Source organism: Podarcis gaigeae (genome assembly GCF_964106915.1).
Source record: "Podarcis gaigeae genome assembly, chromosome: 11".
Taxonomy (NCBI): domain Eukaryota; kingdom Metazoa; phylum Chordata; class Lepidosauria; order Squamata; family Lacertidae; genus Podarcis; species Podarcis gaigeae.
Window position 1 is genome coordinate 27584551 of NC_139687.1, and position 524605 is coordinate 28109155.

At 42.0% G+C, this 524605-nt stretch overlaps 8 protein-coding genes and 4 long non-coding RNA genes across 42 annotated transcripts; 7 read left to right on the top strand and 5 right to left on the bottom strand.

Annotated features, from left to right (window-relative positions):
- Positions 1–55363: 55363 nt before the first annotated feature.
- On the bottom strand, positions 55364–114939 carry LOC310826927 (uncharacterized protein). Of its 7 annotated transcripts, XM_083702345.1 has the most exons (15): positions 114676–114939; positions 107956–108030; positions 105730–105854; positions 103197–103334; positions 101350–101399; positions 100694–100793; positions 98703–98791; positions 96727–96841; positions 89563–89682; positions 82309–82539; positions 69945–70103; positions 64745–64892; positions 64410–64553; positions 61708–63566; positions 55364–55739 (listed from the first exon to the last, which is right to left on the bottom strand). In XM_083702345.1, exons 3-14 carry the CDS (start codon positions 105808–105810, stop codon positions 63097–63099), a joined length of 1845 nt encoding a protein of 614 aa, XP_083558471.1. In that variant the 5' UTR covers positions 105811–105854; positions 107956–108030; positions 114676–114939; the 3' UTR covers positions 55364–55739; positions 61708–63096. The 7 variants fall into 7 exon arrangements, with proteins under 7 accessions (XP_083558471.1, XP_083558473.1, XP_083558470.1 ...); XM_083702347.1 differs by lacking the exons at positions 105730–105854; positions 107956–108030 and having other exon boundaries at positions 61708–61839; positions 62604–63566; XM_083702344.1 differs by lacking the exon at positions 107956–108030.
- Positions 58075–133471, top strand: LOC310827037. The gene is made up of 2 exons (XR_014556157.1): positions 58075–58415; positions 132782–133471. It is a non-coding gene; the product is annotated as an uncharacterized lncRNA (long non-coding RNA).
- RIOK2 (RIO kinase 2) lies at positions 115057–127124 on the top strand. Of its 2 annotated transcripts, none has more exons than XM_083702376.1 (10): positions 115057–115291; positions 115976–116114; positions 116633–116749; positions 116898–117073; positions 118187–118275; positions 121160–121351; positions 121616–121708; positions 122700–123221; positions 124167–124263; positions 126892–127124. In XM_083702376.1, exons 1-10 carry the CDS (start codon positions 115226–115228, stop codon positions 127051–127053), a joined length of 1653 nt encoding a protein of 550 aa, XP_083558502.1. In that variant the 5' UTR covers positions 115057–115225; the 3' UTR covers positions 127054–127124. The 2 variants fall into 2 exon arrangements, with proteins under 2 accessions (XP_083558502.1, XP_083558503.1); XM_083702377.1 differs by lacking the exon at positions 115057–115291 and adding an exon at positions 115341–115487.
- A 349-nt stretch (positions 133472–133820) lies between the features above and the next one.
- On the top strand, positions 133821–175496 carry LIX1 (limb and CNS expressed 1). Its single transcript, XM_083702444.1, has 6 exons — positions 133821–134530; positions 145381–145544; positions 161821–161961; positions 168589–168684; positions 170187–170264; positions 172840–175496. Exons 1-6 carry the CDS (start codon positions 134422–134424, stop codon positions 173122–173124), a joined length of 873 nt encoding a protein of 290 aa, XP_083558570.1. The 5' UTR covers positions 133821–134421; the 3' UTR covers positions 173125–175496.
- Positions 160580–191395, bottom strand: LOC310826941 (2'-5'-oligoadenylate synthase 1-like). Of its 2 annotated transcripts, none has more exons than XM_083702398.1 (10): positions 184030–184087; positions 183264–183429; positions 182602–182788; positions 182277–182467; positions 180059–180219; positions 179744–179868; positions 179375–179564; positions 178049–178258; positions 176322–176525; positions 160580–162014 (listed from the first exon to the last, which is right to left on the bottom strand). In XM_083702398.1, exons 1-9 carry the CDS (start codon positions 184041–184043, stop codon positions 176369–176371), a joined length of 1401 nt encoding a protein of 466 aa, XP_083558524.1. In that variant the 5' UTR covers positions 184044–184087; the 3' UTR covers positions 160580–162014; positions 176322–176368. The 2 variants fall into 2 exon arrangements, with proteins under 2 accessions (XP_083558524.1, XP_083558525.1); XM_083702399.1 differs by lacking the exon at positions 184030–184087 and adding an exon at positions 191312–191395 and having other exon boundaries at positions 161898–162014.
- A 7655-nt stretch (positions 191396–199050) lies between these two features.
- Positions 199051–242402, bottom strand: LOC310826898 (leucyl-cystinyl aminopeptidase-like). Of its 3 annotated transcripts, none has more exons than XM_083702236.1 (18): positions 241752–242402; positions 231485–232331; positions 230303–230441; positions 227949–228080; positions 226473–226593; positions 225814–225968; positions 222895–223008; positions 221238–221369; positions 218773–218904; positions 216751–216914; positions 215775–215863; positions 212102–212285; positions 210609–210765; positions 209423–209607; positions 207506–207667; positions 206529–206669; positions 205026–205107; positions 199051–204396 (listed from the first exon to the last, which is right to left on the bottom strand). In XM_083702236.1, exons 1-18 carry the CDS (start codon positions 241771–241773, stop codon positions 204265–204267), a joined length of 3090 nt encoding a protein of 1029 aa, XP_083558362.1. In that variant the 5' UTR covers positions 241774–242402; the 3' UTR covers positions 199051–204264. The 3 variants fall into 3 exon arrangements, with proteins under 3 accessions (XP_083558362.1, XP_083558364.1, XP_083558363.1); XM_083702238.1 differs by lacking the exon at positions 241752–242402 and adding an exon at positions 241514–241724; XM_083702237.1 differs by lacking the exon at positions 241752–242402 and adding an exon at positions 241293–241645.
- A 2403-nt stretch (positions 242403–244805) lies between these two features.
- LOC310827004 lies at positions 244806–260912 on the bottom strand. The gene is made up of 2 exons (XR_014556124.1): positions 259768–260912; positions 244806–250103 (listed from the first exon to the last, which is right to left on the bottom strand). It is a non-coding gene; the product is annotated as an uncharacterized lncRNA (long non-coding RNA).
- ERAP1 (endoplasmic reticulum aminopeptidase 1) lies at positions 259020–287086 on the top strand. 5 transcript variants are annotated; one of them, XM_083702273.1, is made up of 20 exons: positions 259020–259479; positions 260919–261482; positions 261889–262027; positions 262465–262599; positions 264013–264133; positions 264294–264448; positions 264581–264694; positions 267052–267183; positions 267584–267715; positions 267864–267941; positions 268937–269094; positions 275871–275950; positions 276256–276439; positions 278435–278591; positions 279404–279588; positions 280683–280844; positions 282155–282295; positions 282388–282469; positions 282977–283162; positions 286951–287086. In XM_083702273.1, the coding sequence occupies exons 2-19, from the start codon at positions 260998–261000 to the stop codon at positions 283136–283138; spliced, it is 2802 nt and encodes a 933-aa protein (XP_083558399.1). In that variant the 5' UTR covers positions 259020–259479; positions 260919–260997; the 3' UTR covers positions 283139–283162; positions 286951–287086. The 5 variants fall into 5 exon arrangements, with proteins under 5 accessions (XP_083558399.1, XP_083558396.1, XP_083558397.1 ...); XM_083702270.1 differs by having other exon boundaries at positions 259036–259187; XM_083702271.1 differs by having other exon boundaries at positions 259121–259153.
- On the bottom strand, positions 284254–343331 carry CAST (calpastatin). 16 transcript variants are annotated; one of them, XM_083702277.1, is made up of 33 exons: positions 342988–343331; positions 330641–330700; positions 326111–326182; positions 316713–316772; positions 312500–312565; positions 311346–311396; positions 310140–310196; positions 309937–310050; positions 309293–309394; positions 309158–309214; positions 308740–308838; positions 307340–307420; positions 307199–307252; positions 306094–306192; positions 305897–305992; positions 304131–304232; positions 302552–302635; positions 301052–301099; positions 299715–299819; positions 298348–298449; positions 297051–297152; positions 295862–295963; positions 295355–295438; positions 294629–294676; positions 294314–294409; positions 293578–293688; positions 292675–292776; positions 291715–291807; positions 291100–291144; positions 290405–290494; positions 288244–288315; positions 286918–286978; positions 284254–285543 (listed from the first exon to the last, which is right to left on the bottom strand). In XM_083702277.1, exons 1-32 carry the CDS (start codon positions 343036–343038, stop codon positions 286928–286930), a joined length of 2556 nt encoding a protein of 851 aa, XP_083558403.1. In that variant the 5' UTR covers positions 343039–343331; the 3' UTR covers positions 284254–285543; positions 286918–286927. The 16 variants fall into 16 exon arrangements, with proteins under 16 accessions (XP_083558403.1, XP_083558411.1, XP_083558413.1 ...); XM_083702285.1 differs by having other exon boundaries at positions 305897–305989; positions 342988–343287; XM_083702287.1 differs by having other exon boundaries at positions 298348–298446; positions 305897–305989; positions 342988–343241.
- A 15877-nt stretch (positions 343332–359208) lies between these two features.
- On the top strand, positions 359209–362502 carry LOC310827030. Its single transcript, XR_014556150.1, has 3 exons — positions 359209–359276; positions 360626–360694; positions 362467–362502. It is a non-coding gene; the product is annotated as an uncharacterized lncRNA (long non-coding RNA).
- A 36060-nt stretch (positions 362503–398562) lies between these two features.
- PCSK1 (proprotein convertase subtilisin/kexin type 1) lies at positions 398563–428842 on the top strand. 2 transcript variants are annotated; one of them, XR_014556078.1, is made up of 15 exons: positions 398563–399102; positions 404673–404777; positions 408090–408200; positions 409135–409281; positions 409908–409984; positions 411448–411536; positions 414106–414278; positions 419011–419223; positions 420891–420991; positions 421924–422157; positions 423086–423243; positions 425941–426074; positions 426554–426715; positions 427789–428506; positions 428730–428842. XR_014556078.1 is itself a non-coding variant. In XM_083702310.1 (14 exons), the coding sequence occupies exons 1-14, from the start codon at positions 398920–398922 to the stop codon at positions 428146–428148; spliced, it is 2247 nt and encodes a 748-aa protein (XP_083558436.1). In that variant the 5' UTR covers positions 398563–398919; the 3' UTR covers positions 428149–428842. The 2 variants fall into 2 exon arrangements, 1 of the variants encoding a protein (XP_083558436.1); XM_083702310.1 differs by having other exon boundaries at positions 427789–428842.
- A 60703-nt stretch (positions 428843–489545) lies between these two features.
- Positions 489546–493792, top strand: LOC310827024. The gene is made up of 2 exons (XR_014556144.1): positions 489546–489612; positions 493533–493792. It is a non-coding gene; the product is annotated as an uncharacterized lncRNA (long non-coding RNA).
- The last annotated feature ends 30813 nt before the right edge of the window (positions 493793–524605 follow it).

Consider the following 524605-nt stretch of genomic DNA (forward strand, 5'->3'; position numbering starts at 1 on the left):
TAAACCTTTATCCTAAATGCTTGACCATAGCAAAGTGAAGCCCAAAAAATGTTTTACAGGTACGTTTTAAAATCTGCATTCATTCAGACCACATGCTAAAAGCAAACATGTTTTGGTGTCCATTTTGTTGTGCTGTTAGGCTGAACTTTTGTGATTAAAACTTTATATTCTAAGTTGCTTTAAATAAATATCTTACAGGGTGACTGTCATCCAAAGCTGGTCTTAACTGCTGGTTTAACTGATCAGAAACAGAAAAAGTCAGATCAAATTTAAAAGCAACAAGGCAGAAAAGAGACTTTTTTAAAAAAAAAAACATTTCCCCCATTAAAATGGCAAGTAGAAGCTATATATTCACACCAAGCACACTTAAGTTGCAAAACTAAAGAAAAAAATATTTTTCATTGACCTAGTGAAAAAGAAGATGCAACACATAATTTTTCCATATGAGCCTGAACTGTGGTTGACAACTATTGTGGATCACAACAATTTCAGCTGGGGCCTTTCAGCTCTAGTATAGATATGTCCTATCACTTGGGTAGCAGACCTCATTAAATTATAGGCTACAGCAATTTGCTAGGAAAAGATAGCCATAAAAGGAGGAAGAAGAGAACCCAAAAGTAATACTGCAAAGTCTTTACTGCTGTCCAAGTACACTAAAAGAAAACCCACAAAAGGTTGAAGATTGAAGTCTTTGGAGGGGAATATAAACACATAAACAATACAGGCTCTTTGAATATTGCTGCTGCTTTTACAAACTTCGGGGGGGGGGGGACAGCAATACAGTTTTAAGTTTCCATCCACTTTTATGCTTAAAAGGGATGCTGGATACTGGTTATAGTGTGGATTTTGCACCAGTGTTGATGGCTTCATGGAAGGGCCACTTGAATTTGGATCAGCAACCATCACCATGGGGATCTTCTTATGGGGTTGATGGATTACCAGAGAGCCTTTTTTCTGCCTGCCAGTTTTTCACATGGCAGCTGCTATATAAGGTTGCATTTGGAAGTATCCTTGGTCTTTCAATTATCCAAGGTCTTTCCATGATGGCCCATAAGAAAAAAATCCTAAATTTGTAGTAGGGCAGTAGGGTAAATGACTTTGGCCCCAAATATCTGAAAGACCACCTTCTTCCCTACAGACCCCCTCTGGTATTAAGAACAGCAGAGAGAGGCTTGCTTGTAGTTCCACCTCCCTCAGAAGTTCAGGGAGGCGGTGTCCTGGGAGAGGACCTTGACTTGTGGAATTACGTCCCCACAAACTTCTTCGCTATACAGTTTTTGGCACATGCTGAAGAGGCACCTCTTTACCCTTGCGTTTGGCACTTGAGAGGTGTGTTTTCAGGGCCATCCTAGAAGAAGAAGAAGAAGAAGAAGAAGAAGAAGAAGAAGAAGAAGAAGAAGAAGAAGAAGAAGAACAGCAACAACAACAACAACAACAACGTGAGAAAGCTATTATGAGTTCTCCAGAACTCCACATTAACAGAAATTTTAAGCAAAACAGGGAAGAAAAATGGTATTAAAGTTGTGGTGGGGCTGCAGAACAAAGTAACAAGTTGCACCCATCACCCAACACAAAATGGTTCCCACCCTGAACCATGTCTAATAAGACAAAATCGAGACAGGTTAAAAGCAATCACACATTTCACCTGTTGCTAGTTGGGCCCTTAGGTGGCTGCATCAGCCCTTTTCACACATTACTTGTGCGTAGGGCATTTCTGTGTTGAAACTGGAGAGGGGAGGTCTCTGCTTTCAGCTCTACTCCCAATGTCATGTCTCCTTTTGCCACCATCTCCCGACTGAACCCAGTTGTCTTCCAAGCAACCACATCATGTGAGCAACAGCTCCTGTGTAGGGGCTGCATGCCACCAGGACACACCGGAGGAGGTGTTTGTGCTTTGGGGTTCCTTTGCAGACAGTCATATTCAGTGTGCAGGTGACAGAAGTATAAGGCTCTTTTTCCCAACTTGGAATCCCATGGGGAACCTAAAGTTCTATATATGTTTGGCCAGACATCCACCCACCTGTATCTGCATTGGAAATACTCTTTCCTCACATAAATCTTTGCATGTTGCAGCAAACAAACTACTTTTGTATACCCTCCAACATTTCTCCAATGAAAATAGAGACATCCTATTCCATAATAATAATAATAATAATAATAATAATAATAATAATAAATTTTATTTTTTTATACCCCACCCATCTGACTGGGTTACCTGAGTCACTCTGGGTGGCTTCCAACATATATGAAAAAGGAATGAAACACTAACCATTAAAAAAAACTTCCCTATGCAGGGCTGCCTTCAGATGTCTTCCAAAGGTTGAATAGTTACTTAGCTACTTGGCTTGGGGGTTGCATAACTCCATACTCTCCAACATTTCTCTGATGAAAATAGGGATGTCCTAAGGAAAAGCCACAAAATTAAAAGACGCCTGCTTCTTGGGAGAAAAGCAATGACAAACCTAGACAGCATCTTAAAAAGTAGAGACATCACCTTGCCAACAAAGGTCCATATAGTAAAAGCTATGGTTTTCCCAGTAGTGATGTATGGAAGTGAGAGCTGGACCATAAAGAAGGCTGATCGCCGAAGAATTGATGCTTTTGAATTATGGTGCTGGAGGAGACTCTTGAGAGTCCCATGGACTGCAAGAAAAACAAACCTATCCATTCTTAAGGAAATCAAGCCTGAATACTCACTGGAAGGACAGCTCATGAAGCTGAGGCTCCAATACTTTGGCCACCTTATGAGAAGAGAAGACTCCCTGGAAAAGACCCTGATGTTGGGAAAGATGAGGGCACAAGGAGAAGGGGACGACAGAGGACGAGATGGTTGGATAATGTTCTCGAAGCTACCAGCATGAGTTTGACTAAACTGCGGGAGGCAGTGGAAGACAGGAGTGCCTGGCGTGCTCTGGTCCATGGGGCCACGAAGAGTCAGACACAACTAAATGACTAAACAACAACAACAACAAGGAAAAGCAGGACATTCCAGAATCAAATCAGAAACAATGATGGCTGTTGTAAATCCAGGACTGTTCCTGGAAAATAGGGACACTTGGAGGTTTGTTTGTCTTTGGTTTTAGTTTCTTTTTGAACTGTGAGTGTGCTTGCCGCCCTAGGCTCCTTCTGGAGGAAGGGTGGGATACAAATTCAACAAATAATAATAATTGTAACATTTTAGGTAGGAAAAAAATAGAATTAGTTTTGACTTTGCTAAATGTGGCAGTAATTTTCTTTTATGCTCTATACCACGTGCTGGGGTCAGATTTAAAACTAGGGAACAACAATGAAGGTTGAGCATGGGCAACTAATTCCTTGTTAATCTCTAGTAGTAATTTTCATCTGTTGCGTTGGTCCGTACAATGAAAAGGTTATTAAGACATGTTGCTAGTGCATTTGAACCTGTATGACAGGGAACACTGGACCTCTTAATCTTCTTATACAACTGTATTTACAACAGAAAATGTTTTTGGAACTGGTGATTTCTTTCCGTCAAACAAGAGCTGGAAACATGCCAGCTCTGTGGGACAACACAATATAATTCATGTCCCATGCAGTGCATCTACATTATGAAGGCAAAATGAACTTTTTATTGCTTCGTTCTTAAACAGTTCACTTCCCGCCATGCGCTGAAGGCGCTGTGCAATAACATTAAGACACAATTCAATCCCACAAAAGATAAATTGAAGATCAAATAAAGTTACATTTAAAAACAGCCACCAGAAAGTTGACTATAAAAAAATCATTATCAAATAAAAGCCAGAACTAATGTTTAAAAGCTAATCAAAATGCAAACTGGGAAACCTTTTAGAAAACAAGGAAGACTCCATCCTCAAATGGAACATGGGCAGGTGAGCATCTTTGGAACGAATGTGCCACGATTTGGTGCAACTACTAAGAATTCCTTGCTCTGTTCATTGTCCCGCCTTAAACCTTGGCATACAGAGCAGGGTAGCTGTAGGGAGAAATATAAGAGTGAAGATGCTCATTAAATCATGCTGGTGCTATAGGGCTGTTCTACCTCTCATCATAATTCATGACTTGTGCATAAAAAAAGAGTTTCCAGGTTTTTAATACAGATACAGTTTTATAATTTCCTGCAGGATGGGTAAAACTCACATTGGGAATACCTCTAGGTAAGGCTCACTGACACTGACATTTCCTTAGATGAAAGGGGACACATTTTTATTTCCAACACTTCCAGCTTCAGTATATGCATACTTTATGGCGAATACATTCATTTTAAGCTTTCCAAGTGCATTCAAAATATCCTTACCTTGCCAGAAAACATAATGTCACAGTAGGAAAACTATACAGAGGTTTTGGAAAAGCATACAGGTTTGGATTTCCCCCCCCCCCCCCAGAAAACAAACTGTGATTGTGTTTCTTTTCTTCTACTCTCTCTGTTAAATTGCAAAGTGGCCCTGAACATTTGGAATCAATTCAGATTCTATAAGATTTTGCATAAGAACTTTAGGTGACACTGTAGTCATTTATTTATTTATTTATTTATTTATTTATTTATTTATTTATTTCTGTTTCTCTCTGTCATTCTTTCATTAAAAACTCAATTTGTAGAGCGTAAGCAGTTATAAATCAATTAAAAAACAGCTTCCAATGTTTAAAAAAATACAATTCAAACATGCTGTAAGACCCAAGATGTTATATAAAAGAAAATTTAATCCAGAGTAGTGTAGACAGCAATTAATCATTATTTCCTCTTTTTCCTACTAGACGTATTATAAGATTACTGTGCTTGAGTGACTTTTGAGCCATTTCTGTAACACGGCATTATCTCTCCTAAGCTCTGAAGTGAGTTTGTGTACTGGTCCTTAGCTGCAGATTAGCAGGAGCCCAGTGTATTACATGTAAAGACAAGCTGCACCTGGGAAGTCAAGACAGGTTTCCATACCAGATTTTTAAAAATGTGGTCTGGTCAAGATCATACGGAAAAGGGGCAAGTTCTCTTCCCCATATGATCTTGACTACATTTTAAAAATCTGGTATGGAAACCTGATTTAAGATTGTGAGTGTCCATAAAGCAGTGCAATTGCACATCCATTCTGAGGGGGCTTACAATTCCAGCAACGTGGGCACTGCTTTATATTCCTTCTTTCCCATATATTACTTCCTCGTTGTCTAATTGCTCCCAGGACTATGTCAGCAGGCCTTTCTAGAAGTTCAGATGACGATTTTCCAGTAGTAAAATGATCACATAGACTAGGGTCTCATGGACTCGTATTTCCAAATGTATTGTGGCAAACAAAGAAAAATAATGCCCGGTCTGGGACTGCATAATAAAATTTGTTGTTGCTGCTGCTGGAAAATAATACATACCATTCCAGAGCAGGACCAAAGGGCAGGGCAACAATGCAGTAATGGGAAACACCGTGTTTTCTGCCTCAAATACTTAAAGGTAGAAGAAGAAGAAGAGTTTGGATTTGATATCCCACTTTATCACTACCCGAAGGAGTCTCAAAGCGGCTAACATTCTCCTTTCCCTTCATCCCCCACAACAAACACTCTGTGAGGTAAGTGAGGCTGAGAGACTTCAGAGAAGTGTGACTAGCCCACGGTCACCCAGCAGCTGCATGTGGAGGAGTGGAGACGTGAACCCGGTTCCCCAAATTACGAGACTACCGCTCTTAACCAGCACACCACACTGGCTGTACACGCATTGTGGATGCATGCCTAGAAGTTCTGGCTTCCCAGGCCTATGGGCTTGTTTAAGGACACACATGCCTATCCATATGTCTTCCACACACTGTGGGAGACATAAGTGTACCACACAAATACACATTTGCTGTGCAAAGTGTGGAGTCGCTATTATAAGAGATCCTCAAAGTGGTTGGTCTGTCCTTCTACTTCAGTACAGAATAAACGGCCTCATAAAATGAGCTCGAAAAGATGTTCTCATTGTGTTGTTTGCCCTCTGCAGAGCTATGAGAGTTTAATAAAGGAAATGTGCCTAAGCCTTGAACAACACGCTCATAAAGTGGTTGACTTCAATTATCTGTGGCACCTTTGCTAGACAATGCAGGAGCAGGGAATGAATAAGAGGCCAGATAAATTAGGCCATGCATGAAGGCCTCAAATGTACTGCAGCTCCTGTAAAGGCTGCCGCAATTAATATCATGTCAGATGGAGTCAAAATGGATCGTAAACAGGAAAAGCCATAAGTTTATTCAACCCAATTTAAGATGCCATTTCTGGAAATGCTTCTTGCCGGCAGCCTATGGGATTTTATGTAGCAAAAATGAGGAAGGCAAAAGTGAAAAGTGCCTATTCTGAAGAAGGTACTTCCTCTATGCGGTCAGGAAGATTGCATGAAATAAGCATTTCTTCTGAATTCTAAGGGTGCTTCCAAATGGGTGTGGGATTGCAGGGGTAGTTCATTCAACAAGTGAAATGCATAGACGAAAGGGCAGAGTCACAATTGGGAGATAGAAAGAAAGCGTTCTCAGAGCAGATGGTATTAGTTTTAGCACTGAAAAGGAAGCAAAGTCTTGGACAGAAAGCAAGGGGAAGGGTCAGAGTAGGCCTTGGTAAAGCATCAAAGGTTGAGAAGAAGAGTTTGGATGAAGAAGAAGAGTTTGGATTTGATATCCCGTTTTATCACTACCTGAAGGAGTCTCAAAGCGGTTAACAATCTCCTTTCCCTTCCTCCCCCACAACAAACACTCCATGAGGTGAGTGGGGCTGAGAGACTTCAGAGAAGTGTGACTAGCCCAAGGACTAGCCCAGCAGCTGCATGTGGAGGAGCGGAGATGCGAACCCAGTTCACCAGATTACGAGACTACCACTACACCAACTTTACAATTCACATTCTCCAGGGGTTGGACTAGACGACAGTTGGGATCCCTTACATTACTACGAGTCTATGATTCTTCTGCACAACAAATGTTTTTCTTCCCCTTAAGATAAATACTTTAAAAAAAATTATAGTTATTTTTATTTCTTTTTATATGCTTCCCCTGAGATTCTTGATGCAGCAGCACAACACCATCCTGGACATGCCATCACTGCTCTGTCAATTCCTGACGGCAGAATTGCTTGGCTTTACCTGAGAGGGAAGGCCTCTATAATCTCATCAGCTATAATATCTTCAGTCCCCAGTTGGCCATTCTCCTGCTTTCATTGGCAAGATAGTGGTACAGAATGTTCTTCTTACTGAGCTCAGGTGAGTACAGACTGTATGGCGTTTTCACCACCAACCAAACACTTACCTGCTTTCTCTGACCTTTGATGTTATTAAAAGTGGTCGCTGATATCCTTGGTCATTGTACTGATTTTATTTACTTATTGTTAATTATTGGCTTTATTTTATTGAAGAGGACTTTAACTGAGTATTGATTTCATTGGATATTGCTGTGTTTTATGTCTGAGCCGCTTTTGTAAATACCAAGTGGTATAGGCATATTTAAATAAATATAAAGTAAAATGAAATGAGATCACAAACCATTCGAAATTGATAGAAGGAAAAGCCAGCAGCTGCTTCTGAGTTTATATTCCCACTTGAATCAGGTGGGGATGCTCTGGCCACTTTTCTCTTGCCTCTAATGCACACCTATGACTTGGTTTGTTTCTCTCCCTAAGAATTTGTCCAGAGAACAAACTGTTTAACTTTCCAATCCATTAAGTGAAAACTGATTAACACAAATAGGGGTTTTTATTATCATTAACCATGACTCTGTGCAGCCCACAAATCTATTAATCCTTCCCACACTGGCACCAAGCAATTTCATGGAAGGCTCTCTGGTCCACTATATAATCAAATCAACTCTGAACATTCGCCTCAGTCTCTAAGCAAATTCCCTTCTCTACGCATTGTTGAATGGAGATAGAAGCTTACTGGAAAGAACTGCCCTGTTTAATTGTATCAGTTTCATGACAGTTACATTAGAAGGAAGGTATGAAGGTTGCTTTTCCAACTGTTTTCTGCATCAATGTTTATATTTTAAGAATTTGAAAGATAGAGCCCTTCCAGATGTATCTGTTATAACATTATAGCTGTTGTTATCTCTAGATTTTCCTGCATGCTTCTACATGACTTGGTTATCATTCCATTGCTATTCCGGAATACGGCAGTCATCAAATCTCTTTTTTTCTATTGCAACAAAAATCACATTTGTGAAAGATACAGAAAAGTTATGAGATCCTTTCATAGTGTGGAAGGTGTTTTGCATTTTCCAGCTTTCATATGTGCTAAGGGTCTTCTGTTTTGCTCCTTTTCCCTGCCTTTTTTGACAGGAGACTTGCCACCACAATCTCTAAAATGCAGCCTCTAAAATGGTGGACAGCTCAGACCTTCACAGCGAATTCAAATAGTTCCTGCTGTCTGTTATCCTACCGGTAATTTCCCACAGGGTCAGAATTCCAGAATACCAGGCATTATATGCCCAACCCTAACCCTGCAAATTGGCTAGCGATAAATATGAATGTATGAACATGCCTCAATCCTTTACAATATACACCCACTCTTTCATCTAGTGTTTTCCATTCCACTGAAATTAGTTCATTTTGCACAAGTCTGTGTTCCACTGATTCAAATGTTTATTTTTAAAATGTGGGATTTTTACACAGCACACAATAGACATGCTTATCTCAGCCTTCAACAGATATTTACAAATCATTTACGGTACCTTCCCTGTGTGTAGCCTTTCAAAGTTAACGAATGTCTGACAAAATGGCAGACTGAGAAAGGAAGAGGTTGTACAAATCCTTGCTCCCTGAAAGACATTTTTCTCAACACACACATTTTACTCATTTTTTTGCACTTAAGTGTGTTGTACAAGGTTATGTTCCTATCTGAAGCATACAAAATGTGGTATATGGAAAGGTAGTATCACCTGGGAGAAAACTGAAGCAAGCGTACCTGTTGCAGAGTGGCTTCACTCTAGCAGAATGAGTCCTTTCTGGAAATCGGACTCTTAGAAGAAGAAAAATCAATAACTTCCCAAGATAGTATATATCAAGGGACAAAGTACGTTTAAAAGAAAATTAAAGCTATGTATTTCTTGAACTAGTTCAGCAATCTTGAAGTAAACTTTTTACAGCCAAGTGCTCCTTCCCAGTACGGTGTTGGAATCTGAATAGCACAAGGAAGGGGAAAGAAACACGTTGTCATCATGAAGTTATTTTATGAGCTTTCAGGACACGCGCTGGAATTTGTGTCAGCAAAACCAAACAAAAACTGATCCGTGGTGCTATTTTTCTGTTCAACACCATTTCGGCTGGTTTTTTTTAAAAAAAAAGTTGCACACTTTTATCACCCATCTGTTAATGCTTGTTGGGTTTTACGCTGCCATATTTGTGAAATAAATTTCCAAGTTTAGCACCATGTATGATTTGCTTTGACATTTATTTGTCGTTAGAAAGAAGGAGAGTGACCACAGTGAGCTCTTCCTGTTAACTTGGCAGTATAAATAGCAAACCATTTTTAAAGAAGAAGAAGAAATAGCCTTCTCACTTTGATATGGCCATTATTTATAGAGTGGCTCCCCCCGCCCCAAGCTATTAACTAAAACTGGCTCACCCTGTAAATTACTTTTGAAAGCATATCTGACCAGACAGTCCAATAAAGTCTTGCTCCCCCTCTTGCTGAACAGGAATCTTGCCTCCAACCCCTAGAAGACATCAGGGAGTGAGCACAGCATAGATATAGGGGGTATTCAATTCAGTTCACATTTAAAGGCAAAACATATATGTCTGTAACTCTGGAGTAACAGATCTTGGATGGTGAACATTGTATTGCCAGGAAATCGGTCTTTAAGCATTTACTTATGAGTACAACATCTCTTTAGATTCATGCCATGTAATGTTTAGATTCAAAATTTACTCAGAACCAAATTATAAATCAGGAGCAGATGTAATTAATTCATAATTTCAGTGCTTAATATATTAAGATCCAGTTTAGGAAATAAGCATGCTGAAAGGATTAATCTCAAACATGACCCAACTATTGCATAATGCATTAAGAAAAGAAAGCTCTTTGCTGTTGCAGCTAAGAGAGATGGTAATATTTTTTTATTAAGTAATTTATGTCAGTTATGGAAAACACATCTACGTAACTAATAGCCCACTTACTAATGATCTCTATTTCTATCATAATGTTGTTTTAAAAATAATAACCTTGACAGGAAAAAAATAATGTGCCATGTAGTTCTATTTGACATTTCAATTGTCTTAAAAATACAATAGGGTGTGAAATAGGCCACACCTCCTCATAAAGTAGATATATATTACATTTCTGCATTATTATTATTTTTTAAAAAAACAGAAAAATGTTGACTCTCTGTAGGAAGAAGAACCCAGCATTCACCTGCTCATTTTTACTCAAAGAAGGTCCAATCCCAACACAAGATTTCCTTGTTGTGAAATGCTTTTGACTTGATGGGCAGATTGTTTGCCTGCTGTTGTTTAGTAGTTTCAATTCTAACTGACTACCATTTCTATCTGCTCTTTTGGTATATTTTTTCCATGTGTGGAGGGCAGGGGGAAGGTTGAATCAGAGAAAAATCACACACCTTTCTATTACATGCATAGATGCCTCTGCTGGATCAAAAACCATTCATGAGCAGACTGTAGAAGCTTTAGACATTAGAATTTTGAACATGGATTGAAATGTAAATAATAAAGACAGCAAACGACAATCCTTTTTTCTGGGACTTTTTAAAAACAAGAGAATGAGAAAACAACCATATGACCCTGATGTGAGCACTGCAGCTGCTATATGTGCTGAAGTCTTCAGATAATTCTCTCCAGAAAAATCTTCCTCAGTTTGCTCATAAACTAAAACAAATGTGTGTCTTCGTTTTGCTTGGCCTGAGCACACATTTCCTGCCACTTGGGATCCTATACAACACGTCCGTACATCATCCTACAAATAACATGGTCCCCTGGCCCCAGTGCTGGTTCTCAGAAGCCTTTAGGAATTGCAATGTTGTCTTTGATACGGAGCGCATATCGTACATGCATTAGAAGGAAATTATCCAGGATGCACCCCACAGGAGCTCTAAAACTGCAGGTGGTTCTATGCTGGCCTGGTGTGGGGATTTGTAGGGATGGTCTACCATTTAATAATATATATATATTCGCCTTAGGTGAATATTCACTTAGCAGAAACAATTGCGTTCAGTGCTGTATAGAACAGAAAGCTATACATACTGTATACATATTTTGAGCACACAACAGCAAGTTCTCTGGAAATCATAAACAGATCTTTACGGCTAGTGCTATACACTGTTCCTGATCCAAGGCAGATTTATGCATACACATCAGGAACTGTGCGTATAAATCAGATGTCCACCCGTGTGTCCAAAAACCGACTTCCCATGCTGCATTTCTTTCAATTGGATGTGCATTTCAATGCACATTCTCATGACCATCCTTATCCAGCCATTAGTTCCTACTGGAACTAATAGATTACTTCCTTTTTCAGATGTGCATGCAATTTATTGCCATAGTTCCTGATATACCAGCATAAATTTGCTTCTATGTACGGATTAGCTTGCTTGCCTCAGGAAATAATAGAATATCAGACTTTGGAGCATCCCATTCTCTGGTCACCTATGGATTGACAAGGTGACTCAAGTAAATTCCAACAAAAGTGGGAATACTAATAACCTTTCCCATGGTATGAGTGTAAGGAACAACTTAGGCCCAGAATACCATAAGCACAGCCTTACCCCCTGTGTCCCAAGTCAATCAGTGAGATCATTTGGGAAAGCATGATTAGTGGTCCCATATGGACCAGAAACAAGACTCTGTGTCAATGAGGATCCATGTGGTCCCATATGGACCAGAAACAAGACTCCGTGTCAATGAGGATCCATGTGGTCCCATATGGACCAGAAACAAGACTCCGTGTCAATGAGGATCCATGCCTTCAATGTACTGGTGGGCTCAGTTCTATGGATCCCTCTCATATTTTGAATCATGCAGGAACTATCCCTGCTAAATTTCAGGTTCCAAACATTATGGACCTGCAATACCTCAGTGGGTTGTGTGTTCAAGCCCCACATTGGGCAAAAGATTCCTGCATCGCAGGGGGTTGGACTAGATGACCCTCGTTGTCGCTTTCAACTCTACAATTCTGAGATTTCAGGAGGCCTTTGCACTATGAACATTGTTTTGATGTTTTTATTTTCTTATATTTTAATCTAGTTTTTATATTTTGCATATTTTCCATTCAGTAAGCCACTTTGAGACAAATAGTGAAAGGTGGGATATGAATTCCTTAAATAAATAAGACAGGTGTGTGATAAATTAGTAATCTCTTAAACTCAAAGTAGACGAGACACCCTGATTTCCCAGGGTTCTAAAACCAGCAAATCAGAGAGGACAGCAAAGGTGGAGCTAGCCTCCTTGTCCCCACAGTCCTCCCTTGCACGTTTACTTAACTCCCATGTAGAACATCTAAAAAGGACTAACAAAAGAAAGAACAAACATGTAGAAGGTAAGACAATTCGGGAGCAATAGAATGAAACAAAGGGTACTACTCTCCCGGTTTCTGTTGGAGGACTCGGGCAAACAGCTTGCCCTACAACATGTGCTGACATTTGCATCTGCTCTGTGTTGACAATTAAGCGGGATTACTTGGTCTCAGTGCACAAGGGACTCCAAATTCAAACCGTACATTCACAGTTCATCCAAGCAACATTCGCCGCAGAGTCCATCATTCAACAAACTGCTTCAGGCTAGTTATTTTATCATGGGCATGCTTTTGTGAAGATCAACAGCACAATCCACCAGGATATTTTTCTTTGGAGGTTTGTTAGGGATGAGGGAGAGGGAGAGCTTTGCGAAAGGACTTTGTTGTTGTAACACCACTATGTTTCCGAGCATCTTCCATTCAGTGCAAAGGCTCTTGTGCTTCCTGGGAGATTGTGCTCAAATGCAAAGCTATCATTCAAGTATATTGTGTTGTCTATGGAAGGCCAGGGGAAGGCCATATACTTTCAGATCATAGTAGCCTTTTTTGTTCAGCATGGGGCCCTTTCACCAGTTGCTTCACGAGGTATCAAATTCGCAACCTTTGGGGCATATGGTACGGCTGCAGCGTGTTGATCTTGGACCAGCAAGCCCCATAGGTGCTGAGTGTTAACTGTGGCAGACATGCAAAACTACAGCCAGCATGCTGAAAGCCCTTTCAGTAAGGACAGCTGGCTTGAGGGAATTTCCCGTCTTTTTACTCCCTCTGAAAAGAACCCTTATGCATCCTCTGTTTAACAGTGTACTTGGTTTTAAAACAAATTTGTGCTTCTTAGACACAGAAAACCTTTACTATGGATAGGTTTAAAAAAAAAAAAAACACAGGAGGGAAATAAAAGCAAGCTTGCAGAGAGGCAAAAGCAGAAACTCCTGGCTGAACTATTTGCCCCAGAAGTTGAACACTATGGAATCATAGAATCAGAAGGCGACCTCAAAACTGATCTAGTCCAAAGCCCTGAAGAACAGGAAAGTCACACTTACAGCATCCCTAATTGGTCACCATACAACCTTTAATTAAACACCACCACCCTTCTAAGCAGCTGGTTCCACTATCGAACAGCTCATTCTATCAGGAAGTTATCCGAACACCTCTTTCTTGTCATTTGACACCGTTGGCTCGAGTCTTTTCTGAGCAACAACAACAAAATTGTTCCATCATCTATCTGACAGCCCTTCAAATATTTGTAGAAAGCTGTCATATCACCACTTAATCTCCTTCAGCCAACACGGACCCAAGTTTTTCAACCTCTATATAATCACTTAAGTTTATTTGAAGTAGTAATACAATATCAGTGAGTAAAAAAAATGCGCTTTCATTGCAAGCTGTCCAACCATGGTGCAGAGAAATGCAAGAGGATGAAACTCATCCTTAAGTCTAGTACCTTGTCATAAGGACACCCTGTACCTATGGCAATTGATCGTCAAGTCTTTACTAAGCAATCTTTGAGCTAGCAGCTTTCATCATCTCGTGGGCTGCTCATATCATCACAGAACTGCCATTTTCGTTAGACTTCCATTTGAATAACCTCTTGCAAAATTACCATAATCGTAATCATTTATTAGATTCCTCACCTGCTCTTTGCTATGAGATTCCAGGGAAGGTTACATCAATTAGAAAATACAACATGCTAGAGCAGAGGTCTAGGCACGAGAGAAACTTTGTTCTGCTGCTGTGAAACAGCTCCACAAGGCTGTCGCACAAAGGAATGATGTTTTTCACAGCAGATCAATCCCTGAGCGATCCCAGGTAGGGCTGGGAAAGATTTGCTGAATGAATTCCTGCAGAGCTGTTGCCAGACAAAGCTGAGCAAAAAGAAGGACCAATTGGTCTCAACTAGTATAAGGCAAATTCTTATCTACATTTTTACACAATAATTATCCTTTTTCAATTCCTGCTCTCCTTCTTGGATAGCAGATATAAATAGAAACTTCATGCAATCCAACTCTAGAAATTATACGTGATTCTTGTAACTTGATCAGTATTAGTACACCAAGTGGTAGTGAAATATTTTTTTGTGATACAAATAAATAAACAAAAAAGTACATGTAGCATCTCCGCTTTCAGTTCATGGAGTCTTTTTTCATAGTTCGTTTACACTCAGTAGTATTTATTAAAATTGACTGCTTAACATTCAAAAATCTCAAAGTGGTATATAATAAAAAATAAAAAGACAGTCAGTGCAACTTCCCTGTTAACCTCCAGATAACTCTTGAAGTCCTTTTTATGCCACCAGACCTACCTAGTTTTTTTAATTCCCATTTTTTTAGACAAGCCACTCATTCCTTTTTATTTTTTTATAACTTTATTTATAGTTTTCATTTATATACATTTCAATAGTTTAACAATAGTTCTAACATTTCAAACCTCGACTTCCTCCTCCTCTTTCTGCTGTTCCTTAAATTTATTTTATCATATCCTGCATATTCTAAATTAACTTATTCTTTTATTCATCTGTTTTGATTCTATATTCTTTTGAAACTGCAGGTTATTACAGCAATCCTGCCACTGTCTTTATCTGTTTACAATTTGTTTGTAGATATTCAATAAACCATTTCGATTCTTTTATAAAAAGTTTGTTATCTTGATTTCTCATTCTTCTCGTAAGTTTTGCCATTTCTGCAAAATCAATAATTTTTTGTATCCACTGATCTCTCGTCGGGACTTCTTCTTTCCATTTTTGGACACGTAACATTCTTACAGCTGTAGTTGCATACATACATAAATTTCTATACTGTTTGGGTAGTTCTACACCTATAATTGGGATGTGGGTGGCGCTGTGGGTTAAACCACAGAGCCTAGGACTTGCCGATCCGAAGGTCGGCGGTTCAAATCCCCACGACTTGGTGAGCTCCCGTTGCTTGGTCCCTGCTCCTGCCAACCTAGCAGTTCAAAAGCACATCAAAGTGCAAGTAGATAAATAGGTACCGCTCCGGCAGGAAGGTAAATGGCGTTTCCGTGTGCTGCTTTGGTTCACCAGAAGCGGCTTAGTCATGCTGGCCACATGACCCGGAAGCTGTACACCGGCTCCCTTGGCCAATAAAGCGAGATGAGCGCCACAACCCGTGAGTTGGCCACAACTGGACGTAATGGTCAGGGGTCCCTTTACCTTTGCCTTTACACCTATAATTCCCAAGAGAAAAGCTTCTGGGGTTGTTGTTTTTTGCACAAATATTCAAGCCGGTCATACTTGGGATTATTTTGTACTGTTTCATTTTACAATATTTTATTTTTATAGTATTTGCATCTGCTGCTGTGCACTGCCTTGACATGTTATGCAAGTGGGTGGTGTAAAAATACTTTTGTAAATGAATGCCAGCAACAGCAACATAAAACAAAACAGCAAAAGACTTTACGGGGACCAATGAAATTCAGTAAAATGCACAACAAACAACTGGGCACACACTGAAAACATACAGTGGTTGGCACACAACCCTTGTTTCCATCGCAGAGCCATATGGTGCCCTGTCCCTGATGTCCTTTGAGGTCACGACTGGGTAGATTGCTGCTGTGTTCAGGTCCTGCTTGTGGGCATCCCATAGGCATGTGGTTGGCCACTGTGAAAACAGAAAACTAGACCAGAAAGGGTATAGTGCCAGATCCAGCCGGGCTCTTCTTATTTGCTTATGAAAGCAGTGAATTTGCAAAGCAGGTGGGGAGTAGCAAGATGGCAAACAAACCCTACTGTCGCCGTTACAATAAGATGTTTATACATTTAATTCTATTTCGGTCATTTATTCTTTTATCTTAAGCATGGGGGGGGGAGAGAACAAGCTTCCACAAATTCCATAAAAATACATTTAGAAGATTGAGTTTTTCTTCTCCTTAGTAATATGAATTGTTCTAGTTAACAAAAGCTCCCACTTCCAGTAAGAAGAAGAAAAAGTTTTAAAACTAACTGTTCAGTGGTGTAACCTCTGTTAAACCTATGTACTAAATTTAGACAGGCACTTAACACGCCTAGGGATTGAAAAACAGAAATCCTGCATTTTTATTCAGTCCTGGCATCACTGAAAAAAAAACTGGAAAGAATGTTGATTCTATAGAAGTCTGCAATTATTCAAGCTACTTTAGAGCACTTGACTTTCCTTTTCTACCATTTTTACATTACTATTCTGCTTTCATGCACGCAAGTTTGCTTTGTGTGTTCAGCAAGTGGCAGCCAGGTCTGATCACAGGCAGATGAAGGAGATCGCTTTGCAAATCCAGAGCCAAAAAAATCACAGTCCAATTGATCATATAGTCCCATACATGTTGGAAATGCTAGCCATGTCATCAACCACTTGGGCTATCCTATGTTATGCCACTTTTAGAAGGATCAGTTTTGGCAAGTACAGGAAGTTTTCTATGTTGTTCAAACGTACAATGGTTGCCATCATTGGCACACTGAGGACAAGAGCTTTATAAATGGATGGTCCATTGGAAATTCCAGTTACTTAGAATTAAGATTGCCAGGTTGCAATCTGGAGAGTCACTCTTTGCCCTTAAACCAGTCACTCACATACAAGGAGACTTAAGAGCTGTGATTTATTTCCTCTTTACTCCTATCGTCTTACTGTGTGGGACATCAGTACCCTTGTATACTACAACAAATGGTGGAGTGGATGACAAGAGGTGGGTGGAGACCCCATGGCTGCCTAGTTTGGCTTCTGCTTGAATAATATAAGCCATGATGTCCTTCTGGAGATTCTGGTCAATAGGGCTTGGAGGCACCATTGTTATGATTGCTGCAGTCCTATCTAGTTGGGTATTTTCAGGAACTGAAAGGATGCTAGAAGGAAGAAGAAGAGGAGGAGGAGGAGGAGGAGGAGGATTTGATATCCCGCTTTATCACTACCCGAAGGAGTCTCAAAGTGGCTAACAATCTCCTTTCCCTTCCTCCCCCACAACAAACACTCTGGGAGGTGAGTGGGGCTGAGAGACATCAAAGAAGTGTGACTAGCCCAATGTCACCCAGCAGCTGCATGTGGAGGAGTGGAGACGCAAACCCTGTTCCCCAGATTACGAATCTATCGCTCTCTGGAGAGGGGGTCAGTGATTTCTGGGGAACTGTTCCAGACCAGGCTTTTTTTGAGCAGGAAATCACCGGAATTCAGTTCCAGCACCTCTCAGTTGGGCGTCATTGCCATTGTAAGAGAACAAGGGAGGCATTCGTGGTGAGTTCTGCCGCCTCTTTTTCTAGAAAAATAGCTCTGGTTCCGGCCAGGAGGCAAGAGTTGGGGGCCAGGGGAAGCTTCCAAGCTGGAGGGTGGAGTACAGGATGGCTTGGAAGCAGAGGCAGATGGTGGAGTACAGGATGGCTTGGAAGCAGAGGCAGATGGTGGAGTACAGGATGGCTTGGAAGCAGAGGCAGATCAGGCAAATGGAGGGCCAGGTGCTTCCTCACCCTCTCCTGCACCACTATCTCCCAGAACCAGAAGAGGATTGAAAAGGGATGAGCAGAGGAAGCGTCCATGCAGACACAGCCTGTGGCTGGATGCACGCAGCCCATCGGCGGAAGATACCATATTAGCCTGAATATAAGCCACACCCAAATATAAGCCACATCTTTAAAATTGGAGGGGGCAAAGGGAAAAAAGGAGAAATGCTGAAATATAAGCCGCTTCCTTCCCCGCTGCTCCAGCTGCATACTGCGGGGAGGGGAGCTGCGCTGTGTTGGCGGCAGCCTTTCCCCTTCCTCGCTTTTTCTCCCTTTCCGGCCTTGGGGGAGAGGACGGGGGACTACGTGTGGGGCATGCATTGCTTTGCCACGCTCCTGGCTGCAAACTGTAATGTCACAAATATAAGGTGCACTTTAACTGTTCACGGTCAGAATTTAGGGGGAAAATGTGGCTTATATTTGGGGCAATATGGTACATAAACTGGTGGAGGAGGAGTGTTCCCCAGTTGCTGGGGGACCTCTTGGGACTCTTTTCTGTTCCATGTGACATAATTCCCTGCTGTGAGAAGGCATCGTTTGGGGGGGGGGGGTTGCATGGCATCACAACGCTGATGACATTCAATTCTGTCTCTTATGCGCAACTGATGGCATGGAGGCTGAACATGAGCATGGATTGGATGCAATCATCAGAAACATTCTCATCATTTTTGCACCAGTTAGGTCTGATTGATATGTCCAGGCCTTTGAAGTTTTGTAAGCTGATCTTTTTGCTCTGTTGTATTTAGGGGGAGGTGGGGGTTTTTAGCATATACCGTTGTTTTATTGCCTTATTTGGTTGGCTCTTTTAATTCTGTGCTCTGTATCGAACCTTGCCCGTGTTCAGCCTCCATGCCATCAGTTGCGCATAAGAGACAGAATTTATCGAGAGCAAATAAATAAATAAGTCCAGAACTGAGGTGACAAACCGGGCCATTTTCCAAAGTCTCAAACCAAGGTCTGAGCTGAATCTTGGGGTTGGGGCACCACCCCTAATACATACAGGTATCTAAACTGGCCGCTGTTGTGCTGGAATGAGATTATTTGACATACACGGCCTGCCAAAGAGAATTCAGGTCCAGACTATTTACACGGAAACACCAATCGGGATTTAAATCACATCGCACTTCTACAGCCAAAAGGTTATTTGCAAAAGAAATTAAATTAACTGCATGCTGCGGATGCCTTTGGATGATAACTTGTGTAGCGGCTTTCTTCATATTATTGCCACAAAAGGTAGAATGTTTGACTATTCACGTTTTATATGCAAGTCAAACAAGCCAGACTTCTGCAAAGCTCAGTTCATTCTGCCCCATTGCCTGCAGTTCTGCTTCCCCAAATGTTTAGAGCATCTGATTAGGTCTCCGAAGTAATAGTGATGACACCTTACCTTCAGACACAATGTAAAGAACACAGAGAACTCTGAAGCCTCTCATCTGTTGGTTTCCCCTCCCCAAATTTTGAATAATGACCATATTTATATGCAGGTGGTTTCAAGCTTTGTATAATTAGGGGGGGGGGGAAATGCACCCAGTATTATGTGTGCATACTTTTTTCAGTTAAGCGCATTAGGGCATTCAAGTAATTTATATAAAATGAATAATGCATTTCGGAATAGCTAATTAGCAAGAGGAATGCAGTAATTTCATTATTTCATTCTACGAGCGCCTGCTGAGAGGGAAAGCAATTTGCCGAGCCCCAGAGTTTTATATTTTAAAATAAGCAAAGGGAGGAAGCCTGAAAACAGCCATGAGGGGATACAATACCAAGACGATGTATTCTGTGTGCACACTGTGTGAGTCATCTAAACGAGAGGACAAATCTTATGTACAAGCCGTCATCTTTCACTTGTAGTTCAGTACTCTGAACTCAAAAAACTGTGTGTGTGTGTGTGGTTGTTGTTCTTGCTGCTGCTACCGCTGCTGCTGCTGCTGCTGTAGCAGTAGTTCTTTCCTATAAACCTCTGAGGCATTTGTCAGTTTGGGATGCTTGTGTATCCTTCCTTCCAATGAGGCTGGGGAAGGGCCACAGCTCAGAGGTAGGTCGCTTTGCACACAAAAAATCCAAGGTTCAGATTCTGACATTTTCAGAAAGTTCTGGAAAAGACCCCTATCAGACACCCCAGGGAGCCACTACCAGACAGATTGGACAATGCTGGGTTCAATGAGCCAATGATATGATCTGACATAAGGCAGCTTTCTAATGGCTCCATTATCAGCTGCAAACAATATTCATTTTTTAGATGACGGATTCCGCAGCACGCCAGGCCTCGGGTTCATTTCTGGAACAGCAGTCTCACGCAGCACATCACTTTTCAAACTCTCACGTGCAGAGTGCACAGGCTTGTTCACATATTGCAGGGAACACAGGTGCAAGCTGCCTCTACACATTTACAAGTGTTTGTGTGAAAGGGTGTACACCTGCCTGTTTGTGCAGCTCAAGTGTCGAGTGCACAGGGGCACAGACTCGTTGAATGTAATGTGCAAACATTTTTGATATGATACGGGGGCTCTGCTGATCTGTGGGTTTAGTTTTCCTGGAATTCTTTCAAATGCGCCCCCCCCCTCAAATCTTTTGTATATTCCAATTTATCTTTGTAATCCTGGCAGCTGAGGGAAGTGGAAGATGAGCTCATACACCATATTTAATGTGTACCCTGTACTGCCCATCCCCTGTTACTAAGACTCAACTCAAGGTTATAGGCAACAGCTCCGATTGTCAAGAGCTGTTTGTACGCTGAACCTTTCACATCACAAAAGAATCACATTTATTACACTGTAATTGTCAGCCTGGGTCCCCAGAGAGGCTGAGCTAGCATGGAGACTTAATAGCCTATCATTATACATACCCACTAACACGAGAATCTTGGCTTCTCCTTTTCAATAAAAAAAAAGCACCATGCAGTTTCACTGTGTGCTTTTCAGGATTCATTAATTCTTTGCATCCTCTCTCTGCAAACGACTCCCATCTCCATTTCAGTCTTGCAGGTAATCATTTGGGAGAGGCACCTAGCTCTATATATATGCTGCGCAGCTGTGGACAGGTGCTATTTTGCCATCCCCAACCGCACTGAACGAGATGGGAAACAACAGATCTTACAGAGGGGGGATAAGAAATAGCAAGAAGTGTCTAGGAGCTGAGGACCTCCAAGAGGAAAGGTTGGAGGGGAGGGGAGAGAAAGATTCAGGTGAAAGATAATGAATGCTATACAGGCTGCCTAATGGCACACTCCAGAGTTTTCGCCCCCGCCTTTGTAAGTACAAGGAATAAGATGCCACGTTCAGAAGACAGCTGGGATGTGCCTAATGTAGCACTTGCCTGCTGAGCTGTCATTCAGCAGCCACTGTGAGAGAGCAGCAAAAGGCTGTCTCACAAAATTCCACTATGATGGCTATGGAGGGCATGACAATGCCCGAAAAAAGAGTGTTTGGCTTCACAACCTGCTTTTTACCTGCTTTTTTATTTTTTAAAAAAACTGACAAGATTTTGAAGAGGCAAATCAATAATAATAATAATAATAATAATAATAATAATTTATTATTTATACCCCGCCCATCTGACTGGGTTTCCCCAGCCACTCTGGGCGGCTTCCACCAGAATATTAAAATACAGTAATCCATCAAACATTAAAAGCTTCCCTAAACAGGGCTGCCTTCAGATGTCTTCTAAAAGTCTGGTAGCTGTTGTTCTCTTTGACATCTGGTGGGAGGGCGTTCCACAGGGCAGGTGCCACTACCGAGAAGGCCCTCTGCCTGGTTCCCTGTAACTTGGCTTCTCGCAGCGAGGGAACTGCCAGAAGGCCCTTGGCAGTGGACCTCATTGCCCAGACAGAACGATGGGGGTGGAAATGCTCCTTCAGGTATACTGGACCTCTTCCTATGATGTAGGGATGCGGGAGGAATTCAGTTCAGTCCACATTTTAAGGCAAACTTACGTCATCCATAACAAGATGCAGTCTGAAACAATTCGCTCTTCCCCCAATTTTGCTGACTTCTCCAATCAAACAGCATGGACAATAAGGCATAATAATGTACATGTTTTTAACTTCTTTCATATTGTTTGTATGCATTTTTGTTGTAAACTGCTTTGATGCTTTTTTATGAAATAATGTTCTATGTTCTAATATACAGTGGTACCTTGGTTCTCAAATACCTTGGTACTCAAAAAACTTGGAACCCAAACACTGCAACCCTGGAAGTGTTCTGGTTTGCGAACTTTTTTTAGAAGCCGAACATGCTCCATTTTGAGTGTTATGCTGAGGTCTGTCTTATTTTGCTATTTATTTTGCTTTTTTGTTTTTGCAGCTCTTTTTGTTTTGTTTTTGTGATTGTGTGGAACCCAGTTTAGCTACTGATTGATTGATTATGTGACTGCAGTACATTGTTTATTACTTTTATTTTATGGATCAGTGGTCTTGTTAGATAGTGAAATTCATGTTAAATTGCTGTTTTAGGGGTTGTTTTTAAAAGTCTGGAACAGATTGATCCATTTTGCATTACTTTCTATGGGAAAGCACACCCTGGTTTTGGAACGCTTTGGTTTTGGAACGGACTTCCAGAACGGATTAAGTTTGAGAACCAATGTACCACTGTATAAAAAATAACATTCAAAATGCATATTAGAAGAAACTGCTTTGCAAAAATGTGTACATTAGGCGAAATTGCATACAAAATGTGCGTCTTTGGAGGAATTTGCAATAAAATACCAATGAGTTTTTGAAAAACAATAATAATGCAAGCTGATGTGGAAATGTGGGGAAGCAACTTTATGATTGGGAAAATGTGAAACTGTGAGAAAGCGAAATTGAAATATTTAGCTATCAATACTTTCTCTCTCTCTCTCTCTCTCTCTCTCTCTCTCTCTCTTATTCCCTTTCAATTGATTCAAAAGGCCTTTGCTGAACTCTCTAACTTTCCCTCTCATTCTCTCTCCCTGTCTCTCTCTCTCTCTCACACACACACACACAGACACACACACATCACCTCCATTCCTGGCAGCTGTCCTCTAAAGCCAGAGAGCCTGTCGCCAAGGCCTGCATCATTTCCCTTTGTTAACAATGTTTTTGTTTTATGCATCTCACCTTTGCTTGCTCCGCATCATTTTCTCTTCAAGCCAGTCACTCAGCGAGTGGCAGGAACTAATTTCACCCACCCTTAATTATTCATGGCTATTTACAACCAGACATTGAAGAGGATATGAAATACACCTTCTGCTAAGGAACTGCACCCTCACTTCCCACTTACAGCTTTGGCCATAAAAAACGAAGAGGCCTGATTATGACATCCATATAGCAAAGAATGAAATTATTTGACTCATAAAACCAAGAGATCTCCCAGGTTATCTAGCTAGAAACACCGAATGCAACAAATTTATGGAAAACATGCTGGGGGGATATGACTCAGTTGGTTAGAGTGTGGTTCTGACAACACCAAAGTTGCAGGTTCGATCCCCGTATGGGGCAGCTGCATATTCCTGCATTGCAAGGGATTGGACTAGATGATCCTCAGGGTCTCTTCCAATTATTCTATTATTCCTATTGTACTTCCAAAATGTTACCATCAGGGCTGCAGTTCTCAGCAGTCTTAACAAACGGCAGTTCCCAGGACTCTTTGGGTGAAGCCATATGCTTTTAGTTAAAGCTATGGTTTCCCCAGTAGTGATGTATGGAAGTGAGAGCTGGACCATAAAGAAGGCTGATCGCCGAAGAATTGATGCTTTTGAATTATGGAGCTGGAGGAGACTTTTGAGAGTCCCATGGACTGCAAGAAGATCAAACCTCTCCATTCTGAAGGAAATCAGCCCTGAGTGCTCACTGGAAGGACAGATCCTGAAGCTGAGGCTCCAATACTTTGGCCACCTCGTGAGAAGAGAAGACTCCCTGGAAAAGACCCTGATGTTGGGAAAGATGGAGGGCACAAGGAGAAGGGGACGACAGAGGACGAGATGGTTGGATAGTGTTCTCGAAGCTACCAGCATGAGTTTGACCAAACTGCGGGAGGCAGTGGAAGACAGGAGTGCCTGGCGTGCTCTGGTCCTTGGGGTCATGAAGAGTCGGACACGACTAAACGACTAAACAACAACATATGCTTTTAAATGTGCTTCAAATGTATTGTGTGTGCACAGCCTTACTGCAAAGCTGTTGATCGATCCGATCCACAAGGGCTTGGGTCCCGAGTTCCTGTGAATGGAATGAGACACACAGAACACTTCCTGCTGGGTGAAAGGTGGGCAGACGTGGCTTTTGTTGTGTCATCCTCCCAGCGCCCCTGGAACCTAATAAACAAACAACCTATCTTCCTTACAAGTTGGCTCGGGACACATTTCAGTGCAATGAGACTGTCCACATTGAAACAAAGAGTAAATTCGGAAAGGCAATCTCAGTAACCATTTCCGACCTAGAGAGGATGAGAAAGTTTATTATTCTATTGAGGAGAAATAAAAAGCAATCCTCGTTATCCTTTGCAATCCACTAACTTAGTAGTCTATCCTTTTCAGAGCTGCAGTCCTCCTTTAAACCCATCCTAATAATGGGACCCAATTCTATTTTTTTTTTTTTTAATTGCTTTTCTATTATATGTTCCACATTTATTTATTCACCAATACAGTGGTACCTCGGGTTACATATGCTTCAGGTTACATACGCTTCAGGTTACAGACTCCGCTAACTCAGAAACAGTGCTTCAGGTTAAGAACTTTGCTTCAGGATAAGAACAGAAATCTTGCTCCGGCGGCGCGGCAGCAGCAGGAGGCCCCATTAGCTAAAGTGGTGCTTCAGGTTAAGAACAGCTTCAGGTTAAGAACAGACATCCGGAACGAATTAAGTACTTAACCCAAGGTACCACTGTATGACAACACTTTAGTTAGGACTTCCCTTCAGTTTCCCATCATCACTACATATTCTGAATACTCCCTATCTCCCCGCCCCCATCATTTTACCTCTGTTTAATTTATACTGCTGAATCTATTCTAATCCTATTTACCTGTTTACACTAACATTTCAAATAATCCACAAATATCCTCCTTGTGTATTCTATCATCTTGATCTCTTATCCTGTTGGTCAGTCCTGCTAACTCTGCATATTCCAACATCTTAAGGTGTTATCCCCCTTATTTGGCACCTCATCAGATGCAACAACTTTAAGAAGCAGTACTTGCAGAAAATGAACTTTTTCTTTGTTATGTTCCACATATGCCTTTGCAAAATATAGTTGTTGTATGCAAGAATCAGACAAAAGAACTTAAGACAAGGGTTCCCAGAATAATACCTTGTTTTGCCCTGCCGGTCTTCGTCAGCCGAGCATACTCTAAATAATACAGATAAACATAATAATACAGTTAAACACAGCCAGTTACGATGTGGGTGTTATGGTCAGTTTAGGATGGGCCATGATCTCATTATGGGGCATGATCCACCAATTGGTCCAATCAGTGGCGAAGCTGCATGCTCCGGCACCGGGAGCGGAGAGCAGGCCAGGGCTGGTGCGTGTCCCAGGGGAGTGGCATGCCACCCACGGGGGCGTGGTGCGCATCCTGGGGTGTGGTGCGCTGTCCATGGGTGCATGGTGTGCTGCCCGTAGGGGCATGGCGCCCGGTGCAGTGGAGGGTGCACAGCGCATGTCCAGGGGGGCAGCCGCGATGGTACCCCCCCCCCGATGGTGCATGGGGCAGTGCGCTCCCCCTGCCTCCTTTCCTCTACCAGTGGGCCCAATACTTTAAACTATTGCTACAGCAAACTAAATACATTTTATCATTATGGTGCAAAACACTGTACATTTTTCAAATGTAGAAATCCTAATGGAAGACAATGTATGGCTTTGGGGGAGAGAGGAATTGCACTAATTCTTTTCCAACATTTCCCATTTATAAATATAGCTTTTATAAAGACAGCCAATCTTCTAGCAAAAATTCATAATTAATAGCCAATTTACCTTGTAATTTATTTGCCATGGGCTGAAGGTCAGGGTGAGAATGTTGGGCTAGGACTTGAGAGGCCCAGGTTCAAATCCATGAAGCTCACTGGGTGATCTTGGGCCTAATCCTACCTGTACCGAGATATGGGGGTGGCGCTGTGGGTTAAACCACAGAGCCTAGGACTTGCCGATCAGAAGGTTGGCGGTTCGAATCCCCGCAACGAGGTGAGCTCCCGTTGCTCAGTCCCTGCTCCTGCCAACCTAGCAGTTTGAAAGCACGTCAAAGTGCAAGTAGATAAATAGGTACCGCTCCAGCGGGAAGGTAAACGGTGTTTCCGTGCACTGCTCTGGTTCGCCAGAAGCAGCTTAGTCATGCTGGCCACATGAGCCGGAAGCTGTACACCGGCTCCCTCGGCCAATAAAACGAGATGAGTGCTGCAACCCCAGAGTCAGCCACGACTGGACCTAATGGTCAGGGGTCCCTTTACCTTTACCTTTTACCCTGGCTGAGTTCCTTGGAGAAAAAGTGAAAACTGTGACCAGCACAATTCTGATGGAATTCTAGTGGGAGCTTCAATGGCCACATTTCATTGCATGATTCATGGAAAGGGGTGTGTGGTCCTTTCTCAGTGTTCACGAGGACCAATGTTGAACACAGTTTTGTCTTTAACATGCCAGTGCAATAACTTTGTGGCGTGCAACCGGAAGACTTCCAACAGACAGCCAGAAACTCACCAAGTAGCCTTACATGCAAAATAGGAATAATAGTCGCTTTATGCCCTATAATATAGGGTGAACAAGAGAAGGGCTGCAAAAGGTTCTGCACAATTGAAATGATTATCAATGTCCAGGAAATTAGAGCTCTCCAATTACCTTCTGCCTCTGTTGAAAGCTACTGCTTTATACGTCAATGACAATCTGCCTCAAACGTTTGACAAATTCCCCCAGAAATATTATCTGCCTCTATTCCCACAACACAATCTACACCAATCATTAAGGGTACCATGAGCAAGTCCTACTGTTTGTAATAAACGTTTTTACTGTGAACACCAAAACAGCTCCAAAGGAACCATTACAGCAGCTGCTTCGAATGTATATTAAGAATGAAACGCAAACCCCACAGGCTTTCACAAGATAACCCATAAGCGACTTTAAGGACACATTACAGTCTATTGTATCAAGCAGCTCTGCAATAAAAGAACTCCTCCTTGGCTTGTATATATGCAAACATAGATTCCCATTAGAGTAATACTGTGCACATCTTACGCGGCTCAGAGTTTATAAGTAAGTTAATACTGTTTTTCGCCAGACCAATACCACCCTTAGGATGATTATGGAGAGTTTTATAAAGAATTGCCTTTTGTAGGTTTACCCCCTTTTGAATATTTATTTGCCTTAGTGTAAGAGTATCCTAAAATGCAGATATTAATTGGTTTTTTAATTGGTTTTAATTAGCTGCTTGTATTGATGTCTTACCTGCCTTTCTCTGTTTTTGTTTTTACATTGTATTTTATTGTATGCCAGCAGCCTTGTACCTAGCGCTGTTTGGGCGTTATGAGAAACTAGAAAACAACAATGCCATTTTGAAATCAGTGGTTAAAATCAGTGCCGTTTTGAAAGGTGCAGTCCTCCGTCTTGATCCAAAATGGCATCCAAACCCATACAAAAGCCTGCTCCTTGATTTCAGGAACCATCATGCAAAATTTGGTTATGCTGTTTTAAGAGGTGTTCAGATGCCCATCAAAGAAACAAGTTTCCAAAACATATGGCAGATTTTATTGCATTTTATTTGTATTATTGTTGTTAGCCTCCGTTAGCACCATGTGGAGAAAAGTCAGGATACAAATTAATCAGTCAGGCATGTGAACCCTAGAATCAACATTAAATGTATATTAACCAAAGCTTGTTGTCCTTCAGGGTTAATAAAGGTAAAGGTAAAGGGACCCCTGACCACTAGGTCTAGTCACGGAATTCTCTAGGGTTGCGGCGCTCATCTCGCTTTATTGGCCAAGGGAGCCGGCGTACAGCTTCCAGGTCATGTGGCCAGCATTACTAAGCCACTTCTGGTGAACCAGAATGCTGTTTACCTTCCTGCCAGAGCAGTTCCTATTTATCTACTTGCACTTCGTGCTTTCAGACTGCTAGGTTGGCAGGAGCTGGGACCAAGCAATGGGAGCTCACCCCGTCGCGGGGATTCAAACCACTGACCTTCCAATTGGCAAGCCCTAGGCTCAGTGGTTTAACCCACAGCGCCACCCGCATCCCTCAGGATGTCTTGGGTGACCCTGCTGGGGGGTACGAGACTCCTGATGGCTTCGCTCACAAGGGTCGTAGGAATGTGCAAGCCACGAGAAGGTGATGATCCAGCAAGTGAGGCAGTTTCATGGGGAAAAGGATAGGACTCTGAGAGAGACCAGAGCATATTTGCCAGGAGGTTGAGCCGTTGTCTCCAAGCACCGCCTTCTGGATCGATCCCCACGCTGGAGTGCTACCTACAAGCAATGACTTCTAATCCAACTCAGAGAAGCTTATTAAGAAGGATAGCATGAGGGATGGTACTAAATCCACTGAGAGATAAAAAAAAATATATCCAACAGGGTCACAGTCCCTCCATCTCTCTCTCTTTTAGCAATCTGATTGCTGGACCAAGTTTAGAATTTTTGCTGTTGGTTTACAAAGCTGTGAACAACTTAGGACTGGGTTTCCTGAGGGACCATCTCTCTTATAGGCCTGCTTATTCTTTGAGATCTTCAGATGAGTCCCTCTGGTTATGCTGCAGCTGCTGAAATTAACCTTGCAGCAACCTGACATAGAGCCTTGTCTCTGATGGTGTCCATCCCTCTTCTGGAATAGGGCAAATTCCAACTCTGATGCATTTCCAGCCCTTGCTAAAGCCTGATTTGCTTCCCCATTTTGTCATTCCTAGCATTTATCTGGCTTACCAGATGTATTTGTTTTTAAGGTATTGGTCAGAGTAAATCGATCTTAATGGGACGGCATGTATGTGGTAAACTGCCCTTGAATTTTTCATGAAGGATGGTATAGAAAAGTTCTAAATAAGTAAAGCAAACTCTACAGGACATAATTGCTTCTCGGTAAGTTATTCTAGTGCAGCTTTTGCCAGGCTGACAAACTACAGCTTTCAAAGCTGTGCTGGCTGGGGCTGCTAGGATCTGTAGTTCAAAACATCTGGATGGAAGCAGCTTGTCAAAGGCTTGTCTTGTGGGTTGGGATACTGTAATGCATATAAACAAGACTGAGTTATTGTTGTTTGTCCAGTGTCTGAACCGGGAAAACAAAAGTTGGCGTTTAACCCACTGTCTTCTTTGTCTTCTGAGAGGGATCTTCAGCATGCAAAATCCAGCCTTGCACCTGGGTAGAAAGGTTAAGTAAGCAATGGACTAGTTTTTAAAGATGTACAGCAATGATACAGCTTATTGGAATTTCCTTTCTCCTTGAAATGGAGGAGATCATTTCAGTTATCCTTTGGCTAGAATCTGATTGAATGCAGATAGTTACCGGTACTTTTTAAGCCGCTGGTGCCTATCCTTTTGACCATTTCTCTGAACATCACGGCCATTAGAATTACTATACAAAAGTAATTCTAATTATCATAAATACACACAGAGAGAAAGAGAAATGCAAACTACATTTGTGCAAAAGCAACACTCCGCTTGCGGGAAGAGCAAACAGATCCATTTCATCTTTTAAGGACAAGCTCCCTCAAGGTTTAAGCTCTGTCATATCTGATTTTGCAAATGCCAACTCTGCCTAATATAGCCTTAATACAAAACACAGCTCAATCTGCAGTAAATAAAAACTGCTTATCTCTCCTGGGCAGCATTATAAGGATGTCATATAGGCACAGATAAGCTCTGCATGCGTCAAAATACCTCAGGCATTTGGGGCATCCATGATATTAAGAAAAAACCTTTGCAAAGTGCTCCAACTTGATATGTCTTTTCAAATAGCATTTCTTAACCAGGCTTAAATGAAACACAATTCACTTCTGAACTAAATACCCAGTGAGAGTTCTTTCGGAATCTTCATAAAATACTCTAATTATTTCAGGTCTGTCTAATTACTGTTTTAAAAGGGGGTCAAAGTATCATTGGTGTTAATATGGGTCCCTGTCTGTCCCAGTCTAAACATATCAGCCTGGATATACAGTTCAGCTTTCTTGTGCTATGCTTTTAATATGAATAGACCTGGAATAAGACTACTGTATTACACAGAAGAATAAAGGAATGTCATCAATATTTTGGGGCCAATGGAAACCTGAGAAACCCCACACATCAAAGAAATCACCAACCACAAGCAACCACACACTGTAGCCTATTCTGTTGGCTACTACAACAGAAGAAAACCTAATTTCATAGTGGAATAGGAGCCAGGGAACACCTCTGAAGGCCTCCCCAGGCACCCTTGCAATAGAGGGCATGTCATGAGTCACCCTCCAAGTTGTTAGAAAGATGAGATTAGTGGTTATGTCTAGCCTCTGAAACGCTCTCATCTGGAAAGTCCATCATGCCCCCTCTTTAATGAAGTATGCTATTGTTGGTATATTACTGGAAGGTGATTAGTTGCTTTGTATTGCTGTCTTGCAGCTTCTTCTGTCCTGCTGATTGTTTTTAGTATTTTTTATTATTTTTCCAGTTCTTCATCCTTTTCCCCCCATCACAGAGACTGTGTTTAGTGAGTCATGAAGAGAAATAAGCTCATCACCAATTACACTTCCCTTACTAATATGGCTTGACTTTTAACAAAATTTCATCTTTTTTAAAAAAAAAATGCCTAAAGGTAACCACGTCTCTCTCATTTATCCGTATCGCTAACAGCTATGCGTACCTAAACTCAGAAGAAATGTCACTCTCACAAACTGCCATGTTTGCAAAGTGAGAAGCACTTGTGTCTCTCAGCATCTCTCATTTGAATTGGAGGCAAATGTCAGGGCATCAAGATTAATTCAGCATAAAAGCGCCATGACAGAGAACGAAAACAAAGAGTTCAGATAAAAGGTCGCATCCGACGAAATCATTGTGTGCAGGACGACTTCTGTGAGTACCAATGAAACTTTCCCCGCCCTTCTCCCTCCCTGTATGCTCCACTCATCTGTTCTGGGGGTTCCACCAGCACTCCAGAGCAGATTGGGGGTGGCAGTGTAGGGGGCAAATGGGAGGGAGGAAAGTAAGATCCGTTGGCTCACAGAAGTCAACCACATATGCAGTCATTTAGCTGGATACAAGCCAGAGTTATTTCTTAACCATTATGGCGGGGGGGAACATTCTAGGAAACACATTTGGGGTTATTTTGTATTTAGCTATCTACCAACTGCCGTTAGCACCCTCTAAAAACCTTGTAGAATGTTGTGGTCCTCAGATTAATCTATCACATTTTAATAACTTTCTTCCTTCCCTCTAGAGAAATGGCTTATTTTGTTATATTTATGTCGGCATGTTAGACAAAGAAAAAGGTGCTGTGTTATTGCCAGGGGCGGAGCGATGGGGGTGCGGTAGGGGCGATCCACCCCGGGTGCCACCACTGAGGGGGGTGACAAATCCTGGGCAGCACTCACTGTGTGGGGCCTGCAGCACGCCTGAGCCACACGTCTCTCCTGGGAGTGAGGCGGTGGCTTGGTCACGTGCAGGCTCTGCTGCCCAAAAGGTCCGCCTGCTGCCTCCCTCCCAGCTGTAGGGTGGCTGAGGGGGAGGAGGCAGGTAGACTCCTCAGAGCACTGCGGAAGCTGGCCCCACCCCTGCACACTGCAGGCCCTGTCCCCGCTGGCCCCGGCCCTGTACACTGCTTGCCCCCCCTCACCCCCTGGGCACCCAATCAGCTTGCTCCGCCGCTGGTTATTGCTACTTATTCTAGGCAAGAGGCCACCTTTCTCTAACACACCAGTGCTAGGTCCATCTATGAAATCCCTCTAGTAAAGTATACAGTGGTTAAGAACTTAATTCGTTCTGGAGGTCCGTTCTTAACCTGAAACTGTTCTTAACCTGAGGCACCACTTTAGCTAATGGGGCCTCCCGCTTCCACTGCGCCACCGCCATGCAATTTCTGTTCTCATCCTGAAACAAAGTTCTTAACCCGAGGTCCTATTTCTGGGTTAGTGGAGTCTGTAACCTGAAGCATCTGTAACCCGAGGCACCACTGTATCCAAGTTATCTGAGCACAGAAAGGTCAGCAAGCTAAAGAGGGGACAAAATGGCTTCAATTCAGAACTTTATGGGGAAATTCTCATTTTACACGTGGTGCCTGGATCAATAATTTCAAAATCAACCAGAAATTCAGCACTATAGCTGTCATTTATCCCTCTTCCTAACCTTCACAGCAGATGTGAATAACCAAATTCAGAGAAAGAGACTAACAGAAACTCAAGAGACTGACAGAGAAAGGGTCAGTCACATACTGCCACGTTCACACATCGAAAAACATGAGGAAGTACCAGTATTCAACTGAATAATTGCAGGAACAGAATGACTTCCCCTTGTGCTTTGGGACTTCTCTTCCCCCTGTGCGTTCCCACAGCACGCCCCAATCTGCTCCGGAGGATTAGGGAAAACACCAGAACAGATTTAGGGAGCACACAACTATTTGTTGACTATTCCTTTGGTGGTGAGAGAGGTTGGGGTTGGCTTAGGGTGTGATTGTTTGCTTGTGATTGGCTGTGGTGATCTTTGTTTTCGTGTGTGAGTGAGGTGGGTGGGTGTTTTGGATCAGGTTAGCCATATTGATTTGTATGCTGTTGGTGGATTATTGTCATTGTCCTGTTAGGCTGTGTATGTGATAAAGGGGAGCCATACCGGGGTGAAGGCATCTTCTTCTGTTTGTCCCCGTGTCAGTTTCAGTTTATTAGTTAATTTTTCTAGTAGGGCTGTTTCCCATACTATTTGGTACCATTGGTCCATGCTTACTCCTGACAGGTCTCTCCAGTGTCTGGTTATGATGTTTCTGGTTGCTGAGAGCAGGTGGGTTATAAGTTCTTTGTGGTGTAAATGGGCATTGTTGTCTTGGAAGATGATTAGTAGGGCCAATTCTGGGGTGATGTCTATTACTTGCTTAGTTATTTTACATATTTCTTGTATGGCTGTTGTCCAGAATAGTTGAATTTTGGGACACTCCCACCACATGTGGAGGTATGTGCCTGAGGAGGTGCACCCTCTCCAGCATTTTGGTGAGGTTCCTGGGTGTATTAGCGCTAGTTTCCTTGGTGTTAGGTACCACCTGTAGGTGAGTTTCAGTGTGAGTTCTTTTCTTTTTGTTGATATGGATTTAAAGGGGGGTTTAGACCACATTCTGGTTCATTGAGTGGGGTTAATCTCATAGCCTATGTCATTCTCCCATTGTTTTTTGATTGTGTCTAGGGGATTTGCGGGATTTTGGAGTAGCATTTTGTGAACAACACAAGCAACGCTGACACCAAACTCTACATACATTAAACATAATAGAAACACCGCCACCCGACCCCACCCCCATCCATCCTCCCTCTCCCCACCCCCCCTTTCTTTTTTCTTTCTGTTTTCTTCTCCCCCTAATGCCTCAACAAATGAAACGGATTTGTAAAAACGTTACATGGAAGAAGAAGAAGAAAAAAATACGAGGCACTACACTTCTGTAAAACAAGAAAATCCTTAATAAAAATATTTTTAAAAAAAACTATTTGTTGACTATTGTCCATGGAGCTGTGAGCACAAAATGTATGTGGCTCTTTGCTGTTCATGTATAAGTAGAATTGTGCCCCTTAAAGATACTTGGAAGATGTGGCCTCATCTTTCCCCAGTAGCTGCTGGAGAGCACTCTAAGAGCATTCAGAAACCCCTATGGCATTTTACGCACAACATTCAGGGTTTTGCTCCAGGATCCCTTTACAAAACGTAAAGTGGGTCTAAGCAGAGCTAGAACAGGGTAAGAAGTACCACAGGCGTGTTTATGTGTGTATATATAACTGCCAGGGAGGAGATTCATATTAGATTTTTAATATCAGGTTGCTTGAAGTATGTGATGAATAGTTTGGCTTTAATCTAGGTTCATTATTTCTATTCTAGCCATCTTCCCCTAGTAATATTGCATCACGGAATGGTAGCAACAGATGTGGCTTTTATGATACCTCAGAATTTAATCAGGCAGTATTTCTAGATCCTTGATTTTTCTTTTTTTAATCTAGGTATCCCGATTGTGGCAATGAGTTTTTGGGCAAGCAAAAGAAGAGGAAAAGTCTCAAAATGGCACCGAGGAAGAGGGATCTTTATCAGACCTTCAACTTGCGCCCCTGAGGGCATTTGTGTCATCAACCAAAATGGGCATCTTATTGTATTATTGGGGTTGTTGTTGTTGTTGTTACTATTATTAAATTCTTATTCAAGATTTTCTTGAATTACAAAAGAATGTGCAATGTCTCTTTTTTCAGATCATAGAGTCTCTTAGTTAAATTCGATGTAAGACAATGTTGTAACTAGTATAGGGTTGAAGGGTCAATTTTCTTCTGCTTTGAATGGGTTCTTCCATAATAATAGCAGGTGGTCGCTAACAATCAGATATGCTTTCCATGAAACAGTTCCATGTGCAAAGCAGAAACTGCAGCGAGAAGCTATGTTGCTGTTAATAATGAGCAAATTTTAAATATACTCAGCAATCATCCCCGAAATGTGTCTGCCATGTAGAACATTTGCAAATGGATGCTTGCTTTTAGCATCAGGTTGCCTAATGTCATTTATATTTCACACAGAAATATTTACTGGTTATAACCAAATGACCCATCTACTCTCATCCTTGCCTTTGAACCATGTCTTTGATAGTCACTCAAAGTGGGTTTCCTCTCTTCTTCTTTTCATGGGGGGAAAAATGAAATCTATACATATTGAAAGGATTTTTCTCCCCCAAGCTGCTTGCTGAATTTCTAATGCACCTCTATGCTCTTTCAACTCGGCTAAAGGTGATTTTAACTACAAAACCAGCTCATGTCAAGTCCTCTGAAGTGGCAGAGAGGGCCAAAGCACTCACTTTTATGATTCATTTTTTTAAAAAAAAACAGTGCTGATGACATGCCCTCGTTTAAAAGGAGCCCATCCTTGGCACCCTGAAGCCTTGAGCAGCTTTTCAGTTTCAGTATATATTATCCAGAGAAAAGCCCCTGTTTGACAAAGCTTTAGACATCTTTGAATCCTTAGGGCTCTACAGCCCTTTGAGATTTAAAAACTATGACATTGGCAGTCTGAGTGTCCACATCTCCCACCTCACAGCACCCACCCAATAAATATCATGGACAAAAAAATAAGCCTGAGAAGGGAATGATAACTCCAGCACAAACGCAGCATCTTTGTTAAATATGCAGGATGTGGAGCATGAAAATATGAAAGCAGCTGCCTTTCCCTCTGATATTGGAGAATTAAAATGACTACAGTGGTACCTCGGATTAAGTACTTAATTCGTTCCGGAGGTCCGTTCTTAACCTGAAACTATTCTTAACCTGAAGCACCACTTTAGCTAATGGGGCCTCCCGCTGCTGCCGTGCCGCCAGAGCACGATTTCTGTTCTCATCCTGAAGCAAAGTTCTTAACCCGAGGTACTATTTCTGAGTTAGCGGAGTCTGTAACCTGAAGTGTATGTAACCCGAGGTACCACTGTATTTGTATTCAGGACAAGGCATCTCCAAGATTGTAATCCTATGCCACACATTTGCTGGGGAGCCTATCCTTGGTTCAAAATGACTTATTTCAGAATAAGTCACAGCTATCATGAATGGAAATGACAGACTCTGCACCATACATGCAAAAAGAAAAGAAAATTGCCCTAGATTTATCAAGGGGTTCTTTTTAACAGATTTCAGATCCTAGTTTCTAAACTAAAGGTTTTGGTGAAAAAAGAATTATACATGTTCACATGCTGATTAATTCCACATAATAAAGATTGAGGTGTTTCCATAGCTACTGTGCATACAAATACAAATACAAATTCTTTCTTGAGAAAGAAAGAAATTGATAGACATGCCCTAGGCAACCAGGCTAGCTTTGGGAAGTACAGGGCTGGTTGCTGGGCTGACATAACAACACCTTGTTGTCAGTCCATGTCCTTCAGTATCTGTTGCCTGAGGCATCTGTCTCATTCTGCCCAATGGTAGGACTGGCCACAATGTTCACTATCACTTATGTAATTTGTGGTAGCACAGTGTTTGATTATTCTGTCAACAAGCACAGTTTTCTGTAAAAACAGAAATGAAAACTGCATCCATCTAGCAAACTCCAGAAGGTGAGGGGTTCATCAGTTTTTCTTAGTGACATCCTGGGAGTACTATTTGCATAGTTTGGGAGTCCAAGTTATCGCCACACAAATTTATCACACTGATGTTTTCATTTCATTATACTATTTTAGTTATATGCTCTTATCAGACTAGAGCTTTGATATGTTACAATATAAGTGTTGCTGTTAAAACTGAATCTGCCCCAACTCTGTCAACAGCACATAAAGAAAACAATTTAGTGACTTTAGGGCTCATTCTGATCTCACACCAATTTGATACCAGCGCTATGCTAATATCAACTGAAAATAAATCAAAATTTTTGGCAAACACTAATTAGAATTTGTTGCTGATTTTTAGGGGGAAATAACAATGGTGAATTATTCACAGATAATGAGAACACAATTTTATATCATGCTTAGAAACACTTGGCTTATTTGTCAAGCTACCATAAAATAAAAATGCAAATTGCTGCATGATGTGCCTTTTTCAAATGCTGTTTATAGGCCCAACCATCTGCAAGAAAATCATATGTAGGAATGGATTCCAACGTAAGTGCAAACAGATGTCAGCTTTTTCAGCTGCCATCTAAGCACCAATTTGTGAGCCTGAAATTTTAATAATTGCCACCGAGTTTTGCTTATTTATTCCTTTGATATAAGAACTCTGGATTTCTGTATTAATGCACAGAGAGTGCAGCAGGCCACCTTACGGAAACACCCATTTGCTAAACCAGAAGACCTGTGAATATCAGGGATGTGCTTAATGGAATGAGCATATCCTTCACAAAACAAAAGCTAATGCTTAATCAAGAAATTATTTGATGTATTCAAATATTCAAATATTTAAAAATGACTTTATCATGAAATGCTATAATCTCAGTGAAGCATCCGTGGGGTTGTCCCATTCATGGAAGGCAGTTTGATCCAGGGAAGCAAAGCCCATTTTTGTGTATCTCCCAGCCCTGCTTCCTCATGCAGCCTCAACTTCAATCTACCATGCTAGTCCCCTTGCAGATTTGGGGGAAAGTTCAGGGGTATAAAGTGGGAATCAGCAAAAATACACACACACCACATTTGTTTAACAAGTTGTCTGCTGATCAAGGAACTTGGGTCGGTGTTCCTTTGGAGAACTGAGACATGGCGGAGGCTGTCGTAGCTTTAAGGAGTACGGTTTATTCACCTATTTACACCTTCAGTGCACATGGAGAGACTCCAGTTTTTACAGCATGGTCATTTCAAGAGGGGCTTGTCCCTCGCAGCAGTGAAGCCCTGGAGTCAAAGGCATCTCTCCCAGTCAGCCTTCAGCCTACCTGCCCAAGATGGATCCCAGTCTTTTTTCTCTCCCTTCTTCTTTTCAGCACCCCTTGATAAAAACATTCTTTTCCTGTCACCTCACACCCAGTTATACTGGCAACCTTCCAAATTCACAGTCTCTGTTCACACCTCAGGGCCAGGGAGGAGGACAGTTCTCTTTCATTGCCAATGGCCCTTAACGTATTGTTTCTTAATGGCCCTACCTTGGATAGGTTGTTTTACATAGACTAGCCCAGGAATTCCTCTGCAGCTTGCATTTCTTCACATCCCAGATAATAAAAATCCTATCATTTATTAATTTCTAGGGTTCAGGGGAGTCTCCTCCAAATCTATGACAACGTGTGTGTTGTTGTTTTTATTTGTATTTACCTAGGCTGAATACATTCTGCAATTCTATATACGTTTTCAGAACTCACTAGGGTTTACTTCTGAACAGAGATGGGATTGCGCTGTGAGATGACTTCCTGATCATGCTAGGTTAGCTGTGCCCACAACATCCTAAATATTCATGGATCTCTTTCTGAAATGCTACGCCTGACAATATTATTCTCAGTTCCAGTTTCATAGATTGAAATCAATTTGTGTATTTGATTCACCAGTTTCAGCATCCCATTGATTTCTAACAAAAATAATGCAGCTTTTTTTAAAAAGGTTTACTTGATACTCACCTAGGGTTTTTATGTTTGTGAGAAAGCATCACATACAGCCCTGTGTGTATTGATTTCTCACACTGTAAAGCAAACTTCTGTTGATTTAAATGAATCAATTATTCTTTACAAACAGAAAGAAAGGTCAGCTGTAATAACCTAATCAGGTTTTCTATGAGTATGGGTGACTCAAAGGTTTAGAATTGGGGGGAAAGATATGAAATTAGGTCACTGGTTCAATATTAAATTGTTACTAAAAGGTGTCAAGGTCCTGATTTTTCACCTACATAGTTGAAATGAAGCATCAACAACTGTTTATAATAGCCATCGAGAACCAAAGAATGGTGGAACATATGAATTTTAGCGGGGATTTAGAATCACAGACTCATAGAATTGTGAGCTGTAAGAGACCACCAGGGTCATCTAGTTGAACCCCCTGCACTGCCAGGCTCTCAACTAAATTATACATGACAGACGGCCATGCAACCTCTGCTTAAAAACCTCCAGTGATGGAGAGTCCACCACTGTAGTCTGTTCCACCGTCGAACAGCTCTTTCCATCAGGAAGTTCTTGTTTAGTCAGAATCTCCTTTCTTGTAACTTGAAGCCATTCGTGTCCTACCCTCCAGAGCAAGAGAAAACAATTTTGCTCCATCTTCCATGGGACAGCCCTTTAGATATTTGAAGATGGCTACCATATCTCCCCTCAGTCTCCTGTTTTCCATGCTAAACAAACCCAACGCCCCCAAATAATCCTCACCAATCTTGTTTCCAGACCCTTGATCATCTTGGTCACCCTCCTCTGCACACATTCCAGCTTTCAATATCCTTCTTAAATTGCCCAAAACTGAACACAGGACTCTGGCTGTAGTCTGCCCAAGGCAGAATAGAGTGGTACTATCACTAGACTTTTATTGATATAACCTACAGTAGAGTCCACAGCATCCCCTGATCTACCAAGCTTTTAACAGCATCAAAAGAGACAGAGAGAGAGAGAAAGAGAGGAGAGAGAATTGTTTGGCATGACTTGTTTTTGACAAACCCATGCTGGGTCTTACAGCATCCTTTTCTAAGTGCTCACAGACTGACTGTTTAATTATCTGTTCTAGGACCTTTCCTGGTATCAACATAAAGCTCTGTAGTTACCTGGGTCTTCTCGCCCCCCCCCCCTTTTAGAAAATGGGGACAACATTTGCCTGCCTCCCATCTCAGGGGCCTCACCTGTTCTCCAAGAATTCTTAAATATTAGAGACAGGGGCTCTGAGATTACAACTACAAACTCCTTTAGTACCCTTGGGTGCCGCTTATCAGGCCCTTGAGATTTGACTTCATTTAAAATAGCTAGGTGTTCCCTCACCACCTATTTTCCTATCTTGGGCAGCAGCTCCCTCTTTGTCTCATTTATTCTGTTATCACCAGGTTGGGCACTGTTTTCCTTTTGGGTGAGGAAGAGGCAAGGAATCTCTAATTTGCACTGCAAATAGGCCTTAAAATGGCCTTTTCCTGGTGTTTTGGGGTTGATATAGAATTCACATTATACCTGAAGCACTGGAAATGCTTTATAACCCTTGATTTATCTCCACAAAAATTCTGCTTGGTAACTAATTACCTTTACCATTTCACAGAAGGGATGCAGAGGGGGAATGAAAGCAGCAGAGCTTTCTTAGTGGTGGTTCCGCAGCTGTTGAAAACTATCCCTGCAAGCTCAGACAGCAGAAGAGTTTTATGCCATTGTGTGAAAACATTATTCATGTGGGCATTTAGGGTGACCTTCTGTTTTATTTACTGAACAAAATTGATATATCATGATAAAATCCTCTAAGCAGCTTACAAGAAATATAAAAATTATCAGGGAAAACAGTTAAAAACCATTAGAAGCATTTAAAGATAATAAATTAAGAGTGATTTTCCCCCCAACACTGATTATGAAACTGATGCTGTCAGTATATGAACACTGCAAGTCTCTAAAACTGCCCTGCTAATTGGAGCTAAAGAGAATGGCAGCCTTGCTATCAATTATTGATGTAGCCAACGTTCTATTATGGGATATTCGCTGAACCCCATTTGCTGCATAATTCCGAACGCCATCCTTACTTCTTATTTCCAAGCTGCTCAGGGAATGGCAGCTTCTAATAAATAATTGCTTGCGAAAACCTGCTGCCAGAATCTGCCAGAAATGCCATAGGAGAGGGAGAGGATGAAGGGATAATAATGAATGTGCAAGGTTACCTTTTAGTTATTGTACATGCATTTAATAGCTACAATATTTCAAAGCCAGATTTGGGCGACATTCACACCATATGTTTAAAGGACTATGATACCACTTGAAGCAGTCATGACTTCTCTGCCAAAGAATTCTGGGAGCTGTAGTCTATTTAGGGTCCAGAAAGTTGTTTAGACCACCACTATTCCCCTCCCATAGCTACAACACCCAGGGAAGTGGAATTGATTATTAAACTACTCTGGGAATGTTATTTAGTATTACTTTCGTATCCCACCATTGTTCCAAGGAGCTCGAAGTGGCATACACAACACTCCCGCTCCACAATTTATCCTAACTTCCTTAGAACCTGTGATGTAAGTTATACTGAGAGGCAGTGATTGGCCTAAGGGGACTCAGTGAGCTTCATGACCAAGTAGTAATTTGACTCCTGGTCTCCCAGGTTCTAGTCTACTATAACACTACGTTAGATATTCAGAGAAACACAAGTTTTGTTTGTTTGTTTATTTATTTATTATTAAATTTGTCAGTCACTTTATCTTGCCCAGGGCAAACCAAAGCAACTTCCAACCAAATAAACAGACAATAAACCCTACATAGATAATCACTAAACCACTGAGCCTCTTGGGCTTGCTGATCAGAAGGTTGGTGGTTCGAATCCCCGCGGTGGGGGTGAGCTCCCATTGCTCCTGCCAACCTAGCGGTTTGAAAGCAAGCCAGTGCAAGTAGATAAATAGGTACTGCTGTGGCGGGAAGGTAAATTGTGTTTTGAGCTCAAGCTCAAAAACACCGCTAGTGGAGCCATATTAAAGTCTAGAACAGGGGTCAGCAACCTTTTTCAGCCGTGGGCTGGTCCACTGTCCCTCAGACCATGTGGTGGGCCGGACTATTTTTTTTTTTGGGGGTGAACAAATTCCTAAGCCCCACAAATAACCCAGAGATGCATTTTAAGTAATAGCACACATTCTACTCTTGTAAATACATGCTGATTCCCGGACCATCTGAGGGCTGGATTGAGAAGGTGATTGGGCCGCATCTGGCCCACGGGCCTTAGGTTGCCTACCCCTGGTCTAGAACCATGATGCCTAAATCAAATTGGTCTATGTGGACAGGAATAAGCATCCCTCTTTCCCACCTCTGGGTCTCCCATTATCTCAGTAAACACAGAGTTAGGACCATGCATGGATGAGAGAATGAAGTTTGCCCCCCATTTGCCAGCATCTGAGATTTAAAACAAGCAAATGTCACAGAGGCCATAAAAACGTGTTAAAAAGAAAACAAAGCTCACAAACTTTCAATTATTTATCTTCCATTTGCTGTCCTTATGCCATAGGAAATGGGATTTTAAAAAAAGAGAGGCATATTTTGGACCGTGGACTGACAGGAGCCTCAATATTTAATTCATATGATATGGCTCTATCTTTCACTTCCTAAAAGCAAATTACAGATCCAATCTTTTCGCATGTTGATTCGGCATACAGTATATATTTCCAGAAAGAATAACAGGATTATTTGTGTGGGCAGGGGGGAGGAATTCAATCTTTTGTACTGTTTAATTATGCATAAAGAATAAGGAATGTTTTTAGGAAATGAAGGATGAGGTTCATAGTTCACCAACAACTGTATCTTTGCCTAAGCCAGGCAATTACTCCTTTGTGTTAAAATATATTGGCAAAATATGCAATTGTCAGAAAAATCCAGTTATTTGACAGGCATCAAGATTAGTTCTACAGTTCTTTTCCAGAGATGAGGATATACAAAATAATTCAAGCTACAGGGAAATTAAGATATCCAAGCAGACACCCTATGGATAACGGCAGGACAGAGTCACTCTTTGAATAATGAACTCTGTTTGAAAAGACACATCATGAAATAAGCCATGATTCAAACTGTTTTGGTCATTAAGCAGTTTATTGGTTTGAAAAATAATGTCAAAGGCATATTTTTTTCCCTTCAAACAAACAAACAAAAACGCTAAATCATTCATCTTAATGTAATATTTCCTCATTGCGGTTGACTAATCCAGTCCAACAATCACTTGACATGCGTGTGTCTTGGAATGTCTTAGACTACCTTGTTACCAATTTGGCAACCAACATTTGACTGATCAGTGACAATCTTTCTTGATGAGCTAAGTAAATGATCATCTTTAAAAAATAAAGTAAATCAGAGTATGTGGATAAGAATAAGCAACTCATAACTTAGAATTCAACCCTAAACATGGCTATTCCACAAGTAAATCCTATTAAGTTCCAACATACATCTGAACACCCATCACAGGGGAACTGCTTGTGGGTTTCTTCCCATAGACATCTGGTTTTCCACAGTGAGAAACAGTTTCCAGACTAGACAGGCCTTTGTTCCAACACTGCAAGGCTCTTACTATGTTCTTATTCCCAGATAAGTATCTATAAGGGGTTTGTGGCTTGTTGTTTTTGGTAAATTGCTTTAAGGTTTTTTTCTGCAATCAAGTGTGGGGGGGTGTTGAGGTGTGTAATGAAATAAATAAATAAGGTAAGTGTCTGAAAATAAAATCTCCATACACCAAAGGAAAGAAATGGTAAAGCTGTCATACGAAGCCCTTCCTATAATTTTGAAGGAAAATGTAACCAATCCACTTTAAATTCTTACGTTGCAATGCTTCAGCAGCCAGCCAGTTTTTAGGAAATGTGTGGGGTGTTTATTCCCTTATTAGTGAACTGAGCCTTATTATATGGTCTACTCAGAAGTAAGTCCCGCCATAATCAATGGAGCTTACTCCCAGGTAACTGGGTAAAGACGCTGCAGCCTTACATTGCAACCCTAAGCATATTTATTCAGATCTAAGTCCCACTGAGTTCAATAGAATTTACACTCTAATATGTTCCTGATTGTTCTCAAAGTTTCATTCATTCATTCATTCATTCATTCATTTTATCCCTTTTTTCCTGACAGGATCTCAAGGCAGCTTACAGCTTGAATTTTATTTCATTCCACTTATCTATGGAAGGTGTTGTACATGATCCCTTCCCTCACACATTTTTCCTTTACAACAGTCCTGTAGGTCGGGTTCAGTGGAGCAGTAGCATAGCTAACCAGGGGCGGGGTGGGTGGTCTGCACTGGGCACTGGGGGGTTAGGGTGCCACAGGGGTCTGTACTGCCACATGGTGGCTGCTGTGTGTAGGGGGTTGGGATTCTGGGTGGCAGGAGAGCTTGAGGAATCACAGCAGTTGCTGGGTGTTTCGGGCACTGCAGGGGGACGGAGCCATCTCCCATCCCTGAAATCGGTGGCCGGCTGCCGTAAAAGCTCAACAATTTAATATTTCCCAGGCGCTGTTGGGGGTTACTCTGCCGCTGCAGTGGAGAGGTAGTCACTGGCTCAAGGTGACCAATGTATATGTGTAATAATAATAATAATAATAATAATAATAATAATAATAATAATAATAATTTATTTATACCCCGCCCATCTGATCGGGCCTCCCCAGCCACTCTGGGCGGCTTCCAACAAAATAATAAAATACAGTAATGCATCAAACATTAAAAGCTTCCCTAAACAGGGCTGCCTTCAGATGTCTTCTAAAAGTCTGGTAGTTCTCTTTGACATCTGGTGGGAAGGCGTTCCACAGGGCAGATGCCACTACCGAAAAGGCCCTCTGCCTGGTTCCCTGTAACTTGACTTCTCGCAGTGAGGGAACTGCCAGAAGGCCCTCGGCGCTGGACCTGTGTCCAGGTAGAATGATGGGGATGGAGACACTCCTTCAGATATACTGGACCGAGGCCATTTAGGGCTTTAAAGGTCAGCACCAACACTTTGAATTGTGCTCGGAAACGTACTGTATATGTATATGACATTGATGTGTGTGGTGAGATCAAGTGTGAGAGAAGCTTCCTGGTGTGGAAGAGAATGTCCCTATTTCATCAAAGAAAAGTTGGAAGGTATGCATATGGGAGTAATTTCCTTTGACTTGTTCCCACCCCACTCCAGTAACATGCTGGAACCTAATGTCCTGCAGCACGAATGGGACTTGCACGTTGTGGTAGTCCTTCCCAAGTCATTCCTCCATTACTACGTTGACATGGGAAGCGGCTACAGAGAAGTTCCTCCACACCCACCTCACTGCTGAGAAGTGTGAATCAGCCCCGTATTCTGCAACATTTAAAGAATTGCTCACACGAAATTTGCATTTCCTTCTTAGGCCTCAGAAGAGTGTGGTTGTGGAGGTGAGCCAAATCTATGCTGAATCCCATCAAGAGCGAGACCAACCTTTATGATCCTTGCAAAGCTCTGGCGTTTAGTAATGTCAGTATGGGGAATTTGAAACCTCAGTGGTGGAATAGCAGCCAAATATGTGAATATGGGTCTCCAGTACATCTGCCCACCAAAGCAAGCCAATTTCATGAGAAATAAACACAAGACCTTCAACCATGTGGAATTTATATCATGACAGTAGATGCGTCATTCAATAATTACCAGGCACTGGACTAAGAACCACCACATTTATCAGGTGCTTAAAATATATAAGTTTAGAACATGAGCGATTATGTTGGTTGTAAATTTTATAGCAACAGTGTAAAATGTTGCTTTTTTTTCTCCGGCTCAAAAATATGTTGCCACAGATCTAAAATGCAGCATTCTTGGGCCCAAACAAACAGAAACTCAAATTCATTTTTACTCTCAGTTTGGAAGATAGGAAGCTTGTTGTTTTGAATATTTGGCATTAGCTTTACCTGATAGAAAATCCATAAATCGAAAAACTCTCTGTCGGAACTCAAAATCAAATTACCCACGTTATTCAAGCAAAAGAAAGAACACACACAAATAAGCCCTTGATCAATACGATTCCATAGTAACAAAGGAATTAGATAAACCATGGCAGATTAGAATTTACAGAGCACTGCCGAGGTGATTAACAGAGGTGTTAACATAGGAGATTTCTTACCAGACTGTGACTGCGGGAAGTGTTTGAAAAATGAAAGAAATGCTAGCTTCAGAATTATAAATGAAACAGAATAGATGGGAATAAACCTTTAGCAAGCAAGTGCATATAAAACACTTAGTTTAAAATTTTAAACATGAAACACTGAATTGTTTTTTAAGCAGGATTATTGTGGGTCAGAATCTCAAGGCTGAAAACACTGCTATATTTTGAACTATGTGCTCACTGGAGCTTTGTAACATCCCTGTGCCATAGATATTATCACCAGTTGATGTTTTCAGTAGTAAAAAAGGGTGATTTGCTCAAGGTTGTAGAATAAGTCCATGGGAGATGTGAAATTGAACCCAAATCTCCCAAATTCAAGCATATACATATTGATCTACACTGGAACTGAGCATTTAACATTATTTTTAGCTTTATATATAGATGATATCACCCATCTAGTCACTTCTTACTCTAGAAAACTTAATAATGACCTCAAGCAAAATCAATTGAGTGAAGCAATACTGTTTTGGTTTTCTTGTGGGGTCCCCATTCAGACTCATCCAACTTTGTCTATTGTTCTCCCATTCATTTGTTCCCTATTCATACATACTTCATTTTTCCAGAATTGAAGACATGCATCTTCCCTAAAATACAGAATTTATGCAATTACATCCATGCACCAATGTATACCTGAACAGATGGATTCAACTCCAGATAATGTTGGACCTCAACTCCTTTCTCCCCAGCCGGCACAACCAGTAATGCTTACATCTGCTCTAATTGTTATTTGTGTTGGGGGACAATAAAGAATTTGGGTGAGAACTCTTTCTGCTATGTTATATTCAGTCCTATAAAGTGAGGTGCAGCTTAGAGTTTGCTGAAGAGCAACGACTATATCATAATGTAGCCTGCAATGAACAGTTAAATATCCCTTTTGTTCAGGAAGAACAAGACTCAGAAACTAATGTCACAGTAGCATCTAGTCCATATTGCATACCTTATCCTTGGCAAAACAAATAAACCCAACTAATTTGTAGAGATTTTATCATTCTTGTAGAGATTTTATCATTCTTAAAACAAATTTTAAAAATCATCATTTATTTTTTAATAACCACCCTACTTCTTTTCAAAATTCTCAGTCCTCTTTCCAAAAGTAGACACCACTGGAAGATTTCCAGAACTCCTAATGCTCATAATGGTGTGATCAGCCCCCAACACTTGCCTTCCAAAGGAAATGATTCATTTATTACGGCTGTAATTATAGGCAATGAAACAGCTGGCTATGGGGTCTTTTGCCAGACCTAAGCTACTTCCCAACATCTGTTCTTTTGAGGAAGAGCAGGGCATTGACTCATAAGATGGAAAACAGGAGTTTCTCTATTACAAAACACCACAGTGAAGAGCTGAAATAATTTTTCAACCCATTGTCCTTAAAACTCCCAAGAGGGAAAGGACCCCTTTTCCAAGCAACTTAAGATGCTACATTTACAGTTTATGCTCCAGAATAGATTAGCTGGGCATTAGCATTCAGGTACCAATGCAGCATCTCTGATGCCAAGTTAATGTGCTCCGGAATAAGTGGTCTTCAGACATGAAGAGGTTGAATCTATTTGAGTTCAGGATAGCATAATGACCATGGAGCACAGTGGTGCTCTTGTAGAAAGAAGCAGTCTTGCTGTCTCTTCCTAACTCCACGTTAACAGAGAGAAAACATTTCATAGATCACCCTGTCTGGAAAACAGAATCATTCAACACCTTGCATTTCTGAAGGGGAATACGATCTGTTATTATTGCATGGTTCTTTCCCCATGTACTTCATCAGTAGAGTATTAATTTTTTGTTTGTTGGTTTTTAAAGGGGTTTGATCCCGTGACTCACAGATGCTAGGACAGATCTGCTGTCAGCATGGCCAATGGCCAGGGATGATGGGAGTTATAGTCCAACAATATGTGGAGGGCACAATGGTGCCTACTCTGATTTGTATTGTCACAGCGGACTCTTAGACCTAACTCTCCAGCACATAGGAGGAGCCAACTCTTTGGCCCCTCAATAAAATATTTGAGGGGGATGGTACCCCACAGTTGATTCAAATGGTGTCTGTGCACTGCATCATGTGATCAGTTATGCAGGACAGGGCTTACTTGACACACAAAGTATTTTATTCAAGTTGACACCCCTACTCCAGCAATATTTATTTTTCTCAAAAAAGGGGATCCTTCTGTGCCAGACACTTCAATAATCAAGACGATACTAAGATTACCTCTCGATATGCAGCTCAAAGGTGACACTCATCCAATATGTGTTGCTACTTGGCAGGTGGGTGCTTCAAATAAAGAGAGCTTGTTCTGTTAAAATTAATGTTATCTGTTGGTGTGAAAAAAGGGCCACATCTAACAGTTATGTAGAATTAACAACCCTCCCTATAATTATCTCCTGTGGAAGATGTTGTGTTGTTAAACCCTTCCCCCAAATCCATGCCACTAGCAGTGACCAAGGAAGCAGGGCTGAAGTATCTTCTTGCTTCATTTTCAATTTAGTTGCTACCTGTCAGGGGTAGCAGAAGGTCACAGCTCAGAGGCTGCAGAGGGGAGAAGCTGAGGAAATATTGGGAGAGGAGAAGGGGGAGAAGCAGCACCAGGGGAGAGACAGCTCCCCAAGACTGTGTATTTGGAAAGCATGCCAGACCCCACCCCCCAGGTCCCAGTGGACATTGAGGGTAGTAGAACAGAAAGCTCAGAGGCAGAAAGCACAGGTTAGCCAACACAGGAATGACATTTAATAGGAGAGATGGAGGGGGTAAAGAATTTATTTATGTATGCTACAACAGCGGCAAGAGTCTTGATAGCACAAGGATAGAAGAATGAGGAAACCCCGACAAAAGAACAGTGGCAAGAGAAATTGATGAACTATGCAGAACTGGTGTAACTGACACACAAATTGCGAGATAAGGACAACTGTGACTTCAAAGAAGAATGGGAACTTTTTACAAATTATTTAAAAAGACAACAAAATGAACAGGCCTCCTTGGCAGGTTTTGAATAAACATACACAACTTTATTGAGGGTTAATATAGTAGATAGATAATAAAAGGATGTATATAATTTTATAGTATGCAGAGAACAACATGAGTTGAGAAATCAGAGAGAGGAGCTGTGGGAGAGGAAAAAAAGGGGGGAATAATGAAGATGACTTGTTTTGATAAATTGTTATGTTGAAATTGTTAATAAAAAATTTATAAATAAAAAAAGGGAGAGATGGAGGGGGTAAGACTTTACTCAGAGCAATACCATTATCCAAGAGGCGACATCCTACGTCTCTGTGAATACTGAACAAAATATCTTGGTAAGAACTTCTTTTCCCATTTCTGGCAGCAAGCCGTAAGGGAGAGGGATCAGATTCCCTGAAGCCTGACACTACTGTAGATGTCACCATCATTTGACTCAAAATAACCCATGCCATATTTTTTGCTGGCGTTTCTGTTGCCACTCCAGCTATGAATACCAACTAAAATTGTAAAATGAAGTCAGGCAAAGTAGGGAGAAATCGAAGCGCTAACAGGAGGCAGCTGCAAGGAAACAATAAAGAGCCTGTCAGAGTGATTTTGTTCATTGGATGAAATTACCTGGCCTGAGCTCCTGAGCAGAGCAGATGTTGCCAGACTCCAATGCCCATTCTCCCTGACCATTGTGCAGGCTGGCTGTGGCTGTGGGAACATGGAGTCCAAGGCATCTGGAAAGCCACAGGTTTCCCAGCTGTGGAGTAGAATATACTATAAATAAGAGGGCGGAAATATTGTCGGCTCAAATGCCACATTATTTTACAGGGAACCTTCCATGCCAGGAGTGGGCGGGGCCAGAGGCAAAAGTGGGCAGGGCAACAGAATTTACTTTTACCATTGGACAGTTGGCTACATTCCAGCCACACAAAAACAACATCCCAATAAGCAAAAGGCATTCATCATAGTTTGAGAATACATTCCAGCCAAGCAAAGACACTCAAGGAGTGTGCAGAGCCATGCTGGTGAGTGGTGTGGCCTGAGGAGAAGGCATGGCTAGGATGAGTCCCAAGGACCAGAGAAAGAAAGCCCTGGAGGGACACATTTTGGTTCCTCATCCCAGCTATAAATATAAACATAAATCGTAAAACGTCAGTCAAAGCACGGGGAAATCAAAGAGTAAATAGGAGGCAAACACTGACTGAACTTAGTAGGATAGAAATCACACAACAGCAGATTGATCCTTCCCAGTCACTTTAATAAAATAATCCATATTCCAGATCTCTTTCAGCATAAAATATTTATCCAACATAAAAGAGAGCAATTGTATTCACTAAAGGTAATTTAGAACCTGCATTCCTCCATTTACTGTTGTGTCGCTGCATGTTGTGTGTCCTGCAATTAGCTGATATCCCACAACCACAAAAGCCTTTCAGAAAACATGACAAGGTCTAACCTTTCAAAACACATCTAAAGCACACAATAGAGGGGGAACAAAGTCACTGGAATTAATTGAGCTGTAAGAGCAATATGAAAGAACAAATTAAAATCGGCGATAACGTTGTTAGGAGTAATTAAACCAATGTCAGTGAAAAATGAAAAGAAGTCAGAGAACGTAATAAGGACGTGTGGCAATTTGGGAGGTATTGTTTTCGAATGTATTGTATTTCTCTTCGTGTTTTATGCCAGTGGATTATCAAACAGCATTCCAGATGCAGGATCTGTAAGAGAAGCGCCATTCCCAAAACTATCCCTAGCTTCTTGAGCTGTTCATATGAACAGATATACAGAAAGGAGCGGAACATATCAACTGGATTCATGGTTGTGTTCAATAAGCATGGTCTGTAATGAGAATGATAAAGCCTGCCTGTGGATGGTTTGGATGCCTCCTCCTGAAGGCCTGAATGTGGTGGGGGCAGATTGAGCATCCACAGTCCTGCCCCACAAGGTCTAAATCATAGGTAGGCAAACTAAGGCCCGGGGGCCAGATCCAGCCCAATCGCCTTCTCACTCCACCCCACGGACGGTCCGGGAATCAGCGTGTTTTTACATGAGTAGAATGTGTGTTTTTATTTAAAATGCATCTCTGGGTTATTTGTGGGGCATGAAAATTCATTCTTCCGTTTTTCAAAATATAGTCTGGCCCCCCACAAGGTCTAAGGGACAATGGACCGGCCCCCTGCTGAAAAAGTTTGCCAACCCCTGGTCTAAATAGTCCTTTAGCCTCCTGGGAAAGGGTTACTTGGTCTGAGATTATGCTTCTGTGAACTTTGTTTTTATGTGGAAACTAAAAAGGTAATTTGTTTGCCAAATTAGACTGAAGAACAAGGTTCACTTTTCACGCACCCACTGTTCACGCTTTTATTTTTGCCAGACTTGAGGTAAACGTTCGATTTTCAAATATCTGAAAGTGAAACATCAAATAACTGAATGAATGGTGAGGGAAACATTGCCCTCGTGCCTTGACTCCAGTGAGGCAACTTTCAAGCTTCCACCTATGCAAATACACCCTAATAAATGAAATTCATTAGACCATTTCATTTCATTTCTTGTCTATAGCCTACTTCCTGATGGATGCCCAACCTGCCTCCTCTCATTCCAACTTCTCCATGCCTTAAGATCTTCAGTTAAGGCCCTTCATCTGCCATGTAGTGAAAAGCCACTCCATCCACACAGTGGCCAGCAACTTTTGGTACCGTCAATTTTGGTTAACTTTCCACCCTGGCAGGTCATGAGAAGAACTTGTATCTGAGTTTGTTCAATGTCATCCTCCCTACCAATATATTTTCCTTTTGTGTTAGGACATGCATTTTTAAAAAATAAAAATGTTTTAGTGATCTAAGCTGCTCTGGGAGCCTTCTTTGGCAGAAGAATGGGACAAGGTATATTTCAGAATTTAAATGAAAATAGTATTTCCTGTGACAATGAGTAAATAGTGAACAACAAATCCCATCAAGAATGTCAAATATATGTTTTTATATGCCATAATGGGCAAACATTATTATGTAGGTAAACACAACAAAACAGTGGATGTTTTCACAATTTCTTGGAGACATTTGCATGCATAGCAATGATGACTATTTTTTTAATAATAATAATAATAATAATAATAATAATAATAATTTATTATTTATACCCTGCCCATCTGGCTGGGCCTCCCCAGCCACTCTGGGCGGCTTCCATAGAAACCAAAAATACAGTAAAATATCGCACGTTAAAAACTTCCCTGAACAGGGCTGCCTTAAGATGTCTTCTGAATGTCAGGTAGTTGTTTATCGCTTTAACATCTGCTGGAAGGGCGTTCCACAGGGCGGGCACCACTACCGAGAAGGCCCTCTGCCTGGTTCCCTGTAGCTTTGCTTCTCGCAATGAGGGAACCGCCAGAAGGCCCTCAGCGCTGGACCTCAGCGTCTGGGCAGAATGATGGGGGTGGAGACGCTCCTTCAGGTATATTGGACCGAGGCCGTTTAGGGCTTTAAAGGTCAGCACCAACACTTTGAATTGTGCTCGGAAACGTACTGGGAGCCAATGTAGGTCTTTCAAGACCGGTGTTATATGGTCTCGGCGGCCACCCCCAGTCACCAGTCTAGCTGCCGCATTCTGGATTAGTTGAAGTTTCCGAGTCACCTTCAAAGGTAGCCCCATGTAGAGTGCATTGCAGTAGTCCAAGCGGGAGATAACCAGAGCATGCACCACTCTGGCGAGACAGTCCGCAGGCAGATAGGGTCTCAGCCTACGTACCAGATGGAGCTGGTAAACAGCTGCCCTGGACACAGATTTGACCTGTGCCTCCATGGACAGCTATGAGTCCAAAATGACTCCCAGGCTGCGCACCTGGTCCTTCAGGGGCACAGTTACCCCATTCAGGACCAGGGAATCCTCCACACCTGCCCGCCTCCTGTCCCCCAAAAACAGTACCTCTGCCTTGTCAGGATTCAACCTCAATCTGTTAGCCGCCATCCATCCTCCAACCGCCTCCAAACACTCACACAGGACCTTCACCGCCCTCACTGGTTCTGATTTAAAAGAGAGGTAGAGCTGGGTATCATCCGCATACTGATGAACACCCAGCCCAAACCTCCTGATGATCTCTCCCAGCGGCTGCATGTAAATGTTGAAAAGCATGGGGGAGAGGACAGAACCCTGGGGCACCCCACAAGTGAGAGCCCAGGGGTCTGAACACTCATCCCCCACCACCACTTTCTGAACACGGCCCAGGAGGAAGGAGCGGAACCACTGTATGACAGTGCCCCCAGCTCCGAGCCCCTCCAGACGGTCCAGAAGAATGTTATGGTCGATGGTATCAAACGCCGCTGAGAGATCCAGCAGAACTAGGAAACAGCTCTCACCTTTGTCCCTAGCCCGCCGGAGATCATCAACCAGTGCGAGCAAGGCAGTTTCAGTGCCATGATGAGGCCTGAATCCCGACTGGAAGGGATCCAAATGGTCCGCTTCTTCCAGGCATGCCTGGAGTTGTTCGGCAACCGCTCGCTCAATCACCTTGCCCAAGAATGAAAGATTTGAGACTGGGCGATAGTTGGCCATCGTGGCCGCATCTAAAGATGGTTTTTTAAGAAGCGGTTTAATAACCGCCTCTTTCAGCGAGTCTGGGAAGGCTCCCTCACGGAGGGAAGCATTCACCACCCCACGAAGCCCATCGCCCAGTCCTTCCCGGCTAGCTTTTATAAGCCAGGATGGGCAAGGATCCAGGAGACAGGTGGTTGGTTTCACTCGTCCAAGCAGCCTGTCCACATCCTCGGAGGTAACAGATTGGAATTGATCCCACTCAACTTGACTAGACAGAACTCTAGCACTCTCCCGCCCCGGCCCTGCTCCCACGGTGGAGTCTACTTCTTCCCGAATCTGAGTGATTTTATCTGCAAAAAACTTTGCAGAATCATTGCAGGAGAACATGTGGCCCGTACTGGGCCCCGATGTTGCAGGTGGTTCCGCTAAATTGTGAACCACCTGAAAAAGTCTCCTGCTGCTGTTTTCTGCAGATGCAATAGAGACGGTGAAGAAATTCTTCTTCGCCGTTGCTATCGCCACTTGGTAGGCTTGACGTTGAGCTCTAACCTGTGTCCGGACAGATTCGGAATGAGTTATCCGCCACCGGCGCTCTAGCCGTCTCAACGATTGTTTCATTGCCCTCAGATCCGTGGAAAACCACGGGGCTGTCCAGGCTCCTGGTGTTACTGAATTTTGTGTGTGTGTACTTTTATATTTTATTATTATTATTAACACACACCAATGAGAGGGGGAGGGGGTTAGATAAAAATGGGTCTCCTTCAGAAGAAAAAAAATGTTTAGCTGGGGAAGCCCATAAAAATCAAGGCACTGGATTCATGTACTCAACTAGTTCTGATAAAGTGAATGACACCAATTGAGTCTTATAAAAGTAAAATGAAATCAGAGTTGCCTTACTGTTAACCTTGTGCCTAGAACATGCTTTAAGTAATATATATATTTAAATATTTTTGCATTTTTCAGAACTAATGACCCACATTTTTAAGATCTTTTATTTAAAAGGATTGGTCCCTTTGCATATTTGGTCATGACTGCAAATTACAGAGATCAAAGAAAACTGTCGTTGTGAGCCACGTTGGCAATTACGGCTTCTTGTTTTCAATCTGTCAGAAAAAGGGGTTTACATTGCTTTCAGGCTGCACTGATTTTCTTTGTTTCAGTTGCCCACAGTGTCTCATTTTATAACATTTGTGCAAGTTAGTGAATTCTCTTGTGGACATGCATTATACATGCTGCATCTTTCATAAACAGAAAGTAGTGGGGCATTGTTGGACATTGCACTACTAAGACATTAAAACTAATCCTTAGTATAATGACCGCTCCCCGCTTAAAACGGGGGGCGCTCTTTGCGTGGACGCGTGCAGCCCTAGATCTGGAGCGGCCCCATCAGCATAGGCTTGGCTTTGCCTTCCCTCAGGTGGGATACCTGGAGGTCTCCGCCTACCTCAGTCAGTTGTCCAATCCCACCTGGGGGAAGCGTTGCCAAGGAGACCAGGCCAGGTAGGGGAGGGATTACCTGCCCACACAATAGAGGGAGGATCTTACCTGGGAATCCTCACTTGGTTCCAGAGCTTCTCCCACCCTACCCACCCTCAGTTAATGTCTTCTTTTGCAGGTTAACTTTTCTTCACAGGTTTTCAGGTTAACTTTTCTTCACAGGTATGCGGGCGCTGCTACGTTAAGGTCGCTGTTAAAGGGCCGGAAAGGAATTTCCCTGCATTGGCAGGTTTCGCCTTTCCCGTAGCAAAACGTCACAACTTTGGCGGTATCAGGCCTTGGGCGGAATCCTTTAGTCCATCTTCCTCTTTGCGGTGGCGATACCAGGGATCCCCGTTAAAGGGGTTTCTGAAGGGAGGCTTTGACCGTACGCCAAAAGGTCGTCATTGCTCTCCCCTGCGGCGGTGGCGTAACGGGGGCGGCTATCTCTGCTTGAACATATGTTCTCCAGAGCCGGCCCATCCCCCCCCACACACACACACTGGATAACCCTGAAGCTCCCTAGGTCCCCGGCTGGGGACTGGGGAGGGAGAACGCCCAATGCCTGAGCCAAGGTCTACCCACATTTGAAATTTAATAAAGTTGTGGCCAATTTAATCCCATAGCACGTTGTCTTGAGTCATTATTCCACATGACAGGGGGGGACCGCTTGGGATCTGGGGACCCCGCCTGTCCACGCAGTGCATCTGCCAACATTTTAAAGTCAAAAGTTACAAAAATAGGCGCCTTAACTTGCATCCTTGAATTTCTTGCCTACATACTGTTCCTCATAATAATCCAAACTGAGGCAGCAAAGGTTGTGCCTAGCTATTAAGCTCAGATGGGTGAGGATTAACAAAACTGAACCTTGTTCAGCCAAGGTAACAGTGATGGTAGTCAAAGAATGGGCCCTGTTTGAGTATGGGGCTTGCTGGTGTCCCAAAAAACCAGGCAGGATTTTTCAGGTGGCAGATAGCAGTTCTGTGACCAAGCACCTGTACCGTGTGATCCAATTCCAGGGTAATCTTTTTCAGCAACATGTGAAGGTTAGCTATATTATATGTTCTTTAGCGTGAGAAAAGATTTAGAAAATGCCAATTGTGGTTTTTCATATTTGGGCCCAGCAATTAGTGTAATAACAGTGCTTCAGCAGATCATATCCTATTCAAAAATAGGTCGTTTTAGGTATTTCCTGAAGATAACAGAATATAAGAGCTCCAACAATGAAATTTCACACTATATTTATTTGATATGATTGTACAAAAAGTTGCATTCTTCCACTGTTGCCCGAGGTCAAGAATTATCCCACAAGAGATCCTTTCTCTGTTTTTCTCATAATAGGGTGGAATTAATTAAGTCCATTTAAAAATCCAACCACGAAGGCCGATCTATGGGGAGCGCCTGAGAACTGTCAACTTAAAGAAATCTCAGCAGACAGACATGTCACTGCTCCTAAATACGATGAGTAAATTAATGAACAATTTTTTAAGAGCCACTATATTTTAACAAAGTAATGCACAACCTACTATGGCTCAATTAATGACTTTAGGGACCCATCTGCATCTCATGTTCACTTCTTGGTGATTCAGACAGTGGCTTTCTGAAAAGAAAAAAATGCATTCCTTGTCTAGAATCTCATGCATGTTCTACTTGAGATGGCTTTCCAACTGTTTGCCGGTCCAATCAAATAAACAAAATGGTTTCTTGCTACCAAAGAATCCTGGCCTACAGTAACTCTCACAGTTGATGCTGATACTATCCACTGCTGTACTGCACTTCTGGCCAAACTGTATACATTATGGACAAGAAATCCCATGTATTATACCTAACATCCTCCCCCATCAGTCATTTTGGTTTTATATCAACTTTGCTCTATACTGAGTGGTTTGCCTCATTTTCTCATGGTGGTAACTGTTCATCCAGGTACACTGACATGGTGCACTTTCATTGTTCTTTCTTTCTCCCAGTGAACTGAATGATGTGGTCTAAACTGCACAGAACTGGTGTGGAGGCCACGGGACTGGATTCCATGACTTGGTGGTCCTTTCCAGCTTTGTAATTCTTTATAATTTATAATTTTGATCTAATACACACCACATATCACCACAACACATTCACGACTTGGTTCACTATGTGTCTGTCATTACCTTTTTTTATTGAATGGGAATAAAACATTGCCAAAAAAATAATGTTTTTTTCTAGCTGAAACTTGGGTCTTAGCCGAGAAGGAATATATTTCTTACAAGCGGACAGCAGCTGTTTTCTTTTGTTATCTTTATCCAAGCTATCAAATTCTGGAATAAACTTACTGAACTTGCTGCTGTGGGGTACAAGGGCACCTGTAAATCATGGCTAATGGAAGATGTTCATAGGGACCTTTCAGCTAAGTTCGAAAAGTGCTTGGGAAAAGGGTGTCCTACTAGACTTGCAGAAAATATAGTAGTCGAGGGCTGCATTACCAACATCCTTGAACTACTGTAACGTGACAACCTTTAAACCCAAATCAGCTTCAAATGCAACTGGTTTTTATGTCAGGAGGATTTATTAGCAACGTTTTAAAGATGGTGGTTCAGGGAATGGATATGTAATGAAAGAATTTAATCTGAATATAGCCTTCATGCACTCAGGTGGTTTTAACAAGGGCCAATAAGGCATACCTCCTTGAGAAACATTCACATCCAAAGGTAGAGACAATGAAGGCAAGAAGATAAAGCAAACCTTGAAATGTAAGGGATGTGAGCTTAAAGTAAATGTGGAAAACAATAGTGAATCACTGTAGAGGAAGAGGAAGAGGGCAATATAATGTCATTAGATCTGAGAGAATGTAGAAGCTGATATAAACTGGGAAGTCTCCAGTAAAAATTTTCAGAATATACTCAGATAATGGCAGAAAATTATATTAGGCTCAGTACTGGTGTAAAGACCACTGAGATTACATATTTGAAATGTTGAAGGGAATAGCATAAAGGCATTGTAGATTTATTAAATCAACAGTAAATTAGTAATTTCTATAGTTATACAACTGAAAGGAATGTTATATTCAAAGTGGAAGGAGAATGTGTTAGAACGAGAGAGAGAGATACTTTGATAGAAGTTCTGGTAGTAGATAAATTGATAGAAGGAAATAATTAGAAAATATAATCAAGAGAGGAACTTCTTTACACATCATTAGCATGTAATCAAGCACATACAGCTCTGTATTGAATTTGTATTATGCAGACCTAACTCATCTTGGCTCAGATAAATCAGTGGTAAAATAAGGATAATTCTGGTCACAAAATTACAGTCATTGTTGTTAATGGAATGGAGATGCACACACATGAGTCTTGACCAATGGTTCTATTTCCAATTTCAGCCTATAGGTTCTCTCTAATAGCAATCTGCTTCCAGCCAACTCCTGATTCTCTCCCAAGAGACACCCAAACCCACTTGAGATCATGGCATGCCATTGCAGGGCTCAGCATAAATGTGGAGCTGTAGCAGCTACTCAATATTGGGAAAATATGAGAGAGGCAATGGAGCCTAGCGGCCAGCAGTATTGACTAATCTCTGGGACAATGAAGCCAACTGACTTTGTCTTTCCCTTTAAACCAGCAAATGGGTAATTGTCATGAGAGAAATGAGAGAAAAATAGTACAAGAGCTCTATGATCAGCTCTGTGGTGCTATAGACAAAGAATAACATGATTATTATGCCCTGGATTCTAGTGGTTACATAAGAATTTTGACTCTAGTACTTCTGCATAACAGTCACACATTCCTTTCTGGCTTACCCTACTATAACCCTCACTGCAGATGGTGACAGCAGCCACGAAATTAAGAGACGTCTGCTTCTTGGGAGGAAAGCAATGACAAACCTAGACAGCATCTTAAAAAGTAGAGACAGCACCTTGCCAACAAAGGTCCGTATAGTAAAAGCTATGGTTTTCCCAGTAGTGATGTATGGAAGTGAGAGCTGGATCATAAAGAAGGCTGATTGCCGAAGAATTGATGCTTTTGAATTATGGTGCTGGAGGAGACTCTTGAGAGTCCCATGGACTGCAAGAAGATCAAACCTATCCATACTTAAGGAAATCAGCCCTGAGTGCTCACTGGAAGGACAGATCCTGAAGCTGAGGCTCTAATACTTTGGCCACCTCATGAGAAGAGAAGACTCTCTGGAAAAGACCCTGATGTTGGGAAAGATGGAGGGCACAAGGAGAAGGGGACGACAGAGGATGAGATGGTTGGATAGTGTCTTCGAAGCTACAAACATGAGTCTGACCAAACTGCGGGAGGCAGTGGAAGACAGAAGTGCCTGGTGTGCTCTGGTCCATGGGGTCACGAAGAGTCGGACACGACTAAACAACAACAACTATAACCCACCAAGTTTTCTCTATGCAAGGCCACAAGGTATAGACTACAATCATAAAGGCCTGGTTTTTTCCCCTTGACTGTGTCAGGTTTCATAGGTAGCGTGTTGTTTTATAATGTGAAGGGCTACATTTAGTTTAAGAAGGTTGTTTTTTTCTAGGAGTCAGGATGTCTTTCTGCTAGTCTTAGAAGCAGATGGTAACTCTGTTTTCTGCTGGTGAATTGCAGGTCTAGCAACACAAGGCTAGGATTTATTTTTGTAGAAGGAAGGTGCACATGCAAAGTTTTTCTATAGGTATTTTGCATATCATTACCTCCTGCACCTAATAAATGGTGGGGGGGTCAGTTTGCATTCCTTAGTACAGAAAGTATTGACCTGATGTGTAGAGATCTCTCCTATTCTACTTAATTCAAGAGGGTTCTGGAAGCTTCTCTGTGTGAAAGAAGCAAGAAGGTTCGTGATGTTTGGGTTATTCCTTCAGAGAGGCATAGCTGGCTTAAACTGGTTCTGTTATCTCTTTCAGACCAGCCTGTTGCTTAACTCTTCTCCATCTTGGCAGAGCTGCCTAAGGTACAACATGATGTCGCAGGCCATTCACATGAGGTTAAAGACCTTGCCCTCAGAACGCACAGCTGTGCTCTGCTCCCAGAGCAAAGGCTGGATGAAGCACCTTGGCCAAGAGAAGGTGGCTAGATATTCTAAAGTGAGGGCCAAGAGATGCTTAGCTGCTGAATCTCAGTATCCCTGGGATGGTAAGGATGTACAGAGTCATCATTATCTGAACTGGGAGCAGTGCCATATACCGTATTTTTCACTCTATAAGACGCACCAGACCACAAGACGCACCTAGTTTTGGGAGGAGGAAAACAAGGAAAAAAATATTCTGAATATCAGAAGCCAGAACAGCAAGAGGGATCGCTGCGCAGTGAAAGCAGCAATCCCTCTTGATGTTCTGGCTTCTGGGATAGCTGCACAGCCTGAATTCGCTCCATAAGACGCACACACATTTCCCCTTACTTTTTAGGAGGGAAAATGTGAGTCTTATAGAACAAAAAATATGGTATATATTATATTACTACTACCAAGACGCATGTGCTTTGTCACAAAGGAAACCATCATGGCCCCTCTGAATGCTTCAAAATATTGAATTCTGTTTATACTAGTCCACTCTGAAGCCCTATAGGTAATGGGATAAGACTAGGAAAAAGCAAAGGGTCCATAGTTACAATGCCAACTAATTTGCAAAACAGGACCACCACACTAGTGAAATGTACTGCTCCAGACTTCTGGGTGAGCCTTTCGTGAAATGGTATTTTGGGAAGTGCAGCAAGGTGGTTGTTAGCATGTAGCTAATTGTACTATATTTCCATAAGCCTTGCATCAGAGAATTAACATGACTGAGAATGGCATATCGTTTCTCTGGACTCACTTCAAAGGAAATGCCTAATTCAATAGCAAAGCATGGTTTGTTTTATTATTAATATGGATGCTGGAGATCATTTTCAAAGAAAGCCGTTTGCACACTTTGAAAATTAATTATGTTAAGGTTATTATAAACTAAATGTTGGGAGTCCAAACACATGTTTCCAATATACAGATTAATTAAATCTCAACGATTTGTAATATTACATAAAATGACTTAGCGATCAGCAAACTAGAATCTCTTTTCTTTCTTTTTGAAACTACTTTTCTTCCTCCTTGCTTAAAACACCCAATAACATTACAGCAACTATAGCCATGAGTAGTTAAAATCATTAATTTCCATCTGAACATGTATCACATACTAGTTTAAAAATCAGGGGGGGAACCACAAGCCTAACGTAATTAAAATGCAATTCAGAAGACACAGTGGGTGGATGGCTATTTACATGTGAAAGCGCAGAATAAACGAGTCTCATAAATTATGTACGGAAAACCAGCAGAATTTAGGAGATCAAATATATATTTTTTGAAATGAAGCAAGAGCTGCTGGCAGTGGGACTCCATTCTCCCCTCCCAGCAAGCTGACAGAAGAGTCTCCTTCAAACATACTAATGAATTTCAGCTCCATAACTGCTTGTGAGCAAGGCCAAGATCACCTTAAAATGGAATAGGCAACCAATCATGCTGTCACTTGTGCTGCTGGTAGCCATCCTGCTGATCAATCTGCTACATCTGGTGCCTTTGGAGACAAGCACGACTAAAGGATGAAGGGAAAGATCGCGCTTCCAAAAGAGGAAGGGAAATTTCTCTCCCTCCACTTGCACTTTGTCTTTTCTTTTTCTTTCTTTCTTTCTTTCTTTCTTTCTTTCTTTCTTTCTCTCTCTCGGGCGGGGGGGGGAGAGGGAGAGAGAAAGAAAAAAGAAAGGAAAGAAAGAAAGAAAGAAAGAAAGAAAGAAAGAAAGAAAGAAAGAAAGAAAGAAAGAAAGATTAGTTCAAGATCTGCTCTGACTTTCTTCATTTATAAAATGGTTGCACTGAGATGGTAAACTATTCATTTTCCTTGCATGATATGGATTTTATCCTGGCATGTCCATCAGAACATTACTCTCCTGTCACTACAGCTATTCTATTTCAGTAAATGGGCTTGGGGAATGTGATCATAGCTCTGGATCAAATAGGGCGACATGAAGTGTTCCAAAGTAATCCAAATGGTCTTTTTGGTCAACAGAAGTCTTATCATTATCAATCATTTATTAACCCCCTGACCCAAATGAGTAAGTGGTATACAAAGATTATTTCTTTTAATGCTTTGGAACTTTAAAGCCCTAAACAGTTTGGGTACCACAAAGACAGTCTTCTTCCTTATGAAGTATCAGGTGCCATCCTCTGTCTGCCTACACTGGCAGATGTTAGGTGAGTAGCAACTGGAGAGAGGGTCTTTCCAATGGCGGTGCCACCTTTGCAGAATAACACCTTCTCAATCACTTTGACAGAAGGTTAAATCGTTTTTATTCTCAGACTTTCATAGTAGTTTTTACTGTTGCTTTTAGAGAGCCATGCTCTGATTTAATATTCTTAAATATTAAAATAAGTCTTAACTCTTGCCTATTTTGGGGGATTTTAAGATCAGTGTTCTTATTTATGTGAATTACTTTGAACATTTTCTTTGTTAAATATGAGAATAACTATTATAATTTAAAAACCCAAGGATTTGATGAGCACTAACTTAATAATACATGGAAATTCATATTGACTCTCTTTAAGAGACTTCTGTAGCTATCAAGGCCACTTACCTTAGAAGGACCGTGGAAAGAGTCTCAAGCAAATTGACACAAGCTTATTTTAGTCCTTATGCATTTGGAAGCATCTGTAAGAGATACTCAGAAAATGAAGGAAACAGGGAAAAAATCATTCCACCGTTGAAGCTGGTTGAACAACAAAACAAAGGTTGCATTCTATTTCTGTCATTTATTAACGAGAACAAAGAAACATTTCATCTTCGGCATTTCAACTAATAGTTGATGGGGGGGCTTGAAATGAAATATAATTTAAATACAATTTAAAAAATGCTACAGAGCATAATATTTTGCATCATTCTCAAACAAAAAAAGGGGGTCGTCAAAACCATTCACAAGTCATAAACATTTTGAATGCTGTCCTTGATCCTCATGCTATCATTTTGGGCAGTTTTATTAGCCTCGTAAGCATGAGGCCCAGAGTATTGCTTTTAGCAGGGCTAGCAAGCCAAGGAGAACAATCAAGTTTCTCAGATAGCTGAGACCATTTACGGAGAACCAGACTTGGCTTTGTGGAATGCCACAAATCACAAGCCTGCTTCAAGGATTGTTTTCAAGCCAAAGCATCTGTGTAGGAAAAGGACAGTGTAAAATCGAGGTGAGATAGGTTCAAAGTCTCTTCCATTAAATTCCAGTGGATGCTTGGGGTACATCTGCTTAGCAACTACCTGGGCTATTGCTTCAGAACTAATAGGGAACCATCAAAAATAAAAAAATAAAAACCAGTAAATGTCTTTCCCTAAGACACCCTCTGCACTGATATCTGAAAACCAAATGTCCTGATTATTTAGCTCATGGAAGTCCCACAGTGCTATTCTCCATCTGTTACATGTGCCTGCACCACAAGAAGGAAAGTGAGGAAAAAAGAGGGGTATTGATGTGCATTCGATTACCTTCAAAGCCATTATCTAGCTTACATTGTCTTGCATACATATAAAGCCCTGACCCAATGACAGTCAGGGATAAGTACACTTCTTAGGTTATAAAGCACTGCAAAAAGTGCCAGAAGAGGTGCAGAATTTAATTTTAGAGTTGTGATGCACCCAATGGCATTCGTCTTCTCTCTATGCACACATTCCAGCTTTGACATTCGGTTTCTTCAAAGATATGTGATTTTTCAGCATGTTCCCATGTCTTTTAACATTATGTGGAAGTTGCTTCAACAGGCCGAATGTTTTCTGTTTTCTAAACAGGAAACAGTTCTAGGGAATGAAATTTGACATGTATAAAATGGCTCTCAGGAGCCACTAAAGAGTATAAAATCAACTCCCAGAGGAAAATAAGCTTACATCCCACGGATACACCACATAGTCACAACTTCACTCCCAGAGAATTCAGTTAAGAGTTGTTGACAAAGCTAAGGCTGTCAGGCCCAAAGAGCTATGTCTAACTTTGCCATGGTGGCCTTTCCGTGTTTTTCATACTCTTGCTCCGGTGTAGGAGCTTCCCCTTCTGCTGAACATTCAAACCATCAGAGCTTTCCATTTTCTGCTTGGAAGATGGCTTGACAGATTCCCTCTCTGTAACAGAAGCATGTTTTAGCGAGAGGCTATGCCTGTCTACAGGAAATGTGGATGTTGGTTCAGGCTCAGGCTTGTGTTTTGGAAGTACATTCAAGCCCCTTTCTTCTAGTCCATCTGCTCTGTCATCTTCCTGCTTTGGAAAATGCTGGCTGGCTCCCACTTTCTTTGCTTTTTGGTCCCTTAAATTCCGAAGAGTTTCAAAGGCCTGGTCCAGTTCCGTTTGCAAGGTTTCCATTTCACTGGCTGCCTTATCCCGTTGCTCTCCACAGACTTTGAGGGAACGTTCCAAAGACAGGAAGAACACTTTTCCAAACTTTGACAAGGCCTCATCACCTTAAGGGTAAATTAAAAGAAGGTAGGGAGCTATACTGCACCATTCATTCAACCTAAACAATAGTAAGGCATAAATAAGCAGTTGATTTGAAACTGTTTGTGATAACATAGTATTTAATGCATTTCAGTGATCAACTGTATCTTCTCAATGTGCTATTTATCATGAACCTAGAAAAGAATGGCAAGCTAGAACATTACTAGAGAGCCCTCTCAGCTATTAGAAAATCAACAGCTTATAGATGCCTTTCATTATCAAATAAAGCCCCAAATGTGCTTCTGGCATGTGCGAAATTTGAGCTTCCACTGGCGGGATATTGGATATCCCTTGCAACAAAGATGGGGAATCTGTGGCCCTCCATATGTTGTTGGACACTTCCAACTCATCAGCAAACATGGTATGGGATTATGGGAGTTGTAGTCCAATAACACCTGAGTCAAGGTGAGCCTTACAATTTCCAAACTGTGACTGATACTTTAACTTTGAAGATACTGGTTCACAACATAATACACTATACATTCACATTCAAACACACCATATAAGATACATTCAATGGAGTAAAAGATAAAAATCAGGAACCAATCAAGGGAGGAACTTCATTTTTATTTTATTTTTTTTACAAAATCGCCTCATCACTGCTCAAGTCTTGAACTAGGCTGAATGTACTAGATCAGCTATTTTCTATTTGACCTAATGCTGAAAATTAAGGATAAATCAGTGATGCAAGATATCTAAGAGTGGCTCTCTTCCCATGCCCTTTTTTTTTAAAAAAAGAGACAAGACACCAAGACAAGCCTATCAAGTGCATCCTTTATCAATCCAAATTGTACAAGTAAGGTTCTTACCTTCGTGCTGCTGATTCACTGGTGGAGCCAAAGTTTCAACTGCATATTGGATTTGTTCTGCATTGTTCCTAAAAGCAGTGAGGAAGTCTCTCAAAGCTGCCTCTGAAGCTTCTGCTTTAAGTTTTGTATAAGAAGAAAAAACATCTACAAGAGAAAGTGGAAAATTATCAATTGCTCCCTGGAGACCTGTATTAAAAGTATGAAGCAGCAAGAGAGAGAGAAATCTTGCATTTGAGTTGTTTTCAGGTGTTTGAAACACTAAACATTTGTATTTCATGCCTGTCAGTATTTTGAAATTGTTTTTGTTTATGCTGCTATTACAGACATGTATTTACCTTGTAATGGTGAACATAGAACCATGGCAACATTATCTTGAAATGTGTGGTATGCTTGCTTTATCCCATCAAAGACAGCTTCGGTGTACTTAACTTGAAGATTATACAAATTTCTGTGGAAGTTAAGTTCGGCTTGCAAAGCAAGTATCTAGGAGGGGGGAAATAAACAAAATGCAATATTAGGCATCAATGAGCCTAATGCATACTGGCTCAATCAGATGTCATGAGATGTCACATGAACCCATGCAAACCTTAACCATTCTTCTTTCTTGGCATCTACCTGACAAAGTCCATTGGTGGCTGACTAGCAAACCAGAATGTAGAAGCATGGTTTCAGTCCTGGTTTGAACTTGTGCCAATTGCGGTTGATATGACATCTGAAATAATAAACCATGGCTTCAGCCGTTTGCTGTGCTTTCTAATACTGCTGTGCTATAGAAAAGGAGTCCTACTAGAAAGGAAAATAAAAGCAGTCAAGCAGCTTTTACTGGTGGTTCCACAGCATGTTCTCCTCCCAACTAACCATCCTCTGCTCTGTCTCCCTGCCTAGTAGCTTTAAGTGTCTTGATCTGCTTCACTTAGCAGGTGGGCAACATTAATGTGCATACAGTGGAAAGCTTTATAGCGGATAACTGCAGATCAAGCTGATGTCAACCGCACAGCTGCAAAGGCCGGTTGAAAGCAATTGGGGGTGGAGTGGGACAGGAAATCGCTGCCCAGCTTGCAGGCTTTGACATGCTGATAGCTTGCACAGAATTCAGCTCTTGTATCTCCACTGGAGGTAGGTTAAGTATTTGCAGTCCTGAGGAAATTTGGAGTTTTACAGAATGCAACTGAAAGTGAAGAAAACTGTAGCAGGATGAGGGAAAGGTCTTGGGGTATGCAACACTCCCAATTCCTTCTCTCTCTCTCTCTCTCTCTCTCTCTCTCTCTCATGCACACACACACAAAAATGCAGACTTTTTATTTTCTGATGCTTTTGCCAATGCGGAACCACCTGTTGAATGTCCACCTGTTATAGAAACCTTGAATAGTAAGGACACTGATTAACGAGACCACATTGCCACAACAGGCTGGGAATTTCTATTCTGTGAAGTGTAAGCACCGCATACTGTGTTTGACCGTGCAAAGCACACCTGATGGCTGTGACTGTTTCTGAACAGCACAATCAATGAAACTGAGTGCGAAAATTGGTAGAGACATCAAAGACAATTCCTACAAGTATGTGCCAAACACACATTGCTGGGATTTTCCCCCCCTATAGCACAAAATGTCCACAATGAAAGAATATATATTATGAATTGTGCAGATGAGATTTATTCTCCCAGCCCAAGGAAGGGGCAAATGCAAAGAGTCCGCTATTAAGAAAGTAAAGAGAGGAACTGTCAAAAAACCATCCATACCGTTTGCAGTTCCTTATTGAGAATGTGGAGGACACCAAGGGAAAGGGCAATTTACTACTAATCTTCCCAACAAACCACCCTACTTGCCAACTGCTCAGTATTCTTCTTTCAGACCAAGGACATGTCTCTGAACTGCTAGGTATGTTTCGGAGATACCCACAGTCACCTTCTCTCATTTCCTGTAGCCACATCACAGAAGTATATCCTCTAGGGTGACTATCTCATGAGCTAGTAGGCAGTGATAGTAATCAAACTCTTAAAAGAGTTAGTTGTACCTTTGACAAATGTCTCTGATCCTCAAACATTGCAATATTGTTAAGAAAAACAACAAAAATAATGAAATATAGAGAGAAGTTTTGAGTATTTTTCTAGTAAAAAATAATAATCAGTGGATACAACATTTATATGAAGTTTTTAAACGGCACCCTTTATAGACTGCTTTACAGGTTGCAAAACAGGCTTATGCAGCAAGAATCTGTTTCTATTCTAAGAAATAATCTTTGCAACACTTCCCCGTTTCATGCTCCAGTTTGTACAGCTGAGGGGAAAGAGAGCCAAGAACTACAACAAAAACAAATTTATACTTTTTAAAAGTACAAATTATTGCATGACATTTTTTCATGCATTAATCTTTGGCCATGTTTTCCCTGATAATGCTTTTCATGATGCACAAGGCACAAGATTAACAAAGTCCTTGCCCCCCAGATAATGAATGTACTGGGAAAATATGAATGTTTTACTTTTTATGTGGTTTGCTACCTTTACACTAGTACTGCAACATCAAGTAGCGGGAGATAAGTGAAGTACAACAAAGGCATATTTTTGAGGAAACTCATTAAATAGTCACTTCCTTGCCCCCCGAGGGAATCCAATAGCCCACAGAAACATAAATATTATGAAATGGGCCTTAGATAATTTTAACTTCCAAGATTTTTGGCCATCTGTAGCAAGAAGTACTGAGCTAGCTGCCAGATCGTCTTAGTGACCTAATGTACTTTCCCAGGCACAAAATCAAATTGTTCCAAGATGAGCTGATTGAAAATGAACAAAGAGCAGCAGATTGGCTGTTCTGCTAGAAATCCCAAGAGAGTAGGCTAGCCCTTAAAGATACTGCTCCACCAGGTGTCTTCTTCTCAGTAGACTCTGGCTGTTTATGTCTCACTATAGTGTTGCAGGGGCAGAAATGAAATTAAACCATAAGATGGTCTACTTGAACAACCTCTTGCACAAGCAGAAGCTAACGATAAGCAGTAGAACCTACCCTCCATAACACTGTGTAAGCTCTTGTTCTTCTCTTGTTCTTCCACTCAGAGTTCTTTGGGTCCAGCTAGCTGTCACTTACATTAAATCTTTCCAGTTATTACATAGTGCTGTAATAACTGCAGCTTAATGCTCTCAGGCAACTCAGTGGCTAGAGAGCTGGGTTTAAAATTGTGGGTGCTTTGTCCAAAGTTCTCTCTCTAGTTATGGACCTGCTGCATTTTTGGTCACTCTTGGCCTCAGTTCACCTTGTGTAGGATGGGAATTATTGAATCTTTGTGTAGAATGTAGAGAGTAACAGAAAAAGTAAATGTGATGTGCAAATTAAATTATTAGAAGCTGTTGTAGTATTACAAAGGTTAACTAAGTAACAAGCCAATGACTCGACGTGTTCAGGCAAGGTCTGACAAGCTAATGCTTTATGAGACTCCAGCTACTTCAGCATAGTTTTAAATGTTCCTACCCTGCTTTCTTCCTATACTCAAAGAAATATGGCATCCCTATTAATCAAAACTTGTCTTCCTTGAATACTACAAGGAGTTGCTTCATACCAAGTCAGAGCTCTGTTCTATCTACCTCAGTAACTGTTTCTCCCGAGACAGGAAGTAGTTTTCCAGGTTGTCAGGCAGAGATTCTTCTCAATCCTACTCTTTTATCTGGAAATGCCAAGGACTGAACTTAAGACCTTTCTTACATAGCATGAGCTCTAAAATTGGTTCTCCCTGTTCAACACAAATGAAGACTATTAACCTTAATTAACTTAAATAGAGAGGACTGGAACTCCTTGATCTACTTATGCCATTAAGAACAAGCCTTCCCTTGCACAAAACTGGAAAGAAGAAAGAAGTCCAACAAAGAAGAATAGCTCCTAAAATCAATGGGCTATGCAGAGCTAACGGCAAGAATAAGAGATCAACATGATGGACAATTTATGGAAGAGTGGAATTTTTGGCTTATTTGAAAAAAAATATAACAACCAAATGAAATCGTGGGCAGGATTTGAAATGTGAGCAATGGGAAGAAATGATAATATATGAACTAGAGGAATATATATTAGATGTGTGATGTAACAGAGGAATACAGTCATGCCTTGGAAGTTGAATGGAATCCATTCCGGAAGTCCATTTGACTTCTAAAATGTTTGGAAACCAAAGCACAGCTTCTGATTGGCTGTGGGATGTCAGAGTATAAGAGAAATGTATAACAAATTTGAAGTCTGAAATTATGTTATGAAAATCTAATTAAAATTAAAAATCTAATTAAAAAATTAAGAGCCTTCCCAATTTTTTTAAAAAAAGAATGGTCTCTCACACTCAAGTGTTTAAATGCTTCCATCAGCTAGAGTGTAACATTTTTTTCTGACATGGAACCAGAACGCAGTTTGTAGAACTTCCTTTCACACATACACACCCCAAAAGAAAAGTCAGCACTGCATGATTCATACTTAATTAAAGCTTCACTTGTCAAAGAAAAAAAATGAATGGCTATGATTTAAAGGCATGATACACAGATTGGAGAAGTATACTTATTGCTGGAGCTTTGTTTGCTAGCATTACCATAGCAGATCCTGCTGCTAAAGAGACAAGCAGCTTGTCTCTTCAGCAGAATGAAGTACAACAGAATCAGCCAAAGCTCAGGCTGCCCACACAGCTCCTGCAATATGTGCATGTTAGTCTTTTGGATTGTAGCCTGTATTTTGGATAGATTCCCACTAATGATCTGGAACAGCCTTAAGCCGGACAATCAAAGGAGACCCACTAATAGATCCCTGCCTCAAAGAGGTCCATTAAATTGTCAGACATCTGGTAGAGACCCAAAGGAATAAGTTCTAGTCTAAATTCTAGCTTGAGCAGCATTTAAATAGAAATCAGAATAGAACATGTGAAAGGGCAAAATCATAACTGGAGATCCATCACTTGGAAAATGGGAAATTTTAAAGAAAACATTTGACCTCCTAACAAACTTCTACTTAAACACTTTTTTAAGTTCCTGGGAAAGAAACACTGTTATTAGCCTATTATGATTTAGCAGAACTTGACATGTTAAGCTAAGTTTTCTGAAATATATATATGTAAGAACAGGAATTGTCTTCACGTTGGGAAACAGAAGATACTTCCTTGTGAACTTTTGCCTTTTGTTCCATGGAAGTTTTCAAGCTCCTTCCTGCTTGTTTTAATACAGCTCTTTGGTTCCTGAAGTGGGAAGAAAGAACGAGAAAACCTCCAAATCATATTTAAGTTTCTGTTTTAAAGGAATGGCTGCCTATTTTTCTGTGTGCCTCAGGAGCTGGCCATGAATAGAAGCATTCATAAGCTCCTATTGTACAAACCCACAAAAAAGTGGCCTTGCCAGCAGGAAGTGAGACTAATGCCTGCACAGCCACTCAACAAAAGAATTCTAACCTTTATACATTAGCTGTGCGATAAGGTTTGTACAAGGGGAAAATTGACCAGTGACTGCAAAGTAGGTCAAATCTGTTAAAAAGAAGGGCGGAGGGAGAGGATGTTAAACTGAAATAAACTCCCCCATTTCCTCACCTGTTGCATTGCCATTTGCCTGGAATAATTTTGAGCCTTTACCAGGGCTTCTGCTGCCCTTTTAGCACGTTGCTGAGGGGCACCCTTGGGGAAGGCTGGAAGCGTCGCAAGCACATTCTCCACAGTGAACTCCTGGCTCAAGGAATTCTCCAGGATTTCCTGAAAAACATTGGGGGGGGGGAGTAGTAGTAAAAGGAGCACTTTACCCAAGGATAGTTTAAAGGAGCCATTCAATTTCTGCCCCCAATCACAGGTATCAACAGAAAACCCTCAAAGCGTAAATTTAACTGCTAGGCGATTTTACCATAGCTGCAGCATTTGTGATGATGGTACTCTTCCACCTTGCTTCATGCTGATGAAGCTGAAAACCACTTAATTTACACATGATCCTGTAACATGGTTGAGATGGTTGTCACTATGCTAGAGGTTGCAGCAGGGTAGCTTGCTCAGATCCTGTGCTTCCCTAGCAGTGACACCAAAAGCACATCAAGAACAAAGAGGAGGCAACAGAGTACCGTATTTTTTGATCTATAAGACTCCCTTCTAAAAAGTAAGGGGAAATGTGTGTGCGTCTGATGGAGCGAATGCAGGCTGTGCAGCTATCACAGAAGCCAGAACAGCAAGAGGGATTGCTGCGCAGTGAAAGCAGCAATCCCTCTTGCTGTTCTGGCTTCTGAATTTTTTTTTCTTGTTTTTCTCCTCCATAAACTAGGTGCGTCTTGTGGTCTGGTGCGTCTTATAGAGCGAAAAATATGGTAAATAGCATCTGTCACAATGTCGCTAGCATTTTAGTCACCATCTACCAATTACAACAATGCTCAATGATGATAGAGTTGTGTAGTAGACAATACCTCACGACACAAGTTTTGCAAGCTTCTTAGGGAGGTACATTTTAAGATCTGACTTATCACCTGAAATCAAGCAGTAATTAGAATTGTATGCCAATAAATACCAAATTATAATTTAAAGAGACCTTTCAAAACAACAACAACCCACAATTGTCTATTGTCACATAGCCTTCAACATAGGATTCTTTTTCTATATTGAAAGCTACACACACAAGGTTAAAATAAAAGACACTACAAAAGAAGGTATAATCCCCTGTCAGGTTCAGAATGATGGAATTTCTTCTCTGCTTCATTTGAAGTTTATGGCTACACTACATTTTGAAAGTGTACAATTAATAAGAGAAACCACACAGCAGGCTGTGGAGAAAATATTTTCAGCTGGGGATTTAGGTGCCATGAAGCAGAGGTCAAAACCTCTATGAACAGACTAATTTGCTATAAATCTTTTCAACTTGATTAATGTTGTTGATCTCTGTGATAAAAATAGAAAGCTCCAGTCAGGACTAGCCTCTCATGAAGAGTGTTCATCAAATGCAATGGAACTTGGACGATAAGGATCTGAATGTTAAGTAATAATTGGGAGTAAAAGTATAAAAAAGCAAAGAATTAACTGGGTATAGATGGCAAGAAAATTGAGGAATAGTCTTCCACTAACAGAAGACACCAATTGAAAACTGTCAGAGATGCTCCCCTGCCCCACCAGGGGACTCTCAAAAGCAGAAGGGGGGGTGCAGGAAGGTGTGAGAAAGAGACTGTGCAAGTTATCGCCACAAGTAGAAGAACATTGTTAGACTTAGCTTTACTTTCCCCCCGCAGTACTGGATTCTAGTGCATGGGAAAGAAACAGCATAATACATTTTCCGAAATACACATCAAAAGCACCTTTGAATCCATTTCCTTTTGCCATTTTAGCTGTATTAATTGGGCAATGGATTGCATTCACAATCCACAATTACCCATGTGTGAAATTGAGCAAGCACTTCTTGGCATCTTTCTACAAGCAGCCTTATGGATAAAGAACAGTATGCATCCAAAAGACGTAAAAAATAACTATTATCAAACCTATTAAAATAAACACAAAACATTGCTGATCTTGAAGTCATCAACAAGGTGCAACAGTGGAACAACATGCAAGATCTTAGCATCTAAAGGACTCCTGTGGAATCTGTGGAACCTGTTGCCACTGTGTGCGTGTGTGTGTGTGTGTGTGTGTGTGTAGAAGGCTGAGGATTCCCTTCACAAGATTGAAAAGAAAGGGAAGAGGGAGAAATGGCTGCTAAGCGATGCCAATGACTTTGTAATTTATAAAGTAAAACAAAGAATTTTCTTAGATTTGACTGTGGTTTTACTGTATGTATAGTGACTGTTGATGTTTATGCGTGATACCATGGCCTTTGGTTAGTGCAATAAAAGTTTATGACACTGATGACATCCTCATTTAAATAATAATTATATTATTATTTATTCCCTCTAGGGGACAGTTTACAGATAAGGATACACCTGCCACTGGTGCAGGACAAGGGAGGAACAAGAGCAATTGTTCCCTGAGAAAACCAGGTTGAAATTTGCTTTTTTTCATACGCAACAGCAAGCAGGAGGTAACAGGCCTTGTCTCCCAGTCCATCATCCTGACAGACACTTCACTAACAGGTAACAATGATCTACCTGAACTTTCAAGGACTTGCTGTGCATTTTCTTGATACAAATTAAATGCTAGTTTATGCTTTGCATCCTACACCCAACACAACGGATTCACTGGAAGATGTTAAGTCCTACGTTTCCCCTTACAGGTAAGGCATTTCAGTCAATACGAAAAAGCAATGGGCATCATTTTTCATCATAATGCTGCTTCTCAGGAATGCAGCTTAAACAGATGAAAGTTTGAGATCTCAGGCGGGGGGAATGTAGGCGATATTTCTCCAAGACAGAAAAGAGAAGAGTCATTAAGATGGTGGGCAGCTTCCTATGCTCAGTTTGGGAATTGTCTTCTCCCTTCTGTCTGGGTCTTGCAGAGTAGTGCTTCCACAGAATGCAATGATCAAATCTACGTTTTACCCAAATGCTTCTGGTTGGCAGTGTGAGCCCACTTATAGCTGTCATGTGATCCAGGAGCATATTAAAATTGATAAAATTAGAGTACAGTGCTTTACAAAAGCACCTCTTGGAACGGTGAGGAACAAAGTGCAGGGATGAGATAAGAAGCAAAGCGATAACAGTGAAACTCTACTTCAACAGAACATAAAACGTGGCCGAAAGCTCTGACATAGATACACCGTGAAATGTAGCTGGTTGAAGTGTTGAAAATTATTTATAGAAAAGTCAGGTTTTTAAAGCAGTGACCTGGGAGGTTCAGTGCACCGCTGCTTCTTCTTCCCTTAAGAGGAGCTCCTCGTCCACAAAACTTCAGAGTGCTTAAAAGATTTTATCTTAGAAAACCCTTTTGAAGAAAGTCAGTGTTGCCATTATTTTTTTAAAAAAAGATAAAGATAGATCACAGCCTGCAACTTGCCACCAAGAAGTCTGAGCAGAAATTTGAATTGGGGCCTCCCGTATCCAAGTCCAGTACACTTGTCTCTTGGAAGACACTGGCCGTGTGAGTTGGTTTAATTTATATGTTTTCTCAGTCAGAGTATTTAAATCACCAGTTAAATAGGAAAACCGGTAGAAGCCATTACGGTGGCAAGTTACTGCCATCTACAGACCAAAGCAAGTAGCATCCACATCACAGAGAAGCAACCACTTCTGCTAGTTGATAATGTAGGTGGTAACAGCCTGCTCTAACACACACACACACACACACACACACCACGAGAGTGAGAGAGACATAGAGAGCTTGAAGTTAGAGATCTGCTTCGTCTACAAATTCAGATTTAATGTTACTAATATTTGACCCTGACCGTTCATCTAGTACTCTGTTGTACTTTAATAGAGCAGGAACAATGGAATCTGCTACTCTGAGTGGCCTGCAAGACCAACTCACCAATGGAGCTTGGGGGTTTTCAATTGCTTTGGGACATATTGCAGTCTTTTAAATTACCAACTGATTGCTGGGTTTATTTTAGCCACTTTTTAAAAAAAAGGTTATTAGATTGTGCCTAATTTTTCACAGAAAGTCAAATGATGAAATTCTAAAAACAACATTTTAATCAATTGAAAGAAGACATTTATTTGGTTAAAAATAATCTATTTGGTCAATCACCACTTCTAACCTAGATGAAAAGCAATTAAGATAGCACCATGCCATTTCTTTTGTTGTTGTAGCATTGGTATATGCTTGTAGCATTGGTATTAGCACAGCTTGATCATGCCTAAATTGATGCTCAAACAAAATGAGCTGGAATACTAATCTGACAACAGATCGCAGCAATCAGTGTGAACATGTGCATTACAACTGTGTGGTTTTAAAACAAATACAACAGGTTATCTGGTGAGCATACAACTGATATTAATTGGTAATAGCATCATGGGTTTCTGTTAGCAACCTTGAGGATCAGCCATCATATTTAAGGCTCTTTTATGAATAATCAAACAAATCCATCAAATATAACCAATTTCCCATTGAAATTGTTACAACCCAGTGATCTGGATTTAAATATGTATATTTCGGGAAACTTCCATTTTAAATATTCCTTGTTTTGGACTCCCGGGAATGGCAATTGCTTGTAGCAGTAGATTACACATTCTGATCTGTTTGCACTATCTGAACCTAGTTTTTATTGGAAAAACCTAATATATATATACTATAGATTTAAAAAACATATATATGTCTGATTGTAGAGTAAACTAAAACCAACATTCTCCCATGAGACCAATAAGGAGAAGGAAACTGCATGGAAACGGCATCCATGCTAAGCCCAGTAATAACTTGCAGGTGGGAGGGAGATTGATAGAACATTATTTTACGGTACAGTTCTCATGTTAAAATGCTCATGCTGCTTTTGATAGATACGCATGATATATTACTTCCCTGAAAGTGAAAACACAATTCTTTCATGTATCATCTAAGGCAAAATTGCCTCTGGAGGTGTCCAGAAATACTGGCTGGCACATAGGAATTCTATTCATTAGGTTGAGGCTGCAATTCTTCAGGAAGCATTAACAGAAGAATTGCTAGAGATCTGGGTAAAAACAGTGCCATTGCTTCTTGCTGTTCCAAAATCCATGTTGTAAAAAGAGCCTTTCATTTATTGAATCCCAGAACATTTCTTGTTTCACAGATTTAAGCATGCTTGCAGATCCCAATTCAGTTATTCTCAGGGTGCATTCAGACATGGGGAACATTGTGATAGTTTTCCTGATTATAGTGCTAGCACTTCTGTTCTGTTTTCCAAGATTCCTTTCACACCGCAGTACCTGTTGTGTTGGTCTAAACCACAAAGCCTCTTTGGCTTGCTGATCACAAGGTCAGCAGTTCGAATCCACATGACAGGATGAGCTCCCATTGCTTTGTCCCAGCTCCTGCCAACCTAGCAGTTCGAAAGCATACCAGCGCAAGTAGATAAATAGGTATTGTTACAGCGCAAAGGTAAACTGCATTTCTGTCTACTCTGGCTTCCATCAGGGTGTCCTGTTGCACCAGAAGTGGTGTAGTAATGCTGGCCACATGACCTGGAAAAGCTGTCTGTAGACAAATGCTGGCTCCCTCTGCCGGAAAGCAGAGATGAGAGCCGCATCCCATAGTTGAATTTGACTGTACTTAACCGTCCAGGCATGTGAGCCCAAAGTTTCCACCTAGGCTGAAAGTTGTCTAATTAAAGCCTAGGATTTGACATTAGAATGTTAGTGTGTTTGAATTACTGTAATGAATGAGAGATTCATCCGTAGGGGAGGGGTCTGCAACAAATACTGGGCAGGTTGACAACTTCTAAGATGCCGACAGAATGAGATGTGATACAGCAGAAAGTGTTAGGGGTTAAGAGTCTTTTTCTGAGGATCTTCATTGTAGAAATAAATGCTTGTTAGTTGCCATTTATAATCTGCTTTCAGATTTGAAAAAAAGTAAATATTAGAATGGCAAAAAAAGAAAAAAAGAGTTTATTTCACAAACTGCACATGTCACCTTTGAGAACTGGGAAGCTAGATTTTAAAATGTGTTTGTTATGTACAATTTTTTATAATACGGGTTGTAGTCAGCTATGTTTTACTCAGAGTAGACCTGTTGAAATTAAAAGCCCATAAGTACCTAAGGTCCATTAATTTCAATGAGTCTACTCTGAGTAAAAGTTCTTTGCTCACAATCCACAAATGTCATTTACAATCTCTCTGTTGCTTGCTCACATGTGACCTTTAAGACTCGACATCTAATACACCCAGGCAGAAGAGGTACTGCAAATGTTTCTAGAAATTCCAGCAATAAAAATACAAAATTCATATTGAGTTTTATTGAGTCGGTTGAGTTAGTTGAGTTAATTTTCCTTAGCCAGCTTGCTTCCATAGATGAATTACATAACGGAAAGATATTTTATAGCACAATTTAGCCACTGGTGAATTTCCTGGAAGACCCAATAGAACTCAAGGAATTTTGCTAAATCTCCACATCAAACTAGTGGCCAAAAGCATCAGCTGTCAGCTGCTAATTCCTTTCCCTTTGATTCTTGCACTCCCTGGTGTACACGCTTATTCATGAGACTTCAGGAAACCCCTTTTGTCTCCATCTCCATGGAAGAAGCCATAAAGAGACTACTAAATAATTCATCATAGCCACCCACTTACCAGTATCTCACTAACCTAAGGCACTAAATGTCCTTGCTTACTAACACCATAAATATCTGTTCGCAGCTCTCTAGAGGAGGTTAGGTGCTCATGTTCTCATATAAGGCGGATATTGCATTCAGAAAACAAATTAGAGATAATTAGGCCTGCATCTCTTTTAATTATTCATTAATACGTTTTATTTGCTAGGTCAGCTGATTCAAAATGCAACCTCAGAATAAATGCCAGCAAAATTATCCATAATATAGAAGATAGGCAAGACTTATATATCATATAAGCTTTTTGTGCTATTTGCTTCTGAAGGAATAATAAACATCTTTTTTTCAAAATAATGTTAAGGTTATTCAAAAACTAAATATAAAGTTGATTTTATACCAAAAAAAGTAACTGCATACAGAGAAACACCACCCCATATACTTCCCCATCTCCTCCTTTCCAAAGCTTTCAACTCATGAAAGGCTTCTCTGACTAGTTTTCAAGGCCCCCTCAACCCACCCCATTCAGTAGGCTCCCTTAACCCCAGTAGAGCATTTGGGGAGGGTGGTCCTTGGGGAGGAGGGGGCAAAGAACTCGGCTTCCATCAGTCTTCTTATACACATTTACCTCTGGATCCATGGGTGTGTTAGAGCCTTGAGCCTACAGATTACTGCTACAAGCTACCATAGTTAGACAATTTGTGGTTTCTAAAGTGTGTACAAAGGACTGTAACTGCTCTTCCCATTTATTGTTTATTTGCTTACTTATAACTTACTGGATATAGCCTCCATAGTGTTTGCAGTCAATAAAGTAGGTTACATTGTCAATCCAAATTTGCTGTGATTATTTAATATGCAAGGGACATTTCTTGTCTTTCCTTAAAGGAAGATATTAGATGTGTAGTACAATCCAAACCATGGGTACTTGGGAGTGGGCCCAATTGTATTAAATGAAGAGCTTACTCTCAAGTAAAGGCTTCTGGCACTGCAGCCTTAATTATTTAAGATTCAATCAAAAAACAAATTAAAAACAGAACAGTGTGACTTTAATTCTACTTAAAATGCAAATAATGGCAGCTTAGGTATGAAGTTGCTAATAAAGCCTCAGCCACAATAAAGATAAAGTAAGGATAAATGGGGAAATTTAATTTCAAATGAGATTATTAAAGCCTTTTTTAGTTTTCTTCATTTGTTAGGGACCCAATTATCACATGGCTAATTAGACTGCATTATAACACACTTTAAACAATGCCCAAAGATAATAATCTAATATAGTGTCACACTCTATTTCCTCGGTGGGGCAAAGGAAAATTGCTTACCAATATGCTCATTTGGTCTCACTGGTTTGAGGACCAAAGAGAATCTTGCTGGAAAATTCTCAGGCTTGAAAGTTCCCTATCATCCCCTTTTCCTGAGCCACAATTGGCTTTCTCCTCCCATCAATCTCTATATAAAAAGGTGAAACAATAAAATTTCATATTTTTTTCCTGCTCAAGCTACTCCTTTCAGTGGCATCCCATTCCTTCAAGGGAAGAAGCTGTTGGAAGCACTTTGTCAGTTTAGATGTACATTTGAGTTTTTAGAAGTGTTGAGACCATTCCAATGTTTGCTCTTTGATAGAAGCGCAAAACCGTTCTAGAGGGGGTGGTTGTTGCTACTGCTGTTTTGTTTTTGTTTTTTAAGGAAGTTTTCTGCAATTCATACACCGTTTTCTAAAAAATATATAATTTGACAATGTTGAGAAAGGTTTCTATGTTTCCATTAATCACAGCAGGCTGGCACTGAGGTAAGAATGCTCAAAATTTCCTGTATATTCATTCAGAATTTTCGCCTACAGAAAGTTTGAATATGCTGCCACATGTTCAGCAACACAGATATCATTGAGAGGACACAACCTGTGCCTCATCGTCCAGGGGCGCCGACTTATAAAAAATATTGGGGGGGCCCATACCAGGGTCCTGCCCCGGGAAGTTTTCTAAATTTTAGATGAAAATTAGTGAGTTTTAAAGTTTTTTAAAAGTATTTTAGAGTCATATGATCAACATTAGAACCCCGAAAATTCGACTCTCTATAACTCCACACTCCGGGAAACTCGACAAGCCTGAAACACTTTTTGGCTTTGAAAAAAGAAACAAAACATAAACATGCACGGTATTTTCGTAAAAAGCTAATTTAATTTGCAGTAACAATTATGCTTATAGACTATTACAGAGCAGTGAATATATAGCTCTGAAAAGACTGAAATGATATTTAAATAAATCCTAAACTATCATTAAAAGAATAAAACATAAAATATTGCTGTCGCACAGTAATAGCACTTTGATTAATAAGTGAAATAGCTAATTTAAGCTTACTTTGAATAAGGCTGAGGGTTCATTAAATAAAAATAATATCTCAAAGTTAATGCTTTAATACAGTTAATAAAGTTAATACAGTATGCCTAATACTGTATGTAAATACTGTAATACTGTATGTAAATAACGGGCTTTAATTGGGTCTTACACCCTAAAAATATTTAAGTATTTGAAAATAACTAATACAGTACTATAGTAATATAGAAATACAGTACTAAACTAGTACTAATATTTCAAATCTGAAAAATTAACATTCTGTATGTATTTAATTCTCTATTTTATAAAGATTTTTAATATCTGACAGTGAGTTTGGAGTAGCCCAATGCAAAAATCCTGAGGATCCATGTGGATCCATGCTTTGTAACCACGTTTTTGCCCCACTGTGACCCTAGGCAACAGTGGGTGCGTGATTTTTTTGGTGCAAGATGTAGCCATGGACATGCTATGTGATCTGATGGTGAATTTGGGGTGACCCAATGCAAAAATCCGGAGGATCCATGTGGAACCGTGCTTTGCAACCACATTTTTGCACCACTGTGACCCTAGGCAACAGTGGGTGCGTGATTTTTTTGGTGCAAGATGTAGCCATGAACATGCTATGTGATCTGATGGTGAATTTGGGGTGACCCAATGCAAAAATCCTGAGGATCCATGTGGATCCGTGCTTTGTAACCACGTTTTTGCACCATTGTGGCCCCAGGCCACAGTGGGTGCGTGATTTTTTTGGTGCAGGCTGTAGCCATGGACATGCTATGTTATCTGATGGTGAATTTGGGGTGACCCAGTGCAAAGATCCTGTGGATCCATGCTTTGTAACCACGTTTTTGCACCATTGCAGCCCCAGGCAACAGTGGGTGCGTGATTTTTTTGGTACAGACTGTAGCCATGGACATGTAATGTGATCTGATGGTGAATTTGGGGTGACCCAATGCAAAAATTCTGAGGATCCATGTGGATCCGTGCTTTGTCACCACGTTTTAAATGGGGAGGGAAGGAAAAACACAGAAGGGACAAGAAGCACAAGAGGGATGTGCGGAGAAGCAGCTGGCTAAGAATGCAGGGGAGGAGTTTAACGGGGTGGGGGGAGGAAAGGAAGGCAAAAGTCCCCCCCCCAAGCCAGCCCTCTCTCTCTCCCACCTGTTTTTCGGCTGCCTGCGAGTCCCTAGAGCACGGAGAGGAGGAGGTGGTGGGCTGGAGCCTGCACGCAGTGTGACTAGGAAAGAATTAGAAGGAAGGACTCGATCCTTTCCTTAACCCTCTGCTTGCCAGGAGGGCAGGGGATTCCCTGCTCTTTGTTGAGTTTGAGCAAACGCAGCAACAGAAGCGGGTGGGCAGTAAGACCCTGAGGCAGAATGCAGGAAAGCAGCAGCTTCCGCCTTCCCTCCGCCCGACCGCCCGACCTTATTTTTGCCTGATTTTTGCCTATTTTTGCCCTTCGCTCCGGCGAGTCAGCTCCAGGGACCACGCATTCGCTCAATAACACGCACAGACATTTCCCCTTACTTTTTAGGAGAAAAAATCTGTGTGTTATAGAGCGAAATTTACGGTAATAATTTTCTTAAATTATTGGGGGGGCAGAGCCCCCCCAAACGAATTTTTGAGGGGGCTCGGGGCCCCTCAGGCCCCATGGAGTCGGCGCCTATGTCATCGTCTCAAAATGTTTAGCCTAACAATGATATCAAATTCCCAGCAAGGAAGAGGATCCCTGAGCAGATCTAGTCCAATCACTGTCAATGGAGTAGAATGAAAAACAAGTGAAAAAATCCAAGCACATGGGCTTGGGGAACTGGGAACTGGAAATCATCAGGTGGGTTCTGGTAACAAGAGGGCTGTTGCACTCAGGTCTCACTCACGGGCTTCTGATGGCATCTGGTTGGCACCTATGCCACCAATGAACAAGATGGGCCTTTGGTCTGATCCACTTTTAACAAAGCTTTTTGAAAGTCTCTGTAAGCAATGTCAACTGGATCTCCTCTATCAACATGCTTGTTGCCTCTAAAAGATTGGTGAGGCCAAACCTACCCTTGTAGAAAGCATAGTAGCTCTGTTTCAGCAGAGCTCTGTTCTTTTATATGCTTTATAATCATATCTTTAACCACTGTTTCCACCGTTTCTTCGCCCAAAAGAGGCATTAAGCTAACCAGCCTATAAATGTCCTGGTTCTCCTCTGGATCCCATTAAAAAAAAAATAGTGTTATATTGGCCATTTTCCAATCCTCAATTCTGGCAGCTCATCTTAGGAACAAGTTACATACAGTGGTACCTTGGGTTAAGAACTTAATTCATTCTGGAGGTCCGTTCTTAACCTGAGGTACCACTTTAGCTAATGGAGCCTCCCGTCGCCTCCACACAATTTCTGTTCTCACCCTGAAGCAAAGTTCTTAACCTGAGGTACTATTTCTGGGTTAGCAGAGTCTGTAACCTGAGGCATCTGTAACCTGAAGTGTCTGTAACCCAAGGTACCACTGTATTGTTAAATGAGAAATTTCTGGCCATCTGAGTTCTTTAAGAACTCTCAGGTGGAAGTGATTTGTCAGTTTTCAGTTTGTCAGTAAGGCCAGAAACGTCATCTCTTGTCACAACTATTTGCCTCAGTTCCTCAGACACCCTTGCTAAGGAAGTTAGTTCAGGGGTCTGCCCTAAATCTTCTGCTGTGAACACAAAGGCAAAACATTAATTTCATTTCTGTGCATTCTCATTTTCCTGCTTTAGCATTCCAACAGTAAACATATGGGCACCACTACATCAGAAGGACTCTCTATTTGGAATCATACAGGAAATATAGGTGAACTTTAGCAGCAGCTGTAGGGAAAGGTAGAGCACCAGCTTATTCTCTTTGATGCTGGTTTAACTTTCTGTGTTCAGTAAAAAAAACCATTAACTGATGGTAGGTTGCTTGGTATCGACTTCTCTAACTGGCAGCTGTTCTCCTGTTCTACAGACAGGGATCCATTGTTCAACATCAAATATGAGAGTGAGACCCCTTTCCACATCATACTGCCAATATGGAATCTGATGGAGCCTAGCTCCTTCCTGCATCACTGAGGAATTATGAGAAGCTCACACTTCATTGTCCCACATTCTGGAAAGTCTCTGGTGTGAGTAGGAATAATTCCACAGTGGCTCCCAGGGTACACATGTAAGAACAGGTTTAAGTGAAGAATATATTTGGATGCATTTGCTTGTCATCAAATAGTTCTGTACATAGTGGTACATCTGCAAAAGACGCCCGTGCAATATTATGAATTGATGATAACTACAAGATACCAACAAATTTATTTTATTTCCTGCCTGGAAAGAATGGGGAGGGGACGACACTTTCCCCCTCCATCGAATAAACAGGAATGAAGTATGAATAAGAGCCAGAGGCAGACTAGAACTTGATTATACATAACTAGGAGAACGTAGCATTTTGGCTAGCATTTAAAATTGTTCTGAAACAATCCCTCTCCAGCCTGCCAAGCACAACACTCACCCAAGGTGCTGAAGGTACCAGAAGCGTCAAAGTGAGCAAGTCATTGCAACATTCCTCCACAGACTGCTGACACTGAGTTGCATGATTTATCAGCCGAGCATAAACAGCAGTTGGTAGGATGTGCTGAGCTGCCTCAGAGGACATCTGTCCTGGGGCAAGAACAAAACCCAGATTTTGCCTCATGGCAAGCAGGTGTCTCCGCAGCTTGCTAAGTTTCCCTTCAAGAGCGCTCTGCGAAAACAAGAAAGGTTAAGACGAGAAATGGTAAACATTGAGGAAAGAAAAACAAGTTAAACATGCCAGGTGAAAGGGCACGTGCCCTCACTAGGTACCTGCAAGGCACCACAGTGGGTAAGCTGACATTTCCAAAACAATCACTTGGGAACTGTAGTGGAGACGTCAAACCCCAGGCATTCCTCTGCCGTTCCCCCCGCCCTTCCAAGCCATCTGTGGAAAACATGTGTTGAGGGGGCATAATCTGACAAAGCATGAAACACAACAAATTGCCAGAATTCTAGCTTCTTAAAACAAATAAGAAAACAGAGATCAAAGCTACCCTCCAAACAGGGCTGATTGTTTTTCCAAAAGAACAGCTCAGAGCTAGAGTAGTAAAAAGGATTTTTTGGAGAGGGTGAGGGAATCAAACTTCTAAACAGAGTATTAGAAAACCATAAACAAGCCAATGTTTATCTTCTACCTACCACAGAATCCTGTGTCCTTTTCCTGTTTAAACCTTTAACCAGCTGTATTTGCCATTTATTGAACAGCATGTTTTCATTTAGTATAGACTAAGAAGTCACTGCTAAGATCAAGCGCTCATTTTGAAGCAATTAGCATAAAAAGATTAAAATGTATAAATGCTAAGGTAAAGAAGAAGAATGTGCAGTTGTACTGCCAAATAACACCCCCCAAATACGACTGGTATACATTCTGAGAATATTCACATATTTTAAAGAATTTGCCAAGACAAAAACATTTGGATGCAAGTGTTCATGCAAATTTCTTCATAACACACATACAGCATCTTGAATGCTACAATATGAGCTGTTTCTCTCATATTTTATGTACAGCTTTGAATACTTCATTTTCATTCAGCACTTATCTGATGCTTCTAACTGTTACACATGATTATGCATTTCGCAGCTGATGTTGTTCTAAACTTCATATAAGCGACAACTTCAAATGAAAAATAGGTTTTTAATTCATGGATACTTTGCACACAGGTCTGTGCGTGCACACACTTACAAACAAAAATGAAGTAGTTATAGTCATTTTGCTTCCAAAGGGAAACCAGGCATCAGCAAAAACCTCAGGTTCTACAGAATTAAAAAGTAGCTCATCCCAGTTACTCTAGTCCCTTGCAGATAAGAGTACAAAGCATTTACAACATCCTGAGGTTGCCTATATATAATTTTCCATCCCTCTGGAAGTGAGCGAGCATATCTCTTTGCATGGCGCTCCTGAGCAGAAGAACAACCAACAGAAACTCACAGGGAGAGAACAAATTACATGCTAGGTTTAGTAACCCTCTGACATGTCATCTCTGAGCTGCATATAAGTACCAATTGAGTTTAGAGATACAAATTCAAGCTTAAGTTCTGTAAAGTCATATATAAATTGGCTCCACTGAAATCGAAGTAATTCCTGAAGACAACTGTAAACCTCATTTTATCTCAGCTCTTTACAGAAGATATGAAGGCAGGATGAAAGCTAGCTTTTGTCTGCCCTCAGTCCTGCTCTCCTGGCAACTGCTACCCAGATCTGAGAAGAAATAGAAGCAAAAAGGAGTATGTGCTGATGGGAAAGCGTCAGAGATGTGGGGAAGGCTCGATTTTAGATGCAGAGTCAAAACTTGAACTGTAGGCAAGGACTCTCTGTTCACTTCTGGGCAGCTAATGAGTCACAACAGCTGAACGTCAACACAATAGCTAACAGAGGAACCTGTGTGTGTTGCATAGGATCCTGTAGCTTACTTAGGGTGTGCAGTCAGCGCATGTGTAACACTGACCAGGTCATTGTCACTGGGTGCAAACTAAGCATGCATTCTAGAGCACATCCCACACTACCCAGTGGATGATTACAGTGATAAGCAAGCTGTCGAGTTTGGAAGCTTATCTGCCATTAAAGACCTTCTCACTAAGGAATCTCACTAAGGAGCCCCTGATAAGCCCTCTAAGGAACTTTGAGGTTTTCCAGTACACAGCTTTAACATCACGATCTGATATCTGAATTTAAGGTTTTTTTCTGTTCTCTAATGCTTTTAAAATTCCAAGTACTTGACAATCAACGGTGTCCCATTTAAAGAGCACTCAGTTATTTAGTAACTTCTGTAAAACACCTCAACAGGGAAATATTGTTCCAGACTTTGCAATCTGTAATGGATAAAGAGTACTTTGTACGATATTTCTGTATTTTAAAAAACACTATTAGTATTTTTGAAAGCATTACACTATATATAAGCTTTACACTAATTTGAAGACTAAGTATCTGACACTTCTATTATTATTTTGCTCAAGTATCCTTGATTTTCATATTCTTGATATGATCATATTTTTCATGGTGTCCTTCCATTGTCTATGGTTTTCAGTGAATGCTTCTCTTTCTCTAGACGGGATTGTGCATACCAAACAAACAGGGAAACCTATCCAGTTGTTGAATGAATCTTTATTTGTGTCAGCCATCGGGCCATAGCAATAAAACAACAATACAATATACACAAATAAAAAGTCAATTATCTGAAATACATTTTAGATTTTGAATCAATAGTCAAATAGTGGATCTTATTCTAATTGCCTCAGCTAAAAACCTTCCAATCATACCTATTCAGATATGTCAAGCTGCCCTTGTAGTTTCAAGTTAGCACATAAGTATTAAGAAAACACCTGTTGTATTTATAGATGCTTGGAGGCTGAAGCCAAGTTCTCACTATATTACTGATTTCAGTATGTTCATGTCTGAGTGCACCTGGCTTTACAGTCTAGAGGTTGAGATATGTGGCTGCTAAGAGGCTGCCTCCTCCCCTGTTCTCCTCAGTCAGTACAGCATGAGACTCTTGATCTCAGGGTCGGAGGTTTGAGCCCCATGTTGGGCAACAGATCCTTGCATTGCAGGGCATTGGACTAAATGACCCTTGGAATCCCTTCCAGTTCTACACTTCTATGATTCTCTTGCTAAGCTCAGCAAGTTAGAATGGGAAGCCTACAGAGAAAAAATTCTAACTACCAAAAAAAGGGGGGTGGGTTTCACTGACTGATCTTCAATTCCAAAATGTACATGTGTGCATACATTCCATTCCTCCCTGAGGTCTATCAAAGTCAAAAACAGATGATGGTCTGATGGGATGTTATGCATTGCTACAGCTAAAGTTATGTTTTGTGGTTGAGATAGCACCTGGAAGCCATCTCCAGGCTCTCTGACAAAGTGCATGATTTAGTAGTTGTATAAAGAAAATGAACCAAGGCATTCTGCAAAAGCAGTGTGAAATGTGTTTGTTTAAGCCAAGGGTAACCAAGGTTGTGTCCTCAATATGCTGTTGGGACTATACAATTCCCATCACCCCTTACCTTTAGCAGGGTGGGTGGGGCAGGCAGATGAGAGCTGGAATGCTACAACTTCTAGAGGGTGGACACCACAGCAACCACCCCTGATTTAATCATTTCCAGTTAGAATCAGGATAATCTAGAAGTCTATATTTTAACTAATATCTTTGATTATTATTTTTTATTGTTGCAACTCACCCTAAGCATGAGGGGTGTACTTTCTAGAAACCTAGGCAATGTTAGAAATTATCTCACTGCCCTTTGAAACACTTAAGTCATAGAATTGTAGAGTTGGAAAGGATGCTGAAGTCCCTGCATTTTATTCTAGTTCCTTCATTCAGCATTGTGCTTTATTACTATTTTATTAACAAAGTCCTTCCCAAATAGTTCTAACTTAGTATATCTCCATTTGCAGGGTTCCAGCTCTGGTTAAGTGGAGAAGGATGAGCAAATAGATTTAACCTTCAACTGATAGAAAAAAGCAACAATGGAGCATAATAAGCAGAACCGCACTTGATCTACAAAGAACAAGTAGGAAAGGTTACCCAATCAAATCAGCTTTCATTAGCATCACAAAAGGTTTTTCAAGAGTTTCTAAATAACATCTAGTGTTGGCTCACCTATTTGAGCGTATTTCACTCTAGTTGAAGGCTTCTTTTTTGAAGTTTCTCACTATATGATTTCAAACAAAGATCTAAGAGTTTCCATGTTAAAAGCTGCTCTTTCATGCCAAATGTTTCCAATAGCCAATTCTCACTACAGCCTTCATTAGCGAAATTAAGCAAGTTTTATTTTTTTACACAAGTGCCTGCATGAATTTGCCTTTTGCTTGTTAGCACGTTATCTCAAGAAAAGGGAAGTGTGTGTAATATTTATCGTGATAAATAGGCACGACTGTACATGGAAAATGAATTACTTAGGCTAGAGAAAATATTTTCCCTCTTTAAGAACATTTGCTGCCTTCTGTCCTTCTGAGAGCTGGAGAAGGTTTCATTCCATTATGTGCACACATGGAACTAAATATGAGGGGCTACACAGAGACCACAAGGAAGAACTGCATATGCTTCTTGACTGTAACTCCAGCATGCACCAAAATAGCCTAATATTTACACTGAAACAAGTTCCATTTAAATTAAAAGGATTTAAATTCAAGTACATGTGTTCATTATCAAAACAAAAAAAATTCCTTCCAGTAGCACCTTAAAGACCAACTAAGTTAGTTCTTGGTATGAGCTTTCGTGTGCATGCACACTTCAGATACCTGAAGAAGTGTGCATGCACACGAAAGCTCATACCAAGAACTAACTTAGTTGGTCTTTAAGGTGCTACTGGAAGGAATTTTTTTTTGTTTTGACTATGGCAGACCAATACGGCTACCTATCTGTAACTGGAAATGTGTTCATTATTACTGAGTTTCTACTGTCGGTCTAAAGACTGCACATTATCTTCAGAGTTCTACTTAAGCAAGTACCATGCACCAGCCAGATTTGCAGGACACGGAGACTAAAATGAAAGGGGAAGTGTGAGAATTATTGATATGCTTTAGAAAAAGAGTGAATGTAGCTCCCTTTGTGTTGCTGAAAGGTGACCTTTCCCCAGAACCAATTAAAATTATGAAATGCTCCAAGAATGTAAACCCGTATTTGTCATTGCCTTTAGCATGGCGCATTATAACAACTGTCATAGCAAACGGGGTTCTGATACCGGGGCTTTAATTGCAAAGCTTAATACATGTATGTTAATATGCAACGCAAGCGCTTCTCAGCAGGTGTTCTATGTGATGAAGTTAGCTTCATGAATAATTCATCACAAGAGCCACTTCTGCCGAGATACAATTTGCAATGTTTTTCAAGTGAGATCAGTGAAAATCAGGAGCTGTCATTGCCAATTTGTTTCAGTCCAGATTCAGAAGGTCACACCCTTGACACGCAACAGAGGTTAGAAATGCCCTTTTCTTCTTTTACATGTCAGCCATCATATATACTTTTATTTCCACCCTTGCCTCCCTAGAACTTAGAATGCCTGGGATTATCTGGACAGTTCACACCAAAAAAAAAAAACCAAGCTCATGAAAAGCAGAGCTTTCTGTCAAATTTGAATAAATTTTTGCTTCTCCTGTTCGCAAACGTGTATTCCTGCTCTGAATCATGAAGTTTAACCAGATCCCCGAAACATCTTATATTTGGCCCAGTTCATTTATAATGTCAAGTTTGCATATTTCACCCTTCCCTCTCCCCTCTGGCACAGACACAGAGTGGAGATTGGAAGCATCCACTTCCTGTGATTTATCATTATGCCCACAGAGAATAAACTCTTGTTAGTAGAAACTACAGTTTACTTATAACAGGCCAGGATGAAATGATAGTTCATGATTCCAGTGTTTCATTAAACCATAGTTGACGTTAAACAGGAAGCAGATGCCTGAAACCTTCACATGGTCACCCAGGAGGGAGTGTGTAAAAGCCTGAGACTCAAGCAAACACATCTGCATAACATGAAATTATAGTTTAGTGTTGCCTCCAAACAAGCTCATGCCATATTAAAATGGAGGATTCTACCTCATCCACCAGGTTTTTCTTATTTTGCTATTAAACAGTACATAAAATGTACAGTGGTACCTCGAGTTAAGTACTTAATTCGTTCCGGAGGTCCATTCTTAACCTGAAACAGTTCTTAATCTGAAGCACCACTTTAGCTAATGGGGCCTCCTGCTGCTGCCGCGCCACCGGAGCACAATTTCTGTTCTCATCCTGAAGCAAAGTTCTTAACCCGAGGTACTATTTCTGGGTTAGTGGAGTCTGTAACCTGAAGCGTATGTAACCTGAAGCCTATGTAACCCGAGGTACCACTGTATAGAGATACAAAAATTCTGAACATCTTCATTGCGGACAATAAGAGGGATGCAGAAAAGAATCATTTTGTGTCTCTTAATATTTTCTCATCTTCTGATCTGACTTGCACCAATTCTTTATTTATACTTCTGCCAAGCATGTCTCTGCCCTCAGCCAGTGGTGGTAGTGTTCCTTTATGAAACCATTGCTCAGTGGTGGCTGATGAAAAGCATGGCAAATATGGTTGAATCCAACACATCATACTTAACATCCCATTGTACACAAGAGCACAAAAAAATCTTATCAGGCAGCACTGTGGCAATAATTCAGAAAACAAAAGACTGTCAATATACAGACATTGATTTGGTGCCAAGCCAGTATAGAAGTTTATCATCAAACCTGCAGCCCCAGAGCTAGGCTGAAAAATGCTCTTGAACAAGATGCCTAACTTACCCTCCTCATGTCATGTGGTATCCAGCATATTCATGCTGGCATCACAACAAGGTTCTGACTGGGATATCTAAAAGCAGATTATCTTTTTGTATATTCTTTTGCACTTAGATATGTCTTGTACAGTAATAATGTAAAAAAGAGTTATACTTGCATAAGTCATTTTTTTTTGTTCTAGTCAAAATGTTATTCTGTAAAGGCAAATAGCTCTGCCTTTAATTGAGCATCCCTTGATGGAAATCAATATCCCCTCAAGTATACTTTTAATCATATGGGATTTTAGTCATTAACCAGTCTGAAAGTAAGAGGGGCAAATGATTCATACTAATGCTAATTAATTTTAATATTTTAAGGAATAAAAGAAGACAGACAAAGTAAAAGTCGGGGAAGAAATGAAGGATTCTTCCTTGTATTTCAATTCATTAGGTCCTTACCACATATCTCAGATTTAAATTTTCTATTTTGCCATAGCAGACGTCCAAAAGGGTAATTGGCTGTGTAACAAGGTTCCCTCCCATAGTCCAAGGCAATGCAAGTTTTGACAGATCAGATATCTGAAAAAGAGGGACAGTAGGAAATAATTTTTAAAACAGTTACATTGATTAAGTTTGTGTTTCACAGCAAAACCCTCCCAGAGTTTAATTCATCTGAATTTACAAAAATGTACATTTTAATAAATAGTTCTTACCTTCAAGAAATCAAAGTACTTTCTCATTGTTCTGTTACTTTCAATAATCAGATCTAGCCAATTTCTATGCTTCTGACAGAGCACTGGAGAGGTGGGATTCCTATGGATATGATTCCCTTTTTGTGTAAGGTTATCACCAAAAGAATTACGGTAGCCTAACAAACCCTAGGCTGACCAGCTGTTGAGGGATAGCCCAAGGGCTAGAGACTTCAACCAAACTTTGTAAAATGCCCTTAATAGAACTTAAGGTTTAGCTTAATAACCTGCAGTCCAGCATCTGAGCAAGTTTTTACCAAGAAATTCCAAAGATGTGTATTTTTAAAATCAACTAGTAGTCAGTTCATAGCAGAAACAAGATAGGAACCAGGAACCTACCACTACATAGCTCCATATCTTAGACATCTTGCTGCAGAAGTTCTCAATAACAGGAACACAGGAGCTTCCTTATACTGAATCAGATCATTCATTCATCCATCTAGCTAGCTCAATATTGTCTATGCTGACTGGGCAAGTCCCCAATGTTTCAGACGGGAGTCCCTTGCCCTACTAGTTGGAGATGGGGACCTCCTGCATGTGAAACATATGCTTACTACTAAGCTGCAGCCCTTCCCTGAAATGTTTACTGTGCAAGGCTCCCCAAATAAACCACAAGGCCCAAGCCAAGAGACTGCTTAACTGTTAATAGTGTAAACTATGGTTTATTGAAACAGACTAGGATCAACTTATAGTTCATGATTCTCACAAGGATTACAAGCGATACAGTTGGTGCCACCAGCCTTAATGATATCTTATTGCAGCTCACTCATTTAGGATATCACAGCATGGAATATATTATGTTTCTCACTAAATAAACAACAGGTTTGGATGCCCAGTGAAAGCTCTTAGGCTCTCAGATCCTTTAAATAAAAAAATGGAACCCTAACACTTCTACAGCACCTGTTGCCAACAGAAGGTGAAATCACAAATGTCATATACTAATTTATGATTTCACCTTCAGCTGGACCTAGATGCTAAAGTTGCTTCCACTAGGCCTTGCTGGGGTGCAGGACTTTGAGTAGGCTGGTTTACTGTGGCAAAGAAGGTGAACAGTTGGTCGTGGTTGGATGCCAAAGAGCAAGATACCAAGCAAAACAACATAAGCACAAGATGTAATGGCAATGTAAAGCTCTTTGTGCTGTAACATGTGCAACCCCAAAAGCTAATAGTAATAATGCAATGATTTAGAATTTAAAATTGGGTCAAAGTGGCCACAACACTGCAACTTAATAATAATAAAAAGTGTAGATAAAATTCCCAATGGAAACTGTGTTAATCTCAATATATATATACTTGCCCTAGTTCATGAAAATAATCAATGTATGAACCTTTATTGCAAAGATAACAGAATATTTATTACAAGGGCAGTCAAATCCTGAGATCACAGAGACTTACTAATGACAATGCTACAATGGCAATTTAAGCATTCTAATTCTTGCACCTGACCCCCTCATTTAACCTGCTGCCTACTGACTATATTAGGAGTTCCATATGCAATTCTCAATACATTTCTCAATATGGAGCAAATCAGTTTTGAATTAACAGCTGTAATGTAGGACATGGTGCAACGGCAGCCCTCATAAGAAGCCAGGCCCCTCATATGAGATACATATTAATGAGTCACTCATGTCTACCTGGCTATCCATATACAGGGGTACCTCTGGTTACGTACTTAATTCGTTCCGGAGGTCCGTTCTTAACCTGAAACTGTTCTTAACCTGAAGCACCACTTTAGCTAATGGGGCATCCCACTGCTGCCGCGCCGCTGCTGTGCGATTTCTATTCTCATCCTGAAGCAAAGTTCTTAACCCGAGGTAATATTTCTGGGTTAGCAGAGTCTGTAACCTAAAGCATACATAACCTGAAGCGTATGTAACCCGAAGTACCACTGTACACCAAGAGAGAGGGGATGAAGCCTCAATGGCTTCTTGAACCGTTTTTGGTTTTTTGGGGGGTTTTTAAAGGCAAACACATTGTTCAGAACACAATAGTAATCTTTTTTTCTGAAATGGACCTGACATTGAGGCATGGTTTTGTGGATCTGAAATCAGCCATCCAGCTTCTTTGTTGCATTAAAGCATCTAGCCATTGGCAGCTAGGGCTGGGTGACACCTGGTTTTCAACATTGTGATGTATCAGCAGCTAAATACCACGATATGTTGATAGATCATGATGTCTGGAATGCATCTCGGCTGCTTCTTCCTCCCCACCTTAGCTGAGCAAGCCCTGATGCCTCTCCAGCTCACAGGAGCCAGAAGAATGGGGTGAGGCTTCCTAAAAAGGTGCAGGCAGGCAGGATGGAGTCCGAGACAGTGCTCGCCTGGAACCTTCTCTTCTCAGGCTCCTTCTGACTGACTGCTTACCCCTTTGCCATCCGCATGCAATTTGAGCAGGTGCAATGTATTTCCAGCTCAAATTATCTGAAACCGGTATTGCAACCCTGAATGCCATACTGGTTTCAGACAATTTACCAATATATCGCCCAGCTCCAATGGCAGCCAGAGAAGGTTGTGACCCAGGCCCGCTACAGATCGACCAATGCATCAGGAGTATTGAATGCATGAAATAGGCCTGCACACAAGTCCTACCAAATGCTATACCCTTGGGTGGATGTCTGGGATTATCAGAAGCAAGGCAGGAGCATCATGAGGGCATGGAACAGTTCCAGGAATATGTATCATCTGGTCTGGCCCTTTACAGTCAAAAGTTCCCGAACAAGTCCAAAGCTGTTGGATTGCTTTTTAAATAGAAAAATCACCAAATTCCACTGCCCAAGTGCCTATTCCAAGGGGGAAAAACTATTGCTGCTGTGGGTAGGCATACGGAGCATTGGTTTCTCAAGCTGCGTTTACCTGGCCAATGTAAGTGGAACATATGCTTCTATTGTGTTTTATTTTGCTTCTGCCTGCGGAACTGGAATTAGTTGCTATGTGACTGCATGACAGTCATTATGCTAGCCAGTATGCATCGGGGCAAGTGAAACTCAAACCTTGAAGACAACCACATTGTCAACTCAGAGCTGTAACCATGGCAACAGCCATGCTGCTTCAAAGGGATAAAGAAAGACAAAATAATATATCTGATATACTTTTACTGTAGAAAATATAAGATTTAAAAAATGGTTGGATCAACTTCCTAAATGCATGGCAAAGTGTACTTTATGTAACTAACAATTTTGATCACTTCATTATTATTTTAATTTAAAAATTCCCTCGCCCAAACACACCATTGTAGGTTTGAGTATTTCCAACTGAGTCATATTCTCTGTAGATCTAATGAAATAAATAGACTAACATCATAAGTCCATTGGTATCAATGGGTTTACTCTAAGCATGGCTAATGTTTGATATCAGCCCTATTATGTGATAGGAAATATGGCATGCTGTGTTTTTGTAGTACTTTTTCTTTGTAGACTCATTTAATAAAGTGGTATTTACTTTAAAACTCATTAGGATAATTTGTAACCTGCTAATCATCTTTGCTACTGTCATTTTCCCACTAGGTCCACTGAGGTCCACGCTGACTTTTTTGTTCTTTGATTTGATGACAAATAAGAACTTCAGTCATGAAAATGCCAGTACATTTCTGTGACTAAAAACAGCATGTAGAAAATGCTTATGCCTGTTTTAAAAGTTCAGGTGAAGTGGCAATAAAAAAATGCTGCTATAAAGGAGAAAAATACATTATGGATGAACAGGCCTCAGAGAGGTTCAGCTATGGGTGACAAGCAAGATAACCAGAGCTCACTGCAACAAAAGTGAAGAGGATTTCTGTACCCCAGAAAGGCAAGGATATTGCCAAGCACCAGTTATAAGGGTTGGGGAAAACTGCAGAAAGGCTGGGAGATGAAGGTGAAACCCAAAGATGTACTTTCAGCCAGCCCAGGGGCTTGGGCTTATCCAACTGATTTTTTACTTTTATTCTTTAAACAGCACCCCACCCAGACACCTGCCCACAATACAGGAACAAACTGCCTGCTTAATTTTTCATAGGAACTAGTTTCAAACCTTCCTGGGAGCTAGTACCATAGCTCTTTGGAACCCAAATGAGGTTCCAGTTGCTGCCTTCAAGACTGCCCACCTCAGGTTGCAACTGTGGCTATGCCACTGGCACTGCACCTCTTTCCATGCATCACTGGGGTCAAGAGAGGAGAGGAAAGAAATCTTCAGAAGCTCTCTGCTTGTTCAGACTTACCCAGCCACAGGCTTTCACTCCTAAAACAGTCCTAATACAGTGGTACCTCGGGTTAAGTATTTAATTCGTTCCAGAGGTTCGTACTTAACCTGAAACTGTTCTTAACCTGAAGCACCACTTTAGCTAATGGGGCCTCCCGCTGCTGCCGCGCCGCCGGAGCACGATTTCTCTTCTCATCCTGAAGCAAAGTTCTTAACCTGAAGCACTATTTCTGGGTTAGCAGAGTCTATAACCTGAAGCGTATGTAACCTGAAGCGTATGTAACCACTGTACTGCATTCTGTGCACCAGTTTTTTCCCCCTGTCCTGTGTTGCTGACATTCTGTTACATCTGTACCCGATGTTCCTCTGAGCTCGGGTTTGAATAACTGTCTAATAACCAAGATAAAGATGCTCTCAGATTCTCAGCACATGGAACTACGTATATGTACATCACAAGAACAATTATATACAAATTAGTCCATAATCTAGCCTCTTCTTTTATGTATAGCTACATTTAAAAAAAACCACCTAAATTTAACATTCAAAGCACAGTTATCCTAGCCTACACTTAATTGGTCTGGAGTTCTCTGTATCTCTCTATTATACATAAGCTAAAAATGTGTATCACTTTAATCATTTTCCATCCCATACTTCTGAAGAAAGACTGGCTTCTGTAAAATGATTTTATAGAATTTAATTTATTTCAGTTCTCACCCTTTCCTATAGGCTCACTAACATCTACAGTCTCCATTTTCTTTTTCTAATTGAGTTTTTGGGGTGCATTTGAGATATGAGAGATTCTAATACACCGAGAAGTGATATTACACCAAATTAACCTACACAAGAACCACCAGGCATTTCCTGCTGCTTCTTGAAGAATTCAATTACTTTGACACAGACTATGAAAAAGTGATTTCCAGTATAGGACAAGAGTAAACTGAGCTGGGTTTCCTGAAAGAAATCTAGATTTTCTTTTTTAAAAACAACAACAGTTGTTCCTGCTTGACTGACAGCAGAGAAATGAAAATTTGTCAGGCTAGAAAGGCTAAAGTTTATGTGTTGTACTATGATAAACTATAAAACTTTTAACAGGAAAAAGCACAATGTAAGCAAGGAGCTAAAACGGGCTCTCTCCATACTGATATATGGTGGCGGCCAGGGTATTAATAGCTCAAAATGGAAATCAGCAGAGATCCCTATGGTTATGGATTGGCAAGTAAAATTATTTGAATACGCAGAATTAGCAAGAATGACACATAAAATTAGACACCAAGAAGGTACAAAGTTTATTGAAGAATGGAGTAAATTTATGACATATATTGAAAGTAATTGTAGAAATTAAAAAACTACAATAGGCTTAACATAAACATTGTGATGTGTACATAATTGAAACAGAAACTGTAAGAGTAGAAGTATACCAAGAAAACCGCAACAGGATAGGAAGGAAGTCGAGGCGTGATCCAACACAATGTAAATAAGATGATGGTACCAAAGAATGATTGTTAAGAGTGTTGGTTTTAGGTTTTGATTGTTTGTTCTGGTTTGTTTTCTGTTTAACTGAAAATCTCAATAAAAATAATTTAAAAAATAAAATAAAATGGGCTCTCTCCAAAACCATTTCATAAGGCTATCTAATTAAGATTTATATTAAAAATATTTCCTGTTTTTTTCCTTCTGTATTCTTAATACATTTTTCTTTACCACATTTCTATCCCTTCCTTTAAGACAGCGGCTGGGAACTTTTGACTCTCCAAATCTTATTGGCTACAGCTCCAATCATCCCTGACCATAGGCCATGCTGGCTGGAGCTGATGGGAGTTGTGATCCAACAATTCCTAGAGAGCCACAGGTTCCACACCAAAGGTGTTTCTTGGAGCTGTGTATATGGGAGCTATCCAATTTCATCCTCAAAACAACCAGAGTAGCCTAGGATGAGATAGTGATTGATCCCAGTCCACCCAACAAAAAATATCTATTTGCAAACTAATTTTCAGCCCTCTGGATCAAACCATAGTCTGGTAGTCTGGGCACAATGTCCAAACGGATGCCTATGGGAAGCCCGCAAAAAGTACACTACAAAATAGAAAAGGACACTACAAAATGAACAGATTTCTTTTTGTATTTCCTTGCTTGCAAGGACACTATGAAAGATAATCCCCTATGTCTAGGTGCGCTGGATTATGGGCTACATGCTCAGAAATGAAGTAAAGGGCAACTGAAATGATCAAGCAACTAGAGGAAAAATTTCAGCATTCAGCTGTTTTAGTTTGGCAAAAAAGGCAAGGTAAAGGAAACAGAATATTTATTTATAGACTGCTTAATGTAAAATAATATAAAAACCTTTTAAGCAGCTTGAAATGGGAAAAGACAAATTTACGGAGGGTAAGGCTGTCAGTGGCTGCTAACCACATTGGCTATGTCCTCCCTCCACTGTTACGAGGCAGCCTGCTTTGAATACCAGTTGAATACAGCTCACTCTTTATTAATTATTATTATTAGTAGTAGTAGTAGTAGTAGTAGTACTATACCACCCTTCATCTGCTCCAGAGGGTCAGGCAATAACCCTCCAGAACAACAGGGAGCTTCAGGGAGGAAGAGAGGTAGGGGAATTCCAGCTGGATGAGGGAAAGGTAGGAAATCACACATTTTAAAAATCATTAACAATATACAAATATAAACCTGATGTTGTCATAATTCACCTGCTGGTTTCTTTGAAGTTTTAGTCTCATTGCTTCACATATCTCGATTACTTGAAGAAGTTCTGGACGTGGAATGGTTACTTCAGTTGCAGTTCCTTCAGCACTGAGAAAAAAACTGTGTAAAGTACAATGCATTATTATAGTCACATTTTTCACTTTTTAATACCGTAAAGAAAAACACGAATTGTTTTCATTATTTGCATGCTTTTTATAATAGTGCTGATGTTGAAAGTGAAATAGGCACTAACAAAGAATTCAAAGAGCACATTTATATAGCCAGTGTTTTAAGTTAACTTGAATACCAATAATGAAACCATGCTTTCAAAACATACCTCACTACTTTTTAAGTTATCTCCTTGAGCCTTTGCAATAGTTAAAAAATATATTTTCCTTTAGTGCCAAGAATTTTTTACCACTATATGCTAGCATACCTATACTAATTGGAAATAAAAATATTCCAGTATCTTGGAGAATAGTTCCCTTGGCCAAGATGCAAAGAGATGTGGGCAGTTTATCTACACACAACTAGGAGAGGCAGCAATTTACCACCACCAATGGACTGCGTTCCCCCCAGCTCACACACACAAATACCAACACAGGAAATGCAATAATTTACTGCATAGCAAATAAATCTGGAGGATTCTCACCCCCTAAACCTCAAGTGCAGCTTTTAAGGGAGCAACAGGAGATTTCAAAAACTACAGTGCACCAAGAAAATACAGTCCTTGGCATCCCAATCCTCACTTCCTGCATTTCAGAATGATGTTTTTGTTGCTGTTATTATTAATGTTTCTTTGTTTGTAACTGCAGCAAAACAAGTTTTGGAAACATGAAATACACTAAGAAAATTATTCACCAGTTATTTATTTTTAAACACAACACCCTGCAACACACCTGAAACTCATTTTCTTCTTTTCTCTCCCCTCTCCAATTAATTTTTAAATGCAGCGTAGGGAAACAGCCCTAAAAAGCTTGGTAACTTAAGGACCACCTTCGCCAATATGAACCTGCCTGCTCATGTCCATCGAAGCCCTGCTCTGCACCCCCTTTCCTTTAAAACGTAGGGGAATGAGGGCACAAGACAGAGCCTTCTCAGCAATTGGGCTCAGGATCTGGAATTTCCTGCAGCCAAAGGTTTACTCTCAGACTATATTCAAAAATATAAAAAATAGAGTAGAAGCTTCAAATAATTCCCATTGTGTGCATTGTTCTCCTTTCACTCACACCTTTGTCAGATAATGCTCACAGAAATCAAATACGTGAGTTGTGCTTAAATGGCAAGCCTCTCAGCCATCCAAAGAACAAGCAAATCTGAATAAACTGTCCCATTTATTACAAAAGGTTTTTACTACATATCATTTTAGGATTTGCCTGACAACCCACATTTAAGTTCTTATTCGTAGATCATTGTTTTCTCCATTCATCCACACCCGCTACTCCTTCTTTTGCATGCTGACCACTTAGTGGACTGGACCTCCCAGCCCCACTTTTCCCTCAGTAAGCCCCATTCATTCCCAGACTTTTAGCAAAGGGGGGAAATATGAAGAAAGGCAAAAGGGAAACTGGGGCAGGAGGGCAGGATAAGTACTCAACTGTCATCAAAACACTGAAGGAATGGTGACCACATACCTCAATTCTGTGGGTCACTTTTGACACAAGTTTAAGGATCTGTGCAGTAAGAGATACAATTTCTCTGAGTATTTTTGGTAGCTTTCAAGAATGCTATGTAAGTTTACTATATCATAGTAAACTTACATAGCATTCTTGAAAGCTACCAAAAATACTCAGAGAAATTGTATCTCTTACTGCACAGATATATATATATAGATATATTTATATATATAAATATATTTATATATATATAAACAGGACCCCATAATCCTCAACACAACACAGATGCTGGTCACCATTTTATTCAGGTTATCTCCTTCTGGATCAATTTCATTCACAATATCAAATGTCTCTCTACTGCTTACCTAAGCTTGTCAGTAAGCGCTTCTAAAGAATTGTTTGACTGCAACATAAGAGCAGCTCGAGAACTTAATCCTTCTGTAAGCAGCAGCACCTGTGGAAGAAGTCATATACAAAATTATTCCTAAAATCACTTCAGTTTCTCTTTCTTCTTTGTTAAAATCTTACTTTTTAAAAAAAAAATGAAGTTACACACTATGGTGACAAAAGAAAGGCAAAAGGCAAAAGAAAAATGATGTTTAAATGGAAGGTGTGTGTTGACTGTACAGTGGGAGAGTGGAGGAATATCTGCAACTGTGTGCCTGTGCTATCTCTGTTTTTGCACTTGGTGATTTATGTGTCTTTCACTTTGTTTCTTTGGGTTTGACTTTTTGTGTTCAATGCTTCATATAACCTTCTGGTCCACTTTGCCCAATTCTACATACTGAACCTTCTTATGTATGCGCCCCAGTATCTATTTCGGCTGAAATCTCCATAATGTCTGGGTCTGGGTTCAGTAGAAACAAATCAAGTGAACTAATGAAATGTTCCATGCATAACCCGGATTACAGCACACCCCTAGCAGAGGGAAACCATGTGGACAAGGACCCAAAGATGGGTATCCTCAAATACAGGGGATTTTCCCCTACAATTGTCAATATTGGAACAGAATTGTTATGCAGGCACATACATCTCTGCCTTCTTTAATCAATTCCTATGCAACTTCACTTGAACGTCCTTAGTGGTGGGTCCTGTTTACATACCCTCCTTTTAATCTCACGCCCGCACTGCATGCAAACCTTTTAAGTTCGTGCATTTGACCCAAATGCCCCTTTAAAATGTGCACTCCCCTCAATTAGAGCTTTACACTTACTTTCTAATATACATTTTAACAAGGTGTATTTTACAGAAAGTTAAGAAACTCTCAACTTCTCTTGCGGGGGTGCAATTAGTGCCAGCATCGTCCGTTAAGAGTTTGGGTGTAATCTTCGATACCTCCCTCTCTATGGAGGCGCAGATTACAGCTATAACAAAGGCGGCATTTTTTCATCTCCGCCAAGCTAAGCAGTTGGCTCCTTATCTCTCTCGCCCTGACCTAGCCACTGTGATCCACGCGACGGTCACCTCCAGACTGGATTATTGTAACTCGCTCTACGTGGGGCTGCCCTTGAGACTGACCCAGAAACTCCAGCGGGTGCAGAATGCCGCGGCGAGACTCCTTATGGGGTCTTCGCTGCGAGATCATATTCATCCAGTACTATACCAGCTGCACTGGCTCCCGGTGGAGTACAGGATCAGGTTTAAGGTGCTGGTTTTAACCTTTAAAGCCCTATACGGCCTGGGACCCTCGTACCTACGGGACCGCCTCTCCTGGTATGTCCCACAGAGAAATTTACGGTCTGCAAATAAAAACATCCTAAAGATCCCAGGCCACAGAGAGGTTAGGCTGGCCTCAACTAGAGCCAGGGCTTTCTCGGCCGCGGCTCCAATCTGGTGGAACGCTCTGTCACAAGAGACTAGGGCCCTGCGGGACTTGACATCTTTCCGCAGGGCCTGTTAAGACAGAGCTGTTCCACCAGGCCTTTGGTCAGGGCGCAGCCTGACCCCCTCCTCTGGCAACCTGCACAGAATTTTGCTTGATGGTTGCCATTAATTTGATTTTAATTTGATTTTAATTAATTTTATAATGAATGTTTTTAGAATGTTGAACTATTTTGATTGTTGTTAGCCGCCCTGAGCCCAGCTTCGGCTGGGGAGGGCGGGATATAAATAAAATTTATTATTATTATTATTATTCAACTACTCCCTCTCTCATCCCACTACCAACCAAGCTATCAATCAAATTATCAACGTATGTTGGTAGGCTAGGGAAAAGTACGTGAAGTGAAACACACACACAGCTCCAGGAAATCTGAACACCTATTTTTGAAAGGGGGGGGAGCCCTTTTCACAGTCTCATATATATATGCTGATAACTTTCAAAAAATACTGAGGTGAATTTTGTATACCACTTTACCTGCCTTTCCAGCTGTAGTACTTGAGCCTTCAGAAAATTAACACGTCTTTCCTCAAAGCATTCGTTCTTCCCTTCCTTTATGAGCTGCTCATATTGGCTTCTAAGAAATAAAATGTAGTTCCTTATAAAGAACGTCAAAGAAATGCATAATGCTACATTTATATTTAATAAGTACAACTTATTGGAACAACTGGAAATGATGTTAAACGCAGAAAAGAGATTTCTTTTTGTCTCCTGCTTTTAGCCAATTATTCCAAAACCCTGTTATTTTTCTGAAAATTGCCTTCTATCTGTTTTATTGTACTACAAATAACTTATTGCCTTGAAAAGCCTTAAATGTTTCTGAAGTATCCGTTCATTTCTCACCACCTCCATGCGGGAAGCAACTCTGAATACACAAATACTAACTACTTTTGTCCTCAAATACATGCTGGCAAAGAAATGAGCAGCTATATAAATCATAGATCAGGGAGATTCAAACCGATTTCTAACATGATGGGCTCACACAAGAACTGAATAACTAATTTTCTTTCTATAAATTTCTCAGTATCCTCCGCTATAATTTTGTCATCCTTAGCTTTCAATAAATGACCTCACAGATAAAACAAAAGCTGTTTTCATAAATCCAGGGCTTTGTTATCAATTTCTTTCAGTACCTTAAATTTTCTAATTCATACTTTAATCTTAGATTTTCCTCTTGCAGTTTCTAAGAAGAAATAAAAAATACGATGGTTAAATATACTATTAGGACTTGTAAATAGTAATTTTAAGTTATACAAATAGTAGTTTATATTCATTTATATATAAACATTTGTCACATATAAATAGAAACATTTTATACCCCAAAAAATATTTCAGCTAGTATTGTAAACTAAGATTTCAAAGCTATATGAATATAATCATGACTGCATAACACATAACTATTATCACAAGCATGTGTTAACAGTTTATAATGACGCTTATTTCATCCCAAAGGGAAAGATTTATATAAAATAAGTTTAAACTTAATCATCAAAGTTCAACATCATGTATTGAACATAAAAATTGCTGTCTCCTCCCTGTGCCCATACAAATCTGTTCCAGAGGAAGAATGTAGGAAGAAAGGAATTCCCATTGCAGTACAGAAATCCATTCTGCTTGTACACTACTGATACCATTGGATTTCACCCAACAGGAGGAAATAAAAGATGAAGGGTGAGCCACAAACTGCAGAAATATGGCACATATGGTGAAATAAAAAATAACACCATAAAGCACCATCCAAAAAGATTTGTTGAAGACCTCAGTGTTACTTTAATGTCAATGATAATTCCAAATAAAGCAGATACAAATCTGGGTTCTCAGAGAACAATTCATGTATTAAGTTCTTGCAGGGAGAAGACTTGGAAAAGAAGTGTAATTAAGTGTTGCCCTAATCCTAATAATTTGCGTGTTGAGTCCCACAGTGCCACCCCCCAAAAATTGCACACATCACACGTCAATTTTTGTTTAAGATTTTTGGCATAATTTTGGCCACAACTTTATTCAAATACAAAAAATGTGAGTGGTTGCTTAGGCATTGGTTATGACTATCTGTCCTTGCCCCCCAAGGACAGAGCTGGTCCCTTCCGGACACCACCGGAAGCCAGCGTGGGAAACAAGTATTGGGAGAGAAATGAGGCTGGGAATCAGTCCAACACTTCTCACCCTCATGTTCCGGTGGGGCTTGCACGGCCCAAGTCCGGCACCATGGACAAGGACGAAAGAATGGCAAGCCCCTGGATTCCTTTAACGGAATTCCCTTTCCGCATCATTTGGAGGGATAGGCACCTTACCCCTCCAAGCACCAATTTAACCAATGCCTAACCGCCAACCTTACAAGTTGTGACGATTTGCTACGCAGTAGGCAAAAACCAAATGGCAACAGCCAATCAGCCAAATGGCAAAATTCCTACCAGGCCCCCGCTCAAAGGCGAACAACCCCATGACAGGCATAGCAAGGTCAATTGAACCCAAGAACCACCCTATAAAAGGGAGGGGGGCGGGTGATCCGAAGCAAAACGGCCAAGAGGATGCCTATCATCTGTCTCCTATATTTATAGACTCTGACCCCTCCTCCGAATTGGCAACACTCAAAAATCCCCAGCAACCCAGTTAACCCTTTACAGGCTTGGGTTCCACCAAATTTGCCTAGTCATGATGGTGGCCTGTTCTTCCCCCAACCGCAACACGTGCTCTCTGCTAGTGAGAACACGCTTTATAACATCTGCACTTGGATCTCCTTCCATGCACACCAAATATCTCTGCAATCCCATAATATTATGGGTGACATCTAATCCTCAAAGCAGACCTGCTGAAATAGATTTAAGTAACCATTCATTTCAATGGGTCTGAGTACTCCTCAGTAGGATCTCACCCTATGTTTTAAGAACCCATCTGAAACGCAACTCATCTGAAAATACTACTTTGCTAAAATATCAAGCCCTGTTGCTTTTTTATGCAAACAACCTTTTTTCTTTTTTACCTTTTGCTCACTCCTGTTCATAAAAGGAGTGTGAAGTTCATTGTTCTGTTTATCCCCTCTCAAGAGTGAATTATCTTGACATGCTGAACCCTGAGACGTGAGGCTGCCTGCAGGGAGCTTGGGCATGGGCCTTCCAACCTTTAAAATAAACACAGCCACATTTTAATGGTTTTAAAAAAACAACAACTGGACTTCACAAACACAGACATCAACAAAAGTAGGCAACATTAGACAAAACTGTGTAGGGAGCACTTTCAAGCAATTGTGCTCCTGAAATTAATAAGGGTTTTTCTTTAAAATGACTTGTTTCTCCATTTCTTTTTTGCTACGATTCTTGAAAAATTTGTACAGCAAACCTTAATATGCACACATCCTATCAGTTTTAAAATGCAGGCTAGTTATTCTGTTTGTATGTAATAATCTTCTGCTTAGATCAGTGAAAGAATCCTGATAAACGTTTATCTGAAACAATGACTGAGCCATACTTAGCTCTGTGCTGCAGCGATGAAGGATTACCAACTACAGTGAGCAGGGCTGGATTAACCATTGTGCTAAATAACTTTACTAATGAGCCCCACCAGCATAAACGTATTATGGTTTCTTCAATATGAAGAATATTATGCTCATCCCATCCTTGCACTGAGTTCTTTTGTTAACATCCTTCTACAATTTAAGCAGACAAGCCGTAGCCACATCCACGGTGATAGGAAAACTGAGAATAATGAGAATAATCTCTTCTAACAAGATCACAAAAAAGGAGTGAGAAAGCCTATGGATGTGCATTCATCTATTACAGATTAACAAAGTATCATTTAATTCTCCTTTTATGTCCCTAAAGTAGTGGTTTTGAAATTGGATTCCTCAAAAACATAGAAGGCTCAATCAGAACATGTATAATTGCTATTTATTTATTTTTAAGGTATTCCTAGGATGCTTTTCTGAAGAATGCCCTTCCAAAATGGTTTAAAATTGTAATAAACAACATGAAGGAAAAAGTGACACAGCAAAACATAAAAAGAAAGCACCCAATTACCTTAGAAAATCAGAAAAGCCAATAAAACATACCGTATTTTTTGCTCTATAAGACTCACATTTTCCCTCCTAAAAAGTAAGGGGAAATGTGTGTGCGTCTTATGGAGCAAATGCAGGCTGTGCAGCTATCCCAGAAGCCAGAACAGCAAGAGGGATTGCTGCTTTCACTGCGTAGCGATACCTCTTGCTGTTCTGGCTTCTGAGATTCAGAATATTTTTTTTCCTTGTTTTCCTCCTCCAAAAACTAGGTGCGTCTTGTGATCCGGTGCGTCTTATAGAGCGAAAAATACGGTAATTAGAAAATAGCCACAATCAATTATTATTACCTACAAACAGAAAAAGATTACAAACAATTAACCATGATTCATTGAAGGCCTGTTGGAAAATACAGTAGAGGTCTTTAAGCTGTCCAGAATCCCTGAAAAATGAAAGCTAGTTGCAGGTCTGATACAAGGAAGTTCTTAAGCCATGGGGCCACCTCAGAAAAGGCCCTCTTCCTTGTGGCCACCAGCCTCACTGGCCTAGGGGATGGACCACCAGGAGGGGGTCCCAATGCAGATCTCAGCATGCAAACAGGATGGTAAACATGCAGGAAGTCCAACAAACAGCTTGAACCCAATGTTTAAGGCCTTAAATGTTACTCTAAACTGGCTGTGGAAATGAACCAGAAACCATTGGAGCGGATACAACAGGGCTGTGGCAGATGTAGCCCCACATACAGTGCATTACAGTAGTCTAATCTGGACATGACTAGAGCAAGGAGCACTGGGGCTATGGCACATCTCTCTGGACCTGCTGTAGAGCATTTCTCTAAAGTCATTTACCTATTATCTACATGGCTAGGTTCAAAATGCTGGTCTTGGTGTATAAAGGCCTAGACAGCTTGGGACCAGGACACCTCAAAGACTGTCTCACCCCTATATATCACTGTACTCTGCAGGTAAAAGGCCTCATGTTCCACACAATATAGGAATCAGGCCTTTAGCATCTATCTGTTGGAATCTCCTCCCCTTAAACACTAGACAAGTGTTACTTTTTGGTGCCTACTAAAGCCCTTTTTCTTCCAGCACAACTTTTAAGCTGAGAGCTTTCTCAGTCCCCATCTGTATTGGTATTGTTTTTAAGAAGCTTTTGTTGTTTTATTGCTGTTGTTTGCCACCCTGAGCTCCTTGTTGGATATAAATTTATTTATCTTATTTATTTATTTATGTGTTTGTTTGCTTGTTTATTAGATTTCTATACCGCCCTTCACCATAAGATCTCAAGACGGTTCACAGAATAGAATACAGGATAAAAACAAGTTAATTCAACAAATGAACCAACTTTATTTGCAATATTCATATCCCACCTTTCTGAATGACAATTGGTCTTCAAGACGAAGAACAATAAATGAAAACTGATACATAACAATACGATAATAAATTTCTATTAAAAAAGCAGTAGCAATTTATAAAGGCTCATGGGGAGAGCAGGGGAGAGCTTGGAATAAAACATCTGAGACCTTAAGCTGCTTGTATGACTGTTTCAGCTGCTGGTCTTCAAAGTTGGTACCAGCTGTTTCAGTCTCTGAGAGAACAGTCATCTCCTTATACAGGCAGCTACAGAGTCTGAAGCTCCTGGCTCTTCCTAGTTACAGGGAGGTTAAAGGGAGGGATGAAAGTGTTTACTTCTCAGGGCAAAATAATCAGGAGAGATTCAAATCTTCACTAGCAAGTTAACCAGCTTAAGGAAACTTAATTTGAATTTTGAGAACTGGAGTCTGAGGAACAGTTATTATCCATGTAAAGAAAGGACAAAGCATTCAGTATTGTTCAGATGCTGACACGCTTTAGCAAGTAGCACAAACCAATCTGACATTTGCACAGTGATCTAAGACATGGAGAATTTAAAGGAGAACAGGAAAACAGAAGATTACAAATTTGAATACAGAAAATAATTCAGATTGCCTAGTGACAAGCCCTGCAAGAATATTGACCAACTGTTGCATTTTATTTTATTTCGCTCATTATGAGAACGCCTCCATTTTATAAGGGCGCATATTCATTTCCATAAGCTATGTAGGTAGTTTTTCACTGAGGTCTGCATCTATTGTACACTTATGGTAGTGAACACAAATGCCATTGATCCCAGTAGGAAGGCTTGCAGGCATGACACATTCAGTGTCAAACGAAGGTCTCTAATTAGTGAATAGTTCCGGTCTGACAGAAAAGGCCTTAACCTTCCACAGGGAATAATGAGCTAGGCAATGTCTGAAGCACCCAAATAAGCTTCTGTGAACAAGAATGGCACTGAGAACTGCTTTAAATGTGCTAAAATGACAGACATCAGTGACCGAACAGTGAACCGTACACTTGGCAATGAACAGGAAAATGCCTGCTATAGGAAAGGGTGCTGGTCTTTGTTTTTTCTCTTGTGCATCTGAACTCGGGACTAAATCTGATAGACCACATTATTTGGTAGACTTATTTAAAACAAAACTAGGAGATTTGTGGAATACAGATAATTGTCTGAAATCTTTGTCCTTTTAACAGTATTTATAATATGAAAGCATGTGGCAACTTCCCTGAACATCATAACAAACTCAGTTTTTAAAGAACATTTATAAAAAGCTCATTAGCAAAGACAAGACTTTAATAGAAGGGTAGCACCAGAAACAGTTTGAATGGCAAGTTATTAACATGGTGACTAAACAAGAGGTAGAAGCTTGAACATGATTCTAACTGTCCAATATGTCGTTAGCCAAATACTGTACATCAAAACATTTAAGAATCTCCACACATATTATTAAGAGCTGAACAACGTGTGGAAGGAAGAAAAACATTTAATAAGGAATAAAGCATTCAATCTGCCACAATGCTTTGTGTTATATAAGTACAATTCAAAGAAAGATACCCTTTGGTGGCGCAGAGGGTCAGCACGTCCAGATGTTAATCAGAAGGTTGGTAATTCAAGCCCACCCAGGGACAGCTATGGGCAGGATTCCTGCATTGCAGGGGTTGGACTATATGACTCTCAGGATCCCTTCCTGTCGGGAATTCAAGCCCATATCAGGAGAAACTGGCAACAATCCCAGGCACCCGGCTTGATTCCCTGTTGACCTCCCTGGTTGCATTCCCCAGCAAGTTCCAGGCAAGGTCTCGATCGGCGATTCTTCTCAAACGTGAGAAACACACACACCCTCTTTCCTGCCCCCTGGCAGGGGAAAGAGATAGACAGAAACGTATTTACATGCCTTTATTTCTGTCTTTGCAGCATTACAAAAAACATGACTGCTCTCTTCAAACTCCAGCAGTGTAGTGACAAACACTTCCTGTACTTCCTGGACAGGAACAAACCGAAGAGCTCATATTACACTCTGAGCTAATTCCAGTGCTTCGCACTGTGAATTGACTGTCCCTCTGTTTCCCATGGGCAGTCCCAACATTCCCATCATGTTTACTTTTCAAGCTAGCACTTTGCAGCTGCATTGCTTCTATATCGTAACACTTCCAACTCTACGAGGTACCATACGCCAACACTATCCAAACCTGCTAAGTATGGCCCAACATTCAGGGTGTGTTCTAATTGGCTTCAGATTGTTGTTTTGCGAGAGTGAAACAAATGATGCTCTCAATTTCAAATGTAAAGGTAAGCCAAGGATGATGGTCTGATGCTCCCACTCACTAGCAGAGAGAAGTGAAGGGAGAGCAACCTGCATATTCATGGTAAGCTAGCAACCTTCACTTACCATGACATGTGATTGCAGCCAAAACCAGTTCACTTTGGATGTCAAAGAGAGGCAGCCTCAGAACCAGGCCTACTACTGCCGGCATAAAGAAAAGGAGAACATGTTGTCTCTGCGGTCAATGCAGTAACAGAAAATTGCAGCGGCAACATCAGCAGTTTCCCTCTCCTGCTGTCCAGCTGTGAAATGTGATTATACCTATCTCAGGTTTTTATTATTATTATTCTCCTTAACTGGAGCTGGCAGTAGCTAAAGCGGGTTATATTCCAAAACATCTAGAGGGCACCATCTTGGCAAAGGCTGTTCTGGACAATACACAAGTAACTGTGGTTCCTAATTGCAAAGCCCTTACTGCTAAGCAGCAATTATTTTATTATAGGACCTTAAAACACAGAGGGTCAAATAATGCAATACGCACTTTTTGCTTTGTTGAAACCATAAGGAAAAGTTACAAGAATACAGAAATTTGTGTATAATATACTGTATCACATGAAGAATAATCTGCATGATTTCTCACACATAGGCTTAATCTGTGCTGTTTCTTGCCCTGTCATGTTCACATCCAGGTGAAGCCAGTGGCACACCCAGCAATAGGACCAGGACAAGCGGCATGGCCCCAATCCCGGGTAACTGAGTGAAGGCGGCTTAGAGGGCACCATCTTTATGATGGTGTCTGAACACGGATAAGCTAACTATTTTTTGAAGCAACACACTTTCAGACCTGGGGTCACTAATAAATTCTAGCTTCTCATTCCAGGTTTTGCTTTGTTTTTTGAAAGCAGCATAGCATTACAGCATTTCGTATGTTTCTGTCGTTAACACTGCATTTAATATATTTTCTCTATCTGCGTACAGAAGTCAGACAGGATTTCTTAGGTTATGCTTTTCTCATCCTTCAGTAGAATCTTAAAGAGTGAAGTGCTGCCCTCTAGAGGAATATTTTGCAAGGGAAAATGGTGTAACCTTCTCAACTCCTTTCTTTTTACTGTAACAGGGAATTCCAAAATACTTTACAGTATTTATTATTTATTTATTTTTAAATATACTTCTTAATATAATAAAATTTCTGAGCAGCTTAAGATAAAAGTGTAACAACAAAAACACAAAGAACATTCAATATGTCTTATGTTTTACTGCGGTTTTCTAATTTGATGGAAGCCACCCAGAGTGGCTGGGGTAAGCTAGTCAGATGGGTGTGGTACAAAAATTAATTAGAATTAGTAGTAGTAGCAGTAGTAGTAACCTAAGAATCTTACCCATTTCTCCACAAAAGCAGAAGACTGGTTTGACAGATTTAATAACCATTTACTGTATATATTTGCCCCATAAGACCTCAAGAATTTATCACTTATCATCAGTTCAAAGAGGTATTAGAGCTTAATTTGCCATAATTTCCAATCAATGACAAAAGCACATGCCCAAATTATAAATACTGGCAAACTGGCAATCAAGTCACCTCTTCAAAAATATATCAAATGGTATCCAATACTATCACTAATGGAATAAATCCAGAGTAGAGAAGGGAGAGAGGCAGTTTACAGTAATTTTTCTAGACATGAATTCTATTAATTATAACAGCATACTTTTGATCATGGATCAGGAAATTTTCCTACTACAATTTTTGCCATCTGGTATCACATTAGTTGGCTAAAGGTTTTCTGACATGTTGACAAACCATCTGACTTTGATAATGCAATATATTTCCTGTACAAATAAGGTATACTGCATATTGTGCACTGGAGAAGTTACACAAAAGTTAATTACCATTTCACCTATGAAATGAGTTTTAAGCCACTCACACAGAGACTGCAGTTGCTCAGCACCTTAGATTTTTATTTTTATTTTAAAGTCTCATGTGAGGCAAAACAGGGTAGCAGCCCTCTGACAGTGATTATGCCACAGGTTCAATGCCTTCTGGCAGGCCACATGAGACATCAACACAGAAATGTTATTCAGTGGCCTGAATCCAATATGTTTAAATGTGCCCTTACTGGCTGAACTGTGGATATATCTGTTTACAGTACTTTAATAAAATAAATTCATTACCTTGCATATTTAGATTTTTATTGACAGGTGTACACTAATGATTGAAATGCTTATTCTCAGTAAGCTAAATGAAAAGATAACTATACTATGAATAAAATTTGCCTAGGTTCACAGAACCAGATTGTCAAAACATTCAAGTTTTAGTGTGATTAAATATCAAGCTGACTAAATATTTCTAAACCAGTAGAAACTGATTTATATCAGTTATGGATGCCACTTTCAATAACAAGGTTATAAATCATGTTTGGTGTTCATGCCAAGTTTTGCAGCTTACATAAGTCTAGGCTACAGTCCTTGGCATCTGTATCCATTCAACTCAGGAAAAAAATGCTACTGTTCCACTGGAGCCTAGCAACTTGCTATACTTAATAAATAGTAAGAATTTATAAGAATACGCAAAGCTGTAAGTCAACAGAAGCCTGATTATGGAACAATTAATCTATCTTGTCTTCTCTGGACTAATTCTCATATACATTTAATACTAACTATGCATTTTAAATATGAACGTGTTTTTCTCTGCATCTCATGGGTAGACCAGAAAGTAGTTCCTGGCCCAACCCGTGTAAAAACTGATACCTAATTTGTTAACAAAGAACTGTCATTCTAGTGTAGACCAGTGGTGCATCAAGCTCAGCCTTCTCAGCCATCCAAATCACAGGAGAATCATAGAACTGTAGAGATGAAGAGGTCCTGAGGATCATCTAGTCCAGCCCCCTGCACTGCAGAAATACGCAGCTGTCCCTTAGGGGATCCAACTTGCAACCTTGGTGTTATTAGCACCATGCTCCAATCAATAAACATAAAAAATGAGTCTACTGAATCAAACCAATGGCTCACCTTGTCCAGCATCCTGTTCGCACAGTGGCCAACCAGACGCCTGTGTGAGGCCTGGAAGCTGGACATGAACACAACAGCATTCTGCCCCGTTTACAATTTCCAGCAACTGGTATTTAGAGGCAGAATGGCAGTGGAGGAAGAACATAGCCATTGTAGCTAGTAGCTTGTCCTCCATGAATTAGTGTAAGCCTCTTTTACAGCCATCAAAGTTTGTGGTCATTATTGCCTCCTGCGTAAGTGAGTTCCATAGTTTAACTATAGAGGCAACTCCTGATTTAGGCGTGTCTGAATGATGCGCAACTACACCTAACCCATAAGTAGCCCCAAAACATCATAAAGATGTCATGAAAAGGAATGGAACATGGCGGAGCAGGCGTACATGCTCCGTTGACATACACAGGGCTCCGAAATAGAACCCCAGTGAAAAACAAGGATTGTCTTACACTGTATAAAGTACTTTACAATGATACCTTGGTTTACGAACGTAATCTGTTCCGGAGGTCCATTCTTAAACCGAGGCGAACACTTTCCCTACTGAGTCCTCCCGCCACTGGTGTTCGGCTTCTGTTCATCTTCCGGGGCAAAATTAGCTAACTGGAACACCTACTTCCAATTCTGCAAAGTTTGTTGTCCGAATTGTTCATTAACAGGACTGTTCGTAGACCGAGGTACCACTGTATTATATCTCTATCTCCTTGAGCATTTTGCTTTCCTGATATCTACAATATTGAGATGTGGTAACCAGAATTGTACATATTATTTCAAATATGGTCACAGCATAGATTTGTATAGTCACATTATGATACTGTCAGTTTTATTTTCATTTTTGTTTTTACAAGAATAGAAAACAGTGTGGTAAAGTGTAGCTTGTCTGTTATCGGAATCATGCCAATCTTTTAAATAGCTTCCAAAGCGTGTTTCAATGTTATATTTTTCTGAATTAAGGTTATGTACACAATTCATGTTACTGCCCGACACCTGCAAGTTATATTTAACACACAAACCTATTTTGAGGATTTTATTAAATAACAAGGCAGAAGTAGTTCTCATTTCAATGCTAGAAAATACAAAAAAAATGGCTCAATGTATCAGACAGCTGAGCCAGAAAAAACAGCTCTAAGTTGACCTACTGTAGCACCAGAAAAAATGCATTTACACTGTGCCCAAAACCACTGAATTGATCAAACTACTTTCTATATTTCACCAATCAAATAGAAACTGTATTGCCAAATACACATTCAACAGTATTTTAAAATAGGAATATGAATGCAAGCCTCAGTTCTTTATTAATGCATTTTATTTCTCATTTTTTATTAAAAGAGCTTTATCCCACTCTTCAATATTTCTCTTTCCAAAATGAGTGGCTAGAATGCTGGACTTGAATACAAATCACCCTCAGCCACAAAGCTCACTGGATGAGCCTGAACTAACCAAGCCATATTATCCTAACCTAGGACAATGATGCAACTAGAATTGTAACGCAGCCTCACCATAGATTTGGTGCGGCTGCATTTGGAATGGTGTGTACAATCTAGTAACATCACCTCAGAAATTATATTGTGGAGTTGGAAAAGGTTCAGAAAACGGCAACCAAAACAATCCAGATTCTATCTCCTGCATCTCCAGGTAAAACTGGGAAACACTCCTGCCCGAAACCCTGCCAAGCTAAAAGAACAACGGTCTGAGTCAGTATAAGGCTGCAATCTATGTTCTTAAAAGTGTGTGCTCTACCACTGAACGATGGTCCTTGAGAAGCAACACTAAGCAGTTTTAGTATTGCCAGTGGAACCACAAACCTGCTCCCCCTTTCCATTTTTTTGTGACCAGAAAGCAGGCGTATCAGCTAAGAAATACGGGCATCAAGATACACAGTTCAAACAGAATGCAGACTAGTGCAAACCTTGCATTGCTGTTGTGACAGAAGCAACTCTGAACAGCAGCCACATTCTCTGGGGGACCACATCCTACACAATCTACCTTCTGCTATTTAATAATCTTCTCCTACGTAGCACAAAAGCGCTCAGGATGCACAACCCCAGGCCACTATTCTCTGGAAGGAACTATAGCTGTGCCAAGCAAACCAGTTGAATTGAGACCCTCTTTTTGTTTACTTTTGAGCTAGAATGAAGCACTCCTATCATTTGCACTTGCTGCCCTATTTTCAACTTACTAGTTAGTAAGCCCCATTGAACTTAAAAGGACTTATTTCTGGCACAGCAAGTTTAACTCTGCACTGCAAGCCAGCAGGGAGTATCTAGGAATTAAAAGTGAGTTAACTCTCTAAAATTGGAAAATTTTCACTTTTATTCTAATGAAAATATATGAATACACACCATTATATAGCCTACAGCAGGTTCCAGAACAACTCAGATTTATTTGTCATGTTCGTTTGGCTCACCTCTTAGCCTTGATGCTTAACAACGAACAATGGCCATAATTTGAGTGTGTGCTGGGTGCTACATGTCATGGGGGGGGGCTACGTTTTTCATTAAAAAGAAAGATTTTTTACTGAAATTTTCTCAAACAAAACATACATAGCAAATCTTGTCTGTGAACTTTGTTTGGGGGAGGGGGAAGCAACCTGAAGACACAAAACAGCTAAGATGCAAAGATCACCATATGGATAATGAAAGGAGATAATTTATAATTTTTTAAGCTAAAGGGGACCTCCCTTCCTATTGAGTTTAGCACTCCATCCATATCTGACTTGCTTCAGAAATTCAAGAAAACCCGCCAGAGAGAATGCTTCTCTTCACATGCTGCTGCCTCTGGAGAGGCACCCCTGATCTCTGCCATTGGCCAGGAAACCTAGGGCCCCAGGGAGGCTGCACTCACTGTCGGGGTAAAAGGTCGGGGTATAAATAGAGAGATAATAATGATGCTAATTCCCTGCATCTGAGGAAGAACCTGACAGAATAATAAATAATAATAATAAATTTTATTTATATCCCGCCCTCCCAGCCGAAGCCGGGCTCAGGGCGGCTAACAACAATCAAATAATCAAACAGTCGAATAATCACACATTCTAAAAATATTTCATTATAAAAATTAATTAAAATCAAATTAATGGCAACCGATTAAGCAAAATTCTGTGCAGGTTGCCAGAGGAGGGAGTCAGGCTGCGCCCTGATCAAAGGCCTGGTGGAACAACTCTGTCTTGCAGGCCCTGCGGAAAGATGTCAGGTCCCGCAGGGCCCTAGTCTCTTGTGACAGAGTGTTCCACCAGATTGGAGCCGCAGCCGAGAAGGCCCTGGCTCTAGTTGAGGCCAGCCTAACCTCTCTGTGGCCTGGGATCTTTAGGATGTTTTTATTTGAAGACCATAAGTTTCTCTGTGGGGCATACCAGGAGAGGCAGTCCCGTAGGTACGAGGGTCCTAGGCCGTATAGGGCTTTGAAGGTTAAAACCAGCACCTTAAACCTGATCCTGTACTCCACCGGGAGCCAGTGCAGCTGGTATAGTACCGAATGAATGTGATCTCGCAGTGAAGACCCCGTAAGGAGTCTCACTGCAGCATTCTGCACCCGCTGGAGTTTCTGGGTCAGTCTGGGTCAGCTGGAGTTTCTGGGTCAGGGTTCTGTCTAACCCTGTCTGTTGCCAGTGAAGGTGCAGCTTGCTTTCCTTTTCCCTCCCCATTCCTTTTCATTTTTATATCGTGCTTATTAGATTGTGAGCCCATGCGCAGGGGCTGGACTGCCTCCTGACACGTGTTCATCGTTCAGACGGGCGGGCCGTCTGAAGGATGGCGGGTAAAGTCACAGCTTTTGTGTCACTGAAAGCGACGCCGCCGCCTGCTCCACCGACTCCTGGCAAGAAACAAAACACTCTCCCACGAACGCTACCTTGGCCGCGGCCCGAGGCAAAGGGACGGGGCGCTCGCCGCGCGAAGCCATGGCTCTCTCAACGAAAGAGGCCACCGCCAACAAGCCCTCTCCTCAGCCCGTTCCTCCCGCGCGACGCGTTTCCTAGGCAGCGGGTCCTGCCAGGTACATACAAGCATTCACGGCGTATTTAAAGGGGGGACAGAACTCGGGAAGTTTGAGGTGCCCGCGTACTTACATTGCTGAACTTCGAATTATAAACGTGCCGTACAGTGTTAACGATGCGGTGAAAGAAGACGTGATTAGCGTCTACATAGCTGCAAGGACCTGAGAGAGAGAAGGAAAGGAGAGCGACCACGCCCACATCGAAGAACTTAACTCCGCCCTGATGGCAGAAGGCAGTTTGCGTGCGTCTTTTTTGCGCGTGCGCAACAGCCGACAGAGACTCTGCGTGTGTGCGTAAGCGGAACAACGAGGAGAAAAGCTACGGGCCGACTCACATGCGGTTTGGGTCCAGAGCGTGGCTGGGACCTTCCATTCAAGGGGGGGGGGTGTTTAGGCGGACGAAACCATGGGGAAGCTGAACGTCGTTTTGCTTCGCTATCTTTCCCGAGAACACTTCAGAGTACTAACTGCGGTAAGGATCACTTGGCGATTGGTTCCAGGGAATAATGAGAGAGGCCTGGACCAGGGCTTGGTCCCTGGTGGGCAAAAACAGGTTGAGGCCGGGTCTGGGTGGTGGAGATCTGGGAAATCACGGCTTCCGCGGGTGTCTTTGCAAACCTCCTGTGCGCTTCTGAAAACACGCAAATTGACATTAACCTTCAACATGGGTGAGTTTGTCCATCAAGCAACAAAGATAAGGAAATGTTATGTAAATTTAAAAAAATAAGACGATTAATTATCTTGCTGAATATTATTATTATTATTAATTATCTTGCTGAATATTAGTAGTTTCCTCTCTTCCAATACCTTTTGCAAGCCCACTTTATTATTTTGTTTTCTGTGGTCTTTCTACAGAATTCATCCCACTTGAATCTGCCTGAATCTTAAAATCATCATATAAGACCCTTCTCTGCATCTCATTGAAGAAAGACATGGGGTAGCCTTTAGATGTCAAACTTTTTAGAACTGCATATATGTCTTCATGCTTGAAAAATCCATATTAACGCCTGTTCTGTGAGGGCATGAGCCAGTATTTAAAAGTATTAAATGCAAGCACTAGAAAGGAGGCTATATGTTCAAAAACAGGAGGCATGATGTAGGAAACTATGCTTATCAAAATAAAGAGTATTTATCATGCTATGTTTTGCTGTTGCAGGTGGAAATGGGCATGAAGAACCATGAAATAGTCCCTGCCAGCTTGATTGCCTCCATTGCTAGTCTCAAACATGGGGGATGTAACAAAATTTTGAGAGAATTAGCAAAGCATAGGCTCTTGGCTTATGAACGAACTAAAAGTGAGTATAAATGGGGTGCCTGCCCACTGTTATTTCAGTGCATTTTTTATGAATGCCGCCATTGGTTGATAGCCAACATTGCACAAGTGAAATTCCCCTTCCTCTCATCCCACTGTGCCCCCTCGTACATACGGCAAATAGTTCTCCAACGCTCCCAAGCACATGTAGTGGGAAGGAGAGGAAGGAGAGATCCCATTGCATGGGCAGAAATTGTTCTACCTGCAGACAGAAACCACTGGGTATCACTTGTTGAAAACTAGAGGAAACCAGGAATATTTGGTATATTTGGTTGCCAACTGAGGTGCCTTGAATAAGTTGTTTCAACTCATACCCACATTTAATTCCATGTTGTTGCTCTGAATACAGAATTATGGATCACAGGGATTGTTGGGAAAAAGTTCTCTTTGGAGGACTGCTGACTTTGCTTAAGTATTTTTGCTGTTTTAAAAGGAGACACTGCATAATGATAAGCACACAGTAATACAGTGTCATGTGATGCACTTATTTTACTTCTGCAGCTGTCCAAGGTTATCGATTAACTAATGGAGGATATGATTACTTAGCCTTGAAAACTCTTTCTTCTCGACAAGTTATCTGTTCTGTTGGAAACCAGATGGGCGTTGGAAAAGAATCAGGTATTTTCAAGCTTTGTGATTGGGGGACGAGGTCATGAAATGTATCAGATATATCGAAAAAGTAGAAGTACCAAAGCGTAAATTTTGAATGTGTTAAAGGCTAATTTTTTTATCATGCTTCTAATTAGACTGAATCTTTGTTTTAAAGATATTTATATTGTTGCAAATGAAGAAGAGCAGCAACTTGCATTGAAGCTGCATAGACTTGGGAGGACATCCTTTCGGAACTTAAAAAACAAGCGTGATTACCACAAGCACAGAAACAAGATCTCCTGGCTATACCTTTCGCGTCTTGCTGCAATGAAGGAATTTGCCTACATGAAGGTACTGTTGGTTTTTTTCCCCCTTGTTCTCCTAAATCTGGGCCCATTGTAACTAGGCTTCAGCCAGAAGTTATAGAAAGGTCTACACAGGCTTCCTCTAACTTTATTCTCACCTGTCAAGATGATGGGCGTGACCCATTTTTAACTGATTACTACTTCCACATGTCCCCATCCAATTTCTAAGGTTATCCATGGGCTCTTTTTAATGTCTGTACCATCTTTGAAGCAGCAGCTAGCCCAGTGGCAGCTCAATATGTGTTCGCCGTGAAAAAGGTGAATTCCGTAATAAAGGTTACCAGAAAAAGCCGTGAAAATTAAACTGGCAGCATTCTATTGTCTGTACATAAGTCTATATTGCAACTATAATTGGGGATCCTGTGCCTAGTTCTGATAATCTCCACATCATGTCTGAGCAGGTATTTTGAACCTAGATCTTCTCAATCCTAGTCTGTCTTAGGTGGTTTTAAAGGGGGTAGACATGGAAGATAAAGCTATCAGTGACTATTAGCCATATAGCTAAGTGGAATCTCCAAGTTTTAAGTGGAACATGCTGAAGGGGTAAGAGAAAGGGAGAGTTGTTGCCTTCATGGTCTGCTTGTGGTTCTTCAAAGCATTTGGTCAGTCACTTTGAGAAACTTAATACAGTGGTACCTTGGGTTAAGTACTTAATTCATTCCGGAGGTCCGTTCTTAACCTGAAACTGTTCTTAACCTGAAGCACCACTTTAGCTAATGGGGCCTCTTGCTGCTGCCACGCTGCCAGAGCACGATTTCTGTTCTCATCCTGAAGCAAAGTTCTTAACCCGAGGTAATATTTCTGGGTTAGCGGAGTCTGTAACCTGAAGCGTATGTAACCTGAGGTACCATTGTACTGAACTTTAGTCAGATCCTGTAGGCCTCTTATGTCCATATCACATTCTTACAATATGGTGGATTTTATTTTATTGTTATCTGGTGTACGTTTCTTTTATCTGAAGCTTATTTCATTTGTGCCATAAACTAGTACTCAGCATTAAAACTCTGAGTGAGTACATTAACACACTGGAATATTAATACGTACTTAACTCAAATGCACTGATTTTTAAAAAATACCTTTTTTCTCCTCTTTTGGCCAGGCTTTGCATGATAGAAAATTTCCTGTTCCAAAACCATATGACTACAATAGACACGCAGTCGTAATGGAACTTGTCAATGGTTACCCTTTGTAAGTATAAAGGTATTTTCTCGGGGGTACTTCTGTTCAATATGATTTATAGATTTATAGTTTATAGATTGCTAGTAGTAGATGTTTGGACAAAGCAACAGCAGTATAATAGTAACTTTCTTACTTATCAAAGTTAAGAAAACCCCTGTAGTAAAGACCTTAGACATCACTGCAGGCTGGGATTGACAGTACTGTAATTGGTTTTCGTTAAAAGCCATTGGTCTGACTTTGTACATGACAGGGCCTTATTTATATTTTTGATAACTGGGAAGCAAGCTGTACCTGTATATTTCCCTTGACTTTCATTTCTTAAATAATAAAACTAAGAATTACCAAAATCTAAGCAGTGTTGAAATTGCTGATTACTTGGAAATATTCACTAGAGCCATTTCATACTAAAGCATGCAGAAGAGACAGTTCCTTAAGAAAGCATGTAATTATTTCCATAATCCCTGGATTATTAAGGAAAGCAGAAAAGATTGGTTTAAAGGGGTCTTCTAGGCGAACTCTTTTGGCCATATAAAGCAACATGTGTGAGAAGTAATTTCCTTTTTGAAATAAATGGAGCTCTTTCCCTGTTGAGCAAAATACTATCAAAGAAATTCTGACTGCAGCATAGTATTACTTTTTTCTTCTCCGTCTCCACACCCTCCCGCAACCCCAGGCTGGGTTTTTTAAAAAACAGTTCTTCCAACACATCTGTCAGTAACATCAATATAATTCTTTGTAATGGTAGATAATGCCTTCAAGTTGATTGATTAATGTTGTTGTTTAGTCGTGTCCGACTCTTCGTGACCCCATGGACCAGAGCACGCCAGGCACCCCTGTCTTCCACTGCCTCCCGCAGCTTGGTCAGACTCATGTTTGTTGCTTCAAGAACACTGTCCAACCATCTCGTCCTCTGTCGTCCCCTTCTCCTTGTGCCCTCCATCTTTCCCAACATCAGGGTCTTTTCCAGGGAGTCTTCTCTTCTCATGAGGTGGCCAAAGTATTGGAGCCTCAGCTTCACGATCTGTCCTTCCAGTGAGCACTCAGGGCTAATTTCCTTAAGAATGGATGAGTTTGATCTTCTTGCAGTCCATGGGACTCTCAAGAGTCTCCTCCAGCACCATAATTCAAAGCATCAATAGGCATTCCTATTGATTAATAGGAATGTCTAAAAACTTTAAATAAACCTCTACCCATAGCCTTGCAATCTAGAAAAATGGATGTGGTTGGTATGTCTGTTCTACACATTTAGATGTTGGCATAGCAAGTCAGAAATGTACTGTTGTAATAACACAGAAGCGCCCAGCTCAAAGTCTCGCCTAGCCAATCATCCTGTTGTTACACTTACACTGACCAGTCAGATGCCTATGAAATGCTTGGGCTAATTATCTTATTTCTTTGGAATTTTATTGCATAGTGCAGATTTTTATTATAACTAGTATTATTACTGAGACAATAAATTATAATACTTACCACTGGTTTTATATTGTCTTTTGGATTATTATTTTTTAAACAATACAAGATCACTGAAGTTTGCCCACTAATGTGCTGACTGTGTGTATTTGCACAGCTAAAGGCATTCGTGTCCAATCTGACCTTCATTTGTCTTCCTGGATCAAAATAAATTGGCTGCAGCTGAAAAACAAGGTCACATTATAATTGTGATATGGTAAGGCATCTGATATGAGCTGCCTAATCAAAAACGAATCTATTTCAAAACTTGAATCAATTAAACATGAATTAAAAAAGAGCATTCCTTTTGAAGTGTTCAGCAGTTATTGTACTAAATTTTAAAAGATTATATAGGAAAGGTAATGCAAAATAGACAAAGGATGACTTGATAGCATAAAAGGGAGACCTTTGTTACCTGTGAGCCATGATCATCCAAAGTCATCAGCTGAAGAAACTGCTTTGTTAGGTGAAAATATAGAGTTGGATCCTGACTTGTTTTTGATGGAACTCCACAAACTAGAGGGGGGCATTTTTCAATTCCCTCTCCAGTCCCCTTGTCCCCTGCCCAAAATCTGTTTCAGAGGGCTGGGGACCTTCCTGAATAGTATGTGGCACAGGGGCTGCAGAAGGAAACGGGATAACTAAAAATGGTCTCTCTTCTCTACTCTGCTTTGTCAATGGGAACAAAAGCTTCCACTGGATTGGAGCAAATGGAAGGAGCCCCTCTCCACAGAGGAAGATGTCCAACCCATAATTGTTGACTTTCCCAAACTTTTTATTCTCGGACGCCAGTCAGTAATTACGTTACTGTGGAGTCAGCTCCCCACCCTGCCCCCAACAGAGTTGTGATTAAGGTCAATACGTGTAAAACAGAATGTGCACAGGAGATGCATCTTTAACACATATTGTGTGATGTAGTGAGAAGGAAGGCGTGGGGAACTTGCTTTTCACAACTGCCTTATTTGGTGCAGCCCATGCTGCACACTTGTGCCTTAAGGTGTGTTTGTGTTACTCATACTTTGAGAGATTCAAACATGTTATTTCCAGCAAAGGAGTGTGCTGGGAAAATGTGAGAAAAGTAGCTCATGTCATTGCTGAGAAGTGATGGTGCATGATAATTAATCCGTGTGATGACCACACATTTTTCAGGCATGCTGTGTAAATCAGTGAAATCAACAAATAATACCCCCATGTAACCCTAATACACCCCTTCTACGTAAAAGTGCAATTTTGTGTGGCCTTTCGTCTAACTTTTCAGATGGCCAGCTACTGAGTAGGCTTTGTGAGTGAATTTCAGCTGAATTAGACTTTAATCTCTCTTTCGCAAATTCAGTGGACTACCCAATGGATCACATTGGCACAATAGTATTGGTTTTTCCCTCGTAGTTGGGGCATCCATTTGATCGTACTCGTAATATTCTGGTGGCTTTGTTTTATCACGTAGATGTCAAGTCCATCATCTGGAAGACCCTGCCTCTCTGTATAGCGAGCTAATGGAATTAATCGTGAAACTTGCCAACCACGGTTTGATCCATGGTGATTTCAATGAGTTCAATCTCATGTTGGATAATGAAGATCGAGTCACAATGATTGATTTCCCACAGATGGTGTCAACATCTCACCCAAATGCTGAATGGTATGTGATGAGCAGCCTCTGTGTATTATCAAGGTGTGGCCATTTGATGACATTGAGCAGGTTTGTGGGGTCCTGGTAAGCCTGGCTTAGCATGTCGTGCGAACTAGGCTGTTGACTGCAGAAGATGTTTTACAAATTCCAGAAAAGAGCTCAAAAGCATGAAAAGCAGAATTGATGCTTGAGTAATGAAGAACCTATGGTAGTGGGATGTTTGTAAATTGAACGCGCCTTTTTAAAGTAATCTGTGAAACTTCTTTTGTTCAGGTACTTTGACAGAGATGTGAAATGCATTCGTGACTTCTTTATGAAACGTTTCAGCTATGAAAGTGAACTCTATCCAACTTTCAAGGACATTAGGTAAGTTTGTGGGCCTGTTTAGAAACCAAGAGTTGTTTTGCAGGTCGAATTCTACCTCTACACCAATGTTTCCCAAACTTGGGTATCCAGCTGCTTTCGGACTACAATTCCCATCATCCCTGACCACTGATAGCAGTTGTAGTCCCAAAACAACTGGGGACCCAAGTATGGGAAACGCTGCTCTTCACAATGCATTCAGGTTGTTCCCAGAGAGGCATTTGTACTCCTGGAAGTTAAGCCTGAACCAAGGCTCTGTGGATAGAAATACAAGCTTACAGCCATGATTTCTGCAACCGCAGTAGCATGTCTTTAACTATCACAGTAACATGCATTAACTATTTCTGTGTGATGGCCTGAGTCACGCATTACAATTCTCATCAGAATGTGTCTCTGGAGAGAGTAGAAGTAAAGTCACTTTAGTGCCAGATACAGATCAGATAAATGTTTGCTATTGGTGTATTCATCTCTCTTACGCTAAATATATATGTCATTTTCTGATGCTCTCTTAAGCTGTATGGCAGAGAGGCCATTGTTTTGCATCATATGCTGTTTGATAATCGTGAAAGGGTGGATGTGCTTCAGTCCACTGAACTGCCATCTTTTTTCATATTTATTCTTCAATATCTTGTTCTTCAATAAAGGCGCTCTCCTAGATCTAGAGGACGTCTCCCGCTGTTCCTCCTTCCAGTCATTATCCAATCCCTTTCAGTATCTGATCCTCCTCTTCCCTCCTTTTTAAAAAAGAGCTGAATTTATTTGCAACAGACAGCTAATCTTTTTATTGGATTACAGAACACAGCTGCTTCAGAATCGCACCTTAGGATTCCAGTTCTTCTACCAGGGGGTAGGGGGGGTAGAAGAATGTGCTTCAGCATATGGGTATAAAATCACAAGTCCAGCATTACTTTAGGATAACTTTGTCCTAAAAGTGTACTTACATTAAATGGAGACTCAGTTCATGCTTGACTTTTCTCTTTTCCCGCATTGCTAGGAGGGCATGTTCTCTTGATGTCGAAATTGCAGCCAGCGGTTACACCAAAGAAATGCAGGAAGATGATGAGCTTCTTCACCCAGCCGGCCCTCATGATGAGGGCAATGAAACTGCGTGTTCTCCTGATGCGCAAGGTTCTGAAGGGGGAGAAACACTATGTAGCGGCACAGATCAAAAGACCGAAGGGGACTTCACAGAGGAGGTTGAAGATGCCACCGAAGATTCGGGGCAAAGCAGCAAAGAAGAAGATGATAGCGCAGATGAAAGTGAGCAGAGTTTAGATTTGCGGGAGTTCGCCTGTGCCTTACAACAAGCTGAAGGGCAAATTATTGCTGCTCGAGACAGGGCTAATGCAGGCTGCTCTGTAATTGATTTTTCTGAGGATGAAAAGAAAATTGAAAAATCTACCAAAATTGAAGATCAAACAGGTCAGGGAGAAGAGCCTGCTGACAAGGACTGTGAAGATGAATGCCCTGATCTGGTTGACTTGTCAACATTAAACAGAGAATTCAGGCCTTTCAGGTATGAATTTATATTGATCATTCAGGGTTCTTCAGATACTGGGTTTTTGGGTTGTTTTTCTTCTTTCCAAAACGGAAGCTCCCCATGCGTTGAGCATATTTCTTTTCCGAAACTCTCCCATCAGATTCAAAGCAGCGGGTGTGTTTTAAATAGTAGCATGTGTAATGACCTTTTCATTACAATGTAATATTCAGGGACTAATTGGTTAGAAATGTTATACATTACTTGATTCATCACTGGCATGCTTTGACCCTCATGGAGAAATTTTAAAATGATACCAGCTATAATCTCTCGTACATTTTGTACTCGTGTAAACTTGCTCCTACTTGATTTGCTGTGCTAGTGGAGGGAGCACAAATTATTCATTGCATCAGATTGTGCTGGCTCTGCCTTATTGCTGCTTTCAGATACAGTTCCCTCTTCATCAGTTCTGTTGGCCAGGAAAGCCCTCGCTAACAAAATTGCCTAAGCTGAGTAGTTAACCACACTGCCCAGTCTGCATTTTGTTTAATGAAACGAGACTTTTATTGGCTTCTTACATAGAAAACTGAGATTGCAAAAGGAGGCTGACAGGTCCTTTCGCTGCCTTCATTGGAAGTGAAGTCACTCAAGGCATGGCAGGCTAGGGCAGAGAGTGAGCCTGTGTCAATCTTAGTGCCTGTATTCAAGCAATAAAGATTCAAGAGCCCCTTTGGGTCAACAATATTCGTGCCATATGAAATGAACGTCCATGAGACTGGAAGGTCTGTTGAGCAAACCTATTTCCTTCTCGCAGGTTTTGTGTAGGTGAATATCCTGGTGGATTGTGTCCATTATCAATATCTGTTTGGGTGAAATAGTTACTGTTTCTAAATGGAAATGTTGCAACTGAATCATCTCAGAAGAGTTGATTGGTAAAAGTTGGATTAAAAATGGCTGACGACAAGCATCTGTTCTGTATTGCAGAAATGAGGAAAGCCTATGTCACATCAATGACCACAGGACAAGAACTACTAGCATGACTTCAGTAGGCAGTATGGGAAGTCGTTCAACAATTCCTCCAGTAAGTTCTACATAAGTAATGAGAAAACTGTGGCCCTCCTGAAATTCATTGGACTGCTGCTCCCATCAACCCTAGCCTTGCAGCTTGGGGCTAGTGGAAGTTGTAGTTCAACATTCCCTTCCTAATGCTCTAAGACTTAGAGCTCAGTCCCGCAAAATCTTCCCCAGCATGGCTGCTTATTTCACTAGAACGTTGCAGGCCAGTGGATTAGGCCTTCAGTTAACTTGTTATGTCTCTCACTGAGCTATGACCCTTCTTTCATCTTATAGTGATCAGGTGGTAAAGAAAAACAGGGTTCTTTCTCTGTATTCATAAGTGTAAATGGCTGGGGATTTTTGAAAGCACAATTAAATTATTCTAAAACTTGCAAAAGTCAAACCTTCTAGTCAAATCCAGATCCGTTCTTGCTCCTGAAAGCCTAAGATAATGAACTGTTGTCATTGTCCCTGAAGGTCATTAGTTTCCGCTGTTAAAGATATTTTTTAAAATTAAAATATTATCTTGCTCCACTTAAAGCATAATGCCAAGGTTCCAGGGCTTCAGCCACTCTTGTGTGTAACCCAGTTTTGAATCACTGCCACCTCCGCTTTCCAAGCAGCTGGTATTCTACATACAGTCAAGGGGTGTGGAGAGTTTCCCCTGACACCAAACAGCATATTAGCAGCTTTGGTTGATGCTTCATGTGTATACTCCATAGGTGTTTATTGAGCTGTGGTGGTTTCATTTCTCCTAAACTGCCTCTATATGGCTTGTATACGTTACTGAGCACCTTGGGATACTGGGTGGAGAAAGGTTAGAGGAAAACATGGAGTGTGGAGATTCATATTTCATTATCTTTTAATATAGGCGATCAAGCAATATTTTTATTTGTTAACAGGATCTAAAAGAGCCTTGCATTTTTAAATAGTTGTAACAGGAGAATTCTGTTGGAAACCCCCCCCCACACACACACACTTCATCCAAGCTAAATTAAATTTTGCAATTAGAGATCATGAACATAAACAGAAGGGTCCTACGCTTTTGTCGGTCAGATTGAATCACCAGCTTATTCAAGCAGGGTGGGGGAATCTGCTTCTTTATTTTCTTGGACACCCACCAGGACACACACACCCCCCAACTAGACTGAGAGCACTCTGTCTGACAAAGGCACTGCTCTCTTCTTTTTTCATTACCAACTGGGAATAGTATACCAGACCCTAAGAGTACAATCTGAAAGGGCCAGTGCATTCCACTCCAGGAGCCCAGCAATCTGCTGACAAAAGGGATGGACTGAGAACAATTCTTTGTCTTCCAAATTCTTTAAATTCCTAGTAAATGGTTGCTGCTAGACTGACCAAAAGGAGGGAAGTATTTCTGCAGAAAGAGGGGAAAGCAACAACTCAAAAACAATAGAATTCTAATTGCACATAGACACTGTTCTTAAGTGTCCTTGAAACAGTACTCAAAAACAATTGCTTGCACACCAGATCTTTTTAAGGAAAGACTGGAACAGAAAGGCAGGTTGGGAAAATGCAGGCAAAGGGCACAGAACCTGTTCTATCAAATGCTCCCCTCCCTTGCACTCTGTAGAAATACCTTCCTTTAGTCCTCTTTGCAATGAACGGAGGGTTGTGTTGCGAGCTGGATTTTACCCCTTGAACCATGCTCATATGTGCGCTCCTGTGTTGAACCACCCTGTGAGCCTGAGGGATATGGCAAGCTATAAATCGAAGTAAGTTTTTTTCTTACCAACCCCATCCAGCAAAGTGCCCATCTTCTCACCATTCTAGATACAGGTCCAGCTGACAGCTGGGTCACTTGCATTTTCCCCAATCCTCTTGCTTGCATCGGTGAGTGATAGGGATGCTTATATCAATTTCTCACTGTAAGGTCACATCCTTCCTCCGAGGAGCTCAGGGCAGTGAATGAGCAGCAGCTGCCTGCAAAGGAAGGTGATTGGACCCAACGCCATGCCACCCTGTGAGCTTTGTGGCAGTGGGGCCTTGAAGCCGCCCAAAGTCCTGCATTCTGATAATTTATGCCCCGTTGGCTCCTGCCTGTGTAGGGCTGTCCTTTTCATATCTGAACCACGGCTCTGTAGTCAACCTAAAGCTTCTATTGACACATTGAACTCAGGATAGCTCAGTTGGTAGAGCATGACTCTTAATTTCAGGGTCATGGGTTTGAGCCCCACATTGGACAAGATTCCTGCATTGCAGGAGTTTGGACTAGATGACCCTCGTGGTCCCTTCCAACTCTTGATTCTCTGACACGTGCAAACAAATGGCCAAGCTAGATCAGTGGAATTTGTGAGGAATTCATTACTTGTCTCAGCCACAAGGGGGAGTAGTATTCTTCCAAACTAGCTCAAAATTCTCAAGATTTCGAAAACGTTCCAGCTTGCTTTTGCGTGTCTTCCCTCTGTCGTTGCACAATGCCGCTGGCCAGTTTTTTTACCCTGCCCAGGTTGTTTAGACTGAGAAACTATTGTTCATTAATTCCAGAAAAGCCGATGCCTGTTAAAGCTCGTTAAACCGTGCATTTGTTTTGTGCCATGTCGCCCCTTGTATCCAACCTATTTTGAGTTCTCAAAGGGTCATTTGACTTGCAAGCCAGACCTAACGTCTGGGTTTTGAAAATGTCTTGCAGGAGCTGATAAAACAAAAGATCAAGCGCCAGCTGACGAAACAGCAAAAAGCCGCTCTGAGACGGCGGTTGCAAAAAGGAGAAGCAAACATTTACACAAAACAGCGACGGGAACACATGCACAACATCAAGTCGAGTTTGGACACAGCCAGCTTCTGGGGCTGACATCCTACAGAAAGATCTTCCTCTTTTCCCCATGCCTTGGAAATCAATGAAAGAGATGGCTTTCTGCTTAACCAACATGTCAACTTGTGTTCTTTATGTTGTAGCCTGAGACAAGCCTTCAAGGCCTACTCTGTGGCAGGCCAAGTTCAGATGTGCCCCGTGAGATTTTGTTTTTTTTACTTGAGATGGTTCACACTTACTGGAGTGCTTCACTATGCTTGTTGAGAACAGAAGGCTCCCATCTTGCATGGTGGCCCAGATCCTGCCCCAGGAGCCAGCTGGCTATGCTACTTGGCCTTCAGGAAGCCCGCTTCTAGAGGAATCCACTCACAATTTACTATGCCGCTTTGTTCAGAAACAGAAGCCAAAAACTTCCACAGGGAATAAAATTGTAAGAGAAAGCAAACTTAGGGCAGCGAACTCCCAGTTTTCAGGTGCCTGGACTGAAAATATAACCCATCTGATACTATGCATATAGACACAAGGCTCAGTGAGTTCAGTTTAGCACACTCCCTCGATTGGGTGCATAGGATTTGTTTTGCTTAGATGCCCATGTAAGCCTGCAATCTACCTAAACGTGCTTTTCAGATAGTAGGCTCCATTAGGTGAGGCGTAAAATGAGCACAAGTTTACAAAACATGGGATCAAACTGCAATAATCTTAGAGATGATTATAAGGCTAGTGCAAATCCGTGGGCTCAAATCTGACATGATTTGAGCATTCCACAATCCTGTTTAAAGTTACCCTGTTGCCTTCACTCAACTGCCTTACTTTGCAACCCCATATATGTTTACTCAGAGGTAAGCCCTATTGAGGTCAGTGGTACTTCCTCCCAGGTAACTGTGTTTAGGATTGCAGCCTTGCAATAATTAATGTAGCACCTTCAACAGTATCTTCATTTCTAAACTTGAACAAAGGCCCACAAGTTTTTCATGACTAGCAGAGCTTTGAACCTAGAAGCTCTTACTCGATTTCTCTCGGCACTTCCAAAGTTTCATGTGTAAATCCTGCCCAAACTGACAAGTAATAAAAATGATGTTGCACAGGCCTGGCTGGCACTCGGATCTCTAAGCAGATCTGTGCAACTGCTAATAAATTTTGTTCACGTACATTCAACAGTGTGCTAGATAGCCTCTTGCAAAATACCTTGGAAACCCAGTAGCCAGGAGCACTTGGCTGAAGTGTGGGTTTAAAGTGCATAAAAGATGTTTATCTAGCAGAAATAGAAGCAAACTCTTGTTATGCTGAATCTACTTTGTTAGTAATAATAATAATTTTATTATTTATACCCTGCCCATCCGGCTGGGTTTCCCCAACCACTCTGGTTGGCTTACAGCATATATTAAAACGTAATAAAACATCAAACATTAAAAACTTTCCAAAACAGAGCTGCCTTCTAAATGTTGTGTAGTTCTTTTATCTCCTTGACATCTGAAGGGAGGGTGTTCCACAGGAAGGGCATCTAAAACTGTTACAACTAAAGCTGTAAGTTTAAGAACTCCAGAAAGGAGGGGAAAGACTTTTTAAAATAAATAAAAAAGGTGTGGTTTCTGTAAAAACAATAAAATGTAAATCAGAAATTTAAAGATATGCTGGGGCCAGCATATTTTTAAATTCATATTTCTGTTCTGCACTACAGCTTGAATCATCTTCGGGGAGTTCAGTTTATGATAGTTTCTGTAAGTGTATTTAATATAGCAGCTGAAATCTTAAAAATGTGGGGTGGGAATGGTTTTCTCATTGCTGAAGTAGCCATGCATAGCCAGAGATCATATATAATATGATCAGTACAGCTTATCTGTTTCTAAAATAATTCAAGAACAGAGCATATTACAACAACCAAGAAAAAACATGAGCATTTAGCGGGCAAGAACTGAAAATAAGTTAAAAGTCCAGTGGCCTAAGAAAATTTTAATTGCCCACCTTAAATGGGAATGTTGCAAGCCAAAATGGAATCACTGAATTGTACAGCTGGAAGGCATCGACGGTGCCTCGCAAGTGTCGCCCTTTTTCCCACATACCTGTATGACGAATTGCCATTTACTCTAGTGGGGAGAGAAAGACAGCACTGCAGAACAATGGGGGAGAGCCTAAGTTTCTTATGGGAAGGTACACATTGCCCCAAAGATTCCTGCATTGCAGGGGGTTGAAGTAGATGGCCTTCGTGGTCCCTTCCAACTCTGATTCTGTGAAATACCATATTTTTCGCTCTATAAGACGCACCAGACCACAAGACGCACCTAGTTTTTGGAGGAGGAAAACGAGAAGAAAAAAATATTCTGAATCCCAGAAGCCAGAACAGCAAGAGGGATCGCTGCGTAGCAAAAGCAGCGATCCCTCTTGCTGTTCTGGCTTCTGGGATAGCTGCGCAGCCTGCATTCACTCCATAAGACGCACACACATTTCCCCTTACTTTTTAGGAGGGAAAACATTCGGTACTATGTAGAGAAAAACACGGTACTACGGTACATCGTGGACTTGCGTTCAGAACAAAGCTGCTCTGTACTCAAGCCTTTCAATACACATGCCATCTCTTCATTTGCATCCTTCCTAGCATAATTGCAGAGATTTTGCTAGTTGGCTTTTAAAGTCTGAACAGGTTTTTTTAAAAAAAAAATTAAAAACTGTAGGGTTTATGCGTTTCTGTTTCAAGATTAGGGGAAGGGCTGAAAGGTTGACGATGCTAACGTCCTTGAAAGTAACCTTTAACAGATTTCCACAAGAGAAGATAGTTTGCACATGTATGCTTATTACCTGCCTACTTCCATCTGCATCATCCCCTGATGCAAACAGCTGCCACACATTTTAACAAGACTGACTACTTCCATGCCTTTTCTCAGGGTTCTGGACCCTGGAAGCAATTTGTATGTTGCTTGTTAAGCTTTCGTGTCACCTGAGGTCACGGACCAGCATTGAAAGAACTGCAAAACTCGTTAGGCAATTCCAAGAGAAGCATTAGACTTGGTTGCTTTTGAGTAAAATATTCGAAAGGTTAAAGCGATGTAACATGGGATACCCCACAGTTTGGGGGCACGGTGTCTCCTCCGAGAACGTTGGATATAAGTGCTTGATTGGCGGGTTTTTTGTTTTAATTTAAAGAGAGAATAGGTTTAGAGGAAGGGGAGAGCCTTGTATGCCTCTCTCTTAGCCAGATGTGCTTCCTCTGGGCTGAGCACCTACCTGCTATTATCCAGGTAGGGTAGCGCCATGGTCTAAACAACACTGAGCCTCTTGGGCTTGACAATCGGAAGGGAGGCGGTTTGAGTCCCCGCAATGGGGTGAGCTTCTGTTGCTCTGGCCCAGCTCCTGCCAACCTATTGTTTAGTTGTGTCTGACTCTTCGTGACCCCATGGACCAGAGCATGCCAGGCACTGCCTCCCGCAGTTTGGTCAAACTCACACTGGTAGCTTCGAGAACACTGTCCAACCATCTCGTCCTCTGTCGTCCCCTTCTCCTTGTGCCCTCCATCTTTCCCAACATCAGGGTCTTTTCCAGGGAGTGTTCTCTTCTCATGAGGTGGCCAAAGTATTGGAGCCTCAGCTTCAGGATCTGTCCTTCCAGTGAGCACTCAGGGCTGATTTCCTTAAGAATGGAGAGGTTTGATCTTCTTGCAGTCCATGGGACTCTCAAGAGTCTCCTCCAGCACCATAGTTCAACACCTGCCAACCTAGCAGTTTGAAAGCACACCAGTGCAAGTAGATAAATAGGTACTGCTGCGTCAGGAAGGTAAACATGATTTCTGTGCCCTCTGGTTTCCACCCCAGTGTTCTGTTGCGCCAGAAGCGATTAACTCATGCTGGCCACATGACCCAGAAAGCTGTCTGTGGACAAACGCTGGCTCCTTCAGCCTGAAAGTGAAATGAGCACAGCAACCCCATAGTTGCCTTTGATTGGACTTAACCGTCCAGGGGTCCTTTACCTTTATCCAGAAAATTCATGGTTTTCTAAGCCCTGCATGCATCAACTGCTCCCTCAAAGAGCAGGAGTTGGCAGTACACTGAGAGCCTGGGAAGGAGGGCTCCATTAGATGAACATAATGATGCCCCGGAATTCATCCTGGTATACCTAGAAAGAAGAAGAGGCGTTCTCAGCCTATGGCAATCCTCTTCTCGCTCACTGAGCTGTGTATGTACAGATAGGACATTTAAATAAATAATGGGGAGATAGAGAAGCAAAGCAGTATAGCAAGGGATTAGACTGAGTTAATGTGATTTCACATGCTTCAGACTTCATTTGGGGGATAAAGACAAAGGTATTTAAAGCATTTTTGAAAAATAAATGTCGTTCCAAGGCCTAGCCATAAGTAACCACTTGTCCTTAACCTTCGGTTTTGTTTAGATTACCATACATTTCTCTGGGGATAAAAATGGCTAAGGGAGGAACTCGGCCCTGACACTGTACCATGATATATCTCTGAACAAGAACAGAGGTAGAATTCCTGAAATATCTGAAGTCATCAGAGGTCACTATGAAGTTTATACAAAGGCTGGACTCCACGGTGTTCCATTTATATTTCATATGTGGATATTCAAACAAAAGTTTACTTTATTTACTGGGAACCTGAGGAAACAGGGAGGTTAAGTCAATAACGTCCCAGACAGTCCTAACAAATTCACGTATTTAGCAGGTATCGGAGGATTGTTTAATCAACATCCTTCAAATGCATTTTTAATGGCTGCACTTAACAGGGTTTTCGTAACTGGTCAAACAAGAGTCACAAAAATGCTAAAGACTCTATCTTCTGATACAATATTGTGTATATTGCCTGACTTTCAGCTATATGGGAATAAAAGCTGTCAGCTACGTTTGCTGCCCTACCACCCCGGCTGATATTTGTAACTGAAAATGAGTAACAGGTGTCATTTTTCCCCCTCCTTACCTCGGTTAAGAAATAGTCCATCTGCAGATGTTACCAAGCCTCCCTACAGAGAGGTGAACATTGCCAAGATGGGCAGAAGCTCTTTCCTCATTTGTTTTTAAAAAAATACCATACAAAGGTAAGAGTCTGTCAGGATGCCTCATACAGGCCCGTTGGTCCATGTAATTGTTCTGATTTGAGAGATGGCTCTTGATTTTTTTGGGATTATTGGAAATGTTTTTGTTCCCTGGGAGGTATTTTTAAAAATTAAAAAATTCCAAGCACTCAAGTGGAGGGTTCTGTTGGACTCCCAGTATCTATCGGCCCCAGGCAGCTCGACCAGTAGTCAGGAATGGAGGAAGCCAGCATCCTAAACCCCGACCCTAAAATTTTATGTGCTTCCTAACTCTTCCACAGAGTCTGGACAGGATATGGCTTGGCATGATCAGCCATTTTGTGTTGTCTTAGCTGTCATAAGGGTGAAGTGACCCTACGCGCAGGCTACAATACATTTCTTTACACAATTTATGTTGTTGCACCTGTTGAACTACAACAACCTCCAACATCTCCAGACGGCATGGCCAGTGTTCAGCAATTATGGGAGTTGTAGTCCACAACATCTGGAGGGCCAGAGGTCACCTAACCTTGCCTTAGTCTACAACCCAAGGACTAAGCAAGCACATGCTCCTATATTTGCTCACATTGCCCTTTCTTCTTCCTTCCACTTCCCTTCTCTCTTTCATGAAACTTAAGATTACAAAATGCTTGGGGCTGGGACCTGTGTAAACCTCCATATACATTACTGGAGAACAAATTTCAAATTTGGAGGCAGTTAAAGCAATTCTCTCAGGTCCAAACCATTAGCGTGAGGCAGTGGAAGACAGTGCCTGGCGTGCTCTGGTCCATGGGGTCATGAAGAGTCGGACACGACTAAACGACTAAACAACAACAACATTTACTGCTTTAATATCTAATGTGGGGTCCCATATTAGAGTGACCACTTATATATCACCACAAGAGAGAAGACAAATTGTTGCAAAATGGGCACCATGGCTTTGGTCCTGCATACCTGAAGGAGTGTCTCCTCCTCCATTGTTCAGCCTGGACACTGAGGTTCAGCTCCAAGAACCTTCTGGTGGTTCCCTCACTGCAAGTAGTGAGGTTGCAGGGAACCAGGCAGAGGGCCATCTCGGTAATTGCGTCCTCCCTGTGGAATGCTCTCCCATCAGATGTCAAGGAAATAAAACAACTATTTGACTGTTAGAAGACATCTGAAGGCAGCCCTGTTTAGGGAAGTTTTTAATGTTTGGTGTCTTAGTGTTTTAATTTGTTGGAAGCTGCCCGGAGTGGCTGTGGTAACCCAGCCAAGATGGGTGGCATAAAAACTGTTATTATTACTACTAACACTACTACCTGCTAATGCAGAGGTGTAAATGTAGAAACAATTCCTATAATTAAAAAGAATACAGCTTATCTGAATGGGGCAGACTCTCCACAGGTGACCTGAGTGCATGCTCAGTCTGTTCCACTTGGTCTAGCCATTGATATGAAACTTTGGTTTTTTAAAAAAGGTAAAGGACCCCTGGGTGGTTACTTTCGGTCAAAGGTGATTATGGGGTGCGTCTCTCATCTTGCTTCAGGGGGAGGAGCCGACGTTTGTCCACAAACAGCTTTCTGGGTCACGTGGCTAGCATGACTAAACTGCTTCTGGTGCAACCAAACACTGTGACAGAAACCAGAGTGCACGGAAACGCCGTTTGCCTTCCCGCTGCAGCGTTACTTATTTATTTACTTGCACTTGTGTGCTTTCAAAATGCTAAGTTGGCAGGAGCTGGGACAGAGCTACAGGAGCTCACCCTGTCGCAGGGATTCAAACTGCCGACCTTCTGATTGGCAAGCCCAAGAGGCTCAGTGGTTTAGACCACAGCGCTACCCACATCCCTACTGTGAAACTTTGAGGATCCTGCTCTCCCTTCTTTATCTTTAAATAGAACTTGGACCAGATAACCCATCAAATAAAGGGTTGTCCTCAAGACAGCCCTTCAAGCAGTACATAAAGTAAGACATCGTCGAGCTATCCCCTATTAATCTTCTCATTTCCCTTTTCCTCAATTATTATTATTGTTATTTTAAACAGTGGGGGTGAATTCTTATTAAGTCAGCAGAAAGTCCAACATTGTCTGCTTCAGCAGCTTCAGTCAATGTCAGGATGAAGAGAGGAATGTCTTTGGCACGCTTTGCTTCTCCCGCTAGCCAGTAGGTGGGTGTGTTTAACAGAGGAAAAAGCAAGGAGGAAGGAGCGTGTCAAGCAGCCTCCCCAGCTAATTAGCTCAGCCTACAACAAAGATAAGCGAGCTGAGGAGGAGGACCCCCTGAAGGGTCTTTTGAATCTGGGCAATGTCTGATTGGCAGATGCTGAGGGAGATTCTTTGGTAATCCAGTTCATCAATGAGCTGCATAAATTCAGGAGAGGGCTGGAAGAATTCAGGCATGTGGTGGACACTTTGTGGATGCAGTCTGCAAGAAGGCAGCCCAAAATGGACAGAACCTTGGAATCTCTACAGCATATAATCTCCCAAGTCCTGCCTCACAGGGACCCTGCACTTGCGTTCAAAGACTGTAAGTACCAAAACAAAGTTTCTGGACTTTGCAGTTGAGTCAGGCAGAAACCTGTAACAGGGATGTTGGATAGATCAGCCCATCAAATGCTCTGCTCTCTCTGTGTGTGTGATGTTTATTAATATGTTTTTTTTCCTGCAAGAGGTAGTGCTGCGATTCTCACTGGCATGGGGGTAAGCCCAAATGAACTCAGTGGTTCTTACTACTGAGTAGATATGCTGTGTAGGAGTAAAACTCGGGGGGGGGGGGCGTGGATTGAGTACTATATTTGCAATCACAGAATAATGTACTATACGTACACACAGAATGGTTTGATTATATGTTTAATAAAGTTTTACCTGAAAACATGCTAAACTGTTTACCGTTTACAATTGTACCTATATACTAAGATTTACATATGTTCTTTCATCGTAACTCTCGTCCTATTTATTTGTAGGAATAATGCTAGTTGCAAGTCACATTCACACTTCAAACTGCATCTGAAAGCAATCCCATTTATACATACTGTTCAATAAAATTTGTATTAATGTCTCTTAAATTAAGTTCCAATAAGTTCTCAGTGTCTCAGACTGCAATCCTGTACACACTTGATTGCAGGTAAGCACTGAGTAGGACTTACTTTTGAGTAGACATGCATACAATTGCATTATAAAACATCTTCAATTTGCTGCCTTTAAGCAGAGACTGCTTACTTTCTAGTTAAAGCTTCGTTTATGGCTCCCTCTGTGAACTTTATAGGACAAGGTGTTAATTCATATAAGAGAGGGCATCAGAATGCAACCCAAAATCTCTTGACTCTGTGCTTAGAAGAGAAAATTCTTATATATTAAAGAGGAAACCAACTTGAAAATTCCCCGGAATTTATCGTGATGAATCAGACTAATAATGTAGTCTCACCTTCTCCATCAGCATGTTTTTTTTTGTTCAGTTCATTGCTTTTTCATAATTTGTGAAAACTGTCAGTTAGAATATTAGTCTAAATTACTCAGTCACATTGTAGAAAAATCACTAGGCTGGCTTTGCTGGGCAACATTTCACAGAGAAAGTTTATTATTATCTATATTACACTCTGCGGCACTATGGGGGAGACACTCTTTGAAAGTATCTGCTTAATTTCTTTGTCAGGAGCTATGGTAAGAGTTAGCAACTTCACCAGCCCTTTGCGTTCTTTCAAAAGGAGCATGGAATGAATGACTTTAAATAAGCAGCTGGTGAGAGAGAGCAAAGTTGTGTATCAGTTATTCCATACATAGTTTGACAGAAATCAAGAGTTAGACAGATAAACACAAATACAGCTCCTGAGGCCACCCAGAAGGAAAACTCAATGCCATTGCATCAGTCCCACGTTAAGCAGCAGTTAACAAACCTTGTGGAGGCAGAGACATCCCACAAGCACAAAGGATTTGATCTAGAAAAGGTGGGGAACTTTCCCCCTCCCCTCCCATTGTGGCAGATTCCTGAAGATCATCTGACAAGGTTTTGATTGAAAATGTATGTACTGGCCTCTCAGACAAAGTTATTGTGACCACCCACAGATTTGTCGGCTGAAAGAATGGCTACAATAAAGCAGGAAAGCACATGGGGCTGGAATACCATTTTCAATGGAATCTTATCACAAAGCGGGGTTAACCATTAAAAAAATAGTTCTTCCACTAGAATATATTGAATATATTGCATCCTGTTAACGGACTTTAGCCAGCTGAATGCTATCAGTCCCTACATTGATGTAGAAGAGGATGAACCTCCAGTAAATCAGTGTTTCAGAAACCTTACTTTCAATATAAGTGTCTGCCATGGGTTTGTATGGACTTGCTTTTTACATTAATTTACTGTTCTTTTCTGTGTTGTCTTTAATTGTTTTATGGCTGCGCTTATTGTATTTTCTACATCACCTTGAGAAATGTATATGGGAGGCTAGTAGTAGTAGTAGTAGTATTTATACATATATTATGTTATTTATTTAGAAGAATTCTATTATCTACATGAGTCCCAAAGGCTGCTTATATTTCCCATTCACTTCCCCAGCAGTTTCAGTATATAAGTTCCTATAAGGATTAAATCCTTATTCCTACAATTATGGTATTTGCCAACCCTTTGCTTTCCCAAACTGTTTCTTTTCCTGGAGTCATTCTTACCAGTATTCAAACCTGAAATGGAGATTTATGTAAAATCACATACGCACAACAAGTTTCATGGCACTATCTTAATGATCAGGGCAGATGTATCGTATGCTGCTTTTCTGCATATTTTCTGCCCCTTTGGAAATGTATGTGGGAGTCAAACAGGAGTTTCATAGAATCATAGAGTTTGTAAGGACACAGAAGATCATCTAATCCAACTCCTTGCATTGCAGGAATATGCAGCTGTACCATATGAGGATAAAACCTGCAACCTTGGCGTTATCACCACCACACTATAACCAAGGCTGAATTTGAAATGTCAAATTCTGTCTTGAACAAGCTAATATTTGAACTTAAAATGCCCTGAATACATATACCAGATGCCGTTTCAGTATCAATGTTTAAGGGAGATATGTTGTTATAAACAGGAAACCAGATGAGAAACCTTGCTTTGCTTGGTCAATAGCATTCTCTAGTTCCATAAGCCAGAGGGAAACAAGAAGATGTGAGTTCTATGAATAGCACCACTAAAGACCAAATATTATTAGGTTGTTATGTTATCCTAATCACCTGGGAATAAGTACCTTTGATAGTATTGGAACTAATTCTGAGTACTCTTTGTGCAATAGGATTGCTCTGTAAATCCCTTAAAGTGGGAACAGAGAACCTGTGTCCCTCCAAATATTGTTGGACTACAATTCCCATCATCCCTGATCTGCTGTCTGAGGCTCATGGAAGCCGGAATCCAACGACAACTGGTGATCACAATTCCCAATCCCAGCCATAAAGGAAGCAAGCAGCACATTGCTATTTTGAAAGAAAGATAATACCGCAGTTACATGATCTGACCACCAAGGTCCATATGGCCAAGACTTGTTCAGTGCTGCAGCATTACAGATATGACATGAGCATCCTTAGACAACAGTAAAAGGGAAGATGGATTCTGTGGAATCTCAAAGGACTTGGGGTTATATGCAACTCAGTTCTACTCAGAGTAAACCCATTGAAATTAATGGACCAAAATTAGTAGTGCCCGTCAATTTCAGTGGGAAGGGGCACTCAACTGGTGTTTTATGGCAGGTGTGTTCTTCACTACATGGTTGACACATTAATAGTCCTTTAGTGGTGGGTTTATTCTGCTTTATTACTTCCGTGATGGTTCCCCAGTGCTACCATATTATTGCTGTCTGGAAGACCACAGCACAACAAAAGCAGTACCAATATATATATTAAAAAAGGCCAGAACATTGGTGGTATGAAATGTAATGGGATTTCAACAGGGAGGTACAAAAATATGGAATGCAGGGTTGTGTGTGACCGCCCTGACAGCATCATGTGAGCAATAAAAAAGGGACATGACTAGAATTGGATACAGCCCTTAGCTTATTTTCATCATGAAGCGGTTATACGATCAGCCCTTTACAATCTTCGCATTTTTCTGAATTATTTGAGCCAATTACTTTGGAGATGAGAGAAGAAAATGCACAATACAACTGATGAGCAGTTCCCTAATTTTTTTTACAAAAAAGGAGGGGCAGCTAAAATGTACTGTGTATTTTGTATCACAAAACCAGCCCAGATGAGGTAAAAAGGGGCAAGAGTGGAACACTAACCTGCCCCTGCAAGGGCTCACTCACAGAAGCAAGCATGCAGTCCCTCAAGCAGCAAGAGGCCCAAAACATTACTCAGAAAGCCCTTTAAGAGGCCTGTACAGGCCACAGACCAGATCCATTTGTCACAGGGAGGTGGGACACATGGACAGAGTGCTCCTTCAGTGTTTCAAGCTATTCGTTCTTATGTGTTACGGTTGACTCAGGTTGTTCCAAGGTCAGCCAGAGGTAACTGAATTAAAAACAGGTTAGAAACCTACAAATTTGTGAACCCTCCACTCAAAGGCTATTTCAATTTCCCAGTGGTTTGGCTTTCTGCAAACTGAAAGGGAATTATGCCTTACAATAATTCCAGGTCTACCCTTGTTTGTAGGCCAATTACATAATCTGTAAAAACCACAAACAAATATCCATGGCCTCATCAAATGGCAGTCTGATGACCACAGTCTTTATGGGTTTTTCTAGAATAAGCATGGCCACCATCATTCTTCACATTTATTGTTTTATTAATCATCTTGGGATCAGAACAGTACTTGAAATGCACAAATGAGAGCGCCTGGGCCAATTTCAAGACACATGAAACTCCTTGTTCAGGGGTCCTAATGCTAGTTTTGAAATTGTCTTTGGCAAGAGGCCTGCACAGGCAGGGAGCCAAGATCCCCTTCTGAAATAACATGATCCTCAAGGCCACCACCAGGAGACCTCACGGAGAAGTGGAAACACACGCTGATGCTCAACAGCTACACAAAGGATTATCTAGGAATAAATCACTGATAACTGCCTCAAGCTGAGGGCAGTGGAAAAGCTTCATGACCTCAACTCAAGTCCTCAAGAGAGGGGAAGCCAGGAAAGTAGAAACATAACTGGATGTTTCAGAAATCAGTTCAGAGACAATGAGTGGAGCAATGCTAGAGAACCTGTGGCTCTTCAGAAGTTGTTGAACTTCAACTCCCATCAGCCCTGGTCAGCATGGTAAATGGCCAGGAATGTTGGGAGTTGTTGTTCAACAACATCCTGAGACACAGGTTCTCCAAGCCAGGAGTAAAGTCTGGCCCTCATTTGACTGCCTTCATTAATCAGGAATCTCAAGCAACTGTTTCAGCTTTTCTAGTGGTACTCCAATATTCTTATTGGGCTAGAACTTATCTGATGAAACAGTACTATACTCTAAGCCAGTGTTTCCCAAACTTGGGTCTTCAGCTAAATTTGGACTACGATTCCCATCATCCTTGACCACTGGTCTTGATAGCTAGGGATGATGGGAGTTGTAGTCCAAAAACAGCTGGAGATCTAAGTTTGGGAATCTGCTCTAAGCTCAGGATGACTATGCATCCACTTCTTTTGTCTTCAAGGAGCAAATTAGACCTGTAAGCAGCAGGTGTGTGTTTCAGAATTGAATCCCTATTGATATATAGCAGGGATATGAAACCTGTCGTCTTCCAGTATTTGTTGGGCTGCAGTGCCCATCATCCCTGGCCATTGGCAATGCTGACTGCTGCTGATGGAAGCTAGAGTCCAGCAACAGCTGGAAGGCTACAGATTTCCCATTCCTGCTGTAAAGGGATGAGAGGAGAGAAGCAAAGCGTACTAGGGTGGGGCAATAGGGAGATACTGAATGGTTCCACTTTCTTCTTGTACCTCGTTGGGGTTTTATTGCCCTCCTGACACTGAAAGAGATCGCTTTTAAAAAGCAGTTTGGGATTAGAAAGTGTAGGCATTGAAAGTATCCCCAAATCACTTTAAAATTTGTCTCCTATCCTACTGTTTTATAGCAGCTTAACAGTACACCCAGTTCTAATGCGCAGGTTCACTGTAGTCCTCTTCAAAGACACCTGAGGACTACAGGAGTTGTTCACAGAGTGCTCAGGATGCATCTCTTGCAAAACGCTGGTGTAGCTAAGAGTGGCTAAGAGATTGACCTGTGAACTGGGGAGTGCCTTGTTCATATTTCCTCTTGTGAAGATGGGAAGGGTGGGCCTTGGGATGGAACCACGCAAGAATGGCTTGGAAATGAAGTGAAGGATTCGATAATGGAAGATGAGAATATGACCAGAGATGATTCAGACAAATGGAGGGTCGTACTCTTGTAATGAACACATAGATGCAAAATTTTAGGTTGTGGTGAATAAGGGTCTTTTGGGTAAATAGCAGTTCTCTCTCTCTCTCTCTCACTCATGATACAGTAGTACCATGGAGACTGAGGCAACATGTGAGGCAATTTATGACAGTGGTTATGGTCCCAATGCCCACATATGACCCTTCACCAGTCAATTACTTTGTATATTTGTAACTCACACCACTTAAAGCTATCCCATAATAATATGCAGATCAGCATGGGTGTGCTGGCCCCCTGCATCTTTGGGAGCTCCTGGGACCCCAGTATCAAGTAGGAGCCCACTTCTGGACCGTCTTGGGTACCCCCTGCCCCTTGACTTCTGCCTCCTCCTCTTCTTGTCTCAGTGCTCTGATCAGCACTGGTCAACTGGTCTAGTTGCTATTTATATCTCCCACAATGCCCCTGGTGTACTGTCGCTCCAAGGCATGTGGGACGTTGAACTGGTAGCTTAGACCTTGCTTCCCTGTGTTGCTCAGAGTACTCCCTGTTAACTACCAGATAAGCCTAACAGGAGCTGACAAGAGGGGACAGGACCCAACTGAGTCCCATGAAACTTGGAGACGTATCAGTGACAGATTAGCCCAACTTACGGTCTTAGCAGTATGAGGGAGTTATAGGCATGTGCACATTTTACAGCATTTTGATTTATAAAATGCAACATGGCAACTGAATTAATATTATATCTGTTACATCCATGTAACGTAACTATTTCAGCCCCATGGCGTTGTTTTTTCTCATTCTACACATTTAAACAATCTGCATGTATCAAACTGAGCCCAACTTTTACAGCTTCAGTCGAGGTGTGTGTTAAATTATAGCCCCTAATGGGAGGCAGCTGTAAGAAGGTGTGCCTATAAGTTATGGTATTTGTTTAAATGATATGGTTTTACTGATTATGTGTCATAGATTGATTGAGGAAATAGAAGACAATTTTAGTAGCCTTGCGACAAAAAAAATAGTCTTTTACTTAAAAAAAACAACAACTGAAAAAACCCAAATATGAAATGTATATTTCTCTGCAGTCAAATGGTTATTTAATAATAGCCTGACAAGTTAGTTAAAACAACTCTTCTTCTGAAAGCCCTTTTAAAGTATAAAACTGACTAAGCAGGAAATACTTACCGTGTGTGTTCTTTATAAACGGATCGTTTGTGACAATGAAATATTCCCAGGGTTATGGCTCTGTTCCACATTGCCAGGAAGATTGCAAAACCTCTGCTTGGATAATCCTCTTCTAAAATAAAAGGCACTGCTAAGTTCTTTGGGCACTGTGTGTCCTGTTTATTTGCAATCTTGGCATGATACATTCTTGTTTTAGTGCCTTCCTTCGTAACTGTATCTATTGCTCAAAAGCTGAGTTTGTTTATTTTTTTAAATCGAGAAATACAAAGGTTCTTTGTAAGGAGCTGATCCTGTTAGTGGGGAAGGGAGCATTCATGGTAGACCATTTCCTATGCCCTGTTGTCTCGTGATCACCTCTCCACCTCTTCCTTTTTCCATTAAAAAAAAATAAAATATTTTCTATTGACACACATTCGTAGGTGGGTGCAGGAGATTAAGTCTCCATATATTCAAAGCACATTTAAAGCACATGGCTTCTCCCCCAAAGAATCCTGGGAACTGTAGTTTATCCCTCACAGAGCTGCAGTTGCCATCACCTTTAACAAACTACAGTTCCTAGGATTCTTTGGGGGAAGCCCTGTGCTTTAAATGTGTGTGGATGTGGCCCAACTACACAAGCTCCAGGGCTGACTTTTGAAGAGCAAACAGAAGGGTTTCTCAGATTTTAGTGCTGTGACGTTTCATGCCAATACAGTGGTACCTCGGGTTACATACGCTTCAGGTTACAGACTCCACTAACTCAGAAATAGTGCTTCAGGTTAAGAACTTTGCTTCGGGATGAGAACAGAAATCGTGCTCCTGCAGCGCAGCGGCAGCAGGAGGCCCCATTGGTCTTCAGGTTAAGAACAGTTTCAGGTTAAGAACGGACCTCCGGAACGAATTAAGTACCACTGTACTGGATATAATAGATACCCACAGCTGACATAATAGGACATCAAAATGTTTGGTGCCCATCCTCTTCCCTGCTGAGTTCAGGACAACCCTGAGACTAAGCTGGGGGAAGGGAGGAAGTTGACAGAATGGATGTGTTAGAGGCAGTTGTATTTTTCTAGAAAAAGAGGTTCCGGAACTCACCATGACCCGTGTTCTCTTATACAGTGGTAGCTCGGGTTAAGAACTTAATTCGTTCTGGAGGTCCGTTCTTTACCTGAAACTAAGGTACCACTTTAGCTAATGGGGCCTCCTGCTGCCGCCGTGCGATTTCTGTTCTCATCCTGAAGCAAAGTTCTTAACCTGAGGTACTATTTCTGGATTAGCGGAGTCTGTAACCTGAAGCGTCTGTAGCCTGAAGCGTCTGTAACCCAAGGTACCACTGTAATGGCAATGGAGAGGTGCCGGAACTGAGTACCAGTGAGTCCAGCTGACAAAAGCCCTGGTTAGAAGAAAACAGCAGGTGGTGGCTGGATGTGGGCAGCCTCCATAGACCAGCCTCTACTGCACAGACTTGCTGACCAGCTAGGAACAGACTCACAGCATAGACATGCTCTGGTCCTCAGCCATTCTCTTTGCCCAGGCTTCCATTTTACTCTGTTCGTTGTTACATTGAGCTCACGACACGGGTAACCTATGCACATCCTTTGTATAATAATTTGATATCACCACCACAATTCCTGTCACACTCATAGTTTTAGACGGTTGAGGTTTAACATGTTTTTTTAAAAAGCCCTAAATATCAGCTTTCCCTTAATGGCTTTTAAATGGAATTGTTACGAGACCTGTGTGCATATGTATGTGTGTCCTTATTAGGGAAAGAGGAGTGATGGATGTAAATCTGGGCGCGGTGCTGTTTTAACAGACCCGATCTAAAAATCTGAACTAGTTTTGGTTTGGAGGGGTTCCCCCCCCATCAGATATAATCCTTTAAGGCATGTTACCAGTTCTGATATTATCAGAAGTCAAAGCTGGGAGGGGGCGGGGAAGAATAAGGAAAGAATATAAGGGGAAGTCTTTGGTGAATGTAAAAGCAACAGGTCACCTATCATGCTTCAATCTACTAGATTGCTTTGATGACTTTCAGACATCAACAGCAAGTAGCAGAGCACATTAAATAAGCATTTAATAAAGTCTGCCGGTCTCAAGGGAGGAATACAACTTTAATTTGGAAAAACAATTCATTTCTTTGTGGCTTGGGTTTTCACCTTTGTTCAGTTTGTGTCAAAGCTTAATTCTACCATCACAGATTGAGATAACCATCTGTTTTCCATTTTAAGTTTTGGTTTAATTGGGGAAAGGGGTCTCCATGACCTTCTGAAAGGTCGGTCAAATCAGTTTTTATTATTCCTATTATTTTACAGAGCCATTATATTTTCCACTTAGATCATCCATAGAAGTCCTTGAGTGAGAGACCAATCCAATATTTACATTCTCTGATTCTCATAGAAAGCAGCTTTTCAGTATAGCTGGTCTATTAAAAAAATAATAATTCTAGAGTGCCAATCACTACTTTGGAGGAAGACGCAAAATAAAGGCTCTTATTGAGCCCTTTCTGGGGAAAAAAGAATTATACTGCTAGATTTATTGGTTTCCAACAGGATCTGGGGACCTAATTCCCCACCAGCAGTTTTACATGCTACATTTTTCATCAACATGCAAGACATTGTTTCAGGTTGTCCTCTTTACCTGTATCAGCCATTTGCCAGAGGCAAGCCATCCCATTTGTGCCACAGATTTAAATAGACTTTAGTCAATGTTTTGTTCCATGCCAACCCCCAATCCCTGAGTGGTGTGAGATTCTAGGGGGTTCCAGGCACTCACCCAGGGTCTGTGTTTCCTTTTGGAAATGAGGCACAGCAGAGACTGCAGGGTATTTATGATATATGGTTTATTTACACACACATATACAATCTGAGCCTACGACGAAGGGATTCACAGCATTAGCACCCCAAAAGGGTCTTGCTTCTCCCATAGGTCCAGTCTAGGATTCAAACAGACATCAAACATCGTGCTCTGCCTGCTGCTCTGCTTCTCTGTCACATAACTCCAGGCTCCCTACTCCAAGCTTCTGGCTCACATTGCTTCTCCCTCTCTACTCTCAACTCTGGCTTTATCTGTTGAAGGAGGGGCCCCACTCATTTGCTGCTGAATTCACGATCCACACACATATGGGAAAATAAAGCCACTTCTTTCCCCACCCCATTCTGTGAAAAATCACATGAGATGGACAGTGGTGTTCCACCCATTGACTCTACCCCAACCATCACATCCTCTGGTCTCTGTCCCACTGACCACATGTTGGGAGCATGTTGGTACAAGTTTCCAGGTCATGAGGAGAGCTTACACATGTTTATCGGGTTTACCTGTTCCGTTTATTTCTCCAGCACATGGATAGCATGGGAATGGGGCCAGGACAACATGGGTGAGATCAATGACTGATTTCTCCCACTCATGATATTGTATATGTGTGATGTATATTTTTTAACACATGAACAAGGTTTAGAAATGTGTTATTTAAAAGGGTTATATATAAATCCTAGGCAGGGCTCTGTAGACAGGATTGCAGCACTGCTTCTCCCTGAATAGAAGTGAGACCAGGAAGGGAGACTGGGCTGTATTTAAGGGAGCAATGCATTGTTAGTTCATTAACCATGAAGCCAACACAAAGTGGCCATTTGTGTCTAGTATTGGTCAGCCAAAATCTATGACCTTTTCAGTTTGTGGATTAGGTCATCAGACTTCAGCCTTGGAAAACAATGAATTTATTGTACATCCAAATTTAATCTGTGGCTTCCTTTGCAGATTTCTTTCCCATGTTGACATCAATGTAAAGTTATAAAAGACATCCATCATTTTTTAATGCAGGGTTGTAGTTTCATTCCCATGCAAATGGAGATATATAGAATCATGGGTTATTACTAATGTATTGTCATTTCTCTGTTTTGGCAGTGAACGTTGTAGCAATGCTTCAGGAATTCTGGGAGAGCAAACAGAAACAGAGAGGTGTGTTTTCAAGTGAAGGCACAGTGGTCTACGAGTCACTAAATTCTCCTGGGCCTCCCTTTGTGAGTTATGTTACCCTGCCTGGAGGAAGCTGCTTTGGTAACTTTCAGGTAAGAATATACGCTGAAGCATTTTAATGAAAAAGGACTCTGCTGCAAGAAATTCAGCCTGCCATCATGACTATCGCTCTCTCTGTCATAACACTAGAACTTTGGGTCAACCAATGATGTTGGTTTGGAACCAAAGGAAGTTTTTCTTCACACCATGCACACATTCAGATTATGTCTGGGCATATGGGCCAGTTTTGCTATGCTGCTTCTTATTTGAGAATAAAGCATTTGTGACTTATTTCCACCCTGATTCTTGAACACAACACATGGGAAGGATCAGGAGTGAAGGAGGCAGAGTGGCCTGCATGGCCCCTCCACCGACATTTCAGGAACCTCCTGTCAAGAGATGCATCAGTGGGACAAAACAAGTGTATACTATAGATAATGATGTATCTCTAAAAGAATTTCCAACTCTTTTAAAAATTCTTATCTTTCTCCACCCTGAATTACCATGTGTCCTGATCCCCTGGCCTACCTGGCAGACGGTGTGCCAAGACAAAGTCCCAAATCCAGAAGACAATTCACACAAGCCAAGTCCAGGAAACACAGTCTGGGTTCAGTCCAAGTAAGCCAAGATAGAAGTTCAGTAGTCAGATACAGTCTAGAGTCAATCTCAAAGTAGAAACCCGTGAAGGTCCAAGGAGAATCCCAGGCAAGGTTCATCAACATGGGCAGTTAAGAAGACACAGTACCTCAGCTCTGCTTCCTTCTTAACCTGTGTCTGCTGATTGCAGCATCTGGGCTTGATGAGGCATGTGACCCTCACCTGCTCTCAGCTTGCCCCAGCTGAGGAATCACATGCCTCCTTCCCTGTCTGGCCAGCTAGTGAACTAGGCTGCAGGCCCTGGCCTTCCTCTACTTCCTGGAGTGCCCTGCCCACTGTTCCCTACGTCTTAGGACCGGCTGTGTTCATGGGGACAGGGGCCTCTGACTCTGGTGAGGGGTCCCGCTACTCGGCTTCCTGTGAACTAGCCCCTGCTTCCTCATCATCCTCTGTCACCCATATTTTCTACTGAGGTCCAGCGCTGAGGGCCTTCTGGCGGTTCCCTTACTGCAAAAAGCAAGGTTACAGGGAACCATGCAGAGGGCCTTCTCGGCAGTGGTGCCCACCCTGTGGAACACCCTCCCATCAGATGTCAAAGAAATAAACAACTATCTGACTTTTAGAAGACATATGAAGGCAGCCCTATTTAGGGAAGTTTTTAATGTTTGATGTTTTCTTGTGTTTTTAATATCCTGCTGGAAGCCACCCAGAGTGGCTGGGGAGGCCTGGCCAGATGGGCGGGGTATAATTTATTATTATTATTATTATTATTATTATTATTATTATTATTATTACAACAACCTCTCCTTCCCCATCCCCACCTTGCTCCTGTGTGACCCACTCCCAGCTGCACTGCTCACCAGGATCCTTTTCCTCCTCCCTGAAATACTGCCAGTTCATGACACCATGTTACTGTATATTGGGTGCAGCAAGAATTCTACATTCTATTTCAAGAAAAATGCCACTCTTACAAACAACAGAAAACTCTTAACAAGAGAAGTCCCCTTTTGAAATCTGTGCCCCTTGCCGTTTTTCTTCAGTTACTCATTCTAGGGGTTCTGCATGTTGTTTTTAATATTTATTTATCTGGAATATTTATAAACTGTTATAACATTATGAAATACCATAGTGGTGTACAAAGCAATAAAAATAGAACAGATAAAATAGTTCTGAAATCAGATCCTGCCCACCCTTCTGGGAAAACCTGTAGAAAGTTTTCAGTGTCTGAGGAAATGTAGGCAGTGTCAAGAGTCTGTCTAACTTCAGTGGCTGGTGTGCATAGGAAGCTCTCAGAAGTGCAGTGAGCAGATTTAATTCAAGCTGGATAGAATTTCTTGAACTTGCAAGGTATTTTTAAATGCTTGTAGTGAGACTGGGCTGCCAAAGTTAGTTTTTTCCCCCATTTTACTTCTTAAAATATTATGTGAGAGAGAATTTGTGGTTAAATGTGGTGTGGTGAATTTGCTGTATGCTTTTTATAAAAACATCTCACTATCTTATATGCCATCATCGCTGCATAATAGTTCTCTTTGGTTTGCCATCACTTCCAAATACGTCAATAAGCAATCATTTCTATTACTCATGTCACATAAATGTCTCCCTTGTGCATTCCAAAAGGGCTTATAATGCACTTTTAATGCTTTTTGTGTATATGGGCCATCCATTATGTTCAGCCTCAGTTATCAATACTTGTGCATCAATACCAACTTAGCTCTAGTTGTCAGGGAACTGCCATCGGAGTTAGAGGTGCTGGACAGGCTCCAGCAGAGTAGGAGAGACTCTGCAGCAGAAGCAGGAACCAGCAGGGGGAGTGCAGGAGTTACAGCGGAGGGGAGGCTCTCAGACGCTTCTAGTGAGAATAGTGAAGAGGTAACTAGACCCCCTTTAGGAATTCCCTCCCTTCGCCGGAAACTGTCACGCAGAGAGTCACGAAAGCGCATGTCCGTCAAACAGCTTTTATGTTGGCGTAAGTTCCGTAGACGCCCACTGTCAGATTCTACCAGCGACTGACGGAGTCATGCTTTTGGGGGCTCCGTTAGTGCCTGGGTTTGGATGACCGGCCAAACCCCAGCGGGATCAAGCTTTTACGCACAAGCAGCTCATTATCCCATCACAGCAATCTGACAGTCTCCGAAAGCTGTTTGTGCAAGCAGAGGGCATCATGAGTGAACCAGCAGGAACCGGGGCAGCTGGAGCTGGAGCAGATCCAAGCCTGGAAGAAAGGTACAGGGCGTTGGAGGTCCAGCTCGCACTGCAAACGGCGAGGCTGGAGGAGAGGAGGGCTCAAGATGCAGATAAGGGGAAAACCACCCCACTTGCCAGAAGGGTGCCTGGATTGGTGCAGAAATTTGGGGGGAATCCCAGGAACTATCAAGCCTTTAGAACAGAGATGCAATATGCTCTCAATCTACTGTTTGATGACTTCCCCGATGAGAACTCTAGAGTGGCGTACGTGATTGGCCATCTAGAGGGAGGGGCGAGGGACTGGGTTCGCCCCCTGATGGCAGCCAATAATGAAATCTTAAAGGACACAATGAAGTTTTTTCGCGCCATGGACTTGATGTTTTCCAGCGAGATTGAGCAGGGGATGGTGCGCAGGGAGTTGATGGCTTGTAAACAGGGGAGCCGATCTGTACGTGAGTACTGGACTGAGTTCACCATGCTGATTCATAGACTGGGGTGGAACCTTGCTAGTGAACCTATTCAAATGCTATTTGAAGAAGGTCTCTCTCCGGCAGTGAAAGATGAACTTTCCCGGGCGCCTAGGGCGGAGTCTATGGACCAGCTGACTAAATCAGCGCTGTCCATAGGAGCACGCCAGGAGGCTAGAGCTTTGGAAAAGCGGGAAGGAAAGGGGGAACGTTGGAAGGACTTCCGCATTCCAGAGATTCCGGAGCAGCCTTTCCCGCCAGCAGAGCCGATGGAACTTGGAGCAGCGCGCGCGCGCACAGTTTCAAACACCAGTGAAGGGCGGAAGAAGGAGGGAAAGAGCGGCAAGAGATGCTATCTCTGCCAACAGCCAGGTCACTTTGCCAGAGTCTGTCCGCAAAGGAAGGAATGGCAAGGGATGGCAGGAACTGTTGGGGGGAAGGAGGAGGATGAAATGAAGGAGCAAGTAAAAGCCAACGCCTGGTTGCCAACATCAGGGCACAGCAGCCAGGCCAGGGAGTAGTGAATGTGCCCACGCCGGAACCCCCAAGACCAGCACTTGTGATAGAGGTGTTGCTGGAACTGGCAAACGGACACCCACTAAAGATAAGAGCGCTATTGGACTCAGGTAGCTCATGTAATTTCATGAGTAAGGAGTTTGCAGCTGAGCACCAGATACAGACTATCCCATTAAGTAAGCCTTTGCAGGTTACCACGATTGATGGGAGGGAGCTGTTGGGAGGAGAAGTGAGCCAACAGACTGTACCAATGATAATGAGGGTGGCACGGCACACAGAACTGATAGCGTTTAACGTAGCCACCCTGGGAGGAGCCCCTATTATCTTGGGAATGAGCTGGCTGGCACTACATGATCCGCTAGTAGGCTGGCATCAGCCCGTGGTTTCCTTTGGATCAGCACATTGCCTAGAACACTGCAAGGAGGGAGAGGCCCAGGCAGGCAGCAGGGCCACTCTAGCAGGGGTGGAAGTGATGGACAAGGGGAAGGTGCCACCACAATACGCTGACTTGATTGACGTATTCAGCGAAAAGGAAGCGGATAAATTGCCCCCGCACAGACCCTTTGACTGTCAAATTACCTTACTCCCAGGAGCACAATTGCCAGTGGGGAAGCTGTATGCAATGTCAGACAGTGAGATGCAGGAGTTAAGGGAGTTCATTGACAAGAATCTCAAGAGAGGTTTCATCAGAGAGTCACGAGCGGTGGGGGGCAGTCCAGTGTTCTTTGTGGACAAAAAACACACGGGCAAGCCCAGACTTGTGTGTGATTTCAGGTCCCTGAATGCAGTGTCAGAACCAGTGACTTTCCCTATGCCTAGAATTGATGACATTCTGACACAGGTGAGAAAAGGGAAGATTTTTACCAAGCTGGACCTTAGGGGGGCATATAACTTGATACGTGTGAGGAAGGGGGATGAGTGGAAGACCACTATGTTCACCCCCTTGGGGGCGTTTGAGTACCTCGTTATGCCTTTCGGATTACAAGGAGGCTCCGCCTGTTTTCAATCATTCATGAATCACGTCCTGGGGCCATTGCTCTACAAGAACTGCGTAGCGTTCTTAGATGACGTCCTGGTGTACTCAGAGAATGAGGAGCAGCATGTGCGAGATGTAAGAGAGGTACTGAGCAAACTGCGAGAAAACCGGCTGTGGGTGAAACTGGAGAAGTGTCAGTTTCATACTAGGGAGGTGGAATTCCTGGGGTACCGGTTGTCTGACAAGGGATTGGCCATGGATCCCAGCAAGGTTCAAGCGGTACTGGAATGGAAAACACCAAAGACCAAGAAGGACGTGCAAAGGTTCCTGGGGTTCGGAAACTTCTATAGGAAGTTCATCAAAAACTTTGCCCATTTGACCGCGCCCATCACAGATTGTCTTAGTAGCAAAAAGAAATTTGTTTGGACGGAAGAAGCGCAGCGGGCGTTCGAACGCCTAAAGCAGGCGTTTGCGTCGGAAGAACAGCTTCTGCACGTGGATCTACAACAACCAATGAGAGTGGAGACTGACGCGTCAGACCGAGCAGTGGGGGCCGTGCTTCTCCAGCCGGGAAAGGATACGTCGGAATGGAGACCGTGTGCATTCTTTTCGCGGAAATTGAACAAATCCGAGAGGAACTACACAGTGTACGACAGAGAACTGCTCGCCATTCATGAAGCATTTCGGAAATGGCGGCACTTGCTGATTGGGGCGCAACACAAGGTTCAAGTCCGAACTGACCACAAAAATCTGGAATATTGGAGAACAGCCCGTGTCCTGAACCAGAGACAAGTGCGATGGGCCCAGGAGTTCTCCAAATTCCACTTTGAGATTCGTTACGTGCCAGGTTCAGAGAACGTGAGAGCGGATGCCCTTTCCAGGAAACCTGAGTACTTAGAGGGGGAGGGAGCGCCTGAGGCAAGGCATGTAATCTCCGAAGACCGCTGGGTGTGTGGGGCGGCATTGGTGGGGCAAAGGGAACTGATGGAAGGTACGGAGAACGATGAATACGCCCAAGAGAAACTCAGAGAACTCAGGAGGACAGAAGAGAACACAGGGGGATTTGAAGAAAAGAACGGGGCGTTGTATTACAAAGGGGCACTGTACATACCAGATGGGGAACTGAGGGGCAGAGTACTCAAGCAGTTGCATGACAGCCCCACAGCGGGACATTTTGGACAGCACAAAACCATGTGGTTGGTTACCAGGGAGTTTTGGTGGCCCAAGGTGAGGGAGGACGTGCGGGAATATGTTAGGGGTTGCGACAGGTGTCAGCGAGCAAAAGGAGAGAGGGTGGCGCCAGCGGGGCTATTACAACCCTTACCCACGCCAGAAAGGCCTTGGGAGGCAGTATCCATAGATTTTATGACGGACCTGCCAAAATCCAAAGGCAAAACAGCTGTTATGGTGGTGGTAGATCTATTAACCAAAATGTGTCATTTTATAGCCTGTTCACATGCGGTTACAGCGGAGGAGACCGCCAAGTTGTTTGTAGAGCATATTTTCAGGTTGCATGGCGCCCCCTTGAGGGTGGTCAGTGACAGAGGCAAACAATTTACTTCCAGGTTCTGGAGGAAACTTATGAGCTTACTGCAAGTAGAACTCAATTTCTCCACTGCCCGACACCCAGAAACTAATGGGCAAGCGGAAAGGGCAAACGGCATTTTGCAACAATACCTGAGGTGTTATGTAAAGGACAGAGAAAATGATTGGGTAGATAAGCTACCGCTGGCCGAATTTGCCTACAACAACGCGGAGAATGTGTCCACAGGGATGAGTCCTTTCCTGGCAAACTATGGGTGCCATCCCCGGGCATTCCCAGGAGAGGGGGGGGAGAGATGGAGCGTGCCGGCAGCGGAACATTTTTTTGAAGAGATGGAAGCGATCCACCGTCAGCTTCAACTTAACTTAGAGAGAGCCAAGGAAGAATATAAGAAGCAAGCAGACAGAAATAGGAGGGAAGGTGAAATCATAAGGGTGGGAGACCGAGTGTGGTTGTCCACCCAAGGACTACCGTTCAAGGGTGGGAGTAAGAAATTGAGACCCAAGAAATTGGGACCCTTTGAGGTCATACAGCAGGTCAACCCAGTAGCATTCAAACTCAGACTGCCCAGTCACATGAAATTACACCCAGTATTTCACAGGTCATTACTGTCGCCGTACCGAGAGGGACGTGAGTGGGGGGAGCGTGAGAGAGAGGCCACCCAAACGCTCGTGATAGAAGAGAGAGAGCGCGACATGAACGTGGCAGGAATCATTGATTCCAGGTGGAAGGGGAATCAGGTGGAATATCTGGTAGAATGGGAGGGGGAAGTAGAGTCGGAAAACACTTGGGTGCCAGCAGAGGTAGTGAATGACGAGATCTTAATAGAAACATTTCATCAGCGTTTCCCAAGAAAACCGCAACCCGTGGCACGATTTAGAAGGGAACACTTTGGGACCACCGATGAGGAGGGAGAGTTTGAAGGGTTCCCAGAGTCAGGGGTGGGTGAGGAAGCTGCCTCCGACGAAGAAGAAGAAGACGGGGAGAGAGATGGGACGCCGTGGCTAGAAGTGTTTGAATCCTCTGATGACGAGGATTGCTCTTTCAGGGGCTTTCCGCCCTCACCGCCAGTGGGAGAGGAGGCGGGAGGGGGTGAAGGGGGGCCTGGGGGGGAGGTGGATGTCAGGGAACTGCCATCGGAGTTAGAGGTGCTGGACAGGCTCCAGCAGAGTAGGAGAGACTCTGCAGCAGAAGCAGGAACCAGCAGGGGGAGTGCAGGAGTTACAGCGGAGGGGAGGCTCTCAGACGCTTCTAGTGAGAATAGTGAAGAGGTAACTAGACCCCCTTTAGGAATTCCCTCCCTTCGCCGGAAACTGTCACGCAGAGAGTCACGAAAGCGCATGTCCGTCAAACAGCTTTTATGTTGGCGTAAGTTCCGTAGACGCCCACTGTCAGATTCTACCAGCGACTGACGGAGTCATGCTTTTGGGGGCTCCGTTAGTGCCTGGGTTTGGATGACCGGCCAAACCCCAGCGGGATCAAGCTTTTACGCACAAGCAGCTCATTATCCCATCACACTAGTTGTGGTAGCTGTCCAAGAGAACATTGGGCAAGTTACATAGGATTGAGCCCATCTTCTCTTTGGATGCGTCCCTCAAAAGCTTTTGTAAATTGATCCCTCCCAGAAGATCGTCAAAAGGGAGGAGATGGGTCTAATTGCAGAGAGGAATTTCCAAAGAGTAGGGAATCAAGCACTGGAAATGTTTAATACAGATTCCAAATGAATTGTCCCGAACCCCTGGCAGAAAGTCAGTATTTCAAGTCCAAAGTCCAGGTCCAATGGCCAAGCCACACAAGCAAAGAGCAAAGTCCAAAGGACAGGAAACAGGGTCAATCCAAGTAGCCAAGTCTGAAGTCCAGCAGTCAGAATACAGTCCAGAGTTAATCTCAAAGCACAGTCCTATAAAGGGCCAGGCGTATCCAAGCCAAGATCCATCAACATGGGCAGTTGAGCAGACACAGCGCCTCAGCTCTGCTTCCCTTTGGTACTTTGCATGCAGATTGCAGCATCTGGGCTGGATGAGGCATGTGACCCTCACCTGCTCCAAGCCTAGTCCAGCTGAGGAATCACACCCCTCCTCCCAGAGCTAGAGAGCCCCACCTAGCTAGCTAGGGAGCTGGGCTGTGGGCCTTGCCTGCCTCAGCCTCCTAGACCACCACTCCTGCTGTTCCATATACCTCAGAGCCTGCCATGTTTATGGGAACAGGGGCCCCTCTGGCTCTTCAGATGGGTTCTGCTGCTCTGGTTCCTGTGCATTGACCCCCATTCCCTTGCCATCCTCTGTCACCCTTTGACTACTTACCTCCCCATCCCCTGCTTGCCCTGGTGCATCCCAGTCCTGGCTACATCCCTTGCTGGGGTCGTCTTCCTGCTCCCCATCATACTGGCAGTTTATGACAATACTGGTGGAGGATGAGGGGATGACGTTGGATGATGTCTTTGGGTTTCCACCACGCTTGTGATTTATTATATGTAAGATGGGAGTTTTTAGTAGAAGGGACAACTGAAGTGCTTAACTTTGTTAAGTTAACGGCGCTAGCTGAGCCTGCTATGCATCCTTCTTCATATCTGAAGAGCTGGTTACATATGGATGTGTTGCCATGACAACAGCTGGCTGGTGATGCTCTTTTAAGAAGGGATAGGCCTGGTCTAGACCGCTCTGGAGCTGGAAGCTGGTTAGACACAGAAGCTGGACTTGCTGTCTGTGCTGAACGTGCAGGAGCCCCTGAAGTGTCCTACAGCTCAGAGTTTGGGGTGCATGCAAGAATACTTTGCCTAAGAGGCATGCTTCCCATCCATAAAATTCTGGTAAGTTTAATAACTTGGATCTATAAGATAGCTTAAGAAAGTTCACAGAATAAAAAGTGCACAATCAACCAACAACCATATTTGACTGGTTCCTTAGCCTACTAGTCACAAACCCTAACTGGCTTCTTCTAGAATAGAGAATAAAATACCTTTAAACTTATTATTTGATTGGCTGAGATATTGGCATTTTTATTTTTGTTCCATTTGCCCATTGCTCAGCGATGTGTTTGTGACTCAATTTCAGTATTAAGGTGTGGGCAATTTTAATTTTGCAGAAATTTAATGGATTTTTCACAGGCAGGTGAGTAGCTGAGCTATCCACCCCTACCCCCGCCAGGGAATAATGCAATCCTCTGGCCTACATGAAGGCTTAGTGCTTGTGAAGTATGCATCAAGATATCCACATTTTCCTGATGTCATTTGTATCAGGATGTCACAAGTACAGCCATTCATGAAAAAAGTACTTTATTTTCCAGTTGCAGCAAAGCAGGGCAACTTGAGGCCTATCTGATAAATTTCTGGCTCCCCTTTTGTTGAACTCTGATGTCAACCCACTCATAATGCTAGCAGATGTTTTTGCTTTTCTTACCAATAGGAATGTCACTGCCCAACTATTCATTTAAATATAGTGAAATAGGTTTAATACATCTTTAATTAACAACAAATGAATCCATATAACTTTTTTTTTAAAAAAATATTTTTTACATATGGGGATTAAACTGGGGGGGGGGGGGAGGAATGCCTTAACCACCACTTGACCAATACTATCGTAAAGATAAATCCCCTGTACTTTGTCAAGGTTTGAACGCACCTGTGCTGGATGTCAAAGAATCATATGATTTAGGCTGAGTCAAGATATTGTGCCCCCTAAAAGCTGCTCCAGAGGATTAGGAGAGTCCCAGGATATATCACTGGATGTGACATTGAGGAAAGGGGCTTGTAAGGGGAATCTTCTAGCCTTTGTGCCTTGGTTCACCCCCCAGCAAATGCTTGTTGGGGCCCCAGAAACATGTTTCAGCTATGCATAGACTACAAGGACTTGTGATGTATAAATACCACCTTACTTGACATTGCAAGCAATTCCCCATTTATGTAGGCGATTACATTCCAAATGCAGAATCACATAAAATGTGGAGTCGCCATTAGCTGTAGGGTGAGGAAGAACTTTCCCCACCCTCGTTAGCTGTGTGAGGGCCATGCTTTCCTCCAGTTCACGGTATATACAAGGTTCGGACATCTTGCTGTGCATTAGAAAAACATCGTGATTTGAAAACAAATGCACTGCTCACCTGAGAAATAGAGAGAACAGTGCAGCTATCATGGAATAATAAATCTGTGTACTGAAAACAAGGCAGATCTTGCAAGAGATATTTATGGAGGTATCTCACTGCAGATTACAATTCCTGTGATCAGACGCATGTCAGGTATGCAGCAGCAGACTTTATCTATATCCTAGTTCCTATTATCTATCAATTCTAGTGATTGATATAAACCTTTGGAAAGGGCCTGTGTTTCATTTTTACTATCGCCCAATGCAAGGATGTTATTGCAATATTATTCATTTGTATTAAGTTGTTTTCCTTCTCCTTGCCTGCAACACATCCTCCCACACTTGCAGACTACCTAGCCCCTTTCAGCCTTCTGAAGAGTCATCCAAAACGGCAAAAGCAAATGGTGTACAAACTATGTTTAAACTAGGTACTTTTAACTCCTTTTATATAAAGCTCTGCAAACTTCTGAGATATGCAATAGGGTTTCTAATACAGAATATGCCATTATTTATTTCCACCCTGGCAAGAGCCTAATTTCATTACCTGGGTTTATTGTGATTTACAGAGATCTTTAATTCACTGGGCATGGAGAATCATCACCTCAAGTATATGAGCATATGGTTTTCATCTCCTTCATTGTAGCCTTAGGTAACTTCCTGAAACCACATCCTTGGCTATTACAAGGCATGCAGTTGTCCCCCAAGTCTCTGCCTTCTGTTTCCATCCAGTGATATTTTGCATTCCCTTCCTTTAATCTCTAGATTCCATCCTTAAACTGCTGCAATGATTAAAATAAATAGGGACTTTAAATTGCAGAACTCAGACCACATAGTTTTCAATTTTAGCCAAAAGCGAGGGGAGGGGGGAGTTAGAAATCATTTAACCACATAATTTGCCTGGTTTTTCCATCCTCGGGTTAAACCTTCTTTCAGTTAATCCAAATACATTCACAATCTTCTGGTTGTGATGCCCTCAGATCGTTCCTGGGATCTGTGCATGTGAAGAATTTCATACATGCTGATGGTTGTCTACTGGCACCTATTCTTCCCCCTTCCCCACCTTATGTAGACTCCCGGTCCTCTCAGACCCAGCCATGCAATTCTGGGCTGCATCAATAAGGAGTATAGCATCTAGATCAAGGGAAGTAATAGTGCCACTGTATTCTGCTCTGGTCAGACCTCACCTGGAGTACTGTATCCAGTTCTGGGCACTACAGTTCAAGAAGGACACTGACAAACTGGAACGTGTCCAGAGGAGGGCAACCAAAATGGTCAAAGGCCTGGAAACGATGCCTTATGAGGAACGGCTAAGGGAGCTGGGCATGTTTAGCCTGGAGAAGAGGAGGTTAAGGGGTGATATGATAGCCATGTTCAAATATATAAAAGTATGTCATATAGAGGAGGGAGAAAGGTTGTTTTCTGCTGCTCCAGAGAAGCGGACACAGAGCAATGGATCCAAACTACAAGAATGAAGATTCCACCTAAACATTAGGAAGAACTTCCTGACTGTAAGAGCTGTTCGACAGTGGAATTTGCTGCCAAGGAGTGTGGTGGAGTCTCCTTCTTTGGAGGTCTTTAAGCAGAGGCTTAAAGCAGAGGAGTGCTCTGGTGGTGTTTCCTGCTTGGCAGGGGGTTGGACTCGATGGCCCTTGTGGTCTATTCCAACTCTATGATTCTATGATTCTATGATCATAGCCAGTGGCCAGGAATGATGAGAGTTGTAGCCCAACCGTGTCAGGGGAGGGCTACAGGTTTCCAAACTCTGCAGTAATACTGAATTAGATGGAACAATGTTCTGACTCTGATAAGGCACCTTCATATTGTTACATCACCTCAATCTCCACACCTCTGTGATTCCAAGGGTTCCAGGTTACCCAGGGTTCATGTTTCTTTGGAAATGAGGCACAGCAGAGGCTGCGGTGTCATTATGATACACAGTTATTTATACATACATACAACTTGAGGCTGTTCAAAGCATTACACTCAAAGCAGGTTCCGTCTCTCTCATGGCTGCAACATTGGAACCAAAACTGAGACCTTGGTAAGAAAGGCTTCGGAGGGGGGCAGTTGTGGGAGGCACAACCAGTGCCACCCCGGTTGTGTACGTACCACCAGGCAGGTAAACGGAAGTATTTCCTCCCAGAGATTTACCGGGGGGGGGGGGGTTAGCAAAAGATTACTTCAAAATTCAGGGTAGGATGAAATTTTGGACACTGGTGGATGCTGTGCATAAAGATGGAAGAGAAAGTAAATTTGGTTTTCATTCTAATAGGAACCTACCAATTTTGATCTTACATACAAACTGAAAAGCAGCCGTCATTCAGGCCTTTCACTTCTCCAGATTTTATGGTGTGGTTCTCCAACCAGTTGATGTGCTTAAAAGTGTATCTGTTTGGGGGAAAGTTTGCATGAGAAAGCTCTCTACACTCCATCAGTTTACCTTGCCTATACCATGTGCATTTCCAAATCAGAATGTCTATCAGAAAGGCGATTAAATAGCAGCACAGAAAGAAACATTCCAGCGGTCTTTGCAACTAACGCTGAACTCGCAGAAAAGGTGCTGACATTAAGTTAAAAGGAGGATCCTGTCAGAGCTCGCTCAGAATCCTTCAGACTCTACAGAGAAGTATCCAGATTGTCTGAGTTGTGTTGATTTTTTTTAAGGGAGTTAGGAGAAACCGCATTTGCTGTGCAACAGCTTCTCTAAGCACCAGCTAATTCTCCTTCAGTTCTAGTGGATTTGGGTGATGTAGGCAATGTTTATCCTAGCATAGCAGCACTAGCTAAAAGGTGTGAATTTACATTGGAGGGTTATGTGTGATGAGCCTGTCAGCAGTTCTTCTCCTCAGATTTAAAAATCTACCTCTTAAACTATTCTTCAGAATTTAAAATGCCGCTTGAAGGAAATGCTTGAAAACTCAGCGGCAAACCAATGGCTTGATTGTGACCACAGACCACACAGAAGGATAATGGGGTTTGGGGTTTTTTATTATTATTTCAGTTTGTGCCCCTATCTGCCTTCTCCCCCATACCAATATTTCTTTTTCCTTGGCCTCACAGAAGAAGAGAAATAAGCACTCAAAACCAGAGAGCAAATCCTTACTTTGCTTGTTTACTCAACGTGTGTGCATTTGATAAAATATCTCCTGCCAAATCTACTCCCATAATAACTTCTGCACTAACAAGTTCACTTCTGCGGTCTTTCGTTATTCATTTATCCTTGCAGAAATTAGAAGGCTTAGTTTTCCCCTCCATTTCTCCCTAATGGCACAGAGTGCTGCAAAGTGATCCCATAACTGATTTTGGATTGGCTTCTCCCAAGCCAGGCTATTCACTGCAGGCACTGAGCCAAGCTTGACATATGAAGGACTGCTCTGGCAAATACTGAGGTAAACTGGGCAAGTAGCATCCCAGAACAAAAGCATCCTGGGGGCTTATTTATTTTAGCTCAGGGTGATCCCAGAAGTTTACAGCAAAAGTTTTAAGATGCATGTAAGCTCTCTGGAACAAAAGAAAATGGTGAAAGATGCAAAGCAACCCCATTGCCCAAATAGCATGTAACGTAGAAGCAATGGTCTGAAGAACATATTATAAAGAGTACATAATAAAGCCCTATGTGGCCTAAGACACACATACCTACAGGACTGCCTCTCCTGGTATGCCCTGCGGAGGACCTTAAGGTCCACAAATGACAACACTTTGGAGGTCCCAAGTCGCAAGGTGGTTAGATTGGTCTCAACTAGGGCCAGGGCCTTTTCAGTACTGGCCCTGACTTGGTGGAACGCTCTGTCACAAGAGACTAGGGCCCTGCGGGACTTGACATCTTTCCGCAGCCTGCAAGACAGAGCTGTTCTGCCTGGCCTTTGGTTTGGACTCAGTCTGATCCTTATGTTTCCCTCCCCTTATGGATTTGATCTATGGGCTACTATTAAAATGAGGCTGCACTTTAAATTGTATTTTAACCTGTATTTTGAATTGGCTCCCCCCCCCCCCCATTATGTTTTTAGTGTAATTTTATTGGTGTTGGCCGCCCTGAGCCCGGCTCTGGCCAGGGAGGGTGGGGTATAAATAAAAAATATTTATTTATTATTATTATTATTACAATGCAAGAGACTATATACCAATAAATGAAAAGTGCATTGCATGAGCCAATCGGGACTAGTCCTACCAGTTGGCAGGGTGAGGTGTCTGCCTCAGGCGGCAGATGCTGGGAGGCAAAAAACAGCAAGGCGTTGGAGGACACAGCTGTGTGTTGCCTGGACTGCTCTGCTACTTCGATACTTTTTCTAACACTTGTTTTGAGCAGTCCTTGTAGACACCTTTGCCCTGAGAAAAATTAAAGGGTTGAGCTTTTAACAAAACTCTTCAGGGCTCATTTCACATAAGTTCCAATGAGTCCTGCTTTCGCAGGAGGAACTATTTATATTGCGAGAGGAATATTTTGGGAAATTAATTACAGAAGGCTGCAGGAGAAAGTCATGTGTCAAGGAGCTAAACAATAATTCTCAATTTGCTTAAGCTTTTCTGTCTGCTATTACTTTCAGAAAGAGAAGTAAAATATTCCTGATTTGTAAATCTCTTGGCCTGCAAAGATTTGCCATTTGCTTTCAGACTTATGCAGCTTCTTTGATCTGCTGCTTTCATGGTCTTACTTAAAATAAATAGTTACTTTTATCTTTCCTTTTACTAGGTTTAATCTTCACAAAGATGGTTTAAATCCAAATTATTTGGATAGGTTTCTATTATAACATTTATTATGAAAAGCACACAAGTCTGAATTTTGTCTTGGAATCTGAAAAAGTAAACATTCATTTTAACCCACAAGAGAAGGTTGAAACTAATATAAGAGCTTGGTGAGTTATGTTCCTCGTGGAATGAGCAGATATAGGTGGACTTACCAAAATACAGTTTAAAAAAAGGTTGCTGAAGAGGAAAATGACATTTAATTTTACATAAGGTTCCCCCACCCTTTTCAAGCTAGGAATAATAAACACAGCCCAACCCAATAAATGTTTAATGTCCCTTCAGAACATAATAGCCCTGATGGATCAGACCATCTACTCCAGCATCCCATATCTCACAACTCAAAGAGTTCCCACGTGTTTCTGGGAAGCCATGAGTGGAATTCTAACCCAAGAAGAAGGTGGGTCCCACAGATGATGTGAGGCATCCAATACATGGGCCTTGTTGGCACATCATGGTCAGTCAAACTATGTGTGAATGAGCTCGCTCACACCTGCTTTGTTCCTGGCTTTTTTAGCTCAGTGAGGCTCAATTCTGTAGCCAAGGTTATACCTATGGTTACAGGTGGTGGTTAAGGAAGAAATACCTTAACCACAATCCTGGGTGCCGATGACAAGGTGCTAAAAGGACACGGGAGGAGCAAAGTAAGTGTGAGCTCCTCTCCATGGGCTGCTGTGTTAAGGTGGTCCTGGTAAACCAGGGGAGAGGAGCCTTGGGCCTGAAAGCCAAATGCAGCCCTTCTGTCTGGTCCATGGGACTTTCTTCAGGTCATGGGAGAAAAACTAACCACCCTCAACGTCTTAATGCAAAGAGGGGATGAGGTAGAGGGACTTAGAGGCTTCATTGGTGCCAGACTTCAAGGGTATCATTGTGCCCATGGGCACCATGTTGGCAACCCCTGCATTAAGTCCACAGTCTGAAATTACCTAACTACACCACTGTGTGCAATAGCCTTTTTTGAGATAGGCGGACAAGAACATTTGGGGGAAATCTGAGCCCGTACAAAAGAAAGAATTGTAGAATCAAAAAGAGGGAAAAGTCAACAGAAACCTGGGTGGGAGCATCCAATTCCGGATGACTCATCTCTCAGGAATGGTGGTATAAATATTCCAATTCATCACATTATAAACGACAAAGTGTTCTATGGTGTTTGGATGCTTCTCTCTTTCCAGTTGAGGCAAACCCATCCTGCAAAGCTCTTACAACCATTTACTTCTATTTCAGTGCTGCCTCAGCAGAGCCGAAGCAAGACGAGATGCGGCAAAAGTGGCGCTAATCAATTCTCTCTTCAATGAGTTGCCTTGTCGCAGGATCACAAAGGAATTTATTATGGAGAGCGTTCAGGAAGCTGTTTCATCCACCAGTGTAAGTTCAATTCCATGGCTTTGTATGCTGTCATTGGCTGCATTTATGGTAAACTGCAGAACAGGAAGACAATAATTAATGTAAGATTCCAGATAAGAGTATCTCCATTGATAGGCTAGTGCTACTATGATTCATGTGCCTTTTCTTGACCTTCATTTCCTTCACATGTGGAGTCCACTTGGCTGATGGTGAGGTCAAAGATCCTGGGAAGTGGTTAATCTGGGCTGATCTCCCTCCCAAGAAATGTGGATAAACTTTATATTTCCTGCAACCAGGGAGTCCGTCCTTTCCCTAAACTTCTATTAGTCTACGTGGCTGCACATACCATGAGTAACCTCGGTCAACATGGAAAATATTTTAGACCCTGTTGCAAATATACGGCAGGTCAAGGTGGACCCATCCATTGGGCCATGTTTTTAGTAACCACATAATGCTTGGAGGAGAGGTTAACAAGACATACTCTTACATTTCCCAACAATTATCAACTTCTCTCCAGAAAGACTGGAGATAAGAGATGAACTGGGTAGCAGGTCCAGGGTAAGGAAATCAGATAGGATAATTTTTTCAGATTCTAAGAATACAGTCATGCTCGGCAGCGGGCTCAGCAAAAGTGGAGCCTAGGAAGCTGCCTTAAGCAGAATCAGACTATTGGTCCATCTAGCTCAATATTGTCAACACTGGCTGGCAACAGCTCTCCAGGAATTCAGACAGGGATCTCCTCCAGCCAACCTAAAGATGCCTGGGATCGAAATTGGGACCCTCTGCATTCAAAGCAGATGATCTGCCATGAGCAGTGGTCCTTCTCCTACCCTGAGCACTTTGGTGGAGCCGGGTGCTGGAGCTGTGATGCGAGATGTCGCGTGCGTGCTACGCACACTGGACTTCTCACTTCATACAAAATATTGAGGGGGCTGAAGACACTTCGGCCCCCTAGAGCTGGTGCGCCTGTATCAAAGGAAAATGCATCTCATTGTATATAGCTTGGACATAGTTCCCCTTTCCAAGATGAAACTGGAAAAGTTGACTCACCAATCAATAGTACATCGACCCAATAAAAGGAAAAGTTGTGCACGCTCTACCCTCACTCATACATTCTTTAGAGTATCAGTTAAGAGCAATGTCATTACGGATAAAAGATCAGAAATGTCTGCTTGCAACCTGCTACTTTCCCCAAGGGCCACATCCACTCTTGGATTGAATAATAAAATATAAGGGAAGCTAGCAACGGTTTCTTTTCTTGGACTCCATGATCACTGCAGATGGTGACAGCAGCCACAAAATTAAAAGACGCCTGCTTCTTGGGAGAAAAGCAATGACAAACCTAGACAGAATCTTAAAAAGCAGAGACATCACCTTGCCAACAAAGGTCCGTATAGTTAAAGCTAAGGTTTTCCCAGTAGTGATGTATGGAAGTGAGAGCTGGACCATAAAGAAGGCTGATAGACGAAGAATTGATACTTTTTAATTATGGTGCTGGAGGAGACTCTTGAGAGTCCCATGAATTGCAAGAAGATCAAGCCTATCCACTCTTAAGGAAATCAGCCCTGAGTGCTCACTGGAAGGACAGATCCTGAAGCTGAGACTCCAGTACTTTGGCCACATCATGAGAAGAGAAGACTCCCTGGAAAAGACCCTGATCTTGGGAAAGTTGAAGGGCACAAGGAGAAGGGGACGACAGAGGACGAGATGGTTGGAAAGTGTTCTCGAAGCTATCAGCATGAATTTGACCAAACTGCAGGAGGCAGTGGAAGACAGAAGTGCCTGGCGTGCTCTGGTCCAGGGGGTCACGAAGAGTCAGACATGACTAAATGACTAAACAACAACAACAGCAATTTCAAGACTAGGGCTGCCATTACTGGGATTTCAAAGGCGGAATTGATGTCTGGGAGGAATTTCCAAAATGTGATCTGGATCTTAGGCAAGTCAATCAAAAAATCATGGGGTTTTTTGGAGTGTGTGTGTTTTTGTAAAAAAAAAACTCAACAACTTTCAGGGTGTCCTGGTTTTTGAAATATAGCAACCGTATTCAAGACTAAACCAGTTCTGTAAAGTATCCTAGTCTTTCCATTCACTTTCCCACATCTCTGTTTCGGTCTTTTATTCTCTACTATGTTACTGCCTCTGGCAAGGAAATGAGTTGGCAGGAGCTTTTGTCGCTAAACATGCCGAAACCGAATCAGACTGCTAACATCTGCATTTGAGGTTAGCTTCAGTTTGCGCGGGTTGGCTTGGTGATGCTGTAGATTGTCCTCAGCTACTGGGTTCTTTCAGGGAAACATCTGCATTTACTAATGGATACAGATTCCTTGTATGCGCTACACGTAGCATAGTATTTATGTATTTATATAGACACAGAAGCACTAGGTAAATGCAAGCTAATTCTATTGGAGAGGAACTTATTTTCAGTACCTCACCCACATTATTGATTTATTAAAAGCTAAGTGCATTCACAGCCTTGGGATTGCTCTGCAAATAATCAGAAATTAATGTACCGAGTTAAAAGCCTATCAGAAAGTCCCGTGATACTCTGTAAATGTCAGCCCAGGTTTCAAGTTTCTTAAATCTGCATGTATGAACATCTTGAAACTGGAGATGCCATCTATTTTAACTTTCCCTAAATCTGTCTAAGGTGCAATTAATCCCTGTATATAATCACTCTCTGCACTTTAAAGCGCAAGTGGGGAACCTGTGGCCCTTCTGGTGCTGAATGACTCCATCTCCCATCAGCCCCTTGTAACTTGGTCAATAGTAATGGAAGGCTGGGGTTGTAGTTCACCAGATGTTAGGGTTAATTCTGTGTCCAGGGCAGCTGTTTACCAGCTCCATCTGGTACGCAGGCTGAGACCCTACCTGCCTGCAGACTGTTTTGCCAGAATGGTACATGCTCTAGTTATCTCCTGCTTGGACTACTGCAATGTGCTCTATGTGGGGCTACCTTTGAAGGTGACTCGGAAACTGCATTTAATCCAGAATGTGCCATCTAGACTGGTGACTGGGAGTGGCTGCCAAGACCATATAACACCGGTCCAGAAATATATTCATTGGCTCCCAGTACGTTTCCAAGCACAATTCAAAGTGTTGGTGCTGACCTTTAATGCCCTAAACAGACTCGGTCCTGTATACCTGAAGGAGCATCTCCACCCCATCATCCAGCCCGGACACTGAGGTCCAGCGCCAAGGGCCTTCTGGCGGTTCCCTCACTGCAAGAAGCCAAGTTACAGGGAACCAGGCAGAGGGCCTTCTCGGTAGTGGCGCCTGCCCTGTGGAACACCCTCCCAGCAGATGTCAAGTCAATAAACAACTATTTTACTTTTAAAAGACAACTGAAGGCCATTGGAGGGCACCAGTTTGGAGAAGTCTGGATGATATAATAACCTAGAATCAAACCAAGTTCCCCCCATTTCCCACTGAATTTCAAATGAAATATCACTTAGAGGGAGAGGATGGAAGTTATTTCTCCTTTATCCCCCATTATCATGCTGAAAACGTGTCCATGTGGATTAGGCCTTTGCAATGGTTAAAAATAAGTAATCTTATTGCAGGCGTGTTACAGCTTCTTACAAGTTGCTCAGATTCAATATTTTTAGTCATTGGCAGCAGGGGGGAAAATACAGATCAGGAGAAGCATGTTGCTAATCCACTGAAAAGTAGAGCAAAATTCATGAAAGTTTTTTCCCCCCTTTTTTAAAATGCTGGCTCAGTGAAAGACGCATGCTGCTTGAGACTCCAGAAGATTTAACAAAATCCTCCCATCTGTGCAGAAGGAACTGCTGATAAGCAAACGGGAGATTTGAAGCGACTTGGGAAGAGGGTTAAGAGCAGTGTGAGACACACAATTTGAAACTGTTCCTCTCTGATTGAAAGTTATAAGATTCTGGGGAGGTGGGAGGAGGAGAGCTTATAATGTTGGTGTATTTGCGGAGCAGTGGGGAAGGCCTGGGGTAGATCTGGCTTGTGGATGAAAGGATGCCTTTCTTCTTGAGCTTTACGAGTCTCATGCCCTTTTGAGGGACAATCCCATGCATACATTTTGGAAAATGGACTATGATTTATTTGGAAATGATTTCGAAAAGAAAGTTCATTTAATGCAATTCATCATTTTTAATGGAAATTTTCTAAGGCGAAAAGCTTAAAATTGCAGAGTTTTAGACAGATGTCCCTTGGGATATTTAAAAGCCAGCATAAATATTTCAGCAGCAGTGTGTTAATGTTACTGCATTTCAAAAGCTATAAATTTGCTGACAGTTCTGCTAAAGAAACTGTCTTATGTACAGAGTTGTGTTCAGCTCTGCATAGCTTCTCTAGAATGTTAAGGATTATGAGAAGAATTATAAGCATTTGACTCACAAATTGTCCCTCCGAATGGAAAACAACAAACCACTGTGTCTAAAGTTTCAGCCCTCCACGTCTACAGGGTTGTGCTAATGGGTTGCCCTACCAAATGAGAATATGCAATATTATATATTCCAGTAACTTGAATCTACAACAGGTATGGGGAACCTGTGGCCCAACAGGTGTGCCTGGGCTACATCATCCCGAACCATCCTGAGTGCAACTGGCGGGAGTTAAGAGTCCAATGATATCTGGAGGATCACGAGTATCTGCTCTGCAAGTATGATCCAAACCTTTTGAAGGATGAGCAGGTTCTTGGTGGGTCTGAGTTCCTCTTTGACCCTTGACTGCACCCCAGACTGGCTGTAAAACTGGACAGCTGCTCATCTCCACACCTAGTCCAAGTGTAGAGTTATTCTGCATTGAACTGCAACCTCAACAACAATGACAGCCTTCAAAGACGACCAAGCACCTGTTTGTAGCACTTGATGGAATGCCTGTACCCTGAGAGTCAACATCTCAGGCACCCCCTGATGAACCTCTCTGGGATGGAGGTTTCAAGGGAGAAGGCCTTTTCAGTATGGCTGCTCACGTGCTGTGATGGGAGGGATTGGAGGGAAGGCTGGGAGCAGCAGCCCCAAGCGAGGGAAGGTGCACAACGCAGTGGCCCAGAATGACTTCCATCAGCAGCTCCAGCAGCTCCTATGTCTCAGATTCTCTCTCTCTCCTGCCTGCTTGCCCTCCCTATTAAAATGGGTGCCTCCCATTTTATGCAATTTCAGTTATGCACGTGGGGGCTGAGAATATAACCCCCTCGTAAGTGTGGAGACAACTGTAGTGGCCCTTATGTCTATGACGTGCTGCCTGGATGCCCATGTTATCATATTTTCGGTGCCAGGTTAAGATGTTCCTTTACTTCCAGACCATTGATGGAATGGAATGCGCTGTTTGTTTTTTGTTTAATGACTTCATGCGAATTTAATATTTTATGGATTTGTTGTTTGCTCGCTTTTGTTTTTAACCAGGGAAATTTTAATTGTGAGATGCCTTGAGTGCTCTTCTAGAAAATGTTGTCTGAGAAATTTTAATAAACTAAACTGTCCCAGCTGGACTGTCCCCTTCAGCACCACATAAATATCTCCATCTCAAACCAGCTGCTCTGTGGAAAAGAATCCAAGAGACAGAAGGGCAGGTGAAAAAAGCCAACTACACAATATGCCTGTTTCTGCTTGGCTGGTTTTGTTTTGCTTTAAGTGTAGGGCTTTTAACACTTCCATTGTATCTTATTCATTTTGTGAACTGCTTTGAGGACTACATGCAAAAATGTTAGGTACTGATTTACTAAGCAAGTAAGTAAATATATAGCTTTGTAAACTGGTCTAAGATGGTGAAGACACCAAACAGAATCTCTTGTTGGATGGATTTTGTTGTTGTTGTTAAGATCTGCTGCTGCTCCGAGGCAAACTCAAACCAGACCTACCACAACTAGCTCACACCACCCAGTTGTGGTTATAAGTTACCGCCTTATATTCCAGTTGTTGAAAATCCTCTTTCAGCATCATTGAAGGAAGATGTGAACATTTCAGAAAACCACGTTTTATGTTAGGAAGATGCACATTGAAATATATGTGGTTTAAAACTAGCCATGATGATGTTTATGTCTCAATGTTATACCCTGGTCTGTAGCCAAAAGGAAGGAAGAAAAAGAGGCTATTGTGAATGGTTGTCTTCCACTTCCCAGATGATGGTGGTAATGGGAGGCATCAAATACTGTGATTTTATTATGGTTTTTGTAGTAGAAAATGGCCTAGTTCAGGCAACATGCTAAATCATAGTTGAGCACTATGAGAATGAGCTACAGTGAAACTCAGGCTCCCAACTTTCTCCCAACTCTGGCATAACTACCAGGAGGAATCTGGAAACGTGAGCTTCTGGTTTAGATTAATTGCAACCTGTCCAGTCAGTTAAACCTGTCAAATTGTGCTTAATGCAAACTGTGCTTTGGTTAAAACATAATTTAGTTCCATAATTTAGGATTCTTCAGAAACTTGCTAAACTATGGTTAATTGAAACTGGAAGAGAAATTTTCCAAATTCCTCCTTGCAACCGTGCCAGAAGAGAGAGAAGGAAGAATGCACAAGATTCGCTGTAACTTGTTCTGTCATTCTAAACTATGGTTTAGCCTGATGTCTGAACACATCCAATTTGTAATCTGAGGATCTGGAAATGGTTTGCATTTTTCCCCACCTAAGAATGTGTTACGTAATTCAGAAAGTTCCTTTCTTCTTGTTAAAGGGTACTTTAAATGATGCTGATGACCCCAGCACAAGTATTGGAGCCTATCATTATATGCTGGAATCAAATATGGGGAAGACAATGCTGGAATTTCAGGTACAATTTAATTCTCTCAGAAGAGCCAGTTTTTTAAAGGTTTGCAGCGCAATCTGTATGCTGTGTTCAGTGGGTATATGACTTACTGAAAAAAGGATCTCAGCCTCAATAAAACGTATGGCTTCATTTATGTTTTGTACCTCCCTCCATTTCTTCCAACATGAACATTTATGCTATTCATACAGAGTAGGGCAGAAAGCAGCATCTGAAAATGTTCAGTTGAATATTGAAAAATGAACTTGCAAAAGTAACTAAATAAGGCTTGCGGCTGTGTATGTGCACATGCTTTTTCCATATATTCTGATTTGGCTTTTTCCCTTTGTACCCTGTTTTCCAGATTAGATTCCAGTTGGAGAGAAGTTACCCTTTATTCATCTTTACAGTGATTTAAATGTGTACTGGAAAACTAACTAAGCAGTCTGAGCTGATACTACTTGATGTTCCAAAAAAATTATTCAAGTCATATTTCAAAATCTGCCCCATGAACAAATTTCCTTTACAAGTATAGCTATACCAGCTTTGCTTTTGATGGTTGTTTTTCTTGTGTCTGATGAAAGGCAGACCATGGAAGTTTGACATAGCAATAGAATATCCAAGCGGAGGCAAGATTGTGCCTTTCTGGAACAGATGACAGCATGTTTGCAACACAGAATGCTCATAAAGTGAAACACTGGACCCCTTCCAATTTAAGTCTCATTTCAGACAAATGGTGATGCTTACACATGCCCCACTGTAACCCCCTTGCTATGAAGGCAGTGTCTAAATTCTTATCTGGGTCCACTCTTCCAAATTGTTTTCTACATTCTTTTGCCTAGGACAATGACGAGAAAACCATAAAAGATAATAGAGAAAGAGGCGCATAATCATTGTTCCAGGTACTTCCATGGTGCACTGAATAACTTTACTTTTATAATACTGCAATTACAAAAGTTGTTCTATAATTTAAAAAATAACAAAGAGATAGGCAATGGTAAACTAATAATTGCTAGTAATAGACAAAATAATTGTCTCAATACATACTTTAGAATCTCTCTCTAGTTATTAATGCTACTCTCTTGATAAATGTCAGTATTCCAACTAATTTAAGGAGCAGCATATATCGGGTTTTTGTTTTGTTTTGCTTTTTGTTTGAAGGGCAAGTGATCTGGTGTGGCTCAGACTTGGTTCCACTCTAATCCATGTACAAGCATTCAATAATGTTCTAGAAAGTCAAAAGAGTTCAGACATATTAGAGCAATGACCTTGAAGGCAATACAGAAAGACTAGATAATAGCTCTTCCTTGTGAACTCACACAAAGTTCCTGTGCAGGTGGAGGAATTAGGTCCATGGCTGGAACACGAGGTTCCAAAACAGCCCTTCCATGATGCTTTTCAAGATGGAAAAACACATTTGAATCTAACCCAGTTCTCCCACAGCAAATCCCCACTATTGTTTCGCATACTGAAAGAGAGATTCGACTTTGAAGCAGTTCAGTCAGAAGCCATTGGTTTTTCTTCCATAGGAACTGATGATAGTCTTTCAACTGCTGCACTGGAATGGAAGCCTCAAAGCTTTGCGTGAAACAAAGTGCTCTCGACAAGTGAGTAACACAGCACTAATAGTGCACCCGTATCCCCCACAGCAAAGCTATACTCACGTCACCTCTACCCAGTATGTCCCTTATGTTCTATAGACATGGTCCATTCTTAGGTGCCATTGATGGGAATTGAAATCAGTGGGATTTTTAAAATTTAGGACCTCAGTGAGTCCCATTGAGTCTGAGACTGTAATGTCGTTACAGATGTTCTAGGTTTAAAAGGATCCATTAGTGGACAAGTGCAAACCTAGGGTTGTATCCAAAAAGTCCCATTAGCACAAGGACTTCTATCTACACAGTGGACTTCCCATCCTGAGTCCCTTCTCCCCAAATCTGTTCTATGGTTTTCTCAACCTTCCAGAGCAGTTGGGGAGGAAGAAAGACATGGGGAGAAGAAACAAAGAGAAAGTCCTGTTGCGCAGGTGGAAGTGCTTGAGATAACAGGATGAATTACCTGGATGCAACCTGTCAGGGTTTCAGGGACAGAGAGCGAGGGGGAGGGGTCCCAGGGCGACGAGGAAGAGGACGACGACGACCCGAGGTTGTCAGTGAGTCCGTCAAGTGAATCCGAGGATTCCCAAAAGGGAGCCCCCCTGGTCAGGCCAAGGGGCAGTAGAGAGGGAGGCAGTCAGAAGCAGGGGAACGAAGGGGGAGTCCCCAGTGGGGGCTGGAGATCGGGACCGGCCTCTCCGTCGGAACGGATTGAAGGGGGTGGAGTTGCCAGTGTGTCAGAAAGAGCAGAACAGGAAGCAGAGAGGGGAAGGAGTTCGGAGCAAAACGTCCTGCCGGAAGGGGAGGAGTGTAGTACCGAGAGTAGCGTAACGGTCGAAAGGAAGGTCAGAGGCAACGTACGCGCGCCAAGTTCAAATGTGGAGGCGCGCGGAAATGAGGAGAGCCCTGAGGAGGAGCCTGGTCCCAAAGCACGAAGGAGGGGGGAGCAGGCGGCAGAAGACTCAGCCTCGGGGGAGTCCCGGAGGGAGGGAGCACAGGGGGGCAGGAAGACCCTGCGGAAAAGGAAAGAGAGGAAAAGGTGGAGCAGTACAAGCCTCTTAAGCTGGTGCAGGGGCGGGACTGACTCAGAGGGGACTTCTAACATCTAAGGGTAACAGATGCGGAGCCACGGAGCTTGAATGTAACGACAACAATGTTCTTCAATAAAACCTTTTGTATATAACTTGGACTGGACTTTGGTCTCTTGTGAGCTGGGACCTCGGGTGGCTCTGACACAACCCATAATTCTTTTTTTTTTTTAAGAATTATGTAATTTGTATTATAAATATATTAATGGGTTTTTTAATAAAAAAAACCCACTGCATTTTAAAAATTATATACTTTCATAATTGCATAATTAATGTTTAAATAATTATGTAATGAGTTGTCTTCTTTAAATGTTAAGACCTGCATATTCAGTTACATGAAAAATTAATCTTTTAAATAACCCAGTGATTAAGGACTATGCTCACTTCTACCAAACAGACAAAGGCCTTTGAATGCCAATTGCCAGGAATTGCAGGTGGGGAGAGTTCTGCTTGTGGATTTCACATGAGCATCGCTTGGTCACTGTGTGAACAGAGTGCTGGATGAGATGGGCCTTTGGTCTGACCCAGCAGGACTCTTCAAATGTCCTTAAACCTAAGTGATGAGCTGATAGTTAGATAGAGAAGCATGAATGAATGATGGAGCAGCAGGTTAACAAAACCAAATTTGCTATGGGTTTCAAATTCTATTATTTCAAATAGTAATGGGGCAAAAGAGCAGTTCAGCTCGCGCAGGGCAAGCCCTTGCTTTTGGACATCCTGCACAACTAGAATTTCTTCAAGCTACCTTAACTACAATTTATTTGTTTGACTTCCATGGTCAAACACATTTCCAATATCTGTTCTGAAATGTCCATGTCAGTTGCAAAAGATCCCAGAGCAGAACCTAACCCATTATTTTAGAATAGTGGGGAAGGAGAGCTGGAAATAATGCCGATATATTTCACATCTGGCAACCAAAGTGCCCCTTTGGTTTCAGATAGTACATGGGTAGACAAGTCTAAAAAGCCCAGGACACAAATCTTCACGGCCCTTTAGCAGCTATGGTGGCTAGAAGTATCAGAGGTAATGTATTTAGTGTTAACTCTGGAAATGTATACTCTATTCTGACCAAACTAAGCATCCTGATGTATATTGTGCTCTAAGAGGCTTAGTTTGGTCAGAATCAAGTATACATATCCAGAGTTAACACTAAATACATTACTGCTGATAAATAAACCACCATAGCTGCTACAGTAACGTCCCCATTCCCCGGGGACAGTCCCCGGATTTACAAATCAGTCCCCTGACAAATCCATCTATTTAGTAGGAAATTGAAAAGTGTCCCCAGATTCATTGAAAAAAATCCGGTACCCTTACATTACAGGGTCATGAAAATGTGTGTCCCAGGCTTTTTAGACTCATCTACCCATGTACTATCTGAAACCAAAGGAACACATTGGATGTCAGATGGGATTCCCCTGCCCCTCCAGGTCTCCTACCCCACTACAAAGCAATGGTGTATTTGTTGCTAACTCTTTATTTTTTTGGACGGGCAACAGGAAGTGATCTCCTACTATTCCCAGTACAGTTTGGATGAAAGGATGAGAAGTCACATGGCTCTGGACTGGCTTATGAAGGAGCAAGAAACTCCGGGCATTATTTCACAAGAGCTGCAAGTGGCCCTTCGAGAGCTGGAAGAAACCCGGAAAGCTGGACAAGAGCTGCGGTTTTACAAAGAGAAAAAGGAAATACTGGGCTTAGCACTGAGCCAGCTGTACAGTGATCAAGCCGCTGCCTCTTCAAATGATGATCGTATGAGTCTAGCCCTAAGTGGCTATCGCTAGGGCAGCCTAGGGCCGTTTGTATGAAACAGGTTTGCAAGGCTGGTCTGTAATGAGCTAATCCTGGATCATTCAGATCAATGTGAAACAACAGCTTGCCTTCATCTGATTGTATAATGTACAAAGCAGAAACTCTCAAATTCCCCCCCAAGGTGAACAGCATGAGTTCCAGGTGCATGTGGGATCCACACATCTCATGTGCAAGTTCACAGAATGCGTGAAGAAGAAGCATTACTCACACATGCTTCCTGTTTCACTGCATGTGAAACAACTAAAGCTGCATTACAGTGTGACATTCTGTGTGATGAAGACAGATTTTTAGAATTATTATTTTTATAAAAAAAATAGCTTAGGTTTGTAACTTCTTAAAGAACAGCAACAATCATTTAATAGCGTTGCATAATCAAAGTAAGTGTGGCAGAATTGTTTAGTATGTGAATTGAATTAATACATCCGAGAGATGTACAGAAATAAGGAGTGAAATGTCCCTGAAATAAGCAAAAACTACCGACTGATAGATATATATATATTGTTATTTAAAGTAGTGGTTGAAGGGACAACAATAGGCTTCTAAACTTAGGGAAATCTAAGACACAAAAGCAGAAAGCCAGTTGTTATACTTGAAAAATGACCAACGTGGACATTCTTCTAGAAAAATAACTTGAGTCCTGATAATAAAATACATTAGCTACAGCAAAACCTTTGTAGATTTTTTTCTTGTTTATATGAGTAGTAAGTAAAATAACAACACTGTGATAGGCCAGTATTTGCAATGGGCAAGCCCATTGCTTCTAATAGGAACACAAATCTCAACTTTTCATTATTTTTGCTCATTGTACTGTATCAATACAGCAAATGAGAAAAAGACAACAATATATTTGATCAGCACCTGGAAGCTGTGGCTGGCTGTGCCCAGGGTCACATTCAGTTTTCAATGCCCCAGTAGTAGTGGGGCTACTGCATTTCTGAACATCAGAATGTCATCAAAGAACAACTGACAACATCAATGATAATATTTATGTGTGATGAAATCAACCCTTTTGCAGGGTAAATGTAATGAATTGCTTTTATTTCCTGGCAGGGAAACAGACAACTATGTTTAATTTGTTTTGCTCACTACACTTATACTAGTTTCCTTAGCAAATGAGAAAAACAGCTTAGGAATGGTTCAGGGTGGTTTAATAGCACTGAATGAAGTAGAGTCGTACCTTGGTTCTCGACCAGAATGCGTTCCAGGAGTCTGTTCAACTCCTGGAACTGTTCAAAAATCAAGGTGCGGCTTCCAATTGGCTGCAGGAGCGCCCTGCAGCCAATCAAAACCCACACCAGATTCAGCTTCCGAAAATCATTTGGAAACCGGAACACTCACTTCCAGTTTTCAATCGTTCAGGAGCCAAAATGTACAAGTTCCAAGGCATTCAGCAACCAAAGTATGACTGTACTGCTGCTGCAGCTGAGGACCAACCAACTTAGTCACAAAATTGTATTCTTAAGTTCTGGGTTCCAGGTTTTTGAGAAATCGCCAGTGCCTGCAAATCCTTTCAGCTGAGCGAGATCTCACTTGCCCCACAGCTGACATTATATATGACACTGTATGGAAGATGGGCAGGTGTGGCTTAGTCAAAATGGCCCCATGTGCCAATTGGGGAGATTTGGTGAACCTTTTAGGCCAGTGAGATGAAGGTTTCCCATCCCTGATTCAACAACACCAACAATTTCAGAAAGTTCAACTGTACTTTGGAAGTAAATAATAATAATGACTTACAATTTTGCTCATGATTTTCAGCATTTGGTGAAGATCTTCCTAAATTTGAACCAAATTATTGGATGTTTTCAATGCCTGCCTTGGCTCTAACCTAAGCTATTTCTTCCACTGTCATGCTAAACGCTGCTCTGCTTATCAAGCACAATGCAGCCAATTCTTTCTGCTGGTTGTGTACTTGTGACTCTTACAGGAATTTCCATTGCAAGCAGATCAGATACACATATTCAGGCCTTTTTTCCAGACAGAACAGGTGGCTGTGGATAGCATGGCGACTGGTGCAGTGGGGTTCCCCCCCCCCCCCGAAAAAAGCCCCAAGTTCCGGCACCTCTTTTTCTAGAAAAAAAGCTCTGCACGTATTATGAAGAGCCCTTGACAATGAGTTTTCAACACTGTGTTGCAAAAAGGAAACCAGACTGTTCTTTCAAGATTCATCTATAGCTGTCATGGGTCTACTGCAGCAAATGGTAAAGAACTATAATACTGGGAATTAGAATCAACCATTAATTTTTTAAAAAGTATTTTACTGCCTCAAATCTTCTGTATCTTATTTGATCTCACTCAAGTGTTGAATTTGGGCAATGATTTTGTAAAATAAACCGTTGTGAAAACATTACAGGAAATATGTGCTTATTGCGAGCATTCCACATATTGTATGCGAACATTACAATAGGCTGCTTCTCTCTATGGTCCGTGTGAAAAAAAGTAATGTTTAAATCACTAAGCTTAAACATGCTATGGAATGTCAATGGAGAAGTAACCCCCCCAAAAAAAAACCCTACTCATGCACATTTCTTATTTACTTCTAACCTAAATATTCTTGACTTTTTCCAATCTTGGCAGCAATTCTTAAAACCTTGACCTCCTGAACCATAGAATTGCAACCATTTTTTTCCTTCAAGTTAAAAAAAAAAAAAGAACACTTGGCCGGGCAACACTGATTTTTGTTTTTGAAAGGGAAAGTTACCGTAGTTTTATTTGCTGAATATTTCAGTCAACAGCCAAAGGCAGATTGCTTTTGGTGAAGCCTGAAATGTCCTTTCTCTCTCTCTGAGTGGGGTTGATAAAATGTTTGCCAGAGAGGAACTCATCTTTCCTCTTACCTCCACCTGCTGCTCTCCCCTCTGAAACTTCCCACACCAACTGCTTTTAACCTTGCCAATGTTTGAGACCTATAGTTATCTTGCAAACATGGGACTGGAAGCCCATGGGAGCAATCGCAAGTTGGGAGGAGAGGAAGCAGAGGAAAATGGATGGCTGTAGGAAGGGTTAAGCACCCCCTTTTACCTCATCACCTTCTCCTCTCCAGATTACCTTCTCCCACAGCTGCTTTCCTCCGGAGGAGGCAGTTTCATTGCACACAGCAGGTGCACAACTCGTCGTTTTCTCTCTCAAGTTTTCATTCAGTTTCAACACTGACATTTCCCCATGGCAGTACCTGAAAACTGGGTGCCCATTCTTCCGGAAGCGAGGCCAGGTTTGGTTTCACCAGTTCTCTGCAAAAAGCCAGGGCTCCTTTGCTTGGATGCCATTAAAGAGCGGTTTAAGGAGGCTGTGCTTTGCCACATGAGCTACTTCGTCCCAGGCATTGCTGTTCTCACACACATTAAAGGCTGGGTTCGCAGGATCCAAAACAAATGGTCTATGGGAGGAAGAGAGGCGTTGTCCATATGAACAAAGAAAGGAAGTGCTAGGTGCCTCTTTTACAGTACATTCAAATGTAATGCTGTTTTCACACACAGAGCCTATCGTTTCAAGACCTCTTGAGCTGGAAATAATAATAATAATAATAATAATAATAATAATAATAATAATAATAATTTATTTGTACCCCGCCCATCTGGCTGCGTTTCCCCAGCCATTCTGGGCAGCTTCCACAAAGACCAAAGTTACAGTAAGATGTCACACATTAAAAACTTCCATGAACAGGGCTGCCTTAAGATGCCTTCTGAATGTCAGGTAGTTGTTTATCTCTTTGACATCTGATGGGAGGGCATTCCACAGGGCGGGTGCCACTACCAAGAAGGCCCTCTGCCTGGTTCCCTGTAGCTTTGCTTCTCACAATGAGGGAACCGCCAGAAGGCCCTCGGCGCTGGACCTCAGCATCTGGGCAGAGTGATGGGGGTGGAGACGCTTCTTCAGGTATACTGGGCCGAGGCCGTTTAGGGCTTTAAAGGTCAACACCAACACTTTGAATTGGATAGCTCAGTTGGTGCTGATAACAACAAGGTTGCAGGTTCAATCCCTGTATGGGACAGATGCATATTCCTGCACCTGCAAGGGGTCGGACTAGACGATAATCAGGGTCCCTTCCAACTCGACCTATGATTCTATGATTCATCAGCTGAATGCATCAGCTGAAAGGAAGTGATGTCATTTCTTGGGTGAAGGAAGCACAGATCCAAAACCATGGGAAATTGCAAGTCCAGGAATGAAGGCAGGAGCCACACACAAAACTGGAGCTGTGTGGGTGTGGGTGTGTAGAGAGAGAATTACCCAGCAGTATGAACTAGACATTTTCCAGAACAAAGTACAACACTGCTCTTGTTCTGGTAAGGGAACAAACTTCAAAAGACACAGGAAGCAGCAGGGCAGCCTGGTTGATTTATGAGCAATGGCCTTCACAGAATCAAAGGCCCTGTAAAAGGCAAAAAGCCACAAGAAAGTGCCCCCTCCAACAGCACCAGCAAGCAATACTCAATGTCATGAAGTGGCAGGACTATGGCGGTGGGGAGGAAGAGGGTCCTGGAGACTGGACTGAGATGCGCTGAGGTAAACTGGTGATGGGGAAGGAACAGGGCCATAGCTATGGGGTGGTGAGGTGGGCCCCTGCCAGGGGCGCAGGTGAGAGGGGGCGCAAAGTCCGCCAAAAAATATGTCCATAAATATGTCTATAAATAAAAATATTGATTATTGCCTCATAAGAAAAGCTTTTAAATAAAGGGTGAATGGGTGGAGGAGAGGTGGAAAGAATAACAAATATGTCCATGAGTATGGGGCACAATCTGGACGGTTCTGCCAGGGGCACAATATCACCTAGCTACGGCTCTGGGAAGGAGAAGTTGGTGGAATCAGCTTTTCCTAGTAGTGGAAGCTCTAGATTAAATTTCAGCTGCTGGGGGCATGTACTAAAGAGGCAGACAAGTATATAATGGGCTTACTCACCTGGTTTGCTTTAGAAACACCTTTTGGAAAATTGGAAAATTGGGTCTGTAATGTTTGTGCCATACAGCACAGATTTCTTGATACTGAACCAAAAGCTTCAAGACGGCTCTCATTCCCTGTACATAGCTGAAAAACATTGGTTTCCCAGCCAGCTCCCATACATAGATGGTGATGAGTTCCACAGCGTAGGAGGAAGGGAGCCTGCGAAACCTAAACACACACATAGCACACATTTAGCAGCTGCACAGAAGGAGCTGCCACAGGAAAAGGTCAAAAACAAAAGCTGTAGATCAAATAAAGGCTAGAGACAGTAGCAAAATCCAATTTGGGCCTCCCGTTTGATTTAATATCCATGCCTTGCAAAGATTGATAAGCCAGGAGTAGCTAAGAAAATATACCGGTAGATTAAATATTGTTTCCCCCCTGGTAGGTATGCTCTCTCTTTTTGCAAATGTGTGGGTCACTCGCTCACAAGGGGTTGAAACAATGCAAAAATCTACAGATTGCATTGTACCTTGGGAAAACAGAAGGATCTGAAGTTGGTCCAGTACTCAAAAGCTTGCATTGGCTGTCCATACTCTACTAGGCCAGGATCCAAATTATTGGGTTATTTTGCAAAGCCCTTAACAACTTGGGTTCAGGATTATTGAGATTTACAGAGGAGTAACTGATAGTGGTCTCCCATGGTTTGGATGTGCAATTCATATTCATCAGGAGTCATTACTGAAATGAGGCTGCATTTTAATGTTGTACTTAATCTTGTTTTTAAGTTGTGTTTTAATCAATTGTTTTTACCTCGTGTTAGCCTCACTGAGCTGGGTATAAATAAAAATTATTATTATTATTATTATTATTATTATTATTATTATTCATTCATTCATTCATTCTGTATTGTGTGCCCAACCAGGTGAGACGGGCTCCCTCTCTGTTGAACTTCTGGCACTTACTGAAGACACTTATATTTTTTGTTCCAGCAGGCATTCTAAACTGAATTGCGATACTATAGCCTTAACCAATTTATTTATTTTCATTGTATTGCATTTCTTGTGTATAAATTGTTTAAATCAAAGGGTTCCCAAATGATGGTCAGTGGTCCAGCAGTGGTCTGTGAGCTTCATTCAGGTGGCCATATGGCATCTGGCACAGTACGTTACAATTTCTACAACAGGCAGAAAAACCATTAAGTGTTCTTGCCAAGACCCTCATCAATTTTCAAGTGGTTCATGGGGAACAAAGTTTGGGAACTGCTGGGCTTAATGGCAACAGCAGCAGCAGCAGGAGGAAATGATAAATGATTTCAGTTGTGTTTGGATACAAGCAACCTACTTGTTTTCTTCTCCTGGTGTTGCAAATGAAGTTTTGAACCAGTGCTTCATTAAGCGTATGAGATCTTTCACCCTCTCTGTTGACGCCTTGACAAACTCAACTTGGTACTTCAACAGGGCCATAGCGTACAGCTGGATTTTATCACTGTCACTGCAGTGGTAGAGCTTGCGGTAAAAGCTCTCTTTTAAACCTGTTAACGCCAGACAAGAGATAAGGCTAATGACACTCCCTTGGTCTCCATTTCTTAAATCAAATCAGACAGATTTCGGGCTAATGGAAATATTGTTGCAGTCTGAATTACAATAAAGGTAGATCTCCATAAGTATTATTGGACAGTGGGGGGGGCCACCACCCCCAGCCAGCTCTTACCTGCTGATAATGTAGGCCCAAACATGTCATAACAAGGCATTATGTCAAACAAGTGTCCGTGATGATCTTTATAACATTTAAAGTAGAACCTTAGGGAAAATGGTGTCCTTTCCTGCAATATTATCCTAAGTAGAAAAGAAAGGGGAGAATAAGGCTTTAATTCTACCTCTACTTACCTGGGAGTAAGCCCTATTGAATTTCATAGGAGTTACTTCTGAGTAGGCGTTGTTAGAATTGCACTGTTAATCAGTGGCATACTAATGACTTTACAATAATTGGGGGAAATGAAGGGAGAACAAAAATCTCAGTCCAAACCTGTTGATCCAGGAAGGTTTAGTTAGTCTTTTCCCTAACTCTTCTAGTACTTCGGGAATTTTTCTCTGGCAGTCTTCTAAACTTTGAAAGGCGCTGCTAAAAAGAACTATGTCCACATCAGATGAATCTTGCACATCAGTTCCTTTTATATATGAACCGCCCTGTTAGGTAAGATATTAACAGAAAGTTGGTTAGTCCTTGACTTTAACTCACTTAGTACCAATGTTCCCAAGGAAGAGCAAGACTAGCCATGTGTCAGCTGTTCAACCCAGGCAATCTGCATCACTTTGGATCACAAATGGAGGACACTGCTTCACAGTAAAATGCTTATAGAGTAGATGACTCTGGATGGCTCCCATAATGCAGGCCATATCACATATTCATTAATGTGACGACTCTGGTTCCAAGCATCAGACAGGACTCTGATACAGAAGAGGAGCAATTAAGTCTGTCTTACCCACCACAACTTGGGCAGAAGAGTGAGACCCAACCCTGGAACTGGAGCTTGAGACCATGGCGCCACAGCACCTAGAAATAGCCCCCCCCCCATCTGCAGCACACAGTTAGAAGGAGTATCATGCAGTTTAAATAGCCATGGCTTCCCTCAAGGAATCCTGGAATTTGTTAAATGCACTTAGAATTGTTAGGAGGTTCCCCTTACAAAGATACAACTAGCAGAATGGTTCAGCATTCCCTCCCTCTTCTGATGGGACTCTGGGAATTGTAGCTCTGTGAGGGGAATGGGGGCCTCTCAGCACCCATGACAAATTACAGTTCCCAAGATTCCCTGGGGGAACCATGGCTGCTTAAAGTGGTATGATACTGCTTTCAATGTATAGTGCAGATGGGGCCATAATACTTCCTATGCATGTCGTACCCCGAAATGAACGAAGTCTCATTATGTTAGCCACCTCCCATTTTCCCATATGTGGAACAGATGAAAGTAAGGGAAAGACAAACAAGTGCTTGAATCCAAACCCAAGAGCTGTCCTTTAAAGTTATCCACTTCACTCCTTATGGACTGAGGGTAGCATGGAACCTGGGCCCATAAGGATATAAATCTTGCTTTGGAGCTAGGACTTCATCAGAACAAGTTGCTTGCTCCCAATGATCTGTCCATGGTCCTGCATGCCATGTATCTGACCCTCTTGTTTCTCCTGAAATCCAGACTCCTGACTATCATCATCGTGGACTGTCATCTCCCTTAATTCTGGTTCTTCCTATCATCTCCAACCACTGCTTGGACACTCTGCCTCCTGGGCCAGGCATAGCCTCTGCTCCCTCTGGACAAGACAATTAAGCCATGCAGGTTCTTGAAAGTGGTGTTCACCTGGGACATGGCCTATCATAAGAACATTAGACAACCCTGTTGGATCAGGCCAACGTTCCATCTCACCCAGCATCCTGTTCTCACAATGCCTATGGGAAGCCTGCAAGCTGGACACAAATGCCACAGCACTCTTTCAGCAATTCCCAGCCACTGGTATTCAGAGACAAACTGTCTCTGTCAGCGAAGGTAGGACATAGCCTTCCTCTCCATAAATTTGTCTAATCCTCCTTTAGAACCATCCATGCTCCCAACATAAATTGTATTGGGTTGCAAGCCAAATAGCTGCTTCACTCATGACATCTTTCCTCCATAGAGATAACGCACACCAACACAGTATGCTGTGCTGTGTTATGTCAATGTGAGTGTTTACTTTGCCCTGAATACAGTATATGCATGTACATGTCAGATTCTCAGCTGACATATTCATGGCAAGTCACTAGGTCTTGGCTAACTTCATATGTCTTTTCCCTTACATAGAGATTAAGAGTGATGAAGCAGTCCCAAGCAGCTTAAGATCCTGACTTACCAAAGTCCATTGATTGCAATGGGCCTACTCTGACTTAGTCAAATACCACCTTTTTTTATTTAAATGTTTTGCCTCATGCCCCAAACTTTCTCAGCCCATTGCTGTATTTGAAGGGAAGATTTGCATATCCCCCCAAGCAGGAAACTATTGCATTTTTAATTCTTATAAAATAGCATACCCTCACAGCAGGATAACCTTGAGGGAAATGGGATGTGTGCAGCAAAGAGGGAACTAATGCATATTCATTGCATAAACACACACACACACAACTGTTTGCAAAGGTCCTTAGATATGAAATAGCGGATACAGGAAGTGCAACACTACTGTGATCAATCTCAAGTAGAATGTGGCATCATCAGTACCTTCGTGACATATGTAATTGGTAATGGAAACACTTCTTCAATGAACTCAATGATCTTTTCAACTTCTGATGCACAGCCCCACCTTACAGCATTTGAGTTTGGTCGGAGTTTTGCTTCCACAAATTTCGTTAATTCCGCAGGTGTTTTGTACTCTAATATGTTTTCAGGTTTAAACGCAGTGGACATTTGAGCTATACAAAAGAGAAATCAAGGTGAATTACGAGTTTTTGCCTGAAAAGGAAGGGATGAGGAGAAGCTCTTAAAAAGTAAGGTTTAAAATCGGGTGGTCCTTGATCATGTGAGCACTTCAAAACAGTAGTGCTACCTCTTTTGCTGGCAGTGAAGTGATGCTCTTGTTTCTCATGGTACTCCCTGGCATGGGCTGTTCCAAACTGCCTGGGGCACATCCTACAGGATGTCAGTGTTTCCGTGGCCACAAACTTTGTTCTCCTCTTACGAGTCATATCCCAGTAGCTTCTGTGATTGCTGGTCAGTATCATTTCATGATCAGTCTGTTAATAAAGAAGAGAAGAGATGAACGGTATATATACTGAGTTGAGATGCAGGACCAGGAAAGAGATTGAAGATGGGAGCAAGGAAGTATATGTGGATAGTATTCTAGTCTTTAAAATGGTATAGCAGAAAGTAAAATGCCCTTTTTTTTTTTGATATCTGGTTTTATGTTTGTCTTTCTTAATGTAGACAGGTGTATACAACTGTTTGCATTTTTGATCAGCCAGACATTTTAATCATTTTGTACTATTTTTATGATATTTTCTATTTTATTGTATATACCGCTGTACACAGCCTTGTTATGCTACATGAACTTGTGATAGATAAATGTTTTTACAAATAAATGGATAGTAATTTATCTTCTCACATTTATATACCGCTATTTTTCCCACATGAAACCAAGATACCAAAAAAAATAAAAGTTCATTTATTTGCTTGAACAAAGGAGGAGGAAGATGACATGTTCCACCTTACCTTTGCATGCTGTAGAAGACACTCTCGCAAAACCTCCTTGCCACAAGTTTCACAGTGAACTCTCCCAAGATGTTTAGCTTGAAAATGGTATCTCAGAGCTGTGCGGCTGACAAAGTCATTCCCACATCTCTCACAGTTGTAAGATCTGGGTCTTAGGCCCCACATCCTTTAAAAGGACAAAACAAAAAGTTAACTATTCACACACACACACACACTGGGGGGGGGGGTATGGGAGAGTATCTCAACTATAAGAATAGCTAAATTAGGAGTGTCATACGTCTGGAATACTGCATCCGGGCGTAAATTGGGGAAATGTCCTGGAAAATCTGGACGTATGGCAAACTATGTTGGCAGTGCCAGTTTCCCATAAAAATATATCAGAAACTGCATTTTTTGTGATTTTGCCCCAAAAGCTCAACAACTTTGGGCAAAAACAAGGAAAATATCAAAAACTTTGCCAATATAAGCTCAACTATTTTCTGTCCAGATTTTCACTGTTTGAAATATGCCAACCTTAAGCTAAATGCCAACCTAAACACATTACTCCAGGGGAGCCGGTGGGTTATTTGTACCATACAGCTTAATTCTTTCAAAACTAGTTGATCATAGCCTGTTCTGCTTGTGGCAACACAGCGAGGTGGCCACTCCCTAAATCATCTGACTAAATTATTCCATGTGCTTCTGCTCCTTCCCCGTTTGTTTTTCAAATACACGCTATAAAGGGGTAAATTACAAAGGAAGGGTTTTCTGCCAAAAATAATCTTACCTTGGCAAAGCCATGCTGTCTGCATTTCGTAGCAAGTGTGTTTATGTACTCGTTTCCCAGTTACAGTCCTTTGAGGACAGCACATTTCTCAAGTATGTACCACCCCCAGATGCTTAGAATTCTGGGAATTGTGGTTTGTGCCTCCACTGTTGATTGTTCTCTTTGGGAATTGATAGTTATCACGCCTCTGGTCAGCCCTGGAGCCACAAAAAGACGGGATGCAGCTCCTTTTTATACTCTTAGAAGCTTTGCAGCAATTCAAAGAAGAATTATCCATCAGATGCAAAACCTTTTCTTTCTTTCTTTCTTTCTTTCTTTCTTTCTTTCTTTCTTTCTTTCTTTCTTTCTTTCTTATGGGAGTTCCTGCCACTTTGCAAAGCTAGTGTTGCTAGTCACCTGGACAATACTTTTTGGCAAATATTTGATTTCCCCCACCACTTGGTTTATAGACTGTGGTTTAATGTGAGCCCCGAAACCCAGCCCAGCATCTTAACCACATTTGCGGGCCATAGTTTGTTCTTAATTTGTAAGCCCTGGTTTGTGTTAAGTGTAGCTTAACGTTATGTGTGAATGCAGCCGAATGTTCTTGTCAGGGTTTCAGGGACAGAGAGCGAGGGGGAGGGGTCCCAGGGTGATGAGGAAGAGGACGACGATGACCCGAGGTTGTCAGTGAGTCCGTCAAGTGAATCCGAGGATTCCCAAAAGGGAGCCCCCCTGGTCAGGCCAAGGGGCAGTAGAGAGGGAAGCAGTCAGAAGCAGGGGAACGAAGAGGGAATCCCCAGTGGGGGTTGGAGATCGGGACCGGCCTCTCCGTCGGAACGGAGTGAAGGGGGTGGAGTTACCAGTGTGTCAGAAAGAGCAGAACAGGGAGCAGAGAGGGGAAGGAGTTCGGAGCAGAACATCCTGCCGGAAGGGGAGGAGTGTAGTACCGAGAGTAGCGTAACGGTCGAAAGGAAGGTCAGAGGCAACGTACGCGCGCCAAGTTCAAATGTGGAGGCGCGCGGAAATGAGGAGAGCCCTGAGGAGGAGCCTGGTCCCAAAGCACGAAGGAGGGGGGAGCAGGCGTCAGAAGACTCAGCCTCGGGGGAGTCCCGAAGGGAGGGAGCACAGGGGGGCAGGAAGACCCTGCGGAAAAGGAAGGAGAGGAAAAGGTGGAGCAGTACAAGCCTCTTAAGCTGGTGCAGGGGCGGGACTGACTCAGAGGGGACTTCAAACATCTAAGGGTAAAAGATGCTGAGCCACAGAGCTTGGATGTAACGACAACAATGTTCTTCAATAAAACCTTTTGTATATAACTTGGACTGGATTTTGGTCTCTTGTGAGCTGGGACCTCGGGTGGCTCTGACAGTAAGTCCCCTCCCAAAGAACGCAAAAAAAATTTTTTTTGCAAAGCTCACAAACGGTGACAGCCATGAGTGCGGAGGATCAGCTGACAGCACTACGAACTACAGTTTCCAAACTCACTGCTGCAGTCCTTGCGTCTCAGAAGAAGCATGACGAAATGGAGAAGCGCTGCCAGGACCTGCAAACAAGGTGGGAGCGTGCAAACAGGGAAGGGTTCCCAGGGTCCAGATCAGAGGGCATTGGACTTGGAAGGCGGGGGGGCAGCCTAGTCACCCACTTCGATGGGAACCTGAAGCACTACCCCAGTTTCAGAGCAGACATTTTGTATGCATTACACTTGCTTCGTCATGACTTTAAAGATGAGGAGGAGAAAGTGGGGTTTATTGTTTCTCACTTGCATGGGCCGGCCAGAGACTGGTTGCGCAATTTGTGGCGTGAAGATGGCCCTGCCCGCCGCGATTCTGATGAATTCATTAAAGCGATGGATGCCTGCTTCCAGTCAACCGTAGATTTGGATCTTGCACGCAGGGAGATATTTGGACTGCGGCAAGGCAAAGCCACTGTGCGTCAGTACCATTCCAGATTTTTTGCTTTACTGACTGCGTTACGCTGGGAGAAAGACTGCACACCTGTGAGGGATTTGTTCTGGGAGGGTCTCAGCGGTCCCATAAAGGACGAACTTGCCAGGGGAGACAGACCTCAGACCCTGGGGGAGGTGGTGCAGAGGGCTCTGGCGATTGGGATACGTCACGAGGGACGTCCTTGGCACAATGAGGAAGAACGTCAGGTGCGTCCACCAGCGAGGACGTCTTCTTTCATCCCCAGGGAGTTCAGTCAGTCACATCCCTCGCCGCTCGGGAGGCAGGGGGAGGAGCCGATGGAACTTGGTGGTGCTAAGGCTCAAGCAACAGCCAGAGCCCCAGTTTCTGGTGCAGTAAAGGCGAAGCCTCCTAGAGGGACCAGGAAGTGTTACATCTGCGACAGTGCACTGCACATGGCGAAAGAGTGCCCCCAGAGGCTCCAGAAGCACACTGCAGCTTTAGCGACGGTAGCTGCAGAAGTGATCCAGGAAGAGGAACCTCAGGGAAACGACAATGCCTGGCTGCAAGCAGGATTGCTGGGGCTCAGCCAGGCGAATCTGTAGAACAGTCCCCAGCGTCTTTGCAACCCACAGACCCTTTACCACCCAAGCCAGCGGTGCAGCTCACTGCAACACTTCAGTTGCCAAATGGGACCACCCTAGAAGTGCCCCTCACGATCGATTCGGGGAGCAACGCCGATTTCGTGGGGATGCAATTCGTCAAGCAGCATCGCATAGCGCTTCTGCCCGCCACAACGCCTCTGAACGTAGTCACGGTGGATGGCAGGAAATTGCTAGGAGGGCAAGTTGTGCAACAGACACCTCCCATGGTGATGCGGATAGGGAATCACCGAGAAGTCATTAGCTTCAATGTCACCCAACTGTCTGACACGCCTATAGTATTAGGCATGAGTTGGCTGGAGAGACACAGTCCTGCTGTAGCGTGGTACCAACGCCAGATCACCTTTTGCTCATCGTACTGTGCTCAAAATTGCATCCAGTCCTGCCAGGAGGAGGGGGCTGAGCACCAGCTGCGACTTGGCAGGGTGCAGGCAGTACCTAGCAAGTACGAAGGGTTCCTGGAGGTTTTCTGCGAGAAGGAAGCTGACCAGTTGCCGCCCCACAGACCTTATGATTGTGCCATCGACCTGGTGCCGGGGGCGCAGTTGCCGACTGCAAAACTGTATTCCATGTCTGAGGACGAGATGCAAGAGCTCAGGGAGTTCATAGAGCACAATTTGAAGCGTGGATTCATCCGGGAATCGAAAGCAGTGGGGGGCAGTCCTGTGTTCTTTGTAAAGAAGAAAGACACGCCCCAAAAAAGACTCATTGTGGATTATAGGTTCATAAACAGTATGACCAAGCCCAAGGCCTTCCCCATGCCCAAGATAGATTATCTCCTAGCAACCGTGAGGAAGGGGAAGATCTTCACCAAGTTGGATCTGCGTGGAGCGTATAACCTCATACGCATCCGGGAGGGCGATGAGTGGAAAACGGCCATGTTCACGCCTCTGGGCACGTATGAATACAGAGTTATGCCGTTTGGTCTCCAAAATGGATCTCACGTATTCCAAGCCTTTATGCATCACGTGCTAGCGGGACTCCTCTACAAGAAATGTGTGTGTTTCCTTGACGACATCCTGATCTTTTCGGAGACGGAAGAGGCCCACGAGAGGGACGTAAAGGAAGTCCTGCAAAGACTACGGGAGAACAGGCTCTACGCCAAGTTAGAGAAGTGCCAGTTTGATGTGACGGAGGTGGATTTCCTGGGCTACAAGCTGTCCGACAAGGGGCTGGCCATGGACAGCGTCAAGGTCCGCGCGGTGTTGGACTGGAAGAGCCCACGCAATCGGAAGGAAGTCCAGAGATTCGTCGGCTTCGCCAACTTCTACCGCAAATTCATCAGAGGTTTTGCAAAGGAGACAGCAGCGATCACGGACACTCTGAGTTCCAAGAAGAAGAGGTTCGTGTGGACGGAACAGGCGGAGCGCTCTTTTCGGAAGCTTAAAAGCCTTTTCGCCTCCGAGGAGCAGCTGCTGCACGTGGATCCAGGCAGGCCCATGCGAGTAGAGATCGACGCGTCAGACAGGGCGGTTGGAGCCGTGCTCCTGCAAGAAGATCCACATGGGAACTGGAGACCCGGTGCCTTTTACTCCCGAAAGCTCAGCAAGGCTACACCATATGGGACAGAGAGCTGTTGGCCATTCACGCAGCGTTCAAAGCGTGGCAACACTTCCTCATAGGAGCCAAGCACACAGTACAGGTCCGCACGGATCACAAGAACCTAGAGTATTGGCGCACGGCGAAGCTCCAAAGCCAGAGACACATGCGCTGGGCGGAATTCTTCGCGGATTTCGACTTCCGGATAGAGTACATCCCCGGAGATTCCAACGTTATAGCCGATGCGCTATCCAGGAAACCGCAATATCTCGATGAAGCGACACCAGTAGCAGCCAGGCACATTTTCGCACCGCAGGCGTGGTCGTGCGCTGCCATCACAGTAGATCTGGACGCGGTGCGACGCGCGTTGCAAGTGGATCAGTTCGCACAGTCCAAAATGGAGGAGTTGCGCAGAGGTGTGCAGAGTGGCGAAGATTTCCAATTACACGACAGGCTGCTAACTCGCAAAGGTGCCCTCTACGTGCCAAGCGACGAGCTTCGCGCAAAGGTTCTGCAGCAGTTGCACGACGCCCCCAGTGCGGGCCACTTCGGCAAGGAGAAGACAATAGAACTGGTGGCAAGGGACTTTTGGTGGCCTCGGATGCGTGGAGAGGTAGCGGATTACGTCGCCAGGTGTGACACTTGTCAGAGGTTCAAGCCAGTACACCAGAAGCCAGCGGGGCTGTTGGAACCGCTGGAAACGCCACAGCAACCGTGGGAGAGGGTAGCCCTGGACTTCGTTACTGACCTGCCCAGCTCCAGAGGGAAGACGGCGGTACTGGTGGTTGTGGACCTGTTCACCAAGATGGCGCACTTCATTCCGTGCGCAAAGGTGGCGACGGCGGAACAGACTGCCAAACTCTTCATTGATCACGTGTTCAAGGTGCATGGGCTGCCGCAGTCCATCCTGTCCGACAGGGGGCGCCAGTTTGTTTCCAATTTTTGGCAGAAGCTTTTAGGTATCCTGAACGTCAAGATCAACCTTACGTCGGCGAGACACCCACAGACCAACGGCCAAGCTGAGAGGGTCAATGCGATCATGCAGCAGTACCTGAGATGTTACGCCCATCAGCGACCCGCAGCTTGGGTGGACTACCTGCCGATGGCAGAGTTTGCCTATAACAACACGAAGCACGCGTCCACGGGGGTGACGCCGTTCTTCGCGAACAACGGTCGTCATCCCAGAACCTTCCCGGGGTTCGGGGCACCGAGAGAGGGGGTGCCGCAAGAAGCCGACCAGTTTGCAGCGGAGCTGCAGGAGGTGCACGAAGAGTTGCGGAGACATTTGGAGCTGGCCAAGCAAGCATATAAGGTGCAGGCAGACAAAAACAGGAGAGCGGGGGAGGAGATCCAGGTGGGGGACTGGGTGTGGTTAGCGGCCCAAGCGATGCCAGCCAAGTCGTTGGCCAAGAAGAAGCTAGGGCACAGGCAGTTAGGGCCGTACCAGGTGGAGGCTAAGATCAACCCTGTAGCCTTTCGACTAGCCCTCCCCGAAGGTTCCAGAGTGCATCCGGTATTTCACAGGTCGGTGCTCACCCCCTACAAGGCACCGCACAGGTTTCAGGAGTCTGAAACAGTCCCGCAACTACACACTAAGTCACAGGAGAGGGAGAGGGCGCCTAGGGCCGAACCACTCAACGAGGTCACAGAAATCCTGGACTCGAGATGGGGGGAAGAGGGGGTAGAATACTTTCTAGCCACAGAGGGCACTCCAGCCAGTGCCAACGGTTGGGTGCCGGGCTACGCTTTAGACGAACCTCTTCTAAAAGACGAGTTCCATGCCCTTTTCCCGCATACACCCATGCCAGCCGAGTACTTTGATGACTGGCTCTTTACGCCCACACTCTCAGACAGTACTTTCCGGGGTTTTTCTTCAGCCGAGGAGAGAACGCCAGAATCTAGCCCGCCCAGGGGATCGTGCTCAGGGGTGGACACAGAACCCTCTTATTGGTGGGACGAGCAACCAGAGGAGGACTGGCGCAGGAAATGGCTGACGGGACCTTGGCCGGCAGCACCAGACGAGGTACCAATGGAAGAGGGAGAAGAGAACACTTTGGGTCAAGAACCCGAATTCGAACACTCATACACCGAACTGCAAGCAGAGGATATGGAGGTACACAACCTGTATCCTGCATCCACCTCCGAAGAGCTGCAGCTCCTACAACCTGCACCCGATGGGCGGGAGGGGGGAAGGGGGGGCTTCGAGGGGGGGATGGATGTCAGGGTTTCAGGGACAGAGAGCGAGGGGGAGGGGTCCCAGGGTGATGAGGAAGAGGACGACGATGACCCGAGGTTGTCAGTGAGTCCGTCAAGTGAATCCGAGGATTCCCAAAAGGGAGCCCCCCTGGTCAGGCCAAGGGGCAGTAGAGAGGGAAGCAGTCAGAAGCAGGGGAACGAAGAGGGAATCCCCAGTGGGGGTTGGAGATCGGGACCGGCCTCTCCGTCGGAACGGAGTGGAGTTACCAGTGTGTCAGAAAGAGCAGAACAGGGAGCAGAGAGGGGAAGGAGTTCGGAGCAGAACATCCTGCCGGAAGGGGAGGAGTGTAGTACCGAGAGTAGCGTAACGGTCGAAAGGAAGGTCAGAGGCAACGTACGCGCGCCAAGTTCAAATGTGGAGGCGCGCGGAAATGAGGAGAGCCCTGAGGAGGAGCCTGGTCCCAAAGCACGAAGGAGGGGGGAGCAGGCGTCAGAAGACTCAGCCTCGGGGGAGTCCCGAAGGGAGGGAGCACAGGGGGGCAGGAAGACCCTGCGGAAAAGGAAGGAGAGGAAAAGGTGGAGCAGTACAAGCCTCTTAAGCTGGTGCAGGGGCGGGACTGACTCAGAGGGGACTTCAAACATCTAAGGGTAAAAGATGCTGAGCCACGGAGCTTGGATGTAACGACAACAATGTTCTTCAATAAAACCTTTTGTATATAACTTGGACTGGATTTTGGTCTCTTGTGAGCTGGGACCTCGGGTGGCTCTGACAGTTCTCTTTTGACGTTTTCTTATTCATAAACATGAAACACACCTTTTTCGGGGCTTGGGTAATCTAAACTTCTCCATTTTTACATTGTTTAGTCTTACCCAACTTTCACAGCTGGCGATTCATATTGCAGTTCTAACCATGTCTGCTCAGAAGTAAGGTGCATTGAATTCATTGGCGTTTACTCCCAAGCAAGTGGGGTTAGGACTATAGCTTAGCGCATAGACACTTACCCATTCCATGGGACAAATGTGACAAGCTCTGCTTTAAATCTTCTCCCTAGATCTCCCTAAATCATTTCTGGCCCAGCACTCTTGTATCCTTACTCTTTGCCAAAATCACAATAGAGGCAATTATGATGTGTAACACACATACACACACACACACACAGAGAGAGAGAGAGAGAGAGAGAGAGAGAGAGAGGTAGAGGGAGGGGACCACCAATATTTAAGTTATTTTAAATGTCAGGCAAAGGTGTTCTTGTTTGTTTAGCCATTTGGATCTTGATATAGTTTGATATTTGGCCTGTTCTTTGTACAGTATACGACATTTGGGGTAGGGACAATTGTTTTCCATGTCAGTTCCTGGTGAATGGATGTTTTTAGTACTACCTACCATTTTATTACTTTTGGTTATTTTACAGTACATATATTGCTTTACTAATTTGTTGTAAGTTGCTTTAAAACTTTTTTTCCTGTAGAAAGCAATAAATAAATAAATACAGTGGTACCTCGGGTTATATACGCTTCAGGTTACATACGCTTCAGGTTACAGACTCTGCTAACCCAGAAATAGTGCTTCAGGTTAAGAACTTTGCTTCAGGATGAGAACAGAAGTCGTGCTCCGGCGGCGTGGCGGCAGCAGGAGGCCCCATTAGCTGAAGTGGTGCTTCAGGTTAAGAACAGTTTCAGTTTAAGAACAGACCTCCAGAACTAATTAAGTACTTAACCCGAGGTACCACTGTAGAACAAACAAAACTGAAACAAATTTGTAGTCAGGTTATAGAAGCAGCAGGAATGTGGATTCTCCTGGAGCCTTTTGCTGTGCTGCAGGAACAGTCCCTCCCCCAGACTCAAAATGGAAATTACATCCTAAAGATGACTGCACAGCCAATGGCGGACTTCGGGCTTTCAAATTTCAGTGGCACTCTGTGTGGCCTTTCACCTTATTTTCTAAGCTGTGGTTGCAGCACTCGCTGCAGCATCCTCTTGGCTTGGCACCCGGTGCAAGGGAACCAGTCACTCTCCCCTAAATTCACTTCTGGCACAGCATTTCATAGAATCATAAAATTGTAGAGTTGGAAGGGACCATGGGATCATCCAGTCCACCCCTCTGCAATACAGGAATACACAGCTGTCCCATACGGGGATCAAACCTGCAACCTTGACGTTATCACCACCACACTATAACCAACTGAGCTATAGAGAGGTTCAATTATTATTATTATTATTATTATTATTATTATTATTATTATTATTATTATTATATACCCTGCCCATCTGGCCAGGTTTCCCCAGCCACTCTGGGTGGCTCCCAACAGAATATTAAAAACATGATAAAATATCAAACAGTTAAAACTTCCCTAAACAGGGCTGCCTTCAGAAGTCTTCTAAAAGTCAGATAGTTGTTGATTTCCTTGACATCTGGTGGGACGGTGTTCCACAGGGCGGACGCCACCACCGAGAAGGCCTTGTCAGGTTCCCTGTAACTTCGCTTCTCACAGTGAGGGAACTGCTAGAAGGCCCTCAGCGATGGACCTCAGTGTCTGGGCAGAACGATGGGGGTGGAGATGCTCCTACAGGTATACGGGGCTGAGGCCGTTTAGAGCTTTAAAGGTCAGCACCATCACTTTGAATTGTGCTCAGAAACATACTGGGAGCCAGTGAAGATCCTTTAGGACTGGAGAGCCAGTGTGGTGTAGTGGTTAAGAGTGGTGGACTCGTAATCTGGTGAACCAGGTTCGCGTCTCCGCTCCTCCACATGCAGCTGCTGGGTGACCTTGAGGTAGTCACACTTCTCTGAAGTCTCTCAGCCCCACTCACCTCACAGAGTGTTTGTTGTGGGGGAGGAAGGGAAAGGAGCATGTTAGCCGCTTTGAGACTCCTTCGGGTAGTGATAAAGCGGGATATCAAATCCAAACTCTTCTTATATGGTCTTGGTGGCCACTCCCAGTCACCAGTCTAGCTGCCGCATTCTGGATTAATTGTAGTTTCCAGGTCACCTTCAAATGCCCGTGTGGTGGCCCACATCACTCTTAGGGGTGGGAAAACATGTTTTTAAGAATCCAGACCTCCATGCTTCATAAGCATTTAGAGATAGTAACTAATTGTGGGCTTTCAAATCTTGTTGCACTCCAACTCCCATCAGCCCCAGCCAGCATGGAAGTTGTAGTTCAGTAACATCTTACCATCTGAAAGGCCAAGGGTTGGTCACTCCTGTTGAAACCCAATTATAACTAAACATTTTTTTCTTCCATCCTTTTATATATATATATTTTGCAGTACCAGCATTTAAGGAACTTGCTGGATGTTGCACTTGAGACTCTAAATGTAGGTGATTCCATTACAACTACATCCAGAAGTTTCATTGACATTGTAAATGGTTATAACTAGATTACATTTTGGGCGACTTAACTACCATTTTATTGCTATAAAGTGACACAAACAAAATGTTCTTTTAAAAATTTGGCAGCATCTAAATAAAAGAAAAATGCTGCAATGTTTAAAAATTTGCCCAATGTTTTTTTTTAAATAAAAAATAAAAAAATAAAAAGCCTAAAAATACACAATATAGCTAAATGCATAACAGTAACATTTACCATGTGGTGGAATGAAATAACCATGTGGAACATGATACAGTAACTCCAAGAGTTAGCATATACATCCGGATACATAAATGCATACAAAAGTGTATGGTTAGATGAAGCAACGTTGTTTTATATTTCAGAGTGCAATGAAAGATAATATCAGCACACACAGAGAAAAAGAGCATTCCCTTTAATGGGAGTCAAGCAAAAGATGTACGATCGTATATCAGAATCTCAGACTTCCTGCAGCACATATAGACAAAGGGAAAATTATTTAGGCTAGCCCCATAATTTTATGCAGCATTTAAAAAGCATACACAATTTAATCTTCTGCAAACTTGCTAAATATGTACAGGGCCAGGCTACACAGATTATCCAGAACTCGGGCACATTTCCCCATGTTATGATCATGGGGGAGGGCTGAACTTCTTTATTTTAGTTACAGGCAGACAAAATTATTTGCACACTACTGCCATTAACGGTCAGACTAAAGGAGCTTTCCCAACGTTTAGGACTATGGTTGCCTCCAGAATGTCAGAAGTTTGTGGGGAGGACTCCGTCGTATACCAGAAATGTTGCTTTGTAGAATTAAGGCAGTTTAAAGTGTTCTGGCACAAGTACAGTGGTACCTCGGATTAAGAACTTAATTTGTTCTGGAGGTCCGTTCTTAACCTGAAACTGTTCTTAACCTGAGGTACCACTTTAGCTGGGGCCTTCTGCTGCCGCTGCGCCACCGCCACGAGATTTCTGTTCTCATCCTGAAGCAAAGTTCTTAACCCGAGGTACTATTTCTGGGTTTGCAGATTCTGTAACCTGAAGCGTCTGTAACCCGAGGTACCACTGTGGTCTGCTTAAAAAAGATATTTTTGCTGTTAGGAAAGTGACAGGGAAATGCAATAAAAAGTGTGGTATAACCCATCAATTGATGGGAAGATGTCAGAACATAAGAAGAGCCTCACCATAAGAAAGCACGCCAGTGCAAGTAGATAAATAGGTACTGCTGCGGCGGGAAGGTACACAGTGCTTCTGTGCGCTCTGGTTTCCATCAAAGTGTTCCGGAGCGCCAGAAGTGGTTTAATCCTGCTGGCCACATGACCTGGAAAGCTGTCTGTGGACAAACGCTGGCTCCCTTGGCCTGAAAGCGAGATGAGCACTGCAACCCCATAGTCACCTTTGACTGGACTTAACCATCCAAGGGTCCTTTACCTTTACCTTACCTGCATACTCTTACACACCTCAGTCAGTAGAGCAGGAGATTCTTTATCTTATGGTCATGGGTTCAAGCCCCACATTAGGCTAACGATTCCTCTATTGCAAGGGGTTGGATTGGAGAACTCTTGTAGTCCCTTCCAACTTGACTATTCTACGATTCTATGTCCCACCCCTTTACTTGAATGACCTCTGCACAAACAAATCAGGATGCTCAATAAAGAGCAGGCACTGTACAACCTCTGTGAAAGCTTTGTGCCGGCAAATGAGGGCGAATACTCAACAAACAAGTGGTCTGTAATGTACTTGAGACCCAACCGATATGGTCAATGGCCAGGGATGGGAGAATGTGTAGTCTTAAACATCTGGAAAGCAGGACATTGTGGACTTGGAGCAGGACTTGGTTTCAAAGCTCCACTGATGCTCCCTGGCCCAGCTACTGTATCTCAGGCTTACTTGCTTTCATTCATTCAGCCTTTATTGGCATAATGACTTACTTACCTTGTAAGGACAAAAAAGGGAGAAGAACCATATAAGCGGCCATGAGCTCCTTGGGAAATGGCCGGAACAATTTTTTTAAAAAATGTAATACTATGCCATTCCAGTTACTCATACGTTTTTGCTCTACGCCATTTTCTAAGTAAGAGTTGTGGATCATTGTTAAGAAAGCTTTAGGTCTTAATTTCAATTAATATGATTGTGTCTTCTCTCAGAACAATTGCAACACGCATCATATAAATAGGCTGCTTTACATATTCCAACGTGGCAAAATGATAATGGGCTTGGCTTGCAACCCCATCATGTTCAAATCCTGTTCTGTACTTGCCATGGCAGGAAGCCAAAAAGTTTGTGTCAGTGGTGTGGATCAAGTGTTAAAAGAGCTGGGGCAGAGATGACTCAGTTCAAGGTCCCCCCCCCCCCCCCGTTCTGCTTATGGGATTGACACAAACAAGAGTTGGTTTAAGGCTAAGTGTGGGATAATCTCATGTGTGCTGCCTTGGGCATCTGACAGGAAAGATTACAAGTGTCATAGCGAATTCTAGATCGCAGCCAGCAGCTGCTTTAAAAATAAGAATTCTAGTTCAGTATGGCAGCTATGGACCGTTTTCTTTGCGCCAAGGAGACCTGCAGAGGTGAGAACCTCTAGCTGCCTCATGGGGCAGACACACAAATGGCAGCCATTTCCATATCAAAGGGTTTACAGAGACCTCAACTGGCAATCACAACAAGAGCAATAAGCCCCTCTCTCCCATGCAAACTGAAATATTATGGCGAGATGCTGGCTTCAGTGCTCATTCTTGAGTGAAAAGGAAAACGATTAAGAAGGTTCAGAATATAAGTTGTGCCACCAAACACTGTCAAGCTATGTTGGCGGAACGCAGAAGAAAACACTGCTACTGAACAATTGTGTTTTTAGTTTATGAGTGCTGAAATTCAGATGTTAACGATTTGTAGCTGATCTCCTAGTCACATTCAATAACATTATGGGTTGAAAAGAAGGCCACTCTGTAGCACCACTTCCCCCTTGCTTTATGGATTGCATACTCATGTGCAAACTTCAGAAGGGAAACCCTGGAAGAATGATCGTGCAAGCTTGAGAAAGCCAAGTAGCTTAACTCTAGGGTGCACTAATCAGATATTTGAGTCGTATTTGAAAACCACAAACATACAGGAAAGAGAATAATAGGTTTGGAGATGTAAGACAGCTGAAGTCGGTTCTCTGTGCAGAAAGCAGATCTGTTTACATCTCTGATTTACTAGCATAACTGCAGTGTTAGCATTTCATGTTTTAAGTTTTCCAATCAGTCGTCCAGTTTTAAACACATCATCATCTGTTCCCCATGCTATGATGCAGAAGACAGACTGCTTTTTGGAAGGCTGAGTGGAAGTGAGGTTGGCTAACATCACCCCCAGGTGGGAGCACTTCAGAGAGAGAAATATAAGTGCAGGATCACTTTTATTTATTTATACTTTCCTCCTCAAAAGTATGCGGGTTTAAGTTCTATGCAGATAAATAAAGGAGTCAGTTATCACATCTTGGTAGGTGGACAGTCTATAAAATGTGGTTTTTCTTCCTTCATGGTTCACATGAAGACCACACAGGAGTTTGACTCCTCTTCATTCCAATGTCTTCATGATTTGCAAGGATATGCAAGAAAGTGTGAAGGGGGGGAGGACCTTTTCCAAGAAAGCAAATAAAAATACCATCCTTTCTATTAAACATTGCAAGTTTTGATTTCAAAGAGGAAGTCTACAGTGTGTCAGTTTTTTATATCAGCATGGGGGGGGGGGGAGCTCGGAACCTGTGGCTCCCCAGACACTGTTGAACTTAAAAGTCCCACCATCCACGATCACTGGCCATGCTAGCCAGAGATTGTGGAATCTGGCACCCAATGGCACCTGGAGGGTCACTGGATCTACTTGCTTAGAGCTTGATTCTACTGACTTAAAGCTCCCACGACACAGAATGTGCCTGAGGAAAGGAAGTAGAGCAGAAAATTGTCCTCCAGGTTTTTACCACCTGCAAAAGAGGCCCATTTTCCTCTTTAGAATTTTACATTTTGGGTGGGTGCGTGTGAGATTGACCTAATATATTGTTGCAGATTGGCTGTGGATACATGCGTTTTTATTTAAGCGTTTATTGTACGGCTTTCTAATGAACGTTTCTGAAGTGTGCAACAGAAATATAAGACATGTATAGTAAAAATGAAATATCCGTTAACTATCTTGAAAAAAATCCTAATTACACACGTTCCGTATAAGCATACAATATAAAATATGTAGCGTAAGCTCTCTTTGAAATGCTAGGTTTCAATAGCCATCTAAAAGCAAGAATTCCACAAAGCTGGAAGCACAACCTTAATGGGTGGGTTTCTACTTGATGTCAGGCATACAGATCAATTAACGATGCCTTATTTTAGAAATTAAATCATCAGGCAGGGGCATATGGGGCAAAGGCGATCCCCTCAGGTATTGATGGCAGGGGGTCTTTCTTCTATTAAAAGGTGTGTTTTTCCCTAGCACATTGTAGCCCCAGGCCTACACTTCCTGATCTCATAAAGCACCATGAGATGCTACTTCATGCTATCCTCTCCTGGGTTTTAATCAAACTACAAGAAGCTGGGGAGGGAAGTAGCTTTGGAGCACCCGAGATCAGTATGCTCAGATTTTGTTCGGAATGTCATTTTTATTTTTTAAAATCTCTCAGCATTTTAAAATAAAAACTTCTAGGGGTGGGGACTCACCCACAGTGGCCAGGTACATAGCAGATAACATCCCTGACTTCTGCACATGCTGTAAAGCCCAGTGAGGATGTTATGGGGTTTTCAGAAAATACAAGCCCCAGGAAGACTGCAGTGTAAACACTGGGGATACAATTTGTAGATAAAATAGGGCACCTTGAAAGGAAGCAAATCAGACTACAACTCCTGTACCCTGAAAGTTTCAGAAATGTTATCTTCCCCTTTGATAACTTTCAAATGCAAATTTCTCTATGCTTTTTTTTAAAAATGTGTGTTTTCAACACAGCACTCAGTTGAAACAGTTCATCCTTTTGACTAGGGTGTATTGCTGAATACAGATAGCTGTACAGCTGTCCTTAACAGATTCTACAACACCCAGAGCATAGAAAGGCTCAAGATGCCACAAGCCACAGCTCCTGCACCTTGCCACCTGAACAAACTAAAATATTTCAGCCCATTAAATATTGCAGAATGCAGAGCATGGGTGAATAACTTGTGGTACTCCAGACATTGCTTAGATCCAACTCGCATCAGTCCTAGCCAAGTGATGGGTTTGGGAAGACAGAAATTGAGTCCAGTACCTGGGAGGGACACAGGTTAGACCTCCCTGATTTAGAATGTGTCGAACAATGTAGAAAGAAGTCCAAAGTCTCAGCTGAAATCCTGTTAAATACATCTGAGGAATCAAGATAAAGCTAGAAGAAAGTCACATATGTTTGTATTTAAAAGATTTTATTTTCATTTCACCAAAAATAAAATAAAACGCAACAGTGTTTGCAATACACATGCCCTTCAATCAGTGCTCATTATATGCACACCATTTTTATTTGAAATATAAGAAAATAGGCTTTATTTCTCCTTTACAAATTAAGGAAAACCAAAAATTTGCATATAACGCTTATACATGTACATATGCACACCATTTTCAAAAATCCTTCTCCTCAAGGTAATATTGTACAACTTGGATCTTTTACTCTTTTACTATGCAAGGTTCGAAAAAAATCCTGTTGCAGTTGATATTCCAGAAATACTTTGATGCTACCATTATTAAAGCCAACTTCTTGCTATCAATATAACTACGGATCTGGTGCAAATTTACTCTCAAATCCATTCTCTCTTTTTCTGAAGACTTTGCAAATTAAAAGACTTCAGTCTCCATCATTCATTCCAATTTTAAAAAGGTAACTATTTTAGATTTTTACAGTAATTTGCTACATGGTGCCATGACTAACTTAAAAAAGATGCCAGACCATTGCTTTTGATCAAAGAGATGTTGTCATGTGCAAAGATCTGAATTTCTACTTCAAAACAGCAGGTTTAAGTAACACAGCAATTCTGGGAGGTTTAAGTTATTGAAGGCTAAGACCTGAGAACTTAATATGGCAAAAAAAAATTTTTTTTTAAGGTGGCTAGAACTTTAAACATTTCATTAAACAAAGGATAAAACATTGTAAACATTTAGGAGCATCAGAGCAAAGCAGAGTTTACCCATGCGTTATAAAAAAAGTGTGTGCATGGGGGCAAAGGGGGGGTTATTTTATGCATCTAAGCAAAGCCTTTGAAACTGAAATTAAGGAACATGTATCTAAAAATTCACTGGCGTTTCAGTTCATGAAATGCATACAAAGCATACACTTAAATGAGGCAACCTTTTAAATTTCAGAGTGCAATGAAAGATAACATCTTCCAGAAGAGATTTAAGAAAGCCAATCTATCAGGAGGAGGAATGTTCTAATGGAGAACAGGTGAAAGATACACAGCAATATAAATACAAAATCAGCTCAAAGGTCAGCATCCTGCAGCATGGTGCTAGTAAGGAAAAATTAAGGCCACATTCCTGAAGAGTATTATCCTTACAATGCACGCCTGAATTCACATATGGTAAGATGTAATGGAGGAGGCAACTTTTTTTAAGCAACAGGATCCATTACAAACCTGCCATATCCATCCCTACATCCCCACGCCTCACTCACAGCTAGAAAGATACAGATTTTACAGTTAAAATGCAAGTATATGCAGCAGCTTTGTGAGATTACCTTCAGCCAAGCTGATTCTGCAAATATAAGCAGCTGGATGCTTCTGAGAGACTATGTACCACTGCTTTAGCTAGAGGAGATTTTAGATATCCTATATTCTGTGTATCTCTCTCCTTTCCTGAATTGTATCTAACGATAAAGACACACAGACGGGGTGTTTCAAGGCATTTAAAAACAACTTTATTGAAGATTTCTCTATGAACATTTGGTGTGTTTCAAGCTACTGTGACCGCTTCAGGGAATTCTAAAGAGCGCAGCACATCTTTCCCCTCCAAAGTTCTCCACCCGTTCAGAAGCTTTAAGTGTGAACGGATATTCGTGCAGCATTTTCCAGAATTACCTGAAGTTTGCACAGGAGCTCAAAACACAAATGTTTTTTAGATATTATGTCAAAACTTGTTTATAAGCACCACACGTTTCCCCTTTGTTTCTGAGGGTACAATTCTGCACGATGAAATCCTAATGTTTGAGCCTGATGACATGTGGAAGCCGCAATCCGAAGGCAGTAGGAGAGATGGGACTTTTTTGTACCATTCGCCTCACCACACACAAAAAGCTGATAAATGGCTGTCACCAGTTGGTTCTAAGTAATTGAGTCTTAAGCTTTTCACACACAACCCCCATCCGGCTTTCATTAAACTCGTGGGGGGCAGAGGAGGACTGTGGTTGGCAGCCCTTTCGCAACGTTGAATGCTCTGCTAACCTCAAACCCCAAAATCTGAAAGAGGAACCTAGGTGAATACAGCTGCATGTTTATAAGACATCACACTAAATGGGTGAACATCACTGGAACAACGGGCATCTGGTTTTCATTAAAAGAAGATGTACAGAAGATAACTCTCCATTTGTGAACATTAGGTGTGTGGTACATACATGGTAGATACATGTTTCTATGTGTGTATTTATCTTTAAATAGCTGGATAACGTTTACCCAAGGGGGGCAGCAATAAGTCTAACTATGTAACATTGAAGTTGTGCTTAAATTGTGTGAAGACAAAACAGCTGGAGGTGCGACCTATAAATTGGCTAAGCCAGACAATTTGGATGGAAGCCTATTTCATCACAATCCCCCAAATCCAGGGCTTGGATGCATACATAGCAAAAAAGCATACTTCTATGTTTCCCGTCATGTGCACAACACATTTCCTAACACTGAAGAGAACAGGCAATTCACCACATGGTGTAAAAGCTCTGTGGCTGCACAATGGAGCACCACAGAAATGCGAATTATGTTCCTTGACTCCTAGTCTCAAAAGAACCAGAAAGTACTTCTGAATGCAGTTTTCCTATCACCGAGTATGCATATAATTACACATTTCTATAGCCGTAAAATATTGTGAATGGAGGGTTTTTAAATAAAGAGACATCCTTTTATATATCATTAACATATTCCTTGTGCAATCATTACAATATACTCTAAGGCACATGAATCATTACTATTTGATTTAAAAGCACAACCAAGATCAATACCATTCTTTTCATACAAGATCCTCAAAGAAAAGCTTAAAATTAAATTCAGTATTTGATTAACAAGTGGGTGGGGACACACACACAGTTTTCAAATTTCTAAACTATATTTCTACACCGAGGTGATTGCTTTTAGAAAAACAATCTTTAAAAAATGAATCTCGAACACAATTTGAAGTCAATTACTTTAACGGAAAAGAAAATTTACCATAAAGAAGGAATACACCCAAACTAGACATTAGCCCTAGATTTCTCTTAAACACAGTAGAAAACTCTTTAACTCCACATATAATTCAGCTAGTGAAAATATATACTCTATTACTACAGTGCATTTTTCTCCTGAAAGAGACATCACAAAACAGATTAAGATTAGGTTAAAACAAGATACAATACCTGTGAGCTGCCACTTACAGCTTGAATTTACAAAAAAATAAAATAAAATGGGGGGAGGATTCTAATCCCTCCAGTTTGCAGTGAAGTAATTATGGTACCCAGCAGTTGGCATTAAACCTTGATCTCACTAGTATTTTCTGGAAGATTGATGAGCTTTTATAGCTTCTCCTATAGACTGGATCCTAGGTCCAGACAAGTTTGATTAATATTGTTTAAATAGAAAATGTCACACATTCCAAACCCCATTATTTCAAAAATAAATAATTGAAAAATACTCTTAATCCAACAGCGCTTTAATTTAAACAAAACAGTCTTAATTCTAGAAGGCAGGTGCACTATATTTTCAAGTACATTTCACATTTCCAGTAGCAAGCGCATCTATATATAAATAGAGGACAGCCTCAAGTGACTCCCTGCCCTTAAACAAAAAGGGAAGCAACAGAATCTTGACCATCAGTACTATTATATGGGGGGGGGGGAAATGAAAGGGGTGAAGTTGCAGGAATGGACTACAGGCCAGAAAGAGGGGAAAAAGCAAAGCCATTCAAGCACTAACCAACAACCATAGTTCATGACAATAATTATCTCCTCCCAGTCAAAGAATGAATGCATGGTAATGTTTTCCACTGAAAGATGGGAAGCTCTGAGGCCATTTTAGAAAGTGAAGCAGAAATTGATGAATTTCTACTTCAGCCTATTAGAGACCCAGAAGTATTAAATCTTTATTACCTTAATGTATACAATTATTTTTCTCCTCTTGTTGCAAATTTCAACCTATCTGAAAAAGCCACCATTTCACTGCATTTATTGTGAAATCAACGCAGAGGGGATATGCACAGAAAGCTCTGCGAAATAAAACTATGGCATGGTAAGTTCTGAATCCTTCTCTTGAACAAATTATCATGACTTTCTTCATAGTAGCCCAAAGCTGTTTCAAAAACTGAGACTGCACAACCTTTGGCCATTTCCCTGGTTTGGCTCATTTGTTTCAAAGTTATATTATCAGCTGTTTCTAAATCATGGGACAACTTATGAGGAAATGAAGTGAGCTTTACTGTATTGGGCTAATATAACACAGAAAAGTGGAGCGCTATAGTACTTAAATATTGGAGATTAACAAGGTTCCACAGCATGTATTAATGAGGATCCTCTGGGAGAAGTAAATTAAGTCAAATCAGTATTTAAAGAACATCAAATCAACCAGAACAATCAGAACACTCTGTTCTATAGTGTCAGCCAAACAACAATGGAAACTAGTTTTTTTATAAGTACCCTAATGAGATAGGAGTCAAAATCTTTGGGGTTTTACTCTGATCAATTGCACAATGAAAACTCCCCTCACAAAGCTATTTGCAAAAAAAGCTGTTCACCACGTGGCACTGGTAGCACCCAGCCATGTTGCAGACAAAAAATAAGAGATTTATACCAATAATTATATTATTTCTGATATTTGCATAATGTCTAGAAATTACTTTGATGAAACGAAACTCAGAGCTTCCCAAAATTCAACATTTTCGCTTTAGTTGTTCACTTCCATATTGTGTCTTAGCAGCGGCTTATAATCGTTTTTTTAAAAAACGTGATTCAGAGCAGGTACGGTATCTACCATTCAAGAAGCTACAGACATTGAGGAAGTCTGATTAGACAGCAGCCTGCAAAGAGAGAAAACAGATCACAGGAGAGTTCTCGTTTAGCTGCTCTTTTTTTGTTGCTGTTGTTCAACTTTCATTCAATATGTAGAAAGTAGAACTGGATTTTCCTATGATGGAAGGGAGGCTCCATGACAAGTTACTGTCTTTGTTTTGCGTGAATGTTTGGTCAATGAACGAACATTCCCTTACATTAGCATCTCTCTGTCTCGTCTACAAGCACTGCAAAGAGTGCCAACTTAAGAGATGTACCCTGAGCTAACTCTAACCCTCGCAGCGCAAAGCAAGTTGCACTGTCCCTTTTCGCACACGCTTCTTTTTGCACAAAAGAGCAAGAACTGCCACATTCTAAGTGGCTAACGTGGACTCTGGTGGATGCGATCACTATAGTAATTTTTCCAGCGTCTCCAAGTTCTTCTCCATCCACTGGATATTCAGCTGAATCCTCTCAATGGCCTCTCGAACAAAGCGTAGCTGAGCAGTCTCCTCCGACTTGGATTCGAAGAATGTCTTAACCTGCAGAAGCAACGCACGTAACAGGAATATGTAAGGACAATAAAAAAACTAACTTTACCCTTGTAACAGGGGGGTTGGTGGTGAGGAGGAGCCTTCATTTAGGACTTGGACAATCTGCCTCTTCTAGTTTAGTCCTAGTTACACCAATGCATACCAAGTAAATATTAAAAATCCAAACTATTTACTGAAATCCCCCTTTTTTGTAAACATTTGGAATAACTTCCTAATGGACTGAGGAAGAAGCTGTCTCAGAAGGTGGTAGACTCTATTATATTTGATGCTTCTGAGCAGCTGGGATAGCCATCCATCAGGGATGGAGGAACAGATTTCCTGCATTAGCAGGAGGTTGGATTAGATGGCTTTTGAGGTCCCTTCCAATCTTACGAGTCTTTTTTTATTTTTATTTTTTAAAAAGCTTAATTAACTCCTTATTTTACTTGGTAATTAAAGGCAGTTAACTCACCAGCAGTGGTTTCTCGAACTTTAAATGCCATCTTCTACATTGCTGTGTACCAAGAATACACAGCTACTAAAAGCCAGCAGTAACAGAGCAAAATACAATGTTCCAACTTCTATTTTATATATATTTTCCCCCCTAACACTCTTCGGAATACTTTATTCAAACAAACCTCAAGCAGATGTTCTTGTGTTGAGAACTGACAAGTTGTCGCAATCACAATACTTTGCATGGTGTATGATCCACGGTGAAACCTGACGTTTAGGAGAATGAATCAAACGTTTATTCAAAGCATATTTAACTCAATTCATGCCTTACCTATTTTGGAAGCTCATGGTGAATTACAGTATTTAACGTTCTTAAAAGTGATCAGCATTTAAAGAAATCTGTTACTCCTGGTCGCTAAACTACTAGACATACAAAGTAAGTAATGGTGTGCACTGACTATGCTAGACACCGTTTGGACCTTGATTCAATGCTCCAGAAAACAGTCTGATTTGGCCCAAAGCACTTTGAAGGCTCTCTGATTAATCTAGGAATCCAAATCTGATACCTAATTTGGAAGAAAAAAACACACACACCCTCTGCACTGTCTTCTCCCATTTGAGGGCTTTTTTTAAAGGCTAGGGCTTTTTCCCTTTTGAAAGAATTAGACGAAATTGGTAGTCACAGTAGCCCCTCCTAAGTAGATGAAGCCTACCTAATTATGGATTTACAGGACACCTTTGGTGTTTTATCAATGCATATATATTTTTTTTACAAAATGAATGGTCTACAACTTTCTTTTTTGGAAGAATGGGGTGAAATCTGCAGGCATGGCAGTTCTTTTGAAGGTACAAGTCCTATCACTTTGCCAAAGGATAGCTGCAATGGTTTTCATGAAAGGCAGCCTTGCACAGGCTTTTAAACATCCAAATCAACCCGAATTGCCTTTGAGGTCCATGCACCAATTGGGGTGGCTCAGGCAGAATCCTGCTCAGGTGAACCCCAAAACGAAAAATGGTTCAGTATTCAACTAAAATAAGGCTCTGGTCAGATAAGTTCAGTATTTTTCACAATTCCAGAAGACAATGAACAAAGCCAGAGAGTACACACTGAGAACAACTCTTTTTATAGATCAAAAGACAACAGGTTAATTATACCGGGGACACCGGAGGAAATAAACTGGCACAAAGAATGATAAATAGCTACAATTCCGCAACGTGAGTGCCTGCACTTTTCAGCATTTCCTCTCCTTCTGATCTACCCTCAGCCATATGTCCATGTGCCTGAAACTTCATGAGTATGATGAAATGGGACTGTAGTTCAGGAATGCTTATGCCACAATAAATTTGTTGAGTTTTTGAGGTGCTTTAAGGTGTTTCAAAAGAAGTAAAAGACTCAAGTAGCAGTGAAATGTGCTTTTGGTGAGTTACCGTGATTTGCATGCAGCTTCAGCAACCCAGCAAGTCTCCACGTAGCACATGCTATAGTGCTGAAATCTTTTATTCAGTAGGTGTTTATTCTAAACAGCAACGACAAGGGCACCCAAGGCACTAGGGCAAGACCTGAGCAGCATGCTTATTTAGTGCCAGTAAAAATCCTGTTTTATATGTACACGTCTCTGTGTGTGTGTGTGTAGCAGAAGGAAGGATAAAGACAGAATTTTATTACAAGAACTGAAGGAAAGCCTTACTTCCTTATAAGCTGATCCCAGTTCTCCTTAACAAAATCCCATGCTAGTAAGTGTCCAGGCAAATTCTGACTGGCTGTTGTTATAACAGTTGGAAGATCCTGCGATCTGATGATGCTTCCTTCCAGGCTTGTTTGCATTAACCTATGAAGCAAAACAGAGTCACGATTATAGGCACATGTGCATTCTTTTTAGAGATCTACACAATTTATAACAGATACTGTAAGGGGGCAGGGCCAATGAGGGCCATCTCACAACTAAAAATGTCTATGTTTGTATATGCAAATACTACCTGTCCATTCATTCAGCAAATAAATCTGAACCACCCTTTAGCTGGGATGCCATATAAAATGTGTGGTTTTTTACCAGGCTGCCTACTGCTGGAACTGGTGGAAACTTTTCTATGCTCATTGGACAAAAAGTGAAATACAGAAACTTGGAATAAAAACACCTCAGTAACCTTGCAACTGGAAATTAGAAGCATATGTTTTTCGAACTGCAAACTGACAAACTTTCTGGAAGGGTCGTGAGTTAGAGTCTCGTGTTGGATAAAACGTTCCTGCATCACAGGGGGTTGGACTAGATGACCCTGGTGGTCCCTTCCAACTCTACAATTCTATGAGTCCATTAAACGCTTTATTCTAGAAATTTGTTCCTACAAGTATACCTAAATATTTCAAGGAAGGACAGCACAAGAAAAGGTAACTTGTAGCCTCAAGTTTTGAAGCAATGTATAACACATGTCTATAAAGCAAGGAGAGAAAGCTCACACACCCCACATACAGCTGCTGCCAAGTCAAAACTTGCCCTGACATTAAAGTCAATGAGTGAAATCTCTCTTGTCAGTGCAAAAGGTCAAAGAAGGGAAGGTGTGTTAAATGCTGCACATATTTTTTTTAGACTTCCTTTTACAGTGACATATAGAAATTGCTCTTAGGATTTTCTTTATGATTATATGTGTAATATATGCTGCTTCATACCATATCAGTTTCTTAACATCATCTGCACTGGCCAATGCTTCAAGGATTTTGAGCTTTTCTGGTTCAGACACCAAATATGCATACATGCTTAAAAGATAGTTCCAGCCACTTTCAGTTTTTGCTCCGGCTGTGAATATGATCTTCATAACATCTGTTGGCAGGCTACAGAGAGAAAGTGCAAACCTTTATAAGAACAGGCTAAAAAGAGTAAGTCACATCAAAGCATTAGCTAGCATGATATGAACCATGGCTTATCTCAGTAAGTCCTTAACCAAGAGGCTAATTTGAAGTCGTCCGATGAGTGGGAGGACAGGGATCCTACACTGGCTATATGCCCTGTTCCAAGCACAGAATAGGATATAGCAGCCAAGGCAGGAGGATTTCGCCACTGCTTATCAGGGATGAAAACCCTTTATGTGTGTGTTTGTGTGGCAGAAGTGGTGGGAGATTCCCCATCACCACCCACTCGCTTAAAGGAAAAGCAGAGCTGCTATAAAGAGCACTTTTGCAAAGGACCAGCTCTCTGCAAAGCAGCCATTCCTCACCACTTCTCCTCTAACCATTGCTGCGAGCAGGTGGGCAGTAGTCTCTCCCACATTTCAATGATGAAGAGGAGATGGCTGCTGCAAAGAGCGCTTTTCCAAAGGGCTTTAAGACAGCTCCCTTGCTCCTGGCTTGAGCCTCCAGAAGCTCAAATGGGAGCGTGGAGGCTGCCCTAAAGCCTTTGCAAGTCTGTGTGCTCCGCCCCTTTAAACCTCCAACAAGCAGGGTTTAAAGAGGAAGTGTGGGGAGATACGCAAAGTCTTTTGCACGTCTCCACACGGTTCCCTGGGAGTTTTAAGTGTGCAAGCGATCCAAGAGTAGCTGGGGAAACTCAGCCAGATGGGTGGGGTATAAATAATAAATTTATTATTACTAGTAGCAGTAGTAGTAAAGGTAAAGGGACCCCTGACCATTGGGTCCAGTCGTGGACGACTCTGGGGTTGCGGCACTCATCTCGCTTTATTGGCTGAAGGAGCTTCCGGGTCATGTGGCCAGCATGACTAAGCCACTTCTGGCGAACCAGAGCAGCGCACGGAAACACCGTTTACCTTCCCGCCGGAGCGGTACTTATTTATCTACTTGCACTCTGACATGCTTTTGAACTGCTAGGTTGGCAGGAGCAGAGACTGAGCAACGGGAGCTCACCCCATCGCGGGGATTCGAACTGCCGACCTTCTGATCGGCAAGTCCTAGACTCTGTGGTTTAACCCACAGCGCCACCCATGTCCCTATTATTATCCAAATGACATGTGATTGACAGGTGGGAGGTCCCACTTACCTGTCAAATTTGGCCCGTGTGGCAGATCCTGATAAGGATCTGGCCCATGGAGCCACAAAGTTTCTCCACCCACTGCAAAGAAGCCTATGAAACATCAGGAGTGAGGCAGGTAGAGACATCCATGGGGAGTTGGACTGCATAGCTGATGCAGAAGCAGGCCTGAATTCGTTGCCCATCAGTGTTGGCTTCAAGCTTGATCAGCGGGACTTTGAAAGCACCACAGAGGGCTCTTTGCAAGCCCTGTGTGGTGCTTTCAAGTCCCGACGATCATCACCTGATGCCACTGTGATGTCAGGTGGGTGACATGAAGGCTGCTCCAGCCGATTTTCATATATTGTCTGTGAGAAGATGAAGAGATGAGAATCTGGCCCACAAGCCAGGTTAGGTTCTCTTCCCCTGATATAAAGCTGGAGAATGCTTAATCATGAGCAGCTCACCTGAGGGAGCAAAACCAAGAGATGCTGATTCATATTTCTATTTAAACTCGTCAGGCTTCAAGATGCTTGACTGCATTGAGACTATGTAATAGAAAACTATTTCTGAATGCCATAGTACACAAGAGGCAGCTTGAACCAAGGAGCAAGTCTGTGTTTTACCTTTTTGTGCCATTGGAGTCTTTCCATTCGTTAAATAGCTTGGTAGCATCCGTGCTGCAGTCTTCCAAATTATGGGTGCAGGCAAAAGTCAGCAAACTCGACTTCAGCTCTTGTTCTGAAAGGGTCCCATCACTTGTCCATTTCTGTTGGTTAATCTTGTCTTTAAATAGTTGTAACATCTTATGCTGGAGAATAAAGAGGAAAAGTTATAACTAGGCAAATTCTGTCACAACAAGCTTGTGCTAGGTTGGAGACTATAAACTGCAAACATCCCCCAAATCACACAGCTCCTTGCCTCACTCCTGTATCTAATGCTCAATTCTGGCAAGTCTGCCATTCAGTTCTGAAAAGAATTTCCTCAGTCTTACATGTGCTCAATTCTCAACTGCCACCAAAATGAGCCCAATGAGTCTTTGAATGACCTGCGGCTCAATAGGCTAGTTCAAATCTATATGAATTATATTAACAGGCACATAAAACCAGTCACACCATCTTTAACTCACTTTCATGGACTTTTTTTTTTTAAACCCAACCCCACTTTCAATAAAATCTTTTTTATTTGTCTGGTTTGCAGAATTCATGAGCTGAAACAGTGATAGTTCTGCTAGGCACACATTCCACATTATCACTGAATAATGTGGGACAAATTATTTGATTGTTAAGGTGTATGCTTTCTGCATGGTCAAAATGTTACAAAAATGCATGCTGTGGCACCTTAAAGACTAAATGGTTTGTTTGGGATGGTCACGAATAGATGCTCTCCTCCATTGGTATATGACTACAGAGCAAAAAGCAGCTGGTTACAAATTTAAGAGGACCCTAATAATAATAATAATTTATTACTTATATTCCACCCACTGGGCCGGGTCTCCCCAGCCACTCTAAAGGAATGCCAAAAAACCACCTGCTCTTCTATTTTACCTAAGGTATCCATCTCTTTGCAGTTGGGGTTCAGAAGTTACAAATGGCATTTACATCTGAGAAGTTACTACTGAGGCATTTACTACTGAGAAAATACAACATGCTTTTAAATGGAAAGCTCATAAGCAACCCATCCAACATTCTAACACTAACCACAACAAAACAGTATAATTTAGAAACTGTACTTTCATGTAGTACAAACTATTTTGCCCTACTATGAACTTCATATCTAGCTTCCACCACCTGCCTGCTTTCAGTAACTTACCAATATTCTCGCTGAAAGGGTCTGCATTCCTCTTTTTTCAACCAGGTTGAGGATATGGTTCATTTGGTCCAATGCTTGTATGATTGGAGAAGTGCTGTTTTCTTTCACTAGGTAGTCAATCAGGTCAAAGGCTTTGGCCAAAGACACCTTTCCTAGTCTAAAGGGGGCATCAAAAACAACAAGAAGATACTGTCAAGCATTCTGACAAGCCTAAACAAATGTAAAAGACCTTGTTTGTGGTACAGGATATAAATTCTTCAAATATAAAATTGTTTTGCTTTATTTCTTCATATTATTAGATTTATTTATTTATTCTGGAGGCAAAACCTCCATAACAGATGATAAGTTTGATTCATTATAAGATTCTATTGATAAGTCCCCAAAAGTGCTATTAAGATCTATCAAACAACACTGGACTAAATTCCTGCATCTTTCACTCTTCTTGCAAACTCACCATTTCTCGCCCTTAACAGAAGGATCCTAAACTAAAACCTTTGCAATGTCATACTTAAAGAGTTTCGTTATGTGCAACAGTGAACATCTAGGATAACAAAAGGTAAAAAATAATTAACACATCCAGATTAGATAAGGTTCTCCTTTATCCCTCTGGCCCACCAGGCCGTCCAGTTTGACCCACAAGGTCATTTCCCCCAACCACACTCACCTGCCCACTCGTAACATCAGCAGATGGGCAGAAGGAAGGGTTAAATCCTGCAATGGCTGTGTGCATTCGTTCCCAGCAAGAACCAGGCACATGCAGCCAAGGCAGAAGGATTTAAAACCTGCATCGCCTACTAAAATGAAGACAAAAACCCTCCCTTTTAGCAGGGTTTTCCATGAAAACCCAGTTACTGGATCAGAAGGGGTTTGCAGGGAATTGTGCTGAAACCAAAGGCTCTGAACTAGCCCACCACTGCACAGTGAAGTCCCAACAACCTGGACATCCAGGTGACTGACAGATGAGCAGCCTTGCCTACCAGCAGTGGGGAGATAAAGATATGTCCCGTGGGCCAGAAAAGCTTCCCCGCCCCTTTCCTAGAAGGTTTGTTCTTAAGACTCCGGATTTGAAGATGGATATATCACAGACAGATATATCACAGTTCGAGGGACGTGGGTGGTGCTGTGGGTTAAACCACAGAGCCTGGGGCTTGCTGATCAGAAGGTTGGCGGTTCGAATCCCTGTGACGGGGTGAGCTCCCGTTGCTCGGTCCCAGCTCCTGCCAACCTAGCAGTTCAAATGCACGTCAAAGTGCAAGTAGATAAATAGGTACTGCTCCAGCGGGAAGGTAAACAGCGTTTCCATGCGCTGCTCTGGTTCGCCAGAAGCGGCTTAGTCATGCTGGCCACATGACCCGGAAGCTGTACACCGGCTCCCTCGGCCAATAAAGCGTGATGAACACCGCAACCCCAGAGTCGGCCACGACTGGACCTAATGGTCAGGGGTCCCTTTACCCTTTATATCACAGTTCAATGTAATAACTTTAAAGAATTACCCTGCCAGATTAAAAATGTTGTGGATCAAATTGGCTCTGTCTCTGGAACTCAGAGCAGTGGGCTCCGTCTTCAGCAGGTCAATTAGAGCAGTCCAGTCCTTTTCCGCATACTGTACAATATAGTAACCATTTGAGTCTACATTGAACTTCACCCACTGCGTATCACCTGGAAGTTCAACGGCATCTAGGAAAGGGGGAAAAGGAGGAGAGTAAGAAACCACTGAACTGATACAGTCTTCAGATCACTTGCAAATTTCTAGGAGTATATCAGGGCAATAACACTTCACTGGCATCATTTAAGAAACTCTCTGCTTTCCTGAATTTTACTGGGAGCAGTAGGAGCCAGCCAATGATTACAGCTGCAAAGCACCTCTTAGCTACAACTGACTTGCAGCCAATACTATCAGCAATCAATCTGAGACGATGACAGTGTGCACGGCAAGCCTTCATTGGACAGATGTGCCTTTACTGCATGCCGCTACACATGGCAACATAGCAAAATACCTATGCAAACTGGCCTGCTACCTGCAATTGTCCCAGCAGCCGTGTAAAAGGAAAGAGAGGAAATAACTAAAGCTCGAGGTCGTGCTGTGAAATGTCATGCATCACAAGATCTGATGCACATAACCTATTCCCAAAGTTAATACTGTGTTGATAGGCTATTAACAGTAATGCTGGCAGAGACCTCCCATGGGATCACTCCCTCTCAACCTACAGAGGTGACAGGAAGTACTCAGTTTTATTTATCTGTTGAATGGCCACATGGGCCAGAAAAAAAGAACCAACTGCAGAGAACTTAGCACATTTGATAGGCATATTAATGTGTTGAATCCAGTCTTGCATTTCACCTCACACTATATAAAAAAAAGGGCAGGAATCCCATCCTTGTATAAAGCTTTCTAAAGTTAATCCCGGTACAAAGATATATTTTGTAAGTCAACTTACCTACCGACAGTACAATTTTGCATTCTTTTTCCAGAAAATGTTGTGGATGGCATTGGTTTAAACCCTTTCTCCTTAAAATAGGTTTACTGCTTTTCATTAGCATATTTAACTTCTCAACTATGCAGCAGCCTGGATTTTGGCAGTGGGATATGTATATATTTTTAACACACGCTGCTTTCATCTTCTCTGGAAACCAGTTTTCAATTATAGAAATGTATCTGTCCAGAAGTGAATTACTTGAGTCTCTGTGGTTGGCACCATTGCCCCATCCTTTTATATTTTAGAGGAGCCAGGTTACAGAAAGCTATCCATTACAAACTTAATTCCAATTTCTACCATGAAGCAGGTCTGCTATATCCAAGAATGTACCTCCAGGCAAACAGAAGGTAGGTTTAGGCTACACATCAAAGAACTGTTCGTCTCAAGGGAGGCACACAAGGAAAACAGCTCACTAATTAGCTGAGAGTCACATAAGTCCTTTTTGGGCTTAACAGCATTTATTCATTTAGATCAAGGTTTCCCAAACTTGGGTCTCCATCTGTTTTGGACTACAACTCCCATCATCCCTAGCTAGCAGGAACAGTGGTCAGGGATGATGGGAACTGCAGTCCAAAAGCAGCTGGAGGACCCCAATTTAGATGAACTAGTTTTGCTTTTCCACATCCTAACCTGGTTAAAAAACACAACTACTCGTGATGGACCACTGAGTTCATTTTATGCTCAGACCCATTCTGGACTCTAGGTTTGACTAGGCTCCTAATGTCACCGGGAATGCAAAATTTCCTCTCTAACCCATACTGAGCTGCCTCATCCACCGAGAAAATAAAGCAGACCTAGAGGCCTTCCCAACCCAAACTCTTCTTGACCGCCCCCTCCAAAACAAGAAAAACATAAAAGCCTTGCCTGGCAGCAGTACAGAAAGACTTCAGTCTTCATTTTCCCCTAGATGCTACAGGAACACAGTCCCAGACAATTTGCTTCTAGGGTATCGTAGATTTCCAAGGTTTCCAAAGCCTTGTCAAGAAATATAAGCCTTGAGAAATTACTTTCCATAAATCCTGGTGCTGGGATGCTGCTGAGAATATGCTTTGGTGGCAGGATTTTTGGAAAGTACAATTTTACTAAGGACCTAAAAGAAGCTGCAATTTCCAGGCATCCTGGCACCTAACAAATGAAGGCCATTTCAGCTACTCCTCACTGCTGCTACCACGTTTATGTCTGAGGGAAAGAAGGTCGTACTAATGTTAAGCTGTGTTTGACCTTTGAAGTGATTTGGGATTGGCTCATAATTAATCCAAACTGGGAAAATGTATATTTTCAAGTCTCATGTTCTAAGCTTGCAATCTTGGTTAAAAAATTATATTCTATAGACACCAGAAGCTAATGCAATTTAAACTATTTGTTTCTTGCAATTATTTATATTCCATTTGTCAGGGAACAAATCCTACCAATGCTTTACTATTAAAAAGTATTTTTATTGTGTTATGCTTCAAGATTCTTAAGTTCCCAAAATCATATACAAGTACCGCCAGTAAAATAATAAAAATAAATAAATAAATAAATAAATAAATAAATAAATAAGTAAGTAAGTAAATAATCTGAAACATTTCCCTGGTCTAACGTACGCCAACTCATGAAGAGCCAAATCAGAAGTGAGCACTAGTAAAGTCAGGGAGGGAACACTATACAAATAAAATGCACCTGAAATTTAGATGATATTTTTTGGGGGGGACAAAATGTATCCAAATGTAAAAAGATTACTACCGCTAAAAATCTAGGACAAATTTCTATTGGCCACAATTATTCTGTGAGGGACAAAATACACACAGGGCCCGCTATCAGAAAACTCATCCAAAATCTCCATTATCCAAACACAAGGATTTATACCTAAACCTCACTATACATACTGCTGATTCAGATATCCAAAAAGATAGAGTTTGCCCACTTCCTTAATTGTTTGTGTTTTGCTGGTGGCCAGGAGCCATTTTGGGCAGAAACTATGGAGGGAGGGAGAAAGACTGGACAAATCAGGGAGCAGGAGAGAATGGACAAATCTTTATCTGCCTTCTGCTGACTGGCTGCAGCAGTTTCAGGCACAAAGCATGGAAGTAGAAAGCATGGATTTAAAATGTTCTCTTGGAAAATAATGGAAATTATTTCAGCCCATTGTGCAAATGCTTGCCTAACAATTCTCTGGGGAGCATATGGTGTTCGGAAAGCAGGACTTGCATGCACTCTTGGTTAACAAGGTGTAACCAGTCAGAAGCTGCAGAATTTAGTTGCTACAGAAATTGTACTAGTTCAGAGGTTTAAAATCCTAAAATGCTTAGCATGTCACAACTAAGAAAATAATCATTTTGGTATGCCTCCCTTTCCTAACCATGCCAAAAAAAAAGAAGAAGAAGTGTTTTGACTGTAAACGCATTATGTAAATGAAGTAAATGAACTGTATTGCAAACCCAAAATAATGAGGGCATATGCACTTTTCTTCTTTCTTAACTATAAGCTCTGAACATTGATCATTTATTTTACAGAAATTAAACCCTAAAGAATCCCCTGCCCTTGTTCCAACGCTAGCCATCAAAGATCAACGATGATGCTTCTGGAAGATGCTCATCATTTGGCTTTGGAGACTCTCCAGGAGAAAACTATTCCACATCAAGAACGTATTTGTGCATTGGTTGACTTTACCATCTGGGAGGACAAAAGCCTTCAAAAACATACATACCTGACTTTTGCTGCAGTAAATAATTGTAAGAACTGTAGGGTAAGCTGTCATTGCTGGTGGTATAAGAAAGAGGAATGCTCCACAAATAACTGGAAGAGGAGAAAGTGTTTACACAGTGTTAAAGATTGCTTATCCCAAGCATAGGCAAACTCGGCCCTCCAGATGTTTTGGTACTACAACTCCCATGATCCCTAGCTAACAGGACCAGTGGTCAAGGATGATGGGAATTGTAGTTCCAAAACATCTGGAGGGCCAAGTTTGCTTATGCACTGTAGCTTAAAAGAAAAAAACAGATATTGATATCTTCCTATGTTTGTGTGCAGAAGCATTGTTTATTAAACTTAACAGAATTAGTTGAGGGTACAGTTATAAAGATCGAGACCAAACCTGTGTCTACAAATCTTGTGCTTTACAGGTCCCGCCCCCTCCCCCATTTAATCTCCTTGCCTTTCCCGGCAATGCCAACAACCTCGGCTAGTCAAAAAATATACTTCCTTGAACTAGGTTTCTGCCACAAAATGTTGATATAATCCGTGTGTAAAAAGAACAGCAAAGAGTGGAGCTCATGTCCAATAGATTCATCAGCAACCCAGACACTCCTATGTGGACGGTATAAACCCACCTTCATGTCCAAAAGTGTCTTCTTCCTTATCAATTTATAGGCCCACCTTCCATCTTTATCTTGTCCCTGCCCCTCTAATCCATGTTTCAAAACAGATTTGAGGTGTACTAGAAGGTGAGTGAGCTACTATTCTCCGACTCACCCCTCCAACAGGTTCCCAGCATTTCCAACTGTTCTCTCCCAACCTGGGCAGATGTGCTGGACCGTGTACCACTCAGCTTAATATTTACAGCACACCTCAGTGGATTTATTTGCCATCAGCAGTAAACATTCGGCTGTCTCACTCCGTAAGCTAAAACACTGTCTGCAGAGTTAAATCACCCGAATTTAAATATAAGAAAAAAAGAAATAAACCTGGCAGGTACGGTCTGATTTTCCGATTCCACATTGTGCACAAATGGCTCCTGCTGCAGATGGATCAGTTTGCCTTCTCTTTTGACAGTCACCAAAGGAAATCCTTTCTGGAGAGTCCAGGTCTTCATGATTTTTTTGATATCGACACGGGTGTCATTTATCACCTAGGAAAGCACGGGAAAAATCAACTTTTGAGGAAGAATATATTATGGGATACCTTCAACAGCTGCTTAATCAATTCACTCAACAAGGACCCTTCTGAAACCAGGGTTTTAAGTAGTTAAACAGAATTGTAACTGCCAAGTTTATCAGTGGTAGTTCCTTTTTTTTTTTTAATAAGAGAAAAGTCCAGGAACTGAACTCTACCTTCCTATTTCCACACTGCTTCAGCTATGCAGTGGAAGCATTTGAGAAAAGCAAGAAACAGAGAAAAAGTCAAAGCACTAAACTGCAGGTCATCTTTAGGTCTCTTTGCCCTTCTGAGAGACAACAGAAAAGGACCATGGATCTTGGGTCACAACACAGTAAACTTCCCATTTAAGAGTTGAAATTTTAATTTCAGAAAATTATATTTGGGATATGGCTCAGTTTTCTAGAGAGAGGCCTGTCGTAGGAAGGCCTAAGCTACCTCTTCATGGGGAAAACAAGAAGGACTAAAGGGGGAAGTTGTTTGAAGGCCACAAGCTGCTTCTTGGTGGTTGGCCGAAAGCAGAGCATTACTAATCACTTCTTCTAATCTACTGTCTTTAGGGGGAAACTAAAACAAACTGGCAATCGTTTTCGCAAGAGAGAGGGAGCAACAAGCTGGGCAGGCTACCTACAGACTTGTGGAAGCCAACAAGAGAACAAGCAAACATCAACTTTGAAGCCTTTTTAATGCTCTATTTACACCTCTGCTTTCAACTGTGCTCATTCCTGAATGGCTGAACATCCACTGAGCATTTATTATTTATTTATTAAACTTTCATATGCTGCCCTTTATTAAGTTTTCATACCGCCCTTTATCCAAAGACCACAACATAAAAATACAAACACATAATAAGCCCCCTCCCACAGACACATTTTAAATGCCACAGAACGTTTATTGTTATTATTTACTGATTTTTGGAGTGGGGGCTGGCAGGGAATAGGGCAAGTCAGGAAAAGAAAATCCTGCCAAGCCACATTAAGAGACTGGCTTAGACCCAGAGTTCCGAGAGTAAATTCCACCCACAGATTGGGTCCCTTTTTTCTCCCCCTTGCAAGTTAATCAGGGGAACAGTCACCTATATCTAGTAAGAATGGTCTGCCAGACTTATATGGAGCCTCTGGGCTCAGTAACTTGCTCAGCTTCCTATCTGCAAAATGGGAATAATATGTGATTGCGTTATGTACATGTACACATTTTATTTAAATAAATTTAAACAGCACTCTTCAACAATAAACAACGCTTTTCAGAGAGGCTAACTATTACAATTGAATTAAAAACAATTCATGTATGCAGGCAAAGAAATATTTTTTCTACTGTTGTGTTCACAATCTTGCCTTTTGGCACATTAAGGTACAAGAGAACCCATGTTTAGAAAAGCTTGACTCTGAAATTGCAGGGTTACTAAAGGATATATATTAATAAACATGCTATTTGCCATTCTACTATGGTTTCATGCTGATTACTGTGGCACTGATAGGGACAGGGCTTGCCCTATGCATAAAAAGCAGAGGTCTGAGAAGTTTCCCAAGTGACCTAAGCTTCCTAAGCATAGATCAGAGCAGTTCCCCCCCCCCCATTTGTCCCATCACTTTTCCGGGCAAAACCCACTGTTTACCGCTGAATCAGAATGTCTATTCACAGAAAAAACCAATGGACGCCTGTTCCGATTCAGCAGGTTTTCCCAGGGGGAAGAGCCAGGTCAAGCAGACATGTGGATGAGCTCCCAGCAAAATCCACCATGGCACACTTTGCAGTACAATTCAGTGGTGGCCAACCTAAGTAACATCAATAAACCTTTGTTCACTTCCCCTCCCCTAGTCCAAGATTTTTACCTGATTCATGCTATCCCACAAGTCATCACTTTGGGTGGACCCATAGCTGTGGTCATGCAGATATAACTGAATACTAGCTTGGAAGATATCACTGTGGAGATAGTTTTTCAACATTGACAAGAGAGAAGCTCCCTGTAAAGAGAAAAATAGATCACATACCTATTTGAAATGCAATGGCCATGTTTTCAGTTTCCGTTTGCAACAGAGCATACCAACTGGCTTTTGCTTTTTCCTTGCTGAGGAAAAGGTACTTGGGCCACTATATAGATGGCTTTAAAAGAAAATTAGAACGCATTCACGGAGAAAACATCAGTAGCTACCAGCCATGATGGCTATGCACTGCCTTCACAGTTGGAGAAAGTGTGCTTCTGAATATTAGTTTGTGGAAATTGTAGGAAGGGAGAGCTAAGTAATTGACCATCAGGAGTTGCAGTGGTATTAAGAAACTCCATGTGGTTAAAGCCAGGAATACAGAAATGGCTACAGAAGTGGCTGCCACAGGGAGTTATATAATTAGTTTCCACCATGCTTTTGTATGTGTTCCTCCTCTCCCTCTTCCAGATGTCTGCAGGGCCTCAAGATCACAAGCAGCTGGAGATGGCTGAATATAAAGATAAAGGCTCAAAAAGGATAACATGCCCCCAATATTATAATTCCCCTCCCTTCCATATCAACAGCTCAAGATGTGAACGAAACTTCACCTCTGGCCATGCTTACAGATGGGAGGGTAAAAGCCGGTCTCAGCTATTCCTCAAATCTGAACAAGATGTGATCTGGCCACAAATGACTAGGACTGATTGGAAATAGCAGATGAAAAAGTATCAGTTCACATGCATCGGCTTTCTACACATTTATTATGTGAATTTAAACCATTATGTATATCTAGCGAAGTCATCATCTATGCAGATACCAGTTCCCTTTTATACATTTACAAATATTCAAGGGGGTGTACGAATAGCCTTTTATTTGCAAAAGCCCACCTTGTGAAAAGAAAGTGTTGCATCTAGTCTTGAAAGAATAGACACCTGATTTTATCAAAACTGTATTAACCCTAAGCAAAGAGCTCCTTCTTTGAATCAAAACAGTGTTTACAAAAAGGGAAAACAGAAGTTTAGAAACAAAGAGTTTTATGGTGGATAATTATGAGAATTAACTGAAAACAGGAACTAGCAAAATTCAATCTAAATATTTATAAATGATGGCTTAGTGTAGATGTCATCCTTTTAACCACAAATTGGGGGGGGGGCACAGAGATTTGTGGCCTCCCTCCCTCTCTTCTTTCTTTTTGGCTTTTAAAATATTTTTTATTAAAGATTTTCATGAACTACAAAAAGAGCACGCAATGTCTCTCTATTCATTCAGATTATAAAGTCTTTTGGTTACATTCAAAGTAAGACAATATGGTAAGACACCCTGGTTAACAAAGAGTAACCATGGATAGCTCAAATGTTGTTTTCAAACTAACTGGTTAGTTCTGAACTCTGATGAAGGCTGAGAACTATCCCAGGGATGGGGAGCTTCCAGGCCTCCAGATATACTGGAGCACAACTCTCATTATCCCAAACATTGCCCATGCTGCCTGGGGCTTATGGGAGTTGGAATTCAAAGGCTACCGCTGCATCACATTCTGAAAATTGATACAGAGTGTAAGGACAGCAAGTCTAGGAAGTGCATCTGATCTTCTAGTCGTGTCTTAAAATGTTCAGAAACAATGGATTGATATTTCAGTGCAAAAGCATGTGAGAAACAACATTCCGTTTCCCCCCCTCCACTGAGAAAAGGGAACGTTTGTAACCAATTCTTGTTGAGCTAAAATTTCTGATTAAAAATTGCTCATGTTGGTGTGAAAGGTTTCCATTATATGGTCCTCTCGCCCTGCAAACCCTTCCCCCCACCTTTCAGGGCCTGACCTGCTGCTGCCCACCAGGGGCGCCGACTTATAAAAAATATTGGGGGGGGGGCGGGGGAGCCCCGGGCTGCCCCGACCTTAAGTGAACCTGTGAGGGCCCGCCCTTTGCGGCAGCCGATTGGCTGCCGCTGTGGGCGGTGAATATTAATGAGCTAGGGGGAATCCCCGCTTCTCGCGGGGCTGACGCCAGCCCCGTGAGATTGTTGATGGGTCGAGAGCCCGCAACCCCACCCCCTCTCTAGATCGGGAGTGGCTTTGTTTTAACTCATTACTGAATGTATTTTAAAAGGTAACTATCGTCAAACAAGGAAAATAAAAAATACCAACATAATTTTGTGATTTTACAAAGCATAATATAACTAATAATTTTCTTAAATTATTGGGGGGGGCAGAGCCCCCCAAACGAATTTTTGAGGGGGCTCGGGCCCCCTCAGGCCCCATGGAGTCGGCGCCTATGCTGCCCACATCAGGAATGTGATTTGAAACATATTTGTGCAAACTTTTCAAGCGCATTTAATTTTATTAGAAGCACATTTGCCAGTACTTTTGAAGTTACCTTGATATAGGAGACGGCATCAAACATTTGCTCGATCTCCTCTGACGACTGGACGGCAAGGGAGATGGGATGAGATGAATTCATGGAATCTTTCTCCATTGTCTTGAATTGCAGATTTGGAAAAGAGTAATCCTGAAGAACAGGAAAAAGTTTAAGTGAACTCAAGTAGATGCTAACATGAGGAATTTGACCAGTCTGTAAGTACTGTTATCAGAATTGGAGATCTGGAGAAATAGTTATCTTGTACACAATCCCTTCTAGATACTGGTGTGCCTTTGAAGATTTACAGCTGGCCCTGTCCAAAAGTCCATCTAGTTCAGCAGTCTGTGCTCACAGTGGACAACCTGATAGCCGTGGAAAACTGCAAGCTGTACCTGAATGCAACAGCACCCGCCCCCAAGTCACACCAACAATGCAGTTCTGAATGTAATAACCAGGAAGCAAGCACAGTGGGATTTATTTCCAAGTGTGCTGAAACTTGCTTTCCAGCATATGATGCATAAGATTGAAATACTGAGCCAGAACAATATTGAACAAGGTCTATAGCCGATTTGGATTTTAGATTGTGTACTTCAGCTATAAGATATGGACTATATTTTATGTTTCCACTTTACTGAATGAAACAGGTAAGCTATTAAATGCCATAGGGCTGTCTATTATAATTCATTCTACACTCAGATTTCTACATAAACTGTTAGGGCCTGTTCCTCAATGCACCGTCCATTGGCAAACACTTCAGATGCAGAGGCCTGGACACAATGTCCAGGTTCAACCCCAGGTGACCATTCGTTTCAAAAGATTAGGAGAGCAGAAAAGGTCAAGGAGAAGATAGTCAATAGTACAAATTAAGTTGGTAAGTTTTCTGTCACCCACAAAGAAAATGTGCATTCTTTAAAGCAATCTGGCACCACCAAGTGGTGAAGTTTTATTTCTTCAGGGCACCAATGTGTGCAGTTTTCTCCAAGCGATTCTTGACTTGTTTATAAGCCTGTAAAAACTATTTTACCCCAAGGCCCGGATTCAAACTTAACCAACACTCCAGGGGTGCAAGGGTAGGCAAGCAAAAATGAGCTGGGGAAAACAAAAATGCATGTGCCCCTATTCCTCTCTCTTATTGTTACCACCATACAAGCACCAGATGCAGACATACAACACTCTCTTCTCAATCAGTCACACACTTGTGCTCACACAAGGTGTGTATTATGGAAGTTGTCTTCAATGGGTTAGGCCCTGAAAAGGAGCCTAAATACGCTTTAAAAAATATCCTAGAGTTGGAAGGGACCACGAGCGTCATCTAGTCCAACCCCCTGTAATGCAGGAATCCATTGCCCAATGTGGGTCTCAAACCTCAACCCTGAGATTAAGAGTCTCATGCTGTACCAACTGAGCTATCTAATAAACTCTCTCTCTCTCTCTCTCTCTCTCTCTCTCTCTGTGTGTGTGTGTGTGTGTGTGTGTGTGTGTGTGTGTTGAATTCCATATATATGTTCAACTCCACCATGGCTAGAATTTTACTACAAGTGCTTCAAAAGCAATGATTTTTCTTTTCTTCGAACAATAGAACTCCTAAAAACAAAGTATAACTACGAAGTCTGAGACCAAAGCGGATTATGCCAAGTTAAAAAAAACTTTGTACACACCCCTTCACTGCACTTACAGTATATAATTCTGGGAAGACTTTCTTCAAGGCAAAATTTTCCATAAAAGTGGCAAATCCTTCATTCAGCCACAGGTCGTTCCACCATTCCATAGTTACCAGATTGCCAAACCACTAAGAATGCAAAGGAAATACATATTCCCATTATTAGATAACATGCCCAAAGATAAATCCATGGATTATGTATAAGAATAAAGATTTTAAAGAGTATTCAAGGAGCTATGCAAGATAGATAGGAAGGTTCCATACTGGGAAACAAACCGTCTTCATCAATCATCTTCATCAACAGGAAGCAGTAAAACAGCCCATTCTGCCTTGACATGTGGGGCTACATGCATTTTCTCAACTCAGGAAAACCACATTACAGCTGCATAGATGTTTATACTGGCAGCTTATCGTGCATGAATGTGAAACAAACATTTCAGAAGCATTCAGTGGGGCATGCTGCTGCAAATTGGCCTAACCACCCAGTTAACCCAAAACACAAATCTGAATGTAAATAAATATTGTATATACATATTTTTAAAATTGCTCATTCAATTGTTTTAATTTAAACTGCAAGAGTGCTTGTGAACAGAAATTTTACATCCCCCCCCCCCCCAGGGTGGATTTGGTTTAAATCAAATTGATTTAAATCACTAGTCAGTAAGACTTGATTTAAATTATTTTTTTACAGAAAGACTCATTCCTGCTGGTGTAATCAATATTTACAACCAGATGAAGGTTTCATTTTTGGAATAATAAATTTTCAGAGTAATTTTTACAGTTATATCAAAAATTGCTGATTTGGTTATGCTATTAGAAATACATAGATAATTATGAAATTATTGTGAAGTTTAATAAGTTAACTGTTTATATTTGGACAACTTTTCTGCTGTACTTTAATAATAATTAATAATAATAATTTATTATTTGTACCCCGCCCATCTGGCTGGGTTTCCCCAGCCACTCTGGCCGGCTTCCAACAGAGATGAAAAATACACTAAAATGTCACATATTAAAAACTTCCCTGAACAGGGCTGCCTTCAGATGTCTTCTGAATGTCAGGTAGTTGTTTATCGCTTTGACATCTGATGGGAGGGCATTCCACAGGGCAGGCGCCACTACCGAGAAGGCCCTCTGCCTGGTTCCCTGTAACTTGGCCTCTCGCAGTGAGGGAACCGCCAGAAGGCCCTCGGAGCTGGACCTCAGTGTCCGGGCAGAACGATGGGGGAGGAGACGCTCCTTCAGATATACTGGACCGAGGCCATTTAGGGCTTTAAAGGTCAGCACCAACACTTTGAATTGTGCTCGGAAACGTACTGGGAGCCAGTGTAGGTCTTTCAAGACCGGTGTTATATGGTCTCGGCGGCCGCTCCCAGTCACCAGTCTAGCTGCCGCATTCTGGATTAGTTGTAGTTTCCGGGTCACCTTCAAAGGTAGCCCCACGTAGAGTGCATTGCAGTAGTCCAAGCGGGAGATAACCAGAGCATGTACCACTCTGGCGAGACAGTCTGCAGGCAGATAGGGTCTCAGCCTACATACCAGATGGAGCTGGTAAACAGCTGCCCTGGATACAGATTTGACCTGTGCCTCCATGGACAGCTGTGAGTCCAAAATGACTCCCAGGCTGCACACCTGGTCCTTCAGGGGCACAGGTACCCCATTCAGGACCAGGGAATCCTCCACACCTGCCCGCCTCCTGTCTCCCAAAAACAGTACTTCTGTCTTGTCAGGATTCAACCTCAATCTGTTAGCCGCCATCCATCCTCCAACCGCTTCCAGACACTCACACAGGACCTTCACCGCCTTCACTGGTTCTGATTTAAAAGAGAGGTAGAGCTGGGTATCATCTGCATACTGATGAACACCCAGCCCAAACCTCCTGATGATCCCTCCCAGCGGCTGCATGTAGATGTTGAAAAGCATGGGGGAGAGGACAGAACCCTGAGGCACCCCACAAGTGAGAGCCCAGGGGTCTGAACACTCATCCCCCACCACCACTTTCTGAACACGGCCCAGGAGGAAGGAGCGGAACCACTGTATGACAGTGCCCCCAGCTCCCAGCCCCTCAAGACGGTCCAGAAGGATGTCATGGTCGATGGTATCAAACGCCGCTGAGAGATCCAGCAGAACTAGGAAACAGCTCTCACTTTATTGGAAGGAGAAAAATAATAATTTGCTTAATAACAATTTAAACAATTTATTTAACTAAAACAATAATATTATTGCATATGTATCCATGTTTGTTAACTGATGTGTTAAAGGATTAAAAAAAAACTTAGACTGAGTTTTAGCACACATGAAAAACTTAAAACAAATCCTTATTTCCTGATGAATAGCCTTTGGACTATAATGTAACTTAAAGAGAAAACTTTCTTTAGAAAGATTTTTCCTCAAAAAGCATTTTATTTTAAAACTCCGATTTAAATTTTAAAAAAAATCCAGTTTCTTAAATAAAAAAAATCATTGATTTTTTTATCCACCCTGCCCCCCCCCAACCACCACTTGGCAATTGCAGATAATGCACACCAGCAGTTCATATCCCATCATGCTTTTCCATTGCTCCTAGTACAAAGAGTTACAGCGTGTAGTCAAATTAGATTAAAAGAAAAAAAAAACCTAGCTTGCAGTTGCTCTGTCTTCCTTATATGCTGTCTGGACAAATTTGCAGCGTGAGAAAATATAATCACTCTAGGTCTGTCTCAAAAGCATTGCTCCATCACGAGTGCACAGTCACAGTAATTTTCATTTGAGGCAGGGGGAGGGGAGAGAGAAACTACTTCCTATTAGTGGTGCAAAAGATGCAGCCTAATTATCTCAGCAGAAAATGAGAAAAGGCAAGCTTTCTTGTAAGCAGCATGAATCAGAACTGCAATGATTTTTTTAAAAAAAGAGAAAATCCTGCAGTACAAGAAGAAATTGGGAGATCCTTCATACCTGGTGTGCCAGCTCATGAGCAATGACTCTTGTTACTCTCTTTTTATCCATGGCTGAAGATGTCGTGTCCTCGTGAAGGAGTGTTGTCTCTCGAAAAGTGATCAAACCCCAGTTTTCCATTGCTCCAGCCTCAAAGTCAGGAAGAGCTACCAAGTCTAGATGAAGAACAAGGCACCAGTTTGTAAATAAACCAGTACTAAAATGGAAAGAAAAAAAAAAAACCTTACCAAGTTTAATTTTAAAAAAGCCTAGTCAAACAGACTAAACTTTAAGCTCATAGAACATGTCCATGTTCCATGCTCAACATCATGGTGCCTCTTGCAAACCTACCGTATTTTTTGCACCATAACACTCACTTTTTTCCTCCTAGAAAGTAAGGGGGAATGTCTGTGTGTGTTATGGAGGGAATGCCTACGGTATGTCCATTTTGTTTATACATTTAATGAGTCCCACAAATCTCAATGAACATAGGAAACATGCACTTTCTCGAACAATGTAACAAGGACTCCACTTAATTTTAGTTATGTAATTAATTATTTCCCCATGTTACAGTGATTAATTCTCCTCTACCTTTATACTATTAAAAACCAGGTTAAAAACAAACTCATAAGAATATATGAACAACAGATGCAAACTCACAAGAATATAAAGCATCTCACCTAATTTTTGAAGCGGGTATGTTATATTAAAATACTTCTGATAAAACTTGAGGAGCTCCACTGCTGTGTCTAAGGCATATTCAGTATGGTTCAACTTTTGTGGCACAGAATAGACAGATACCTATCACAGTGGGGGAAAAGGAAAGGGGTGGGGGTGGGGAGAGAGAATATGAAACAGAAAATCCCACAAGACGCATATGCTTCACTGATAGTTTTTAAGTGAGAAAACTGCTCTTATGAACACAGTTTTACTAAAACAATTGGCAAAGGCAGCATTTGCAAGGCAGCTCAAAGAACTGATTTCTGTGTTTTATGGCTGAGAACCACTTGTTAAACAAGGCAATAAAACGGAATGCAAACAACATCGGGATATTTCCAAAGAGTTCCGCAGTTCTGAACAGCTTCTACTGTGTAAATACAACCTTGTTCATGTTTTAGCTTTGTGCTACTTTCTGAGTAACTCCACCAGCAACACTGGTGGCTCATGGTCAGAGGGAGAGAGGGGGGAGGCAGCGGCATCCTCCCAGTGGTTGTACTGGGTTTACTGGGACAGGGATGTGGCTGTGTATCCTTGGGGATTTGGTTGTGGCTGCCCCACAGGTGTGCCCACCCCCTGGATGGAGACAGCCCTCCTAGAGGACCCCTGACCTCATCCCCATCGTCTTCTCAATGAGCCCAGGGGGGGTGCATGTGCTTCTACCCCCCCCCCATGAGCCACCACTAACTACCACCAGAAGTGGTTATTATTCCAGAGATTAAAAAAAGAGAATACAGGGGAAATCAAAAGCTGCCTTCACAATTGGCAGCAGCAACCTCTGTGGTAAGGAAGAGCTGCCTTCCTAACACTAGCATCACATTAGCTTACCTGGATAGAGCTGAGGCAAGGCAAAGCAGTAGAGAGGCCTGCACTGCATGTGTGGACCAAGTAGAGACCAGGGTACCTGTGCAGCCCTGACCTTGCTGCCTCCCTGCCTCCCAGATACGCTGCAGTGAAGCAGGTGTCAGGAGTGCAGCTCCACGACTATGTTATACCCCATAGGTTGCTACTACCAACTGAGACTCTACAGAGCTAAATATGAGTTTACGGCTCTGACACACAAAACTTCATATTTGGGTCAGCAGCGGGTTTGTGGCCACACCCAGGAAAAACAACCCAAGGAAGAAGCTACCCTTTCTTCTGCAAGGTTATTTGTAATACCACTGCCCCACCTGCGGCAGTTCACAAATATACACCTATGTGGCTTATTTGGTTTAGCTGAACTTTGAGATTCCTTCATAGTAATTTGAAACAAGCAAGCAGCAGCAGCAGAGCTGGCTGGTTTTGGTGGGTCTAGGCCAGAAAACCACAACCTACTTCAGACAGTGTATGCTGGCACAAGGGAGGGGACACAGCTTTCTTCAATTCACACAAAGGGCACTTCCTGAAAAATTCTGAGAATGAAAAAGCTTACGCTCAAGAGCTAAAGGAACACATACCTGAATCCCGTTTGTTTCCTTAGTGCGATTTGCCAAGTTTCCAACGATGATAGCTACTAGGTAAGTGCTCATTTTCACACTTGGATAGAACTCATCTTGAACCAATCCATCTGCCAGAGATTTGGTTGCTTTCTGGAAACACAAACAAAATGTAAGTGTTTAATAGAAACCTAGAGGCCCTGGGGCAAGAGTAAAGCTCAAAGATGCCAACCCTGTGTTGACACAGTAAAAAAAATAGAGTGATGCAAACTATATACAGGCTAGAACTGGAATTAATATGCAAAATGTTAAGTGTTGCATATCGTTATTTCCCTAGGCCTGTATTGCCCAATGGTTTGCAATTAGTATTATGATGACTGAAACTAAATAGTGGGCAACATGTTTTATGAAAAACTTCACCCCCCAGTTAAGGCACCCTTTTTTCTGTCTGTTCCATGAAAAGTAGTTGAAACAGGGGAGAAATGTTCACCCGAAGAGTTAGGACACTCTCTCAGTTTTGGCTCTGTAGTGATGTCACACAATTAATTTAGCTCTGTGATATCACCACAGAGTCAATTCGGACAGAAGGCAATGCTTCCTGAGCTGACTCTGATGTGGTTTCATAATATCCTTTAGTCAAACCTGAATGGCTTCATGGCTACATGACATTACACTCCTTGTATGACCTCTGTTGCCTCAGCAAGCTGCTCTTATTTTTTAAGAAAAACTGTGCCGAAGCTGCAGAATGGACAAAGAAGCAGTGGCAAACAGGCCGTGAATAGCTTGCAAAAGGGATAAAAAGATAAGCAAAGGATTAGGAAAAACTCATACGCGCTCAACTCCCACTTTCGCCCCTACAATTTTGATGCGGCAGTCCTGTCACCACACATAACACACATAGAATGAGGCTAACTTATTGATACACACAGACATTATATCTAACAGACTAAAACAAATATGACGAATCCCGGATACATATCTCATCAGTTGGGCCTCCCTAGAAGACACACTGCAGAGAGATATCCTATCTGCGGATTGCTTCTCAAACCACATTTTTTAAATGTCTGGCCAGAACCAGAAGACAAAAAAACTTATGTCTTTGGTATAGGGTATATAAAGAACACCAACACCTGTCTGAGATTTAACTGACTTGTTGATTGCTATGGCTGAGTCCTGTTCCCTGTTCCATCAATTTCATAGATGCTTCCTCCCCAACTCCATTTGTCTCAAGCAGGGGTAGAGAACCTGCAGCTCTCCAGATGTTGCTGGACTGGCTGGGCTGATAGGAATTGGGAGTACAACATCATCTTGCTGCCACAGGTTCTTCACCTTCTGGGTCTCCTGGATCTTAAAGAACATGGGCAAAATGGTGCTGCCGTGCTTTCCATTTCACCCCAACCAGCGCCATAAATAGCAACCAAAGAACTATACACAGCTACCATAACAGCACAGAGAACCAAGTACCACATTTCCCAGCTGGAAAATCATAGACCTTACTGTGTTTAACCTTCCAATGGAAAGTGCAGAGGTTACCAAATGCAACACCAGTTTCTGGGAGCAAGTAAGAGAGGGCTATTGCCTTCATAAACTGCTTGTGGACTTCTCAGAGGCATCCAGCTGGCCTTTGTGGAAAACACGACTTTTTGTATGGCTCTTTTGTTTTCAAATTCCCTATAGCCACACAATGCCAACATATTCACATTTTTTCTGCAACATAAAAGCAAAGGCAAAGCACAGAATGCCATGTCATGTGATGAACTAAACAGCTGTTCTGTGCCAACACTATGAGCACATTATTAAGAATGTAAGAGCAAAGTCCCATCTAGTCGGGCATTCTGTTCCCATAGTGGGCCATGAGATGCTTATGGGAATACTACACAGAAAACACAAAGGTGTTCTCCAGATTGTGATCGCCAGCCACTAGTGTTCTGAGGCATATATTATATACCAGTGGTTTGATGCTTTTTTCAGCTTGTGAAACAGATCCTCTGATAGACAGTATTCTGGGGGCTGCAGGTAGGTCGGCCACAGACAAACATGGTTAGGACAGTGGTTCCAACTCTTAACTTTCTACAGTAGGGCTACATTACAACCATGCAAGAGTCAGAGGTTTCTCTCTCTCACGCACACACACACCCCTCCCTCTCCATACAGGTGAGTAAGAGGCATCACCACAGTTCAAGGTCACATTCCAGCCAGGTTTAAAGCACTTAAGGAGCAGAGGCAGTGTAGGGCATGACCTCAGGATAATTCCAAGGGTGGGAAGAGAGGCCTTGAGGGCCACCTTCGGCCAGAGGTGCCCATGCTATATATCCAGTGGAGCATAGCAGCATAGGTACCCATCTCCCACAAACAAAAATATGGCAGGATTTTACCTTTGGCATATTTGACAAAGCAGAATGCTGATTATCTCTCTTGACAGAGACTTGGAAAGTGGCTTTGAATGCTGGTTCATCAAAGCACGGAAAAGCTGACCTTGCTGACAAGGGTTCAAACTGGGTTGCTGCAAGCCACCTGATGAAAATCAAAAGAAAATCCATTTGCTCTTATCATTATTAGCCATTAGCTGTTGAGAAAAATATACTTAAAAGGAAAATTATATAGCCTTATGCATTTGTTCAGGAAAGGCAATACTGCTACCCTGTCAAAAATTGTACCAAAAAAATGCCAAATTTATTACTACAACATTAGGATCACATGAATATTTGGCAATGCAGCTCCTGCTTGGAATTTGAATATTATGATGTATATTTATTACTTCAGAATTGTATATGAATCTTAAAAATAGTTTCTCAGGCCACCTGTAAACAAGCTCTAAGGAGTTGTCTACCACTGTGCCTTTTACGTTCCTTATACTAGCCCTAGCTTAATGTACATTGCAAAAGATCTGCTGTATCCTAACGGATTAAGCTACACAAAGATCTGGCTCTGAAACAAAAATTCTAGATTGAATTCTAGAATTTGGTTTTGATCAAGGCTTGATAACAAAAACCAAACATAGTTTACAGTCTACATATATGCCTGCATTCTACCTAAAGGAACAAAAACTAGTGGAGAGGATGAACACTTTCCTTTTTACTCCTGAAGAACACTTTAGCAAATTTAATTCCCAGACCCAAAGGCACAATCAATAACTGCAACATCAAAAGATTACAAAGGAAGTTTTCCTTGTTCAGAATGCTTGAACTTTTCAATACATACTTAACATTTTATGGAGTGCCTTGAATATTCAAAACACTTTGCATACACTCTCAGTAATTCTTAGAACAATCCAGTTAAGGAAAGCAATGTTATCATCTCCATGTTGCACATGGTTTAAAATTGAACGTAGCTTGCCCAAATCTATCTACTAGGTTTATGGCATCAAAGAGATTTGAACTAGGTTTATAATTTCATCTTGGGCAGTACACTTCTTGTAGATCACTTGAAAAAATTCAAGGAGGTGGCAGGTTCCTTGAAATATGAGTGAGAATCCTGTGAGCTTCCAGATACTGCTGTACTTCAACTCCCATAATGTATTACAAATGAGGTAGAAATACATCATTTCCCAACTTTACCTTTTTGTTGAATTTCTGTTGTCATTGTTATAAGCGATTCGGTAAAAGCCAGAGTAACTTTCTGATAAATTAGAGGAATACTCCATGTTGATGTTATATTGTTGTCCTACAAGGAGAGCCTCGGGGGCAAAAATTGCAATCTGGTCATTCAGTGGATATTCCCGAAGCTCGGCTTGCTTTGGCTGGCTTGAGCCTGATGAAGAAAGAGTTACCTTGGTAATGTTAAGTTTTGAGCTGTGAAGAATGATATGCCAGGTCACCTGGAGGACTTTCACAGTTATCTGGACTGAACCCCAAAACTTCATAGTGGTTAAGTTTGGCTGCAAGACAATATCATAATGTACTGGCACAACAGCACCTGGTAGCCTGAAATTTGCCCATGGAAAGGGCTTTCCATTTGTTGCCAAAGGATATATATCGTCCATTGTGTGGTTTTGCTTATGACAGCCTTCTTTGGTAAAGGTACATTTGGGAAGAAGGTAGATTGCCATTATTACGGAGACAGCAATCACAAGAACAACAGCACAAATCACTGTGGTCCTTACAGATGGTGCAGAACATGATCCATCTGAACTCTGCCTGTAGCCCACTGTGTTACCGCGCAGGCCTGTGCTTCTATTCATAAAAGACATTCCCAGAAGTTTGGCTGACGATTCATAGTCCTCTTCATCCTCATCCATTTCGTGATCTCCAAGACCACGGACAAGGAGCCGAGAACTCCTTGGCTCATACTCCACTTCGTCAGGCTCCAAGGGATGCAAGCAGGGCTCTTTAGCCAGGTCAACCACATCAGGTTCTTCTTCAAACATGCTGTTTTCAATCATATTCCTAGGTAATGGAATTCGATCTGAAACACAAAAGAAGCATATCAGCTGTTTGAATTGTTGGGTGGTTGGGGATTTGGGGCTTTTCAAGCATAGTTTGCATGTATGCAGATGGTTGTGTCTCTCATTATGGTACCCATGAAGGAACACAGTGGACATGTGTTCATGCAGGGACAACTTTATGCAGAAGATTTAATTAGCAAAAGTTGCTTAACAAGTGGATGAGTCCATGTCTATGCTAGCTGTAGCCAACAATGTGCCATGATAGTATGGAAATTGGGGCTATCCACTTGGCAAGGGGCTCTTACATACTTCGGCACCTGAATGAAACTACCAACACCACAAAGTAATACTTCTTACATGAAACCTGTACTACATATGCTACACTTTCACCACCAAACACTGTGTATTAGAAATGCCTTAATTAAAATGCAATAGATTTAGACTTTTATAAAGAGTATTAATGTAATACTAACTGTTTTAAATCTGGACAAGCAGCAGTTCAGAGCAAGCCATGAAATGAAAATCAAGCAATACAGAATAGCCTGGTCTCTGAGCACCTGTGACAAGATTCCTGCTCAATCTTTTATCAAAAACCTCCAAGACGGATTGAAGTGCCTCTGTTAGTTCATGCATAAGGATTTTTACCAAGTCAGACCGACAAAGTCAGCATAACACTGGCTTCTATCTGTGACTTTTTCCAGAACAAAACATGCACCACAACTAAATCATTGAGATCATCGTCGTCATCATCATGCATTTGGTTAAAGACTTTCCCAAACTATGGTTCACATTTGCATTTATTCATCTTTCTTGCCTTTCGATGCTCAAAGGCAATTGAGGCGGCACACAACTTTATAACAACTATGTCATATAAAACCTCACCTGACTTTTTTTTAAAGCAAAGCTTCAATATAGACCATTTGAGTGCAATAATAAAATTCTCCCCCACCCTACCCTTCAAAGCAAGCTCATTAAAAAAGAAAGCATTAGCAAGCAACATTATGCCAATAACTTGCCAAGTATAACCAGCACTATTTTCATTATTATGCAAATTATTTCGCTGCAGAAAATTGTACTTCCCAAGCTAGCTGCCTGAAGCTGATCGGAATTGCTTTATTTATTTAACAAAAATTTATACACTGCCTGATTGTAAAAAAACAAAACAAACCTCAAAGCAATGTACAAATGATAAAACAGTAAAACCAAGAAAAAATATTTAAATTGTAGTCCAAAACATATGCAGGTCATCTGAAGGCAGCTCTGTTTAGGGAAGTTTTTGATGTTTAATAGGTTATTGTATTTTAGTGTTTTGTTGGAAGCCGCCCAGAGTGGCTGTGGAAACCCAACCAAATGGGCGGGGTATAAATAAATTATTATTATTATTATTATTATTATTATTATTATTATTATTATTTGGTGAACGCTACCTTAGAGAGCACAGTACAATTGCTGCTATTATGATAGCTGTATCACAGAACTTTTCATAGCACTTCTTTCCCCCAACCCATTGGCAATGACGGTAGAATATTAAGACCCATTTAAAAGATAGTAGGCATTTAAATCAATATTCAAAGCGGTAGGACACTGAGTAGCAAATGCTCACCATAACTTCTCTCATCTATGTGCATTAGAGGAAGGGAGAAATGGGGTGGAACATGCATCTAGCTGAAGCAAAAGGGCTATACATTAATTGGTGTCCAAATGCCTATACTTTAGTTAATATTGACCTGTGTGGCACGCGAACAGGGAACCTGATCAGGTTTTTCTAGATCCTTTGTTGCTACAAGATTCTGTAAATGATAAAAACTGGAGAACTGTGAAATGCCCACATATAACTGCAGTAACAGCAGCTTCTGAAACTTAACATCTGTTTTAAGAGTTTCTCACCTGAGCTTATTTATAAAGATTTGCAAAAAAGACCCTTCAGGCAACTTTGGTTCAAGTCCTTTGCAGAGAAAGGTATGCTGAACAACTTGTTCTGCTGAAATACCCCGCAGATGGTTACCTTGCACCAGTTTAAGAGAAACTTTTCATATATATTAACTTATGAACATGAACTGGGAGGGGGGGATCAATAGAGACTGTCCGCAACATCAAAACTCCAACTCTGATGTGCCAGAAAGTAAAAGTTACACATGTCATATGTTAATTGAAAAACCACGTCTTTCATATTTAAAGTTAACAAGTTCACTGCTACTCTGTAAGCTATGTGGTTAAAGCTGTATATTTAATTACATGCAACTGACTCACCCACATTTTCATGGTTCCTGAAAACTGAGAGTAGATGTAAGAAGTTAGTTGCATCCTGTATTGTTGTACCACTTTCGTTTACCTAGAGAATTACCCACAGCTGACATCTGCATAGGCCATGTTTTCCGCATCTTTAGTCTAATGCACTTTAAAAATAGTTTTCAATATTTCAACATTTTAACCAGTGAAAGGAACAAATGAGTACAAATCCTACTCAACTCTTTTTCTCTAAAATGAAAGCATAGCTCTTTCCATCCCTATCAGGGTCACTTAAAATTATTTACATTGCTCATTGCTCTTGCTAGGAAACAACTCCATGAACATATAGTTAATGGTGGAATTGTGAGGTATTGCAGGAATATAGAGAAGACAGGAGAAGCCATATTATTTCAATGAACTTGTTCCTCCTTGGTGAGGGAGGGGAGAAATGGGTTATGAACTCCCAAATATAAGTAGCATGTGAACAGCAACAATTTCAGAAACACTTGACCAAATTCTAAAGAACAAAATTGCTGAGATACGTTGAGCAACACAATCCTTAGGAATTCAACCTAAAAACATAGCAAGAAGGTAAAGTCAAAAGCCATATCTCATTGAAACAAATGGGACACAGAGGGTGCAATCAGAACTTCTTCAAAGGCTGCACTTGTCAAAAATCCTCCCCCTCTCTTTATCTTTCCTCTGCACTCAGGAAATCTTAGAAATCAATTTGGAATCCAGGTCTCTTTATAAACTGGACTTCATAAGACTCCAAAAGGAACTTGCACATTCCAACTTTTCTGCACGCTTGTCAAAAAGGAAACCCAAAACAAAGTTTTTAAGAGGCACACCCACAAAAATGGTGCTGAAGGACAAACTTCTTGTTTTCCACAATATCTTCCATTGGTGGTTCCTTTAAGGATTGCACTAGCAGTCTGGCAGCCATTTTTTAATAACATGATGGGGGCCAGTCACATGGGTCTTTCCAAAGAATCAACACACACATGCAGCAGACTACCACTTCCATGGTTGGGACGTATCTGATCAACTCCCATCATATAGCTGTGTATTTACAACATTAAACTTAAATTGGTCTTGTGCCCCCTTGGCAACTTAAATCAATTGTTTAAATTAATTCACCCTGTTATTCATGTGTTTCTATAAAAGGTTTAATCAGCAGACTAGAGTCCCCTTTGCCCTTGGAGAATTACCTGTTGTTTTCCTGTATGCAATCCATCTCTCTGTCAGTATTTGACTGTAATGTAATAATTGTTTGAATCTGTGGGGGGTATTTTATTCCACTGTAGAGTTATCATATGATTATAGCCTCTCTTCAATAGTGTGGTGCTAATACTAGTACACATCCGGCCGGGTAAGCCAAAACAGAGTAGCATACGAATGTCAGCAGAGCAGATAAGGGTCTTAACAAATGAGATTTGGATTATGGCCTTCTGCATTCTTAACCTGGCTGACCTTAATATTCCATCAGAAAGTGTCAATAGAAATAAAAACTACTAATGTAGTGGAAAATGGCCAAAATGCTATGCTCATTCTCATTCAATCATATACCAATCCAAGTTTATTTCAAATTCTTTCTTCCAAAGCATCTTTAAAAAAATTAGTAATTAAAATTAATTAGTTGCATGCTCTTATCACATCCTTCCAATATACCCATTAAAGCGTAATCAGCTTGCCTGGAAGGGGGAAAGGCTAAGTATAAACACACCCCTAAATCTGATACGACAACCACATAACCAGTGTTAGAAACTGAGAAATGAAAGCTAGGAGCTAAATGGCACCTTAAACCTAGGTTATGGGTGCAACAATGGAATGTCTAGGCAGACTTTTTTATAACAAGAACACAAAGCTGAAAATTAATGAATTGCAGCTAAAATCTTACATTTTTCACATGGTCTAGTCATCTTAAGACTACAAAGACCCCTTAATATTCTTATGAGGGTCCCTCCAAACGGTGCCTTTCTGTAAGGCCAGCTGAGAGGCAGAACCTATCAGCTTGCCTGATGCTGTGATTTCTTGGAAGTTGAGCAGGCAGGAATTTCTCCTCCCACACCCTCAGTGTCAGGAGTGGAGATTTTAATGTGAAATCTTAGGCACCGTGCTGAGTCCAGAGCTCAGAAATTGCTCGCTTTTTTAGCACCTAGAGCAAAATGTGCCTAGAACAATGGGAGTTTTGAACGCTGCACATAATGTTATGTTTTCTGAACATAGGTGGAAGAAGACTGGAAAAAATTTAAAGATTATTTACAGAAATACTGTAAAATTAATGAATGTTAGAAAAATGTTGGAATGAAGTTATATGGCTTTAGCAGAAATGTTATAAGGAATTAAGTACAAATAGATTTTTAATGTATTAAAGGGGAAAAAATAAGGTTAGAATAAGTTAAGATAAATTACAGGACAGAAAACAGAGGAAGATGGAAAGGAATTGCTGAAACAGTTAATTGAAATGGAATACAAAAAGGAAGGTGTGAGGAGGTCATGGAAACAAGTGAATGAAAGATAAGATACTGAAATTATTGGATGTGTTTTAAATTGTTTGTGTTTGTTTTGTTTTGTTAATTCAATGTTTTAGTGTTACGTAGTGTTTTTGTTTTTGTATTGTACTGTATTGTATTGTTGAATTCCTTTTCTTTCTTTTATAGTCTTTCAACTGTTAATAAATATTATTTTTAAAAAAATGTTTTCTGAACATAGTGGTATGAGAAAACACCTGTCATTCTGTAAAAAGAATCGAAGTCTCTTCTACAAGAACGCAAGACAACTTTTACTCCAGTACCTCCATTAAAACCTAATGATTCCTTGACCTACCTTTGACCAATACCTTGTCTTAGCACATTAAACTCTCAATTCCAGAGATGCCAAACCAAAGCAATACATGTTGGAACACGTCAAACTGTTTCTTATGGAAATAGCACACAGTTCAAATAACGGTTAAGGTAAACCAAGAACACAACCACATATGCACATAGACTTAGTCACACTGAAGAAATAAAAGACTTAAATTGAGAACAAAACAAGACTATAGAACACAATACATAACCATTATCTCTCGGATCTTTTGGTTACATTGCAGGTGTAATATACAAAGGATATTGGTTTATGGTTTTAAGCTAACCGACTTTAGCCATTCCATTCTCTCAATTTTATCTCTGGCAAATTCAGTTTCATATGGTCATACTACTGGTGCCAAGTAATAGCTTACTAACAAATAATTTCATCCATTTCTGTGACTGATTGGGTGCTAGCAAACACAATGCACGTTTACAAAAAAGTTATAAGGAATCATGTATTTAAATGCTTTTATGAGTCAGCCAGAAACTAGAGGTTTCTCCTCAGGCCCCTGAGATTCAGTCAACATAACAAGGCAGTACTGAAAAGAAGATAAATCTTGACTAGAGACCAGAATACATTTGCATCTCACTGATAATGATTTTTCTGTCTATACTGCATTTACACTACTTTGTCTTCCGTCTGTTTCTATGATTCTATAGGCAGGGGAAGGAGGAAGAAGCAGGAAGAAAAAGGAGGAAACTCATGTCTGTAGTACAGTAAATGACTTGTGGGGGCAGGTTAATGGAAGGCATTGGTGGGGGATAAGAAGGGGGTGGGGTGTGAAAGAGAGAGAGAGAGAGCACTTCCCCACTGAGATAGGGAAAGTGGTGGTTTAAAAAAAAGGGGGAGAAGTTTGAGTAAAGCAAAGATGAAAAGACACTGAAAGGAACATGGTGGTTTTAAACAATGGAAGAGGTTTGAATAGAGCCCAGATGGAAGGGCACTGAGATGTGGTGTGTTTTTTTAAGTTTTAACGGGGAGAAATAGCAGAAATATGTGATTACCCTCTGAAACAGAAATACTTATATTTCCTGTTCTGCCAGAACAAGAGTAAGCTTTGGCAGATCAGATTATGTGTCTCCTTTCCCTATTCAAGTGCTGTGGCTTAGAAGCAAGCAAAGAATTTAAATGCCAATATACTCTGCTACCTGAATGATGCTTGCTATAACATATGAATTCTTTAAAACACAATCATGATTCACAAGGCCTACAGGGCCGAAAGACACCACCTGCACTGTTAGGTGGAAGAAAGATGAGGGAGCAGGAAGGCACAGGCAACATCAGAGCCCGTCTCCTTCCCTCTACCAAACAAATGTTATATCATTTTAAAAAATCATAGAGTTGGGACCCTGGGTTTTAGTCATTTAAAATTGTAAACTGCCTTGGGTGCCGCGTCAGAAAAGCTATATATAAATGCAACAAAATGAAGAAGAAGAAGAAGAAGCAGCAGCCATCCAACGGAGGGGGTTAATAAGACGCAAGATAAAATATCCCAGGATAAGAGACCATGTGAATTGAACCAAAGTGGCACTGGCCCAGTAGCCCATTTCTTCCTAATCTATACCATTTAAGGAAAGGGATTTTAGGACTTTTTGGGGGGACATTTGTACAGTCTTACTATAGTATCTCCAGTATCAAGTAAAGGACCTGCTGCAGGTGCCAGTGGTTAAAAAGGCAATAACATGCTCCATAAATGAAACCTCGACATGTCTCAGAAGAATGCTTGAGGAACATTCTCATGTACAGGCAACTATGAACTATACCAAAGCAAAGGAGTACTGTCCGTTCTATCTATCTATCTATCTATCTATCTATCTATCTATCTATCTATCTATCTATCTATCATCTATCATCTGTTTTTATATTGTAAACTGCCCTGTGATCCTTAGATGAAGGATCCTATAGAAATGTAATAAATAACAACAACAACAACAACAACAATAATAGTTACTATACTTTCTCAAAACACTAATCAAAGGCAGGAAACCATTTGTTAGGTGGGGAAAAGGGTTTACTTTTAATCCATCCACCTCTCTCGTCTGCAAATGGCCCCCAGCCCCTTTAAGCAAGTTCCACTCTCTCACTTCCTGCCACAGCAAGTTTTTAAAACCAAAAGCCTTGCCCAGTTAGTGAGAAACAAACAGCCTTGGAGTCACTTAAGGGGAGGCAGGGTTGGTTGGTGGGTGGGATGTATCATTAGTCCTTCCCACACTTCAAATGCTCCTGTCCCTAGATCAGAGAAAGTAAGCTGTGCCCTCCAGCTGTTGTTGGACTACAACTCCCATCAGTCCCATCCAGCATGGCCAAAGGTCAGGATTAATGGGAGTTTAATCCAACCAGAGGGCATCATATTTGCAACATCTGCCTCTGGTTATGCTGGCAAATCCGGATTTGGAATCATGCCTTTATGAAGGTAACATGTTGTCCCATGCATCTCTTATTTCTTGTGATAAACTCTTGTGAGCGTTTTGCGCAACGTGCATGAATTCAATTTAAGCAATACAAAGTTTTACAGACTAAAGCCACACACAAGGCCTCTATATAGGGGGAAATTCCCAGGTTCCAATATTGATTCTGGGTTTTTTTGTTGGGGGTTTTTTTTTGTATGTGTGTGCTACAGCTTCATAAAGCTTTTTTAAAATGTAGGAAAAGATCACAGAGATTCTTCCATAATTTTAGCATTCTATCTATTTTAAACAGCTTTAAGACAGTTTCACACCTGTGAACTGTTACTCTTGCATTCTGCCTAACAAGTTTCCCTGACATCATCAATTTGATGGTGCCAGATAATGTTTGTCACTCTAAACTGTCATGTAGTTTGGAGATTTGAGAGCACCCCTTGCATTTTACAGCTAAATTCTGGCGGGGAATGAAATCTTATACGTGAGAAACAACACAGTTGGTAAAAACAGGAGAGAATCTTATGACAACTTAAAGGCAAACAAATGTATTATGCCATAAGATTTCATGGACTACATTTCACTTCATTAGGTGCATGAAATGTTGTCCTCCTAAGTAAGAACACAATTATCTTCTGACTTCAGTTTACAATCCCCTGCCTCAACTATATGCATATATATACACACATGTAACACAGGGCAACACTTCATTCATCTCCTGAAATAAACTAGTCTATGAAACCTCACACCATGTTTATTAAGTCTTGAAGGGAGCCACAAGACTCACTGCTGCAATCATCATGTAAATATTATGGGAGTAAAACAAACAATTAATTTTGCAGTTACACTGAATGGCTTCAAAGGTTTTAGCTTTTTATAACCTCCCCCCCCCCCCCAGCTGCTAACAATCCTTGCACTAAGAACTCAAGTAGTAGTCTTGGTTCTCCTTTTGTTTAGGCGAGATGTGGTTTGTGGATTTTCTCTAAATAGCATTAACTTTTTAAAAAGGAGATATGCAAGTTTATTAAACAAAAATAATGGACAATTATTTAGAGTTCATGGGTAGAGAAGGCAACGCTTCTTGTCCCAGACATTGAAGTGGTTCGCTAGGTGTCCCCTCCCCACACCAAGCCCCACTAAAGTCAAGTTTGTTGGCCTACTGAACAACAGTCAGCATGTCTAAAGTTTGTCACCATCTTCCATCCTAGCATTGAGTCTTTGGGCTGAAAACAAAACCGACACAGCGGGGGCATTTGAGCAAACCAGCGCATAGTTCGAAGGAGCTTTTGGAAATGGCAAAGTCAATAAACCAAGAGAGCAAGTTACAACAGGTTGGGGAGCGTTTGCCTCATTCAAGATGGGGCTACTGCCCCAAGGCCAAGGTTGTGGCTCTTCGCAGGTACCCTTCCAAAGAAGGGCTCTTGTCCACACGGACAGGCCACTCCAGCCCCACTGAAAGCTCTTCCTCCCTGGAAGGATCGCCTAGCTGGGCGCTCCTACTTTTCCAATCCAGAGGCGCTGGTGCGCCTCAGAAGCGCCTCGCTTCAGGCCACGAGGCGGCTTCCTCCCGCCAAACTTTCCTTTCCAGGAGCTTCGGGGGTCGTCCGAGCTCGCTTAGCTCAGAGCTTCAAGTTGCGGGTGGAGGCGAGGCGGAGGGTGGGCGCGCTAGTGCATGGCTCCTTCACCCCGGCGCTTTCCTTTTGGGGAGGCGACCCCCTGACCTTCAGGCTGCGCGCGGCCTTGCGCGGATGCAGCAAGTCTCCCTTTCCCGGCACAGCCGCCGGGGCGCACGGCCTCTCTCTTGTTGCCGCCTCGGGGCCGGGTGCTTTCTGCCACCCTCGGAGCTCTCCTCCTCCAGCAGCAACAACAGCATGAGGGGCGAGGAGGAGTCTGGTTACAGCTGGCGAGCCGAAAGGCCAGACAGAGAGACAGAGGGGAGGAAGGAGCTGTCGTACTCACCGTTACTGGGGAAAGGCTCCATTTTCCCGCGAGCAAAAAGCCCAAACTAGGCGGGGTGGCGGGAGGAGGAGAAACACACACGCAAATGAAGAAGAAGAAAGCAGAACCCCGCCGCCGCCGCTGCGGCTCCTCCTCACTCCGCTTCCTCCGCCCCGCAGGGAGACAGCTGCATGTTGCCCGGGCGGCTGCGGCGGCCGGTGCTCAAATCCGCTGCATGCATGCAATAATATCGGTCGACAGCAGGGAAAACAACAGCCCGGATGACGACGAAGGCAGGAAAAAAAGAGGGTCTCCGGCGCTGCTGCGCTTCCCCTTCTTCTCGGCACGGCGGCGTCCCCGGCTAGCTTCGCCTCTCGCACCAACCCCGGCCGACCATTTTCTGCTCCGGGGCTTGTGCAATCCCTCCCCCTGCCTGGGCTGGGCTGCTTCAGACGGAGCAGCGCCTGCCGCCTCGGCTGCAAGAGCAGGCGGTGGGAGAGGAAGCTCGCAGCTTGCCTGGCTAGGCGCCTTGCTCCGCGGCCCTCGGCGCCACATCCAGGAGGAGAGGTCGACGCGCCGTTTCGCAGCACTTGCCGTATCTGTTCCTGTAGTTGCGTGTGTGTCATAGCTGTCAACTTTTCCCTTTTCTTGCGAGGAATCCTATTCGGAATAAAGGAATTCCCCTTAAAAAAAGGAAAACGTTGACAGCTATGGGTGTGTGTGGGTGTGGGTGTGTGTGTGTGTGTATTAATCTGGAATAATTCGCCATCTTTTCCTATATGGTCAAACATTGATCTGCACGCACACCCCATCCATAACCGGATTAGAATCGGATCCGGCTGCGATCCTAAACCCAATCATAAATCCCACTGAGCCAAGTAGACGTGAGCTCTGAGTAAACACGCTTAGGATCGGGTTGCTAGCCATAAACATTCAGTAAAGACATTCTAGGAGCTACCATTTTCCCAGCCCTTGGTTGTGAGCGCAAGTAATATGTCTGTTTTAAAAGATCGGGGATGGGGGCGAGTTAAATTATTTTGAGTATGCATTTGCGGCTTCTAGGGCTTTCCCCCTCCCATCTTTAACCTTTCCACGTTTCACTGAATCAAACAGGGCGTAAAAATTACCGCGCATACTGTTCCTATTGGGTAAAAATTATGACGGGGCACCTCTGCGTGACAACTGCGTAGCAAGTAGGAATTTGGCAGGCGATGCTTCTCCTCCACATCAACTGATAAATTATCTTCCTCCCACAACTGGGAAAGGTGGTGTGATATCAGTATCATTTTCGAACTGGAACTTGGTCATTTTGGAGGGAGATAAATGTGATGACCCATAAGGGAAATGATTTACAATAGTACAGTAGTTTCATGGCTTGTCACCAAATGGTAACCTGATGTGTGTTGTCCAAGCAGCTTTTAAAAGAAACAAAAACAGCTATGAAAAACCAGCTGGCCATATACTCAGCTAAGATTTGACTATGCATGTTGGACCAATCCACCTCCAAGTTAATGTCATAGTGATGGGCATTGTCAATTAAGATCAAGTGCAAGCTCTGCCCTCTTTTGTTGAGTCATATGATCCATCTTTTGGCCAAAACCTATATTTTGGGTTCCCATTTCCCCAGTTCCTTGCCCTGCCCCAGTTTTGGCTATTGTTGGTATGTCTAGATGCACTTGACTGTGCCATGGGCCCATGAGTGGTGGATTAAAATGCTGTATCGCAGATGACACCCTCCCAGTTGTGTGTCTGATTTGTGGTGGCCCAAAGCATGTTCTGTGATTGAGACCCCCAGTTCTTGATTCCCCCACCCCATACATGTTTTGGCTGCTGCTGGTGAACATTAGTGTGCTTGACCATGCCACGCACTTGGAGGGGGCTCTGGGTCAGGTGGGATCCAATGCCATCTTGTAGAAGACCCTCACCTGGATGTGTGGGTGCATGATGTGTGGTGGCGTATTTTGCAGGTGGCACCTCAGTTCCTGATTTGTTATGATCTAGGATATCATCTTGCATATTGAGTGTTTAGCAAGGATGGTAATTTGGATTGGTGAAAATTATTGTTGTGTTTGCAGTGGAGAGTCCCCCAAGAAATTGATAGGGGTGCATTTCAATCACATTTTTCCACAAATCTTACACCTAGAGACAGTTGCCCTGTGCCAGAAAAATATGCTGTTTCCTTGGCTAAAACTGAGAATCTCATAGATGTGTTAGCCTTCACTACAGGATCTCCCTCATAATTTGGCTACACAACTTTATTAACGCAATCTGTGTTCTTACAGATGCCTGACCCAGTTCCCATTAAAAAAAAACAACACCAAACAATTCATACTCTGTCTCAACACAAAACTGTAAGAGGTCTATCATGTCAACTGCTCTATATACTGGTCTTATTACGAAGACCGAGGTTACGTGACCCACAATGGTTATTATATTGTACAACTTCTGTTTATTTTCCTCAAAAGCTTTTGCAGAAAACTCAATACGCTGCTGTGCAACTGGCGCCTTTTTCCTGTTCATGACAGGATGTTAAAAGCATCTTCATCTGATCTACTATACCATCCATTTTGAGTGCTCTCTTGCAGTTTCATTGTAGTCTTTGTACTTGGTACAAATTTGGTAATGCATGTGCCCTGTACCCCTTGTACTACTGGTTAGGGAAATAAAATGCAAAAATGATATACAAGTTCTTTCAAAAAAGCTAAGTATGGTAATCAGGGAGAATATTTCAAAAGCCATGCATAGCAAAATCCATGACTGCATACCTTTCTGTAGGGGTCCAGCATTCAGTCAGCAGCCCCCCTTTTAACACATCTGGTGGAGAATCTGCTTTCTATGTAGTTCCTCATATCCAGGTTTTCCTGTTCAAGTTGTACAGTCCCTTTCCAAAATAAAAAAATATTGTTTTGACTATGGCAGACCAACACTGCTACCTACCTGTAACTGTCCCTTTCCACCCACCTCTTAGATGAGTGACTCCCCCCCCCCTTTTTCCTTTTTGCTGAAAGGCAAATAGGCACTGTTCTGAATGTGCCTAAGTGTGGTGTGCAACCAAGAATGCAGAGCCAGGCAACATTTTCAAAAGGAAACTTCCGTTTATTGTAAAGTAAAAAAGGATATGAAAGCATATAAATATAGTGCAAATGAGGGCTAATTTATGTACAACAGCCTAAGCAGGTGCATTTGATTATCGCCCTAATACATTCATAATTCTAAGTGGAAGAATTTAAGAATTCCATACAAGAAAAAGGAAAAATGGAAGGTTTGGAGTACAACCAAGTGTCATACAAATTCCCAGAGACAGAAATGGGTTGTAAATGGGTTGTTCTCTTGGCTCAGATTGGGAAACGCCTGGCTGCCGGGTGGATGAAAAGATGTGGAGGAGCTCTTGATTAAAAGCAGGAGTGGGATGCCTCATGCCTGCAAGGTTCATCCATCTGGGATATGCTCCAAACCTGGGGCACCAGAACCTCCTCCAGAACTTTGGGGCCTTCAGTCCAATGAAAGCTGCCTTTGTGAGAGCACCTAGAAAGAGGAACCAGGTGGAGCTCAAAAAGGCTAATTAACATTTCAAAAACAGATTTCCTGGATATGCTTTATCACAGATGTGTCTATCTGTGGGAGTGTGCGGGAGTGGTTTTAATGACATCCAAATGAAAGGTGAGAATGTCTCCTTGCTTACCTGAGAAAATGGTAGGGCCCCAAATTTTTACGGCTCTTCTCCTTGCCGCAGGGAAGATGTGCAGCACGACTTGTGCTGACTTACCGGTAACAATTTTTAGATAAACAATCCTTGATCTACCATTAGCCTTGCTATGAATGATACAAAATGGGGAGAAATTAACCTCTAGCTAGGCAGTGCGCTTTAGCAACAGGCCTGTATCAAGGACTCCTTTTTGAAGTCTGAATATGTCGTCTTGCCTTGCTGTTCAGCTGCAGTTAAAGCCAGGATGCTTGCGTTCATGTCATGTAGCATTCAATGGAGACAAGAGGGCCAGAGCAGGGAGGAGTAAGGCAAAGGGGAATATGTCCCAGACTGCATTATGGCTGATACCCACACAGGTCTCTTGAGATGAACCAAAATTCTGGTGCCATGGGCAGTCCTCGGGTATGTGTCTGAGGCCTTCTAGCTAACTTCTGCTTCTTGAAGTAGTTGCAGATATCCATAGCTAAAGAAAGAACAACAGCTCTGCTTCTTTGCTTTCTCTAACAACCTAATACAGGAAAACACTGTACTTTTCCTTTCTACTTTCAACTGATCAATCCTGTAGCAAGCAAGTTTCTGTTTCCCAAGAAAGCAATTTTTGCTACCCATTTCCTGAGAACCATGTCAGCACTTTTCGTTTCTGTTTTTGGCCACTGTCCCCACTTACCTCTCAAAAAGCAGGAGCAGGTCCAGGAACACCCCAAACTCACCACCCGAGTACCACAACACCTCTGTTTGTATTATCATTGTATTTCTAGGGTTTCCAAATCTTGTAACATTTGCAGAAGCAGCATCACTACATCAGAATAAGCAGCATGGAGATGAGCTGTCTGCTGGTCCAGGAAAGCTCTTTTCCAGAAAAGTGCTGTCCTGGCGTGGCATCCATCCTCAATAAGACCGGTCTCAGAGGTCACTCTAAACCTCAGGATGTGAGTGTGCTTACTACTAAATGTACTTCTTTATTGTAATGTAAGTGAACCCTTGACCTTCTCCTGTGGGCTCCCGCATGGATAATACACAGCCATAATGGCTAGTAGCCATTGATAGACTTATCCATGAATCATGATGACTCATGAATCATAACCTTAAGAAGAGCCCTGCTGAAGGCCCATCTAGTCCAGCATCCTGTTCTCACAATGGCCAACCAGATGTTCATGTGAAGCCTGGTCACAACAGTACAGTCGTACCTTGGATCCTGAACGCCACAAACCCAGATGTGATTGTTCCAGTTTGCAAATGTTCTTTTGGAACCCAAACATCCGATGGGGCTTCCATGGCTTCTGCTTGGCTGCAGGAACTTCCTGCAGCCAATCAGAAGCAGCAATTTGTTTTTCAAAATTTTTGGAAGTTGAATGGACTTCCAGAACGGATTCCGTTCGACTTCCAAGGTATGGTTGTACTCTCCTCATTTGTGTCCCATCAACTGAGAATCATCATCCTTTTATAAGAGCTGTTTAACTGGATCACGAAAATGGCCAGTCCAGTGTAGTAATGTGAGGCTGCTTAAAAAATCATTGTAAACAATTAAAATTATTATTAGGATTGGAATGATGCTTGTAGTTAAAAGTTGGACTATGGTTTTATTGAAGATTTAATAGAATTGGATTAACAGAGAAGAGGCAAGAGGAAAAGTTAACATGAGGAACCACAAAAGGGGAGGAGGGAAGTCAAAGGGAACTTATGGAAATTGTCTTAGTTTGTAAACCTGAAAATCTAAATAAATTTTAAAAAATGAGATGATACACACCAGAACTGGTTAATTGATACCAAATTAGTTTGGTGCTATTGTTTCAAATCTTGTATTATCAGCTGCCAGTTTTTAACTCTGAATTTCTTCAGTACCCCAAGATCACCAGCGACAGACATGGAAACTTTTTATGTAGGTTATAACGTGTAACTCACGTTCATGGTAAAAAATATACACAGCGAAACCATGGGCGTAGCTAGAATTTATTTTAGGGCGGGCAGGCTTTATGTTGTGGAGACAGAACCAAGTCATCTGTAATGCAATTGGTCAGTTAGTTAAGCGTTTTTATTTATTTACTTCATTTAGGAGGGGCAGTTGCTCCCCTTGCAACCCCATGGCTATGCCCATGAGTGAAACAAGCATCTAGTACTAGCACAGTAGAACAAACATTGCAAGGAAGGCAAACAATTTCACCAAGAAGATAGTTAACACAAATACAATAGATAACTAGTTTCACAGTGATCTTGTTTGCTTTACAAACAGGTGAAGATAGCATATTGCACAGAGGATCCAAAGTCCTTCATGCAGAAACAGGAAGCATGTCACACATACCTGGGGGCAGAAGCAGTATTGTGCCTCACAGGGTGGTCCTCTGGTGCCCTCCTGACCAGAACAGGCTATGAAGGGCTTCTAATAGATAAAGGAAGTTGAAGAGAGCTACTGCCATGAGCAGGTTAGAACAGCAAGAATGGCGCTTTGGATATCGGCCTTAAGAAAGTCACAAACGTTTTAGCTGTAGCTAAATATTTGGAAGTAACTACAGTAATGACAATTACTTCTTCATTTATAGCTTCAGGACTGCTTTGGGGGATACTGAGCTTTCGTGGCACTTTGCAGAAATACTTTGGTCTTGGTTTGATATTTAGCAATCCAGGAAAGGCAACTGCCGATTCCAGACTGCAGGATGTTAGAGCAAACAGGATTTTGTTCTTCTCTGGGCTGCCCATCTACCTACCGTGTGTGTAGATAATTCTGCCCTGCTTCAACAGAGCATGGAGACATTAATAGATGTGACAAAAAGCCACAGCATTGGAGACTAAGGAAGAAGGAGAAATATTATTCCTATCAAAATAATCTATACCTTTCAGTCTGTAAAGCAATCTCATGCTATCTTCACCATTCTGGAGACTGATTTCACAGGAAATTCATACTAATATGTGACCCACAGTGCAGACTGGAACAATTACTGGTGCAGTTGTGAGGTTAGGTTGTACACTATGTCTGGAATGATGTTGGCACCTGCCAGTGCATCCCAACAATATTGTTCCTGATTTAAATGATTTAAGGAGTACAGCAACCCTTCATCCCATATACAACTCCCAGGAAGCACTACTTTCTGTCTGTGCACCAGTGTGCATACAATCACACTCTTTCTTGACATCATATTTCCTCTAGTTACACTGACTGTAACAGTATCCCTACTAAGCAGTGACAAAATGGATTATTTAAAACCCAAGAGGGATTTTAGGATGACAGGACAGATAAAATTTTAACACCAAATATTTTATGAAGGCTAAACACTGTGGAATAAAGCAGAGAGAAATTGTCACTTGCCGCAAATCTGCATGCTTGCTGCAAATCTGCATACCAACTGGTAGCAAAACCAGGCAGCGGTTTCTATAAATATATGGTTAATGGAAATTTAACTGTTGCCTATTTAGTGGCCCAATTTATATATGCAGCAGGCTGCAAGGGCATCAGCTTGTACTGTAGTTCAACCACATGAGCGGAGCATCTTGTGGAAATTTTGTGTAAGTGGTTACCCACGTGGTGTGAGTGGGTATTATTTATCATATTCTGTTTTATAACCATTCCCAAAGTGGCTTACAAAAAATGCTTTAAAAAAACAACATTTAAGTCTGGCATCAGAAAAAGAACCATCCCAAATATGCATCAGTTTACAGAACATTTAACCAATCATGTTTTTCCTCGTTGCAAAGTAAACACAAGACATTAGGAAATTAGCACCATTCAAAAATGAACAAATGAAAGAGAAAAAGAAGAGAGGAATTTGAGTGGAGCCTCACAATACATACAAAAATATTGCACTTTTTGTCTGGGTGTGCTCTTTATTTGCATAGTAATAAAATCATGCCAAATAGTTAAAAACTTACATGGTGTTGACTGTCATCTAATAATCATTCATAATCTCCCATATGATTCATCCAGTTAGACCCATAGCATCCTTACAGTTCTGCTTCCAACATAAATTTCACTAGATCATTGGCAACTACTGTAATTTTTAAATAGAAATGTCTTCACGGCAGAGCTTTCCAAACTTTTCTACTGGGGACACACATTTTAGATATGCATCATTTCACTACACAGTAATTCAGTTTTACTAGCAAACCGCAGGTTAAATTAACCCCTTCCCAGCCCCGGGCACACCTACACATTGCAGATGACAGTGTGTCATTACACATTTGTAAAGCTCTGATCTACAAGATTATTTAGGTGGTATTTCCTGCCTTCCTCCTGGTTCTTTATTTGGCCTCTGCCAACCAGGAAGTAGAATTCACTAAGGCCCTCCTAGGCAAAGGAGTGCAGCTAAGCTGCTGAAACTCGCTCAGCCCTTGTCAGGGAGAGGAAAACACAAGAGTGGGAAAGATTATGCCTGCTGCAAGCACCAGTACAATCCTACAGGAACTGACAGGTAGCCTTGAAAAATGTTGTTCTGAACTGTATAGAACTAAATAGTCCTGACAGATTACGGTCATAGTGACAACCACTACATGGCTGCATTCAACAGCGAATTTGGATCTTAAGATCCGTGGCTTTTAGAAATTAACAGGATGTAGTTTATGGAGACAACTCTTGACAGTTGACAAATGAGCACAATGTACCTCAGATGATAAAGAGTGCTTCTTTTTGGCGTTCATTTCACAATGGAGGAAAACAACCACCATGCATTATAGAAGCACTGGAAATTAAGAGAGAATGAAACTGAAATGGAATTCAACACGGTAGCTTGAAATCCGACTGTAGTCAAAAGTGAGCAAGAAGATCATGGCTAATCCTCAAAATTTGCATTGAAAAGATACCCGGGGGTGTTTGATGAAAGGTAGACCAGGCTACTGTTTTTCATGGGTTCTTCTCAGCCATCAAAAAGAATGTAAAATATCTGGATGATAGCCAGTGTTCAGAATTTACCCACTTCTCCCCCACTCTGCTGCCCTCTGCAGACCAAGAGGAGGCTTCCAATATTAATACTGTGGCAGTAAAAAGCCCTGGCTAATACCGTATTTTTTGCTCTATAAGACTCACTTTTTCCCTCCTAAAAAGTAAGGGGAAATGTGTGTGCATCTTTTGGAGCAAATACAGGCTGCGCAGCTATCCCAGAAGACAGACCAGCAAGAGGGATCGCTGCTTTCACTGTGCAGCGATCCCTCTTGTTGTTCTTGCTTCTGAGAGTCAGAATATATTTTTTTCTTGTTTTCCTCCTCCAAAAACTAGGTGCGTCTTGTGGTCTGGTGCATCTTATAGAGCGAAAAATACAGTAATTGTTTCTGTTTGCAAATAGCTAAATTTACCATCTACATCATATTTCTGGTGTACAGGCAGATAATTGTGAAGTAACAGCTCTTACCAACATAGGCTTCAAAAGCATGATGCCAACAATACAGACCTAAAGCATTTAACCATCTTCAAATATCTAAAGGCCTATCACATGGAAGATGGAGCAAGCTTGTTTTCAGACACTAGGTCCCGAAACAATGGATTCAAGTTACAAGAAAGGTGGTTCCGACAAAACACCAGGAAGAACTTTCTGACAGAGCTGCTCAACAGGAATGGTCTCACATGGGAGGTGATGGACTCCCCTTCCTTGGTAGTTTTTGAGTTCTGTCATGGATGTTATAGTTGAGATTCTTGCATTGCATGGGGTCCCTTCCAATTCTACAATTCTATGCCAAACAACATGATCTTGAAATGCCTAAAAATATTATCTTGCCCATCCTCAGGATTTTGAAATCTCAGTACAGACCCACCAATGATTTCCCTGCATCTCTTTTAAACTACATACTACGCGGGTGGCGCTGTGGGTTAAACTACAGAGCCTAGGACTTGCCGATCAGGTCGGCAGTTCGAATCCTCGCGATGGAGTGAGCTCCCGTTGTTCAGTCCCTGCTCCTGACAACCTAGCAGTTCAAAGCACGTCAACGTGCAGATAGATAAATAGGTACCGCTCCAGCGGGAAGGTAAACAGCATTTCCGTGTGCTCCTCTGGTTTGCCAAAAGCGGCTTAGTCATGCTGGCCACATGACCCGGAAGCTGTACACCAGTTCCCTCGGCCAATAAAGCGAGATGAGCGCCGCAACCCCAGAGTCAGTCACGACTGGACCTAATGGTCAGGGGTCCCCTCACCTTTAGCTTTAAGCTTCTTTGATCATCCCGTTGATAACAACAGGTCAAAGTGTACCCTACAGCGGCAGCTGGACTTCTTAGGTATGATGCTTTGGGATAAACTGTAGACTATAGTCACTTCCCTATTATGTACAAAGTGGCTATAAGCACAGGAACTTCAGTGTTCTTAGAAAATCAGAAACCCACATACCCCACTCCCAAGTATTCACATGATCCTTGTTAACTTATTGAGCCTTGCTGGTCTTAACATTTTGCTGTTGTTTGTCTTCATTTATAATGTTTTGAAATTCTGTTTTCTAAAGGTTTCTCTTTTTAAAATTTGGTTTGTACTTTTAAAGTTGCCTTTGCTATGCAAAGCTGACTAATAAATGTTCAATCAATAAAGAAATAGCTGCTGAATAGGGATTGCACTTGCGGGACTTAAAGGGCCATCAATTCTGTCAGCTTTGACAGTGCCGACCATCTGTTTGGAAGTGCGATAGGGATTAAATGCTGGTCCCAGTACTTTGCTCCACTTTCTGACAAGTAAGTGGCACTGTCAGAGCTGGCCATGCAGGCCATCTGTTGGGCAGCTGCACGTGTCTGCAAAACCCAGCATGCTGCTACACACGTCTTTGGATCAGAACCATACCATTTTCAGATTCAAAGTATCCTTTCGGTGGCTTACACCATGCTATTATTTATTGCTTAAACCAAGCTATTTCTAGGTTCAAAATGTAGTCTTTAAGTTGCTTAATTCGTTCAATTAGATGTTTCCCTTAACCCAACACAACAAGCCATTTCCCCAAAGCCGTAGTATGGGGAAATATTTTCCCCAAAGCCTTGGTACGGGGAAATATTTCCCCCAAAATCACCTTAGCAAAGTGTATGGAAGAAGAAGAAAATGCACACCACTCAATTTTCCCAAGTCACACCACACATTAAGTAGTTCAACATTTATTATCCTTTGACTCCAGATCATACATGGGCCCATCTTCAAACTTACTCTCCTGCACTATCAAGTTTAAAATCAGTCTGTTTAACCCATTTTCTGACTATAAGCCATAGAACCTACTGCCCCCACCAATTTCTCATGGTGAATTCAGTCAATGGTCTCCCTTCCTTGGAGATTTATAAGCAGAGTTTGGATGGTTATGTGCCATGGATGCTTCAGATTCCTGCAGGGGGTTGGAATAGATGACCCTTGGGGTTGCTTCCAACTCTACAATTCTATGAACCTTAATGACTGTTGCCCTATAATATTCTGAAAGTTCCCCCCCCCAAAAAAAAAGCTTCTCTTGAATTCACAGTACCCGAGTTCTGAAAAATAAATCACATCCAATCCATTTAGAATGTTTTCTAAAAACCATTTTGACAAACTGTTTTCTGAAACTACTGTCACCAAACTTAAAAGGGGCATTTTTTCCCCCAGCAGCACTTCTACCAGTATAAGTAGTACAATTTTGTTTTGTTTTCTTTTTCTAAGACAACAGGCCTTCGGGGACATGCTTTGACTTGCTGTGTTTTAGTAAAGCATTTGAGTGCTACTGTTCTCGAAGCTACTAACATGAGTTTGACAAAACTGCGGGAGGCAGTGGAAGACAGGAATGCCTGGCATGCTCTGGTCCAGGGGGTCACAAAGAGTCAGACACGACTAAACAACAACAACATACAAATAAGTGGGTATGAAAATGAAGAAACAACTTCACTTCAGCCGTGAAATTTATTGCATCTTTATTGTAAACACCCTGGCACAGGAAAGATGTGCAAGGAAATGGTATATAAAAATTAACCTTGCACGGAAATATTATGATGTATCTGCTTATTTTACACTTGCTTCAAATTTTATTAAAAATGCAAATTGAGGATTTAAACATGTGATATGTTTCTGATATGTCACAGAGCAGTTCCGATTTGAGGTGTCCAAAGTATACATTTTATACTAACCAAAGTTTCCAGATTGTCTGCAGAGCTGCCCTTGAAGACAATTCAGTTGGACATATTTCAGAATACAGTATAAATAAGCTGTGGCTAGTGCAAAACTGTCCACAACCACCACTAACACAATGATCTTAACTGGTGAGAAGTGCTTCAACGATGCAAGATCTAAGATGGTAAGATTTTGTTACTTTAGTTTATTGTGCTTCAGAAGCATACAGAATGACTTTCTGTGAATAAGCCGGCTGTTATCTCAATTACCGGTACACTGATAGGGGATGAAGGCAAGTCATTCAAGGTTATCAGGCAAGGTTGTGGATGAGGAGGCATTTATAGCATTCTCTCCTAGAACTTGTCTGATCTGCCACCACTGGCCATTCAGTTAGAAAGGGTTTATTTATGAAATTTATATCCTGCACTTCCTCCCAAAGGGTGGCAAACAACAAGAGTTAAAGCAACAAAAACATCTTAAAAACAATTCCAATACAGATGCAGGCTGTACTGGGGAAGATCTCAACTTAAACTGTTTGTTGAAAGATGGAGGTATTCAGCAGGAACTGAAAAGAAAAGCGAGATAGTGTCTATCATATTCAAATGAAGGGAATTCCTCCGGGCAGATTCTATAATACTAAAGCCCCCACCTTCAAAAGAGGTCCAGAGGTTGCTAACACAAGAACGGGCCTTTTCTGTGGTCGTTCCCCATTTGTGGAATGTTCTCCACAGGGAGGTTTGCCTGATGCCTTCGTTATATCTTTAGGTGCCATCTTAAAACACCCCTCTTTCAACCAGGCCTTTGGCTGTTAATCTATTGGGGGTATTGAGTTCCCCTCTCTTTTACTATTATGCATTTTGTGTTTTATGTTGCCACCTGCCTTGTGGTCTCTTGAGGAAGGGAGGTATATAAATTTAATAAATAATAAATGCCCAATTCATAGAATCAGAGTTGGAAGGGACTCAAAGTGTCATCTAATCCAACCCACTGCAATGCAGGAATCTCAACTAAACCATCCATGACAGATGGCCATCCAAACCCTGCTGGAAAACCTCCAGTGATGGAAAGTCCACAATCTCCTGAGGGAGAATGTTCCACTGTCAAACAGCTCCTACTGTCAGAAAGTTCCTCCTGATGTTTAATCAGAATCCCTTTTCTTGTAGCTTGAAGCCATTGGTTCAGGTCCTAGCCTCTGGAGCAGGAGAAAACAAGCTTGCTCCATCTTCCACGTGAGAGTCCTTTAGATATTAGAAGATGGCTACCACATCAGCTCTCAGTCTCCTCTTATCTAGGATAAGCACACCCAACTCTCTCAACCATTCCTTATAAGGCTTGGTTTTCAGACTCTTGATCATCTTGGGTGCCGTAAGCTACAAAAGTTCCAGCTTATCAATAAATATCCTTCTTAAATTGTGGCACCCAGAACTGGATACAGTGCTCCAGGTGTGGTCTAACCAAGGCAGAATAAAGTAGTACCGTTACTTCCCTTGATCAGGACACTATACTTCTGTTGATGCAGCCTAGAATATTAGCTTTCTTATTTTTTGCTGCTGCTGCTGCATCATCATACTGTTCACTCATGCTACACTTGAGGTCCACTAAGACCCCTATTTCCTTTTCGCATGTACTGCTAGTAAACCTTACATTTGTTCCCACTGAAATTTGTTCCTACACTGTGCAGAAGGATATCCTGACCGTACAGAGCACAGTGATCAAGTGGGCATATACAAGGTGTGAGATTATCTTTCAGCTATGACCACTTATCTAGGTTCCGAGATAGCATTTGATTTAAAAGCGATTGCAACAATTCTTCTAGAGTATTTTTCAAAGTACTTCCATATAAAGGTTTTATCTGAAGATCCTAGAAACTACAACAGGGCCATGGGCACAGGGCAGTATGCTTACTATCACACTGATGCTATAAAGTTAAAACATTTTAACTAGATTTACAATTTAATAATGCCTTACTGCCACAGAAGCCTTTTTTGATCCTTCCAAATAACCTGTAAGCAGACAGCCAGAGGTGAAAGTATTTAAATCAGTAATCAAGTCCAAATGGCTGCAAGGTTTAACCAAATGGTACTCTGATTCTACTCATTCCTTTGGAACAATCATAATTGCTTTCAAATGGTGACAGACAGACAGACAGACAGCTCCCAGATGGAAGGCTCTTGAGAGCTCTGAACATATTTTGCCTTCTTCCCTGGAAAAGATTAATGTCAGGTAATTGACAGGCCCACACTATAAAGCTATTTCAGAATAATAATGTTTAATGACGCCTTGGTGCATGAGTGATCCCCTTTGAAATTCATGAACGTTCTGACCTTCTCACTTCAGGAAATAGTTCTCTGGAAAAGGTACTTTAATCTCTGTACTTCATTGCACACATTTTAAATGAAAAACACCCGTACAGAGAAGACAATATTCCTTGACTTCATAAGAATCTCTGATCTTGGCCTCCCAGAGATGCATACACATTGTATAAATGGATGGAGAATGACGTCTCTTGAAAACAACGAAAACACCAAATGGCATATCTTGCCTTGATCTAGAGACCCTTGTGGAAACAGCAGACTGTGTAACTATTGCTACACACAAATATATCCCCTGCCACTATCAGCAAAAGCACCAATCATTTGTTTGGCAGGGTGTAGTAGCACTAGAATAATAGAACAGTAAAGTTGAAAAAGGGACTCCAAGGATCATCTAGTCCAATCCTCTGCAATACAGGAATCTCAACTAAAGCATCCATTCTATACAGGGTAGCATGCATTTTTGTAGCATAATCTATCCATCCATCCATCCATCTGGTATCAGCCTACTTCAGATGCATCAGCTAGTGTCAGGCATAGGCAAACTTGGCCCTCCAGATGTTTTGAGACTACAATTCCCACCATCCCTGACCACTGGTTCTGTTAGCTAGGGATGATAGGAGCTGCAGTCCCAAAACATCTGGAGGGCCAAGTTTGCCTATGCCTGTCTAAGTCACAGTCCTGACCACCCTCACCCCCACGCGCATTCATTATAAGACTGGATCTTAAGATTAAAACTGTAAAATTTAAAATATTTGAACTCTTCCACCCCCCTTTTCTGGTTTCTGATTTAGCACTATGCAGATACTGTATTCCAGCTCAGTTAAAACCAGTTTTAAATTATTCATGTACCTACTTCATTACCATCACTGCTATCAAACATTTATTTGGTGCCAATATTATACAGTGGTACCTTGGTTCCAGAAGTGAGCGTTTCGGTTCTCGAATATTTTTTAGAAGTCGAATGTGTCCTGAGTCGTGAGCTTCCATTTTTAGTGTTGCGCCAGCTGAGCCGCTTTGATGAGAGATTGAGATTGAAAGATCGCACTGATTGGAGCAGTGGGGGAAGCGTTTTAGGGGTAGTTTTTCAACAGCCTGGAATGGATTAATCCGTTTTGCATTACTTTCTATGGGAAAGCATGCCTTGGTTTTGGAATGTTTTGGTTTTGGAACGGACTTCCGGAACGGATTAAGTTCGAGAACCAAGGTAAGACTGTACTGTCCTTGCCTGGAAGCCTTATGATGTGTTAGTATTATAGGATAAGAACAGATAAGTGGAACGAGGGAAACAACTGTGAACGTAAGAGCCTGCTGTTTCCATTTAATAATTAACTTGGACAACTGATAGTGCAGCATGTTTAATTTTTGAAATCATGCATTTATTTCCTTAACTTGTAATATATGCCTGCCTATTTCAGTTACAATAGCAGGAAGTGAAAGAATAGCTGGCTGTTCTTTTCCTTTACCCTACTATACAGTTTCTTCCTAATTCATTAACTTCATGGCTCCATCGTAAGAATAGGAAAAGAGCCACCTCTGGTGGCAACAAGCTGAAAGGTACTATGTGAATATCCTGCAATACAGAAACTAATCTGCATGGCTATTCAAATGTACACCTCACTACTATCTCAGAAAGGAATTATAGTACATTACAAAAACATTCCTTTTTTTTCTGGCCGTTGTCTAATTAAACAATCTGGGACCTTTTAAACTGTGAAGGCGAGGGCGGGAAGGCTGTATTTGTTTGTTACCATGTTATGTATTTTTGTGTTTTTTATGTTGTAAAGCGCCCTGTGATTCTTGGATGAAGGGTGATATAGAAATTTAAGAAATAAATAAATTTCTTGTTTGGGTATCTTGTGGAATCCTGACAGATATTTCAACACACAAGAGCAAGTGGTAGGGCTGTGATTGCTTCCAAATGTCCTATTCATTGTGCATTCATCCCAATTTGTTTGCTCAAAGTTTGCAGGAGTTTTCTATGTTCACTGCTTTTTGAAGATTCATTCTTACCAAAAATAAAAAATAAAAACCTGCTTTTGGAGAGAGATGGGGAGCAGATTTGTTGTGCAAGAACATCAAATCCACTTTAAATACTACCCACAAAATAGTAACAGTCTCGAAGCAGCCTTTGCTGACTTATCGCTTCTGAAAACTTTGCAGTCATGCAAGAAGCTGGAGCATAGGAGTTTATGGTTCTATACCGCAGATATACCCCATTTCAGCTCCCAGTGCCAGTGAAAAACACTAGGAGGGACAGAGAAGGTACAAATGCACTTTGTTTCTCTCTCTGCACTCACCCCACCCCTTCAAATGTTGGAATTATTATTATTTCATTATTTTACCCCACCAATCCGGCTGGTTTTCCCCAGCCACTCTTGGTGGCATTAACTTGGTTTGAAGGAAAATAGCAGCCTTTTGCCCATTTGCGGACTCCCTAACATTTTAATTGTGCCAGAGCCAATTTAAAAATAATGGACGCTAGAGAGCCAGTATGATGTATTAGCTTGTGTCAGAGTAGGACAGGAAAGATCCAGGTTCAAATCCTTACTCGTGAAGCTCCAAGCGACCTGGTCCTAGTCGCGCTATTTCTCAGCATCACCTGTCACAGGATTATTGTGATAAAATAGGAGGGGGGAGAGCCACGTACTGTCTTGAGCTCATCAGAAGAAAATAGAAATGTGATCAAGAACTACAAAATAGTGTTGCCATATATAGCTATCCCATTCACTGCTGGATATTCAGAATAATAATATCCAGTGCTTTTTCTTATGGGGGTACTCAAGGGTACGAAGTACCAGCACAGTTTTTTTTTCCAAATGTTAGAAGTATGGCACTTACTTTTAGAAGACATCTGAAGGCAGCCCTGTTTGGGGAAGTTATTAACGTTTGATGTTTTATTGTGTTTTTAATATTCTGTTGGGAGCAGCCCAGGGTGGCTGGGGAAACCAACCCATTTAGGCAGGGCATAAATAATAAGTTGTAGTAGTAGTAGTAGTTGTTGTTGTTATAAGTTGTTGTTGTGGTTGTTATATTATGTAACAACTTCATGGTAAGTACCAAAACCTTTCCCTTTTCCCCCTGAAAACACTGCTTATAGCTTACTTTTCTCCCAGGGCAAACAGCCTGATCATAAAACCATGCAATACAATTGAACCATTTCAAACTGCTTAAGGAACATACTGTACGTCCAACACTGGACCACGACAAAACTAATCATAGGCTCTCTACAAATAAGGGACTATCTTAAGGCTGCAGCTGTGAACGCAAAAAAAGGGAGAGAGAGAAAGAAGCAGCAGCAACAAGCGCTTTGCTTGGGTACATTTCCCCTTTTTTTTCGAAACTCAAAACCTGCTCGAGCAGGAAGCTGGTCTTCCGCCAGCCAAGGTTGTAACGTTGGGACGATATGCTTCAGAAGCAGGTGCACCGGCGCGGACAAAATAGAATTGCTTCCTCGACATCGTAGTTAGTAATATATATAAATTAACGTTGTACAGCGGGGCTTGCAGACGCCGCTTCCTCGCCCTGGTGCAAAGGCTCGTGCCGCTGGGCAAAAGGGCGCAAAAGGCGGAGATACACTAAAGTCCCCGCGACACTGAGACGCGTAGCAGGGGAGAAATTCGCTTTCGCTTTCGCTCCCCCGGCTCTGAGGGAGAAGAAGAGGCAGGGGTTGCGGCGGCGGAGGCCTCCTCACGCTCCCTTCCTCCGAATAGGTACGGGGGCCGCGCCAGCGCTGCGGGAGCCGGGAGAGTAGGTACCGCTCGCGGGATAAGGGAAGGGAGCGCAGGGGAGGCGGAGGCCTCTCCGCCGAAGGGGCCTAGCTTTGGCGCGCACCTCTTTTCGCAGTAGGAGCAAGAACGTTCCACTGCGCATGCTCACCCTCAGCAGGCCGCCGCCTCGCCCTCTTTTTTGAGGCGCAGCGCAGGGGGCCCAGGCCGGGTTTGGGGGCAAGGTGTCGGAGGGGCCTGGCCGCGTGCGTCGCCCCTACCCCACACCTGTACCTTTCACCGTCATAGTCAGTCCAGGGATTCGCCCGCAGCCCGCAACACATGTTTTCTCCCCCCACGGAATCATGGGAATTGTAGTTTACCCCTTTACAGGTAGCCATGTTTTCCCAGCACCTTGAAACTACAGTTCCCAGGAATCTTGAGGGGGTGGTGAGGGGGGAAGCTGGGGTGCTTGAGCTGTGGAATAAGTAGGGGGAGCCGCAACGACAAAAATGGCCGAAAATTAAAACTCTACCCGGAGTTGAGGAAAAGTTGCTTCTCCTCCACCCCACCCCCCATCGTGCTAAAAGTCCAGCTCGCTTTGGTGGAATTAGTTGGCAGTAAAATGAGGACAGACCAAGAACTACTGGCTTCTAGCCTGCCCCAAGGGGTTCCATGTGTATCCCTGGGACTGAGTGCTTGGCATATGGGGCAGCAGAAACAAGCCTTAGACTTGTGCACCTACCTGCTGTGCATATTTTATTTATTTTGAAAGTTTTACAGATTATCACAACGTTTTGTGTGGTCTATGTGAAAATCTGTAAAAACTTTTTTTAAACGAATATAAGATGACTTAGGCTGTGCACACACCAAACTTTGAAAGCAAATTCATAGCCCATGTCTTCCCCCAAAGAATCTTGGGAATTGTTGTTTACCCCTCAAAGCTGCAATTCCCAGCAGCTTAGCAAACTACAGTTCTTAGAATTTGGGGTGCAGTGGTGCTTTCCATTATTGTTTGTTAAATGTACAGTATAGGGTATACACAGTGCTAGTTACATACCTGGGTAGGCTTGCTAAAATGAAAAGTTTTCCGTAGACATCTGAAATAATGTAGCAAAGGCACCTGCCTCTACTATCAATAGGCAGGGAGTATCAAAGTATAGGTGCCACCACACTAGAAGTTCAGTTCCTTGCACATGCAGAACAGACATCATCATGGCATTTGTAGAAGGGCAAGTTCTGCAGATCAGAGCAGTTGAATAAGACATGTATGATGCAATGGAAGTGCTCCTTCAGTCTCCACTTTATAAATCCAAAGTGCATGGAATTCTGCACTGTTGATGTTTTTCTGACACAAAAGATTGCATTGATAGGGAAAGCCATAGGTGGTAGTCAAAGACGTTTTAAAAGGGTTTTCTATTAATTTAATAATGTTTCTTTATTAGATTTGTCACTGGATACAATAACAACCTGACACTGAGATTGCTGCTTCCAGATTATACAGTTGCCTTGAAGAAGCTGAAAATGTTTCTATTGCTAGTCATTTTAAATCTTGTTCCATTTTTGAGCTGTAATCTCAATAGTCAAACAACAGGTTCATCCACTGGAGATGGAAGTAATCAGTTTCCTTGGAATAAAAGTAGGCTTCCCAAGCATGTCGTCCCAGTTCATTATGATCTTCTTCTTCATCCAAATCTCACCACTTTAACTTTTACTGGACTGGCCAAAATAGAGATTATGGTAATTGAACAAACTAGTTCAGTCATCCTGCACAGCAAATATCTCCAGATCACCAAAGCTACCATCCAAGGAGCAACAGGATCCCCTGATGCTGATAAAGAAGTGACTGTTTTAGAACACCCACCATATGAACAGATTGCACTCGTTGCTACTGAACCACTGCAAATTGAGCACAAGTACATTATTAGCATTGAGTATTCTGCTAATCTCTCAGACAGTTTTCATGGATTCTATAAAAGCTCATATAGAACTCCAGAAGGAGAAGTAAGGTAAGTCTATTTTCATTTAGATTTGTATGTATCTTTTTGACCTTCCTGTTTCCTATGATTCATTGCTTCTGTGCTTATAAAGTTCGTGTCATATAGAATTGCAAAACACACACAAAAAAACTTGCATATGTGAGGAGCTCCAATCCCACATTAAATACCTGTCTGGAAGCACCTTTAGGTTGCAGTCATATGCATATTTATATCAAAGTAAATTTCATTAGCATAATGGAATCTGCTTCTTAATACACTGTTAAAAGTTTTTAAATATCTCTTTCTTCAATGAAGAAATGCAAGCTGATTTCTATTCATTAGGTGAAATGTTCATCTTTGAATATTTTTACTGTACTACTATGTACTGTACTACTAACAAAGCATATATGTCATGTATTCTTTTTCTTAATTCCAGGGTGCTTGCAGCAACACAGTTTGAAGCAACAGCTGCACGTATGGCTTTCCCTTGCTTTGATGAGCCTGCATTCAAAGCTAAATTTTCTATTAAGATCATAAGAGAACCGAAACATCTTGCACTATCCAATATGCCCATTGTAGGTGTATACTTTGTATTCTTTGATCTGCCTAGTTGAGCAAGATAAAGCAAAGTAACGTAGAAAACATTACCATTGTACACTATAAACCACATCTCATAGGAGTTTATGTTCATGTTGTGTTCACTTTTGGTGCTCACATAAGAAAGCAAAGCAGAATTTAAAAAATGAATATATTCATGTGCTGGAAAAGTGTAAATCTGTTGAGTAGGGCTAGAAGTAGGGGGCAGTTCCCTCCTGCTAGGTTGCCCTTCTTAACTGATCTGTTTCTAGCTTCTTCTTAGATGTGAAATGGAGATCGTAGCATTTAAGCCTTAAAAGAGCTATGAGGGAGATAATATATAGTGTATGTGTGGTGTGTGTGCGCGCGCAAGACCAGAAGTAATGAATGTACTTCAGAGCTAGAGCTGAAATGTAATAGTTTTTACATTTTTTAGGTGGAATCCATAAACATCAGAGGGCAGCTCATTGAAGACCGTTTTGATGTCAGTGTAAAGATGAGCACTTACCTAGTGGCCTTCATTGTTTCAGATTTCAAATCCGTTTCCAAGATGACTTCCCGTGGAATTAAGGTAAACTTTTCATATCAACTGAAGTGTTGCATATTGATATTTTAAAATTGTAGCAGTTTCAATTTTTAAAGTAATTAGAGCCTAGAAAGGTTTTAAAGAAATTATTATGGGTTAGAGCTAGACTTAGTCATACTTAGAGTAGATCCATTGAAATCAATGGTGCTTAAATTGGTTGTGACTAACTCTGGATCCAACCCTACAGAATTTGAAATATTTTTTCAGTAGTTCTCAAAACGTCTGTTACAATGCTATAAGAAGCAAAAGTTTAGACTTGCAGTGGTCGTGCTCCATTTGTTAAGCATCAGTTATATGGATAGCAGCCATTGCACAGCTGTTTATATTTGTTGGTAGAAATGTGTACCAGTAATGCTTAATTTTCTAAACTGCTAGGATAAAAATTAAAAAGTTTGAGTACATGCAGTTGCAAAAAAGACTGAGCATCTGGATAATGAGATAATGTGCCTTTAAATTTAAAAATAATAATAAAGGCAGTCACAGGGCACTTCATCTTTCCTAGTTAGACTTTCAGTTTATCTGCACTAAAACACCATGAGGTAGCTTAGTATGAGATACATACAGCCACTGCCCCAGGGTAATCCTGTGCACTTCATTTCTAAGCAAACATTTGAACTTGGTCCCTGTCCAAATTCAACTCTCTACCCACCACAGTGGCTCTTCCCTATAGAATCATGGAATTGTTGATTTGGAAAGTGCCCTGAGGGCATGGGCATAGCCAAGAATTTTGTTAGGGAGTGGCACGACTTTGTTAGGGGGGCAGGACTTGGGGGGCAGGTTAGAACCAATATGATTGGTCAGTATTTCTGTTGTTTTACTTGATCTAGGGGAGCCAACTGCTCCCCTGCCCCCACTTGGCCACGGCCATGCCTGAGAGTCATCTAGCTCAACTTTCTGCAGTTGATAGCCACCCAACCTATGCTTAAAAACCTCTAAGGAAGGAGAGAGCATCACCTCCCGAGGGAGACCATTCCACTGTTGAACAGCTCTTACCGTCAGAAAGTTCTGCCTGATCCTTAGTCAGAATCTCCACAAGCAACCTCCACAAAATAAAATTTTCTTGATTCCAGGGTTTGACAAGGTTAAAAAGGTTATATAAGATATAGATACTTTCACTGCCATTGTTAGTGTATTTTTTGCTAAATTAAGATCCACCTTCGGAGTCCTTTAATTTGAATGGATCAGGACTATGTCTTCCTAAGAAACATATCCTCTGCCATTGGTTTTTACAGGAGTTTACCTATGCACAGAAGGTAGGAAAAGCTAAATCAAATGTTGGATACCTTTCAACTTTACTCTCATTTTAAGGTGTTAACCAATTAATTAACTTTTATATTTTCTTAAGTTGGAGTTCAGAATTCATCAATGTTTGTGTTTTGTTGTTGGTGATGATTTTAGGTTTCAGTATATGCTGTACCACATGTGATCAACCAACTGGATTATGCCTTGGATGCAGCAGTAAAACTGTTAGACTTCTATGAGGGATATTTTAGCATTCCATATCCTCTGCCTAAGCAAGGTAAATTCGCTACTTTACTTTTGATAGAAATGTTGGTCTAAGTTACACATACATGCAAACGAAACCTACCTATGTATATGTTTACTTTCAAAGTTGAATTGTGAATTTATAAATGGAGTGAGCAGGTATGAGGGACAACTTTTTCAAAATGTATTTGCAGACCTTGCAGCTATTCCCGATTTTCAGTCTGGTGCAATGGAAAATTGGGGATTGATTACATACAGGGAATCTGCTTTGTTATACGATCCTGAAAAATCCTCAGCGTCAAGTAGACTTGGAATTACCTTGGTTATAGCCCATGAACTTGCTCACCAGGTAAGTTATCACTAATTTTACACATGAAATTGATAGCTGCGCTAGTCAGTGGATTCTTCAGTGTAATGAAGGCACCAGAGGATTAATTTAAAACAGTTGAAAATCTCTGCTATCAGATGTTTTCTCTTGCAGTGGTTTGGAAATCTAGTCACCATGGAATGGTGGAATGATCTCTGGCTCAATGAAGGATTTGCAAATTTTATGGAATTTGTGTCTGTAAATGTTACCCACCCAGAACTGAAAGTTGTGAGTATTAACATTCCAGTTTTTATAATACTAAAATGTTTCTTAAAATCAATGTTGATTGCTCGCTGAAGATTATAGAACTATTATTATTATTGGAAATAAGTCAAACCAGCAACAATCACCTGAAAAGATTCTTGTCCATAACTCCGGACACCCTGGACCACAAGTCGTATACTGCTATTCATGTATATGGGGTGGGGCATGGGGGCAGCATGAGTTTCAGGGCTGGGAGACTGATAAAGGACATGTCCCTCTTGGGCAAATAAGCATCCTGGCATTTGCAAGCTAATTTGAGATAAAAGCTGCTACCTTGTTTCAGGTGACAGGTGAAATAACATTCTTAATAGGGTAGCACTTCAGTCACCAGAATTGAGATAACATGTAATTATCCCTCTACAAGTGACAATTAGCTTGCCAATGTCAGGATGTGTGTGCTGTCATCAACGCTGATGTGTGAACGGCCTATAATTGTTTAACAAAAATACATCACTGTAATGGTTTTACAAAAAGGACGCAGGTGGCGCTGTGGGTTAAAGCCTCAGCGCCTAGGACTTGCCGATCGAAAGGTCGGCGGTTCGAATCCCTGCGGCAGGGTGCGCTCCCGCTGCTCGGTCCCAGCGCCTGCCAACCTAGCAGTTCGAAAGCACCTCCCGGTGCAAGTAGATAAATAGGGACTGCTTACCAGCGGGAAGGTAAACAGCGTTTCCGTGTGCGGCTCTGGCTCGCCAGAGCAGCGATGTCACGCTGGCCACGTGACCCGGAAGTGTCTCCGGACAGCGCTGGTCCCTGGCCTCTTGAGTGAGATGGGCGCACAACCCCAGAGTCTGTCAAGACTGGCCCGTACGGGCAGGGGTACCTTTACCTTTACCTTTAATGGTTTTACATCCACTTTAACATAATTGTCACTGTCAATATTTTCCACATTTCATTTCCCCCTGACTTCACTGCTTACATTTTTCCTCTCTCTCTCTCTATATATATTACACGTGTATGTGTATATTCCTGCCAATTTAGGATAACACTTCATGCACTTATAAAGCAGGGGTCCTCAAACTATGCTTCGCGGGCCAGATCTGGCTGCCAGGGTCCTGAACCCGGCCCAACCCGGCAGTTACAGAAGCCACCGCTGTCTTAACGGGTCTATGGCCTCGGAGGGCAGCAGCACCACCACCACCCCTAGCACAGAGGAGGTGGGGGAAAGGGTGTGAGGGTCTCCTCGGCCCTCCTCCCTGTTCAGCTCTCCCTTACTCGCTCTAGGCCAGGAGCTGACAAGGCTTACGTTGCCTGGGCTGGTTCACTGCCTCAGAGCCCCCTCCGTGGGTTGGATCATTTTCCGCGTCTGAGCAGACTCAATTTTCTGCATCTGTGTCGATGCGATATCCGGCGCTGCGCATTCCCTTATTTAGATATCCATCTAACATCCATCTCATTAGCCAAAAGCAGGCCCATACTTCCCATTGAAATACTTATAAGTTTATGTTTATTAAAATCATTCTTCATTTTAAATATTGTATTGTTTTTCCTGTTTTTTGTGCACCACAAATAAAATATGTGCATTGTGCATAGGAATTCATTCATATTTTTTTCAAACTATAGCCCTCCCCCCAACAGTGTCTGAGGGACCGTGAACTGGCCCCCTGTTTAAAAAGTTTGAGGACCCCGTTATAAAGGGAACTCTAGCACAAAAAAGCCTATGGTATAATAAGTATTAATCTTTAAGGTGCCACAAAACTCCTTCTTTTTTGTGAAACAGACTAACAAGTTTACCCCCTCTGAAAATCAGTCAGGTAATTTTTGGGGGGGGGGGGGGTCAAAATTTATTTTTCTTTTAATTCACAAACTTGCATGCTTAGGTACATTGTATGTTTCAAAATCAAAAAGCAGTCGCCAAATGATGGAAAGGCAGGATATCAATCTGCTAATTAATTAATAAAGAGTACAAATATTTTTGTCATAGAAATTAAGTAAAAACACTGATAGCTTTTCAGCTATACTTTTAAATGACACACTAAAACAGCTAACACACAAGTTAAGACTTGCAAGAACAGTAAAACACAAGGACACTTGCTAGAGAGTGGTGGAACTTAATTGCCTTTACAAATTCACCAGAAAACAGAAGACCAGTTCCTAAGTCTTTCATGATACCCATTCTCCCTCTACCCCAAATTTATACAAATGACTACCATTATAATGTGTGAATTGTTATTATTGCAAAGGTGATTGTATCGCCTGAGTTGATAATTGTAGTTCTTTGGTTTTGTTAACTTTATGTAAAACCTCTGAAAAATGACAATAAGTAATTTTTAAAAGTGACCTTCAAACCCTATTAAACAAGTACTTTGTTTTTCTTTTATTAGGAAGATTATTTTTTAGACAATTATTTCTCTGCTATGGAGGTAGACGCCTTAAATTCTTCACATCCTATATCGACCCCTGTTGAAGATCCATCTCAGATTCTAGAAATGTTTGATAGTGTTTCCTATGAGAAGGTAAAATTTTAAAAATTTTCTGATTTATGTATTCTTTCCTTAGTTCTGATGAGATTCTTATAAGCTCTCAGGGGCTCCATGTGCCCTAATATTTTGAGGATATCGACCCACCTTTTTGCCCTTATGCACAGTTCATTACACTATTTATTTTATTCTGTGTAAATGCACTCCTTCCCTCAACCATCAAACACATAATGAATATGTTCTGTAGCATTTGTTTTAATTTATATAGACAAAAAACTAATGTAAAAGCCGGAACCCAAAGATGAGAACTTTATGAAAGATTAGGGCTTAGGAGTGTCCTAATCAGAGCACCTGAACATCTTTTTGCTCCAGATATAGATAAGCAGACATTGAAAAAGCAAGTGTAGAATTTATCGTTTCACTCCCCTCTTTTCAGGGTGCTTGTCTTCTAAATATGCTACTGCATTATATCAGCCCAGAAGTGTTTAGAGCTGGAATTACAAAATATCTGTCACAATTCAGCTATCAGAACACAGAAAACGAAGATTTGTGGAAAAGCTTTTCAGGTGTAAGTATTTCTTGCACGTTTTCTACCAGCATACCTAGTGAGCAATGTCATAATTATCAAAGCATTGCTAGCCAGAATTGCTCTTTGAGCGGTATTGTTGCATGTGTTTTGAAGCCTTAGGTACCTAATTTCTGAGTTTTGTTGCTAGGTTTGCCCTGCAGAAGCAGCAGGTCGAGGACAAAATGATGGGGTTTGTGGCAGAAGCCAGGAGACAGTCTCAACTTCCGTGAGTTTGTGTTTTATTGTGTGCTGTATTTCTGTTTAGAAATTTATAAATTTCTTACTAAAGAGGGAGTAGCCACCCTTTCCATGAGTGAGGGTGCACAACACTTAACTGATATTCAGAGACCAAGGAATCTGTTACTTAGGAGAAAGCATCAGCACCTCATGCTCTACATTAATGGTTTCCTTCTACATGAACAAGTTATGTTCATGCCTCTGGCTCCCTTTCATGCCTATGTGGAAGAGATTGGAATCTCTTTCTGCTGATTTTAAGCAATTTGCAATTCTCAGTTAAATCCAGAGACAGTGAGCTGTAGTTTATTTAAACTATGGTTAGGAAGAAGGCATGATTGAACACTGGTTTGAGATAGGTTGTTCTAAAACCATACTTTAAACCAGTGGTGGCCAAACTTGGCTCTCTAGCTGTTTTGGGACTACAGTTCCCATAATCCCTGACCACTGTTCCTGTTAGCTAGGGATGATGGGAGTTGGAGGGCCAAGTTTGGCCACTACTGCTTTAAACAAACCACAGTTCATCAGCTTCAGACATCATGCAGAACTGCTTAGTTTAAAACCGGAAGTGGGAGTTCCCTATGATCTTGCACATGTGAAAGAGGGAAAAAAGGATCTCTGCAACTCATAGATGTAACCAGAAACTATGGTTTCTTATCATAGCTGAACCTTGCAATCTTTCTGAATTGTTAGAAACCTGTACTTCAGTGGAAATCAGATCCCACCTCCAACCAGCTTTATTCTTTGTGTGGTTAGCATTGATGCAAAAATGGAACTGGTTTTTGTCACCATTTTAATGTTACAGGAAAACATATACTTTCATTCTTAAATGTTTCTCTGCCATACGTCAAAAATGTCACCCCACACTATTGTTAACTATGGAAAGTCGTACAGATAAGACAGATTTGTAATTTTTATCTCTTTGCTGCTGCCCAATGAGCAGCATCTCCTAGCATCTCAGATCATATTTTTGTCCCTGATTTATAGCACTGGACCCAAAATGGGCTTCATGATGTGAAGACCATGATGGACACTTGGACACTGCAGAAAGGATTCCCAGTGGTAACTGTGACATTAGAAGGGAAGAAAGTCCATGTACACCAAGAGCACTATGTGAAGGCTTCTAGTTCTTCTGCACCAACCGGGTAATGGCAAAGGAGCAAGTGAAGCTCCACCACTGGCTAACATTTAATTATAAAAATAAATAAATAATGCAGATTGCACTGTGATTTCTTTTTTTTTTTTTTATAAAGATATTTATTAGGGTTTTTTTATAAAAATTACAAAAATAATAAACAACATTCCTTTCGTCTTAACAAATTTTCAAACCTTTTTGGACTTCCTCACGTTTCCCGTTCACACTTACATTATCAATACATTTTTCCAAGCAAATTATCATGTAATTTATAGTCGCTCTTTTAAATGATAAATAACAATTCTTCAGCAATTTTTGTTTTCTAAAATCTCACTTATCTTCCAATTCAAATCCAGATTAGTGATGGCCAGTTTTTTATAATCAAGCACCCTTTTTAACATTCCACCAAATTACAATATTTTTGTAAATAAATCTTAAATTTCCTCCAATCTTCTTCAACCTTTTCTTCTCCCAAGTCTCGGATTCTGCCGGTCATTTCCGCCAATTGCATATAGTCCATCAGCTGCGTCTGCCATTCTTCCAGTGTGGGTAAATCTTGAGTTTTCCAATTCTTAGCGATAAGTATCCTTGCTGTCGTTGTAGCATACATAAAGAATGTTCGGTCCTTCTTTAACACCTTCTGGCCGACTATACCCAGGAGGAAGGCCTCTGGTTTCTTAGTGAAAGTATACTTAAATACTTTTTTCAGCTCATTATATATCATTTCCCAGAAGGCCTTCACTTTCGGGCAAGTCCACCAGAGATGAAAGAATGTTCCTTCATTTTCCTTACATTTCCAACATTTATTTTCGGACAAGTGGTATATTTTAGCAAGTTTAACAGGGGTCATGTACCATCTATATATCATTTTCATTACATTTTCCTTCAGAGCATTACATGCAGTGAAGTTCAGCCCAGTGGTCCACAACCTTTCCCAGTCTTCAAACATAATATTATACCCAATGTCCTGTGCCCATCTTATCATAGCAGATTTAACCATTTCATCTTGTGTGTTCCATTTCAACAGCAAGTTATACATTCTTGATAATATCTTACTCTTTGGTTCTAACAGTTCTGTTTCTAACTTCGATTTTTCCACCTGGAATCCTAACTTTTTGTCATTTTTAAAAACTTCTTTAATCTGAGCATAATGTAACCAGTCTAGCACTTTACCCTTCATTTTCTCCAAACTCTGCAATTTCCAATTGTCACCATCTTTTTCTAATATTTCCCAATACTTTGGCCAATTGGCCTCCATATTGAGTCTCTTCCGGGCTTTAGCCTCCAGAGGTGAAAGCCACCTTGGGGTTTTGTTTTCCAACAAGTCTTTGTATTTTGTCCAGACATTAAATACAGCTTTCCTGACAATATGGTTCTTAAAGGCCTTATTGGTCTTAACTTTGTCATACCATAGATATGCATGCCAGCCAAATGCATTGTTAAAACCTTCCAGATCCAACACGTCCGTGTCTTCAAGAAGTAGCCAGTCCTTAAGCCAGCAGAAAGCTGCTGCTTCATAGTACAACTTTAAGTCCGGCAGGGCAAAGCCACCTCTTTCTTTCGCATCAGTTAGTATCTTAAACTTAATTCTAGGCTTTTTGCCCTGCCAGACAAATTTAGAAATATCTCTCTGCCACTTCCTGAAGCACTCCGTCTTATCCACAATTTGTAATGTTTGAAACAAAAACAACATCTTTGGCAATACATTCATCTTAATAGCGGCAATTCGGCCTAACAAAGAAAGTTTCAATTTTGTCCAACAGTCCAAGTCTCTCTTAATTTCAGACCAGCATTTTTCATAATTATCCTTAAATAGACTCAGATTTTTTGCTGTTAAATTTACCCCTAGGTACTTAACTTTTTTCACCAATGTTAGTTCTGTTTCTTTCTGAAACCGTTCTGACTCTAAGTCTGTCAAGTTTTTCCCTAATACTTTAGTTTTCTGTTTATTTAATTTAAATCCCGCCACCCGACCAAAATCTTGAATCAATTCCAAAACTCTTTTTGTACTAGATTCTGGCTCCTGCAGGGTCAAGACTAGGTCATCTGCAAAAGCTTTAAGTTTGTATTGTTTCGCTCCGACCTGAATCCCTTGCACCAACCGGTCCCCTCTGATAAGATTCAGGAGCACCTCCAGGACTGTAATAAACAACAGCGGGGAAATTGGGCAGCCTTGTCGTGTTCCTTTTTCAATTTTAAACCCTTCCGTAACCACATTGTTGACTATCAGTTTTGCCTTTTGTTCTGAATATATCGCATCAATCCCGTTTTCAAAACCCCTCCCCACTCCCATTTCTTTTAAATTTCCCTTCATAAACTTCCAAGAGATATTGTCAAAGGCCTTCTCCGCATCTATAAAAACTAACACTGCTTTGGTATTAATTTCTGTTTGCAACAGCTCCAAAATGTCAATAATATTCCTTGTATTAGCAAACATGTGTCTGCCTGGGAGAAAGCCTGCTTGGTCCTTGTGTATTACTTCACTTAAAACTCTTTTAAGTCTGTTTGCCAAGACTTCAGCAAATATTTTGTAATCCACATTTAGAAGGGAGATGGGATGGTAGTTCTTAAGCTGTGTCTTTTCAGTTTCTGATTTTGGTATCAATGTGATAAAGGCTTCTTTCCACGATTCCGGCGCCTTCTTCCCCTCCATAATCTCATTGCTGACCTCCATCAGTGGTTGTATCAGATAGTCATTTAATGTCTTATAATACTTGGAGGTCAAACCATCTGGCCCTGGAGATTTGCCCAATTTCATGTTCTGAATGGCAAGTTCAATCTCTTGTCGAGTTATTTTGCTATTCAAGAGTGTTCTATTTTCCTGTGACAGTTTTTTGAGCCCATTTTTTTCCAAGAATTGTTTAATTTCCATCTCATTTTGCAGCCCTTGAGTGTATAGTTTTTTGAAATATTTCTGGAAGCACTTTCTAATTTCCACGGGGTTCTGGATATTTCTTCCTTCAATTTCCAAATTTGTTACTGTATTCAACTTTTGCCTCTTTTTCAACTGCCAAGCCAGCAGTTTCCCACATTTGTTTGCCGATTCAAACGTTTTTTGTCTCATCAGCTTAATCTTCCATTCAATTTCCTGATTTATCAATTTAGAATATTGTGCCTGGTGGAGTTTAATTTCTCTCAAGATCGGCTACGATTTTGGATTTGCTCTTAACTTCTTCTCTAGTTCTTTGATTTTCTCCAAAATCCTGTCTTTCTTTTCATTCTGTGTTCTTTTCTTTATAGAATTCTGTTGTATCAAGAACCCTCTCATGACCGCTTTACTTGCATCCCAGATTGTTCTTTTTTCCACCGTCGTATTCAAATTTATTTCAAAATAGTCCTTTATAACTTTTTGGGCCTTCTTAATGATCTCTTGATCTCTGAACAAATTGTCATTCATCTTCCATCTAAAGGAACCGGTTGGTACTAGTATCATGTCCATTTTCAAAGCGTTATGGTCGGAGCAGGTCTTTGGGCAGATTTCCACTTTTCTCACCTTAGGTGCCAGACCTCTAGAAATCCATATTTGGTCGATTCTTGTCCATGTCAGCTGGGCTTCAGAAAAGAATGTTCCTTCTTTTCCCAAGGGGTTCTTTGTTCTCCATATATCAATCCAGTCCATATTATCTGTCATTTCAAAAAAGGTCTTTGGTAGTCTGCCGTCTTTGGTAACATTTTGTCTTTGTGACTTATCCATATTGGTCGATACGATCCCATTCATATCTCCCATCATAATGATGTTATCAAAGTCCAGATATTCCAACATAATCCCATGCAACTTCTTGTAAAATTCTGATTTCCCTTCATTTGGAGCATAGATTCCTAATATCATAATTTTTTCTCCTTGATGCTGTATTTCAATTGCCAAAATTCTTCCATGGTCGTCTTTAAATAAAAATTTAGGTGAAAGGCTCTCTTTTGCATATATCACCACTCCTCTCTTCTTAACTTTGTCCGAAGATATAAATTCCTGGCCAAGCCTTTTATTTATTAATACTTTTCTGTGTAGCCTAGTCACATGTGTTTCTTGTAAGCAGATGATATCCAATTGTTCCTTCTTTAATATGTGAAAGATTTTCCTCCTTTTTCCCGGGCTGTTGCAGCCATTAATATTCCAGCTCAAAAGTTGCAGGGACATCCTGGATAAATCTGGTTATTTTCCTTGGGATGGTGTTTGGTTCTGTGGGTCTTTAGAGTCCACAGGTGTAGGTACCTCTGGTGGTTCGGGCCCTGGGGGTAGTTCAAGTCCTTTATGAAGGTCTTCTCCGTGGGCAATCAGAAATTTATCTCTATCTTCCAAAGTTCTAATTTTAATCTTCCTTCCTCTGAAGGTAAAGGACAAGCCTTGTGGAAAATCCCACCTAAAGATGATTGAGTTGCCTCTCAACAATTTTACAAGCTCCAAATATTCAGATCTAAGATCCAACAGCTGTTTAGGAATGTCCTTGTAAATTTCAATTCTTCTGTCCAAAATGTCCAGAGACTTCCCGTAGTGAAGGCCTAAAATCTTGTCCCTCTCCTCCTTTGATCTCAATGTTATCAAACAGTCTCTGGGCTTCTCTTTCTTTATAAGTCTTCCAAGTCTAAAAGCTGACACAATTTTAAAATCTTTTCCCTCTAAATTCCAAAACTTGGAAAATTCTCTGGTCAGGAACTCAGCTAAGTTGCCTTCTTCCACTTCTGGTATTGCCCTTATCCTTAAGTTGGTCTCCCTATTCCGAAGTTCAATCATAGAAAGATAGTTCTGATGTTCACCTACTTGTTTAGTGAGTGGCCTTACTTCTTTTTCCAGCTCACCCAATCTTTGGCTGGTGTCTTCAGCCAATTTCTGATTTTCACCTGCAGCCTCCTTCAGTTGTCCAATAGCTTGTGCATTCTGTGCAACTTGCCCAGACAATTTGTTTAAAGTTTCTGTGTTTAAATCTATTTTTGCTGTTTGCTGGTCCACTTTCCTATCCAAAGATTCCAATTTCTCTAGGATTCTTTCTAGAACAGAGCCAGATGCTCCTGAGGCCATCTCTTCTAATTGTAATTCCTCCGTTTCTTCCTCCCCTGCCTGTGGCAGAGAGGCAGCTTTTTCCTCAGATGGTAAAGTAGGCACAGATGATCTGCGTGCCTTTGAGGCTGCAGTTACAGTTGTTAGAGTTGTTTGTCTGGTTCTTGGTCCCCCCTTTCTTTTTGCGCCACTCATTCCAAAGTTATCTAAAAGTCAAGGTCAGGCTGACTTCCCGTGAGAAAGCAACGGCCCAGATGGTAACAGTCATACAGGAGGCCGGGAAATAGAAAGTAAAATAAAAGTCTCTGTTGTAAATTCCAAATCCTCTAGGGGGAGTTTGTAATAGTTTTGAGGAAGAAATAAAATTCAGTCCAGTACAATTAATAACTGTTTAACTGTTTAAAATTCAAAGTCCAAAAGCCCTCACAAATAGTTCCCAGCAGAGTCAGAATTTGCTGTTAAACAATGACAGTGTTTCAAATAGTGCTAGCTGGTATTCTCAATGTTTCAAAATAGCAGGTTCTCAGATTGTTTCAAAGTTCGGATTCAAAGTAACCATGTCAGCAGACTGACAGTTCAGTTGCACAGGCAGCTCCAGCACCTGGGTTTCTTGCTTATAATGTAAATCCCATAAGAAGAAGATATCACCATGCCAATAAGAAACAAAAAATCCACCATTCACAGCTCTAAATCCACTTAATATAGAGTTCAATGGGTGCTCAAATCAAGTAGCTCAAAAAGTCTCTCTTTACCTTCACTCTCCAGCTCTTTGCTTTGATATTCAGTGGGAGCGGAAGACGGACTTCCTGCTTTTCGTCTCTCCGCTTTCGGCCAAATTCAATTTAAATTCAAATCTCCAATAAAGTATGATCCTTACTCACGGGTTGTAGCTTTTTCAACTCCAATTTTGCAGGAAAAGAGGTCAGCGCTCACCGGCAGCAGCAGCGCGGCTTCACTCCGCAGATCGTGAACCGACTCACAGCACCGCAGCCCCCTCCACCGATCCAGAGCCCCTTACGGGGTTCCTTCAGCGATTTGGGGGTCGCTCCTGGTGCCCGCCGAGTCTCAGGACCACAGGCTCTTGCTGCCTGTGGGTCTCCAAAGCGGGTCTCCGTTTCGCCGTAACGGGCGACCCTTTTTCTGCGGAGCTTCCTCCTCACAAAGGAGAAAGGACCGCCATTGCCGTTCGCGCCGCCTCCGGAAGTCCTGCACTGTGATTTCTTAACTAGTTAGTATTTAGGGAAGTTTTTTATGTCTGGCATTTTAATGTATTTTTAAATCTTTTGTTGGAAACCGCCCTGAGTGGCTGGGGAAAGCCAGCCAGATGGGCAGGATATAGATGATGATGATGATGATGATGATGATTAGAAAAATCATATTGAATATTCTTTTACATCATACAAATAAATCAGCTGAGGGCATTCTAGACTTTCTAAATGACAAAAAGTTACAATTTCTAAACTGGAGACTGGTTGAATTTTGTCCTGTAGGGAATTTCACTTGTTACATTTCTTTGAGAGCACATGTGACTGATGGCAAAGCCTTAAGGAAACAAAAGCATTTTCTTAAAGATAGGTACTCATAGTAGAGAGTTAATATGGCAGGAATCATTAACCATCTCTGGAAATGCAGGTTTGCTTTTAAGTGTGTGAAAACAGACCTTGCAGCCATAGAACTCTCAACAAGAAACCCCTCTTTACATCCACCCAGTCATGCAGCTCAGTGGTCAGCTTAGATATGTGTTCATACAGGCTGTTGAAACAATCAGCTAATCATCATTGATTTTACTGTAGGAATCTGTGGCATGTTCCATTAACGTATATTACCAGTAAATGTGCTGAAGTTCAGAAGTTTTTGCTGACAACTAAAACAGGTATGTTTGAATGAATTCAAATGGGTAAGAAGTACAATTATGTTTTCAAGCTTAAATAATTTTATTATGGAAGATTATAAGAATTAAGAAGATACAGATGTTCCAAGCTATCCATTTCTTGAGTCCCTGTAAGACACACAGAAGTTTTTATCCACAAAGCAGCTGTGTAGTAGACATTAAGGCTAGGTTTTTAAGCAATTTTAACTATTACTAATCAGTTATTTATCTGTGGTTGATAACTGTAAATGAAATGAGTCATCCTGCTGGACAGAAAAATACAAGGTTGTGATATATTTTGTGTGTAGATGACATCATTCTCCCAGAAGAAGTGGAGTGGATAAAATTTAATGTTGGAATGAATGGTTATTATATTGTGCACTATGGAGATGATGGATGGGATGCCCTAATTCGTCTTTTGAAAGAAAACCATAAAGCAATTAGCAGCAATGATAGAGCAAGTCTCATCAATAGTGTATTCCAGATGGCGAGGTAAAGTATGATAGTATACACTAAATGTCTCTTTGGTAAGCAATGTGCCATTTTTGTTCTATACAACAGTAATACAGATAACGCTACTTCATCACATAATAAAATGAGAGAGACACTCCTGTATCATTTGCAAAATTAGAAATCCAGAACTTCCCCAGTGACGTTGCTTAGGCCATTCCTGCGTGAATAACGGGAGAATTGTGACACTACTAAAACAGTAAGAGTTAGAAAAGATAAGAGCTTGAGATCTCAGAACTAAATACTGCTTGCTGTTCCTATAAAATATAATAGCTCTCCTAGTTCTTGCCCATTGATACAAGGTCATCTTGAACCAATCCTTTGCAGACGTCACTACACTTTTGCTAGCATAAGGATTGAACACATACGTGTTTTATAGCCTTGTTAGACACAGGCTTTCCCCCTAGAAATTGGCCTCATGATACAGTAGTGCCTCGCAAGACGAAATTAATCCGTTCCGCGAGTCTCTTCATCTTGCGGTTTTTTCGTCTTGCGAAGCACCCCTATTAGCGGATTAGCGCTATTAGCGGCTTAGCGGCTTAGTAAAAGGGAAAAAAAGGGGGGGAAACTCGCAAGAACTCGCAAGACGTTTTCATCTTGCGAAGCAAGCCCATAGGGAAATTCGTCTTGCGAAGCACCTCAAAAGACGGAAAACTCTTTCGTCTAGCGAGTTTTTCGTCTTGCGAGGCATTCGTCTTGCGGGGCACCACTGTATTTGGCACAGCCATTACAAGAGGTTTATAGAACACTCCCATCCTACTTTATAACGAAAATATTTCTTCTGAGTAGAAACAATACCTGCAGCAAAGTATCTGTTTATACTTTCCCTTGATCCACATGGGGGGGGGAGTATATTGCAGAAATACAGCAAGCCCACAACTTTTGTGGTTACATTCCTAAAGCCAAAATTGTGTATAGTCAAAATGCATTGGGTTCAATGGCAGGTGGCATTTCCTGTGTAATTTACCCTGGAGCACCACCCCTTTTCTGCCCCCTTTCTATTTCTTTGCCTTGTGCGTAAAGCTTGAATGCACACAAGTTCAATGTGCACAAGTCGTGTATATATCTTGTAATGAATATGTTGTGTCAGCTAATGTACACAGCTGATGTACATCTCTGAGACAGCACATGATAATGAACGGCAGCAGGGACGGTGCCTATTTAGCAAAGTAATTTGGTCCCTATTCAGGAGGCAGCCCTTGGTTGAGGTCCCAGAGCTGAGGATATCTGATATAGCCAACTTGCTTTGCTAAGCAGGGCTGCGTCTAGTCAGTGTCTGGATGGGAGACTGTACTGAGAGCCTTATGTATACCAACTTCAGTTCCATGAAGGAAGAAAAGTGGGGTATAAATGTACTAAAAAAATACAAAGCCAGAGACAGGAACTATTGTTGGTTAAGAAGGGGGTTGGCCTTCATGAGAGAGAGAGAGAGAGAGAGAGAGAGAGAGAGAGAGGGCGCGCATGCATGCAGATCAGTACTGTTCTGATGACCTGTGGGCAGGATTGCAAAGCTGTGTTAATTCAGGAAGACCACAAAACCTGGTAAAAAGCACGAATAAATATAGGACGTATAGGATAGAGTAGGAAGTATGCAAGACAGAGAAGCCTGGCAAGACAGATAATAAGCAACGTTGCTGCTGAAATCTCTTCATGATACACATAACAGTGGATCAGCTGCTGGCAGTTTTAATGTATTATCATATTGCTACACTTTCCTGAACTCAGTGTATATAACACAACATGCGGACAGCTGCAGAAGTTCAACACTCCAAACCATGTTTTGCTTTTGCACAATTTGCCATTGCGGGGTGCAAAAATTCAGGAAGGTTTCATTCATAACATTAGCTGTTAAAAAGGAAAACACTAAGATTAGTGTTGCTAATATGTATTAAAAATGAAAAAACTCTGTACTCTGAATGGTTCAGCCCCTTTAACAAATATTTTAATGTGTTATTACTGACACTTTGTTTCCCACAGTGCTGAAAAGTTGTCGATTACTAAAGCTCTTGATTTAACAATATACCTACAACATGAAACTGAAATTACTCCCGTGCTTGAGGGATTGGATGAGCTGATACCTTTGTACAAACTTACGGAGAAGAGGGACATGAGAGACATAGATAATCAATTAAAGGTAAGAAGGGGAAGACTGAAAAATAGCCGTCAACACTTGCAGGCTGTCAGCTCACATACTGAGGTTATTGGCAATAATTTTATGAATGTATATGTGTTGTACTATAGAATAAAAGCAAGTTGCTTTATTGTTTTGATTCTCACGGGATGCGAGAGTCAGTAGGGGCAGCATCCATCACAATATAGAGTGTACGATCAGCATGTCATTAATGGAAAGAAGCCGAACAATAACTCTTAGTATTTAAAGAAACAGCAAACACTACCTGCTTAAAGCAATTGGAAATTAGATAAGGTTAATATGTTATGATTTTATTTTAATATGATGCATGCTTCTTTTTTTAAAAAAAATAATAATCCTTCCAGTAGCACCTTAAAGACCAACTAAGTCAGTTCTTGGTATGAGCTTTCGTGTGCATGCACACTTCTTCAGATACACAGTTTTTGTTTTTTAAAAGAAAAAGTTCATCATGATGCATGGGAGCAGGGTTCCCATTTATGTAGGTTGTTGTTTTTCTGGAACATAGATATGAAGCTGCCTTGAAACCATTAGCTCCTGTGTGCATGTGTTTTATAATCAGAATTTCAGGTGGTTAATTATGATACCTACTTAAATCATTTATTGTTCCATTGTGTTTCAGTTTGGTTATTAAACAACTGCTTCCTTCAGCCATGGAAGTACATTTTGTGTGTGTGTGTGTGTGTGTGTGTGTAATTGCCTTTCCCATTCTGCTTATATATACAGTTTTTAACATATTTGGTTAAAAAAATGATTTCACGTGTATGTTTTTTTGTATGTTTGTGAAATCACTCTAGGGATACATAGTCAATCTAATGAAAAACATGATTGACAAACAGTCTTGGGACGATGCTGGGACAGTGTCTGAGCGACTACTTCGGAGCAGTCTTCTGGGGTTTGCTTGCGTACGAAAGTACCAACCGTGTGTGGACAAAGCAAAAGAGTTCTATACAAAGTGGAAGGACTCCGATGGAAATTTCCAGTACGTGTTTCTCTTTTGTAAGCAGCATAGCATCTTCAGGCTTCACAGGGCAAAAACATGCATCGTGGCAACTTAAATGCTGTAACGCCACCCCAATTTAGCATACAAAACCAGGGAAATTAAAAAAAATCCTTCCAGTAATTTTTTAAATTTTATTTTGGCTACGGCAGACCAACACAGCTACCTACCTGTAACTAAAACCAGGGAAGTCGCTGTGTTGTGGCTGCTCAGTCCAGCTGGGTGGGAGAGCATGAAATCACTGGATAGAGGAAATTTGCTATTACCTGTGAATTTGCCTTTTCAATGATTCTTGAGATGAGGCAGTCTGACTTGAGTAGTAATTTGCAATTGAATCCAGACATGGAATAATAGAATCGCAGAGTTGGAAGGGATCGCAAGGGTCTGTGGCAATCACACAGGGTTCCCGGACGTTTCACCGTCTATTGATCCCTGTGCCACCACTTTATTTCTTGCTGCCACCACCCAGGCCCTACCTGGTAAAATACTGAGTGCAGTCAGGGATATATTGGAACATAAACTTCTGTTTATTTATTGCAGTTTAACAAGCATGTGGTTTCATAAACGATCTCAGTCAATTACAATCATGGGGTGCCTAGCCAGACCTATATCTTCCGCTACTTGCTCTCACTCACTAAACCACCTCTCAGATATTTACTTGTCTTCCCAGGTCCTAACTGTTCCTGACTCAGCTTATTTCGCTACACTAACTCAACCTACCCACAGACTCTATCCTAATTCACTCCCACTCCAACCAACTCCCAACGAACTCCCCCTTTGCCCCTCCCAGAGCTGGTTTTATAGTCCCTCTGACTCCACCCCCCCTGGGTTCTGATTGGTTAACCTGTTTAACTATTTCACCTCCAGCACTCTCATATGTTAACGTCACAGGGTCATCTAGTCCAACCCCCTGCAATGCAGGAATCTCAGCTAAAGCATCCAAAAGAGGTGGTCCTCCACCCTCTGCTTATAAGCCTCCATTGAAGGAGAGTCCACAACCTCCTGAGAGATTCCATTCCACATAAGAAACCAACACCAAGAGATCAGAACTAACCTGAAGCCTCCATTTGTTGCAGTTTGCCCAATGACATCAAGTTTGCGGTATATGCTGTTGGAGCACAGACGGACGGAGGCTGGGACTTCCTTTTCAGCAAACACAAGCTGCCCGAATTTAATACTGAGAAAAGGATAATTGAATCTGTTCTCAGCCTAAGCCCAAATAAGGAGAAGCTTGAATGGTGAGTACAGTGGAACCTTGAGTTGCGGACATAATCTGTCCCGGAGGCACATCAAAGTGTTCGCATCCAGAAGTGCCGCGTCTGCGCGCAGCACAGTTTAGCGCTTCTGTGCCTGTGCGAGTGGCGAAACCCGGAAGTAACCATTCTGGTACTTCCGGGTTGCTGTGGGACGCAACTTGAAAAGACGTAACCTGAAGCAGACGCAACATGAGGTATGACTGTATTCTCTGGAAACATGAACGGCTTTAAATTAAAAGAGAGATGTTGTAACTGCAAGGCCACAGCCGCCCGTATTTTCATCATCTCTTAACCATTGCAATGCAACAAGAAACAACAACATTGTAACATTGGATTGGAACGAAGTGTCTCACAGTTAAAAGGTCAGTGCACACACCAATTGCACATTTTGTTCATGTGCACTGGCTTGAAGCATATAAATGCTGTTTCACATTGTGGCTGTTCCTATGGAATTAGAAGCTGGAACGGGGTAAGGCAGGGCAGATCAGATTTTTAGGTGAGGTGCAGGAGACAAAGGTGAACAAAGTTGATCTTCAGCTGCAGGCCAGCTTTTTCATTCTTTTAGGTCTGGGTGCATTCTGAGTGTTCTGTCTCCCACTGCTCGTCTTTGCCAAAGATTTCAAAGAGAAGGAACCCTTCCCCACAGCACAGATGAGATTAATCTGAATAGTTAATTTCCCCCTTTGATACAGATTTTCCCCATTTCAGCTTTTCAATCAAACTTCTCTATGGCCCATAGGCTCTTCCACATTTTGTAACTAGGGAAGAAACAGCCTCAGCCCAGTATACCCCCATCTTTCAGCCCGAAATCTGGCTTCAAAGGCCTTCTGGTGGTTCCCTCATTGCGAGAAGTGAGGTTACAGGGAACCAGGCAGAGAGCCTTCTCAGTTATCGTGCCTGCCTTGTCAGATGTCAAGGAAATAAACATCTGAAGTCAGCCCTGTATCTGGAGGTTTTTTATGTTTGATGTTTTATTGTGGTTTTGTAATTTGTTGGAAGCCACCCAGAGTGGCCGAGGCAACCCAGTCAGATGAGCGACATATAGAATTTATTATTATTATTATTCCTGCGTGTGGCACAGTACCCCCTTTCAGCACCTTTTCTTCTTTCCATGCTGACTATATGAGAGGATGCTTGGGGGAAATGAAGAATAATCTCTCTGCAGCGAAAGCTAAGGGTATGAAATCAAATAGCCATTACACTGTGTACCATTTATTCGTACTCGAGTTTTCCTGTTCCTATTAAGGTAATAATATTATTTCCTCACACTGAGGTTTCTTTTTTTTGTTTAGGTTAATGGAGCAAGGTTTACAGGATGACTTAATAAAAATGCAGGATCTTCCGCATATTGTTATCTCTGTTGGAAGAAACCCTGAGGGTTATCAGTTAGCCTGGAAGTTTCTAAAGCAGAATTGGCAGACATTTGTAAAAAAGTAAGTTTTAAATATTATCGCTCCTTGTACTCCTGTTTATTTTCTTTCTAATATAAAAATATTTACTTCATGCACTTCTTCTGTTTGCATAGGTTTGAACTTGGTTCGAATGCCATTGCACACCTGATTACTGGATTGACAAATAAATATTCCACAAAGGAACAACTTGAAGAAGTAAGCATATCTCGCAACCTGCATTGTATATCCGTGAGACTCCATGATTTCATATTTTTTTTTAATTAATTGCTTTTCACACATGCATCTCAAGGCAAAGTGCAGCAGCAGCAGTTGTTTAAAGCAAAATGGACATCCATGGCAAACTGACAAGTTGTATTTTTATAGGTTCTTGGAACCCAACATATAAATGCGTGAGACATTTATGATACTTAACTGCTCATATGCTGTTCTGCTTCCATTTATATTATCTCTTTGTAAATCTGAAGCAAAAGGCCTTTGAAAACACTTGTAATTCATGTACAATTTGGACGACAGGCACATTTCTTTATGTCTCCATGACTGAGAATCTCTTATGACTAAATCCAGGCTGTACAGTTAGTGGCATTGGTACAGGAAGAATAGGATGCAGTCTCCTACAACGTTTTTTCTTTTTTCAAATCCCGTTAAAGATAATGGGAATAGTACAAGAATTTATTGTGGTATTTATTTATTTTTACTCAACAGGTAAAAAGTTTCTTCAACTCCCAAGGCAAAAAAGTTTCAGAGCTCCGTGCTGTCTACCAAGCGATAGAAACCATTGAAGAAAATATTCAGTGGATGGATAAGAACCTTGAAAAAATCAAGGAATGGTTACACACCTATAGTGGAATGTGGAACTCTGCATGAAGCACGATTTCAGAATGAAGAATGGTAAGTTCTTGAAAAGATATGAAAAATGCTACTTTCGTAAACATAAGTTTTTATAAAATTCTAAAAACTGGAATGCTGATTAGTACATATATTTGAGCTTATTCTAATGACAGAGGTTGGAAAATATGAAGTATACTTCCAAAGTGGAGGAAATAGCATTAAGGCCTTGCATGCATGTCAAGTTATGCATTTACAACAGGAGTAGTGAAAATTGGACCTCTCTTAGACCAGGTCTTTATGCCTCTCTAACTAGAGTCTGGGACTCCTCCTAGGCCATTCCCTTCTCAGATGCTTGTGTGTGACTGAAACATGTCCTAGAACTGATTATGCCTCTTGCTTGCGTGGATGGAGGAAGGAGAGAGATACGTGTGTTGGGATGTAGAAAATCTGACTTTACCATAGCTGGAGTGTTGCCAACTATACTGTAGCAAGTAACATCCATTACTTCACGTACAGAGGATCAGGACCTTTTGATTCCATAGGTCCACTTTTGCATTATTTCTGAACTCAGATAAGGTATGGTTAACTCTTAACTGCAGTTTATGCAGCTGTCCATTTCAGACCACAGTCTCAGATAATACTGCACAGTATTTAACTGAAACAAGTACTTCTGATCTGATGACTGCCCCCAGAGGAGACAGTGGGTGGGAGTGGGAGCATGCAAGCCTAAGGCTTGCCCCCTTAATGAGAAGCCATTCTTCCAGACGCAGATGTTCGAGAGCCCATTCCCAGCTCTGCTGAACATACGTGAAAATTTAAAGCACCCAATAGTTCAGCGATCGAGAAAAGAGCATAAGACTCTTAATTCCAGTGTTGTGGGTTTGAGCCCCCTGTTGGGTGAAAGATCCCTGCATTGCAGGAGGTTGAACCAGATGCCCCTTGTAGCCCCTTCCAACCCTACAATTCTGTATCAAGGGTCTGATCCAATAACTGAGAGTGCAGCACTGCTGCATTGGGATAGAGGAGGTATTTCGGTTTGGTCGAAACCTGTAAAAGGTACCTTCTTCTAGACACAGCCGGGGTCTTGTCTAAAAATGGCAATAATAACCATGTATTAAGGACACAGTTCACACACACAATTTACAAGGTAATACATTCTAAAACTTTATTAGTGTGACAGGCAATCTTAATACAGACTTTCAAAAACAGTCCGGTATTAACATTAGATTGTCAAGGACAGTCAAAATTCTGATGTCCCCAGAGGAACATCTCCTGCACTTGCTCCTTTTGAAGTAAGTAAGAGCGATGGCAGAAAGTGGCCACGCTCCTGTGTAACTCCCATGCAGTTCAAAGAGGCTTGCACAGTTGATATTCCTCGCAGGCTGCGGCTTATATATTTGACCATGGTAGTCTAGAGAACTAGCTACCTGGAAGCAGACTTGACCAAACCAGGAGTAGCACCTTACTCCAAAAGTCAATAAAAAAATTGCTACTCATAATGCAAAGCATATCAGAACCTGCTGTTGGAGCCATAGCTTTTCTCACTGCAAGGAATACCAAAAAGGGGGGTGGGGAATAAAACATGGAAGTTGAGCAAGCATTGCATCCAAATTAGTTCACAAAGCACCTCTGTATTCAGCTGTGATGTGAATTTATACATCAGAAACAAGCTGTGTAATCTGGATTCTGGGGGTGGGGTGGGGGGAGCTATACCAGTGTAACTTATAGGAACATATTGGAGTCCTATGTGCATCCTTTCTGGAGTACCCCTATGCAGTAGCAATTCAGATGCAATATTATGCCCTTTCTGCAAGCCACTGACAGGCGGTCACAATCAGAACTCAAGGTTTCAAATGAAAATACTAGCGGCACTGTTCATATTGAATACTATGTTATTAGAAGCCAAAGACTGAGAAACAATCGCTTCTACTCTTCTCCCACATTTAAATCTTAGCAACTGATTACTCACTTCTCACTAACTATTCTTCAAAAAGAATACCCGCAGGCAGATGATAGCCAAAACGCATTATATTCCAGAATATTTAGAGCATTCATTATACTCAAAAACCAAAACACAGCTTTTCTGAATGCTGCTGAGATTTGCAGGCACTATGTGTAGATTATGTGCAAAATTTGCAGACTTTTTTTTCTTTTTGCATTGCTATTAAATCCGTAGAAATACTTTTCTTACAAATATAAAGCGTCCGTTCCCTCTCATAACTGAAGAAAATTACAAAATAAGAGACAGTAAAATAAATGGAAAAAGGTCATCCTTGAAAATAGTAAGATTCATGCCTCCTATGCCATTATATCCAAATACCATGATACAAAAACCACCCGGGAGACTATCTTGCTTCTGCAAAATAGCTTCTTCTTTTTTTTGTTCAAGTGCAGCTATCCACCAGCAAAACGAAGACTTTTTCGCATTAGCGATGAAAAGCCTAGTCAGAGAGGAAAGGAGAGCACATTATTTAGCCAGTAAGGGGAGGAAACGTTATCTCATAAAACAGAATTCAGCAGGTTCCCAACAAAAAATAAACATGCAAGTTGAAACCACCAGCATGGTCTATCTGTGGGCTCATGCAAACTTCCTTGCAATTTGTTCTGATTCAGTGGTAATCGGCAGATTTTCCTGGGAAAGCAGTAGGACAAAAAAAAAACCCCACTCAGGCGCAGACTTAGAAAGTGCAGGCTTGTGCCTGGAAAGCACATTGCAAAAGGAAGTTTGGATGAGCCCTGTGTGTTGGTATTTATGAGGCTGTACAAGTATCAGCTCCCCTTGCGTGCCCTATTCAATGTCATTTGCTCACTCTGATGGTGGTTGCTTGCCTCAAGCAGAAAACAGGTGCTGCCAAAGCAAGAAACTTCTCTCTCTCTCAAAAAAGGAGAGGCACTAGAGGCTGCAACTGAAGCACACAGCAGCAATTCTGTATACAAGCATGAAATAGGTGAAGGATCTTCCAAGGACCCATAGGATGTTCTCTGAGAGAGGTCTCAAAGCCCCTCAGAGCTGCCATGAAAGCCTCTGCAGCAGTAAGAGGAAAAGAGAGGGATGTGCAGGATCCAAAGCCAATTTTGATCCAGATTCAACTCTCTTGACATGACCATGAAATGCAAGAAAACTTACATTTTTAGACCCTTGTTTTTTAGAGCTGGTATTTTAATTTTCAGAGCTCTTGGGAAAATTAATACCAATTGATAGAATTCCTGCTACTTAACAGTATGTGAAATCTCATGCATTTATTTTTCAAAAAGTATTTCAATAATAAATGCTGGTGTCCTTTTTCTGGAGCCATTCCAACATTTTAAAGGTACTTTACAAAGATTCTTTACCCATATATAATGCATATTTCACATTAAAGATGCATGTTTCTCATGTTTTGCTATTTGCTAAATGCAAAAGTAATTTTGAATATACTGTTTGAAGGACAATTTAGCATGCCAGGTGCACTGTGAAACACAAGCATACTCAGAGCTTTTACTAATCTAAAGTGCAACCAACCAATAGTCAGTCGGTTTCTTGGCTGAACTGCACTTAGAATATTCTATGTAGAAAACAGCTCTGCACATGCAGTATATAAATATTGTGGGTCAGTCCACACATTAGGAGTTTGGTAGATGTGAAGCCTCACAAACAAGCTAATGTTGCCAGAGGGTCTGGGGGAGAGCCCAAAGGTGGAGGAACCAAAATGCACAAATCCCTGCTGGGTGCACAATGGAAGGAAGTGGAAACACATATTTTCAGAAAAGTCAATTCATTCTTCATGCATAAAGGATTCACACAAATTTGCATGATTAAGTCTAACAGTTCTTACCTGGTAACATTTAACTCTTTTTCTGTTTCTCAGATTTTGCGCTGGAAGACTGCTCCTTTGCCTTAATGGGAAAAAGAACAACCATGTTATTGGCTGGAATGCTGAGGTCACGTAACAAACACTGTGAATAAATATTTGAAATAAAACACAGCCATTTAAGTAAAACAAAGCTTGAAATCAAAGTGTTTGTCATGAATAAGGAAGTGGAGAGACACACATTTGAGAGGGCTAAAAACTACACATGAATGGCTTTTCTGAAGTTTTGTTTTTATTTTCATGCATCCCTGGAGAGAGCCAGCATTTGATCATAACTGTAGCACAGGGGAGCTGAACGCTCCCTTCCTTCAATTGTTGCTGATTAAAGCACTACCTCCCTGTGAAATATGCTGTCAGTTTGAGAGAGAGAGGGGAATACAGGTATAAGTTTTCTACACACAAATGCATGCCAACCACCACCAGGAGGCCCACAATTCTAGATTGGGGGAAATGCAGGGAGGGAGAAAGAGTTGCGAATCCCAATCTTCCTCTGTGCCACAAATGTTGGACACCCTATATAACACATACTTTGACATTTAAAATGAATGGCTACATTCATGATCACTGTGCAGTGATTATAGTCATAAGATGACTTACATGATCTTTGATGGTTATTTGTGGCATACATCGTTCAATGTAGCCTCGAGTACAACTGCATGTGTAACTGGCCTTCAAATTGGGTGTTTATTTCCACTATTCAATCACAATATTTTTACACTTGAACACAGCTCTGATCATTAATCAGTTAGGATTAACAAAGGTGAAACAGGGTGCATAATCATGTTGTACATCACTGTACAAGAGCCTAACACAGGAACAGCAGGCAGTTTACATTTACAGTGAAATAACAGTGGATCTAAGGTCCTGCAAAACAGATGCTTTGTGGCTAAAATGCCACAGATTAGGGGGAAGTCATAGAAATCTTGGTCCTCAGTTTGGCACTCGCACAACATACAGTGAGAGAGTTGGAATATACCATGAGGGTATGTGCTCTATACCTCTTAGGACAGAACATGCCTACCCAGAATTCTCCTACCAATGTTCCCACCTCTCATCATTCCCTCCCCTATTCTCAAATCCTTCCAACAGTGCACAACAGCTTTGTGAAGATTTCTATTCCAGTGATGGTGGAAAAGGAGGACAAGCCTCCTGGCTTGCAGTAGATGCAGAAGACAAGTGTTGAGGAATTGTGCAGAATGTCTCAGAAATGCCTGAAGTTTATAAAATGGGCTGTGGCTGGTCTAACTACACTCTGCAAAAATTCATTCTTTCTAATCAACAATTTCTTACCTTTCTGGATTTGGATTTCTTTTCATCTTTTCTAGCTGGTTTTGATGTCGCAGCATCTTTTGTTTTTTCATCCTATACCAGAGAGAAAAACCTCATGAATATTTGGATTAAAACACACCTGAGTCTGAAAGAGTCTGGTAAAAGATTTTTCAAGCAAAGTGTTACTTCTGCAAGAGCCACACAAAGTGGATCAATTGGGATGACATGAATAATCTGGAAAAGCTGCACACCCAGGCAGCAGTAAGCATGGTGGGGTAACCACCCTAAAACTAGCCACTCTTTAAGGGCAAAACAAGGGATGCGGGTGGCGCTGTGGGTTAAACCACAGAGCCTAGGACTTGCTGATCAGAAGGTCGGCGGTTTGAATCCCCACGACGGGGTGAGCTCCCGTTGCTCGGTCCCTGCTCCTGCCAACCTAGCAGTTCGAAAGCATGTCAAAGTGCAAGTAGATAAATAGGTACCGCTCAGGCGGGAAGGTAAACGGTGTTTCCGTGCGCTGCTCTGGTTCACCAGAAGTGGCTTAGTCATACTGGCCACATGACCCGGAAGCTGTACGCCGGCTCCCTCGGCCAATAAAGCAAGATGAGCGCCGCAACCCCAGAGTCGGTCATGACTGGACCTAATGGTCAGGGGTCCCTTTACCTTTACTTTTAAGGGCAAAACTGTGTGTTCCATATAGTTCCATGGTTCTTTTAAGGAGACACTATCTTTTATACAGCTACTGAGACTGTAATCACAACTGGAAAACAGTCTGAGGAGAAAGTAACTTATTCTCCACCCCCTTGTACCCTACACACTGTTTCCCAATTAAAATTGCCCATCACACCAAAGCTGGTTTTATTCCTACCAAAAAAGATAATGAGACTTTCTGCCAGTTCAACATAAAGAGTAGGTAGATGATACCATTTCATATATACTGTTCATGGGATAAACTCATCTTACACTCTGGAATAAGGTCTAGTCGTTTCAATGGATGGGCACAGAAAAAGACACCTGGAGGAATTATGCATATTCACCATTGTGTTGGAGACAAACAGGCTGCCTTTTACAAAAAAACAACAACTGGCCCTTTGAGTGGTAAGAGGGGCAGCTCCATAAATATGCCCATGCTTGAGACAGCTTTATTGTGAGAAAAGGTCTTTAAATGTCACAAGAGTTTACAGTTTTAGCAAGCATAAGATATGTGCCAGAAAGGGTAGAGGGAAATGTGAAATAGAGCCAACCATTATTTTTGGGGGTCCAATGGAGAGATGGAAACTTCAACAGGAGGAGTTCTAGGATTCACATTCAAGTGGTTGATGAGTGCCAATAAAACTCAGGTTTAAACCCAAGACATAAAATAATTATCTGCATGGATAGGTTTAAACCCAAGACATAAAATAATTATCTGCATGGATGTAATTAAGGGGCATTTAACACTTTCATTATATTGGCCTTTAAGAAACTCCGGCTAATGCTCCAAGGAGGGTAACCTCCATGAAATGAATAAGCTGATTATTTCTGAAATCTTTGGATAAAAGCAGCATAAAGTCTCCCTTTTCTAGAGAAACTCTTTACATTACATTCAAAGCCTTATAAACCCAAGTGGAATCAACCTCAGAACAACCTCTTTGTGGCAGTCCTGTTAAGAGCAAGGGCAAGGCTGCCAACAGAAGTAGCAATGCTGAATGAGTCAAAAGAGTTTCTGCCTGTAGAAACACAGACCAGTTTTAAGATGTAATAAAGTCTTACTTCCTAAAGGAGGCCAAAGCCCAAACTCCTGAAACAACAAGGCAGTGGGAAAGTAAAATTCTGAAAGACAGAAAAGAAAATGCAAGAGCATCTACAGGTAGATGTCACTCTTGAGCAAAGTGATATGCAGAAAGTGGAAACGAGAAGGGGTGACTATATTTTTTAAAACAATGTATTAACCAGGCTAATCAATACTGTGCATCTTCAGAGCAGTGCCAGAACTATTTTGCTCAGAGCAATTGAACTGCAAATAAAAAAGCAGGAATCTCATTTGTCAGTTGCCTATTTACAACCAGTTGGGGTTTTAGTAGCATGCATAAAAGCCTGTTGGTTGTTGTTGCAATCTTTGCCTTCACTTATGCTTACTTGGTGATTTAAGGAGCATCTTAAAAATGAGAAACACTAGTTTTAGCAAAATGGGCCTCCTCACCTTTGTTGAAGGCTGAGAAACAGGAGGTTTCCCACAATGATCAAAGTCCCCTGAAAGGGCATCAATAGCTGCCGAGTCATCAGCTGGCTTCTGCAATAAAAAATAATAGTTTAAAAATGTGAGTATTTAGTGATATGGAAAATAAGTGCCTTACTTAAACATAGCCTCCCATTTTCAATGTTTAAATTGTTGGTTCTACGCCCAAAAAAGAATTTTAAGCTTCTACTATAAGTGCCACCAAATCAGCAGGTGCCATTAAAATAAGGAACCTTTTCTGAATTATCATTGTACAGCTCTCTTTTTTTGAGGTCTATGTTAGTCCCTCATTGGCCACAAGTAGAATGAATTGAGTTAGAACAACAGCGTGGAGCAGAGGGACAGGTATAAAGGTGGGCTACTTCATCTGCTTTTCTGAAAAACCATTTCATTTGGTTTTCATTCAAGTTGCCATTATAAGAAATTTGTAACTAAAAATTAGGGCTCAAGTTTTCTTTCCTCTCCTCTCCCAGTCTTCTTTCCTTTTGTGTTTTGCCTTTTAGTTGGTAATCCTGCTCGTGGGGATTATCTTGTTTGATACTCATTTTATGTAAGCCACTCTGGGAGCCTTTATAGCGGAGCAGCCCTCTTCCAAATAGCTACGTAAATGCAACCCACAGGCAAGTAATAGCATTTAGCTAAGAGCAGGTCCTTCTTACCTTTTGTTCTTTGGGTTTCTCAGCATCCTTGCCTGTTGGCTTCCCCTTCAACAACAAAAAGCAGCATTTATTTATTTATTTATTTAAGGATTTGCATCCTACAAAATTTAAAATTACCTATAAAATGAGATAAACATCTTACGTTAAACCAGTTAGCCTAAACCTTTTCAAAATAAAGCCAGTTTTTAAAATGTGCATTATAAAATGTATCATTGTTGATTTTACTGACTTTATTTTATAAGGCACATTAAAAGAACATGGGGACTTGACTACATAAAATCCATTGGTTCCTCACTTATGTTATGGTAAAATGTGGCCCTCAACATATATTTTATATTGTAAACCACCCTGGGTTCTTTGAATGAAGAGCATAGATGAACTATGATATCATATATGACATGACATGATAAATATATATGTGCAAAATCTATCAATATAGATTGGGGGTGGGGAACCGCTGACTCTCCAGATGTTGTTGGACTCCATCTCCCATCACCCCGAACAAGAATGGCCAAAGGCCAGGGCTGGTGGGAGATAAGACTCAAAACCGTCAGGAGGACCACAGGTCCCCCACCCTGGTATAGATGAATTTGGATTCAGAAAGGATTAGCTTACCTTCTCATCCGAGTCAAGAAGATGCCTATAATCAGGAGGGATTGTTTCATCTTTCTCTCCAAGTTTGTCTCTATGCTCAGATTTAGCCTTTTCCTGTAAAAGCAACAACAGGAGGTCATGTTCTTAATTGTTCTGGAAAGCTCAACCCAAAGAACACACTATCTAAACTTGTCCTCAAATTGTAGAAAATACAAAAAAAAGTTGCCACAAATTTTGAAAAAAACAACCATGAAACAAACCCCCAAATGAACACAATTATCACACCAAATATTGTAAAAAGTAACATAGTCCATTAGAGCTTCCCTATGAGAACTAAACACAAAATAGCAATTTGTGTAGTAACAACTTATTTTTAACATTTTATCATTGCAATGTTTGCTGCCCTGGGCTACCTCAGAAGGAAGGGCTGATATAAATTGAATACATAATAACGATTCCCCCCGCCTCCCTGCTTATTTGTGAACAGGCTGCACTTTATGAAAAACAATCCAAAGACAGAAAGAACGCTGCAAAAATAGAGGTTTATTATATTTACACACGTCCTTTGGAATTAAAAAAATACTTGTCACACTAACAGAAAGCAAATTCAGTTCAACTGTAGCCACGAAACACTTTCCATGAAAGGGGACCTCCTGAAATGCAAAAAGTACCCTGCATAGACCCCTGCTTTCATAGCTAAATATACCTTGTACAATATGCAGAAATCAGAAGACCCTCACTCTGCCCTCAAGTGTTGCAAAAGACAAGGGAGGTAGTATGGTGGGCTAGCAATGGTGAGGGGGTGACCTTGAAAGCCATAGACTGAACCCCTAGCCCCCAAAACAAACAAACCAAAACCACCACCACCACCACCCGGCCCAGTTCTTTCAGCTTCCTATGCAGATTTGGGAGATGAATATGGTACCCACAACCATGTCAAGGCAGCTGTACTGCGGGGGGGGGGGCAAACACTTTCCTCACCTTTATTTTATCAACAAGTGGTTTGTTTTCATCTGGGTCAGGTTCTCTTTGCCCCAATGAATCTGCGAGAAGATCTGCAGCATCATCGAGTTCTTTCCTACCCTAACAGATTAGAGAAGAGCAAAAACAAAATATGCCACACGCAATCTCAGAAATAAAAAACGTCAAAGGTATCAGAGTTGCTTTAGTCAGCATGATAGAAAGTTAACTTCAGAGCACTCAAAAAACTTTGGAAAGTTACAAAATATGCATAGCCAGGCAAAAAAACCAAACCATTCAGCTGCAAGCAAGCAACTTTGGCTTCCAGTGTACCTCAACCCATAACTGTTTTATAACTCTCTGTAAAACAAATTTGATTAGCCTCAAACTATGATTCAACATTACTCAAAGCAGTTAAGAGGCTAGCCGCTCTACCTTAAAATGGAAAAATAGCATCCCATATAAGAATGACAATTTTTGTTCCAAAGATGGTTATATACACAGATCTTTCCAAAGACATTTTGAACTCCAAAATATAACTGAGGGACATGGCTGCACCTTTACATGCACAAGGTCTCAGATTCAATCCTTGAAATCTCCAGGTAGGGTTGGAAAGACTGTCTGAATCCCTGGAGAGTTTTTATCTGTCACTGAAGACTAGTCTCCATCAACCTGGTGCTTTCCAGCGATTTTGGACCACAACTCCCATGACTGTAGTCCAAGACATCTTAAAGGCACCAAGTTGGTTAAGGCTACTGTAGACCACACTGAACTTGCTGGACCAATGATCTGACTTGGAATAAGGCAGCTCCTACGTTCCTACAAGCCTTTAAGCGATAAGGAGGCTAAGCATTTTTAAAGGGAAAATAAACTGTGGCTTTGGTCACAGAAAGTAATGCAGGTAGGAAATATTATTCTGCTTACTGGGGTAGCTGCTGGTGGCGGAGGAGCCGATGAATGGACTGCAGAAGCAGATGCAGAAGAGATCACTTCTTCAGTAGGTGCAACAGCAGGTTTGCCAGCACCTGTAGGTTTCTACAATAAAAACAATGGGTTCATAAACACGTGCCAGAAGACAGTGAAGGATAATCAGATGGCAGGAACCAGGTATCTGTTTCACACTGTGTCCACATCATTTTGGGCTACAGTCAGCTCACTGCCATGTGCCCTGCATCCCATACAGTTTGCTCAGATCGGTATTCTGAAACCACTCTGCACTGCGTCTACAGCACACCTTCATAGACTTGCCACGTGTCAGGTGTGTTTCTTCTCCTTACAGGCATCATCCTAAGTATTGGGTGCAAAGAGAAGAGACCTTCCAGGATAGTCAAAGTCATTTTGTGAGAATATCTACCACTGGTGGTTTTGACGAGCGTAATTAAATAACAGCAAAGCAAGAATGTGTGTGCATTGCTTACAATGAGTGTATCAGGAAGAACTTTCTGACAGTAAACCCTGTTTGGAAGGCACTCAGAAGGTGGTGGAGGTTTTTAAACATAGGGTGGATGGCCATCTATCATGGATGCTTTAGTTCAGATTCCTGTATTGCAGGGGGCTGGACTAGATGACTCAACAATTCTATGATTCTTTGTATGTAACTGTCTCTCACTATGTCTAAAAGTTAAATAAAGTCTTTTTTACACAGAGACACATGACTTACCTGAGGTGCAGCTGTTGGGGCAGCCTTTGATGTTGGTGCTGAAGAACTAGAAAACCCTTCTGACAGAGCATCAATAAGTTCGCTTTCACTCAAGGGCTAGAAATAAATATATATATTAGAACAAATGTTTCATTTTATTCTTGAAAACTGACTGGAAACCAAACACTTTATTACTTTTTCTCAGTTTTTTGTTGGAAACGTAGAAGGAATATGCCAACCATTTGTCCAGTCTCTGGTTGTAATAAATTTTGTGCTTCGTAGACTTTATTTAAAAAAATGTAAAATAGCCTGTTAGAAGCATTTTTTTTTACCAACCTGAGGTTTTTCTTGAGGTTTTGGTAAAAGTGGCTTCCCATCTTTATCCTGCAGAGAAAATATGACACTGGTTAACTACTACAAATGAGCTATGACAGGTGACTGAATTTGACGCATTACCATTATGTATAAAATGCAACACTAACCGATCAGAACAGAAGAAATCTTGAAAGTGTTTTTGGACTCTTATGTTTTTTGATAAGCATGTTCCTGCACCAACTGCCTGTCCTAGATAGAACCCACTCATCATGAATAGAGGGGTTCTTGCTACACTGCTCCATTCTTTTGTAACCTCCAAGCAGCTTTGTAACACTCATATGGTGTGTGATTTACGCAGTGCTGCCTCTGAAGTTGATGGCGGAGCTTCAGTTACAGTAAAATGCAGCTGTCTGCCTACTTATGAATATTAGATGGATCAACTGCACTGCCCCCAATCATGGGTGTGCCCTCCATGGCCTAGGGCTGTATATTTAATTCCTGCTTCATCCAAGCATGACAATCTCTGTTGCTAAGAGAATAGACTAGAGTAGGGCTGGGACTTTGCTGATTATTCTATGAACAATTTCCTGAAAAACTGAACACCACGCTCACACACACCCCTCACTCATTGACACAAAATGTTTTGTATCTTGTACCTAAGGTGTACAATTACATGCAATTATTAGGGTGCTGCTCATCCAATTAATTTGACTTAAAAGATCATGCAACAAGTGAAAAATCAATCACCTTTGCTTCAGTTAATCTATAATCAGGAGGAATGGTTTCTTCATCTTCTCCAAGTTTCTCACGTTCCTCTTGTTTTGCTTTCTCCTGGATGAGCAGGGGGAAATGAAAAGCTCTCAACATGTATAAAGAGAGACTGTCCCCAGTCATTTGGTTTCATAATAGTACATGTAGCATAGAAGCATATGAAAGTGTATACCCAATTTATTTATTTATGTATAATTAAAGTTTCAATCAACTAAAACACAGCTTATTGGAACTGCCCACTTACTCTACCCACTGGTATTCCAAAAAATTAGTTGTAAGTCCAGTTTGCATTCTGTGGACTTCCGATTTCCTGCCATGAGTAATGACTGCATCCTATGAGATCAGACCCCCCCAGGAGTGCCAGAAATTCAGGGTTCTTTAACAATTTGGTACCCTCCCCCAAGAGAAAGTAAGAGAGACCCAATAGTTACACACAGATAGATAGATGTTTGATACGCCCCTGGACTCTGATCATTTTATTACCTTCACTTTATCCACGGCAGGCTTCTTTTCTTCTGGTTGAGGCTCCACTTTTCCTAGACTTCCAGATAAGGCTTCCAGGGCTTCATCAGGTACCTGTGAAGTCTAGAAATAATATTATTTTAAATCAGCTTAGTGCTTTGGAAAACAATGTTTGAAGCAATATTCTTAAGAGTGCAAACAATGGAGCAGCTGACAAATACACTTATTAAAACTTAACCACCCAAGTATTAGTTTTATGGGAGGTGATTCACTTATTTGTTTGTTTGTTGTTGGTTTGTATACCATCCTATGCCCATAGATCTCAGGACAGTTCACAACATAAAATTACAATATAAAAACCACAAAATACATAATACAAACAAGAACAAACCAATAATCCCCCCCCTTCCACAACACATTTTAGGGGGCATTGGATGTCAATCAGCCAAAGGTCTGGTTAAAGAGGAATGTCTTCACCTGGCACCCAAAGGTGTATAATGAAGGCACTAGCTGAACTTCCCTGGGGACAGCATTCTACAAAGCAGTATTAATTTGATTAACTGACTGCAGGAGTGGCCCATATGGTTGTGTGGAGCCACAGAACCACCTTCTTGATACCAGCTTACATGGACAGGACTGGGTTGGGACTGTGCAAGTACACCGGTGGAGCCAGACCAGTTTTCCCTCTCCATTGGACTGACAGAGCTCTACCCTTGTCATCATATTCCCCCTGTCCCAGCACCATCCAAGTCAACAGGGTGGCTTTGCCTGACAGCACGGACTGCTATTGAGTAACTGTCTGCTTAGGATAGCCTAAGTACCTTAGTGCAGAACATTTTCATATTTATAAATTAGTTTTCTGTTATGTGCACTGGCAAAATCCACATGGAATCTTTGCTAGCTTGGCCCACTTAAAATGAAGATCTACTTTCACACAAGGTTCTTTTAAGTTCAATGGGACTTTAAGAGTTCCCATTAGCAGGCTGCACTCATAATAGTTAAACACATCCAACAGTTAATAAGCAAAGGGAGAGAAAATCTACAATCTAAATATCCCAAATAAAAGTAAGTAATGGCAAACAATTTTGTACCAACAGTTTTAAGCAATGTGCAGTGCATATGTGTTAAGAAATCCCTGCAAAATCAGCCAGTCTAATTTTTATGTAAGTGGCACTTGAACCTTTGTTGACCTTCACAAATGGTTACTCACTGGAGAAGTTACTGAGGGAGCTGAAGATGCCACAGAAGGAGCAGCAGCAGCGGACACCACTTCTTCTGTAGAAATCTTTTTGGATTCAACTGCTGAGGGCTTCTGAAATAAGATAGCAGGAACAAGATGAGTCTAAAAAGCCCAGGACACATATTTGCACAGCCCTGTAGCGGCTATGGTAGCTCATTTACCAGAAGTGATGTATTTAGCGTTAACCAAACTAAGGCTCCTAGAGCAAAATATACATCAGAATCAAGTATACAGTGGTACCTCGGGTTAAGAACTTAATTCATTCTGCAGGTCTGTTCTTAACCTGAAACTGTTCTTAACTTGAGGTACCACTTTAGCTAATGGGGCCTCCTGCCGCTGCCGCACGATTTATGTTCTCATCCTGAAGCCAAGTTCCTAACCCGAGGTACTATTTTTGGGTTAGTGGAGTCTGTAACCTGAAGCGTCTGTAACCTGAGGTACCACTGTATACTGGTCATATTGGTCAGAATCAAGTATATACTGCCAGAGTTAATGCTAAATACGTGACATCTGGTACATGAGCCACCATAGCTGCTAGAGGGCCGCACATCCCCTCAATTCCTTCATCCAAGATGTTTATAAAGATGTTGAACAACAGGCTCAGGACAGAACCCTGTGCCATCCCACTAGTCACATTTTTCCAGGATGATGAGGAACCCCATTAATGAGTATGCTATGGGTTCGGACAGTCAACCAGCTACAAATCCACCGAACCGTTACTTTGTTCAACCCACATTTTACCAGCTACCTCGCTAAGTATCCCTAGATCAGGGTTTCCCAAAATTGGGTCACTAGCTGGTTTTGGACTACAATTCCCATCATCCCTGACTATTGGGTCTTGCTAGCTAGGGATGAGGGGAGTTGTAGTCCAAAAATAGTTAGTGACCCAAGCTTGGGAAACCCTGCCCTAGACTACGAACTTCCTCCTTCAAAGGGAATGTGGTCAGTTTCCTGGACCTGAAAGCCACCCATCCACAGGGCATCTGTCTTGGTAGGATTCAGTTCCAGTTTAGTGGCCCCCGGCTAGCCCAAAACTGCATCCAGATGATAGCTCAGGACTTGCACATCCAGGCCTGTTACATGGAAATCAAGCCAAATGTCATCAATATACTGTAGATATCATGCTTCAAATCTCCCCACAGGTTCGTTTAGCTGTTAAAAAGCATTGGGGACCAAACAGTGCTCTGTAGCACCTCAAAACATAACTTCCACAAGGCAGACACAGAGTTATTCAGTGCTGCAGAGTGATCCAGAAGAAGCTACTCACTGTAGAAACTCCTGATGGAGCTGAAGGTTGCACTGAAGGAACTGCAGGGGATGTGGCCACATTTTCTTTGGGAGTTTTGGGGGGCTCAGCAGCTTCTGGCTTCTGAAAGAAAACAGCAACTAATGGATTTTGAAAACTGGTCTCTAATATTAGCTTGAGAACAGTGGAAATTGTAGCACCTAAACCTCTGTTCCCAATGAGTAGGTGGGCTTCACAGGAGACCACAGCATGGATGGGCCCACCCACCTGCCATCTTTGTGCACACCTCCCATGGCCTTATATTAAGCAGCTGATATAACTTTCAACCATTGTGTGGCTTTGCACACCACCAGCCCTGGCCCCTGGTATGTTCCCAAGCCACAGCTTCACCTTGCCCTCACGCTAAGTACACAAGTGACACATGGGGAGGAATATAAGGGAGGAAGAACAGAAATGCTATACCTGAATTAAGCTTACTTCACCTTTAATTCTCTGCATCCGGCCAAAGATTTAGGATATAACATAGAAATGGATGATTGGCAAAAAATATGGAATGAAAACTTGAAGTTTACAGCATGTATCACATTAAAAGAAAATGGTATGAAAATGGTATATAGGTGGTATATGACACCAGCAAAATTAGCAAAAATGTACAAAACCTGTAACAAATGTTGGAAATGTAAAGAGAAAGAAGGTACATTTATGCATATGTGGTGGGATTGTAAGAAAGTAAGGGGGTTCTGGGAGATGATATATAATGAATTAAAGAAAATGCTGAAATATAGCTTTGCTAAGAAACCAGAAACATTTTTGCTGGGAATAACAAGAACGGATATAAATAGGAGAGACTGTAAACTTTTTCAGTATGCAATAACAGCAGCAAGAACATTGATGGCTCAAAAATGGAAACAAGAAGAAGTACCGACCTTGGAAGAATGGAGAACAAAATTAACAGACTATGCAGAACTGGACAAACTAACTGGAAAAATTAGATTCCAAAAGGATCATAAGTTTTTTGAGGACTGGGGAAAATTTACAGAGTATTTGAAAACTGTATGTGAGGAATATACAACGCTAGTGTGCTTTAAAGAAGCTTTGTGAAAATATAAGGAATATTGTAAGAAAGTAAATAAGGATAGAAATATAGTATTTAAAGGCAATATTAAAATTAAGGAATGTGAAGATAGGATTTTAATTACGAATGATTGTCAGAGAAGTTGAGGGAGGTCCAATAAGTCAAAATATGTGATGTGGAAATTAGTATGATTGGAGTTTTTTATGGAAAAATTCTTAATAAAAAATTTATATATATATAAAAAATTCTCTGCATCCAATGCAATGAAAGATTCTGAATTTTAAGGCAGGTTTCCTAGGCAAAGTAAACTCACCTTAGGCACATCAGCTGGTGTAGATGGTTTGGGTATTTCTGCGGGAGGAGTGGGACAGGCAAAATCTTTTGAAAATTCATCAACTAGGTCAGAATCGCTAAGAGGCTGTAAAAACAAAAACAAAAAAATGAGAGGAAGACCAGAACTGTGCTGCTGATAAAATAAAGAACAGACATAAGAAGTGGCATTTATCAGAGGGCCTTATTGGTAGTGGCACCCACTCTGTGAAATGCCCTCCCATCAGATGTCAAGGAAATAAACAACTATCTGACTTTTAGAAGACATATGGAGACAGCCCTGTTTAGGGAAGTTTTTAATGTTTGATGTTTTATCGTGTTTTTACTATTCTGTTGGTAGCCACCCAGGGTGGCTTGTAAACCCAACCAGATGGGCAGGGTATAAATAATAAATTATTTGTTGTTGTTAGAATGCAATAGAGGAAACTTGAGGAAACTTGAAAATGGTGGTTGAGCAGCTGGAACCCAACTTGCAGGGGCTCCATGGCATGCTTGCACTTCATTTACAATGGATTTAAATCTGCATATACAGCAGAAATAGCAGGAGGTCAGTGTGGTACTGACCACCTGTAATTGTAGGGAGAAAGAGGGAATCTTGGCTCTTCTCTCTCTGGGGATTCAGTCCACCCCCTAAACAGGTTATCTAACACTGCACAAGCTGGCAGAAAAGATCACCTGATAAAGTTAGGAGCATAAAGGCTGCTGCAGCATGTGTGCATGTATATAATGTTTGCAGAAAAAGCACCCAACCTTTGATTTGACTCAGCTGTATTAGAACTATTTTATATCTATGAAACACAAAACAGGAGTATGCCTGCATAATTATACCACAAAACAGGAGTCACCAACATGGCACCCTTCAGATGTTGTTGGGACTCAAATTCCGATCAGCTGCAGCCAACATAGCCAATGGCAAAGGATGATGGGAGTTGTAGTCTAACAACATCTTAAGGACACTGTATTGGATACTCCTGCCATAAAGCAAAGTAAGTGTTTAAACACTGAGACAAAGATAAATGGCTGAATTGTCTTCAGTAATTGAGCAATAGGCATTTGTGCCACAATGCTAAAATAGCAAAAGAGGAATCAATTTAAACCAACGCAAAATGTGCCTCTGAATTCAAATATTCATTTTGCACTGATCCCAAATATTAAGTAAACCATCTGTGTTAGAAACTGCCTTTTGAAGTTTACTATGCTTCCTTCTAAAACATCTCAGGCATTACGAAATCACAGAAAAATAATATGTAAAAGTTCAGCTTCATCATTTGTTTACAATACAGGTGAAGGAAAGTAAAACTAATAGAAACACTTAAGAACCTTTGGTTTTTCTTCAGGCTTTGGCAACAAGGGCTTCCCATCTTTATCCTAAAAATAAACAGGCAGATTTATGGTTAACTTTGCCATTTACACTGCACCAAATTTAAGATACTCTACATTGTTGTTGTTTTATTTAAATTCTCAATATATAGATTTACTCCAGAGGGATCCAAATAGTCCCCGCAATGGGAGGGAAATATCCCCAGAGTTTCTCCACTGAACACATTTCATTTTGGAATTCCACTTATAAGACTAGCTAAGATTGCTGAGCCATAAGAATAATTCAGGCTGAAGGAAGAGAAGAAACTACATACACTAGTGATTGTTTCTGGTTTCACATTCCCTTGGCTACCTTTTGAAAATAACTGTAAGGAGTAGCTAAGAAATCATCACTCTTCTGATGTGAAAATGATCAGATGCTTCTATCCTCACCTCCCCCAGACACACACAATTGCAGGGTCCAGGTAGGTTCATATGGGGGAAAGCACTCTCTAAGGCAGTGGTTTTCAACCAGTGTGCCATGGCATCCTTGGATGATGGTCATGGAGGCCCACTGGCAACCGTGGCCTCTGTCCTTCTTTCCTTCCCTCCGTCCTCTGATGCCCTCTCACATCTCTGCCTCCCAAAGGCTCGCACAGCTGTTTGTTGCAGCAGCCGTGGCTACAAGCTACCCAGGCAAAATGGTGCCTCTGGGGCTGGTCAGGAGGTGCTGGTTGCCAGGAGCTGAGGCAACCTCAGAGTAAACAACCAAGTGGGTAAGGGGGCCCTGTCCACCTGTCCACCAGCCCTTGCTGTTGGAAATAGACTGATAGTCCCAGGCCCTTGTGGGGCAGTGTGAGGAGGCACCTCTCTTTGGGGCAGAGGGGCAGCTCAGGAGTAGCAGCAATGGCTGCCCAGAGGGCTCCCAAGGAGAGGGGAGAGGAGGCGGCGGCTGAGGGAACACTCCACAAGGGAGGGTGTTTGAAAAAGGGTGAGAGGCTGCCAGCTCTGCAGGCAAGGGGTGACGTAACTGGGCTCCTGAGCCCCACAGGGGTGCTGCAGAAAGAATATAGTTTGTCAAGGGAGCTGTGGACTTAAAAAGGTTGAAAATCTCTGCCCTAAGGTATTAGGGTCCTAAGCTGTAGAAGGCTGTAGAAATCATAACTGTGAATTGATAGCAGAAACTGATAGCTGAATTAGCTAGGATAGAATCAGTTTTATGCATTCAGACTATCTGGTCCCAGTTAACCATCTGCACATGGGATTCTGCATTAGTTACAGTTTCTAAACTGCCTTCAAAAGCATTCGCTTGCAATACTCTGATCTGCAGGTGGACAACAGAAGATACATTTAAATAATTGGAGGAGGGAGCTTTCTAGCTCTAGCTTGCTGCTGTTGTATCATAGCCAGCAGAGTGCTGAAAGAGCTCTTATTTTTTCTATTTTTCTTAACATGGGCTCAGTATGGTAAAATCTGGGATTTTATAGCACATGCAATGAAAAGTAGAGATGAGAACTTTACCAATTCTGGTTTTAATCTGTACTCAGGAGGGATTGTGTCATCGCGTTCACCAGGTTTCTTCTCCTTCCTTTCTTTGGCCTTTGGCTGAATAGAAAGAATCACAACATGTCAACACTTGAATTGCATTGCTGGATCTTTTGCAGGCAAGTTGGAAGTCAGGGTGATTGTGCCATAGAAACGTGTTAAATTGTAAACATATTTCTATGCATACACACACCTCCACCTCATATTTGGCATATTTCTGCTTCCTCCAATCTCCATTTCTCCTGCAGGGAACTCATAATTTTTGAATCTATATTTTTCCTTTTTCCTAAACTAAATAAAATAACATGCATACATATTACAGATGCAAAAGAACTGTTATAGGTACTGTATCTGTAACATTTATTCGGGGGCAGAGGTGGAGGATCCTGAAAGTACTAATAAAAAAAAAACATTTTATCTGAAGTGGCCCAATACATTTCTAGCCTTGTCAGCTTTGTTTCTCAAGATTAACTAAGAAAGAACTCTTATTTCTTTTATAGGAACTATAAAAGCTTGAAGAAATAACTAGGCAAAACTTAAAATGCATTGGGCATTTTCTGTGAATTAAGGTATTCCTTTATAGCACTTTTTGCATATTTCCTGTTGCTTTCGCTACACATCTGAAAAGTGTAATCCAGCCAAAATTAAGCATTTTTCAGCTGAATTACTATCACAAGCAACATTTTCATCATGCATTTAACACATTGAAGTCAATGGGGCACAGAACCCTACAACTGTAGCGTTGGAAGGGACCCCAAGGGTCATCCACAATTTATGCATGTCTACATAGTTTCAAGGGATGTGGGTGGCGATGTGGGTAAAACCTCAGCGCCTAGGACTTGCTGATCGTATGGTTGGCAGTTCGAATCCCCGCAGTGGGGTGCGCTCCTGTCTTTCGGTCCCAGCTCCTGCCCACCTAGCAGTTCAAAAGCACCCCTAAGTTCAAGTAGATAAATAGGTACCGCTTTATAGCGGGAAGGTAAACGGCATTTCCGTGTGCTGTGCTGGTGCTGGCTCACCAGAGCAGCTTCGTCACGCTGGCCACGTGACCCGGAAGTGTCTCCAGACAGCGCTGACCCCCGGCCTCTTAAGTGAGATGGGCGCACAACCCTAGAGCCGGACATTACTGGCCCGTACGGGCAGGGGTACCCCTTACATAGTTTCAAGACTTTAAGTGGTATCAATCATGTACTAATTATTTATACAGCAATTGATTCACTTGCAAACCAATCCTATTATATTTACACAGGAGCAAGTCTTGCCTTGCCCAGCTGGGCTCATTCCCAATTAGATGTGCACAAGATTGCAGTCTTGGGAGTGTTTTGTTTTTTTAAAAGGTCATACAGTACTGCAAAACTGCTTCTTAACAGAAGTCTTCCCAGTCATTCTCACACATTCCCACATTGATGAAGCTACATTGTAGTTCAGCAGAGAAGCAGGCCACTAGCTACTACTACCATAGAATTCAAAGCGCTTTCAAACGTTTCTGCTAGCAGCAGACAAAGTAGCATTTTTTTCTGGCTTGTTTTGCAAGATTTTGCAGTGTAAACAATACCTCTTCCACTTCCACAATGGAGCTAAGGTCTACTTCCGGTTCCGGTTCTGGCATGCCAAGTGTATCCACAAGAGCATCCAAGGCGCTGTCACTAAGGGCTACCTGCATCGCAAAGTGATAAAAATGACCATGGGCTATAAAAACAGCATATGTCTCACAATAGATGCAATATATACTGAGATTATTAGGACTCCAGTTACGGCAGTACACTGATGAATCTGGCATCCTTAAACAGCAGGATACTGTAATCTAGACACTCTGTCTAAAACATTGCAGTGTAGGAGGGTAAACTGTGTATTCTTCAGCTATTGGGCAACATGTCAGGCCACTTCAAGCACGATATCTGTAGGAATCTAGCTTTTCTGTAGCAGAAGCTAAATTGTAAGTGAACCAGAATGGCTGAGGCTTGTGCATTTGCCACTACTAAATCCATCTCTGGGTTTGAAACTTGATCCAAGTATTTTATTTGTGGTCCAAGAACAGTGAACTCAGACAAAGAAAATGACACTATATGGAGAAAGCCCACTGATATAAATTCCCATTTACCTAAATCACTTATAGGTTGTTGGACTGCTGTCTAACTTCAGGTAAATAAAATGACTGGGTGTTATTTCCAGCTACTTAATGCTTAATATTCTCCAATATTTGGAGGCAGCAGGTGAATGTGGCTTTTTAAAATGCATATATGAGAAATAAAATGTATTTTGTTTGTTTGGCTTCTGCAAACCACCTTAAGGAAGTTTTAACCTTTGAAGGCAGGATAACAGTATTTCAAAACAAATAATATAGTGTTAAGCTCATCCAATATCCTTAATATTAGAAGGCAATGGAAAGGCTATATACAGTGATACCTTACTCAAGCAGAAAGTAAAAACAGAAGCCAAGCCAGCACCCAGGAGAAGCAAGGGAGCATTCATTTGTCAGAAAGGAAAAACCACCTCTTAGAGCAGGCACCCCCAACCTGCAGCCCTGTTTTAGCCTACAACTCCCATGATCCCTAGCTAACAGAACCAGTGGTCAGGGATGATGGGAATTGTAGTCCAAAACATCTGGAGGGCCGAAAGTTGTGGATGCCTGTCTTAGAGCAACAAAGGAAGTTAAATCACATCCTGACTCAAACAGCCAATACAGTATAGGTAACATTTTGAATCCCTAGCTGTCACATCGGTTCAAAAGGCTACTTATGGCCACAATGTGGGTTATATTCGTGTCTGCAGTATATTTTAGTTTGAAACCTTTTTACTACAGATTCAGGCTGCGTACCCAAAGGTTCAAAAGCTTCTAACCTGCACTGTTCCAAGTGATTTCACAATAGCAGCCAAACAGAAGTTATTTCAGAATGAGTAATTGATTCGTAAAAAGGTGAAATTTTTAAATCCACAACTGTTTGCAATCCACAAGTGTGTGCACACCTGGAATCCTATGCACAAACGCACCATCATCATCCCCCAGAATTTAAAGGCATCTTGGCCATTGGACAAAGGGGGATGCTGAAGTAAAGAAGGGGGATGCATGCAGGCAGGTAGTTTCTTAATAGAAATGTACCTTCCTCCAATAGGTTGCAGCCTAGTCTTCGAAAGCTTAAATACCTTTTGACTAAACAACAAGATTTAGCACTGACTCTTATATTACAGTTTGAGCATATATAATTTATGTGGAGCCCAGGGAGTCTTTCTCTCTCTATAACTTTGTAATACTATTTTAGGATATCAGGTTCTGTGTGGTTATTTCAGTGGGGTAGGTAGACCAGAGTACTTAATTTATACCTCTTCCATTCTGGCTTTCTTTTCTTTCGGAGGAGCTGAACTGCTGATCAAACTTGCAGACTCTGCTTGTAGGACTTCACCTTCTTCTGCAGGCTTCTTTTAAAACATGAAACAATTTAAATGTGTTGAGTTTTTCACAGGATTCAGATTGTAAGTCTAATAAAGAGGCCCTTTCAAAAAGATAGCAAAAGCGGTACCTCTTTTGGCATGTCTTTCTTCTCTCCAGCAGATGTTACAGCACTGCAAGTAAAATCAGATGACAGAGCGTCTGCAAGGTCATCATCTGTCATTGTTGGCTAAATGAAAACACAAACTGGGTTACGCTTTTCACCAGTTGCCCAACAGCAGCTTACAGTTTGCGGGCATTTGCACGTTTATGGATGCAGAGCTGTGCTGTAGGGTTGTCAAATCCTGAGCTAAAGACACCATCTCTTACTCTAGCAACTCTGTCGAAGTTACAGTGGCTTATTTTCCCAGTCCTGAAGTAGCAGCAGAAAGGGAAATGGGGCAGAAGAACAGACACTGGAGTGAGAATCACTCTACTCACATATATATTTATGCCCTGGAGTTTTTAGAAAAACAGGCTGTCATCTCGGGTCAAGAGCTGACAATCTACCTCTTGATGGGGAGACTGCTTATAGAAATAGGAGGATTTTGCAGATGATTTGTGTCTGCAACCCACAATCTGCTAAGGGAACTGCAGAATTACAAACTATTCTGAATTACTCCTTCTGTCAGTTGTTTGCAATTCTGCCCTGTGGCAGTCTGCATCAGCAATGGACAAATAGCAGATTATGGTCTGGATCCAGATATTGATCCCTTGATTAAGGGACCACTACATGTTGTGGTGAATCAACTAGCATAAATATCTCTTGCATGCAACATCAATCAATTTCTAGAGTCTAGCTACTGACTTCAACATAAATCAAATGAAGAGATTTTAGCATTGGCCATACATGAACCACAGCTGTATACTAGAAGCTGGCACAGTTGTAGTTTAACCATTTAAACCTTTTTATATCAACAATACCAAGACTACTCAAGTGCAGCAGCATAGCACACAATGTGTTGGAGAAATTACTAACTGATTTCAATGGGACTAAAGCATAAGAAATTTAGGGTGATATTCAGCGAGGTTTTTCTCAGAATTGACGCAATGAAATGCTAACAGGTCTACTCTGAGTAAAACCACCATCCATCCCATTGATTACAATGCAAAGATTATAAAGAACTAGGCATATCTTCAAAAACCAGTAATATATTTTCCATTTTCACACTTTGTGCCAAATAAATAAACCATACCTGAGATTCTCCGACCGTCACTGGCGGGGGAACTACTTTGCCATCTCCTTTACCCTGAAAAACAAAGTTTTGTGAATGAGTACTGCAACTAATGTGCAGTAGAGAAAGCATCCAAGGCACAGTTTTGGTTTTACTACTTACCTCTAGAAGTTTTCTGTACTCTGGAGGAATTGTGCTCTCCCGTTTACCCAGCTCTTCTATATATAAGGAAGACATTGGGTCCTGCATCATGTAAAAATTATTGTTGACTCATTAAATCAATGACTAATACATAAATATATACAAATCATTCATATAAGATTATGATTTACTATGAAAAGAGAGCAATAACATTCAAATATTTGTTAACCACCTAAACTTACTAGTTGCTGCGAAAAACAACAACAATTCATTCAAAAACATGGTTAAAAATATAAATCATGCAGGTTCACAAGCAGTGAACCATAGTTTAGATCAGCTTTCCCCAAGCTGGTGCCCTCTAGAAGTTTTGGATTACAACTCCCAGTCCTGCCATGCTGGTTGAGGATGATGGCAATTATAATCCAAAACATCTGGAAAGCACAAGGATGGGGATGACTGGTTTAGATTACCACGAACAAGACTGCAGGTGTCTTAAACTCACACATTCCCTCTTCCATGGGAATACCCAATCTGGAAAATTATCAGGTCCCAAGCCAGCTATTGCTAGATATATTTTAAAAAGCAAAAAACAACAACTGCATGTTAAATCCAAATACGTTTGGCCCTAACTGGGTTCCCTCGATTCAGATGCTTTTTTAAAAAATTGCTGAAAGGACTTCTACAAAGTCTTGCTGTTTTTGCAAACACATTACGTATTTTCCTAAATTTAGAAGTTGGAAAATGGAGAGATCCAGTGACAATCTAGGCTTTGAGCCCAGTTTATGGTGAGGATGAAGATAACATAATTCTCAACAACAGGAAAAGACAGGGAGGGGTCCAGGCCAGGCAGCCATCCATCCATCCATTCTAAACTGCGTTTTAGATGTTTTTGAATAAGACGGCATGAGCCTCAGGCTTGTATGCGCCTCCTTCACCACTTTTCCACGTGTGAGAGAAGAAGAGGAAGAGAGCTTCTGCTTTCACTTTAGAACAAACTGCAGTTCCCTGCTAAGGATAAGCTCAGAGCTGTTGTTCATTCATAGGCATCCCCTGCCTTTCAACAGTGGAGGTTGAACATAAGACATCATGGCTAGCAGCGGGGCTTCTTTTCTAGCCAGAGCTCACCGCAGCTCAATTCCAGCACCTCTCAGGTGGGTGCCATTACCATTCTAAGAGAACAAGGGAGAAGTTCATGGTGAGCTCCAGCACCTCTTTTTCTACAAAAATAGCAGCGGCTAATAGCCACTTGTAGTCTTGTCCTCCGTGAATCTGTCTAATCCTATAATGTACAATTCAGATCAAGTTCACTAATGATTTGAAGTACAAATTCATATACAAAAAAGGCTACTGCTACCAAAACAAATAAGTTCACAAACACAGGCCTAATAAATAAGACTGTTTAAATACAGGAGATCTTATACCGAAACTGTTGGTCCAGTATATTCAGGAGTAGGTGGCTCGTTTTCTTCTGGACCTCCAAGGGTATCAATTAGATCATCTAAGGCAGCATCTATGTCAGACTAGAAAAAAAGACTTTTATGAAGTACATGGCACTTCAGATAACTTATAGATTTCCCTCACAAATTCAGCAAAAAATATTCCTGCATTGCAAGGGTTACAGGACACTCATGGTCCCTCCCAACTCTATGATTCTGTGAAATGATCTAACTCAGGGAAGGCCAAACTTGGCCCTCCAGCTGTTTTGGGACTACAACTCCCATCACCCCTACCTAACAGGACCAGTTGTCAGGGATGATGGGAATTGTAGTCCCAAAACAGCTGGAGGGCCAGGTTTGGCCATCACTGATCTAACTAGACAGCCAATGAACTGTGGCTTACCTTTTCAGCTGGTTTACTTTCTGCAGCAGCTGGGGCTGGCAATTTGCCTTCTTTAGTCTGCAAATAAGAATGCATTTCTGAGAACTAAGCATAGGATTACATTTGCATCCGATTAATGCCAAACACTAAACTTACCTCTGCAGCTGCAACAGTCAAGCCTGCAGCTGCTACTGCTCCAGCTGTGCCAGCAGCTGCAACAGCTGCCTTGGTGGGCAATGACTTGTCATCAGGTTTAGCCTTAAGTGGAGAAAAATTAGAGAGGTCCAGGTGAAACTTTGCCATTAACATTTTAAGGCAGCCCAACTACAACCTACACAAAACTATGTTGCAGCATGGACATAATGTTTTCCCTTCCTGGAGTTTTAATTGCATGACAGCTGGGGAGCTGAACAAGGGAAAGCACACATATAGCCAGACATTACAAAGTCAGCCTTGCAAAAAAAAAAAAAAATCTATAAGAAATCACATTTTATTCAACACTTACAGAGAACTATATTAATGTTCTGTAATTATTTTACTGCAAAGAAAAACAAAAACATCCAAGTGTATTTATGTATTACAGTATATTAATTTATAACTAGAAAAAAGCAGGATAAGCGCAAATCATTTATTCAACTTATTTATGATGATAAAATGGTATTAAGCCATGCATTGGTCCAGTTAAAGTTGGGTTTTATTCAATTTTTGTCCCATCCTTTGGGGCAAACACTTTAGATACCTAACCTTGGGAGTGCCACTCAAAAAGCTTTCTGAAGAAGGTTTTTCTGCTTATATTTTACCTTTGGTTCTACTTTGGATGTCAGCTGTGTTGTTGTCTTGTCAATCTGACCAGAGGATGCTTTTCCAGTACTTGGTTGCTTAGGTTCCACTACAGGTTTGCTTTGGCTTTTTGCCTACATGTACACACATAAATAGATGAATGCCCTTACATAAATTTGCATTGTAAAGAATTATATCTCCTAGTAAGTAAAATAAAATTTACCCCTCCAGGTTCTTTTTGCTTCTCTTCTGCTGAACGTTTAGACTGAGAATCATCTGGCTGTGTGAAGAGAGATAGCAATATAATTGATCAAATTTAAATGTAAACAAACAGTTACAGATAAAATGTAAACAAACCAGTCTGCACAATGAAGAAAGTAATAGTCAAAAATATTTTCGCTGTGACGGAACAATACAAGCCTGAACGTTGTCCAAAAATCGTATTTGTATCACATGTCTATGAGCACAACTGCATGAAAATTAGGGGTGCTTGGTGAAGTAAACACCCCATCTGAATGTCAAAATCTGAATGAATCTGGGATGGGCACAGCCCCTGCAAGCAAGTCTTCAACTGAATCTGCACTGACTTGAAGCCCACCTCTCCTTCATCTGACAAGTCTTCCTGATGGATCAAAATATACTCACGGGAATCATAGGATGGGCTGCCTCTGTCTCATTATTTCTAGGCAGAAGTGATATGTGCAGGTTTCATCATGGTTTTAAGTGATACTGTGCAACTCATTTTGTGCCCAGTAACTATGGGACTTGTATTCTAACTCTTCATTCCCCGAGTGGGGGAGGGTCTTTGCATCATTTGCTCTTCTGGTGCTGCTGTCTTCCCCCCTTACTGACATCCTTGTGGACATGCATTTGCACAGGCAATGTTCCTAAAAACTAAGAGCCACTGTGCTAATGGAAGCTCATTTACTGATACATAGTTTACAAATCCTATTTGTTTATACCAGATTAAGTGCATAATGGAAGCTATTTATTCCTCTTGTTTTGTATCCTGCTTTTCCCTAAGAGCTCATTTACTCTTATTAAAATGCATCTAGGAACTAAGTGTAATCTCCACTGATTTCAGTGCAACTTAATTTCAGGCTGCTTTCCTTTGACACTGTGCGGAAATGGGAAATGGGCAGGGATAGTCAACTGGGCAAGCTGCTACTGTCAGAAAGCCACTATTTTCTTTTTCAGAGTTATTGCAAGCTGCAGAATAGGCATTACAACATCCCATTAAAAGCAACCTAATAGAGTGATAAAACATTCAGAAGGCCCTGAATTAAACCTTATAGATTATGAAACCCAGAACTTTTGTTTAAAACAAATAATGATTAGTCAAACAAGCAAGCTTCATCACATATGTAAATGCTTATGAGATATTAGTTCAGGGCACAGCAATTCAAAACATAAATGTATGTTACCTTACCTTAGCTAACTGTGCTGTTTTTTCAGCTTCTGCTTTGGCTTTTTGGGCTGCCTACAATATGAACAATGTCAAATGAAAAAGCCAATTATTACATTAAAAATAAATTGATATCCCTTAGAATGCAACAATATTTACAAGCAGAAACAGCATGAACAGAAGTTGATGAAATGGACTTTCCTCCTCGGGAACATTCATTGGCTATAGCAGAACAAACCCCTGAGAGCTGTTACTGATAGGGATTGAAATATTTTGAACCAATAGCTAAGGAGTAAAAAAACAAAACTATGACTCCCATGAGGCTTTTTTTGCAAGACGTATTTTAATTGACCAATGAATTCTTAACTCTTGTGTGGCACAAGATTGCTTATTAACAGTGACGCTAGCAGAATGACATGAAGCAGAGCATAAAAACAGGCAGACAGTTAAGGAATTATAAAATCCAAGTGTTGAGGAATTATGTGGGGAGAGCAATTTAAATGGTGGATTAGAATGGAAAGAGAGCGGAGAGAGTTCCCAGTCAGGAGAGAGAATTTATAGCAAGTGATACCTCGGGAGCAGCTTTACTATCATTGAACCAACAAGCGCTTTTTAAAGCTCTCAAAGAACACAAGCAACACAGCTGTAAATTGCTCACTTCAACTCAAGTGTTACATGTTTTAGTCTGGATTAGCCATCATTCTAAAATTTGACCTGAAGCATTTCTCTAGTGCCTATATATATATATATACATACACACAAGCCACACAGGCACACATTTTATAAGTATGCAAGACCTCCATTATAAACAGAAAGTGAGAGCAGGAAATCCTAGGTTTTCTGTTTGTCTTGTAGCCCAAACAAGTCTGCTATAGCTGTATCCATATAGTTCTCCAATAGTCAAGTTCGACCACTACATGGATATTAGCCACCACGCATCTCTAGCTAGTAGTTTGCATACTGTGACGCCACAAGAACACGGACACAAATGAAATTACGTTTGATGGTTTATTTCCATGGTGGACTGTATGCTTTGGGAAAGATTGCAGTGTGACTATATGCAACTAAAGACAGACAAAAAATGAAGTTTATTAGTTCAAGACTGATGAATGTGCACATGCTGCCGGTGTAGCTGGTGTTATTTTCAAACGCACACACAAAAACCAATCTTTTTTCACCTGCTTCTTGTTTCGTTTCCTTTTGTGGGATTCCACTCCACTGGCCTTTTGCTGGCTTGAAGAAGCCTAATATTGAGAGCACAAACTCAGGGTGCTTACAGAAATTGTGTAAGGCATGCCAAGGAAATGTGTTTCAAAAACAGGGGGAGGCCGTTTTAGAGCATAAAGCACTGAAAAGAAAATTGCCTTTCCTTTTTAAAGGCTTTCTGAGGAAGTTTTTTATTTTATGAAATAAAAAATTTTGAATTTTTAAACACGACATTTTCAGTAATAAGAGCTTCCGTGCCAACATGTGTTCCACCCTAGTTTCCAGCACAGATGCATGTTACAGGAATTAGCAGGTGCATGTCTGAACACCATATGTACCCATGCATTCCTTGTAATGGTGAAAACTTTCCTCTTTGGTGAAAGGCTTATTGGTAGAACACAGCCTTGCCATACAAAAATTCCCAGGTTCGGTTCCTGGCATCTGCAGAGAGGGTTGGGAGAGACTCCTGCCTAAAATCCTGGAGAGCTACTGCCGATCTGTGTTGACAATACTGAGCTAGATGGACTAATTGTCTGAGTCAGCTTCCTACACAGCTTTAGCCATATTCTTTAAAAGTCACACTGACCTAGAGAGACTTGTCTTGGAAAGGTATGAAAACACATGGCAGGGCTATGCCTCTGTTCACCCCTCCCCAACTCTCCCCCCCCCCCGAACATACAGGTAACCGGCATCCAAAAAATTAACAACTGCCAACAGTTGTGAAGGTCAAGTAAGCGTTGCGCTTGCATTAAAAGTAACACTGAACTTAGGTACCAATCAGAACAATGTCTTTTCTAGCTTCCTGTTCTGCACAGAAGGTTTACAGCCATAAAACACATCAAAGAAAGAGAGGAAAACAATGGAACTGAATTGAGCATAGCCTTTCCATGCAGCGTTTATGCTGCATCACTGGCTTGAGTTAGTAGGTTGCAATGCTCTGCACACTTACTAGAAAGAAACTATGTTCCAGGAAACTAAAAAGGACTTCTGGGTAAACAGGATAACACTGTTAGAGAACAGGACATATGCTGACTGATTGTTTTATGTAATATTATGCATTGCAAGAACGGAGCTGTGAAAAGATATTCAACAGATGATCCTTCAGCTGGATTTGCAGCTTCTTTTTGTCGCTTCCCATCCTCATTCTCTTTTCTATAAAGCTGCCTCTTTCTGAACTCAGTTGCACTAATGGCCCTCACTTCTTAGCCAACCAGCACAAATTGCACCTTAATGCTACAGGAGCAGAGGGAGTGGGGTGAAGTGGGGGGTACCCTTTTTTCACTGCCAGAGGCCATGTGGGCATTGCTCCAAAGTGTGGCACCCATCTGAAAAGGATGGGAGAGATTCCCTTGCTTTATCCAATGTAGCTGTCCTGGAAACCGAATCTATTCTTTTTCCAGCCCTTGTTGTGTTGTGTAAGTAATGCTAAGAGATTTTCAATATAATTGTGGATGGAACTCAAGTTTAAAATTCAGAAAGGATCCAGCTCATGGAGAAAAGAAATGGGTTGAGTGGGAAAGACAGAAGAAGAATAGGACTGGCAATAGGCCAGTGGTACTTGCAGTCTGAGGCAGGGATGCGGGTGGCGCTGTGGGTTAAACCACAGAGCCTAGGATTCGCCGATCAGAAAGTCAGCGGTTCGAATCCCCGCGACGGGGTGAGCTCCCATTGCTCGGTCCCTGCTCCTGCCAACCTAGCAGTTCGAAAGCACGTCAAAGTGCAAGTAGATAAATAGGTACCGCTCTGGCAGGAAGGTAAACGGTATTTCCGTGTGCTGCTCTGGTTCGCCAGAAGCGGCTTAGTCATGCTGGCCACATGACCCAGAAGCTGTATGCCGGCTCCCTCGGCCAATAAAGCGAGATGAGCGCCACAACCCCAGAGTTGGCTACAACTGGACCTAATGGTCAGGGGTCCCTTTACGCTTACTTGCAGTCTGAGGACAGAAAGGGTCCCATTTTAACACAAAATCTGCTCACAATTATATGTGCTTCTGTACCTGAGCCATGAGGATAAAAATGTGAAACAGACCTGAACATACATATATATATATTGGTGGCTCAGATTAAGAAATCTCTTTTAGGTACACCCAAGGGGCTTGAGGATTCTCTGTGGGATCAATGACTTTTTTTCCTTTTGAAAAGGAGACCACAATGTCATATCAATAAGCTTCCCTTCAGTTTTCAAAGGGGTTTTATGGCATGGGAAGCTGCTGTTTGATAATAGCAAATGGCAGCTTCCTATACATTTTCTTCATGCCATTCATGTACCACTTCACTGTAAGAGAGACCCACCTGGGTTAGGCAGAAAAGCAATTACTGAAACATATAGCAACAGGGAAGCAAAAGGATTAATGCTCTCTCTTCCTGCAATCAAGGAAGCTAGAGCAGTTAAGAATGATTTTCAACCACTTCTTCTCCAACAAGCATTGATAACCTCCTAAAGTCTTGCTCTTTAGTAAGGCAACTCCCCATCAGGTAGATCAAGGCAAAAGGAATATGAGGAAAAGGCACACCTCTTTTTTTGTTTCAACAAGTTTCGGAGGTATGAAAGACAGAGATCTAAGTAGTAAGCAGATATCCCTCATTCCAAATTGCAACATTACCCTAAGCAGAATGTAGAGAACTTTAGTTTACCATGTAATTTCAAAGGTGACTGGGTGATTTAAATTTTGCAGAAATTATTATTGATAGGTGCTTTGAAGGCCTGACTCCACCTCAATATTCCTCCTCTTCTTGCTACATTAAGCAACTTCTACAAATCAAAGGTATCACACAGGTACAATTCACAGGAAGATTGATCCTTTATTTTGTTCACAAGAGAAGAGCAGAACATTTCTAGTCTGATCTAAATTGTGTGCAAAAACAGGCTCTGGATTTCTAGAGCTGGGTTTTTGGTGCCCTCTCTAACAAGGTAAGGAACGTGCCAAGTGCTTCTAATAGTCATTTGAATCTATAAATAGGATGCCCACTTTGCCTATTTATATGAGCACTTGAGTTCCAGTCCCATGAAGGTGAACACCAGAGCGCAAGAACAGATCTCTCAGAGTTTGGCTTACACTGACAAGTCATGGCACACCTGCCTTAACAGAAACATGATTTACAACTGCCAAGTAAGCAAGTTAATAGAAGCTAAATACTCTAGACCAGGAGTAGGGGACCTTTTTCAGCTGGAGGGCTGCATCCCCTTGTACAGAAGCTTTTAGGAGCCGCATGCTGGTGGAGGGTGCAATCAAAGGCAAAACCAGATAGATCAAGTAAGCTCTCCCTTTTGCTGTGCTGGCTTCAGCAATAGCTGCGCAGCCTGCATTCACTCCATAAGACACACACACATTCCCCTTACTTTTTAGGAGGAAAAAAGTGTGTCTTATGGAGCGAAAAATACGGTAGTTTACTGCACCAACAATGGGACTGATTACATAACAGGCAGAATGAGATAGACTTGTTTTTATGAGGTTAGCCTGCTGTAGGATTTGATGAAGTCAGAAAATGAGAAATTTAGGAATCAAGGTTATGGGGATGAGGAAGTAAAATAGAACATGCAATTTTACATGGTCAATAACTGACCTACCTGGGAAAGTTTTTCCCCTCTTAAGCAATGACAATTTCAGCTCACTACTATCCTCTCTCAAAAGAAGGAATGTTGTCTAGGGAGTTGCATATATGACTAAACACTATTAGTTGCAAAGGAATAAAGATTGCCTATCAGTTATGCACATATGAGCAAATTGAAACATATAATTTCACCTGACACATAAAACAAAGATTAGCATCACCTATATGCTGTTGTTGTTTTGGAGAAACTGATTGTGGACATTCCATTCAAATCCTAGCACTGAAACCATATCAGTAGGAATTGGTTGAATAAGTGGTACAATTTCCATACAGCCAATGATATGTGATCACAACAGAATTGCTCTCCACAACAGTTCTTAAGCACTGTTAACATTTATTACTTGCTCATATAAACCATTTTGATGGGGATTAACACTGATAGTACACCAGTAGTGTTAAACTCTTGTGTTAAACCCTACTTCTTGGGTCAGTCAGCAACTTGCACTCACTTATAAGTGCTCAGAGATGGAAAAAGATCACATAGCAATTTCTTATAATAACAGCTGCTGTAAAAGTAGCACAGAATCAGACTGGTATAAATGGACACTTGCTTATCCTTTTTCAGAAGACATACCTTTGTTTCAGAAGGCTTCATAGTGGGTGCCTTTGAGGAAACCGTGGAAGAAGACTGAGCCTACAATGTGCAAAAAAAAGAAAAGAAAAAAAAGATGTGAATTAATTGCCTACCAATGGGAGTTAACTATTTTTATATATTTTAGAATTCCATCCCAATACAGCAAGTTGCAAATCTGTATGCCAAAGCTCTCATTGATCTTGGATGTTCATTGATAGATGTGAACACTGACCCTTTCCACCACGAATTGGACAGAGCATATAATGAATGGGGAGTTGCGTTTAAATACACAAATAACCAAAATTCCATAGACTTGTTACAAGATTAAACAAGATATAACATACTCATTCATTAGTGGTAGGACTGAACTAAAGTGCAAAGGTGGTTTTTTTTTGGGGGGGGGAATGTGCTATAAACAAGTAGAAGCTTGAATAGTCAGAATAACCTGGAGTGCTTATATCAGACACAGATTTTTTTTATTAGCCATGTTTAGTTTCCTTCTGGAATGCAAAGTGGGTTACAGATAACCAATAGAATGAAATGAAATTGATAATACTAAGCGAGTTGTTCAAGGGTGGATTACGTTTTGATAATCTCTTAATAGGGGCAAACTAACATTGCTAGACTTAAGAAAAATGCAAAGACACAGGAGAAATGAAAGGGCACAGAAGAGCAATTATTACAGGCTGCTTACAAAACCAATTAATGTTAAGATATTAACCTTCCCTCCCACCTTTCTTCAATATGAAGGTTAATGATGTACTGAAACCAAAGATGTATTTGTGCTTATAATTATCTATTTAAGAGTCATTATACTGTCAAAATTATTTATTGAAAAAAACCAGGCTAACAATCCCATCTTAATCCAAGCTTTCCAGAGCTGGCCCAAAGAAAACATTAAAACTCAGAATTACAGAACTGTAGAGTTGGAAGGAACCACGGGGATCATCTAGTCCAAACCCCGGCAGTGCCAGAATCTTTTACCTAACATGGGAATCATGCTCTACTAACTGAGCTATCATTTGAAATACAGTAAGTGGTTGTAGGCTCTGGCAAGTCCAACCTAAGGGTTTTACATTTACATAGGAGCCACATGGAACAGGTCCCTTATTTAAATTTTCTCTTTTACCAAATTCGAAAAACCATTTTCTTTTGCACCCTCATTGCATAAAATGTGTCAAGCAGATATTCTATTGTTAACGACATGTCTTCAGTGATGGACTCAACTTCAATAGATTCTGAATGGCATGCCAAAAGGCTTTCACTATGTAATTTGACTATATTATCCACCTATATTTTTCCAACAAGTAAATGCTAGGCAATGAAGTCATACTTTCGTTCTACAGTAAGCCACCTTCACATAATCAAGTTACTTGTACAAAGTCTTCCTCCTCCTGGATACAGGACAAGTATCTGTTCCAAGCCTCTCTAAAATGAGTCACATTCATTGTCATGGAGTAAACATGTATCTGGAAGAGGCTGCCACCACCCTTGCCTTATAAGAAAGTCCCATGCCTACCCTACTCAAACTGCCAGATTTGAGGCAATTGGATTCCAGGACTTGGGGAAGCAAATTGTCAGTCCCCAAGTGGGTGTAAAACAGCCCTGTGGGGTTCCAGAGCAGCAAATAAACATCAGAGGGACCATAGGGAAGTGTGAAAAATTTTAAAAAGAGCCAGTGAGGTATTGAGATCAAAGCAGTAATCATGGAAAGAGAACAGCAGCTCATGGCAAACTCTTTAGACTGGAGATGAGATACTCAGGGAGAACAATATAATAGGCTAAGGCTTCTTAAGCATGGAGGAGGACAATTTTAATCCCAGTCATAACTGGGGGTGAAGAGATAAACCTTCCCCTCTACGTGTGTTACGGTCTACATAACAATCTTAGCTTGCACACACCTGTAAAGACTCACAGGAGGTTTGATGGGATCAGCAGCTATATTATGTATCATTTCTTGAACTGGACTATAAACAGAGCAGGTTTGAAACTGAACATGAAACTAGAGGGAGCTTTTTATTTAAACTGAGAATGGTCACAATTTAGTTTTTCAGCACCACGTGTAATAAAACCCTTAGGAAGAAATGGCAAGAGTGTGGCCAAGGGAAATTTAATCTGTCACAAAGACTGCAAGGAGACAATAACAACATTAACATTGTACACATCTAATGCTGCAGTGATGTCTTTCTTCATCGCAACTCTACAGAATGTTATTTGTTTCCTCTGCTGTTTTCCTTTCAAATATTTATCAAGCAGCCATTAAAAAATAAAAAGCTTTTTACCACTTGTTCATAAACAAGCAAAGTTTTGCCACTGATGAACCATGTGAATACATATGTCGGGCTTGGAAACAAATATGAAAAGAGTTGCCTGGTAACCGGTAATAACTGTATGATTCATAGCTAAACAGAACTTGGGAGCGATTGTAGCGTGTTTGACCAGAGGCACACCCAGTTTATAATACAAGAATTGTGAACTAACTGGTGAACTGAATAAATCTGGCTCTACTGGAAAAGGAAGAGCGAGAAATTTCAGATTTCAAAAACACAGCAGGAACAAAACCACAGTGTGGATATTTTCATGATAAAATCAGAGCACCACTATAGAATATTAAAATAGCTGTTAGTAAAGAATAAAAAATGCTTCACAGTATAGGTAGGGCAGGCATAAGTCACACCTGAATCTAGACCTGGAGGGTTTATCTCTACCTTAGCTTCCTAGAGACAGTATTATATACTTAGATATATAAGCTAGATGCCAAATGGTTCCTTACACCAAGGTTGAAGGCACCAAAATGGAATGTCTAGTTGCATTTTTGGGCAAGATGGCTCTAAATTCTTATTTTTCAAATGGCTCTAAAGTCTTATTCTTCAAATGGGGGACTGACATCTTGTGAGTTCAGATGGCAACCTTGAGCTAGCTTAAGAGCTTTGAGAAGTTAAAGTCACTTGATCCTGGGACAGTCCACATATATAATGGCCTATTCTAATCTCTTTTTCTTAATGGTGACTGCTCCTGCTCAGGCTGCACAGAAAAACCATTTTGGTTCCAGAAATTCTTTCTCATTGTACAGATAAAATATAACTTATACAGGATGGTGTTTTAGTGTGTGAAAACAGTCCAGATCCAATGATCCCCAGATAGTGAAGATGTTAGGTGCCACCCTGGCACCCAGGCATCTTCACTTGGTCAGAAGCAGTTGAAAAGCAGGTGCAAAATGTGCCTGGCATCTCGCTAATTTCAAACACTGTCTAGAGATCAGAGTCTTGAGCTGGAAGTAGGAGCCTAAAGAGTAGCAAGCAAAAGGTATTACTATGTTGATCAAGAGGCAGGAGAAGATCAGGCTCCTACTATTTAGACCAAATCTGACCAATCCAGGGGCTTATTACTGCCTGTCAGTCTTTGGGGCGATGCCGCAGATTGAATATGCCTACTACGTCTGAAGAGGGGCCCAAGAGCATGGTACACAGACCATGGGCTATGGCGCAGCATAAAAGTAGTGCGGTTCCCAGTTCAGGCCATCAACTCCCTAACAAGTCCTATTTGCTAAACACCCAAAGTGCATAATCAACATGCACTCAAAGATTCAGGCAAATGACAGCTACCATGTGGTGTCAAGGTCATCACCACAAAGATAACTGGAGGAAATAGCCAAATTGTCACTTAATTGCCCTATACCCATGCTCTGGAGCTAGTTATCCAAAAAGCACATATCTAAAACCTCCAAGTTTCATGAAGCTATTTGGCCCACAGGAAAATGGGCATCTCCCATAACTTGGTGTAGGGAGATGAGGGAAAAAATAAAACAAGAGTCATTTTTGAAGGAGGGCAGGGACATAACATTTATAAGAGAGATATGATAGCCATATTCAAATATCCAAAGGGCTGTCACATGGAAGATGGAGCAAGTTTGTTTTCTCCTGCTCCAGAAGGTAAGACCTGAACCAATGGATTCAAGTTACAAGAAGGGAGATTCTGACTAAACATCAGGAAGTACTTTCTGATGGTGGGAGGTGTTCGACAGTAGAACAGACTCCCTCAGGAGGTTGTGGGCTTTCCTTCATGGGAGGTTTTTAAACAGAAGTTGGGTGGTCATCGGTCATGGATTTAGTTCAGACTCCTGCATCATTACCATCAACAAAGTAACATTAATAATTTATTACTTATACCCACCCATCTGGGCGGGCCTCCTCTGCCACTCTGGGCAGCTCCCAACAGAACATTAAGAGCAAGATGTAGCATCAAACATTAACAACTTCCCTAAACAGGGCTGCCTTCAGATGTCTTTTAAAAGTCAGATAGTTGTTTATTTCCTTGGTATCTGATGGGAGGCCACTACTGAGAAGGCCCTCTGCCTGGTTCCTTGTAACCTCACTTCTCACAGTGAGGAAATCCTCAGAAGGCGCTCAGAACTGGACCTCAGTGTCCGGGCTGAACATGGGGGGGGGGAGAGATTCCTTCAGGTATACCGCATTACAGCAGGTTGGACTAGATGACACCTGGCATCCCTTCCATCTCTACAGTTCTATGATTATAAGAGGTGGCAGCAGAGGATTTTATTCCCTGCTGCCTTTCCTTAAACAAGAGAGCTTTTCCACTGCTAAAATGGTAGTGGAACTGTGAAGAGAGCACAGAAAATGATGCCATTTCAATGGATGTCTTGTCCCCCTTGTTGCCACACACATTGCCAGGTGTGATTTGAGTGAAAGAGCAGTGGTAATGATGATTAGTAGAGTACATGATAAGCTAGATCCTAGCTTGGATGGGATTGGTTCATAATACATAAATGGGCATACTCAAGCCTGCCATTACAAGCCTCCCAATTTCAACCTTCAACGTGATGGAAGAAATCACTTCCTGGAGCAGAGACATCATATAGAAAGTTTCAGCTTCAACATTCTACTGAGTTGAGCGGGACCTATTCCCAGGTAAGAATGCTTAGGATTGAAGTTTAACTCAGCCAATTAACTCCAAACCCCAAAACTGAAAATAATTGTTTTCTAAAACATTAAAGGGGGGGTTGTTTATAATTTCAGGGGTCGGGCGGAAACATTTTCCTACTATTGTTAGCTTAGCAACAGCTTTAGTCATTCAGCTTCAGTGTTATGGAATAATATACATATAATATAAAGTAAACACCACCTTTGGGTTGGTAGAGACAATAGTTACCTGGACATGCCTGAACAGAGAGAGATATCCTGTACAGATCACCACACCCTGAATCACACAGGTTCCAAATATACACTGAATAGACAGTCAGCAATGACACACCAAATTTGTAAGACACCATTGTGAGCTTATGACAGTCAATTCAGGGGGGTTTTAATTTAAAAAAAAGATTATGAATCATTAGATCTATAGCCATAAAGATCTTACTCTCGAGATTTTGCTAAGAACTTACAAGTCACTGCTTTCACAACAACCTTTCTGATAAAAAGACGCCAGATAGTCAGCAGCCCCTTGCAGAAAAGCCTATTCTTCTCAGGGCTAGAAAGCAAGAGTAAGAGATGTAAAACTCTGCAACTCCAGAAATAAAATGCTCCAGCCCACTTACTAAGCACAACACTAACTAATTCAGCAGTTCATGTTCTGCAGTAAAGAGCACTGCAGGGTTGGAGAAGCAAAAGAAAGCAGGAAGTACGCAACGCAGTTAGACCGCAGTACTGACAGTAGCAAAAAAAACCATCCCGGAAAAACAGTACTCACTCCAGGCAGCTGATATTTTCCTTCCCAAGCTCTAAGTAAACAGACCACACCAGATCCTTATCGCAAGCTTGCTTTCATTTCAGTTTGTATCAGTTCTAGACATGGTTTCAGTTTTAACGCAGACCCTGGAACAAACCCATGCCAGTGAAGATGGGACGGCCAATCCGAACAGCACAAGCAGACACACTCAGTCTGCAGGCTCAGTTGCTCCACCTCCTATGAATATTCAAATAAACTTGAGAGATTCTCACAAGGAAGGTGGGGACAGGCAGCAGCTAGGCTTTGCCAAAATGGAACAGGAATTGCTGCCAAAGTCAAATGTGGGTGTTTTACTTATGTGGCTTGTAGTTAAGAGAAGACAGTAGACAAAATTGAATCACCAAGTTTTATTGAGGTTTCTGAATTTTCTGAATATATATATATATTAAAAAGCTACCAAAGGCACAAGGAAGCTTGAAGTGGGAGTACTAATAACCTACTGGCAGGGGATTTTGTTTTACCAAACTGGGAAAGGTATATAGCAGGCACCCCCAAACTCAGCCCTCCAGATATTTGGGACTACAACTCCCATCATCCCTGACCACTGGTCCTGATGGGAGTTGTAGTCTCAAAAACATCTGGAGGGCTGAGTTTGGTGATGCCTGGCATATAGCCTGAAGACCGCTCTATAACATATAAATGCATTACAAAAACCAGTTAAGGCAGCCCTTTCACTGCTCTCGTTTATTCACCAGGAAGAATCTGTGGGCACAAAAATATTTGAAACTCTTCATAATATGACTCTAGCTTGATTTCTAAATAAATATTCAGCATGTTAACACTGTTATATGAAAACATCAACAACAATGTATCACATATCTTTTGAAACTATTCTGAATATTTTTTAAAAACAAATTATTTGCATATTGAAATTTGTTTGGCAATTTCTCTTAATCCAGAATGCAGAGAGGAAGAGAACTATATTTTCAAAATGTTGTTTTTGAATTCTATATAGCAATAAAGCCATTTTAGTGTGCACTGTATAGCACATGTAACATTCTCTTTATCAGACAATATTTTATTGCTGCACATAAAACTGTTAGAGCCAGGGAACAAATTAAAAGCTTACACAAGAACAATAGTTTATAGGAGCTGTAGTGCTTCAGGTTTTCTTTACTATATGCATAATATATAGATGGGGACAAACCATAGCACACTTGCAGAGTGCATACTTCATGTGCAGAAGCTTCCATAGTCCACCCCAGACATTCCACTTAATCTTAGCTAGAAGAGCAGGCAAAAACCGCAGTCTGGAGAGCTGCTAGCAGTTAGGGTGGAAAATAAGAGAAAAGGTAGATCCAGTATGATAGTTTCCTACGGGTATTTCACCACCACTCTAAAAATAAATATTTCCTCTTATAACACAATATCTGTGAAATAGATAAACACTGAACAAGCTGCATTAATGGCTCAGCTAAACTTCTGGAAATCTCATCCATTAGGAAAGTGCCTATCTGGTGTTGACACCAATTTGTCCGCATAACCCCAGCCTTGCCACCACCCTGCCCTGACACAATCCAGGTAAGTGGTAGCCTGCTTCACCAACCAAGTCAACTCACAATAATTAAAATCAGGTGAGCACAACTCAGAGACAACAAAAACTCCAAACAGAACACAGCCTTCAGTAAAATCACTTCAGTCTGGCAAATTAAAAAAGTCTTCATATGAATTACAAGAAAACACTCAGAAGGAGGCCATTTGAACCTCATTGGGCAAAACCATTCTACAATGTTGGTGTAGCCACTGAGAAAGCCACCTTCCTTGGCCCACCCAACAGCACTTCCACTATGACTTCCCTCCTTGAGTTTAGTGAACAGGTAAGCAGACATGGGAGGAGGCTTACTACCAAGACTTTGAACTGTGCCTGGAAACCAATAGGTAAAACATAGTTGCACATGCATGAATGTTTTATGATTATCTCAATGCAGGACATTTTAAGGGATTAACAGGATGCTAGCTTCCTCACAGTGCTGTGAAATACCCAAAACCCATCATAGCACCTCAAAATTTAACACAAAAGTCTGCAGTTTTCATTCAGATATTTTATACATGTATGCAATTGGTGTACATCAACCACATGATTTCATTTGGACCCTGATTTGGAGCTTTCGTCAAAGCACTTTCTAGGTGCCTGATTCATCTCAGGGTCTGCCCAAGTCCACGCTGTCTTCCAACCTGCTGCGCACATTGCTATTGGGAAATTCAGCAATGGTTATAACCATTTTTTTCTCCTGACATGCATGCATTAAATCTGCAAGCATATTTTCCTCTCCAGAGTCAATAACGCCTACCAAATTACAGACAGATAGATCAAGGCACTTTGTGCTAGATACCTTTGATTTATTTTATTTTTTAAGGTAATGCCTAAACCCCTTTTTATTTTGGGGTGAAATTTGATGAAATTTGCAGGTAAGGTCACACCTTCCAGAGGCATAAATCCTCACGGCAGACATCATTCTGTAATTTGTCATTTTCCCACAGGAACAGCCATTACAGTTTTGGAAGGGGTAAAAAAGAAAAAGAAAAAAAGACTTGCTTAATCTTCTCTTCTCTAGGGACGCGGGTGGCGCTGTGGGTTAAACCACAGAGCCTAGGACTTGCTGATCAGAAGGTCGGCGGTTCGAATCCCCACGACGGGGTGAGCTCCTGTTGCTCGGTCCCTGCTCCTGCCCACCTAGCAGTTCGAAAGCACGTCAAAGTGCAAGTAGATAAATAGGTACCACTCCAGCGGGAAGGTAAACGGCGTTTCTGTGCGCTGCTCTGGTTCACCAGAAGTGGCTTAGTCATGCTGGCCACATGACCCGGAAGCTGTCTGCGGACAAACGCTGGCTCCCTCGGCCCATAGAGCGAGATGAGCGCCGCAACCCCAGAGTCGGTCACGACTGGACCTAATGGTCAGGGGTACCTTTACCTTTACCTTAATCTTCTCTTGTGTTTCATGGGCAATTTGACAGAAAATCTCCACTCTGGTGTTTGCTCGCCCTTCTCCCATTGCTTCACCATCATTATGGCAAATTTAAGAGACATTACTTTCGGTTTCAGCAGAAGCCTGTCTGCAGCCTTTTGTGGGGAGTGGTGGAGGGGTGACACCTGTATTGTCAAGGCATCACAACTCACTTCAGGGCCCACTGTTTTAACTTCTGTGCTCCCTTCCAGAGATTCTGCTTTGCCTCTGATATGCCAAATATCCACAAGGCCCTCCTACACATTCTGTTGAATAGGGCACTGATTTTAGTAACTTGACTACAGCACTTTTTAAATCATTGTTGGATTGACTTGTACAGATCCTGATTCACCTCAGGGAGGCAGAAGATCCCTCTGAGGCATTTCATTACACTTCAGGATTCATATGAATCCAATGCACATAGCCTTAAAACGCACACTTAAAGTGGCTGAATCACTGAGAACACTGAAGTTTCAGTTGACTGATATACCACTCATCTATATTATTAATTTAAAATATGAATGAGCCACATTTTAGGTTCAAACCCTCCAAAGTCAGCTTCCAACAATCTGTCAACAATATAAGAACCCACAGTCAATTTAAAGACAGATGACACCAGCATAAACATTCAAGATTAGATAATTAGTAAAGCATTTGCCGGTCATGCTTCCAGGAATATGACGAACAGTTCTATAACCACTCAAGTTACCTTACTGATGGAAGATGTCCCACTTGTTTGTGTTTTAGGAGATTCAGTAAGGCTAGCACTTTCAGGTTTCTTCTACAAGACAAAAAAAATTTGAAATATTAATTTAAAAGTAAAACACTAATGCTGTAGGGAAAATCTTCAATAAAGATAATGTTGTATCCTATTTCCAGAGCTTTTTTCCTTGCCATGTTGATGATGTACTGATTTGTAGTCAGCAGTTTACTAAAGTGCAATTACTTTAATTCACTCATTAGCAATCTTTGGGTATCATGTGAAAGTAGGAATATAAATAGGAACATAGAAAACTGCCTTAAACTGAATCAGACCATTGGTCCTTCGAGTTAAGTATCACTACACCAACTGGCAGTGACTCTCCAGGCAGGGAACATTCCCAGTCCTACATGGAGATACCAGGGATTGAACATGAGACCTTCTGCATGCAAAGCAGACGCTCTATCACTGAGCTATGTCCTTTCCTGAATAACAACTCTGCTGTTACCCCGGATAAAGACCTGCCCTGGGAAGGGATGCAAAGATTTGTGCTCTGCTCACCTTATAGTCAGCTTAAACAGGTGATGCACAGACTGTGAATGAGATGTGTCCTCCCCTTTCAATTTCCTTTTTAGTATTAACCAAGGGGTTATCATAATTGGAAAAAAATCAGCAAACCATGGCAGGGACTTCTGGTGACGGATAGGTAAACTTTATTCGCATTAGCCAATGGCCATAGCAACATAAAACAAGCAATATGTACAACTTCTGGTAATGGATTGAAAACCATGGTTGCAAGCAGGTTGGAAGGGGAAATGATTGCATCAGCAAAGGGTACCTGACATCATGGCAAATAATAGTTGATACCAGAGGCAGTTTTAGGGTGATGTAGAATGGAGCACAAGTGGTGGGGGGCACAGAAAACCGAAAGTGAACCACTGTTAATACTACACCTGAAATGCTCTCAAATGGGCTGGCTCTTTAAATAAGTAGGTCTCTATAAACAGGACATTGCATAGACAATCAAGTACAAGGAGCTTCTCCTGGCTTTTAGCCTTTTATTATAAATACATATTTTCTCCTATATTAATAACACAGGATGGATTGAAAGATGAAAACTAAGAATGGTGCAAAAAGTCAATGCAAACATAATTAATTAATTGCCCTTCTCTGTCAAAGTTCCAGCATCTTAATATGAAAACAGGCAGGCAGATCTGCAGACTGCTGACACACATGTAGGCAATTTATCCTCTGGTCACAATATTTTTAAACCCTTCTCTCCCACTCTCATCCAACCTGCATGAAAACCTTGGAATCAATTATTTACTATCTCATTCAAGAATTCAAACATGTCAATGAGACCAGGCTGAGCTGGTGGTTTTTCACACTGGGTGTCAAGTTAACACACTGAGTTGCCCTTCTCCAAACATTTCCATGATATTCATATTGGTCCCTAGCTCATGAAGAATCTCCTTAAGATGTATATTTTTAGGACACACCCTATTTTTGTGGTTGTAAGCTGCTTTAAATTGTTTCTGATGTTCTATTTCAAACTGTTGTGACCCATCCTGGGACCTTAGGGTGAATAAATCAAATTAATCGGGAAGTTTTTAATGCTTGATGTTTTATGTTTTTAGATATGCTGTAAGCTGCCCAGAATGGCTCAGGAAACCCAGCCAGATGGGCAGGGTATAAATAATAATAATAATACCTGCCAAAGAATTTCCATCCAAACGTAGTGTGAAACAGCCTTAAGAAATCTATTTAACCCAGGAATGCTTGGAGCTTTCCCCAAGAATAGTAAATAATATACTAACACTGTAACAACATCAAATGTCCCAGATGATGTTTTAGAGTGTAACAAAAACAGCTGACACATGTCCGTGACTTGTGCTTTCAATCTGAATTGGAGATTTTCCAAGTTGCTCTAGTCAAGTGAGACAGTAGACAGCACATCACCCATGGCCTCCATCAGTAAAGATAGCACCACTCCCTCAAAGAGGCATTAATGATCTCTTTAACCAGTGCAGGTAGTCATTCCTAGCTTAGAAGTGCTTAGTATTGGCTGGGCCATATACTATGCATTGGCTGGGCCATATACTATGCATTACATAAATTATTTTTATATATATAATCTTCTCTGTAAGATTGCATATATCAGAAAAACATCTAACACACTACAAACAGCATCATAGAAATGATGTAGCACCCATTCTCCTAGCATCTTATAGTTAATGATCAATTTGAGGACTGTGTCTATTAATGATGCGATGAATGATGCCACAACAATATGAAGCTCGCTAGGTAGCCTTGGGCCAGTCAAGGTCTCAGCCTAACGTACCACAAAGGGTAGTTGGAATTAAATGAGGAGATAGATGCATGTAGGCCACCTTGAGTTCCTTGGATGAAAAGGTGGGGTATAAACAAAATAAACGAATTGTCCGATAACCAACAGATGCTAACTCCAAAAAGACATCTCTTATGCAAGCCACTCTGTGCATTCCTACTGAAAGGTGGTATATTAAGTGCTATAATACTGTTATGATTTTGGGGGGCAGACTCCTCATAATCCTAAATTTAGTAATGGGGTAGAATTTAGCCAATTTTGGGAGTACGAGGGGAAGATGCCAGGCCAGTGAAACATACCGGCTGAACCAGTTGCCTGAGCACCCACAAAATCCCCATGAAGAGGCTGGGCACCCAGAAATTTCAGCACCAGGGCCATGCACACTGCATGGCACCCACAGCCCCGGGCACGCACAGTCTCAGGGCCAACTGGCACTCCTGCCTGTAAATGTTAGTTTGGGATGCTAGTCATTCATTCAAAGTTTGACATTTTAAGAGAATAGCAAGAACTGGGCTCAAACTTATTTTGAAGTAGGAACACTCATGCTGGCCTTTCAGCAAGGGCCCTGGAATAGAAATGTTCCAACCAGAATTGTTTTGCCCTTTTACTCCCACCACCATTACCACAAATTGTGCAGTTTCCAAATCAAGGAGTAAAAATTGGCATGATGCAGGGAAGATTGGTTCAGGAGGCAAAAACATAGCACTGCCAATGTTATTCAGACAAGTAGATAGTGCCAAACTCCTCCTTGGAAGTAAGCAATGTACAAGGCAAGGCATTCAAAACTTGACACAGAAAAGGAAGTACCTACAGTGCATGTATATTACTGCTACTCTGTGCACATACCACCTACCAGTGGATTATCCACTTTGACAGTGCAGAATGAGGAGATAGAAAAGGTAGACAGAAATGGCTAAGTTAGAAAGATGCTGAATGTGCCCATTCCTTAACCGAGAACACTAATCTCAACTTAGAGCAGGGAGTGGAAGGTCTCCAGTGGCTGTGTAGCCTCTTATTGTTGTCTCTCCTTCCTGGACTGGGGCCAGTAATGATTCCTAGTAATGTTTGATAGCTTTCTTATACTTATGTATGTTCAGTACAATGGAAATGCAAATGTGTCAAGTTGTTTTCATAATTAAGCTCTCAGGATTTTCTTCTTTGAAAGTACAATACAATGGCTGTCCATGATATGCCAACATAATAGTCATATCCACCTAAGTCGTACACTGGGTAGACCCATTGAAATCAGTGGACTTGCATGTCTACTGTGAGCATGACTTAGCTGGAAACATAGAACCTATTAAGCCAGACTCAACTAATGAGTACTGCCAACAAAAGTCCACACAAGGACTTCCAATCGTGCAATGGGATTTCTGCTCGGCAAGCTAAAATGCTTACACTGACGGAAATATTGCCATAGCCCTACATTCAATTCCACCCACTGTCTATAAACAGTTATTCATGCATTTCCAGTTTCTGTGTCTTCAGGAACTTGGAATTCAACACAGCACAACACCCTGCTTTATGCAGGTAGGCTGAAAAAAAACTTAGACGATGAAAGGATTGAGTTGACAAAGTCAGAGGAGATGCATTACAGCAGCCCTTGTTCTCCAGGCAATACAATATCTACTCATCTGTCTAATGAAAGGCAGAAGAGATCCTGTTACAAGCAAATTGCCATTTAGTCAGGAAGTCTCAGAGATTTAGGTGACATGATGGCTGGTGTGGCTGAAATGTCAGGTTGCTGCTCTTCTGAATCGAGAGAATCCTGTTACAGCGCTCTAGGTAGGAATCATTAAACAAAGCAGTTTGGTCTGTTGTACCTCTCAGCTTCCTCGCTCTCCCCCACACTATGTTTCCTTCCCACACTATTGAAATTACAACTGGGTTCAGTTACAGATATTGCGCTGCAAATATTTATGTAGTGCTTCATCACTCCTTTCATCCTCTAAATTATGGCAAACAAAGCAATATTACTTTTTGCTATTTTCAAATCATGAAATCTAAGCAAACAGTGCACTGTGAGAGCCTTCACCAGTAAACGTTTTTTTAAAATAGCAATTGCACACAGGAAAATAGGAATTATTTATGCATTTTGAGTTGTTAGCTGCCTTGACTAGCACAATAATTTTGGTCAAAATTCATTACTGTAACATAATCCTAGTAATAAAAACATAATGCTTTATAGTTACCTCCACTGCTTCTGCTCCTTTTTTATCTCCCGATGATCCACTTGCATTTTTAGGCCCACGCTGTAGGAAACATAAAGACAAACTGTAAATTAAAGCAAACAAATGATACAGCCAAGATATTGGCCGTGACCCATGAAGTACAAACCTATTTCTCTCCACACCCACTAAAACTTTGGACTTCTATTTCTTGCAGAGAAATATCCCCTTCTATACCATGTGAATCCAAAGCCTATGATCACTATGTTTTGAACAAGTCAGGATCTGAAAATACAGTTTTTAATTTGTTTAAGATCAAAATTCACTCAAAATCCTGGTACCCCTAGTCTCCTAAGTGGGAAATAACAGGAAACTGTAGTTAGTTTAAAATTATTCAGTCATGGTGTGCCAAAAAGGGAGGAGTGCAGGGATGGTGTGAAGGCACTGCACAAACCACTGGTCATGACCCCTAGAGGCTTACATCACTGATGATGGGGAATTGTAGTTCTGCATGGCCAGAGGTCAGGAATGATGACAGTTGTGTGTCTCCAAAAGTTGTTGAGCCACAACTCCCCATCATCCCTGATCACCGTCCATGCAGGTTGAGGCTGATGCAAGTTGAAGGCCCAACAACTTCTGGAGAACCTCAGGCTCCCTATTCGTGACTTATATGGCATGGGACCAGGATACTTGAAAGGTCCTCTTAACCTGTATGAGGCAGCTCACACATTAAGATAATCAACAGGCACATAGCTTGCCAAGAAATATACATCCTAACTAAGCAGGCACATCCACTGTGTGACCCAGAGGTGATGCACAGTGGAGGCACCGTGTGGCACTGCTGCTTGCTCACCTGGAGAGGGATGGGACAGGTGCAGTGGCAGCAAGATTAAAGAAGAGTTAAGTTGGTAGCAGCCCAGTGGTGTGTGCACACCAGCATGGCCTCTGCTGCCAACCTTGGATCTCCCCCCCCCCCCCAATTTTACCTCTTCTTCATCTCATCCCTACTGAACGAAAGGTGCTGCTGCTCTACCCCATTGCACATCCTTAGTGATGTAGCTTCATGTGAATAAAGACCTGACAGCAAAAACAATCATACTAATCTACCATAATAAATCTACTATATCAGCTCAACAAACTGCAGTTCTACAAAAAATTGTACTGTACACTTTACACGTGTACCATTTGCAACCTTGCAAATAAATTGCACTGTGTTTGCCTGTAACTGTTCTGGTGCTGAGAATGATATAGGATACAGAATATAAGATGCAGCATTTCTATAATACAAAACGTATAACCACAGAGGGTTTTATATTGTGTCACTTCAACAGTCCTGTGCATATAATGGAGACTTCATCCCACAGGAGATAGTATCTCCCCTTGCATGAATGCTTTTCCTGCGAAGCACGCATTTCAGGAATTATGTGCTTAACTCTCTAATCAGCTAAACCAGCACCTAATGCTCTAATTAAAAGGAGGAAATAGCTTGCAGCATGTGTACGCCTCTATAAAGCACACTATTTTAGGTATTAATATTTCACAAGGTGTTTGCATTTGCTTTTGAACTAGCACTTTTAAAACTTTGTGAAATCATGCCATAAACATACTTGATCTTCTGCACGCACACAAACCCATCCAACCACCAATAATTACAGTTGGTATATCCAAGACCTATGCCATCCGTTGATGCTGCTTCTATATACCCCTACATCTTGTTTTATTGCATATATACCCAACAAGCACAATATGGTGTATATGATCCCTACAGCTTTATCCTCACTACATCAGTGGAATATATTGCCTGACTTTGGGCAAGCTGCTCCAGTATGTTTCATGGTTGATCCAGAATTTGAACCTTGGTCTTCCTTGTACTGGTCTTACGGTATAATCACATTGGCTCTTACGTGAGAAACATATTCACTTCCAGTGCACCATGCTTCCCTAGAGAGCTTTTCATTTAAGGAACTATTTTCTGAGGCTGGTTCACATATACTGTACACCACTTGATATGTTATCATTTGATGCCTCTAAACGAGACAACTGAATTATCTCCTTTGGACAGTAATAAACTTAGAGTGAACCTTAGGTGATGGGTTTATTATTGGTGAGGAGTCTGTGGTGGCTCATTCATAAATCCAAGTCATTGCATGACGCTACAGTCAATAACTGCTGGAGATGCATGTGTGAACTAGCCCTAAGTCAGTCATTCTACATCACTATGATCCAGCTATAAAAATTCTAAAGAGTCATAAATTGTCACAGCTTTCCCACCAATGTAAGTAAGATTTCTATCTAAAGAGCAGCATACAGCTATAGGAATATGCTGCATTCAGTCACAGAATTTTGAAACTTGAACCTGTATTTTCTTTGGGTGGGGAATCAATGCAAAGGCGGCGGCACAAATCCAAAGTCCAACATTTATCTGGCTATTGATGTTATTACTGTACCAAAAGTAGTACCTGGTGTTTAACTAGAACCACACTTTCTTAACATACCCAAATAAATGGAGAGCTATTAACAACAGTCTAAGGAGTACAAGTAATTTCTTAGCTTGTAAAACCACAGCAAATCAAAAGAAAACTTTGAGAGGCTAAAGTTGGATAGCTATTGAACACGACATTCCAGTGAACAGCGTTTTCAAGTTTCTTCACAAGCATGAACAATAGCGTTCAATGAAGCAGACTGAAATGCCATAAAAGCATGTTCTTTCATGGCCACACCTGTCAGATCTGACTCCTTGATCAGTCAAGGTAAGCCTCATAAACTGGAAGGCACAGACCTCCGTAAAGACAGAAGCTAAAATGTATTTGGAACACGTTCAAGATTTCTCTCATTGACTTCTATTATCTTTGGAGCAGACACATGAAGACTTCCCTGGTGATGGGATGTTAACAACAACAACAGATTTATAAATCACTTCCTATGAGGCATCGGGGGGGGGGGATCACACATAAAACATTGACAATATAAAGCAACAAAAACAATAAGTGCATATAAAAAATAACTTTCCAATCCAATACAGATGCCAAATGGGAAAACAAACTCAACTTTGAAGGTGTGTTGAAAGAGAAGTGTCCCACAGCAAGAGATGAAGGAAAGTTCAAATGTCAATGGACACTGTGCATAAAGTATTACCTCATCCACATAGCTGAACATCTTTATCAGAACTCCGGTCCATGGACAGCTTTCCCATTCCACAAAATCTGCATTTGCTTCTGATGACAGGAGCATCCCAAGTAGAGTTTCACTTACACGATGCTCCTGCCAGTGGAAGCAGGGGGGCTTCCTTCGGGCACTTGTACCCCCTTAAAAATCTGCTCCAAAGAGTTGGGGGGCCCTCTGGAGCAGAGCAAGCAGTGCTACTGGAGGGAATCAATGTCTCTCCCATACACTGCTATAGATGAATTTGTTTCCTGTTCATAGAAGCCTAATTACAGAACATTGGCTTGGATCCTCACAAAATATTTTATTCTCTGTATTTCGAGCCCCAGTAAATATATATATAAAAAAAATTGTGGTTAGATTGGAAAATTTGGAGGGAGGAATCAAAAGGGAGCTATTAAATAAATAAATAAAAGCAGTATTGTTAAATGTGCATATGTACATTTAAATGTAATATTGTTACAAAGTTGCTTGCAAACTAACAGAAGGCACAAAAATGCAATTTTGTATCATTTAGTGGACTACAAAGAAACATTGCTATTAGTATGGTGCATACCACAACTGTTCATGCCAGTCCTTCACTTTTTTCATGACTGAGTTCATCCTTTGTTGACTTGTATGTAGCAATAATTTTCAGATACTGAGGCATTTGGTATAGCACACATTTGCCATTATGTAGCCATGCAATGTTTCTATTTGGCCAGGATATAACACACAGCAATTTATAAATACAAGATACAGTAGTATGTTCTTAGCTCACAAGATACATACATACGATTGCAACTTGCCCTTTGCACAAGAGGATGGCGGAAATGTTGCAACCACAAGAGAAAATCCCAGCAGGTCACTGGAGGCACCTAGGCAGCCTTCCCTCTTTAAAACATGCAGGAAGACACACCTGCTATTTCAATGAGATTTGCATCCAGTTTCTGGAAGCAAATAAATAATTGTTATGCCGTGTTTCATCCACTGTGCATGAGCACATATGTGCAATATCACATACTCCAGATTCTGAAAATTATCGCTGTGTATTAGCCCACAAATGGTATCAGTTTGAAGCTTTGCTGATAAAAGCACACAACTGGTTGGCTATCTGACTGCCCTGTTTATAAGAGAGATGAAGAATCTGTGGCCTTTCCAATATTGCTGACTTCCAGTTCCCATCATCCCCTACCATTGACTATGCTGGCTGTGACTGATGAGAGCTGAAGCCCAACAACTTCTGGAGAACCACAGATTCCTTAATATGCAACATGAGAGTTCGGGTCTTCTGCCCTGGAAAAAAGGGTATCTTATCTTGTTCATTTTATCACTTTTGCATTTAATAAGTCACTTAAAACCAATCAAAATGGCCTATGTGTATATCTGTCACAACCCTTTTAGTATGTGTAGAAGAAGAAGAAGAGTTTGGATTTGATATCCCACTTTATCACTACCCTAAGGAGTCTCAAAGCGGCTAACATTCTCCTTTCCCTTCCTCCCCCACAACAAACAGTGAGGTGAGTGGGGCTGAAAGACTTCAAAGAAGTGGGACTGGCCCAAGGTCACCCAGCAGCTGCATGTGGAGGAGCGGGGACGCAAACCCGGTTCCCCAGATTACGAGACTACCGCTCTTAACCACTACATCACACTGGCTAGTATGTGTGGTTGTTTAACACACAAACCATATGTGCAGCAGGGCCATCCCAAGACTATGTTGCTGCCCAATGAAAACAACATTGGTGTGTCTTCATTCAGTATAGAGGTGCCAACTGCACTTGCATGTGAGTGGCAATGGGATACCATACTCCACCATGCTAGAGGGCAACAGGTTGGTTGGGGAAAGGTGCAGGACAGCCATGTGACACATACAAACACAGCATCAGCCACATGAGAGAGCCACCCTACCCTACCTAACAGCAGGAATGGCCCTGTATTGGCCTACATTTAGTCCCTGCAATTAACATTTTGCTGCTGAAGTAGATTTAGGCACAAGATCTTAATACAATCTTGAGCACCCATGATTACCTGACTTTGATGGCCTTGCCAAACACTTTAGTGTTCATTTACCTGTGGATTGCTGGCACAATGTTTGGTTTTCAGTGGTATCACTGGTAGCCAGTTAGGACTCAAGAGATCTTTGTTTTACATACTAGGATGCTAAACTTGCAAGTTATGTCATTTCTCATAACTGAGGCACAAGTGAGATAAAGAGGTTGACTGGAGGTCTATGGCAAAGTTGCAGGCCAGCCACATTTTGCCAAGCCTTGGAGATTTGTCTGTATACAAACACATAATGTGTGGTTTTGAAAAGGACTGTGCATTCTTACTGTTTCATTTAAAGACATACTGATTGCAAAACTAGAAGCCCAAAGTTTATACCGCGTTCCTGGAAAAATTAATACTCCAGAACATGCAAGAAAAATGATTGTTTACTTCAGGCGTCTGCCTGGAGAATTTAGAGCTAACAAGAGGCGTTGGGTTCAACTCATTTTATGCACAATGACTCCCTGGGTGGTTCTTACCATCAACGTGCCCATAAGCACAATCTGTATATGACAATCCACAGCTGCTTCATTATGCTTCTACTTGAATTCCCAAGTCTAATTAAGAATACCAACTACCTTTCATCTACACCTGCTAATAGAAGCTAATTGATTCAGTTGTAAAGATAAAACAGGAACCGAGAAAGAAAATTAATATTAATTGAATTAAAAGTATGCATATCCTAATAAATTCCCTCTAGCAATGGGGGATCCTTTTTTCTATCCTCTTAGTACATTCCGAACTGAATGTGTGGGTCAGTCCTGCTATAAGCCATTGGTATAGCCAAGGAGGGGGGCAGGGGCAGCTGCCCCCCACTAAATAAAAATCAATAAAAATACTTAACTGAGGTTTTCCTCCCCCTAACAAAAGCCTGCCCTCCCCAACAAAAATCCTGGCAACGCCCATGCTATAAGCTAGAGATTTCTTTCAAAGCTCCCTTCAGGTGGGAGGCTGTCCAATGCTGAGTTGCCGCCTGGTGTATGTTTCAAAGCATCAACTGGGCCAGATGTTAGCCAATCTGGTCTCTGCTTTCAAATGCATGCCTTCTCAGGAGGGAGGCTGGCCAACCTACCACCTGAGGAGAGATTTGAAAGTACAAACTGGGCTAGCAGATAGCTGGCCAATTCTGCGTTTCCAAAGATGGAAACCGAAGTCCAGATAAAATTAAGCAATGGGCCAGATATAGATTGTGGGTCATGGGAACCCTCCCAAAAACACCCTGTGGAAATCAGTATTTGAATATTTTGCACGAATCGGATAAAGTTACTAAATCTGCAGTCCTATCCCAAATTATCTTAATCAGCAGGACTTGCAATCAAAACCTAAACATATCTACTAACAAGTAAGTCCTACTGAATTCATCGGGGCTTGCTCCCAGGTAAAGGAGGTTAGGGCTGCAGTCTTGATCCAGAAATGGGATTAAGCCCCAACTGAATTGAATAGGTCTTACTTCTGAGGGAGAACTGTGCTACAAATGCATCTGTGTTGAGTAATGCAGTCAATTGCTTTTATTTCTCAATTATGGCTCCAATGCTGGGCGCATATTTTGTTCTCCAACCTAAGCAACCCCCACTGTAGCCTCTTACATGTGGCCGCAAGTCACCTGAAGCTGTGCACAACCAGTTACATGCAATACCTGTTTGTTTAGAATATTTATACCACATTTCCTTATATTGAGTTTAGTGGCCCTAGTGCATTTCTGTCAAGACATTGACATACTGTCAGTCAATTGGGATCCAGATAACTATTACTGTATGAATGTAGCTACCTGCTTCTGCCCACAGATCTCTCAGGGTGTATTATTCCACCACCACCCCTTTTCTGCAATTTTACAACTATCCACTAGAATTTACAAGGTCAGCAAATTGAAGGGATGGCTGTTTTGGTTTCTTTTATTTTTTAGTAATTGCAGGTTTACTTGAGATGATCTTGTGTGATGGGAACTGTCAAACTTCAAACAGTTGTGATTTATTTTAGGAGGTGCCCTCAAGCCAGAAATACCATTAAAAAGTAAAGCTCTTAAAGCCAGGAGCTTTTTTTTTTTAAGTGAAATGCTAAACTCTTTTCCAATAATGCAGTAAAGCCTACTACTGTCATTTTAGCATCAGAAAAAACGAACCTTTCCCAATTAAAAACATTACTGAGGGTGGGGGAAGAAAACTGATTTTTTAAGCAATCTATAAAACTTTGCAATAATACAGCCCAAAAGTTCCACTACAATTCTAACCATGTCTACTCAGAAGAACATCCAACTGAATTCAGTGGCATTTACACTCAGGTAAGTGGGCTTAGGACAGCATGCTTAGAAGACCTGTCATTAATTTTAATTAGCTGTGGGTTGTATGTCTAGTCTCCATAATAAGAAGGAATATTAAAGCCTGACTTGTCACAATATCAGCACACATCAAAAACCCCGAAACTACCAATAATTTCCTAAAAGATTCACATGCCATTCTCTCAAACCATCCAAGGTCATGAGTGCCAACCGATCATTCTTGACAAGCATGAGGAAGTATTGTACTAAACAAATTGTCCATGGTCTACTTTATTACATTCCAGGCAAAAAAACCAAAACCAAAAACCATGCACAAAAGATTTATTCCCCAGGTCTTCCGAACCACTTCCACTTTCCCTCTGTTGTGACGCCCCAAAAGCTCCCCACGTTTTAAAGTGAAAAATGCTGCAATGGAATCCTGCGAGCTACTCTCCTCCGCATACCATAAGTGGGTGAAGTTTCCTGTTCTGTGGGAAAACGAAAACCTGGCGTAACCTGCGCATAGGTGTGCACTTAAGCTCTCCAGCTGAGCTTTCCCCTCCATTCACCCAATTGCCCATGATGACTGACACTCCCTGACAAGATCTATACACAGTCAGCAGCGTGAAGACCAAAAAGAAACAGCACAAAACCCACAGCAAACAATCAGAGTACATCCCTCTTATTTACCGTCGCATACCACCAGCTTGCAAAAGCCATCCTGGGTTCCTGCTTCCTCCTCTCCGATCGATCCCTCCAAACTTCAGCTTCAGCAGCACCAACTGCGCGCTCACAAACTCAGCTACGAGTGGCTGGATTGCATTGCTTCCTCTACTAGGGCGGGGCAGGTTGGCGGAGGGGAAAAGGGGGCGTGGCCTGGCCCTTGTTGCCATCGGCCCCGCCCCTCCACAGGCGGTGAAGCCAGAAAGGGCGAGGCAGGGGTGGGGTGGGGGTGCTTGCGCCTGTTGCGGCTGCTCCTTTGGGTTTGGCGGCAGTGGCACAAAGTTAACCCACAGCGGGCTTGGAGCGCATAAGTTCCGGGGGGAGAGGGAAGATCTGCGGCTAGTGACGAGCAAGGGCGTGCTCTGTTCGCCTTCAGGGTACAGAACCTGTAGTGGGACCTCCCTGGTGCTGGCTGTGCTGCCTGAGCCCTGGGCTAAGTGCAACCATACACCCCCCCCCCAATAATAGATTTTTATTCATATTTAAACACGAGAAAATAAAGCAACAGATGCCAAATAAAACGAAGCAGAAGTACTGTACAGAGAGCCAAACAGACCAAATCATAACATAGATTTGAAGCACACATCCCCAAATCACAGGAACTGTAGTTCGTTAAACTGTAGTTTGTAGTTGTAAGCTACAGATCCCGAAGTTTTGGGAGTGGGCACTTTCATAATAATAATAATAATAATAATTTATTATTTGTACCCCGCCCATCTGGTTGGGTTTCCCCAGCCACTCTGGGCGGCTTCCAACAAAGATAAAAGATACACTGAAATGTCACATATTAAAAACTTCCCTGACAGGGCTGCCTTCAGATGTCTTCTGAATGTCAGGTAGATGTTTATCGCTTTGACATCTGAAGGGAGGGCATTCCACAGGGCGGGCGCCACTACCGAGAAGGCCCTCTGCCTGGTTCCCTGTAACTTGGCCTCTCGCAGTGAGGGAACCACCAGAAGGCCCTCGGAGCTGGACCTCAGTGTCCAGGCAGAACAATGGGGGAGGAGACGCGCCTTCAGATATACTGGACCGAGGCCATTTAGGGCTTTAAAGGTCAGCACCAACACTTTGAATTGTGCTCGGAAACGTACTGTATGGTGTGAACTGTAAATGTTGAGTGTGGCCTGAGGTAGGATTTCATGTCCTCCCCCGGCCTAATTCATAGTGGGCAGGCAGGTCCCAAAGTTTTCTGTTCCTCTCCCCAAACCGATTTCTTTCAGGAGGAAGGAAATGGCTCTGTCCTTTTCTCCTACAACTACCAGGGAGAGCTTCCCCTATTCTGCTTCCCAGTTGGATGGGATGATGTTGGCAGCCCACAACTAAGGAAAGGCACTCTGCACATGTAGCCAGAGGAGTGGGGGGGGGCATCTGCCCTCCCCCAAATCAATAATCAAATAAAAAAATCAATAATAAAAATACTTAAAAAAAGATCGGTTCTGTCCCCTCTAACATAAATCCTGCCACCACCCCACCACCCCCAATAAATCCTGGCTAAGTCCATGGTCAGAGGTAAATGAAATGCTTATTGTGTATGTGGAGGGAGAGTTTTTATATCATTCAGGTCCCCTTTGAGGGGGAAGGGGCAGGTCACTTACTCTAGAGTAGGTTGGGTTTAACCTCACTGCAACATTGTCCCCAAGTGCTTTATTCCACCCACCCACCCACACGGGGTGAGGGGGGAATTGCAGCTAATAATATGGACAAAATGAAGGAGAGGGCATTATGAGAAAGAGAAGGGTTGTTCACACCAGCTGGCAACTGCAGAACTCGGTAGTGGACTTGGTCACGGGGAAAGTTGGCAGAGACGGGGAATGCTGAGGATTGGCTTTATTGCAGACAGGGAAGGGCTGGGACTGAGCTGTGGCTATAGACACTGGTCTCAAATTAAACACTGAACTGAGCTACGCCAGGCTGCCATCTGCTGTTCTACAGAAACACAAGCAGCTGCCTTGCTTATTTTTCTAAAAAAAAGTTATTTAACAGAATTTATGTACGACTTGATTGCAATAAAGCCACTAGGTGGTTTACAAGAAATAATGAAATTATAAATAAACACAGTTAAAGACCATTAGAACAGTTTTTAAATAATTAAAAATAAGAGTAAAAAAATGATTGAAGAATATCAGCTTGTCTGAATAGGCTTGCTTAATAATAATGTTCTAAGCAGGCTCTGACTCAGACCATTGGTCCATGCAGCTCAGCACTGTTAGCAGAACCTCTTCAGGGTCTTAACCAATGCTACTGAGGGATTGAACCTGGAACCTTCTACATCAGGCATAGGCAAACTCGGCCCTCCAGATGTTTTGGGACTACAATTCCCATCACCCCTGACCACTGGTCCTGTTAGCTAGGGATCATGGGAGTTGTAGTCCCAAAACATCTGGAGGGCCGAGTTGGCCTATGCCTGTTCTAGATGCAAAGCCAGATGTTCTACCCCTGAGCTACAGGCCTTCCTTGGTTAAAGGAGGAGAAGCTCTAAACTTTGTCTCCCTGGTTGTTTTGAAAGTGAAGAGTTATTGCCCAAGATATATCATTTCCCCTTATTTCTTCGAGAAAATGCCCTGGACAATCTCTTGCCGCAACTCCTTAGGTCTCAATTGGATTGCTGTCTTTCCCACTCTAGGGACTCCTCCAGATCACTTATTTATTGAACGTTCACCCTGATCGGCTTTCACAAACCTTTTGTGGCACTTGGACTATACCAGGTTTTTTACTGAGCATTCATTCTGATTTGTTTGTGCTGAGGTTTCATGACAATGAACATCCATCCTGATTTGCTTGTGGAGGATTTCTTCCTGTTAATCATTCCACACATTTCAGTTCAGTTCAACAACTGATAGTACCCTATCAGTTTCCTAACCTCAGAATCCTCTTTTTTAATAGTACTTTTGTTGCACTAGGACAACGGGGACATTCAATCTACTTTAATTGCCACAACTTAAATTTCACATTATGATGTCTGAATCTCTTGAATGTGCTTGAATGCAAAATACATACGGCCTGGAGGGATCCTAGAAAGCTGCTTACATCACCCATCATGATTTGTAGAGCTGGGACCACAAGGATCATCTAGTCCAACTCCCTGCAATACAGGAATCTTTCACCCAACGTGGGATTCGAACCCACAACCCTGAGATTAAAGAGTCTCATGCTCTACCTACTGAGCTTGCTTACAGCCAGCAACACATTTTCAGGGCCCATGTACGCATGATGTGTTGATGACAAATGCCTCTGAGCACATACAGAGTGCCTCCCAACAGAGGAGCCAGGAGCAGCCTGCTTGCGCCTGGGATTAGTAGGCAAAACTTCCAATTCCAAAAGCAGGGCCTCGGGGCAAGCCTGACCCCTTCAGTTTACCAACTGCAGAGAAGAACCAGCACATCTTGTGCCATTTTAAAGACTAACATTTTGGTGTGGCATAAACTTTCAGGGACTGGAACCTAATTGTTCCTTTTTATTTATTTATTTATTAAAAAATGGCACAATACAGCCATTAACACCGCCTCAACAGACTAACAAGGGCTACCCCCTCTGGAATTTGTCCAGAAATGGTTAGTCACCGAGCGAGCCTCACACACCCAGAGCCTAAGGGAGGCGCCCTGAGCTTTAATCTCCACCCGCCATGATACGACAGGGGAGGAAGACCGCTCACTCGCTCCCCACAATCCCTCGCGGGGGACAACTCTGCCGAGCTCTGCCCGGACCTCTAGTCCTGAGTCGAGACGCGCAGATAAGACACGCGTTGCGTCTCTTCCTGGGGCCGGAGCGAGAATGTTAGCCGTCTGTTGGTGGGCGGCCCTCTCCGAAATACGCCCCACTAGAAAGGAGGGGAACTGTCACCTTCTCTCAGGACTGCCATGTTCCTGGGGGCGAGTGTGGGGCAGACTCCCGGGCCTACCCTCTCTCTCAGGGGCTGCGTCTGAAGGGGCAACGGGAGAGTTGCGCCAACCTTGCGCTCCCTCACTTGCGCCGCTGCTGCCGCCGCCTCGCCCCACCCAGCCCCACCCACTGCTCTCGCTTGTCTCCTTTCCTTCTGCCTCAGCCCCACAGGGCGCCGGAGGGCACATTCCTCAGCCCGCCCCCCAGCCCGCTTCTCTTCCTCAGCCTCTTGCCCCGCGGCAAAAAAACCCCACACCAATAAAAACAACCACTGGGAACTTCGTCTGACAGACTCGCTCCCAGGCCGTCCGCCCGCGCCGCTACTTACGGATCTGCCTTCTTTGGCGGGAGTTTTCTTGCCTTTCTGCGGCTGGGACATGTTGACAGGCGGGTGGGTTTGTTTCCCCCCTCACGTCCTCTGTGGCGCGAGGACGAGGCAATAACAACTCCCGCCAGAGGGAAGGCGAGCGAAGCGGGCAGGGTCCGGGCGGCTATGAAGCAGCTTTTCCGACGGCCACCCCCCCGGTGGTGCCAAAAGCCAGGCACCGCTAGGTCCCTCCTCTTCCTGCAGCCGCCGCTTTAGCAACAAGCAACCGAAAAAAAGCTCTCGGCTTCGGTTGTTTGTGGAGAAGGGAGGGACAAAAAAGACTCGGTGGCGAGTTTGTTGTGTTTCGTTCGCTGGCTAAGACGTTCAGCTGAGACTCCTGACCGGGCTGGGCGAGGCTACATTTTTATCTTGTTTGAGCTGAGCGCAGTTCTCTCAGGCAGACGGGGCGCTGAGCGAGGAAGAAGACGATCCCACTTTCTTGCTGCTTTGGAGAGACTTTGTTTCTGGCAGGCAAAGACGAAGCCTCAGCCTCAAAACAGGAAAGTTCGAAGGTTGTCGAGGGCCTAGTTGCTGCTGATTTTACTGCTGGATTGTTTAAGAGGGCATGTAAATGGTGGTGTATTAGCCAGAGCATTTGGGTGCTCCCTAGTTTGTCCATTCTCCCCCCTTTTCTTCCTAACCGAACACTGCATGTAACACTAATGTCTCACAACAAACAAAATTGATCTGCAGAAAATGCAACTTGAAAAAACAGGCAATGCATGTATTTTTCTAAACTAAGAAATCTTTAATAAAAACATTTTTTTGTAAGAAGAAGAAGAAAAAAAAGAACAGGAAAGTTCCCCGGCCACTTCTTGAAAGGGGAAATGGTAACAAACTGCAAAGCAACTTTCAAAAAGCCCAGAAGATGGAAATCATAGGCCAAAACATCTGGGGGTTGAACTTCTAGCCCAGCCAGTACTCCTCCTACATGATAAGACTTGGCTCAGTTCAAACAAGATAAAAATGTGCCTCACCCACCAGAAGCTTAATATTTTTCAGCAGAATAAAACCTACCAGATATGTTTGCACAAATAAAGGAAACCACTGCTTCCTGAAGGCACACAAGTCTGGACCAGATCGGTGCCTGGATGGGGGAGTGCATACCCTCCAACATTTCTCTGATAGAAATAGGGATGTCCTATTTCATCAACATCATAATTTTATTATTTATACCCCACCAATCTGACTGGGATAATTAATAATAATACCCCACCCATCTGGCTGGGTTTCCCCAGCCACTCTGGGCAGCTTCCAACCAAATATTAAAACATAATACAGCATCAAACATTAAAAACTTCCCTAAACAGGGCTGCCTTCTGATGTCTTTTAAAAGTAAGTTAGTTGCTTATTGCCTTGACATCTGCTAGGAAAGCATTCCACAGGGCAGGTGCCACTACCAAGAAGGCCCTCTGCCTGGTTCCCTGTAATCTCACTTCTCACAGTGAGGGAACCACCAGAAGGCCCTCGGTGCTGGATCTCAGTGTTCGGGCTGAGCGATGGTGGTGGAGATACTCCTTTATGTATACAGGACCGAGGCCATTTAGGGCTTTAAAGGTCAGCACCAACAATTTGAATTGTGCTCAGAAACGTACTGGGAGCCAATGCAGATCTCTCAGGACCGGTGTTATATTGTCTCGGCGGCCACTCCCAGTCACCAGTCTAGCTGCTGCATTCTGGATTAATTGCAGTTTCCGGGTCACCTTCAAAGGTAGCCCCATGTAGAGTGCATTGCAGTAGTCCAAGCAGTAGTCCATTGCAGTAGTCCAAGCAGGAGATAACTAGAGCATGCACCACTCTGGCAAAGCAGTCTGTCGGCAGGTAGGGTCTGCGTACCAGATGGAGCATACCCTGGGTGGCTTCCAACATATATAACAACATAATTAAACATTTATAAAACCTCCTTATGCAGGGCTGCACCTTCTGAAGGTTGTGTAGTTACTTTTCTCCTTGGCTCGGGGGTTCACATAACTCCATACCCTCCAACATTTCTCTGATGCAAATAGGGACGTCCTAAGGAAAAGCGGGACATTCTGGGGTCAAATCAGAAACCAGGATGGCTTCTGTAAATCTGGGGCTATCCCTGGAAAATAGGGGCACTTGGAGGGTCTGGGAGTGAAGTCCTGTGTATGCCACCACAGTAAAGGAAGAATATAAGAAGAAAGGGCTGAAATCTTAGTGTACACACCTGGAAATAAGCCCGGTTGAACTCAGTGGGACTTGCTCCTGGGTAGACATGCCTTGGATTGTGCTTTAAGTGCAATTTCAACCCAAATGTATGCTTGTTTATAACATTTCAGCACTGTTGTCAAAATAGGTTCAACTTGGGCATAAATAAATAAATAAGCTAATAAGCTGCTAGTAAAAGAAAGTGAAATGTACAAATCTGTCCAGATATAAACCTAATAAACCATGGAAATGTAAGCCTACAGCATTAAATCATCTGTGAGATTAAAATATCGTACTCGCTAATGGATCCACCTATGAAACTGGTGGTAGGATTCTGATCTTTTTACTCCCTCACAACATGGTGTGGCATTAAAATGTTAGCTGCCGAGAGCTGGAATTGCTTGATTACACATTTATTTGCTTTTGAGTGTTTAAATTGCCCTTGTGCCTTGACTATGCCATCTGTGCCTTAACTAAGTACTTAGCCCAGAATTTCACCACTAATATGGAAAGTGAGCCCAAGCAATCACCACTTCAGGCATGGTTAAACACAAGGTCCCTCCAGATATCCTTTTTATTGTGCCATTTTCATTTCTTTTTGCACTTGCAAAAGTTTTGCGGCAGACCTACAGCTTCATTTCTTTTACCTTCTTTTTAAAAACAAAAACAAAAAACCACAGGTGTTTCGGTTTATTTATTTTATTGCCTTGGTTGTGCTATAGTACAAGAGTGGCAATAATGCGGTAGCACCAAAGAGGCATTGCAGAACAACTAATAAAGCATAATGATGTATGAATGGTCCCGTATAAATCCACCCTAATGCACTATTATTGTTCCAATGACATGCTGAAGAATACATTTGGGAAGGGGTGTGTGTGTCAGTCTGGAGGGGCTCACAATAATGACGATGATTACACCAAATATGACACACACTAATATGGTTCCAGGGCTGACACAAATCCTACTTGGCCACTGCAGAATTCAGAGAGAAGGCGCCTGGAAAAAGGATGAAGAGCACTGAACATAATGCCTGCATAACAACAGTCATGCTATCACAAATCACAAGATAGCTGGTTTAGATGCCAGGGCTGTAGCTGCCCTTTGCACACATTGTTCAATTGCAAGAGTCAGAGAGTTTTGTCTAGCATGAAACAGGATGGTGACCGGCTTGTGCGGCCCCTGCACTGACGAGAAAGTCCACACATATGAGTCCAAAACTCTGAAATGCAGCAGGCTATCCTTTCCCTGCTAACTCCCATAAAGAGGCTCTCTATATTGTATGTTGCCTTTATTTTATTTTTACAAACCCATCTCCACCGAATGTGTCCCAATGTGTCTCTCGAGTGCAGAGGGTGCCTGTCCCATTTGTAGCAACTTCCAATGTGTGTCACATGTATCATATCCACCTTGTAAGGTAAACCACTATTATTATTATTATTATTATTATTATTATTATTATTATTATTATTACCAGATTACACCCATTATTATACCTAAATTGCAGCCTTTTCAGTGGTGAAGCCCTGCTGTTGAAATACTCTCCCTGGAAAAGTTTGACATATTTTGGTGTCAAGTGATAGCCTTCATATTTCCCCAAGTATTTTAGATTTGATAAAAAACAACAAAACCCCTCTGGTTGCTTCCAGATGGATCTGTTTATTGAGCATTCAACCTGATTTTTATTTTTATTTTTTTGCTGGACAGTTAGGCAACATTTCTTATTTATGGAGTGGTTTGCAGGAAGGTTACATAGCATTGTATCAAGCATTTGATACAATCAAGCATTGTATCAAAAAGTTCCTGTCTTTTTTCTTATTGCAAAAGATCAGTTTTAGAGGAAAGTGGGTTTGTTGCGCAAGAGCACTAAATCATCTTTAAGTCTGCAACCTGAATTTACCAGTATGTGATTAAAAAGCTGTTTAATTCATGGGTTTTAATTGTTGTAAGCCTCTCTGAAAATCCTCTGGATTGAAAAGCAGAGCAGAAAATGAATGAATGAATGAAAGAAAGAGAGAGAGAGAGAGAGAGAGAGAGAGAAAGAGAAAGAGAAAAAGGTGGAACCTGCTACTCTGAGTTTGTGGTTCTGATCTGAAGTGGGGACTATCAGCTCATAGCTCATGCACTTAACATGTGTTCAGAAAGTAAGTAAAGAGAATGCAACAAAAGAAAGGGCGTGTCTTATTCGAAACATAAATGATCTTTATGTAATTCTCCGAATAGGTATGCCTTTTAATTGTAAGCAACAGCTGAGCATTAGCAGCCAACAGGTCTAACAGACTGCACTGCATTCCTGAGGGTTCAGCATGAATGATCCTACTCCCTGTTATAAATGCTGCAATAGAATCAAGCATTCTTTTCATTGCGCTTTTCTGGAAGAACCAAGGACTTAAACACACACACACTTAATAACAGATCTCAGACAAAGGATCCCAAATTCTTCATTTTAGGTCATTTTAGTTGAACACTGCATTTTTCTAATCACAGTTCACTGAAACAAATTTAAACGTTTTCCAGAATGTTAGCCATACCCTCCAAAACAGGGACGACCCGTTCCCTAATGGCAATTTTACTATTTATACTCCACGCATCTTACTGGGTTGCCCCAGCCACTCTGGGCAGATTCCAACATATATAAAACATTGAACTTTTTTTTAAAAAAACTTTCCTATACAGGATTGCCTTTAGCCGGCTTGGGGGTCAGATAACTCCATACCCTCCAACATTTCTCCAAGGAAAATAGGGACATCCTAAGGAAAAGTGGGACATTCTAGGATCAATCCTGCACCCACTTACCTGGGAATAAACCCCTCTAAAATTAATGGCTTCTGAGTAGACATAGATGTCATTGTACTGTTATAATGGTATAAGGTTTTTGCACCAAATTCTGCCCAATCTCACATAGCCAACTAGCAATGAAATGCAAAAAGTATTTAAGTATATAGCTAATTAGGCTCTTAAGCAATCTCAGGCAATCTTTATCATGTTTACATTACAGCATTAGCTTCGGTGTGGTTTTGATGGAGCACAAGCAGGACCAAAACTGGGGCAGGGACACTTTGCCAAAATCATGATTAACATTATGCACATTATTTACAAAAAATAATATTAATTTTAATCATGTGGATACTGGTTAGAAAGAATTAAGTCTACAGTGTAAAAGGAAGTTAAATATGACAAACTGGGTGTTGCCTGTTTGAATTCCAGGCATTACAACCTGGAGGGAGTGCCTGACCTCTTTCTAAGGGCTCCCCAGCCACTTCCATATCAAGCTAATTGCTTTGAGATAAATTAATGAGCCTGAAGGAGCAACCTCCGTGATCCACCACCTTAAAATAGACTATGGACTGAAGCAGAATCACTGATAAATACCAGGTGTCCACTGCGAATGTGAAAAATAGAAAGAAGAAATAAATGGAACCTGCAACAAAACTGCTGCCTTTACAGACCCCTATTTTCCAGGGACAGCCCCGGATTTACAGAAGCCATCCCGGTGCAATGTCCCACTTTTCTTTAAAGATAAAGGGACCCCTGACCATTAGGTCCAGTCGTGGCCGACTCTGGGGTTGCGGTGCTCATCTCGCCTTTTTGGCCGAGGGAGCCGGAGTACAGCTTCCGGGTCATGTGGCCAGCATGACTAGGCCACTTCTGGCGAACCAGAGCAGTGCACGTAAACGCCGTTTACCTTCCCGCTGGAGCGGTACCTATTTATCTACTTGCACTTTTGACGTGCTTTCAAACTGCTAGGTTGGCAGGAGCTGGGACAGAGAAATGGGAGCTCACCCCGTCGTGGGGATTTGAACCGCTGACCTTCTGATCAGCAAGTCCTAGGCTCTGTGGTTTAACCCACAGCGCTACCCGCATATTTTCATCGGAGAAATTTTGGGGGGTATGGAGTTATGTGACTTCTGAGCCAAGGAGATACAGTGGTACCTCAGGTTACATACGTTTCAGGTTACACACTCCACTAAGCCAGAAATAGTGCTTCAGGTTAAGAATTTTGCTTCAGGATAAGAACAGAAATTGGGCTCCGGCGGCGCGGCAGCAGCAGGAGGCCCCATTAGCTAAAGTGGTGCTTCAGGTTAAGAACAGTTTCAGGTTAAGTACGGACCTCCGGAATGAATTAAGTACTTAACCCGAAGTACCAGTGTAATTAACTATACAATCTCTAGAAGACATCTGAAGGCAGCCCTGTATAGGGTATTTTTAAAAATGTTTAATCTTTTCTAATGTTTTTATATTTGTTGGAAGCCGCCCAGAGTGGCTGGGGAAACCCAGTCAGATGGGTGGGGTACAAATATAACAATAATAATAATTTAGGATGACCCTATTTCCACCACTTAAATGTTGGAGGGTATACCTTTACATTACAGAACAATCGCCTTTTCATAAACAGCATTCGGTTCCTGCAAACGATGAGTCAGCAAGCATGTGGCAAATTGACAATGTTTGTGACATCCCAGCCCCCTTTGAAGAATTAGTAGAAGAAAGGTTTGCTGGCTCTTCTTTCTTTTAACCTTCAAGTAGCTGAGCCTCAAATCTAGCTTCTGTAGTATTCTTCAACGGTATTCTTCTACTCCTCCCTTTTTTCAGGCCTTTAATCTCATAGAGTGAATTGGCTGTTTCGTTTTGTTTTCTAAAATACTGAAAATCATCTGGTGGCAGAGATTCCAGTTGCGACTATCCTGACTTAGCTCACTTACTTTATTCAATTCAATGCTTGGTTTTCCCGTCAGCAAAAGCAGGAATTGTTGCTTCTCCATGGGGTGATTTTAAAAGCCAGTTGCTCCCCCTCCCTTAGGCTGTGATTTCAGAAGCGATGAGTCATGCCATAGCTCTCCTCTGAATCATCAACAAACAGTCTGGTGAAATATGCTTGGCTTGCCTCTCGAAAAGCCAGAGGCTGATTAAAAAGGTGGTTTTTTTAAAAAAAATTATGAACAATAATCAGAAAATGATAATGCTTTTATAAGACATCTAGTAGGCTTTAGCACCCCCTTGTGAAAAAAGGTCATAAAAGCAGACTTTAGAAAACATAGAGTGGTACCTCAGGTTACATACACTTCAGATTACATACGCTTCAGGTTACACACTCCGCTAACCCAGAAATAGTGCTTCAGGTTAAGAACTTTGCTTCAGGATAAGAACAGAAATCGGGCTCCGGTGGCACAGCGGCAGTAGAAGGTCCCATTAGCTAAAGTGGTGCTCCAGGTTAAGAACAGTTTCAGGTTAAGAACGGACCTCCGGAACGAATTAAGTACTTAACCTGAGGTACCTCTGTATTCCCATTTAAAACTGCAATTCAATTTTCAATTTTTTGCCTGATCGTGGTTTTCTTTCATGACACTGACTTGCTCTGTCCTCAAGAATCAAAATATGGAAGCTCTTCATCAAACTGATTGTGTTGGGTTATTGTAACCAAATAATTGCTTTATTTCTTCCAACTTTCTCTTTGTAAACCATGCTTTGTTTTCTCTATGCAGTTGCATTTTCCAGGAATTCTTAAAAATAATTTTAAAAAGTTACAGTACTGTCTATCAAGGAACAGTTGCCAGGAGTGCCTTTTATCAGCTGGTTTGCTTATCAGCATTCATGTCAACAGAAAATAGACCTTGCAACACTCAAGCCCTGGCTACATCTAGATGAGACTCCTTGTACCACACTCTATGTGGGACTGCCCTTCCAGACTGCTTGAAAGCTTCAGCTGGTTTAGCAAGCGGCTCCTTGGTTGCTTGCGAACATACAGCACCAATTCTGTTGCTGGCGCATTACAGGTACCAATTTAAAATGCTGCTAATTACCTTATTTTTCGCTCTATAACACGCACCTGACCATAACACGCACATCGTTTTTAGAGGAGGAAAACAAGGGAAAAAACATTCTGAATGAAACAGTGGATGTATCATTTTTGTGCTTCATGCTGTGGCCACAGACATGTGATCTGATGGTGAATTTGGGGTGACCCAATGCAAAGATCCTGAGGATCCATGTGGATCCATGCTTTGTAACCACGTTTTTGCACCATTGCAGCCCCAGGCAACAGTGGGTGCGTGATTTGGGGGGGGGCAGGCTGTAGCCATGGACATGCTATGTGATCTGATGGTGAATTTGGGGTGACCCAATGCAAAGATCCTGAGGATCCATGTAGATCCATGCTTTGTAACCACATTTTTGCACCATTGCAGCCCCAGGCAACAGTGGGTGCGTGATTTTGGGGGGGCAGGCTGTAGCCATGGACATGCTACGTGCTCTATTGGTGAATTTGGGCTGACCCAATGCAAAGATCCTGAGGATCCATGTGGATCCATGCTTTGTAACCACATTTTTGCACCATTGCAGCCCCAGGCAACAGTGGGTGCGTGATTTTTGGGGGGCAGGCTGTAGCCATGTACATGCTATGTGCTCTGATGGTGAATTTGGGGTGACCCAATGCAAAAATCCTGAGGATCCATGTGGATCCGTGCTTTGTAACCACGTTTTTGCACCATTATGGCCCCAGGCCACAGTGGGTGCGTGATTTTTTTGGTGCAGGCTGTAGCCATGGACATGCTATGTTATCTGATGGTGAATTTGGGGTGACCCAGTGCAAAGATCCTGTGGATCCATGCTTTGTAACCACGTTTTTGCACCATTGCAGCCCCAGGCAACAGTGGGTACGTGATTTTTTGGGGGCAGGCTGTAGCCATGGACATGCTATGTGATCTGATGGTGAATTTGAGGTGACCCAATGCAAAGATCCTGAGGATCCATGTGGATCCATGCTTTGTAACCACGTTTTTGCACCATTGCAGCCCTGTTTTTGCATCAGATCATTGCTATGTGATCTGATGGTGAATTTGGGGTGACCCAATGCAAAGATCCTGAGGATCCATGTGGATCCGTGCTTTGTAACCACGTTTTAAGTGGGGAGGGAAGGAAAAATATAGAAGGGACAAGGAGCACGAGAGGGGTGTGCGGAGAAGCAGCTGGCTAAGAATGCAGGAGAGGGGTTTAAAGGGGGGGGGGGAGGAAGGCAAAAGTCCACCCACCCACTCAAGCCAGCCCTCTCTCTCTCTCTCATCTGCATGTTTTCCGCTGCCTGCCGAGTCCCCAGACGCAGCAGCAGCAGCAGCACCACCGGAGCAGGGACGCTCTGCTTTCCTCTCTACTTGCCTGGAGGGGAGGGGTTGCCTGGAGGGGAGGGGATTTCACTGCTCTTTGTTCCGTCTGAGCAAACAGCAACCGAAACAGAACAGGGTGGGCAGTAAGACCCTGAGGCAGAATGCAGGAAAGCAGCAGCCTCCTCTCCTCCGTGATGGCACAATATGATTTTTGCCATGCACTTGGGACAAAGGGCTCCAGGGACCACACATTTGCTCTATAACACGCACAGACATTTCCCCTTACATTTTAGGAGAAAAAATCTGCGTGTTATAGAGGGGAAAATACGGTATATGTAAGGCCCTAAATGGCACCTGTATGAATCTGCCTGGGGCCTATGATGTAGACCAGGGCTTTTTTTCCCAGCTAGAAAAATAGCTCCGATGGAGACAATTTTCAAGGACCTGTAGGTAAGGTTCATCAGGCTGGTGGGCACAAGCGACAGGACCTTTTCAGTGATGCTCATTCTTATGGACTTTTCTTTTAAGGCTTTAAATGCTTGGATGCTTCAGTCCACTCTTAACTGAGCAATGATGCTGATCTAGAAGACATAGTTTTAATGGGTGTAGATTTGGGGGGCTGCTTCTGGTCTATGATCATAATAAACTGATTGGTTGACTGATATTTTTGGTTTATATTTGAAATTGAATGTTGATGCTGGTGCTTCTGTTATTTTATTATTATTTATTTGTACATTGCCTTGAAAGTGTGTGTGTGTGTGTGTGTGTGTGTGTGTGTGTTATTCTCTTTGGTTTTCTGCTGTTATGTATCTTGTTTCAGTTGCCAAGGCAGGAAGAACTGGGAAGGACGGTTTGCTTCCTTCTAGTATTTCAAGCGCTGCTACATTTCATCTACTTGGCACAGGTGGGTGACAGATGGAACACACATAGGAATTCTCTGGCAGTGGGAAGACAGTCGGTTTGAGAAAGTGGCTGCAACCCTGCAGTGTAGCACATTGGTAAATATTGCAGAGGAGAGGTAGGACTCATGAGACCAATGTTTTTGTTGGAAGCCTCCACATGCTACAGACCCAATTCTGTGGCCCCCTCCCAATCGACAGCAAGTATTTAAAGGGTGGTGTGCAATTACACAGACACACACACACACACACACACACACACACACAGAAATCTTTTTTATTTGATTTTACAAATATAAATTTAAAACCATACCAAATGTACAACCATATAAAGAGATTACTCTGAATCTTGAGACTTTTCCCCATCCCCTCCATGGGTCCTATTGTCAACATTTTCAACTGCATATTATTTCATAATCTATATTTTATATCTATCCATATTGTCCATAGTGTTTGTTACCTTACAAGCGAGGTTAAAATCCTGCTAATGTTTTCACCTGCTTACAGTGGTCTCCTAGATAAATTATAACCTTTTCCCATTCTTTCTTGAATTTCTTGTCTTCTTGGTCCCTGAGCTTTCCAGTTGGTAGTTGCTTATGTGCAATTAATGCTATTTCTTGGTTTGTTTATTTATTTAGCACATTTATATACCACTTTTCCCTCCAAGGAGCTCTGGGTGGTGTACGTGGCTCTCCCCCCCCCCATTTTGTCCTCAAAACAGCCCTGTGAGGTAGGTCAGGCTGAGGGACTGACTGGTCCAAAGTCACTCAGTGAGATTTGTGGCTGAGTGGGGATTCGGACCCTAGTCTCCCAATTCTAAACACTGACCAGACTTGCTCTTTTTAGGGGACAAATCAAAGTGCCCCATTTTCATTGGTTCATGAATTGCAGCTGGGGGTTTGGCTGTGTATCGTCCAGACTCCTCCATTCACGTCAGATGTATGATTAACAGCACAATCCTACTCCTGTCTAAACAGAAGGAAGTCCTATCCAGTTCATAAGCTTTACTCTCAATCTCTCTGCGTATAAGACTGCAGCCTAAGAACCTTACTGAGGGAAGAACCCAAAAGGATTGGATTGGGTTTAAAAAGAAAGATGTCACATGAACTGTATTCCTTTTGGCTTAATCCTGTCAAGTCTCATGTTTCACCAGTTTCCAGCGTGCAGAAAGGGAAGGGCAATTATTTGCTAATTTGGGCCTGGCAAACTTCCCAACATGGTATGTGCAAGTTCACTTAACAAGGGCCTGATGGTGATGTCTTTTGGCTGATATTTTTTCCTGTTTTATTCACTGCCATTCTCCATATAATTGTATTCCAAGGCGATGGTTTCTCTTGACAGATGAATTGCTTTTCATGCTCATCAGTAAGGCATTTTCCTGCAAACTGAGATGGACAGGTAATATTGTGACTTATGGATGCTGCCTATAACATGTCAATTGCTTTGTTGGGTATTCTAATTGTCCCTTCTCAGAAACATCCCGTATACAATAATATTAAAAAGACCAGACTTATCTGTTGAGAAGGATTTCCCCCACCTTCACACAACCTTTCCGTTTAAATTACACTTTTAAGTAGTTTGATATGGAAGATCCTTTCAAAGAAGAAGAAGAAGAAGAAGTAAAAGAAGAAGAAGAAGAGGAGGAGGAAGAAGAAAAAGGAGCCTGTTGGACTTGACCAGTACTTTTGAGTTTCTTTGGGCAGAGAAGGCTTTCCAAAATAATGTCTCTACTGAGGAACACCTGAGCATCTGTAGTTGAACCAAGGGAATCAGCTTTTTGATGCTGGAATGTTTTGAACTTTAAGGAACTGGGAACTAGAAGTCAGCTTCAGCATAGTCTCCAGGGATCCAGTCACTTCTAGGATAAAGAAGCAATCAAACAGTGGCGGATCCTCAACATGTTATACCAGCAAAAACGGCATTTTAGAATGTGCTGATAGTATGTGCTGATCACTATGCAACTGTCCTGGAACCTTATCTGTGCATTACAGGATAGCATTAGAGGCAGCTGTGCTGAAATGTGATTCCCTTTGTCCCCTGAATCTGTGAGTCATTTATTTACCGTCAGCTCTGCCGCTAGCCATTTCTTTCAGTTTTCTTCTGTGTACTACTAGGAAAGATTACCTACCATAAAGGCAGCCTCTTTTTGTTAGTGACTCTGACTACTGGGTTCAGAAGCTGGAATAGTACTAAGGGCTGTGCCGTTAGAAATCAGCCTTCTACTCAACGGTAGTAGGATGGACATGGATGCATAAATTCACGGGACAGTAAAGATTATGCTAATAGTGTGGCACCACTGTTAATCAGAAGCGCCAAAAGGGAAGTGAAATAAAAATAACCTTCAGTAACAGAATGCATATCTTCCCCGCCAGACAAAACTGGGAAGTTGCTAATTAAAGCGAAATAATGGATTCTGGTGCCATCTGCTGGCTGTTTGCATGCTGCTTAGAGAAGTTCCAAAATAAAATTTCCTTTATTATGTACACTCTAACGCTGTTTGTTAAATATGCTTCCCTGTCAAAAGATACCACAAAACCAACAAAGCAGCCTTTAGAAAAGCAACAATATGTAATATGTTTATTATTTTCACTCTACTATTCTTCTGATTATTGTTATGCTACGCCTTTTTTATTTGCTGCATTTGATGAATGTTGTTTTATTATGCTGTAATCTACCTTGCAATTTCTTTGATGTGGAAGGTAGTACAGTGGTACCTCTGGTTACATATGCTTCAAGTTACAGACTCCACTAACCCAGACAATAGTACCTCGGGTTAAGAACTTTGCTTCATGATGGGAACAGAAATCTTGCTCCGGCGGCGCAGCGGCAGTGGGAGGCCCCATTAGCTAAAGTGGTGCTTCAGGTTAAGAACAGTTTCAGGTTAAGAACGGACCTCCAGAACGAATTAAGTACATAACCAGAGGTACCACTGTACACAAATATTTTTAATAAATGAATGAACAAAATACTCCAATTCCAGGTAGGAGATTCACCCAGACATTTTAAACCACGGTCTCCAAACTTTAGAATTCAGCTGCAGTCACACAGCGCCATTTATCTTGTCACTTAGGATTCAAACTGTTTACTTCCACTTTTTATTTACTTTTTTATTTTAAAAGCCCAATTAATTCATGCAAGATGGTTTCATTCCAGCTTCACCTGATATACTTTTAATCCTTCAACAAAAAGCAAGTGCCTTGCTGCCCCCTGTTGTCACTTAATATATGGTTATGGCCTCTGATCATTTTGGATCAGGGGTCAGCAACCTTTTTCAGCTGTGGGCCGGCCCACCATCCCTCAGACCATGTGGTAGGCCAGACTATATTTTTTTTGGGGGGGGGGAATGAACGAATTCCTATGCCCCACAAATAACCCAGAGATGCATTTTAAATAAAAGCACACATTCTACTCCTGTAAAAACACACTGATTCCTAGACCGGATTGAGAAGGCGATTGGGCTGCATCCGGCCCCCAGACCTTAGGTTGCCTACCCCTGTTTTGGATGGACATATTTTAAAAGTATTTTCTACCTAAATCCAGAGTACAGACCCAATTTCTCTTGTGAAACAGAGAAACTGTTCAGTCACCAGGGTAAAGCCAGCAGGCTGCATTAGCTTGATACGTTCTACAGAGAAAGTAGCAATACAGTGGTACCTCGGGTTACATATGCTTCAGGTTACAGACTCCGCTAACCTAGAAATAGTAACTCAGGTTAAGAACTTTGCTTCAGGATGAGAACAGAAATCGTGCTCCGGCGGTGTGACAGCAGCAGGAGGCCCTATTAGCTAATGTGGTATCTCAGGTTAAGAACAGTTTCAGGTTAAGAACAGACCTCCAGAACAAATTAAGTACTTAACCAGAGGTACCACTGTGATTTCCAGGAATCCTATTGTATCAATCAGGGTGCTGTAGTATTCAGCAGAAGATGGTACAATTCACGATAACATTCTTATCCTTCTCCATCTTGAAATATTTTGACCCTGAATGGAAATTGACAAATATGAATATGAAGCCAGTTCACCATTCACTGTCAGAAAATGTTTCCTGATATTTAGTTGGAATTCGCCTTTCTTGGCTTCAGGTTACAAGAAAGGAGATTCTGACTAAACATCAGGAAAAACTTTCTGACAGTAAGACCTGTTCAATAATGGAATGGTCTCATCTGGGAGGTTGTGGGCTCTTCTTCCTTGGAGGGTTTTAAGCAGAAGCTAGATGGCCATCTATTATTCTATTGTCAACAAGAGAAGATTCATCTAGGACACAGGTAGCCGATATTGGTGTTGGACTCCAACAACCTTCCATCACAGCCAAGATGGCTGAGGTTCCAGGCTAGTAGGATTTGGAGTCCACAACGCCACAATGGCTACCCCTGGTCTAGGGAGTGTCATCTGGGTCCAATGTTGTAGAATAAAACAGGTGTTGAAGAAAAAGGTTTCTAGTAAATTGAAGTTTTTTTAGCCAGGAATAGAGGCTGACCAACAGCAGAGAATGATTGGATGCTGAACTCGAGCGACCTTGATCCAAAATATCTGCTGGAGTTTGCACGCTTTGTGACCCAAGTTTGCTTGTGGTTTCTACATTGAAGTCAGACAAATTGCACAAATTCTGATGTTTAGTAAGACAGGAAAATGTTACTCCTCCTTTAGGAGGAAGCAGCTATTCTGTTCAAGACGCAATGTGGCTCGCAAAACAATGAATCATTCATTTGGAGAGAGGTCACCAAAGCATCTCATACCTATGCAAAGCGTAGTACAGACTGCAACAATTTCACAAGTTCTCAAACTGTGTCACTTACAGTTTATTGCAGAAAAGGTTATGACTTGTTAGAGCAGCCATCTTTGACCTTGAGTCCTCAGTTGTTGGACTCATCAACCTCTGCCGGCTTAGGCAAGGGCATGGATGATTAGGAACTGTAGTTCAACAGTATATGGAGCCCAAAGACTGAAAAAGGCTGCGTTAGTGGAAATTGACTGAATATGACATGCTGGCAATTTTCTGCATCAAGGAATCCTTTTTACGTGAGAATTTTCAGAGGGGCAGCCATGTTAGGCTATTTCACAGAAGACCAACAGAGGCTACATACCAGAGGCACCACATTCGGAAGAACATTGAGGGAGCCAAACACAATGTCCTGATGTTGTACGATGTCCTGATATCGTACTACACTCAGCTCTGCACCCGGCCTGAACAATGGGGGGGGCCACGACCCCCTCAAAAAAAAGTTGGAGGGCCCCAAAGAGCATTGGCCCCTTGGAGCCAGTGCCTATGCTACATAAGCAACATATATTTAAGGCAAATGGCTCCCCTCCCCAAGAATCCTGGGAAGTGTAGTTTATCCCTCAGAGCCACGATTCCCAGAGCCGTTAACAAACTAAAGTTCCCATGATTCTTTGAGAGCAATGATGTGCTTTAAACATATGGTGTGTATGCCGCCGCTGAAACTTGTGTCAACTTAAAGCATAACTAATATATTATGGCATAAACTTTCATGGACTGGAGAGTCTACTTCATCTCAGATGTCAAATGTGGCATCCTGAGTTACAGTAATATATATACATGATTTGGCTGGGGGCTGCAAACAGTGACAGGGGGGTCTTCACAGGGGGCAACATGCAGTTGTGTGAGAGCTCACCTGCAGTCTGAGGTGACACTGCCCAGGCAAATATTTCCTGCCTCAGTGAGAACTAGGCCACAGCTAACATGGTGATGATACGAGTGAGAAGTTGCCATAGCTACCAGCTGAGTCATTTATGAAAAATGAAATGCTGATCTATGGCTAGGCTGACATTCTCTGACATTCTCTTATTTTAGTTTAATTCATAACAGTATCTTTTGTGGATCTGATTGAAAAGGAAGCTATGATCCCTTTGTTAAAATATTCAGCCTATTTGACAGTTTCCAACTCAACACTTATCAAATTTGAATTATTACATGAAAGTTATTAGGCTTTGAGGGGAATAGCTATCAGTTTCGCAATTTATATTATTTTAAAATAAGCCACTGTTGTCATGTTCTGTAGCTTACATTTTTTGGGATGAACAAGAAAAGTGATCTATTTCACTGCAGCCATGTTTTTCGGGTAAGAGTTTGCAAGCTTTCAAGTCTGCAGCCTACGGCAAAATCTACTTTCCTTTTTTTCTTCAAGCACATTACTTAGCCTGCTTTATGGTAAACATAGTTTCATCCTACATGGTTACTGCTGAAAACTTCAATGCTGACAGCAGTTTATATGATTATTTATTCTGCTTAAGGAGCATCAGGGCACTTGGCGTGTACAAGTTATGTGAGCATGCCACGTGAAATGCTTGCATCATGCACATACGTCACAGCTGAATATTGAGGTGGCCCTCCTTGAAAAAAATGGGGTGCCCTTGACCCCTCAGCCCCACCACCAAGATGGTGCCCCTGACAGAGACTGAATTGAGAAGGGAATTTGCTTGACATGGGAAGAACTATTAAGCAGCAAATGTCTGATCTGCTATGCCTTCCAGACAAAAGATAAGCCATTTTGTGTTATCCGAGAGTAAGAAAGCCTCAGCTTCTGTAGCAGAAGAATGATATGGTCAGCCACATTGCCTCAAAGACCATTGCATTGATCCAAGTTGCAGCACCAGAATTCCAAAGCATTTTATCACTTACAGCAGTTACAGCTTTCTTTTTGCCAATCACCCATGAATTGATGATTGCCACGGCAAACATCCCCCAATCTTGTGCTCTCCAGATGTTCTGTATACTGCTTTGTAAACAAAAACTCTAAGCAATTTATAAAGAATATAAAACATACATTGAAAATGTTAACAAAGGTTTTTAAAAAATCAGAATGGAGATAAAATGACCCAATATCCCTGAAGGAGTGTCTCCACCCCCATCGTTCTGCCTGGACACTGAGGTCCAGCTCTGAGGACCTTCTGGTGGTTCCCTCACTGCAAGAAGTGAGGTTACAGAGAACCAGGCAGAGGGCCTTCTCGGTAGTGGTGCCTGCCCTGTGGAACACCCTTCCATCAGATGCCAAGGAAATTAACAACTATTTGACTTTTAGAAGACATCTGAAGGCAGCCCTGTTTAGTTAAGTTTTTAATGTTTGGTGTTTTTAGTATTCTGTTGGGAGCTGGCCAGAGTGTCTGGGGGAAAACCCAACCAGATGGACGGGGTATAAATATATTAGTATTATTATTATTATTTCAATTGTTACTAGAAATTAAATCAATTATAATTGCAGATTATAATATATGTCAGCTTTATGGGAGTTCCAAAGTGTAGGAGCTGCCACAGGAAAAGGTCCATTTCTTACAAATGTGGAATGAACATTATGTTGCTCTTGTTAAAGTGCCCATTCCATAGATTGAAGAGTGGAGGCCACTAATGATATGGAAAGTAAGTGCATTTACTTAAACATGATTTATTTTAACAATGTAATTTGTCTAATTGTAGAAGCTGAGAGTCCTCCATATGTGGAACCAGACAGCCCTAACCTCACCATTGCCCCACTCCATCCTCTTATTGGTAAGCAGCAAAGACACTGGTGTCAAGGGGGAGGGGCAGTTCCATGGCTCTGTCCCACCACACACAAACATGACTGGGGAAAAGTTACCTCATGATGCCTTTAACTGAAGTATGGGCACCCAAGGAGCCTGCAGGGTGGAGACTGCAGATGAGATTATTTGTACAATGCAAAAACTCGCAAACACCCCTCAGTCACCTCAAAAGGAAGGTAAATAGGACAAAATTCCTGTGCCCTACATCCATTTAACAGTTTTTGAATGCAAATTCTTTTCTCATCTACAGAGAATAATGGTGGTTGTTTTGTTTTTTAAAAATCCCCTCACTTTTACGACTTCTGTAAAAGAGAGATGTAGCTACCAATATTGTCATCCCTTGGATTTTGAAATGCCCTGTGATGCTTCACAATTTCCAAGGCCTTAGACTATTGATCCTATCCATTTTTGAGGTAGGTCTTCTGAAGAAGCCACAAACTGGGTATCTCATTGTGGAGAATTTGGAGGGATGCTAATTGCGTTACCCAATCTGACCTGAAGGTGATGTGATTAGCTCCAAAAGTGTATGTAAATCACAGAAGCCAATTATTTCAGAATTAATGCACCACCCTTGAATTTGAGTCTGATGATGAGCAAATTGCTTGTTTGTTGGAAAAGAGGCAGCTGTGTTTGTCTCTCTCTCATTATGTGCCTAACCAACTGTCTGTAAATAAATCAGACAGACCCAGAGGACTTTACAGACCAGCAATTGCAATGAGCAGTATTACTACAGCCACAATTTTACTGTGCTCATCAAGGCCAAATGTAAGCAGGCAATACGCCACTCAACCGCAGCTTCAGTTTCATAAATACAAATCAAGGAAACGTGAGTTCACATGGAGTTTTCCCTATATGGGTGCAACACAGATACAGCACAGAAAAGTGTATTTCACTAGATCCTATGGCCTTCTGTGTTCAAGTCTGTGCCATTAGCCAACCCACTGTCCAAATGATCACCATTCTTTCCAATGTTTGCTGTTCTTACGCTTATTTTCCCAGGTGCTTGGAGTTTTTGAATCAGGCAGCTTCCCAGAGTCCACGCAGGGGTAGCCAACATGAAGCACCCAATATGGTACCCACGAGAGTGGTTGAACTCCAGCTCGCATCAGCCCTATGGTCAGGGATGATGAGCGTTGTAGCCCAAAATATCTGTAAGGTACCCCTGCCCATACGGGCCAGTCTTGCCAGACTCTAGGGTTGTGAGCTCATCTCACTCTAGAGGCCGGGAGCCAGCGCTGTCCGCAGACACTTCCGGGTCACGTGGCCAGCGTGACAAGCTGCATCTGGCGAGCCAGCGCAGCACACGGAACAGCGTTTACCTTCCCACTAGTAAGCGGTCCCTATTTATCTACTTGCACCCGAGGCTGCTTTCGAACTGCTAGGTTGGCAGGCGCTGGAACCGAGCGACAGGAGCGCACCCTGCCATGGGGATTCGAACCACCGACCTTTCGATCGGCAAGTCCTAGGCCCTGAGGCTTTAACCCACAGCGTCACCTGCATCAAATATCTGAAGTGATGTGCAAATATTGCTATACTTGAATTTTAGTTTACTGAGATGACCTTCTGTCCTATGCACTTATGTGTAATTTCTCTGATGACATTTACGGTACTTTCTGCTGATGCCAAATGATTTCCTTCCCTTTCCGAAGCTTTTCAGTTTACATGCACAATGAATCTCCCATTATCCCCCTTATTCCATTTTCCTTAAGCGATGCTGTGCTCTTTCTCTCCGAGCTGCAGGGACCTAATGTACTTTCAGACGTCGCTTCCCCCCACTGCCAGAGTGGACTCAACCACCTGCCCACACCTGATTGTGCAGTTGCTTCCTGTTGATGATGGGGCAACTGTTGACACAGACGTCATGAAGTGATTCAGAGCACCCTTACGCTGGGCTGCAGATGGGTACTATTCCAGTATGCCCATAAGTACTTCTAATAATAAAGAAGGCTTACATAAATCTAGATGGGAAATGGAAAAATATCAGAGCACCAAAGGCAGGCAGCTCAGTTCTATGAAGGAATAGTATTTTAGCATTAAAGAAGGAATCAGGACTATCTCAAAAATGCGAACTGAGGAAAAATATGTTCAAGCGAACATTTAATTGAAAAAGGCAGCAGAGTTTATTGCATCTGTGATTTCTGTGGAACTTAGGTCCAAGTAACAGCACTAAGGTTGTGGTTGTAAGAGGATCAGTGGCGTAGCGTGGGTTGTCAGCACCCGGGGCAAAGCAAGTAATTTGTGCCCCCTAACCCGTGGATTTGCGCCCCCTAACCCGTGGATTTGCGCCCCCTAACCCCCAGATGTTGTGCCCGGTGAGGCCGGCCCCCCCTGCACCCCCCACGCTACGCCACTGAAGAGGATAAGCTACAAACGACCTGGTCCACAGGATCAACTGATGAATGGCATCTCAGGGAATCGCAATGAGTCTATGGTCACAAGCAGAGGTATACTTAGGGTCCTTTGCATCCTTGGCAAGGAGCTGTATGGCACCACCCCTGAAAAATCACTTTACCACAATAGCCGCATTAGAAATTACTACATTCTGCACACCCCAAGTACTCAGAAGTGTCTGGAATGAGGGCGAGACGAGGAGGAAGGGTGAAAAAATCCACAAGTCTTTGTGCTGCGGTGTGAGAAGGCCGGAAAGCTTCTCCCACATTTGACCTTGCCACAATAGCGGCTGTGTGCCACCACACACAAAATATGCCATAGTCTGATAGGTGTTATTTGTGCCTTCCCCCAGGCCTGCACCTCAGATTGGGGGGGTTCTGCCAACCTTTAGGGATAATGTTTTGTAAACTCAGGTTTTTTGAAAACTTAGGTAGAAGCATGGTAGGGTGATTTCTGATCCCAGCTGAGATTCTATACCTGACCCATACTTTAGGGCCATTACCAAGAAGCTTACCTAGCTATTTCAACCATAGAATCTCCGAAACTCACAACAATACATTAAGAATAATATTGGAAGGGGGAGGGAGGATGAGAGTGCATTAATTCTAGGATTTTTCATGGCCATCAGGTGGTGCAGTGAGCTACCATAAGACGTATTAGAAATGCACAGCAATTCTAATCTATGGGTTTAGATGTATTTGTCCCAATCTGAGTGTCCCCATCCCTGGCGCATCACTCTGAGCACTGAGACAGATGAACTGAAGGGGGCTTCCAAGTGTATGCAGTGTTTCAATGTCTCCAAACACCTGGGAACTGACAGCACAGGGTTCACCTGAATGCAACAGAAGCTGCCTCAGACCTCCATGCTCAGCACGCAAAGGTCTCCTGTGATGATAGGGTCATTGGAAGGAGAGCCTGTGTGCATTACCCGGCTAAAGCTCTTTATGCATTCAGTTTGAACACCTGAGAAGAGCTATGCTGCAATGCATATGTCAAAAGCAACAAGTTGCTTCCCTTAAGGAATTCTGCACTGTCAGTTCACGAGACAATAAAAACAACAACAACCATTCTCAAGTCTAAATGTCAGTGGTGGCAATGATCATCCCTATCTTACATTATCACATCAAGAGGAAAAATAAACCCGTTACTGAAAAGCATTCAAAACTGTCAAGCCAAAGAGCCTGCGATAGCAAAAAGAGTCCTGACCCTCTCTTCTAAAGCTCTCGGAATAGAAGTTACCATGATTTCACGTTTGCGATTACTATAAAACTCTTGTGGAAAGGGAAAGATCATCAGTGGCTCTGACTCATTGTTCATTAGCAGCATATTGAGACACAACTTGGGTTTTCCAGAAGGCAAATTTACGTCAGCAAGTGAGAAGATAATCACTGCTATAAATCCTAGATCACGTCCTCGACTGCTGGTTTGTTTTATGAAAAAAGTAAAAAAATCAAATCTGTTAAGGCAATATTTCATAGCTTAACCAAATGCAGAAACAAGATGTCACAGGGTGCAAGCGATGACTTAGTTCCAGTGTCATAGATCTTTACAGGCAGTCCATCAAGAAGCCAGGTCATCGCACAACTACCACCTCAATACTTGACCATTATGTTCTGAGAAACTGGAACGCACACAATAGTTTACTAGTTTCTTCCAAAACTGGCCCCTTCCTTTCAGAGATCCATTCCATGAACATCAGAAATACTGTGGCAGATCACTTAACAGTTCTATTGAAAAATCACAGATGCTGTAAACCCCACAGAGCTGTGTGCTGAAAAAAGGCTGTATCTTACACAGCAGTCCTTTTGCATGTCTCCTCAGAAGCAAGCACCACAGAGCTCAGCAAAACTTGGTCCAATTAAGTGTGTGCAGAATTGCATCAAAAGAAGTAAATATATATATATATTTTTTACACAGAGCAGGTGGCCAGAACCACAGCAGAACAAAGTACTACAGTGGTACCTCGGGTTAAGAACCCAATTCGTTCCGGAGGTCCGTTCTTAACCTGAAACTGTTCTTAACCTGAAGCACCACTTTAGCTAATGGGGCCTCCTGCTGCTGCCGCGCCTCTGGAGCATGATTTCTGTTCTCATCCTGAAGCAGAGTTCTTAACATCCTGAAGCAGAGGTACTATTTCTGGGTTAGCAGAGTCTGTAACCTGAAGCGTCTGTAACCCGAGGTATCACTGTATACAGTTGAACCTAGGATTGTCTAAACCTGGCAAGTCTCTAAATGAACCAAGGAATTCAGGGTACAATGAGATCACATGGATCTTTCATTTCCTGCTTTCAGGAAGGAGGTGAAGATAATTTTACTTAAGTGGGCTTTCTTCAGGATTCTGATCTTCTGTTTGCTGCTATATATACATTCACCCTTTCTTAGAACTGATGATATCTCCTCAAACAGTGACTCACAATTGAATTGGGGGAATTGTGTCCTTTGAAAAATACTGTTCTTGGCATGACATGAGGCAATTTTAAAACTCCATTTGGTGATATTTGATATGTGGCAGCTGTTAGACCCGTGTAGGTAACATCACAGTCCTATGTATGTGTTTGTGTGAATGTCTGCGGGCTTAAAGTGCGAATCGTGCTGAGAGTGAAGGTATGCAGGGATGATCTAGCTGTGTTCAGAGCTAAATGCTTCCACCTATGGAAACTCTGTGCTTTCAGGATTTTCTGATGCATGCATTCATATTAATGCACTTAGAATCCTTCTTCAGATTTTTGCACCAGAGCTTGCTGAGATACTGGAGGCAGAGCTTTTGCATATACCTCCACCCTCTCCCCACTGTAAGCCCACCTGCGTTCACTCTGAATGAATGAATGAATGAATGAATAGGACTGTTGCAATCTGCAAGTTAAAAACATGCACAGGCGAATTCACCCTTAGTTGTCCATAGATGGATTGCAACACACCAGCTCAAGGAACCTTCTGAAACCTGTAATGCTACATGAGAGCGATAGCACTATTGTAAGCATCTTAACTTTGAAATAAATCCCACAGGGGTCAGCAGTAGTTTCTTCCTTTCTGGTACATGGAATCATAGAATTATGGAGCTGGAAGGGACACTAGGGGTCATCTAGTCCAACCTCTTGCAGTGCAGGAATCTCAGCTGAAGTATCCAAGGCAGATGGCTGTCCAACCTCTCCTTATAAACGTCTAAGGAAGGAGAGTCCACAACCTCCAGAGGGACATCATTCCACTGAGAACAGCTCTTACTGTCATAAAGTATTTCCGCATGTTTAGTCAGAATCTCCTTTCTTGTAACTTGATTCCATTGGTTGGGGTCCTACCCTCTGGAGCAGGAGGAACAAGCTTCCTCCCTCTCCCATCTGCCAGCTATTTAGATATTTGAAGATGGCCATAATATCTCCTCTCAATCTCTTTTCCATGCCAAACATATATACAGTGGTACCTCAGGTTACATATGCTTCAATTTACAGATGCTTCAGGTTACAGACTCCGCTAATCAGGAAGTAGTACCTTGGGTTAAGAACTTTGCTTCAGGATGAGAACAGAAATTGTGCAGCGGCAGGCCCCATTAGCTAAAGTGGTCTTCAGGTTAAGAACCGTTTCAGGTTAAGAACGGACCTCCGGAATGAATTAAGTACTTAACCTGAGGTACCACTGTACTTAGGACTGCAGCCTTCATAAAAACTGCCATGAGAGGAAAAGTCTGTTTTATGTTTTATGTAAAACTTACGGTATATACAATTAGTGACAGTTATCTGATTGATTGATCCTCAGCAGCAATAGACAACAATGAAATGAGTGGTGCAGATTTTATCAACACACCATTAAAACAACTGATTCTCTTAGCAAAATGTAAAAAAACCCCATTGCTTTCAAGCCTGTATGAAAGCAGAATCACATCCCTGTTAAGATAAGCACAGACAAAATTATGTGAATGCTACTATGGAGTCATGAGAGGAAAGTATGTCACAAAGCTTTTTTTACTCCCTCCAGGATACTCACTCAAAAAAGCTTTTTTTACTCCCTCCAGGATACTCACTAGAAGCTATCAATTCCCTGTCTGCTATGTCTTCCATTTTCCTTTTTGTTCCCCACCCCAAACTGTTCTCTAAGATTCCATGTCCCAACAGCTCCCAGCCATAGACTTAAGTGATAAGAGTCACACCTTCCCTCTCCAGCTGTGATCCCAGCGAAAATCCCCCTCCCCATTTACAGTGGTACCTCGTATTACAGACGCTTCAGGTTACAGATGCTTCAGGTTACAGACTCCTCTAACCCAGAAATTATACCTCAGGTTAAGAACTTGGCTTCAGGATGAGAACAGAAATTGCACGGCGGTGGCATAGCAGCAGCAGGAGGCCCCATTAGCTAAAATGGTGCTTCAGGTTAAGAACAGTTTCAGGTTAAGAATGGACCTCCAGAACGAATTAAGTTCTTAACCTGAGGTACCACTGTATAGCAATCTGCATTAGAAACCAAGCTCCCATTGGTGCCCCTCATATTGAAGCAATTTTTCATTGATATTTTTGCCAGCAATTTGTTAAAATTCCCCACATGTGAAGTCCCAAGGAAAATCACTAACCACATCTGATAATACCCAAGACATGGCTGCTATCTAGGCAAGAACATCTAGTTAGATCCCTCGTAAAGAATGTGGAGATGGAGATCTTCGGCTCCCTCCCCTTTCTACATGTACTTGCTGCAATCATTGCATGTGATGTGTTAAACTTTTAATAAAATATCTATTTTTGCAATCATAACCATTTGCTAACGACTGAGACTTCCCTTAACCAGACCCTATCACTTTCCTTTGAGTCATGTCTTACAACACATCGGTAGAAAAGAAATGATTTCTGTGTCATTTATTGGGTATGATCCATGAAGCAAATTGCCTCATTAAATTTACAGTGGGTGGCTTGCTTATTATTTTATGCCCAACCTCATAAAGGAACAAGTCAGGCAACTTCCATTCACTCATTCGCACCATGGTGCATTCAGATTACATGCTGAAATGGACAGGAAGGGAAAATGGAAGAAGCCCAAGAGATTATGCATGCTGTTCTGTATATTACTTTTAGTATTTCTCTTGATCGAGCTACAACCTTTTGCAAATGCCAGGCCTGGTTGTCCCAAACTTCACACATTCAGCCAGCCCAACCAGGCTTTTTGTAAATGCACCTTAAAATGGCTTGCAAAAAAGCTTTAGTAATTACATATTTAAGACGTCCCAAAGGAAAATAGAATACCATTAATAAAACCAGCACTAAAATACATAATTTCAAGCCAATCAATTTATATTTATTGTCATGGGGTTTGGGGTAAGTCTGAATGATGCCTGTGGATCGCTTCCAGGGCTGTGATTCTGTATCCAGTGAGGTTTAGAATCCAGTAGAAAAGGCTACTGAACCAGTCAGACAATTTTCTTTGTTAAGGTAATGGCTTTTGGCCAGTTAAGTGCTCTCATCGGCATCTCAAAAAAGGGAGCTATGTAGCCATAATGACAACTAAGTGATGACACTTTCCAAGAAGGCAGCCAGCATTTTCCCCAATCACAACCCCTCATCTGGCTGGATGTCACATCATCCTAAATAGGGAACAATAGGTCAAGGAGAAAGAGAGAGAGAGAGAGATATGAAAGCAGAAGCTGGAGAAACAGAGGCATGTCTGTTCTGTGATGGACCCAAGGGTATGAAGTGGGGCTTCCTTGGAAACGCTAATGGATGAGCAAGATCTTTCGTGGTGGTAAGGCTATGAGCCCCTCCCACCACCCCTCAAATCCTATGCTTGAGTGGTATATATGTGTAAATAAAACCACATATCCTAAAGACACCACAGTTTCCATTGACCTTCATTCCAAGGAAACCAAACCCTGGGTAAGCACAGGCTTCTTATTGTTCAGAGACTGGGGGTGTGCAATACCTTGTCTGCTGTTTGGTAACCTTGTAGCTCAGCAGAAACCCCATAGCTCAGTGATAAGAGCATTTGCACTGCTGAAAGAGACCTCTGCCTGAAACCTTGGAGAGCCACTGCCAGTTGGCACAAGACAATACTGCGCTAGAGGCAGAAATGGTCTGACTGGGTGAAATGGACTTCCTATGTTAGGCAAGAGCTGTAGCTCAGTGGTAGCACGTCTACTTCGCATGCAGGCTCACTATTTTTTTGCTGTGTATTAAACCTCTTGCTGGCACCTTGTACATGCTCGCATCATGTCTGCATATTTTATCTTATAAGCTCCTCGGTTCAAAAAGTCAGCTTCACATCTTTTATGCCAAATGAATGCACCCGTCACAAAAGACAGGTATAACCCTGACACAACTGGAATAGCTCCATGTGTCAATCTCTGTGCGCAACATAATGAAATCACAGTGTGTTTTGCCACTGCCAAAGCCCTTAGCTTGTTATTTGCATCTATGTGTCACTAATAATAACAGTAACGGACTTAAAAAAACCACATCTGGGTCACTCTGTTCCAGCAATATCGGGCCTACAAAGACTCCATGAGTGGAAAATCCACAGAGCTATGATTTGGTTCGTGTCAAACCTAATGGAACAATTTTCCATAATATTCAGTGCCAAATATAGTGCATTCATCGGAAGAGTTCAGAACATATTAGTTACATTAAAAAAGGTAACGGACCCCTGACAGTTAAGTCCAATTGCATTACTGTACATTATTTGTTACACTACAACAGAATGTTGTGGTGTAGAGTGCTCCTGTTCAGGATTCCTGCTATTCCATCCAATTCTCCCACTCCGGTTTTCTATTCCTACTCCCACAACAGGTCCGTGATCATTCACCTTTAGTTCAACCACTGATTATAGGAACTACTTTCATGTGTAGTTTGGAGATTTTTGAACTAGTTTGGTCAACTATGTTCAACTGAACTAGTTCGTTCCAAGCACAGGGGAGCAATGCAGGAGGAATTCAAGGCTCACTGTAGCTGACACATGCAACATTGAAACACACTGGCCTTCTTCATAGAATCATCCCTTTTCCTGCACTCTCTATATTTTTTTAAAAAACCACACCAATTTTTTATTGGTTTTTAAACAAACAAATACAATAATCAATAACCAACAACCAATTACCGTAACCAGCAGTACTAGCGGTGTTTCTTTTATCCATTGTCTCTAGACATATACTTACACATTCAACATTGAAACATATTACTATATATAACCTCTCCACTGAAAATATTGAATGGTTGGTATAAGAAGATCTTGATTTTGGTTATATTGTGGTTAGGTGATGCACTGCTTGACAACCCCTTGCCTTTCCCCATCTATTTCTTTCTTAGAAGAGCATGTTAATAAAGATGCTTTAATTGATGTTTTCCCTAGGTGATACCTGTGTGTTTGCAAGACGAAGCAATCTTTTTTTGTACCTTAGTGTATGCACTAGTCACAGGAAGGCTAGTGTGAGTTTACTTTCATTCAAATGGTCCAATAACTTGCTATATATGAAATAAATAAATAAAAACAAAAAAAATTGTCCAGTAGCACCTTAGAGACCAACTAAATTTGTTCTGGGTATAAGCTTTCATGTACATGCACACTTCTTCTGCATGCACACAAAAGCTTACTGTATAGCCAGAACAAACCTAGTTGGTCTCTAAGGTGCTACTGGACTATTTTTTTATTTATTTTGACTGCGTCAGACCAACACGGCTACCTACCTGTTGCTATATATGAGATGCTACATTTGAAATCATTCTTACAATTTAACAACAACATCAAACCATAAAATACTAGAACAAATTTTTCAAATTGCAGCATTTATGTTAAAAAAGAAAAGGCAACATCTCCCATTGTTAACATTTACAAACATTATGTTTAAAAAGACAGGTAAAACTGTGTCCTGGTTGGGTGCATATATTATTTTTTATCACTGGAATGAGGCAATTGCTGAAACTGGCATACTTTCTCTCTGTCTGCAGAACATCAGAAGAGCTGAAATTAAATCAGTATGAAACCCACACACTGGTATCTGATGAAAACAGGAAATACGATCTGAGCAACGGCCAGAATTCCTAGACCTGTCTTTGTTTAGCAACACGAAGCTCATCTCCCAGGGACCATAGTTAGTTTTTTAAAAAATAAATCTATGTGCTTCCTACAAGCCATGATCAAAGTCTCTGAAAAAGTTGTCATCCATCCATATAGGTGCCAGTACTCACCATGAAGTTGTTATAGTAAGTGCCAGATTTTTAACATTTGGGGGGGAATGGTGCTGGTACTGCGTATTTCTGAGTATCCTCGGGGGGGGGGGACTGGTCCTTTGAGTTAGTAGAGCATAAGACTCTTAAAGCTTAGGGTTGTGGGTTCGAGTCCCACCTTGGACTAAAGATTCCTGCATTGCAAGGAATTGGGCTAGATGATACTTTTGGTCCCTTCCAACTCTACAGTTCTGTGACTCTATGAATCCCACAGCAGCCACTAACAACAATCCTTATGAAAGAATCAGTGACCTTGATTAATGGCAGACATTGAGATTCCACACATGACCCGTGTGACAAGGACTCGCAATACAGTACAATACAATCTCATACCATTATCTTGGTAGGTTGTGTGTGTTTCAACCACAGGCAAGTGAATCAGGAAGCATAACATTACAATAGTGGGCAAAACCTCTATGGCACAACATACTTGCTGTTAGCAAAATATTGAGGAAAGGCAATGCAGAATACTTTATGGTACTTGATCTCCAAGGACACAAAGACACAGTTTGGCCAGAGGCTGCAAAGGAGGACCTCAGGGAGTTTAGCTGTGTCCCTTTGTTTTGGACAGATGGGGAAGTTCATAGTTCAGGGGCAGGGAATATTTCCATATTTCCAGGGAGTGAGTTAGAAACATCTGCTCTGCCACTCACTGTGGCCCCAAACCCTGTTCTGCATGTCTGCTTGTTCTCTGAACACCTCTTGCTCCTGAGAAACAGAGAAAGAGAGAGATATTGGCTAAGATGAGATTGCAGCAGAGAGAGTTGCTAGGGGTTCAGTTGAGCATCTCAAATGCAGCCCCTCCAGTGAAATAGGTATGTGTCCTGCCAAAGGATAATTAGGCACCTAAATTCTTCTCCAGGGTCTGATCTTCTACCTAGAAGCAGCCAGTTGTTGGCTACTATGGGAAGAATGCTGGACTCAATGTATACCCTCAAACATCTTCTCACCCAAATCCAGGACACACCCACCCTGTGCACCATGCCACCCCTTCTCCTGACTGCCACTGCTGCCCCCTGCTGCCACGACCCCACCTGCCACTGCCTTACCTTTGCCACGTCTCTCTCCTCCTTCTCCACTGCCGCTCCCTTGGCCTCCTTGCGGCCTCCTCGATCTTGCTGCGGCCGCCGGAAGTGGTGTGTCTGCTTTCAGAAGTGTGCTTCCAGATGTGCTCTGCCCACTTCCTTACAGGAGTATGGCAGGGCTGGCAAAGGCCACGTGGTGGAGGCCATGGTGGAGGAGGCTTCCAAGGAGGAGGGAGAGGAGGAGGAACCAGGACATCTGGAATTTCAAACAGAAGCCGGGGGCATCTGTAACTGCAGGATGTCCCACTCAAAGTGGGACAGTTGGGTGGTATGTCAGTGGCCTGATCTGGTAGGTCTTTTCTCATGTCCCTTTGGATGATGATGATGATTGAAATATACTCGGAGTTGAGAGTGGATTTCATGTTCTTTATTCAGCTCATAGTGGTGATGAAGAATGGAAGCTCCCCCAGAATGTCTGCTTAAATACATTATTTACACAATAGGCCCCACGTGATTGGCTAATTCTGGGTTTCACCTGTAGGCCAATCAGGTTGTGGATTCACTTCCACCTGGAGCTGGATTGGGTGGCTCCTGTGGACCAAACAGACTGCTGCATTCTGGACCCTATTGTTCTAGGACCAATCAGACAGCTGCCTTTTGGATCCTATTCAACTCAGTACATAACAATGATGATGACGATCCGACCTTCCCTCCAATGAACTCAAGATGCTGTACCTATTTCTCCCTCTCTCTTCCTTTTATCCTCCCAACAACCCTGTGAAGTATGTTAGTCTAAACCAGTGATCACCAAACTTGGCCCTCCAGCTCTTTTGTGACTACAACTCCCATCATCCCTAGCTAACAGGACCAGTGGTCAGGGATGATTGGAACTGTAATCCCAAAACAGCTGGAGGGCCAAGACTGGTCTAGACAGTGACTGGTGCCAAGTCTTCCAGTGAGATTTGTGGCTGAGTAGGGATTTGAACTCTGGTCTCCCAGTTCTGAGTTCCAACACTCTAACCACTACGCCATCCTGGTTATATTCCCCCTACTCCATAATGCACTGGTGCGTTGAGCATCTCTTTCCTCTTGTAACTGAGTGCCTGAAGATAGGCTGACAATACAGAGCAGCGTGTTTTGCCATGTGTTTACAGTTCCTTGGAAAGTTGGAGGCAAGTCTCCTTTTTTCATCCTGGATCTGTTTCATCAGCTGATATAAAAATATTATACAGAGGGTAAGTACAGAGGATGTTGCCTCTCAGTACAAAGGCAACAAAAGTAAACACACAAACCGATATACTATATTAACTTAATTGAGTCTAAAGGAGCAACAGCTATTATTTGTCACCACTGGCCTACCTCTAGCTGTTGGCACAGCTCCAGAGAGCAACTATTATGCAAGTATATATTGTTTGTGATATAAGGTGCCATGTTCAGGGGATTTAATATATATTAAAAATCCACTTACGCCTGCAATGATTACAAACTGAGCAAGTTGAGATGAAAATATCAAAAAATATTGCAGCCATTAAACAACCATGCATCACACAGCTGTGAGCATAGACCACCTCTATAAAAGCACTTTGCCTTTTAGCTAGTGCTGTCAAACTTATTTGAGACAGGGCAGATGGCATTTCACCTGAGACCCCCATATCATCTGCCTCTTTCAGAGACATGTAATTTCCTTTTATTTACAAATACTGCTTTGAGCAGTTGTTCTTTCTAACTGAAAAGATGAAGGCAAATTTTCATAATCCCATTTGGCCAGGATGATCAATGTCGGTTACACTTTGAGCCACAGTGACATTTCGCAATGCGAACCTTTTAAAGAACTCTGTATGTACCATTTCCCTTTGCATACAAGGGAGCAGACTTCAAACTGAAGTGCCAGACTGTCATTGAAAGAAGATTGCAGAGGCTGCTTTTGCTTAGTGTGGGAGACTGGGGGTCAAGCAGGGCTGCGGTTGTTGTTTTTAACAAACCTCCTAACTTTGGGCCTCCACATATTTTGCCAAAGAAAGGTTATCTGTGCCAAAAAAACCCAAATGCACTAATAACCATTAATGCTCAATAATTAATATGTTCAGAGTTAATAAAGGTAAAGGTACCCCTGCCTGTACGGGCCAGTCATGTCCGACTCTAGGGTTGTGTGCCCATCTCACTTAAGAGGCCGGGGGCCAGCGCTGTCCGGAGACACTTCCGGGTCACGTGGCCAGCGTGACGAAGCTGCAGCTGGCGAGCCAGCACCAGCGCAGCAAACGGAAATGCCATTTACCTTCCCACTAGAAAGCAGTACCTATTTATCTACTTGCACTTTTAGGGGTGCTTTCGAACTGCTAGGTGGGCAGGAGCTGGGACCGCAGACAGGAGCTCACCCCGCCGTGGGGATTCGAACTGCCGACCATGCGATCAGCAAGCCCTAGGCGCTGAGGATTTACCCACAGCGCCACCCGCACTGTTCAGAGTTAGGCCCCACCTAAATTTAAAGCAGAATCATGCCACTCTGAATAGTCTTGGCTTCTCCAGCAAAATTCTAGGAACTATAGTTTGTTAAGGGTGCTGAGAGTCATTAGGAGACCGCTATTTCTCCCTGAGAACTACATTTCCCAGAAATCATTGGGAAGATGGATGCATTGTTAAACCACTGTAGCGCTCTGTGCAGAATAGGGGTTGTCTAACAACTCTCAGCACCGTTAACAGATGTCAGATTGTGACCTAGTACTGGGTTCCAATGCATGTGCTGAAGACCAATGGTTTAACACTCTGCCCCCTCTGCAAAACAGTAGAGAGCAGTGTCCCCCCCAAAAGAATATCATCTACTTCCTGCACATATTTGGCTGGTGCCACTATTCTTAGACAGTTGTTGGCAAAGCACATCATGCACTCTTGCCATCTCATCCCCTTCAATTTAACCTTCCCAGTTCCAGGTAATTTATGTTTTCAACAATGCCTCAGAAGTTGGGCTGACATCTGGAATACTATGTGGGAGCAGGAATCTAACATGCTTCAAAGGCATAGTGTGTTTGGGGAAATGACCACTACTACAAAAGAAAAAACCCAGCAAGCATGGTACATTGCCCCACTAACCTCATCCTACCCTCAGCCAGTCCCCACCTGTCTGCCTTCTTTATTACAACCAGCCCATGGTCGTCAACTTCCTTCTCCTTAGTCAGAATTCAGCAGAGGGGAGATTGGAGACAAAATAAGGAGCTGGCTTGGCCTGCCATTAATTTTGCCTCCATCGATTGTTTGGGTCCCTTTCCTTCCACCCTACCAGCCTCAATGGGTACTAAACACCACTAGGTGGCTGCCATGTTTTTCCTTTTCCCATACAATGCCCCAGAGGTTGACTCAAAATCTTGGGCAGAGTGGAGGGAAATCATGGTCTCTTGGGGTTCTGCCATCTGAGGTGACTGCTCACCTCATGGCTAGGCCAGCCCTGCTTCAATGTAAGATGTGAAGCTTGCCAAATGCTGGTTGAACCCTGCCCTGGTTGGCTGTCACATAAAGCTGATGAACTGCATTTTGATGCAAACCATCTGGAGATAAAATAGATAAAAGTCCTTAAAGGCCAAGGATATGAGACAGAAATGATGTGAGTAACAGATAAATAAATACTTGGCTCCCACACCTCACCCCGATGATTATATGAAGACTGGCTCTCTTCTCCCTCCTCCAATTGGACTGCAGCAATAACTATTTGCCCATCGATCTTCCCTTTCCTCCTGAGCGTCAGTTTGCTGTTTTCTGTCATGCTTGAAAGTGCTGTAGGCACCCAAGATCACACTGGTATTTTTAGCAAAATGGAAAATAAGATCTCGAGAAAGGTCACTCCTTTCACAGTGCTAATTATATTGCTCTAGAAGGAGATTACAGCATATTGGTGACCAGGAATAATAGCTGGAATAGCTTATAAATCTTCAGCAGGTAGTTCTCATTAAAGCAGACCTTTTTTCTGCCACTGAGTCACTCAACAGCCAAGGTTTATTTTCTTTTATCTTCATGCCTCAGTGGAGCACCAAAACTCTTTTGAAAATAACTAATTTCTATGCATTTCTGTTTTCTTAAGAAATAAACTCGACGTTGAATACTGAATTCTTTAGAAATAAAAATTCAGACTCGAAAGAGGATTGTGTTAAATGGGTCATTTAATAATGGTCACTATTGTGGCTTTCCATATTTCATCATAAAAAGGAGCCTTCACAGTGGTTTTCATCTAGCTGTTTACGGTTCCCTCACAACAGTTTTCTCCACCTCCTTCATACGTGTCCCTTTGGTTCTGCACAGGGTCCACAAAACTCTTACCTATCTAGTCAAAGTTTGCCTGAGCTACTTTGGTTCAGCTATAGCATATGCTACTTGTAGTGGGAGATTAGCAGCCAAATCTAACTGCATATTCTTGCTAGCTAGCATGACAAATACTCAGACCATAGAGTGGTAGAGTGGTAGAGTGGTCTCTGTGCAATGTCATTTCCCCTCTTCTCCTGAAGAGGAAGGAGCATAGAGTATTTAATGTTCCTCTTTTCCTTTGACAAGCGAAGGAAGGAGAAATGTCTCCGCTTGCACCAGCTCAGGCAAATGCCTGAGGCTTGTAAATATAAGTATTTTGCCTGAATAGTTTTTACTGCTACTGTTGCTGTGAGACAATGAATGATTATAAAGCAGGTAAATATTATTTTTAAAGTTACTTTACAAATTGTTTCCTGATTCTTTGTTAAGCGGGGTAAGAATGGGGGGGTAGCTTATTTCATTATAAAACAAGCTTTCATAGCCTAATTCCTATGCTTTTAATTTTGCTGCCATGGGCGGGATTTTGAAACTGTTCACCTCACAAATGTGGGTGCCTAGAGGAATAAATTGCAATTAATATGTCATCTCATACCCATTAAAACCCACCCCACAGTTGTCACCAAAATAATCTGAAAAGATTCCCTAAATTGGCTCACCTCTTGATTGGTACTGAGTTGTCTTCCACCTTTCTTGTTGCCTGTGAGTGTTCTGGTTTGCAAACATTTTTTTTGGAAGCCAAATGTCCAACATGGCTTCCGCAGCTTTCAATTGAGTGCAGGAAGCTCCTGCAGCCAATCGGAAGCAGCACCTTGGTTTTCAAATGTTTTCGGAAGTCAAACGGACTTTCGGAAGGGACTCCATTCAAGAACCAACGTACAACTGTATTTATATGTACTGCATTTAAAAAATAAATATAGCTCCTGATCAATTAATCTGGAACATCTTTTTAAGTCAATTCAAAAATTTTAATTGATTCATCTAACTTATTCATCAGCTAAACATTTCAGTCCTGCATGTAATCACTTAAAAATGGGCGTCCAAAAGAATGCAACCCTCAACCATAAATTCCCTCCTGAACTTAATTCTTGTTGTTAAAAAAACATAATTCTTGACAGGGATTACTCATTCGTATTCCAGAAGTATGCTAAAGACGTCTTTCCACACTGGTTTTTGCGAACAACTCCAAGTCAGACAACAGGAGATACAAAGAAGTTGATGTATTCAGACAACACGTTCTGAATACTAAGTTCAGTGAAAATGACAATTCCTTTTCAATACTTTTTGCTTGGCAATTAGAGCTATATGTAAATTGGCTGCCTCTATGTACATTTCATGCAAATTGTTCTGTCTTTAGAGATTTCATCAGATTATGTAATGAGACAGCTGGCCTGGCCTTGGTACTGCAGAGTAAATAAAATATTGCTGTGGAGATCATGACTATTAAATATTACTGTGATGAGTATTGAGTCTCGTTTATAAAAGGACGGAGGTGGCAGTAGCTGGATTAAGTCCACCTAATAAGAAGCATAGAGTGGATGAAATGACACTATGAACCAAGCCCTGCAAAATGGCTTCATAGAAGCAAGCTTTCTGATGCCATTCCTCAGCAGCATAGCAACCCCTAGTGGGAGAACCGAAGTTGTTGAGCCCAACAACCACCGTAACACCACCATGACACCCTACAGACCCCGCTGCTGCCCTGACCCCGCTGCTGCTACCCCTGCCTAGCTATGCTACTGCCATTGAATCAGCTCTCCATCCCCTAAAAAACACCAATTGGAATTCCATATGCCTGTGAATGTGGGAATAATAGGTGTCACTACACAGAGAAAGAAGGGGGCATATTCTGAGTTCAGTATTTCTACTCCTCCAGATGTTTGCTCAGTATTCATCCTGATTTTCATGCACAAATCTTAGGGAGTGGTTAGATTAGACCTGGTCTTTATTGAACATTCATTCTGATTTGTTTATGCAACAATGAGATTCATCCTGATTTGCTTGAGGGAAACTGACAGTCTTGCCAACAGTCCACAGGTGGAAAACCTATGCCCCTGTGGTCCAATTTTGGCTCACCAGGGGGTCCAAGTTGGCCCACAGGGCAATGTCCCCAAACCACACCCACCTGTCCATCACCTGACATTAGTGAATGGTATCAGCTGATGATGGGCTTGGTGGCAGGGTTCAATCCTGTTTCACTGGCATGTTCCTGTATAGGGAACATACCAGCAAAGCAGACCGCTGCAGCCAGCATGATTGCATTTTGCACTCATCAGCTGATGAGCAGAAGGTTCAGTCCTGCTGGGTTCTGCTCCACCAGTGTGTTCTCTGTGGGTAACATGCTGGAGAAGCAGATCCTTCTCCCCATCCCACAGGTCAACTTTGGACAGGTGTGCCCAACTAACAGTCATCTGACACCATCATGACATCAGATCATGATGTCAAAGCTGCTAGTGGTGGGAAGATACCTTCCCAGGTGGGTGAGCCCCATTTGCCCCTCACTTCCCTTTACGTCATGTGCATAAACTACCTTCTTGACCCACTATTGGTGTTATCCACTCAATCTGCTTGAGCCTGTCTTCACTGAGGGTTGGAGTCCCATTGGCTACCCTCACCTAGCTTATCCTACACTTTTCAGTGCATTTCCCATCATTTTTCAAACTGCAAAAATAAATCTGGGTTTTTAAAAAGTGTATTTGTTGCATACTAGATTAAAGTGTTCTGTCGCCATAGTGCAACAAATCCACTAGCGCAAGTGTAAAGTTCCAAAATACTGATAGCTTGGAGGCGCTCATAAATTCTAAGGTTTATGGATAAGCCTCGAAATTCCCCTGCTTTAGTGGGCAGGTGGCCTCCCCACCCCCGCCAATCTAAACAAGTCTCTGTTTGACATCCCCTGTTTTTCACTGAGTGCCAAGTTCAGAAAGCAAAAGGTCAAGGGCATTCAAGGTGAAATCTTAAATATGAGATGAAGAATGGACGGTTCTTTTTAAATTAGAAAAGCAGAATACAAACTGTCACATGCATCTTGTGCCTTGTTTTTAAAAGGATGCTAGCAAGTTCAGAAGGGAGTCTTCACTCGAAATGTCAAAAAGAGCTCTGAGCTCTGAAGGTTGTTTGGTAGGGCAACAACTTGAAAAGGACAAGGAGCTACTTGGTAAGGTCACAGAATGAAGAACATACACTGTGTTTTTAAGGCTGTCGTCTTGCTACCCTAAAAAGAAAATACTTCTAAAGGGGCGGGGGGGAGTCACTCTAATTTATTTAACTTGCAAGTTGTGCCTTCTGTTCCATAATAGTAAGTATACTCCCATTTGAACCCTGCCCTTCTCACAAAGAGATCATTCCCCTCATTTCACAACAAACCATGGAAGAATGCAGGGGCACCAATGCCTGGGGGGCCCAACCCTCCCCCCCCCCAATATTTTGAGAAGCAGGCCCCCAATGCTCAAAAAAGTCAGGGGCAAGCATGGAGCCAAGCATGGTGTGACTTCAGTGGCCGGCTCCTTCTTCTCCTCCTGCCATGGAGGAGAAGGAGAGGGGAAGCAGCCACTGGCCACTGAAACTGTACTGCCACCATATTTGGCTCTGCCCCCTAGCTTCTCTGAGGTCCTGACAGAACACCAGCACTTCACACACACGATGTTGATGCCCCCAGTTTCCCTCACAAGTTGGTGCCTCTGGAGGAATGTTCGAATGGACAGAAAGTACAAGGCTTTAGACTCAGATATCTGGAAAGCCACCTTCTTGCATATACACCTGTCCAGATTTTGAGGTCATTGGGTGATTCCCCTCTTACAGTGTCAAAGTTCTCTGACGCATAGCATGTGGTGATTTGTGAGAGGGCATTCTCAATAGCAGCATCCTAGCTCTGAAATGTTCTCCCCTCTCAGGTGCAACCAGCACCCACACTAATGACGTTTTGATGCCTGCTGAAAATGTGGCTATTCAGCCCAAGCTTTGATTAAGGTATACTCACTTGACTGATGTAGTTATGTTGATTGTATATTGTTTGATTTTATATGAAGCTGCATTTAAGTAAGACGTCGCTCCATTGCATAATGACGTTCTTCATTTTGGAATTGTGTGAACAGCGATGAGTGGGTTATAGATAATCTGAAGAAATAAATAGCCAAGGTTCGTACAACAAGTTTTGTACCTGGGTCTGAACCCATGCTATGCCACTACACAGGGCAGAATATTAGCAATGTCCATCCCTGAGTGAAGAAATACCCCATTAGCTTCAGATGTGTTATTTTCCCCAGGTTCACTGCTAGAAAAGTCCCCTATCAAGCTTTCCCATGATAACTACAACTTCCTTTGCCATCTTGAACATGACACTTTGCCTCTTTACTTGTGATTCAATAGGTGCCAAGCACATTCTCTGATAGGGCAAGCATTTGTTCCCATGGGGGTGATTGCAGTCATTGCAATCTGCTTTGTGCGGGTGAGTGAAAATAGGAATTTGCTGTCATTGAATGCTCAGCCTGCTTCTGAAATAACTTTCATCCATAAGGCTTTATGAATTAATCATCGGCTTAATCCATAGAAAAGCCGTGCTTTGATATCTTTGCTCCATCACCTGCTACTACTCTTGGGAGATTAAGGTTTCTATTGAGGAAACGAGGATATTATTTCCATATAGGTGGGGGGCTTGGGGGGAGCATTGCAGAATAAGAAGTATGCCGTAGTAAATTTGGAAGCGAGAAGTGTTTGTTAAGGATCATCCACCTTAGCTAGTTGTATGAGAAATTTGTGCAACACACACACACACACACACACACACACACATGCTTGGTTCCAATCTATGCATAGGCACTAGTTTCATACTTATATACTAAAGTAAAGGTAGCCCTGCTATCCCATAAGAAAAAAAAATCCAAGGCCTTTACTAGGCCATCCAAAGCATCACAAAATAGTATGCAGATTTCTGAGTTCGTCAGACCTCTTCATCAGGCTAGACAGTAAACCGAACGCAGGTTCCATGACATCATCATCAAGCACCTTTTCCCTCGCCCCCTCAATCCTTCCTTACTCTCTCTATTGGGCAAAGACTGTAGCTTAATGGTAGAGCATCTCCTTGGCACAGAGAAAAGGTAGTACCTCTGGTGGTGGACATGCTGTGCTCCTTCTGGGGTAGTTGGTCCACCTTTGGTCTCCACCCAGCACTCAGTTCTCACCTGTGGCTCCTAGAAGCTGTCAGCATGCAGTCATAACCCGGAAACAAACCCATAGTGAGTTAGGGACTTCTACATGCGAAGATGAGTGGATGAGACCAATAGTGGGTCCAATGGTCAAGAAGGTGGTTTCTGCGTGTTCTGTAGAGGGAAGTGAGGGCCAAATGGGGCTTGTCAACAAGGGAAGGTAGTCCATCTAGGAGAAGGAAAACTCTGATCCAAACCTGCTCTGCCTTGTGGGATATATCTGGGAGAAGAAAAGGCAAAGGAGTAAGCCCTACACAAATCTGGAGTGGAGTCCCTCAGACAGTTGGATGGCACTTTGTCCTTTTGGCAGCTCCTGCAGCCAAGCTGGTTCCAAATGTATTGCTCTACTTTCCTTTGGACCACATCAGCAAGGCTGAGAAGGAGGTCCTGTTGTCTGAGAGGGAGGTCTTGCTGTTGTTGACCTCCATACAAACTGCCCAGGTTTGCACCCTGCTAACTCAGCAGTTGTTTTCTAAGTTGTTTTCTGCTAACTCAGCAGTTGTTTTCTAAGGGGGACGCAGGTGGCGCTGTGGGTTAAAGCCTCAGCGCCTAGGACTTGCCGATCGAAAGGTCGGCGGTTCGAATCCCTGCGGCGGGGTGCGCTCCCGCTGCTCGGTCCCAGCGCCTGCCAACCTAGCAGTTCGAAAGCACCTCCGGGTGCAAGTAGATAAATAGGGACCGCTTACCAGCGGGAAGGTAAACGGCGTTTCCGTGTGCGGCTCTGGCTCGCCAGAGCAGCGATGTCACGCTGGCCATGTGACCCGGAAGTGTCTCCGGACAGCGCTGGCCCCTGGCCTCTTGAGTGAGATGGGCGCACAACCCCAGAGTCTGTCAAGACTGGCCCGTACGGGCAGGGGTACCTTTACCTTTTTTAACTCAGCAGTTTGACTTCACTCCCAGAGATGCACTCCATTGCCTCTCAAGACAGATGGATGCCAGCAAGAACAATATATAGAGATTCATTGACTTAAAGAAAATTACATACCACTTGACTGTAAAAGTGGTTTACAAAAATCTGAACTAAACCATTAAAATTATTGATTAAAAGAGGAGGTTTTCTAAAATATACAAAGGATGATCAAAATGAACAGTAGCTAAAAATAAATAAAACAGATGTGACATCTACATATCGGGATTTTCATATATATTGGATCAAACTAGAAATGAAATAGGATTTATGAATGTACACATGCAAAACTGACACAGGCATTAAACTGACTGATCTATGCATCCCTCCATGTGGAATAATCTTTTGAGGTCTGCCCTATTAGAAAATGCACATAGAAAACGGCACATGTCAATATTTCCCATATCAAAAGCCAATCTGTCAGAGAAAAGGGCAGACAGGATGCACTCACCTTGCCACACACACTTTCCCTGTGCAGGGAGTTGTATTGTCTGACGCCATTTAAATATGTGATGGACTAGTTACATGCTGAAGTCATACAGTACCATGAAGACTGCTTTTTCTGAATAGCTGAATAGGTTCTCAGTGGATGAGGATTATGTAAATGCTTTTATTAACTTATTATTACAGCACACACACACAACACTTAGAAAACAAACTACAAAAGAAAACACAAAATAAATGATAAACATATATCCATAAATCCACACGTATCTGCACACGGACTTATGTTATCCAGTCTTTAGTTCTTATTCTATTCTATTAGACTTCCTCCTCAATGTGGGTCTGATTTTAAACTTGATAAACTGTTTCTTTCTCATTTCGTCTTTTCTTCCCTTCTCCATATGCTGTATTTGTAAACCATGTTTTGTTTTGCGAAAATTATTTGAAGCAACTCCAGGTTTTAATTTGAGGGCACTGTTTTTTTAAAAAAATAATCTCTGTACTATCCCCACTCTTTCTGAAATTTTTGTTTAGACTGTCCCCTAATTGCATCCATCATTTTTGCCAACTCAAAGTAATCAAATAATCTCTCTTTCCACTCTTTTTTTTGTTGGTTGTGTTTCACTTTTCCAGGTTTGTTTGTTTTTTGCAATTAGTATTCTTGCTGTGGATGTTGCCTAAAGGAATATTCTCTTATTTTCATTTGCGGTATCTGAATCTATTATGCCCAATAGAAATGCTTCTGGTATTTTTTACAAAAGTTTGTTTAAATAATTTTTCCAACTCCTCGTATACCATGTCCCAGAAGCTCTTAATTTTGTTACAGGTCCACCGCATATGAAGTAGCGTCCCCTCTGAATTATGAGGATTATGAACATATTTTTTTATATCTTACAGTAACCATGTTATGAACATAGAGACCACCTAATTTTTTGGAGTTCACTTTATGAAAGAGCACTTTCACAAAGACAGAATCAGGAAAGCAATAGAAAATGTATCCACTGAAACTCAAGATGCCCTTTCTTTATTATTTCTTTTTCCAATAAAAAGATAATTTACAACTTAAAATGGCAAAAAGCAACAGAAGCCAATTGGACTTTTCTTGGTCAAAAAGCAAATAACCCGAGCTAGCCATAAAGCATGCATGATGAATATTGTAATTCAATTCATCTTGAAGATGTATCTTAGACTATTTGAACAGTAAACATTGAAACAGGATTCTTCCCAGAAGCCTGAATCAGGGCTCATCCTTTTAATTGAACAGAACAGATCAGTTAATGGAGTTCTGTTCAAACATGCCACAGACAGCAAACAAAAGACAAAAGAATTAGCATGTGGAAAAGGGCCTAAAAAAACACACTGAACATAATAGCTCTTTTCAAAGATGAGAGAGGCAATTAACTAGCTCATAGGTATTTCCAGGCTAAAGAGGATTATTCATTTGTATGATTTTAGGCACTGGTCTGGAATTGAATTTCCAATAGTAAACAGCTGCTGCATTTTTGTTTTGTTTTATATAGGTTGATGTGGATTGGGGGGGGGGGGAAGGGTTCCTAAACAATTATTTGATTTTTTTAAAATACATGTTCTGTGCATTTTCAACCCCCTTTTCTGTTAAATATTCAAATGTTCCCTAGCAGTTGTAAACCTACCATAAGATAAAAACCTGTTTCTCTGAAGGGTAGCAAATTGCTGCACATCCCTATGCATGTCTGCTGTGAAGTAGGAATGAGGCTCACTGCTTGTCTCTGCTCAGGTAGTGCTTGTGGTTCTCATCACATCACTTTGGTCCATGCTCATACTTTGTGTCCTTTAGCATTGTAAGCTTGGCATATTGATCATGAACATGGCTCTGCTGCTGTGCTTCAGTCTGGTGAGCTGAAAATGTTGAGCTCTAGCTCAAAAGTGTTTGCGGCTCTCTAATGCGATTCATCTGCTTGCTGGGCACAGACGACTAAAACAGACGACATTGGTTGTTCTACTGCATGACTTTTTCTTCTTTGATGAGATTACCTGATAGGACTAGCTAAAGTACCTACCCCACCCACCCTGCTCAGAGATGGACACATTATTTTAACTTTTGTTTTATTTGCCTAAGGAATGACAATAGAGTCCTTTTGTATTTATTGATTATTTTTGGCATTCACTTAACAACCAATGAAAACTGAACTTTCATATCAGTTTTTCATTTGTTACAAAATGAACACATACATACTCCTAACTGAATAGAAATCCCAGAAAGAACCAGATTCACTTTTGGGTAGATTTGATTGCTAGAATGACCAGCTTACCCTGCCTTGAGGCCTCTGGTCATTTGTGACATTGCCATGACACTCAGGAAGTATGAGAAGTTTTGTCCTCACAAGTGCAACACAATCCTAAACTTGTACTCAGAGGCTATGTTAACTGAGTCTTACTGCCTTAAAACATGTATTTAGTTGCTGTTTAGTCATTCAGTCATGTCCAACTCTTTGTGACCCCATGGACCAGAGCACGCCAGGCACTCCTGTCTTCCACTGCCTCCCGCAGTTTGGCCAAACTCATGCTGGTAGCTTTGAGAACACTGTCCAACCATCTCGTCCTCTGTCATCCCCTTCTCCTTGTGGCCTCAATCTTTCCCAGCATCAGGGTCTTTTCTAGGGAGTCTTCTCTTCTCATGAGGTGGCCAAAGTATTGGAGCCTCAGCTTCACGATCTGTCCTTCCAGTGAGCACTCAGGGCTGATTTCCTACAGAATGGATAGGTTTGATCTTCTTGCAGTCCATGGGACTCTCAAGAGTCTCCTCCAGCACCATAATTCAAAAGCATCAATTCTTCGGCGATCAGCTTTCTTTATGGTCCAGCTCTCACTTCCATACATCACTACTGGGAAAACCATAGCTTTAACACACACACACACACACACACGTGTGTGTGTGTGTGTGTGTGTGTGTGTGTGTGTGTGTGTGTATTTAGTACTTAGTGCTATCTGTTATCAGTGGCTTAGAGACCAACACCAGCACACAACCGGAAGCGACAATATCAGGTGTATTGTCTTCCGGAACTGCTGGCTGCTAACTGCTATGAGTGTCCCCAAGCCACTCCACTGTGATGCATGAATCAGCTCCAGGTTAAGTAAATGCTCATGAGGTTTTGTCCATTATAAACAGCTGTCATTAGCATGGCTGTAAAGTAGATTGAACTGTATTTAAAGGGGGGGGAGCAAGGAAAACATTGTGCAGAACAGCTGCCTTTCAGTTTGCTGTTCTTTACCCTAAAGATGCTTGTGTGTGTGTGTGTGTGTGTGTGTGTGTGTGTGTGTGTGTTTCATGTAGTCCTGCCTGCACACTACCCCTGCCTTTTGGTTGAATTATAACCTGAGAGTTTCAGTAAACAGCTGCAGACAGGTTGTGAAGAATGGAAAAATGAGGTTCGCTCACCAACTGTTTCCTGCCAACTCACAGTGGACAGAGAAGGTAATATATGCTGTCATTATACTTCCATTCATTTGCATGGCTGGCTTGGAGGACATGTTTGTGTTTCATTTATTCACATACTCTTAGCCATGTTTGCTGTTTGCCTGCAGTAAAACTGAAAGCGTGTCATGCGCTATTACACAAGCTAATGTAACGTCTCCAAATAAACGCTCACTATTAGTCCTGCAGATAGTCATTGGAAGTAAAAACAGGTGTTTCCTATATTCTTTGTGATTGCCTACACATACAAACTCTCTTTTATTAGCTTTCAATTACTTGGGAATGTGAGTGCTAGAAGGGGAGAAAAAGGAAAAGTGCTCAGGTTTTTAAAGAGTTCTTCAGCGTGCAGACGAATTAAATTTAGCCTGAATAGCCCTTTTAGGTATTTAAATAGTTATAGTAAACGAGTAACTGCTGAAAACTGTTCAGTCACTAATTAGGTGTTTCATCTACTGTACTTCTTCGTTGGATTTAGTAAATTAAAGTCAAATTCTGCATCATAGCTTTTTTTAAAAAAAATAAAAAATGAAAATGAAATGAAACATCCACATGAGTAAGTGGTGTTCAGCATAGAAAACACACTATATAATTCTGACACCACTCTGATATATTAGGGCTTTTCTAGATAGAGCTAGGTAGGGTGGGATACGTCTATGATTAAGACGGGGAGTTGGTCAAAGAAGACTGCCTTGAGGACAGCATAGATGACCTGGAGAAGCTGAGAGAAGCCGAGAGGTCTAAGGACAAGGACATGGCAGAGATGTCCCATTTCCAAGGTGTCACCTTCAATACTTGCATGGAGCAAAAGTGCATCACTCCAAGGAATGCCCATTTTTGAGGGGGGTGAATGCAAGGAATATGCGAATGAGGAGCAGAGGGCTCCTGGTAGTGGATGATTCAATAATTAGAAATAGATATAGCCACCCACATCACCCAGCCTAAAAGAAAACCAAGCTTACTGGGGAAACACCCAGAGCTCAAGAGGGGATGGATGGATAAAGTGTGTGGGGGGGAGCTTTTCATTTTGATGGACAGGTCAAACTTTAAAGGTGTTCTGTATGAAACCATCTGGATGTACCCACCAACAATTTAGCAACCTTAAGTCACTCTGGAAGGGCCCCTGTGTCTGTAAATTTCATCCACTTTGGCCACATAGGGGAAAAACCTATATAATGAGGTGAAATACCTAGATACAGTGGTACCTCAGGTTACATACGCTTCAGGTTACATAGGCTTCAGGTTACAGACTCCACTAACCCAGAAATAGTGCTTCAGGTTAAGAACTTTGCTTCAGGATGAGAACAGAAATCGTGCTCCAGCGGTGCGGCAGCAGCAGGAGGCCCCATTAGCTAAAGTGGTGCTTCAGGTTAAGAACAATTTTAGGTTAAGTACGGACCTCCAGAATGAATTAAGTACTTAACCCGAGGTACCACTATACCTTGAATTCAGTAGCGGACAGAGTGATGAAGCACTTGCTGGTGAGTTTCTGCTGCTTGCTGTGAGGAGGTGAGGCAAAACAGTGGGAAGGTTGGTGTGGTGCATTTGCAGTGGCAGAAACACAGAATTTGCTCTGCTGGTGCCTTGCCCCTCCCAGTAAGCAGCAGTAGCAGCTTACCTATTGGGAAGTCAGGTGAGCACCTCTGCCTTGCCAAGCCATCTGCACCTTCCCAAATTTCTGCGCCCTAGAACAAGTTGTTGGTGGGATCAAGTTTGTGATGGAAAGTCGAGAGAGTCAAATCTCTCCAAAATATTTGAAGGTTTTTTTCAACTAACAAAAGTCTAGCTAGACTGTACGCTGCAGACTGGATCCATATTGCAGGATCAACTCCCTGGAGAAAATATGTTTGATTCACAGTTCTTAGTTCAGGGAACTATAGTCCTGTTTCTTCCATTTTAACCTCACAAACATCTCCTATGTGAATCTAATTTTACTCTACTATTGAACTGGGATTCTAATCACGTTAGGCTGCAGTCCTATATCTACTTACCTGGGAATATGCTCAAACTGAACTAAGTGTGACAAGTCTGACTATATATATGATTGTGCTGTGATTATTCCTTCCCCTCCCACCCACAACATCAGTTACTGTACAGTAGAATATGCTTAGTGACAATACCACTGGGTATTCCACAGCATAAACAAACCTATTGCTCAGAACAGTGCAGCAACATTTATGGAACAGGAATGCATCTCTTGATGCTGCTATGTGGGTTATGTTTATACATTCAGTCATAAAGCAGGCAGCAGGAAAGGAGTCTGGGGACATTATTTATGAACCAAAAAAAATCAAATGCTAGCTTAGGTGTTTAGTTCTAGTAAACAAAGGGATGCGGGTGGTGCTGTGGCCTAAACCACAGAACCTAGGGCTTGCTGATCAGAAGGTTGGCGGTTTGAATCCCTGCAACAGGGTGAGGTCCCGTTGTTTGGTCCCTGCTCCTGCCAACCTAGCAGTTCGAAAGCACGTCAAAGTGCAAGTAGATAAATAGGTACCGCTCCGGTGGGAAGGTAAATGTCATTTCCGTGCACTGCTCTGGTTCGCCAGAAGCGGCTTAGTCATGCTGGCCACATGACCCAGAAGCTGTCTGCGGACAAACACCAGCTCCTTCGGCCAGTAAAGCGAGATGAGTGCTGCAACCCCAGAGTTGTCCGTGACTGGACTTAACGGTCAGGGGTCCCTTTACCTTTACTAGTACACAATGCATAAGGGCTTCTTTCCATGTTTGTGGTAGGGAAATTCAGTTTGGTTTAAATTTAAAGGCAAGCCTACCAAAATTGTATTTTTAAAATATGTGAAACAAAACACAGACTTCCTTTTAGATTCACACTTCTCCAAATTTTGCAATGCAGTAATGCATGCAAAAATGCATATACTAGGGTAATTGTGTGCACACAAATGCATATATTAGTAAAAACAACATACAAAAATGCATTATATTAAGGGAAATTGCTTTGCAAAAAATGTGTATATTAGGCAAGATTGCCTACAAAGTATATATAATATGGGCAATTCACATAAAATGCTGATAAATTTCCGTAAGGCCTCTTTTTCATTAAAAAGAGAAAAGAAAAATGATGTGAAGATTAGAGAAAAGAGAAACCAAAATGGACTTCTGAACAAAACCATAGCTCAATGGGCTAAGTCAATAACAGAGATCAAAAAGCCCATGTTTTGGGAGGGGACACCAAACCAGGTGCCAGTAGCCACACCAATATCCTCACTGTGTGGATGGCCCTGCTGCCTCCCACCATGTGGCAAGTCTCCCCATCGCCTCCCATCCTAGAGGAAAGCAAGGAGGGAGACAATGGGAGCAGAGGTTTTTGGTAGCACTAAATATGCAGCAAAGCAGGGAAGAATATAGGGCAGTGGTTCCCAACCTTTTTTTCTGGCCATCTCTAAAATCCTGATCCCCCCACCCTGTGACATATAATTTTTATTATTCAAAAAGTGAACTCCTATTTATATGGAGGAAGCCTAAAAGGTCTTTAACTGTTAATAACTCATTCTCGAATTGCCCCCCCCCAAAAAAAATCAAATTGCCCCCTGTTGGGAACCACAGATGTAGGGGGAGGGGAAGAGGCCCCCACCACTAAAGCGATGACCCTCCCACAGCTAAAAGGAAAGTCAGTGAGGAAGAAAAGGAGTTCCTGCTGCCACCATTGCCCTCAAGGGGGGGGGGCAGAGACCAGTGCAGATTTAGGGCAGCACAACTGGTTCTGCTGCAATGAGTGCTGCAGGGTGCCACAATTATGAGATAGTAAATTGAGCAGAACAGAAGCCAAGAGACAGGGAGTGCCAAATTTTGGGCTCACACCACTGAAATTTGAAAGACCAAAACCCACCCATGCAGAGATAAAGGGGAGGTGAAAGCAATGAAGGATCACACAGTGTGATTTTTTCCAGGCCTTGTACCTGCTTAGGCAAAGGAGCAAAAGCCTAAGCACAGCAGGAGGCTCACATATTAACGGGGGGGGGGGGGATAACTTGGATTCAAGCCTTTTACAACTTTAAAGGTCAAAAACATTGGGAGCTAATAGCCAGTGTCGCTATTCATCACATTTATGATGTACTTTCTTTGGCCAGCTCCCACCTACAGGCAGCTGATTATATACATAATCCAGTGATCTGGGCACTGAATTGGATCCAGGCTTCTGCGACTGAAGCCCCGTTCTCTCAGGCCTTGGCTCTCCCGTCTTCTCCCTGCAACCTTCTTCTCCTTGCCTCCTTGCTCAGGAGAATCCTCTGAGAATGTGTGGAAGGTAATCTGTAACTGGAAGGTAATGTGAGAGGCTACAGGGGAAAGTTGGAATGAGGGGTTTCCTTCCTCCTCTCCATTCCTAGAACTCTTCACCCGAACCAAGCTCCTCCCTTCCATGTGTGACATGGCAACTTTGGAGTTAATCCACTACAGTGTTAAAGGTAATAGTAAAGGGACCCCTGACAGTTAAGTCCAATTGCAGACGACTCTGGGGTTGCGGCGCTCATCTTGCTTTATTGGCCGAGGGAGCTGGTGTACAGCTTCCGGGTCATGTGGCCAGCATGACTAAGCCGCTTGTGGCAAACCAGAGCAGCACACAGAAATGCCATTTACCTTCCTGCCGGAGATGTACCTATTTATCTACTTGTACTTTGACGTGCTTTCGAACTGCAGGGTTGGCAGAAGCAGGGACTGAGCAACGGGAGCTCCCCCGGCGCGGGGATTCGAACCACCAACCTTCCGATCGGCAAACCCTAGGCTCAGTGGTTTAGACAACAGCACTACCCGCATCCCTACAGTGTCAATTACAGTGTTAGTTGAAATGAATAATATTTCTGTCCCTTTACAGAATGTGCACAGTGTGAACATTTAACCACCTGCAGCAAAACTGGGTAGATTTTCTCATCACAGAATGTTGCATGTCCAAAAGGGTGGGTGCTGTTACTGGATAAACATTTGAAAAACTTCTCTTTGATTTGGTTATCCATGGCTTCTCTCCCCTGTGCAGCTGAATGAAGAAGTTTTTGAGAACTGTGATCTTGGTATACACCTAACCACAACGTCATTAAATAGGTATGGATATATACACCTGTTACTGCTCCCATACTTTTTCAATGGGACACACTAGGAAATAATGCAAGATGAATCTGCCTTGTGCTTTTCATATTTTGAATGGAACTTAGTTTATGAAAAAGGACTTTTCAAGGACATAAGATATGTAATACAGTAGGCTCAGGGACTAAGTAGAAAGAAAAAAACTATATTTCAGAGTGCATTGAATGCAGAATGTCATGTGTAAGCAGTCTAAGAGTCCTCCAATTCTCTGCAGGCTCTTCCTACATTAACTTAAGGCATGTCTCATGCTGCAACGTTCTGTTTGTATTCAGAAAACAAACGTTTCCCCATTTTTTTTTAGCATGGAGCTGAGGTGCATCTGTGTCTTTTTTAAAAAAACAGAAGTGTAAGTTCCTCTAGAGGAGGTGACACCAGGAATCCACCAGCACGTCTCAATTTAGCTGTGTGAGAGAGAGTGGGGAGAGAAGTGATAGCTGTATCTATCTGTGGGCATAAATAAAACAAATCACTGTCAGCGTAGCCAAAAATATATAATCCAATAAGGGTGCCGCTCACAGTGACACAGGAAATCTGTGATCAGGAATTCCATAGGTGTTTGGGGGGTTTTAGGTTAATAGCACAGGGGATTGTATTGTGGCCAGTGTGGTTGAGGAAGGAGAATTAACTAACTAGTTGCCAGTTCATTATTGTGTCTAGTTTAAGATGCTCACACTAGTGGTTAAATTCCTAAATGACTAAGGCCCCAAATATCTGAGAGCCTGCCTCTTTCCCTTTCTGGGATATTACTATCAGCAGAGGGGGCTCACTTGGTAGTTCCTCTACCCTCAGAAGTTGAGGGGATAGACTAGGACAGGACATTCTTTGTGGTAGCCCCAAGCTGTGAAAGGCTCTTTCCACAGAGCAGCATCTGATACCATCATTATGATGACTCACATATTCTGAAGACTCACTTTTTTACTCTGGCCTTTAACATCTGGGTGGGACGCGGGTAGCGCTGTGGGTAAAACCTCAGCGCCTAGGACTTGCCGATTGCATGGTCGGCGGTTCGAATCCTCGTGGCGGGGTGAGCTCCCGTCGTTCGGTCCCAGCTCCTGCCCACCTAGCAGTTCAAAAGCACCCTTAAGTGCAAGTAGATAAATACGTACCGCTTTATAGCGGAAAGGTAAACGGCGTTTCCTTGTGCTGCGCTGGTGCTGGCTCGCCAGAGCAGCTTCGTCATGCTGGCCACGTGACCCGGAAGTGTCTGTGGACAGCACTGGCTCCCAGCCTCTAGAGTGAGATGAGTGCACAACCCTAGAGTCTGTCAAGACTGGCCCGTACGGGCAGGGGTGCCTTTACCTTTACCTTAACATCTGGGAGATACATTTTCAAGACCCACGCTTTCTTGTAACTGTAATTGGTTTTACACTGTTTTTATTTTTTATTTATTTTTTTTATTATTACATTAACCTGCCCTGGATGAATGGCAGATAAGAAATTGAAACAGCAAGAGGAAGTGGTCCCTTTCCCTTGTGCTGTTTTCCCCAATGAAAATCACTACCAACACATGCCCAAATTTGCTATTTGCCCCATGGGAGAGAACAAAAGGTACCACCTCTGCTCAAAATTGCTGCTTGATATCCATCATTGTAATACTGAAACAAGTACCAGAGGCACTCTTGGCTTTTAAGAAAATCAGCAGGAGCAGGGAATGTTCAGTTTCTGGCCACAGATTAAACTTCCATTGCAAGACCAAGAACATTGCCAGTGTGATGGCTAGACACTCATCGGAAGCAAATACTGTATTTTTTGCTCTATAAGACTCACTTTTTCCCTCCTAAAAAGTAAGGGGAAATGTGTGTGCATCTTATGGAGCGAATGCAGGCTGCACAGCTATCCCAGAAGCCAGAACAGCAAGAGGGATTGCTGCTTTCACTGCACACCGATCCCTCTTGCTATTCTGGCTTCTGAGATTCAGAATATTTTTTTCCCTTGTTTTCCTTCTCCAAAAACTAGGTGCGTCTTATGGTCTGGTGCGTCTTATAGAGCGAAAAATGCGGTAATCTACCCTCCCAGGAAACTGAGCATTGCCTTTCTAGCATGCGTGAGAGACAAGGAGTTGGAATCAATAATGTTGGAAAGGGAACTTTGACAAAGAACCTTTGATGGATTTGCTACCCATCAGAGAATACAGCTGCTGAGCAGAGAGCATTTACCAGCTGTTGAGGGAAACTGATTCCAAAGTGGACATGATTACCTTAATTACTTGACATGAGTTAACCCTGGTATGTTGTATATTTGTTTTCCTTTGCTTCATTTAAACACCAAGGTCCTAGACTATGGACCTATGTTGTATGTTTAAGACAATATTTTGTTCTCTGGCTAATGATGCTGTTTTAAATGTGTATTCTATATTTGACCTCCTTTTGTAATGCTTTATTTTGAAATCTTTCAGGTAATTTAATTTCCCTCTTATTTATATATTTATATATGATTATATTTCATATTTTTTTGTAAGGTTTTATTCTGGAATGTTTTATTTGCTCTTTTAAAGTAGGTTACAAACCACTTGGATATCTTTTTCTTAAAAATATAAAGCAGTATAGAAATGAAATGAATAGTACTAATAGTAACAGTAGTAGTACTCTGGACCACTGATGTCCAAGAATTGAAATCTTCCATGGAAGTTTTGCATGAGTAAGGCAATCTTCTTTCCTTTATAGTGTACCAAAATAAAAAAGACCCTTAAATCCCTTGTATGCTGCATGGAATATTCCATGCTAATGAAAAAGGCCATGATTACATATTTCTTAACTTTTTAGGTTTAAAATTATTATAATGGATTTGTGCAGTGACTAATGCTGTAATCTTATTTATGCTTCCCCATGAAATATACTGGAGACTTCCTTCTAAGTAAGCATGCATAGGATTGTGTTGTAAATGAAGAAAAATAATACTCAGTGCCCCTAACTTCATCTGCAAATATATATTCCCTATTACTAGCTGATTTTCTGATATGCCCAGAAACGAGAGTGCCTGTCTTGTCCATGCTTGAGCTTCTCCCTCCCTCCCTCCCTCCCTCCCTCCCTCCCTCCCTCCCCCCCTCTCTCTCTCTAACAAGACTAACAGAATAACCACTACCCTGATTAACAATCCTAAATGGTGGTTTGAATCCCTTTAACACACACACACACCACATTTTAATCATCTGCAGGCCCAGAACTCCATCCCAAATCTAAACCATTCCCACAACCATCAGGGGAACCATCAGAAAAGTTTGGTGGGTGCTGCAATCTTCTTCCAACCTTGTCCCCTCCCATCAGAGTCAATGGGTGGGAAATTACTCTCTCCAGGTCCTGTCCTGGCATGATTTCTGTTGTGTTCACAGGCAAGTTCATGGGATGGAAAGACTAGGATCTGGTGTAGTTGGGTTCCTCCATTCATGCTGCCCACTTTCAGCCTAGGATTCAGGGAAATAATTTTCCCAATGGAGGGGCTCCGTGGACTTTCTGTACAGCATACAGGGGCATTTCTGCAGGCTTTCAACAGGAATTGGCAGCCTCCATTTCACTTCAACTCCCCTTGACCCATGAGCCAGTGAGGATAGGATTGCACCCTTTAGGATGAACTGATTTGCATTACGTGGCGCCATGTCTCATCCTACTCCTAGGCCAAAAGGGTGACAGTTCATCATCATCCCCACCACCACAGCTAAACCTAAAATTAAAGTTTAGGTTTATTTGTTTTATTGATCTCCAGAATCGTGGAGGACAACTGAAAGACCCATCTAGAAATCTGCACAGGCCAATGTAAAACAATAGCACAGCAAAACAAATAAAAGAATTCTCAATTGTCCCACTACTTAAGGCAAACCTCGAGTCATCTTGATAAGCAAACACCCAAAGCGGGTGATGAGGATGGAACAAACTCTGATTTCAACCACCATCTCCTCTTGAAATTTAAGGAAGGGATATAGAAGTTGGAGGTAAACTGGGGCTGTGATAACTGAAGCAAACAAGAAAAAAAAAATCCTTCCAGTAGCACCTTAGAGATCAACTAAGTTTGTTGTTGGTATGAGCTTTCATGTGCATGCACACTTCTTCAGATACACTTGCATGCATACGAAAGCTCATACCAACAACAAACTTAGTTGGTCTCTAAGGTGCTACTGGAAGGAATTTTTTTTATTTTGTTTCAACTACTGCAGACCAACACTGCTACCTACCTGTAACTGAAACAAACAAGGTCAAGGAAAGAAGCAATTTTCACAAGATAGATAAAGGAAAGTGATTGCAAGAGAAGAGGGGGTTCAGAGGGGGGATAAAGACAGGCAACTAACCAGTGCTTACGAAAAGTGAAGTCGGTGTTTGAGAAAGAATCAGGAAGGAAGGTCATTGGGGACTTATGAGAAAGAGCGACAGTGCAAAGGAACATGCTAATGGTAACTGTGGGAGCCACGGAGAAGATAGCAGAAATGGTGAAACAAAAGAGACTGCACAATAAATTTTGCGCATTAAACAAAATGCAGACTGCAGTCCTATACACCAGGGATGGGGAACTGTGGTCTACCTAGGGTTCTTGGACAGCAGTTTCCATCATCCTTTACCATTGGCCATGGTGGCTGGGACTTTGAGTACAACAACATTTGGAAGGTCAAAAGTGACTGATTCCTACTAGACACAGTTATAAGTAAGTGTGAGTAAGCTCCATTGAATAGGACTCTAAAATGTTAAAAAAAAAAAGGTAAAGGACCCATGGACGGTTAAGTCCAGTCAAAGGCGACTATGGGGTTATGGCACTCATCTTGCATCAGGCTGAGGAAGCCGGTGTTTGTCCACAAACAGCTTTCCAGGTCATGTGGCCAGCAGAACTAAACCACTTCTGGCACAACGAGACACCGTGACGGAAACCAGAGCGCACGGATGCGCCGTTTACCTTCCTGTCGCAGTGGTACCTATTTATCTGCTTGCACTGGCGTGCTTTCAAACTGCTAGGTTGGCAAGAGCTGGGAGCAATGGGAGCTCACTCTGTTGCGGGGATTCAAACTGCCAACCTTCTGATCAGCAAGTCGAAGAGACTCAGTGGTTTAGACCACATCTCCACCCGCTCCTCCTGAATAGGACTTACCTTGGAGCAGACATGCAGAGGATTGCACTGTCAGTGCGTTTGCAGGAGATGCTGCTGCCCACTTCCTCTCTCCAGTGACTTGTAGCCATCTTTGTAGATGTTGATGACTTGTAGACATCTTTGCACCCACCACCATCTCACACAATTGGGCAGCATCACGGCTCCCATGGAACCATTGTTGGAGGCCGCATGTCTCTAAATGCCAGTTGCTAGGAATCACAAGACTGCTGCTGCACTCTGATCCTGCTTGTGGGCTTCCCACAGACATCTGGTTGGCCATTCTAGGATCAGGATGCTAGACTAAATGGGCAAGTGGGCCTGATCCAGCAAGACTCTTCTTATATTCTTAAAGGGATTATAAGGTCCATATGACACATAGGAAAGGCATATGCTATGGGGAATTGGAAACATTAAAATCATCATCCTGACTTGCAAGCTCTAAGCTCTTAAGAGGCATATGTTGGCGTTGACTCATGCTGGAGTTTGGTTGGAGAAACAGGTAGGGAACATGGAAGGGGTCGCTAGAAATGGCTTGATAATGCCGTGACAATAATGTTGTCGAAGCCAAGTGAATCCCAGGAGTCTAAGACTGATCTGGTAAGAAGAGCAGCATGGATAATGCCATTTTGGACTTGGAATGAAAGACTGTCAGTATATATGGTTCCTAATGGCTTTGTGAATATTTTTTTCCTGTTTCAAACAGCAGGGTATCAGTTTCTAAATAAAGTTTTAAAAACCCACCTTCCTCTACATTGGAGAGGAATGCCAGCTTTTTCATACATTTCCTGCCTGGAAAAAACCTCTGTGATTCAAAATATGTGCCATATTGGGGTAGCAATGGTGGAGAATCTGCAGGTGTGGACAGATGCATGTTTGTTCTACCACATTCTCTTCCTTCTTCCCACTGCATGCAATGTGCCTGGATGTATAACCTCCATTCTCACTTTGTGGAGATCGCCTTTCACCCTGTATAGAACTGGAAACCCCCTTCACTGACAAATCTTGCGATTTCAAAATGCTGTGCTTGTGATTTTGTGCATTTTGTACATTGCCTCTAGGCTTTGGCGTAGGCGAGGCATGAAACCCTAATAAATCATCTTCTCATCAGGAGCTGTGAAGTTGCCCCAAAAGACCTGCATGTGGGGTCACAATAATTGTTCTTAGGTTGACAGGGCAGACTCCTCCTCCCAACTTTAGATAGGGAAATGATCCCCAACTGCACACACACACACACACGTACGTTCCTTACGGCCACCTCTTTGAAATCTGTTTACAAGCAAGCAGCCCATCAGCTAAAACCTCTCTCCCACCTATCCCCCAAGATCTTTATCGATTCTTTTGGCAGTGTTCAAAGCTTCAGAGCTTCAGAAAGACAGTGACCGGAGGCACCGCATCAGGAAAGCAACAGGAACAATATGTTGATCGAAATGCCCATCCGTTTGCGGGCAACCATGTTACAGAAAGAGCTTTGCTTATCTGTAGGGAAGCCGGCGGTGGGTTGTCAATTCATTCAGAGAGGCGAAAGAGACCGACAGTGAGACAGATTGCCGGAGCCTTCGTACCATGGACAGCTCCTGGTACAGAGACGCTGGAGAATTTCCCCTTCCTCTTGCGTGTGTGATGATAATAATAATAATAATAATAATAATAATAATAATAATAATAATAATAATAATAATAATAATAATAATAATAATAAATCCTGCAGTCCACCCCCTATATTAGAAAAAACGCCTCCAGCTCCTCCTCTCCCTTGGGAACAACCATCTCGATCCGAGCCCGGGAGATCTGACGTCAGGGATCGCTTTCGTCGTTTTGACGTGTCAAGCCCTCATTTCCATTCTGGCTGTGGCGGGTTGGAGTCCTGCTCAAGCATGAGCCGGGCAGAAACGGGCGACCTGTGATCGCAGCCAGGCACTTTCTTGAGAACAGCCAGCCCCTTCTCCACCCCCCGCCCCGCACCAGCCTTTCTCCTGATCGCATAGCAACCAGAGTGGGGAAGGAGTTTTCCACTCTTCCTCCTTTTTTTGAAGCACGAATCCTGACTTCTCCAGTGCCTGACTCGATTCCTTGATCGATTCTCCTCGTTCTCTCCAAAGCGCCCGGTCCTCCTTCTTCCTCGCCGGCTGCCATGGAGAGGCTAGGCTGGGCAGGGCGCAGCGCGGCCGTGGCTTTGCTGGCTGCCTGGAGCGCAGCCGTCCTGCTGGCCGGGGCGGAGAGGCAGTTCGTCAACGAGTGGGCAGCCGAGATCCCGGGAGGTCCGGCGGCAGCCCAGGCCATCGCCGACGAGCTGCAGTATGAATTTCTGGGGCAGGTAAGGCTCCCCGCTTCCCTCCCCACTCCACCCCTCTCCCACCCCACTGCGCAAAGCAGGCAAGTTTGTTTCTCCCGCTTTCCCGAATAGGAACCGGGCGGCGCGCGTAATTGACAAGCGATGCCATTGACTAGCAGCTGGAGATAGTGGCTGTGCGCTAATGGCTCTGTTGCTGAGACAGAGCTACACACGTCACGTGCTCCTTTCTAGACACTGACTCCCTTAAGCAAGGAATTCTCATGCTATTATTATTATTATTAGTAGTAGTAGTAGCAGTAGGGAGTGGTAGGTGGGTTTCCTAGCTCAGGATGGCGAGTTTTCCCTCCATATGGCAAACACAGTCTCCGGGGAAAGTCCTCATAGTTCCCAAGCTTTCTCTCCTGCCACAGGATTCTTTGCTTTTCTATGCACACCACTGAATAATAATAATAATAATAATAATAATAATAATAATAATAATAATAATAATTAATAATAATAATAATTTTAAACAGAGTTGAGGAAATGACTTTAGGGATAGCACACTCCCTTGCGTTCTGCGAGAGGTGGCTTTCTCGGGGACAATACCAAACGGAGTGGAATCGGCAGCAGGCGCTGGGAATTACAACTCAGGGGAAACGAGGGGTGCTTCCTCCTTTGCATTAACCCCTACAGCTCCCCAAGGCGAAGGTGGAAAGCCTTTAGCTGGGGTTCCAACCTCAGGATCCGTTTCAATTGCCAGGATTGAAACGAGAGAGAATTCAACAATCGAGAGAATTCATAATTCCCCAGGGATGGGTGAAGCAGTATGCAGAAGGAGAATGCGTGTGCAGAGTACTTCCCCCATCCTTCTGAGTAACCACAGACATCTGGGTTTATGCAGGAGAAAGCCGTCATTCCGTGGAGCGAGCTTTCAGACAAAGAATGAGCTCTGTCTTTCTTTCTTTCTTCCCTCCCTCCTCCTTTGATAAAGTTCTACCAGCCCAGAGCAATGAATCCACTTGCCGTTTCTCTCCCCAAACCCTCTGCTCTTAGGGACATATTTGTGCCTCCGTGGTTTGGTGAAGGTGCCATGTGGATTGAGCAAGAGCAATCCTACACTGTATCCTAAAAGTTAACAGCGCCAGGTGTTTTCCACAATCTCCTCTCCCTTCCCTTCCCTCCAGCCCACCTCCTCCCCCCGTCTGTCATGCCATGACGTCACTGTTGTCAGGGATGAGTAACTTCATTTACGTAATAGCAACCTTGCCCCGTTATCTAATTGTAGAGTTTCCTACCTGTATCCTGTACCCCAGCAGTTGACTCCAGTAGTGCAGAAACCAAACCCCTCTGATCTGGTTTCTAAAGAAACAGCCTAATATGTCTGTGTGTTAGTCCAGTGATGCAGAGCACGGAGAGGGTGGAGATCAAAGTCTAACATCTGCTTTCTCTTTTATGATCCTCACTTACCTCTTATGCTTGAAACAAGCTCCGTTGTCACTGCTGGAAGCAAATTTAACTCCCCGCGCCCCCATAAAGGTAGTGCTGACGAACTGCTGTGTTGGCAAATAGAAGTGCATAGGATCTGATTCACTGCTGTATCCTGTGTCCTTGTGTCAGCGACACAAGCCTACCCCTGCCTGTTACACAGCAGTGGGTGTTGACAATATTGCATTGGCAACGACTCAGACCACCCAATGAAGCAGAACAGAGGCACCCAGGAATACAGCGTAATGTAGAGATGAGCAATGAGGGGCAATGTAGCCCAGGCAGTGCTGTAGCTGGGGGAGCTAGCCAGTTTTTTTTTTGCCCCTGGTGAAACCTCCAGAGGAGCGCCATTGAGGCTTCCAGCCTGCCTCTGTGTGGGGGTGTGTGTGGGGGGTGCCAAACTGGGTCTTTGATCTGGGTGAAATAAAGCCTAGTTTTGCCCCTGAGTCCAGAGACCATGTGATGAGCTTTTGTACCCCAATCGAGTCAGCTACTTTGGCACAATCTAGTTCAGTGAGCTGTTGCAAAGAGATTGCAACTGACAGGGAGCGTGGCAGAGTTAAATGACCCCCTTGTTTTGCAGAGGGTTCTCTCTACCTGAGAATAAGCCACTGTGAATTTTTGTAGATATGCACATCTCATGGCCAGGTTTCCTATATACAAGATCAACTGATTCATAGGCACTTCGATACTCCCCTCCTGTCAGAACTTAATTTGAGTCAGCAAGTGTCTCTGATTCCATAGCCATAGCTCATCCCTGGAGCTTGTCAAGTAATAATAAAGAAAAGTCTGCCTTTCTTTTGCCACGTATATATCTTGATTTGGAAGACAGGCTTTCTAGCTCGGAGGGTGTTGCTCCAAGCCTGTCGAGAACCACTTCGGCACCTCTCATTTTAGAAATTTTGATTTGTTTATTTTAAATATTTCCGCCTTGCTAAATTTCCCAAAGATCTAAACACGGATAATACATGGGCGTTGCTGTATGTAATGCATTTGGAATTCAAGTAGTGGCGGACATTTGCAAGCACTCTAATGAAGATGTGTAGTACTTAGATTGCTGCTGCATTAAATGGGAGGCGGTAATGTTGTTCTGAGATGAAGCTAACAGGGGTGACATGTTATATGGCCCAGGTCCTAGTGCTGTAAATATGGTACTGGCTGCCATCAGCAGTAAACCACTTCCACGTGGTAGGAGCTCCACGACACAGCCGCAACACCTATAACTGGCTCTGGCAAATGTTTGCCAGATCCACTGGGGGCAGTGGCCCTAGCATGGCTATTTACTAACCGCTGGCAGGCTTATATGAGTGGCTACCTGGAGCCCCAGAAGTGATTTCAGTGGCAACCAACCTGTGTTCATACTGCCTGAATCAGGCAACAGTTGTAGCTCTAGGAGCTCACATTTCCAGTCCCAATTAAAAACCCGGTAATAATTGTTGCTGAGCAGAACTGAAACTCAGCTCATTTAGTGCTTAACAGAAGGCAGAATCACTCAAGCTCTTATCTCTGTTTTAACACTTCCTGTATTATGCCACTAGCTGGGTAGTTTCTAGGCATGCATTGATCACCTCTCCTCCATCTAGATTTCCACATGATTCCTAACATTTGCTCATAATTGCATTTAAATGGCTGGAGTCAAGACCTGCTACTGTTGCGGCCAATGTGCCAGGAATTTTAAAACAGAACCACGCATGCCAGGCCATTAGAACCCAACAAATAGGAGTTATGTAAGCAAAGGGAATTAGATCTCCATCCATGCTGAAAACAAAACCCACTCCCTGTCCTGACTGCTGAAAGACCATATTTGAATAAGCTCCAAGATTTAGACCTGCTTTTCTGGCCAAGTAAATGTCCTCTCAAAATTCTGCATACCATGTAACATGAGTTCCAACTGCCAGAACACAAAGTAGGAAAAATGAGGGTTCTAAGCAAGCCAGAATTTGTAAGGCTGCTGCACAAGATCACTGTGGCATTGTAGAAGCAGGCTATTTCAGCAGAGCAATGCAAACAAAACTACTGTAGACATTTCTACCAATTATCATTTCGGTGATGATCACTTGGTAATTAGAAGTGGAGGGCACTGAACATGTTGCACTCAGGCCGACAGCGATTCCATATATCATTCGCTCTAATATCCCAGAGATGAGCAAGACGACTATATACGGGGGGAAATCAATGTTACGGAGAAAGAATGGGAAATGATGAAATGAGCTGTGGGGAATCCAAGAAGTGCTGTCTAATGAAATCCAGAGCAAGGCCATTGGATAAGAGAAAAGCGAGGAAGACAGAGTGGAATACATCATGAGGTGGCCGTGCTCTGCCTCCACAGATGGAGTCAGCAATGCTTCTGAGTACCAGCTGCTGCGAAAGGGAAGCAGGTGGCGCTGTGGTCTAAACCACTGAGCTTAGGGATTGCCAATCGGAAGGTTGGCAGTTCGAATCCCCACAACAGGGTGAGCTCCCGTTGCTCGGTCCCTGCTCCTGCCAGCCTAGCAGTTCAAAAGCATGTCAAAGTTCAAGTAGATAAATAGGTACCACTCCGGTGGGAAGGTAAACGGCGTTTCCATGTGCTGCTCTGGTTCACCAGAAGCGGCTTAGTCATGCTGGCCACATGACTCGGAAGCTGTACGCCGGCTCCCTCAGCCAATAAAGCGAGATGAGCGCCGGAACCCCAGAGTCGTCTGCGACTGAACCTAATGGTCAGGGGTCCCTTTACCTTTACCAGCAGCTGCAAACCCCAGAAGGGGAGGGTGTTCTTTTACTCATGTCCTGCTTCTGGGTTTCCCACAGGCATCTAGGAGCCATGGTGGGACAGGATGCTGGGCTAGAGGGGCCTGTATCCTGTTTTATGTGATATTTATTTATTTATTTATTTATTTATTTATTTATTTATTTATGTATTCTAATTTACATTTCAAAATATTCATTTAGACAACCTTAAATCTATTACTTCCCTTCTTTTCTTTCCGTGGTTCATTTTGCATACCACACACCCCTACATAGTTTGTATGAACTAAACCATTCAGTAATCCATTGCTACATCCATCAAAACTTATTTACACTGCTGAATTTATCTTAATGCTACCAGCGTTTTTAAATGAACACAATTTTCACCCACATATTCAGTAAACATTTTCCAGTCTTCTTTAAACGTATGTTCTTCTTGTTCTCTTATTCTATATGTTAAATCTGCAAGCTGCGCGTACTCCATCAGCTAAGTTGCCATTCTTCTTTGGTTAGGACCTCGCTTGTTTTCCATTTGGGGGCTAGCAAAACATGGGCTGCAGTAGTAGCATACATAAATAAGCTTTTTTGACACCTGGGACTCCTTTGTGTTTGAATCCTTTCAGTTCCCTATCTATCAATTATCAATCATCTATCATCTATCTATCTATCTATCTATCTATCTATCTATCTATCTATCTATCTATCTATCTATCATCTATCTATATCTATCTATCTGTATCTGTATCTGTATCTGTATCTATCTATCTATCTATCTATCTATCTATCTATCTATCTATCTATCATCTATCTATCATCTATCTATCTATCTATCTATCTATCTATCTATCTATCTAATCTATCTAATCTATCTAATCTATCTATATCTATCATCTGTCTGTCTATCTGGAACTGAAAAGATTCAAACAGGGTCTGATGAGGAGAAGCCTTGGCAAATGCAGGTAGGCAAATGCATTTACATGTCCTCAGCCTTTGTTTTGGTTGAGGATAAGGATGGAGAAATCCTATGCTCTAAACAAAAATCACCTAACAGTTAATCGTCTGTACACATAGATGGGTAATAGAGTTGGAACCTATTTGTTCCTTTTAATTCTAAGAAAAATCCTGTCCTCTGTGCATATTTTCAACACATTGCTCTATTCAAGACACATTACTATTAGTTTAAAAACAGTTCATGTGTTTAATTGCTTGGAAAATATTGGTGGAGACACAGTTCTGTTCCCACAGTCTTTGCACTTCTGCTTTTGAATAAATATTTTATCCAGCAAAATTTAATGTTCTTATATTCGAAGCATTTCTGGGAAATTCCAATTATCCGTTGCTATTGACTGTTTGCTCCCTGTGGGAAAATATCTCAGAAATCATCCTGTGTATTGCAGATTGGATCACTTGAAAATCATTATCTATTTAGACATAAGAGCCATCCTAGAAGGTTGCGAAGGAGTGCTACTCACATCACAAAAAGACTCTTGGATGATCAACGCGTAAGTATTGCATTTGCAGTTTCCCGGAGACTGCAAAACTGAATACACTTACAAGGGAATGAACCCCCATGAACCCAGATGGGCTTACTTCTGAGCAAACTTACATAGGATTGCAGTCTCCTCTGGCCTTTAATTTATTTATTAAATTCATATCTCCCCTTTCCTCAAGGAGATTAAGGGATTGCCCATGGTTCTCTTCAACCATTTTTATCCCTACAACAATCTTGTGAGGTAGTTAGGCTGAGAAACACTGTCTGGCTCAAAGTTACATGGGGAGGTCCACAGCTGTCAGAGTTTGCTCTGTCAATTCAAATGGCCCCCCACCCTTAGTTTAAGGCACAGAAGCTGACTGGACCAGCAGTTGAATCTTAGGTCCCAGATTTACCATGATACCACTTTAAACAGTCATGGTTTCTCCCAAAGAACCCCAGGAATTGTAGTTTGTTATGTGTCCTGAGAGTTGTTAGGAGACCTCTATTCCACTCTATTCCACTTCAGTTCCCAGAGTTACCTGGGAAGAGTGATTGCTTGTTGAACTACTCTAGAAACAGCAGCTCTATGGTGGGAATATAAGTCTGACAAATCGCAGAACTCTTAAAAAACCACCCTTCCTAGGATTCTATGGAGGAAGCCATGAGTGTTTAAAGTGACATGAAACTCCTTTAAATGTTGCAGATAGGGCCTTATTTCAGCTCTGGCAATGGGATGTTATCCTCCACAGCACTTGAGGGCAGCAGGCTTGCTTAGCAGATGTCCAACAGGCTGTGCGGCACATACACCTCTGATTTCCGACAGGTGGAAGTGACCAGGTGGTTCAGGGGAGCTGCTTCCTCCTGGTGTCTGCTGCCTAATGGTAGGGCCAGCCCTGAACGTAGGAGAGTGAAGCAGACTGCTGAAATTTATGGCAAGTAGATAATGTTTGCATAGTAGGGCTATTGTTGCCTCATGGTGTCAATATCAAGATTTGCCCCACAAAGGGCAACATAGACCAGCTGATTGTTGATATCTTAGTTCTTGGTATAGCCACTGGGAAATCAATTGGGTGTGTGTTCTTTTGTTCACACCACAGCAGCTTCTCTGTCATGTCTCTCCACACCGGGGGTGTAACCTGCAACAGCCTACAAAGTGGAGAGTGTTCACACCACGCCAGATGTCTTAGTGACACATTCATCAGACATTATGGCAATCGCTCACATCCTGGGCATTCTCAGCAAATCTTTCCCCCTTCCCAGTTCAATTCAGAATTGGATTCAGCCAACTGAGTTCTCTCATGTTGGGGCGAGGGGGAGAAGCTTTGTGTATTCTGGACTCTATCCTGTGCCCACTTTGAGCCCAACTGTGCTCCCAATTACATCACCAGCAGCTCAACTGGGTCTGAATCCCCTCCTTGCATTGTGAGACACAAACCTAATTGCCTGACTAATGCAGAAGTCTGCTGTTTCTGTTTGCTGAGTCAGTGGCAGAGACAGAGTGAGATCTCTGCCTCCTCTCTCCCCTCTTTCTCTCCTACCCACTCCTTCCTCTTTGGTTCTTGAAATACCGCTATGGCAAATTGCAGGTCCTAGGAATGCCGGGAAATGCAGGTTTTGCATCCCTGTGCTAGCATTTCAAGTACGAAGGTGAAAGGAAACGAAAGGGAGTAAGACTTTCCTTGCTGCCATCACTGCAGCCGCAGCCAAATATATAGGTAGGAAGAGAAGTCCTTTTTCAGCTTGGATTGTAACCTGAGCCGCCAAAGAACTATGGGGCTGGGGTGGTTGGTTCAGGTCAGTATATTCTAGTGTGCTTTACAGGCATGGCAGATTTGCCTTCCAAACTGGATCATTGCAAAGTTCATTGGCATCAATGTTTTCCATGTGAAATTTGGTGCTACACATGAAATAATCAGCAGGGAGATCCACTTTGCATAATGGGAATGGGTGTCAGTTAAGTAACCCGCCCTCTGCCCCCTCAAACTACTATCTGTCGAAATTGAGCACTTATCAGAATGTGGTCCTCCAGGCTTTGTAAATGCAAAGGCTTGGTTGCAGAATTTGTTTTCCGCATTAGAGGTCAACTCTGACATGTGTGCAGTGCAATATTAATTACATTTGCACTAGCAGCAGCTGCTGAAGAAGGCCAGCTTCCTGGCTGTTGCTACAACCTTTTGCAAACAGGGTTATGCCTAATCTGCAAGGATATATTACAACATGAAATAGAGCATGCCTGTCTTGTGATTTAATGCAAATACCCTTTGCTGGGATAGTTCAGTTGGTAGAGCAGGCTTGAATTACCTTTTAGAGAGAAAATACAGTATGTTGAGTTAGAATCATTTAATATAATTTCCTAAAGTAATAAATCACCATATGCCAAGACTAAACAACAACAACCCAGTAACCTAAAAAAAATAAAAATAATTATACCTATCTTCCAGTAAGTAGGATGCCCTTAATGCTTCCATAGACAGACATGCTAAATTAAATAGGGTGGAGTCCTCTGTCATTAATGCTCTTATTCTATTATATATCATTATTAGATGTGATCTAATAGTAACAGTTTTCTTAATATGGAGATTCGCAATGAGATGCAGTTACAGGGCCAGGTGGAAGAGCATATGGACTGTGAATAAACAACTTTGATACTGGTATAACAAGAGAGTATATCTCCCACATTCACTGCTATAATTGTTTTTAGTTCACATAGCTAAATGTTAAACTGTAGCTCATGGATAAGGTTTTTTTATACATATGAGTGAGTCTTGTTGCTTAAAAAAAGGAGAGAAATCATTTTCTATTACTGATGTGCCAAAAACCTGTATGCCTGTTTCTCAAAAAGAAAAAAAGCTTTCTTCCCCTGTGAAAGAGGATTCTGTTTTTCTACTTCACTTTTGGAGTGCTTTAGAATTTCAGCAGCTGTGTTATCATTGCAAGGTTGATCTGGGTACTTTTCTTTCCATTAAATATTTCTCCAGTTCTCAGCAGCCTCCCCAGTGGTTTGCACTTCTAGGTCTAGAAAAGTCCCATGGACATCATCCCTGGATTTTAATTAAAGTTAGGAAGCTGGAGAGGCTGTGGAGATCAGTGTGCTTGTTGATGTTGTTTTTAAGGGAAGTTCTTCCTTTTACCTTAAAATATATATATATCCACAGTGATTTCTCTACAATTAAAAAAAGACATAAATGTTGTGAGTCTAAAATGCACCTCTGAGATTCTTAGGAAAGGGGTGGGATAAAAATGCAATAAAAATAGTTTGGTGCACTAATAATAATAATAATAATAATAATAATAAACTCGAGGTTCTTTATAGATGTTGCTATTGGCAAATATATTCCAGGTGTCTTGGGCAGAACAACAGTATGAAAAGAAGAGAAGTAAGCGTTCGGTATTGCGGGACTCAGCAGAAAATCTTTTCAATGACCCCATGTGGAATCAACAATGGTATCTGGTAAGAGCTTGCATTTATATGTAGACTCTACACGTCTTAAGAAAAGTCAAAAGTCATCTATGAACTGCGGTGCAACCATTTAGGCTGCAATCCTAAACACCCTTCGTAGGGAGCAAGTGCCATTGCACTGAACCGAGTGGGACTTACTTTTGAGTAACAATCCATAGGATTGTACTGTATGAGACATGCAAGGTATTCAACTCTTGACAAGCAATTTTCTACTCCTTCTACTCTCGGCTTCCAAATTATAAAATTAAGAGCATAGGGCACAAGAACTTTTGCAAAATGTTTTCACCTTTTGAGATGGATTTTTCTTTTCTCTAATAAGTCTCTTAATGCTCATGTAATTGGCTACTGGCTACCAACTACCCCCCCCCCCACACACATTCAGGTTCTGAAAATGGAAAATTCAACAGCTATCAAAGAACAGACTAGTGGTTTGGAATAAACTCTCGACTGCAATTGTTAGAATAAAATGCATTGAACTTGCAATCAGAAGCAAACTAAGGGAGCAGGAAGGCACTTCCACTCACACATTGGGGGGCACAATTTCTGCCAACTCCATCAGCAGCCCATTGTGCCATACCCCACACTCTGTGTTTGCTACTGTGACACAGAGAATGGGAAATCCCATCCCACAAGTGAGCATGGTTCCGACCCAACAGACATTATTTATGAGGAAAGAAGATCAGGCTACCAGGCTACAATTTACAGAATGCTTACTGGGAACCAATTCCCATTAAGTATGATATGACTTGTTTTTGCTTAAGATTGGGAAGTACATTGCAAGAATTATTGGGCATAATCCAAAGTTAAGCCCTGTTGATCTGACTGGAGAGGAGGAGAGCACATGCTTTGCAAGCATAAACTCCCAGGTTCAATCCCCACCTTCTCCAGGAATATATATAAATGTATTATCCTTTATTTTTCCTAGCAAGACACAAGAATGACTCCGTCTCTGCCAAAACTGGATCTCCATGTTATCCCTGTGTGGCAAAAGGGGATTACTGGGAAAGGTGTTGTCGTAACAGTGCTTGATGATGGCTTGGAGTGGAACCACACCGACATTTATATTAACTATGTGAGTTTTATACTTCAGCAATCAATCAGTTATCAGTTATCAATCCAATGGAGTGGCTAGACGCTTGGGGCTTGGATGTGGAAAATGAGTTTTATCTCCCTGCTCAGCAATGAGGCTCACTGGGTGACCTTCCAGTCACTCTCTGTCTGCCTGAACTGCCTCACGTAGGTACTGTGAGGATAAAAATGGAATCCGTCAATAAAGGCTAGGAGATTACAAAGATGACAAATAAAGTTAAACAAATTAATACTGAACAATAGTTCAAGTGTCTCTCGTGAGCTCGTATGTGTGTGTGTGTGTAAATATAAAAATACTGTTAGAAAAAACTAACAGGAGTAGTCACTAAAATATAATATCAGTGCTATTTTTCTAGAAAAAGAGGTGCTGGAACTCATCATGAACACCTCCCTTGTTCTCTTAGAATGGCAATGGCATCTACCTGACAGGTGCCATACCTGAGTTCCGGCAACTTCCAGCTGAAGAAAAGCCCTGTATATTATCATGCTGCTGCAATTGCTAAATAAATAAATGGGGGTGTTTTCAAAAAGTTAGAATTAATTTATCTCTGCTGCCTCAGCAATTTCAGAAGTGTTCTTTATCCAGCCTCTTCCTTTGTTTCAACTTAGGATCCTGAGGCAAGTTATGATTTCAATGACAACGATCACGACCCATTTCCTAGATATGACCCAACAAATGAAAACAAGTGAGTAACAACTTGCTGTTTCTCTCTTTAATATATGCTGCCGATAATCTCTGCCAAACAAATCTTGGTAGTTGACCCTTGGTGAACTTTGGCCACTTTCATAAATGAGCCAGCACAGGGGTGGGAAACCATTTTTCTGCTGAGGACTGCATGATGGCTATCAGCAGGGATTGAGCCAAAACTGAGTGTGAGCAGATCCAAAAGTGGGTGGCTACACCCCTTGTTCTCCCTTTTTCTCCATATGAACCAACCCGGAACCTGCAATCATCATCCAAGGCCCTCCTTCATATGCCTCCTCCGTGAGAGGTCTGGAAGGTGGCAACACAAGAAGGGGCCTTTTCTGTGATGGCTCCCCACCTGGTACCTTCATTACATATCTTTAGGCGCCAGGCAAAACCATTCCATTTGGCCCAGGCCGTTGGCTAATTAAACAATCTATAGCCTTTAAACTCTCTGTGTTTGGGTGGAGGGAGTTATAGTTTTTGTTTGTTGCTGGACTACAATACCCATAATCCCTGGCTATTGGCCCTGCTATCTGGGGCTGATGAGAAATGTAGTCTAACATCATCCAGTTGCGGGCCACAGGTTCCCCACCTCTGTTCTAGCCAATCAAATAGTACAATATGGTTTTTCGGCAGGCTGGGCCTTGAATGATGGTTTGAGAAGTCCAGGGCAAGGAGAATTGGCTCATTTCAAACATGGAGTCCAGCTCAAGTAGTTGTTCCAAGCCAATTAGAAGGCCAGTTTGTAGTGACACAATAAGGAACTTACACGATGGTTCACCAGCATCTATCAGGCAAAAATGATATTTCATTTACTACATGGATGCTCTTATAACAGAAATAATATCACCGGAGTAGACAGTTTTCAACGGATTAATGTTTCAAGCCTTTTGAAAATCCATCACTCGGCTTCTCTGCAGCAGTTATCGGCAATGGGAGACCATTATCCTCCAATTCAAATGGCATTATCTCTAAAATCTACCATTTCTGCATAACATCAGCTCTTTATTAATATGTAAATGGAATTCAGACTGGCAGCGTTCAACAGCTCAACTGCATACAAAGCTGTACTACTAAATAAGGCAGCTTTTCATCTACAGAAGGTGAGCAATCATATAGAACACATCATAGAAAACATGTTACCATTTACCCTGGGACTGGCAACAAGGACAAGCCATACATATAAATTCTGTTTTCTTCCTCCTAGATACCTTGGTATCTTGTGTACTGGAAACAAGGCAGGCTTTGCTTTATAGTACGGTATTTTCATTTTTTCACTTGAGAAACTAGGTTTGCCCTTGGAATTAATTCATTAAAATTGGCTTATCATTCAAATGAATGGCAATGACAGTACAGTATCTGATCCTTGTGGGCTCCATTTGAATCTGATACATTCAAATGAATAATCATTCATAATAATAGTTGTAAATGATCGGTATGGACTTGTGGGTTTTGTTGCAGACATGGAACACGGTGTGCAGGAGAGATCGCCATGCAAGCCAACAACCTGAAATGTGGAGTAGGAGTTGCATACAATTCCAAAGTTGGGGGTAAGAATCCAACACAGAAATTCAGTTTTAATAGTGCTTCCTGCCCCTGATGTGCTCGAGGTCTAAGCAAAGGATGTGCTCGAGGTCTAAGTAAATGGAGCAACTTGCATTGGCGAGAATGTATTATTAGAGGAAGTCTTCCTTTTCTGTTATATGCAATGGCCATGCAGAAGGGCTGGAAAGTATTGCTACAAAAGTTGCATGCTATAGAAGGCTTATAACCTTTCCCCAGGGTCATTGCTCTATTTTATTTTAACAGAAAATAATATATTCACTTAACCCTCATGTTTTTTCTGCCTGTGCACCTGTGCAAGAATTAGGCTGCTAATATGCGCTTCTTCCTATCTCCCTTTAAAATGGGCTAAAATTCAGTTGTGAGGCTATACAATGCACTTTCACAAATGTGGAAGGGGCCATGTAAATGCTTCTCTGCACAGCCAAGAACTCGGCTCCTATGCCAAAGAGGAAAGGTCACAGTTAGGACTCCCAGTACCAGGCACAACTTGAAAGAAAAAGATCTTGTTCTAATGGAAAATAATAGGTTTTCTAATGGAAAATGCTTCTCTAATGATTCTGAAAGTGGCTTACTAATGGGAAAATTGGTGGAAATACTATTTTTAAAAAAACAAACCGTTGTGGATGTTTAAAAGATACAAAAAAGAAAAAATAGTAGTCAGTCTAGTAATGTTAAATAAATATAAAAATGAAAATAATAATAATAAACAAATCTAGGTATGTTTTCCAAAACTCCTAAGTGCCATTTGTTCATGTCTAAGTGAAAGAGTAATATGGAAATAGATAGGGGCTTGTTTATGTTTTGCTTTTTAAATCTGAGAATGACAGGCATGTAGTTCAAATGCCTTGTCAAGAGTAATGTAGCCTGCAAAGTAAAAGATTTATTTTTTTTCTACACAGCTTTTCTCACAGTGTCATCAATCAAATTTCCCAATTACCTTGGTGGTGTCCAGGTCATTTGCTTGTCTTATACTCAAATTGTATGCTAATGTTGTACAGCCCCTTTTTACCCACCCATCCGAATTTTAGAAATCTCGATTAACAGAGGATTCTGAAGCAGTACTAAAGGGGGCAGAAACATTGCTCTTTTTACACACACACACACACACACACACACACACACACACACACACATATATATATATATATATATATGCTTTCGTAGATTTTCACGGGTACAGGAATGCAGGTTTTGGTGTCCTCGGGTGTCTTCCCGTGTAAAAGTTGGGGTGTCTAGGCGACGTTTCGACGAGGTCTCACTTTTACACGGGAAGACACCCGAGGACACCAAAACCTGCATTCCTGTACCCGTGAAAATCTACGAAAGCAAATATCTTACCTCTACGGGGAGGAAACCTTCCAGCTGCCTGAAGATGACGAGTGAGACCTCGTCGAAACGTCGCCTAGACACCCCAACTTTTACACGGGAAGACACCCGAGGACACCAAAACCTGCATATATATATATATATATATATATATATATATATATATATATATATGAAAATGGGACATCTGTAAGTGGAACAGACAACTGTGCTGGCTGCTGTCACATTTGAATTCCTGAGTTAACAGCCTTCTCTCCTGCCTTGCAAGCTATCAATCATGCTACATTCCAATCTGACTTCATCAACCTGCTTCACACCTTTCTAACATCCTAAATGAAGCAACTGCCTCTCAAGACAGAACTGGCCCAGTCATCAGAATGTGAGGCTGCTGATGAAAATGGTAGGAATAGCGTGTCCCTATTTTCAGTGAAGAAATGTTGGAGAGTATGGAATTGAATCTCCTGCGTCAAATAAAGTCCTGGATCGGTCTTCCCCAACCTGGTGCCCCCTGGAAGTTTTGGACCACAACTCCCAGTAGCCCATGTCAATTGTATTTTAGTTTGTTTCCCCCCCCCAAAAAAAAAAAATTTTCATTTTATAACACAACTAAACAACACAAACAGAAAAACAGACAATACAAACAATTCTTGTCTTATCCTTATTTTTTCTAAACATTGCTAGGTGAGCTTCCCCAAGTCCCCCCATCTGAGTTTCATTTTACCTCATCTTTAGCAGTTTACATATATCATAATTTTTAACCATTTTTTAATCAGACTTACTTTTACCATAAAAATCTTCACATTTTATCACTTACAAATAATACTATTTTAAAATACACTATCTTCTAATTCTAACCCTGCAGCCTATATCCACTTCCAAAGCTATTCTAGGATTTAAATATTAACATTTTTTTCAAATATTCTTTGAACTTCTTCCATTCTTCTTCCACCGTCTCTTCTCTCTGGTCTCGGAGTCTCCCAATAAGTTTTGGCAAGTTCCATATAGTCCATCATCTTCATCTGCCATTCTTCGATAGTTGGTAAATCTTGTTTCTTTCAATTCTTCGCAGTCAATTGTATTTTAAAGCCCTGGCAGCTTATATTGGATAATAATATATTTCTATTCTATAGCGACAAGAAATGTTTCATAATACTAACGTTGAGAAAGCATGAAATAACCACTAGTTTGTCTCTGTCTCTGTCCGTCTCTCTGCTTTCTCACATTAAGGCATAAGAATGCTGGACGGAATAGTCACAGACGCCATAGAAGCAAGTTCAATCGGTTTCAGCCCAGATCATGTGGATATTTATAGTGCCAGCTGGGGCCCAAATGATGATGGGAAAACTGTTGAGGGACCTGGCCGGCTGGCACAGAAGGCTTTTGAATACGGCATCAAAAAGGTGAGGCCTCTTAACCGAGAAAATCACAGTATTTTTAAGCAGTTCATACATGTCAGGGTATAGGGCCTGGGAACTTGTTTCGTTCCAAGGAGCAGTATTTATGTGACTTGTTCCCTCGTTCTGCTGTTTTAGAGATGCTGTTTTAGAAAAACTAGAAGTATTCTAGAGAAAAATTGAGCAAGAGTGGCTGAATGCTTTTACATATCCTCCAACTTTCCTCCAACATTTCTCACCATCCCTGCCCCCAACTGACCCACCTCAACTCCCTATTTTTTTGTCCACCCAGCCCCCCAGCATTTCCTATCCTAGCAGTCCTACCACTGCTAAACCAATGGGACACAACACACATGCCCTCCACCATCTTGAGAAAACCCCTTAATCCCGATTCTATTTTATCATTTTCTTTCGTAGATTTACAAAAAAAAAACAAACACACACCAATAAATAAATTGTAGAGAGGCACAAGATTACACACACAAAATATTTTTTAAAAAAATAAAAATCAAGACTCCTTGCACTTTGCTCCGCTTCTTCTTTCTTTCTAACCAGGGCAGCCCTGCCCTCTGCCTGCCCCTCAGAGCCAGGGCGGCATGTGGGGCTGGACCTTAGTGGTAGCAGCCTCATCCTGGCTTGCTCTCCAGCAGCTGCTGTGAGCTGTCCAAGGGAGGAGGCCAGCGGCAGTGGCCCTGGAGAGGCCATAGAGAGGCAACAGGATGCTCCCTCAGCCGCCACAGCCTCCGCCACTGCTGCCACTCAGGACAAACACCAGCTCATCTTCCTCCACAAGCGGTGGCAGCAGTGGTGAGGAAAATAGGGACATTCCAGGATCAAATCAGAAGCCAGGATGTCCCTGGAAAATCAGGGCACTTGGGGGGTATGCTTTTAGACTCTAGGGCTCAGCTCAAGATCTAGATAGCAGCAGCCCACGTTGTCTTTCAGCTCGTTTTCTTGACTGCCTGTTTTGCTTCCAATACTAATGGGGGTCTTGTGTGTGCAAAGAGCTGCTATAAAATATTGATGGAAACTTTCTGCTTCATGAATATTGCATTTGTCTCTCTTTTACATGCCAAGATTTTATGCATTATTTTGTAAGCCCATGGAGTAACTCAATCCAATTATAATTAAGATGGTGAGAATGCACATTGAGGGGGGAGAAATTCCGCCATGCTAGCTCTTTAGTCTAGCTAAAGATCATGCAGGCCTTTATTGGCATCTTTTTATTCATGCCTACCTATGAAATACACGTGTACCACACCAGTACTAGGAGATCAGAGGGCCCAGGGCATGGTTGGTTGCAGTGTGTTTTGTGTGTGTGTGTGTGTGTGTGTGTGTGTGTGTTGGGGAGGGGGGTGTTGCTGAGCCAAATTAACAATATCAATTTGTATGCTGTTGGATGGGATTGGTCATTAGCTTGTTGGCCTGTATATGTAATAAAGGAAAATGCTGTACATTCTGTAGGTAACGATGCTGTTTGCCTGATCCAGGAAGGAAGATCTGTTTGCATTGTACCAAAGGTGCTGAGTTCCGCATGACATGGGGGGGGGGTCATCGTGTGCATGTGATGTCACACATGCAACACACACATGTGACATCATGCTCATTGGGAGGAGGCCACAAAGCTCAATGAGGCCATTTGCCACTGAGGTTAGGTCCGGGGGGCCCCCACCATTGTGGGGAGGCCTGGCAAGGTCCTCTGCTGTTGCTGGTAGGGCCTGGCCCCTCAAGATTGGGATGCCTCAGCCCCATAGATTTGACACCTATGCCTTATACCCACATAATGGTGCCCATCTGGGCCCATTTGAACAAATAGGATGCATCTTTTGATGTCAATGGGAATACTCAGCCACGTCCTAGTAGCACTTGCGATAAATCAGCTGTCTGGGATTAGATTTGAGCAGTGCTATTTTTCTAGAAAAAGAGGTGCTTTTCTAGAAAAAGAAGTGCCTCCCTTGTTCTCTTATAATGGCAATGGTGCCCACCTGAGAGATGTCAGAACTGAGTTCCAGCGACTTCCAGCTGAAAAATAAATAGGCCTGAGTTTGACTAAGGGCCTGCGTATAAATCCATTGGAAGTTAATTGTATTTGCTTTTAATATATTGCTCCATTTTTGTAGTTTGCCTGTTGGCCCACATAGATCGCACCACAGGGAGCCCCATTTTAGCTGGCAGTAACAACTTGCATAGACATAGTTATGAAAGCGATCCATCAACAAATGTACAGAAAGCAACTTGGCTGCAAGGCAGTTTAGAAGACCAGCAGCCTTTCTAGTGCTTCACTTATCTTTTTCATAGTTATCACCTCAAGAAGGTTATCTTTAGTACTGGGAAAGGTTCCAAAACAGGCAACCAAAGTGACCAAGAAGTTGGAGCTACTCCCTATTGAATTGGTGGGGTTTTTTTATTTTTGCTTTTGCTTAGAAGGTGAAAAAGTGGATAAGGAGAAGTTTTCCTCCTTGCCTTATCCTTCTTAATTAATTGTGCCATGTCAGCCCTGGACTAGTGCATGGCCTCTGTTGTGGCCTATATGAGGGTGAGTAAACTGATTCTGAATCCTGGCAAGATGGAGGCATTGTGAGCGGGTGGCTCCTGAGTCAGGATAACTGATCAATGGCCTGCTTTGGGTGGGGATGAATTCCCCCTGAAAGAGCAGGTACATAGTCTAGGGGTGCTCTTGGATTCATCTTTGTAGCTGGAGACCCAGCACAATGTTGCATTTTATTCATCACATGTTTGCTTGTTGCTCTGACTCAGGCATGGGGAGCCTTTTTCAGCCTGAGGGCCTGAGGACAACCTTCTGGGGCCCCCATTCAAGGGTGGGTGGGTCCAAAGGCAACAGTGGGTGGTGGAACAGATTGTGAGCTTTTAGTTATATCTAAGTTATATGTAGAGTAAACCCATTGAAATTAATGGACATAAGTTAGCCACATCCATTTATCCCACCCATAGAAAATCAAAGGTTTCTGACTTTTGACAGATATGTTTGACACAGACACTTTTTCATCCAGGCAAGCAAAGAGGCATTGTCACAGTCCAATGACAAATTCTTGCCAAGCAAAGGCAGTCGGGAAGAGCATGGAGCAGGACTGGGGAGGGATGTGTTTGGGGGAGAATCCTATGGGTCAGATAAAGAGTCTTGGAGGGCCAAATTTGCCCCTGGACCTGAAGTTGCCCACCCCCACTCCAGTCAATCAAATGCATTCCTTACAAACATTACCAGCAATAATTTCTTTCTTACTACTCTTTGTCCTCTTTGGAAATTCACCCAAGCAGATTAATAGTGGACCACACTGTTCTTTATAGTGAGTGTAAGTTCATTAATTCATTTTTTTAAAAAAGACTCAACATAAACTATCTGCTGAAAGGTCACCAGTAAGCTACTACAAGATCTAGCCAATATATTTTTTTCATGCTGCTCTAGCTCTGAGTGTTTGCATTTTTATAGCTGCCTCTCACTCATCACCCAAGACTCAAAAGGCAACGGGGGCGATTGGTCCCTGACTTTAACTAATGGAGAGTCATGGATTTTGAAACAACAGGAAGGCACAGATTATATATTTTGCTATTCCACTGCCATGAAAGTATACGCCAAACATAGAACACTTGAAATGCCAATGCACTTGTGTGAATCATACACTAGTCACATGGGTAATAAATCAGCAATATTATACGTGAAATTCATGGAAATGAAAGGAATTCTTAGCATCTATTTAAGTGTTGTTTTAAAAACATATACCTGGAATCGGTGGTGTTCCCTCAGAGCAATTATTTATGTTGGTTACATTTTGTTTTTCTGTGTATATTGACTGTTTATTGTTCAATTGAGCAAATCATGAGAAATTCAGATGCAATTGCTACCACCGCCCCTATTGTAAAAAGTGGTGTTAGATACTGCTGAAGCTTTAGAAGTTGTTGTTCTACGTATCTAAGGATAATTCTGAATGTTTCTTTTTTAAAAAAAGAAATGTTCCTATACTCAGTATTGTCTTCTCTGAATGGCTGCGACTCTCCAGAGTCTCAAGCAGAGAGCTTCCTCATCACCTGCCATTTGATCTTTTTAACTAGAGATTTCAGGAACTGAAACCGAAGCCTTCTACGTGCAAACCACATTCTTTAGTATGGAGCCTCAGCCATTCATCAGCCACACAGCCATGCTATTCAACCAAGCACCCCTCATACCCCTCCATCACTAAAAACCACCTTGTCCCCCAATGTGAAGTTTTCACCGCATATTCCTCCTGCCTCATTCCCCTTAGCCTTAAGAGGTCAAACCTTTGAAAACCCCTGTGTCTCCAATCCACCGTACCGCACTAGACCACATGTGAGGGTTTCCCTAATCAAGTTATCCTTTCATTTACAAGAGAGAAACTGCATTCATTTTCAACCTTCCATGACTGACCCTTCCCACTTCAGACTGTTCTTATAGCTACTCAGTGAATGTTCATCTACTTAGTATTGTCTACTCTGTATGGCTGCAACTCTCCAGAGACCTTATAGCCATGCAGTGAATGAAGTGCTGTACTCTTGCACCAATTGCAAATTGTTATATAGTGTTATATTGTATTATTAAAAAAAAAAGGGATAACCTTTTCTCAATTGATTTATATAGCTCACTTATTGCTGATGTGTTCAGTTCAGCCTATGAAATGGCTGCAACAATGATTTTTTGTGGGAACGTACAGCATAGGAGCTTCTACCCTTGTGATAACCATGCTGTTCCTTTCATTTCCTATAGGGGCGAAAGGGGAAAGGTTCTATTTTCGTCTGGGCTTCTGGGAATGGCGGCCGCCAAGGAGACAACTGTGACTGCGATGGCTACACAGATAGCATCTACACAATCTCCATCAGCAGTGCTTCTCAACAAGGCCATTCTCCCTGGTATGCAGAGAAGTGCTCTTCAACAATGGCCACAGCATACAGCAGTGGGGATTATACTGACCAGAAAATTGTAGGTTGTTTTTACCAGATTTAACAAGCTTTCATTTTTGAGGGGAGGGGAGGAAATCGCTTGATCCATGTTTTATGTTCTAATATGCCAAGTCCTTCTGTAGTGGGATGTAGGATACTGCATTTCCCTAATGATAAGACAAAACAACCTTTCACTTAAGAGCAAAAAGTGATCTATAATTTTGTCTTCATGGTGTTGATTGCTGAAAAAAAGAATGTCATGGGTTAGAGGAGGCTCTCTCAAATCTGTCACCCTGAAGGACCAAACTGCCTCTGTATCACTTATTATTATTATTATTATTATTATTATTATTATTATTAATACCCCGCCCATCTGGCTGAGTTTCCCCAGCCACTCTGGGCGGCTCCCAATCGAGCGTTAAAAACAATACAGCATTATTAAAAACTTACCTAAACAGGGCTGCCTTCGGATGTCTTTTAAAGATAGGATAGCTGCTTATTTCCTTCACGTCTGAAGGGAGGGTGTTCCACAGGGCAGGCACCACTACTGAGAAGGCCCTCTGTCTGGTTCCCTGTAACCTCACTTCTCGCAATGAGGGAACCGCCAGAAGGCCCTCGGCGCTGGATCTCAGTGTCCGGGCAGAACAATGGGGGTGGAGACGCTCCTTCAGGTATACAGGACCGAGGCCGTTTAGGGCTTTAAAGGTCAGCACCAACACTTTGAATTGTGCTTCTTGGACGGGGAATTGGATTGAATTTGCTTTCAGTGTTTGGGTAGAAAATTTGTGGGTTTCCTGTTCCTTTCATGGCAGGGAACATCTCTGCTCATAGACCAATTGATAGATTTAATATTGCAGCGAACAGATCACCCTTCTTGTCATGTGTCTAAAACAGGTGGTAGTATGCAAACCCACTGCAACGGTATCAGAAAACCACATGGAAGTAGCAATCATATTGCTCCTATAGCATGGAAGGGTGGGGGGGGGGGGACCCTGGTCTGATTGTGAAACAGAGATGAGGGTTAAAATAACTGAAGTGTGATTGGTCAGAAATACTTCCAGTTTGGGGTTGACTTATAAAGCTAAGTAAGTGCAAATAAGAATATGCCCTGTCATTAGTTCTTCACTTCCACACATTGTACCTTTCCTTGCTGACATGTTAGGTACTTTATCTAAGTGGGAAACTTCATTTTCTAATAAATCATCTACTTCATTTTCTGAATGACCGTGTTCTGCTTCTGTTGGAGGGGAAGAACAGCATTCAGTCTCAAACTCTGTGATTTTAAAGCCAGAAAGCTGTTTATAAATTCCTAAGCCCAACATAGCAATGTGCTTTATGATTCATTTGTAAACATGGAAAGCTAACTTGTATGCTCCTTGAGATCTCAGAATAAGGCAAGTTGCTTGACTTGGACATATTTTCCTTCAGTGCAAAAAATGTTTGGATACAAAAACTAGAATTAAAATGCATGCAGCAAAGAAGAGTCTTCCAATCTCATCCACGTTATTTTATTAGCAAGAGTCAAATGTGTCCTCAGGTTGGACTCATTACAAAAATGGGAACTAGATCCAGGCTCAACAATCAGACATGATTATTGAGTTTGTTCTAAGCATAACTCATTCTGGATCCCACCCATAGGCAAGAGTGTTTTAGTGCATGGAGACAGTAAACTCAAATTCTGTAATTTATTATGTTTATCTCCTTCAGATAAGTGCTGACCTTCATAATGAATGCACTTCCACACACACTGGAACATCTGCTTCTGCTCCTTTAGCAGCAGGGATCTTTGCTCTTGCACTGGAGGCCAAGTAAGTCTTCTTAAACTCCCTTTTAGTACCCATCTCTTTCTTTCTTGTTATCATCACTGTGAAAATTATGGCAAAAACCCTCCAGCAGTTCAGGTCTTGAAAGTTAGCTGGATTGTTTTTAATCGGCTCTCACTGTTCTTCACAATGTTTAACATATAGGCTCATCTCCAGACTTAATCATGTTTAGAGTAGATCAATGGGACATACAGGTAGTCTGCAATCCTAACCCCTCTTACCTGCGAGTAAACCCCACAGAATTAAACAGGACTTTACTTCTGAGTAGACATGGTTAGAACTGTTCTGTAACTTACATCCCCCTGGTTCCAGGCATGACTAAATATGGATCCAACCCACGGTAAATATAAAAGCCACTGGCATTGACAATTATGGATTTAGATCCTAGGAATTAGACACCCTGCAAGTTTCAAGGTGGTGATCTTTCTCAGAGGCTGAATGAAAGAAGGGTGGGAGAGAAAGAACAAAGCTTTCATCCATAAATCATTATGATCTTCCTTGTTCAACCCCAAAATTGCCTTCATAAATGTTTACAGTGAAGGCTGCAGATATATATAATGGGGAATAGTATTATGACACAATACTGAATCGACTTAACAAATGTTATATAATGAAGTAGCATTGATCTTCTAACCTACTATTCCAGCCAACACAACGTAATCTCTTTCTCTATAAAAGTCCCTGCAAAAACATGGCTGGGGAACCTAGTAGGAATCTGCTGGCTGATGGAACTATGTGAAGAACAGTGGACAGCATGAAAGCCCCAGGATATTTTGCTAAGAATGCCAAAATTCATGAGCTTAGCCCCACCCACTGGAAAGAATGTGCTGAGTGTGTGGAAGAAAATTCCAGTGGATTGTGGCCAAATACCATTGGGTGAGATATTTAGAAATTGACTAGAATTTTGTTTGTGATAGTCCTAATCTAACCTGGAGAGATATGCAACATTTGGTAGTCTGGACATCTGAATTTGATCCGTTGGCCAACAATCCGGGATGGAAGAAGAATGGAGCTGGACTGATGGTGAACAGCAGATTTGGATTTGGATTGCTCAATGCCAAAGCACTGGTAGATTTGGCTGACCCTAAAACCTGGAAAGAAGTACCCGAAAAGAAAGAGTGCATTGTTAAGGACAGCAGCTTTGAACCAAGGTAAGAATTCCATTGTTAGTTAATAGCCTATGTCTACCAGAAATATTTTATCCTATTAAAGACACTTGAAAAGCCTAGAAGGTGAGTCACTGTCGCTTATCAGGAGAGAGGCAGCAGGGTGGTCAGGGTGGTGCAAACAAAAGCGGTTGCTTCCAATTGGCTCTGTCAGTGCATTTGCATTGTGATTACCTCCCTGCCACCTCATCCTGCTCCCTCCATGTAAGAAGCAATGATCCACCTGCTGAGAAGCTAGCATAGAGGGTCTGGTCCAGTCAGCAACTCACTTAAGGTAAAAAAAAACAGTGTTCCTGGTCTACTGCTTCCCTTTCATGTGCATTAGAACAAGAAGAAGGTGAAGAATTGGACAGGGACTACTATTCATTGGTAGCAAAACATCTGGCTTTGCATGTAAATGGTTCCAGGTTCAATCCAGTCAAAAGTCTTTCAGGGTAATGGATTGGCCATGGATTGCTGCTGCCAGAGAAGACAGAAATGATATCTGCTCTGTGCCACCACCACCCCAATACCAGGCTGCTTTGAAAACTTCCCCATGGTTCTCACAGGTGTATGTAGCATTGTAATCTTGGGCATTGTGGGAAATTTAGCCCATAGCTGCCTGGTACAGAGCAAGCATCAAAGATCCTTGAACCTGGCTTAGGCTCAAGTGCTGATGCTGGACCTGTGAAAGACTAGGGGTCCCCAATACAGTGGGATGAAAAAACCATTATACACATTCCTGCTCGTTCACCCAGAATTTATTTCAAAGGAGCTTTACAGGAACAATAAATGAAGCAAAATGTCCATATCTTACCTTGAGACTATTAATATCACAAGTGTAAAAAGGCAACAGAACCTCACTGAATAAATGAAGAGAATAAATTGACATTGGGGGGGAAATAACTTGATAATTTCCTTGTAACATTGCCAGGTTATTAAGATCTAGTGGTGAAGTTACCATTGAAATTCCCACAACAGCTTGTGAAGGTCAAGAAAATGCCATTAAATCCCTGGAACATGTACAATTTGAAGCAACGATTGAATATTCCCGCAGAGGTGATCTTCATGTGACCCTGACTTCTCCATCAGGTATAGGAGACAAACTACCTATTTCTGCTATGTCTAGTAATTATACCTTAGACACAACCAGTTTCTCTTTTCTTTTAGCTGTTTTGTAATGTTTTGGGAGCTGCAAAGATTAAGCATCCCTTTGGGAAGTGGCATGCTAGTATCAGCACACCAAAAAACCCTGAAATGTCAAACTAAAAATCAATGAGGGTGCTTTTAGATGGCAAAGCATAGATTTGCCAGTAGCAAGCACAACTGCATGTCAACATGCATATCTTCTAACAAACCTACCAGAACTGAGCAGGTATTTGATCCAGAGATTTTCATGGGTTTGGGGAGGGGTGAGCCAGCCACCAGAATGTTCCTGGCGCATGTTTCAAGGAGAAAACCCAAAATAATGGAAAAAGAAATGAAAGCACGAAGGAAATTAAAAAGGAAACGAAATATCTTCCCCAATCTATATACTGTGTACCTGCCTCCAGCTCCCACTTCCTGGAAAATTAATTTACTCCATGGTTTTCTTGGAGATGGCCATGATTCATGTTCCCTCTGGCAAATTAAGCAAGGGAAAAAACAATGGCTAAAGGCAGAGGTGTTGTACCTGGGCTCTTGGTAGCATCACCTTGCTGAAAGTACACATGGAACACTTTTTCAGTGATTTAAGAGGATTAAGCAAAAGGGGCGAAGAAAAGTGGAGGGAGTCAATTGAGGCAACCATCTCTTTTTTAAAACCCAGAGTACTCTGAGAATGAGGCTGCACATCATGGTCTAGCACAATCCCCATTGGGGCTTTCTCAAAGAGTAGCACCTACCGAGATGTTGCTTCTTGTTGCAGAAAGCCTCTGAAAAGGTCCGTCACCACTTTCACTAAGATGCGGGGATACCTCCTTGGCTCCACCTTAGTTAGATTGTGTACATAAATCCCTGCTAAGGCCAATAATGTAAAGTAGAGAGGTCCAGCAGTGTTAAAATTGAAATATAACTCTCCCTTATTGAGGGCATGTGGAGTTTAATCTATTTGCAACTAGCCATTGTTGTCTTAGCAACAGAACTCATCTACAACAGAGCTCTCCTATTTTATATCTTCCATTTTATAGCTTCTAGGCATTTTTAAAAAAATTCTTATTGTTTCTCATGACCAATCCTCAGGGCCCCTTCAAGCTCTCATTAAAATTAGAAGTGAGCTTTCTGGTGCTTCATCCATAAAGAAAATAATAGTGTGAGAGATCACAAAACCTGTCAATTTGCAAAATAGGGATGCCACCTCCCTTATCTACTCCTTTAGGTTGTAATCTCTAAGTTGCTTGCTCCAGAGCATGCCGATTGTCATCAGGACTACTCTCAAACAAATGTGTCGCAGAAAGCAAATTGAGAGAAGAGAAAATGATAGAGCACATGGTTTGTATACAGCAGACCCCCCTTTCAATTCCTAGCATCCCCAAGGAGGAAACCTGTTTCTGAACCTGCTGTCAATCAATTTAGAGCTGCTACCCACCAGTATACTAAGCTAGCTGGACCATTGGTATGACTTAGTATAAGGCATGTTATTATGTTCATTAAAATCAATGACAAAGGCACTGATCATAGCCCATGTACTCCCACCAATACTATATTCTGAATCTTATTCCCCAGTCATAAAATCTGAACCAATTACTGAAAAACTAAGCCAAAGCCAAGACTTTCAGGCCTTTAAGGGCCATTTCCCCTACTCATGGCAGTTTCTTTTTTCCTTTTGCCTGTGCAGTATATCAACACATTAATGGACAAGTTTTTAGTTCCATTCAACATATGCAGAACCTACAATCTTGCACAACAACTATATATTGAAGGAGAAACAGAGCCATGCTACTATCCCCATCCTTGAGTTTGTGTGTCTACCTGGCCCTACTCTTAGGCATGGGCATCTAAGCAATGGAATTCGGTGTATGTTGACTCTCCATGCATAGGATTTTACAGGAACTGGAAACCTGGGTGATCAAGACTACAGCTTCTGTGGAAACCTCTTTGCATACTGCTTAGACCTGGCTTCCACTGCTCAGATGTCCATGTCTAATGTGTTGGTTTTGGTAGTGGAGCAGGAGAAGACTTCCAGTGTCAGGGATGGTGCTGGTAGTGTGGCCCAAGTATCTCTTTCAACATGGAGCTAATGTTTAACTCGTTTTGATGAGTTTTGCAATGATGTGGAAAGCTGCAGATAATGGCAGGGATCCATGGAAGTCCTTGGAGAAACATTTGTTTCTAAACAATCACTGGAGAATCCCTATTTATGTCTTCTGACCCAAGGATCTCTGCATAACAAGCTGAGGTCCCTCCTCACATCCCACTTTATGAGCAGCTTGTCAAGCAGTGCAGCGGGCTGTTCAGTCAGAAGTTGTGGATTTTGTAAGTGACTGATCTCAATGCCTAATTTCTAAACTTCCAGGAAAGTATACAATGTATTCAGTCATTGATTTTATTTGTTCAATGTGCTGAATCATTTTGGCAGTGCATTATGATCTACAGGAACTCAGTATTCCCAAATTCACATATTACTATAGCTCTTGAGAGACAACAAGCTATTCCTTTATTCCTCAGTGAACCTAAGTGGTACAGACTATGAAACTCAAGGTCGTTCTGTGTCTCCAGAGCTGACACTGTATTTATCACTGTCTGCTAAGCCTCATCAGTTTTCCTTGTGTGACCTTATCCTGGGATTCTTATTCCTTTCCTCTAATACAGGGACCACCACAGTCTTACTAGCCGAACGGCAAAGAGATAAGTCACCCAATGGCTTTAAAGACTGGGATTTTATGTCAGTTCACACTTGGGGAGAGAATCCAACAGGCACATGGACTTTAAAAGTTGTTGATACGGTAAGCAGGGGAAGCTACTGAAGCAGTCAAATGCATGAGTGAAATGATACGAGGGGTGTAAGCCCCTTCTGGCCAGAAGCGAGGAAATATAATCAGCGCCGCAAATACCTATCACTTTAGTTTGATTGGAAATTATCGTTCAGGAGTTCAGCTGAGATAAGAAGACATCAATGTTTCTAATAAAAGATCAATGCTTTATTTTTGCACATTGTGACAGAAGCAATGATTCATGAGATAGCTTTAAAGAGCAGGCATGTATTTATTTTGAAGAAATTGGGGTACTGAGAAATAAATGCAACAGGACAATGTATGGATTTCAAAGAGTAACACAAACAGTGTGTAGAATGGTTAAAATGTTTATTCAGCCGGCCTACACACCATTTGTGTTGCACTTGGAGTCACTGCCACCACCAGTTTATTCTCCTCTCTCTCCCACCTGTACAATGTAAAAGACTAATTATTCTGCTATGACCCCTCAGTCTAGACGATTGCAAAATGAAGGAAGAATTGTGAACTGGAAGCTGATTTTGCATGGCACTTCAGCTCGACCTGAGCACATGAAGAAACCTCGCATCTACACATCATATAATACTGTCCAAAATGACAGGAGAGGTGCGGAAAAGATGACGGATTTTGTAGAGGTATCAATCTATTCTCATCATACCCATCCTTGAAGCATCCTTGTAGCATTAGAATCAAACAGGAGGAAATTTCCCTTTTAAAATGTTTTTGTCTTTCTGGAATTCCTCCATTCTTAGGTCTATGTATATCTAATTAATGTACAGAATTGACAGGCAAAAATATGTGGCAATGGCTATTATGTAGCTTAGATGGCTATAAAAGGGACTGGATAAATTCATGAAGGATGCAACAGCAACCAGTCAAAACAAAATAAAAAAATTCCTTCCAGTAGCACCTTAAAGACCAACTAAGTTAGTTCTTGGTATGAGCTTTCGTGTGCATGCACACTTCTTCAGATACACTGAAACAGAAGTCACCAGACCCTTCTATATAGTGAAAAGGTGGGGAGGGGTATTACTCAGAAGGGTGGTGGGAATGGGTGATTGGCAGATAGCTGTGATGAGCCTGTTGACAACAGCAACTGTTAGTCATGATAGCTTAATGCAACGTTTGCCAACCTGATGACCTTTAGATGTCCCTGGTGGTTCCTCTTTTGAATGGAAGTGAAGCTCAGCTTCCAACCGTGGTGGCCATCTGCCAAAACACAGTGCCCCAGGAATATATAGATATGAAATATATAGATTCCATAGATCCATAGAATGGGTTCTGTACATTTTATAGAAGCATAGACCTTGCATTTTGGGTACATTTAGATGACAGGTGGTCACCATTAATGGAAGCATTGCTGGGTCAGAGCAATGAGGGACCCTTTTCAGGCTCTTAGACAATGCCTGACCTGGCTGACCACTGGCAGCAGACCTGAACACAAATGAACTTTGATAGCTCACATCACACTGCATGGAGCATTCTGTTTTATAGCCCCTTTGCCCATAATAGCTGTGAGGAAAGCTTGAGTGTGCTGGCCCCCAGCCCATGAACAGCTGGTTGTATGAGTTCAACCGCCACAGGCAACGTTGAACTTTTGACTTGGGGTTTCCAATCTGCTCAGCGTTTGCTTTAAACATGTGGAGTTCTTTTTCCTTTTGCTAATATTCAATGGCTCCTGACATTTGGCACACAATATATATTTCAGGATCACACCACACTGGAGAACCTGAGTGGAAAAAGGAAGGTGACAGAAAATACCACTGGCAAAGATAAATTACAGGAAGTGGCCTCGTCAGATGCAATGCTCCGGCTACTGCAAAATGCCTTTCGTGACCAGATGGGTGGGAATCAAGTACCAAAAAAGGTGCTAAGTGAAAACTCAAATATTCCCTATGAACATTACTATCAAGCTCTTGAGAAACTAAATCAAGCCTCTCAGCTGAAAGACTCAGAGGAGTCTCTGTATAGTGACTATGTTGACCTTTTTTACACTAGCAAACCATACAAGCATCGGGATGACAGACTACTCCAAGCCTTGGTTGACATTCTGAAAGAAAAAGATTAAGATATACATATATAGAATAAGGCACTAGGTTGGAAACATTCACAGCCACCCCATCTTCTTAATACTCCTCATTCCAGACTGGCTCCCACTTATTCAATCTGCATCATCATCATCACTTTTATGGCTTTCCGCATGCCAACTATCTTCTTTAGGAGAAAGAGATTGGGCTGCTTGTTAGATGTGAGGAAATCACACCTTTATGAAAGCTTTCAGTAATCCTGAGAACAGGCAGCTTCCTTCGGGAATGAGACAATTTCACCAACTTGAGAAAATACTAGAGATTGAATACAGCAGGCCCTGTCCAAAAAATTATGTTACCAATCGCAGTTAGGGATATTGTTTCAAGCAAAAAATAATAGTAATAATAATAATAAATTTTATTTATATCCCGCCCTCCCCAGCCGAAGCCGGGCTCAGGGCGGCTAACAACAATAAAACAGTACAACAGTATGACACAACACAACACTCTAAAATCATTCATTATAAAATTGATTTGAATCAAACCAATGGTAACCATTGGGCCAGAGCTCCGCGAAGATTGCCGAAGGAGGGAGTCAGGCTGTGCCCTGGCCAAAAGCCAGCGATTATCTAACGTCTCCTTAATTGAAGTGAGTTCTTCAACCCATAGAGAGGTTTCCTTTCAGAAGGAATAAGGCAGTATTGTCACAAAATCCAGCCAACTCCTTTCAACCCCAAATACCCCCCCACCCTGCCCTAGTTTGGATTCACATGTAAAAACGCTCCTTCAAAAAAATTTATTCCATATAGCCAATCAGTTTCTACCGCTGTGGTTCAAGAACAGCAGTGAGGCATCTCTGATCCACATGCCTAAATATACCTGCCAGACCATTTGGGGCAAGCCACACCCACCCACCTCTATAAGTAAAAAATGTAGCTGGGCCCAAGTACTGACAATCAGCTGACTATCTACTTTGTATGTCAAATCTCTTAGCCCTGATCCACTTATTAGGAGAATCCTATACGACACCTAGACCATGCTTGAATTTACACGGATTATATAGATCCTGGGAAATGTAAATAGGATACTACCAGACCAGTCTTCTTTAATAAGGCACAGGAAGAAATGCAGATGTGAATAGCACCATGCCAAAACCTGGGCATGAGGATCAAATGAGTCCAGTTAGGCCCTTTTGCTGGTGTTAAAACTCTATAGCCCTATTAGGTGCTGAATGTGCTAATTTTACCCCCCCCCCAAATATCTAAACCCCCCCAAATTTCAAGAGACAGGCTTCCTGGGGGAAAGCCCTAATATAACCAGAGAGTACTAAATATAAATAGCAAATGCTGAATCTAACCAGATCTGGCCAGATCTGGCATTATTGTGGTGATTTTCTTGCTGTATGACACATTTGTCAACATCTAGCAGAGAGGCTCTTTTGTCAGAAATGAAAAACCGGGGAAGAGAGGCACAGGGGCTTTTAAGAACAAATGGAAACTGAATGCAGAACAAACATTTCAATGAAAGATACCTAGACTGGCTTGGCTGCTTTATTAGGTGAGGCAGTGTCTGTAGGGACCATAGCCAAGGCTGAAAGAGGAAAGAAAGAAAGAAAGAAAGAAAGAAAGAAAGAAAGAAAGAAAGAAAGAAAGAAAGAGAAAAAGAGGACATCAAGGAAATAACTAGTGAAACAAAATGCGGGCACAGAGGCCGCAAGAGCAGTGAAAAGGAAATCAAGAGGACAGGAGAGAAAATGTGGGAAAGGGCTGTGGCAGAAAGCATCACTCGCACATCATCTAGCTACAGGTATGGTGACTGCCAGGGGAAATGCTAAATCATCAGGTAAGGTTCAAAAGAAAGTATAAATTGCAGGGTGTTAAGTACATTTAAGTGCACATTTTTTGTGTAGAATAAGGCCATAATCTATTATGTTGAAGATGCATCCCAAAGGAGAAAATACACTGTTGAATCAACAGTTTAGAAAATGTAAACGAGCGCATTAAAATGAAACTAATGTAAGGTGGGGACGCAGGTGGCGCTGTGGGTTAAAGCCTCAGCGCCTAGGACTTGCCAATCGAAAGGTCGGCGGTTCGAATCCCTGCGGCGGGGTGCGCTCCCGCTGCTCGGTCCCAGCGCCTGCCAACCTAGCAGTTCGAAAGCACCTCCGGATGCAAGTAGATAAATAGGGACCGCTTACCAGCGGGAAGGTAAACGGCGTTTCCGTGTACGGCTCTGGCTCGCCAGAGCAGCGATGTCACGCTGGCCACGTGACCCGGAAGTGTCTCCGGACAGCGCTGGCCCCTGGCCTCTTAAGTGAGATGGGCGCACAACCCCAGAGTCTGTCAAGACTGGCCCGTATGGGCAGGGGTACCTTTACCTTTACCTTTTAATGTAAGGTGAATAAATAGTGATGATCAACATCTCCCCACTCTATCCCTCTCTTTCCTCTATGCAATACAGTCATGGGGAAGGGCCATAGCTCACTGGCAGACCATCTTCCTTGCACAGAGAAGGTCCCAACTTCAAGCCACAGTACCTCCAGATAGGACTGGGCAAAAGTCCTGCCTGGAATTCTGGAGAGTTGTTGTCAGTCACTGCAGACCAGGCTAACAGGACCAGTGGTCAGGGATGATGGGAATTGTAGTCCCAGACATCTGGAGGGCCAGAGTTTGCCTATGCCTGCTGTAGACAATACTGACCAATGAACTGGCTCAGTGAGCTCAGGTGGACCAAGGAGCTGACTCAATATGAGGCAGCTACCTATGTAATAATAATTTCAAATCAAACTGTAGTGCCAACCAGCTGTGCATGATGACGTTGGTTCGCACCCATTGAACTTCAAAGCATGCAAAAATGTAGTCTTGATTACAGCAAGTATTTATCTTTTTCCCCCTCCTTGGTGCTAATTACATTGGTTGTCACCACGAGGCATGCTCACTTGCCTTTTGAGAACATCCCTCTAGTAGCAATGAGTTTCTGCATGAGGTGAAAAATTGGCTGTTAGGGGCTTCACCCTTCATGAGTTTAGTTCCTTCTCAACCTTCCTCTTCTCCTTCTATTTGCCCCTCAACATATGCCATGAACTTTACACTGAAAACTAGTAGCAGATTTGATGCGAGTTTTCTATAAAGTTCCCTAGCTCAAATAACATTTAGATCAAGGTTTCCCAAACTTAGGTCTCCAGCTTCTTTTAGACTACAACCCCCCATCAACCCTAGCTAGCAGAACCAGTGGTCATGGATGATGGGAACTGTAGTCCAAAAACAGCTGGAGACCCAACTTTGGGAAACCCTGGTAGGGAACAGAAAGTTCAATGATATAATAACCTAATAGAATGTAAAAATTGAAGTAAAGATGGGATGATTAATGGGAAATTGGAAAACCAATGCTAACTTCCTCCCTCTGCTAAGTTATCAGAACCTGGGAGCCACATTGTACATAATGCAGTGCTTCTAGCCCTCATTAGCCTCTAGTTTAGATTGTGATAATTACTGGCTGCTTCCTTTAGGGAGCAGCAGAACAAGTAATTATTCATTATGTGAAAATTACCACTGCACACCTTAATTAACATCAGTGATGGCCAATACATGATTGTAACCCTTTCTGAATACCTGGTTTTGTTTAGCTTTGTTCATTTAAGATCAGTAACCCGTATTGTAACTAAAATTACATGAGACCTATATTTAAAGTCCTCTGATACAAATTCTGTTGCTTGAATGCTTCCAACCTAGAGTGCATTATATAGACGTTAAATTATTTTTGTTAGTCTTTTCTTGGTGCCAGTCTGTGTTTTGTGAAAAAGTAAAATGAAAGATAAAGAATGTCTTATCTCGAGGGGGAATTATATTTTCTTTACAGCTATTTATAACATATTAAAGCTTTTATCAGACAATTTGAAAACAATAAATTATTACAAACTTTAAAAATAATAAATGACAGCAAACCATTTTTTTTTATTTGAGCAAAACAACTTCGTCCAATAAAGTATTTTTGATGGCTTGTTGGGTTGACAACAGCCATATGTATATGATGTGATGTGATGTTAAAATTTACATTTGTTTAATCATAGCATAATACAACGTAATGTGATAGCAGAGCCCAGAGTGTGTGGTCTTAACATTTGTAAAGAAGCACAACACAGAGACGTCACGTGAAATACATTTGCTTGCAAAGACGAGGCAGTGCTGTGAAGGGTTGAATCTGAGGAAAAGCACAGGACTGCCTCAAAGTGCCATGGTGCTTTCAGAGCAGGACTTTGGGGGCAGAGGAATGCAGCAGAATGAACCAGAAGTTCCTCCAATGTAAGCAGTGACATCTTGAAGCAAGTGAAGTCGTGCACATTGCCATCTAAAGGAGGGGTGCTGAACCTCTGGCCTTACAGGTGTTGCTAGACTACAACTTCCATAATCCCAATATCCGAAGGGTCACAGGTTAGTCATGCAGGATAGGGGAGTGGGTGGCACTGTGGTCTAAAGACTCTAAGCCACTGAGCCTCTTGGGCTTGCTGATCAGAAGGTAGGAAGTTTGAATCCCCGTGATGGGGTGAGCTCCCGTTTTTCTGTCCCAGCTCCTGCTAACCAAGCAGTTTGAAAGCACACCAGTGCAAGTAAATAAATAGGTACCGCTGTGGCGGGAAGGTAAATGGCATTTCCATGCACTCTGGTTTCCGTCAAGGTGTTCCGTTGCACCAAAAGTGGTTTAGTGACTTTAGTCATGCTGGCCACATGATCCGGAAAGCTGTCTGTGGACAAACACCCGCTCCCTTGGCCTGAAAGCAAGATCAGCGCCACACCCCATAGTCGCCTTTGACTGGACTTAACCATTCAGGGGTCCTTTACCTTTACCTTTTTACCTATGCAATATGAAGACATCTAAGTCTATTAGATCCCGGGGTGTTGAAACCATTGAGTCTTGAGTCTAAAATCACCTAACAGTACTACTGCTAAACGGAAAGCTGTTGTAATGAATTTGACAGTGGTGGCTATTCCAGTGCAACAGCACCAACTTAAGCAGTTGGGACAAGATGACATTCAGAGTCAACATGGGATATCAGCATTATGCAAGAATTACTGTGATGGCAGTCAGGTGTACTAGACAACCTAAATACACATTTGCCTATGCAATGGGTTGAGCAGGGTCTCTAGCTGTTTTTGGACTACGATTCCCACCACCCTGACCACTGATCCTGCTAGCTAGGGATGATGGGAGTTGTAGTCGATGCAAAGCCCTGCCACACCACCAGGTTGGGGGTGGGGGGAAATCTACACACAAACACACACACACACACACACACACACACACACACACACAGAGGAGCAGCAGCAGCAAAACTGCATGGTGGAAAACCTCTCCTCTCACTGACTCAGTGAGAGGGGAGGTGTTCCACAGAGGTTGCCAACAGTCTTGGCTATATAGCTGCAAATATGACGTTTTAAGTGCATTTTAAGTGCATTGTGCAAATCTGACACTAGATGGCACTGCTGAACCAATGGCAAATTCCATATATATATATATATATATATATATATATATATATATATAAAAGCATTTTCAAAGCATTTTTTTAATGTATGTGTAGATTCAGCCACTGTCTGCCCCTAGAGGGCAGGGAAACGGGCAATAGAGCTGGGTGGTAGAACAAGTGTGCCGCCCATTGGCAGGGTGCTTCCTGAGGCAGTTGCCTCACCCTCATGCGGGACAGCTCTGCTCCCTTCCTGATTAATTATCATGTTTTTATCTTACCCTTCCTCCAAAACGTTCATGGCAACTGACCTGTGTTTATGTGTGTATTGTGTGTGTATGTAAGCATGTGTGTGTGTGTAACAAGACAGGGACTTGGAATGCAATCCTACATAGGTGTATCTAGGCATAAGCCCCATTGAACTCAATGAAGAGACATGCCTCAGAATGCAGTATTCAGGGGGCCTGTTTAGGGATTGCACAGTTTGTTTCAAATCCAGTGCTTTTTTCTAAAAAAAAATGTTTAGGGGTACAGTGGTACCTCAGGTTAAGTACTTAATTCGTTCCAGAGGTCCATTCTTAACCTGAAACTGTTCTTAACCTGAAGCACCACTTTAGCTAATGGGGCCTCCGGCTGCTGCTGCTCAATTTCTGTTCTCATCCTGAAGCAAAGTTCTTAACCTGAAGCACTATTTCTGGGTTAGCGGAGTCTGTAACCTGAAGCATCTGTAACCTGAAGCGTCTGTAACCCAAGGTACCACTGTAGTCTCATTTTGACTCAAGAAAAATCACCATTTTATAGTTCAAATCAGGGGAAATAAATACAGTAAATGGATAAAAGTACAAAGATTCACAAAATGTTTAGGGGTATGCATCCCCCTGCATCCCCCCCAGCAAAAAAAGCACTGTTCTATATGTGTTTGAAAAACAGTATGTATGCCCATATCACAGTAGCTTTGCTGATGTTTCTGTAAATAATATTCTTGTAACTCTTATCAAGCTATTTATTTTGTTACTTCTTTTCTGCAGTTAAAACACTGCCTTTCTGATCATTCACTTGAGGCATTTTAAAATTTTAAAACAAGGATGTGTGATGTAATAGATTCAATGACAAAAGTGGTGGAGGGGGGAAGCTAGGAAGAAAAGAGGAAGCCCAATAAATTCATGTACCAATGATTACATAATGTTATATTGGTGGAATGGCCAAGAGGGGAGACAGTTCTGGCAGGGGATGGGAGTGGAAAAGGAGGAGGAAGATGCCACCTGGTCCCAGCCAGGCTCAGGAGGCGGGCCTTGCCCTCTCATCTCTCCCTAAGATGCACCCAGGCAAAATGCCTTTTGATGGAGACAAGTGTTATCTTCCTCTTACGATACTAGACAAGAACAAGGGCTCTGTAGCCAAACGATTATCGGGGAAATAGCTCTTAATGGTGAAGCTACTACAGCTATTTAGATATCTAAGAATACGCAGCAGAGAGTGATTTCTTTTCCCTTGCTGTGATATCGGTAGCCAAGAATAAATGGGTTTGCTCTTGTTTTATCTACTAATGTTTTGTTTAACAATACTTCTTATCAGTAAAATGTTCTGAATGCTAAAACATGCAGTAATGCAGGCCTGTACAGCCTGATAAGGAAGTGCACTTAGAATGAAAGATTTGCAGGTTTATTAATGAAGTCCAGAGTTCCTCTGTGGAATAAAGCAATAAAAGCTCGGCTAGTTATAAAGTCAATGCCATATGTCAGTCCCATTAAAGGCAGTGAGCCAGGGCAGAATCCTTTCCTTTGAGGATCATGAAGTCTCTTAACGCATAGCATGGCAAATATTCTTGCTGAGAAAGAAGGGAATGTTCCATCATCTGTATTCCAAAAGCCAAGTCAAATAGTGCGTGGCTCAGTGACAAATTTATATAAAAGAGATGCAAGATAACAGGAGGAAATACAAGGGATGTGAAATATACTCAGAGTCGAGAGCAGATTTCATGCTCTTTATTCAGCTCATAGTGGTGAGGAGGGAATGAAAGTTTCCCCAAAGTATCTGCTTTATATACATTATTTACACAATGGGATGCACGTGATTGGCTAATTCCAGAATTCTCCTGTAGGCCAATCAGGTTGTGGATTCACTTATATCTGGAGCTGGATTGGGTGGTTCCTGCAGACCAATCAGACTGCTGCATTGTTCTAGGACCAATCAGACTGCTGCATTTTGGATCCTATTGTTCTAGGACCAATCAGACTGCTGCATTTTGGATCCTATTCAACTCAGTACATAACAGGATACTTAGCCCAATCACCACTTTTGCTTTGCTGGAAAAAAACTTCCTGCCACTCCTAGGATGCAGGACAAACACAGCATTCTCAATCTCTCAGGATTCAACTCAAATGTCCCATCAGCCTTGTGCAAGACTTCTGCTTGCTCAATAGGGCTTTCCTCCCCTCTTTTCACCCTGCAAAGCAGAAGCTCAACCACTGAACTACGACCCATCATTATTTTTTGCCACAGAGTGCAATGTTAGCACGTATAATTTCACCTGAAACAGAACTGAAATGTAGCCTGCAGAGGCAAAGATCTTTCCTGTTTACTTACCTCTGCAGTGTGTGGGAGGGTGTGATGTTCAGGCTCCGAGAAAAGTAGTTAATTATGGCATTTCATGTTGCACACACAGAGGCTGTTATTGGGTCCGTTCCATTTGCCTTTGCCACCTACTATTTTCTAGGTCACCCAAGGAGCTGATCTACTATTCCTAATTGCTTTTCACATGGCTGGCACTGTTGTCAGTGAAACTACTGGAAAGAAATGAATCATGATAAAAGGGCACCAACATATTTTGGTGCTAAAATTAAGGGTGATCTGTTGCTCCGGCTAGAATATGCCTCTAACTCTGGAAAACAAAGACACACAAAAATGACTACTATGAGAGTTTGCCCATTTAGGAAATGAGCTGTTGTTAGGGATCCCCCGTGTTTTAACAATGCTTCAAAACAAAGGCCCATGTCACCCACAGTCTTGGGTTATCCATGTAGCTTATGTGCATTTAAATTCTTATTCTGTGCGACAGAATAGTGATATCAGTCTCACCAGACCAACCTTTCTCAACCTGGTGTTAGCCAGATGTTTTGGACTCCAAAACCCATCAGCCCCAGCCAGGATGGTCAATGGTAAAGGATGATGGGAGTTGTAGTCCCAAAAGTCTGGAGGTCTCCAGGTTGGGGGAGACTGTACTAGACCATCTCACCCCTACCAACCATTTATGACAATGAAGAAGAAGAAGACCAACTATCTGTTTCTTCTAGTCTAAGATGGGAGAGCTGACTTAACCCAGAGACTTGGGGTCGTGACACCTTGCTCATTGCTCCTTCATGGTAGCTTTCTATCAAAGGAAGCAGTAGCACCAGACATGGGTATTGCAGCTAACATCTGAACAGGGATCAGGTGAGTAAAGAGGCCAATAATCTTCCTCCATAAAGTTTTGACATGGTCCTGGATTCTCTGTCTGGTACTTTGAACAACAAAGTGAAACGTTCCCTCTCTCTCCCCTGGTTTGGTTGTTGCACAGATGGACTAATGGCGCAACACTGAATTCCACCCCTCAATTCTAACTTGGGCAAAAAAAAGAGCACCATAACACCTTTATCTTTTGGATTTGAATTAAACACTCTCTGGATTTTCATAGGATGCTTCTTTTTATCAGGTTGAACTATTTGCCCATTTAACCCAGCATTGTCTGGCAGTAGCTCTCCAGGGACTCAGAGCAGCTTTCATCCCATCGCCGTTGCCGCTTCTCTTCCCTTTTTACCAGACTGGTTGAGACCAAGAGCAGAAAGAGTTGTGCCAACTCTTCATTGAGTGAGCAAATAATGCGTCACAGCCAAGATTAACTTTGGTTAACTCTCTAACTATGGAAAGATTAGTCATCTCCAGACAAATATCAGATTTCTGTTACTCAGAGCACCATCTGCTGTTCTTGCATTTGTCAATTTCACTTCCTATTGATTGTCTTCTTAACATAATCGTTTCCAGAAAGGTTGCTGCCTTTCATCTATCACAGCAAAAACAACAAAGACGCTTGTAGCACCTTAAAACTGAACACATCTATTGCGGCATAACCTTTCATGGACAACAATCCACTTCAGTGATGCATGAAGTGTTATCTGAAGTTGGCAGGTAGGTAGGTAGGTAAGTAGATATAGATAGGTAGATGATAGAGTTAGATGATAGATAGAGAGATGATAGAGATAGATGATAGATAGATAGATAGATATAGATAGATGATAGATAGATGATAGATGATAGATAGATAGATAGATAGATAGATAGATAGATAGATAGATAGATAGATATAGATGATAGATAGATGCAAATGGACTCTACCCCATGCAAAGCTATTTTGTTTAAATATATTTATCAAATAAAAAGGACGTGGATGGCGCTGTGGTCTAAACCACAGAGCCTAGGGCTTGCCGGTCAGAAGATCAGTGGTTCGTATCCCCATGATGGCGTGAGCTCCAGTTGCTCTGCCCCAGCTCCTGCCAACCCAGCAGTTTGAAAGCACACCAATGCAAGTAGATAAAATAGGTACTGCTCCGACAGGAAGGTAAACGGTGTTTCCGTGTGCTGCTCTGGTTTGCCCAAAAGCGGCTTAGTCATGCTGGCCACATGACCCGGAAGCTGTACGCCAGCTCCCTCGGCCAAAAAAGCGAGATAAGCACTGCAACCCCAGAATCGGCCACGACTGGACCTAATGGTCAGGGGTCCCTTTACCTTCAGACATGGCTAGGATTACAGTAGTTCTTTAATGTGCCACAAAACCCTGTACTGGTTTTGCTGCAAGAAACTAACTATCATGGCTACTTCTATATTCTGTAGATAAGATATCTGGGCCAATGGGAGCATTATTTAAATAATATGTTTATCATGCCAAACTGATATGCTACAGTTACAGATAGGTAGCCGTGTTGGTCTGCCATAGTCAAAACAAAAAAAATTCCTTCCAGTAGCACCTTAAACAACTCCTATCTTAAACAACTCCTAACCCACAATAATACTACAACCAGACCTAACACGGACACTGGCACCAGAGCCTGCAATAAACCCAGATGCCAACTTTGCTGCCACATACACCCAGACAACACCATTACTGGCCCCAACAACATCACACATACCATCTCGGGACTATTTAATTGCTCATCGTCTAACATTGTGTATGCCATCAAATGCCAACAGTGTCCTTCAGCTCTCTATATTGGACAAACAGGCCAGACCTTACGCCAAAGAATAAACGGACATAAATCGGACATCAGGAATCACAAGACAGAGAAACCAGTAGGAGAACACTTCAATCTCCCAGGACATTCTATACAAGATCTCAAAGTAGCTGTTTTACTACAAAGGAATTTCAGAAATAGACTGGAAAGAGAAGCTGCTGAATTGCAACTTATCACCAAACTTAAAACCATGGAGAGACCTGGTCTGAACAAAGACCTTGGATTCTTATCTCATTATACATGACAAAGCCATTTTTCACCTTCTCACCCCTTGCTTTTTCCTGTAAGACCTATTGCAGTCGTTAAGAGTCGTCAACAGGCTCATCACAGCTATCTGCCAATCACCCATTCCCACCACCCTTCTGAGTAATACCCCTCCCCACCTTCTCACTATATAGAAGGGTCTGGAAACTTCTGTTTCAGTGTATCTGAAGAAGTGTGCATGCACACGAAAGCTCATACCAAGAACTAACTTAGTTGGTCTTTAAGGTGCTACTGGAAGGAATTTTTTTTGTTTTGATATGCTACAGGACACTGAGACTCACTGTAATAACAAGCAGGGATTTCTATTAGCAAGTTTAGAGTGTGGAGCTCCATCTAGCGGCTATTATCAATATTATTCATCTAGTGGTTGTTAATAGTATTAGTACTACATAAGTATTTCAAATGCATACACTAATCCTTCCCTGGCTATCTTCCATACTAGGCTGTGTGGCATTTCTATGAGGGGCTTTAAAGAAATGAACAAGGAAACAGTAATATTCACAGAACCAACCTTAAACCTATATAACACTTTACCAATATATAACCAAACCCAAGAATGTGTCTACAAACTATTAATGTCACAGAATAACAATTACCTACTTACAATAAACATATTCCTTAAATAAACAGCCTGAGTGAAATTATTATGTCAAAGTTGGTTAACACTGTAGAATATTGATTTAACTGTGTAATTCAGGCAGACATTCTTCCGTTTATCAAAATGCTTGTGAAACACACCAGAAAGATATTGTGAAGTTTCGTAGTACACATTTTGAAGGGAAAAAATGGCCCAGCACCGTATAATATTACTTTAGAACAGTTTCAGCTTTTGATTTTCCCTGGAAGCTGTTGTCAGCTGCTTCTGTTCCAACGCAAGAAAAAGCAAATTTGCTAAACAACTGCAAATCCTGAAAATTCTATGCCCTCATGACAAAGATATTGAATTAAAGACCCAGCTCTAAATTTACATACAAATTAGTATGCATTTTACAATCTGGTCCTATGGCAGTTTACTTAGAATCTAACACAGGACATTCAGTCTTGCCATTTTGTATATTCAAATCACATTTTTATATTCCTATCACATTGTATGATTCTTATTTTTAGTTACATCAGGACAGCATTAAAATGCTATAACTTTGGGAAGTATTTGAGGATATTAATGGCATGCATCTTTATGAATGTAAAAATGCAATGAGAAATACCGCTCTGCTTTGTGACAAAATTCATCTTTGGTAGTCCTACTGAATGGAATACCTAAGCATTTATTCAAAAACCTATGGGATAAAAACTCTTATTTATGAATGTACAGTTTCCAGCAGAGATTATCACTTGAGATTGCCCCAATGCTCAACCAGTTGTGACAAATTGCTATGAAGTAGGCAAAACCACCGTGTCAGTGCCAATTAGCCCGGTGGGCAAATTCCCATCTGCCCCCCCCCATAAAGAAAGGTGACCACCGTAGCCACAGCAAAGTCATTGCCTATCAGTGTAAACTGTGGGTGGGTGGGAAACCCAGTGCAGGAAAAAACAGGCCATGCCCCAGCTATGGGCTGCTTAAATGGGCAGGAGGCGGATCCGAGGGAAGCCCACAGTCGGCTCCATTGGCTCTGCCCCCTGGCACAGACAGCCCATGTCCCAGCCTGCATCCCTATTCGCCAATGCAGGGTGCAGCTAAATGGAAGGGAAGGGAGGGACATATGCCCCCGCCGCCTATCAGGAAGGGCACTGCCATTTGAATTCCACTGTCGGGGCCCCAGTGAAGCCCCTTCCGTCCAGCAATGCCGCCTCACCAAGAGAGGTGAGTGGACTTAATAAAAGATTAATTAATTAATTAATTAAACACCCAAATGATCAGTTGCATTCATCTGTCCTTAGAAGTGTGATGTGATGCGATCTAAACAGTCTTTGGATCCACTGCTTCCTGCTGGCTTTGGACGTCAGTAGGAAAAGATGCCATAAAATATGTTGTCACATCCATTCACCAAAATGGCAAGTCAAATGCCAGAACTGATTCTGGTTCCTAGAAGGCATCCTCCGCATCCATGTATCTCTAGGGGGACTTGAGAGTAGGATGTAAGGCAAAAAATCATCTGATGAATGGGCGCAAAGGTTTCCATCTACCCTATCATAGGCAACACATACATTGACAGGGATTATAAAGTTCATTTCATAAATACAGTGGTACCTCGGGTTAAGTATACTTAATTTGTTCCGGAGGTCAGTTCTTAACCTGAAACTGTTCTTAACCTGAAGCACCACTTTAGCTAAAGGGGCCTCCTGCTGCCACCGAGCCGCCGAAGCACAATTTCTGTTCTCATCCTGAAGCAAAGTTCTTACCCCGAGGTACTATTTCTGGGTTAGTGGAGTCTGTAACCTGAAGCATATGTAACCTGAAGCGTATGTAACCCGAGGTACCACTGTATTACAGAGCGCTGAAAGTGAAAGGACAACAGCTGAGAGAAGGATGGAGGAAGCAGGAACTGAGGGGATGAATAAGATGATCGTGTGATAAAGCGTTTCAAACAATTCATATTGATTGGGAAGCAGTAATATGTTTTTTAGCAATTTGGGGGCAGGCTGGTAGCTGTGTAGTCCATTGCAGTAAAAAGAGCAAAGAGCCTTAGAGACTAAGAAATGTATTATGCCATAAGCTCAGACCACTTCAGCAGATGCATGAAGTGATATTCTGAGTTCCAGGAATATGTACACATTTGGGGGTGGGAATTATCATCAGTGAAAGGCAATGCAGAAAAGTACGGATAGCAATAATTAAATTTGAACTGTGGTGAAATAACAGTGTTCTCCAAAAATCAACTCTAGAGGGCACTGTATGCTTAGATATTATTATTATTATTATTATTATTATTATTATTATTATTATTGAAAAACCAACACATTCAGCGTTTTATAGTTACCTAAATGCTTGTCTACAGCTCACACTAATCAAATTGCATCCCCCCCTCATACACAGGAGAGAAGTCACAATCTCACATGAGTTTTCTGCTCTGACTTAAACCTGCTTGTGTAAGCAGACGCATGAAAGCAGGTTCAGAGATGGAGGATTGGCTACAAGTAGGGTGACGGAATATCTTTGTGACTATCTAGAGATGGCCTGTGTTGTCTTTTTTATATATTTTTTAATATTTTATTTCTCCAATTTTTCATCTTACAATGTTTTTACTACAACAATTACATCAAAAAAGAAATGAACATTTTCTTCAACTTTAGCCTGTGTATAGCCTGTGTTGTCTTGACTGTACTCTGGTAAAGTCCAAGTTGGACAACTACAATGTGTTGTATGTGGGGTTACCTTTGATGATGGTTCGGAAACTACAGATAGTGCAGAACGCCAATTGTCAACTGGAACAAGAAAAAACATGAACACATAACACCGGTTCTGCCTTGACTACACAGGCAGTACAAGCCTAATTCAAAGGGCTAGTTTTAACACTTTATAATAATAATTTAAAAATTTAAGAATAATTCATTATTTATACCCTACCCATCTGGCTGGGTTTCCCCAGCCACTCTGGGTGACTCCCAACAGAATATTTAAAAAATGCTAAAACATCAAACATTAAAAACTTCCCTAAACAGGGCTGCCTTCAGATGTCTTCTAAAAGTCAGATAGTTGTTTATTTCCTTGACATCTGATGGGAGGGACTTCCACAGGGCAGAAGCTACCATCGAGAAGGCACTTTTATAGTTTGAAATTCCTGAGATCATCACCTAAGGCCCTGCTCTTCATGCCGAGTCCAAGGGTGGCCACAAGACAATGGGTATTTTATTTTATTTTTGTAGTAGTAGTAATTTATTTATACACTACCCATGGGATTTATGAGATTCTGTCCTCAGAATGGCCTGCCTGGCACTAACCTTGTCAATGTTTCGGCATCAGCGATATAATATTGTTGAATCTGTGTTTAATATGTTTATGTTATTTTATTGTCATTGGGTTTTTTCTTTAACATGCTAGTAAATTGCTTCAGGACGTCTTTTAGTTGGAAGCAATTCATACAGTTGCATGCCACCCCAATATCCGAGTGGTGCAAGGTTTCATGTTACCTTGGAATGAGGGACAGTGGAGACTGCGGTGTCTTTATGATATATGGTTTATTTACACACATATACAACCTGAACCTATGGTGGAGGGGCTCACAGTATTAACACACCAAGAAGCTCTTGCTTCTTCCATAGCCACAGCCTTGGATTCAAGCATGTCTCTCCCTCTCAGACTTTGGCCTGCAGCCTGCTTCTCACCCAGCTCTCCCTCAATACTCTGACTTTTGTCCATCTAACGCCCAACCAGTTAAGGAAAGGGGCCCACCCATTTTTCCTCTGGCACACCGCCACTTCCTTTGTCACCTTAACAACCCATACTTGGGGGGGGGGGCATTACCAAGAAGCTGGCCTGGCCAGTCCAACAATTGAATCATTGGTGGATCCAGGAATTAGAAGGGACTCAGGCATACAGCCTACTCCCCACTTACCCCCCAAAAAACCCCCAACCTCACAAAATACATTTAATAAGCCTAATCTGTATTTTAAAAGTGCCAGAATGTCTCCCTCAATTTGAATGCACCCATTCAATGTAGAACAGAACCTGAGATGTATTACAGTGGTACCTCGGGTTACAGATGCTTCAGGTTACAGACTCCGCTAACCCAGAAATAGTACCTCAGGTTAAGAACTTTGCTTCAGGAGGAGAACAGAAATCGTGCTCTGCCGTTGCGGCAGCAGCATGAGGCCCCATTAGCTAAAGTGTTACCTCAGGTTAAGAACAGTTTCAGGTTAAGAACAGACCTCCAGAACGAATTAAGTTCTTAGCCCGAGGTACCACTGTAACTCAAATACGCTTTCTAGTTCATACAGGTATTACATTCTGTTTACAGAAGCAGGTCACACACCTGTGGAAAATGTATGTTATACGTCCAATATCAGTGTAGAGAAAAGGGGCAGAGAGAGGTTTTTGTCTTTCTCTCAAAATACTAATTTCAGAGACTCACAATCAGGGGCGCCAGCTCCTGGCAGGAAAGCACTCCCCCCCCCCCCTCAGGTTTTTGAGGAGAGTCTGAACCCCCTCAATATCCAGCAGAAACAGCACAACATCAGGCAACATTGCACGACATCGTGCTGCAGGACGTCACATGAGGGATGTTGGCCTCCGCAATCGCGGGTGCAAGCTGGTTCCAATGCTCACAATAAGCACATTGAACGAACTTTCTCAGTGGTGTCCTCCTTCCCGTTTCTGCTCTCCTCAGGAAAATGTGCTTGGCCTTGTCAATGTCGTTATTTAGACACCAGCCTCAGACATTCTTTTTTGCCTAGACTTTTGGTGGCTAAGTTAAATTCTACCATGGCACTCATTTTTTAGTGGGGAGATGTAGGACTTACGCTCCTTGCATTGTTGTGCTTTATGTGTACATTGTTTTCTTTATCTGTTTGTATTTTATCTTGTTGCCCAGTCACTTTGAGACTTTTTATTTTGATCGAGTGACTAACTAATGCTAATAACAATAAGATGACGGTGACATTCCTCAAATTACAGACGTCCACTTTAACAATAAAAGCTGGAATTGTGTCTAACATCAGATACACTAGATGGCACTAGTCATATTTTCATTTGCTCAGAGTTTTCTGAAACAGAAGTTCAGGAAATCGGCATATATCCTTTTTAATTGGAGCAGTTAGAAGGCAGTTTAGTCTTGATACAGGGGAGAGTTACTACTGCAAAAGCTTTCATGCTACTATTTTACATTTTATGTCTATCTGCTATGCAACCTAATACGAATATATTGGATCTTGATATGATCAAGTGATCTGTTAATCATAATAATTGCATGTGGGGCAACCAAGGCCTGAAACCAGACATACAATCTGCTGGAGAGCGAGAATGCAAACCCAGATACCCTGTCCCATGCCTTAACCACACACCCATTCTTCCCTTCTTGCAAGATCATGATGATTACTAGTTGCCAAATTCAGCAAACAACTATGTCTGGCTTCTGTCCTGGGACACCATGTTCTGGCCAAAGTAAGCTGATTTAAGAAAGGTTATTTTACACAGGCATCTTCACTGAAGGTCAGGGAGGAACATATGAGAGCCAGCATGCAGGTCCCTGGCTGCTTAGAGCCCTTGAAGCTGTCAAAAAGCAGCACTTTTGAGCTGTGCCCGTAACAGGCAGGGAGCGAAGTCGTGCCAAGATCCGAGTTTTATACTCTCTGCTCCTGTTGAAAGATGGGCTACTACATTTTACACTGGCAGCAGCTTCAAAGGCTGTTTTTAATTCACCCACTCTCCACTTCCTCCCAGAGTTGGCATGTCTAGAAGATAGAATAATCCTATTTCCGTGGTTTGGGACACTGAGGGATGAGAACAGGGAGTTTACTGGGAAAGGCCTCTCTAAAGAGGCTGTAAGATTAGCTACTGTGTTGGGAATGGGGATGAAAAGTATTAGGGGGATCTGAAAGGATTCAAACTCCTGCCTTCAGTTCCGGGATAATCTTTTTAAAGGCATACATTCCCGTGGCTAAAAACTCCCTTTTATTCTGAAAACACAACCAGTAAAAATAGAAGGTGTCCCCGAATGCTGTGTTTCCCCCGAGCTTCATCTCACTGGCAGCTTTGAATGCTACAGATTCTCAGCATGCTAGGTCATATTCTTTGCACATTGCCTGATTATGTAAGCATAACTTTTGCTTAGTTCTAATTTCAGCGGCCTGACTCAACTCCGGAGAACTTGGCATTTGTTTTAGGGGTGACTGAACACTAATAACACAAAACAGCTGGATTGTGGATGGTTTGTTTGTTTGTTTGTTTGTTTGTTTGTTTGTTTCCTGGATCCATCTTTTTTTAAAAAAAATAATTGATACTTTATTAAAGTGATACAAAAAGAAAAGAAAAAGAAAAAAGAACAAAACACACAACTGTGTAAAGGGGAAATATATATATGAATATATATAAAAAACCCTAACCCATACATTATTTTATAAAGTTGGCATTATTCTCCTAATACTAATATAAATATTCATAGCCTACTACATTTTGCATAAATTCATTCCAAATATTGTCGTATTTATCCAAGCAGAGTCTATGTCTGTAAGCAGTCTGTTTGTAGGTTGCAAGTGTTATCATATTATCAATCCACTGATTGAAGGAGATCATGTCTTAATTCTTCCAGTTCATCAATAACAGTCTCTTGGCTACCATTAGAGCACATAAAATCCATTTTTTGCTGTCTCGTCACTAACTTCCATATAGCAGGCATATGGTTCAGAAGAATATTCTCTGCTGAAAATTTTAGGTTTTTTTCTGAACAGTCATAGTTATACAATTCAGCACTTTCTCCCAAAATTTAGGAAGTATAGAACAGTATATAAACATATGTTTCAGGGAGGCTTCATCTTTATTCCAGATATCCCAGTTTGTGACTCACCTTAGTTGAGAATGATATCCAGTTGAAAGGGTAGTCAACTTTATTTTAGGAGACAATGAGATACCTGACTGAGGGCATGCTATGTTCCATTTGGGTCCAATCCAGACAGTATCTTTTCTTAGGAGTTGTGGTGTGAGTGAAACATAAGCTTCTCTCTAAATATAGAGCAAAGTTTAACTTCGAATATATAGAGACTTACTTGGTGTTTGGCATCGAGATCCTATAGGCATCAACAATGCAAGTGATGAAAGGCAGAAATGACTGGGCACAATAGCTGCAGGTGGGGGCTGATGGTGGAAATGATAATAAAAACATATTTTATAATTGCTTTCATGCAGTGGCTACATGGGCCAAACTAGCCACACCTCTCTGTAGTTTTGGGACCTGTAGTTTAAGGATGCTGGGAATTGTAGCTCCATGAGGCAGCAACTATAGTTCCCATTATTCCATTATTCTTTGCAAGACTCATATGGTTTAGATGTATGTTGTGGCTCTACCTGAAGAGCAAATGCATCAACAACAAAAATAGCAAAGTGATGCGGAATCGTGGAGAACTGAACGTAAAGGAAATGAGAAGCTGAGAGAAACCAAAACTGACAGATCCACCCATCCCTAGAGTTAGGCACACATGGATTGTAATATGCACCTTGGGACTGTAGAAATTTAGCTTTCTTTAATGTGTGGAGAATCAGCTTTTATTTACTGCTGCTGATTCATCTTCAAAGCACTGCCATCAAATAGTTATACTGTGCATTTAATGTATAACCCAGTAGCTGTGGTACTTTAGATATGGTGCAAAACCAGCCAGACACACTTCATAAGTAAAAAAAAAGGGGGGGAAGAGATGTTCTTTCTTTATTATTAGCTATAAGGTAACATAAATACTATACTTAATTGGTTGCTGTCTCTTTAAGGGTTATGCTGGCTTTTAAAAGGAGGTTGATATTTTAAATGATAGCTGCTTTCAAATACAGACACCTACATGAGACAGATTTGCAAAGCTCTGTTCTTAGCCTAAAGTTAATGTATATGCCAATTACCCTTAGTCCCTCTTAGTACTAAGGATTTCTGCTAGTTGTCTTATAATTCAGTCTCGCAGGCAGTTCTTTTCTCTGGTCTGCTCCTGAAGGTCCTTGTAAAATTCTTCCTCACTGCTCACCGCTCTTAGATGGCCTCTCTGCCAATATTTGGCTTAAGTCAATGATTTAGCATCTGGGGGAACAGACAATATTACCAGGCTTTCCCTAATCTCAATAGCCTCTTGCCTGTCTTGTTTCAGCTCCAGCAGCAGATGTAAGATTCCTGCCTTCAGCCATCTCTTCCAGGTTCTTCCTCTGCTTCTTCCTCTGCTTTTTGTCAGCAGTTTAAATCTGTCATACTCCTTCCCTGAGCTGTGGGAGAACTAGCCTATTTATATTCCAGCCAGCCTACCCTTCAACCAATCAGATTTCAGTGGCAGAGAATCCTGTCCTATGAGTGACCAAGAATTTCAATCCAACGAGCCAATCAGAAGTGCAATTTTACCATTCTCTAACTCAGTATAAAAAGAACCTTGCTGTTCCCAGACCAGTCTTATATAACTCAGTAAAGATTTGCAGGGAAACCAAAATGCTCGTTTACAAAGCTATCGTCCTACCAACTTTACTGTATGCTTGTGAAACATGGACCATTTATAAACGCCATCTCCAACTCCTCAAAAGATTCCATCAATGTTGTCTCCAGAAAAAAATATACATCACTTGGAAAGACAGGTGAACGAATGCCAATGTACATTTTGAAGCAAAGATCACCAGTGTCAAAGCAATGATTCTTCAACATCAACTTCATTAGACTGGTCCTGTTGTTTGGATGCCTGATTATCGTCTTCCAAAGCAACTACTCTATTCCCAACACAAGAATGGAAAGCAAAATAGCAGGGGACAACAAAAGAGGTTTAAAGACGGTCTCAAGGCAAATTTAAAAAAACTAAAAGGTAACATCAGCACTGGTAACTGGGAAACACTGGCCTTCGAGTGCTCCAACTGGAGAACAGCCTTTACCAAAGGTGTCACAGACTTTGAAGAAGCACAAACTCAGGGCGCAAAGGAGAAATCAGCTAAGAGGAAGGCATGTTTGGCAAACCCTCACTGTGATGAACTCCTGCCTGGAAACCTATGTCCCCACTGTGGAAGGACGTGTAGAGCCAGAATTGGCCACTGTTAAGACTGTGTTCATGGAAGACAATCTTACTCAGCTACGAGTGATTGCCAAAGAAAGAAGAATATAACTCAGTACCAACTAACTGCCAGCCACCAGTGGATCCTTTGTATTTTAAACTTAATCCGTCACATAACTACACACACATAGTGAACTCCTAGACATTGTATATATAACGCAAACACCGTCTCATTAGACACATTTTAAAATATGACTTCTCCACAGGGACTAAAACAAAATTATCCCCTAAGAAAGGCCACAATCCAGATTCTCCCATGCTCACACAGCAAAATGCACAGGATCCTCATGTGGCTCTAACTCTTCCTCCTTTGTTGACATCACTTCCTGATGGACACATTGCAATGCACCTGGTCATTTCCTGGAACAGGAAGGCCCATGCACACCACCCACATGCAGATTCTACTATCTTGCTCCTTCCTGGGGCCATTCATACAGCCTAGACGTGCTCACACCGTTAAGTACAGTAGCCTGCATGCATAGTCCTGGAGAACAGTCACACCACTGAATCTGCATCAGTCAGTAGTGGGTGGCGTGGTGAAGCCACACTGCTCACCTGATCTCCTTTGGGCTAAGTCACTGCTGCATACCAGGATGGAGAGTGGGAGAGGGCGGTGAGGGTGGTGAGGTACAAACACGCCAGCAAGTGCGCTGTATTGGCTCTGCTGGTGCAGTTGCACTGTATCAACCTCATCACCTCCTCTTACCGCCCCCTGTCCATCTCAATATGCAACAAATGCAACCAGAGAGATGTCAAGTGAGTCTGACCACACTGTCAGCTCATGATCTCTGTATGGGAGGTTTTTTGCTCAGCTATACTTGTTACCAACTGAGAGACAGATAGTGATAGGGACTGGGGAGAAAGGGATATTTCAAGGGGGCATGGATTGTGCCTAAATTTAGCATTAAAATGGACAGATTTGACCACCTAAAATTGTAAGTTCATTTCTTCCTGGCAGTTAGTTTTTGGATCCGTAGTACGGTCTGTGTGACTTTAAATGTGTTTTCACAGAACAGCAGACCGAGTGGGGAATATCATGCTGCGTATGAGCATGAAGAATACTAATGCACACATGCTGGAAAACCTTTTGCATTGTGCATCTGACTGTGCAGGCAGAGCAGAAGAGACTCTCTAATGGTTTTGCACTAAGAATATTTTAAGGTGGCATGCTGGCCTCATTGAACCAGACCTTCAACGGCATTTACCGGTATGCTGGAAAATCATGCTGCCATAAACCGGGAGGCCCTAAAACCATTTTCACTTTTCTGCACACACAAACTGCAATATGCAGAAAGAACAATAACCATGGGCAGCTTCAGCTGTTACTCAGAAGCTCAAAAAAGAAGGTGTGCAAGTTCATGGGCAATAAACTTAAGACTGAATCGGGGGGGGGGGGGAATTGAAGTGCTGTCGGTAGATGGCTCGCCTTTTTATTATATTTACGGTAATAATTTTATAATAATTTTAATTTTAACAACATTACATGCGTAAACTGCCTTGAAATTATTTGTTACAAACAATGGTATAGACCTTAATTAGATAAATACACAGAGATATAAATAAATGTACCAGAGGAGCTCCAGGTGTGCACAAGAGCAGTGATACTTGCAAAGCATTGCTGGTTTAAAGCTTTGACCTGAATGAGCCAGTTTTAAGCACCAAGTGAGTCCTTGGAGGCGTCTGAAGTGATTAAAGAACATTTGTTTTAAAATGCACCTCTGGGTGTGTAGACCAAGCTGCCTGTGTTTACTCCATTGATATAAAAGAGCCTTTAATGTAAATTAGTTATGATGCCTTTGGGTGTTTTTTGAATTTAATTAACACCCAAACCAATTCAACACACAGTTCAACTGGATTCAAAAATAATTATTTTTGTTTCTCAGTACTCCGTTGCATTGTTGTTTAGGCTCAGATTGTTATGTGTTGTCTCACAGAATCTGGGGTATGGTGAAGTGGTTGTGTTCGCTTTGTAAGGAGCGAAGTCCATCTCAACTAGAGAGCAGGATCAATGGGTCCTCTAGCAAGAAAACAAAGAGACCCTGAAACTAATTTTCCACACTGACATCTGGAGCATTTCGGGAGGCGAGCAGCACTAACTCTGCACAAAATGCATGTTGGCAAGTTGGAGAACCATGCGAAGATTAAAGCCTTGCAGTTATAGAAGTATCAGTCACAGCTCAAGTTATGTACAATTCATGAGGAAATCAAGAAATCCTAGATTCCATCTTGCTGCAGAATCTTAAGAGGTAAATCCCATTGACAACCATTGTCTTTGTAATACTTGGCAGTATTTTACCTACGTTTTATCAATAAAACTATTCAAATGGCAATGTATTATTTTATATATATTATAGTGTCAAGCTTGAAGAACTTGACCGAAATGTGTTGGGCCTAATAAACCGAAATGTGTTGGGCCTAATAAATCGCATTTTTGTGCTCCTAGAGGTTATCTTTCCTGCGGCCCTCATGCTGACAGACATTCATTTAGCAGGGATGAAAGGCCCTTGCTGCTTAGGGGCTCAGAGCATGGAATGACCTAGTCAGTATGCATTTCCCCGGTTCTGGAGAGACAGGCAGCTGGCCGGCAATAAACAGGAGCTTAGAGTCCCAAGGGAGCTGTTGCTCCAGTGATGATCTGACTCAGGACAAGAGGCTAAATGGGAGGCAGAGGTCCTCCACTTCCTGGCTCTCAGCTGAGCCCTGATCCAGGCAGGCACCTGCATAGACTTCCCCCTCCTCCCAAGTATTCTCATAGGTGCTTTCCTCAGAATAGTATCCCTCCCATTTGGCCATTCTGTTTGTGATTCAGCGAGAAACACTGCTGGGTTGCTATTGCAGCTCTGTCACTGCTTAAAGTGGTGACATTTCCCCGCCCCCTGCAAAATAAAAATAAATAATGATGCAGCCATCCTGTGCCACCTCTTCTCCTTCATGATGAGCTAGTCTAACCATGAAAAATATTATGGTTTTGCCCAAGCCCCTCAAAGAATGCAAAAATCTTCAGGTGCTGTACACTTAATTAAACACACTTCCCTACATGTCCTGCAAAAGGGGGACACACTCAGTGCTTCTGGAAGAACATGCAAGTCTGCAACAAGGAACGCCTGCTATTTCCTGCTTCACACACAACCTATAAGCAAATTTAGGAGCTGTACAAATCATTTGTGCATCTCTTTTGTATGCACTTCCAGGTGAAACACAAAAGTATCCTCTGTAGCAGCTCAGCGACTGTTATGTTTCCTACACCTGGAGTCTCACAAAACCCAGAGTTTTGAAAACAATGTGAAATCATTCTGTTTTGGTTGGCTTTTAATAAAGGCTGAAGTTTTATTTTTCTTGTTTCCCTAAAGCTAACTGGCTATATTATTTGTGGTTGTTTGATTGTTGCTTTCCTTTGAGATGGCAGGGCTGGACTATGCAGCTGAATGAATAATAATGAATGAATAATAATTAAACCCATGTACTATTGTAACCCCTCTGTTAACAAGCACTTCAGTCCGAGGCAGGGCGGGGGGCGTGTATTAAGCACAATTATTCTATTGTTGGACACATTTCCCTATATAAAGCAGAGGAAGGAAACAATGTATGTTCTATAAGATGAAATCCAGCTACTTCACATTTTTTGAGGGTTAACAAATTAGCTGTTTCTATTTCTAGCATGGTTTTCAAAAACGAATATCAGTGCACAATCCATTCTGCTACATAGGATAGCTCTTTTCTCATTTATGGGCCTCACCGCTTAACCATTCCATACTTTCAATTGTGCCTATTGATATGAATTGCCCAACTTTGTGCAACAAAACTGTGAGGTATACAGGTATTGTCTAACAATTTCATTTGTCAGACTGGCGCAGGAACAGGAGATTCAAGCTGAGAGAACACAAGAAGGGCATTGCTGGAAGCAGCTTCAAGTTCCTGCAGTCAATGGGAAGCTGCGCACGCCTCCTCCGCACCAGAAGGAGTGCCAGAAATAGCATTTGCGCATGTGTGCACATGCATGCGCACACACACTCCAGCCCACCACAGTGTCTGCGGGACAGTAAACTGGCCCAAGCCTCAAAAACTTTGCCAACCCCTGAACTAATCCCTGTCATGAATATGGGAAGCTCCTGTCTGAGCACACCCTCTCCACAATTCACCACAGAGGGCTGACAACTGCTCTTCTATGGGCACATCTTCATAGTTATTCCAGGATAGCACAATGGGCTCTTACAGTGGTCCCCTCGCCAGTCTTCAGTTGACTGTAGCCAGTTCTATCCAAGAGGGATGCGGGTGGCGCTGTGGGTTAAACCACAGAGCCTAGGACTTGTCGATCAGAAGGTCGGCGGTTCGAATCCCCACGACGGGGTGAGCGCCCGTTGCTCGGTCCTTGCTCCTGCCAACCTAGCAGTTCGAAAGCACGTCAAAGTGCAAATAGATAAATATGTACTGCTCCGGCGGGAAGGTAAACGGTGTTTCTGTGCACTGCTCTGGTTCGCCAGAAGCAGCTTAGTCATGCTGGCCACATGACCCGGAAGCTGTATGCTGGCTCCTTCGGCCAATAAAGCGAGATGAGTGCTGCAACCCCAGAGTCGGTCACAAGTGGACCTAATGGTCAGGGGTCCCTTTACCTTTACTTTTATCCAAGAGGAAAACCCTCTTTGTTTTCCCAAGGCATTTCTCCATGGAGTCAATCAATCTGTTACTCAATAATTGACCAAATGATCTAGGAATCTACTTCACATTAGACATTGCAAAAGCAGACTACAATGCCCCAAAAGTATTCCCCGTCATCATTTCAGAAGTTTGCATTACTCAATAAGGGAAACTGAGGCAGCAAGGCATAAGTAAGCAGTCATACCACCGAGCTGCTTATAGCATGCTGCATAGCTCTGATCTCTTAGGATTCAGCTAGAAGACTCACTTTTCTATTTTTGTTTTGTTCCTTGGACAAGTTAATTGTAAGTGCTTTACAGACTACTAATCCTTTATAGATGTTTTGTAAATTCATAGGAAATCAGGCAATGCTGTCTCATTTATTGGAAGCCTTTTATTGTTACAGGTTGGAAGCCTTTATGGAACATTACTCAGCATCTGTATTCCCAAGCAGAGATGCTTCATCATGTTGAGTGCAAGGCTATTTCTTGTGAGGCTCTATCAAAGGGTTTTTTTTCTGCAAGTCCCACCTGGAATCAAAATTATTTCCAATAAGGATAATGATTAAAGGTTTGGGTTAAAATATGTGCCTGTGCCTGTAAAAACAATCTCTTATTTAATTACACCTTTAGTTAAGATGAAACCCAGAAAAGAAAACTGGCTTTTAGACAGTGTCTAACGAGGTATATGCATTGATTAAACACTTTGTGGCCTTCTTGTACCAGACACCTTAAACCTTGGGGTCATTTTGTACTCACAGTTGTCCGTGGGGGCACACAGTGGCGTAGCGTGGGGGGTGCAGGGGGGGCCGGCCGCACCGGGCGCAACATCGGGGGGGGGGGCACGCTCACACTCGCAGCTCTCTGCCCCTACTAAAATCCACGGGTTAGGGGGCGCAAATTACTTGCCTTGCCCCGGGTGCTGACAACCCACGCTACGCCACTGGGGGCACAGGTTAATTCTGTGTCCAGGACAGCTGTCCACCAGCTCCATCTGATATATTGGCTGATACCCTACCTGCCTGCACACTGTCTCACCAGAGTGGTGCATGCTCTAGTTATCTCCCACTTGGACTACTGCAATGCACTCTGCCTGGGGCTGAAAGTGACTCAGAAACTACAACTAATCCAGAATGCGGCAGCTAAACTGGTGACTGGGAGCTGCCACCGGGACCATATCCTGAAAGACCTACATTAGCTCCCAGTACATTTCCAAGCACAATTTGAAGCATTGGTGCTGACCTTTAAAGCCCTAAATAGCCTTGGACCCTGTAGACCTGAAGGAGCATCTCCACCCTGAGGGCCCCAAAGTTACAGGGAACCAGGCAAAGAGCCTTCTTGGTAGTCATACCTGCCCTGTGGAACACCCTCCCATCAGATGTCAAGGAAATAAACAACCATCTGACTTTTAGAAGATATCTGAAGACAGCCTTGTATAGGGAAGTTTTAATGTTTAATGTTTTATTATGTTTTTATATATGCTGGACGCTGCCCAGAGTGATGAGGGCCACCCAGTCAGGTGGGTGGGGTATCATCATCATCATCATTATTATCATTATTATTATTTTCACAAGCAGCATTCATATTCCTGATGAAACAAAAATAGTATTACAGTCTCTCGGTGGAGAAGCAGATTAGGTAATATAATGTCAATCTTCTTTCCATGCTTACAAATTTAATTTGTTAACAGACGGAGTCATTTATTAAGGATTGTTATCTATGCTCCTGTATAGTATCATTCCATTATTATTTTTAAAAAAGAAAATTACTATAATAGCATGAACTTTAACATTTTTATTATTATTTTATTATTCTTTTGGTAGAGATAAATGTTTTGTATTGTTGGGTTACTAAAGCTCTAGCTCCTTTTTTCTGCTCTTAAGATAGCCATAGGGAGGGTTGGGATAAAGCAGGAAGTAGATTGGGAACAAGGCAGAAAAAAGATCTACCTTGGGATTTGCTGCCCCTGTGCATCCCGCTGTCCGAGGCAATTGCCTCACCTTGCCTCATGTGTGGACCGGCCCTGTTGTTGCTTATCAGGAAGGTGGTGAGGTTGGGGCAGCCCTGGTACACTGCCAGAGCCAATCCAGCACTTCTGCTTGTACACATGCAGTGTTCTAACCTCACCGCCACATGAACCAAACTCAATTCTGACTGCACAGTCAGAAAAGGAGGGAGAGAGAGAGAGGGAGAGAGAGAGGGAGGAAGTGTGGCAGGAAGCAACACTGGGACCTTGGGGCACAAGAAAATAGCAAACCTAGACATTTTAACCTTTTTTTTCTCATGTAACCATAATTTCTCAACTTTCTGTGGCAGGAGACTGATAATATTCTAGTCTTTGTAACTACTTTTGCGCCGCACGCTCTCAACTCCCCCCCCCCCATAAACTCACAAAACAGACTTTTATTTACGACTGCACACCAGCTTGTCACATGTCAATCCCAGTGATAAATCTATGCACCTCAAATTCTCCGTAAGCACTTGCACAAGTAGTGCCCAGCTCGATGCTTCAGGTCAAGTGGTGCTATAACTGCACAATTTGTCTTAGATTAATGCAGTGATGATGGATCTCTACAGGCCAACAGTCTGTGGCTTCTGCTATAGGAGATGATAAATAATGGCCACATCCACAATCCATTTCCCTAGGACCAACAGATGGGGCCAACTCAGCTAAAGGAGCAGCTATTTAAAAAGTAAGAGAAAGAATATATACTTCACTACGTTGCATATATTTCTGAAAACCAGTTTGGGGCATCTAACCAGCTGAACCTGCTATGCACTTGTTAACTTTTATGACTGATCTGCTTTCATGTTTGGCTCACCAGATACGAATCAGTAGCATCACTGAAAAGTGGGCCAGAAACAAATAGAAGAAATTCAGAAGAAAAGGAAATACTAACGTGGCTTCATTCTATAAGATGCCATTAAAGGATATCAACTAGGATATCAACGTACACATTTCTACTCAAATTGCCATTCCTTCTTATTCTGCTGTTTTGCTTCTTTGTTCCTTTGTTATCATTATTATAGTAGTAGTTGTAATATCACTGGTGTGCATAGCATTTTACACATTATAGGACAAATCTCTGCCCTGAGAAGCATGCAATCTGAAAATAGACACAAAGCAAGCAAGCAAGCAAGCAAGCAAACAAACAAACAAACAAACAGAAACAAGTAGATGGGTAGAAAGGTGAAGGCAAGGGTAGAAAAGGGAAGGATGCTGTGTTTGTTTAAGTTACATTGTTTAGCGATTCAGTCTAGACAAAAAGAAAGACTGCTTCTCACAGAAGCTATTGGCATCTGACTGTCTTGGGAAACAATGGAGAAGTGCCCCTTGGGGTGAAGTCAAACTGTTGGAAGGTTACAGCACCTGCTTTGGCTGTTGGGACTGATATGGAAGAGGCATGTTTTGTTGCAGCTGGGGCAGATGGAGCCGTCTGGTTGTGCTGCTACAGGTACACCATGGCATTTCTTCTTAAACTGTGGAATTTGTTCCCAGGGAATTGTAGCTCTGTGAGGGGGGGGAGGGGTCTTGGAACAGCTCTCAGCACCCTGAACAGGTCGCAGTTCCCAGAATTCTCTGAGGGAACCAATGACTGCTTAAAGTGGTATGATACTGTTTTAAATGTATAGCATGAATGGCTCCTAAGAGGGATGCTCTAAGAAGATGCTCTAAGAAGCAGATCAAAGCAAATGGTGTAATAAGGGAGAAGGGGTGCCATCTTTTGAGGAAGCAAAACACCTTTGGACGGCTGAAGGTGATGGAACTGGAAGGTCAAAGAACATGGGCAGAGAGATAAAGGAGCAAAGAGATAACAGGCTGGAGGGCAGGAAAAGCCATGAAGGACTTTGAAGGTAAGGACAAAGAAATTATGCTGAGTCCAGGAGCAGGCAGGAAATCAGTGTAGGGATTTCAGGAAGGGTGTCACTTAATCATAGTGACATTAGAAGTGGCTCATTTGGTAAGCAGAGTGCTAGATAGACATGAAGGGAGCCAGATGAGACAACAGACTAGGCAAGAGATGGCTAGGAGTTCCCAATTTGTCCATGTAATATCAGCCCTGAGTGCTCACTGGAAGGACAGATCGTGAAGCTGAGGCTCCAATACTTTGGCCACCTCATGAGAAGAGAAGACTCCCTGGAAAAGATCCTGATGTTGGGAAAGATGGAGGGCACAAGGAGAAGGGGACGACAGAGGATGAGATGGTTGGACAGTGTTCTCGAAGCTACCAGCATGAGTTTGACCAAACTGCGGGAGGCAGTGGAAGACAGGGGTGCCTGGCATGCTCGGGTCCATGGGGTCACGAAGAGTCGGACACGACTAAACGACTAAACAGCAACAACAAAATGGATTGGCTTTAAGTTATCAATCAAATGTTTATAGTACGTCCATCTGCCATGAGCGTAAACATTCACTGCTACATGATCATGGTGACCATTACTTCTTAAAAAGAGGGAAAGAAACGCAAATGCACTCCGCTCAGGATTCATGCTCAGACATGGCATTTTATCTTATTACAAAGTCGTCTTTTCCCCTAGTCTCCTTTTATCCAATCACTATAACATGTTCCCAACAGGCTTTTCAGTTTTGCTCGTATTAATTAGGTGTGTACAATGAAGAATACAGTCACTTCATTAGTGACTGCTTTTCGTATTGTTAGACAGGCAATCTGTCCATGCTCAGAAAATCTACTTGTACTCTGAACGGCGTGTGACTAATACTTGCTCTTTAGCAATGCATCTGCTTTTAATGAAACTTTGGAGGCAATTAGTGACTCAGTGTGTCAAGGAGCAGGCTTTACACATCTGAAAAGGAGCCAAAACCTTGCTGGTGGTGTTGCAAATGAAAGGGGCTTAATGATCTCGGTGCTGTCATCAGTTACTTCCATTATCCTGTGAATTATCTCTTGCCAAATTCCCTGTAAGCTGAATAATTCAGTTTCAATATAAAAAAAATATATCAAGGATCAGAACATTTTCTGGGCAGCAGCAGCATCTGTTCTAGCCATCAGCTGTTTGTTGACAGACTTCAGAAGCTAGTCATCATCTCCTCCTCATCCTCACAGCACAATGTGCATCGTCGCTGCTGCCAAAGTATTGGGCACAAAGCATCTCAGCTAGGTCACAGCAAGCAAACAGAGGGTGTCGGACGTGGCTTTGGAAAGACGAGGAAATGTTTGGGTAGAGGAAAATGTACGTCACCATTGTCCGTCACGTGCTCACTGACACTCTCCATTTCTCATGACATCCCAGTGCTTTTCTTTTGAGGCCTTAAAAGGGGGGGGGGAGGGATGGCTCCAGAAGAACAGGGAAAGGAGCACACATATATAATAAACTAGCCGAACATTTTTAACATGTACAAAGGAGCTAACAACTAAAATGAGAATGTCCTCACATTAAGGCGCATACCTGCTAGCTGACTTCATTCACAATATACAAGTTAGTACAATGCTTTTCTAAATCCATATAATACGATTATGCTGAAAACGGAATGTTCCCTAGAAGGAATGTATAATAGAGACAAATTCTTCTCTTTTCATGGCTTCATTTACTATCTTTCCTTGATGACTCCCAAATCTGATTTTCCACATTTATTCTATACCACAAACATTTCTTTCTTGATGTTCTACTGGTACCACAAACTAAACGTGCTGGGTAGATGTCCTTGTTTTGATCACAAGTTCTGCTGATTCTGGCCACAAAACCCTTACAGTATAACCTGCCTATGACTGTATTACCTTGCATTGATTTTGAGGGATCCCACATTTAGATGCTTTCATTTTCAAAGAAAATCCCACATCCTCCAACATTTCTCTGATGAAAATAAGGACATCCTATTCCATACCCTCCAACCATGAGTGTTAGCCAGGATTTTTGTTGGGGGCAGTGGCAGGCTTTATGTTAGAGGGGGGGAGAACCTCAGTTAGCTATGTACAGTATTTATATTGATTGTTATTGATTTGGGGGGCAGCTGCCTCTCCATGGCTACACCCATACCTCCAACATTTCTCCAATGAAAATAGGGACGAACTAAGGAAAAGTGGGCCATTCCGGGATCAAATCAGAAACCGGAATAGCTTCTGTAAATCCAGGACTGTCCCTGGAAAATGGGGACAAGGAAAGCTAATACATGAGGAAGAGAGTTAGACTAAAACCCTTCTCCCAAATAACATTTAAAAGTGCAGTCCATAGTTCAGCCATAAAGAGCATGCCTGCCTTGACTAACATAAGACAACTTCCTATGTTCCTGTTTGAAGATTGAAGCAGTAAAATCCTGGGAGGAAGATTACCCCCGTGCATTTTCACTGCTTTTGAATCATCGTAAGTGCAGGCATGATGACAAGGTCCATGATCCAAAGAGGAGCATGATAAACCCTACACAGAAGCAAGAACTTCTGAAAACCTCTTCTTGAAAGCAGGTCTACACAACACCCAGTAGACTTCTGAAACTTCAAGGATCTTCAGGAGTGGTTCAGATGCAGCATGTGGAGGTAAGAAGATAGAGACAAAATGTTTCCACACTTCTTAAGCACTCTTTGGCAGTTAGTCATGGTGAAAAACCACTTATAGAATTATTCTGAGGACTCACTGGGCCGGGTAACAACTTATCAGCCCAAGGAACATCTACAGTTGTTTCTTAACTCCAGGAAACATAACGGGGCTGCTTTTCTGAGCTCAAAGCATCACAATCATGCTGAGCTCTATTCTCTGTGCAACAGATTAAAATTGCAGGTTGCATCAATGGATCCAGTTTGTGCTTCCCTCTGAACTGCTTGTATCTGTTTGCTGCACACCCTCCAGCTTCAGCTCAGATATATTCATCACAGTGCTACTTGGCATTCCTCCAATCTGAATGCTCCCTGATCTTTTTCACTACATGATGTAACTCCAAACCTAGATGTCAGAGGTGAGGAATCTCCTGCCTAATTAGGCCTGCCAGGGGTCTGCAAGGCCATTTTTTCCAGAGCAGACCTCATAAGTGACATCAAATGTAGGGTAGATAAAGATTCAGCTGCAAAAGAACAATCAGGCGCTTAAAGTTCACTCCCAGTGGCTCCTTGGCAAGTAAGTTTTGCTGACAGCACTGACTGGCTGGTGGGTACTGACAGCAAGCCCCTTTGTAGCAGTCCACTTTCAGGTGTGGTTTGAATTCAAGGAGGCATGTTTTTCTTTGCAAACAGTTTTGCCTACCTTTGAACCCACAATGAACCCGCAAACAGGCAAAGACACCTCACCATCATCGAGCCCCTTTGAAGAACGCTTTCTGGTGATTGACAGGTGCATGGCTCAGCTCACCTATAAAAAATGGCCCATGGAGGTGTGAGCTGATTCTCCATCTGGACCTTGGGCTGGAGGGAAAAATCCCTTGCTGGATCATTGAAATGGCATTACCAGTGTCACCTTCCAGGTCTCTCTGCCGTTCCTTGAATTCTAGGAGTGCTCCCAGACTGCTGCTTCTTGTGGAATAGTGCATCTCATTCATGTAACTCTTTTTTCACAGCATCCACAAGATAACATGGTGATCAAAATGCCAACCTATATTTTTTTCCCTCATTTAATCTGGATTTACTTTTTCCATTGAAATCTGATGTTCAAAAAATAATAATGTGCCAACAACACATTTGCAATTTCTCAGTGACTCATTTGCAATATTAAGCCCCCATGTGGAAGGACCCTAAGTGTCTTTTTCTTACCCATGAATTAGGCTTATCTAATTTTCTGGCTCTACATGCTGCCAGTTGGCTCTGTGATGGCGGTGAGGAAGATGTGGCGCTCCATATTTTGTTGGACTATGGCTGCCATCACCCTCATCACTGACCATACTGGCTGGAACAGATGGAAGTTGTATTCCAATGATATCTGGATGGTCACAGGTTCTCCATCTCTGCTCCAGGATGAGGAAAAGAGAAAGAGTGAGTTTTGTGTGATTTCAAAGTTTGCCAATAAGGTTTACATTTTTTGTTGTTGGGTCCAGACCCAAAGGGTTAGCCAGAATTCAGTAGTACATGTGGTATAGTCCTGAATGAGACTCTGATAACTTCCAAAATGCATGTGGAGAATTGCATGACTGCATGACTTCCTTTCTTAAATTTCCCTATGTATGCAAAGCATAGTTAAAGCCATGGTTTTCCCATGGTTTTCTGTGTATGCAAAGTATAGTTAAAGCCATGGTTTTCCCAGTAGTGATGTATGGAAGTGAGAGCTGGACCATAAAGAAAGCTGATCGCCGAAGAATTGATGCTTTTGAATTATGGTGCTGGAGGAGACTCTTGAGAGTCCCATGGACTGCAAAAAGATCAAACCTCTCCATTCTGTAGGAAATCAGCCCTGAGTGCTCACTGGAAGGACAGATCGTGAAGCTGAGGCTCCAATACTTTGGCCACCTCATGCGAAGAAAAGACTCCCTGGAAAAGACCCTGATGCTGGGAAAGATTGAGGCCACAAGGAGAAGGGGATGACAGCGGGCGAGATGGTTGGACAGTGTTCTCAAAGTTACCAGCATGAGTTTGACCAAACTGCGGGAGACAGTGGAAGTTGTTAAGTGCCTGGCGTGCTCTGGTCCATGGGGTCACGAAGAGTCGGACACGACTAAACGACTAAACAACAACAAATGCAAAGCATGAGCACTTTAGAGGGAAAGTTTCTAGCCCCACAACTGCAGCAAGCTCTCTGGTGCCTGGAGATTCAAGTATTTATAAGACCGTTGGAAGATAGATACAACAATAAGTGGGTTTTTTAAGGGATTAATTGACGGATTGGATAAAGCAGACACATTTCCTCAGCTCAAAAAACTTTAGACAACACTCCCAATTATTATGTTTCTTAGTGATGTGTTTTTAAAAGGCACTCAGCCATGTTTGGCTCTTTCTCACCACCAGCTTCGCGGATCACCTTTCAGGAATTTCCAGTGCGTTTTTGAGCAGATGCCAGCAGGACGTTGCAAAGTGATGACAAGCCTGTGCCTTGAATTGTTCTGCATGCAAAAGCACTGTTATTTCCAGCCTCTGCCTGGGTTGTCTCAACAGAATCCTCTTCAAAACAAAAACAAAAAAACAGAGCACTAGGCATATTCCCTATCCCACTCCCAGCAAATATATTCTGTCGCATTTGCCAGCCGTTAGAATCCTGCTCTACTTTTCTTTGCATTTCCTTATCTAGGAACCTACTGAGGCACTTTAAAGCTCGCATGGCCACCCCTCTCATTTTAATGGCTTCCCTGTAGTTCCCAGTATTAACTGGGTCTGGTATTAACCATGGTGCTCTGTGACGTATGACATAAATCCATCCTTTTAGATTAATTTGTATCAAAGCAGAAGCTAAAGAATAGAAGAGTGATCAGGAATATCAGAGCTGAGGGTTAAATGTGGACCTCCAAGGCTTTCTAGCTGGCCCTCTGTCTCTTCAGCCAGGCCCTTTCTCCCCAGATCATATCCTTTACCTGCCCTGCTCTGCTCTGCACCATCCTTGAATGCTTTTGGTTGGCTGGAAGCTGCTCTTGAACAGGATTGATGCCTCTTGCTTCCTGAATGAGTGGTGGGAAAATGAGAGGGGAGGGTGTAGAAACCTCTGACTAGTCAACTGCCCACAGGTGAGTGTCACATCTCTTGCTCAGACCACTTTTGACTCTGCCCCTGCCCACTGCTGTGAAGTGGCTCCTGGGAGGTTCCTCACAAGGGAATGTGGTCCCCTAGGCTGAAAGGCGTTCCCTCCCTGACCAAGAAGGGAAGCAGCAGCAGCAGGCAAGTGCAGCCCTATCATATACATGGAAGACGAGTCCCACTGAATCCCAACGGGCTCAACTCCCATGTGGAATTTCATTTTCAAACTGCAATTCTTTTTTTGCAGAAGATTTAGAAGTATATTGATTTACAATTGTCAGATGATAAGGTGAGCTCCAGAGGCAATACTAGGGACATCAAAATGGCCCCATGCATAGTCAATGGGGCTTCTATCATGAAGACCTGGATTTACATCCTACCTTTTGTCAGCTAACTGTGCTTACCTGAAGGAGTGTCTCTACTTCCATCGTTCAGCCTGGATACTGAGATCCACCAATCGGGGGCCTTCTCACAGTTTCCTCACTGTGAGGTTACAGGGAACCAGGCAGAGGGCCTTCTCGGTAGTGGCGCCCGCCCTGTGAAACATCCTCCCATCAGATGTCAAGAAAATAAACAACTATCTGACTTATAGAAGACATCTGAAGGCAGCCCTGTATAGGGAAGTTTTTAATGTACAATGTTTTACTGTGGCTTTATAATTTGCTGGAAGATGCCCACAGTAGCTGGAGAAACCCAGTCAGATGGGTAGCATATGTGTTGTTGTTGTTGTTGTTGTTGTTGTTGTTGTTGTATTCCCTACCCACCTCTGCCCCAGTCTCACATCTCTATTTTTAAAATGGCATGCCAACCATTTTTTGTTCCAAACTGACCCCCACTCCAAGCTTGACCCCTTCTCCTTACATGTGGGGTTCTAGACATGATTTTGCAAGCATATATAAGTAAACATATGTATTGAATCTGGCATGTAGTGGGGGAGATGATCGGGTGGGAGGTTGGAGTAGAAAGAAGACCAGCAGGAAAATGATTATCCATAACAGCACTTCTCAATTCAAAATGGCTGCTGTGGCAACTTTCTATTAAACAGCCATTAACGTTTTGCACCTGGGTATTTCCTTATAAATTCATGTGTTGCCCCTTAAGAAGCAGTGGGGAACCTGACACCCTCCAGATATTGCTGGACTCCAACTCCCATCAGCCCCTGCCAGCATGGCAAATGGTATGGGATGATGGGAGTTGGAGCCCAGCAACATCTGGAGGCCCACAGTTTCTCTATCCATGCTTGTAATTACAGGACACTTCTTCTTCCGTTCTGCCATAAATCCCCTTTCATTTCTATGACTAGGTTGAAATCATAATCTGTTCAACACTGCCTTGTCACAACAGGTCTTTGCTATCAGAATTGGGTTGGTTGTCTCAAAAAGGAGCATGAAGAACATCCCTACTTCCGCACAGATATAATTAAAGCTGTTGGGTATTTCAGTAAAAAAAGAGAAAGTCTTAAAAGCAAGGTTACGTTGTAAATGAAAGCCTTGACTCAACCACAAGCATTTATACCATGGAAAGCAGTGTCTGCTAAAGTGCCTCGTATGGTATCTTAAATCAGATTAAATGGCACATCAGCTTAAAATAAGACAAAAGTACTCTCCTCTAAATATACCATTAAAGGTTTCCTCCAAACCTTGCTGCCATCCTGAATGATATGGAGCCATAAGAGCAGCATGGCAGCTTTAAATGCACTGAGAAGTAAGAATTCCCAAGCAGTGTTAAGACTACAAGTATCTTCCTTTGCATACATTTCAATCATGGTTCATTACAGTTCCTGCTTACCGTAATATATACTGAAATATACTTGTCTTTTGAAGATCAGTGAAGCAAAACAGCAAACTCAAACATGACATGACATTTTTTCAGTGACATAGGTCAAGTGTGACACGGTGAATTTCTGGAAAGAGCAAAGTTTCAGATAATGAAGTGGTTTCTGTTTTGCTCACTGTACCTGCCTTTTGAGGTTTACTTGCTTGTTTTTTAAAAATGAAATACTTGGTATTTTAAAAAGTCTGAAATCTCTTTTTTCCTTAAAGCTCCTGGTAGCATCTATCTGATGGCTGCAGCTGGGCGTGGGACAGAGCAACTGAAACAGACACAGACCAAGGCAGTCATCTGCAAGTGACATGAGGAACGCTGCTCAGATAACAGGAAGCTCCTAAACAGAAAAGGAGAGTTGAAACTATCTCGGAATTAAAAAAATAAACCCAGCTTGGTTACCTTTTCCTGTCATTTCGGGCTGTGACTTCAGTCATTAAAATCGAAATAAAATAGAAAGCACGGCAGCATTGCAGTCCATTCCTATGTAAGGCCTTCGATATATTCAATAGGATTTCCTCCCAGTTATATGAGGTTGTAGCATTTCACTAACCTCTGAATAACACTTAGCGCTCATATTGTGCAATTGACCAAAATCTTTACTAATAAAGTTGTGGCCACTTTGAAGCCATTTTCTGTCTTGAGCCTCATCGACACCATGAATTTAAAGCATTTTTATTCCACTTTAAGAGTCCTGGCTCCCCTTGTTCCAAATCCCAGGAACTGTGGTTAGTTGGAGTTTTCTAACTAACTTTCATGAAATTAATTAACTGCCATTCCTAGGATTCTTTGGGAAAGGTAGCCATGACTCTTACAGTGGAATGGGAGTGCTTTAAGTGTGCAGTGCAGATGTGACTGATATTTTGCTGCTGGTGCGATGTGCTTAGGGTAGTGTTGCACCCCCCAAAAAAAACACCCTAGCCTTCCCACCCTGGAAGAATGGCAGATGCAACTGACAGACTATATGGAACTGGATGAAATGACGGGCAGAATCCGAGACCTGGGAGAAGAGACGTTGGAAGAAGACTGGAAGAAATTCAAGATCTATCTACAAAAATATTGTAAATTATATGAATGTTAAGGAGGATGCTAGAATGTAAACAATTGGGCACCATTGAGATAGAGGAAGTGATATATGAAGATAAGTTAAATTTAAGAAAAGATAATTTTTTGGAAATTTTTTAAGTTATATTTAATTCTTTTAGATTTGAATAAAGGATATTAAAAATTAGAGATATAATATTGGAAAATTAGATAATAAGAATCGAAATAAGGGGATAAATTTGCTGGAAAAACCTTCTTGGTTAAGAACGCAGGAGCGGGAAATGTGAGGGAGTCCAAAGAAGTTAAGAAGATTGTGTTAAAAGATACGTTATATGGTATTGTTTATTGGAAATGTAACTAAATTAAAAAACTGCTAATAAATATATATATATATTTTTAAAAAACCACCCTAGCCCCTCCCCTGCTCCATACTGAGGATGCAACTAGATGTGACAGGGCACCTGTGCATGTTTAATCTTTAGGGTCGCTAAAGTGCCGACACACTATTGCAATACAAATTGCCAAATGTTGCAGGAACTCTCATCACTGGGCCACTTAGGACAAAGTTTTGCCAATGGCTTACAAAAATATTTCGTCACGCATGATGCTTAAAATGGTTTTTGCTTCAATTAGATTCGTAATGCAAATATAAACACTGGCCAGAATTCTCATTTACTTTACAAATGCCTCGTCTTCACTTTCTCTTTCTCTGCATGAAAAAGAAACCAAGATGTTAATGTAAAAAAAATAAAATTTTTAAAAAGGTTCAAAAGTGATTTAAGCTTCCTGTGTTTTCTGATTATCCTAAGGCAGTCGCCGCAGTTTTCTTCTGTTCCTTAAGGTCTGGTTCTACTTACATTAAAAGGTCATTTTAAGACTTTCTTCTCTTTCTCCTCAGAGAATTTGTATTTGTTCTATAATGACAAAAATTAAACTCTTGAAACCACATGAAGGGAACTAAAAAGAAGAAGAAGGAAGTACATTGTCTCCATTTTGGTCACTTCACATTTCTGTTTCTGTGTTTTACCAATACATATTTTTTTGTAAATTGTGGCATTCACAGGGAACTTCTGCAGCAGCAGCGGGGGTAAGGGGGGAGAGAGAGAATTATCTATGGACCAAGCTAACAGCTTGAGTTGATGCATTCTGCATGGGTGTGGGAAGCTGAGTCACTGCATCCAGTTTAGAATATTTGCTGAGTCGTGGCATTTCAACTACTTCATTTCAGAACTACTGGAAACCTCCCTTAAGCTATGACACCAATAATTAAAGCAGCATCATTGTGTCTAAAGGAGAACTAAGCCTAATACCCCGAGTTTCTCTTCTTCACTTAAATGTACTGATTTGATGTAATGGAACTAAACAAAGACCATAAGTATGATAAAAGTGATTCATTATTACAGAACCTCCTGCTTATATATAACTAAATCATATGATGGCCATGTCTGCATTCATGTCTCTCTCCATTCTGGTCTGGTTCTCCATTACTTGAGCTCTAGGTATGTATCCCACAGATAGCATTGAAAATGCCCAGGCATAGGACTTCTTCAAACATTAAGAATTAGCTATATGCATATGTGCTTAGATCATGGTTTATGTGGTCTTAGAGTGCTCACTTGGCAACACTTCCAGGCTCCAAATAAAAAGGTGATAATATCAGCCTATTATTCTGTGCTCCTGTGTGCTGTGGGTAATTGACTCTGCCTCTTTGACCCTTATTTTGCACCAACCTCTGTTTCCCAGCCACCATTTTCTTCCTGGCTTTTGTTGGTGAATCTAAAGGTCTAAAGTTCATCCTACAAGTCTGCCCCTTCCTACCTTATATATTCTTTAAAGGAAAAGCATTATTATCATTTAGAAACATATCAAGATCTTTTGAAAACAGAGCATTCTAGCATAATTTCACATTGGAGGGGTGCTCAACTCTCTCCTCTCTCTCTGCCTATATGTATTATGGAATAACATTGATTACAAATTTAAATATACGGGATTGAGGCAAAAATGCAACCTGCCATGTTTAGAGAATGGATTCTAGCTGGAGGACTTTGAAAGGAAAATATTACATTTATGTAAATCAGTTAAAATAAGAACGTCATTCCTAAGTGAAGTAAGAATCATGCATGAGAGCAAATAAAAAAAGGAGAGGAGAAGGAAAGAAGAATTACAAGAGGGAATTTTCCTTTTCTCACAGACATATGCTTTCGCACAACCGGCACTATAAATCATGAGAAAGCAACAAGCACCTTGACCTGCAGGCCCATAAAATATCAATTACTGGCAGAAGCATGTTACAAGACTTGAAGGAATAAAGGTCTAGCATTGCAAAAAAGACAGAAAGAAAGAAGCATGTTACTCATAGGAAGTAAAACCTCAGATATGCTGGAGCAATCAGGCCTACAAACCAAATGGCAAAGGAAGACACCCCAGTGGAATTATTAGCAGAATTCTCTAGACACAAATGTCTACTTTGTCAAAAGTGGGTGAATAGATTTGACTTGTCAAATGCAAGTGAGATGGCCACATTCTCTTCCCTAATGCAAAGCAGGAGATGTCTGCTACCCTACACTTTCCCCGGCTCATACTCCCATTCTGATCATGCTCAGTCCTCCCCATAAAGGTAAAGGTAAAAGGACCCCTGACCATTAGGTCCAGTCGCAGACACCTCTGGGGTTGCGGCACTCATCTCGCTTTATTGGCCAAGGGAGCCGCTGTACAGCTTCCAGGTCATGGGGCCAACATGACTAAGCCACTTTGGCGAACCAGAGCAGCACATGGAAATGCCATTTACCTTCCCGCCAGAGCAGTACCTATTCATCTACTTGCACTTCGTGCTTTCGAACTGCTAGGTTGGCAGGAGAGGGACCGAGTAACGGGAGCTCACCCCATCACGGGGATTCGAACCACCAACCTTCTGATCGGCAAGTCCTAGGCTCTGTGGTTTAGCCCACAGCGCCACCCATACCAGGTATTTATTTAAAAATACACACAACTGTGTAAGGGTTTTTAAGGAGGATTAAGAAAATTCATGGAGGATATCAGTGGCTATGAACCCTGATGCTTATGTTCTACTTCCATTGTTGGAGGCCGTATCATATCCTCCAACATTTCTCTGATGAAAATAGGGATGTCCTGTTCCATAATAAATAATAATATTGATTTCATTATTTATACCTGTCAATCTGACTGGGTTGCCCCAGCCTCTCTGAGTGGCTTTCAACATAAAACATAAAAACTTAATATAAAAACTTAATAAAACGCTAAATATTTTAAAATCTTCCCTATATAGGGCTGCCTTCAGATGTCTTCTAAAGGTTGTATAGTTACTTATCTCCTAGACTCGGGGGTTCACGTACCATATCTTCCAACATTTCTCCAATGAAAACAGGGATGTCCTAAAGAAAAGCCAAACAGTCCAGAATCAAACCAGGAACTGAGGCGGTTTCTGTAAAACTGAGACTGTCCCCGGAAACAGGGGCACTCGGTGGGTCTGAGTGTCCCAAACTAGGGAACTGTAGAATCTACAGTTTTGGAAATCAATGGGACCACAGAATAGTTCATTTTAGACCTTTCAATTACATGCAGGAATAACACAGAGAAGGCAGATGAGGTCATTCTTGCTGTCCCTGTCTTGATCTCGCATAGAACACAGGACATCGCCAAACATGTATGGTCTCCCCACATGCTTTCTCCAGGTTCCAGATCTTGTGGAGAAAGGCTTTGTCCCAAAGGAGTGTTCAATATGAGGCAAGGCATGGGCAGCGAGCATGAACCCATATTTCTTCCACCAGGTGTTGATTTTCCGTGGAATGTGAAGGCTGACTAGGATTCCTATAAAGCTAAGATAAACATTAACCACCAACAAATGGCGGTTAAGAAATACATTTCTAATCTTCCAACCAAGACTGTATGTCAATTTATAAAGGCATTAGTCCAGCTGCCATCAACAAATATACTCAGGCTTGTACCATTTGGTTGTGAGAAGAATTGGGCTTAACATCCCTGCCTCCCCCGGTCTGCTTTTATTTTTCAGTTTCATATAAATACAACTGACAGGCTTGGAAAGGATTTTTGCTCAGCTGTTCCAGCTATAACATTCCTCTGTTTTACCATCAGTTCCCACTACATTCCAGGCTTTGAATCAGAAATTGTTCCGTGTTGCTGGTTGAAGATATGCTATAAACCACAGCCCAAGAATTTCCAGTCGTTGTAAATTATTGTGCTGGCTCGATTTTGTAAACCCCTTTTTACAGAAAGAGTTATTCACAGACTTCTAAGGAATGGATTGTGAGAAAGGTGCACAAATGCCACATAAGACAACTGAAGTGCCTTCGCTGAGCAACTGGGTCCTGTGGACTTAGCTGGCCTACCTTGCTTCTCGCTTTCCTTTCTTTGTCCTATCTGTGGTCCCATTCTTCACAGATCCAGGCTGCAGCATCCTTCTTGCCAGCTCTTTCTTTGAAGTAGCCAAGGGAAATGAAGCTGGCAATGCTATGCATAAGCTTAGTGCCTCAGCATCTTCTGCAGTGTCATAGACATTCCTGGCATGGGCCTCTTGGCTTGACTGCTGAAGCCTATGCAGATGTCAAAAGGACCTCTTTGCAAGCTTTGACAGCTGGGGATAAAATAGGCGTGCAAACTAGATGAATAGCTTCCTCATATGTAGGGATGGGTGAAAATCTCAGTTTCAATTTCTCTCCTTCATTTTCCCAGTATTAAAATCAGTTCTCCGGGTTTCTATATTTTTTATTTTTAAAATTCTCATGAAAATCATTGGGATTTTAGTGCAGTTTTCATCCAAAATACACATTCTTGTATGCAATTCTGCCTAACATACATGTATTTGCAGGCAATTTCCTCCAATATAAGGCATTTGTGTATGTTATTTTCACTAATATGTGATTTTTTTTTAATGTACACATTACCATGGTATATGCATTTCTGTACATATTACTTGGCAAGAGCACTGCACTGCAAAATTTGGAATTTCAAAGGATAGCAGCATTTCAGCTTTGGGAAGTACAAATTTAGTTAGTTTGCCTTTAAATGTGAACTGAACAGGGGCGTCTTGCCCATAGAGGCTAGTGGCGCCAGGGAACCAAGTTCTGGAGGGCACCAGGGAAGAGGCGGAGGCTGGGCGCGGCGCCTCCCAGCATCAGCTCACTGCCCTCGCCCGCCTCGCTGAAGCAGCGCTGCTCCCAGAGCCTCTGCCTCTTCCCCACCAGAGGAGCTGCCCTTCAGCCACTGCCTGCCTCCTCCAGCCCTGCAAAGCTGCCAGCAGCCCTGTAAAAAGGTCAGCAACTCTGGGAGATAGGGGGACACCGACGCCGGAGGGATCTTTGCACCACCGCACTGGATATACTTAAGATGGCCCTGGAACTGAACCCAATTTCTCCCCAATCCCTACTCCTAAAAGAAGAAGGTCATTCCAGAATACCATGGAGGTCTTTGGGAGAAAGCGGGGACAATAGATAATCCAAATCTTTTTGGAAGAAAGTGGGATATACATGCAAGAGATTGTGCAGTGTGTTAGTGACCAAGGGCCACAGCAAACATTGTATCTAATTGATCATGCTGTGGTCTATTGGGCTATAAATTGGGGCTGGACATCAACTTTCTGTATTATAAGAAGTGTACAGTGTACAGGATGGAAGTCTCTCTCTCCTGCACTTTATTTGGCTGCATTGAGCCATTTTCCCCCGGCTCACTTCCCAAAACCAAATCTGGATTTGGAGTGTGTGTGTGTGTGTGTGTGTCAAAGCAATGGAACGCAATGAGTTCAGACAGTGGTGCAGCTATGACTGGACCTTGGAGCCAAAATCCCAGAGCAGGGACAAATGACCATCCAGAGCATGGCAGATGCTGAGGGCAATGACAAGCAAGTCCAGCGTCAATGAGTTTAGGATGATTCTGTGATGTAAGGGAGCTTAAAATGCAAAACCATACATGCCTAGAGTATTTCATTTTCGTTTTAATCAAGGAAAGTCAGCTGCTTTGGTTTGGGTTTGGGTTTTCACTCTAAGTAGCTATAATGCCTGAAATGACCTGGTGAGGATGGGGAAAGCACTGAGCCCTTCGCAAGTGAAGTAATGCCAATGGCCTTCTAAATGCCTCCTATGTCCCTAGAAAGACCAGTAATCCCAGAGTCCAAAATTACCATTGCTCCTGTGCTCTTAGTATAAAGAGTTACCCTTATCCTCACTTTAAAAGTAAAAGAGCCAACATGTTAATAACCACACATCTGTCCGATTTAGATCCAGGAGACTGAGCTTGGAAAAACCCCTGGAGAGGAGGGCATTCAGGCAGCTGTATTGTTGGAGCAAGACCTACTGGGAAGAGTGCTGGCATCACTAGGCCTGCACTGTTTCGGTCTTTTTGAATAAAGAGTTAACTTCACCGGTACCATGGTTTTTTTTATCACTGACCTACACCAGATTCCAGCTCTTGACAGAGACTGAGCTTGCTCCTCTTTCTCTAGTCAGTTTCAGAACACAGGCCTTTAAATGGCTCATACGTCTTTATCAAATGCATGGCAGATGGCTGGAGATTATTTAAAAGCAACTATGCCATCTTTATATACCACTTTATGGCTATTCTCATACGGTCAGATTTAGTTTGCACTGCAATGCTAGCAACCTAAAAAAACCATTTTGATTGAGTCATCATTCCGACATCCCAGCTTTCCCACCTGTTTGATAAAATGAATCCAGACCAATATGGCAGAAAAGTGATGAATGGGCTTGTGTGTGTGCGTGGTCTTATTTCCAGAATATTCAAATTATTGCAATACATGTCACAGTTCGTTATGAAACAAACCAGGCAGCTTCGTAATTTGGTATAAATCATTCCTATAAATAATAAGGAAGTAGATAATATGCAAGGCAAGCTGTTCATTAAGATGGTATTATTTGAAATTATCCTGGAGGATCTTCCAGATATAAATATGTAAAGGACAAAAGGGAGAATTGGCTGTACAAGCAGTACACAAGTTGAAACTCAAATCTCCTTGCTTCCCATGTTTGATAAACTGATCCTGGCTTGCAATTTCTGAATGATAGGAATTTTTTACAAAAACATAAAATGCATTGCATTTATAGCTGAGCCTGCCCTAATAGTTTTTATGTGGGGAAACAGGCAATCTATAGATCAAATGGGAACCAAAGTAATGAAAGGTAAGTGAGGACCAGAGACAGCTGTTACATTCAAAGACCGGATATATTCTAATCCCCTCATAAGGTTAGATCTGTGCAAACAAATCAGGGTGGATGCTCAGTGAATAGTTTGTTTGAAGGAGGCTTTAGTGTGTGACACAAAAGTAACAGAGAAGTTATTTTCAGAATAGTTACTTATTATATCACATTTATGCACCACTCAGTTTCGTGGGACTTATTCCTAGATGAGTATGTCTAGGACTGCAGCCTTAATGTGCAAAACCTGACTTAAAGGGCAAAATTAATAGTCTTGTGGTACCTTAAAGACAAACACGTTTATTACAGCATGAGCTTTCGTTTACTAGAAACAACTAAGGAAAACCAAGCAGCTACAAAAGTGAAATGGTACATGCAGGCATAGTGAGCAAGAGGCATTGCACAGCTGCCTCAGCCTTTTAACTCAGTCTTTGTTGAAGACACTCCATAACCTGAACTTGGTTGAGTTATACCCTAAGAATGGCACCCACTGGGAGAGGGATGCTGGATGCCTCCAAAGAGGCGAACAACACAAACCAGTTAAAAAGCTGATTTTACCAAGCCTGGAGAGCAATCAATTCTATCAGACAGTGAGACGTGTGCAGGTTATCTGCTTCCCTTTTGATCAGGCAGAAGGAAGTGACCATGGTTTTGGGTTTGTTTGTTTCTTGCTTCCTCTTGTCACTTACAATTCCGAAAAGAACCCCTTATTGTTACTACTGTGTAATTAAATTCAGCCACTAAACTGTTGCTTTAAAGAATAGGTCAATGGAGAAAAAGGAAAACTCTGCCAAAGGTTTAGTGGTACCCTTTGTTTGACAAAGAGCTTTCTGTTCGAATGCCCCCACCCCCCCACCCCAACATGCTAAATCTAATACGTTGGCCTGGGCTGAAGTTCAGAGAGCGCCATTTGTTCTCTCCATTATCTAGTTTTATAGGACAAACAGGGAAAGTACATTTGGCATTGCTGAGAATTTGGATCTGAAAACTTCCTAAGTCTTATAACATACAACTGCAGCCTTTTTTTATGGCCATTTGCAACAAAAACATGAAAGTCAATACCTCATCCATTAATGCCCCCAGCCTGGTGAATAAGAAAAGTCAATAAAGCATTAGCACAATGATCATCTTTCTTTAGAAATTAGCTAGGTAATATGGAATGTTACTGGTGCAATTTGGTTGTGCAAATGGACTCTAGCCCATGCAAAGCTATTTTGTTTAGATATATTTATCAAATAAAAGGGAAGCGGGTGGTGCTGTGGTCTAAACCACAGAGCCTAGGGCTTGCCGATCAGAAGGTCAGCGGTTCGAATCCCAGTGATGGGGTGAGCTCCCGTTGCTCAGTCCCTGCTCCTGCCAACCTAGCAGTTCGAAAGCACATCAAAGTGCAAGTAGATAAATAGGTACCATTGCGACAGGAAGGTAAACGGCATTTCCATGTGCTGTTCTGGTTTGCCAGAAGCGGCTTAGTCATGCTGGCCACAGGACCCAGAAGCTGTATGATGGCTCCCTCGGCCAGTAAAGCGAGATGAGCGCCGCAACCCCAGAGTCGTCCATGACTGGACCTAATGGTCAGGGGTCCCTTTGCCAAATGCCATACAGAAATGGGTCTTCCTGGAGTGTAATATTCAAGTAACACCAGAAGTAATCACCTCCACACGATATTCCCTGAAGAAATGCAGTATGATTCTGTCTATCTCTCAACTCCTTCCACATCTCCTTCAGAAAGATTTGGGTATCACATGGCAGGACAGAGTTTCAAACAAAGACATGCTCTCCCAAGCCCACATTTCCCTTTTGGACTTTTTGGAATAAATCCTTCAGGAATAATTGAGCTGGGAGTCAAACTACTGTGTCTGTGCGTGAGAGCCAGGATACTTCCCAGCATTAAAAAAAAGGAAACAAACAGCCCAATTTCATGCCAAATACAACATTTTCAGTACTTCCCATTGATGTATATACACACATGGCATGTCTCTTCTGTTTGTTGGTGCTGCTCATCAAGCAAGACTGGCAGAAGGCAGCTGAGGAAAACACAGTCCTATTACAACAGACTGTGGATGGTCAACATGCTGGGTGGGAGATATCTTGTTCATGTATATCGGCCAGGAAACGAAGAACCATTAAAACTCTTGCTAAATCCCTATTCGCTTGTCAAGTTTGTCAGGCAGAACTGCTGGAGTGGGCTCATTCATGTGAACTGTGACAGCCAAGTTCATAGCATGATTCCACTTTCCAAAAAGAACTAGTTGCCAGAAATCTTAAAGCCTTCCTGGGAAATATGATAAGTGGACTGTTTAACAAAAATTCAGAACTGACGTACAAGTTGCTCCGTTGGTAACCACTCAAATATTAACCAATGCTCTGTTTTTCCATCACTATTCTCCCCCCTTTTGACATAATTATCCCCATTCACACCATCCCATTAACAAAACAAAAGATAAGTTTGACCCATTTACACATTGTCCCAGCCTTATGTACACACATCATCATCCCAGTCTTGGGCACTCAATTGTATTCATGAAGATAGACATCTCTTTAACCTCCCAGTGTTCTTTCTTAATGTTCTTGGACAGGTTAGACTTCCCTAACCTTAATGGCTCCTGTATTTCTAAGTTGATGGTTTGCTGTGATAGGTAGGGCAAGGATAAAAAAGATTTTCATCAATGCCATCAGGACTGCATTTCACAAAGAAAAACTCCAAAGTTCATCAAGGCATCTTCTTTGCCATTTGGTTTTTGGACCATCTAATACAGCTTTGTTTTTTCTCCCCTTCCATTGGATTCTCACTATATTCAGCAAGTAGCAGAGCAATCCAAATTCCATCTGCACCTTTGCAAAACCCAGGTAACTTTGCTTCATATCTTAGGGTCAATCATGCACAGACAGGTGGGAAGAGGCTAGCAAACCAACCAACTTTGCTATTTGCCATTTCCTTCCCAGGATCCACAGCACTGCCACCAAATCAATGTCTTTAGTTTTCCTGGTTTCTTTCATTTTGTTGTCTCCTATGGACTATGTTGCCTCTTTTACTGAAACAGCCAACTCACTGTAATGGGTAGAGTGGGGAGGCAATTAGGCACTGGGGTGAAGGGGGAGGAAGCAAGCCATCAAACCAGGGTTAACCAAGAACACATTTAGTTTTTAAAAGATGTAATATTAGGGGTGGGGGCAGATTTCAAAACAGTTTTAGGAGTTAACTGTAAGCACAATTAGGAAATGAGAAGACCATTGAAAAATGCATCTAACTAAAATTTCCTAGGTTATTTCCCTGCTTTAGCCAAGACCTAGCAATAAAACAATTTCTTTCAGCGATTACTGGTCCTATGACAGTGTAGCTTCCAGCCTTCTTGCTTTCTCCCAAACGTCTTTTGTCTCTGGAGTCTGAGGTCTCTGTAGTTCTCGCCACACCGGTTTTTGTCTTCTGATGTCTAGCTCTCCCAGTTAGCTAAGTAGTGAGGACCCCCTGTTTTTCAAAAGCCAAGCCATGGACTGCTTAATTTTGAAAATGTTGATATCTCTATGGTAGTTTTTGTTATGTGAATAGTGCCATGGACCCCCAGGAGGGTTACGCAGACACAAGGAGTCTGCAGATTACCAACTAGAAATCATTGCACTATATACAATTAGAAGGGCAGCACAGTTTATACACATTTAATCAATAATAATAATAATAATAATAATAATAATAATAATAGTTTTGCCAAGAGTCTGGCTCTGAAAGTAACCAGATTTCTTTCTCCCTTACTACTCGGTTTTTAAATAATAATAATAATAATGTGGCTGTTGTTACATTTTTTCATATTTGGTCAGTAGTCCATGTAAGGTATCATTCAGCAATCTATTCTCATGGTTAAATTAAAATTAGTGTTCCATATCTCATCTGCATGAGAAAGGACTGGTGAATCAGAATAGCTGATGCAATATCCTTTTCCACTGAACATTAGGCTTTTTTTTGAAAAGGAATGTGTGGAGAGGGCAGCTAAACCCACCCTCTTCCCACACCTTACCTCACTTATCCCTAAACAGCCTTTGTCCAGTATACCTGAAGGAGCATCTCCACCTCCATTGATCAGCCTAAGGTCCAGCTCTGAGGGCCTTCTGGCAGTTACAGGGAACCAGGTTACAGGAACCAGTTACAGGGAACCAGGCAGAGGGCCTTCTCGGTAGTGGCACCTGCCCTGTGGAACACCCTCCCATCAGGTGTCAAGGAAATAAGCAACTATGACTTTTAGAAGACATCTGAGGGCAGCCCTGTTTAGGGATGTTTTTTAAGTCTGATGTTATAATTTGCTGGAAGCCACCCAGAGTGGCTGGGGCAACCCAGGCAGGATAAGAATAAGAATACTGAACTCCATTGCTTTAAGCACATTTTCTCCCTTTCTGGCTTATTACCCATATTGCAGTTGGGTTCAGGAATAACTGTTTAAACACAGCAGAACACAGTGAGCTAAGGTGGGGAAAGAGGTGAATGGGATCGGTGTGCACATGACTGTCCCGTCACATCTAATTTGGTCCTCACAAAGAGTTATGAGTGCTGCCTTTTTTATTTTTCTTGGCAGCTGTTTTTTTTTTTTTTAAATGGCTCTTGCCGAGAGGAGAAAATTGGGATTTTCCGGAGGCAGTGGTTCTTCTGGGATAGGAGCCAAAAACTGAGCCAAAAACCGTGATGAATCATTACAGTTGGAGAGTATGACTTCAAATTCAGTTGAACAAGTTCAGAATCCATACTACCATTCTAGGCTGTGCACAGTTCCCCTGCTCCTGCTGCCATCACTGTTTTGACCCATATCTCCAAAATGGCTTGCAAGGAAATGGTAATTCTGGGGGTAGGTTGTGGCAGCATATCTTTCCACGTAAGGACTCTATACGGACTCTTGGACACCCCATAAGGGGGAAAGGGCAGATTTTGTTTACAACATCTTCTTGTCATGTTACAGAGTCCATGCTAGTTTGGAAAGTGGAACTGTACTAACTATAGCCATTCCATGTGTTTACAAACCAGCTTTTGCTACCTTGCAAGCAACTTCCTGTCCCTCTGCCTGTGTTTCCTTGTCCTTCTATCTAGTTCTGCTAATGAAATGGAACAGGCTCAGCCCAGTTTGAAAGGCTCGCATCCATTTCAAATGATGCACTTATTTCCCAAAGTTCACTTGAGGTTATTGTCACATTTTGAAACTGTAATAAGATGACACTGCTTAACATAATTAAGAGCCAATGCAAATATTAGCTGTGAACTATAAGGCGTTCGGAGCCAAAGATACGCAAACACAGTTTGCATTTCCTCTTTGCTGCCTCCGCCAAATTGTCCCTCTTTATGCAATGTGAATTTGATCCATGCTTTTCGGAGGCACTTTATTTCATTCTCTGAAGCCTTTTTGGAAACAAAAACACAGGGCTTCTAAGGATCGCCTCAACCTATATACACAACTCTTTTCGCCTTCCCTTACCACAGGCTAATACATGAGAAATATCTTGGAAAGCAGAAATAGCACTCATAATTTACTCAGTTTGCAACAGAGTATAGACATAACAGTGAGCCTTTCTGCAATTCCCTGTTATATGTGGCTCAAAGTAGGGAAGATTTTTGTGAAAAAGAATAAATACCATTAGGAATAGAGGAGGATAAGTTTCATAAATGGAATTTGGTGGTTCTGAATCCGTTGGGCTTAGCTCACACTAGACTGCCTCTTGTATTATGTCTCAGTCACTAATGCACTTAAGAACAAAAGCTTGAGTAATTAACTGCAGAAATATGTGCACAATGCAATAAAAGTCAAGACCCTTGCTGTATTACACTTCTGTAGCTTAATTTTATATAAATGCATGCATATTTTTATACAGCTATATGCATTTTTGTATGTGTCTGTTTATGTGCTGGTTATTTTAGGAAACCTGAAGTATATACCGGTATGCATAATTATATTATATGCAAAAATTGCTCCTACTTTTAGGAGAGCTTGGGGCTTGTTTTAAGTAAAGTTAAGGAGTGAGATGGGAATTAGGAGAAAAAAATCCGCACAGATAAGCTCAGTATCGAGATTTTCAGAAAATTTCATCACTAAGTAATATGCAAGGGGGCGGGACTGACTTGAAAAAGACATTGGGAATTTTATGTTCCTATGATGTGTAGGAAGGTCACATAACTTGATTCAGCTCACAATTAAAGGTGAACCTACCTAATTCACCCTTTCTGAAACAATAAATGAACCAAAGCAGCAGTTCTTTGAAATTTGCATTTTTCTAAATCTTGCAGTGTTGTTCTCCATCACAAGTAATGTGTACACAAATGCACATAGTGGGATAAAATATGTGTATAAATTGTTAAGTTGTGGGTGAACATATCAGACGACACAGTGATTCTTCAAACAGCTCTTGTTTATTCACAGGCCAGAACAGAACTGAACTGAACTGAAGTCAGCATGCTTATATAGAGCTCTAGTACAACGTAACTGTAACATTTTCCTAAAACTATCCAATCACTGAACGTCACTTTCGATCCCTTATTTGCACAACTATCTACAGTATCCCCCTGCTGGCCCAGGGTGAGAACTTCAGTACATATCATAAATGTGTATATTAGTGAAAACATTCAAAATGTATTAAATTAGGGAATTGCTTTGCAAAAGTGTGCATATTCAGCAAAATTGTATACAAATGTGGAAATGTGGAGAACCGATAATGAGAAAATGAGACAAACCAAAATTGACAGATTTGTCCATTGCTAGTGATGTGACAGCTAAAGTCAGCAGAGATCAGTTTTGCCTAATACACAGTTGTTAAAACTATATTAGCAAGAGCAAGATGGAGTCCGAGAGAATGAGATTCATGAAAATACATTTTTGCCAGTATCGTTGTTACTGAGCATATGAACCACGCTGCACTTCTTCCTCTGCCTCCAAATTGTTGTTCCTGGATTTAGGAAAGGTCGACATCATTTCCAGCACATTTATCCAAGCTCAGTGTTTGGTTACAGCCAATTCTGTTTTGCAAGCCAGAATGGAGAGACGTAAAGCACAAACTCATCAAGTTGAGCTCATGAGCCATGCAGAAGGGGCTTTGTTTAGCAGTATCAATAGCTCCTGTAAGCAGTACATCAGCAGCCTGGGATCAGATTTTGGAAGCATAAACTCTTGTGCAAGTACAAGTCGCCATTCGCATTTGAACCTTCTCAGCAGAATCTCAAATTATGGATTTACTAATATTTTTATAGTGTTATAAGTTTGGGAGAGGGGGACTAGGCTGTAGGCTGGAACAACAATTTGGGGGTAGAGAAAGAAGTGCAGAGGTAGTTCATATGCTCAGTAACAACAACACTGGCAAAAATGATGTCTAATGCCTGGAATAGCCAGGCTAGCTTCCTAATGAGGCGATGGCTTGGATGATGGGCCACTAAGGGAAACAAAAGAAGTGGACCTGTGTGAAATGGCAAATGGGTGGGGGGGGGGCCGTCCCCAACTCACAGGTAGTTAGAAAGACAAAGCCAGGGTTGAGAGCCAAGATATCATGATGTGAGCTAGAAGAAAAGCAACAAACTGGTAAGGGGGGGGGTTGATTTCTATTTGAATTCAAGGCTAAGGCAATGAGAGAAGCAAGAGCTTTGGGGGTCCTAGACTAGGGTTACCAGATGTCCCGGTTCCCAGGGACAGTCCCCGGATTTGCAAATCTGTCGCCGGACAAATTCCATCCCTGGAATGTCCCCAGATTTGCAAATCTGTCCCTGGGAAACGTGGTAGCGGCAACCTCAGCAGCTGGTAGCACAGTTGGCTCTGGCTCGCTTCAGGAGCTGCTCGCTGCCGTGGCGTCCGCCATTTTTCCTCGCCGGAAGTCCCCATATGATGTGTCTTGTGCGCCTATGATGTGTCTTGAGCGATCTCCTGCCCCCTTCCCCCTTTGTTTTGACTGATTGGGGGAGGCTTGGGAGTCGTGGGCAGGTGGCCATTGCCTCGTTTTTTTATAAACTCTGTGCATTTATGTTTCACAGGGTGCAAAAGAAGGGATTTGCACCTCTATACAATATGCATGTGTGCTTGACCCCAGGGTCTTTTGCCTCACCATCCCCACTATTGACTCTCTGTTGCTACTCAGCTTCAAAAAAAAAAAAAAGAAGTGTCCCTGGATTTATTGAAAAAAATCTGGTAACCATATCCTAGACTCAGGTTGTATATATGCATATACGTATATGTATGACATTACAGTCTCTACTGTGCTTCATTGCAACAGAAACACAACCCTGGGTAAGCGCCTGGAAACCCTGGAATCTTGCATACCTCAGAGATTGGGGTGGGGTGCAACAATACGCAGAATATTTACAATATATTTACAACAATTTACAGTATACACCGCTCCCCTTTTTCTGTGAACTCAGGCAAGCCATAGTACTTCCCTGCTAAAACGAACAAAGTGTCTAATATCCTCACATTCTAAGAACACATATAGGATCTGCAATATGATGGAATGCTCTCATTTATGGTGCCAGCCAGCAATGTCCTCTCTTCCATTTTGTTCTCCTCACCTCACCTCCCGCAACAGCCAGCCATTATTCCATGGCTACTGAGCATGCTCAGTCCTTATTGCACTGATTTGGGGTCTTCACACCTTCAGGGTTGCTTCCTAAAGATTGTGCGTATGTGTGTTGCTTCTCTACTTCTGAAAACCTTGAGTTTCCCTCAGTTGTGCATGGACAGTGCAATTTTGGCAACAAAGGGATCCACTCTTCTTAGAGAACGAGGGCCATAACATGATCACTCTTGTCTTTGTTTTCTGTGATGCAGTACAATTTTAGGATACATTTTTAGTGTCCATGAAAGATTATTTTTGCACCTGACGAAATAAATGCTTATGACAGTCCATGCAACAATGAAATATATTTCTCTGGAGTAACCATTATTTTGTCACCAAAGGTGATGAAAATGTGGTCAATATGCTGTTGCGTGTGTAGGTCCCCAGGCCACCTCTCAAATAACTTCACACATAACACGTAATTTAGTTTTGGTTTTTGGGCACTATTTTGGCCACAACTTTATTAAAATACAAAATCAGTGAGTGGTTGTTTAGACATTGGTTATGACTATCTGTCCCCCCGCCTGGGACAGAACTGACATCCCGAGGTCCGATCGGTAGCCAGTAGAAGAGAAAGTCAAACTGGGGGGTCATTTGAGCTAAGCGTCGGACCCACGCCGCTCACCCCAGCAGCTCCCCGAAAGCTTGCCTGCCCGGTCCTATAACAAGGATTCCCATAACAGGGATTGGGCGGCCCTGGTCCCATAACAGGGATTGGACGAAATAGTGGCAAGCCCCAGGATTCCTTTAACCAAATTCCCTTCAGCGCAATAGGAGGGGCAGGCCCAGCCTTAACCCTCCACCACCAGCATATTATAACCAATGCCTAACCGCAACCTTACAAGTTGTGACGAATTGCTGAGTAGTAGGCAAAACCAAATGGCACAACCAATCACCAAATGGCAAATTCCTACTAGGCCCCTGCTCCAAAGCAGACGACCCCATGACAGGCAAAGCAAGGTCAACCGGAAAGAGGGCGGGCGGGCGGGTGATCTGATGCACTCTGCAAAGAGAAAGAGAAACCAGAGTGCACCAATATTTAAAGACTATGGTCCCACCCACCCAATTTGCAACATACAATTTGCCCCAGCAACCCGGTTACCCAATCATGATGCCAGGCAACAACTATTAACCTGCCTGGCAACAAGAGGCCTGGCCTGGTGGCCCACACCGCAACACGTGCTCTCATTTATTGGAGAACACGCTTTCTCATCTTTCCATGCCATTTAAACAAGTTTCCTTCTATTGTTAAATGCACATTAAGAATACAGTGCTTAAAAGAAATCCTTCAATTGACTATTGCCATCTCTTTACGGTAACTTAAAATATATATGAGTTTGAAAAATAATAGCCGTACATGATTTGATAATGGCTAGATCAGCAGATCTCAAGAGCTCTATCCACAAAGTGGTATCACAGACAGAAATATGGGGTTTCAACTTGTGGATCAAATGAGAAAAGCAGACAAGCTATGGGAGAAAATGAAAAGTAATTGGAAGACTATACCACAGACGTCTGTAAGGCAGAAGTTACTGCCCTCTATACAACGTGGTGATTACAGAGTAACACACTAGCAATGGTATAATCAGCCAAAGCTTTACAGTCAAACTATGGCTCATTTGGATGCTTCCCAACAATTTCTAAAAATAAAACTTTGCATGAATAGATGCCATATGGGAATTCTTAGACAGTTTTGGGCAACTGTGTTATTTTGGTTTACAAAACTGTAATATAGGTCATACATATGAATGGTGTAGTTACTGTAGTTGTCCTGAACTATTTTAGCAGAGATTGCTTATCCTGCAAACGTTAAAGGGATCACTGCTCAATCTGTGTAGACAGTAACATGTAATGGGAATAATATAATTTCAAAATCTGATGATTGCTTGGTTGAGTATGTTATGTTAAGCCTAGGCACCTCTCTGATGTATAAGCCTTTTCACAAAGGAGCACTTTCAGATAAATAACATTCTTTTTGAAACCCAGGGTGGCACAAGTACAAGTAATAAATGCACCACTTCAGAAACCATGCTTTTCATGGATCCTTAACACAGATGGGTTACTTGGAAATAATAATCATTGAACTCAATGGGATTTACTTCTAAGAAAAGAAGCTTCGGTTTGCTGGTCAATGAACCTTTTCAATAGACAGCATGTTCACTGAATTATACACATTCAGCTTAAATGGACTGATAGTAATACTTTATTATATTCCATTAAAATTTCAGTGCAAAGCTTTCCATTTCACAAATTTATCAGTAACAAAGAAGGAATGACAGCTGCAAATAGAATATTATAACTTCAGAGTTTTTAGTTTTGATTACTGAATATGAGTAAAATAAACAGGCCACATTAAATAACACCCTAAGGCACCAGAAAAAAATCTGATGCAGACTGAATTATTTTTCAATGCAAGTTAACCTAACTCAATTTTTTATTGGAAACCCACATTCTTGTTTGACAGTGCTTCCAAAATATGGAGTTATCAAATCAAAAATTAGTCAGCCTACCACTTATCTGCTCAAGCCTTGCCTTTCTTTAGTAACATATAATGAAACGGTATTAACCATGGCTTCAGGAGGCTACAAATGTGTTTATGATCCTGCACTGCTGAAAAAAAATGTGGTTGTAATATCACTCCTAACCAAAAAAACAAACAAACAAAAAACAACCCTCTGGATCCCGAGGATTGTAACAACTATCAGTCAGTTGCAATTACAGTGGTACCTCGGGTTAAGAACTTAATTCGTTCTGGAGGTCTGTTCTTAACCTGAAACTGTTCTTAACCTGAAGCACCACTTTAGCTAATGGGGCCTCCTGTTGCCGCTGCACCACCACTGCACAATTTCTGTTCTCATTCTGAAGCAAAGTTCTTAACCCAAGGTAATATTTCTGGGTTAGTGGAGTCTGTAACCTGAAGCGTATGTAACCTGAAGCGTATGTAACCCAAGGTACCACTGTATTGGGGTCTTCGCCCAATGATACTCTATAATAAACAGAATTTTCCCAGATGATCCAGGTCAGGGGTGGCCAACTCCCAAGAGACTGCAATCTACTCACAGAGTTAAAAACTGGCAGTGATCTACCCCCTTTTGGGGGGTTCAGGTCAAAGTTGTTGAGTTTTTGTTTTTTTTGGAAAGGAAAGCCCTGTTTTTTAGGGGTTCAGGTAAAAGTTGACCAGGTTTTTTTAGGGAGGAGGAAAGCACCATTTTTGGGGGTGCAGGGCTAAAATGTTGAGCTTTTTTAAGGGGGACCAAAGTTGTTGAGCCAGTGATCTACCTCAGACATCCAGTGCTCTACCAGTAGATTACAATCTATCTGTTGGACGTGCCTGATCTAGGTGATCTTGCAGGTCTGTATAGTAGCAAGTGGTCTTTCAGGTAATGTGGTCCCAAGTTGGCCAGAGCTATATTTGATAACCACAAGACCTTTGACATGACTCGGGAGCTGACTGACAGCCATTGCAGTTCCTTTAACACAGATGTAGGTTGTGAACATTCAGGTGTTCTACTCAACAGCCTGACTGCAGTGTTCTACATCAGCTGCAGTTTCCAAACCAATACCAAGGGAATCCCTATGTAGAGTGTATTACAGTAGTCCAGTTGTAAGGTTACCAACACATCAATCACAGTGACCAAGCTGTAGCTGGCACACCAACCTATGAACTGCTTTCCACAGGAAAGTTTATCTGGTGCCTGCTCTTCTGCTATTCCAGCACCAGATGTTTTCCCCCAACCTTTTTAAATATTAGCTTAATGTGGTTTTAAATCTCTAAGACTAAACTACTTCATCTGTTTGGATATAACACCAAAAATGCAGGTATGTTGTAGGGATCCCATCCACCCTGAAATCTGTTCTGAATTCCTGAAGTTATGAGGTTTCCAAGTAGAAGTCTGAGTTCATGGATGCTATGTTGGGACTCAGCATAGCAGAGTGTGTTTTATTGCTTGCATAGTGTGAAAGTTAAGGCAGGATGCTAAGACTTAGCTTAACATTTCCATTTTTAGTTGTATTTTTGGTGCGTGAGTGAATTTGTCAAGGGCTTAACTGTTCCCTTAAACCAAAAGTTTTTTTTATCTATCCTCAAATTTCCTTCCAGTGTTTCCATGTCCTTCTTAAAAGGTGGTAATCAAAACTGAACACACTGTTCTGGATTATGCCTATCCAGTATTTATCTAGTTGAATATTATGTCAGTTTAACCTTATTAGTCCAGGATCTTACTATTTGCAAAATATGCGAAGAGAACTTAACCTTCTCTAGTCACTGGAGATGAAGAATAGAAGCTTTATCTCAAAGCAAATTGTGAGTCAGGTCTCATCAGTGGGCTACAAAAGCACAATGGGTGGGTTGCCAATATCTCTGCTAAAACAGGAGGCAACGGGGGATGAAAATCTTTGGTGGTTTTTCAACATAGACCATTTCACGGGTGCATGTATCCCCTGAGAAAATAGTTTGGGAGCTGCTGCCCCTTTATTATCTTTTCTGACTAAGAGGATTTCAGTGATGAATCAGACTTTTTGCACTGAAAAGGAATTCATCAGAACACTTTCAGTCTCAGAAGAATACTAAGCCATGGTGTCACTATGTGCTTAGTGAGGTGCAAGCAGTATTGAGGATTCATTCAAGAAGATCCTCTCCCGTCCAAAAAAAACCCACCCCAGACACTCAGACACAATGGGTTACATCAATGGCCATGAGCAATGTTCCACTCATGCAATGGAACTTCCTTTCCTCTTACCATGTGCCCCAAAATCTGCTCCAGAGGGCTGCATGGGAGAGGAAAGCAAGGTTCTGTTGCACACGCAGCAGTGTTGGAGATATATTGTACTTCCTCATTAGTAGCTCCATCTTTGGAGGTGCTCAAGCAGAGCATTTTAGGTGGGTCCCCTTAGCTCCCCAAAGTGGGGCATGCAAACAAAGAGTTTTCTTATACTTCCTGTGACCTTGTTGAGTGCTCTTGGGAATGGCGGAGACACTTGGTTAAGGTTTACAAAGTTCAGCTATTGCAAATGTTAATTTTATGCATTTTTTTTAAATCACCATGGTATTTAACAATAACATCCTAGGTCCTTTAGAGCAGTGTTTCCCAACCTTGGGCCTCCAGCTGTTTTTGGACTACAACTCCCATCATCCCTAGCTAGCAAGACCAGTGGTCAGGGATGATGGGAATTGTAGTTCAAAAACAGCTGGAGGCCCAAGGTTGGGAAACACTGCTTTAGAGGAGAAATTATCAATTGCAGAATTTTAAATACCCGTCATCATCCTTGGCTTCACTCAATTTTGTTTATAACACTTCCATTTTCTTCTAGTCATTAGAGTGGGGGATGAGGAGGGGCCTCTCTTCATCTAAATCCAGCCCTGGTTATGCTGAGCTTCATGGCTAGTGGGTGGAGAAGCCAAAGTGCCTCCCCTTACTGGCTCCGAAAAATGCTTTCCCCCAGGATGCTGAAAGCAGTGGGAATAGGTAAGAGTATTTACTGATGTTGTGTCCTATTTAGGGGCTTCCCTGAACCATCTTGTTTGCCACAGTGGGAAAGAGGTTGCTGGAACATGGGGGCCCTTGGTTTGAAGAACAAAATGAGATTTTTTGGACACACCAGGCATGGCCAGAGGGAGAGGCGGAGGCATGCACCTGGCCTCACACCAGCAGAGTCACTGGAAAGGAGTGAGGTGGTAGGGAGGTTTGTGTTGTGCAGGTGCACCAGCAGAACCAGTTCAGCACTCCTGCCATTGCACAACCTCCCCATCCCCTCCTGCTCCCAGTAGGCAGCATTGATTCCCCTGCTAGGAGACCAAGTATGTGATGGTGGTACTGCTTGCTCACCAACCATTCCTGGTACCCACTTTTTTTGTTGGAGATTCCTCTTCCTCACCTCCAGAGCTGCAAATGTCTAAAGGCAAATTAACATTCCTTCCTTAAGGTAAAGGTAAAGGCACCCCTGACCATTAGGTCCAGTTGTGGCCAACTGGGGTTGCGGCGCTTTATTGGCCGAGGGAGCCGGCGTACAGCTTCCAGGTCATGTGGCCAGCATGACTAAGCCGCTTCTGGCGAACCAGAGCAGCGCACGGAAACACCGTTTACCTTCCTGCCGGAGTGGTACCTATTTATCTACTTGCACTCTGATGTGCTTTCAAACTGCTAGGTTGGCAGGAGCTGGGACTGTGAAACGGGAGCTCACCCCGTCACGGGGATTCGAACCGCTGACCTTCTGATCGGCAAACCCTAGGCTCTGTGGTTTAACCCACAGCACTACCCGCCTTCCTTATTTACTCCAAATAGCCTTGTGCCATATTAAAACGATTGAAACTAAACCATAAATTAGAGAAAGAGGGTGTATGCAGTGGTTTTTTCATAATCCAGCAGCAGACAAAAGACTGTTCTGTGAACAGTACTGGAAATTTCTCATTTTCCACCCAGTTTGCACTGATTCCCCCTCCCCCCATATTCTGTATGGTCCACTTGTCATTCCACTGACATTAAGCTTCTCTTCACATCTGCAGTGTTCTCTGCAGAATGCACTGTATCTCCCGTTCTATTAGCAGCAATCTAGATAAATGCCAACTTCACATTCCAAAGAAGAACGGGAATGTTCTAAGGAGTTTCCTTTATCATATAGTCCAAAGTTTGCTTGACATTTAATGGCTCTATACTGGTGATGGGATTACAGTGAAAAACAGGAAAGTGAGATTTCTGTTGCCTGTAAAACAAATGGGAAAGCTTGGAGGAATATTGTGGTATAAGGAATAAACACCATTTGCACAACAGCTGCTACTTCAGCCACTTGGAGAGTAGAAGCTGAGAGAAAATGAGCCCTTGGTATTTTCACACGCAAAAGCACCGGTACTTGTATTTGCAAACTGTGAATTTAATAGGCTGTGACTACTGTCAGGGTTGGCATCAACTCTTGGTATTCTTGGGCAGCTGTCAAGAGCCCAGTGACCTGGCAGGGCTCACCATTAACCGGAACCCTCTTTTTAAAATTGTTGTAAGCAGCATGGGGAGACTGGGCCTAGCTGCCATTTTAACTTCCCCCCATGTCATAGCATTGCTCGGGAGCATTATTGGAAATTACAATGGCAGCCTTCTACCATCCTATGCTGCTCAGAGCACTGATCCTTCCCATCCCCACTACCAGATTAGCCAACAGTTGCAAAAATAAATAAAATGGAAGTATACATCCATCTTACTGTAGGTTTTTTTCATTTGGGGGGGAATGAAAATTTATTCTTATTTTATTTGGACCACAATAAAGAATTGTTGTTTATATTTTGAATTAGATATGTATGGGGGCACCAAAAACATTTAAGTGCTATGGGCTTCTAATGGTCTTAATCTGACTCTACATTTTTTTTGTTCAGCCACAGCCATCACAAAAATTGCTAAGGTTATTTCGTGTCTGCCTTGCCCTCTACCCAGTAACCCAGGACCAGCCCTGCCATGCCGGAGGGTAAAGCGTCTTGGTTCAAGCAACACCATGAGGGAGCAATAGGTGCGAGTAGAAAATAGATGCTGTGAAAAGTATTTTTAAAGTGTCGGCCCTAACAGAAGAAGAATTTGGACTTCACGCCCAGCAGCAAAATATCTTTGGCCAGCAGCATTGTGGTAAAGTTCCCTAAAACAAGTGCTGTCATGGATAAGGTAAGTATTCGTGGTGACTGCCCCTACAGCTGACCCCCAAATGGTGCATTTTGATAACGCCTTTGCTCCCTGCAAAAGTCATCCCCATCTAGAGGTTTTGGAACGGGTCATAAACCAGGGTGAAAATGTTCAGCTGCTGTGTGGAGCACAGAGAATGGGACCCTGTGTTGTCAAGGCAACCCTGTGTTCCCAAACTCCACTGTGGCAGTTTTATTGCCCATCCTCACAGATCGGCACAAGGCAAAGAATGTTTCCTGGCATCGCTGAGGCAACTAAGCAACATGACCATTCTTGTCACTCTGTATTGTGCAGCCAGGCAATAAAACCACCACAGGACAGAGTCCGGGAGGAGCACCAGCCTGCTGCCTCGACATGGTATGTTTTCCCTCCTCCCTCCTGGGTGACGTCAGTACTGCTTCATTTGCCCTCAGCGACACTGCTAAGTAGCCAAATCTGATTGGTTACATAGCTTGGGGATATAAATTCATTTGCCACAGGATCCCTAATAGATTAAGTTCGCACAGTGGGGGAGAAAGAAAACAGGATCCAGGAGAGGATCAAGAGGAAGCAGCCACAAACAATGAAAAGGGATACATTGGGGTTTCCCAGGAATATTATACAACCACCCACCAGAAAGCTTCTTTGGCCCTCCAAAAATCTCATAAGTCCCAGAATCATAGAGCTCTTTCTCTTAAGAGACACATCTGGTTGATTATCTTCTGGAAATGGAACCATTTTTTGTTTGAGATGGAAATGGTTATTCTGCCACAGATGATGGAAAAGATGAAGAGTAGGTGGCATTTTAATTTAAAATGTTATTTTGTATGGTCTATATTTGGTTTATTTTTATTCCTTGGGAGTTTTTTCCAAACCCAAGCCTTAGAAATAAGGCAGAACAAGGACTCACAAGAATTTCTTTGACTACAACTTAACTGATGAGCCAGCAAAAAGGAAAAGTTCAGAATACTATCGTCTAAAAATGTAACAGGATTTAATCCTTTTTCCCCTCAAATATGCTCATTGTCTAATTTTTTTTTTCTTTTTTTGCACTCCAGTGTTTACACTGCAGATGAATTCCTAGACATAATTAAAGGCAGGCATACCAAATGGGAAGGAGACATACCCACACAAATTTAGTATGTCTCCAGCTTTTCTAAAGGCAACTTTTCAGGATATTTAATTCATAAACAGAGCATACTGCTATAACCTGGTGCCCTCGAAGATGGCCCAAACATTTGGATAATGAGAACTTCAGATAAACTAGGCAGCTATTTATAGTTGCATTAAAAGATATTAGTGTAAAGACATAGATATGGAAGGCAAACAGCTACATCAGATAATGCAGTTTCAAATGACGATGCCTAATGTGAAGAGAGTTCTATTTTATTTTATTCAGGATGATTCTAATGAGCTCCACAGTAAGTCACAAGGTTAAAAGTGGTAGACTTGGACAACCAGACTACTAGAATTACATATAGACTCTTAGAAGCTTCTGCAGCTTTATTGCTTTACAGACCATAATGACTGATATAATGGCTTCGTCTCTTCATATAATTACAATAATACATACACAGTGCTTTTAATCTTCAAAGCACTTCATATACTTAATTGAAAAGGAGTGATCCAATGTCTAGCCTAGTGATAAAAACTAAAAATGTGTGCCAATTAGACCTGTCAAACAAAAATGTGGGTTTTAACCAATTGAAAACCAAAATAAACTTCTCTAGGAGTACTTCAGTTACCCTTCCTTGGGTTTCTAAGAACCTGAAGGCACTAATTTCTGTAACTGCTGCAACCACAAACCACAGACCTCTGAACATTTTTTTTTTCCATTTCCAATACCCAAAGAATCATGAAATCAGAAATAAACATGCATATACATTGGTCTCATGGCTCAGATACTTGAAGGTGCACAGTTACATGAGCACATTATCTACTCTGAGCAGATTCATTTACATGTCTATATAGGGTAAGGTTACCAGATTTTTTTCAGTGAATCCAGGGACACTTTTCAACTTCAATGGATTTTGTATGGGGATTGATTTGTAAATCTGGGGAGTGTCTCCGGGAAACGGGGATGTCTGGTAACCTTAATATAGGGTCTTATTGTTCAAATTCACAGAGAGGAAGGAAAAGCTTATGCAGCCAAAGAGAACCCCATTAATTGCTGGGCTGTGTCCAACTGGTGTTGACCCAGTTCAGCAACTGACCTGACAGTGGCTTTGGCCCTGCCAAGGATGTGAACTCTCTATTTTTGTTGAGGAGATTCCTGCTCTTGTTCTTGTGACTCTCACTCTGCTGTTAACAGTCCTGAACCCAAGGATATCTACTAACTGGACACATATTTTGGCTCATTTTCTTTTTCTATACTAAATATGAGATAAATCTAGTTCAGGGTGAAACAGAGTGAACTGAAACATAGCCTGACAATAAGTGAATGAGGGATTCTGTAAGGTATCCATGTATCTATAGCTAATGAAAAAATAAGCTGTGTAGTCAAAGCATCTATTTAAACAGCTGCATATAGAACATAATTACTTTTTTCTTTTTTTAAAATGAAATTTTCAGATGAACCTCCATCACACAAGCACTCTGCCCATGGTTGGGCTAGTATAGATTACAGCAGGAACATCTGGTCTGAATTGTTGCAACGTGACCCTGCATTATACTGCATGCTTTCTTATTGCGGGTTAAGGATGAGAATAGAAAATTATGGTTTGCGCTCATGATAAACAATCTGGATGATCCACTTCACCTCAGAAAAGACTTGTTCCCATAACTGGCACATGTTAAAGAGCGTTTCGCAGAATTTTGTCTGCAGAATCCCAGAAACTCGGTGCGGTTCCTCTTCTAAGTTTCATTCCTTGCTGTGCTTACATTGCATGGTCATGTTAATCCAATACATGAAAACATCCAAGACTCATATGGTAGCCTTGGGGTACAATAGTCTGTGAAATGGGGCCTGGATTTTATGCTGTATGGGGTGCTATAGCAGTGTGCCCTGCAGCAATGTGAGCTGAAAAGTCTTTCAGCTATAAAATTGCTGTTCTCCAATCTTCAGATAATTGTCAGCTATAGATGAAAGACATCTGTTGTTCCAGTTTCCCCACCCCCACCTCTGTTCTTTTCATATGCGGTTTTCCTTCAGGGAACATTATTGGTCCGCATAATAATTACCGTATGTATGAAAAAGGAAAGTGGAAATCTATCATTTCAAACGCTCTAAAATAACAATAAAATTTGCTGGTGGGAGAAGCTGGAGTTTATGCATGCAAGAAGTTGTCTTCATACCTTCAAGGCAGATTCCTATAAGTCCATTTCCACACTTGGGTGTTAAAACTGTAATTGTGGAAAGCATTTCAGGTGAAGGGTTAGATGCCTTTTCCTGGACACACTGTGCCACTTGTTTTCAACAGGTAGATGGCAACCCACAGCTGAGTCACCACCTGACATAAAGTGGGTCAGAAGGGCATCATTGCTGCCATCTTTTCCTTTTTAAAGTATGTTTAATTTGCTTAAGTCTCCCACAACATTAGGCACAGATAACCTTGGGGCCTAATGGACGCAGCTATAGGAAACTCTGTGTCATTTGGTTTTCTGTGCAGTTCTTGTTGGTGCGAAAAAATAGAGAGTTTCTTGATGCCAAGATCCAGGTTTGGCATAAGTACTCTTTCGTGAGAGAATCTCTGCAGAGATTTAAAATCAAATCACAAAATTTGTGGAAAGATAGGCTACTAGACCTTTAAAATATGCCCTTCCGGGTGAGTTCCAACTTTTCCTCTTCCCTTAGCACAGGAAAAGACTACACATTTGTTAAGTTTTTTTAAAAATGGTTTACTTACAAACTCTCCAAAGGTCCACTTCATGTGCTTTTCCACAGATTGGTCAGAAAAGTTGCACAGGCAGTAAAACTTAGCTTAGTTATAAAGTAGTAAAAGTTCTTAGATTATTGGTATAAGAACTCAACAGAGGCTTGTGAGAGCCATGCAGCTTCGCTGGAGCAACCAGCTCAAACCTCTTCACGTGTTGAGCTTTTCAGGTACAGTAGAATGAGGGGCAACAAGAGGCTTGATTGCCTAGGTCTTCCCAAGGTAAGGGAAGTGATATACCTAAGCCTGGCATGACAGCTCACTCTATGGCATTAACCCCTTTGCGCAATAAGCATGTGGCTTATATGAGATGCTTATATATGGGATATGTTTATCCCACAGATCCTCCCCCTCTCTTTGATAAAAACACTGTGAGTATACCAGAAGCAGCTATAAGTTGTCTTTTTCTCTTTTGTGACTCCACAGGTAAGCAAGCAGGAAGTGGAAGAAGCACAGCTGAGCCACTTTTCTTCTTGCAGGGTTCCAGTTTCTTTAATGGCAGGCAGAAATTCAGTTGGTGCTGCTTTTCCTGTCTTGGGGGAATTTAATTGGGAGCTTCACTTATTAGAATTCTTACTGTCATTCCGATGTTAACAGAACAGGAGCAAGGCAAGAAAAATGTAAATGTGACAATCCTTTTTCTTTTTCTTTTTCTAATTATATAGTAGTAGCATTACTGGAAAATTGATTTATGTTGTCTCTTTTTCTTTTGGAACAGTTATAATTTACCTTGAAAACCCAATAAACAGATAAGATATTATGTTCCTGTTAACACAAACCAAGCTTCCATTGTCACATTCATGCCATTTCTGTCCTCCAAATGCATAATTTTTAAAAAAATTGTCACTTTCTTTTCATACTGATATGTGGCAGGCAGAGAAGACAAAAGCGAATAAAAATATGTGGCAGGCAGAGAAGACAAAAGCGAATAAAAATAATAATCCTAGTAGAACTATGGCCATTTTTTTTTATTTTAGTTTTTTGTGATAAACAACAAATTGGCACACTGGCAAAAGATTTCAATCACATTACACTAAGAATAGAGTGCCTTAAGAAAGCTGGCTGGTGTTATTTCCTTTCAACTTTTCAATTAGGATGTTCATAACAAGATTAATGGGATGCGCATGGCGCTGTGGGTTAAACCACAGAGCCTAGGGCTTGCCAATCAGAAGGTTGCCGGTTCGAATCCCCGCGACGTGGTAAGCTCCCGTTGCTCGGTCCCTGCTCCTGCCAACCTAGGAGTTCAAAAGCACATCAAAGTGCAAGTAGATAAATAGGTACCGCTCTGGCGGGAAGGTAAACGGCTTTTCCGTGCACTGCTCTGGTTCGCCAGAAGCAGCTTAGTCATGCTGGCCACATGACCCGGAAGCTGTACACCGGCTCCCTCGGCCAGTAAAGTGAGATGAGTGCCGCTACCCCAGAGTTGCCACAACTGGACCTAACAGTCAGGGGTCCCTTTACCTTTTAACAAGACTAATATTCGGTACTTCCAGGGCAGAATATGTGTAATGCTGTGAGTTCAATTATAGTACACTAGAATTAGCATTTGCAGGATCAGCTCCCTAGATAATATACATTAAATTCACAGTTTTTTTAATATGCTGGTACAGTGCGTAATCATATATTGATCACATTATTTCATAGAATGGTAGAGTTGGAAGGGACCCTGAGGATCATCCAGTCCATCCCCCTGCAATGCAGGAATATGTAGCTGTCCCATACGGGGATCGAACCTGCAACCTTGGCGTTATCACCACTATGGTATAACTGTATTAACCTTCCTTCTTCAGGAGCTGAGGGAAAGTATCTCACTTTCCCCTATTTTATCCTTACAAACTTTACCTTTGTGCGTATAATTTAATTTGGTTAATGAAGTGGAATTTAGGCAGCAATCCTATACTCACTTAAGGCAAACAGTGCAATCCTATACACACCTCTCTGGGAGTAAATTTTATTGAGCTCAGTATGGCTTAATGCTGAGTAGGCATGCATTGTTAACCTTCACCCCAACCCCAACCCCAGTTCTGTTTATATTATTATATTATATTCATTTTGGCCATTTTCAAATTAGACTGCAATTGGCATCAATCTTTTTAAGTTACCTGAACAGAAAAGCTGCAAATAGTCTAGTGAGGCTATCATGAAGAAAGGTGTGGCTTTTAAAAAAAAGCAGGAACCTTGTATATGGAAAGGTTTTCAGTTCAGTGGGTAACAGCAGCTTTTTAAAAAGCTCACATTGGAGAGAAGGCAAACCAAACTATTGATTTGACTTGGTACAGGGCAGCCCTTGGAAGGAAAAATAGGATCATAAAGTTAAGATCTAGTCATAGCTAATATTTACCCAATATTTACTGATCCATTCTTTTGGTTCCAATTCAGCCTTTTTCTGTTTTCAAAGTTCTTCCCAACAAAGGTTTTCTGAAGCTGCCACAGTATTTTTGCTAAATAACTAGTAATGTATGGTGGTTAAGGTTAGGGACTACCTGAAGTGTCTCAGAAAACAGTTTTGGGCTAGGTTTTTAAAATTTTTGAGCTCCTCCTGAACTGCTGAAGAATTTCATCGCTCCCCTGGAGTACAGTGGTACCTCGGGTTACATACGCTTCAGTTTACATATGCTTCAGGTTACAGACTACGCTAACCCAGAAATATTACCTCAGGTTAAGAACTTTGCTTCAGGATGAGAACAGAAATCGTGCTCTGGCGGTGCGGCGGCAGCAGGAGGCCCCATTAGCTAAAGTGGTGCTTCAGGTTAAGAACAGTTTCAGGTTAAGTACGGACCTCCGGAACGAATTAAGTACTTAACCCGAGGTACTACTGTATATTCAGCAACTGAATGTTAGGCAAAGAAAAACAGCTCTCCTGTTTTTGCCAGCCATGTGCACAACTGTGGATCCAGTTTTCATATAGTTAAATGTTTTATTTATTTAAATATTTATTGGCTGCACTTTCAATATAGCATAGCAATATTTATTTATTTATCTGTCTATATAATAAAAATCTAAGAGTGTCATGATGCTGCAGTTTGCTAGGCCCCAGATAGGTGGTGCTATGAACTGCAGAATGGCGACAAACTGGATAGTTTTCCCCAGGAAAAAAGAGCAGGGAAGAAAGAAAGAGCATCTCAGAGCATGTTCTGTTACAAGTTTACACTGGCATTTGCTTGAGATTTCCAGCTTCATTCGCTTGCTTGACGTTTGATGTGCCAACACAGTCGAGCACACCACCCATCGCTATCCATGACGCATCATGCAGCAATCTGTGAGAATCAATCCCCGTCACTGGTAAAGCAGGACCTGTCTTGCATTTGCTTTGTGTTATTTGATTCCTCACACGAAATCCCAAACAGAACAAGGGATGAATTACCAAGTACCGTTAAAGAGATAAGCCTATAGATGGGAGAGGCAACAACAAGCTTTGTTTTCTTCCCAGTTAGCCCTGATTGGATCTGAAAAGCCAAACAGCTTATAAGGTATTAGGGAACATAGTAAACTTTCATATCCACAAGTTCAGTTTCATATCCACAAGCTAGTAGCCACCGATAGTCCTCTCCTCCATGAATTTGTCAAGTCATCTTTTAAAGCCATCCAAGTTGGCCATCGCTACCTCCTGAGGGCGTTCTGAAAGAATTTCATGCGGCCTGCTATCTCTTATTTTTTTAACACTGTGTTATAAGAATTTTAAGGTCTCAAACATAGAATAAATATTCATAAATGGATACATATCTAAATATATGAACCATGCGTCTGAAATAGTACGGGAGAGCAATCCTGAAGCCATTTTGACTCTCCCAATGACCTCAAATATTCCGCTGCAGTAGGAGAGGCAAATGGGGAAAGTCTTTCCGCTTGCAAATTCTGTCTTAAGGGCATATTTGTGTATGAATAGGGTGAGCCTGTGACCTGGACTCAGAAACGAAAGGATTAACCATCACAGAAGAATGGCCAGGCTGCCCAGGTAATGCAATCAGTGACCATTATCAGGTATCCTGGAAGACAGGATTTCTGCTGTAGACCGCCTCCTTCTTTGATGTATGTATTATGTTGGGGGGGGGGGTGTCTTGGGCTACAGTGTGGGCAATTTCAAAAGTCTATGTAAGGGCTTGCACACCATTGTTCAGGGTTCTCCTCCCTCCTGCATGTGGTGAGTTGGGACCCTGTTGCAACAATTCCTTCAATAAATGTCAGGTTTACTAGTCCCTTTGCTTCTCAATATACCCTCTGTTTTCTCCTACCAATAGGGAACCCAATTAAGGACTCTATACAGGCTCTGGAATACCCCACATAAGGAAAAGGGAGCAGTTTTTCTTATAACAACTGTAAGGTGCTTCAGTTGTGGGCTTGGATTTCAAATCAAACCAGGGACTGAAAATAAATATCTCCATATATATAAAAAATTTGTGAATCTTTGTACTTTTGTACATTTACTGTATTTATTTTTCCAGATTTGAACTATAAAATGGTGGTTTTCTTCAGTCAAAATGAGAGTAACCTTAAACAATTGTTAGGGGTGGAACTCTCTCTCTATATATACAATCCTTAGCAACACATTGTCACCCTTTAAATTAAGATCTCCAACTAAAGGAAATCTGATTTCTGCTTATGTGTTTCTTAGTGGCGGTGTTTAATTCCACCTAACAACTTTCTCAGATAATTCCAGCTTTCTGATGCCTTTTTTGTCCTTAGTTCTGGTTTGGATTGGGCACTGTCTTCTAGGCAAGCAAGCCTGAAAACTGTACCCAGTGCTATTTTTCTAGAAAAAGAGGTGCTAGAACTCACCACAAACACCTCCGTCTTAGAATGGCAATGGTGCCCACCTGAGAGGTGCTGGAACTGAGTTCCGGCAAGTTCCGGCTGAAAAAAAGCTTTGCCTCACTCAAAGAGATTCTATGTTGAAAATGGGGGCAGCAGGGAGAGAGCGAGAGAGAGCTGAATATTATCTGAACAAAGTCTGTTTTAGTAAGTCCTGCTTAGTGTGGCCACTAACAGTCAAAAATGAGAGGACAAAGATAGCACAGGTTTGTATAAAATGCGCACATACTAATTAATATGTATAGGTGCAAATTTAATAGTAATTATTATTTAACTACAAATGGAATAAATTGTACTTGTGCTCCTTACTACTCTGTTAGCTTTTTACTGCTCTGTTCTTACAACATAAAATTATATTGCAGGCAAGGGATGTAAATGATACCAGAGATAGCCATCATGACTAAAAGCAATTGATAACTTATTTTCTCAAAATTTGTCTAACCCCACTTTCAAAGCTATCCAAGTTGACAGCCATCTCTGTAACTTGTGCTAGAAAAAAAATCAGGGTTTCACTAAGTATGGATGTGCCTTTGTAGACTTAGAGGCTGTATCTGTACACCTCTTCAGGAACATAATTTTTATTTTTTTATCAAAAATTAGTCCAGTCATGTTTTCAGTGGGATTCCTTGCCTTCCTGAGAACAATGATTTGGTGGGGTAGGGAGCCTGGGGCAGCACAAACATATTTAATGGATCACCCTATCTGTCAAAACATGTCAGCGATGCCATATCATACTTTACTAGAGTTCAAGCATGCAAATGGGAACACGCTTAAGCAGATAATTTTATGTGGCAATATAAAATAGGAATGTATCTAAGTGGGTAATTAGCCATTCCTTGTGGGGAACATGGGTGTAGCCAGGGGGGCAGGGGGGCAACTGCCCCCTAAATCAAGTAAATAAATGAAAATACTTACTGTAACTAACTGTCCAATCGAGTTATAGATAGCTCAGTTCTGCACTCCCTACAAAAGTCTTTCCCACCCACCCACCCAGCATAAATCCTGGCTACACCCATGGAACCTGTTTTCCAACAAAACAACCGATCTGGGGGCAGGGGGTGAGAAAATGCTTAATGGTCATTGACATTTCTGTGGTACTTTAGCTATTCTTATTTCACATACACCAGCCTTGCAAAGCTTTATCTGCGACATAGTTGGAGCAAAACTACCACAAACCTAAAACCTATGCACACACCACATATTGTACCAGGGAACTAGAGAAACCTATCTCATTCAACTACCACATAAAATGTGCTTATTGACCATGTTTCTGACTAGCAGAACCACAGTGATTAAAAACTGGTTAAGCAAGGTTCTTCCTTAGCGTGGATCGAGCAACAATGCTTTCTGCTGACGGATACAAACTGTACATTGTAAGTGAGTAAAATGCAGTGTAACTTGCTCTGGGATCCCTTTGTTACAAATGCTTACCAATCAGTTGAAGCCAATGACTGAGTTGTTTGTTATCCCCTCTTTTCTGCTATGACTCATAAATCTCCCCAAGACAGGTTGATGGGACAACTAGGCTGCATGCAAATTACATTGTATTATTGCTTCCCCACCACCACCCCCAATCTTATTTGGCCTTTCTTTTTCTTTATTTCTGGTGGGGGTTTTTTGGGGGGGGGTATGATGGGAGCATTTTTTATTTTAAAGGAAGTAGAAAGAGCAATTTAAAAGACTTAAACTATTCAGCTGTTACGTTGTGTTCTAACTTTGGGCATCAAAATTTATCTCTGCACGATGGTGCCAATTATAATAAATGCCACTCATTGAATGTAGATACACAAAGAAAAGTTAGCAATGTAGTACATCTTCACTAATGGGGAAATGGTCGTGAACTGAGCAGTCTTAAATCAAGCTGAGGAAGGGCAATCGTGAACCAAGATGAAAAGAATTGCCTTTCCCCTCCAACATCCAATGCAATTTTTTTCCATCATAAAGGAACATAATGAAAAACATATGGTGGCCATGCTAGCTCTAGTAAGCTTCCTATAATAGAGATAAATTGCCACTTTAGCACCACTTGTATCCATGAGCAAAATGTACATTGACATTTTAATGAGGACTAGTATGGCTGGTTGCTGTTCTACAAATTTAATGCTCTGGGTGTGGAGGCTCTCAACACTATCGCACAGGATGATGCTTTAGGCAAACCAAGTGAGACATCAGTACAAAGCCACCGAGAGCTTTTTAAAGATAAGCTGAGATTCCTGACGCCAACAAAGGCGGATGAAATAGATGGCTGATACCTTGGAGAAATGGCACTGGGTTTTCAACAAAGATTGTAGGAATATTGTCTGAAGAAAGTGCAGGACTGAGAGTGAAGACATTTTTGTTCCCTGTTTTCACTTTCTCTTAAAGTAATAATAAAAAAGCCTGGATAAATCATTCCATCTCAGTGTGTCCTTCCTTACTGTCTCCACTTTTTCTGCAACGTCGCATCCATTGTGAAGAAATCCATTTGTCTCTACACAAAGGCTTAAAATATAACAGTAAGTTTTCAAAAAATGACCATCTCCTCATGAACTCATGAATATGAACAGGATTGTCGCAGAAGTATTCAAGACAAGGTCCCCCTTATTCCCTGGATATGTGGGACCATTCAATCCATAGAAAAGGTGCTTTCAGCCAATCCCCAAATGCCATTTTGCACACACTCTGGCAAAAGCTGCTTTGGCTAACACATTTAAAGCACTCTTATATCACTTTAACAGTTGTGGCTTCTCTCCACCACCCCAAAAAATTCTGGGAACTGTAGTTTGGTAAGGGTGCTGATGTAAAGGTAAAGGTACCCCTGCCCGTACGGGCCAGTCTTGACAGACTCTGGGGTTGTGCGCCCATCTCACTTAAGAGGCCAGGGGCCAGCGCTGTCCGGAGACACTTCCGGGTCACGTGGCCAGCGTGACATCGCTGCTCTGGCTTGCCAGAGCTGCACACGGAAACGCCGTTTACCTTCCCGCTGGTAAGCGGTCCCTATTTATCTACTTGCACCCGGAGGTGCTTTCGAACTGCTAGGTTGGCAGGCGCTGGGACCGAGCAGCGGGAGCGCACCCCGCCGCAGGGATTCGAACCGCCGACCTTTCGATCGGCAAGTCCTAGGCGCTGAGGCTTTAACCCACAGCGCCACCTGCGTCCCATAAGGGTGCTGATGACTGTAGTACTATTGGGGCTGAACTACAGTTCCCATGATTTTTTTTTGCTGAATCTATGACTACTAAAGTGGTATAAATGTACTTGAAATGTATGGTGTGGGTGTGACCCGAGTACATTGGTGCCCTTCCAATGTCCTATATTTGAAGCTTCCTCTCTTCTTAGCTAGGGGAAAAGCAGAATATTCGTTAGCCATTGTTTTGCTTTTGCTTTTTGCTTTTTTAAAAAAACAACAACACCTAATATCTTATTTGTGATCCAAAAGATCAACTGTGTCCACACACAACAGAGCCATCACAAGGTGGTTGTACCCTCTTCAACAACCTAATAAATGCAGGGAAACAGTTGCATACCTGCCAAGTGACCTAGGAAAAATAGGACATCTCATTTTTTTCACACGAGATCTCAGTGTCCGTTTTAGGTGCCATGATCTTGCACACTCTTGGGCTGTTCTCTAGTCCCCCAAAAAGCACTGGGGGGGCTAGAGCACAGAGCAAATCATGTGACACGCTCAGGAACTCATCCCTAAAGACGTGCACCACAGTTTTAGATCCAAAAAAGTTGGACGTTATGGAGTTGTAGAATATTTTTTTAAAAAAATAATACACATACACTCATTTCAGTGAAAGAAACTACACACCTAAAAGTCTGGGGAGATGTTGGGTACATAAGGTGGCCAGTGTTTACCTGAGACTAGGCAATGCTTTCCAGGGAAGCAGAGATGAATGAAAAAGAAGACTCTATGTCTCTCCCTCTCCCTCTGTCTTTCTCTTTCTCTCCTGATCCCTGGCAATAACCTCCAGAGGTTGCAGGAAAATGATCAAGAAGTGGTTGCAAGATGTGTTTCTTCACAAGGGTGTGGATGCAAATCCATCCCCTTAATAAAAAAAAAAGTGTACCATGCAAATGTGTCCTAATTAAAAAAAAATAAAAACTTCATTATATTCAATCCTTGGTAGCTTAAAGAGTTGCATCACCTGAATGTGCAAGGACAAATAAAATGGCAAAATACGCCCATTTTCTTCTTGTTATAAGTTACAACATTTTCTCATGTTATAAGTTGTGGCTCAGAACTTGAACACAAGTTTTCAAGAACAAATGAAAAACTGAAGTAAGGGCCACAGCAATTCACTTTCATCCTTTTCTGTCTCAACGTGTAAGAGTGTGGGTGTGGTCCCGAAAACAAAGGCCAGGTGAGTTAGAACTTAATCATCACCATATACTACAATACAGGCTCAACAACTTATTCACTGAAACCACTGTTGTGCTTAATTTGGCTATCGCTCAAACGATGAACTGAGATTAATACTCAGTTTTACCATCATCGAGTATTAATTCAAACTAGTGAATCAGCAGGCATTTATTGACAGGGCCGATTCTTCTGAAATCAGGAAAGATTTCAATATGGGGTGTCCAATTTCAGCCCATGCAAAGGGCCTTTCAGTCCGTGTTTACCAAACTACTCTAACCTTTAAAATCCTCCTCAAACTTCCTTGCATAATCATTTGAAGTCATGAGTGTGCGTGTGAGTATCAGACGCATGCAAGGCTTTATCAGAACATTGCACACTGCATTTTGTTCACAGACTGACCTTAGCTTCCTTCTCCCTCCCATGTTATTCCCATTGCCTCTCAAATATTACTTTCAAAAATGGCTCAGGTCGTACAGTGAGTAGTCAAATAAACACATATTCATTTTTATAGAGGATTCCTTGAGATCAGTTCCTTGTTGCCTCCGTCATCAGCAGTTCCTCTTCCACAGTCTCATCCAATATGACAGCCAATGTGAATTCCTACCTGGAAGCCAAGTTCACATAGACATATGCATGGAATGTCAACTAGATGGTACCATAATAATTCTCTGCACACATGGTGTGCATTCAGTGACAAATTTCTGCTTATTGCAATTTTTCAGTATAGCTACGCTGGCTCCCAATACATATCCAAGCCCCATTTAAATATATTTGTGTCCTTGAGATGACCACCACACAGTTTAATTCTGTTACACAAGCACTACTAAACCTGGCAGAGCAATTAAGAAACCCGGGATTTTGCTTGCCATTATTGCAGTTCATTTACATCTGTAGCAACATTGCCATGATTCTCACGTGATTAACTGCATGGTGATTTCACTGTATCTGCTGCTATCTTTGCCTCTCCCTTTCCATTCTTTCCGGTGAATCTTTGTGGTGCTTTAGCTGGCTAATTTTTGGTGACCAAGATGATGGGTATGTGCTTGGAGGGAAGGAGAGATTCTGTCTGTGGCTTGGTGGTGTAGTTTTTAATTCTCTTGCATAATTTATATTTTGCGGAGTGTTTTTGTATTGTAACTTCCATATCTACTTTTTTGTGGCAAGCATCTGAGAAATGAAGATAAGGTTAAGGATGTATGTCTTACAATAAACATGTGGCACAGTGATCTGTATAAAGGGGCGTACAAATTTCTCCATGGAACTCAACTTCTGTATAAGAATTTCACCAGTTTTTATGAGACTTCAATGCAATATAAGCCTGTAACAGTAATGCCCCTGGAAGACTAAAAGCTTGCTTTTTCCTTCCAGTGTGAACCTTCAATTATTCTATTCACCAAGCCAGGTGTATTCCTGACAGATCACTCATCATCAGAGATGTCAAAGTCCTAAAATAGACTCTATGGCTGCCTGTGATTTATAAAATTCATGCAGCTTTAGGGAACAATTATATTTCATTTACTTCAAGTGCTCTTTGCTTAACAGGCTGCTTCTTGCATGTTAAGTGGGGTGATTTCTAGCAGGAGGGGGGAAATGTAGAATTGGAAGGTGCTGCAACCTCCTTTTGAAAAAGAAAGGATATGTTGTAGACATTAGAAATTAAAAAGTATAAATCTTTTTACAGCTTTAAACGTATTTTAAATAATTAAAAATAATATATAATAATATGAAATAATGATATATACTGAAGATAATGAGATTCACATTGTTCTCATCTGTATAGATGTTGCTCCCACATAACTTGCTTCAGATAGTCTGTGGGAGGAAGGGGGAATCTTTATTTAAATTGATCAGATAACATGTATGTTTGTCGCATCATGGATGCACCTCAGTGGCAGAAGAACCCTCTTCAGCACCCGGGGCGGGATACCAAGGGGCGGGACGAAACACCCGGTGGCGCACATGTGATGTCCATACGCTGTATGGACGGCGCGCAAGAGCGGCAGCACATACGGTCGACGTGCGAGAGGCAGCCCATACGGATGCCCATATGGACGGTGCGTGAGAGCAGCAGCCTGTATGGATGCCATGTGACTGCACGCACCCTTGGCTGCTCTACAGCTGAGGGGAGGCAGGGGCCATTTTGTCATGCACACCCCAGAGTGGCACCCAGGGCGGCCCGCCCCCTGTGCTCCCCACTTTGTATGCCCCTGACATACCTAATCTCAATTTATCTTGTCAGTATCAGGTTGGTGATTAATTCATTATATGTTTACTGTCAGAAATTCCAGGTAAAAAAAATGTTCTCCTTTTTCCCTATTAGGAGGAGGGAAGAGGCATTTTTGTATGAGGAAAATGTATGACTCATGTCTGGGAATCAAAAGGCTGAAACTCAAGAAGAGATTATGGGTGACAGCTACGTGTAAACAGGCCAAGTCAAGAATAGCCAATGTGGTGCCCTCCAGTGTGGCTGGATGCCATATCTCACGAGACTCAGTCAGCAAGGTCAATGGACAGGACGATGGGAGTTGTTCTTCACCAACATCTGGAGGACCACAATTTAGTTACCACTGATGTAAACAGCCAGGGAGAGCAATACAGACCCCTGATCCACCACACTTAAGCCAAATTGGATATGATGAAGATCTCCTTCAGCCTGGCTTAGCTCAATTCTGCTGGCATAAAAGGCCCTGCTGCACACCACAAAAGCTTGGGTGGAGAAAACTAATACTGGCAATTTGCTTGCCACTGGTAACCAGTGTGAGCCCCACAAAGGAGACATTTTGAGGTTGAACTAGGCCTGCCAAGAATCTGCTGGCTTGTAAGCTGGTCCAATTACTAGCGCTGGACCCAACCCAGATAATGGGTAGAGTTTACTAAGGCAACTGTTCTCCTTGCACAATGGACTGCTGCACCCTTACCTGCATGTCCCCAAAATCTGTTTCAGGGGTTCCTCCACGCTCTCTGGAACTGATTTAGGGAAGGGAATGGGGAAAGGAGAGGAAGGGAAAGTCATGTTGCACAAGCAAAAATTGTAGAGTTGGAAGGGAACACGAGTGTCCTCTAGTCCAACCCCCTGCAATACAGGAATCATTTCCCCAATGTGGGGCTCAAACCCATGACCCTGAGGTTAAGAGTCTCATGCTCTGCCAATTGAGCTAATAAGGATACCTAACAGAAGGGAAGGCACTTTGGCAAATCACAGACCACATATACCAGTGTATTCCGCTGAAACCAATAACAATGCACAGGAATAAAAAAACCAACATATTACACCCACACACTCCTTGGAGATTTCATTTGAAAACCTTCCATATAATTTAGAAATTAACTCCTTTCTTAAGATTTCCCAAATGGCGGCAACTGCAAGGCAAAATGTCAGCATGTTCTTATTGCACCCAGCTCTAAAGAATTGGTTTTAAGTTATCTCAACAACAATGTTTCCTTGATCACCTTCCTCTTCTGATGGACATCTTAACGTTTGTTTAGCATGACATAGATAACCATTATGCTCTTAGCAGAGTGCACCACTAAGGTCTTCATCAGACTGGAGGGCGGGGAAAACACATTCGCACAAGTTGCCAAATCTTAACACACAAATTTATATGTCTTAAAAACATAAATTTGAAGGTGAGGCATATTCCTTGTAGGAGAATTGCACTGATCAGCCCAAGTTGCTAGGTGTTTTCTACACCTGACAGGTCAGCATAAACAGCCCCACTAGTGGTGATTACACATCCTTTTTATGCTTCTGATGCACGTTATACCAGAAAAACTCCTCTGGCTCATGAGAACCAACACATTTGGGTGGATCCACGCAACATTTTACACCCAAGCTTTAGTTCAAAGTGCTGAACTCAGGAATGCTTCCCTCATTATCTAGCTTAAACACAGAAGTGTTCCTACACGATGCTCCCATATCTTCAGTGACCTTCAAACAGAACACCAAAAGAAGGATTGACTCATTGTTTCAGATTAATCAGATATACAGATATACTGGGGTCCTGGAAGTGGTTCAGCTGTCCTTAGAGCTACATGCATATTTTAACTTTCCCCATGTTACATTTTTGGAGTAATATAGCACAGCAAGAAAAATCATATGATATAAATAACTTGATTGCATTAATTCAGAGCTGTGTATCCACTCCAAAGCAGGCATACAGCTCCTGTGCCTGAAGTCCCATTCATTTCAATAAAGATGGGTTGCCATATTACAAGAAGTAAAAATCTGGACACAAAAGTTGTTGAGCTTCCTCAGAGTGAATATATGCCGTTGATATATATTATCAGTGATATCAACTTAGAATATCTTAAGCAAAAACCAAACACCTACATATATTAAAACCTGAATTTTAAACAACCTAAAATATAAATCTGTTTTTTTAAAAATAGATTAAAACATCACACCTACAGAAAAGGCCATAGATAATTAAAACCCCAAGGCCTGATGAAAAAGGAAAGCTTTTTCCTGGGGCCTAAAGATATGTGATGATGGCGCCAGGTGAGCCTTCATGGGGAAAACATTCCACAAGCAGGGAGCCACCACTGAAAAGGCCCATTCTCGTGTTGTCACCCTCTTCACCTCCTGAGGTGCACACCAAGAAAGGCCTCAGATGATGATCACATGGTCCAGGTCAGTTCATATGGGGAGAGGCGGTTCTTGAGAAATTGGGATTCAGTGCCGCATAAAGCTTTATAGGTCACAACCAGCACTTTAAATCGAGCTCAGAAATTAATCTGTAGCCAGTGCAGTCGGGCCAGGATTAGTGCTATGTGCTCACACTGTCCTGCCCCAATGAGCAACCCGGCCACTGAATTTTGCACCAGCTGCGGTTTCCGAACCGTTTTCAAAGGCAGCCCCACATATAATGCATTGCAGTAATCTAACCTAGAGGTTACCAGAGCCTTAGACAACAGAAGTCAGGCTACACCTGTCCAGACAGGAGTGCAGCTGAGCCACCAGCCCAAGCTGGTGCTCTATGCCACCAAAGCCACTTGAGTCTCAAGCGGAGGTGTAGCAAGGTCAGGTGGTACCCGGTGCAGAAATTTTTTGTCATCCCCACCCCCCACGTCGACGACTTGGGTGTCGCGGGTGAGCAGCGCGCCAAATGTCACCCACCTCAACGATGACACCTGGGGCGCTCCACCCCCACCTCCTACACCTCTGGCCTCAAGTGATAGCAGGTGGATGCAGAAGTACCCCCAAGCTATTATTTTTTGTCTTCAGGTTGCCACAACACTGTTATACATAAATTTGTGTGTGTTGCTCTGACTGGTATATTGTTCTTTGCATCTGTGCCACCAGAAGGAAGGGAGGAGGAAAATGCCCCAGCAGATATATATACTGATATAATATCTTTTACTATATGATGCTGGATCTATTCCTACCCCTGCAACATATCACATGCTTAGATATGCATTAAATTCCTGACACAAGACCAGGTATAACAAGGTTAGGTTAAGTCGGTCAGTTCTTCTGTGATGATCTTCTGAAGTGTGCAGAGATTCTTTATAAATTCAGATTCAGGCCCAGATCCTCTTCCAGGAATATATTGTTTACTGTTAATTAGCAGTGTAGTCAAAGATATGTAGAAAGTTAACAATTTGGGTAAAAAGGCATATGTGTATAGGAGACTGATTTTTCATATCGGCGAAATATCCTCAGGCATCAGATTTTGAGTGTCATGAAAAGGTGGCAAATGGTTATGTTTGTTGTTATTGTGTTTTTGTTCCCAGGGAGAGAGACACATGTGGGATTTTTACTTCAGGTCCCCAACTAACATTGTCAGCCTTGAGTACATTGCAGTTAGACTGGGACCAGTGGTGGGAGGAGGGAACTGTGCTGTGCTGCCTCGGGCAATGAAATGTCTTCGGCCTGCCCTATTTGTTTTAAGGATTTATTTGCCAACCTTTGATGTAAATATTAGCAACACAGCTATGAATGTTGCTGGGACAGAAAAACAGGACAGAAAACAAGATAAACCTCTCTCTCTCTCTTGTGCTGTGTGTGTGTGTGTTTGCAGAAAACACAAATAAACAAGCTTGTGATAAGCCAAACAGAAGGCACTCTTGGGTGAAAAACTAACTCAAAAAATACAAGGGAGAAATGGATGTCTTGAGTGATCTGGGGGGGGGATTAATAATAATATTTATAACCAAGTTTCCTATGTGCCTCACTCATTGTAAAAAAATTACAATGGTTTTTGAATTTTAAGGGGGAAAACTATGATTGGAAACTAGTGTGGCATCTTTTCAAAAACCACATTTGAACTCAGTCAACCATAATGAGGAAAACTTTCCAGGAATAGGAGTTGTCTTCTCCTAAAACCTATAAAATTGTGGTGTGTTATTTAAATAGAAATTTTGGTGACCATGCTCATACATGAACAAGGAATACAGGTATAAAAAAAGAATCAATTTTTGACACATATTCAGTGTTACCTTCAATATGCAACAGATTAGGCAGTGTCGATAGTACAAGTAGGAATTGAAAGGGGAGGGTAGAGAAGTCTGCAGAGCGTGGAAGTCAGGATATATGCTGCATCCTGGGTAATTCTTTCTGTGACAATACATAGCATTCACAATCCAACACAAAGTGAGTGTGCTTAGAACTATCAAGCCCGTGTTGCATTGCATCAATTTCAGCAACCACTTTAGAAATTGGTTCAATATTATGTAACTACTCAAGTGACAAAGTTTATGACTTGTGAACAATAGGAATAGGCAGCTTGTGACCCACCGAGAGGCTAAAAAAAATTACAGTTGTTGGTATTAATGCACATAAATCTACAAGTGCATGCTCTTTTGGGACAATTATCTGCAGTAAGTTTGATTTGAGAGTGGGTTTTGACACCAACTTTTGTGAATTCTTAAGTTTCAAGTTGTTTAATACTAAGATGGATCAGTAGCTCTTGCACCTGACACACTCTACTAATATCTGCCTGAAATTATCCTCGACATTGTAAAGTCTTCAAGTTCCTTTACTCAGTTAATTCTAGAGAGGAGAAGGACTTTGCAACATTTTTGTAAACCATGTGGTCCAGTATAAGAATGGTGACATTCAGTGTACCATTTAGATTATTCATCCCAGCAAGGCAAAACATTACTATTAGGTGTACATAATAGGTAAGCAGCAAGAGAAGTCTATTTCTGATAAAAGGCTTTGAGGCCAATCTGCACAAACAAGGTGTCATCAACAAGGTGTTCTTTAATGAGAGGTTTTCCTTAAACCTTAGCATTCAGAATCAAAGGATTCCCCCACTGCCCTGAAGCAGTGAGCTGTCCAGCCCAGCTGTCCAGCTGTCCTTGCAAAACACTCTGGAATATCAAAGCAATGAAAGCAGTGGCAGCCAGTGACATCTCTGGAGCCACCATCAAGTTCACTGGTGTCAAAGAGAGTCACAAAGAGAGCCAGTGTGGTGTAGTGGTTAAGAACGGTAGTCTCGTAATATGGGGAACCGGGTTCGCGTCTCCACTCCTCCACATGCAGCTGCTGGGTGACCTTGGGCCAGTCACACTTCTTTGAAGTCTCTCAGCCCCACTCACCTCACAGAGTGTTTGTTGTGGGGGAGGAAGGGAAAAGAGAATGTTAGCCGCTTTGAGACTCCTGAAGGGGAGTGAAAGGCGGGATATCAAATTCAAACTCTTCTCTTCTTCTTCTTCACAATGCTGACACCAGGCAGCTGGCTCACTTGTTGGGGTTGTAACACAGGTCTGATATTATCATATCAAAGCATATAATCCAATGGCACTAACAAGCAAGGCTGGACCATCAAGCAGGATGTTCAGCAAAACCTACGGCTTAGGAGGACAGGATGTCATGGTTGTCAGATGGATTCAACAAAAGAGGAGGAAGCCAAAGTAGGAAGGAGGAGGCCAGCGCAGGAGAATTACGAGAATTCTAAAGATGCTCACGGCTAGACATAGAGATGGATCCTTGAGTAAATGCTGCTACCTTTAGCTTTCAGCTCTCATACATGCTTTGGTAACTTTCAGATTGAACTTGACTTCCACTCATGTGATGGAGTTCTCCTTCCTCTCATCCCCTCTGTCGCCTTTCAAACATACACATACACACACACACCACAAAATTTGCTTTAGAGCAGATTTTAGGCGCACACAGGGGGCTGCAGGAGGGATGGGGAATTCATTCCACCATTCTTCTGGCAGGCAGACACTATTAGATTTCCTGCAAGGCATCCATAAACTATGCAGATGATGAGCTAAGAGTTATTGGTGGAGATCAGGTACGAAACTTCTCTCTCTATGAATGCTAGCAGAGATGACTGTCTGTGTCCAACAACATCACACATACCATCTTGGGACTATTTAATTGCTCATCGTCTAACATTGTGTATGCCATCAAATGCCAATAGTGTCCTTCAGCTCTCTATATTGGACAAACAGGCCAGACCTTACGCCAAAGAATAAACGGACATAAATCGGACATCAGGAATCACAAGACAGAGAAACCAGTAGGAGAACACTTCAATCTCCCAGGACATTCTATACAAGATCTCAAAGTAGCTGTTTTACTACAAAGGAATTTCAGAAATAGACTGGAAAGAGAAGCTGCTGAATTACAACTTATCACCAAACTTAAAACCATGGAGAAACCTGGCCTGAACAAAGACCTTGGATTCTTATCTCATTATACATGACAAAGCCATTTTTCACCTTTTCACCCCTTGCTTCTTCCTGTAAGACCTATTGCAGTCGTTAAGAGTCGTCAACAGGCTCATCACAGCTATCTGCCAATCACCCATTCCCACCACCCTTCTGAGTAATACCCCTCCCCACCTTCTCACTATATAGAAGGGTCTGGAAACTTCTGTTTCAGTGTATCTGAAGAAGTGTGCATGCACACGAAAGCTCATACCAAGAACTGACTTAGTTGGTCTTTAAGGTGCTACTGGAAGGAATTTTTTTTGTGTTCAATGAAAACAGAGAACAGCAAATGCATTTTTGATTCCAGCTCATGCAGATCATTTTTCAAAGACAAAGTATTTGTGATGATGCCATACTGCAGGGTGATGGCACACAACAAATATGCATGTCAAATATCTGGAACGGCCACATAGCTGAGTGGCACTTTTTTTCAGTGGCGCTAGCTCCTTTTGGAGGAAGGCTGACGTACCCATCCATGTATAGCTGAGGGAAAACCTTGGCACTGCCTCTCCAGGCAGTCATGATGGCCGGAGGCCAAAGTCCCAAAGGTAGGCAGCAAGAGAAGCTTCAAACGGCTAAATATAGCGAGTCCGATAGGCCACAGCCTTTCATGACAAATTCTCACAGTGACATACAAGCAAGACGGAAACAGAAGAGGCCATCTCTGAATTGACAAGATAATTTAAACAGCTGTTGTGTGTAGTCAGCTTTCACAGTTTAGCTGACTCATATCTCTGCCAAAAAATAGAGCTTGGAAACTTCTCAGTTACATTGGCCGTTAAGTCAGAAATAATTCAAGCTGACTCTGCTGACTGACTCGAGTGAAAAAAAATCAGTTTAAAAAGTGCATTTTCACAAAATTATTATTGCTGCTGCTGCTGTTATTAAAGAGATTTCTAACCCACATTTCATTGATATCAGTATATCATATAAGTGATGCATGACAGAAGAACTGGGAACAGTGTGTGAGATGAGGCACAAGGGAAAAGGCAGGGCAGTTACCTGGGCCACCAGGACTTCCTGATGTCTTGGTTGTGTATCCTCTTGCTCAATAAGCCAGCTTTTATTTTATATTTTATTCTATTTATAAGCGTATTTCTAAACCACCAACTCTCATATACACACATATATACCATGGCAGTGTAAAAGGGGGAAAAAACCCCTAAAACATCTTTAAAATATAAAATAATGAAATGGAGCAGACAGCCAACACTGTATCAAATTAATTCTCTGAAAATGATTTTCAAAACAGAAACTTTTGGCACCTCTGTCTGTTCATGATTATGCAGGTCTGGATGTTTGGCTCCAGTCAGGGGTATTTATGGATGAACCAATTAAAGATGGATCCTGACTAAGGCGGGATTCACCTAGTCACTCAGATTAGCAGCCTTGAGGTATTCCTGGATCCACTGCTGCATCTCTGTCTTCAGTATGAGTACTTTTTGCCATCTGTATATATCGGAAGAAAGCTGCAACATTCCCAATGCAAAATTTAGCAACCTCACTGCCTGACTGCTGTGATGTAGCTTATATTTATTTATTCCAATGTACAACTTAATGTAATAAACTTCTCAAAAGAATGCAATTACAATAAAAATGCAAACATTAAAAGAAAACCTTAAGCCAGGATAATAATAATAATAATAATAATAATAATAATAAATCAACTCTACATCACAAGTAAAAAGAAAACTGAGGAGTATACAAAACAAAAAATAAAACATTTTAAAAATCCGAGTCTAGGAAAGTGTGGGTAAACTTTGGGGTTTTTTTTGAAGTCATTTAAACTGTCTCCACTTCACAAATGAAGAAGGGCATCTCAGAGTGGGAATGCTATTGCCAAGAAGGCGTGATGCCATGCTGTCATCAAGTGACAATCCAGTAATTGTGGATGACCAGATGCTCATAATATCTTAAAGTCTGGCTTGGTCTGAATCAGGGAATGCAGGTTGCAAAGTATCTGGTGTTCAGAGTTTACAACTTCTGCAGGTCACCCATTGCCTCAGAGTTGAGAAGCTGTATGCCAGCCAGTCAGGGAGAAAGGAAAGCCACTTCAACAAGCGAGCAGAGTGACCCAGGGTTAAGATGAGGCTGTGAAGCCCTTTCCCTCTTTTCCTATCGCTGGCCCCTTGGATAGAGAAAGAGAGGAAGGTGAGTTTTATTCAGAAGTGTCCACGGTTCAGCTTTGGCTGAGAAAGTGATCTCTTTTCTCTCCTCCTTGAAAACTGATCTTTGGACTACCTTGTTCAGTATCACTTTTGTTGTGGCTCCTGTAATGCTCTTGTTGGCTACGGTACATTGCACCAGGACTGAACTTCCTGGCTCACAACATGGCACAACAACTCAGGTCCTTTACAACAGCTCATTTGTATTTTAAATTAGCATAACTAAGCTAGATCTGAGCAGCAAAACAATTCAGAACTCAGATCTTGCAACTGCCACCATGCAAGTCTTTAGTTCTAAACCACTAGGGGTTAGAAAAGTTTCTAAATTAACACATTTTCAACTTCATTTCTTTAGCACCTAGCAAAGCCTGGGACTCCACTGTTCAGCTCCAAAGCACTACTTAAGTTTTAGATTTTTTGATGCTTTTAACTTCCATGATGAACAGGGTTTAAATGGGAAGATTAAAACACTGTTACAAGCCACACCAATCGTTGCTGACCGATGTGAGATTCCATGGGTCTTGGCCCTTATCCAGGGTTTCTATTCCTCTGCAATGAGGCCCAGGGGAGACTAGTGTCTTTATGAAATATAGTTTATTCACACATATTTACACCTGAGTTTTTATGGCGAAAGAGTTAACAGCATTTACATCTCAAGAGGGGTTTGTCTTTCCCAGCAGCTCTTTGACTGAGAGGATGCAAAACTGTCACAGAATGGAAAAGGGCTCATCCATCCATTCTTAGCCTTAAGAGCTTTTTCTCAGGATCACAACTCCAGGTACCAACTCATCACAAAAATGCACAACGTCTATTATAAAAAGGGCCATTTGTCTTAGCTATAGTTTTCATATAGCTCTAGTGATTTACCATAGTGTTTCTTCTGTCTTTTATAATCTTTAAGCAATGAAATTAATGCAATCGGTTCAGGGTTTTCGCTTTCTCCTACCCCCTGTAACACTGCTGTGACTTTAAAAGCTGCACAACAGGCAGAAATTCAATAGGTTTGGCTTGCCCATCAATACACCTACATGTGGGAAGAGGCTACCCATCAGGGAACTCTGAAAGCCACAGATATCTTGCCATGAAAACCTAGCAACCTTAGATGTGTCCTAAAAGAGGGCAGCTCAGCACTTAATGTTTAGGTTAGAGGTGGGGCTAATGTATAAACTTGGTGTTCAAATTATGGGACTAATCTGTGGCATTATGATCAAATCATCTGCTTGCAGAGTTCATAGCTGGAGATACGATTCTTATCTAGTTCTGTATCCATGTCTCCAAAATGAGTGTGCCTCTAGAACAAGTAAGCGATAAGGAAACATTGGACAAGAGCCAAGCTGCTGTAGTGCAGTAGATAAGAGACCGTGGGCACCACAAGGCAGGCTGTGGGAGATCCGCATTTTTACAAGATAAAAGCAGCTGGGGGTGGGTCTAAGACTGGGTCTATAGAACTGGACAAAGGAGTTTAACCCTTTCCCTTCCTAGCTTTCCCCCAATCTATGTCAGTCCCTTGACACAGAGAAACATCTGTTTTCATCTGTGGGACAAATAGCAGTTCTGTGGGGGTTTTGGTGAGGTGAAATCAGAATGATAGCAAGGAAGAAAGCGGTTAACACCCCCACATAAAGAAAGTTGCAGTTCTGATCTCATTTGTGCACCGCACAATTGCCTTTTTTTAAAAAAAGTGAACCCCACACAATATATCACACTTCATTTGCATACACAACATATTTACTCATTAGTGTGCAACAGAAAACCCCAATACAGATGGAGAGAGATGCTATATTGAGACGTCATTACAGGAATTCCCACAAGTGAGAATAGACTCACTGTACTACTGGGCCAGGAATTCAGAAACTTCAAAAATGCAAGAGAGTAACTAGGAAACTACCTCAGAGAGAGAACCACTTCCAGTGGCGTAGCGTGGGGGATGCAGGGGGGACCGGCCGCACCGGGCACAACATCTGGGGGGTAGGGTTAGGGGGAGCAAATCCACGGGTTAGGGGGCGCAAATCCACAGGTTAGGGGGCGCAAATTACTTGCCTTGCCCCAGGTGCTGACAACCCACGCTACGCCACTGACCACTTCCATCCCTTAGGAATGTATTACTAATCTTGAAAAGTTAAATGTATTATTATGAATGTATTCTTGAAAAGTCAAGACAAGAAACTGAAAGACAGTGTGACAAAGGCTCACTTTCAACAGTCATGGTGAAAGCATCTTATGAGATATATTTGCAGACTTGTATGGCTGCTATGAAGGACAGCAAGGCTGTCAAGAAAGGCTAGAGGGGGTTCAGGACCCAGGCCTGTCCGGGGGGCAGGGAGGCATACAATGGGAAAGGGACTTTCTGATTCATTTTCAAGCACGTGGAGCTCTTTATTTGTTTCTCTCTAAATTCAGGCAATGGAGAAGGCCTGTCTGATTTACTTCCAGATGAAGAACTCAAACTTTCCATTCTGTTTCCCGTTGAAGACTTTAATGCACGCAACAGATCAGTACATAGGCAAGGCAGTGATTACAAGGTTTACCAGGTGCAAGAAAAGCATAGTTGCTTGCCTCAGAATTATTAATACATTGATCCAACATGTCTCCTGCTACTTCTTTTCAGAGTGGGGCAGGCACAGGTCTCAGTGCAGCAAGCAGCTGGAGCCCAGGGAATGGGCATTCCTTCAAGTGGGTTGGGCCTGTGGAGTTGGTTCACACTGGCGTTTCTGTGTCCATGAACACAGGAGTGGAATCGGCGTGGATTTAGTCTCACTCCACTAGGCTCCCCAGAGAAGAGGCTCCACAACAAGTATCTAACCAGAAGGAGTCAAAATCATAGAGTTAGAACATTTCTCTGTCAAGCCACTTGGTCCCACTCCTGCATCCATGTCCTTACTCTCTGGATCACTGGCCCCCTCCTCAGGTTCTGACATTTCTTGGGGGGCAGTTTTTGCCACCCCAACCTACTGAGTCCCTTCACAGCATCATCAAACTCCAACTTTCTGAGCTCTTCCCATTCTTCCCCATTTCCTCCACAACATCTCCTTGTGATTTTGTGACAAGCACTTAACTATCTCATGTTAACAACAACAACAACAACAATACCTTTATCGTCAATGTACAACCTGTGTACAATGAAATTAACCAAGCCTTCCTCCCCCACACACAAACACTCAATCTCAAGTTGAAATCAAAGTATTTTTCTGTTGTTGGATTGGGCACTTTGTCAGAAGGAAAAGCCATATTTAATGTTTATTATTACTATTACTATCATTACTATTATCATTACTATTATTATTTCATATTGTAATTGTAATTGCACCCCCAGAACCGTAACAGCTACAATAAAAATAGGGTGCAGTGTATTCCTATAATAACACTTCATGTATCGATGACTGGGACTGTTCTCCACAAAAACTTATGCCACAATGAAATGTGATCATATTTAAAGGTGCCATATGACTCTGTTGGCTTTCCCCACCCCCACCCCTGCTCCTGTGGGGTAGCTTTATTAATCTGTTGCAGTAAAAACAAGCGATCCCTTAATTCTCAGACCAAACAATGAGAAATTGCCCGCTGAAATAACGGAAGTGCTTTAATTGGTAGGGCATGTAGCATAGACAAAATCCAAATAATACTATTTGCATACCAAGGTGACTGAACAGGGAAATTAAGTTCGCTGATTCACTCCCAATATTTCAAACTGTCATTTCCGTTTGACCTATCAGAATGAGAGACAATTGCATCCTTTTTTAAACCAAAGTCTGCACCCTACAAGATGATAATAGTTATTATCAGCAGTAGTATTGCATACAGTTTTTAATATATATTATCACCATCACCACTGATTTATTAATTGTCTTCTATACGAACGCCATAAGGTATACATGCATACATTGAATGAAATAAATCATTTCCAAATATAAACCAGCCAAGCCAACTACTATGAGCCCAAAAAGCCCTGAGGCTCATGCAGCAGAAAAAACAAAGAACAATTAATGTTCAGGCTAAGATGTGAAATTTTTCACAAGCCCCTGGAAATGCTCATTTTTTAATAATAGGTTTATCTACCCATGTGTTTTTTTTTTACTAATTCTAACATCTTATGATGATCTGATCTGCACTGCAATATGAAAGGGTGTTTCGTTGTGAATCGTTTCACCTTATTTGTATTACAGCATGCACAAAAATGTTCAAATCAAACATGCTCTCTTATCTCTTATCTTCTTTTATATTTATTTTTATATTTATTCGTAGAACCATAGAACTGTAGAGCTGGAAGAGACCCCAAGTGTCATCTAGCCCAATGCATTGCCATGCCCCGATAAAATTCATCTCAGAGGCTCTCCCTGCAGAGATGGACATAAGTGAAAAGACTTGCTTTTACCTTCTAAGAACCCAAAGCATTGCAAATATTTTCTTTCTCCAATATTATTATTATTATTATTATTATTATTATTATTATTATTAATTTATTTATACCCCGCCCATCTGGCTGGGTTTTCCCAGCCACGCTGGGTGGCTTCCAACAAAATATTAAAATACAGTAATGCATTAAACATTAGTTGTTGTTCTCTTTGACATCTGGTTGGAGGGCGTTCCACAGGGCGGGTGCCACTACCGAGAAGGTCCAAGGCAAGATCCTTCTGCCTTTTATGCAATTTCATAACAAAAATTGGGAAGCATGTGGAGATCCACAGCCGCTCTGATTTGTTACCACTTCCCATGATCTTTTTTTCTTTCTTGTGTTGGCTGCACAGCAAACTGCAGCACAGGACCGAGTATAGATTTCAAGCTTTAGAAGCAAAGAATTCACAGACCTTTCACTGAAGATGTTGCTAATACAACATTGCTACAGTGCAGCAGGAACATAATACAGTGGTACCTCTGGTTACGAACTTAATTCGTTCTGGAGGTCCGTTCTTAACCTGAATCCGTTCTTATCCTGAGGTAACCTGGGCTAATGGGATCTCCTGCTGCCACCGCACAATTTCTGTTCTCACCCTGAAGCAAAATTCTTAACCCGAGGTACTATTTCTGGGTTAGCAGAATCTGTAACCTGAGGTATCACTGTAACCTGATCTCTCTCTCTCTCTCTCTCTCTCTCTCTCTCTCACACACACACACACACACACACACAGTATGTGTGATCTACACTTTGACCACTAGGTCATACTACTGTGTTATCTGAGGGGCAAAGAGAAGAGAGAATGGACTGAAAGACCTATGACTCACAAATGCCCAGCTCACTATCCTGAGTGAGGACTCAGAATATTTATAAAAGTCATGTGAATTAATTTTCAGATCTGAACTAGCCTTAATCCACCTCCCTTGCAGAACATGTTGGGTGCATGCTGATGGGTCATAGAAAAGTTAATTTGCTGCTGTTGCTGCTGCTGCTGCTGCTGACATTTAAGAGAAGCAGAAGCTAGATAATAGTATTTGTATACAGGGATGATTAAACAGGAAAATCAAGATTGCAGTTCCACTCTTTCCCAATGTTCAGAACTGTCATTTCATTTGACTTGTCGGAATGTCAGGCAAGCACGTCCTCCTTTTAACCTATTTAAAACTGAAATGGCTTAACCTCTGTTCCTTTAGATCTGCTAATCCCACAGGGGAAATGCTACAAAGCCCAAAGCAAGCAGCACTAACAGGGAATGCTTGCGTCATTTCCCTCCTGGAGGCAAGAGGATCCACTTGCAACACTGACGCCATGGGCTGAGCAACAGCAGTTAGTCATCAAGAAGTAAATGATTAAATGGAAGCCTCAGGGGTGATAGATATATATATAAAAAAACACAGAACATATACTTTGTTAAAGTACAGTACATTGTGCCCTGAATTCTACAACAGGAGCTGAAAGTGTGTTACTAATTTCATTACCTTTTTGCAAACAGAATTTTCCATTCTGAGTTGTTGGCTCGCATTATTCTTATTTTTATTTGCAGTATTTGATAGATTAGCTGTATTGCTTAATTCAGGGTGTGGGGAGGGAGGTGGAAAATAATATCGTGATGGAAAAGCCCTTTGGGTTGCCATTTTTATACACCAGCTAAACAGATAGCAAAACTGAGCCCAAGATTTCACTGAGATTACTTGACGTAATCATGGGTTCTGTTTCTTGCGCAATCTTAGGATTTCTGACTGCTAGTATGGGTCTTCCCCAAGCCCTGATTGATATAATGGGCAGGAACTGTTGACAGTTTAGGAAGGTCACTGCCCTGATAGCTCTAATATCCTTTCCTGATCTCATCTGTCTTCAGTGATTACCCAGACTTTAAATGCCCACTTAAAAAAACCAGGAACTGGTTCAAATTTACAAGTGTTGTCAAGCCTAATTGGGGCTTGACAGGGGAAAAAATGACTTCATCTTCTGTAAATATTCACTTGAAAAAGCGATGTTTGGCCTACGGAGAGGCCTCAAACATTGGTTTTCCAAGATGTCTCACATAAAAGGATGTGAGTATGAGGGTTACTATAAACGCATGTGTTGTTGTAGTATTTTTTTTACCAGCCCTTAGCTAGAAGATGGTAGGGTGTGTTACAGCATGTTGTTAGAGATTTGGGGTAAACCCTAGAAAATAATAAACGCCAGGGGTTTGATTATTTAAAAACAAACAAACTGGTAACCACAGAACAATAATTCTACAAAGCACATTACAGGGAGGACACCAAAATCAATTTCTTCAATTTTCAGGGTAAAGAGGTGCCTCTTCAACAACTGATGAAAGCTATAAAGAGATGGTGTCAGACCCACCTCTATAGAAAGGGAGTTCCATATTTACTGAGTCACTCTCACAAGCTGCCGCTGCTACCACTGCCCACTGAGAGCGGCAGAACCACCAGGAGGGCCTCCTTCACCAGGCTGGTTTGTATAGAAAGAGGCACTCTTTCAGCTAGTTCGACTTAAAACTGATATGAGAGCCTTAAAGTGGGCTTGGAATCTAAGAGACAACCAGTGCAACTGCTTTAAATCACGTATTTGGTGCATTTTTGCAGCTGACCGCCGCCAACAACCTGGCTGCTACATTCTGCAAGGAGTTGGAGCTTCCAAACGGTCTTTAAGCGCAGCCTTGCACAGAGCTCATTGCAACAGTCTTGGAGCCGGCTTGAATGAACATGGATGCAGAACTACACTACATAAGTTAGATGCCCACCCCCGGAAATTGTTTTCCTTCCCTTTCCGAATAGCCCCTTTGTACCTATGTGGTTCGGGGGATGCAGGTGGCGCTGTGGGTTAAACCACAGAGCCTAGGACTTGTCGATCAGAAGGTCGGCGGTTCGAATCCCCGTGACGGGGTGAGGCTCCCGTTGCTTGGTCCCTGCTCCTGCCAACCTAGCAGTTCAAAAGCACAAAGTGCAAGTAGATAAATAGGTACCGCTCCAGTGGGAAGGTAAATGGCGTTTCCGTGCGCTGCTCTGGTTTGCCAGAAGCGGCTTAGTCATGCTGGCCACATGACCCCAAAGCTGTACGCCGGCTCCCTCAGCCAATAAAGCGAGGTGAGCGCCGCAACCCCAGAGTCGGCCACAACTGGACCTAATGGTCAGGGGTCCCTTTACCTTTACCTATGTGCTTCACTTATAAATAAATAAATAAGAATCCCTTTTTGTTTTCACTTCTGTGACGGATGTTAAACTGGAGCCTAACAATCATGCCTAGATGTTCTGCAACATGACATAACATTTAGATAAAATAAGAAAGGATGCTAGGGGGGTTGGGAAGACCAGCACCGAGACAATGTGGGGGGTGGGAGGGCATAAGTCTCATTATTGTCTACTCCCTTGTTCTTCCCTCAAAATGTACATTAGAACAGAGAAACAGTCCACAGGGGGCTGTTGGCAGCAACCACTGAAGCATTGTGCAAAGTAGTTGTTTTATTCAGAATTTAAAGACATTGTGTAAAAGTGGGGAGGAACAAATTCCCTCAGGTGAGGCGTCAATTACAACATAAATAGGCAAACATAAAGTCAATAAAGCTGTCTGGAGAACAAAAAAATTAAAACTATTTTTTCCCCCTTAGGTACTAACTTCCCTTGAAAATTGCATCAGCAGAAAACCACAGTGAGTCATGTTAAGGAACACAAGGCTGACCATAATCACGCAGTCGTGGCAAAAGGGTTTTACCTTAAAACCAACTTGAAGCAACATTGGACATGACTGGTCCTATCCCTATCACCAGAGTTGCTCTTTGCTGTTCTAATAAAAAGGGTTCTGCCACACCCACACCCACCCCACACACAATGATGCTTGTCAACTAGAGGTGTGTAAATAAGCCTTCTCCAAAAACCTGCTTGGAACAACAGAACTTCAAAGGTGGTTATTATTAAAATGCTAATATGGTGGAACAGCAAGCAGTGACCCAGAGAGCACTTCCAAGGAGAAAAACAAGGTACTGAAAGTTTTGTTTTCCTCATTCAGGACTGGATCTGTCACTCTTGAATTAAGAGATGAGCAAAATAAAAGGACAACTCAGGAGCCCAGGCAGTGCATGTAAGGACTTATTTTGGATTCTATCCCATTTGTCTCTACCCCAGATTACCCCACCTTATAACAAGCAAGAAACTGTGTAAACCAACCAAAGTACTATAAAAACAAAACACAAAACCTGACTTGCATTAATTATTATTATTATTATTATTATTATTATTATTATTATTATTATAGTGCCCTTCACCTGAAGATCCCAGGGTGGTTCACAACAGAAAAATACAAAATGAGAATACAAAATACATAATAAAACAAAAGCAAACCAATAAACTCTCTCCCACAAACACATTTTAAAAGCCACAAAATGTTGTTAATGAGCCAAACTCATGGTTGAAGAGAAACATTTTCTCCTGGTGCCTAAAGATACAGAATGAAGGCACCAGGTGAGTGGGGGGGCGTCATACCCATAGGGGCTAGTGGTGTGGGGCGCCAAGGTGCCAAGTTCTGGAGGCCCCAGGGAAGAGGAAGAGGCTGGACGCAGTGCCTCCCGATATCACCTCGCCACCCTCGCCTGGAGCCTCCGTCTGCCATGGCCACCGTGGCACAAAGCGGCCAGCTGAGCAGGGAGGCACCGTGGCCAGCCTCTGCCTCTTCCCCGCCGGAGGAGCCACCCTCCAGCCGCTGCCCACCTCCTCCAGCCCCATCGGCAGCGCCATCCTCCCTAAAAAAAGGTGAACAACTGGGGGAAATGGGGGGTTGGGTGTCGGAGGGAGCTTTGCACCACAGCACTGGATATGCTTAAGACAGTCCTGTAGGTGAGCCTCCCTGGGAAGAGTCTATCAAAACATTAAACTTGGGCTACAGGTTGCTAAAGTGACAAAGTGGCATCTTGAGCAATATAGATTTCCAAAGACGCTCTGCTACAAATTGATTATATCACAAAGATTATGTTTGCGCAGACACAACGAATGCTTTACTTCTCTCATGACAGAAAGCTGAAGTCGAACAATAGGAAGGGAATAATTACAGGGCCTAAGCATGTATTGCAACTTCTGTTCAATACAGAGTTATGCTGAGGTGTGTCCTTGAGGTAATAGGCACACCCATGCTGCCAATTAATACTTTTACATGCTGCCAGCTTCCATGGTTGGTGAAAGAACTTCTAGGGACAGCATCACCTAGTTTTGTTTCCTTCAGGTGAGGGAGCACTGGAGACACATCAGGTGTGACTTCATAACAAACATACTGTAACACGCCACCCCACTCTCTGAGCAGTGTGAAATTCTGGAAGTCTTGGCACTTACCCAGAACTGCATATTAGATTCAAAGTGCTTTATATTCAGCCAGTTATCAGGCTTTCTTCTCTGTTTCTGCCCTAAACTGCTAGGCTTGTATACAATCTGCTATGCCTTTGTCTCAGGCCTCACCTCTGCAGGTAAATTGCCCCTTTTAGCAAACATCCATTAAGAAACATTAACATTTTTTTTAATCCAGGAAGTGAACGGCCAATTCACAGTAACCAGCAAAGTCAGTAAACTCTTACTGAAATGTTATCCCATTTTACTGAGCCATGAGGGTAGGCGTTTTTTAAAAACACAGTGAATGTTTCCTTTTAAATACACAGTAACTACAAAACATTGTAAATAAAACTCTAGAAGTATCAATAAATTGGAGGAAAATTTAGCAATTGACAAAACAGCCGTTGAATACTTTGCCATTGTCACCTTGTGACTTTGAAACTGAAAAACACAGATGTGAGGAGAAAGCAATCAGCTGTGTCAGGATAATAGCTCTCAGACTTTTAACAGGTAGCTTATTACCTGGAACGTTTCCTGTTGTTGTTCTTTTCAGACAATGAAGAAAGCTAAAAGCAAATTATTAAACCATAGATCTTGAAAAGAGGTCACTTGGCTCATTGCTGTTTAATGCCCCTTTGGCATTCCTGAGCACAGAGCTGTAGACTTTGCCACCTATTTAAAATGAAAAACAGTTGCTATGGGGGTTTTCCTCTCATTTTTTTATGCATAAAAGTCAGTGGTACAAAGTGGCCACATTGCCTTTCTGACGCATGTACCCTTATGTCATGTAGAGATAATGTGTGGACATCAGATGGCCTAGTTTACGCAGCAGTCTATAACTACTGTCCACCAACACAGGAAGAATGAGGGAATAATGCATTTTTCTTTTATTCTTCTTGAGCTAGAGATGCTGAGAAGAGCTATCTTCCTTCTGTGTGGGGACCCTGGTCTAAGTAGCTTCAGGATTTTGAGGGGTTCACTGGGAAGAAACCCCTGAACCTGGTAGAGATAGGACATGAACCCTGAGAATTCTCTTAAGTTGTATCTGAACTTCTAGAATGTTCTGTGCAAAGTGGAAATGGCAGCACTGTTAAGGTAGTGGGACTTCTGATATTATTGTGACAAGTCCTCTCCAGCATTTGTCACCCTCTGGAGCTGGTCCTGGAGCTAAGTCTAGTGTGTTGAGTGTTTTGGTTTACATTTTTTATGCCAGACAATTTATTTCATTTCTCATATACAAGTTTTTAACAGGCTACTTTTCCTGTCAGGAGCTATCAACTATTTAATGTGGGTGAAAATCAGCACCATCTGTTTAATTCTGAACATGCATGTGCCAACTTGCATCTCTCGTTCAAGAAGATTCGTCCAGTCAACTACAGTAGAGCAGGGGTTGAGGGATCAAAATAAATACATAAGCAGCCTTTAACACATTAATCCAAATGTCTCCACCGACGTCAGGAGGCGCTTCCTCATGTAGCAGTGTGGCTGCCAAGCACTTATGTAAATACAGTTTTTTTAATTAAATCCAATGATATAATAGCAAGAAACAATTAAGAGTGTGAATAATGAATGTTTGTTTAATCATTTCAACCTGTGCTTAGTATATAATTCAATATTAATAGCATTAAAATGCAAGCTATATACAAAGTATTCCAGAGTAAACTAGATAGCCAGGGAGACAATCAGGACTAAAGAATGGGGCCAATGATATACTCACACTCATTTTTATTTTAAAATATATAAACTGAATATCTAAAGAAGTTCCCAAGGCTAAACACATTAACAATAAAAATGAGAAACAT

Bases quoted from the DNA above. Each gene is read 5' to 3' on its own strand.
- ERAP1 (XM_083702273.1), top strand. From the start codon at position 260,998: ATGTTTCTATTGCTAGTCATTTTAAATCTTGTTCCATTTTTGAGCTGT. The intron at 261,483-261,888 runs GTAAGTCTATTT...TCTTAATTCCAG, and splicing joins ACTCCAGAAGGAGAAGTAAG to GGTGCTTGCAGCAACACAGT. The intron at 262,028-262,464 runs GTAGGTGTATAC...TACATTTTTTAG, and splicing joins CACTATCCAATATGCCCATT to GTGGAATCCATAAACATCAG.
- LOC310826941 (XM_083702398.1), bottom strand. The intron at 182,468-182,601 runs GTAGCACTACTG...TCTTTTGTATAG, and splicing joins CTTCACTGCCAGCAAAAGAG to CTCAAATGTCCACTGCGTTT. The intron at 180,220-182,276 runs GTACTGATGATG...CTTACCTAACAG, and splicing joins CAATTACATATGTCACGAAG to GGCGGTTCATATATAAAAGG.
- CAST (XM_083702277.1), bottom strand. From the start codon at position 343,038: ATGTCCCAGCCGCAGAAAGGCAAGAAAACTCCCGCCAAAGAAGGCAGA. The intron at 307,421-308,739 runs GTATAAGATCTC...TACATGATGCAG, and splicing joins ATACTGGACCAACAGTTTCG to GACCCAATGTCTTCCTTATA. The intron at 302,636-304,130 runs GTATTGTTTACA...CTTTCTATTCAG, and splicing joins CCATTGTGGAAGTGGAAGAG to CCAAAGGCCAAAGAAAGGAA.
- PCSK1 (XM_083702310.1), top strand. From the start codon at position 398,920: ATGGAGAGGCTAGGCTGGGCAGGGCGCAGCGCGGCCGTGGCTTTGCTG. The intron at 422,158-423,085 runs GTAAGAATTCCA...TAACATTGCCAG, and splicing joins GACAGCAGCTTTGAACCAAG to GTTATTAAGATCTAGTGGTG. The intron at 426,075-426,553 runs GTAAGCAGGGGA...ATGACCCCTCAG, and splicing joins CTTTAAAAGTTGTTGATACG to TCTAGACGATTGCAAAATGA.
- LOC310826898 (XM_083702236.1), bottom strand. From the start codon at position 241,773: ATGGAGCCTTTCCCCAGTAACG. The intron at 230,442-231,484 runs GTAAAGTTGGGA...GATTTTCATCAG, and splicing joins AACAGAAATTCAACAAAAAG to GTGGCTTGCAGCAACCCAGT. The intron at 225,969-226,472 runs GTGAGATGCTTT...TTCTTCATCTAG, and splicing joins ATACCCGCTTCAAAAATTAG to ACTTGGTAGCTCTTCCTGAC.
- LIX1 (XM_083702444.1), top strand. From the start codon at position 134,422: ATGCAGTCTGCAAGAAGGCAGCCCAAAATGGACAGAACCTTGGAATCT. The intron at 134,531-145,380 runs GTAAGTACCAAA...CTGTTTTGGCAG, and splicing joins TGCACTTGCGTTCAAAGACT to TGAACGTTGTAGCAATGCTT. The intron at 168,685-170,186 runs GTACAATTTAAT...TTTCTTCCATAG, and splicing joins AGACAATGCTGGAATTTCAG to GAACTGATGATAGTCTTTCA.
- RIOK2 (XM_083702376.1), top strand. From the start codon at position 115,226: ATGGGGAAGCTGAACGTCGTTTTGCTTCGCTATCTTTCCCGAGAACAC. The intron at 115,292-115,975 runs GTAAGGATCACT...TTGCTGTTGCAG, and splicing joins ACTTCAGAGTACTAACTGCG to GTGGAAATGGGCATGAAGAA. The intron at 123,222-124,166 runs GTATGAATTTAT...TCTGTATTGCAG, and splicing joins AGAGAATTCAGGCCTTTCAG to AAATGAGGAAAGCCTATGTC.
- LOC310826927 (XM_083702344.1), bottom strand. From the start codon at position 105,810: ATGACTGTTCTCTCAGAGACTGAAACAGCTGGTACCAACTTTGAAGAC. The intron at 101,400-103,196 runs GTAAAAAAGAAA...ATTTCTTCTTAG, and splicing joins TGAACAGGAGTGAGCAAAAG to AAACTGCAAGAGGAAAATCT. The intron at 64,893-69,944 runs GTGAGGAAATGG...CCCCCCTCCTAG, and splicing joins GGCAAATGGCAATGCAACAG to ATACTTGCTTTGCAAGCCGA.